The sequence below is a fragment of the Onychomys torridus genome, chromosome 3 (assembly GCF_903995425.1).
Source record: "Onychomys torridus chromosome 3, mOncTor1.1, whole genome shotgun sequence".
NCBI classification, from domain to species: Eukaryota; Metazoa; Chordata; class Mammalia; order Rodentia; family Cricetidae; genus Onychomys; species Onychomys torridus.
In genome coordinates, this window is record NC_050445.1 from 34,919,083 (window position 1) to 35,417,149 (window position 498,067).

General features: G+C 42.4%; 9 protein-coding genes and 1 non-coding gene across 35 annotated transcripts; 5 read left to right on the forward strand and 5 right to left on the reverse strand.

Moving 5' to 3' along the window:
• Positions 1–2,243: 2,243 nt before the first annotated feature.
• Positions 2,244–2,519, forward strand: LOC118580827 (60S ribosomal protein L37a-like). Its single transcript, XM_036182808.1, has one exon. It carries the CDS (start codon positions 2,244–2,246, stop codon positions 2,517–2,519), a length of 276 nt encoding a protein of 91 aa, XP_036038701.1.
• Positions 2,520–27,257: 24,738 nt separating this feature from the next.
• On the reverse strand, positions 27,258–27,328 carry Trnan-guu. Its single transcript has one exon. It is a non-coding gene; the product is annotated as a tRNA-Asn (tRNA).
• A 6,228-nt stretch (positions 27,329–33,556) lies between these two features.
• Cnot4 (CCR4-NOT transcription complex subunit 4) lies at positions 33,557–140,783 on the forward strand. 7 transcript variants are annotated; one of them, XM_036180296.1, is made up of 12 exons: positions 33,557–33,787; positions 75,782–76,047; positions 79,736–79,933; positions 87,505–87,591; positions 88,346–88,447; positions 89,130–89,255; positions 92,796–92,929; positions 100,849–100,906; positions 107,796–108,045; positions 109,291–109,788; positions 137,922–138,134; positions 138,810–140,782. In XM_036180296.1, exons 2-12 carry the CDS (start codon positions 75,874–75,876, stop codon positions 139,109–139,111), a joined length of 2,142 nt encoding a protein of 713 aa, XP_036036189.1. In that variant the 5' UTR covers positions 33,557–33,787; positions 75,782–75,873; the 3' UTR covers positions 139,112–140,782. The 7 variants fall into 7 exon arrangements, with proteins under 7 accessions (XP_036036189.1, XP_036036190.1, XP_036036192.1 ...); XM_036180297.1 differs by having other exon boundaries at positions 92,796–92,920; XM_036180299.1 differs by lacking the exon at positions 87,505–87,591 and having other exon boundaries at positions 138,810–140,783.
• A 42,683-nt stretch (positions 140,784–183,466) lies between these two features.
• Positions 183,467–216,692, forward strand: LOC118579179 (solute carrier family 23 member 1-like). Its single transcript, XM_036180304.1, has 11 exons — positions 183,467–183,604; positions 185,354–185,511; positions 201,089–201,248; positions 203,506–203,687; positions 204,783–204,903; positions 205,523–205,679; positions 206,659–206,912; positions 212,312–212,476; positions 212,738–212,846; positions 212,938–213,033; positions 214,678–216,692. The coding sequence occupies exons 3-11, from the start codon at positions 201,141–201,143 to the stop codon at positions 214,932–214,934; spliced, it is 1,449 nt and encodes a 482-aa protein (XP_036036197.1). The 5' UTR covers positions 183,467–183,604; positions 185,354–185,511; positions 201,089–201,140; the 3' UTR covers positions 214,935–216,692.
• A 10,273-nt stretch (positions 216,693–226,965) lies between these two features.
• Positions 226,966–242,811, reverse strand: Stra8 (stimulated by retinoic acid 8). Its single transcript, XM_036181849.1, has 8 exons — positions 242,620–242,811; positions 237,749–237,824; positions 237,220–237,304; positions 234,910–235,116; positions 233,867–234,152; positions 231,847–231,920; positions 229,794–229,905; positions 226,966–227,040 (listed from the first exon to the last, which is right to left on the reverse strand). The coding sequence occupies exons 1-8, from the start codon at positions 242,809–242,811 to the stop codon at positions 226,966–226,968; spliced, it is 1,107 nt and encodes a 368-aa protein (XP_036037742.1).
• Positions 242,812–261,822: 19,011 nt separating this feature from the next.
• Positions 261,823–288,651, forward strand: Wdr91 (WD repeat domain 91). The gene is made up of 15 exons (XM_036181575.1): positions 261,823–262,000; positions 263,218–263,397; positions 264,167–264,374; positions 265,858–265,940; positions 267,035–267,165; positions 268,101–268,266; positions 271,992–272,150; positions 275,439–275,626; positions 276,422–276,572; positions 278,511–278,605; positions 278,740–278,908; positions 282,148–282,256; positions 282,889–283,001; positions 284,457–284,654; positions 288,267–288,651. Exons 1-15 carry the CDS (start codon positions 261,878–261,880, stop codon positions 288,429–288,431), a joined length of 2,238 nt encoding a protein of 745 aa, XP_036037468.1. The 5' UTR covers positions 261,823–261,877; the 3' UTR covers positions 288,432–288,651.
• Positions 288,652–291,076: 2,425 nt separating this feature from the next.
• On the forward strand, positions 291,077–294,942 carry Cyren (cell cycle regulator of NHEJ; the record flags this gene model as incomplete). Its single annotated transcript, XM_036181850.1, has 5 exons — positions 291,077–291,193; positions 292,682–292,931; positions 293,817–293,892; positions 294,213–294,422; positions 294,727–294,942. Coding segments are annotated over exons 2-5 (642 nt in total), but the record flags the coding sequence as incomplete, so codon positions are not given.
• Positions 294,943–295,610: 668 nt separating this feature from the next.
• On the reverse strand, positions 295,611–331,814 carry Tmem140 (transmembrane protein 140). 2 transcript variants are annotated; one of them, XM_036181445.1, is made up of 2 exons: positions 331,764–331,814; positions 295,611–297,110 (listed from the first exon to the last, which is right to left on the reverse strand). In XM_036181445.1, the coding sequence occupies exon 2, from the start codon at positions 297,085–297,087 to the stop codon at positions 296,530–296,532; it is 558 nt and encodes a 185-aa protein (XP_036037338.1). In that variant the 5' UTR covers positions 297,088–297,110; positions 331,764–331,814; the 3' UTR covers positions 295,611–296,529. The 2 variants fall into 2 exon arrangements, with proteins under 2 accessions (XP_036037338.1, XP_036037337.1); XM_036181444.1 differs by lacking the exon at positions 331,764–331,814 and adding an exon at positions 308,187–308,391.
• On the reverse strand, positions 313,803–398,756 carry Agbl3 (ATP/GTP binding protein like 3). Of its 19 annotated transcripts, none has more exons than XM_036181423.1 (18): positions 398,395–398,756; positions 397,131–397,191; positions 393,799–393,984; positions 382,307–382,414; positions 377,375–377,513; positions 375,785–376,564; positions 372,408–372,576; positions 368,040–368,166; positions 366,255–366,355; positions 365,923–366,035; positions 356,149–356,215; positions 354,500–354,580; positions 352,250–352,307; positions 349,897–349,968; positions 346,932–346,977; positions 344,866–345,059; positions 331,764–331,992; positions 313,803–314,731 (listed from the first exon to the last, which is right to left on the reverse strand). In XM_036181423.1, exons 1-18 carry the CDS (start codon positions 398,455–398,457, stop codon positions 314,332–314,334), a joined length of 2,994 nt encoding a protein of 997 aa, XP_036037316.1. In that variant the 5' UTR covers positions 398,458–398,756; the 3' UTR covers positions 313,803–314,331. The 19 variants fall into 19 exon arrangements, with proteins under 19 accessions (XP_036037316.1, XP_036037317.1, XP_036037318.1 ...); XM_036181425.1 differs by lacking the exon at positions 313,803–314,731 and adding an exon at positions 325,549–325,969; XM_036181427.1 differs by lacking the exons at positions 313,803–314,731; positions 331,764–331,992 and adding an exon at positions 351,872–351,903 and having other exon boundaries at positions 345,043–345,059.
• A 6,041-nt stretch (positions 398,757–404,797) lies between these two features.
• Cald1 (caldesmon 1) lies at positions 404,798–476,420 on the reverse strand. The gene is made up of 13 exons (XM_036181446.1): positions 476,179–476,420; positions 440,395–440,541; positions 435,811–436,753; positions 434,448–434,525; positions 429,144–429,289; positions 425,051–425,315; positions 422,693–422,833; positions 417,021–417,064; positions 416,844–416,922; positions 415,679–415,816; positions 414,537–414,632; positions 409,657–409,737; positions 404,798–407,033 (listed from the first exon to the last, which is right to left on the reverse strand). The coding sequence occupies exons 1-13, from the start codon at positions 476,229–476,231 to the stop codon at positions 407,025–407,027; spliced, it is 2,220 nt and encodes a 739-aa protein (XP_036037339.1). The 5' UTR covers positions 476,232–476,420; the 3' UTR covers positions 404,798–407,024.
• Positions 476,421–498,067: the final 21,647 nt, after the last annotated feature.

Sequence of the window (498,067 nt, forward strand, 5' to 3'; positions counted from 1 at the left end):
AGTATTGCTTACAAGCCGTGGTCCAGGGAGTCTAACAATGGCTCTCTCCAGACAAAAAGTCCAAGAATCCAATAGTGGTTCAGTCCATGAGACTGGATGCCTCTACAGTCCCAATCCTCGGCAGTCCCAATCTGGTGCTGGAGTCCTGGGGAATTCCAAGAGAGCTGTTGGTCTTCAGTCCATGTTGGACTCCTAAGAAAAATCAATCTCAAAGGAACGCCTCAGCAACAGGATAGATGCACTTGCCGGTGAGAATAAGGACAAGTAGGCAAAATACGGAAGATTTTTTCTTCCATGTCCTTTTATGTGGGCTGATACCAGAAGGTGTGGTCAAGATTTAAGGTCTCAAATGATCTGGTCAAGAAAATACTGCACAGGCATATCCAGATGCTTGAGTTTTAGTTGATTCCAGATGTAATCAACTTGGCAACCAAGATCAGCCATTACATGAGCCTTGGAAGGTAGACACTGGATCCCTCAGCAAGCTGGCTAGGGAGATTAGCCATAGCATTGAACTCTGAGTTTGATTAAGAGACCTTGCCCCCATGAATAAGGTGGAAGAGAAATACAGAATTATTCCCAACATCAGTCTTGGGCCTTTATATGCACATTCTTTCTCTCTCTCTCTCTCTCTCTCTCTCTCTCTCTCTCTCTCTCACACACTCTCACACACACACACACACACACACACACACACACACCCATATACATATAAACATGTATACATACACCACATAAAGAGGGAAGAAATGGAAAGGGAAAAAATGTGGGGTAAAGAGGCTGGGATTGAACTCGGAGCCTTGCAAATGATGAGCATGCACTTGTAATTAGAATGAACTAGAAATGGGATGCTCCTGGGGACAGTTACCACTGCCACCTTCTCATCCTGTTACCCCCTCAGCCTGCTCTCCTTGTGAATAAGACCACAAATAGACGAGAAAAAAATTAAAGAGAAGATTTTATTTTGAGCCCAATGCTGTGACACTTGAGGTCAGTACATGGAAGAAGACCTGCTTGGCTCTATTGCCAGAAAGAGTGTGGCAAGTATGGGACATGCAGACGTAATCTGCACCAGTCACAACACAGATAACTTCCAACCACAAGCCTTATGTAATGACCAATCACAAATTCTAATTTTCATGAACCACAAGCTTTCTGTGGAGTCGGGAAGGTCAGGAGTGTGTCCCCTCCTCGTGGTATGAGTAAAACTAGTCAGAGTGATCAGGGTCACCTAGAGTTCTAGAATGTTTGGAGAGAAGTCCTGCAGAGCCAGTGTACCTTGTCTGGAATGCTGGTGACTGCGTAAGGCCTTCTGAAACCTAACTCATGGCCAGCAGAGGAGACAGCAGTATTCCTGGCATCCGAAGGGTGGTTTCTTCACAGTGTCTATGAAGTGTTCAAACCAGCTAGGACGCTGTGATGATAGTCAAGCTGGTTGCAAAGACAAGGGCTGGTTTGTTGATAGCTTTCTGCTCACAGTAGCCAGGCACTTCAACGTTCTCTGGGGCAGGAGCTGTGGCTTGGTGGTGGAGTGCTTGATCAGCTTATGCTCTGCCATGGGTTCCATTCCCAGCACCAACAAAGCACGGATCTGTGGACTGTATGGACTGTAACTTGCAAACCTGTACTCTCAGCTCTGAGTTTACAGAGCAGTTCCTGTCTTAGCCTTCATAAGTCAGGTTTTTAGGGCAGGGCCTGGAAAGAGGGTTTAGCAGTCAAGAGCAGTCACTGATCTAGCTTGAGAACCAGAGTTTGGTTCCCAACACTGACATCAAGCCACTCACAACCACTTACAATGACAGCGTTAGGGGATCTGATGTCATCCTCTGGCCTCCACTAGCATTAGCATGCATGTTTGCAGACACTAACATACTCACATATACATAAGGCAAAATTAAATTTTCTTTATAAAGGAACTTCAAAGCTGGGTGGTGGTGACACATGCCTTTAATCGCAGCACTCAGGAGGTAGAGGCAGGTGGATCTCTGTGAGTTCAAGGCCAGCCTAGTCTACGGAGCAAGTTCCAGGACAGCTGAGGGCTACACAAAGAAAATTTGTCTTGAAAAACAAAAATAGGTGGATAGATAGATAGATAGATAGATAGATAGATAGACAAAAAAGGATCTTCAAAAATATAAGCCAAAAATGGGACAAAATTTAATACTGATAAATACTTTAAATCAAAACTGGTTTAAAAAAAAAAAAAAAAAAGCGCTCTCCGGCTTGGGCTTTGGTTCGGCGACATGGCTAAACGCATCAAGAAGGTCAGGATCGTCGGGAAATACGGGACCTGCTGTGGTGCCTCCCTCTGGAAAACGGTGAAGAAAATTGAAATCAGCCAGCACGCCAAGTACACCTGCTCCTTCTGTGGCAAGACCAAGATGAAGAGACGAGCCGTTGGCATCTGGCACTGTGGTTCCTGCGTGAAAACAGTGGCTGGTGAGGCCTGGACCTACATGACTTCTGCCGTCAGAGTGAAGTCTGCCATCAGAAGACTGAAGGAGCTGAAAGACCAATAGAAGTATACCATTTGAGACCTGCCTGTGCTCTAATAAATGGGTTAATTTACGTAAATAAAAATTTTTAAAAAGCCAGGACATGCAATTGCTATTTTTATATGCTACCTTGATTTCTAGGTACAAGAAGGAATTCCCAGGTATTAATTTCAAAGAATCTGGATTAATGAAAGATTTCTGAAACTTTTGCTGCCTTATTATATGCTACTGAGTTAAGCTGTGACTCTGATATCACAGGCAGGAAAGGAAGTGTGTTCTAGACAAACACATCCCTGCCAAAGGTCTGAAAATACTCAGACATTCCCCCGGTAGTGTTTTGCAATTCTTTGTATGTTGCATTTTTTCCCTTGACAAAGACCCTAGTCTGCAACCAGCACCATTTCACCCCCTCAAAAGACTCCGAACAAAACTGTCTGGATTCAGATCTCTATTTTTAACCCCCTTGAAAACTCCCTGGAGTAAATCGCTTGATCTAAGCGTGTGAAATATGCTCTGAGCTTGGGATAGCTTCAATTATATTATAGTCTCTTCAGGTAAATTCAATGCATTTATTTATTAAGACCCCCACTAAGGAAAACAAATGGAGAAAGGAAAGAGGTTTAGTACTGGTCATAGATGCATCCCCACATAACCACACACCCATGACTCTGAAATGCTAGGATAGGAAGCACCACAGGGAGCTGGAGTTAAAAGCATGTGCTGCTCCATCATGAGGCCAGGAGTCTGGGTTCCCACACCCATAAATGTCTGTAACTCCAGTTCCAAGGGATCCGATGTCCTCTTCTGACCTCTGTGGGCACCTGGACACACATATGCACATGCAATCATACACACACACACACACACACACACACACAGAGAGAGAGAGAGAGAGAGAGAGAGAGAGAGAGAGAGAGGGGGGGGGATTAAAGAGTAAATAAATAAAACAAAGCACCATGGAAATTTAGATAGGAAAGTGGGAATAAAACTCCTTTTGCCTTTTTTTTTCCACTGAATGAGTGTATGAAGGTTTTTCAGGAAGAAAAGGACAGAGGGGAGAAAGGGAATGGAGTGAAAAAGAAAACCTCCAGGGTTTTTTCCTCGAGTCCACAAACCTACCCCTCCCAAGAATATAAACTCTAGGTAGACTTCTTGGATTGATGTGGAGTTAAAGTAAGGAGCCAAAGTTTTGGGACAGATAGCTTAGAATGCATGGGGCAATGTGAATAGCTAAAGGAAGTGGCCAGCAACATAGAAAAGTAGATCAGGTAACGTAACAGATAAATGTGTGTGGCTGCATTTCCAAATGGTCTTTACAGGATCCTTCTGCATGTATTGTCTCATTTTTCCTCACAAAGATGAAATAAATGACCATTTTACAGGTGGGTAAACTGCAGGTCAGTTGGCCTATCTAAGATCATCCAGAAAGTAACACAGCTAGTCACAGCCTACGTGATCCAACTGTAAGGTAGGTGTTCCCTCTAGAAGAAGAAGGCTGGAATCCTTTATAAGTGATGCTGATATGATCTGTGCATTTAAGAAGCTCTGGAGTCTAGACTGTGCTTTCACATTTCCACAAAAGTCTCTTAAATCTTCTGCTGAAGGTTAGACTGAAGGAGGAGACAGAGAGTGGTTGTAACACTGGTTTAAGCAAGCCTTGCCATGCTCAAGGTACCACTTGGGATGGGCTCACAGACAGAGGGCACCTAGCATGCGTAAGTCCCTGAATTCACTCTCCAGTAAGCCCCGTCCACAAGGCCCCCAAATGTACACTGTTCTAAAGTGTTTACATTTCTCACAAAAGGCAAAAGAGGAGGTGGCCTTTCTAGTTCAAGAAGAAAGAGACAGACAAAACTGGCGGCATCAACATTATAGTTATTATCCAACTATCACACACACTAGTGCTTATATAGGAAGATCCAATACTCATCACATAGGTAGTGTTTTTCATCTGATACTCTACATATTGTTCTGTCTGAGACGTGCAAGCTCATTTAATTTTCACTCCTTATGAGTTAAGTAAGTGATGCAGCTGGCATTATGAAGTGACACTCCTCAGAAAGCTGGGCTTCCCAGGACCACTTAACTGTAGACTACATCTCCTTCAGGGTGCCTGCTAAATTCCTTCTGAGAACAAGGAGACCTCCATGTGACCTTGGTTAGAAGGATCTCCCGTACTGTGTTCTCATAACACCTTTCTCTCCCTCCATCGAAACACTCCACATTTTATTCAGTCTTGTGGTCGCATCTTAAATGGCCTGTCTCCATAGGCTCAAAGATACAGAAGCAGATTATGTGGCCATCTCATTCACCATCATACTCCAAGCACCTGGCTCAATGCCTGGACCATAACCCTCAATGTGTCATTTGTTAAGCTAATTAACAGACTGATCCAAGAAACACCATTATTACTGTCTACTGTGTGCCTGGTACTATTTCAGAGAACAAATATTAAACAACTCTCGGAGGAATTACAATTCTAGAGTTTAAAAAAAAAGAAAGCAAGAAAGCTGACCACACAGTGGCTGAGTAATTTGATCAAGGTCACAATGGTGATTGGTAGCAAAGTCAGGATTAAAACCCAGGCAGTCTGGCTCCAGAGTCTATGTCCAGAATGACTAAGCTGAATGAATAAATGAATGAGTGAATGAACGAATGGATGAAAAGGAAGGGAGAAAGCAAGCAAGCAAGGAGGAAGACTCTCCAACAGACATGAATTTTCCTGGTGGCTCTTGACGGCTTCCTTTGAGGCTCGGGTTGGTCATTTCTCACCAGCCTGCCCCACTGGAAAGGCGCTGTGCATCAGAATTGTGACTCGGCTGAGGAAGCACCGCATGCCTCTGTCTCACTTGCTTTTTGTTTAGAGAGACAAATGGCTCAAGGTGGAAATGGATGTCTAAATTTTTAGAAAAGAACTGAAGACTAACGCTAGAGAGATGGCTCAGTGGATAAGAGCACTCGATGCTCTTCCAGAGGTCCTGAGTTCAATCCCCAGCAGTCACATGTGGCTCACAACCATCTATCATGGGATCTGACTCATATATATAAGTAAATCTTTTTTTTTTTTCTAAAAAAAGATTGATTCTCAGCCGGGCAGTGGAGGCGCATGCCTGTAATCCCAGCACTCAGGAGGCAGAGGCAGGTGGATCTCTGTGAGTTTGAGGCCAGCCTGGTCTCCAAATCGAGTTCTAGGAAAGGCGCAAAGCTACACAGAGAAACCCTGTCTCGAAAAACCAAAAAATAAAAAATAAAAAATAAAAAAAATTAAAAAACAAAGATTGATTCTCACAGCATTGTTAGATGTCAATAGAGCGCCAAACTGGAGGGCAGGGACTAAACGTATTATTTTGTTTACAAATCTGCAACATCATCTTGCTGAAGTCTCTCATACCCTAAGTAAAGTGGGAACAGTACTCAGACAAAATTGTGCATGTTTAAAGCACACAGAGAGTGCTGTTATGGCATCTCTGTAGTCTGTTGCTTACCTTGTTCTACAAAAGCTCATATGTGAAAATAAGAACGTTGGAGTCTGGGGTACAGCTCAGTGGGAGAACTCTTGCCTCGCAATCACAAATGAGGCTTGGGTTCAATTCCAACTGCAACTGCAAAACAAGCAAATTTGTTATTTAAAACAAAACAAAACAAAACTCTTGCCAATTTCTGCAATACTGAGAGGAAAGAAAGGAAGGCACAGTTTGGAAGTAGGTGGGGCTGTGTGTGGCCCCAGAGGCCATGTTGATGTCCTTGGCCTGGGCAACCACTGAGGTCTATGATGGTGTCTGTGATGCTCCGGCAGAGGGCCTTGTTGATGCTTGTGGTCTGTACTGCCACCGGCATACTGAGGTTTGTGGCATTTGCTGATGCCGGAGACCATGTGGTTGTTCATGATCCATGCTCCAACTGACTGTAATGGGCAAGGAAGCTGCTTTTGCATGGCATTGAGGATGGCAGACTCACGGTTGAGAAAGAGGGATATAGAAAGAAGGCTTCTGTGATAACCCACAGCCCCACCGACAGCCTAGACAGGAAAGCATTGAAGAGAACTCTTAAAAATTGTGATAAGGGCCAGGTAGAGGTGGCAGAGGCAGAGGCAGGCAGATCTCTGAATTTGAGGCCAGCCTGATCTATACAGAGCTAGTTCCAGAACAGCCAAGGCTGTTACACAAAGAAACCCTGTCTTGAAAAAAAATTTTTTGATAAGGATGCTGAGGTGTAGTTCTTCACAAGTGATGGCTTCTGGTGGGGGTGGGTGGGGAAGGACTCAGTTTTAAGGGGCTGGCTACTGAGAGTTTGACCATCCCCAGTGTGTATATGGGCAACACAAATTGGACTTGTGTTTGGTTTTTTTTTCTTTTCTTTTCTTTCCCTGGGGGAGGGAGGGAATGAAGTTTGGGGGTTGTCACAAGGGTGAAAGCAGACCTGGGAGGACTGGGAAGCAAGTGTGATGGGGTGTGTGGTGGTTTGAAAGAAAATGGCCCCCCAAAGGGAGTGTCACTATTAGGAGGTGTGGCCTTGTTGGAGGAAGTGTGTCACTGTGGGGGTGGGCTTTGAGTTCTTTTTCTCGAGCTTCATTCACTGTGACAATCGACTTCCTGTTGCCTGTCTATCAAGATGTAAGGACTCCAAGCTCCAGCACCATGTCTGCCTGCCTGCTGCCACGCTCCCTACCATGATGATAATGGACTGAACCTCTGAAATTGTAAGGGAGGCACTGCAATTAAATGTTTTCTTTATAAGAGTTGCCATGGTTTGGTGTCTCTTCACAGGAATAAAAACCCCAAGACAGGGTGCATGATGGAAAGTTCTTAAATAATCAATAAAAATATTATCTTGAAAAAAAGAAAGTAAATGGGGCTCAACATACCCAATTCTCAAATCTTTTTACTGGTATTTCAAGAATTTGAGGTGGTTTTTGTTTTGTTTTTCTTTCTTTCTTTCTTTTTTTTTTTCTGTTGTTGTTGTGTTGTTTTATTTTGTGACAGAGTGAGCCCAGGCTGGACTCAAACTCACTATGTAGCTGAGAATGCCCTTCTGATTATCCTCCCTCCACCTTCTAAGTGCTAGGATTATGGGCCCACCACTTCCTGCTTATGTGACACTGAAGTTCAAATCCAGAGCTGTACATACTAGCACTCTACCAAGTAAGCATATCCCCAGCCAGAACTGGGGATAAGATCTCACGAAACTATGCTCTCAATAACAGAGCATGAGCTAGCATTATTCATGGGCTGGTGAGATGGTCTAGAGGGCTGCTGTCAAGCCTGACAACCTGAGTTCCATCCCCAGGACCCATATGGTAGAAGAAGAGGACCAACTCCATAAAGAGTTAACTCAGACCTCTACATGTGTGCCTAAGCATGTGGGCCATTCCTAATAGTCATACACAATAATCGTTGTGGAATAATCTTGTTGTACACAGTGAAAATGTGTCTTTGCCAAGACACCTTCTGATTGGCTTAATAAAGAGCTGAATATATATCAACAGCTAGGCAGGAAGAGGTTAGGCAGGGCTTCCAGGCAGAGGAAGAAGAGGAAATGAATCTAGGCCTGGAGGAGATGCCAAAGGACAAGGAGGGGAAACAGGAAGAACACGATGGAAGAGAGGCAAAAAGCCATGAAGCAAAACATAGACTAATACAAATGGGTTAACTTAACTTATAAGAGCTAGTGGGACAAGCCTAAGCTATAGGCCGAGCTTTCATAATTAATAAGTCTCCATGTCATATTTTTGTGAGCTGGCAGCTCCAAAAAATATCCACCTACAAATAAGTGTTATTTTTTACCCAACGTTACCATTATTAATTTTTCCTCTTTATTTTTTTCCTTACTGGAGGCTCTGAAACCTACTTATAGTGTATAAGACACCACAATGAATAGCATTGTGGTCCCATAAATGACCCTGTCCCATAGATGACCAGTATTTGCTGAACAAGTAAATAACATAGAAATAGGGATACAGGTACATATCCAACTTCTCTGCCCTAAAAAACTTTAAAATGCAAATCAGAACTGGGTTATAGCCCAAAGGTACAGCACTCACCTATCATGGTAAAGTGTAGATTTAACTCTTAGCACCAAAGAACAAGAAAAGAAGAACACAGGCCAGCTTTTCCAGAGAGGCCAAACTGAAATTACAAATCTTACTTTCTCCCCAAATTTTATAGTAATCAAACTGAGAAAAAAAATCAGCAACTATTTAACCTATGAACCCAATGATCTTTGAATAGAGTGACTTTTCGAGGTCTTTCACATGAATCATAAATTATTATAATGTTTGTCAATGCCTCTGGATTTCCCCTAGTAGGGAGAAAAACAGTATCCTATTTTGGTACCATATTGAACCTCCAGGGAAAACAATTTCTCCCAACAGATCACCTCTTCAGAGGCAAACACTAGGATGAACTCCCTGTGTAACCTTCTGGAATTAGTGTTTGCATGTATGACTTTTTCACAATGTAAATAGACCATACACTCACTTCTGACCCATTCCTCTTCCTTATGGCTTTAGGCTGGTCTATGTGAATCTGCATCATTCTTTTAAATAGGACTCTATTACGTGAAACCATCATAATTACTTCAGCCATTCTACTATCATTCAACATTTAGATCTTAATTTTGTGATTATAAACAATACTAAAAAAATAAACCTAAGCCAACACACCATAAAAATTAGGGTAGGTGAGGTACAGGCCATGCCTGTCAGAAGAACAAGTGCATGCCATACCAACCAGAAGAATAGATAGGCTGTCTGCCTGCCGCAGAACCCTCCCATACCCCCAATTTAAACCCCGAAAACCCAACCACTGCCAGTCCTTCCCGTGCATCCCCAATGCTCTGCCTCCACCCACACCTTGGGCTGATATCTGCTGTTTAGGTGTAGGCCATGCCAGTCAGAAAAACAGATAGGTGAACTCTGGCGAGACTCCCTGCTGGGCCGGAGATCTCAGCGGCTACCAGAACTCCACCCTCTCAATGACCCTCACACACTACCCCAATCACCACTCCTCTTCTCATCTCTATGTCCCACTCCTGAATTGGAGGAGACCCCCTGCTGGACTAAAGACCATGCTAGCTACCAGAAGTCCATCCCCCAACTCAAAGGAGACTTCCTGCTAGACCAGAGGTCACACCAGCTGCCAGAACTCCAGGTCACAAAAATTAAAAGGCCAAAGAGGAAACAGAAACCAAGGAACAAAACACTCATCCAACAAAGACAAACTCAGAAATCAGCACCTAGAACTATAATTACCCTAAGCCCAGATGCCTAGACACCAGGGTAAGAACACAATCAACAGCCAAGGCAATATGTCACCACCAGAGCCCAGCTATCCTACTACAGCAAGCCCTGACTATTCCAACACAGCTGAAGCACAAGCAAATGATCTTAAAACCAAGTTTATGAAGATGATAGATGTCCTTAAAGAGGAAATGAATAAACCCTTAAAGAAACTGAGGAAAAGACAAACAACAATTGAAGGAAATCAATAAGTCCCTTAAAGAAAGCCAAGAAAAAAAAAATAGTTGAAGGAAGTAAATAAACTGTTCAAGACCTGAAAATGGAAATAGAAGCAATGACAAAAACATAAACTGAGAAAATTGTGAAAATGGAAAATCTAGGTAAATGAACAAGAACTACAGATGTAAGTATAACCAATAGAATACAAGAGATGGAAGATAGAAGCTCAGGCATTGAAGATACAATAGAAAAGAAAAAGATTGAAAAAATAGATACATCAGTCAAAGGAAATGTTAAATCTAAAAAATTCCTGACATAAAACATCCAGGAAATCTGGGACACTATGAAAATACCAAATGTAAGAATAATAGGAATAGATGAAGGTGAAGAGTTTCAGCTCAAAGGCCCAGAAAACATTTTTAACAAAACCGTAGAAGAAAAATTTCCTAACCTAAAAAAGAACTTGCTTATAAAGGTACAAGAAGCTTACAGAACACCAAATAGACTATATCAGAAAATAAAGTCCCCTTGCCACATAATAACCAAAATAGTAAACACACAGAACAAAGAAAGAATACTAACAGCTGCAAGGGGGAAAGACCAAGTAATAAATAAAGGCAGATCTATTGGACTTCTCAACAGAGACTTTAATAGCCTGAGGGCCTGGAAAGATGTTCTACAGACTCAAAGAGGCCACAGAAGCCAGCCCAGACTACTGTACTCAGCAAAACTTTCAATCAGCATAAATGGAGAAAACAAGATACTCCATGACAAAGTCACATATAAACAATTTCTATCCACAAATCCAGTCCTGCAGAAGGAAAACTCCAACTCAAGGAAGTAGATAAAACAGGAGATAAGTAATCTCACATCAGCAAAACCAAAAGAAGGGAAGGGACATCAATGGACATGTCATCCAGAAAAAAACTAAACAGAAATAATGGAGCTAACACACATTATGGACCTAACAGATATCTGCAGAATATTTCATCTAAACACAAAGCAATATACCTTCTTCTCAGCACTTCATGGAACATTTTCCAAATTTGGCCATATACTTGGTCACAAAAGCAGGTTTAAGCAGATACAAGAAAACTGAAATAACCTGTATTCTGTCAGATCACCACAGATTAAAGCTGGCTTTCAACAACAACAGAAACAACAAAAAGCCTACAAAGTCATGGAAACTGAACAACTCTCTACTGAATGACAACTGGGTCAAGGCAGAAATAAAGAAAAATTAAAGACTTCCTATAATTCAATGAAAATAAATGCACAACATACCCAAACTTATGGGATACAATGAAAGCAGTTCTAAGAGGAAAGTTCATAGCACTAAGTGCCTACATAAAGAAAGTGGAGAAATCTCACATGAGCAACTTAACAGCACACCTGAAAGCTCTAGAACAAAAAGAAGCAAACTCACCCAGGAGGAATAGACAGCAGGAAATAATCAAATTGAGGGCTGACATCAATAAAATAGAAACAGAGAGCAATACAAATAATCAATGAAATAAAAAAGAGTTGGTTCTTTGAAAAAATTGATAATATAGATGAATTCTGATTCAAACTAACTAAAAGACAGAGCGAGAATATCCAAATTAACAAAATCAGAAATGAAAAATGGGACATAACAACAGACACTGAGGAAATCCAAGAATCATTAGATCATACTTTAAAAAATCTGTACTTTACAAAATTAGAAAATCTAAAAAACATGTACAATTTTCTCAATAGATACCACTCACCAAAGTTAAATCAAGATCAGATAAACAAATTAAATAGACCTATAACCCCAGCCCCTAAGGAAATAGAAGCACTCATTAAAAGTCTCTCAACCAAAAAAGAAAAGAAAAGCCTAGGGCCAGACAATTTTAGTGCAGAATTCTAACAGATTTTAAAAAGAGAACTAATACCAATGTTCCTCAAATTATTCCATGACAGAAGCAGAAGGAATATTGCCAAATTCATTTTATGAGGCCACAGTGACCCTGATAACCCAAACCACACAAGAATTCAACAAAGAAAGAGAATTACAGACCAATTTCCTTCATTAACATTGACACCAAAATACTCATTAAATACTGGCAAACAGACATCAAGAACACATCAAAAAGATCATGCACCATGATCAAGTGGGCTCCATCCCAGAGATGCAAGGATGGTTCAACATAAGAAAATCTGTCAATGTAATCCACCATAGAAACAAACTAAAAGGAAAAAAAAAAAAAAACACAGATGATCTTCTCATTAGATGCTGAAAAGCCTTTGACAAATTCCAACATGCCGTAATGATAAAAGTTTTAGAGAGGTCAGGGATACAAGAGACAAACCTAAACATAATAAAGGCAATACATAGCAAGCCTACAGCCACCATAAAATTAAATGGAGAGAAACTCAAAGCATTTCCACTAAAATCAGGAACAAAACATGGCTGTCCACTCTCTCCATATCTATTCAATATAGTGGTTGAAGTTCTAGCTAGAGCAATAAGATAATTTAAGGAGATCAAGAAAATATAAATTAGAAAGGGAAGAATTTATTATCATTATTTGCAGATGATATGATAGTATACAGAAGTGACCCCAAAAATTCTTCCAGGGAACTCCTACAGTTGATAAATACCTTTATCGATGTGGCTGGATACAAAATTAACTCCAAAAAAAAAAAATAGCCCTCTTATATACAAACGACAAATGGGCTGAGAAAGAAATCAGGGAAACAACACTCTTCACAATAGCCACAAATAAAATAAAATACTTTGGGGTAACTCTAACCAAGCAAATGAGAGACCTGTATAACAATAACGTCAAATCTTTAAAGAAAGAAATTGAAGAAGCTGTCAGAACATGGAAAGATCTCTCATGCTCATGGATCAGTAGGCTTAACATAGTAAAAATGGCCATCTTACCAAAAGCAATCTATAGATTCACCACAATCTCCATCATAATTCCAACACAATTCTTTACAAACCTTGAAAAACAATATTCAATTCCACATGGAAAAGCAAAAAACCCAGGATAGCTAAAACAATCCTGAACAATAAAAGAACTTCTGGAGGGATCAGCATCCATGAAACCAAGTTGTACTGCAGAGCTATTGTAACAAAAACCACATGATATTGGCATAAAAACAGACAGGCTGATCAATGGGATCTAATCAAAGACCCAGATATAAATCCACACACCAGTGGAACCTGATTTTTGATAAAGAAGCCAGAAATATACAATGGAAAAAGAACGCATGTTCAACAAATGATGTTGGTCTGAACTGGATGTCTGCATGTAAAGGAATGCGAATAGATCCATATCTATCACCCTTCGTGAAACTCAAGTCCAGGTGGATCAAAGACCTCAACATAAAACCAGATGCACTGTACCTGATAGAAGAGAACGTAGGGAATAGCCTTGAATGCATTAGCACAAGAGACAACTTCCTGAACAGAACACCAATAGCACAGGCATTGAGATTGACAATTACTAAATGGGACCTCATGAAACTGAAAAGCTTCTTAGTCTCTAAGGCAAAAGAACACCATCAATAGGACAAAACAGCAGCCTACAGAATGGGACAGGATTTTCACCGACTGCACATCTAACAGAGGGATACTATCCAAAACATAAAAAGAACTCAAGAAACTAGACATAAACAAACCAAATAACTCAATTAAAAATGGGGTACAGGCCAGGCAGTGGTGGCTCATGCCTTTAATCCCAGCACTCAGGAGGCAGAGCCAGGAAGATCTCTGTGAGTTCAAGGCCAGCCTGGTCTAGGACAGCCAAGGCTACACCCAGCCATACCACTCCTGGGCATATACCCAAAGAATGCTCAATTCTACCACAAAGGCACTTGCTCAACTATGTTCATAATAGCCAGAAACTGGAAACAACCTAGATATCCCTCAATCAAAGAATGGATAAAGAAAACATGGTATATTTATACAATGGAGTATTACTCAGCTGTTAAAAAATATGACACCATGAAACTTTCAGACAAATGATGGAACTAGAAAAAAATCATCCTGACTGAGGTAACCCAGACCCAGAAAGACAAACATGGTACGCATTTACTTATAAGTGAGTATAAGCTCTAAGTAAAGGATAATCATGCTACAATCCATAGACTCAGAGAGGCTAAGTAATAAGGGCAGCTCAAGGGAGCTGCATGGGTCTCGCTGGGAAGGGGACATAGAACAGAATCTTTTGGGTGGACTAGAACCAGGTAGAGATGAGAACAGCAGGGATCAGGTGGGTGAGAAAGGAATGGAGGGAGAGAGTACTGAGAGAGATGACTGGAATTGGGGGGCATTTCGGGGACAAAGTAGAAACCTAGTATAACAGAAACTCCCTGGAATCTATGAGGGTGACCCTAGTGAGGACTCCTAGTAATGGGGGACATAGAGCCTGTTCTGCCATATTCTGTTACCAGCAAGGCCTCCAGCAGTGGGACTGGGACACCAACCCAGCCACAAAACGTTCCAACTACAATCTGTCCTGCCTGAAAGATATGCTGGGATAAAGGTGGTGCAGAACTTGTGGGAGTGGCCAACCAATGACTGGTCCAACTTGAGATCCATGCCACAAGAGAGAGCCCACGACTGCCACTGCCTGGATGGCCAGGACCCAGAGTCTGGAGACCCAGAGACCTAGGATAGAACCAAACATGACTGGCCAAAAAAAAAAAAAAAAAATTCAATGAAATTATTCCTAATGATATTCTGCTATACTGGTCAACTGGTGCCTAGCCCAACTATCATCAGAGAGACTTCATCCAGCAACTGATGAGAGCAGATGCAGAGACCCAAAACCAAACATTAGGTGGAGCTCAGGGAATCCCAAGTGATAGGAGAATGTCTTTCTGTATGTTGCCAAAATGTGTTACTCTGATTGGTTGATAAATAAAGCCTTTGGGTCTATGGCAAGGCAGCCTTAGAGGCAGGCAGGAAATTCAAAGGGAGAGACAGGAAGAAGGTGGAGAGAGATGCCAGCGAGCCACCCAAGGAGCAGCATGTAATGGGACGCAGGAAAAGCCATGGAACATGCGGCAATACATAGATTAATAGTTATGGGTTAAGTTAAGATACAAGAGCTAGCTAGTAAAAGGCTTGAGCCATGGCCATGCAGTTATAATTAATATAAGCCTCTGTGTGTTTACTTGGGGGACACAAGTGGGAGAGATTTGTCCTGACCACTGGCAGGCTGGGACACAGGAAATCTTCCAACTACACCCAAGGAACACTGGGGAGGAAGGATTGTAGGAGCCAAAGGGATCATAGATACCACAAGAACAAGGCCCTCAGAATTAACTAACCAGGGCTCATAGGGGCTCACAGAGAGTGAAGAGACAATCAGGGAGCCTGTATGAGTCTAAGCTAGGTTCTCTACATATACGTTATGGTTGTGAGCTTGGTGTTCCTATGGGACTCCTAACAGTGAGAGTGGGGTGTTGTAGAATATTACTTGAAGATGTGTTACACTCTTTTATGCTGTGGAATATTTGTTTAATGATGCAAAGAAATGTTGCATTTGTTTAACTCTGTGAAACTGTGCTACTTTGCCTGTCTAAAACACCTAATTGGTCTAATAAAGAAATGAATAGCCAATAGCTAGGCATAAGAAAGGATAGATGGGGCTTGCATGCAGGGAGAATAAATAGTAGGAGAAATCTGGGAAGAAAGGATCGAGGATCAAGAAAAGGAGGTGAGAAGGACTCCAGCGGCCAGCCACCTAGCTACGCAGCAGGCCGTGGAGTAAGAAATAAAGAAAGGTACATAAAATAGAGAAAGATAAAAGCCTAGAGGCAAAAGGTAGATGGGATCTTTAAGTTAAGAAAAGCTGACTAGAAATAAGCCAAGCTAAGGCCAGGCATTTACAAGTAAGAATAAAACTCCGTGTATTTATTTGGGAGCTGAGTGGTGGGCCCCCAAAGAGTAAGGAGTAAAAAACAACCAACTACAGCAGTGGTTGTGTCTGACTCTTTTGCCTACACTTGGGACCCATTTTCTCCTACTGGGTTTCCTCATGCAGCCTTGATATGAAGTTTGTGTCTAGTCTTATTGTAACTTCCCATTCCATGTTCAGTTGATACCCCTGGGAGGCCTGCTCTTTTTTGGCAGGAAATGGAGGAGGGGTGGATGTGGGAGAGAGAGAAGATGCAAGGAGGGATTGTGGGGAGAGGGGAACTGAAGTCAGGTGGTAATATATGAGAGAAGAATATAAATAAATAAATAAATAAATAAATAAATAAATAAATAAATAAATAATATAGGATTGGTAACATTATGAAAACACTGAAAAAGAAGGCTTTCTGAAACCTTAGCTGGACTTATGTCTAATTTTTTTTTAATGTGGTAATTTAGGGAAACAATAAAATGTAATGGAAATTATTCTTATGCAAAAGAATACCAGATTTGGGTGAATAAACAGATCCACTTACAAGTACAATAGTTAAAGAAGGATGTACAGTGTTTGGAAAGCAGAATGAGATCTCTGAAGACAAGTAACTTTGACTACACGCACAGAGATTTTTTTTTTTTCCAGATTCAAACAGCCCTAAGCCCAGAAAAGGTATAGAATACAAAGATCATCATGAAAACACAGGTTCAAACAGTATCGCAGAGAAAACAGGTGACGTGAAAGGCAAACAATGGCAAGAAAATGATAGAAGAACCAAAGCAACTCAAAATGAAAAAGAAATAAAATGTGTGTGTGTGCACGCGCATGAAAAATTCCAGAGAATTCCCACACTGCAATGGGCCCAAATGGAGGTCAGTATAAATCCATGTGTGACTCCTTTGCAAATATGGTTTTGCACCTTCTGATAGTTAATATAAATTGTCAGCTTGATGAGTTCTAGAGTCACCTGAGAGAAGAAATTTTGAGCATGTCCATGAAGGATTATTGAAGTGGGAAGAGCTATCCTCTGGGGGTGGACCATGGGTAGGCAGGGGTACCAGACTGTTTAAAATAGAAAAAGTCAGCTGAGCTGGAGTACTCACTATTCTGGGCTTCCTGACTCTGGATGTGAGGTGACCATCTGCTTCCTCAAGTTCCTGCCACTGTTGATTTTCCTGCCATGATGGACTATAACCTTGGACTGTGAGCCAACATAACCCTTAATTTGCTTTTGTTGGGGTATTTTCTTTTAAATCACAAAAACTGAAAATTAACTAAGGCACACCTTAGTCCAAAGTCAACCTTGGTCCTTCCAGCTCCTCAAGCAGAAGATTTTGGGGAAGATCAGCCTGGGGAAGCTGGGAGCAAGGAAGTCAAATGTGTTCGGAGGCTCTGCCGGTCAGTTGCAGTCTACCATGGCCTGGCAGCTTTCTCCAAGCCGAGCAACATGAAGGACTCCTTCCCCAGTGAAGCTTTCTGACCTCTACCTGCCCTTATTTGGAGGATGTCTCTAGGCCCAGATGCCTGATTATCTCAAGCATGACCCTTGACATGGTTCCGTGCAAATGCGCTTCCCCTGTGGACCACATGGTTATTAAGTAACATGCTCTAGCTAGTTTCACAGGGCCGTGCTGCCACTAACACAGCTTCACGCCTCAGGAGGCTGAGGCAGAAGGATCAGTTGAGCCTATGGATTCAAGTTCATCCTGAGCTACATAGCAAAACCCTATCTCAAAACAAATCAAAACGGGGTTGGGGATTTAGCTCAGTGGTAGAGAGCTTGCCTAGCAAGCACAAGGCCCTGGGTTCGATCCTCAGCTCTGACAAAAAGTGCACACCTTTAATCCCAGCACTCGGGAGGCAGAGCCAGGTGGATCTCTGTGAGTTTGAGGCCAGCCTGGTCTCCAGAGCGAGTTCCAGGGCAGGCGCAAAGCTACACAGAGAAACCCTGTCTCGAAAAACAAGCATGATCTATACTTTACAGTCATATATTCTTTTTAAACCTTAGAATGAATGATTTAAGGAGGAAGAAATGGTCACATTTTGCTTGTAGCAATATAACAGTTACAATGGTGCCATTGGAGCCACTGAACAATGGTAATGGATGCCATTAATGCCAGGGATATCTGTCGTGCTATGCAGATGTCCTAGCTGATAGCCTTTTGGTTCTTGCGTGTTTTTTGTTTTTTTGTTTTTTGTTTTGTTTTGTTTTGTTTTGTTTTGGTTTTTCCAGACAGGGTTTCTCTGTCTAACATCCCTGGCTGAACTAGAACTTGCTTTGTAGACAGGCTGGCCTCTTATTCACCACCACTCATCATTAGTTATCTTTGTTAATCTTTTTAGGAAAGGCCATCTCAGATCTACTCAGAAGGATGTCTCTTAATTGGTCCTAGATTCAATTTGTTGACAATCAAGACTGACCATCACAATGTCTAAAGTAAAAATAGTAACTGATAGAGAGTGAAGTATAGTTTTGGTCTGATGTTTGAATTACTAAATGGTCTTTTTATAAAAAACCCAGAGCCTGATATTGGGGTGGATGCTGAAAGATCAGAGAGACAAAGCAATAAGCCACCTCTCACCTCTAGGACTCCTCAGAGTAAAGAGAGTGAGTTCCTGTTTCCTCATGCCTCATATACCTTTCTCTGCCCTGCCATGTTACTTTCTGAGATTAAAGGTGTGTGTGCTTTCCAAGCTAAGGCATGAGATCTCAAGTGCTGGCATTAAAGGTGTGTGTCACCACTGCCTGGCTCTGTTTCTCTCCTAGACTGAGTCAATCTCATAAGTGATAGGATTAAGGGTGTGTGCCACCACTGTCTGACCTTTATGTCTAATCTAATCTGTCTTCTGATCCTCAGGCAAGTTTATTAGGGTACATAATATATCACCACATTGGTCTTAGTTTAGTTCATTGGAATACAACTCCTAAAATTTTTGGAATCTTGGCCAGGCTAGCCTCAAACTTATAGAGAGATCTGCCTGTCTCTGTATCCTGAGGGTCGGGATTAAAGGCGTGCATCATCACCGCCCAGTTTCCAACGTCCTTTGTTTACTGGTTGGTTCACTACAGGCTGGCAGTCCCTAGGTAGATTCAGGATGGGACCAAGGTAGGATTAGAGGGTTGGGACTTTCAGTCCTGTCTCTAATCTCTGGAACTGAGGGTGGAGGGTGGAGCTAGAGGTTAAACTGCCCCCTAAAGGCCAGTGATTTAATCAGTCATGCCTATGTAATGAAACCTCCACAAAACCCATAAAGAACAGGGTACAGAGCCCTTCCAGATGGGAAAACGCGCTGATGGTCCTGGAAGGTGGTGTCGTACTAGAAGAGGGCACAGAGGATTTGCAGCATTCCCTGTCTCTCTCATCCCCGTACCTCTCCACATGTAACCATTGTAATAGCCTCTGCACGCTGTTTCTCAGCCTTCCTAGTGTTGTGAACCTTAATACAAATACATGCTGTGCTGACCCACAACCATAAGATTATTTTTGGTGCTACTTCATAACTGTCATTTTGCTACTGTTATAAATCATCATGTAAATATCTGATGTGCAGATGGTCTTAGGTGATCTCTATGAAAAGGCTGTTCGTCTCAAAAGGGGTCGTGGCCCACATGATGAGAACCACTGCTCTACACTGAATGTAAGGGTGGCGTTTTTCTAAGTTCTGTTAGCCACTTGAGTAAATTAAGCAAATCCAAGGTAGCAGTCATGGGAATCTCAGTTTATAGCTGGTATGTAGGGCCTGTGATTCATATCTGGAGTTCAGGGAAGTCTTGTAAGATTGGAAAACTGGAATTTAACACTGCTTTCATGTAGACAGTGTTATATCAGCTAAAAATTGATCAGCCAGCTGGAAGTCTGGATGTTTTATGTGTGTGTGGGGAGGGGCAGGGGGGGGAGCTGCTAGCATTTCGGGTTGCAAAAACAGTGTTGTGAGAGGGTAGAAGAAACAGAGTTTGTTAATTCTAGAACTTCTAAGTAACAATGAATTAAGGACTTATGTAAAATGCACGACAAAACAGCAAGCACAAAGGACACTGGTAAAGAGGTTTTAAAAAGTCATCTCCTATTTTGTTGTTGTAGGGTTAGGTTTTAAACCCAGAGCCTCCTGTAACACAGTGATTGTAGCAGCAACACAATGATTGTAGCAATAACACAATGATTGTAGCAGTGTTTTGGGGGAGCTATCCTCCTTGCAGTTGGAATATCCATTATGCAATGCCTACCATACAAAAGTACCTAGTCCTGGTTAGCAGATGTTTGACTCTGGGCAGGGACTGGAGTTTTCCGGGGCAGGCTCTGCTGTGCCTGATGGAAGCTAAGTTGGATTTGTTGTGCTCAGTCATGTCATTCCAGGCGAGTAACTAGAGCCAATTATTTTAAATGTTTTAATTAGAGATTCTTCTCTGACCTTGCATGGTAGAAATTCTCTGACGATTCTCCCAACAATGGCTTTTCCTCTACATGAAGAATATGCTCTATCTCTGAGCTACAGTTTGAACAAGATTCTTTTTCTTTAGACAAAAAGAGAGTGTGAAGAAGAGGAGGAGTCTCGGGCATTGCAAGGAGATGCACAGGAAGCGGGAGATGAACTTGCCATACTGAGAAAATGCACTGAGCCACATGGCAGAGTGTAGATAAGAAATATGGGTTAATTCAAGTTGTAAGAGCTAGTTAGTGATAAATTGAGCTATCAGACAAGCATTTGCAATTAATAATAAGTCTCTGTATGGTTATTTGGGAACTGGCTGGCAGGACAGAGAAGTCTGCCTACATCCATCTGCTTCTGCCTCCCGAGTGTTGGGATTACAGGTGTGCACCACCACCACCAGGTCAAACCTTTTTTTATTTAATTTTTAAATTATGTGTGTGTGTGTGTGTGTGTGTGTGTGTGTGTGTTTGAGAGTGGATACCCCTGGAGCTGAGGTTTCAGATGGTTGTGAACTTTGCAGCACAAGTGCTGGGAACCAAATTTGGGTCCTCAGGAGGAGCAGCAAGAGCTCTTAAATGCTGAGCCACCTCTCCAGCCCCAAGAAATTCTTATATTATAGTGAAGTAGTACAATATTAAAGGTGGACCATGATACATTAAAGATATAAAGCCTAGGGCACTTACCAAACAAAAAGAGGTTTTTAATCTAATAAGCCAGTTCTGGAGATAAAATGCATAATAAAATATATTCAATACAAAACAAAGCTAGAAAAGAGGATCAAGAGGGAGAAAGATAAAGATCAGAAGGGGAGAGAGAGAAAAGGAGAGGGACAGTAGGAAAAAGGAAGAGAGGGAAATAGATTATTAATATGGTCAATTGAAATTTAATGACAACCATATTAAATGTAAATGGTTTAAACAGTCCAATTTAAAAAGGTAGTGATCATCACATTGGATTAAAAAGATGGACTCAATATATGTTGTCATAACACTCACTGCTGTCTCTTTAGCCAGGGCACTGAATAAATACGTATGGCTTCCTTATTTCTCTTTACCTTTTGGGGTAGCTTATTAGACATCTTCAACCGGTAAAAATCAAGGTCTTTCATTAGTTATATGATGTAATATCCAAATATTGCCCCAATTCCACTTTGTCTCTTCTCCTTTAGTTATACAAATTGTATTAGACCATCACACTGAAAAAAATATATATATCTTATTCTGTTTTATATTTTACTTCATTTTTTATCTATGAGTCTCACTATGGATCATTCTTCTACTATCTAGTTCAATCATTGCTTTTCAGCAATGCCTAATTTGTAAAATCCATATACTGAATTCTTATTTTTGGTGACTAAATCAGCTTTAAAATTTCCAGTCATGATTGGAGAAAGCTAGCTCACTCAAAAGTTAAAAATGCTTATTTCTCTCATAGAGGACCAGGGCTCAGTTCTCAGCACCCACATGGAGGGGCCCCACTATCTGTAACTCCAGGTATAGGTATGCTAATGTCATCCACTGGCCTCGGTGAGCTGCTGCACATATAAGGTGCACATAAACTGATGCAGTTCAGACACATATACATGAATAAAAATAAATAACTAAATCTGAAGAGCATTCTAATTGAATGTTCTTCAACAGTGTGATGCTACTATAAAATGTTTTATTTTTGTTTGTGTATGTCTCTGTGTGTATTTGCACCCATGCATGTGGATACCCATGGAGGCTAGAAGAGGGAGTTGCCTCCTCTAGCACTGTTGTGAGCCACTTGACATAGGTGCTAAGAGTGAAATTACTGTCATCTGCAAAAGCAGCAAGTGCTCTTAAATGCTGAGCTATCTCTCCAGACCTATGTGATGTCACTTGAAATATTATTAATTTTGCTTATTTATTTATTGTGATGTCACTTTTAATAGTTTCTGGCCAGGCAATGCGGGGCATGCCTTTAGACCCAGTACTTGGTACTTGGGAGGCAATGGCTGGTAGATCTCTGTGAGTTCAAGGCCAGCCTAGTCTATGTCATGAGATACTGTCTCAAAAAAAAAAAAAAAAAAAGAAAAGAAAAGAAAAGAAAAACCAAAGTTCTAATTCCTTGAGCAGAAACAGGAAGATCTCCAAGTTCAAGGCCAGCCTGGTCTACAGAGTGAGTTCCAGGACAACCAGGGCTACTCATAAAAACCCTGTCTGGGGTAGGGGAGTCACTAAGACACTTTCTAACCGTTTAAGATGGTTGTGGGATTGCCTAGTTGACCCCCTGGAATTGAACCCCTCCCCCTACTTTCAAAGGCATCGCGTTTCCGTTTCCCAGTGAAAGTGAGGAGCTCTCCAGCTCCAGGCCGTGTGGAGTCAGTGTGTTTCCTTGGGTTTTGGTGCCATTGATGCCACTCCATTTTTCAGCCATTCCCCGTAGGCTAGCAACTGACCCCCCACAGCAAAAGCTGTGATCTTTTAGCACATACAGGGAAGGGCACCCTCTGTCTTTGGTGGTCAGGACTTTACCTTTGGCCTCTGGACAAAGACAGGCTATCTGTCAGATTTTTTTTTTTTTTTTTTTTTTTGAGAGATCAAATGCCCCTTGGAGAGAAATGTATTCAAGTCTCTCTTTAAACTCCAACTCCTTAGCTCAAAGCCTACATTTTTTTTTTTTTGTCTTTTATGGCTTTTTAGTAAATGCTTCTAGTATTCATACAATTTCCTTTTGGATGTTTGTAGTGAAAGGATAAAAGAAAATCTTTATTGAGCCTCCAAGAAAGAGAAAGTGGAGTGGACAGAGACAAATGTATATGGTTCTTGATATTTCCTCTTTTCCCTCATTATCTGATAAGTAATTCTTCAGCAAATAGTCACTCACCCAGCTTCCATGAGAAGACTCTACTTCCCAGAAGTTCTGATGGGTGAACTCGACCATGTGACATGCTTTGATTATTGAATTGTTGCTAAATGTGATACATGGAGAGGCTTGGAAGTGCCCACCCATCTGGGCTTGCCTTCCTGCGTGTCTGCCTCTGCCATCAGAGACATGCACCCTCTTCACACATGCAATGAGATGCCACATGATTAAGCCCAGCTAGCTTGTCAGGACTGTCAGAGGGTGGGCTGGGACAACACTGACAACCTGGGTTTGGACAGCCTTCCTCAACAGGTTAATAAAAACACAGTGAGCCGGGCGGTGGTGGCGCACGCCTGTAATCCCAGCACTCTGGAGGCAGAAACAGGTGAATCTCTGTGAGTTCGAGGCCAGCGTGGTCTAAAATTGAGTTCCAGGACAGGCTCCAAAGCTACAGAGAAACCCTGTCTCAAAACAAAACAAAACAAAACAAAACAAAACAAAACAAAACAAAACCAACCAGCCAACCAACCAACCAGCCAACCAACCAACCAAACAAACAAAAAAACCACAGTGGTGGGCCAGGTGTGGTGGTGGTAAGCAAGGAGAGCTCTGTGTGTTCCAGGCCAGTCTGGTCTACAGAGTGAGTTCCAGGACAACCAGAGCTATGTAATAGAGAGACCATGTCTCAAAATACAAAAAATGACAACAACAACAAAAAAATGAAACCAAACCAAAACAAACCAAAAACTCACAACAATGAAAAGCAGGAAAAAAAAAAAAGAAAAAAAAAAAGACTTCTTCAGTGTTGCCACATTGGCAAGAACAAAGCAGTCCAGTCTATCTTGCAGGTCCTAACATGAGATGCAGGTTTAAATAGAAGACAAATGGATGGGGTTGGGGCTTTAGCTCAGTGGTAGAGCGCTTGCCTAGCAAGTGCAAGGCCCTGGGTTCGATCCTCAGCTCCAGAAAAAATAAATAGTTTTTTTTTAAAAAGAAGACAAATGGTATAAATAACCAAGCAGTCCAAGTCAAGGCGTGGTCCTGCCCGTTATCATTATTCTGGCCCCAGATTCTCTTGTCAATTGGTTTTTACAAGTTGTTGGTATGGTGTGAAATCTCTCCCCAGGAAACCAGCTCCCCTCTGTGGCTGACACCAGGGCTTTTATTTCTCTCAGTATCAGGCTCCTGGGAAAATTCTAATTTCTCAGGGTTCACTATTTCAACAGTCTAGTAATTAAAGGGAAGCACAGGGGTGTCTCTTTGGAATATCTTCATTCCTGGAGTTATAGAGATGGCTCAGTGGTTAAGAACACTGACTGCTCTTCCAGAGGGCCTGTGCACAAGTGGTGCCCAGACACACATGTAGGCATTAAATAAGAGAGAATCCTCATTCCTTCCAAGATGGTTACCGCAGCTTGAAGCACAGGCACCCTGATGCACCCAACTTAGATGCATGCATGGCTTCCTGGCCCTGAAGATCAAAAGCTGCACATCAGAGAATTGACTACTGCTGTAAGCCAATGCACAGGGCTGGACAGTTTGTTACACAGCACTTCTGTAGCTAACCACATACGTAGCCTCCCAAGAAGTTGATGTAATGGAAAAAAATGAAAAAGGCTATGCTCGGCACACGAGTTCCAGAAGCTTCTCTTTTCTAAGAGCCATTTCTTTCACCAGAAGGTTCTAGTTCTTACACAATTCCCTAGGTTACTTTCTGCTTCCCATTCTCTACTTGTAGTTAAAAGAGTTCAGTAAGCGAGAAGGTGTGTGAGGCTCCAGGGTAGGTAGGAGCACCTGCCTAGCAATGTAGAAGGCTGTGTTCAGTCTCTGACACCACCGAAGAAAATTACAGTCCACTTAACAAATATTCAACATTCCTGCAGGGCAATGGAGACTATTACTCTGCTGCAACTGTGCCTGTACTTGTGTGTCTCCACGCTAAATCCTTTGTTTAGAGGAAGGGTCTTACTTTGTAACCCAGGCTGCCTGGAACTCACTATGGAACCAGGCTGATCTCAAACCAGCAGTGATCCTTCTGCTTTGACCTACTGAGTTCTGGAATTCCAGACATGAGCCACCATGCCCTGATCCCCACTAAATCTTATTGTACGTCTATACTATGCAGCACTTGCGGGGTGAGGCTCTACCTCCTGTGCATGGTAAGGGAGAATACTGGTCAGAATCAACTTAGCAGTATTTCTGAAAGCCTAAGATTGCAGTCACTTCATTAAAATCTATTAACAAGCCAAGTTTGGTGGCACAGGACTGTAATCTTCTTCAGGAGGAAGGCAAGTTTAAGGGCAGGCTGGGATACAAAATAAGGATTTACCTGAAAAATCTATTATTAAGATTCAACAAATTATACTATTTTTTCACATGTATCCTTTTTGTGTATGACTCAGGAGACCAAACTCTAGCTTTGTGCATGCCAGGCAAGCACTGAACTACATCCCGATGCACCGTAGGTGAATTGCTAAACGGTCTTATTAATAAAAACCCTGAGCCAGATATTGGGGTAAAAAGCTGAGAGAGCAGAAAAGCAGAAAGAAGCCAGCCATATTCTTATCACTTGGAGATCCTCCGCCGAAGAGACCTACTTCCTGTATACCTACGCTTGCTTATATGCCTTTTTGTTCAGCCATCTCATTTCCTCTGTCTGCCCAGCTATATCACTTCCTCTTCCTGCCCAGCTCTGTCACTTCCCATCTGTCTGCACAGACCTCCAAACCTTTATGGTTAGTGCTGGGATTAAAGGTATGTACCACCTCTCAGAGATACACCTGCTTCTGCTTCCTGAGTGTTGAGATTAATTAATGGCTTGAGCCACCATTACCCAGCTAGGTAGTGCACTCTTAAAACTGATTCTTATCAGGTGTAGTGGTGCATAGAAGCAGAGGCAGGGGGATCTCTATGAGTTCCAGCATAGTTTGGTCTACAGAGTGAGCTCCGAGGCAGCCAGAGCTATATACTGAGACCCTGTCTCAAAACAAACAAAAAACAAACAAACAAACAAACAAAACAACAACAAAAAACACTGCTGAAAAGTTGGTTCTCCTCCATTCAGCCACTATCAATTGCTCATAGCTCCTTGGCCAAGAGTGGGACTTCATGTCCACCTTCCCTTCCCATTCTGGGCTTTGGTCTAGCTTGAGCTTGCACAGGGCTTGTGCATGTTGTCATAACTACTATGAGTTTCTATGTGCAGCTCCCTTATTATGTCAGAAAGATACTGATTCCTTGTAGTCATTCACTGTCTCTAGCTCTTACAGTCTTTCTGTTCCCTTTTCCACAATGATCTCAGAGCCTTGGGGGAAGGGCGTGAAATACAGATGTTTCATTCAGGGCTGATTATTCTGCAATTTCTTATTCTCTGAATTTTGTACAGTTGTGGGCCTCTGCATTAATTACCACCCACTGCAAATAGAAGCTTCATATATTATTTTATGTATGTATAATATTTTCTCCCCTCTCTCTCTTCTTGTTTCTCTCTTTTGAGACAGGGTCTCATATAGCTCAAGCTGGTCTTGAACTTGCTACACACTGATGGATAACCTTGAGTTCCTGATACTCCTCTCAAGTGTTGGGGTTACACACATGCACCACTGTGCCCAACCATATCTCATTTTATAAATGTCTTTTTACTTTGGCTGAGGCCCTCTGCTATGATGCTGAATAGTACCCATAGTAATAATGAGGACTCCTGGCATTAAAAAAAAGATTTATTTATTTATTATGTATACAGTATTCTGCCTGCATGTATGACTGCATGTGAGAAGAGGGCACCAGATCTCATTATGGATGGTTGTGAACCACCATGCGGTTGTTGGGAATTGAACTCAGGTTGTAGTGGGTAGCCATTCCAGCTTTGATCTGGAAGTTCCAACCCCCACTGAGGCTTTGGTAACTGTCACGCTTACAAGGCAGGGCAGAGAGAGGACCCTGAAGACCTGAGATCCAGATGTGCCAGCTCTCTTGGTTCCTGGACCCTGGACGCTGGAGGTAGACAGAGTAGAGTTCTCCAGAGAACACCGCCGGACTGTGCTACACCTTTCCCAGACCTTTTTACCTATCCCTTCACTTTTAAGTTACCCCACAAAATAAACCTCCCTTTTAACTACGTGGAGTGGCCTTAATAATTCCACTAATATCTGGCGCTCAGCGTGGGGCACGAACCCACGACCCTGAGATTAACAGTCTCATGCTCTACTGACTGAGCTAGCAGCCAGTCCTCTTAACCTCTGAGCCATCTCTCCAGCCCCATTGCTGGCATATTTTAGAGAAAATATTTCTAAAAATTCCCCTATTAAGTATATTTGCTATGAGATTTTAGTGGACTGATGAACTCCTTTTATTCCTCCTTTGTAATGAATCATATTTTAAGAATTGACTTGTACTGAAAACTTTTTCTGTATCTATTAGAAGTACATATATTTCTCCCTTCAATCTACTGATGCAGTAAATTAATCTCCATAATGAGAAATTAAGTTGAATAAGAAAAGGATCATGTATTTCTTGAATGACTAGTAAAAAAGTACCTGGCAAGGGTCTGGCAAGGTTGCTGGGTGGTTAACAACACATACTGTTTTTGTAGAGGATGACAGTTCATTTCCCAGCACCCACACAGGCAGCTCACAACTGCCTGTAACTGCGGCTCCAGGGGGATCCCACACCTTTAGCCTCTGGGGACACCTATACTTATGTGCACATACACCCCCTCCCCAAATACACATAATTTAAAAAATCTTGTGTTTTTTTTTTCTTCTTCTGTTTTTCCAGATCAGGTTTCATTATGTAGCCCTAGCTGTCCTGGAACTCACTCTGTAGGCTAGGCTGGGCTCAAACTCACAGAGATCTAACTGCCTTCCTCTGCCTCCTGAGTGCTGGGATTAAAGACATGTGTCACCAACACTGGACTTTGAAATTCATTCTTGACAGTGAAGTTGTAGTTTACTATTTTTCCTGTACAGAATTACACTTTATTAAACTAGTTCAATTTACTCATCCATTATGCTACTGATTAGATTTGGGCCACCCCCACTGGTTTGTTATAACAACTAATGCTGTCATTAAGGTTCCTGGCACACCTGTGTAAGATTCATAGCCACTAGACACATGCACCCATTCATGCACACTTATACATAATGGAACCGTTTAGTTGTATGACATTTATTAATGTGCAATTTGTATTTCCTCTTAAATAAATGACTTGAAAAAACTAAATTAGCAAACTATAGCTTGAATGCAGCTACTTGTTTTGATAAGGTTTTATTGGGAAAGGGTTGAAGTTGGGGGAGAGAAATGAGGCGCATTTTGCAAATTAAAGATTGGAGTGTATGTTATATAGCATTTTGTTTGTTTGTTGCATTTATTTACTTATTTGTTATAGGGTCTCATGTAGCCCAGGTTGGCCTCAAGCTCACTATGTAGATTAGATCAGCCTTAAGCTCCTGATTATCTTGCTTCCATTTCCCAAGTGTTGGGGCCAACTTGGTCCTTTTATAGCATGCCAGGAATTGAACTGAGGGCTTTATGCTCTAGCAGAGGACCAGTGTTCAGTTCTCAGTGCCCAAGTGAAGGGATTCATAACTGCCTATAACTCTAGCTCTAGGGAATCTGAAACTTTCTTTTGACATCCATGAGCACCCTGTCCCCACATACATACAAATAAAATAAAATAAGATTTATTTTGAGACAGGGACTCACTGTGGAGCTCTGGCTGGCCTAGAATGCCCTCTGTGTAGACTAGGTTGGCCTCAAACTCATAGAGATCTGCCACCCTCCACTCTTTCCCACAGCAAACACAACTCTCTCTGTTTCTCTCTCCCCATGTATATACATATGTTGGTTTTATATTGGTTATATTTGTTTGTTTTTGAGACAGGGCTTCACTGTGTAGCCTGTGCTGTCTTGGAACTTGATCTGTAGACCCAGGCTGGCCTCGAACTCCCAGAGATCTGCTTTCCTCTGCCTCCTGAGTGCTGGAATTAAGGGTGTGTGCCACCTTAGCCAGGCCCAGCAATGTTTTGATAAGTAGAGTCAAGTCACTCTTATACATTATTGCTCAATTGTCTCCTATGCCACTGGGAAGAAATCTAAACTTCATCCAAATCAGCGTCTTTCCTGACTTCCTTCCACTGTGCACTGACTTGGTTGGTTAGCTTTCCATTCCTGGAATATTCTAAAGATATCCCTACATCAAGGTCTTGACATGGGTCATATTTAAAAAATAAAATGGCACCAGTGTGTCTAGTCCTTTAAATCTCAGACTGAGTCATCTCTTTAGAAATCTCTCCCTTTTAACGTAAGTCAGCCCGGGAGCTTTTAGCCTTCACTTTATTCTTTCTCCCTCCTAATATTTTGACAATAAGTTAATAATTTTCTAGTTATTTTATTTGTTCTTGCTCTCTCTCTTTGCTTTCAAATCCTAAGGTAACCTTGCATACCAAAACCTATACCCAACATTTAACACTCAAATGCTCACCAAGTGAGACTAAAAATAGCAAATAATAAAACTCACAGTTAGTAGGGTTTGGGGAAAATAAAGATCCACAAACAATGTGACATTGGTATTTATTAATATTGAATCAATCTGATTTTTCTTTCAGTATTAGGGACCAAATCCAGCGTCTCATGAGTGCTAATCGACCAACACCACTGAGCTATCTTCCCAAACCTAGAACAATCATTTCTTTGCATATAGTAAGGTTCAAATCTGAAACTACATCTCAAGAACATGACTTGAAATATTTATTTTAAATATCCTTATATGAGTAATTTACAAAAGTGCACTCCACTACTCACAAATATGCACACACGTGATACAATAAATAAAAATTTAAAAGTAAGCTTAGCAGGTTGAAGTGGGCAATCACTATTCTTCTGAAGTCCTGAAGCTTTCTTTTCACATGAACTTGTCCTTCTACATTCCATACATGCTATTTCAATCATTATCTCCTTCCTTCCTTCTTTCTCCTTTTTTTCTTTTTAACCAAGGAGCCTGCCTCATCAACAAGGCCTAAATAGTCTAGAAAAATATGGCTCATTCATGAGTATTCCTTCATTTCCAGTTATCAGTCCTGTTATTTCAATCTCAAAAATGTATCTTGAATTTATTACCTTTTTCAGTCTTTTTTGCCTCCACAATCAGAGTAGCCATCTGGATGACTGAAATATTCTCTTAATTAGTTGTTCCAATTTCATTCTTGTCTTTCTCTAATCCATTCTCAACAAAGCACAGTGATCTATTTTTGAAAATGTATAAAACTAATTCATATACATAACCATAAATCAATGCAACAATTTCTGCCCAAAGTTATGTTTCTTCTTCCCCTTCCAGTCACAATCCTCTCAAGCAACTAACTACACATTACAGATTTGATGTGTGTGGTTGTTTGAATGTCATTGGCCCCTATAAACTCAGGGAATGGCACCATTAGGAGGCGTGGCTTTGTTGGAGTAGGTGTGGCCTCGTTAGAGGAAGTGTGTTAGTGTGGGGCAGGCTTTGAGGTTTCCTAGGCTCAGGATATCTCCCAGTGTTTCAGTCGACTTCCTATTGCTTTCTTATCAAGATGTAGCCAGCACCATGACTGCCTACATACCACCATGCTGCCCACCATGATGATAATGGACTGAACCTCTAAATAATAAGCTGCCACCTCAATTGTGATGAACTAAACCTTTGAACTGTAAGCCTCCACCTCAATTAAATGTTTTCCTTTATAAGAGTTGCTGTGGCCATGGTGTCTCTTCACAGCAATAGAAACCCTAAGATAATGTGCATGAATCTTGTGATTTTTTTTTTTCTGTGATTTTTATAGAAATGTATTCCTGGGGTTGGAGAATTGGCTCAGTAGTTAAGGGCACATACTAATCTTCTTGCAAAAATGGGGGAGCTGTTCCTCATAATTTTATGTGAATTTTGTCCCTCATGACTTTTAAATGCCCCACCACAGGTGATTATCTGAATACAACTTACATCTAATTATCTAAGGGCTAACTTGTTTTACAAATGAACATAAAGTTGTTTGTGTTTTCAGTTCTAACAAATAAGTGCATTAGGAAACTATGTAATAGTGTAACTAAGGCTAGATCAGGTGCTGTCCACCAGAGAAGAACAAAAACACACCCACACCAGTTAGTTTTTACAATTTTCATATACATGGGGATTTTGTTCTAAGTGCTAGCAAGTGATGAGTTTATTATATTTTTAGAACAATCATGTTTATGGAGATATTGGTAATTTTACTATATACCACTTGTAACTTTTGTAGTTTTAGGACTCAGGGCTTTGTACCAGGCAGGTAGGTATTTCACTACTTAACTATGTCCCCAGGCTTTAACTTTGATTGTCACTTTGAGATAAGGTCTCATATCACTACATACAAAGGTGTGAGTCTTTTTAATTTTTTTATTCTTTTTTTTTGGCAAATTCATATGTGTATAACATAAATTTGGGTCATTTTCATCCCCCCCATTAACCTCTTTCATACTCTCTCTTACACTAACTGAAACCATGTTTGCCCCCCTTTTTTGTTTATTATTATTATTATTATTATTATTATTATTTTTGTTTTTTTGACACAGAGTTTTTCTATATAGTTTTGGAGCCTGTCCTGAATCTTGCTCTGTAGACCAGTCTAGCCTCAAACTCACAGAGATCCGCCTACCCCTGCCTCCTGAGTGCAGAGATTAAAGGTGTAAGCTGAACAACCAACCTTAGATTTCTTCTTTCTCCAAAGATGCTACCCTAGACTTGCACAGGCAGGTGATTCTCAAGAAATGACTTTCCTGTGAACAGTTCTTACTGGGTCTAGCCTCCAGTAATGGAAAAACTTGGCTGGGCATGGCAGCACATGCCTGCAATTCCAGTATTCGGGAGGCTGCTGCAGGAGAATGACAGCTTCAGGGCCAACCTGAGTAACACAAGAAGACACTATCTAAATTAAAAAAACAAACAAACGTATTTGTTCATTACATTATTTTGCTTATCCAGTATAGAATTATAATATATAACACATTATATATATATAAATACATCATATTTTAAAAAATATACGTGCTACCTATATGGGATATTTAGACATTTAAGTAAGTACCTGAAGATGAATGCAAACGATTTTCCAAGCTTCTTTTCAGGTAATCATTTTATATGATTTTGTAACATCAAATTCAGTTAAGTATGAGTTTATTACATACTAATTCTTCACTAAAATTATTGACTCTAGCTTGGGTGAAAATGGAACCATAGAAAAATAATTTAAAAAATAAAATGAGGGCTTCTCACTAAGAGATTCAGATTTTAAAACTTCAATTTCTTTCCCTACTCTTCCCTTTTGTTTTAAATCTTCCCCTTCCACCTTTTGCTTTCAGGCCTCAAGTTTGCCAGACAACGCTCTACCACTGTGCTACATCCACAGTTGCATCCTATGTATTTTTATCTTGGATATGAAAATCTGTTTCCTTTCACTTCTCCTAACGCCGGCACGTACACTCACGCTGGAATGGGGACAGATTTGTGTTTTGCTCACTGGGTACCAAGGAGGAGCTCAATATTTGTACTAATGGGTGAATAATATATACGTAATAAACAGAACAGATCGCCCTGGGAGCACCACCTACAACAAGAGTTCTAGGAGGCAACCAGGTAAGTGCAGTCATTAGACGGATTTTGCTATTTAGGATTTCTTGGTTGCTGGAACCGGCTGCGGTTGCATCACGTTCTTTGGGACGTGTTTATTTCTGCAGTTTGCGAACCTGACATACACAGCAGTGCAGGCTGGACTCGCAGCCAACAAGAGTTTGCAGTGAAGTCCTCATGCTGTTCCGCATCAGCAGCACAGGCTACTCTGACTGCATGAGTTCTCTTGGGAAATGTGCATCTGGCAATTCAGGATATTTCTTCACTGGCGATTTTGCCGTAAGGATGAGATCAACTCTGCTGGTGGCAGGACGCGCAAAGACCGGGAAACGAACAATCACTTTTCAAAAACGGTATCAAATCCTCACTCTAGATCAAATCCCGCGCTCTTGCAAATCCTCAACTTGATTCTACCTCTACACCGCCCCCCCCCGTAGGATACCTATCTGTGGAGGGCGGGCAGATAAGACACGTCTCTACTCCCTCCAAATCAGTTAAGTTTCGTAGAGTTTTGGTTTCCTACATTTCAGCAAACATTAATGAAAACGGCCGACCACATGACACGGTAGCCACACACGCCGGCAGAGGAGGAAGCAAAACAAGAAGAAAGCCGGCGCTCCAGTAGCCACGTGAGGGGCGAGCTCCCGAGCGCCGTCTCCACTGATGACTTCAATTCCCGGCCTGCCCCGGGGCGGCTGCCCTCTGATGACTACAACTCCCAGGGTGCAGCGGATCAGTCCGCCGCAACCTCCCACTCGGCCGCCTGTCGCTAGTCCCGCCCCTCCCCCGCCCCTCCCAGCCGGATCGGCGTGCGCCTGCGCACCGGAGCCCGGAGGAGTCTTACCCTAATGTAAGATGGTGGCCCGTCTAGCTGTGGAACCCACCGAAAGCTGAGAGTCTCTCTCTCAGCCGTAAAGGTCGGACTCGCTGAAGCAGTCAGGCCCGGTTCTGAAGAGTTTTTTCGCCGACTCTCGTTCACTGGTCTCCTGTGAGGACGCAGCAGCGCGTGGAGTCGGCTAAGGGAAAAGCGAGGCAAGGCAGGCGGGTGAGTGTCTGCGGGGCTGGGCTTAGGGGAAACCCGGGGCTGACCGGCTACGAGAGAGCGGAGGCTTCGCTGGGACTGTGCAGGCCGCACCCCCCTTTCTCCCCACCCCCCGCCTCGTCTTCACCCTCCTCCTCCTCCGGCTGCCTCCTTCTCCTCCTCTTCCTCCCTCTCCCCTCTACGCCACAGCAGTTACCACCAGGAAAAGGCAGCCGGGCTGGAGGCAGCGCGGCGGCGAGCGCCGGCTCTCCTTCGAGAATTTCTTCAATTGGGGAGCCGAGAGGGCTTCTCATCGTCAGCTTTTCCCCGCATTTTTCTGGCCACAGTATCCTTAGGTCTCGGTCCTCCTTGTTTCCCCAGCCCCCTTTCCCCTCTGACGTCCTTTACAACTGGCTCTGGTCTCCCAAGCCAGAACCATCACTTCCACTCTGACCGGTGCTGCTCATTGCCCACCGGTCCTGCGTGGTGCTTGGGTTTTTTTTTTTTTTTTCTCCCTCCCCCCTCCACTGATGCCGCTCTGGATCTAGCCTCTGCCCCCCTCTAGTGCTTGCAGTCATGCCGTCTGCCCCCGGTCTGTCTGCCAGACCCGAGCTGATTCCGACGTGCAAGTGTTCTTTAGCCACATCTGTCATCTTAAAGCCACCCCGTGAATGTCTAAATTATGTTGCTGCTCCGTTGCTCTGTGTAACCCACCTGTTTCCCAACCTTCTTGAGAATAGTCGATTCCTTCCCTCTTTCCCATACAAATTCTTTCAACACACACTTCCAGAAAAGGGGAGATGCCCCTGGTTGTTCCTTGAAAAGTAAAGGAAGTTGGGAAGTGAATGAAGGCAGGTAGGATGCTATTAACGCTAAGAGAAAAGATCTTTCTTCAGGCTACTTAGGAGTGTTTTGCATTGTGGGATCTTTTTCTTGCCCATTCCATCTGTTGGACCATGGCTTTTTACAACCCTCTTTTCATTTTCGACCTTCTCCATGCACTCAACGGTCTCCTGAGTTGTCTTTCCTCAGGACACTTGATGTGGACTCTGATTACACCCATAAAGAACAGCTTAGCATTTCAAAACAAGATGAATCTGGCACTCACACATAGAATTCATCCGTGAACACCATATGCAAATACAAATGGTATTTTGATTATATGTAGGTAACGGATTCCTTTTATATTGAGAATAGATTATATTGATGTTTAGGTTAATTAATAACATTTATTTGTGATTTGGGTGGGGATTTCCTGTCTCTCTAGTGTAAAATTGACTCTTTTTTTCCTCTTTTGATTTGGGAAGTTCCCTCTTTTGAAATTTCTGGGATAGGAGATATCTGAATAAGTTTTTGCAAAAAATACATTGGGTATGTATGCAAAAGAGAAGTTGATATTTTGGGGTAGACTTAAATTCCATATATATATATATATATTCTTCATAGAAAAGAAGTGGGCTGAGGAAAGAAGTCACAAAGCTGTGCATATACAGTGGCACTTAGCTGTTATTGCCTATAGTAAAAACCAGAAACCCAAGAGCAGGGGTGGCTTATAGTCTCTACAGTTTAGTGAAAGCAAAATTGAAATGTACTAGTTTATGTAAAGAGAAGTCAGAGCCTTTGCTATAATACAACACGGTGAAATAAAGAATTACCAGAAAAGCAAATAGGATTATGTAGGTCAGATACACACATGTCAAGTTTGAACATAACACGTTGTGTTCTTAATATATAAGTAAGGTAGGGTTGTGGTGGCACACACCTTTAATTCTAGCACCCAGGAGGCAGAGGCTGGAGGATCTCTGAGTTCAAGGCCAGCTTGGTCTACAGAGCAAGTTCCAGGGCAGCCAGGGTTACACAGAGAAACCCTGTCTTGAAAAACAATGTTTTGCAAAATATATATATTTTTTATTTTGTTTTGTATATATACATATATATATATACATATACATATATACGAATATGTAAAAATACTAAAAGTCACAGTAACAATTTCATGATGCAATTTGTCTCCTATTGGGAAAAACAGTAACACTTTACATGTAAATACATAGGCAGTCCCTCTAGATGCTTTTGCACATTACTAAGTTATTGTAAGTTTTATATATTTTACCTATAAAATTTGAGTATTCTTGTATTTGGTGTTACATTCTGTTATTGTGAAAAAGTCTTTAAAAAATGTAAGGTTAGAAAAACTGCTCACAAAACTTTCTTCTTTTTGTTTTTTTCTTTTTTTTAAGACAGGGTCTTTATGTAGTTCTGACTGACCTGGAACAAATGATGTAGATCAGCCTAGCCTTGAACTTGTGGAGCTCTTTCTGCTTCTTCCTCCTAAGTGCTAGGTGTGCCCTGCTATGCTTGGCCAAAGCTCCTTTTTTTCTTTTTAGCCACTTAAGCCCCTATTTGGCAAAACTGAATAAATCCTTATTCTTCTGAGAATTGGAAGCAATTTATATAGCAAAACTTTCCTTGAAGTTTTTTTAAAAATACTTTTCATTTAGTTTATCAATACTTTGTCTTCAACTCCAAGTAAAAAATAGATACTGGTAGAAAGCTTGCCACTTTGAACAATCTTGTCTATAGACTCTTGGCAGTCATACTTGGCTGAATTGTAAGCAGTATGTTCTAAGGAGAGGACTGTTTGTCTGATAGAAGGGGGTGAGTGAGTTTCTAATACATCTTTTCTTTTGTAAAAGTATTGTCTCACTAAATATCTTAAGTCATTTCTTCTCTTGGGTCATCATATTCTTGCTTCTAGCCTTTTGAAATAAAAGTGAATTTACTTGGGATCTTTAGGATGTCTAGAGAAGATGTAAAAGTTGACATTGATAGGAAGTAAGCTGAATATTATAAATATTTTTATGTAGTTTCTATTTATAACATTGCAACATGGCAGCTTCATACTTAATGATTTCCTTTGATAATTGGAATTTTTTCTGCCAAGTTGAATAGTTGAAGTCTTCAAATGAATTGTTTGTATAAGATTTTTTTTTTTTTTTGAGCTGAGAATTGAACCCAGGGCCTTGCGGTTGCTAGGTAAGCGCTCTACCATTGAGCTAAATCCCCAGCCCTGTGTAAGATTTTTAAACATGAGTTTCTTAAAGTTGGCTTATCACAGTTTTTCAGAAAGTTGCATAGACAAACCTTTAATTTGATTAGGATGAGAGACACAAACAGCAAAATACAAAATAAAATTGTTTTGTGACATTTGCCAACTTTATTTAAATGGAAATGCTAGAGATAGCTTGCAACTCATTACTTTGTTTTTGTAGTTCTGAAACAAGGTCTTAATTCTGTGGCTCAGGCTATCCTGAAACTGACTATTTAGCATAAACTTCCTTCAAGCACAGGGCAGTCATCCTGTTTCAGCTTCCTTAGGCTGGAATTACAGGTGTGAGCTACCATGTAACCAATTCTGGATAACTCAGTACTTTATAAAAGACAGAAGGCATTGCCTAAGGAAGAGCTCTTAGCATTAGGGGAGTTTTACTTACTATTTTTGTGGTACAAGGTTAGAACATGGAGCCTCCTGCATGCTAGACAGTAGCTTTCAGGGAGTTTTATTGTAAAATGGATTCTGTGTCTTAAGAGAATGAAAAATTCATTTAAGTAGTTTGATTTTAGAAGCTTTTCTTTTTCTTTCTCTTTACTCCCTCTTTTACAGTGAAGCTGCACTCTTTATTTTTTTGTTTTGTTTGCAACTTTTTTTTTTAATTAAGGAATTTTTTATTCACTTTACATACCAACCACAGATCTCCCTCTTTTCCCTCCTCCCCCACCTGTCCAGCCTTCCGCCCCGCCCCCCCCCAACCCACCCTCCATTCCCTCCTCCCACAAGGTAAGGTCTCCCATGGGGAGTCAGCAGAGCCTGGTACATTGAGTAGAGGTAGGCCCAAGCCCCTCACTCTGCATCCAGGCTGTGCAAGGTCAAGGGCTCCAGAAAGCCAGCTCATGCACCAGGGATGGATCCTGATCCCACTGCCAGGGGGCCCCTACACTCTTCATTTTAATGATTTTTTTTTTTTAATGTGACTGTAAGTAATACCTCATTGAACTGTTATTGCTTTTGTAAAAGGTGTGAGGTAGGTTAAATTTGAGACAGCTTCAATCTCTGCTGAAAATTCACATAGTTCTGTTACCACCTATATATAATATTGCTTTGACTTTTTGGGAAGGAAGTTAGGAGTGAACTAAGTTAGTTTTGAAACAAAAACAGTAGGGAAATAGGTTATAGAGGTTTTTGCTGTTCTAGAAACAGAATAACTAGAATGTACTACATACATTTCCCAAAAGATTTCTTAATCTAAATGGAACTTGTAAATGGTTTTCATCCCACTGGAATAGCATGTATTAGATAAAACTTAGTAAGACATTCTAACATTTTACAAACTTTGTATTTCCTCAGAGTTATTAGGAAAAGTCTACAAATAGCCATTCTTGAAAGTTGTGGTAATCCTGGTAATTTAAAGATTTAATGTATTTTTTGCTCAAAACTTGGGAGTACATAAATTATGATAGCATAATCAAACTTCTTAACCAAGTTGTGGGTACTTAGACATTTTATTTAAAAATTTTAATCTCATTTTTAACTTTGTTTAATTATTTTTAATTTTTGAGACAGGGTTTCCCTCTGGCTGTCCTGGAACTTCCTTTGTAGACCAGTCTCACCTGGAACTTAACAGATATCCACCTGCCTCTGACTCCTGAGTGCTGGAATTAAAGGCTTTTGCCATAATGCTCGGCCCATTTTGTGGGCTTCTGTTTTTTTTTTTTTGAGCTGAGGATCGAACCCAGGGCCTTGCGCTTACTAGGCAAGTGCTCTACCACTGAGCTAAATCCCCAACCTATTTGTGGGCTTCTTTAGTTGAAAGATTGTGTGGTAAAATGGTAGCGTTTCCAAGTGTAGTATTCTAGTGGGTTCTCCCACATTATTCTTCCACAATTAAAAAAAACCAAAAAAACCGAGTGGTAGTGGTGCATGCACGCCTTTAATCCCAGCACTCGGGAGGCAGAGCCAGGCGGATCTCTGAGTTCCAGGCCACCCTGGTCTACAGAGCGAGATCCAGGAAAGGCACAAAGCTACACAGAGAAACCCTGTCTCAAAAACAAAAAAAAAAAAAAGGCTGTCTCTCCATGTGTCCATTTGTGTGTTCATAGAGATTCATGTGTGTGGGTATGCCAGAGAGCAAGAACAACTTCAGGTGTCAACTTTAGGAATGGGGACAGAGTTATTCATTGACTTTAAACTCACCAATTAGGCTAGATTGGCTCTCGGTGAAAGCTCAGGGATCCCCCCTGTCTTTGCCTAGCCAGGGCTGGGATTTCAAGTGTACACCAAATGCCATATAAGCCGTTCTTCCCACCCTGTCCCCACCATGAAAGTTGTTTGTGGAGAATTTCAACATTTTTTGGCTCCTTATATTTTAGTTTTGTTTGGTTTTTCCATGCTAAGGAATATATTTCTGACCTTGTGTATATGAAACAAATATATTACTACTTAGCTACATCCTTATTGTAATTTATTTGCATTTTTTTGGAGTAAGAGAAAAGCCTATAATAAAGATGTATGAGTATAAAGTAATCTGAAATGATTTTCTTTTTTGTCTCAGTATTTTTGTGAGAATGGCTTCTTTATTATTAAGCTGTTTATATAGGAAGGTTGTTCTCTTTCAAGCTTTCCTTGCACTAAGTGATAGGTAGATGATGTATTGTTATTAGGGTTAGCCTTGGTATTTGAATAGCATATGTTAGATATCTCTTCAGAAACTTATTGTTTGGTATGGTCACTAAAAATTTCATCTCTTAAGAAGTTAAACAATTATAGAATAGAAATAGGAATCAAAATGATCTCATTGGCTGTGCAAAACCAGTGTGTAAAAACAAAGGTCAAATATCGGGCGTAGTGGTACATACGTTTTGTCCCAGCATTTGGGAGGCAGAGGCAGGCAAGCCTCTGAGTTTGAGGCCAGCCTGGTCTACATAGTGAGTTCCAGGACAGCCAAGGGTACACAGTGAGACCCTGTCTCAAAACAAAACAACAACAAAAAGGTGGAGGGGGAAATAAAACCCAAAATCAAACTTCAAAAACCCAATGTAATTGGAAAAAAAATAGTATTGCTTAAAAATAGTAGTTGTTGTATTACTGTTTGTAGAAGGGATTAGCAAATGATGTAGAAAAGGCAGTGATTGAATCTGAATGGTAGCTCTCTACTGACACATCCAAGGGGTGCAGTATTCCTTAACAGTAATGTACTTCGTCAGTAAGCCAAATATCTGGAAGTTCTCAAGCATGTTTTCTGTCTCTCAGCAAGATGTAGTTTTCTGATAATTGGAACCTATTTAATTCATTCCCTATTTGGGCATCAGATGTCTTTACATTGTGAACTTATTGAGGTGACATGGCTGACTTAGGTTATTGAACCTTGGTTATAGCAGCTTTTTCTCCATTTTAAAAAATTAAAAAAAACCTTTGCTGCTTTCCATGTTTTACTTGACGTGTGTGTGTGTGTGTGTGTGTGTGTGTGTGTGTGTGTGTGTGTGTGTGTAGCTTTGGAGCCTTTCCTGAAATTCACTCTGTAGGCCAGGCTGGCCTCAAATTCACAGAGATCTGAGTGCTGAGATTAAAGGTGTACACCACCACCACCACCACCACCACCACCACCAGGCTTTACTTAACTTTTTCTGATTTTTTTTTTTAACTTTCAGTAATTGTTTGGACCATTTCTGGATGCCAAAATTGAATAAAAATGTGTAATATAGGCACTATTGCTTTGGTGGTAAGATTAATTTTGCTCTTCATGGAGATTTCTTACATTTTGATGACATATATTCTTCCAATTTACTTTCAGTAACTTGCAGAAAAGAATATAGATGCTGCAAGTTCCCTGTCAGATTGAATCTTTCTAGAAACTTTTCAGTGGAGATGTAGATATTTGTTGGGTAAAGTAGTTAATTACAGTCCAGGCCTAGTGGTACAGGTCTGTAATCCTAGCTACTTTGGAGTGAGGCAGCATGATCATGAATTCAAGGAGCGTATCCCCCTCTACACACACCAGTAATTATAGCTAGGCATGGTAGTGTAGACCTGTAATGTTAGTACTTGGAGGCTGACTTGGGCCTCCATAGAGAGACCTTACTTCAAAAAACCAAACCAAACCTTTTGTTTGCCCCAGACCCATTTTGATGTACCAGTGATCCACAACAGCAGCAGTAACCCCCTGGGAAAAAGGTATTATAATGTGTTTTGTATATATTATTTAGAATGAAGATAAGATGATGATGATGATGATTAATTTTTTAATGGAAGGTGGAGAGCTGTTATTTGAATTTAGAGCTTATATGTGCTATTCTAGAATTAAGCTATAAAAATGAAACTTTGTGAAAAAAATTTTAGCAAATAGGAGTGAACTATGACTGTGGTGTAGCTGTCTCTGAGCCTCAAAGATAATCAGCTCAGTCACTTTAGTTTTATCTCTGCCCCACTTACTTTACCTTTCTTCCTAATACTCTTCATATTGCACCACTTCGAATCAAATCCTAGTCATCACATTATATACTTTTATACTACAACTCTTTTGACATAATAAAACACTTTGAATTTTAATCAGGATCATGCAGTCAGCTTTTCAGGTAGTTGAGTTCATATTACAGACCCACATGCTAGAAAGTGGCGGTTTGCATTTATCTTGACAAGAATATAATAAACAGCACTGTCCAGAGCAGTGTTGAAATAATGTATATAATACATAAAATTGAGTTTATTGTCTTTACATCAGAGTTGTAGGAGAGAGGCTTCATGAAGAAAGTGGGACTTAAATGAAGAATATGCACTCTTTGTATCTTCAGAACATCTCCAGAAGAACATTCCATACATTCCATATGGGGGATGGAAGCATGAGCAAACACTTGGTGATAGGGATCAGCATGATATGAGGGGGATGTAAGAAGTCTGATTTTTCTGGAAGAAAGTGTTAATTTGGACTGTAGCAGATTTTTTTGTATAAGTAGAGTTGATTTATGAAGTATATGTTTAGAATCAGATTGAATTCAATCTGCAAAATAGTTAAGAAGAACCCCCCCCCCCAAAAAAAAGGTTACATGGTATTTTTTTTTTTTAAAGAAAGATTAATTTTTCTTTCAGTACTGTGCAGAATAATTTGGGGTTAATGACTGAAATATTAAAGACCAGTGGGAAGGCTGTTCTGAGAAACACTAAAGCATGAAGGTGGAAATTCCACAGGATTTTTATTTATTCATTCGTTTGTTTGTTTATTCATTCATTCATTTATTTATTTATTTATTTATTTATTTATTGCCCCCCCCCCCCAAGACAGGGTTTCTCTATGTAGCTTTGGAGCCTGTTCTGGATCTCACTTTGTAGACCAGGCTGGCCTCGAACTCACAAAGATTCTCCTGGCTCTGCCTCCCCAGTGCTGGGATTAAAGGTGTGCACTACCGCCCGGCTGTAGTTAGAGTTTTCCTGTCTGGCCCAGTCAGGACAAATCTGTCTTACCCGCCAGTCCCACAGTCGCTCAGACCCAACCAAGAAAGCACACAAAAACTTACATTGTTTGCAAATTGTATAGCCGTGGCAGGCTGCTTGTTATCTACCTTTTTTATCTTAAATTAACCCATTTTTGTTAGTCTATATTTTGCCACATGGCTTGTGGCTTACCAGTGTCTTTACATGTTGCTTTTTATGGCGGCGGTAGGCGGTCTTTCTCCCCAACCTTCTACTTCCCAGAATTCTCTTTTCTCTTGTCCCGCCTATACTTTCTGTCTGGCCACTGGCCAATCAGAACTTTATTTACACAGAGCGATATCCACAGCACTCGGCTCTATAGGATTTTTAAAAGATTTATCTTTATGTGTGTATGTGTGTGTCTGTATGTATATGATAAGTGTGCATGGGTACTCAGAGGAGGGAGTTGGATCTCTTGTAGCTGGAATGACAGGTGGTCATGGCCTCCTGATGTAGGTATTGGGAATTGAGTTCAGGTCCTCTGCAAGGGCAGTATGCCTGCTTAACAGCTAAGCCATCCTGTCCCTGAGTCTCTTTTCTTTAGTCCCTTAAGCCCCAAAGTGACACCATGTTTAGATTAGAACATGAGACTAAGGAAATGTGTTGTACTTGTCTTTTATAGTAAACTGCAATTTTTTAAAACAAGGCCACATTCTTTTACCTGCTCCTAGCAGAGTTTCATGTTATCTAGGCTGGTATGCATCTCAGGCTCAAGTCATCTTTTTGCCTCACCTTTCTGAGTAGCTCAGAACATAATTGTGGCTGATACAGAAGCAGGTTTTCCGGGCAGTGGTGGGGCACGCCTTTAATCCCAGCACTCGGGAGGTAGAGCGAATCTTTGTGAGTTCGAGGCCAGCCTGGTCTACAGAACAAGATCCAGGACAGGTACCAAAACTACGTAGAGAAACCCTGTCTCCAAAAACCAAAAAAAAAAAAAAAAAAAAAAACAAAAAAACCCAAAAACAAAACAACAACAACAAAAAACCTAAAAAGGAAATTTAGTTTTTTAACAGTTTTAGATATTCATTTACTGGGTAATGGTGAGGAAACCATAGAAACATTAAGATAGTAAAAAGTAAAACTTTTAGCCAGGCGGTGGTGGCGCATACCTTTAATCCTAGTATTTGGGAGGCAGAGCCAGGCGGATCTCTGAGTTCGAGGCCAGCCTGGTCTACTAAGTGAGTTCCAGGAAAGGTGCAAAGCTACACAGAGAAACCCTGTCTCGAAAAACCACACACACACACACACACACACACACACACACACACAACCAAAACAACAACAACAACAAAAAAACAGAGTCTTGCTTTGTAGAGCTACAAAGTGTGCTGAATTTAAGAAGATCCTTCTACCTGTGTGTTTATTAGTATAGATAAGATATGAGACTGCTTATATTTGAATAATTATACTCAGGAAATATTATTGGGTATCTTTAAAGTTTAATGATGGCTTGATGAGGCAGAAAGAATGGCAGAACATTCTGATGAATAAGGGCATTAAATATTGAAAACTCCAACTTCTCTTAAGGATGAATAGGATTTTAAGGTCAGCAGGACAGAGTGTAAGGACACTGTGAAATGAAAGTTTATTCTTTGATTTACTTTGATATGCTTGGTTTTACAAAACTACTCTTGGAGGCTGGGGAGATGGCTCAGTTGGTAAAGTACTTGCTGTATAAGCATTAGGGCCTTAGTTTGGCTCTCTAGCACCAATTGAAAAAACAAAACAATAACAGAAGCAACCAACCTGAACAGCTGAGTGTGTTGGGCACCTGTGATCCCAGCTCTGAGTAGGCAGAGAAAGGAGCATCCTTGGAGTTGCTGAGTCCCTGAGTGAGACTTCAGTGAGTCCTTCAGTGAGAAACCTTGTCTCAGGGGGTAAGTTAGGGAGTGACTGAAGCAGATGCCAGCGTCCGTCTATGGCTTCCACATGTACATGCACATATGTGCACATACTCATGAACACAGGCCATTGCATACAGATTTAAAACTATCTGGTTAAACATCAGCCATCTTTGATTTGTTTGTGGTTGTGGTTGTTGTTGGTGGTGTGTGTGTGTGTGTGTGTGTGTGTGTGTGTGTGTGTGTGTATGTGTGTGTGTATTGTTGCTGTTGCTGCTGCTGCTGCTGCTGCTGTTCTGAGACCTTTGAAAGTATTCAGTTTGTTGACCCTCATTAAGCCAACTTCCGTCAAATATATATTTCTAGACAGTATGCTTCATTTTGTGAAGGAAATTTTCACATTTTAAAGTTCTCTCCCTCCCCTCATCTCTGTCCCCCTTGCCTTGTCCATGCTAGCAAGTGCTGTACTATTGAAATACATCCCCATCCTTTGCATTTTACCCCCTTTCTTTCTGGAGACAGTATTTTATGTAGTTTAGGTTAGCCTGAAAGTCATTTTGATTTTTTTTTAAGCTCTTTATTTATTGTGTACTTGTGTGAGTGTGTTCATTCATTCTATTGGTGCATGTGGAGTTTGGAGAATGGCTTTTGGGAGTCCTTTCCTTGTACCATTTGGATTCCAGAGGTCAAACTTAGGCATCTGGTTTGGTAGGTAGCAAGCACCTTTACCTCCTGAACCCTCTTGCCAGCCCCTGAAAAGCTCCTTTGTAGCAGAGGCTAACCCTTGACCTCCTAGTCTTCCTGTCTCCACCTCCCAAGTATTGGGAGTACGTGTGTGCCACAATGCACAGCTCACTTTGTGCTTTTTATTTATTTATTTTTTAAATTTTATATCCTTACTTAACTTTTATTGTATGACTGTTTAACCTTGCATGTATGTCTGCTCGCTGTGGAGATCAGAATCGAGTATCAGATCCCCTGGAACAGCAGTTACAAATGGCTGTAGTCCACTGTGTGGGTGCTAGGAATTGAACAAGAGCAGCCAGTACTCTTAAGTGCTGAGCCATCTCTCTAGCTCCCTTACTTTGTATTTAAAGTGTGTGTATGTGGGGTTCTTTTTTTTTTTTTTTTCCTGGAGCTGAGGATCGAACCAGGGCCTTATGCTTGCTAGGCGAGTGCTCTGCCGCTGAGCTAAATCCCCAACCCTGTATGTGGGGTTCTTTTAGCTTTGTAAATAGTAGATGAATAATAAATATATTTACTTTTACTTCTTGCTTCCTTCAGTATCTAAGGTATTCTTATGCTGCATTTAGCTTGTAAATCTCAAAGATTCTCACAGTCAAGGCTGAAACTATCTGATGCCCAAAGTGCTTAGAATTTTAAATTTACACTTTCACCAGTCATTTTCATTCTTGTATTATAAAAGGATCTACCTAACGCTATGGGTTTTGTAGCATTTGTGTAATATTAGTAATAATAAAAACTAAGGTATAATGTAGTACATTATTGAGAAATGCAAGTTGATTATCCCTAACTTCAAATTTCAAAATGCTGCCAAATCTGAAACTGGAATACTAACATGATAGCCATAGTGGAAAGTTCTATACTGCTCTCACAAGAGAGATTACAGTCAAAAGGCAGATATACTGAAATTAAAAGTTTTTCTTATGATATCAAGTCTGTAAGTTTAAGGTTGTTTTGTTTTTTTGTCTTTTTTTTTTTTTGCTGGAGCTGAGGCCTGAACCCAGGGCCTTGCGCTTGCTAGGCAAGCACTCTACCACTGAGCTAAATCCCCAACCCCAAGTTTAAGGTTTATATGAAATGTAAATGAATTTTATGTTTATAGTTGTACTAATCTCAATTTTGTACTTGTCTCATATACATACACTCTAAAATCTCCCCACAGTCTGAACTCTCAAACACATCTCCAAGCATTTCATGGATATGCAGCCTATAATCTGCTTGACATGACCCCTCTCCTTAGAGCTCTTTCATTTTTGTGAAGTGTTAGACCTAGCTATCTTGTCATTGTTTTCAGTTTTGCTTTTTGCAGCAGGGTCTTGCTGTATAGTTCAGGCTGGCTTCAAACCTGCTGCTTCAGTCTCCATAGTGCTGGGGGTATAGCCATGTGCTACCATGTCTAACTGAGAGAGCTGTTTTGACTCTTTCTTTTTAAATTTATTTTTCTGGTTATGGTTGTTAAACACAAGCATCATTTACCTTCTCTTTGGAGATTTCTTAGTATGGTTTTTTATGTGTTAATTTTGATTTTAAGATTGCATTTGTGCAGAGTAAGCTTTGTGTGTGTGTGTGTGTGTGTGTGTGTGTGTGTATGCCACATATGTGAATATCTGTCCAGGCCAGAGGGGACATTGGATGGATTAGAGCTGGAGTTAGGTGGTGGTGAGATACTTGACGTGAGTGTTGGAAGCTAAACTTGGGTCCTCTGAAAGAATAGGAAGTACTCTTAGCCACTGAGCCATCTCTCCATTCCCATGACTTGTCTATTATTTTCAAGTATATAAGTGCTGGGAGAATTGCTACACCGAGGGATTTTGAAAGATAGGCAGGTTGTTTTAGGGGAAACAGTTGTCTGTTAAAAAATTTGTCTCACATTAGCAATGAGGACTCAGATGTCATTATTTTTCCTCACTAATAATTTTATGGCAGCAAGAGACTCTTGAGGAATATTATTGTTCTTTTCGATACTGGTTATTCCTTACATGCACTAATGTTATGTTTTGCCAGTGAGCTACATCTCCAGCCCTACTCTGTTCTTTTTATTATATATTACTGAGTCTAGAGTTAGGAATGGTAGGCAGGTCATGCTTGTTGTAATCCAGCCATCAGGAGGCAGAGGCAGGAGAATTGTCAGTTTGAGGCTAGCCTGATCTGACTTTCAAGCCTATACAGTGAGACCCTGTTTCAAAAAAAGAAAGAAAAAAAGTAATTTTAAAAACTTGGAATGCAGGCCTGGAGAGATGGCTTAGCAAATTAAAAACATTTCCTGCTCTTTCAGAAGAGCTGTTAGTTTTTCAGTTTTCCACTTTTACAAATGGAGGTGGGCCGTTGATGGGTAAAGGCACTTTCTGCCAAGCTTGATTCTTGGAACCTATGTGGAATCCTTGTGGTGGAAGGAAAGAACCAATCTTTGCAAGTTGAACTCTGGCCTTGACATGTGCACTATGTCACACATCCACCCATCCCACAAATGTAGTTAGAGTTTTCCTGCCTGGCCCAGTCAGGACAAATCTCTCTTACCCGCCAGTCCCACAGTCGCCCAGACCCAACCAAGAAAGCACACAGAAACTTACATTGTTTATAAACTATATGGCTGTGGCAGGCTTCTTGTTATCTACTTTTTCTATCTTAAATTAACCCATTTCTGCTTATCTATACTTTGCCACATGGCTTGTGGCTTACCAGTGTCTTTACATGTTGCTTCTCATGGCGGCGGCGGGCAGTGTCTCCTCCCAGCCTTCTACTTCCCACAATTCTCTTCTCTCTTGTCCCGCCTATACTTCCTGCCTGGCCACTGGCCAATCAGAACTTTATTTACACAGAGCGATATCCACAGCACACAAATAAATTAATACATTTTTAAAGAAGGAGTATGTTTCAGTGGTTAAGAGCACTTGTTGCTCTTACAGAGGACCTGGGTTTGGTTCCCAGCATCCATATGGTAGTTCATAACTGTCTATAACTCCAGTTCCAGGGCATCCAGTCAATACCTTCTTTTGATCCCCTCAGGCACCAGACACACATGTGGTGCACATCCACATGTGCAGGCAAAATATTCATTATAAATGGACACTTACTGTCATGACTGCCTGGTCTCAAATAACTACTAACACAGTGGCTGAGTTTGAGTTATAAATGCTCGGCCGACAGCTCAGGCTTCTTACTAGTCAACTCACATTTAACTCATATTTCTGTTATTGCTTTGCCGCATGGCTCATGGCTTGTTACCTAATTTTTTACACGTCCTGCTTGTTTGGTGGCTGGCTGGCATCTCCTCTGACTCCGCTCTCCTTCCCAGAATCCTCTATGTCTGGCTGTCCTGCCTATACTTCCTGCCCAGCTACCAGCCTGTCAGCTTTTTATTAACCAATGAGAGTAATACATATTCATAGTATAGAAAAGGATTGTTCTACAACATTCAAAGCTGCTTCACAGCATAGAGCCAAGGTGTGCTCATCATATATAGACTGTCTTTGTACATCAGCATAATTGCCTTTTCTAAGAAGTTGGTCTTGGGACATTTCCTTACCTCTAGCCCTTCTTTGTTGCTCAGTGGTCTTAGTCTTATCTTTCCACCAGGTCCTCCACTGTAATTGAGGACCAGGTTCCAATAATGCTGTAACCAAGTCTTTCCAGTCTTGTGGGACAATCTAGTTGACCATGAATTTAACATCTACCTCACAAAAGGTGAATATATACCATATGAGACTATCACTTCCTTAAATCCCCTTAAATCTTAACATTTCCACAGGAATCCAGGCAACTCTTACATAGCCTTGGGGAAAGCTGTCATTTGGCAGTTGTTCCTGTAAGGTGACTGGATAAATTAAGGTTGTTTTTTGGATAACTTTGGGCTGTTCCTTTCTAATTTTATAATGTAATGGTGAGGTTGGTTCTCCTTTAAAATTCCTTTTGTCCTCTTCTGAATAACTCTGTTATCTGTTTTAGTAAGTTCTAAGGCTTGTAACTAGTTAGTCAAAATTGCATTATTTTCTTTAGTAACCTTTTCTAAGGCTTGTATCTTGCCACTCATTAACCAATTTTTAAACAATTACCAAACTAATAATGTTTATAATTGACATTACATAAATCCCAGCTGAGTTAATATCTCCTCATTTAATTTTTCCATTTTTAAATCATTCATTGTAGAATCATGCAGAGACCTAACTCCCTCCATTGTAATAGTGTTTCCCTTTTTTTTTTTTTTTTTTTTTTTTGAGCTGAGGATTGAACCCAGGGCCTTGTGCTTGCTAGGCAAGCGCTCTACCACTGAGCTAAATCCCCAACCCCAACCCCCATTTTTTTAATGTGGGGAAAAAACCTTTTTTTTTTTTTTTTTTTTTTTTTTTACCTAATTCCCTCCTTTAAGAATTTCAAGTTGTCTCACCAAATCTGCTGACGATGACAGTGAAGTATAAGGCTGACTGTTGCTGTGTAGCACATCTGGGTGGAAAACACAGGTGGTGCACTCCCTGGCTGAGGACAGCTGCTGCTGATACAGTGTCAGCAGCTTGAGGAGGTGACCCAGGGAAAGCCCATAACCCACGGGGAAAAGGAGCCAAAGACTCAGCCATCTGAAAGACAGACATGGGGGAACATGTGAAAGCAGCATGTGTGACCAGTGGGAAGTGAAAGCACAGAGCTTCCTGAAGGCAGAGCTGGCCAGTGGTGAGGGACTAACTCCAGTGGCCTTTGGAGCCCAGGTACCTTGGTCTTCAATATTGGTGTAAATGCTGAAAGATCAGTAAAGGAGCCAGCCACTAGAGAGACTTCTTACCTCTGCTGAATCCTCAGCCTGAAAGGGCTGTCTCCTGTCTCCTCCATGGCTTATCACTTTCTCTCTCTGCCAGCCATATCATTTCCTACTTACTCCTGCTAGTTAAGGTATGTCCCACCCCTGCCTGGCTTCTAGTGGCTAGCTCCACACTCTCATCTTCAGGCAAGATTTATTTGTTAAAGCACAAATTATCACCACAGACTTGTGGAAATTGCTATAGAGAGGCTACAACCAGAAAATCCCAGACTGGCTCAAAGGGCTTGGAAAAGGGAAGGAAAAACCAGCCGGCAGTGTGGTGGCTCCAGTGTGTGCCAGTGGCTGCAAAGCCACAGGCAAGTGGCTATCTGGTGAATTCATGCCCCAAAAGTTGGATGCCAGATGAAGTGTTATTCTAATTAATCTTATCAATGAAAAGTCAGGAGTCAGATATGGGGTAAACACCTGAAAGATCAAAGAAGCAGGCTGCAGCCATAGTCGCTTCCTACCTCTTTCGTTCCTCCATATAAAAGGGCTGAGATCCTCTCTCAGCCCCACATTACCACTGTCTGGGCCCTCTCTCTACAGTCTTCCAATCTCTATGGTCAGCTAGTGGCTGACACTCTGCCCTCTGCCCCCAAGAAAGCTTTATTTGTCAAGAACACAATAAAAATATCACATAACAATTCATAGCATCAAATAAAAAAAAAATCTAAAAAAACCATTTTTTTTAAGAAGCACCTATTTCACAGACCTGTTATGAGGTTTAAATTATTTAATTTTTAAAAATGTGTAAAACACTGTGTGGTGTGTGATATATATTTAGTTATTAGTAGCTATTGTTATCATACACTGTTGAGGAAGTTAAGGAAGTGAATAATTAGAGAAAGGCCTAGAGCCTATTCTAGGCTATTGCCTGTGCCTGAAGGACGCCTTCCTTCCTTCCCTCCTTCCTTCCTTCCTTCCTTCCTTCCTTCCTTCCTTCCCTCCCCCCCCCCCCTTTTTTCTTTTTCCCCCTTTTTTTCAAGACAGGGTTTTTCTGTGTAGCCCTGGCTATACTGGAAGTCCCTCTGTTGACCAGGGTGGCCTTGAACTCAGAGATCTGCCTGTCTTTGCCTCCTGAATCCTGAGATTAAAGGCATGTGCCAACTGCTTAGCTTTACTTATTATTATTATTATTTTTAGTGTGTGTGAAGGTATCTATGGAGGCCAGGAGAGGGTGTTGGATCTGCTGGAGCTGGAGTTACACACAGGTGGTCAGGAGCTGCCCAATGTGGGTACTGAGAACTAAACTCTGGTCCTCTGAAAGAGCAGTATGCACTCTTAAGAGCTGAGCTATCTCTCCAGCCCTACCTGGAAGAAATTTGATGAAGACATTTAAAATTAAAAGTTTCAGAGTTCATCCTTTTTCTCCATTGATACTAGAACCAAGGATGCTGCCTTCTGAGCTCAGATATATTTTAGAAAAAAATTACTATTTTTATTGTTCTTAACCACTGAAAAAGACAGCAATACACAAAGGGAAATAATAGGAAAGAGCATCTATATTAATATTCTTTAAATGATTAGAGTTTGAGAAGAAACGGTCTTATAGAATTATTAGGGTAAAAGAAGATACATGCCTAGGCCCAAACCAAAAGAAAATTCCAAACCCCAGTATATATAGCTATTGGAAATTTGGGGAAGGAGGAAGATAGGTGAGATCATACGATTTCATATTCTTAGATGCTCAATGAGAAGATAATTTTGGTAGGTTGAAACAAAGATGTTGCTATTTTTCTAGACTTCAGTACTCTTTATTTGGAAATTCTTAAACTTTGAAGCTTGGCCTGATTTCTGCTGGCTTTGCTTACCTAGATTTTGATTAATCCATAGGAATTATTTCTCAACCCATATATCACATCTATCAGTCTTTGTTCCTTTAATTACTAATTTTATTCTCTGGTAAATGTGAACCACTGTGTAACTGCAACAGTTTACCTGATAAGGGACAGTTGGATTGTTTTCAGTGCTTAGTTTTTACTAGAAAAGCTGTTATGGCCATTCATGTCCAAGTTTTTACATGAACATAAATTTTCATTTTAGGATGTATTCCTCAAAATAAAATTGCTGGGACATCTGGTAATTACATGTCTAGTTGTTTTATTATTACTATTTTTTTTTTATGTGAACATGATCACATGTATCCCAGGCTTGCCTGAACTTGCTATGTAGCTGAAATTGACCTTGAAATTCTGATCATTCTGCTTCCATCTCTTTAGTGGAGAGTGCATGCTGGGCAAGCATTCTACTATATTAGTGATATTGAATATTTTTCCATGTCTCTTGCTGATTTTAATCTTTTTATCTTGAACTCCTTATATAGTCTACATACCTGTTGATTTCTCTATTGTATTTGATGGTTAGTATTAATAGTCAGCTTGACAGACTCTAGAGTCGTCTTTGAGAAGGGGCTTTTGGGCATGCTCACCTTCTTTGTGTGGGTGGTGCCTTTCCCAGGCTAGCTAGGATCCTGGACTGTATAAGTAGAACAGATGAGCTGAGTGAGTAGCTTGTATACATTCCTCTTCTAACCAGGAGCAGACAAAAGTGTGACCTGCTAGTTCAGGCTTTACTGTCTTGACTACCCCACCATAAGAGTCTGTACATTAAACTGTGAGTTTAAACAAACCTTTTCTCCCTTAAATTACTTTTGTCAGGGTATTTTATCACAGTAGTAGGAAAAGACAATAAGAAATTTTACCACTGTTCTTACTATAGTCATTCTGATAGGTATGTAATTCTATTGTACTGTGGTTTGCAATCCCTGAAAGATAAAAATATTGAAATGTTTTGTTTTGTTTGGAAGTCCGGGTTCTTACTCAGGCTAACCTTGAATTAACAATCCTTTTTACCCATGGAGTGGGAGGATTATAGGCATGGACCATAAACTTAGGAGACATTTTCCTGTATACTTATTGGCCTTTTGTGAAATGTCTTTTGCCCATTTTCCAATTGGATTGATTTTTTTCCTGTTGAGTTTGAAGCATTCCTTGTATACTGTAGATACAAAATCTTTTGCTAAAAATTTAGTTTGAAATCTGGGTGTGACTCACACCTGTAATCCTTGTACTCAGGAGACCGAGGCAAAAAACATAGTTGCAAGTTTGAGGCCAGCCTGGGCTATAGTGAGCTCCAGGTCAGCCTAGGCTACAGAGTGAGACACTATCACATACAAAAAAGTAGTTTGCAAATGTTTTACCCCAGTTTCTAATACCTGAATATTCTCTCTAGTGTTATTCACAGAGCAAAAGTTTCTTTTTTGTTTTGTTTTGTTATTTTGAGGCAGGATCTCACCATGTAGCCCTAGATGTCCTGGAATTCACTCTGTAGATGGGGCTGGCCTTGAGCTCCACCTGCCTCTGCCTCCTGAGTGCTGGGATTAAAGTTGTGAGCTACCATACCCAGCAAGTTCCTTTTTTTTTTTTTTTTTTTAAATTGTGTCTTTTTAATGTGGTGGTGGTGGTGGTGATTAAACCCAAGGCCTGGAATATCTTGTCAAATGGGGTATTCCCAGCTCTAGTGTACACTTTAAATCTGAGAACTGGTGGTTTAGTTCTGCTCAGTGGTGGAAAGCTTGTGTACCATGCACAAGACTTTAGCACTACACTGACTTAATTTTTTTTCATGAAAATTTTATGTTTTGATGATGTCCAAGTCTTTCTTTTGTAGATAAGACTTTTGTGTCCTCCAAGCACCCTTTACCTAATGCTGAGTTCTGAAAAATTTCAAATTAAAGGAGGTTAGAAGGGCTAGAGGTGGAGATTTATTTTGTGTGTGGTGGTAGGAAGGGTGATGATGGTGTTTTGAGACAGCATCTTACTGTGTAACACATTCTGGTCTTGAACTTCCAGTCTTTCTGCTTCAGCTTCCTAAGTACTCAGATTATAGGCATGCATGACCACCATACTTTATATTTAAATGTGTGGTCCATTTCAAGTTGGTTTAATTTACTGTTTCCTGAGTAGTAATATTTCATACCCCCAGCATCATTGCTGTAGTATCATTTGTTATAAAGGCTTTCTTTTTTCCTCCATTGAATGCTTGGGTAAAGTTGTGAAAAGTTGGTTGAGCATATTTGAGCAGACTTTTTTTCTGGAGTTTCTACTGTGTTCCATCAGTCTGTGCATTTCTCTCTCCATCAGAACTACATTATGTTTTAAGTCTTAACATTGGGAAGAGTAATTCTTCCCATTGGACTGTTGACAAAAATGCTTTAGGTACCGTAGGATTTTCCCCTGCCCATGTAAATTTTATAAGCCTCATTTGTATCTCTAAAAGCCTTTTTGTTTTTGTTTTATTTTCTTCTAGGAATTGCATTATTTTATTCCTGTAGTGGAGTTTGGGAGTGATTGGTATCTTTACTGTATTAGGTCTTCCAATCAGTAAGCATACCAAGGCTCTTGAGTTATTTAAATCTTTTACTTTTTTGAGACAGGGTTTCTGTGTAGTCCTGGCTGTCCTGGAACTTGCTCTGTAGACCAGGCTGGCCTCGAACTCAGAGATCTGCCTGGCTCTGCCTCCCAAGTGCTGGGATTAAAGGCGTGTGCCACCGCCACCCAGCCAAATATATGTTTTAAATGGTATGTGCCAAAGGACTGAAAGCAGAAGGGTCAGTAATAGAGATTTGTTAAACTCTGTGATCATGTCATAGAGTATGTTATGCTGGCAAGAGAATGAAGTAGGAGTGTCTCTCAAGATAGAGAACTTGCAGTGTATAATAAATGTAGAAGTGCAAGTTGGGAACAGTGCACAAGTACTGAACGTTTTTTTGTTAAAAATTCATTTTGTCCTTTTCTGTCAATTGCCTTATTTGCCTTTTGCTTGTAATTGTTTATATTGTTTGAGACATGCTTTGAATATGTAGCTCTGGCTGACCTTAATTCTCAGACTACAGATGTAGGCCACCACTGCTGGCTGCATTTTTAAAGCATTAGCTTTTTAAAGTTACCATAGCATTGTATTTTCTATTTGTTACGTACTGTATTATATACTTTGTAAAATGGAGGATATAAGATAAATCAACAGCATCATTTTTAGCAGCCACTTAATACCCTTTATAGTTGTGATGGGGAAGCAATATGGTTATGTATATACCATGTTTGTTGTCTGGTCTGATGGCTGATTTGTGGGTTTCCTGGTGATCTCTTCTTCCCTCTGCACAGTTGTTTATCTCTATAGATTTCTATAGCTACAGAGGTTGATGACAGTCTACTGTGTAAGAAAACCTTACTCCACTGAACTTTGTTTTGAGACATATTCCTCATTGAGTTTTTTTCCAAGCACTTTTCTCTCTCCCACCTCCCCTGCCTCCAAATAGACTTTATGAACAGATTATCTTATGTGTAAAGTTACTTTAAGGAATTTATTGGTCAGTATAGCAACATTAAGCTTTCTCCCTATTTTTTATTTTTAGATTTATTTTTATTTTATGTGTATGAGTGTTTTGCCTTGCATGTATTTATGTGTATCATGTGCATGCCTGGTGCCTACAGAGGCCAGAAGAGGACTAGAACTGAGAAACTAGAGTTAGAGATGGTCATGAGACGCCATGTGGGTGCTGGAAATAGAATCTAAGTCCTCAGCAAGAGCAATAAATACCCTCTCTTCTAGCCTCCCTTAATTTCTAAAGACTTGCTTTATGTGTATATATGTGTGGCTCAGTGTATGTATGTGTACTACATTGGTACAATGCCCTCATGTCAGAAAAGGGCATCATCTGGTGGTTGTAGTTGCCCAGTGTTGGTGGGAAAGCCTGGCTTGTGGGCAAGAGCAGCAAATGCTGTTAACTGCTTAGCCATCTCTCTATTTCCTCTTTCTCCCCACTCCCCCCCCCCTTTTTTTTTTGAGACAGGGTTTTGCTATGTAGCTTTGGTTGTCCTAAGACTCATTCTGTAGACTAGGCTGGCTTCAAATTCAGAGATCCTCCTGTCTCTGCTTCCCAAGTGCTGGGATTAAAGGTGTGTGCCACCACTGCCTGGCTTCCCCATCCTTTTTTTTTTGTTTTGTTTTTTGTTTTTTGAGACAGGGTTTCTCTGAGTAGCTTTGCACCTTTCCTGGAACTCATTTGGTAGCCCAGGCTGGCCTTGAACTCACAGAGATCTGCCTGGCTCTGCCTCCCGAGTGCTGGGATTAAAGGAGTGTGCCACCACCGCCCTTGCCCCCATTCTTATTAAACAGTTTTGTTGGGATTATTTTTGTTTTATACTATAAAATGAATGTTTAATTTGTTCATTCAGTTTTTAAACATCTTTTAATTTTTCTCACTTTCCTACACTTGCAATGTATTTTGATTACACCCCACCCCACCCCACCCCATTATCCTTTCATATCCCCCTCCTTCCACAGAACATTTTCTTCCAGGTCTCCTTTATACTTTCATGTGTGCCCCCATGTGTGTATGTGTACCTGTACCCACCCCATGGGATTTAATTAGGGCTGCTTGCATGAGAATGGGTAGGGGATTTAATTAAGAACAGCTTATCAGTTGTCACACTACTAAGGAAAATGACTCCCCTTTCCACAACACAGCCATTAACTAACTTCCTGTTCCTCTTGTGGGAAGAGTGAGCTGGCTCTTTGTGATGGAGTGTTGATGGACTCAGTCTTCTGAACGTCTTGTGCAGGTCTTGTGCACTGTGAGTTCATGGATGCAATAGCTATATTACATCCCGAGAACAGCAGTTCACAACATTCCTTATCATCCTTTGGCTCTGATGTTCTTGTTTCCCATTTCTTCTTCAGCAGTGCTCCTGAGCTTTGGAAGAGGAGGGTAGTGGGTGATACAAATGTTCCATTATGACTGAGCACTCAACAGTCCATTATTTATTTATTCTCAGTGCTTTGACCGGTTATGAGTCTGTAGTAAGGATCCTTCTCTACAAACTGAAGCGTCTCATCTCCCCTCCGGGGACCCTTATTTTACTTATTTTATCTTTTGCAGATAGGCCTTCACTAAGTAGCCTACTTGCTATGAAGACAAGGCTGGTCTCAAACTTTCCTGCCTCTCTCTCCCAAGTTCTGGGATTGTAGGCCTTGTCCACTGTGACTGGCCTGTGTGTTACTTTTATTTATAAAGAGACAGATATATAGCTGGAATTACAGGCATGTGCCATGTGTCTGACATTAGTATGTTAGTTTTGAACTTCTATGGAATTCTTTTTCCTACCTCAAATATTATACACCAAAATTTTATTAAGAGTTTGATTCTTTCATTTTAGACAGCCATTTTTTTTTTTTTTGCCCTGTACAATTTTTGTCAAAGTTTGCTTAATTTTCTTTTATTTCCCACTTGTCATCTTTGTGAATCATGAAATACTGAAGCTTTATTGTTTGGGGATTTTATAAGCAAATTGCAAGGCATTTATTTCTCTTTGCTATTGTGGCACTGCTAACTCTGAACGCCAGAATTCTTTCCATCCATTTACATTTTGGTGTTTCTTTCTCTGAAAGTTGATGTCTTTGTTTTGAAACTTTTCAGTGAAGATATATATATATATATATATATATATATATATATATAGTATTTGTATTTTTGAGACAGGGTCTTTCCATTATCCAAGGATGAGATTTTATAACATGAAACTGTTTGCTTTTGACTTTTCCTTAATTTTGATAAAGCTAACTTTATATAGTCCATTGATTTTTCTTTTTAAATCACCCAGAACACATCTGGGGAAATATAGCAAGTCAGTTTGGATGTTCTAAATTCAAGTCTTTGTACTGTCTTTTTTTTCTTTCTTTCTTTTCTTTTCTTTTTCTTTTTCTTTTTCTTTTTTTTTTGTTTTTTTTGAGACAGGGTTTCACTGTGTAGCTTTGTAGCCTGTCCTGGAACTCACTCTATAGCCCAGGCTGGCCTCAAACTCACAGAGACCTACCTGCCTCTGCCTCCCAAATGCTGGGATTAAAGGCATGTGCCACCACTGCCCGGCCTTTGTACTGTCTTAACCCAGATTTTAACTCCTTTAAATTGACTATAGGAATGTAATAACTGCACTCTAAACTGGTAGGCAAAATTGAAACAACCAACATTTCTTTTAATTAAACTATTAATTAACTTAGGCTAAATATCCAGATGTAAATCTATTTTTTAAATTATTTACTATTTTTATTTTATGTATGTTGGTATTTTGACTTCATGTATGTCTGTGTGAGGATGTTGGATCCCCTGAAACAGGAGTTACAGACAGTTGTGAGCACCATGTGGGTGCTGGGAGTGGAACCTGGGTCCTTTGCAAGAGCAGCCAGTGTTCTTAACCACTGAGCCATCTTTCCAGCCTGTAAAGTTATTTGATTGGAGGATATTATTACTGTTGTAGATTTTTGCATTGTGTTGATTTTCAGATACTTACAATGCCATTGACGATGTGTAGCCACTTCAATTTTAGTACTTTCTTTAGAATTATATATCACTTTAAAAATGTTTTACTTAGAGTAGTAGTTTCTTAGAAATTTTGAAATGAAAGTTGCTTATATTTATGTTTTATTATATTTTAGGAATTTAATAGGAGTAAGACTTCAGAACTAAGTTACATACATGTTGGCTTTTTCCCCTGGTGGTTCTAGGGATGGAACCAGGTTCTTGGGCGTATTAAGCAGGTGCTAACACGGAGCTCTAGCTCCTGGGTTGAGACAAGTTTACTCTTAACCAGAAGAACATTTATTAATAATGCAGCCTTCTGTGCTATGCATTAATGTGTTGAGTCAGAACCAGTTTAAAAAAATTATGATTGGTTATGAGCATAACGAAATAGAGTGTTCTTGGAAGGAAAGCCTTGAAAAGATTACTATCCTACTCTTAGAACCGAAGACATTGTTCTTTTGTCTTATGCCCTTCTAGAATCTGAATAGAATGATAGGCTATTTTTATCTACAGTCTCATACATTGCTTAAATCTATCTTTGATTGAGACAGTTTAAAAAATTGCTTTTTAATTCTTTGCCAAATTAGTAATATATTTTTTTGCTGGGAAGTAAATAGAAAAAAGGTATTTATTTAGCTAAGAACATTAGTAGAGCTTTACTACCTAATTGTTATCTTAAACTTTTATTCTTGTTTTTAGTTATTTCTATATGTGTGTCTATATGTGGGCATATGCTCATGAATGCAGGTACCTATGGAGTTCAAAAGTGAGTGTCAGGTCTCCTGGAGCTGGATTTATAGGTGGTTCTGAGCTGCCCAGTGTGGGTGCTGGGAACTGAACTCAGGTCCTCTGCAAGAGCAGTATGTATGTCCTTAAACCATTGAGCATCTTTGTAGTCCTCCTTGTTGTTGTTGTTGTTGTTGTTGTTGTGTGTGTGTGTGTGTGTGTGTGTGTGTGTGTGTGTGATATGTGTGTAGCTGCATATGTTATGGCTGTCATGTGGAGGTCAAAGAACTATGTGGAGTTGGTCTTCTTTTTCAGTCTTCATGTAGATTCTGAGGATTGGACTCAGACTGCCAGGCTTGCAAGACAAGCCATCCCTCTGACCCCTCCTTATTGTTTTTTAATATGGCTTTTGACTGTGAGAGTTTAAAAATATCCCTTTATTTATTTATTATTAGGGGAAGCATATCACCAGCTCATTTATCAGAAGAAACCCCTAAATAAGAGACTAATTTATTTTTATTTTCCTATTTATGACACCTTTAGGCTTGTATTCAAACTTTCAAGCCAATCACTTTATTAAAACTTGATTCTATAGAAGGCTAATTATCTTTTATTTTTTCATGTCTAAAAGAAAATAAACTGTGCCACGTGTGATGTTGTCTGTCTGTCTAATCCAGGCACTGAGGCAGCCAGTCTGGTCTATCTAGTGAGTTCCAGGCCAATGAAAGCTACATAATGAGATCCTATCTAGAAAAAAGTTGGGTTCGGTGGTGGCGGCACATGCCTTTAATCCCAGAGGCCGGCAGATCTCTATGAGTTTGAAAGCCAGCCTGGTCTACAGAACAAGTTCTAGGACAGTCAGGGCTACACAGAGAAACCGTGTCTCAAAAACAAAAACAAGAAAAATTGCATTCATGTTTTTCAGTTGTTTTTCATAATGCACCAATTGTGTATTGAAGCCTCTTTTTAGTTTCTTGTAGAACCAACTATAAATTAATAGGGTTAGTTTTAAAAGGTTCAGTGCTTTGGGATGCTTTCTGCCATGACCTGCTTGTACCAAGGGTCACTGGAGAAGTTTTACATGGTCTCCTTTGGCTCGGTGTAGGGACACTGTCTGCAAGGCACTAATGTGTAGGTTAGTGACTTTAGACAGTTTTGAAGAAATGAAGCAGTTAATTGTGTATTCAGGGCAGTATAGAGTTCAGAGAAGTGAAAGAAAAATTGATTAGCAATTTGAAGGCTACTTGTTACTGTACTTTTATCTCTTGGTAGTTTTGCTTCTTAAACATCATTTCATCTGGGCTGGTCGTGTAGAGGAGTGGTAGAGCTTGTACTTAGCATGCACAAGGGTCTGGGTTCAGCCACCAGCATTAACACCCACCCCTCCCCCCTCAACACACACAGCACATCCATTTTTATGCCCTACGACTACTTTTTTACATGATTTTACCATCATGATTTCTTTTCTGGTACTTATTTCCAATTTTTAGTTCTACTTGTGAAAATGCTGCTTTTAGACATGTCACAATTTTCATGAAAATAAATAATTTGCCAAATGGTTCTGTTTAGCAATATTTGCAGACTTTCAGATTTGACAAAAAGTCTTAAAAGATTAATTTATTCCAGTAGTTTGAGGAGTGGGGGGGGGCTCAGAATTTTTTGGCCAAGTATACTGACTTAAAGCATTTTTTATTACATTTATTTATATGTATGTAAGTGCATGTGTGCCACGGTGTGCGTGGGGAGGCCAAAAGACAGTTTGTGGGAGTTGGTTTTCCTGCCATGTGGGGCCTCGGGGATGAAACTTCCATCATTAGGCTTGGCAGGAAGTGCCTCGTCTTGTAACCCTGCTGACTTTTTTAGTCAACCAGAATCCCTTTTGTGTTTCTACATCTTTCCTACTTTTACTGAAGAATAGCTGTGTGGGAGACTGACGTAAATGTTTGGGCTTGTAGCTGTAGGGTGTTCCCCAGAAGACTGTCCTCCCTTCTCAGTGTTTAGTTTCATTCAAATCTTTATGGCTGAATAGAGATTTCTGTTCTAATTGATCCAGATTCTAACGGAGTAGGCTTAAGCCTATACAGATTTTGTAGCTTAATTTTATTTAAATTTGAGATCTTACAAAATACAGTGAAACAAGTTTGTGTTAAATATGTTGTGATGGATATGTACAACTGTATAACCTGCACCTCTGTCAAGATTGAGAGCATTTCCATCATCTAGGACATTCCTCATAATGCTTCCTACTTGATACTTATCACCCAGACTATTGGTTTCTGTCATCAGAGCTTAGTTTGGCCTGTTTATGTAATAGGGTTAATTTTGTGAATTTGTACATTTCACATTTGTTAATACTGTGTTTATTATGTTTTGTTTTGTTTTTCTCTGAGCAGTTTTTTTGTATTCCATTGAAAAATTTGTTTATTCAGTTATCTGATGAATATTTTATTTTCTCCATTTTGTCTACTATGAAAAAGATGTCTATGGACATTGGTATATAAGCCCTTTGTGAATCATGTTTTCATTTTTCTTAGGCTAATATCTAGAATTTATTGTGGGATGTGTGTTGAAAGTATGTTTAGAAACTTTTTACAAAGCTAGGATGTGAAGAATAGTAATAGAGATGTATGGAAATGAGATAGGAATCAAAAGGCTGTGATGGGCTCAGGAGATGTATTATGTGGTAAGAATGCTTGCTGTACAAGCATGTGGACCTCAGTTCAAATCCTCAGCACCTACATAAAAAGCTGAGCATGACCATGTGTGCACCTATAATCTTAGCCAATATACAGTGCAGAGACAGGAGGATCACTGGGGTGTGGGTTCCAGGTTCTGTAGGAGACCCTGTCTTAAGTGAATAAGGCAGAGTCATAGAACTAGGTGAGTCATAGAACCAGGACACTTAACTTTCTCCTCTGGTCTCTCTCTGTATGTGCATGGGCCACATACCTACACATACACATGTACACACACACATACACACACACCCTCATTTTAAACAAGGCTATTATTTTCATAAGTACCACATAAATAATTTTATCCTAAGTACAAATTAAAATAATCAGAATCACATTTTTACTCTCATTACTTCATTTTGGGTTTTCGAGACAGGGTATCCCTGTGTAGCTTTGCGTCATTTTCCTGGAACTCACTTGATAGCCCAGGCTTGCCTCGAACTCACAGAGATCTGCCTGCCTCTGCTGGGATTAAAGGAGTGCGTCACCACCACCTGGCTTTTCTCATTACTTCTTAAAGAATATATTAAAGATCCAGTGAAGGGTTGTGTCACTTAGGACTCTATAAGTGACAGAAGACATGGTCTGAACTGGTTTAGATAGAATTTTCAGGGACTTCCATAGATCAGAAAGTCTGGGCAGTGTCATTCATTCTCAAAGCTTTGAACTGCTGTGTGTGTCTGACTCATTAATGCTTTATCAGCTCTTACTTCTCTTCTGAACTCTGTACTCTGTTTGTTTAGTTGAGTTGAAGGTATCCTTGAATAAGTGAAAATCCAGACTACAGATGGATTTTTTTGTTGTTTATCTTCTTCCCTTCTTCATTATGTGGTCCTTCTCTTACTGGAGTAGGTTTTTTGTTGTTGTTGTTGTTGTTTTAGTTTTTGGTTTTTTGAGACAGGGTTTCTCTGTGTAGCTTTGCGCCCTTCCCTGGAGCTCACTTGGTAGCCCAGGCTGGCCTCAAAGTCACAGAGATCTGCCTGGCTCTGCCTCCCGAGTGCTGGGATTAAAGGCGTGTGCCACCACCGCCTGGCAAGAGATGAAATTTTTAGTGACCATACCAAACAATAAGTTTCTGAAGAGATATCTAACACATATGCTATTCAAATACCAAGGCTTACCCTAATAACAATACATCATCTACCTATCATTTAGTGCAGGGAAAGCTTGAAAGAGGACAACCTTTCTATATAAACTGTAGTTAGAGTTTTCCTGCCTGGCCCAGTCAGGACAAATCTCTCTTACCCGCCAGTCCCACAATCGCTCAGACCCAACCAAGAAAGCACACAAAAACTTACATTGTTTACAAACTGTATGGCTGTGGCAGGCTTCTTGTTATCTACTTCTTCTATCTTAAATTACCCCATTTCTGTTAGTCTATACTTTGCCACATGGCTTGTAGCTTACCAGTGTCTTTACATGTTGCTTTTCATGGCAGCAGCTGGCGCTGTCTCCTCCAGCCTTCCTGTTCCCAGCCTCTTCCTCTTCCTTGTCCCGCCTACCCTATCCTTCCTGCCTGGCTACTGGACAGTCAGCACTTTATTTACACAGAGTGATATCCACAGCAATAAACAGCTTAATAATATAGAAGCCATCCTCATAAATATACTGAGACAAAAAAGAAAATCATTTCAAACTACCTTATACTCATACATCTTTATTTTAGGCTTTTCTCTTACAACAAAAAAATGCAAATAAATTACAGTAAGGATGTAGCTAAATAGTAGTATATTTGCTTCATATACATAAGGTCAGAAATATATTCCTGTTATAAATGTCTGGCACTATATTTGATATGGTGGATATCTATAGGATTGGCTATTTTATTTATTTTTATTTTTACTTTAAGATGTTTTGAGATAAAGTCTCTTTTATCCCAGTCTGACTTTGAACAAATTGTGTAGCCAAGGTTAGCCTTAAATTCTTTATCTTCTGCTTTAGCTTTCCAAGTACAGGAGTTATAGACGTATGTCTCCATACTTAGCTTGCTTTTAACTACTTTAAAAATGATGAACTAGAAAATTTACAGGTGAAGAAAAGTACAAGTAGATGCTTAGGTGATGGCTCAATTTGTAAATTGCCTGTTGGAACCAGAGTTTGAGTCCCAGCATCATGTGAAAAAAACAAGCATAGTGTTGCACACTTGTAATTCCAGCACTGGGGAGGTGAAGAAGCTTGATCCCTGGATTCACTGGTCAGCCAACCTAGCCTGGTTTTGAGTACTAGACCAGTGAGAAATCTTGCCTGAAAAAAGGGTGAATGGCTGTTGAGGAACAACACCTGGGGAAAATACACCTTCTGAAACATTGCAGCTCTTAATATTTAAAGCATAGTAACAAACTCATTCATATTATGGAGTAGCATGTAAATTACATAGATTTTTTTTTTTTTTTTTTACAGTAGATCTTAAATCTCCATACCTCTTCCTTCTGTCATTGGATAGAAATTATAGGGAAGGCTGAAAATGTTTATACATTTTATAAACTCCTTATCTTTCTTTAGCATAACTGAATGATAAATGCTTGTAAAATTTAGTGTTTTTCATTTCACTTTATTTTAAAATAAGCATGATATACTGACACTTTAAGCAATTTAATGAGACTGTATATATTTAGAGACACTGCTCTTTTCCAAGAATCTTGTATGCTCTCTTCATTTGTTTTTGATGTAAAATATGTGTATATGTATACTGCTGACATAGATGGCATGTATTTTCATTATAAGAAGCTGTGTGATATAATTTCATTTTAATAAAATAATGGTGATGATTTGATGATAGAGTGGGAGTAGGTAAATCCCCCTGTTCTATTTTTTTTTAAGTCCATAGTTTGTTTTTATATAATTATATAAGGGTTCAGGAGTATTAGTTTAGTGGTAGAGCACCTGCCCAGCATATGAGAGACTCTGGGTTTGATGCCTAGCACTGAAAAAAAAAAAAAAATAAACAATTTAGAAAGGGTATACATTAGGTCAAGTTGCTGTTATAAGGAGACTCCAAAATACAGTAGCTTAAAGAAGTTAGTTTATTTTTCTATCAGTTAAAAGGAGAGGATAGACAAGGTTGGTTTGTTCTCTAGGGATCCCTAGGTTATTGAGTCAGCTCTGCCATTCTCTGGAATTTTACTTTGTTTGGCCCTTTACACTCAATAGGCAAGAAGCTATGCACTTAAGAGGATCTGGATGTTGTACATATCATTTTCAGTCACATCCTTTTGCTTAAACTTAATCACTCAATGTCTTTGCCTATATAGGATCTTGAGATACATAGTTTGTAGGCTGACCAAGTGTGCTTAGCTAAAACTATAGAGATTCTACCAAGGGAAGGGAGAAGGAGAATGAACATTGACTAATAATATTGATTCACTGTGAATTACGAGTCTCTTTTCATAAGTGGGGCTTGTGATGTGAGAGTGGCAGTTGGGGTATTTACATGTGAGTGCAAGTTGCCTGAAGAGCCCGAAGAGGGTGATGGGTCCCCTGGAACTGGAGTTCTGGAGGTTGTGAGCCACCTTGTTGTGGATGCTGGGAACTAAACCTGGGTTTTCTGCGATAACAGTACCTGCTCTTAACTAGTGAGCCATCTCTCTAGACCCAGAAAACATCTTGTTAAGAAAATACTAATACTGAAAGTTAATTTTTAATGCTTTTATTGTACTTCCTTTATTAGACATAATTCTGGAGTATGTCTTCATAGGTATTTTATTGTATTTCCTTTGGTAAGGAAATACAGTCTATAGTGTAAAATAAATTTTACTTTATTTTCAAATGATGTCTTAACTCCCACATGACTACATAATTAAAATTATTTTAAATCAGAATTTAAAATCATGAAGGCTGGTATAACTTATGAGCTGGCATAGAACTCACAGAGATCTCTGCCTGCCTTTGCCTCCCTGACTGCTGGGATCAAAGACATGTACCATCACTGCCCAGCCTGATTTTTAAAAAAATTGAATTCTTAAATTGTTTGTTAAATAGCCTATGGCTTATTTCTCACACCTTCAAGTCTAATTTATTAATTGCTATAGTATTTACAGCCCTACTGACAAACCTTTTAGTCTGAAATCCTACACTTGAAAGAATTAAGAATAGTATTGCAAGGCTGGGCGGTGGTGGCACATGCCTTTAATTCTGGCACTCAGAAGGCAGAGCCAGGTGGATCTCTGTGAGTTAGAGACCAGCCTGGTCTACAGAGTGAGTTCCAGGACAGGCACCAAAACTACACAGAGAAACTCTGTCAACAAAACAAAACAAACAAATAAAAAAAAAAAAAAAAGGAAAATAAAGAATAGTAAGTACTAGGGACTTGAAAGATGGCTCAGTGCTTAAGAGTACTTGCTGCTTTTGCAGAGGACCTATGTTCAGTTCCCAGCACCAATGTGGAGGCAAAAAATCATCTGTAATTCCAGTTCCAGGGTAACTGCAGTAAGTTTATAAATTGAGAATAAGACACATAATTAGGGCGTGTGTGTGTGTGTGTGTGTGTGTGTGTGTGTGTGTGTGTGTGTGTGTAAATTTATATGTGCGTATGTATTTATATAATAAATATGTATTTGAAAATATATATATATTACAATCTTATGGCAGGGTAAAACAAGTTTCAACTGTATTATGTTTTATGAATTAAGATTTCAAAATATCTGTTAAAGTTCTCTAACATTTTGGAATGGCTACAGAATTAACCTAATGTTTTTCAAGTAGACACTCTTGACTTTAATGTTTGGTACATAGACCTGTGGTTATTATTTTTATCAGTCTGAGGAAATATCCTTTTTATTTATTATTATTTAGGTTTTTCAAGACAGGGTTTCTCTGTGTATCCCTGGCTGTCCTGGAACTCCACAAGAGATCCACCTGCCTCTGCCTCCTGAGTGCTGGGATTAAAGACATGGGACACCACCACCTTAAGTGCTGGATCACCCATCATGTGTCACCCATCATGCTCATTTGTGAAGGTTCTTACTGAGTAGTTTCCTCTTCTGTTGTTTGGAAGAGCTTTCTAAGTTGGATATGTTTTTCTTTGTGTTTATTTATTTTTGTTTATGAGTATGTATGCATGCATGTATGTACATATGCCATGCAAATGTCCTAGAGGCTAGAAAAGAGTGTTGAAGACTTCGGTATCTGTGATATGGAGTGCTGGGAACTAAACTCCAGTCCTCTGCAAGAACTCAAAGTTCTCTTAAATTGTCTCTCCAGCCCTTAAAGTTGAGACTTTAAAACAAGTTAAATTACATTAACATATAGAGAATAACTGTATTTTTGACCTTTTTTTCCTTGTCTTTTTTTTTTTTTTCCCCTATTTGGTGTTTTGAGACATGGTTTCTCTGTGTAGCCCTGGCTGTCCTGAAACTCACTCTGTAGACCAGGCTGTCCTCTAACTGCCTGCCTCTGCCTCCTGAGTGCTGGGATTAAAGACATGTATCACCACCGCCTGATTTCCCTTGTCCATTTTAGAACATTATTTTCATGGTGTAGATGAATTTCTAAATGGTATTATTAAATAAAAAACATAGAGCCAAATATAGGGGTGAAAGCCTTAGAAATCAGGGAAATAGGGAAAGCCACCAGCCAGCCTTACCTCACAAACTCTGCAGCTTCCAAATGCGAGTTACTTTCTGTCTACCCACGCATATATGCCTTGCTGTTCTGCCATCTGATTTGCTCTCTGTCCAGCTACATCACTTCCTCTTCCTGCCCAACTCTGTCACTTTCTGTCAGTTTGTACAGACCCCCAGACCTCCATGGTTAACTAGTGTTAGAATTAAAGCTTTGTTTCCAGTGTGGCCTTGAACTGAACACACAGAGATCCCGCCTGCTAAGTGATTGGATTAAGGGCATGTGCTAGCATTTGCCTGACTTGTTTACTCATAATGGCTGGCCTTTTCCTTTGATCTCCAGGCAAACTTTATTTATTAAAGCACAAATAAAATACCACCACATCATGATATTTAGGCATTTCCTTTTGTATGTTAAATTTACTAACATATAGTTTCTTTAGTATTTATTGATGCTATTTAATATTTGTTATATCTGGAATAATGTCTCTGTTTCCTCCATTAGTCACAGTTTCCAAAATAATGTTAATGATAGAATTTGTCCTTATTTTAGATTGTGTTAGAGTACATATCAGTTACCATGTGAAAGGCTTATCTTTTAATCCCTAATATATGAAGGGCTTTACAATTTTTTGTGTTTGTGTGTGAGTGAGTGCTTGTACCCATTTATGGCATGTGGAGGCCAGGGGAGGATATTAGGTGTATTTCTTTATTTTTCTCCATCTTATTCCCTTGAGACAGGTATTCTGAACTGAATCTCAACCTCTCTATTTTCACTACACTAGCTAAGGAACTCCTATAACCTGGCTGTCTGTGTTTATCAATGATGAAGTTACAGATTGAGAGCCATGGTTTCTCTGTGTAGCCCTGGCTGTCCTGAAGCTTTAGTATTAAGAGATTTTATAAAGACCAAATTATAAACAGACATTTCCATGCCTTGACCACCTGGTCCCAAATAACTGACTCAGAGACTGAATATGAATTATAAATGCTTGGCCAATAGCTCAGGCTTTTTTACTAACTAGCTCTTATATTTTATGTTAACCTGTATTTCTATTTATGCTTTGCCATGTGGTGGAATATAGTTTTTTTTAGCATTACATGTTCATCTCCTGCTCCCTCTGCCTCTGGCTGGCTACTCCTTATCCCTCCCTTCTCTTTTCCATCATCCTTAGTTTGGTTGCCCCCCACCCCATACTTCCCACTACTGGCCAACCACTCTGTTTTATTAAACCAGTTCAAGGGACAAATCTTTATAGTGTACAAGAGGATTATTCCACAGCCCCAAATAGTCTTGCTTTTCAAGTTACTTAGAGTTTCTTGAGATGGATAGTATCTTGTTCTGATTTATTGAGGTCATGCATAATTTTGACTTAACAGAATTCTTGAACTTCTGGGAATTGTATAATATGATTAGACTTGGATTTTCTAGTATTGTGTTTAGAATAGTTTAAATCTGTTAAATTTCTTTATTAGGATTTTAGTATTAGATTTATTGCCTAGTTTCCTCTAGCTTTATTTTCCTCTTCTGTCATTTTAACTACAAGTACAAAGAACTGTGTGCTTATGATTATTCAATACAATAACATTTTAGCCCTTTTAAGGCAACATAATCTTACAAATCTGATTTTGTAACTAAAGCAAATTTTCTTGACTTAATAGGATTGTCATTTGAGTTATTAGAAACATCATGTAAATTCTATGGTTCTCTTATGGATATGGATCTCTGCTTAGTTAATATATTTTTATATATTTCTGTTTTGTTGAAATGGGATCTCCCCCCCCCCCCCCAAGGTTTCTCTGTGTAACCCTGGCTGTTCTAGAACTCACTTTATAGACCAGGCTGGGAAACAGAATTTTTTTTAAAAAAGAATATTTATTTATTTGTTTATTTTGTTTTTTGAGACAGGGTTTCTCTGTGTAACAGTCCTGGCTGTCCTGGAATGAGCTCTGTAGACCAGGCTGGCCTCAAACTCAGAGATCCACCTGCCTCTGCTTCCCGAGTGCTAGGATTAAACTTGTTTCCAGACCTTTATTTTCCTGATCTTTTATTTCTCACTGTTTATATTTCCTTCTCAATTTTACTCTTCTTTGTACCACCAGATTTCTTTAAGTGTTGTTGTGTTTGAGTCAGGGTCTCCCAGGCTGTCCCTGAAATCCCTGTGTAGATGAGGATGACAGACTTGTGAGAACTTCTGATCTTCCTGTCCACATTTCCTGAATGCTGGATTACAGACAGGGTGCCCACTAGGCCTAGTCAATGTAGTGCTGGAAATTGGACCCACGGCCTTGTATGTGATTTATAAGCACTCTTATCAACTAACCCAAACCCTAGCCCTTAGTTTTTATATTTTTTTAATAGCTTATATTATTTCTACAAAATACTGGGTTTCATTTTCACAAAATTTCCTTCTTCCATGAAATATGAAACTTTACCCAATTCTAAATTTCTCTCATTTGTAGTTTTATATGAGTAGTAGTATTTAGATATTTACTGAGATTTCAACATTAACATTTTGAAAATATTTAACTAGCACTTAGGAATATTTTAGGATATAACAGTATGTGATACTTGGACTATGTAGCATTCAGAAAGGTATTGTTTTTTATTGTGTTTGTCAGGTAGTTATTTCATTGTGTAGTTATCTAGTACTGTATTATTTTTAGATGTTTGTCTAACTGGACAATAAACCTGAATGGTCAAATTTCTTCAAGTTGGTGGAATTTTTTTGTTATTTGGTACAGGATCTTGCAACCTAGGTTGGCCTTGAAATCCCTGCAGTCCTACCTCACTGTTCTGAATGCTAGGAATACAAGTGTGTGCTACCACACTGAGCTGTAGTCTTCTAAAGCTGTACGTTTAAATTCCTCTAAGCTGCTTACAATGTATATTTTTATGCAGATTGCATTTTGGCTATAAAATGAGTGACTTTATTTATAATTTGTACATAGTTGATAATAGTCTTTTATTTTGAAAGTATTTCAATGTGGGTAGTTTAAAGAGTAATAAAACCCATATATTGACTATTACTTTGTGGACTTGAAGCATAACCTTTGAGTTGGTTGAATAACATTGCCATGGATTTAAAGGCTACCCCCCTTTTATTTTTGAGATGGATGATGATGGACAAATTGTTCACAATTAGAATCTATCTAATTTCTTACATAAGTAGCTCTTTAGTTTATATTTTATTATATATGATGAAAATCCCAGAGCATTGGGTATGCTAGGCAAATTTTGAACTACTGTGCAGTAGCCTTAGTGTTTTGTTGTCGAGACTGCCTTGCTGTGGGTAGCCCTGTCTGGCCTCTGCCTCTCAGGTGCTGGCATTACAGGGTATACACAGCTCCCGGCTATTGTTTTTAGGGAAATTTTCTCTGGTGGTGTTTTGAGACTTTATTTATTTATTTTGGTTTTTTGAGACAGGGTTTCCCTGTGTAGCTTTGTGCCTTTCCTGGAACTCACTTGGTAGCCCAGGCTGGCCTCGAATTCACAGAGATCTGCCTGGCTCTACCTCCCGAGTGCTGGGATTAAAGGTGTGCGCCACCACCGCCGCCGGGCCTGTTTTGAGACTTTATTACACTGTAGCCCAGACAGGCCTTAATCTTTCAACAATTCTTCTGCCTTCACCTCTGGAGTACTTCAAACAAATATGTGCTTCTTTACCTAAACACTCATGAGACATTCTGACTTTTGTATGTGGATATTAGTTCGGTGGACATCTCTCTTTTTTTCCCCCTTTTGGTTTTTCAAGACAGGATTTCTTTGTGTAGCCTTGACTGTCCCAGAACTTGCTCTGTAGACCAGGCTGGCCTCAAACTCACAAAGATCTGCCTCCTGAGTGCTGAGATTAAAGGTGTGCACCACTACCACCTGGCATGATGAACATCTTTTATGGCAATATACTGAATTAGTTGTTCATTGAACAGAAGATTTTGGGTAGTACTGTTTTAGTTTAATGCTGTTAAACTATTAACATTCTAGAATTTACTGAGTCACAATAGAAAGATTAGGAAACTAAAAAGCAGCATTTTCCTTATTTGTAAAGGATTAGTAGCTTTTCTGTGTTTTAGGTCCCTTAAATATCTTATTATTTAATTTTATCCCGAAAGGCTCAATACAACACCATACCCAGAAAATCTAATAAAATTGAACATTCCATCAAATTTGTATATGTAAACTTGATTCTGTATGTTTGTTTAACAAATCTTAAAGCTCATTTTCAGATCCCTGTTAAAAATCTCAAGTAGATAATCTCATTTTTGCTATTTTATAATTTCTGTTCAAGGTTACATTTCTTCATTCCCCCTTCCTGTGCTCCACTCAGCCAAAACAGTTGAAAAGGTAGACTTCCCTGTGTAACAGTGTTCACTTTTAAGTCACTTAAATGTGGGCAGGATGTTGATTATAATAAGAGACGGAAGAATCAACAGTGACTGCTTAGTAAAAAGGAGAATTCTTGATTGGCAGCATACCCTCTGTGATCAGAATTTAAGAGATGATAGAGTGACTGGTGAGAGATTTGGGTGAAGAAAGGTACTGAATTTGTGTGCTGAGCATGATTTAAAGACAAACCTTGAAGGTTCAGGCAAGAGTTATCTTTCTTACCCTAATCTGGGATACATTGATCCAGTACATAGCCTTGTCTGGCCTGGAGCTCACACTAGTCCTTCTGCTTTAGCCTATGGAAGGCTTATAGGTCTAGGTTCTCCCCTTCTTCCTAACAACCCCCACCCTCCACATGTCTTACTAGTTGCCTGGCTCCTCTTGAGCCGTTGGTCTCAAAAAAATCTTCTGGGCTTCAGTTTCCCAAGTATTTGTGACTATAGGCATGTTTCCATATTTAGTATTTCTTCTTGAATTGATATTTTTTATTGTGTCCATCACTACTGATACATTGTAAATTGATTTAAGAAATTAAGGACAAATTTTTAAGTCCAGACTAACTAAGGTAAAAATTTCTGATACTTGGATAAATTTGTTTGAAGTACAGGGTTGGGTTCATCATCCATAGACTTTTGAACAGCTATGCCCTTTTGTCAGGTTGCTCCCCTGGAATCCACCTGTTATTATTATTATTTTTTTTTCAGAAAATAACTGATACAAGCAGCTCTTTCTTAATTTTCACAATTGTGGTAGAGAATAGTAAGTACCACCACACTTTATTAGTGTTGCTTTGATTCTATGCAGATTTGATTTTACCTTATTAATTAATGATACTTTGAGCCTTCAGTTTTTTAAACTCCTAGCAGCTTTCTGAAAAAACATTAATAGGGAACATGTTGATGCTGGTTGTCAATTATAAGTTAGGGTTGACTTTTGCCTCATCAATCATTTTATTCTTGTTTGTTAGTTGTTCTTAAGTTGTAGTTTAATATTTTTTTTCCTATTATAGCATTTCTAAAAGTTCAAAAATAGAGGAACATTTAAAAAGGAAGCAAACTATCTCAGACCCTATGATTAAATGACAAATGCTATTTGTATGCATTTCCCCTGAGTCACTCCTTTAGGATTCTCATTCCTTCATACATAGTTCTAGGAAGCTGTAATTTGCAGTATGTGTCTGGTACATTGTAGAACAAAATAGACACATTCTTTAGATTCAAAAGGTTGAAAGTTTAATGTCCTTAAAAAGTTATCTTTAAAAAATAATTTGCTGGAATACTGAATCAGGAGATGTTGTGGCTGTCTACATAGAGAAACCTATCCCTGCCCCCTGCATGTTGTGCCCCCTCCTCCAACAAAAAGGAGAGAAAAGAAGATAGAAACCATCTTAAAGGCATATATACTAAAGAATAGATAGCAGTCCTTAATTTCAGTGTATTTTCCTGTTGATAGAAGTGGTGGAGCCTGTTTTCTACAGTTTTAGATTTTGCATCCCTGGTTTTAATATGGAAAAAATGCCTAATCCAGATTTACAAACTAGGAATGTTGGAATCTTTATAAATACACATGCATTTCTTTCTTTTTTTAAACTTCAAAATTGAAATAAAATTACAGACTCATAGGAAGACATTGTAGAAACATCACATCACAGGTATGTGGTGGTGTTGTGTTCCCTAAAATATTGTGCACCCTAATAAACTTATTTGGGATCAGAGACAGAACAGCCACAATATTAAACATAGAGGTTAGGCAGTGGTAGCACATGCCTTTAAAATTCAGTTCCTCTGAATTTTCCAGACACTTATGTAAAACTAGGAGTGTACAGCCGATTCCAGCTTGGCTTCCCCGTACTGTATGGTAGAAAACATAAAACAAACACTTTCATCATCCTCATCTAATCATCAAAGTCAGGTATTTTTCTCAAAAAAATGAAAACACCCACCCGGTGGTTTTGGCCACTTGAGTTTAAAAAAGTATCAATTCAGATAGTAACAAATTTTTCTAACAAAGGATGTCTACTTCTATTTTTTTGCTATGTCAGCATCCTGGTCTTTTTTCTTAGTGAAATTAAGTTTATATATACAGGGCTTGTTATGTAGAGAAAGAGTTAGATAGTAATTCTCCAGCTTGTTCTTGTTTTTAAAGTCTAAATAAAGAATAAATCTCTTTCTCAGTCAACTTACACATATTTACTAAATTGCTATATCTATTTTCCTTTTTAAGCAAGGATTTCACACTGTAGCCCTAGATGGCCTATAGCTGACTATATAGCATAGACTCACTGCATTCTTGTATCTCTTTTATCTTCCTGTCTCCACTTGCAGGTTGGGATGATGAGCATTCTTAGCTTTATTGCTGTATCTTAACTGTTAATGGTTTCCCTGTTTGTGGATGCTTTCTTGGCAGTATTTTGCTCTTTGATATAATGGTTACTGAGCATAACATTATGCTTGTTATATGAGTGTATTTATGTAGAAGAGCTTCTTATTTAGGCAGTATATTGAATAAAAAACAAAGGCTTTTATTTATTTCTTTATCCATTATCTGTGTCTGTCTGTCTGTCTTTGTCTGGCTGTCTTATTTATTTTTAAAGATTTCATATGTGCCCCTAAATGCCAAAAGAGGGTGTTGGATCTTCTAGAACTGGAGTCAGGGATGTTTAAGAGCCATCATGTGGGTACTGTGAACTGAACCCAGGTTACTTGCTTTTAATTTTGTTTTTGCTTTTCATGTTAATAAACTATATCTTTTTATGGCTTCTCATTTTGGGTGAACAGGGCTTAAGTGGGGGAAGAAAAACCCACCTATTTATTTTTCTAACACTTACCAAATAAGTCTCCAGTCACCTTTTAGTGTTATTTTGGTTTTGGAGACCCAAGTGCTGGGATTTAAAGGCCTCTGTACCACCACACCACAGGGTGTTATTTTATTATAGTATAAGTTAGATATGTACCAGTGTTTCTTATTATTTATAAAATGGTCCTTCTCTGCCATGGATACCATCTGTACCAGTGTTTCTTAATATTTATAAGATGGTGGTACCTGCCTTTAATCCCAGCACTTAGGAGGCAGAGGGCAGGCATATCCCTAAGTTCAAGGCCAGCTGTTCTACGAAGTGATTTCCAGGACAGCCAGCTAGGGCTGTTACAGAGAGACCCTGTCTCAAAAAACCAAAAATAAGTGGGGGTTGGGTCCATCATCCATATTGATTTGTAGTGTGATTTCTGTTAAAAATTAAAATTTGGTTATTTTTTTTCTATTTCTTTGTATTTAGTTTCTTTGCTATTTTCTCTATTTTTCTGAAATAAGTTGCAGCTTCATAGAAGACAGTTGAGGATCTGCTTGGGCTAACCATCACATTTAGCCCTCAGAAATGTCAATATTCAGTGTAACCTTTAAAATTGCTTTGTTCAGTTGTGTGTTGTTTCTAAACCATTGTGCTGTGGGGTTGCATCAAGATGTAGATTAGTTTACAGCTTTTCCATTTCAACTGCAAATAGTGATTTCAACTTACCCTACAGCATGAAATTGTTAACTGGTTTTCAACTCTCCATAACTTAAAAAGAATTCACATTTCACAAGGCATGATTGGGTCAGAAAGGTCTGTTTGTTCTCTGATTTCTTACAGACTTTTTGTAGCACTTACTATATAGGAATATTTTATAAATACATCTATTTGCTCAGCAGTTTTCACTTGCATAGTATTACATACTTGTAAACAGTTATGGCATACTTGTTTAGTTTTAAGCTATATTTTCTCTGGCAAGAATTTGATATTAATATGTAACTATAGGTGATTAAATCTCATTTTTATCAATCCCTTTCGTAAATTGTGATACATTTTGGCATAACATAATTATTATGTTTCTTATTAGCTTTTAAGTGAAAGATACATAATTAAATGTGCATAGTTTTGAACTTACTATTATTATTATTATTATTAAAGAGAATGAATATGTTGGCATGCACATGTCATGGTGTGTGCTTAGAAATCCAAGGAGAACTCTATGGAGTTGATTCTCTCCGTGTGAACTCTGGTGATTGAGCTCAGTTCAGTAGGCTTGGGCAGCCGTTGCTTTCACCCACTGAACTATTTTATTGGCCTCAGAGTTATTTTAAAGTTGAAGGTCTTCTTCATTTTATATTTCCCTAAAATGTGTTATAAACCGTGTTTAGATCAGTATTAAATGTCTTTACTGGAAGAAATGGCAATTCTTTTACATCTCTATTGCTTCTGAAACCTAATAATGCCAGTTCTTTTTTCTTCATATGCAAAAAAATTCTGAAATCCTATGATTATAGCAAAAGTATTTTTCCTATAGTAAATGGTATGTTTTAAATTTTTTCTCATGCAGGTCTAAAGAGTTCTACATTTTAGCTCTCAGTGCTGAATTTCCTTCTCCCTTAAATTATTATAAACTTTTGCTGCTGTCTAAGAAGCGTGAAGATGTCTCGCAGTCCTGATGCAAAGGAAGACCCTGTGGAATGCCCTCTTTGCATGGAGCCCCTGGAGATAGACGATATTAACTTTTTCCCTTGCACCTGTGGCTACCAGATATGCCGATTTTGTTGGCATCGAATTCGCACTGATGAGAATGGACTTTGTCCTGCGTGTAGAAAGGTAAGTGCTTCCAAACAACTTTATTTTGCTGTATGGGTTTTTACTGTCCAGTATTAACTCTGTAGTTCTTTTCCCATGAGTGTGAGTGATTGGTTGAAAACAAGCATTGTGTGATCTTGAAGGCCTAATGAAGTAGTAAGAGCACTGGCCTAAGAGTCAGGGTCAGGTGTTGCCTTTGTTATGTTAAAGCTGTATTACATCTGTAAAGTCATACAATCTCTGAAGGAAATAATAGATACAGTCTTGGTGCTTTCTTATAAGAAGATTTGTAAAGAACTATTAAGATTAGATATGATGATGTGGAACTAGAACATGTTCTGTATTAATGTGTGGGGTGATTCACTTTAGTTTTCTAGTAGTACTAAATAGGAAAGGCATTCACCAGAATTAGGAAGCAGAGAAGGGCATTCTGACACTCAGTTGACCTTTGACCTTTGCATTCAGTTGTGCACTCCAGTCTATGGGATGATGCTAGCCATATTAGGGTGGGTCTTCTCTCCTTGGTTGGTCTTCTCTGTAAACGCCCTTAAGGGGTGTGTGTGCGTGTGTGTGTGTGTGTCTCCAGATGATTTTAAATCCAGTCAGATTGACAGTGAATATTAATCATCACATCTTCCCTGGGATCTTTATACTCAGTTTTAAGTAACTGCCATCCATTGATTATGTTATTAGCAGTACTGATAACCGAATCTTTAGTACATATTTGTACAGGACATATTTTCATCACTTTTAATCCTCTTCTACTGAACTTCTGGTTAAATGTGATTCCCATTTTACACATGAGAAGGCTGGGGCAGAAGGGTCATATGGTTTTGGAGCAGGTTGCTGGAATTCAAAGCCTGGCCTTCTGATTCCACATTCTTGGTCCATTAGTAGCCCTGATGTTAGCTGTAGGAATGAAAATACTGTAATCCTGAGAAGGAAAACACAAAGACACACAACAGAGAGATTGCTAGTATTTTTGGAGGGCACAATGATAATTGTTTTACGAGTATTACTTAATCTCTACATCAGATTTTAGGATTGTTTGTACTTTATACATGAGGATACTGAGGCTTAGAGACTGGGTTGTTTAAGGGCACATGACCAGATAATGTTAGAACTGAATTTGAACTCTTGAGCCAGAGTCTGAATATTTATGCTCATCTTTCTTCCTATTAGATAGACTAGAAATGTACTTAAACAATCAAAAAGGATATAGGCTAAGGATGTGGCTCAATAGGTCAGGTACTTACTGTGCACTCCTGAGAACTTGAGTTGGATCCTGAGCATCCAGGTAAAAGCCAGGCTTGTTTTTATGACCCCAGCGCCTGAAGGATAGGGAAGGATCCCGAGAGCTTGCTGGCCTGCTAGCTTAGCCATCAGTGAGCTCCAGATTCAGTAAGAAAGTCTGTCTCAAATAAATGAGGTAGAGGCCTCCACATGTACATACATACCTGCACATACACACTAACAAGCATATAACCTAATTAATATTTTAGTACATAGTAGGATTTCCTTAAATATTTGTTGATTATAACATAAAATCCATATTTTGTTAATAGAACTGTCTTCTTTGCTTTTTTATATTTAACATAATTTCTTTATTGATTCTTTGGGAATTTCACATCATGCATCCCCATTCTGTCCACCCCCAAGTCCCTTCATATCCTCCTCTTCCCACTGCAGCATCCCCAAAACAAATTAAAAAATAAATCAAACAGAAACAAAGTAAGCAATAAACAAACAAAAAGAAAAATAAGAGCAACAACAAAAACCTTCTTTGTTCCTCCTCTTTTGCCGTCTCTCTCTCCAACACCTCTTTATTTGTCCTGGGGACATTGGGGGCCTCAATGTCTCACATAATATACCCCTTTGTCCTATCAGGTTTACTTGCAGATGTTCATAGCAATGAGTCACTGGTCTGTTTCAAAGCCATATATATATATATATTGTTGGTTTTTTAAGACAGGGTTTCTCTGTGTAGTTTTGGTGCCTTTCCTGGAACTCACTCTGTAGCCCAAGCTGGCCTGGAACTCACAGAGATCTGCCTGTCTCTGCCTCCTGTGTGCTGGGATTAAAGCATGCACCACCACCGCCTGGCTCAAAGCCTCATTTCTGGTACGCTATCATCACCAGGTCCTCACCGAAACTCCTCTGGGATATCCCACAGCCACCCTGTTTTAGAGATCCTGTGGTTATCATTCCACAGGACAGTTCCTTCATGAGCTCCAGCAGGTCCTAGATGGAGTAGATGCTAGGGTGGGCCAACCCTAGGCCCAGCTGTAGGCCTGGGTGGTAGTTGAGCTGGTTAGTCCAGGTCACCAGGGCCTGAGGGGCAGAGCCAGCTCCCCAATGCCTATGCAGTCAGGGTTAGCTCTTCCCCACTGTGGTGAAGTGGGGTGGGGGGGACAGGGTAGCTTTCTTGTTACAGTGTCCAGTGAGGGGCAGAGCCAGCTATCCCAGGCCCGGCTCAGCATGGCCCTCTAATTCTATCAGGAATGGTTCTCACTGCCCCCTGAGGCGACACGGGCCACAGATATCAACACAGACTCCAGCTGCAGCAGGACCACAGGCCCAGACATGGTCCTTGGCAGCATGCTTAGGCCTGGACAATATCTTGTTCTGGATAGGTGCATAGGCCACTTAGATCAGAATGGCTCTCGTGGTGGCATGGCTCAGGAACAAGGCAATAGGTTAGGACCCCAACCTCTGGCTTCCATGTAACCTTTGGTGGCAACACAGACCTGTGGGACCACAGAACCAGACATGGTCCTCGGCAGCAGTGGGTCTAGATTTCACCATTGCCCCAGGTGGGAGTGTGCAAGCTATTCAGATCAGCACAGCCTCAGTTACAGCGTGGCCCTTGGACACTAAGGTGGCCTTAGTTCTTGGGCATCCATGTGGTCTTCGATGGTAACGGGAACTTTGAACATCAACACAGACCTTGACTGCAATAGGACCAAACCCAGACATGGCCCTTAGCTATAGTTTTGACCCTATGTCAACATGGTATAGGGTAGCAGTGCAAGCCACTCAGATCTGCATGGCATGTCTCTCGGCCACCATCGTGGACTCAGCTGGCTGACCTTACCCTGGGATCCACATGGCCTTTGGTGGCAATATGGGCCATGGACTTCAACACAGACCCTGGGTGCAGTAGGACCATGGACTCAGACATGGTGCTTGGTAGCAGTCTAGGTCCGAAAGTCACCATGGCCCCAGTTGGCTGCACAGGCCACCTAGAGTGGCATGGCCCTCATGACAGCGTGGCCCTTACACACTTATGTGACCCCAGGTGGTGGCCCAGACTCCAGGCCATGTACAGCAACACAAACCCTGGCTGTTATAGCACCACGGACCCAGACATGGCCCTTGGCAGTAGTCTGGGCTCACTCGGGTCTTCATTGCCTTTTACACAGCATCTTAGGAGCATAATCTCTCTCAGAACTGTGTGCAACATGTAATGGGAATACCAAGATTGAGTGATTGATTTTGTTGTTTTGACATTTGTATTAAAAGTGATCTCTGCTAAGCTTTAAAAAATAATTTTTAGAAATTTTAACTTTTATTAAATACAAATATTTTAAAGCAGTTGAAACAGAAGAGGGGAAACTATTAGTTTTACCTGCTGCTCAGAATTTGATATTTATTATTTATGCAGTTTTTCTATTTAATGCTAACTTCATCTTGTTTATTATGCTTATAGCCATATCCAGAAGACCCAGCAGTTTATAAACCACTTTCCCAGGAAGAATTGCAAAGGATAAAGAATGAGAAAAAGCAGAAACAAAATGAAAGAAAACAGAAAATTTCAGAAAACCGAAAACATTTGGCTAGTGTACGTGTGGTACAAAAAAACCTCGTCTTTGTTGTAGGTCTGTCACAGCGCCTAGCAGACCCAGAAGTAAGTCCTCTTCTGATTTCACTGTCAGGATGATAGTCTTCTCTGTCTGCCTGTCTTGCTTGAAAATAATAATTGATCCTGAGTAACTGGAAGATTCCTCAGAGAATAATAAGTCTTGGGAGAAAATATGAGTAATGATAATTTTTAGCAATGGTTAAGAACCAGTGGCCAATTGTGATCTTAGGCGTGCCTTAATCTTTCTGGGCTTCATTTTCTGTTGTAAAACTGAGGGCTTGAACTGAAAGTCCCTTTAGAGTTAATAGCTTGTGAAAATAATGACTGTCAATCTTCAAGGCTAATATGAGTTGTGAGTACTGTTTTTTTTTTTTTTTTCTCCTTTCCCTTCTCTGTAGCTGTGTGAACCAAGTACTTGGAGAGTTAGTTGAATCTACTAAGTAATCTTAATGAGCTGCCTAGGTAGCACTGTGTGCCGCACTGTGTGTAGAGGTCAGAGGAGTTTGTAGAACTCAGTTCTCTCCTTTCACTGTGTGGGTTCTGGCCTCTAACTCAGGTCATCAGTCCCAACAGTGAGTGTCATTACCAGCTGAACCATTCTGAGCCAACTTGATGCTCCCCAAGTAGTAACTCTTGTTCATTCAGAACTCTTGTAGTGTGTCATCATTCTTTTACTTTGTAGATCTAAGCCAGTTTTAGAGAAAGAAGGAAAATTTGACTAGGTGAAATAAAAGACCAAATTCTTTGTAGTTCAATTTTCTAGTTGATGACTCTTAACCTTTCTCTTTTCTCCTCCATTTAGTCTTATCGAAGTTTCTTTGAGCTCTTACTTTCTTGCGGGCTTTGGCTATGCATCTGCTAATTTTTGATTTCCAGTATATCATGAAATGCTGACAAGATTGTTGGGAAGGAAAACTGAAGCTGAGTATCAGCTAGAATGTTTGCTTCAGTAGGAAAGTGCTGACTTTAGGTAGTCTTCCAAAAGTTCTTGAAAACATAAGGGGATGTTCCTCATGGTGCTGGAGATTAGTTAGCTCTGCAGTAAAACACTCACTTGTCTGTTTCCAGCATCTTTTTCCTACCTGGAGCAAATACCTGCCGGGTGGGGGAACAAACTTAAAACAAGATTGGTTTTGGTTCATAGTTTCTGTCTGAGGCTTCAGTTAGCTGGCTTCATTGCTGTGGGAGATCATCCTGTTGGTAACTGAATGTGAGAGAGGACGCTGACCAGCACAGACAAAATAAGAGTCTGAGAACAAGATGCCTTTCAAAGGCACACCTCATTGACCCACTTCATCTGCATGGGCCCCACTTTCTATACTTTCTACCACCTCCCAGTATTCTAGTCAAATATGAATCCATTAGCAAACTGATCATTGTTAAAGCCAAAGCTTTTATATCTACCAGCTACAAGACTGAGCCTTCAGTAAGTATATGATCCTTTTTAGGGGGATAACTTCATATCTAACTATAACTGAACCTGCTGGCTCTTTTTATAAAGACTAGAAAAATAAATATTCACCAATTGAGTTTATATTAAGGCCTTAAAATCCCCCAGATCAATAGAGGAGAATCTCAGGGGAGCTATTACCTGGAAGAACCTATCATGAGCATTAAAAATTCAAGATCAAAAATTACTAGGATCTGGGCCAGTAATATGGCTCAATGATCTGAATTCAGTCTCTGGATCTCATTTAATGGTAGAAGGAGAGCATCAACTCTGCAAAGCTATCCCCTAACCTCCACATGTACCATGGTACATGTCCACTACCTTGTGCTGCCCTCTACAGGCACCACACACAAAGAATTACTAGGAATATAGGTCCAAGGACCTTGGCATTAGTGCTTCTATCTTATCAGGAGACCTGCTTCTTTGCAAAGGGGTTGGCCAAGAATTCATACCTGTGATCTGAACATTGAGGGTGGTAAAGCAAGAGGACCATGAGTTTGTGACCATCTTGTCTACTTAATGAGTGTGGGGCCGCCCTGAGCAGTGAGGCCCGTCACAAGAAACAAAGAAAACACTCAAACAAAAAAGGACTTAAATAAGAAATACTAAGGAAAGAATTCATTTTAGACCCACAACTTGAACAGTCATTCCATCTTGTTTGTAAGCTTCCTTTTTTTTTCTTTTCTCAGGCAGACACAATCCTACCTCTTCTGTGACCATGTCTCTTGAACATGACTAAAACTTTGCCCTAATCTGTCTTTGCCCCTTTCAACTTTGCCTTTAAAACAATGTCTCTCTCTCTCTTCTCCCTCCCCCCCCCCATGCTTGTGCTATAGAGTATGTACATACTCATAATGGGTGGCCTGCCTAGTTGGTTCTCTTCTTTGACCTTTATGTGGGTTCCAGGGACAGAGTTCAGGTTGTCAGATAAGCACAGCAAGAATTTTGACCCGCTGAGCCACTGCTCGGGCTCACTTGTGTGTTTTTGTTACTTTTCCCTAATCATGCTGATGACTTTTGCCTTTCTGAAATTGCCACTTCAGTAACTTGCTGGGACTTTTATCTTGATTGGAGAGCTTTTATATATCTTTAGTTTAGCCATTTCTAGTATTAGTAGCAATGTGAAGTAACATCTAGAAGTGGATTGGTTATCAAGTGTATTCTTTTATTAGTCAGTAGAAAAAAATCTCAGAAGCTGTGGTAATTTGATGATGCTTAAAAGGTAATTGTATATATTTGTGTATCTTAAAGTCCTAAAAATGTAGTTTTAAAATAGCTTTTGTATGTCAGAAAATTTTATGTCATGATCAGTTATCAAGTGTATTCTTTTATTAGTCAATAGAAAAAAATTTCAGAAGCTGTGGTAATTTGATGATTAAGAAATAATTATATCTTAAAAGTCCTAAGATTTCAAGTTTGTGGAGATAATCATTTTTATTAAAATTTGAATTTTGTAAATACTGTGTTTGATACTGAACATAAGTTAGGTAGCAAGCCAGACATAAGACTGTACTCTTAGCAAGTTTATAGGTCAGAGAAGACAGAATTCAAGTGCTCACAACATTCCTGAGAAGTAGGGGGCTGGAGAGATAGTTCAACATTAAGAGCACTTACTGCTCTTGCAGAGGCCCGAAGTTTGGTTCCGAGCACCTACAGGTTGCTCACAATCATCTTTAATTCCAGTTCCGGGGAATCTGACATCCTCTTCTGGCCTCTGAGGACACTGCATGCACATAGGCAAAACACACATACAAGAAAAGGATGATTAAGTTCCACTTTGAGAATTAATAATATTAGCTAGGCAGCAAATAAGATCAGGTAGTGTCCCAGGTATGTGGTAGCTCCAGAGAACATTTCATTTGAGGAGCTAAGTAGCTGTTAAAGCACAAACATTTCATTTTATAAATGAGAAACTGAGGCAAAACAAAGTTGAGTGACTTGTTTAGTATGATAGAGCTTCTCATATTCTGGTGTGTTTTGTGCTGATGATTGCCTTGGTAATCCATTCATTATCCACTAACCAGCCTCTGATTGCCACATTTTTGTTTTTCTTAGTAGTGTCCATGAATGCTTGACCATGTTCCAAAAAGAATACCTCTGCCTCTGTTTTATCAGTTGTTTAGGCAAAATCTAGAGTGTTCCGATTAATATGGAATGTTTAAATTCTTTGAATTCCTTCTGCCGTAACAGCCTTTTCATATCAACCATTGGTTATTTGCTAATTTGCTAATGTATTGATGTATACATTTAAGTTTTAGTTTTCCTTTTCTGACAGTCTGTTGCTCACACTGGCCTTGAACTCCTGAAAACCCCTCTGCCTCAGGCTTCTGTGTTGTGAGCTACCACACTTAGATTTCTATGTAATTCTTCTTACTTAATGTTAATATAATTCATTTTTTAAAATTTAAAACCTATTGAGTACCTACACCATGCCAGGCACTATGTAAGACACTGAGCATACACAATATACAAAACAACACCTGCTTATTTGCAGAAGTAACAGTCCTCTGTGATGAGGAGCACTGTGTTGCTTTAGTGGCACATGGGAATTGCAGGGAAGGTATACCCATCTTTGTTATCTTTGAGCTAAAGTGTTTCCTGCACAGGGAATGTCTAAGAGTTTCTGAATAAGAAAGACCTTTTTCTGCACTCTGATTTCTTTGTCTGGAAGGTTAGAGTTCAGTGGTGAGATGTGGTTGGGGCAGGTTGAGTGGCACTTAATCATGAAAGTTTTGCCAACAATGTTGAGGAGCTGCATTTGATCCTAAAGGCAATGAAAAGCTGTTGAATGTTCTCACTAGAATGACATGCTAGATCTGTGCTCTGGAAATACCATTCTGGCTATCATATGGGCATGTCAATGTAATTTTATACCTATCTTGTTTTGTCATGAAGGTGTCATGCCCAGATATTTACCAGAAACTATTTCCACAGATCAGTGGTCTTCAACTCTTCAACTCTAAAAGTGGTTCATTGCCCACTTTTAAAAAACTAACATTGTATAAAATGCCTTCTTTTTGTTGTTGTTTGTTATTTGCACTTTACTATTCATTCTTGTGTGTTATAGAGAACTTGAATCAGAATATTTTGGGGAAAGACCTGTATTGATAACTTGCCAAAGCTCCCATATTACTTCCAGTGTAGTAATTCCAGCCAGAACCACTGCTGCTCTTGGTTGAAATATTATTACCTGTCTTTCTTCCTTTCCTTTTCTTTCTTTACTTTTTTTTTTTTTTTTTAGTTTTTAGAGACAGGGTTTCTCCTGTAGTCCTGGCTGTGTTGTATCTTGCTTTGTAGACCAGGCTGGCCTCAAACTCACCGAGATCTGCCTGTCTCTGCTTCCTAAGTGCTGGGATTAAAGGCGTGTGCCACCACTGCCTGTCTACCTATCTTTTTCTTAATGACTTAATTTCATTGGACCAGTCAACAGCATTTGACACAGGCACTGCTGCTTCCCAAATAATGGTCCCCTGAGTTTTTACTCCTATAAGCCTGTACTCTACCCCATATCCATACAGATTGTATCCTTCATTTTCTTACAGTAGTCTTCTGCTTTTCTTAATCAGAGTAAAACTCAAATTCCTCATAAGGGCCTGCCTACTACATGACCGTATAGCAAACTACCTGTCTGGCCACATATGCTACTGTTTTTCTGTTGTAATGAACATGACACAGGCTTCCTTGGGCTAGTCTAAGCTCTTGTTCTCCCCAGTGCCCTAAATGCTCTTGTGTCAGGTGGGATTGTTGCACGAATCCTAAATGGTCTTATAATAAAAACCCAGAGTCAGATATCAGAGTGAAAGCTGAAAGATCAGAGATATAGAACAAGCCATAGCCACCACCTCTTACCTCATCAACTTCTCAGCCTGACAGATCCTCTGCAAGAGCGCCAATTCCTGTCTCCTCCCACCTTATATTCCTTTCTCTGCCCAGCCATATCACTTCCTATCTCAACCTTCCTAGTGCTGGAATTAAAGGTGTGTGCCCCCACTGCCTGAGCTCGTTGGCTAATTCTGTGACAAGCTCTGTCCTCTGATCTTCAGGCAAGCTTTATTTCTTAGATTACAAATGTATCACCACATGGGATGCCTGTATTCCAGTTTCCAGGAGACAGCATATGTTTCCCGGAAAAGAAAAATGAAACACCTATAGCATATAATTTTTTTGTTTGTTTGTTTTTCGAGACAGTGTTTTTCTGTGTAGCCCTGTCTGTCCTGGAACTCTCTCTGTAGACCAGCCTAGCCTTGAACTCAGAGATCTACCTCCCTCTGCCTCCCCAAGTGCTGCCACCACCACACCTGGCATGTACAACACCTTCAAAAGACAAGGATGAAGAAATCCTTGAGACAAGTCAAGAAGTACACATATAAACAGGACACTTACATTAAAAAATTAAAAGTATGAACAAAATCCCCAAAAGACATTTCCTTGAAAAGACTTAACAAACAGGAATAATTTAATCACTGTGATGGTATCTCCCCCTGTATATTTCTGTGTGTGTGTGTGTGTGTGTGTGTGTGTGTGTGTGTGTGTGTGTGTAAGTGCTTGGTCACAGCTACTATAGAACCTTTCTACTTGTGTGACATTATTACTTTGGAGTTTACTTTGTCAAGTCTTAGGTCTGTCTTAGACCTATTGGATGATATGAATTTCTTTTTTAACTTATCTCTCAAATGATTTGCATTACTATTTAATTTCTTGGAGTAGTGTTTTTACACTACAAAATGTAGCAGTTAGAGATGTAGTTTGTTACAGGTATATGTATTGTCAGCTTAAGTTTCCATGAAATGATATGAATGATTTCTGCAAAACATATCAAAACATAAAGTCCCCTCCCTCCCCAATTGAAACTTCCCCTAGTCTCTATAGTGGTCCCTTCAATGCTTCCTTCATTGAGAACTGCTGCTATAAACTCACTTGGGAGAAGAGCTGCTGCTGAAGAACAGCCATGTGCTGCCAGCCTTGGGAAACAGGCATTTTAGCTATGAGACTGATAGCTGAATCAGTATTCTTCTAGCTGCAATATTGAATGCAGTTTCAAATTTTACTGGCCAGAAAATCCCTTTTCAAACTATTTCTTCTCCATCCTTAACCCCTGAAACAATCTGGAGACGAGGTTTCATTTCATTAGCTACCATTATTGTTCTGTAAATCAAGGGGTCTGGGTAGGTAAAAAAGTGGAAAACCACTGTAGTCACCTTTTAGTCAATTAAAACTGCCTGTATGTAATCTTAAAAACACCCCAAAATAGTACGGTAGTGTGTATTATGTTGAAAACTGTTAAGAATTAATGGCATAACATAGACTGTTCATTTGAGAAAAGAGTCGCTGTCTGTAAAGTTCTAGGAAAAGACCAAAATTTAATGTTGAGGTAGTTCCAAGTCATGGAGAGGTTTTGTATCCTATAATATTCTGATCACATTAGTCAAGGTTATGGAAGTTTGTAAGAAAATCTAAAAGAGCACTGTAGGTGAGAGAGAGGCGAGGCCAGGAAAACCCCCAAGAAGTGACTAAGGCGCTAAGAGGAAGAATGTAAATTGGTTTCCCAGATAGAACTTAGCACTAACTGAGCAGCAGCAAAGATTGTGAGGAGGGAGTGAGCCATGAGATACTTGCAACATAATGAATTTACTGACATAGGAAATTATACACATAGTGATAAGTCATAAAGCATAGAAGATTGAGGGGATGCTATTAGCATATTTGGAATTTATAAGCAGGGCTTTAGTGTAATATACAATAGATTTATGAGACATAGATGTCATTGCTTATGTCTGTTCTGTGCCTCTCTGTTCTTGTATATAATTTTGATCATTGTTTTGATCACTACTGCCTCATAAAAATCATTTATTGGTGACAGTACAGTTTCTGTGAAGGTAAGACCCCATAGGTTATTGATGCAGACATTAGAACATAGTAATGCCAGACTTAAGTCTCAGTTCCTATTTAGTGTTTTATATATATAAAAGAATAGCTCTTAGTTAGGCTCCTAAAATATCCTGTGAGTTAGCTACATAAATGCATTTAGGAGGTAGTCACATTAATTAGAAACTTAAAAAATTACCAGTGTGCTTTTCACTTACAAGGGATGGTAAATGTCCCCATTATAAGGATAAAGATGATTAAAGCGGGGACAGTTTATGCCTTATTTCTTCTTCTTTTATAGGTTTTAAAACGACCAGAGTATTTTGGGAAGTTTGGTAAAATACATAAAGTTGTCATCAATAATAGCACATCATATGCAGGCTCACAGGTAACTCATTATAGGGATTTTTGCGTTTCCTCCCTATGGTCTGGGCTTGACCTGGGCTGTCAGAAGGAAAATTTGCTTTCTGCAATCAGAAAGTTTGAGGGTCAAAGGAGTTATACAGTGTAGTGACCTCTGTTGGTGGGCTGGGGGAGTTTGTATGTTCATTGGATCCCTCAGGACTTAGAGCGAAAGGCTTGATGGAATTAGAGGGAAATAGAAAACAAAAGTTTATTGAATGGGCTAAGGGGTGGGGGTGGTTACCATGCAACCTGATAACTAGATAATTATTTATAGTCAGTATTAATTTTAGATATTGAAAACTTAATACAGCAGCTTTGTTAAACTGGCATTAGTTAACAACTTGTACAGATCATGTTTATTTTTGAGAGTATTTACTTTGATACAATGTCTTTAAATCTGACCTTTTAAAATTTCACTTCTAAACTTTTTTGTAACTTTGATGAGCCTGTCCAGTTACTTTTGAAAAACAGAGGTGGGGGGGAGGAAAGATACTATTTTATTTATCTATGTTATAATCCACTTTAGCTAGATAAAGTTCAAGTATGATTACTTTTAAATGAGCTAATAGAAGGAACAACATTATATCAAAGACTATTCTAATTATTACCATTGTTATTAACAATGTCAGTAGTAAAATAAAAACTTTTAGAAAATCTTAGGCAGGTTGCAAAAGAATTTTATTTTTCATCACTAATTTGAAACTAACAACAGTGGAATGGGATGTGTTTTGCTTTAGGGTCCAAGTGCCAGTGCTTATGTAACCTATATCCGGTCAGAAGATGCTCTCAGAGCAATACAGTGCGTCAACAATGTGGTGGTAGATGGCAGGACACTAAAGGTAATATGTTTCTCATGATTATTTTCAGTCTTTTAAGAGGAAATGTTAAGATTAAAATGTATACGAGTACCTGGCATTTAAAAGGTAACAAATTTGAGGGCATTTAATTTAAAGGTTGTCTTTTTGGTTTCCATACCAACCTGTTAATACACAAATTTTTTTAGTACTAAGTAGGGCTCTGTTTTATTCATTAAGTGGTAATGCACATTATCTAGAGGATAATACTTTAACATTTTAACTCATGTTTTTCTTATTTTATGAAAATAGAACTGTTCTCATCAGAAATGGGTAGTAGTTATGAATTGTTTGTTTGGGCAAATAATCCCAACCAATGTAAATGGAAGAAGGATGCCATCATTAGAAAAAGGAATTTCCTTTCTTTACTGAACTACTTATAAACATGGAACAGGCTTTTTCTCTGCCCCTAATGCCTAAATAAGAAGATTTGAATTTGCAAACTCTGGAAACCATTCACTTGGATGTTTTCTCTAGATTTTTTAAGTAATCACAATAAGTCCACCAGTAATAGTTCAGCTCCCTAGTGTTCTCAGTCATGCATTGTTCTGTCTGTGTTTCATTTAAGTAAAGTAATAAATAAAGTAAATTAATCATGGAAATTGACATCGTGATATCAATTCATGTTTTGAGTCTTCTTTTTCCTGTTCCACTCTTTTTTCTACAGGCGTCTTTAGGTACAACAAAATACTGCAGTTACTTCTTAAAGAATATGCAGTGCCCAAAGCCTGACTGCATGTATCTGCATGAATTGGGAGATGAGGCAGCCAGCTTCACAAAAGAGGAAATGCAGGTAGTAAACTCATGTGAATTACTAGTTTAGTACAAAAGGAATTACTTTTAAAGTTAAAATTATAAAGGCAAAAATGAAGATTTGAGTTTATAAAACCGATATTACTTTAAAGTAGCACTTCCAAAGTGTCTCTTAAAATGTCTCTTCTGTGGACATGGTTCTAATAAGAACGAGTCTGTGGTCAGCTAAGTCAGAAGACGACATTAGTAAATCAGCAGATTGATTTGTGGCAAAATGCTCCAGAGGTTTAATGTGCCAGCATGTATTCAAATGGGAATCCGACTGAGCACAGGAGACACTCGGGAGTCCACTTAAAGGAGAGTGTCAGCAATAAGAAAGCCAAGGGGTACAGTAATTATTAGTTGGGGTTTTTGTTGTTGCTTTTGTCTGTTTTGGTTCAACATCTACTCTTTATAGAATATTCTAGAAAATAATAATCTGTCCAATGATGGTGATACCATTTTTAAGCTTTGATTCTCCTTTGAAAGTGTCCACAGAGTAGTCAGTGTCCTATAAAAGGTGACTTGAAGGCTTAATATCCTGTCTTCTTTTTTTACGTTTCCTTTTCTCCTGTCTTTTTTCAATTTGTAGTATAAACATGCTTTTACAAGTAAAAATGTTGACCATACGGCATATTAAAATGAGGATTATACCAAAGCATAATGCTGCAGTTCCCTTTTGTAGATGAGGACTTCAGATTGTTGCTGTGGACTTTTGCAGGAATACTTCTCATTTAGAAGGTGGGGGGCATTCATTGCTACTTTTTATTCCAGGTCAAACTAGAAACTATATGAGCTTCTTTAAAGGCAGGTTGTAAACAGCATGAAGCTTTGTCTCTTTTGACTTGGAGTTAATGCAGATTAAGTCCCATTCATTATAATAACCATGTTGGTGATTTTTGACAACATTGTCTTTGAAATAAAAAAAAGTGTTTAAAATAATGATATTCAACAGGGCAGACAAAATACATCTTTGTTAGTTAATAACTTTAAAAAGTTTTATTCATGAATGATTTTTTTTCTTTAAATGAAACTTTGTTTTTTGAGTTGTGTGTGCATGTGTAGGGCATATATAGGTGTGTGCAGGTGCCCTCCCCTGTGCATGCACCTATGGAAACCAGAGGTACACATAGAACATGGAAAGTCTTTCTAGATGGCTTTCCACCTTAATTTTTGAGACAGGGTCTATTTGGTTGATCTGAGACTGGCTGACCAAAGAGTACCTAGTATCCTAATGTCTTCTCCATACTTATTCTGTTTTGTTTATAGACACACACGCACACGCACACACACACACACACACACACACACACACACACACACATCCCTGAACTCAGCTCCTCGTGTTTTTACAACAGTACTCTGCCCACTGAGTCATCTCCCCAGCTCCTGGGTTAGCCTTCTTGGATGAAATCTAGATAGAAACATTTCAATCTGCATTTTAAGTAGTGTCTATATATTTAACACTCACCTGCTATTATAGTGAAAGTTTGTCTAAGGATTTCCAGGTCCAAGTTGATCTCATGTAAAGCTGTTGTTCAATAATAGAAGAAAAATGCATGTGGTGAGATTTTTTTTTTTTAACTGCCTGAATGAACTGCTCCATAATCACTTATGTATCAGGCTGAGCCATGATAGCTCCTGAAGTGTCGATTACAGAAAGAATTTTCTAGGTGGTTTATGTTTTAAAGATACAAAATCCACATCAAAATATATTTTTCTTATCTTAAAACTCATTCATAGTATGGTCTTTTTACCTGAGTTTTAAGATTATTCTGATAGTTTCTTTGCTGAAATATTTCCAAGTATGGAAAGAACATTTGAGTAAGTTGTATCATGGCAAAATTAAAAACCATCTTTCTTTGTTACTGTATAACTCAAAATTGAGTAACCACTTGTAAGTCATGGTAGGGAGCAGTGCTATATGTGCTGTACATGATGCAATTTGTGCTAAGTTAGATGATAACCACCCTCACTTCATATTTTGATTTTATTTTATTCTGTTGTATTTTCATTTTGCCACAGCATATACTTAAATCACAGTTTTAACGTAGTTGATATTTCCATCGTTAAGTGAAAAGTTTTTTAGTCAAGACACATATAGGGATAGTAAAAAGTGCTGAGAAGTTTTTTCATTCCATTTATTTTTGTTTATGGTTTGCTTCTACAGTGATCTTTGTCTGATTTCTTCTGTACCATTGTGATTGCCCTCTGATAGAAAGCTATACCAACCAAATAGAGTAAAGCAGTGTTTCTGGGATAGGTAGTGGGTGCCAACCTAGTGAAGTATTTTGGGATTTCTAGGCTATGCAACATCTGTCACTGTGTTCCACTATCTCACTGTAAGACTTCACTCCAGTTTTGTAGCAAGGAAGTAGACAGTGTATAAATGAGTAGCCAGACTGTGTCCCAGTGAGGCATTGGGACACAAAGAGAGACTGTCTGTAAACTGCTTCTTCTGGCTTAAAGTTGAAGACATTCATTTTTATTTTGTTCTAGGTAGGGAGAAAGTAGAGAATAAAAACAAAATTAATGGCATTTTTACCTGGTGTCAAGATAAAGAAAAAAATTAAGAAAACTGGATTCATTGTGTTGTTGATTTCTAAATAAAAGCAGACATCTATTGATAAATTTTGTTTAATCATCAGATGTTTTGATTTCCTTCCAATTGCTGTGACAAGCAGCATGACCAAAAGCAATTTATGGGAAGAAAGGGGTTATTTTAGCTCACAGGTTGTAGGTGATCTGTGAGGGAAGTCTGGGCAAGAACTCATGCAGGAATGCTGCTTGCTTTCCTGCTGGCCTGCTTGTCTATAGCTAGTTTTCTTTTATTGCCTAGGAATGGTACTGTCCACAGTGTGCTGGACCAGGTTCTCCTACATCAGCTAACCCTCAAGATAATTCTCCACAGACAGGCCACTGATCTTGGCAGTCCCTCCATTGGCATTCCTTTCTTAGGTGATTTTAAGTTGTGCCAAGTTGACAATTAAAGCTAACTCGGGCATCAGAAAACTCAGTAGTGACTACTGACTTAGTTGTGTGAAAGAAACTGCAAAGACTTCCAATTTTTTATTGTATTTATTTAGTCATTTATATGTGTGTGTTCACTTGTGCATAAATGTGTGCACATGCACACATGCCACAGCACATATGTGGAGGTCAGAGGATAGCTTTTGGGGTTGGTTCTCTCCTACCATATGTGTTTTTCAGGGATCAAACTCCAGGTTGTCAGGCTTGCCAACAAGTGTTTTTAGCCACTGAGCTATCTCAGTGGCCTCTTTCTGATGCACTGATGTGGTGACATTGCTCTCTACATATGGTTCTGAGGGAATGCTTTGGTCTGTGGAGTATCTATAGTGCACTTGGCTGGAATAATTTTTTGGTCTAAAAGTTTTGTAGCATCATCCCGAGGTTTCTTTGGCTCTGTGAGAAAACTCTAATGTTCTCTTTATGGTACCTTTAATAATTAAAAAGTAGCCAAGCATTTCATACCAGATTGTTTTTTGAATCCCACTGCAGTTTTAATTTCTTCTTTCATTAGGCGGGTAAACACCAAGAGTATGAACAGAAGCTACTTCAAGAATTATATAAATTAAATCCCAATTTTCTTCAGCTATCTACTGGTTCAGTTGATAAGAATAAGAACAAAGTGACACCTTTGCAGAGGTATGATACGTAAGTACTGATTAAGTACTGATACTACTCCTAGTGAGATGTCTTTCCCTCCTGTTTGCCATTCTTCTCATTGTGTATGTATTTTTTAGACAAAATTCATAAAAAGATCTATCATTTATGCACCATTTTCAGCTATATAGAAATGTCAGGTTATAATTTCTGAACATGATTTTTATTTTATTTTATTTTAAAATAGGGTCTTAGAAAGTAGCCTTCACTGGCCTGGAACTCACTGTGTAGATCAGGCTGGCATTGAACTTAGAGATCCTTCTGCCTCTGCCTTCTGAGTCGTGGGATTAAAGGTGTGTGCCAACAGGCATAGCTAAATTTGAATTTCTGTTGCTCACTGCTCCTTAGTAACACTTAGCTTCTTAATGCCTTCACTCTGAGCTTTTATTTACAGATGGGGACAGCCTTTCATGTTGAAAAGAAGGTCACAAGTTTGAGATCACAGTCTAGGCTAAAGAGCAAGTTCTTGGCTTTCACAAAATAACCCTGTGTTAGTAGAGAAAAAGGAAATCAAGGAGGGTTAGATATTGAAAAGCTCTTACCACCTACTTTCAGCTTTTTCCCTAACATAAAGGAGAAAGCATATTATAAAGAAAAAAGGTAGTCATCTGAAGGGTTGTGTGTTCAGGTTATAAGTGTGCATGGCTGTTTAGTCTAGGGATCACTGATGTTACATCCTGTGAGGAGAGAGTGTCTTGGTGGTATATATTAAATGAGTGTTTAAACAGATTATAAAGTATAGTACAAAGTCTCATGATATGGTGATCTTCATGCCTTAAACTGTAGGTTTAAGTTCTGCTGTAAGTTGTCAAACATTATCCAGTTAAATAATAGCTATGATTTTACTGTGTCCTATCTAGATGTTCTTTAAGTGATATTTTAAAGTCTAGCTTTAGATAGTAGAGCCCTGTGTCTAGTAAAATAACCAGCTTTCAGATGTATCAATAAAAATTACACAGATTATTGTCAGAGTCTTTATTCAAACAAATTCTTGTGTTTAAAATTTTAAAGCAGCTGTCTATTCCCTTTAATACTGAAGATTATTTAAATATTAAAGACTAGTTAAATGTATTTCTTACACATTTATACATAATGGGTATGTATATGTATATACATATATAAATAGATACCAGCGTAAAACATAAAGTCACTGTGTATTAACTAATGGGAGGTTTCTTTATGTCGAAATTAGGAATAAAAGCTAAATCTAGCCATCTTTTGAGTTGAACAAACTGACCCCCTACTCTTTCGAGATGATGAACCATGTGCTATTGCTCATTACTTGCCACCTGTGTGGTACTTGATAAAAGAATGAGATTATTGTAGTAAACATTTCTGATATACTCAGCATTTTATACACCATTGGTCTTATTAAAAACAGTTTTTCTGCATGATTAAGTTGCTTTGAAATGATGGAATACAAGTGCTGAGAGCAGGAAACAAAGCCGTCAGTTGTAATGCATAAGGTTGGGTATTTTATAGCTTGGGTCTGTAAAATGTAGATTGAGACCTTTTTTTGTGTGCAACAGCTGAAGGAATAGTACCTGGTTGGGCTACTATGCTGTGGACACTGAATAGGCCTAGTGGTAAGAATCACAGAGTATACATCACACAGTATAGGTGGTCCTGGCTTGATGTGGCTTATATAGTCCATGTAGTAAAATGAAGATGTTAAGTTCAGATTGAAGTGAAAGGAAGATGTGAATACAAATTTGATATGCTTATTTAATCTTAATAGTACTGTGTGGAAAATAGTGTCATTATTACTTCGGTTAAGAAAACTAAACAGAGCTAAGTGTTAACGTATTCCACACAAATGCGCTATAGAGACAAGATTCTGACCAAAATCCCTGTTACTTTAAAGACTAGACTCATCACACTTTGCCATCATTTAAAAGGTTTAAACTATGTCAAAAATTTAAAGGAGGAATTGCTAGAAAAGAAGTTAATGTCAGTCACATAATTTGTATTAAGTAAAATCATTTGACTGAAAATCTCTTGTACTTCATTCAGAGTTGTCACTTTCAAATAATTAATAGTGTCTAAGCTTCCTTCAACTGCAGATAGAGGGCACTAGTATAGTATAGTAATGGTATTGAAAGGAAAGCTTCTATAGGAATTTATCAGTTTTATTCCATGGAGAGGAAGTGTACATTGTTGTCGTCACCGCCGCCGCCATTGTTGTTACTGTCATCTTTTTGTGGTATTGTAGATCAAATCCAGGGTCTTGTGTGGGTGCTAGGCAAACAGTTTAACACTGACCACCATTTCTAACTCAGTTCTGAAAGAGCATGGCCATATTCTTGCTGAAAATTACATGTGCTCTGAAGACAGGTGCCATCTGAATGCCTTAGTAATTGAATAGATTGGGAGGAATTGTTGCATTAATCCTCTTTGGATTCCTTGGCATTACTTGGTACCTCTAAGTATCAAAAGAGGCACCAGGCGATGGTGGTGGATGCCCTTAATCCTAACACCTGAGAGGCAGAGGCAGGTGGATCTCTATGAGTTTAAGACCAGCATGGTCTTTAGAGCAAGTTTCAGGACAGCCAGGACTACACAGAGAAACCGTGTCTCAAAAAGCTATTAAAAAAAAAAAAGTGTAGTGTAGTTTGTCAAAAACGTACAAGATACTCTCAAGCAGAACTTACTAAATCATTAATAGGTATTAATATACTTTATGAATTCTGAAATTTTATGTAAAATTTTACATGTCCATTGTTTTTGTGTGGAGGCCTTGCTGTGTTGCTAGCTAGAGGACAAGTGAACTTATGAGCAGTAGAAAACAGTAATTCCTAGAGTATGGACAGGAGCCACAAAGTGGCCTTCATTTTATGGATCTCCAGAAAGACTTTCTTCTCTTTATTGTAGACAAATGATTTACAATCTCCATTTTTTATTTTTTGCATAAAACCCAGAGCTTTTTATTAGTAATTGAATGGATAAAAGTCTGCTAAACTAGGATGTTTAAATTAAAATTGGTTAATTGCTAGGGGTTTGGTTTCCTGTTTTGAATTCTGCCTTTATTTCAGTTCCTGTCCCGTTCTGATTTATATGTAGTTAATGCACATGTGCATACATAGTGGGGAGCTGTTAAGTCATATGGAGATTCTTGCCCCACTTAAGTTGACTGCAGTTAAAAAAAAGTTACTAGAGCCACTGATCTAAATGATTTGTTCAGAAAGTTAGATGGGGATAATGGGACCCCCACTTCAAAGTAACTAGTACCAGCGACTCAGTGGCAAAAGTGAGGCAGTTTATGACCTTGCTAGATAGAGCACCAGCTCAGACAAAGTGACAGGTAGGCTGATTAACTGACTAATGGGATTTACTCCCATTAGGTGCAAAGCAGTCATTCTTATGTTCCCAATGAGGTTCCTGTTGCCCTCTTCACCATTTGCTGAGTACTCAGGGAGGCACAATCTTCATGTTGCCTAAGTTTTGTTACCCACTCCCTTCAATACATACACTTAATCATGTAGCATACTATGGCCGGTGTTTTTCCATTCCAAGATTAAACTTTAGAGTGGTCTTGGAGCAATCAACACATACAGATCTCTCCCAACAAAATGTTAGGTTTAAGTGAAAGGTAGCTAAAAGGCATTAGCTGTTTGGACAGGGAACCCAGTATCCCCTGCTTATCTAAACCCTAAGCATTGTTAAGGCACTCTTCTATTAAAAATGGACCATTGTATTTTGTTTCTCATTGAATAAGTCAAGAGAGGGATGGTTGAAGATAGGATGTAAGGGCCTTGGAAAATAGCTCAGCGGGTAAGATACTTGCCACAAAAGCATGATGACTAGAGTTGAAATCTCTGCACACCTGTAACCTTAGTGCTGGCAGTTAGGGGGGGGACAATTGATTTCTAGTAAACATCTTTGAGTTTAATGCAAAAATAAAAATGCAGATTATAAATCTTTTGTCCACAATAGAAGAGGAATGTTTGTCTGAAGATAGATAAAATGATTTCTCAACATCAGCCTAGCTTCAGATTCATTAAGACAGGCTCTGTCTCAAGGGGATATGGTGGGGAGTGAGAAAGTAAGTCTTCCAGGTTCCTCCTTTGGCCTCCATGTACGCACATGGGAGCACACAAAAACGTGCATACACCACTCATAAAGAAATGCATGAATAACATGTTTTTAAATAAAAAGATTCTTGGGGTCCTTATTTCCTAGATGAGAAGGCACATCAAAAAAGCAATTGTGTGTTTAAGTCAACTTTAATATATAATATCTTTTTGAAAGTTAAACTTCATTACAGAGACAGAATGAATAAATGGAGGCTTTACCCATTGTGTAGGGAGGCTCACCACATCTTTAGATGTCTTTCAACTTCATTATAAGAATAATTCTTAGCTAGGTGTGGTGATACACGCCTGTAACCCAGCACTTGGAAGGCAGAAACAGGTGGATCTTTGTGAGTTCAAGACCACTGTGGTCTACATAGTGAGTTACAGGACACCAAGACTATGTAGAGAGACCTTGTCTCAAAGAACAAAGAACAATAACAAAAAAAATATTTTTGAGCATACCAATGGAAATCAAAGCATTTATTTTCATTTTATGTTACGTAATTCTAGGGTTGTGAGAAAACCAATTAAAGCATTTGCCAGCTACAAACACTTCACCTTTGCTGAGGCATTTGTTTTCTTGCCTGTAAAAAGCTAATTGTGTTACTTACAAGTTGGCCATATTTAATAGCATAGTAGTTGTAGTTAGAGTTTTCCTGTCAGGCCCAGTCAGGACAAATCTCTCTTACCCGCCAGTCCCACAGTCGCTCAGACCCAACCAAGAAAACACACAGAAACTTAGTTTAAATATTGATGTGTATTTGAAGCTTATACAAATAAAATTTATTCTGTGAAGACAAGTTTTGTATATCAGTAATTTAAATATATCTTTTGTGGTAGCAAACATTAAGTATCTCCCAAGGTTTTTAAGAGTTTGGTAAACACGAAAAATTAAAGAGAATTCATCTAAATAAACTTATCCAAATATAAGGGAATATATTCATTTAGAAGCAGAGTACATAAGCTTTTATGTATATAGCAACATGCCATTGAAATTTGGAATTGTCCATTATTATATTGGCATCTTTATATATATTTACCTTATGTTTAAAATGTAACTAAAATATACTATGTTTTGAATTTAATAAACTAGGGAACTGGACCGTCATTTTTTTCTATCTGATTTTTCAGCACCTCCAAATAAATTTTCCTTCGGTCCTTCCATTGTATAATAGTCTTATGTTCAAAAGATTTTTTAAAACCTCCATCCAACTATTTTTTGGTTGGTTAACATTGTCACTAAGGAACATTGACTTGACAAGTTAGAAGAGGGCAAAATTTGTCTCAATATGTAAAGATCACAGCAGAGGCCCAGTTATATGACTTACACTGCTTGTTTACAGATAGTTTTGAATTTTGGTTTCTATATATTTATAATAAAATATTAAATTTACTCTTTTTTTGACTTTTCTTTCTAAAATTGAATGTTTATTAAGGAGGTACGATTGGATTACTTCACAAGACTGAAATGAGTTTAGGAGAGTTTTAAACTGACATGTAGAAGGAATGTGTCCTTTTTTTATTTTTAATTTTTTTCTTTATTATTATGTGTTTTAAATTTTATACATCAGCCATGGGTTCCCCTGTCCTCCCCCCTCCCGCCCCCACCTCCACCTTCCCCCCAGCCCCTCCCCTCCATTCCCATCTCTTCCAGGGCCAAGACTCCCCTGGGGATTCATTTAAACCTGGTGGATTCAGTACAGGCAGGTCCTGTCCCCTCCTTCCCCACTGAGCAAAGTGTCCCTGTGTAAGCCCAAGGTTTCAAACAGCCAGCTCATGCACTAAGGACAGGTCCTAGTCCCACAGACTGGGTGCCTCCCAAACAGAACAAGCTATTCAACTGTCTCACTTACCCAGAGGGCCTGATCCAGCTGGGGGCTCCACAGCCTTTGTTCATAATTCATGTGCTTCCATTCATTTGGCTATTTGTCAAATCTAATAACTTGAGAGACTTAGGAGAATTGATCCCTTTTCACTGTGTCCCCTCTCTTTAGCCCCTCCGTTGTTAGATCACCAGTCACCAGGTGTCCCAGTTTGCTTTCTGCTACTGATGTAAACACCATCAGCAGAATTTTGTAACTTGAGGAAAAGCTTATGGCTTACAGTTCATCATGAAAGGACTTCAGGACAGGAGCTGAGGCAAGAACTGAAGTAGAGCTCATGGAGGAGTGCTACTTATTGGCTTGCTCTTTATGGCTCACTTAGCTTGCAATACAACCCAAGGCCATCTGTCCAGGAGTGGTACCACCTACAGTGGTCTGGGCCCTCTCGCATCAATCGTTAATCAAGGAAATGCTCCATAGACTTTCCTATAGGCCAATCTGATGGAGGCCTTTTCTCGGTTGAGGTTCACTTCTCCCAGCACACCCTCCCTTGTGGTCAAATTGACTAGCACACCAGGTGTTAGAACTTGGACTGAGCCAGTCTCTTTAGAGATAATAACGTTATGATTTATGTTGTCTATTTTATTTATTTATGTAAATAAAATGGATGTGCTTATATATTTAGCTTTTGAGGAGTTCCCCTGCTCGTGACTTCAACTGTTCAGGTTAATTTAAAGTTATTTACTCTTGGAATAGGACTTAAAAACTGTTAACAAAACCTTTTTTATGAAAATGTGTTTATAAATTTCATCTATAGGGTTTATACATTTTTTGGAGTTACTTATTTATTTGTGTGTATGTGTTTGTATATGTGAATACATGTGGTAGAAAGAGAACTGACTTCAGCAAGTTGTCCTTTGTCCTTCATGGGCTGTACATGCACATGTGTGTGCACACAAACAAATAAATGTTTAAAAAGTTGTGAAATATTGCTTATTTCCATTGGTCTCTTTCTTCTGGCCTCTGTCATTTTCTGTCATTATTTTATTGATTACTTCAGACCATTTTTTTGTTTGAACTGCTGAGTTTGGTGTTATATGAAGTCATTTGGCATATGCCATTCCCACCTTTGATGCGTTCTCTTCCATTTCTCCTCCTAGAGCATAGGTCTTTTCAGCATGTTCTGTTTAAACAGTCTGACAGCTGTCTGCAGTGTACAGCTGTATCTAGCAGCGTCTCTGTAGAGCATATGCTTAGGACTCAGGTTGGGTAACAGCCCTTAAATTTGTTTAGAGCAATTAATTTGTTTGTGTGTTTCTGTGTACATATTTGGATAGTAATACTTTTGTTCATGTTTTGAACTAAGTGGAATTAGTTTTAGAAATTATGTAATTAGGTTAGTGTTAGGGCTTTTTATTTGTCTTTTGAATGAGGCACATTAAAACAGACTAAAATTTATAATTTCTCTTAACCATTGTACTATGTTTTCTCTATGTGAAGATACATGTTAATATTTTTATTAGAAAAATTATTTTTATTAAAGTATGTGTCATTTATCTTGCTTTTATGTGTAATATACACGTTTGCCTTCTCTTCCTAGAGATAGGATTATTATTCATTGAAGTATTAAAAAAATGTATGGATCCTAATTGCCTGTAGTGAGCATTTCTCTCCTTTTGTCCTCTGTCAAACATGTAGGAAAATAAGTTAATCACTGTTTCTTTTTGTCATTCTCCTCTCCATTAGCCACTTATTTCAGCCTTAAGTTTTGGGGACTAATTAGAATGTGAGTTTCATAGGGGGAAGAGAAGATTGAGACCTTCCCTTAGATGTTTTGAATCCTTAATATCTTACATATGGTCTTACATCATAGTACCTCATAAATATTGTTAAGATGACAAAATGGTTATTCTTTTTATTCTGGGGAGGTGTGTGTGTGTGTGTGTGTGTGTGTGTGTGTGTGTGTGTTAGAATAATTTACTCTTCCTTTTACTCAGTTTGTTTTCTTTTACAGCCCCATTGACAAACCTTCAGATTCTCTCAGTATAGGGAATGGTGATAATTCCCAACAGGTAAGATTTAGATAAAATATTTCATTTATCTGCTGTAGCCTGAAAGCAAAGCATTTTTAAAAACATTTTTTTTATAAAAAAAAAAAAAATTGAAGCTGCAAGGTGGTGACACACACTTTTAATCCCAGAACTCAGGAGGCAGAGCCAGGTGGATCTCTGAGTTCAAGGCCAGCTTGGTCTACAAAGTGAGTTCCAGGATAGGCTCCAAAAGCTACACAGAGAAACCCTGTCTTGAAAAACCAAAAAAAGTAAACAAAATGAAAAAAAGAAAAAATTTTTAAAAATACTTTAAGTACTGACATAATTTAAAAGTGCCTTAATGGACTGCTTTGTTAAATGTATAATAGCTAGCTTCTTTCCTGCATAGAATGTATAGGGCATAAGTTAGTCCCCTCCTTTTTCCCCCCTGTTTTTGTTCCACATCCTCTTCAGCATGAGTGTTGCTTATATCATTGATCTTAGCCACTCTGACAGGTAGGTGTAAGAAGGAATCTCAGAATTGTTTTGGAATGCATTTCCGTTATGGCTAATGACAATGAGTATTTCTTTTAAGTGTTTCTTTTTCTTTCTTTTTTTTTTTTAATTTAATTTATTTTATTTTACATCCCCACCACAGTTTCCCCTCCCTCTCTCTTCCCATTACATCACTGCACCACCCCCAAATCCATTCCTCTGTTTCTGTTCAGAAAGGGTCAGGCCTCCCATGGGTATCAACAAAGCATGGCATATTAAGTTGTGGTAAGATTAAGCACCTACCCTTGTATTTAGGCTGGGAAAGACAACCCAGCATAAGGAATAGGTTCCTAAGAGGCAGCCAAAGCATTAGTGGCAGGTCTTGGTCTACAAATAGACCAAGCTACACAACTGTCACATGTCTATGCAGAGGGCTTAGGTCAGTCTATGCAGACTCCCTGATTGTTGCTTCAGACTCTGTGAGTTCCTATGAGCCAGGTTAGTTGTGTCTGTGGGTTTTCATATAATGTCCTTGACCCCTCTGGCTCCTACAATCCTTCCTTCCTCTCTTTAACAGGTTTCGCTAGAAGCTTGGCTTAATATTTGGCTGTGGGTCTCTGCATCTGTTTCCATCAGTTATTAGATGAAGGCTCTCTGATGGCAATTGGGGTGGTCACCAATCTGTTCATGGGAGATGGCCAGTTCAGGATACATACCCACTATTGCTAGGAGTCTTAGCTAGGGTCATCCTTATAGATTCGTAGGGGTTTCCCTTGCATGAGGTTTCTACTTGACCCTGAGAAGCTAGCCATCTCTTTCAGTACTTTCTCCCTCCACCCACCTCCTCAACCTGACCCCTCAAGTTCACATCCCCCACTGGTCTCCAGTCCACTCAGGAAATCTCTTCTACTTCCCTTTCCCAGGGAGATCCATGTAATCCCCCCTTGGGCCCTCCTTGTTACCTAGTCTCTCTGGGTCTGTGAATTGCAGCATGATTATTCTTTACAGTAAATATCCACTTATGAGTGAGTACATACCATGTTTGTCTTTCTGGGTCTGGGTTACCTCACTCAGGATGATTTTTTTTTCCCCTAGTTCCATCCATTTACCTTCAAATTTCTTGATGTCATGGTTTTTAACAGCTGAGTAAATACTCCATTGTGTAAATATACCACGTTTTCTTTATCCATTCTTTGGTTGAGGGGTATTTAGGTTGTTTCTAGGTTCTGGCTATTACAAATAAAGCTGCTATGAGTTGAACAAGTATCATTATAGTATGATTGAGCATCCTTTGGGTAGTATCACTGGGTCTTGAGGTAGATTGATTCCCAATTTTCTGAGAAGTTGCCACATTGACTTCCAAAGTGGCTGTACAAGTTTGCGCTTTCACCAGCAGTGAAGGGGTGTTCCTGTTATTCCACGTCTTCTCCAGCCTAAGCTGTCATTGTGTTTTTGATCTTAACCATTTTGACAGGTATAAAGTGGAATATCAGAGTCGTTTTGATTTACATTTCCCTCATGGCTAAGGATGTTGAACATCTCCTTAAGTGTTTCTTGGCCAGTTGAGATTCTTTTGTTGAGAATTCTGTTTAGGTCTGTACCCAATTTTTAAATTGTTTTATTTGGTATATTGATGATTTGGTATCTTGGTTTCTTGGGTTCTTTATATATTTTAGATGTCAGCCCTCTGTCAGATGTAGAATTGGTGAAGACCTTTTCCCATTCTGTAGGCTGTCATTTTGTCTTGTTGACGGTGTCCTTTGCCTTACAGAAGCTTCTCAGTTTCAGGAGGTCCTGTTGTCAGTCGTGGAGTCTGTGCTTCTGGTGCTCTATTCAGGAAGTGGTCTCCTGGTTCAGGGCTCTTCCTGCTTTCTCTTCTATCAGGTTCACTGTAGCTGGTTTTATGTTGAGGTCTTTGATCCACTTGGAATTGAGTTTTGTGCAGGGCAATAGACACAGATCTATTAGTATTCTTCTACATGCCAACATGGAGTTACGCCAGCACCATTTATTAAAGATACTTTCTTTTTCCCATTGTATAATTTTGGCTTCTTTGTTAAGTTAGTCTCTTCTTAATAACAAGAGTTACCTTGATAAACACATACTATTGTACAGTATCATAATGTACCAGTATCTTTCAAGTCAGTTACAGCTTTTTTCCCCATTTTTATTTATTTATTTTCTATTATCAGCCTGATACAGTACAAATTCTTATTCTAATAGTGAAATGTTTCACTGAGGCTTGCCCAGTGATGGAGTAAAACCAAAACTTATTATAAGCCACAGTCATCCTAGGGTCCCCCATGCTATGTAGTCTCCCTGGTTCTGTGGGTTGCAGTCTGATTGTTCTTTGCTTTATATCTAGAATCCACTTATGAGTGAGTACATACCATGTTTGTTCTTCTGGGTTTGGGTTACCTCACTCAGGATGATATTTTCTAGTTCCATCCATTTGCCTGTAAATTTCATGCTGTCATTGTTTTTCTCTGCTGAGTAGTACTCCATTGTGTATATGTACCACATTTTCTTATATTTTTGGTTGTGAGCCTAGCACTTAATGGCTGAGCCATTTCTCCAGCCCATACCACATTTTCTTAATCCATTCTTCAGTTGATGGGCTGTTTCCAGGTCCTGGCTATTATGAATAGTGCTGCTATGAACATAGTTGAGCATGTATCTTTGTGGTATGATTGAGCATTCCTTGGTATATGCCCAAGAGTGGTATGGCTGGGCCTTGAGGTAGATTGATTCCCAATTTTCTGAGAAACCGCCATATTGATTTCCACAGCGGTTGTACAAGTTTTCACTCCCACCAACAGTGGAGGAGTGTTCCCTTTGCTCCACATCCTCTCCAACATTGACTGTCATTAGTGTTTTTGATCATAGCCATTCTGACAGGTGTAAGGTGGTATCTCAGAGTTGTTTTGATTTGCATTTCTCTGATGACTAAGGATATTGAGCATTTCTTTAAATGTCTTTCAGCCATTTGAGCTTCTTCTGTCGAGAATTCTCTGTTCAGTTCTTTAGCCCATTTTTTAATTGGATTGTTCAGTATTTTGATGTCTAGTTTCTTGAGTTCTTTATATACTTTGGAGATCAGTGCTCTGTCAGATGTGGGGTTGGTAAAGGTCTTTTCCCATTCTGTAGGCTGTCTTTTTGTCTTATTGACCGTGTCTTTTGCCCTACAAAAGCTTCTCAGTTTCAAGAGGTCCCACTTATTAATTGTTCTCAGTATCTGTGCTACTGGTGTTATATTTAGGAAGTGATCTCCTGTGCCAATGCATTCAAGAGTACTTCCTGCGTTCTCTTCTATCAAGTTTAGTGTAACTGGATTTATGTTGAGGTCTTTGATCGACTTGGACTTGAGTTTTGTGCATGGTGACAGATATGGGTCTATTTGTAATCTTTTACATATTGACACCCAGTTATGCCAGCACCATTTGTTGAAGATACTTTCTTTTTTCCATTGTATAGTTTTGGCTTCTTTGTCAAAAATCAGGTGTTCATATGTGCATGGATAAATGTCAGGGTCTTCAATTCGATTCCATTGGTCTGTATGTCGGTTTTTATACCGGTACCAAGCTATTTTTATTACTATAGCTCTATAGTAGAGGTTGAGGTCAGGAATGGTGTTTCCTCCAGAGGTTGCTTTATTATACAGGATTCTTTTAGTTATCTTAGGTCTTTTGTTTTTCCATATGACGTTGAATATTGTTCTTTCCAAGTCTGTGAAGAATTGTGTTGAGATTTTGATGGGGATTGCATTGAATCTGTAGATTGCTTTTGGTAAGATTGCCATTTTTACTATGGTAATCCTACCTATCCATGAGCATGGGAGATCCTTCCATTTTCTGATATCTTCTTCAATTTCTTTCTTTAGAGATTTAAAGTTCTTATCAAACAGGTCCTTCACTTGTTTAGTTAGTGTTATCCCAAGATATTTTTTATGTATTTGTGGCTATTGTAAAGGGTGATGTTTCTCTGACTGCTTTCTCAGCCCTTTTATCATTTGTGTATAGGAGGCTACTGATTTTTTTTTTTTTTTTTTTTTTTGAGTTGATCTTGTTCCTGCCACTTTACTGAAGGAGTTTATCAGCTGTAGGAGTTCCCTGGTAGAATTTTTGGATCACTTTTGTATACTATCATATCATCTGCAAATAGTGAAAGTTTGACTTTTTCCTTTCCAATTTGTATCCCCTTGATCTCCTTTTGTTGTCTTATTGCTCTAGCTAGAACTTCAAGTACTATATTGAATAAATATGGAGGGAGTGGACAGCCTTATCTTGTTTCTGATTTTAGTGGAATTACTTTGAGTTTCTCTCTGTTTAATTTGATGGTGGCTATTGCCTTGCTGTAAATTGCCTTGATAACCACAAACAGTACAGTATCATATTGTACCAGTATCTTTCAAGTCAGCTACATGTTTTTTAGTCACAAATTCTATAAAATAGCTTGAAAATCTGTTTATGCCTTGTATATTTTGAGTTGACTTTTTTTTTTTTAAGCTGAGGATTGGACCTAGGGCCTTGCGCTTGCTAGGCAAGCGCTCTACCACTGAGCTAAATCCCCAACCCTAATTTTTTTTTAATGAGCTAAAAGTCATTGGGGCTGGATGTTCTTGCAGAGAACCTAGGTTTGAGTCCTAGTATCTATATGGTGGCTCACAGTCATCCTGCCCCTAGTTCCACAGGATCCAGTAACCTCTTTTGACCTCTGTGGATACCATGCACACATGTGGTGCATGTACATACACACAGGCAAAACATTCACGGACATAAGATAAAATAAACCTTAACTTTTTTTTTTTTTTTTTTTTTTTTTTTTTGGTTAAAAAACAAAAGTAGTTACAAGATGTAATCTTTAGCATATAATCAGTATTGATATTTTTCTTTCTCTTTTTTATTTTGAGAAAGGGTCTTATTTATAAGCTGATTTTGTGTTTGCTCTGTAGCTGAAGCTGGTCTTGAGTTCCTGAGTTTCTTGCCTAAACTTTCCAAGGGCTGGGTTTACATACATATATAACATGTTAAAAATCAGATATAGCTAAGAATCATAATATTTTGTATCCATCATCATATTTTGTTCACATCATGGTTTGATACTAGATTTAGAAATTTCTATTTTAGAAAATACTTAGGCTTTTCAACAGTTAAAATTTTTTACATCATTTTCTTTCTTCTTGGAATATAATATACCTATTCTACTGTCATCACAAAGTTGTAGTTTAATGCATTATACTTCTCATAGACAAATGTAAGTCTCATACGGCCTGAATCTGTACCCAGGTACCCACATAAAAGCTGAGTGCAGTGGTAGCACACGCCTTTAATCCCAGCACTTGGGAGGCAGTGGCAGGCAGATCTCTGTGAGTTCAAGGCCAGCCTGGGTGACAGAGTGAGTTCTGGAAAAGGTGCAAAGCTACACGGAGAAACTGTCTTGGGGGGGGTAACCCTAAACAAAACAAACAAACAAACAAACAAATTAAAAAAAAAAGGCTGAGTGCGGTAGTATAATCTGTAACGCAGCATTGGTAGAACAGGTACAGGAGAATTTGGCACAAATGCCTAGATGATCTCCAAGTTCAGTAAGAGACCTTGTCTTACAAACTAAAGTGGAGCATGTGTAGAAGATACCTAGTGAGATTTCTGGCTTTTGTATGAACTTACACACATGTACACATACTCATATGAATACACACAAACACACCCAAAATAAACAAACAAACAAAAACCATCAACACCCCCCTACTCCCATACACACACAGAAACACCACAAATAAGCTTATACATTTGAACTGAAATATTTTTCTATGGCAAGAGTTGTTTGTTTGTTTGTTTGTTTGTTTTGGTGTGGTGCTGGCCATTGAACATAAGGCCTTACTTGTACTAGGCAAGTCTGTAATTGTATTCCCAACCCTATGAAGATTTAAATACCCTTTTTCCCCTGTTGACTTTCTATTAGTAGTGTTGAGTTGATCAGATAGCACATATCAGAGTCATCTCAGAATAATTTTTCATGTATGAACATTGGTAATATTAAATCAACTTGCAATAATCTTAGTCATCCTTTTCATTTTCCCAAGACATTTTGTATAAATAGTGCACAGATAGAGGAGGAGAGGTTTATTACTGTCCCTCAAACCATGGAATTAAATACTGCAGAATCATATAAAGATTGAGCTTTGTAATAAGCGTGAGGTTTTCTTTTTTCCTTTTTATTTGTTTGATTAGTTGTTTGTTGCTTTTTGCTTTTGATGCTGGGGATTGAACACAGGGTCTTATTCATGGTTATAGTCCCAGCCTCCAGAATTATTTTTTAATGATTGTTTGAGAAAACTTGGTTAGATCTTCTTTATTTTGGTTAATTTATTGCAGATGTTTTCAATTGTGGTTTATTACAATACACACTTAGCTTGACTTCTTCCTCTTTCTTTTAGATATCTAACAGTGATACGCCTTCACCACCACCTGGTTTATCAAAATCCAATCCCGTCATCCCCATCAGCTCATCCAATCACAGTGCAAGGTCTCCTTTTGAAGGGGCAGGAACAGAGTCACAGTCATTATTTTCAGACAATTTTCGCCATCCCAACCCTATACCAAGTGGGCTTCCTCCTTTTCCCAGCTCTCCACAGACACCCAGTGATTGGCCTACAGCTCCAGAACCACAGAGCCTCTTCACATCAGGTATGTAATTATCTAGTATTAGTAATCAGACTCATAGAAATTTATAGACTCATGGGATATATTTTGGTTCATATACGTCTATCTTGTTTTTTTTTCAACTCCCTTTTTTAAAAAAATGTAAATTATTTAAACTACATTGTATTAGTTGTGTTGCCTCGCAATTACAGTGTTGGAGAACAGATTTTTTTAGAAATTATTTGTAGTATTTTCTCAAATAAAAACTCACTGCTCTGGCTGGGCATAGTGGTACATGCCTTTGATCCCAGCAGAATTAGGCCAGATCTATTGAGTTCCAGGACAGCCAGGCTATACAGAGAAACCCTGTCTCAAAACTCAAAGGGAAAAACAAAATACAAAAAACGTTACTGCTCTAGGAGTAACTTAGGAATTAACATTTTAAGTCAGATTTGTGTTTATATAATCAAATTTAAATCTTCCCCTAATTGTCTGATTGACAAATAAGTAATTTATTTAGTGGTAAAAGCTAAACTTTGCCCCTTTTCTGCTATTCTATTTTTAAAATTTTTGACATGTTTATATTTGTATGAGGTTTATACTTTTACTCTTTTGGAAATTATGTTTTAACTAATATCCAAAGCACAGTGCCAGCCACCTGCAGGAATTTGGTGTCCTTTACTACATAACACTCAGGTGAAACTAGAGAATGGATTACATTCTCTTCCTTGAAGAGGCATGACTTTGTTTTGCTGGTTTCATAGGTGACCACCAATCTTGGTGGCCGTGAGTGGCCAAGCAGAGCATTGGGATTAGAAAGCGGAGAGCACACCATTTCCCTCTTGACTCATTTCAATTTTATATCAGTCTGAAAGACGGCATAAATTAATAGACACAATAGCACCTGTGATGTAGACAATTCAAAGCATATAATTAGATGTTTAATTTATCTTAGTATACAATATAAGAATTAGCCTTACTAGATAAAATTTTTATACTATCGTACTTTTAATGACATGCTGGTTTTGATTTATGAATGGTTGGATGTAATCTGGGTAGCAGAGAAGTTTTTCCTTATCAGTACAACCAGTCTGTATCATTCAGTTTTTGAACTTAATAATTTAACAGTGAAATCACTGCTAGAAATTTAATTAATGATCTTGCAAATGTTTGTTTGTTATGGTAATGTAGCATGCTTAATTACACTGGTTTAGACTAATGCAGGATGTTTAATATATACTGTGAAGATAGACTCTTTATTTATGTTCATCACTCTTTTTCTTCTGACAGAAACAATCCCAGTATCATCATCTACAGACTGGCAAGCAGCGTTTGGCTTTGGTTCTTCTAAACAGCCAGAGGATGACTTGGGTTTTGATCCCTTTGATGTCACTCGAAAAGCCTTAGCAGACCTGATTGAGAAGGAACTGTCCGTCCAAGATCAACCTTCCCTGTCTCCCACATCTCTTCAGAACTCCTCCTCACACACTACAACCGCCAAAGGTCCAGGCTCTGGATTTCTGCATTCTGCTGCACCTACAAATGCCAACTCTCTTAATAGTACCTTTTCAGTCTTGCCACAGAGGTTCCCTCAATTTCAGCAGCACCGAGCAGTTTATAATTCATTCGGTTTTCCAGGCCAGGCAGCCCGCTATCCTTGGATGGCCTTTCCACGCAATAGCATCATGCACTTGAACCACACAGCAAACCCCACCTCAAATAGTAATTTCTTGGACTTGAATCTCCCGCCACAGCACAACACAGGTCTGGGAGGGATCCCCATAGCAGGTAGGTTCATTTGAAGCTTCTGAGAATATATGTATCATTCATGTCTTCAGATTGCTGGGTGGTTAGGGAAGAGCTACTGGGTAACAAGAGTACACAATAGTCTTAGAAATTTCTATGAAAAACCTTACATCTTTAACCTTTTTTTTTTTTTTTTTTTTTTGATTGAGTGAATGCCTTGTAATATGGAGCTTTATAAGGATGGTGGAGTATTATACCTACTTATTGTTTGGAAGCATTGTGTTGAATAGGATAGTTAGTTACCAGACCTTCAGATGATATGTAAACACAAAAAAGAAAAAGAAAAATTGGGCTCTGAAATTATGGTGTTATAAAGGCCAACACCATAGTAAAAATATCTTGTGTTATATTCTAAAAGTAAAGTGGTTAAAATTTTTTTTAAATCAAAAATAATGAGAGCATGAGGGATAAAGCCACTCTTAACTGCTATAGCATTTACATGTTTTGACTGATACATACATGCACACATCAAAACTGTGCCATATGCGTATATAGCAATATTTGAGAACTTCAGTTATCAATGTTTTATAAGCATATTAAATGTCACAGACATACTTTCTGTGGAAAATTGTTTAGGAGAGATTTTATCTATTAGTTGGCTATGTTTTTATTTCTGGGAAAAATAAATTAGGATGAGTAAGGTAATACAAGTTTGATGCCAGAGGACCTCTGGTTTTGTACTACTACCCTTGAAGGTTTCAGAATTTTGGGGTTTTAAGATCCTATATAACAGTTTTAAAGGAAGTGTCTTGGAAAGAAGTCATTCTGGTTAACTGTTTTCATTTATTTGGGCTTTAGAGATGATGTGATAAAGCTTATGCCCCTCCAATTCTCTTCAAGTAGAACAGAATAGTTTTCACCTTGTTGTGTACTCATACAATTGTTTTCGTCCCTTCCATGACCTTTAAGATATGTCATTAAGGCATAGTGTCACTTTAAGGCACTCATGCTCTTGTTTTTTAGCAAGTTGACAGGGAGAACCATCAATAGTCATTGGTTATGTTCCCTTTGGTCCAGCAGCACCTCATGTTCTAGACAACTAGCTAGGTCTTAGTTTGTTGTTATGGATATAGTGAAGTTTAACAGTTGAACAGTGAACTTCATTTACAAATGTTGGAGAACACCTGCTGTAGTGATTTGTATAGTTGATGGGGTTTATGATACCTTGCTCGTTGAATTACACTAGGTTGTAGAGAATCCAGAGTAGCATTTTTCAGTCCTTTCCTTGTGATATCCACTGTCTTAATTTCTACATGTCTTTTCCCTTTCTTCCATTCAGCATAGCATACCAGAATGTACTTTTGAGTTTGCTTTGTCTTTATAATTTAGAAAGAAGACATTTTAATTTCTAGTAGTGTTCCTTTTAGCTGGTCTTGAACGTTAAAAGTTAAGGTCCCCTTAAGTATGCCAAACATTTAAAAATAAAGTAATGAGCCAGTTACAGTTAAGATTTCAGTTCCCTTTTGCTTAACAGTGAACTAGGTCATGTGGGAAATATAAAAGTAGGAAATACAGATGGCATTTCAGGTAGTTGATAATATACTTCAAGAGTTAAAGTGAAACTCTATGGGAAATTGGCTAACTCTGGAAATTGGCTAACTGTATGTGTGGTCCTGAAATCTGAGAAACAGTGTAGGTAATCATTGTTGGAGAATTTTTTGAAGTAGAAATTGATTTATAATGTGGTGTCTTGAATTTGGGTTAGCAGCCAAAGAGAAAGGTCGTTTATGTTGATGGAAACCTCTAGAATAAAGACATAGAGACAGATACTGTGTGCTATTACAGTAAGCAGAACTGTCTTTTATAACAAGAGGTGTTTTTTAAATTGTAGGGATGAGATAAACAAGAAGATGAGGAGCTCTGGTAGAGAAACAGAGAGCACATGATATTGGACTTCTGTTTTTAGCTGTACACACTTGGTACCCTTGATTGACTTGCCACATATCTATCTGTTATTACAACTGCTGAGTTGTTATTGTTCATTAGTACCAAGCAACATTTCCAAATGTTTCAAACAAGTAAATATTTTGGAATATCATCAATGAGATATCTCTTATTTGTTAAGTACAGACCTTTTTGTGTTAGTTTTTTGTTTTTGTTTTTTTTTTAATCTTCACCTAAAATAGATAACTTTATTTTTAAATGTAGCATTAAATTATAATTCTATCCTTTGTTTTTTTCCCCTCCCTTTGCTTATACTCACAGAACATTGAAAACTTTTTTTAGAGATGCTAAAAATGAAGTCACCAACTTAATTCTGAGTCATTATTGTATTCACTGTGGGGTGGAGAGAGAGAGTTATTTCAGAGTTTCAGTATTTGGCAATGCATTCTTGTTTGATACCTAAATGGTGACTTATAACTAAGCTTACTATTAGATTATTTCTAAAGTACTGAAGACTAGAGAAACTTAGTTTTAATTTACAAAAAAAATTATTAAAATTGTTAAGAGTCACACTAGAATCCTGTTAGAGCTAGTCAATATTTGACAGATGCCTCAGAATGTGCTAATAAGCCTTAGAATAGTTACAGAATTGTAACTAGGTGATTTAGGATTTTCAGTAACTATCATAATGACAAAAGAGAACATCTGAAATGCATCTAATTTGAAACAGTTTACCTAGGAATTATCTGTCTCCTTCAACCCAGATGTATTTGGTTTGGATGACTGCCGGGAACTAAACTTTGCATCCTCTAGTCTTTATCATGGTGCCCTATTCAGCAGATCTGTTTGTTAATGCTTCACTAGTGGAGACTACACACTGTTTATGAGGCCTCCTAAAATATACTTCGAACTGAGTTTGTGTAGGAAGGAAAGGTACACATACTTACTCTTCAGATTTATAGAGCAAATCAGAGGTGGTAGCCATCATGTCGTGCAGATGCCTTGTCTGTCTACTATATATTTGTATTTAAATTTTTATTTTTGTTTGTTTCAGTTAATTATAAAAACATTGATATATCTGAAACCTATCATGGGCAGAACAGTTGCCAGAGGTGTGACAGAAATTCAGTTTTCATTCCTTTGTCTTACTGAAAATATTTTTTTGTGTTTTCAATTGGTTATTTCCTTTAGTACTTAAGTATTTTTAGCAGTGTTTTCTGGGCTTGTTAAATATCTGGTTTGCTAAGTCCGGAAGATAATTGAAATATTTCTGTTGAATAATTTTAATTTGTAAGTAGGTAGAAGGGATTCATTTAGATATTTTTTATTATTGGGACCCATGCACATTTGTTCTAAAAAGTGACTCACTTTGTCAGTTCTTTCATTTTAGGATTGTCAGAACTGTATTCCAGCAAACTTAAATAATTTAAGGTTACATGTTCAGTTAGTGCTAAGCTAGGGTCACAGCCCAGATCTCAAAGTCAGTAATGGAAGTGGTTTTGCGATGCAACACTGATGCTCTCCTTTACAATTGAAGACCACTGTCATGTGCTTCAACTTGGCTTTTCCCCTATTGACTTTTGCTCTCACATATTCGCAAATCCTTTTTTTTTAAAGTCAGCAGTATTTCTTCATGAGACAAATTGGCCAGGCTTAAGAGTATGATCCATAAAAAAAAATACAAAGAAAGTAGAATGACGCTTATTAACTTTAGAATCAGTCTCTTGCTTAGGTCCTTATTAGTATTGATGTTCTCACCAAGCAATGGAGTTTAAATTTGCTTTGGCACAGCCTCCTGCTATGTACTTGAGGATGTAAGAGAGTTTGCTAATTGAAATAACCTGTTCTATGGATTGAATATTCTTTCTGCAGTTTGTCAGTTAAGCTAACATCCAAATGTAGTTTTGCAGATTTATTTTTCAAAGAATTCTTTGCTAAAATGTTTTTATTACATAATGCTGAACCTTATTTGGAAAATAACCATTAGTAAGTGTAAGTCTCTAAGCAGTATTGTTTCAAGGTATTACTCAAAAATAATTTGAAATTGTTTAGGCTTCGGATTTTTCATGTTTTTTGTTAATTCAAATTTTATTTACCAGAAGATATTTTTCTTTAAATTTTGTTTTTATAGTAACTATTTTCACAGTCATGCGTAAAGTAAGTTACTTGGAGTGAAATGGTTATCAGTTATAATTAGGAGAACTGGTCTCATTCATGTGCAGTTTTCTGACTAGAAGTAGTCATCTTACTTTTCAGTCAATTGGATCATTGTACTGTTAATATTTTACTATTTTCTAATTACCTCAAAAGTACATAGTAAATTTCAGATGCTATATGTTAATTTAATCAATTAATATTTGTATCTAGTATTTCTTTTTTCCCTAATATATGAGGCTATGCCTTTGAAACATGAGTTTACAATTTTCTTCTTTTAAAATCTGTTTTCTCTCCTGTAAGTCAAATCTTAATTTTTTTAAAACAGACTAGTACTTACTGCTAAGGAATATCTATGTAAGGTCCAATTGGCTTGGAAAAGAATGGCTTTCCTGGTCTTCAGTCTTTTCTTTCTTTTTATTTATTTATTTTTGGTGGTGCATTTGTAATCTAAATCTATTATATTTGATTTTACCTTAAAATAAGGGTGTGTTTAGTTTATTTTTTAGGTACTTAAGTTAATATTTTAAAATTCATGTCTTGTTTCACACCCAGATCCCAACCATTAAGCATGTATTTTATATATGTATCAATATTCCAAATATTGAAATCATTTTTAAAGGGACTGTTAACAAATCTAGTCACCCGTAACTAGACCATGACTGACTTTTCCACAGGGGAAGAAGAGGTGAAGGTTTCGACCATGCCACTGTCAGCCTCTTCCCATTCATTACAACAAGGACAGCAGCCTACAAGTCTCCACACTACTGTGGCCTGACACCAGAACTGAGAGGAGAGGATTAGACTCTGGGGTGCTTGCATGGGCAACTGGATTTTTGCATGATTCCTTTCTGATTTTGCATTTAATGTATACACCCAAAAGAGCCGATATAAACGTTCCTCATGCCTACAACTAGTGTGTACCTCATAGTTGCTAAAGGATTTCTTCATTAGGCCTTTAACATAATTGATTAGCATAATGATTTTGGCATTGTTTCTCATGAGTGATACTATTTTTAACTCATACAAATAAACGTATAGTACTAATTAAGATCCCAGAGGAGATTAGCTAGACCTGTTCTTGCTCTATTATTGGAAATATACAAAAGTAATGGTAGTTCTTTGTTTTTTGGTTTGTGAAAAAAAAAATGGTAATATTCTAATCTACTCCTGAAATTTTTGAAACATTAAGATAATGTCTATTGCATTCTTTGAATCCTTGAAAAGAAAGATACATATAAAACAAAACTGGTGGTGTCATTTAATGCTCAGAAAGATGTTGTCAGCCATTGTTTTTAGTTGCCTAGATTTATATCATATATTATGCATTACATGTATACAAACTGTTTTGTTCTTATTCATTTGCACATTTGCACTTTTCTTTTTGAATGGTTGTTAATTATACATAGATGGTTAAAAGGTAATTATTATGGCCTAAATGCAATATAATCTCTTTTCTAATGCACTGCCTAGTATACCAGGAAATGCCTCAAAAACAGAATTTCAACTTGTAGTTGACTTTTAGAAACTTGAACATGGGGTAAACATTGTATGTAAGTAGTAGCCATAGTAGTGTAACATTTATATTGGGCAAACAGTAGTTCAGTGAGATGTGTTTGGAAATTTCATTGTTAAATAATTGACATGTGATGAAAGTACCTGGCCAGAATAAAACTTATAGTAGAAGAAAGAAGCTGGATGTCCTATAAAATGAGACCATATAAGTTGTAATAGATAATCTTAGATAATCAGAGAACAATGGAGTACTTTATAAAGGCATAATGTAAAGTGATGCTTTTGATAATACAGAACTTCTTGAAATAGCCACAAAAATCATAATAAAAAATAAACTGAACTTAGTTCTGAGCAGTGGACAAAAGCTGATTTAAAAACTATCATCATAAAAGCATCTGGGGAGAAAAAGAAAGCCAGACCTCTTGAGATTAAAAAAAAAAAAAGTTTAAAAAGTATGCCTTAATTTGTGAAAAACAATATGAAAGGGATATTACAAATACCAAAAGGAAATCTAAATATTATGTTAAATCTAAAAATTTAGCATAATACTAATAATAAAGCATCTTATTTGAAGATGTTGCTAATGTTTTATACATATATATATGTATAAAACATTGGCACTTTCTGGGTTACTTTTCAACATAAAATATGGTGACTTCCTGTTACATATAACAAAATAAATGGCTCCATCTTGAGGTATAGTGGAGTAAAGTGAAAATTTATTCTTAGTTTTGTTTTTTTGTGTTTTTATTTTTAATTTTGTTGAGGTCATAGAATTGACCAGTTCTCTACCTATCTAGTTTGTGTTTTTAGAGTTCAGCATAAATATTAATCTTTAGCTTGCATTTAAAAGTAAATTTATAGCACTGTTATAAGAAAGCTACTGTCTTAGGAAATACCAGAAGAATACTGTATACATATTAAATATCAGCCTTTAATCATATCTTAATTCAGTTTTGGTTTTCATTTGACTATAAAACATCCTGATTTTGCTATGTATTCTGTTGGGTTAAGGCTTCTGATTTTAGCTTTCTCCAACTTTCAAGTGAGCCTTTCATTGCCTGGCTGTATTTTCTTAGAAGGCCATGGAGGGTGACGAGCTCTGTTTCCTGACTTCTTTGTGTTGTGAGGGGTGCTGCTGAACAAAGCTGCTTTCCTTATCTTTCTGTTCTTTTTCATAATTTGTACAGAATATTTGTCCAGAGTTTTCCCAGACTTGCCCATAGTCCCCCTGCCTACTCTCTTCCTCTTCCCCCTTTACTTCAGACATAGCTATGAATTCAGGAAATGCTTTTTTTTTTTTGAGCTGAGGACCGAACCCAAGGCCTTGTGCTTGCTAGGCAAGCGCTCTACCACTGAGCTAAATCCCCAACCCAGGAAATGCTTTTTGAGCCGTTAGAATTCAGCATTACAGCTATATAGAATGGTTAAAATCTTACTTTTAAGTAGTTTTTTGGTTTTTTGTTTTGTTTTATAAAGAACAAGGTTTAAACAAGGTTCTAGACCTTGTAAAGCCTCACATTTTTGCTTACTACATTTTTGTTTTGTTTTTTAGAAGTCCTTAAAGTCATAATTTACACTAAAGCACGGAAGAAATTATGTGGTACATAAAAGTACCATTTTATATGGTGGGCAAATTTAACCAAAATGGTGGGAAGAATGAGAAATTCTAAGAGGCTTTGGGTTTGTCAGTGCATTCTTGTTTGATGGGTTTTATACTGGGATACTATTAATTTACTCCTTTGACCATTATAAAGTAATTAGTCTTTTCTTTAACACGGGTTTTTAACCTGGAGTCCCAGACTCTTAAAAGGTATATGTGAAATAATGGGTTTGTGTATATGAACATATGTTTGTTGTATTTTTAAGGAAGATTCATAGTTACTAGATTGATAAAGAGTATGCTGATTTTCTCCCTCTCCAGTCGGTTTCAAATGACTAATGAATGACTGCCTTCAAATGCCTTTAGCCCAGAAGGAAATAGAGTCCCACCCCAGTTGACTTTTAGCTCTGGAATGAGAAGATTCCAGTAGAAAATATTTTAATTAATAATGATTACTTTTTCATTCCACATTTTGTATTTTTCAGATGGTACTTTGGTACATTCTCCCTCTTATTTAAGCAAAGTATTAATTAAATATTTTTATTCTGTAAAGTGACCTGAGTTAGATCTTGAGGGATACAAGATTGAATAAAACATATAGACACCAGTCTAGTGACAGATTTATTTCACATTATTTTCATCAGATCAACCTTTGATACTCTTACTACAACAGCCACAGCAGTCCAGACTCATTCCATTAGTCTTATTAAGTCTTAGTAGACTCATTCCGTTAACTATTCGGACAATGGCAAGGTGTTAAATACTGATACTTCAGTTCTAAATTGTGTTCTGATTTTGAGGGAGGTTAAAAAAACAAACAATAGAAAAGACATGTTCTTCATTCTATTTTATACATGTATATGCTCATTTCTTAGCATTCTGCAAATTGAATCATATAATTGTGTTTCTTTGAAGTAAGCAACTTTAATGCATTTTGTGTGTATATACTTGTACTGACATAGTTTATTTGTATGGTATTCCAAGTACCTTCAAAACTGCCAAAACTTTCTTCTGTTCTGACACAGCTTTATAGGGAGGTACACCCAGAGATGCATTGCTGAAAAAAGCCCAGAGAAAGGAAAGAATAGTAGGAGCATTTGAAATCTAACAAAATTGAGCACTACTATGTTGTTTGTGGCATGGGGTGGGGAGGAGGGGGGGCTTTACTTGTAAGATTTTAGATTTTCTCTTTTTTTGATCATGAAGGTTTCTCAAATCTGTTTAATTGACTTAAAAGGTGAAAACATAGTAGCCTTTTCTTTTATTGAAAGAAATAATCTATATTCCATGAAATAGGCAAAGTCAGACATCTGCTGGTAAGTCAGTATACCTGCTCTTAGTAATGTCTCTCTCCCTTGCTGAATGAACACTCACTGTATGCCTCCTCAGGTTGGGTAAGTGGCTGTAGTGTGCGCAGATATTCACACGAACATGTTTAGGGAGTAAATCGGACATTGTGCCAATTTCAAATCAAAACAACAGGAGCTTGAAAATGAGCTTGTTTTTGAGCTGATAAGGGGAACAGTTTTTATAAAAGGTGGAATGTTGCTACTTTTGAAGAGGACTTACCATTTAAATTAAAAGGAGGGGAAAGTTGGTACAGTAAAGAAGGACTGAGCCACCAACCAGAAGGACCAGGAATTAGACATGACTGAGGTATATGGGTTCAAGTAAGCTGAAGCCTGGAAAATGAGGAAGAGAAGCTTAGTTAACTCAGTATGGTGTGGCGGATGCTATAGAGTTTGGGCATGGTGTAACACTGTCTTAGCATTTTAAGAGGATTAATTTGCAATTAGACAAATGAGAATCTAGTTTCAGAATGCCATTGTTGGCCAGTGCAAATAGATGGCTTGGACAAGGCTAGGTTTGGCTAGGTCTCTAGCGACCTTTTAAAACCAAAATTGCATAAAATGGTTCAAAATGGGAGGTAGATTTTTTTTTTTAATTTTTATTTGTTCTTCTCTAATGTAATACAGCCCAACCACAGCCTCCACACCCTCCAGTCCTCCAACCTCACCCCCTCCCCAGATCCACTGATCTTCCATTTCCCTTTAGAAAAGAGCAGACCTCCCAGTGTTATCATCTGAACATGGCATAACAAGATGCAGTAAGACTAGGCACAAGCCCCTCATGTCAAGGCTGGACAAGGAACTCAGTAAGAGGAAAAGGGTCCCAAGAGCAGGCAAAAGAGGCATCAGAGACACCCCACTCCTACTGTTAGAAGTTCCCCCCAAACCCAAAGCTAAACTACCATAGCATGTATCCAGAGGACCTAGCTCAGACCCACATGTTCTCCTGGTGAGCTTGACCCCTCTGACACCTACAATCCTTCCTCTTCTGCAGGATTTCATGAGCTCCACCTAATGCTTAGGTGTGGGTCTCTGCATATCAGGAGATAGATTTAAAACAAACCCCCCAAAAACCCCACAGGATCTCATTCATTGTTACTCATTTCAGTACTACTACCCTATTCTTTTGTGTGAAATCTAAAAATCCATGAATCACCTTCTACATCGCTCATAATATTGGTTAACAGAAAATGCAATACCAGCCGCTTCTTGACTATAAGATGATAATGATGATGATGATGATGATGATGATGATGATGATAATTATAATAGCTGGCCTCAAAGTCACTATATTGCTGAGGATGACCTGGTACTTACTTCTGATCCTTCTACCTCCATCTCCTGAGTTCTGAGTTTCTGAGTGATGAGATTATAGGCATGTGTCACCAAACCTAGTTTTATGTAGTGCTAAACATTGAACCCGGGGTTTCATGCTTCACCAACTGAGAGCTACACCTTCAACCCCTCTCCCCATCTCCATTTTTTAAAAGGTAGGATCATATGATGTACCCCAGGCTGGTCTCAAATTCACCTTTCTCTACCTATCTTGGCCTTTGCAGTGCTGGATTTTCAGGTCTGTCCCATGATACTCAGCTGAGGAAAAAGTTCGTGAGATGAGGTTTCCTTTAGAGATTTGGGGTTTACACATCCCATATTTATTAAAGAATTGTTGTGTAAAGATAGGATTGTGCTTAGAAATTTTACATAGTTTTCAGTATATGAACTTTTAAATAACCCTTGGTTCAACATAAAGTTCAGGAGTGGAAAAAGCAAACAATTGGGAGATTGATTAGTAGGTGAAGAGGAAGAAGACATAAATAAATTCAAAATGATAACATTAAAATATCCAATATTTCTTGATGTGGTACCACATACCTTTAATCCCAGCACAGAGGCAGGTGGATCCATGTGAATTCAAGGCCAGTTTGATATATATAATAAGTTCCCAGACAGTCAGGATCACATAATCTTATAGTCCAGAAGAGGCCAGTAAGGCATTTCCTATAACCTATGGTGTTAGTGATGTGGAAGGGGATTCAATTCCTTTAGATTTCACGACAAAGGTAGTGTTCAATGGATGACAAATAACAGGGTTTTGGTCAGTGTGATGGCCTCAGTGCTAAGTGATGGATGAGAAGCAGAGAAAGAATGGTGGATTCTATGATTGGAAGGAGAGCTGGCTTTTAACCCCTGTATGGTCTCCACCCTATCTTCTTTTAGCCTTTTTGGAGAGTATGAAGTTGATCTGAATTGTAGAGAACATGATGTTGCCTGTAGAATCCCAAGTCCAGTTTCCTATAAGTTGAAATGATCCAAAGGCAAACTTCCTGAAAGAATGATAGGAGCACATGAAAGGAGAGTTACTGGGGAGGGCTTAGAAAAAGCCAAGGGTGAGAGGAGTCAGGGTTTGAAGAAGCTCTATAAGTGCAAAGGAGTGGTTGTAATGTTGGGATCAGAAAGAATTAGGATGGGGTAGATAGATGTGCGACATGGTGAATTTGTTAAAGAGCCCACTGTTAAACCAGAGGCACCCAATTTCAGAAGCAAACTAGAAAGTCCCAGCATAGGCTTTCCATTTATGAAGGCAAAATATTTCACACAATTGGATTAGGTTATTCTGCTTAATTGTAAGTTAAGAGCACATTTGTGGAGCAGAGAAACTTAACAACCTCACCATAAAAGACAAAAATATTTTGGTAATTTTCTCCAATGAGATTATATTGTATGAACAACTAAAATAGACAAATTTGGGGGCTAATGTAGTTTTGGTCCTTATATTTTGTATACTTAGGTTGGTAATCTTTACAAACGTTACTGAAGTCTAGTAGAACAGAAAGGAAGGCATGCATGTGTGTGTGTTTCTTCATCTAATTAGTAGCAATACCTAGTTTGGAAGCAGCCTTAATTTTCTGGCACATGAGTATTTTTTAAGGTAATTAAATTTGTTTCTACATATGTAGAATGAGATGTCAGCTGTAACACATGGCTCGACAATACTTTGTGAAACCATGCTGATTGAGAAAGCCACTGTTGGACCTCTTTACTAGACTGTGGTTTGCTTCTAGGAGAATTAATGTTATTACCACAGAGTTTCATTTCTGTCACTGTAATAAAATACCTTGACAAAAGCAACTTAGGAACAAAGGCTTATTTTTGCTCACAGTTCTAAGGGTAAAGCCCATCATTTGCTCACAGTTCTAAGGGTAAAGCCCATCATTTGGAGGAGTTACAGTGCAGGAGCTTGTGACAGCTGTCAATATTTCATCATAGTCAAGAAACAGAGGGGAAGGAATTGGTGTGGCCAGCTAGCTTTCTCTGGTTTTACACACCGCAAGACACAAACTCAGGGAATAGTCCACCCACTTTTAGGCTGGGTCTAACCACATCAGTTACTGTAACTTTTAGGCTGGGTCTAACCACATCAGTTAGAAAGTAACCATCACACCATTTTACTTTGCTAGCCATGAGGGGGAAATCTATTTTCTTCCTTTTAGGTACCTAGAACTGTGGTAAGCCGAAGTAATTGAAGCTACTTGAAGAATTGTCTGAAGGGCCTTGAGTGTGAAATAGCCTAAAATGTTTACATTGACAAGCCACCCCGTTCTTCTCAGCCACACTGTTCAGAGTATTCTATAGATTCCAGGAAACTCCAAACTGACTTTAAAACAGTGTTGACACCCCTACTTCTTAGTCCCCAGACCCACCATTGTGTGGTTAATCCAAAAGCATTAACCTAGAAACTCCCTCCCATCATATACCCATGCCTTCCTTTTTCATAGATGTGAAATTCATGTAAAGTAGGATTAACTATTTAAATATGTGGGAGCACTGGCCTAGTACTTTCTTTAATTACTTCATCGTTAGTGAGAATTTTGGCCCTTAATTGTTGGGACAGTGTGATAAGAGCTATAACCATATTCAGGTTTTGTTGTTGTTTTGTTTAGAGACGGGTTTTTCTGTGTAGAACAGGCTGGCCTCGAACTCACAGAAATCCAGCTGCCTCTGCCTCTGCCTCCTGAGTGCTGGGATTAAAGGTGTGCGCCACCACTACCTGCCACATTCAGTATTTTACCCAGTAAGCTAAAAGGTACTTAAATATCATACTTTAAAATCTCTTCACTTCAACTTAAGCTTTGTTTGACAGTTTTCATCCCCACCCCCCCCCCCTTCCGTAGCAAAACAAACTCCAGAAGAACAGGAGAAGAAGCCTAGATCCTTGGTTTTGTTTTTCTAGGAACACCTGCCCACATAGTTTTTAAATGGTGACAGCAGCCTCCCTGTCTTCAGGATGCTTAATTAAGTGCCATGCAGGAAAGGCTTTACATAGTCTAGGTGTAAATGACCTTTGTTCTCTGAGTGTGCATGAGGCTTTGAGTGTTGTGCCTGTCTGCATGTGTAGGTTGTAGATAATATAATTGTCAGGTAAATCCTGCACCTGATGACTATAGTAGAGAAATAGGCTTGTGCTGTTTTTCTTTGACTTCTCAGGTCCTGATGTGTTTCATTCCATTCATATATTTGGGATTAATGCTGTCTTTTAAAAATATTTTCTGTCTTTCCATTTTTGTTTTTTTCCAATACAATCTTTTTTAGTACAAAGTTTTACTACTAAATAAGACCATCCCATGTCACTCTTTAGAAAAATCTATGAAAAAATAAGTTTTGAAGACTTATATTACAAATGAGTTCTGATAGATACCACAACCATTGAAGATACCATAGTCTTAGGCAATTCTCCTTGTAAGGATCAAATAATAATCCAGTCTTAGGATTGTGATTTTTTTTTTTTTTTTTTTTTGTGGTCACATTTAAACAACCATTTAGATCTCTTTAGTCTTGTCTGTATTTTCTTTCATACACACAACTCACTTGAGAAAACAACATTAAGATTCTGAATTTTCCTTCATTCATACAACTCACTGGAAAAAAGAACATAAAGGTTCTGGATGTGTTTCCTCACTAAATGTTGTGTCTTACAGTTTAACTATTCTAGAGGTTTTCTCAAGTCAAGGGCTTTCAGCTGAGAGAGTCAGTGAAAAGAAAGATGGCTTTCAAAATGTTGGTGGACCAACAGTTACCATGTGGTCTGTAAGCTGTCAAGTCAAATGTGGCCCAGGAACCTTGGAGGAACTTTAAGAAGGGGGGGAAAGTTGTGGCCTTTCAAGTATTCTTCATGTAGATTCCATTACATAATTGCAAATGTTAGAACTAAAAGATTAAATGTGGTGAGATTTAATGTACGCAGGACTTTCCTTCAGTACCAAGAACACTTAGGACCAACATTACCACTACACTGCTGATATCTTTAATACTGTGAAACAAGCAACCCAACAACTGTGCAGTAATGGCTCTAAGGTGCATTACAGTAACACTAAAGGTGTGCTTTCAAGCTCAAGTTTGAAGAGGAGCTACACTTTGTAGACTCTTTCAATCCAGGACATTGTTGCTTTTAGTGTTACTGAAACAGGAAAAACTGTACAAGGACTTAAAGACGATAATACCATCAACATCTCCAAGAAAAAGAAGGTCAAGAAAGCTGTCTCCAGTCAACTGTTACAGCCTGCTGCTATTTCCTGATATGGCAAAATTGAATTCCAAAGACTTGACTCCATATTTACACTGCTATTGTTCTTAGAACAGAACAAAATGGTCTGGAACTTCACCGGGATTCTTTGAAACCTCGGCATATTACATGTAGTCTTTTGCCAGAAGTTTGACTCCCTGAAGCTATGTGGTGGCTCTTGTTTTTGCTTTTTGCTTTTTTTTGGGGGGGGGGGGTTACATCTATAAGTTGACTACCCAGCTAAATGAAGGTAAACCAGGTCCTGTGTTATGAAGTCATCAGCCAAGTAGGCACATTTTGCATTCACCTAAAACTGAGTGTGGGGTTGCATGCTATTGTTCCATTTATTTATGTTTTTGCTGTTAAAATAATACTTTTTATTAAAATCCATAATTGTGGCACTTGTGCAAGGCCCTGTGTTTGATCTCTAGCCCCTCTTCCCACCCTCCAAAAAGAAAAAATGCCCACCATGATTCTGGATTACTGCTATGTCTACCTTACTGCTTAATGCCCTGTAAGGAAAGATTGTCTATCGGGTTCATTTCCTTACCCCTTCTAGATTTGTTCACTAATAACCCCAACTGTGATCTTCACATGGTCCCAGTCAGTCCTGCTAGATAGACACTCTTGAAGCCTGGCATGTTGGGCTTTGTTCTGTTAGTGTTTTGAGACAGGTTCATGCTGTGTAACCCTGGCTGCCCTGGAACTTGCTCTGTAGACAAGGCTGGCCCTGAAATCACAGAGATCTGCCTGCCTATCCCTCCTAAGTGCTAAGACTAAAGGCATGAGCCACCACATCCAGCTTCCCAGTATATTTTTACATTTATTTATATGTAGTTACTAAAATACACATGGGTTTAAATAATCCCCAATTATGTAATTTAGATTACAACAATTTCAGATTTTAATTTTTGAACTTCTTACATGCCATTCTGACAGTTTATGCTCACATCTTTATCTTTTTCTTTCTTTGGACAAAGAGTCATTTCTTGCTCCATGTAATTTACCACAATTAGTAGGGAAGTTGCAACTAGATCTTCTAAATTTATTTATATTTTATTTTGAAACAGGGTCTCATGTAGTCCAGGCTTGCTTTAAATTAACCATGTAGCCGGGCGGTGGTGGCACATGCCTTTAATTCCAGCACTCAGGAGGCAGAGCCAGGCAGATCTCTGTGAGTTCGAGGCCAGCCTGGTCTATAAAGCAAGATCCAGGACAGGCACCAAAACTACACAGAGAAACCCTGTCTTGAAAACAACAACAACAACAATAATAATAAGTTCATCATGTAACAAGATAACCTTGGATTTCACCATCTTCTGAGTGTTGCTTTACAGACATGTACTAACATGTCTGCTTTTATGTAGTGCTGAGAATCAAACCCAGGGCCTTATATATGTTAGACAAGCACTCGTCAACTGAGCTACATCCCCAGTCCCATAACTAGACCCTAGTGTTTGTTATTTGTATCCTTTTCCTAGTGGATCCAATAGTTCTGGATCCTTTTCTATTAGAAGAGAAAATGGTGTCTATCAGAAGTGCTAGTTGTCACTCAGTATGTACTGTTAGCTGGAATCATTCTACTTCCCTGTCCATTTATTTCCAGAGTGGATTTGGATCTTTTAAATGATCGTGTTCTTTTCTTCCTTTCCCCTTTGAATGAAACAACACATTGAACAGGAGGCACAGTCTGGGTTGGGAATGGCTGAAGAGCAGCCACTGCGCTGTTCAGTGTTGAACCAGCAGTTTTTTGACATTGGAAAGTTTTGATACTCAGTTCAGGCAAGTGTTTAAGATATTCTTTAAAAATCATGTAATACTTCTAATTATTTTCTTTCACTAAAACATTAGTTCTAATTCAGTGTGAAGCTCCAGAATATCTGAAGTAAGAATTACAGTTTCTGACTTATATTTAAAATGTATTCATCTAATCTTCCTTCCCTCTTCCCTTCCTGCCTTCTTTTGCAGTGAGCTTGAATATTGACTGAGAATTGGTTCTGTCAAGACCATCTCTGGCAATCTGTTCCAAATTCAACTATAATAAATCATAACTAAGGATGAACACTTACATAAATATATATTCTTAAGTGATTTTAAAATAAAGTCTTTTTAGTGGACTGGTGGTAAGCATATAAGTCTTTGAATTCATCAGAGTTTTTAAAAATGCTGTCCTGCAAAGAGGACTGGCTTTTGTGGACTGGAGAAGGATGTGTTCTTATTAGGACAGACTGACTGACGTGTGTGTGTGTGTGTGTGTGTGTGTGTGTGTGTGTGTGTGTGATAAAAATGAACCAGTTTAATAATTACAAGTATATGGCATAAATATACATCACAGTTGTCAACACCAGGTGATTGTGTTGTTGAAGAATTTCCTTGTTCTTTAAATTGAAGCATCACTTGAAAATTGGAAGCAGAAAGGGTTTCATTTTACCCTAGTGATTAAATAAGAAGGAAAGGGGTTGGGGATTTAGCTCAGTGGTAGAGCACTTGCCTAGCAAGCACAGGGCTCTGGGTTCGATCCTCAGCTCTGGCAAAAAAAAAAAAAAAAAAGGAAAAGCAAAATAACCTTTACAAAACAACAAAATGTATGTGCTTAGAGCTGCTTGGGTTCACTGCTAAATTGGAAGTTGAATTTCCCCTGTACTCCTTGCCCCCATGCATGCACAGCTTCTTCCATTTTCGGCATCTCCCAGTTGATGAGCCTACATTGACACAGCACTATCGTGCAGATTCCACAGTTTATAAGAGGGCTGCTGATCCATGCTGTTGTACAGTGTACAGAACTAGACAACCATTAATGGCATAGATCCATTATTGTTGCACTGTTCCGATAGTCCTCTATGTTCTGGCTGTCCGTGCATCCCTCCCCCTATGCCACTGGTCTGTTTGCTTTCCATGCAGTTTTACCTGTTCTACTTTTCTCTTTTTGGAATAACATTACCCTTTTCAGCTTGTCTCTTTTCACTTAATAATATATATTTCTGGTCTTTTTCTTCTTACAGCACACATTGCACATAATTAGTGAAATTTCAAAATGTACATTTTTTTTCAGAAAATGAGCATTTGTATCTCAGCCAATCTCAGGCCTTAACAGATGCTTCTAGGTTAGCAAAACTTTCACATCGAGAGACTCCTGGGAGTGTATGAGTGGTCTGTTAAACTGTATCTGAAAGTGTATGAGTCATCTGTTATTCCGTAACCATTACATTCTGTTTTAATACAAAGAATGATCATGCTCTGAAATTTTTAATGAAATTACAGCAAAGTAAACCATTCTAATGCCTAGAAATACTTAGGCATGCAGCTCATAACCAAGTTATGAATTTGCCAGTTAAAATAATGTTTTGGAAAAGGAATAATTTTAGTTTTATTTGAGATTTTTTGAATTCTTAAGCCCTTAAGATAATTCTGTGCTTGTAAGAGGTGTCTTTTAGAATTGGATGAGGCTGACTAATCTCACTGTTGTAATAAAAGTGAACTGTATAATCAAAATGGAATAAACATAGCTTTAGCTTCTAGATCATTGGAAAATCTAATTATAAAAATTATGAACATCAGAAAACTTAGAAATTTCAGTAGACATAAAACTATTGGGAATTGCTACAGAGTCAGCAAAGTATCTAATCTGAATGCAAAGCTGAAGAGAAACTTGTACTCCAATAAAAACCTTTATCAACACTGAACAATCAAAAGCTGTTGCTGACTTTATTGGGAATAGCCACTCTCCAGTTATTCAGCAGGGACATAAGAAGCAGAACAGTGTGGCTATTACCAGAGTGCAGGAACAGGGTAGATGGGGGTTAACAGTCACTGCATGTTTGGAGTGATGTTGCTTCTAGAGCCTGCAAAGCTTGGACCTACTTTGTGTATGAGTTTGGCTGTGAAATTATCTAGTCAGCATGAACTTGAATTGTAACCTACCTCTTCTTACACTGTTAAGATCTCCCCCTATAACTCCAACTGCATGTTGTCCCTTTATTCCTTTCCCAATACTCTACCGCCACCACCACACATCTTTTTTTATGATGGTGCTACTTTCTTTCTTACTGCTTATTTGATGTGCACAGAAAAAAAGGTGTGTGTGTGTGTGTGTAGATACAGGTAGGTAGTGTTGGTCTTTGCTGACTTAGACACAATTCCACAAGCTTCTATAAAATTCTGGAATGTTTAGAATTCTTTATTCTGGTGAGCTGTTAAAGAAGTTTGTTTTAATAATTAAAGGAGTTCGTTATGCCTTCATGTAATTGCTAAATTTTTTTCTTATAGTTAAACCAAAATCTTTTCATCTTTTCCCATTTGTACCTTTTACTGCTCTTTATAAATCCACAAAGGCAGTTGCTGCTTTTCCTATCTTTTGGATGTAGATCAGATTCTCAGTCCAGCCTTTCACACATAACTTGATGCCAGTTCTCTCTGTAGCTCTCTGTGATATATGTTACTTGACAATGCCTTTCTAATTGTGAGCTTGCATCAGATGATAGTCATTACAGATGGTCAGATAATAGATCTGCTTTTTCGTGAAAGCCATTCTTATTGAACAGTACTTGTCTTTACATTTGTGGTTTGACCAGGGTTGTACTATGTCTGATTTAGACATGCACATCTATTTACAAGACATTATTAGACACTCTATATCAGTTTGGTTTGTTGTTTTTTGTTTTTCAGGACAAGGTTTCTCTGTGTAGCCCTGGCTGTCCTGGAACTCACTCTGTAGACCAGGCTGGCCTCAAACTCACAGAGATCCGCCTACCTCTACCTCCTGAATCCTGAGATTAAAGGCATGTGCCACCATGCCCGGCTGTACAAGTTTTTTTATTTTTTAATCAGATACCAGGAGTCTGATAAGTGAAGTCATTATGCCTTTTCCTGTGCACATTACTGGATACTTAGGTTTCTTTTTTTCCTCCTGTACTCTTTTGATAGATTAAAAAGATAGGAATGTATAGGAATGTGTACATGATAAATTTTGTGTGATTGGATTTGTTCTAATTAGAGTGTGTTCTGTTTATATGACCTCATCTTAAGAGTTTGCTTTATGAAATGACTACATAATTATAAAGTGACAGCTATATGTTATTAGTGATTTTAATTTGTGTAAAGAATGTAATAATTTTAAGAAGAGATATGGTTTTCATCTTGATTCTGTCATCAGTACAGTTGCCTTTTTGTTTCCATGTTTTGAACTTCTGTACATTTGTTAAGTATACAGAAAAGTGGCAGAAACTGACACAGTGTCTAAGGGAATCATTAAAACAGCATGGGCTGTTGAATTCAAGATACATCATACTCTGGCAACCTAAGGAACCTGTACCAAACGAATGATTTTGATTGGATTGATTCATTATGGAAAGTCTTTGTCTCTCCTTGGTCACTGTATCCTACTCTGTTTGGGGGTTAATGTGTTAGTGGATGAAAGAAGAGCTAACTGCAAAGCCTGTGATTCGAGCAGGCAATGTAAGAGGAAATAAGTCACGGGATATAGGAAGAAGACATTTCCGTTTGAAAAGTAGTTGTCTGTAGAAGATAGCTTCATGACTACCTGTTCAATTTCAAGTTTAGCTTCTTGAATACTTCAGTTGGAAGGGAACTACAGTTCTTGATAAAATGTTGTTTGTTTCCCCGATAAATGTGTTAAACAGAAGTGGAATGGGCAGGTGTTGGCATCAGTCGATGAAGAATGCAAGTGTGTCGTTTCTGCAGTCTGCCTCTTGCTCCTTTGTGGCTTGTCTCTGTAGTGGCCCTGCAGTCTCATCTCTGAGGACTGATGCCCTAGGATGCACTGGTGCCTAGAGAGCTGAAGTGGCCTCACTGTAGCAGACCCTTTAACTGCCTCTGCATCTCCCCTCTTCATGTTACTTAATCTGTCCTTTTGGCTAGGAAAGCCTATTCTTTCCAAAGAGGATGGACAGGAGTGAAATGGCCACTGAAAAGTGATCTCTGCCTTTTCCTGTGGCTCAGTGTTAGTGACCTAAGACTCAGCAGAGGCTTTTCCTATTTTGTCATAATTCTACACATAGTTTTTTCTTGCTATTAGCATGCATTAGATTAGTATGGATTCTAATTTTATTCCACAAGATTTATAATACTCTCACATTACAGATACATCATATTTGTCTGTTCTATCTTTGTTAATCTTTTCAAATATAATCTCATCAGATCCTCTTCACACAACTGACTTCTTTATATGCCATCTCATTTCCATTCTTTATTAGTATTATTAATATTTAAGAACATAGCTAAAATGACATGTTTTAGCAACTTTTGTGGCCTGTGAATCATTGCTTCCACATGGGAACCACCTTTTTCCCAACCTTTTTCTGACCTGTTTTGGAAAAGGTATTTACCACCCTGGAAGTACATTGTCAGTGTCCTTCATTCCATTGCTCAATGAAGGTCGATACTGGTTACCAAACCGAAGAGGAACTCAGAGTCCAGTAGGAAAGAACAGATGGAAGTGGATGGTTGCATTAAACTGTGGCAGTGGTACAAATAGCCAGGATGTTTGCCATCTAAGAATGGAGTCTCGTTATTCTTTACTAATCCCGAAGAATCTGAATTTTTATAATAGGTAACTAGTTCTCTTGTTGAGCAGAATGAGGTTCCCTTCCTCCTTACAGCAAGTCTTGGAAAGGACATGTAGGAGGACATTTTATCAGGTTCCTTCCTTCCTTCCTTCCTTCCTTCCTTCCTTCCTTCCTTCCTTCCTTCCTTCCTTCCTCTCTCACTCTTTCTTTTTGTTTGTTTTTCAAGACAAGGTTACTACTCTGTGTAGCCATGGCTATACTGGAACTCACTGTGTAGACCAGGCTGGCCCCGGATTCATAGAGAACTGCCTGCCTTTGCCTTCCCAGTACTGGGATTAAAGGTGTGCACCATAACCCGGTCTCAGCTTTATTTTTTTAGAGCAGATTTAGACCTTGAGAGATGTTAAGAGTAGTTGACACCCTGCATGTCTACAATTTTGTAATCTGTTTTGGGGAAACCATATTCTGGCAAGTACTCTGGTGGTCTCCATGTCTTCTTGGGTATGTGTCCTGTGGTCTGTGTGTTTCCCCACAGGGCTTTCCCTAACTCAGCCTAACTCTAACCTTCTCAAGAGTCAGTGCTCAGTTGGTGTAGAAGCACTTATCTGTGGGCTTCCTGTTTCATCAGCCTTTGCAGATTTCCTAGACAGATCTGTCTGTCTGTCTGTCTGTGTTCCTCTCCCTCTCCTCCCTTTCCCTCCCTCCTTCATTGAGCTATATATTTATATCCTCTGGTTCAGTTTCCTTCTGATCCTTTCTGTTAGTGTGTGTGTGTGTGTGTGTGTGTGTGTGTGTGTGTGTGTGTGTGTATGTACAAAATCTTTTGTATTAAATTTATAGTTTGCTTTTTTTTCTTTTCCAGATGGCTACTTCTAGCTGGCCTGAAACTCACTTTGTAGACCATGCCGGCCTCAAATTTGTAGTGACCCTTTTGCTTCTGAGATAATAGGTGTGCACCATGATCACCATTGGTGTTTTCCTTGTTTATAAAGCAGGTTTATACATGGACATTCTTGATATATCAGTCATCTGGACACCTTGTTCTCAAGATGATCTTAGTCTCCTGTGAAATAGGCTTATAGATCATGACAGGCAACTCTAGAACAGAAAAATGCACATTTTGGTAAAGCACACCTGCTTATATCTTTTAAAATGTGCCTTTGTGGTCACTTGCCTGCCTCTGTTCTGCCCAGAGTCTCTTTCTGTCTTCCTCTGATGCTTGCCTGGGCACCAATGATTCCATCTGCAGAGTGACAGGGTTACTCACTTCCTTCTTTTGCCTCATAGAACTATTTGTTTCTACCACAGTATTTATGTCACATGCTAGTTAGGTACCTTGCCTGTCTTCTTGTACTGTATATATTTCATGAGTCCTGCCAGAACCAACACTGATTGGTAGTAAATTTCACAGAAACAAATACTTCAAAATTATACTGATTTTTGGTTACTGTTGACATTTTTAAGTTATATAACTTTGAGTGAATTCTTTAAAGGATTAGAGGCTACTTAGCGTCTCATTTGTAAAATGATGCTGCTACTTAATTTCACTGGGCTCTTAGCCTTGAAGTAGTGACTTAGAACAGCATGAGGAGAGGTGTCTGGAGTATAAAATGGATCAAATAGATCTGTGGGTCCTTTATACATAGTGCCCGAATACTTGCTTTTTAAGAAGCATTTCTGGCTGTGCGTTGTTGGCATAGACTTTTAGTCCTAGCACTTGGGAGTCAGAAGTGGACATCTTTCTATGAGGCTAGCTTGATCTACATAATGAATTCCAGGCCAGCCAGGGGTACATAATGATATCCTGTCTCAAAAAAAAAAAAAAAAATTAGCATTCCCTATTTAAACAGTATGGATGCACTGTGCACTGGATTTTTTTTTTTTTTTTTTTTTTTTTTTTGTGGTTTTTCAAGACAGGGTTTCTCTGTGTAGCTTTGTGCCTTTCCTGGAACTCACTTGGTAGCCCAGGCTGGCCTCGAACTCACAGAGATCCGCCTGGCTCTGCTTCCTGAGTGCTGGGATTGAAGGTGTGCGCCACCACTGCCCGACACTGGATTTTCAAATGTATATATATTAAAGTGTATGTATTTTGGCATCTGAACAGTACTAAATATATCTTAGTGACTCATTTCTTTCTTGTTTACATTGAGGGAAGCTTTTTGGGTCCTGAAACCTCCACTTGGCTTCAGAGAGATTGGCTTGTTTTTGGAAAGAACCATTTGTTCATTGCATAATGCACATTAAAATTGAACTTTGTATAGGGTCTTCAAGTCTGAGTTGTCTTGAAATAAGGAGGAAAAGTGTATGATACCAAGCTCCATGATATAAGTATTGCTCATCCGGGGTGTGTGTGTGTGTGTGTGTGTGTGTGTGTGTGTGTGTGCGCGCGCGTGTGCGTGTGTGTGTCATCTAGAAGGGTCTTGAGTGAAAGAAAGATTTTTGGGAGACTGAGTAAGAATGAACTGAAGAGACTCAGGAAGCATTTCAGTGAAGTAGAATGACAGGTACAGTTTAAAAACACAGCACATGTCTAACTGGGCCACAATTTCCAATGATGTCATTCCAACTTCCTTACACTGCTGGAAACAAACTTTAACTTTCAAACATTTTGTTAAGGTTCCTGGCATTTCCCCCTCGAGCTCTTATTACTTGTGTTCTTAGAGTTTTTTTTTTTTTGGGGGGGGGGTCTAAAATCTACTTTCAGGACTGGGGTGAAACTCTTAGAGTTTTGTCTGTGCCCAGGCAACTCAGCTGTGCCATTCAGTGTGTCTTGCTGTATAATAAACATAGTCCTAGAAATCTGAGTATAAACTCAATCATTTAAGTGGAATATTTTTCATAAGCTGAATGTATTTATGTCTGAAAGGCTTTTTGACAGTCATAGTCCCATATTAATAAGTTGCAGTGATTTTTGCAGTTGTCCTAAAGGATATCTTTATATAAAACCTCTAGTATGAAAATTTTTTTATATTCCCTAAAGTTTGGTTAGGCATAGTTCATTTATATTTGAGTCACGTGAAGGTAGGCTACTGAGGTTTGAGGGAGTTAGGTTTTCACGCAGTAAGTGCTGATGAGGGTGGGCTTCAAACGCTCTTGAAATAGACTGATGGGGAGTAGCAGTGTGGAGATGGATGAAGGCCATTCCTGTGCCCTGCTGGAGATGCAAGATGTGGGGGCTTTGATTTTGAATGATGAGAGCAGAGAAGAGCAAAAGGAAAAGTTTTTGGAGTAACCATGAGAAAGCTTGAAGACTGCCTGCCGTATAGGATGAATTTCATGGCTGCTTTCCAACTAGGACTCCCAGTGATGACTTCTCACAGAGGAATTTAACTTGAAATATGAGATCTCTGGTCCCAGTACTGCAGTCTATAATTGAAAACTAAGAATTAGGAGCAAATTTGTGAACCAGCTCTTCCCACCCAAGCGTAAGAGTGGGAGGACTTGGCATGTCTGTAAATTTAGTTGTTTCAAACTTACTTAGTTGATGAGTTCTACATGTTTACAGTCCTTCCAGTGCTAATTACATACTTAAAAAATAAAGTTAGTATGGTTTTTACCTAAGATACATTTAGTGACTTGATCTTCTTTGTACCTTGCTTGGCCCTTTCCAAGTTCTGCTTGTGGAGCGAGTCCTTTCCATTTTTTCTCCTCTTTGCAATGTTGTGGCCATGGGCAGATATGCTAAGCAGATTGGCCACACAGCACCTCTGTGAGGACAGTGGCCGCCAAGGCTAGGTTCCTGAGAGACCTGTATACTTGGCCAGTTCGCAGCAAGTAAGAAATCTGCTGGCTCATTGGGAGTTACAGGTGACCAATAGAGAAACACTTGTAGTCGGTCATTTATCAGAAAATGAATATGCTTGTGATGACTTCTCTATTTTATTCACATAGGGGTAAGGCAGTAGAGTTTGGCTAAGAGACTAAGTGTGCTACATGTTCAAGGTTATGTTGACAGGCAGCCCTGTAGCTGCCTTTTGCAGCCCAGTGTTTTCTTCAGTAGACCCTGATGACTTGCTTGAAGTGAATTCCTAGTATGAATCCTTAAAAGAAAATTAAGATAGATCAGACTAAGTCAGTGTGGCCCTAGTGCTGATGCTGTTTGGAGAGGGAAAGTATAGAGCCTCAAAAGCAAAGGAATCACCTTCCTTTGTCAGTGTCCTAATGGGTGGTTTTGCCCCCACCTTCCTCCCAGGACACCTAGAATATCTGCAGATACATTGTATTGTCACAGCTGGCATCTGGAGGGTATGGTGCTTGTAAGCATCCCACAGTGTGTAGGACAGCTGTCACTCAAGGATTGTAGTAGTGTCCAAATGCAGGACAGTGGCTGCCAAACCAGGGTGTGGCTCAGTGACAGAGCACTTGCCTAACGCCACTGCCCTCGCTCCAAAAACAAACTTTGCTGTGTCCAGGAATGGACTTGCTAGAGGTCTGCCATCAAAACAAATCCAGGTCAAGCTATGAGGGTAGGGAAGATGGAGCTGTGTTGATGAGGTTGGTGTCCTTCCTCTGCACTGACACTCAGCAGTAAAGAAGGGGGGTGAAGTAAACTGTTCTCCTGAGCTCCTTAGAGTATGTTCCCATTCCAAGAGCTTTGTGAGTCTAGCCTTGTGTGCTGCCCCCCCCCCATCTCCACTGTAAGCCACACATTATCTATGCTCTTAGGCTCCCAGAATGTTTAGGCACCTGCTTTATTTTGAGTGTGCGTATGGGAGAATAGCTGTTTGTTGTTTTTCAGTACAGATTATTAAAAATGATAACTAGGTAATATTTCCCAAGCTCCCTTACATTCAAACTGTGCTGGGAAGATCATGGTTCCCCCTTGTTTGTGTGTTGTGTACCACAGATGACGGTCTTTGGCAAACACTATAGCTGAATTGTATTATTTTGCAATCAGGGGAACAAATAGCCTTTGATTAAGAAGAAAGAAAAAGTGGGCTTTATTTTAATACTTTATTGGTAGGCAGCAAAGCGTAGATGTAAGGCACAGAGCTCTTGGAGAGCCCTGCTTTGCTGCCTCTTGAGTGTACTGTGTTACCAGCTTCCTAGTAAACTCTCCTGAATATGTTACTCTTTAAGTGGAGGTAAACCTTCTTTCCTTTCACTTTTGGAAACGTGAAGTAACAGTTAAGAACGCATTGTGAGTGAGGTAGGGAGGAGAGAAGCCAGTTGTTGGCTTGGGCATCTCAGTGACCTGGACCATCCAGAGCAGCCAGGAGCATTTGCCACCCTTTAGGCCTTCTCATGTAGTTAGTTACACAGCATCATTTCTTGCCAAGGGAGTTTGCATCCCTTCTAGGAAGGTTTCTTTTCTCAGGGCTCAGCTTTGCTCCATAGAACAGGATTCCAAGTTCATCCTCCTGCCGGTTTCATTGCTTTAGAAACTAGACTGTGTCTTACCCACCAAAACTCTTGTAACTGAACACATCCTATGATTTCAGTTTTTACCTGGGGGATTTTGTTTATATGCCTAGTGCTAGTTATGGACCTAGCAGGAGACACTGACAATTATATTTTCAATTAGAATGTTTTACCCCAGGATTGGTAGATCCTGGGGGTAGAGTATAGTTGGTAGAATGTTTGCCTAGTTTGCAGCCCTAGGTTTGAGTTCCAGCATCATGTAACCCTGGAATGCACCTGTATTTTCAGTACTCCAGAGGCAAAGGCAAGAGGATCAGTCATCCTTACCGATACAGAGTTCAAAGCCAGCCTAATACACATGAGACCTTGTCTCAAGGGGGGGGGGGTTTGGGGGGTGTAGTGTAGCTCAGTGATAGAGTACTTAACCTAGCTCATCAGAGGTCCTGAATTTGACCTCCAGTAACACAAGGAGGGCTGGGTATCCTGGCTACAAAGTCCAGCCTGTTCTTAAGGTGTGTTATTTCTCTGTCCTGATAGATAGGCTGGCTACCTTAGGTGTTCCCTTAGATATTTGACTCTTTAAAAAAAAAAAAAAAAATCAATTGTCTACACAAAGTAGACCAAGAGAGAGCTTGATAATAATTTTTTTTTTCAAATATCCCTCAGTGTCTGTTTTCAAGTTGCCAAAACAAGTTCTGTAAATGAGGGAAACTTTTTTTTCTTTTGAGGCAGTCTTGCTGTATTGCCCTGGTTCTCCTGCCCTGTTCACCTGTGGGTTACTAGCTAGAAATCAGGCATGCACTAGTTGAAAGACATGTCCCTGACACTTCTGCCTCGCACGGTTGTTGTGAGGGTCAAGCGAAATCATTAACTGTGCACTGTGCCTTGTAAGTTGCAGGGCACAATTCAAATGAAAATAGTTGGCAGGTGTGAGAAGGGTAAGGTTAGTAAGAATACCAGCTGTGAAGTAAGAGTGAGTTTGAGGACACCCCCACGTTGTTTTGTTTACCCAGTGTAGTGCTCACCCTTCATTTCAGTCAAGTTCAGAGATGAGCTTCCTTGCCTTTAGTTGTATTTGTCTTTCATAAATAAGGATAGTACTATAAAATGCTGTATTTGCTGAAACCAAGTAGAATCTGACTAGGTCAATGATGGGGCGAAGCAAAATTGGAAAATTCTCAGTTTATCAGAGAGCACAGACTTGCCTGATCAATCATTGTCACTGTTGATATTAGCCTCCATGTTGATTGGTGATCAGTTCTGTAGAAAGAGATATTTTTGCTTTTTAAAAACTGTAGTTGGTTATTTGTTTCATTCTTAGTTTCAATAATTGTTCTAAGGAGTTGTTAGACTTGGTCTTCCCCAGCCCCAAATATCATGTATGGATTCTGAACAGTAGTAAATCCGTGTAAGCCACAGTTGATACAAACCCGATTTTACATGGTAGTGGCTTCTATTTGACACTATCCATAACTATCTGGAACCAGTAGGACTCCACGGCTCAAACTCTGTGACTAGTGGAGCTGAAGAGGAATGCGGAGCAGAGTGGGCAGAAGCCAGCATCAGCTCTACCAAGAGGTGCCTAGCCCCTGCTTGCTGCTCTTCAGGGAAAATGTCCTTCCCAGATTCAGAAGTCTGTTCATTATCTGATTCTACCCCTGAAATGCATTCCCAGTTTTATAATTAGGAGAACTCCACTTTCTTTTATAATTACTGGCTTACGTTTATTCTTCATAAAATGATTTTCTTCTGTTTAATGGACTCAGAAATGAGCTCCTATAGAGAACTTCACAAATTTTTTTTTTCAAATGGTGTACATCAGCTGAGCTGGCTAAATTTTGCCTCACTGACTGAAACTTGTAGCTGGTGCTGGCTTGTCTCTAGAACATCGAATCCTGCAGCTGGATTATTGATTTGCACACATGTAGTAGTCAGGAGGCCCCTCCCCATCAGCCTGAGAAAACTTCCTCTCCTTCCCTTGAAGTCCCTGAGCTCACAAGCAAAGTCCTAACCCAGTTTGTCTTGCTAGGACGACCCATAAACGCTCAGTAAAGAAAGAATAATTCCTCTCCCGCTTAACCACTAAAGAACAGCATATGTTTCTAACGTCAGCTTTTTATTTTTTTTTTTATCTTTCATTTTTTTGTTGGTAAACCTCCCAGACAACAACAGTTCTGTAGAGAGTTTAAATATGAAGGAATGGCAGGACGGGCTAAGGGCACTTCTACCCAACATTAACATCAACTTTGGTGGACTGCCCAATTCTTCTTCCCCCTCCAACGCCAACCACAGTGCACCACCGTCCAACACTGCCACCACCGACAGCGTGAGTTGGGACAGCCCTGGCAGCTGGACAGACCCAGCCATCATCACAGGTAACTTCCCCGCTCCCTTCAGCTCCACCCGCAGCCATCAGTGTGGTTTTAGCACCGATTCAATCAGAACAGGGTCTTTCCGACATGAGTTCTTTTCACAAAGCCTGATTCATTCTTAGGGTCATGGTGAACCTGTCAGCCTAGTTGCGTGCCTCGGTTGCTCCTTTTGGTATAAGTAGGTGTTACCGTCTGGCAGCATGCGTGTAGTTTGTAGGCCTCAGAGTATAAAAGGGTCTAACTGAGCCATCTTAAAAGAAACATACTCCACTCTTTATAAAGCTCTCTATATAAGGCTGTCCGTGTATGTATCCCTGCTGGAGAAGGGCAGGCGCGCAGCGGGGATCCTGGGGTTCTCTGGGGGAGGCTGTTTGTTTGGGGCGATTCAGGGACTTGTTTTTCACTGTTCGCCTCTGAAAGTGAGGGAGTAAGTTTGTAGTTGAAGAGGAACATAGCGGAACAGGAAATCTTGGTCACTGCTGGAGAAGAAGGAGGATGGCTAAAGAACATTTTTAAAAGGTTTCATTTGGAAATTTAAAATTGTAATATATTTATTTCTTGGGTAAACAAATCACTCTTTAAAGTTTATCTGAGTAACTTGGTGCTCTTTCCTTACAAACTCACCTTTTTTTTTTTTTGTTTTTGTTTTTGTTTTTTTGTCTCCTGTTTCCTCTGTAGGTATTCCAGCATCTTCAGGAAACAGTTTAGACTCTATTCAAGATGACAATCCTCCACACTGGCTAAAATCCCTTCAGGCCCTCACAGAGATGGACGGCCCCAGCGCTGCCCCGTCACAGACCCACCACAGCGCCCCCTTCAGCACACAGATCCCTCTGCACAGAGCCAGTTGGAACCCCTACCCACCTTCTTCAAACCCTTCCAGCTTCCACTCCCCACCCCCAGGCTTTCAGACAGCCTTCAGACCCCCCAGCAAAACCCCCACAGATCTGCTACAGAGTTCAACACTGGACCGCCACTAAGAAAGAGGAGTTCAGAAGGGCAGGATCTGTCCCACCCTGTGTTCTCCCTCTCAGCCCACTCACAGTTCCCTTCTCATCTCTTACGTTCTGAAGAATCCAGTTCCTGGTCATTTTTTTTTCTCCATACCCCCAGATGCAATGTGGTCACAGCGTCTCTACCATCTTTTCTTTAATAAGTTTCGGTTGATCCAGCATTTGAGTGAGTGACACTATTGAATGTTCCTTGGGGGAAAATGCCTTTTTAAGCAGAGAAAAAAGAAAATCAAAAGGCAGTCTCAATACTTAGAAAATTACTGTTTGTCTGTCGCTCATAATAATGACATAGTCTGCTTAGCAGAAAATGACGATTAATCTTTCGGAAAGGTCAAGGAAACACATTATCAACTGCAGACGAAGACCAGGCTGATTTGAAGGAGATTGCTAAGTGCATGGGGGAAAGCAGTGGGCCTGGCATCCATCTTGTATTCAGCTTTTCACTATTGCAGGAAAAATGCTTTTCATTTTAAATTCTTTATTGAATTGACAGGGAGGACTCAATTGTGTTGTTAAGCAAAGGGATTTATTGGAAGTTGATGGCAAGATAAATTGTCTGTAGGGAGGGAGAAGTAATTTTTCAAGGAGAAAAAAATTTTGGCTTTAGATTTAAATTCAGATGTTTTAAAGGAAAAAAGTATTCACAGAGTTAATACCTATCCATAATATAAGAGCTGAATTCTAAGTGATTTCCTCAGTCTTTCTCCTCTGTCGGGATCTTTTTGTCTTTGACCTAAGTCCACCTGGCAGGGCACTCTGAGCCAGCACTGCTCTGGGGCCATCTGATCACCAACAGGAGCAAATCTCTGACCTCCTTGCCTGCAGCTTTTACTTAACCCTGTAGTTTCTGGACTTTTGTGCAGTATTGAAAAGACAGGAGAAAAGAAAACAAACCTGGTTATAACCTGATGCTAAAACTAAAAACAAGGAAATGTACCTCTTTCTTCAGAATTAAAACTAAAATCTTAAATAAAACAGAAAACTTGATGGTGACCATTGGGTGATTGTTGGTTTTGTTTTTCCAGTTTGTTACATGTGAACTTGAAATATTATGTGATACAATGCCATTTGAGTTTCCACTAGATTTGTACATCTTCAGCTATAGAGGATGGTTTTGAAGGACGTAGAAAACAAAGTCAAAGTTGTTTTTGTCAGTCACCACTAGTTTTAAAGATCAGCCTTATTGCTCACAACAGTTCCTTTCCAGTGGCTTTCAGTAGCTGAGACCTCTACTGGGCTGTTAGAGATGCAGAGCAGACCTTCCCAGCTGAGAAGCCACTTGCCAGGAGTGGATGGGATCCTGACCCGCTGAGATGGTTCTCCAGGAAGACCTAGCAGGAGCGCAGCACCCTAAGAGCATCCCCTTACCAGTTAGAGGAAGGATGCAGAAGCCCCAGGGTGGGCAGTCAGACATACCTGTTATGGCCATGGTAGGGGAGTGCTTGGCAATGGAGAGGGGAAGGTGGGAGGAGTGCTTCCTCCCAGAACCCTAGGAATCTATATAGTTTGTATGTCTTGTCTTATTTAGACTGCACCCAGTTGGCAATCTTGTATGCGATGTTCAAAGGGAATCTTCTAGAGGACAGAGTAGATTTAAGTTGTATATGAGGTGCTTTGGAGTTGATTTTTTTTTCCTCTTAATCTACTTATTTTCACTTTTACTTCATTTAAAGAAAACAGTTTTGGGCTTTTTTATGCAAGCACACCTAAATCTCAGCACTCAGGAAGCTGAGACAGGAGGATTGCCATGAGTTCCTGGTCAGCCTGGGATATGAAATGAGACCCTGTCAAAAGAAATAACAAAGTAAAAATAAAACAGTATTGTAGATAATAAACAGTGTATTCTCAAATATCACAAGTACAGGCTGAACAAGAGGATAGGAAAAACAAGTCTTACAAAATAACCGAAATGTTACAATGATGTGAAAGAACTGGGAACCATGGCTTTGCCCTGTGACCTTTGCTTTCCTCCCCTGAACCTTGACGGTGTACTGCTACAACACTGAGGAAGCACAGGCCTTTTCAGGAAGCAAACAGGGAATCCTGCAATCGGTGTAGCAGTAGAAATGCTACTTTTTCTGTGAAACGACAGTGTGTTTAATGGATCATACCTACTCTATAAAGGTGTAGCCACTGTTTAAGAAATAACAATGACCTATGTGCCTAGCACAAGCTAAAAATGGCCTACAAGATTGTAGCATTTTGGGCACCTCTCTGTCCCACTGCTGGGCCTTTGCTTACAACCCACAAACATTACCAGCCATTACCTTCACTTCTTGTCAGTTTCCCCTCTGCCAGCTGTTCTATCCTGTTTTTAAAAGCTGAGTGATAGAGCAGGCCAGCAGTGGCAGGAGAGCAGTGCCATCTCCGGGGGCTTTTTGAAGATCAACTAGAGTCTCTGGTCACAGTTTGGTGTTAGCTTCTCTAGTAAGTTTTAAAAGCCGGCTTCGGGAAGACAGTGGGGCAGGTCACAGTGAGTCCTAGGGAATCAAGACTCACCAGTAGTAGTACCTGATAGGTCTGCTGTGTGAGGCCAGTACCAGATGCTTGGGGCTCACTGTTTTCTGTACCTAAGCTTGCTTCCCTGCCGTCTCCTCGGGTAAATTAAAAAAAGCACAATGCTTGGGGTGGGATGTGTGGGACTGGTCAAGGCATGGATGGCTTGGACAAAGTGAGGAATATAGAAAGGACCTGGACCAAAGTGGCAGGCGGCCTGTGCTTGCAGCACATGGGAACTTTGGTATGAGCAACTTTACTGTGAGTATCTCAGTCATGTGGATCTGATGTGTCTTGGGTATTCCTAAGGCCTTTCTCTTCCTGGGTCCTCTTTTTCTTGCATTCTGAGTATTATTCCCTAGCCTTTTCTCCTCCAGTTTTATACTTTGCTGGAAAGACACATTCCAGTAATTTCTTGAGAAAAGATTGGGGGGACAAATGTTTTCACAATGTATATGTCTGAAATTAATATTGTACAGTTTAGCCCGGTGAGTACAGTGTTCTAAGTAACATATTTTTCTCTTAAGAAGTTTGAAGGTGTTGTTCTATCATCTTGCTTTCAGCATTACTGTTGAAAAGCCAGGAGTTGGGGATTTAGCTCAGTGGTAGAGCGCTTGCCTAGCAAGCACAAGGCCCTGGGTTCGATCCTCAGCTCCACATACCCAAAAAAAAAAAAAAAAAGCCAGCTTATTTGCAGTTTGGTTTTCTCCCTCTTGTCTGCTGTGTTCTGAAACTTGAGTGTTGTCTTCAGTGTGGCTCTTGGTTCTAGACACAGCGGCCATACAGTGGGACATTTCTTGTGCTTGTCTTTTGCTGGTTTTCCATCACTGCCTTGTGCTCAACTTTCTAGGAAGTCTGACTCTATTGCTTTCTTGTGCCTATCTTTCTTCAAGATGATTTCATCTGCTTTGATCTTTTCTTCCAAATTAGTAGCTTCCCAGACATTTTCAATACTCGGTTGTCTGCTTAAGAACAAGACCAAAAGTTGTGACTGAAGTATTTGAAAGAGTAGGGTGCTAGCATTGAACTTTACTGTTGGGAGGCCTGATGTCTTCTATCCCTGTTGTCAGAGTCTGTAGACCTTCTTTGTTCTTGCTGCTTAGATTCTGGAGAGAAGAGTCTTACAGGATGGTAAGGGTCTGACTGTTAGCATTTCAGAGCTATTTGGTTGGTTGTGGTGGTGGTGGGGATGTCCCTCTGTTCTCACTGGACGTATGTTATTTCCCTTCTGATGTGGAGTTGAGTGAGGGATGAATAGGGATGTCTGCATAGCTGCTCCCTCAACAGCCTCTGTGGTAATCCTTACCACAGCCTCACCCCACCACGCTGTCCCTGGTTCTGTGCTTTTGAGGATTTTGTGATGTACGTGGGATTGAATCTCAGCTCTGCCTGCTGTTAAAGGCTGGGCTTTCTCCAATCATCTTTGAGGCTTCACTGATCTCTCCAGTCCCCAACGCCCCATTGGTAGACTTTGGAGCAGAAATGCGGTCAGATCTGTAGGTTTGATCTGCCATCTCAGCATTTGTAGTCTGGTTTTACAAACCAGTGAGCATACTTTATCTCATAGAACTAAGAGGGAGCTCTGTCTTCTGTTAGTGGTCATGGAGCAGTTGCCATATCTTGGTGTGCCTTTGTTTGAATAGCACCTACCTTCTTTGCCCCTTTTTTTTCAACCTTGAAATTATTTCCTTTTTTAAAACATCTTTTCCAGTGAAGTGCTTTTGATGTACAATCAATAGTTTATGAAAGGTAACCATACAGAGGATTATTAAATTTTAAGTTGGATGTTAAAGTCACATTTTATGTGGTTTTAGGATGGATGTGGGTCATTTTCTAGACCTAACTAAATTAGAGCAATTCTAGAAGTTGTGGCAGAGGGGAAAAGAGCCTGCTCTTGTCTGTATGGGAATTGTATCTTCAGAACAGATAATACTGCAGATTGTGTATTCCCACAGGGATTCTGCTAGAATATCCATCTAAATTCAGTGAGTGCTCTACAGTAGTTTGCCTACACTCAAAGAGTATAGGTACACTGTGCATGAGCTTCTTAGATCATTTGATTGAAGACCTGAATTATGCAAACCTTTAAATGAAAGCACAGGGAACTTTAAGCATTTTGAGATGGTTCACACCTGCCTAAGTCAGGGAGCTAGTCAAATGAAAGGCAAGTCATTTTAGCATGAACTACTTGGAAAATAGAATTAATTTTGTCACAGAAATTGTAACTCTGCTAAGGACCAATCAGCAGTTTACTAAAAGGAAGAACTCCCTTTCAAACTATTTATAAGAAATTGATCTGAGGAAACAAATAATGTGGTTTTTAGGAATCGGCACAAGGGTGCACACTTTGTGTTAGGAGATAGATAATTGTGTCTCTTAAGCTTCCTCACGGAGGAAGCAGGTGAGCATAATAGAAATTAATAGTGCAAACAGGTCTTTTGGTATGTGGTCTGGATAACTTGAACATTCTAAAAGTAAAACACTGCTAATTTATTGCAGTTCAGAAGTACATTTTATACTAGTTTAGTAGCGGGAATTTCATTGTGTAAAATGCAGACCAATAGGCTAAGCATTTCTGGGGGTTCACAGATGTGTAGCAGTGCTAGAACTAATTGTTACACACCTGCTTCATTTGTGGCTTCATGGCCAAGCCCTTGGCCAGTTTGTTACTTGTGTTTAAAAATGACTAAGAGACCAGAGGTGGTGGTGCACGCCTTTAATCCCAGCATTGGGAGGCAGAAGCAGAGGGAAATCTCTGAGTTCAAGGCCAGTCTGGTCTACAAAGCGAGTTCCAGGACAGCCAGGGCTACACAGAGAAACCCTGTCTAGAAAAATCAAACAGACAGAAGTCTTCCAAGGGCGGCAGTAGGGCAGCTGTTTTCCTCTAGTCTGAACTCAGTGGCCATTAGGGAAAAGGTGACCATTGTTTTTATTAGGAATTAGAATGAAGGACTCCACTGTGACCAGTGTAAGAGGTTTGGGTTTAATCTAGTCTAAAGTTTAATTCTTATGAAGTGTCAATACTTTGGGCTGGGCATTGTGCTGGGGGATTAGGAAGTACAAACACAAGATGATCTCTTCTCTTGAACTGGAAAGTTTTGCATAGTCAGCTCTAAAAAGTCAGAAGTTTCAGAAGGGCAAAAGGTCAAGATATTTGAAGGAATAGAGCTTTGGATAAACAGAGACTTGGCTGGTGAGGAGCTAGCGAGGACCCTGAACAATGGCAGACAGGAAGAAGGGATGCTTAAAGTATGCTTAGGCTTTGCGTGGAATGCGCTTGGGGTTTGTGAGGGTATTGTGAGAAAATGGACAGAAAGAGGAGGCAGGTGCTGCATTTATGGATGAGGTGCCAGGTGTTTCTAAGCAGGAGGAAGATACACAGCCCTCAGTGATAGGATTGTGCTTTGTGAATGAATACACAGCCCTCTGTGGGAATGGCAAATAAGGACGAGAGTTTCTTTAATCCAATTAAAGAACTCCAGGGGATCTGGGTTTGGCTACAATGAACTGTACCCATAGGAACTGAAACTGTGCATCTGTATGTGTGTTGCATCAAAATATAAAACTGTCCTTGCTGTGGTAAGTTAAAAAGGCCCAGGTGAAGAAGATTTTGACAAGGAGGCGAGAAAGGAGAGAAGGGCAAAGAATTTGAGGCATTTGAAAGTATAAAAACTTCTTTTGCAAGTTACAAAGTTACAAAGGATGGAGGACAAACTATTTTACAGCCCTCTTGGGTTTCTCCCAGGTCCTGCTGGCTTCCTGAGAGCCGAGAACACATCTAGCCCATTACACATTATAGTCCCGGTAATGTTACATTTTATTGGCACACAGAGACTTCCAAAATGTTTGCCCTGATTTGGAAATGAAATACACAATAGCTGGGCTCTCAAGCCAGGCTGTTGGAATACTTTCTATATAGTCGTTAAAAGAAATGATGTCTTGTGAAAAAGAATTACTCTGGTTCCAAAAGAACATAGTTCTTACTTGGGGAATTGTTGGTTTGAGGTTCCAACGTGCCTGATATAGATTAAGGTTTTGGAGTTCACTGTGTATGGGCAGGGGTGAGGCAGGAGCTTGGTGGGAAGTAGAATGTCGGTCCAAAGTGAAGATCTGACCACCAAGCCGAAGGAGGACTGTTTCAGGGCACAAGTTACTGAAAATGACAGTGGTGTCGGATTTCATCAGGAACCCAGGGAAGGAACACGTGGGAAAGGCTTTCAGCTTTGGAAATGCAAGGGATATAGAAAAGCGCCAGCAAAGTGCCCTCAGCTCCCCGCAGCATGGGTTGAGGATGCCCAGGAGGACTCTGGGAGAAGCTACCAAGACACCGCCTTTGCCAGCAGCCACCTAACTGACCACAGCCACCTGGAGAACAATGACATCTTCTGACTCACCTAGGTTTCCCTGGGTGCTATCCCTGGGATGCTGTGGACGACAATCTAAAGACTGATGCAGACGATTGACTGAGACAGACAAGCTGATGCCTGTGCTTTAGAGTGCCTGCAGTGTGCCATCATTCTTGTCAAAACTCCCCATGGACTTTCTCATCCCCAATACCTTCACAGTGCAGATCCACCGACCCAGAGCCTGGGACTATGCAGGACCCTGGTCCTCCTCCCCAAGAGAGTATTGTCTGTTTCATGTTGTCTGTGCCTGTGTTCCTAGTAGATCTGTTCTCTCAGCCCATCATGTATACACCCTCCCAGCCATCTGCTTAAGAACTGTCCTTACAATCCACTGATTTAGTGATCCTATTTCCATTTATATTTTACATGTGCCTTTCTTACACTGTAACTTGGTTCTCCATGTCTGCACTTTGGTCCACTGTATCAGTGGGTTCTACATCAGGAGATGCAACTGCAGAAATGCTAAGAAAAACAATTTCTCTAACTGAATGTGTAGATTTTTGTGTCATTCCCTAAACAATACAATGCAACTATACAGCATTTATATCACACTAGATATTTGTTGTAAGTAAACAGAGATGACTAACTTTAGGTATCGGGGAAGATGTGCATAAGTGATAGGCAAACACTAAGCCATTTTTATGTAAAGGACATGGTGAGCCTCCATAGACCTTGTTATTCCCAGGAGATGCCCATATCAGTCACCTCCACACTCAGCACATAAACACCAGTATTAGCTTGGCACACACAGCTCCTAATATTCTTTTGAGTGACTGTATGAAGGAAGGAAACATTGAGTGATGAGGCGACATGACAGTTTATTGGCAAGAGGTGTGGGATGATCTCTGAAGGATTGCTTTTGGGTGGTGGTGGGGCCAGAAGCTAATTGCAGTAGACAGGAGAGAGAAGAGCAGAGGGGTTCGAGGATTTCGAACGGGAACCACTTGACAAGTAGCAACAGCACAAGTCAGGTCAAGGACTTAGTAAGCCAACTACAAGTCAGAGGAGACGAAGTTATGTGGGAAGAATTTGAACAGGAAAGCTGAACTGGAGTCAAGCACAGTCTTAGGAAGAGAGACGCTTTTCCCTCCAGGAGAGAAGCAAGAGAAATATGCAGTTCTGAGGTAAAGGCAGGAAACATTAAGGTCCTATCAACTCAGTATAATGAGGAGGCAGAAAATGGGGTCAGAAGTTTGAGAGGATAAAGATGTGCAATACTACAGAGAGAGGGTAAGAGGGCTGGTAAGAAGTAGGCAGATAGCAAAAGGTACCCAGGTTCAAGTAGATCTGAAGTAAGCCTGGTTATAAGAAACAAGACATTGTCCAGAAACTGTGAGTCTTAGAGAAAAGGAAGGCAAGGGGTGGTGGAGCGTCCGGCAAAGACAAATGCTGGAAAGCTGGGTTTGGGCTGTTGGGAGTGTCCCAGTGTGTGCCATGCCTAGATCATAAAAGTGCTCTTATATTTTGGGTTGTGAGCCTAGCCTTTAATAGCTGAGCCATCTCATCAGCCTAGCAGGTTGCTCTTAATGCTACTGTCTGGATGGGGACTGATGCCCACAGTCTGGGCACACAGAGGTTATATAACCTACTATTCACAGAAGACCACACTAGGCAAGTTCACCCTGTGTTTAGGCTTTAAAAAAAATAGATGCAGGATTTAACAATGTATGCAGTGCATTCTTTTATTAAGAAATCACCACAAATTTGGTATATTGATTTTCTTCCAAAGATGCCTGTATTTTCTTCATAATATTCCCATCAACCTCTTCTCCTTAGTCAATAAGTATTTATTGAGCAAGGAGGAGCAAGCAAGGAGGTGGTATGCTGCAGGAAATCTTGGCAAGAAAACAGATGTCTCTCCTCGGGAGCATATGCAGGTGATGGATATAATGTCATATGAAAGATGCCCATCACCAAAAAGAAAAAGATACTGGCCAGCACAACACACACTTAAGACCATTCTTAAACAAAACACCTTAAAATGAGATCACAGCTTGCAGAAAAGTATCTGCAGACTGCCAGAGGTAGATAGAATCCAAATGTATATACAATGCCTATAAACGATCTTTTTTATAAGCAATAAAGACTGGCTAAGACAACATATGGATTGGGATCACTGAACTTGTCTGGCTCTTGCACTTAAGAACGTGAAACACTGGTAAGGTTGTAGTTTGTGAGTTGAAGTTTGTAAGCTGAGCATATGCCCAGTGGCTCACGGCTTTAACAGCCACAAGCAATTCTGTTTAGTCCCGAATCTGATGGGTTTGTGGGACAATCATTGTGGTTCTCCGAGGGCTGAGTATACACCACAGTGACAGTAATACAAAACAGCACCAGATGATTTGATTGCCATGAAAGAGTGGTGAGGATTAAGACTCGGTTCTCAGAGTTACCAACCCTCATGCTGTCCACCTTCAGTATGTGAAGGTTGTGGTGGTTGAACTGGAGGCAGGAGGAAGGGTGGAGAGGGAACAGATAGAGTACGTGGATGCTTTAGATAATCACAGATTCAAGCTGCCTGGATGTGCTTGCCAGTGTGGTGATACTGGGCAAGGTAAGATGAGCAAACGCAGGCTAAGAGGGGGCACAGAATCTGTTATGTGGGGAGGATACGTACAAGAATCTGTATCAAGTACTTAGCATTTTACGTGCTCAATGAATTTTAGAAACAAACACCCATTACTGCTGGTACAGGAAGGGTAACAGTGGACTGAGGGAATTGAGCTATTGGAAGAAGAGGAATTGGGCGATTTTTGCAGGCCCCAGAGACTTAGGAAGAAATTCAAGAGAAGTCCAGTTAAGGAAGGGAGCAAGGCCAAGGGTTAGTGTATAAGTCGGTTTTGTGTTGTGCTTGCAAAATACTTGAGATAATTAACTTAGAAAAAGTTTCTTTTGGCCTTGGATGGAGTTCCATTTGCTAAGTCTCTGGGGCAGACCACACATCATAGCAGGAGTATGCAGTGAGCAAGCAGCCTGTGTCAGGAGCCAAGAATCAAAATAGAGAAAAGGAATGATTTGAGGCTCCCAAACACACACTTAGTGGTGCGCCTCCAATGGCCTAGGACTTCCCACAAAGGTCTACCTCCCGAAGGTTCTTCTGTCTCGTGTTGTACCACTGTGGGGACCAAGGGTGACTAAGGGACATTCAGCCAAATGAGAACAGAAAGGAAAGGCAATTCTTGTTTTTATTCAAAAGCAAGATTGAACTAAATGACCTGCAAAGTCCATCCTAATCTAGAATTCACTTCTAAGTAGTGACACCATGTTATCCGTCAAGTCCTGCCACAGGAACCTTACTATGACACTAAACAAGCTCCTGGTTCACAGCCTTTAGCTGAGACCCCGTTATATGAAATGGCAGAAAGTTTCACCGCTTACCCACTGGCCTCAGAAGGACCCAGCCCTATTTTTGGCCTCTGTTTCTTCATCTGTGGACTATATCACTCTGCTCCTGAAGCAGCAAGACATAAATGAAGTACTGCAAATGAATGTACCCCGAGAACCAACCGAAATGCCACCCAGACGCAGTAACTGCCTGCGGAATGTGTTTGTGGGTTTTCCCTCTGAAATACTGCTACTGTGTTTTATGTTGGTGTTTGGAGATCTGAGCGGAACAGATTTCTCTAGTGTTAATGGATTAGCATCTGGGCAGCCGTTACAAGCCACACTGTTCTCTGAACCTCAGTCCTGGGAGAGGGACCCACAAGCTCCCTAAAAGATCTTCTCTTTCACTGGCTCCCAGGTTTGAACTTTTCTAAAAACGCCCTCCTGGGGGATGCTGATGGCTGGGATTTGATTGCCTCAGACAATCAAGTTGACAGCTTGAGTAATTACCTTGATTATATTTGACATTGAAGAGTTACTAATCTTAACCACTTGTGATAATAGCTGCCGTGCGCGCGCGCGCGCGCGCGCGCGCGCGCGCACACACACACACACACACACACATACACGAAGGAAGGAAAGCTTTCATTTTGGTAGATGATGCCTCTTCTGAGTGTGTGGCAGGAGAGTCAAATTGATTTATGGAATTCAAGGCTTGAGAAGCCTTTTAGGGACCTTCCAGTGCATCCTTGTGTATCTGGAGAAGGCTAGCTTTGAATCTAGCACCATTTTTGTGCGTTTATCTACTGAACACACATTGTTGAGTGCTCAGTATCTAAAAGGTGCTAAATGGAAAACCGAGTTTCTCGTAACTAAGAAAAGTGATAGGCACAAATAGGACAAATATTTCTCCAGTCTTTTAAAAAATATTTTTTACTTTGACAATTTATACACACACACACACACACACACACACACACACACACACACACACACACACAGTGTATCTTGATCATATCTACCCTTGACTCTCCCCTGTGCTCCCCGGACCACCCACCCTCCTCCAACTTCATGTCCTTTTTCTTTTCTTTCTTTCTTTCTTTCTTTTTTTTTTTTTATAACCCATTGAGTCTAAATAGTGTTACCCACTTGAGCATGGACAGCCTACCAGTGGCCATACCCGTGAAGACAAAAACTAATACCAAAGATGAGTATTAGACCATCGTCTTGTTGACTTTGTAGTGTTTCTTTTTCATATCCCTCTCTCCCTAACTATCATTCTACTGTGGTTTGTTCTTCCCTGTGACGACCGAGGTGACTTTGATTTTCTCTTTAGGCCATTAAGCATCTTCTTCAGAGCGAGCTAGTGGTCATAAATTCCTTTAATATATATTTTGTTGCAGAAGGTTTTTTATTTTTCCTTTAATTATGGTAGGTAGCTTTCTGAGTATAGAGTTGACTTTCAGAACTGAAAATACATCATTTCAAGCCTTTCTGGCTTTTAAATTTTCAGTTGAATTATCTGCTGTTATTCTGTATATGTTTCTTGGTGTTCTCTCTTGCTGCTTTCAATATACTTTCTCTGTTGTATCTATATGGTTAGTATTTTAATTATAATATGACAGGGAGAGTTCTTTTCTGGTCTTGTCTGTTTGGTGTCTCAAACATCTCAGATATCTGGAATGGTATCTCTTTTCCTAACTTTGGGAAATTTTGTTATGAATTTTTTAATTTAAAGATTTACTTATTTATTAAGATTTATTTATTTATTTTGTATGCAATGTTCTGCCAGCATATATGCCTGCACACCAGAAGAGGGCACCAGATCTCATTACAGATGTTTGTGAGCCACCATGTGGTGCTGGGAATTGAACTCAGGACCTCTGGAAGAGCAGCCAGTGCTCTTAAACTCTGAGCCATCTCTCCAGCCTAGATTTATTTATTTTTATTTTATTCATTTGAGAATTTTGTCTCTATATCTGTGCACCACATGCATTTAACACCAGAAGTGGCAGAAGGGTGCATGGATCCCTGGAACTGGAGTTACAGATGGTTGTGAGCCACCATGTGGGTGCTGGGAACTGAACCCCACCCAATCTTCGGCAAGAGCAGCCAGTGCTCTTAACCACTGAGTCGTCTCTTCAGCTCCACGATTCTTCTTTCTTTAAGATTTATTTATTTATTTATTTGTCTGTCTATCTATTTATTTATTTGTGTGTGTGTGTGTGTACACTGACCTGCCTATGGATGTCCACAGAGGTCAGAAGGGTCAGATCCCCTGAAGGAGGATTACAGCTGGTTGTGAGTCTCCCGACATGAGCTTTGGGAACTGAACTTAGATGCTCTGTAACAGTGGTCATTGTTCTTACTCCCCACCCCCACCCCTACCCGGGCCAACTCTTTAACCCTGATGATTCTTTTAAAAATGTTTGTCTGGCGGGGGCAGTGGCGCACGCCTTTAATCCCAGCACTTGGGAGACAGAGCCAGGTGGATCTCTGTGAATTCAAGGCCAGCCTGGGCTACCAAGTGAGCTCCAGAAAAAGGCGCAAAGCTACACAGAGAAACCCTGTCTCAGAAAAACAAAACAAAATGTCTTCTGTGCTGTGAGAGAGAAGACTTCTCTTTCTGTGCCTCTTACCGTAGGTTTGGCTTTTGTGTGCCATAGTGTGTATCTCGATTCTGCTGGCCTTTACTGTCCTTGACACTGTTTGATTGCCACACCTTGTCCTCCAGCCAAGACCTCTGTCCTCTCCTTGCTGCTGGTGAGACTTTACAGAGGTTTGCTGTTCCTTAGTCCCGGCATTGGAGACCGGTTTTCCTCCAGTATTTCCGTCTCTGTTGAATTCCTCTTTAGTATCTTGCATCATTTTTGTTAATTCAGTCAGCTGTCTGTGTTCTCAATTAAGAGTTCATTCTCCTCTAGTTTCTTTGAACATACTTCTTATTTTGAGTTTGCTGTCTGGATTCTATCTACCCACTCTCACTAGTGCCATTACTACAGGATTAATAGTTTTTGAAGATGTTATGTTGTGTGTGTGTGTGTATGTTTTATGTTGCTATGCTGGGATTTGCTTTACACATCTATATGGTAGTATTGTGTTCCCCAAAATATTGTGCACCCTAATATACTTATCTGGGGTCAGAGAACAGACAGCCACTAGAACAGAGGTTAGTAGATGGTGGTACTCACGCCTTTAATCCTAGCGTTCCAGAGGCAGAAATCCCTCTGGATCTCTGTGAGTTCAAGACCACATTGGAAACAGCCAGGCTAGGTGACACATGCCTTTAATCCCAGGAAGTGATGGCAGGAGGCAGAAAGGTATATAAGGCGTGAAAACCAGGAACTAGAGCTGGTTAAGCTTTTAGGCTTTTGAGTAGCAGTTCAGCTGAGATCCATTCGGATGAGGACACAGAAGCTTCCAGGCTGAGGGAACTGGTGAGGTGAGGTGACTGTGGCTTGTTCTGCTTCTCTGATTTTCCAGAATTCACCTTAATACCTGGCTTGGGTTTATTCTTATTAATAAGACCCTTTAAGTGTGGTGGCATTGTGTTCCCCAAAATATTGTGCATGCTAATAAACTTATCTGTGGTCAGAGACAGAACAGCCACAATATTAAACATAGAGGATAGGCAGTGGTAACACACGCCTTTAATCCTAGCATTCAAGAGGCAGAAATCCCTCTAGTAGAAGATTCTCTCCAGGTCCTTTAACTTAGCCAATCTCTAGTCTCTATACCCAATGCACAAGAGTGTTCACGTTCACATATATATTACACACATGCACATTCACACAAAAGAAACAATAAATATCTAAATTGTGGATATATTGCTTATATTGGTGTGTACATATGCCATAAATGTTACACTAACCCCATAGATAGATACAATTATCATTTGTTGACTAAAAAGGAAATAACATTTCATTTTAAAAGTGAATGTGACCAGGTGCAGTAGCACATGCCTTTAATTCCAGCATTCATGAGGCAGAGGCAGGTGGATCTCTGAGTTCAAGGCCAGCCTGGTCTATAGGTAAGGTTACAGGACAGCCTGAGTTACATGGAGAAACCCTGTCTCCAACAACAACAACAACAACAACAACAACAGCAACAACAGCAGCAGCAGCAGCAAAAAAGTGAATGTGATGTAGCAATAAAAATAAATGAGCTATAGCTACATATTAGATTAGTTTCTTAACAGCAGTGTTGTGGCTGAAAAAAGCAAGGTACAAAGGAATACATAGAGTCTTGTTTCATACATAGAAACATTTAACCTTAAAAAACAGGTTTAAAGAAAATGAGAGTGATGGTGAAGCGGTGGGAATATTACTTCTAGAAGAAGGTAGAGGGTATCGTTGGGGAGCCCTGTGGTAGGGTTTTTGAACTGTCTTACACATTTCATTGCTTGACTTAGAGACTACAATAGTGGGAGTTTTATACATATATAAACTTCACTCACTCCCACTATTATATATATCATTCTGTGTGTAAGTTGGGCTCCATAAAAATATCACCAAGGCAACAGTCTTATATCTCCTTCTGAAAATATTCAAATAGTAGCTTTTCAGTCATCCAAGAATGGTCATGGTCCTGCCATAATGACATAATCTTATTTCCCTTGACCAAATCTCTCTGAAGAGGAAGTAATTCGTTCCTTGAGTCCATTTCTGAGTGAAAACTGAAGCAAGATAACTGGGTGGCAATATGGTTAGGGTTAGGACACTTCCTGGGCAAGGCAAATGTTCATTTCAGGTCAGAACTGTGCAGTACGGAAAACAAAACAAAACAAAAAAGCCTTTAAAAATGCTAAGAAGCCAGTACTTCCACATGCTAATGTTAAAAATGTAACTAATATTTGGTTTTGGTTACTTATCTTTTACTATACAGTTTTATGGTTAGTGCTGATTATAGCAAAACTTCTAATAAAATCCAGAATCCTCTGGGGGAGTCCCCATGCCTGTGGGGAGTTATCTTATTTTAATTGAGGTAGCATCTTAGATGCTTCTCTATTGCTGTGACAAGATAGCATGACTGAGGCAGCTTCCAGAAGAAAGAGTTTATTTGGGGCTTACAGTTTCAGAGCACAGCTGCAGCAGGCAGGCTGAGAGCTCACATCCTGATCCACAAACAGAAAGGGGTGGGGGGGAGAGAGAGGGAGGGAGAGAGAGAGAGAGAGAGAGAGAGAGAGAGAGAGAGACAGAGAGACAGAGACAGAGAGATTTGGGAATGGCCTGTGCTTTTAAAATCTTAAAGCCCACTTACAGTTACACACCTCCTCTCTCAAGACCAAACCTCCAATCCTTCCCAAAGAGTTCCACTAAGTGGGGAGCAAGTGTTCAGTCATCTGAACCTGTGGAGGCCACTCTCATCTAGACCACCATGGTGGGAAACTCCTCACTGTGGGAAACTCCTAGCTGTGGTTGGCACCACTTTCTCCCTGACTGGGATCCTGGACTGTAAGAAAAGGAGCTGAGCAGCAAAATGCATTCCTTCTCTCTGTTCCTGATCTTGGATGTGATATGACTGTCTGACCAGGCTCTCCTGCCTTGACCTCTCTACCATGATGGACTTCACCTTGACCTATTGGCCAAAGAACCCTTTCTCCCTTGAGTTGCTTTGTGAGTAATCTATCACAGTGACAGGATGAGAAACTGAGGCAGTATGTGTGGTGATACTTTATTTGTAAAATGTGATTTTTATTTGTATATTAATAAAGTTGTCTTGGGGTCAGAGCAAGCCATAGCAGAAGCTGGGCAGTGGTGGTGCACGCCTTTAATACCAGCACTTGGGAGGCAGAGCTAGGCAGGATCTCTGTGTGTTCAAAGATACAGCCAGCATGGCGACACACACTTTTAATATCAATACCAACCATAGAAGACCTGGAGGTCTGTACAGACAGGCAGTGCCGAGGAGGTCATGTGGCTGGGTTTACAACCACTGAGAAGGCAGAACAGAAAGTCTATATAAAAGACAGGACACAGAGCAGCAGTGAAGGGTAAGGTTTTCAGCTCTCAGCTATTGCTCTGACCTCTTGGCTTTTAACTCTGCAATTGGCTCTGTGTTTCTTATTTAACAAGATGGTTACATCTACAAGTATGAAACTAGCACCTTTTTCTGTTTTTTGTTTTTGTTTTTGTTTTTGTTTTTGTTTTCCCAAGGCAGGATTTCTCTGTGTAACAGCTCTGGCTGTACAGGAATTCATTCTGTAGACCAGACAGACTGGCCTCAAACTCACAGAGATCCGCCTGCCTCTGTCTCCTGCCTCTGCCTCCTGGGTGCTGGGATTAAAGGTGTGTGCCACTACTGCCTGGCTGAAACTAATAAATTTTGTGTTCTAGAAACTTCCAAAAACAGTACAGAGAATTCCCATCCACCTTTCCCTAAGCATTAAAAACTTATGTAATCACATTGTTTAGATTATTGGCCAATTTTTCTCTTGGGTTGCCTAAATTTTTTTTTCCTAATTCAGTGTATGATTTTCTGTGACTATCATTCAGTGAAATTATTATTGGGATATTCAGGCATTAATTCATTTAGGCTAACAATCATAAGCCTATGTGTGCTAAAGCATGTTAGTACAGTTTGCCTATTTACTGGGAAATAAATTAGAGTTAGGATCAAGAACCAATGGAGAGAGTGGCATTTTCCTCTTCTGGGAATTGCAGCAGGGCCTCGGTATGTAGGACATATACACTACAAAGACAGCACCATTCTATCCAGTGCTCTTTGCATTCTTGCTACTTTGTTTATAATTAAAAAAAAAATCTGCCTTCTATTGCAGCAGTGTTTGCATACCTTAGTTACTCAGCCACTTTCTGGTTAATACGTTAATAGTTTCCTTCTGCTGCTGGGATAAAACACTCTAAGAAAAAGCAATTTAGGAGGAAAAAAGGGGTTATTGCCTCTTATGCTTCCAAGTCACAGTCCACCACTGAAAGCAGGTAGGGCAGGAACTCAAGGCAGGAACCTGGAGTGGAAACTATGGAGGACGCTGCTACTGGTTCACTCCTTGGCTGGCTCCCTGAACAGGTCCACTACCTTTCTTACACCTACCTAGGGGTAGTACTGCCCACAGTGGGCTGAACCTTCCTACATTAATTAGCAATTGAAAAAGTGTCCCACAGCCACCCCACAGTTCAGTCTGATTAAGGCAGCTCTTTCCAGGTGACTCTAGGTTGTGTCAAGGTGATATCTATCCAGGGCAATAAGCATTCTCTTTGTTTCGTATAGCTTTGCCATCATGAATAATACACTAACCAAATTCCCTGGAGAGTTAGAAAGGACTGGATGGCCACTGGATGTAGCAGGAATCTTAAAGGTACTTATTAATAAAATCAAACCCGAGGCCAGTTATTGGGGTGAATGCTGGAAGATCAGAGAAGCAGAACAAGCCACAGCTATCTCCCCTTGCTAGTTCCTCGGGTGATCCTGTTTCCTCAGGCTGGAAGCTTCTGAGTCCTCCTCCACATGAATCTCAGCTGAACTGTGTTGCTCCAAAGCCTGAACGCTTAACTAACTACATGCTTTACTCCTTCCTTAGTTCCTGGTCCTCACGCCTTATATACCTTTCTCTTTCTGCCCCCACTCCCTGGGATTAAAGGTTGGGTTTCTGGGATTAAAGGTGTGGGTCACCAAGTTTAGCTGTTTCTAAAGTGGCCTTGAACTCAGAGATCCGATAGCTCTGCCTCCCAAGTGCTGGGATTAAAGGCGTGTACCACCACCGCCCAACTTCTGCTATAGTTTACTCTTCCCATTTTCTAGCCACCATTTTTGGCTTTGTTCTAGTGGCTGGCTGTTCTCTGATCCCAGATTTGTTTATTTCGGGGAACACACAATATTTCAGGGAACACAATACCCACCACAACTGGAATTGTCAGTGGAGACTAATTTCCCAAATATATGAGATTTCCCATCTCCCCATCTTCTTTGCTGACATGATCTTTGACATGTTGACATGTGATCCAATGGGTGTTGGTAAACCTGGGTCCTGCTCTGTTGGGCTTCTGGCCTCTCACCACCCACATGACTACACCATAAGTTAGAATTCACCATGCTCTCTGGGCTGGTATTTCTGTGCCCATAACATGAGGTGTTGGAGTATGTGACTTCGGAATAAGTGTTTTTTGGAAATTCTTCCCTGTTCTCATTTGCTCCCATTCTGATATCTTGTGACAATGTTATCCATTGACCAGACAACCTTCCAGAGACATAGATGCTATGTAGGACCTGGGGATAGAGCAAAACTAGCCAGTCCACACTGGGACTTTGTCCCCTTTGGCACGGAAGGTTGGTTTGTCCTCTTTCCTGAGGTACTCTTTAAGAATAGGAGCTGTTCTGAAAACCCTGGAGGTGGGAAGAGAACATGGGGCCAGAGCCCTGAAGCTGTGAGGAGAGGCCCTTCTGGATGCCTCTCCAGTGCGCCTTTCCTATTCGATCCGTAGTGCCCATATGCATGTCACTCATGAAGACAGGTTAGCTAAATGACAGGTGGCTTCCTAGTACAAGCCCCTAAAAATAGCAAAGGAAGGGCTGCATTCCAAAACATCGACAGTGTCAGCAGGCTAATTAAGAAATCTGCTGGGAATGCCGAGAAGCTGGCGCCTTTCCCGTTCCCATCAACACTGTCAGGGTGAGCGGAGCCCGCTGAACGAAGAAGCCACAGACTGAGGGAACAACTCCCCGGAGCAGGCTCCTTCATGTCAGAGAGCCGGAAAAACCCACGTCTCTGGTGCATATGTTCTGAGATCAGTGACATTTCGATGGAAAGCTGTGCAGGGTTCCCGTTTAAGTTCCCAGTTCCGGGGCCAGTTCCTACAGTTCCCTTTAGTTCTTCCCCAAATGGTCCATTTAGGTGTCATGATGCTTACTTTTGAGTCTGTCCCTCACGAAACGGACTCTGCCCAGCTTTAGATGAACTGAAGAAAGTTCAGTGGCTTTGGGAGAGGCAGAGCTTGCTCCCTGGCTGGTTCCCCAGCCTATGCTCCACTAACCTTTTAAATTTCAATTATGTGCGTGCATGTGTAGGTGCGTGCGTGCGTGCGTGCGTGCGTGCGTGTGTGTGTGTGTGTGTGTGTGTGTGTGTGTGTGTGTGTAGGTGTAGGTGCCAAAGGAGGCCAGGGGCGACCTGGAGCTGGAGTTACAGGTATTCATGAACTGATTCATATGGGTCCTGGGAACCAAACTCAGGTCCTCTGGATGAGCAGTATGTGCTCTTAACCACTGAGCCATCTCTCCAGCCATAGCTACTAACCTTCTTATCTACCCAGCCCATCTGCCTAGGGATAGTACCACCTTCAGTGAGCTGGGTCCTCTTACACTCATTAGCAATCAAGAAAATGCCCCACAGACATTTCTGCAGGCAAGTAAGTGGCATTCTTCCAGGGTTTATGCCCCAAGCTCCTGCTTTCAGGTTCGTATCTTGAGTTCCTGCCCAAGGGATAAAATGTCCTCCGTGATTCCTGGGTTATGACATATTGTTGCTGCTCCCCCATATTGAATGAGCAATAGTTAGGTGATTGAGCAAGTGGGTTGGAAAAGGGAACGAAATAGGAAAAAACAACAAAAACTGCGAAGAGCTAGCTGTCTGTGATGCTGCTTGTCTGTAATCCTAACACTCGAAGGTTCAGAAGGCTCAAGAGTTCAAGACCAACCTGGGCTATACAGGAGGACCTTGTATCAAAAAGGAAGAGGGAGGGAAGGAGGGAGGGAGGGAGGGAGGGAGGAAGGAGGATGGAAGGAAGGAAGGAAGGAGGGAAGGAAGGAGGGAGCGAGGGAGGGAGGGAGGGAGGGAGGGAGGAGAAGGGAAGGAAGGAAGGAAGGAAGGAGGGAGGGAAGGAAGGAGGGAAGGAAGGAAGGAGGGAGGGAGGAAGGAGAATGGAAGGAAGGAAAGAAGGAGGGAAGGAAGGAGGGAGCGAGGGAGGGAGGGAGGAGAATGGAAGGAAGGAAGGAGGGAGGGAAGGAAGGAGGGAAGGAAGGAGGGAAGGAAGGAAGGAGGGAGGGAGGAAGGAGAATGGAAGGAAGGAAGGAAGGAGGGAAGGAAGGAGGGAAGGAAGGAAGGAAGGAGGGAGGGAGGGAGGAAGGAGAATGGAAGGAAGGAAGGAGGGAGGGAGGAAGGAGAATGGAAGGAAGGAAGGAAGGAAGGAGGGAAGGAAAGAGGAAAGAGTGACAAGGACCTTACTGGGGTGTGGCTCTCTGGTCTCCATGTGAGTAGCTGCTTCCTAAGCTGGCTTCTGTTGAGAGGGGATGTAAGCCTTTCTCGTATCTGATGTTGGGAGGTGAGGATCGTGGGGTATGTTTTCTTTTTCCATTTGCTAGTCTTGTCTGTCCAGCAGCTTCCATAGTCCCTTCCCACACAAAATGCGGGAAACTGTCTTCTATTTTGCTCATTGGTTTCATCAGTTTAAATAAAGGAAAAGGATTAGATATGAGGAAAGCCATGGGCTAGGGGTGGGCCTGGGTTCTGGTCTTAGCTTAGTGTCACTGGGGAGATTCTGGCCCCTTTGGGAGCTGCTTTCCAGTTATTCCTGGCCACCATGTGGTACAGTATTGAACAGACTTCATAGCAGTCTATGAAGACTTGAGTTTTGTTGATCATGGCATCAAGCTCTGTTACAACTGCCAGTCTTTCATCAATTGCCATGAACCATTTTATATGGATCATTATTTAGAGGCTGTGCTGGATGTGTTCTCATTGTTCTTCCATCTTCCACATCCACCTTCATCTTCCCGCCGGGGAGGTAGAGAGAGGGCCGCTCTTAGCTGTTTGGGCTGGACGTCTGCTTGCATGCAGCCCAGGCTTCTGGGGCAGGCGATGACGAGGAGGAAATCAGTGGTGGGAGCCGAGGTCTGGCCTCCCTGTGCTACCCCATTTGAACACAGAATGAATTCAGATTCCAAGGGCAAAGTGGAAATTGGCTGTCAGGTTGTCATCCCGAACCCGCATTAATGTTCTTCTTGAGATCCCCCTATCCAGTTCAGCTTCCTCAAGACACCATATGGCAGCTGAGAGGAATCTTCCTGATGCCAGAATGAAGGCTGTTTGCAGAGGCTGAGCCTGTAGTCAGGCCTCTGTTGGAAAGCCTGCATTTTTTAGCTCAAACTAGAAAAGACTCATTCTGGGCCCTGTGGAGGATGGAGAACAGGGTGGGTGGGAGACAGCTCCCCTCCTGCCATACCACACTCATTGCAGAACCCAGAGAGGACGGCCCAGGCCTCCTTGGCTGTACTCACAGGACCATGGCAGGAGCCATGGAGAAACAAGAATGGTGTCCCAAGAAGAAGGTCACCTTTGTGGGGCTGTGCAGGGAGGCCTCTCAAAGGAGATCTCCATGCAGGGCTGGAGGACACCAACAAAAATGGGTATAAAAAACTGTCCCAAATCTAGCATCCTCATCTTGCTGCTGTGCAGGCCTGAGGCCACCATTCAGCCATTCAGTCATGAGAGCATGTCTGTCTTTATGGCCCAGGCTGTCCTTGAACTTGCAATCCTCTTGTCTCTGCCTTACAAGTGTTGGGGTGGCAGGCATGTACCACCGCACTCAGCAATTAATGATCTGGAGGGTGTTACATGGAGAGCCCTCGCTGCCACTCAGGGTGATGGGTCCAGGGCTCAGTAGGGTGGAAAGAGGTTCCATGTCCCCTGTGCATCCTCATGCATAAGTCCCCAGTTGAGTCCACTTCAGAGACTCATGTGTGGTGCTGCATCCTGGGTGGTTGCTAGTGGGCAACAGAGCAGGTCCTAGGGGAGGTGCACTGAGAGCCAGGCATGCCAGCACAGAGGGTACCTCAGGGCCCCCCATGAGTCTCTGCTGCCAGGCTGCCTCCCCATGCTGAATTTCAGACCATGAGTAGGGGTTCGGGTTCTCCAGGCTGGCCTGAAATTCACTATGTTGCTGAGGAACGGCCTTGGACTTCTGAACCTCCTGCTTCTATACCCCAAATACATCCCAAATGCTACAATTATATCACATGGTGGCTCCAGTTGTCATTTATACCAAGTTGAGTCTCAAGACTGACATGTACAGCTGTCTAATAGGAAGACTTCTGGAGGTGTATACACCTTGATATCCAGTTGAATATTTCAAAGCTGTCTTGAACCCAATGGATGCATTCATGATCCCCCCACACAATACTATTTTGCTCTAACTCCATAAAAATTTGCATCTTGCACCTTATCAAACATCCCAGAAGCCCCACATAAGCTCTCACACTCTCCACCCTCATGCCCAACCAACATAAACGTATCACAACCTTCCCTTGCTCCTCAGATGAAACGCCAGGTTCTTCACATGGTCAGCCCCTCCCCTGCCTCTCCCTCCTCTCCTCTCCCTCGGCTTCAGCGTTGTTTTAGGTCCTCAGTCCCTCTCCCCCTGCCCCAGAGCCCTAGCTGCCTCCTCCAAACACTCGTTTCCCCAGCACATGTCAATTCAACTTTTCCTGAACTCCCATGACAGAGTCCGATGGCACCACCCACCGCTCCTCTGCAGCCGTTTCTTGGGCCATTTCCACTCCCAGCCCCTGTTTTCATGTAACCCTGGGGATATAAGTATGTGAAATAAGTATCTGAACCAAATGTCTACTGATAACAAATTACACATTTATTTTAAAACAATTCATATGTATTTACACACACATACACACACTTATATATAAAATCACTATTTATATTAATAACAAAACCACTATTTATATCAATAACAAAACCAAATTTGGATACTGGTGAGATGGGTGCCTGTTCATTTTTTACATAAAGAATCAAATCTTGGCTGAGTCTCTGGTCCTGCAGAATACAGCATCTGCAGCACTTTTCAGAACTGGCTGATACTTTGGTCCCATGACTGTCGTTGATGAGGACACCTCCTTGTACTAATATATAGTACAAAGTGGCAGAAGTATGTTTTAGTGCATTTCAGAAAATTTTGGGAATTCTGTCTTAATCCTAAGCCAAATTTCAGTTAACGATTTTTTTAAAATGAAACTCAGCTCAGCAACTCAAGTAAGCAGCAAAATTAAATTATATTTTAATTAATTTACTTATGTGGGTATACATGTGTGTGTGTGCCCATGTGGAGGTCAGGACAACTTGCAAAAGCCAGTTCTCACTTTCCATTATATGGGGCCTGGGTATTGAACTCAGGTTGCCAAGCTTGGGGGCAGGTGCCTTTATGCACTGAGCCATCTTGCCAGCCCTATCAAATAGCAATTTTTAAAAATCAAACATTTTAACACAGTACAATCCAAAAATATATAAATCTGATACTTGTATCCTGAGGGATAATGGTAGGAAAATGCTACATTACTTTTCATAATTAAGCTATTATGTTTCTGTCAGAGCAGAGAACTCGGTGTGAGCAGTAAAACACTCCACTTGTGAAGTGCAGTAGTCTCAAGTCTCAGGCAGGCATTTCGCTGGCACTTTGTGGTGTGACGCAGTGCAGAGTGACCTGCTGTGTGCTCAGAACCAAGACGGCAGTGAAGCTGTGCACTGTAGCCAGTGAACGCTGACAGAAACACCTCTGATTCATTACAGTTTCACCGTGACTCAGTTTTTGGTCACTGAGTGTCTAGAAACCTTGTACCGTTGCCAAATCTATCATCATCCCCACACTCGGGTGGATGACTTGAGGTCGCGACCCAGTTCAAGAAGGTGAACTTTACACTCGTCTCAGTGGAAGTTATACATTGATCCCCATGCTTACTTCATCAATGTCTTCCTCTTCCACCAGGTGATAGCTTCCATGAGGGCAGGGATGTGTGTGTCTGATTCTGCTGAGTCTGGTCATTACCTTGCACGATGCTCAAAACACAGCACACAAAGATAGAGAGTTGGAGAATATATTGTATGGTTGACGGCTGGATGGCTGGAAGGAGGAGAGAGAGGAAGGAATAATCATGAAGGTATTTTTCCTGTGTGTGATGTATGTTCACATGCGTGTGCACATGTGCGTGTGCGTGTGCGTGTGCGTGTGCATGTGCGTGTGTGTGTGTGTGTGTGTGTGTGTGTATGTATACGTGTGCATGCATGCAGAGGCCAGAGGTTTGTGTCTGCTTTCTTTAGCTACTCTCCACTTGAATCTCTGACTTGCTGATCTGTCTAGTATAGCTAACCAACTTGCTCTGGGGGATTCCCTCTCCCCTTCCCAAGTGCTGGGATGACAGGTGGGCTTCCAAGTTCACCCAGAATTTTCACAGCTGCTGGGGATCCAGATCCAGATTATGACCTCTTCACACCTGCATGGCAATGCCTTACTCCCTGAGCCATTTCCTCAGCCCGGGAGACTCATTTTAAACCAGTGGATATGGCAATGTAGATTGAGGACAGTGCTGTTTCTCTCCTGTTCTCTCCTAAGTAGATTGATTGACGAGGAGAGCCTTTAACAAAGGCCAGGACAGAGGCCTTGGCTCAGGAACACAGTACGGAGACAGAGATGTCCCATGCCAGCTCCCTCCCTCCCTCCCTCCCTCCCTCCCTCCCTCCTTCTTTCCTTCCCTCCCTCCCTCCCTCCTTCTTTCCATCCCTCTCTCCCTCTTATTCAGTCCAGAGAGCATCCTAGAATGTCAGCACCACAGACAGGGCCCAAACTCGGTTCTGAATGTAAGGTGTGTTCAGGATTCTGCCTCTAGGTGGAAGGACACTGGCTTTTGTTTTTCCACTGGGTGGCACTGTGGTCCTGTCGTCTATTCCAAGGCTCTGACAGGTGATAGGTCAAAAGTTGTGTTTCCATGCTCTGCGCCCCCCCCCCCCCCCCCCCCCACCCCCACCCCTCAAACTTGAGAACAGGGAAAGAATTACCTGGGTCAGTCTAGAGAATGCACGTGTAGGTTAGTGTCTCTATGCCCCAGGACAGGAAGTAAGCCGCTGGACTTGAGTGGTAAGGCACAAGTGGAGGGAACCTTGCTGGGAGAGTGCCCTGCCTGCAGCTATGTCCTACAAGCCAGACACCTCAGCTTTCACACTGTTTCTGCAGATGCCCAAGCTGAGAGATGGTTCTGAGCAGACAAGTGTGAGAATCATGGGTGGAGCTCAGTCCCCCTGACTTCTCCTGGGTCCCTTCACCCAGAGGCTCGGCACTGACTGTAGGAGCTCACTGTGCCCAGAACAAGCAGCCTCAGAGCCACCCCATGGCATCTTCTGATGTGAGCACGTGGTGCTTGCAGAAGACAGAGACCAGACTGCCAGGATAGTGGCTGGAAGCTCTTGGTGCTCTGCAGGAGCCGTCCATGGAGGGTTCGGGAGTTACTGAGACAGACAGACAGACTTTGTGGATAAGTTGAGAGGCAGTGGCTCTTCTGGGAGTCATGTCTTCCCAGTATGTTGGTGTGAGTGTGCTCACCACTGAGGACTCCATGTATCAGCACTGTCTTCCTGGGAACAAGCAAGTACTGAGCTGCCTGTGAGCTGGCACCCCATTCAGCCCCCAAAAGGAAGTCATGAAGCCCTGACAGCAGTCTGGTACTTGAGGAGCTGAAAGGAGGTGGACCTAGCCCCGGGTTCTTCAGCTCAGGGCCACTGTCAGAATGAGAAGCAGTGTCACAGAAAGAGAATCACCCTCCGGTGCTGCAGGACTGTCTCTGAGCAGGACACACAGAGGGTGTTACTGTGCAACACCTGGGCAGGCTCACTGATGCTAAACATGAGAGAAAGACAGGGAGTCTTATGGAGACGTGGGAAGAAAAGGGAGCCCCACATTCCAAAGTCTGGTTGAAGCCTCTGGACCACTGAGCTGCAAGAATTCCAGCACAGTTAATATCTGCTGTAATGATTGCTGATATGGGGACAACATTACTTTTACATAGAAATGCTTTCAAATAAGAAGGTTAAAATAGCAATACATCAGGGCTAAGGTCTGAGTGGATATATTCAAGTATAGTATATACATGACCTCAGTCCTCCTAGGCATATACCTCACAAACAGGACCATAGCTTTTGCTGGCAGTGAAGATAACCAAGCTTGCTGTGACCTAGACATTTGCTTCATTGATGGTAATTCTGTCAGGTACACCCAAGAACCATCTTGTGGTCCTCTAGGAAAAAAGGTAGAGACTCCCACTTACAATTTATGCCCATTCACAACTGGGCATGCATATATTAAAATCAGATGCATTTGGGAAGGGGTACAGGCAGTGGGAAAAGTAAATGTATTATCAATCTACCAATCAAATAGAGAACCGTCTGTGACAGTTACAACCCTTAGCAACCAAGCTTCTCCCCTTAAACCCCGTAGAAGGACACCTGAACAATCAGGGCCCTTGAGTGTGCTCTCTCCTGAAGCTGGCTGTCAATCTTGATGGTCTAGATCCCTCTGTGATCTGTGCTATCGATTTGCTCTGAATAAAGTTCTTTTGCAAATCTGTGTGGCTCTTATTTTCAGTTCTTTGGATTAGGAGGCTCAAACCCTGCAAACACCTGACCACCAGCAACAGAACCTGCTTTTGAGTTGTGATATGAGCCACTTCCACGGGGACGTGGGGCACAGCCTCTCTGGGGGCCTCCAGCCCCAGGCTGCCCTCCACACTTCATTTCCATCCTTCCTTCTATTGTATTTACAACCATCTCCTTCATAAAGCACCTCCCAAATAAGAACCAAGCAGAAACACACACCATTTTTTTTTGGGGGGGGGGGGAGTCCAAAACCTTTAAAAAATGATTTAGTTTTATTTATGTGTACCTGTCTGTGTGAGTATCATATCTGCTGGTGCTCACAGAAGGCATCAGAACCCCTGGAGCTGGAGTCCCAGGTGGTTGTGAGCTGCCTGACATGGATGCTGAGAACTGAGTTCAGCTCTGCATGTCCTCTAAAAGAGCAGCACCCACCCTTACCTGCTAAGCCAGATGTCCCCAGCACCTGGAAACATTTTTTAAGTTTTTTGTTTTGTTTTGTTTTTCTTAAAGATTTATTTTATTTATGTATACACTGTTATGCCTACATCCATGCCTGCATGCCAGAAGAGGGCACCAGATCTCATTACAGATGGTTGTGAGCCACCATGTGGTTACTGGGAATTGAACTCATGACCTCTGGAAGAGCAGTTGATGCTCTTAACCTCTGAACCATCTCTTCAGCCCCTGAAAACATTTTTTAAAACTTCTGCTTGTCTGATTTATGTTGTTATGGGCACAGCTGGCTTTCTTTCTCAAGGCTGCTTTCTGGACAGAAGGGTTAAGCTAATTACTGGTTTTGCGTGACAGTGTTGAATACCAGGCTGTTTATTTTTAGTGTCTAGAGCAAGATGCTCTGATACGTTCAAACTGACTTAGCAGGCTGGGGATGTAGCTAAGTTGAAAGAGTGCTTTCCTAACATGCATGAAGCCCTGGGTTCAATCCCCACTACTACATAAATGGAGTGTGGTGGTACACACTTGTAATACCAGCACTTGGAGTGTAGAGGCAAGAGGATCATGGTTCAGGGTCAGTCTTGGCTACTGAGTGAGTTAGACTATCCTGGGCCATACAATTTCAGCCTCAAAATATAAATAAAAGACAAATTAAAAAAATATAAATGGACTGCCAGGAGGTGGTGTTCCACGCCTTTAATCCCAGCACTCAGGAGGCAGAGGCTGGTAGATCTCTGTGAGTTTGGAGCCAGCCTGGTCTACAAAGTTAGTTCTAGGACAGTCAGGGCAACAAAAGGAACCCTGTCTCAGAAAACCAAAACCAAACAAACAAATAAATAATAAAATATAAATGGATTTTTCATCCAAGAGACAAAGTGTCCGGGGCTCTCTCTGTGTTGGGATGCCCGTGGAAAGGCACATCGAAGACACAAGGAGTGTGAGTACACTGTAGCCAATGCAAAAATAACTCTCACCTCAAAGGTGAGAAGAAATGGTTCATTCTGGAGCCAAATACGAGTGACCGCAGCCTAGGAACACATTCCAATGTGGTACCACTTTGATGAGGTTTTTATAGCAATGGAGCAAAGAAAGTCATAAATCAAGACACTTTTCAAATGCACTTATGGAGACAGCAGAGAGGTGTGTCACTGAGAACCAGGGAAACCTCCGTTTTAGGTCTCAGATGTTCTTTGATGACACTCTTGGCCTTTGAGTTGGTGGAAACTCATGGTCTGCTAAGTTACTATGTCCCAGCAGAATGAACAGCAGTGTTCTGTTTGTACATCCCAAATGATCTCATGGCCACAAAGCTGTCAGGCCACGTACAGAGGAGAGCTACAGATAGCTTCCAAGAGGACAAAAGATAACTCAAGATAACTTGGCTCTGGGCTTGCAACGCTGCTAACTGTTCACAGCCATTGGTGTCCTAATCAGTTAACCAGCTCTGTAGAAGGTTCAGCTGGAAGGGGTAACTTCTGTTTGGGAACCTTTGTTCACATCAGTCAGGAAGCCATGACTCCCAAGGGTTGTCACAGCCTGCCTCCTGCCTTATTCACATGTTTCTGCCCTTGACCCCAATGCCAAGACCATCACTTCATTCCCAAGGCCTCTCCAACTGTACCTCCACTGGTCATCTGTGTGGTTTGAGGTCTTTGTGGCCTCCAAATGCTTGCAGCTGAATCTAGTATAAGGTACACTTTGATTCTGGAGGCTAAGGTCATCGTTCCTCCCCCACCACTATCCCCCAAATATATGCACTCCCGTGAACCCCACCAGCTGCTCTGTAGCTCTGTAGCCAGTGAATGTGACTTAGCCATGAAGCCAAGTCTTATGAAACTGCTGGTGTCTCGACTTGGTGGCTCAAGACTCTCAGGCTGCGCCCGAGGAGTTGGGGTGTGCCCAGAACACTGCTCGGGGCTTGGTTGGATGAGTAGGGCCACCACGGGGGTTCTCCATCAACCACGTTCCCAAAGCTCCAGAACAGAAGCCAAGATTTTCCCAGACAGGTGGTTGAGGGCAGACAAAGGTCCAGCACATCACTCTTCCATGATCTGGAATGCCCATTTTCTCCTTCAGTGCCCAGCACCTTCTGTCCATGCTGTCTCAACTCCAAGGCCTGTTTTTCTCTCCTACCACACTACCAAAAAAGAAGGACATGGGAACATTTGGTTTATTGAGATTTTTCTCTAATCAATATTCTTTGCTCTTTTTCAAAGATACTCCTTTTTTAAAATTGCCTGTTTCTCTTTCTCTCTCTCCCCCTCCCCCCTCCCTCCCTCTCCTTCCTTCCTTCCTTCCTTCCTTCCTTCCTTCCTTCCTTCCTTCCTTCCTTCCTTTCTTCCTTTCTTTCTGATTTATTTATTTGTTATGTATACAAGTGTTCTGCCTGCACACCAGAAAAGGGCACCAGATTTCATTACAGATGGTTGTGAGCCACCATGTGGTTGCTGGGAATTGAACTCAAGACTTCTGGAAGAACAGCCAGTGCTCTTAACCTCTTAGCCATCTTATCAGCCCGATATTCCTTTTTTTTTTTTTTTTTAAAGGGATGTTTGGAGCCATTATTGAAGGAGAAGTGGACAAAGGCAAGGTCAGCAATAGTTTCTCAAGGAGAAACTCCATCCAGCATCGCACTATCTCAATTTTTTGCCTTTTGTATATGCTGGCACCCAGGTTCCCTGACCAGCAAAGTCTATATTCCCTGACTGGCCGGTGAGCCCTAGAGGAATCCTCAGGATTACAAGTGCATAATACCACTCCTGGGTTTATTTATTTATTCATTATTTCCTGAGACAGGCTCTCACAATATATATAGCCCTGGCTGGCCTGGAACTCACCAGATTGACCTCAGACTCACAGAGATCTGCTTGCCCCTGTCTTCCCAGTATAATCCCAGATGGGAGTAAAGGTGTGCACCACTGTGGCCAGCTCACGCCCTGTTTTTTACATCAGTGCTCAGACAGAACTCCAGTCCTCACACTTCCATGGCAAACACTATACTGAGCTAACGCCCACCCCCATCCCTACGATTTTACAGCTGAAGCCCTGGAAGGAAGAAGAGGGTGTGTAGACCCACCTCTTTCTTGACAAAGATCTGACTTAAGAGATCCAAGAGACAGCTGAATGACTAAGTAGGGCTAAGTGACCCTGGGTAATTTGACTGCATCCATTTGGCTGAGTGTGTGTGTGTGTGTGTATGTGTGTGTGTGTGCGTGTGTGTGTGTGTGTGTTTGTCAGACCCAGCTGCAATTACAGGAAGTGGTGAGCAACAGATGTAGAAGAGAGAAATCGTGGAACAGTCATAGACTGTGTGATGAGTAGTTTCATTTCACCCTTGTGGTTCAGGGGGGTGTGGAAGGGTTTTGTTGTTTGTTTAAGGGAAAGCATGAATAACTTTTGTTTTCAGACTGCCTCAGACCATGGATAAGAAGGAGAGAAGGCTATGCTGTGACGTGTCAGGACACTGATGCAGAGTAGGAGGAGGGGCCGAAAAGGAGGCTTGGATGAGGCTAGTTTAGTTCCTATTGTTGGCGAGTGTTACACACACATTTAGGAGGTGAATTGGCCAAGATTTGGGAGACCAGGGATGCTGGCCTGGATGGACTTGGGATGAGGACTGGGGTCACTGGGTAGATGCTGGTGTTACTCACCAAGAGGGTGAGAAGGGAGGAGGCAGGTGTCTTTCTTTTCCGGGGCTCACTTCCTTTGTAGCCCTTTCGTGTTTTGCTTTGTTTTGTTTTGTTTTGGTTTGTTTTTTGGTTTTTAGAGACAGGGTTTCTCTGTGTAGCTTTTGGAGCCTGACCCGGAACTCACTTTGTAGACCAGGCTGGCCTCGAACTCACAGAGATCCACTTGCCTCTGCCTCCCAAGTGCTGGGATTAAAGGCGAGCACCATCACTGCCCGGCCACCCTTTTGGTTTTCATAGTTGGATTTTTACCTTCCAGGACTGTGGACCTGGAGATGAACTGAAGGGTTGGCAGAGTTAGTTAGTCACCCAAGATGAATGGCAAATGGCCTACTGTGACCATCCCTGTTAAGCAGCTCTGGGTAATGTCAGTGTTCTGCAAGAATGAAGTTAAAGAATAGCGTATCTCTGTCTGTCTGTCTGTCTGTCTCCCCCCTCTCACTGTGTGTGTGTGTGTGTGTGTGTGTGTGTGTGTGTGTGTGTGTGGTCCCAAAAGAGGGAAAACAAGGCTGACATCTGCAGAAACAGTTTAAGTTCTTAGCTCTGCCAGTTGTTTCTATTTACTATTATTAGGGTCCGAGAGAAGTCCAAGACCACCAGTCATGTATGCAGTCAGCAAGAGTGTTTATTAATATCCAGCATGTTGGGGTCTAACCATCTGACCAAGTGGCAAATGTGACCCTGGGAGAAGCTCGAAGTCTCCTTTTAAGCAAGGTTGGGGGAATTCCAGGGAGAAGAGATTGGTGGGTTTAAACAAAAGGTTTATAGGATTGGTAGTTGGCTCTAGTGGTTAGGGACTTTCTGGCAGCAGGGCAGGGAAAGCTATCTTTAGCTAGCAGAAGGATGAGGGCACCTGCTGAGCCAGCAGAAGGGTGTGAGGTGCCTGCTGATTGGTTGCCCCTGAGTTGTGGTTTTCCTCTAGAGCTGCTTGCTCAGCACTAGTCAGCTCCAGTTTCCGTTTAAGGAAACAGGCCTGGTCTCTGGCAGGGCTGCTAGGAGCCTGTCATGGCCCTGGTCTGGCTCTCCACCCTCCCACTCTAATAGTTATACCTAAGAGGGATAGGAGGGGCCTCAGTGGGAAAGCACTTGACATGCAAATATGAGAACTGGAGTTCAGATCCCCAGCTGGCTGTGTGCAGTGGCTCATCTGTAAGCTCAGTGCTGGGGAGTGGTAGACAAGGCATTCCCCAGAGCAATCTGGCTAGCTAGACTAACAAAATAGGCTACCTCTGGGCTCAAGTGAGAAACCCTGCCACAAAAAATAAGGTGGAGGGGGCTGGAGAGATGGCTCAGTGGTTAAGAGCACTTGACTGATCATCCAGAGGTCCTGAGTTCAATTCCCAGCCCCATGGTGGCTCAAAACCATCTGTAATGGGATCAGATTCCTTCTTCTGGTGTATACATAAGAATACATGAATAAATAAATCTTAAAAAGAAAAGTAAGGTGGAGCACAATGGAGGACAGTACCTGATGTCCATCTCTGGCCTTCACACACACACATGTGCACCTCACACATGCAAACACACACACACATATGCACACACATACAAGCCGAAGGAAGGAAGGAAGGAAGGAAGGAAGGAAGGAAGGAAGGAAGGAATAAAAAGGATGGTGCTTAAGGGTCAGGAGTGTATCCAGGCAGAGTGCTTCCCTGGTCCACATCATTCTCAGGGGCCCTGTGGTGTAACTTGTTACATGAGCATGCACACGCTCAGTTTGTCATCCAATTAAATGAGACAACCATAGACCAGCACATATAAAGTTGTAGCTGGTGTGGTGGTAAGTCCTCGGCAGACAGCTACTTAGTGTTAACCATTTTTTTGATCTTGGTTTTCTGTCATCGCCCAAGCCAGACTGGTCCTCTCCTCTTCCACATCTTATCATCATGCTTTCCCGGGGCTTGCTCTGGGACCAACTCCCACAGAGTTTTCTGTGGCTCCTGCCATGTGTTCTGAATAGTGGAAGTAAATGCCACTTACCTCAGAACATTCTACCTCCACCAGTAGCTTGCTAGACTTGGCTTTCATGGGGGTGTGAGTGATCGAGTTTTGGGAGAGGTCCTCCCGAGTCCCCTGTGTAGGACGAGAGCAGCTCTGCCATTCTAGCTCCCTCTGAAAACTGTCCAGCGCTAAGCTAAGGGCTGAAGTGCTGCTTCTCACTGAGCCTCTAGATCAGCGGTTCTCAACCTTCCTAACGCCACGACCCTTTAATGCAGTTCCTCCCAGTGTGGTGACCCCAACCAGAACATTGTTTTCGTTGCTACTTCATAACTGTAATTTTGCTACTGTTATGAATCGTAATGTAAACATCTTTGTTTTCAGATGGTCTTAAGCAACCCTGTGGAAGAGACATTTGACGATCAGGAGGGATCATGACCTACGTCTCCAAAGGATGTGCCCAGAACAAGTCATGTCCCTGTCTCATTGACTGTTTCATTCTCACACTCGGCTGGGTGTGCTGTCTTTTCAGGGAGTCCTGTCCCACCTCAATCGGTTTTCAGGTTGGAACACCAAAAGCTTACCTGTAAGCCCGCTCACCTCCCTCCACCTGCCCGGGAACCCAGCCTTCTGAAAGAGTTCTCAAGTCACACCCTGTCTCTTAGGTGCTCTGGCATTCTTATTCTTGAGTCCACAAAACTTATCAAGGCCCAAAGCATTTTCCACAGCTCGATGCACCTTGGTCTCCACAGCAGGAGGCTGGAGGGGCATCAGCCACACACAGGTCAGACTGAGGGTAGATTTGCAGGTACCGCCCTCTGAGTCAGGCACTACATTAACCCTCCTCTCTTGGAGCCCTGTCTCCCTTCCTGGTATTCTCTGCCTTGGCTCTTGAGGGGAAGACGGAAGGAGAACTTACTCTGGTTGCCATGAATTCTACCACGGTCAGCTGCGAGTTGCCCAACTCCCTGGTGAGTGCTGGTCGGGTGGTGGAGGGGAGCAGGCTAGAGGCCTCAGGATGAGGCTCTACCTCCTGACCCCTTTCCTTCAGGTTTCTATCATCAGACAGGAGTGGTTTCTCCCTCCTTGGTCCCCCCAGGGCCTGTTACCTCCAGCCACCCTCACAGCAGACACAGGACTTTCTCTGAGCCTTGAGTTGTAAATAAAATGAAGGAACAGGGAGGAGGCAAAGGTGGGGCCAGGGTCCCTAACAATGTTCGCACCCTTCTGTTTGCTCCGGCTCTGTTTACCAAGTGGTCTCTGGATGGGAGCCCCTCTGTGTTTTCCCCGCCTCTCAGCATTAGGCTAGGCTTTCTTTCCAAAGCTCCTTCTGAACAGAAGACAGCTTACCACCAGGCTTAACAGGTGTTCCTCTTTCTTTTTACACAAGAGAAACCTGAGATCTGGATAAGTCTGCTCACAGTAACCCACAGAGGCCTCTCTAGCTAGTCCCAGAACCCTGGCCCCACCACCCTCTCCAACCTGTTTTGGTCACCTAAACATAACATAACAGGGCAGGCTGCGTGGAGACCCTCTTTGCCATTGCCCACTGCAGGGACAAAGTCTCTCTCTTCAGACTCAGCCAAACGGTCAGCGATAGCGACCACCCGTGAACCTGAGTTAGGTTCTTTTGTTGTTGTTTTTCAATACAGGGTTTCTCTGTGTAGTTTTGGTGCCTGTCCTGGATCTCACCCTGTAGACCAGGCTGGCCTCGAACTCACAGAGATCCTCCTGACTGCTGGGATTAAAGGCGTGCACCACCACCGCCTGGCTGAGTTAGGTTCTTGTCTGCTGTCTGGATCCAAACACAGGCTCGGTCCTCTCTGTCATATTTCTGGCAAGGGTCCCCAGTGTTCTTCTCTGACAAAATAATAGCAGTATAGAGAAAAAGACTTGGTCTCATCACGCAATTATTTTTGTTATGCTTTTTGGAAATTAAAAAAAATAATAATGAAATATGCTGAGGATTGCATTTCTTCCTCCAGAATGTTGAGTTTCCTAAATTTGAACTTCTGTGAGACAAATCTTTCATGGAGAATGGAGGGTTTGCATGAACTTTTTCTGGGGTGGTATAAACAAATGTCTACTCACCCCAGATAGGGTACCAACAACAGACCAGTCCCATCCAAGTCTAGCATGGTGAACGAGAGTCTGTTTGGCTTACTTACAGGAACATGGGTGACCCAAAAGCAGCTTTGGGTCATTATTGAAAATTCTCATCCTGTCATGGATGCTGACTTCTCTAGAGCTGTGAAGATGGAGTTCCCCTAAAATTAACTTCCCGTACACTGTATCCTCTAGCCCATGTGAAGCTGGGAAGGATCTCTTTCAGGTAGCAGGGAGGTGGAAAAGAGAGTGGCTGAAATCTCAGAGGAGGGTCTAATGACCTTCTCCACTCATCCCTCCGTGAAGGACATCAACAGGCCCACTCTCGTGGATCTGTTTGAGTAGTCGAAAGTGCCCTGATGCAGATGGTAATGGTGGTTGTGTCCAGAGGAAGGTCTTTAAAACATTCCACCTCTTCCTTCAGCCTTTACATTCTCCTCACCACCCCCGCTTCAGCAATGTTCTCCAAGCTTTATAGGGGATGACACGATACATGATTATTTTCTTCCATTTCTGGCTGAATATCAGGCTTTTATATAGCCAGGGTCACTTAGCCCCAGGGACTTGACTGGTTATGAATCTCTACAGTACACTTCTGGTTGTAAAAGGGTGTCCTTCCATGGCAACTGAGGCTCACAGTGGCAGAAATGGCATGGGCATACACACAAATGTGTAGAAACCAATTTGGCAGGCATATCACATCGAGTCAGTAAAATGATAGCATTTGCTGCTGCCCCATTGGGGTCCATGGTTTTCCTAGCTCCAGGATTCTGCCCTGGACGACAACATCACATGTGAGTTTGGGACAGGTTGTTTGTTGTTGTTGTTGTAGTTGTTGTATTCACAACGATTGTGCCACTCTTACATCGGTGAGTTCATCTTGTCTGTCACTTTGATACCACAGTGTACAGTGTCTAAAAGCTCAGCAGACTGTTGGTGATTATCTCCTTCCTCTAGTAGCCTGCATAGTGCCTTCTGCATTATGAAGGCTGATCAGTAGGGAAGGGGTTGTCCAGTGGCATCCCGTTTGGATTTCTCCATGTCCTGAAGCTAAAACACACAGGTGTCTTCAGCAGTAGGAATTTACCATTTGGTTCTGCATGCAACCAACAGCCGGTGGTTTTCCTGGTCAACAGCTCATGGTGGGGGTAGGAGGGGTACCCTGGCACCAGGACTTTATGGCTTTAGGGAACATCTCCCCCCCCCCCCCCCCCCCCCGACAGGGTACCTTCATTTGAACTCTTCCAGCATTATTTTGACATATTATTGGCATAGCTGCTGTAGGGTTTTCTCACTCACCTCGTTGGGTATCATCTCCATCTCACTAAACCATAATGCTCCTAAGAATTCCACAGTGCCTGACCTATGACCCTGTGTGAACCAGGTTCCCACTCCTTCTCTTGGGTGTGTTTGCACATTGTTCAGATGCTTTTCTAAGTCTGTGAAAGACTCGGAGGTCAGCACCATGCCATCTACAGAGAGGGTGAGAGGGCCTCCGATCTACCTCCGTCTGTTCCAAGCGAGTGCTGGTGGGTCTCAGGAGTCGGTAACTAAGAGGATACTCAAGAAAACTGCTAGCTAGGCCCAGCACAGGACACAAAACAACACACCACTATGTCAGCTGTTTCCACAAAAAATGTTGGCTGCAGTGGTGTTTTTGGGAAGCACTGCTTCAGTCAGCCCCCACAATCTCCAAGAGATGCTTGGCTCTCTCATTCCAGGGTGGTGCCAAGTGCCTTCCCAGATCCCTCCACCCACAAGAGGCTAGGCAAGGTCAAGAGGAAGCAAGGCCCTGTGTCAAGCTGCGGTGGCCCTCACAGGCTCCCAGCTGCTGTCTCTTAATTGATCCTATCTGGCTCCTGAAAGGGCCCAGAGCTGAGCACACAATCTCCACTCCCGGGGGAGAAATGTGAACAGAATACTCTGGGCAAAAACTTGCCTACTTCTAGGTGAAGTTCAGTCTTTAAAAAATGAATCAATCTATCTATCTATCTATCTATCTATCTATCTATCTATCTATCTATCTATCTACCTACCTACCTACCTACCTATCTATCTATCTATCTATCTATCTATCTATCTATCTACACACACTATTCTTCTTCTCCTTCTCCTCCTCCTTCTCCTCCTCCTCCTCCTCCTCCTCCTCCTCCTCCTCCTTCTTCTTCCGAGACAGGGTTTCTCTTTGTAGCTTTGAGCCTTTCCTGGAACTCGCTTTGGAGATCAGGCTGGCCTCAAACTCACAGAGATCTGCCTGCCTCTGCCTCCCGAGTGCTGGGCAACACACCATTCTACTTCTGTGTCCACTAACTTGTGCCCATCACCCTCCATGTTCCTGGTGGTCACAAGGTTCTAGCATCTACCTAAAGCCTTAATATCTAGCACATTAGTAAGAGACCAATAAATCTGCAATTCTGAGGGGGACCTCCTGTCACTCGGCCTGATCCTCCCCTCAGGCTGCACCGGCTACTCCTTTTGGAGGGGGCTTGTTGTGGTTTCCACCCCACAGAGCTCCTTCTCCATGATAGGACACACTAGGGATCACCAGTGTGGCCCATCTGCCCCTTTGGTGATCTGCATTGAGCCTTGGGGCTTTCTAAAGGCCGGCAACCACAGCATTTGAGTATCTGGCAGTTTTCTCCCTAGAAAACCCAGCTCCGTGCAGATGCTGCTCCATATGCTTCCTGACCCAGACAGTCCCTTTTTCTTGTCTTTCTTTTTCTCATTCCTTATTGATTGCTTTAGTACTTCACAAGCCCAGTTTGTATCCTAGCCTATGTCACCTAGTCCCCAGATCCCCCTACCTGTGAAGCTCAGTGAATGCACAAAAGCCTGGGGCCAGCCCGAGGTCCTGTGGGAATTCTCTTCCTTCTTAATTCTCTAGCCAACAAACACTGTCTTGTGCGCCCTGGTAAACTGGGCACCATTCACCACCTCTCTCCTGCTCAGTCCTTGCTACCATTTCTTCCTTGATCTCTTCTTCCTCACTGCTAGATTTGTCCCACAGGCTCCAAGTTTCTGGATTCCAGGAAGGGCTGTTCAACACCAATCTATTTGTATTCTGCTTCCTTGTGGCTGGCCAGCCAGCCAATATCATCATCTGACCCTTCATTTTCAACTTTCCCCACCAATTTAGAGGTTAGTGAGAGCAATACTGTGCGCGTGGTTTGTTGACTTTTTTTTTCTGTTATAATTCTTCCTTACGTGTTTGCTTGTTGTTGTTTTCCGGGCCGATGGCACGGCCTCAGTTGCATGGCTTATCACCCGCAGCAGGTGCAGTAAAACTGTAGCTCCCTTATGTACTTAGTCATAGTCCATATGTACTGCTTCAGAAACTGCAGCGTACTCTCGGGTTGGTCAGCCATCCTTGGGATGTCCTTGTGCTTTTGTGGTGGGCCACACTTGTCAGGGAGACATGGAATAGAGAGGAAGACAGCCCCACTGGGATTTCTCCCCCAGACTGTCTACCCCGACGGCTCTCTGTGCAGACAACTCAGCCCTGGTGCATATCTTAAGAGCTATAGCAAGGACAGTGTTACTACAACTGTTACCTCAGCTAAGAGGCACCGGGTATGGCAGGGCACTAAGACAGGGTCACTGGGGCCACTATGACGATCTTGACAATCCCGAGAACCAGCTCCAGGGAACTGGGAAGGACAGAATCATCTAGGTGAGGTGGGACCTGAAGAGCGGAAGGAAGGACAGTGTGATACAGATGATGTCAGGGGAGCCACAGGACCAATGCACCAGGCCCTCCCCTCCCGCTCTGCTCACGTGCTCCTGAGAGCTAGAGGCCTATCCCTGCCCACAGGACCACAGTTGCAGATAGCTTCCCTGAACCACAGAAGAGGAGGTTGCTTACTGTGGACAAACTCCAGGGCCTCACTGATTCTCTGTCTCCTCATCTGTCAATGGGATGGGGATGGGAAGTAGGGGGACAGGATGGAGGTGAGACCCAAATGATCCATTGGAATCCCTTTGTAACCTGTAAAGGGCCAGGCAATGACAAGCTCATCAGAATGCCTCTTCGATGAAGTCACCCCATGAGATTAAAGTCTAGACACTGAGTTGAGAGAAGAACCTCCAGCTGGAAGAGGTGATCTGTCTTCTTACACCATTGCTTGATGTCAGGGAAGGCTTCATGGAGAATCCATCCTTTCTCCATTAGGGCTCACAGGCCACTCTGTAGCTCACATGTACAGCTCCTAGCAAGGGGTCTCCTCTGATTTTCTCAATATTCTGCCAGGTCTTGAGCTGGGATACCTGCCACACTCATTTGAGACCATCTCTCCAGTATCTCTGGTGTGTCACATGGGTCTATCAATATCTTTAGTGCGCTAGCAATTCATGGCCAATATACAGACAGGACTGTGGCATACTGTATCCCCTGATGCTTCCATTTCTAAGCCCCACCTCTTTGCATAGATGGCTTGGGGTAGTTCACAGCCAAAGGCACATGTATGAGCAATTGGGTGAGCACGATAGGAAAAGCCAAGCAAACACAGGAGGAAGAAAACAAATGTATTTGGAGAAAGGCTATTCCTGAGGTCAAAGTATTGTCTTAGGCTCCTCTTTGTACCAACCTTGCAAGTCTCAGGGCTCTATGCAAGTCCCAGACTCTATCACAAGGAACTAAGAAGCTGTCCTCAGGGAGGGCATTTTCCTAGACTCTAAGCTCTTCTTTTTAAGTAATAAAAAAAACGTGCATTGATGTTTGACCTGCATGCATGTCTTTGTGAGGGAGTCATATTCTCTAGAACTGGAGTTACAGATAGTTGTGAACTGCCCTGTGGGTGCTGGGAATTGAACCTGGGTCCTATAGAAGAGCAGCCAGTGCTCTTAACCGCTGAGCCATCTTTCTAGCCCGTAAGTTCTTATTTTTAAAAATGTGGTTTCTCATGAAGGATCACCTTCTCACATGACTATTTTGAAGCAAGTACAGAAGTGGTTTCTGTAACTGCAAGGTGATCCGTGTGGACATAAAGAATTCAGACAATTCCAAGGACCACAGACTGGTAGAAGTCTTTGACATTGACTCCCAGCCTGTCACAGTGTCTGCCATCCCTTCACCTTCCAGGGAGTCCCGGAGGTCCTGAAAAGGCTGTGTGGTGAATTTGCTGGCTGAGCCACAGAACTGAAGCATCACGGACCGAGAGCTCATTTCCTCATAGGCCATGCAACCCCCCCCCCCCCCGCCATGCACCCCAGGAGTGTCCTAGATGCTAGCTGGGAAAATGGAGCCTGGGGTGGTCAGTCATGCTGGGAGTAACAGGCTGCATGTGTCCAGCACTTCTCTGTTCGTGTTTCTTTCTCTGAGTTTCCCACCCAGAATCAGCCAGCCAGTCTCTCACAGGCTCTCTCCTTCTGCCTCCTCTTTCCTGTGGTTCCTGTTTTAGTGGCATGCCCTCACAGGTTCTTTCATAACTTCACTAAATCCTCACCAGATGTGCCCAGAGGCCAGCACTTCCTCCAGCAGCTTCTCTGTCTTTCTTCCAGCTTTGACCCTTGGATTTCTTCCGTGTACAACCCAAGGACCAACCAGTATCAATACATTTGGACAGATATGAGATTTCAAAAGTTCTCTAAATATGTAAGGGCAGAGATTTAACACACACACACAGACACATACACAGACACACACACAGACACACATACACACACAGACACACAGACACACACACAGACACACACACACAGACACACAGACACACACACAGACACACAGAGACACACACACAGACACACACACACACACACACACACAGACACACACACAACCCACCCTATGACTATGACTGTCAAAGTCATTCCTTGATATATTTGTCCACCTGCTTTATCAACTCAATAAACACCAACAATGTTCTAGAATGAAGCAAGGCTCTCAGGTTTTTGTTTTAGAATCTAGTGGTAGAAGATTTATGAACAAATGTTTTACATGGAAACAAAATAGTCCCACAGAGCTGAGCTGAGGCTAGCTCAGTAGACCCCATATCAGGAAGTATGGAGCTGGTTCATGGCTCCCTCCCACAATGTGCCGCACTGGGCCTTCTTCATTAGCACTGGTGTACATGGGTACACACCAGGAAGGAATTAGGTTGAGTATTTGCATTCTACCCCTGTGGAGGGACTGACTTCCTGCACCTCCAGTGATACAGTGTGGCTTCTTTCTCCACATCCCCATCCTCTCCAGCTAGCACTTCTCCCAAGTTAGAGCTAGGGGAATGTGGTCACTGTTCTTACAGTAATGGCAAGCGGGTGAGTTGGCCCCTGTGAGTCATTGGCAACATCCAGAGATATGTTGGGTCATCATGGCTAGGAGAGAGGAGGGGCCAGGAATGGTGCTGAACGTAATACAGTGCATAGGTCAGCCACCTCGAGCCCCCACCCCACAGGGCTCACAAAGAATTCTCCAGTCCAAAGTGCCAGTTGTGCAGAGATTACAAGACCTCACTGAGAAAACAAGAGTCCCCGTTATTGGTGGAGGTGCTTTTTAAGACCCCCATAGAGTCCTTCCTGACACTTCAGGTAGTGCTGAACTGTATTGTTTTTCTCTATAAACACACATCTAAACATATATTTGTGGTGTGTGTGTGTGTGTGTGTGTGTGTGTGTGTGTGTGTGTGTACACTTTCTCCTGTCCACTGTACAATGACACTGAATGGTATTAATATGTCCTTCTGTGCTCCTTCACATACTACTCTTGCATGTTGGGGTCCTAGCTGAGTAAAATAAGCACTGCTTGACTACAAGTCCTGTGATTCTAAGGCAGTTGGTCTGATATCTGGGACAGCTACTCAGAGAGTAACCAGAAGGTAGCACATATAGCATGGGTATGCTAGACTAAAGGATAATTCCCTTCCCAGGCAGGGTGAGTAGGTCTGTGTAGTATCCCATCTCACTGCTCAAAATAGCACAGTTTAAAATACAAAGCTTAGGACTGGAGAGGAAGCTCCAGGGCTAAGAGTGAACTGTTCTTGCAGAGGGACCCAAGTTCAGTTCTTGGTACCTCTGTTGGGTAGCTTACAATCCCATGTATCTCCAGTTCCAGGCAGTCTGACACTTTTATCTGGCCTCCATGGGCACTTATATTCATGTATATGCATGTGTGTGTGTGCACAAGCACATGCGCTCACGCATATACACATACACTTCAAAAATGTTAAAATAAAAATTTAAAATATAGGCCGGGCGGTGGTGGCACATGCCTTTAATTCCAGCACTCAGGAGGCAGAGGCAGGTGGATCTCTGTGAGTTCGAGGCCAGCCTGGGCTACCAATTGAGTTCCAGGAAAGGTGCAAAACTACATAGAGAAACCCTATCTCGAAAAACAAAACAAAAAAAAAATTAAAAATATAAAGCTTATGAACATGTTTCTTTCTGGGATTTTTCATTTAATATTTTCAAGCTATGCCTGGCCTTGGATAACTGAAACCTTGAGAAGAAAGACTTCCAGACACACGGGAGCAGGGCATACTGGACACTGGTCCATAGGGATGGCACTTTCAGAAGGTTTAAGACCAGCTATACAGTTCTTGATCTGATGTTCTCACCCTCCACATCTAATCAAGCTGCCACCCATCATCTCACACTTCTCGGGTGGAGCCACTGATCCGTCAGGTAGAGGACACACAGTGCTCCAGTCCTTGGTATTCTAGAAGCTCATGAAGATGTTTTCATTTGTTTTAAAAGGCTAGGGGTATAGTTCAGAGTGTACCTAGCACGGAGGAGGCTCTAGGTTTGACCCATAGGCTCTGGGTCTGATCTCTGGTGTTGCTAAATAAAGACTCAGATGGAAAATGCACTTTGAGGGAATTTAACACATAGCTCACTTTCCTACTAAGCTAATCCACAAATATTTTAAATATTTTCCCGGTGAAGGAAGGAACATACAGGGTCAATGTGATTAATGCCGCCACTGCTCCAGGGATGTTCCCTGAGGTGGGGCTGCAGTGTAAGATGCTCAGGTGTGAAGGTGGATTTGGAGGACATGACTCCAATAACCTTTGCAGGACTGTCTCCGGCTGCCCACACTACTCTTAGGGCGGCCCTGGCTGTGCCATTGCACAGGCCCTGCACCCCCTGGTCTGACCAGGGCCCAGGGACATATCAGCTAGAATGACTTGATCCCCATGCTAACAGCTTTGCTACCTCTGGCCACACCAGAGACGATGTTTCCAGGTTCCTCTGCCTCCAACCAGATGTCTCAGTGTCAGCCGTACGCATGTGTACGCATGTGTCAGCCCTGCCTTTTACGGATGGCCGTGGTGAACGCAACAGTTAATAGTTATTCGACGGTTGGGCTGTGTCAAGCCCGGGGTTGTGTGTTTTGTGCTGTTTTCTCTACCACCTAGATTTATTTATACCGATAAGAACATGGAGACAGAAATACTATTCATTTGCCCATGGTGAATAAGCAATACAGTCAGTAATTCCAAGCTAATTGTTGGTTAAACTGTAGGAATGCAAATTGGCTATTGACTCTGGGTTATTCTGTTAATAACCCTTTGCATTAATCTGTTATTTTCATTCAATTCACACTGATGGCAGGGACTGCAGAACAAGCTGGAGTGACAAAGAAAAGCAAGGCTATTATAGTTTTTCTGCCCCTTCTTCCCTGATGTTCCCTGAGCCATGAATGAGGAGCTGTGGTACGATGTATCCCTGGGCTCTGGGCTCTGCATAGTTTGTTGATCTCTGCATTGTATCCAGTTATGACTGTCTGGGATGGCCTCCATTTGCTGTAAAAAGAGGCTTCTTTGATGAGGGGTGGTAGCAACACCTACCTGTGGTATAAGGATAAGATTTAGAATAAGGAGATATGCTGGTATCATGAAATGATGGTACAGTAGTAGGTTTGGGTATTTTTCTAATGTCTGTGGTCTCACTAGCCCTAGCTAGGCTTCTGGTAGCAGGCATGATTCCCCTCCTGTTGTGAGAGCCTTAAGTCCAGTTAAACAGTTGCTGGTTGCCACTGGCACGTGGATGCCACCTTTATGGGTATCTTGCCACACTGGTCATTGTATGGATCATAGATGGTGCAGCCGGGTACTGTGTAATCACTTTCCTCCCTTCTAAGCTTGCATAGTATTGTCTGGAAGCATGAAGGCCAGATCATTGGAAAGAGGCTTTCAGGTGAGATCCAGCTGTGGTGTCCTAAGTGTGTGATGTCTTCAGACATAGGGGTTGGGGCTACCCTCAATGCCTGAAAGGAAGTCTACCTATTTTTTTTACTTTAGGGCATATTCCCATCTACTCCCTGGCAAAGCTGTCTCTCTGCCAAGGCTTTGGGTCAACTCCCTCCCCTTCCACAGTCCAAGACTTAAGAGTCTTTAACACAGATGCCTGATGTAGGGGACAAGGTGACACTGTTCTTTTTTCTCTGTCTCTGTGTTGCTCAGCTGACTAGCTCCGCTGATGTCTGTCTTAGGCCTCTTCTGTCTAGAATGGTGTCCCACCGTGCAGCTGAAGTCAGGAAGTCTAGTTATTTTCTCCTGGAGTGCTCACACATGCTCTTTTCTTATATCTGCAGAGGGGTGATGATGTGCTCAGCCCCCACACTCAAGGCCAAGGCAAGAAGCAGGGTGGGCAGCAGAAGGTCCCTAGCAGCAGTCACCTGGCCTACGGCATCCTGGACAGACCACCATGGTATCTCTGCATCTTCTTGGGGATCCAGGTAAGACTACCCAGCCAGCCCTGGGTCCAAGGAAGTTCTGTGTCAATCAACTACCGATCTAATTAGTCAGGATCAGCCTCAGCTGCTGCCATAGCTCCCTCATAGACCCCACATCTCTCCCTCAGCATGTGAGGATGGGTGTTGGCTTTTAGAAAGAGATGCTGAACCCTTCTGAAGTGACTCACCAGTGTGGGGGCAACTGGCTTGGTTAAAGGTCCACTTCACTTAAGTGAGGCCCCTGAGAAGGCAGAGCAGCACCAGCTAAGCACCTTCCTCAGCTCGCTCTCTCTCTCTCTCTCTCTCTCTCTCTCTCTCTCTCTCTCTCTCTCTCTCTCAGTTTCCATGAACTGCTACTCCAGGATCAAGAGGATTATTGGATAACAGGAAGGAGTTAGCCCTGATAAGTGGTGTTCACCACTGTTACTAGACAGTCAGTGAGAAAGGAAACACGGGTGAATTCTAGGCCTGGAGAATGCTGTGGCTTCTGTAAGCCTAGCTGGTGAAAGGCCAAAGAAACATGTATAAGATGCTATGGAGGAGGTGTCAGGGGTGTAGCTTAGACGGTCTATGTTTGCCTAATATGTGAGGCCCTGTGTTCAGTATATTCTCAGCAAAAAAGGGTTTTAAAGGATTAAACTTGTGCTATTTTCCAAGGGATCATGGGAGAAATGGGAGATCATAAGAATGTGCCTTGAAATACTCATGCTTTCTTTTCTGAAAACTCTGTCGCCTTCCTTTGGAGCAGCCAAGCCACCTTTGGTCATCATTGGTTCGTGCAAGCTGTCGGGGAGTTTAAAGTCTTCCCTGCTTCCCTACACCCCCACCCCATCTGTCCAGGAGCAGTGCTGGTCATACTGTTTGGATTATTCCAGAACATTCATTGAGGGGATTAATCTGTGTCTAATCCATTGGTTGACGGGTCCCTTTTAGACATCGCTCAACATAGTGACAAGAGCTGGGGCTGCCCAGTAAAGAAGCCCTGGCAGTTGATTTCCTGCTACCCTCTTGTTACCCACCTATATGACTAGAAGATGTGGAGTCCTCGATCCCTTGGAGGAGGAGAAGGAGGAGGAGGGGGAGGAGACATAGATACATACACAGGGTCTAATTTGTGTGGGATCGGACCAACACACTTGGTATGACTCCAGACTGAACTAGCTGCAGCCCATGAGTGAGCAGTTCCCTAGACCCCACCAGACTGACTGTTCTGAGACCAGAGTGTGTGAAATAGTGGCTAATTCCTGTACCATATTAATTGCTATCTGTCTCCTGTTTGCCCCTCTACAACCTACCTCTATCCAGTTCATCCCCTTGGTAGCTGGGGCTGCATGCTATGACTTCTAACCTGTTGTGAACTCTGGGTCTGTTCTGTCCTGACAGGTGGATTTCAATGGGCTTTTGGCCAGTGTCTCCAAGCTCACACTGGCGTCTTCCTTGCTCATACCTACCCTTGCTGTGACCTTAGTCGTAAGACCCATCCTGGTCCTGTTTTAGCCGCCTGAGCCCATGTCTCTATCTTGGTTTCTTTCTCAGGGCATCAGTCCCAGTGCAATGGTCTTGTGCTGGGTCTCAGTTCCTTAGGATAGAATTTCCCAGTACGCATTGCTCACTGTCAGTCTCTCGGGGACCAGTGACAGAGTTTCACTCCTGGCCATGGGAGAGCATCCCTGGGGAGGATGCCCTTCTGCCTTGGAGGATGAAGATGCAGATGACAGTGTCCCTTCCCACCTCCTTCTGCTCTGTCCACAGCACTTCCTCACAGCCCTGGGGGGCCTTGTAGCTGTGCCGCTCATTCTGGCCAAGGACCTTTGCCTGCAGCATGACCCCCTGACCCAAAGCTACCTCATCAGCACCATTTTCTTCGTCTCTGGCATCTGCACCCTCTTGCAAGTGTTTCTAGGGGTCAGGTAGGTGAAATTGTTCTTCATGGATTTTGAGTTCTATTCGCCATGGTATCAGTGGGGTCTGCTTGGATGCTGCTGGGATGAACAGGAAGCTGGTTGGAGGGAGGAGTAAGTGATGAACCAGGATGCTTGGTTGAAGGTAACAAAATTCCATATTAGCTTAGGGGGAAAATGTGTTCTTTCCTAGCTTATAAAATTAAGCTAAGAGAAATGCAGGGGACATGATGAACCACAGACTCAAATGCTACAAGGCTCCTCTCTCTGTCTCTCTCTCTCTCTGTCTTTCTGTCTCTCTCTCTGTCTCTCTCATGTGGGTTTATGTGCATGTTCATTTGAGTCTACATGTATGTCCTGATGCACATGCATGTGTGGTGGAGCGGGGAGGTCTAAGAACAACTTCAGATGTTGTTTCTTGGTAGCTATTTATTATATGTTTTGAGACAGGGTCTCTCAGTGGCCTGGATCCCTCTAAGCAGGCTAGCCTGGCTGGCCATTAAGCCCCATGGATCCACTTGTCTTTGCCTATCAGCACTGGGGTTACAAGTGTGCCTCACTGCACTCAGACTTTTTTTTTTTTTTTATGGGAGAGGCTGAATTCAGGTCTTTATGCTTATGTAAGAAACATACTTTGGACTGAGCTGTCTCCTCAGCCCTTGCAGCTCTCTCTCAAGGGTGCCCCATAGAATCCCTTAATAAGAATAAGGGTCTGAAGACTCAGACACTCCACAAGTAGATATTAGAAAACTTTAAATCAAGCGGACAAACTGAGCTGAACCATGAACCCATCACCCTATTTGGAAGGCCCGAGTTGACCTTAGATTTCTTTGACTCTGCAGCTCAGCATGGAACCTGGAAGTGCAGAGGCCAGCCTCTAGTCCATGGCCTTCCTCCTTCTCTTTGTACCTCAACCTTTGGTCCAGATCACAAGTGGTCTCCCATGAGTGAATGTGGACACTCTGGCCTGGACATCCAGGTTCCACCTGGCAAGAACAGAGTCCCCCAGTGGCTACCCCTGGACATCTTAGGCCTAGGGCTCACATTTCTCACTTAGCTGTCAGCAGGCAGGCCTGGGAAAGTGAGGCAAACCAAGGAAGAGGTATAGGACCCTTTGAGCAGAGGATCAGGGAGACCTGGGGAGACCTGGGGAGATGTGATGTAACGGAACTGAGTCTAAACGTGATATTTTGGGCTATGAGTAGAGGCTGGGAGCTGTGACGTAAGTACCACGATGAGTCTGAAACCTGGAGAACCAGGGACACGGAGATGTTGATGGACCTCCCAGCCTAAGGGGAGAAAAAGAGCGAATTCACCCTCCCATTGTCTTTTGTGCTATGTAGATTTTCCATGGATGGGTTGACACAGTCCTGGTGAGGGGCAGTGTCTTTGCTCTGTCTGCTGATCTATTACCAAGCTTTTCCAGAAACACCCTCTGGCTGGCTACCTGGGCATCCCTAACCCAGTTAAATTGACACATTAAATTAATTAATAGAAATCCCTAAGGCTCAGGAGACTTTATAAAAGAGGGGCCTGAAAGTCTGTGTGATCTGGAAGATATAAAGGGCTGTGAGATCACAGTCTCTAGATTCAACACAACCATTACAATCTTGAACTTACACTAACTGTTGTTTCCTGAACCATTCACACAAGACCGGCCCTATCAACACAAGGTCATGGATGGCAGGATAGCTTACAGGGCTTTGCCTTTTCCTGCTGAACTACTGATGATTGACAGCTTCTGGAAGAGAGTATTCATTGATTTCAGTTGTCTATCCACTGCAGAGTCCGCTGGGTTCCAACGGACAGTTCTAAACAATAGACAGCCCTCGTTAAACTCAAAATGAATTGAAGTGACTGTTCATAGGAAAGTGCGGGGGTGGGGGGGTCCTCGACTCTCACAATGTAGAGGGCAGAGGCTGCAAATCACTGTCTGGGAATTCCTCTTTGACGAACCTCTTGGCCTTTCTGTACACCTCCTTCCTGCCTTTGACATTTTCTTAGCACCTGGTCCTGAGAACAGATAGCCAGTTCTGAACAGCCTGGTGCTGCTATAGTTTTTGGTGTCATCTTTAGGAAAAAGCACAGGAAATTATGAATGTAAAATTATGCAGACATGAGAATATTTATAGAGAAAAAAGTAATCAGTAACAGCAAATCACAAATTTTATGTTATTTTATATATTTATTCATTATTATTTTGTGTGTGTACATGCAGGTGTACGTGTGTCCATGAGCACACATGTACAAGTTAGAAGAGGATGCTGGTGTCTTTTGTCCGCCTGAGTTTTTGAGACAGGGTCTCTTTCTGAACACAAAGCTCACCATATTTGACTGGCATTCCCAGGATCTGTCTATTTCTGTTCCTTCATCGTTGGGTCACTACAGAGGGTGGTGGGATTGCTGCCCACATCTTGACAATGCAGTGAAGGTGGGTGACTTCCCAGTCCCCCAACACAAGCTAGGACAAGAATAGCCACAAGTGTCCATGCTCGGGGTTCTTCCACAATACAATAAAATGAATGATGTTTCAGGCTGGGGATGAGTTTCCATTTTCTCTCCTTCCTCTTCATGAGTTGGCATTTCCCTCAAAAGTACAATGAATAAGCAAAAATGTACCAAGTTGATTGTAGTCTACATTTCAGGCCCCAGGATCTGGACTCCTGCCCTTTTCAGGGTTGGCCCTGGGTCTAAGAAGCTGCAGCAGCCACATGCCAGAGACCTGATGTCCCCTGGCTGGATAGGAGGCCCCACCCCCACCCCACCCCCGCAACTGCCTCATGGAGAGTTACAAACACAAGGCCCTTGTGACTGGGCAGCCCACTTCCCGAACATCCAATGCTGTTCATTTTTTTAAAGCATACTTTGTAACTGTGCCTCCTTTTAAACTGTATTTTTGGTCAGTTTCATAAGGCATATATTGTATTTTGATAATTTTCACCCCTACACCCTCTCTTACCCTCCTACCAGTCTTCCTGATACATTCACTACCCCTAACAAGTCTCCCCTTATATTTTCATGTCCCCCCCCCCTTTTTTTTTCTTTTTTTTGTTTTGTTTATTTATTTATTTTTGTTTTTACATCCCAACCAAAGTTTCTTCTCCCAGTTCTGTAGTTGGAGTTTTCCTGCCTGGCCCACAGTCTCTCAGACCCAACCAAGTAAACACACAGAAACTTACATTGTTTACAAACTGTATGGCCGTGGCAGGCTTCTTGTTATCTACTTCTTCTATCTTAAGTTAACCCATTTCTGTTAATCTATACTTCGCCACATGGCTTGTGGCTTACCAGTGTCTTTACATGTTGCTTCTCATGGCGGCGGCTGGCGGTGTCTGTCCTCCCCAGCCTTCCACCTCCCAGCATTCTCTTCTCTGCTTGTCCCGCCTATACTTCCTGCCTGGCTACTGACCAATCAGCACTTTATTTATACAGAGCGACATCCACAGCACAGTTCCTCCCCCCCCCCCCCTCCCACCTTTTTCTTCTTTCTTTTCTTGTGACCCAATGAGTCTCATCAGGGCTGCTTACAGAAGCACATGTGAGGTTGTTTACAGCAAGGCAGACACCTTGTCAGTGGCTCCATTACTGAAGAAAACATGCCCCTCTCCCCCAGCAACCATCAGTTACCAACAGCTCCTCCAGGAGAGGCTGGGGCCTGGGGAGTCCCTGCCCCATCCGTAGCAGAATGTGGACAGGACCAGCTTCGTGCAGGTAACCCTTGCTGCTGTGAGTTCATGGGTGCCATGGCTAGAAGACCACATGCACCAAAGGTCCCCTCTAGTCTGACAGCTCTGCCTCTCTTCCTCCACGATGTTCCCTGGTCCCTGAAGTGAGTGGTGTAGATTTAGGGCTGAGTACTCTAAGAGTTCCTTTAGTCTCAGCACTGTGACCAGTTGCGAGTCTTGGCAGTTGCCCCTCACCCACCATGAAAAGAAGCTTCTCTGACAAAAGCTGAGGGCATCCCTAATCTATGAGCATAAATATAAATATTTGGAAGGCAGTTTGATGGGTGTATCACATCCCTTTGATGCCATGAATTATAATCATGGAAAAGCGTAAGGTTATAATTCTAGTCCTGACTTTGAGCTGTGGGAACGTGAAAAGTCACTTACCTTCACTAACTCTGGAATGTTCTTCTCTGTACAATGAAATAATTGATTTGACAATATCCCAAACTCTCTTTCATTTCTAATAGTATGGTAACGAAGTGAGTGTATTTCAGCTAGTTATAGGAGTGAGTGAACCTGCCCCATCTAGGTGTTCTTTAAGCCCCACAAGCTAATCAGGAGTCAGGGGTCAAGGAATTCAAGGAATTCACACCCCAGGGAAATAAAATGAAAAAGTAGAACATGCTGGCATCATTAAACTATGTGGGAGTAGACAAGCTGAGCTTGGTCCCACCCATGGAAACAGTCTTCCAGCTCAGGTCCTAATGAGTAACTGCTTGGGAATCAATGGCTGTGATAATGAGTTTAGGAATGAGTCAAAGGCCAGGTAGATTCGGTTAGTCCGCTGGTCAGTGATAACACAGTGCTTTTCTACATGACGCAAATGCTGGTGATGCAGTAAGAGTTCAGAAGAACAAGTCAAACCTAGTTACAAAACAGCAAAAGAATTCCAAGAGTCCATCCCCACTGCACCTGACCTGAGAGCTGTGAAGAACCTTCCCAGTGTGGGGCTGGTGGCTGTAACCGTTGACAACCCTTGCAGCATCTGTGGCATGACTCTGGGGCTCTGTGTACCACTTGACTATCTGGTCTCTTTGGAAACTCACTGAGGTTAGAAAATGAGACAAAACTATTCATTTCAAAACAAGACATTGCATTTACAGGGTAATCTCTGGAGAAAGTAAAAGGTTATCTGTGTGTAGTTTCAGATTTGACCCTGTCTCTGGCACTAGCTATAATTTTAACTGGGGGATTTCTTCTGAAGGGGTTTCAGGCTCTCTCTCTCTCTCTCTCTCTCTCTCTCTCTCACACACACACACACACACACACACACACATATCTTGGAACACCACAAATGGAATACATGTTCCTGTGTCTGAGTGCTTTAGACGCCTCATGCCTTCATGCTCCAGCAGAGCTCCATCTTCCCTGCCTTGACTCAGCTCTGCCCCTGTCCTTGTTACCCAGTTGTTAGGATCAGACCCTGGCAGCCCTGGCAGCCCTGGCAGCCCTGGCAGCCCTGGCAACCGAGGCTCAGCCACCCATCCTCAGTAGGTCAGTTAAACAGACATAAAACTGAAAACAGATAAAGGGCATTTACTCAATGTGACCACATAGGGAGAAGGAAGAGCCCCAGGGGCCCGACATCAGGTTTAAGTTAAAACAGAGGCAAGAGGTACGAATAACAAAGCATGCCTGGATGAGGCGTGGTTCTGCCCATCACTGACCCATCTTCGGCTCAGCTCCAATCTCTCCTGCAAGGTGGTCTAGCAAATTGTCAGAGCTATGTGAACTCTCTTCCTAGAAGATGAGTTCTTCCCCTGGCTGGTACCAAGGCGTCAATCAGCCCTTTCCTTCTCCCAGCATGAGACTCCGGGGCAAATTCCAACTTCTTGGGGTCCGCTGATTCAATAGTTTGATTTCCCAGGGGAGGGGTATAAGCATCTCTAGAATATCTTCATTCTTGCTATCACCAGATCTTTGGCTGGAGCAGGGGCAGTGCTAACCATAGAGGGTAGAAGGGCAAGCTTGGGATTGGTCAGATGTGGAGGAGGCAGCAGGGACTGGTGTACACCAGGAGGACAGCTGAGTCTGAGCTGGTTAGCATTTGTCTGTTGGTGTGTGGGTGGGGGATACAGGGTTGCAGTTAGCCCAGGATGACCTCAAATTTATTATACTGTCATGACTGGCTTTGGACTCAATGGAAGTGGAGACAAGGAGAATCAGGAGTTCAGAGCCAGCAGTGACGGTTTAACAAATTCGAGGTCAGCAGAAGGGACAGGGGGTGGGACATCAGAACAAAGCCCCCAACCCATTGCCAACATGGAGTGCTGGGGATACATTTAGGATAGTGGCTAGTGATGGTTTATGTTGTTTGTTTTTTAAAAGAAGCTTTGATACTTTGCCCAGGCTGGCCTGGAGCCACAGTCCTCCTGCCTTGGACTCCTGGTTTGTACCACCATGGCTGACTACATCTGTTTTAAAGAAGACAAATAGGCTTCCCCTTCCATATGGGAGGTTTTCCTCCTCTATTCTTCTAGGCACAGGAAGATACTCTCACACTTCTTAGCTGGTTGTTTAGGTATTTGCATCATGTCTCTAAATGATTCCGCTTCAGGAATTGCTGATTGATGTGCCAATATGACTACGATTTGATTTTCTTTCCCCTTGCCCTACCATACACAAGCATACTTTCCACGCTCCTACCTTCCCATCTGGTCATCAGAGATCAATAATGATATTTGGAGCTGGCTCACATAGTGAGTTTCCTACCCAGACTTTGGTTTTAATATACTTAACTTACTGTGTACTTGTTTCTAGTGAAATTTTAAACACTTGGCTGGTTGTCTACACCTCTTCTTAAAAATCCCACTCACATTACATAGTCTATTAGCTTCATCTCTTCAGTATTCTGGAACTCTCTGGCATGCTCTGGGATTGTTTCCGTCAGTTCCTTGTGCATTCACCTGAGATGCCCCCTCGTCCTCCCCAGGAAATTCACTTTATGTCAGTTTTCTGGGAGATCCTGTTTCCACACTTACTTCTCCTCCTTCTGATACATAATCCTGTAAGCATCTTGGGAGCTAATGTGTGGGAAGTAAACTTTACAAAAATATTGTGATTCTGTTCTCACCCTCAATCAATATTTTGCCTGGGTATAGAAATTTTGGTGAGAAATAATTTTCTTTTAAACTTTTGAAAACAGTACATTATCTTCTAGCATGCCACATGATTTTAAGAATCCCAAAGTGTTGGCTAGCATCCCTCCACTCCCACCCTTGGAACCTGGAAGGATCCAGCTCTAGGTTATGTAGCCTTTGGCACTTTGTTTTATACCTTTAGTCCTGTTCATTTCTATTTCTATTTCATGGCTCAAGTTTATTTTCATCCATTGTAATTTATATTAAATAGTATGTTTCTACATGTAAATACTGACCTATTAATTGCTCTGAATTTCTTTCTGAACTTATATTATTCAAGTATTGGATTTCCATGGACTAAGCCTCTATTTTTTTTTTTTTTAGTCTTTTAGTTCTTGTTTATATGCCTATGTAGTTTTGTTGTTCGGAGGGAAGAAGTTGCAACTTTCTTTTATTTTATTTTGGCTTTTCAAGACAAGGTTTTTCTGTGTATCCCTTGCTGTCTTGGCTTTCACTCTGTAGACCAGGCTGGACTCAAACTTACAGAGATCTGCCTGCCTTTGCCTCCTGAGTGCTGGGATCAAAAGTATGCATCACCACCGCCTGACACAGCTTTATCTTTAAAGCTTCTATTAAGTTCATTTTTGCAATATTGTTTCAAGAATTATTTTTGTTCTGAGTACAATATTTCTTTTTTATTCATACTCTTTTTCATTTATGATTGCAAAGTCTTTTAGGTATAAGTGGGAATGCTTTCTTTCCTTTTAAGAAAGGGAACTTGTTAAGAAGCCAGGGATGACCTTGAACTTCTGAAGAGTAATATTTCAAAGTTTTTAAAAGTTACTTTTATTTGCCTTTTTCCTTTGTATTTGCTTGGTCACTGATGATCCTTGTTCATCTGCTCATGTTTAGAACTACTGTTCTAAGAGGTAGACCAGATGTTCTGAAGCTGAAGTGGGTCCTTGGCTTTCACTATAGCCCAACATGCATGCATTAAACATCACCTAACTGCAAGGACCACAATTCAAGTTGTTCTTTTTTTTAATTAAAGATTTATTTATTTATTATGTATACAGTGTTCTGTCTACATGCATGCTTGCAGGCCAAAAGAGGGCACCAGATCTCATTACGGATGGTTGTGAGCCACCATGTGGTTGCTGGGAATTGAACTCAGGACTTCTGGAAGAACAGCCAGTGCTCTTAACCACTGAGCCATCTCTCCAGCCCTCAAGTTGTTCTTAATTGTAGGTGGCACAGTGGGGCTGGGGAGTCTCATTCTCAGCAGCTCTGTACTTTTCATCCCATGCTGCTCTAATATTCAGAAAAAGATTGCATAGTCTCTTACCTGGAGGGCCACTGTTTATTTTTATTTGTGTGCATGTGCTTGTGCATGCACGTGTGTGTGTGTGTGTGTGTGTGTGTGTGTGTGTGCATGCCGTGGTCGTGTGTGTGTGTGTGTGTGTGTGTGTGTGTGTGTGTGTGATGTGACAGACTTTTCCCGGGGAGACGTGAACAGAGGTCTACTCCTTCCCCATAGGGAACTGACAACAGACCAAAGTATGGACACACAAAGTCCAGCTTGGTGGGCCGGTGAGTTTTCTAGAGGTGACTTACAGGAGAATGGGTGAGGAGTTACAGGGGCAGAAAAGACTCAAAGACATTTGTCTGCCTGTCTGCCTGTCTATCTGTCTAGCATATGTGCATGTGTTTCCTTAACCATACATAACTCAAACAGAAATCGGAGGGAGGTGCCAGGTGCCAGGTGTCCTCCTCTATCACTCTGCTTTGTCCCTTTGAGGCAGAGTCTCTTACTGAACATGGAGGTCATGTTATTTCACCTAGGGTGGCAGCCAGCAAGTCTTTGTAGTCTCCCTGTCTCTGCTCCCCTCACTGAAGGAGCTGCAGGTGGGTGTGGGACAGTCCAGCTTTTTACACGTCTGCTGGAACCCAGACTCCTGTCCTCATGTGCATGCAGCAAACACTCTTAAAGCCCCGAGTCATCTCTCCATCCTGTCCCTCGCTGTTTTAAAATTAGTAACTTGGTGGCATACTTTTATTTGGTTGGGTGTGTTTTTCTTCATCAGGCTTTCCTTTAAAATTATTTCTAAAGTATTCTAGCTATTTTTCATTATTCCAGGATTAGTTTTCAAAGCATTTTACTGAATAAAACAACACTCATCTTGGAATTTTGGTAGCATTTGCATTCCATTAATAGATTAACTGGAGATATCTGGCACCTTTGTAATGTTGAATTTTTCTTTTAAGGAACATGTTGTCTATATATCTCATCCATGCAAATTATCATTTGTTCTCTACTAGAGTTTTATTTTTAAAAATTATTCCAAACTCATTTAGGAGTGTGTCTTCTTCTGTATTTTATGAGCACCCACACTGTTGCACTTGCTTCCTACAGAAAATTCTTCTCTAAGTCTTCAGGAAACTTCCTTGCTGTAGGATTCTGCACAGGCCAAAGTCAGGCTAGCTTTTCTGTCTGCTCGTCCCTGACTGGGTGAGACTGAGTCACAGTGAGCGTGTGACAGGGTGCCCTTTGCTCCTCCCGTCTGGAACACTTGGGAACAGACACTTTTCTTTCCACCTAAACTTTCGGTTTCGGTTTTGGAAACAGCCCCCGAGCCCTGTGTGGGATGCTTAGCTTGTGTTCTGCCAGCTTCCTGGCCTGAAGCTGCCAGTCTCCTGTTCCAACTATTTATTTCTCCCTCTCCTGTGAAGTCACTGAGTTTATAGTTCCTTGGACAGTGTGATGGGACCAAAGACCCCCTTTATTTTTTATATTTAAAAAATTACATGTACTCCCTGGGGGAGGTGCCGTACACATCATGGTTCTGAGGACAACTGACAGGGGTCAGCTGTTTCTTCCCACCATGTGGGTCCCAGGTGTTCGCCTCAGGACACCAGGCTTGACAACAGGGGCCTCACTTGCCTCACCAGCTTGCTGGCTCCAGCTCTCCCTTTCTTCACCACAGCAGCTTCCAGGACTCTCATCTTCTTTTATTAAGTGACTGAGTGGCTCAGAATTCCAAAAGTCTCAGTGGGACCTCTTCCTTTCTTGTCTCATGAGTCTCTCAACCCTGAAGAACACAGACTGGGATGCTTCATCAGCATCATCTGGAGTCTTATCATGACTTCTTGGATCCTCCCACAGATGTGCTGGCAGGTCGGGACCTCTTAGGGTTCTGGGGGCTTTAATAGAATTGTATGTGATAGGCATATTGGTGATAGGGAATCAAAGAGGCTGGCAGAGGGGGCAGGGAAGGAGGGAGGGAGGAAAAGAGGGAGGGAAGATGGTGGCCTCTTGACTTATTTCTCAAGGAAGTGTGTCATCTTGGACTTGGGATATGGATCATAATGAGGTCACCTGTGACGTTCTAGTTTGGAGGATAAAGCACGTGTCAGATGACCAGGGACCATCTTTATCAATGATGTAGTCACACTTGAACTTTCGTTTCTGTCTTAGGGTGCTGCCCAAAGTGTTTGAATTTTTCTGCATTCCTTGGGTGCACCGACAATGTGGAAGAGACGTATCTGGAGTGTTTATTCCCGCTTCAGGTTACCTCACGAGCAGCCCAGCTCTCTCCTGTCTTTCCCCAGGCTTTGTCACCTTCTTTGAGATGGGCAGAGCCTGCCCTTCCTGTCATCACAAACACTTCCTTGTATTTCATTTCCTCATACCTCCTCTCTCTGGATGGGAACAAGGAGAAACCACTGGGAACAATGTGAAGAAGAAAACCCTAGGTCTACACAAGTCACTGCAGATGAGGTACAGATGCAGCCCGAACACTAGGGGCAGGCCCTGGGCCCACCCAAGACCTGACTTGTTCCTCTCCCGTGTGAAAATAACAGTCATGATGGTGCATGTGCAATATGGTCTACAAACACATTATTTCCCCTGCACCACTTGAAGCAAGTATAAGTGTTAGTCCTATTGTATAGAAAGGCAAACTTAAGTACAAAGAGACGAGTTGACTCAGTTGTTTTCCATTGAATCTTGTTCCTAAGTGTCCCAGTCTGCTCTGGCTGCCATAGCAAAATACCACAGACCAAGCAATTCAACACTTGTCAGCACAGAACTCAAAGGGAAGAAGAGAATTTATTCTTGACCGAAACGGTCAATGATCCGTTGCCCAGGAATGAGGATTTCGGTTGCTCAGAATAACACTCTAAAGTGGAAACGGCTTCATGAAGTTTTTATAGTTACACAACAAAAGGAAGTTGTTAGCCAAGGTGTTTTCAAACACACTGCTGGAAACGTCAGGTAGGCAGGATGCAGAGAGGCCAGGAAGTCTCTGCTGTGGCTTCAGAGCCTTTCTGATGGCCTTCTTGGCATTTGGATGGTGACAGCTGGTGCTCTGATAAGTTGATACAGTCCCTAAAGTTTTAGCTGACAGTCACAAGGATGCTGAGTGAGACACAGGGTGAGCAATGGGTGACTACTACGTAATCTAAAGATAGCCCAAGATAATTTTTATCGGAATGTAGTACTGCATGTACTCACTCTCCACTATCAGGAAGGTTTAAATTTTATGAATGTTATTGATTAGGGAATATGTGTGGAGGTCAGAGGACAACTTGGTGGAGTTATATCATCTGTCCTTACACTTTCTGTGAGTTCTTGGGATCAAACTCAGATTGTCAGGCTTCCAAGATTGGGTAGCAAGTGCCTTTTCCTAATGAGCCATCTCCCCAGCCCTGACAACCAGGAAGTTTGAACCAGTTAATCTGTCTTAGAACATCTTTACATGTATGACTTTCCCATCCCCTGGACACTTCAGTCCCAACAGAACTGGCTTTCTCATGGTTCTGGGCTGGACATTTAAGAACTGTGTGCACGCATTCTTTAGCTCTTCTGAGACCCCTCTTCTGGCTTCCAGGTGGCATTTTTCCTGCTGGATTCTTGTGTAGTGGAAAAGTGCTCATCTTGTCTCTTCTCATAAAGGTACTAATCCTCTCTTGGGGGACCTCATTTGCATGACTTCATTTAAACCCCATCCCTTTCCTGAAGCCTCATTTCTTGATACCATCAGATTGAGGCTAAGGATGGAACACATTTAAATTAGGGGGAGTCCCAATGTTTGGTCTATGCACTGGGTCATGTTAGCGACCACAGAAGTAAGTAGTTGGGAAATTCGGACAACACTGACAGACCTTCCTTCCATCCTGGGAGCATCCTAAGTGAGGGGAGGTCCTATCTTCTAAGAGGAAGAGTTGTTGGTCAAGGAAGCCCTGGATCTTCAATGACTGGAAGGTCTCCGCTGGATCAGTCTCCTGTAGGCACGACTTTCAATCTTGCTGCTGTGGCTCCCTTGGATGAATCCTGAAGCCAACGCCACTGGTTGTCTTTAGTCCTTTGCCTCATGGCTGTCTGTCATCAGTAGGTGCCGGGACTTATTCATGATTCTTCCTCTCAAGGAGATGAGGATCTCAAAAGAGGGATTGGGAGTTGGAGAGACGACTCAGTGGTTAAGAATGAAGACTGTTCTTGCAGAGGTTCTGAGTTCAGTTCCCAACATATCAGTCAAGTCACAGTTGCCTGTAACTCCGGTTCTAGGACACCTGACACCATTTTCTGGCCTCCATGGGCACTGCACTTGTGGATATATAATATACCCTCACATAGGCACACATATATACAGATATTTTCTAAAAAGAGAATCAAATATATGAATAAACAATTGCAGGCTGTGTAGTAAGCATAACACTGTGATATTTTAAGGGATGCTGTAGCAAGAGAAGAACATAGTTGACTTTGCTTGGGAACACAGAGGATATGGCACTTGAGCACTTGAGAAATGGTAGGGGGCTGGGAATGTTGCTTAACTGGTAAAGTGCCTGTATAGCATTCCGGGAGCCCTAGGTTCGGTCCCTAGGTGCATACCTGTAACTCTAACACTGAGAGCAGAAGCATACTTGTATTCTACCATAGTAGATGCCATGGTGAGTATGGCAGGATACTCACAAACCTGCCCCCTCAGCATCCTGTATTCCAAAGGCACTAGGGAACAGAAGCTGATAGAAGAAATTTTATTTATTTACACTTTGGCCAACCCAGGGAGAGGGTTTTCTTCCTGCCATGCAAAGATTAGAACATATGTTGATTTAGCTATAAGACAGGTTAACTAGCCCTTTGAGGGATGGAGGCTAAACCCTTGATTGTCTCCATTATCTCTTCTAGAGACAAGTTTTTATTCAAATTCAGGTAAGGAAATAAATGGGATCTTAAATATCCTCCATCCTTTAGAATGTTTATTTGGGGGCTGGAGAGATGGCTCACTGGTTAAGGGCACTGGCTGCTCTTCCAGAGGACCTGGGTTCAATGCTCAGCACCCACATGGCAGTTCGCAACTGTCTGTAACTCCAGTTCCAGAGGATCCAACACCCTCACACAGAGAGAAGCATGTCAGAAATTAGCCTGCAAACACCAGAGTAGGGGGATACTACAGGCAGCGTGAGCCGTCCTACATGGGTGTGGGAACTAAATTTGGGTCCTCTGGAAAAGTAGCAGGTGCCCATAACCACCGAGCTATCTTTCTAGCCCAGAAAAGACTTTTTAAAAATGAAAATGAGGACCAGCAAAATGGCTCAGTGGCTAAAGGCACTTGCCCACCAAGCCTGATGACCGAGTTTGGTCCCCAGGACCCACAGGGTAGAAGGAGAGAGTTGACTTCTGCTGCTGTTAACTGGCCACCACACACATGGGTGCACACACACACACACACACACACACACACACACAAATAAAATGTGAAAAAGTAAGTTCACCATCCTTCGGCAAGAATTGTTAGAATTGGATTTTGACAATATCAGAATTCCGCAATGAGTTTATAGATAGTAAAAACAGCCATAACATTACACGAACAAGGCACATCTTCGAAGGCCTAATGAAATACCCAGTGGATATTTGTGAAAGCTTTATGACATATCTACAAAATGAGAAGAAACCAAAATGGTTTTCTGAAGTGTCTGCAGGTTTTGGATGGCGGTTTCATCATTGGAAGGATTCCTGCCCTCCTGGGTCCTGGTGATAACAAAATGGCCGGGACCCAGGGCCCCACTCCCATGGTGGGTTGTTTGTAAGCGTAATTAGAGTGTTTCTGAGGACCAGAGAGGGCAAGTTCTTAGGAATCATCAGTCTGTGGGATCAGGGCTATATACACTCAGATAATGGAAGCAAGAGAAGTGTGGGCTTCTCTTGGTCTGAAGGGATGAGTTACAAAACCCCAGTGGATACTTGGAACTGCACTTCATACTGAACTCTGAAACGACATGTTCTTTCCTATACGTGTGTACCCGTGATGGAACTTGATTTATGACTAGGCACAGTAGGTGATTAGTATGCTATCCAGTGATAAAATAGAATTATGATAATAATTATGATACCTTATCATTATAATGGTCTCTTTTGAAAGGCTTGAGACAAATATTACTGTTTTCAGAGTACATTTGACTACATGTAACTGAAACCATTGTAAACAAAACCATGGATAAGGATGGATGACTGTCCAAATGGGCATTGCCTCTCCATCATGGCTCTGATCCTATGCCTGCCACTCAGTGAACATTTGATGAATGAATCAGATGTGCAAGATTGTGACTAATAATGAACTATGAGTTCTGTATCTTGTGCCATGTACACTATGATTACCCTCCACACATGGGCACCAATGCACACCATGCTGTCCACTTCCCGTCCTGATGCTTAGCTTTAGCTTTCGAAAATGAAGGCAGTTACACACCTGCATTCACACACATACATTTACACACCATCCATGCGTTTCAACCCTCTCTGTACCATTCCATCTATTTTACTTTGGAACTTCATGGCTAGATTTTTGAGTCTAAACTTCAGCTGCATGTTGGCCCTGCCCAAAGGCAAAGAGCCATAGTGGGTCTGTTTGCTTTGCAAAAATGCAGCAACTGAGTTTGATTTCCAGAACCCACATAAACAAACAAAAAACCAGCTGTTGTGATGGGCACCTGTAATTCTAGGGTCAAGGAGACAGAGACAGGTAGATAGTGCCTAAAGAACCACACTCAGGATGGTCCTCTGGCTTTCGCATACACAGACATGTACCTGTGCCCCCCCCCCCCACATCTGTGCCCAGATTCAGTAGGTCACAGTGACAGCTGCATCCAAGTTGGGGGAGCCCTCTGTGCTTCCCAGATTCCAATGTTCAGAGATGATGAAGAGGTGGGTAAACCTGGCCTGCTAGTGAACAAATTGTGGGGGCTGCTTACTGCATGGGCTCCTCTGCAGACTGACTAAGCCAAGCTAGTTGTCACAGACATCCAAGGGAGAAGCTTCCCGGGAGTCAGACGGGTCTGGAGGGCAGAGGCCTGAGGTTGCCCTTGGCTCATGGCAGCACGAAGGAATCCAGCAACCTAGTTTTGAGGCTGCACAAGTCCCACCAGTGTGGGAATAACTTGTTGGGGGCCTGAGATGGAGAACTTCATAGTGTGACCTGTGCTGGGGTCAGCAGAGAATGCTCTGGGCCCAGGGTGGAGAGATACTGTGTTCTGTAAGTCCCCTGCTGGCTTCACACGGTGCTTCAGAGCCTGAGCCCCTCTTCCTGGTGTTACATCTTGTCCAAAGTCACACAGGCTTCATGGCTTCTTCTCAGAACTCAGCAGAGTTCCCTGCAACTGAAGGAGCAGGGGCCATGTGTTGCCACTGAGCTAGGAACTGGGCTCAGAAGGCCCTTTGGGGCTTGCAACAGGGCAGTGCGTGAGGGTCCTGGTGGTGACATCCTTCCTCTCCTTCAGGCTGCCCATTCTCCAAGGAGGGACCTTCGCTTTTGTGGCCCCCTCTCTGGCCATGCTCTCTCTTCCTGCCTGGAAATGCCCGGAGTGGACTCTCAATGCCAGCCAGGTCAACACCAGCTCTCCTGAATTCATTGAAGAGTGGCAGAAGAGGATCCGAGAGGTAACGGGAGACGGGGCTGCTGGGTGATGCCCTTGCTCATCACTATCCAACTCCCTGGAAGAAAGATGTTTTACTTAAACCACTGACCCCGACAAAACAGACAAGGAGCCTGTCCTCAGGAGGCTGGCAGTCCAGTGATTGTGTGTGTATGTGTGTGTGTGTGTGTGTGTGTGTGAACATGATGGGAGGGAGGGAGAGAAACACTCCAATAAGAAAATGAAAACAGAACAGGGGGATGGGCGGGAGAGGATTTGGAGTTGCCTGGACGGAGACAGAACATAGGTCTTCTTGAGAACACTCTTACATGCTCCCAGGAGGCAGCATTCAAGAGACATTCATATTTTCTTTAATGCGTCAACTATTTATTTTAGTGTTTGTGACATGCAGGGAGCCCTAAACCAGGAGTCAGCAAACTGTGAGTCTTGGACCAAAGCCCATCTATGGCCTGGTTGGTATATATATTGCCTGCCATGCATGTATGCATATCACATGCATGCAGTGACCTTATAGGCCAGAAGAGGGCCTCGGGTCCCCTGGAACTGGAGTTAAAGGTGGTTATGAGCCACCAGGTAGGTGTTAGGAACCAAATCTGGGTCTTCTACAAGAGCGGCAAGTAGTCCCTAACCACTGAGCTGTCTTTCCATCCTCTGTGGCCCATTCTTCTATTGCCATGGACTAAGAATGACTTTTCTATTTCAAAAAGGTTGTTTGAAAAAAATAATAATAATATGAGGCAGAAATCACACATGGCACTCACAATCTAAACATTTTCCTTCCTGGCCATTCACAGATAGTCTACAGACTCCTACTGTACAACACAGCCTAGGGCCAGGTTCTGGTGGCCCAGGACCAAGGTGGCCCATCACTTTCCATTTCTCTAACATTGTTCTGAGGAATCTCAGCACAGTGAGCCCCAAAGCCAGATCTGCCACACTATTAGCTCCTTCTTTTGGCCAAGGTTTTCCAGAGTGTTGACTAGCAGGGAAAGCTCTTTCATGCCAACCTCTTCACTTGATGAGTGCCTGGTTGTCTTATTCACTCTTGAGATGGAGTGGATCCCTGTGTCTACTGAACATCTGTCTCTGTTGTGGAAGCCAAAGATGGTCAGTGGGCTGACTGGACAACATAGGTCCAGCCACAGATGGGAGCAGCCGCAAGAAAGCCGACACACTAAGATTGAAGGAACTGTCAAATAAAAGCGAACAGATTCTGTTTCTAAAGAAATGGGTGCAGAAAAAGAGAGAGAGAGAGAGCCGTGGGATCAGGTGTTCAAACATATGAGCCTGTAAGGTATTTTCACATGTGAAACACAACATCCATGTATTCATTCACATTGAAAAAGTTAACAGTAACTCTGTAAGAATAAATTTAGGGGACTGAGAAGCATCTCAGTTGGTAGAGTGTTCACTTTAGCATGCACGAAACCCTGGGTGTGATCCTCCACAGCCTGTAAACCAGAGGTAATGCCAACACCCTGGAGGTCCGGGTAGAGAATCAGAAATTCAAAGTCATCTTTAGCTGCATAGTGAGTTCAAGGCTAGCCTGGACCCCACATGAGATCCTGTCTCAAAATAAAATACAATATTTTTAAAGAGAAAAGATACCATCATCATGTTGAAGCAAAAAAAGGAGAGACAGACTCATGCAATCCACTAGATCAGGCGGCACAGAGCCAAATCTGACCTGTTAATGAATTGCTCAACAGCCCACAAGCTAAGAATGGTTTTTTACGTTTTAAGTGCTAATTTTTAGAAACATAGAAAGAAGGATAAAATACCCTGGCACCTCGAAATTATACGAAAGTCCATTGTCACTGCCTGGAAATGAGGTTCTGATGGAACACGGCTTGCTTATGTGTTCTCAACTTGCCTGGAAACACTGCCACACTGCCTGTAGGGCCACAGAGCCTAAAATATTCTAACTGGCCGTTCGTGGGGAAAAGGTGCCGAGCGCTTGCCGCTTGCCGCAGAGAGAGAAAGACAGAAAGAGAAGCAGGATGCTGAGTGCCCTGCTGTTCTTGTGCGGAGTCTTCCTCACCACTGCGACTCCAGTCCACAAGTAATCGCAAAGCTGTGTCCCAAAAGCAGCGGTTATGTGAAAATGTGAGCTCCCGTCCCTCACATTCCTTTGGGTTCCCATTTGGCCTCTACATTGCCTGAGAAAGTACTGCCGAGGTGTAATTGGGTCCGCCCATGGGCTGCTGCAGCCAGCCCTGTGGGGTAGCCTGGTCTCCACTGAGGCCCACACTTTCCCTCAGTTGCAGGGCGCTATCATGGTGGCTTCCTGTGTCCAGATGCTGGTGGGTTTCTCCGGTCTCATTGGCTTTCTCATGCGCTACATCGGTCCCTTGACCATCGCCCCAACCATCTCTCTGGTGGCCCTGCCTCTCTTTGAATCTGCCGGCAATGACGCTGGGATCCACTGGGGGGTTTCTGCCCTGTAAGTATTCTCTGAGAAAGGTAGGCCATCTCTGTCCTGTTCCGTAGAAGGTTACCCACGAAACACTTTTGGAATCCAGGATATTGGCTTATAAATACTTCCATGGGCACTGTCATATCTTAAAAAAAATTATTTATTTATCTATTTCATGTACAATGGTGTTTTGCCTACATATATGTCTGTGTGAAGGTGCCCGGTCCCTTGGAACAGGAGTTACAGACAGTTGTGAGCTGCCATGTGGGTACTGGGAATTGAACTCAGGACCTCTGGAAGATCAGCCAGTACTCTTAACCTCTGAACCATCTCTCCAGCCCCACATTTTCATATCTTAAAAAGCATAACAGTTGATCCTTAGAATCTATTATGACTGTTAGATATTTTAATCTTATTGATTCTCAGAGAAACCAGTTTATCACAGCAGTGTATAAGAACATGTAGTGTTTATGAAAACTTGACTCTACCGGTCCCTTGCCAGCTAGGGTTTCTTTGAGCTGAGACGGGTACAAAGAATGGCCCCATCTCGAAAGGGTGTTTATAGTCTGTGAGAGAAGACAGAGCCAATCACCTGCAATACTGGGAGACAGCCGTGAGGCAGAGGGTGCTGTGTGTGTGTGTGTGTGCAGGGCTGGGGTGTTTAGGGGGCGCTGATGACAGTCAAGAAGGCTTAAGGAGCCTCCAGCGTTTACACTGGCGCTTAGGGGTGGCGTTCTCATTCACTGTGCCCCCTTGTGCTCTGAGAGATGACATGTGAGTGGCATCAGATGTGCAGAACTGCCTGGGAGCTAGCACAGTCTCCAGCCTCAGTGGCTCCCATGGCTGGCTTGATCCTGCTACCAGCTGATCATTTCTCTCCGACTCCGAGAAGTGACAGTCTCCCCCTCCGCTGTTTCCCCTCAGCCAGCAGCATCTGTCTCCCAATGGGGCTTGACCCCTCTCGAGGGATGGCAGGATGTGCTTCCTACAGGGACCAGCGAAGCCACTGGGACATGATGGCTCAGCTTCCTGGCCCATTCCCAGAGCCTGGAATGGGCACCCCGCCCCCACCAGGAAGAAGTCAGCCCACCAAGGAGGCGTGGTCATTTGTCTCTGTTTCAGGACCATCTTCCTCATCGTACTGTTTTCTCAGTACCTCAAAAACGTCGCGGTGCCCGTGCCCGTGTACGGAAGACAGAAGAAGTGTCACATCTCCAAATTCAACCTGTTTCAGGTCTTCCCTGTAAGAACCACCCCTCACCATCGCTTCCCTCTCGGTTGGCTGGGTGGCGCCCCCCAGTGGTTGGTTGCGTACAGTCTCCGGTTCCTACTCAGCACCAGTATGGAACAGACAGTCTCAGCTCCTGGCTGCCTGCATAGCCAACTACGGGAATGACAGGCGCACCTCTAATGATTCACGGGTACCTCCTTCTCCAGAGCTTTCTGGAAAGGCACTTCCCCACAAGTTTCTCTCTGACTCCCAGAAGCAACAGTCTCCCCACGGGAGCGTCCACTAAGTGTTCTGGGATCCCAGCTCGTTGCAGGCTCTGATAGAGGAGTGGGTCTAAGCCCATGACGCAGATGAAGATAAGCACATGGTGTGAGAGCCAGATTTTTGCCACAGGCTCTGCCCAGTATGGATATTTCTGTCCCACTTTGCCCAAGGTCTCTTTCCATCGTGAGTTTTCTGCCTCTCTTGCTAATTTATCCACGGACACAGCAGATTCCTGTTGTCAGCAGCGGGGTCCGTAACCTGGCACACCCCTGTCTCAGAGCATCCTGCACCCCCCCCCCCCCCACACACACACAGAGTGGGTTGGGGCAGGCAGAGTGTGAGGGCCGCTCTGCTCTCTCTCCGGCAGGTACTGCTGGCCCTCTGCATCTCCTGGCTCTTCTGCTTCGTGCTCACTGTCACCAACACTCTCCCCAAGTCCCCCCTGGCATATGGCTACCTGGCCCGTACGGACACCAAAGGCAGCGTGCTGAGCCAGGCCCCTTGGTTTCGCTTCCCTTATCCAGGTGAGGAGAAATGGGCGTCCTTATTGTTTGGGACACGTGCTTCCTGGGACTGTCTGTGGGATTCAGGACGCTGGATGGAGGGTTGAAAAAGGTTGGGGAGGGATTGCAAGGGGAGATGGGCTCCAGGGACACTCCTACGAGAAGAGGATGAGGAGGGAGTTTCCAGGTTGTTGTAAGGTGTGCACGTGTGTTAGTGGGGACTGAGGCCAGGCGTCATGCTTGCTCCGAAACTGCTGTATGGCTGACATAGAGCCTCAGCCTTCTTATGTTTTCTTTTGAAACAGAATTCTGCTAAGTTGCTTAGGCTGACTTTGAACTCACTCAGAAGGGCAGGCAAGCCTTAAACTTGTGATCCCCCTGCCTCAACTACCTGAGAAGCTGGGGATTCAGACACTAAGCCCAGGTTGTTCTGAAAAGCCCTTGGGAACAGCAGGCCAGATGCTCTTATTCCAGGAGCTTCCTCACAGACAGCCAAAGCCCCTCACCCCACTCCATGTTACCCAGAAGCCCTGGCCTTGGGGTATGTGTGGGCAGATGAGAGAGAGCCCCGACTTTCAGGCAGATCTTTGGATCTCCTGATAGGTTCAGTGGACCCCAAATGAAGGAGGCTTAAGGCTGAGTTAGACTATTTTGGGGGAGATCAGAGCTTCCTTTAGACCACTTCTGGTCTCCCCTTACAGTATATAAAAGTAGCCAGGGCTGAAGGGTGGCCTGTCTAGATCATGGATTGTGCATATAATAATGTCTCTCTAGTGGAGAGTTTCAGCTCCCAACAGCCCCAAGGCTTTCTTTGAAGGAAGCACCATTTCTACCTTTCTGTGCGTTATGATCTCCAAGTCTGGACATCTGCTCCACCTCAGAGTGGAAGGGAGGGCAGGAGCTGCTGAGGTTCTGGCAATTGAGAGCATCCCAGGCTTGAAATGACTTGGGGTCTAGCAGCTTCCTCTGCCCAGACATTCCCCTTGGGTTACCTCTGCAGGACAGTGGGGCCTCCCCACCATCAGCCTGGCTGGAGTCTTTGGGATCATTGCTGGAGTGATCTCCTCCATGGTGGAGTCGGTGGGCGATTATCATGCCTGTGCTCGGCTGGTCGGGGTCCCACCCCCTCCGAAGCATGCCATCAACCGTGGCATTGGCATCGAGGGCCTTGGCTGCCTGCTGGCCGGGGCCTGGGGGACCGGGAATGGTACCACCTCCTACAGCGAGAACGTTGGGGCACTGGGCATCACTAGGGTAAGGCTGCTCTTGGGGTGGGGCTGGGTCGCTGCAAATTAGCTCCCTGTTGTGGCTGTGACAACTCACGGAGACTGGTTTTAGACAAGTGTCACCCTGCGGATCTGGCAGTCAGAAATGAGATGGGGACTGCATGATGCTAAAGCCGAGGTGTGGACAGGGAAATACTCCTCTTGGGAGGTCTTTTCTATGGGCTGCCCTGTCTGTAGTCTGTGGCTCTTTCTCCCGTCTTCCCCTGTTGCAGATGTGAAAAGTTGTCTGCTGACAAAGACTCATGAAGTTATGCTGCACCCCCAGTGTGATCCAGGAGACCCTTCCTAGCTCCCCACCCCCAACTCAGGCACCTCTGCAAAGTACCTTTGCCAAGCATGGCAAGGCTACATACTCACGGCCTAGGGGCCCAGGATGTGGCTGTCTCTGTGGGGGTCATGATATCAATGTCAACACTTGGCCTTCTTTGGTTGTGGTGGACACTCATTGCCTTTAGCCCAGCCCTGAACATTCAGCTGCCCCTAGCCAGACCCAGCTCAGGTCCCCAGGGCCCCTGACACCCAGAAACCTCTGAAACACACACACATGCTCCGTTTTTCTGCAGTCCCTGTCTTAGGGAACCCACTCGGCCACTCATGTCTTCCCTAACTACTCGCTGTCCTTAAACTTACTGCTGGGTTCTCCACAGGCTCCGCACGCACATCCCCTTTGCTCCCTTCCCAGTGCCGCAGACTGTCCCCTGCACAGCAGGACCTCAGCATTCTCTCTTCCTAGATCATGCTCATCTCTAGTCTATCCATGACTTGTCTGGTTTCTAGAACCCAATTCTGAGTAGTCTTTGCCTAATGTCTCTTCAAGCCACACCCCCCTTCCTGCTAGGGAGCCCAGGAAGGAATCCTCAGGATGGTGTTTCTAAATGATGTTGAAACAATAGCATCCTGCTGCCCGCCACATTTCAATGTATCTTTGTGGGGGTTTTGTGAGCTCGGGAAAATTATATGGCCCTCTCCCTGCAGTGTCCTAACTTGCATTATCTATGGCTCCCTCAATGGCTCCAGGGTGCAGCCTAGAGGCACTGTACCTTCTATCTGCCACCCTCTGCCACCATGGGAGCTGAAATCACAACCAAATCCCTGCCAGAGTCACCTCCACAGCAGCGCCTGGCTCTTGGGACACTCTGGAGCCTTTGATACTTTCCCAAGGCTTTCAAGGCCCTTGTTCAAGGCTGTGAGTGCACTAGAATTGTAGCAGAGGGATGTCTAAGTTCAGCAAACCGTTTCCTTCCCATTAAAAGAAACAAGTCTCCTGAAGAACAGAAAATTACGTTCCATACACAAAACAAATTTCTGTGGACATAGTCTCTAAGCTGAGGGCTTTTAGGGGAGATGAAAAAGCAGGAAGTAAAGACCCACAGGTACAGGGCAAGCTATGACTCAAGGGGGAAGTTAGATTAACCCTGAGAGATAGGTGCAAAGGCCACTTGATTTTTAATGGGCTCACACTCCCCCCTGTGGCCTTTTCAGGTATTGCAACAATTGGTTCTTTCCCATGTGTGTGCGTGCATGTGTGTGTGTGCGCGTGTGCGTGTGTGTGTGTGTGTGTGAGAGAGAGAGAGAGAGAGAGAGAGAGAGAGAGAGAGAGAGAGAGAGAGAGAGAGAGAGAGAGAGGCTGAAGGCCACAGAACTCTTTCACTTCTCTTGGATGCCACAGCTACCTGCTTACATGTCAGTTCTGAGGCCAAAGGAGGAGACCCGGGTTTCCATGATAGGCTCCCGTGGTGATGGGCTTGCGGATGACAACCCCCGCCCCCATGCCATGAGACCTTTGTCACCACAGGCTGGACCTGAAGACCCATCTGTTGTACCTTCAGTCCAACTGCTTAGCTGGTAACGGAACAAAGCATTTCTGAGGACTCAGTCTAGAAAGCAAAGAATAAGCAAGTTTGTAATCTGTCCATTGGTTGCTGTATTAGTGGACTTTAGTTGTTGCTAAAATATTTTTTAAAAATAGTTTCTGACTGTGGGAAAAGCACAAAACAGAAACTCACCCAGCCTAACTACTTTGTAGCTTAGTTTAGTATATTCACACGGTTACACACCAGAACTAAAGCCTCTTCCATCTTACACAAATGGGACTGCATGGTGGTCCCCTTTAAAAAATTAGACTAGGGAGAGGGAGGGAGAGAGAAGGAGGGAGAGGAAGAGAGAGAGAGAGAGAGAGAGAGAGAGAGAGAGAGACTGTGTATATGTGTGTGTCTATGTGCCTGTGTGTGTATTCTGAAGCAGGTTCCATTGCAATAAACAGCCCTCTATTGAAATGAACTAGGGCAGTGGTTCTCAACCTGTGGGTCGCAACCCCTCTAGGAGATTGAATGACCCTTTCACAGGGGTCACCTAAAAGCATCAGAACACACAGATATTTACATTATGATTCATAACAGTAGCAAAATGACAGGTATGAAGTAGCAACAAAAATAATTTTATGGTTGGGGGGTCACCACAGCATGAAGATCTGTATTAAAGGGCCTCAGCATTAGGAAGGCTGAGAACCACTGGTCTAGGGGAGTCTCTTTTTTTAAGATTCTGGATCGAAACAGCCAATGATGTGTGAGACAAGTTTTGGATGTTAAGTGAGCCTCCATACAGGCAAAGGAGAAGTCAAAGTTCATCATGTTCTGTAGCAATAGCTTACTGAGTAATTATAATGCCATGCCTCTCCTGGAGGAAGCTGTTAGGATGTGAATCACATCACATCACCACTTTGCTTTAAAACCCTCTAGTGAAGGGAATGAAGCTTTCTCTTGCTTTTATTTTTACTGCAATCAAAGACGTATAACATGTGACTTACCATTATAACCGTTTCTAAATGGTTAGTGTGGTAGCTTTTTAATCATTTATATTTTAATTAGTTTATTATACACAATTCCATGCACATATAGTATGCTTCAACATTATTCCCCTCCATTGCTTTGATAACGGACTTCCTTATGTAGCTGTAGTCAGAAGTTTCTCCGGCCCCACCTGGCCCCGCGGTCCCACAGCCACTTATAAAATAATCACTCAGAGGCTTAGTATTATTTACAAACTTTATGGTCTATGACAGGCCTCTTGCTAGCTAGCTCTTATATCTTAAATTAACCCATTTCTATTAATCTATGTTTTGTAATGTGTTCCATGGCTTACCAGTCTGCTGGCATCTTGCTCCTTGGGCAACAGGCTGGTGCCTCCTCAGACTCCGCCTTTGTCTTTCTTGTCTCTCTCCTTGGATTTCCCACCTGCCTCTAAGCTGCCTTACCATAGGCCAAAGCAGCTTACTTATTAACCAATGGGGACAACATACATTCACAGCGTACAGAAAGACATCCCATCGCATGTAGCCTCAAGTGTCTACACCTCCTGCCTCAGTCTCACGAATGCTGGGATCAGTGTGGCTGCAGTGCTGGGCATAAGCACACTGGCACTGTTGTGCCACACTTGGCACTGTCCATCCTTCTCCCCCCTGAAGGACCCCCAACTCCTCATCCAACCCTTTTCTCATCCTCTCTACTCCTTGTTTCTCTTCCCCTCTTTCCTGCCCCCCCAATCCTCTTCTCTGCCTCGCCCACCCCACTCCACCAGTCCCTGGCAACCTTTCCTGCTTCCCATCTCCATGTCTTTGAGGCCCCTGGAGACCTCGTGTGAATGGAGACCTCGTGTGAATGGAGACCTCTTGTCTGACTTTTTGTGACTGGCTTGTGTCTCAATAAAATGCTACGACCAAAAGCAAGTTCAGGAAGAAGGGGTTTGTTTTAACCTCTGGTCCCAGCACAGATAGAGCCCTCGTGACCAGGCAGGCATGGCATGGAGGCCGGGGGCAAGGAACTGGCCAATCACATTTTAACCACTCACAGGAGAGAGGAAGAGAGGGAGGGAGAGGAGGGGAGGAAAAGAGAGAGCAAACAAGCTCATCAAGGACACCAAGGCTATAAATCCGCAAAGCCCACCCTGTATGCGGCGATCCTCCAGCTCCTAAGTGGCCCATAACCTCTCCAGACGGCACTACCAACAGGGAAGCAAGGGGTTAATGTGAGAACCTCTGGAACCAGTTTTCATTTAAAGCGCCCCAAGGCTCACCCCCACACTGCAGCAGGTGTCAGAAGTACTTCCTTTGGGGACCGAATGACACCTCACTGCATGGCTGTGCCACATTTTGTTTCTGCCCCTCCCCCCCCCCAGGGCCCTGAAGGATGGAGCCCGTCCCTTGCTCTGGGTTCCCACCACTGTCCCGGGCTCTGCAGCCTAGGCACACGGGTTTTCCTTGTGCTTCCAAACAACCCAGGCTCTTACAGAGTTCACATATGCCACCTTCTCTCTAGAATATTCTTCCACCAAACCTTTGTGTTTGTGGCGCTATCTCTTCCCTTCTTTTCTTGTCTATTGGTTGACTTGTCCCCGCTGGCCAGACCTGCCAGCCCCCAGAGAGCCTCCCTCAGTGCCCACTGTCCTGGGACTCTTCAGAACACACCGTGGGCTGCTGTTGGATGTTTCCCGGTCCCTTCATGAGATTTCCTGTTTGTCACGTGTCTCTCCTGCCGGGAGCATAGATGTCCCACTTACGATGCACCAGATGACATGGGAATGGAGGTGGACACTGTGTAAACCAAACACCTGGACAGCTGTGAATGCGCAGTGCTGTGGATAAAACCCGTTGGTTGGCTCTCCTGGGCACTGGAGACCCTGGCGTGGCACGGGGCTCCCATATGGCCTTGGGCGCCTCTCTTTAGTGTCTCTTCTGTAGAATGAGAGGTGTGTCCAGGCAGCCTCTTTCTTTCCTTCCTGCCCTGGCCTTATGTGACCAGTGTCCCTGGTACCGGGTGTCCACATGGTGCTGTGGACAAGGAGTAGGTGTGGATGTTGTAACGAGGGTCACGTCTTTGGAGGAGCAGGTGATGTGGTAGGGAGATAGAAACCTTCCTTCCCAGGGTACCAAGCATAAGCAACATGCAGAGGGGAGCTATGCTGTAGAAGAGCCTGTGCCTCTGTCCCCACAGTTTCCCCTTATTGAGCAGTCCACGTGCCCAGCACGTATTACTCCAAACACTCACAGCCTTATCCTATTGAATTGCGTGATATCTCTAATCGCTTGTGGTGGCTGTGGAAGCTGACTGACTTTCAGAGAGGTTAGTAATGTACCCAACATGTGTGAGAGAGGCAGGCCAGAGAGATGAGGGCTGAAGCCAGGACCCGAGTTCCTCCTTCCTCTCTCCCTAGCCCAGGGTGGGAGCATGGTGTGTGTGTGGGGGGGCGCGTTTTAGCATACATGGTGCTGCTTCTGCAGGCTCTCACGCCAGCAGTATGAAGGGTGAAGGAACAGGTTTTCAGGGCGTCTGTCTGGCCTGGTGCTCTTACCCCTTCTCTCTGGGTGTGCAGGTCGGGAGCAGGCTGGTGATTGTCACTGCAGGCTGCGTGCTGCTCCTGATGGGCATGTTTGGGAAGATCGGGGCAGCGTTCGCTACCATCCCTACCCCGGTGATCGGAGGCATGTTCCTTGTCATGTTCGGGGTCATCAGCGCTGTGGGGATCTCCAACCTGCAGGTGAGGTACCTCGGTGAGCAACGGTGCCACCCACCTTGAGAGGAGCCCAAGGGATGGGCTGCATGGGAGAGGGAGAAGGGAGGGGGAGGAGAGGGCGAGTGGGAGAAGAGGCAGGAGGGTGCCTGGGGTGCTAGGAGACACACTGAACCCCCAATACAAGAAAGGAACAGCCAGCCGCATCCCGACCTCCCAAACCAGCCACAGTGCGCATGTGTAAAGGCATCTGTGGCCCTGCTGAACTCAGGAACCCTTCTCCCACAGTACGTGGACATGAATTCATCCAGGAACCTCTTTGTGTTTGGCTTCTCCATCTACTGTGGGCTCGCCATCCCCAACTGGGTGAACGAGAACCCTGAGAAGTTGCAGACAGGTGAGTCCTGTCTCCCCTGGACTGTCACTGCTAGGGGTGTGAAGCAGGGCGGCCCTTGGTCCCCGTGAACCGTCACTTTTGATCATTCCAGGCATTCTCCAGCTGGACCAGGTCATCCAGGTGCTCCTGACCACAGGCATGTTTGTTGGTGGATTTCTGGGCTTTGTCTTGGACAACACCATCCCTGGTAAGGCTGCAGCCACCTGAAGCTGGGTTCATGGGCATCTGGGCAGCAGTGGGGCCATTGGGAGAGCTCCTGTCCCGCTGCTCACAGCACACCCTAAATGGGCCCTGGGGCTGGAGTCCAGATAAGACATGGTCTACATTAGTCCGCTTGAGCTGCTGCAGGAAAACATCACAGAATAGGGTGAGCAAAACGACACATTCTTCTCCCAGTCCCCCAAGCTGGAACAGTGAAGCAGGTTGGTTCCTCATAGGACCTTTCTCCTTGGCTTGCAGAGGGTGTCCTCACATTGCCTTTGCTCTGTGCTGGCATATTCCTGCACTCTATCTGCGTGTCACAATCTCCTTTTGTGTGGAAAAAGACAGGGCCAGGTGGGATGCGGTTCAGTTGTAGATACTTGTCTAGATGCAGAGCCTTAGCTCCATCTACACCAGTGTGTAAGTTGTGATGCACACCTGTAGTCCCAGTGCTGGGGAGGTGGAGGCTGGAAAATCGAGTTCCAGGTCATCCTCAGCTATACTGTGAGCTCCGTGCCAGCCAGGCAGACTGGAGCCTCTAACAACAGACTCCTTTTAATTTCTTGCTGTGGGACAAACCTTCTGTATGCTGTGAATATGTATTAGTCTCATTGGGTAATAAAAAAGCTGATTGGCCTACAGCAAGGCAGAATAAGGTTAATGGGAAAGCCAAACTGAAGATGCTGGGGGTGGGGGGGGGGGGGGGGGGGGGGGGGGGGGGGGTGGGGGGGAGAAGGGCAGAGTTGAAGAGATGCAAGCCAGCCACCAGGGAAGCAGGATGCTAGAGGACAGGTAAAGCCATGAGCCACATGGCAATGCATAGGTTAATAGAAATGGGTTAATTTAAATGTAAGAGCTAGCTAGTAATAAGCCTGGGCAGTTATATTCATATTCCCCAAGATTAGGCTATTCATATATGACTTTTCAAGGGATACAGGTCAGCCATAGCAGGGCCCTAAAATGAATGATACACCAGACACGATTGGAAAAAGAGATAGCCTTGGCTCTCTTGAACCTATAATATAATTACTTGGTGGGGGAACCACACACTTACAATTAATTGGTGGGGGAAACCACATACATATTCACTCATTCATCCATTCATATTTCTACCTATCCACTAAGTACGTAGCAAGTGCTACTCACTGAAAATACAGAGACGTGAGATACGCCTCTGCCTTCCACAAATGCACAGGCTAATAGAGGAGATAGGAAGGAAAATAGATAAGTGAGGGGGTGATAGTGAGGCCTGGGATGAGCTGACCCGGGGTGCAGGCATATTCTGGGGAGACATCCACACTCACTCTTCTGTGCCCTCCCCCAGCCTCTCCTAAGGAGTTCTGTGACTGCACCTGCTTCATGCATTCTGTTTTCCACATTGTACTCCCCACCAAACATAAAGTGTGCCTGTGGGCCACAAACACACATGGACAGGTCTGCTCTTGTGTGCCGAGGGGAGCCCTGAGGTTCCATGGTTGAGCCCGAGGCTGAGGACCACATGCCACATGAGTAGGGGCTCTGAGATTGTCTAACAAGCGGAGGGGATCCATGGTTCCTGCCAACGCTTGTAAGGGGCGGATGTGGAAGGAAAAGCAGGGAGTGCCTTGACTTCTTACTGTCTGCTTCTCAGGCACCCTGGAAGAGAGAGGCCTCTTGGCATGGAATCAAATCCAGGAGGATTCTGAGGAAACGCCGAAGGCCTCGAAGATCTATGGTCTTCCTTGGGGCATTGGCACCAAGTTCTGCACATCTTCTTGTGCCCGGGCCCTCCCCTTCTGGCCCAGGCTAGACCACCATGGGGATGAGGTGGGAGTGAGCCAGCTCACTCTGTATCCCCAGACTTCCTCTGGAAAGCACCTGCGGAGTGTAGCAGAAACCAGGATGTGAAGAGAACTGCCTGACCCCATCTCTTCACTTCCAAACTCTGGCCACCCACCTGCTTGCAGAAGATAAGGATCCCTGCTCACAAATGGATGCACAAGGGTCCTTCCCAGCACCGCCCACACCTGCGCACTGTGGTGGCCAAGCAGTGCTGATGAAGAGCATGATACGCGTGAGGCTGGCCCCAGGCCATCCTTCTGCTGTCCCTTAGCTCCAGTGTGAGTCTGGGATTGACACAGAAGCCTGCTAGTCCACTATGCTGGGCAGTATTCTGTCAGATCAGGAGCAAGAGCATGGGGTCGAACAGGGGCAGGCTATTTGCTAAAAGGCAATGGGGCCAGGCAGCCTGTGATCCTTGCCACTCAGAAGGCCGCACAAGAGGATCAGAAGCTCAAAGCTTGTCTGGGCTACAGTGACTTTAAGGCTGGCTGGACCAACTCAGCATGATCCTGTCTCAAAATAAAAAGTGAAAAGCAAGCTAGAGACGTAGCTTTGTGATGGAGTACTTCTGTAGCATGTGCACAGACCCAGGTTCAAACCTCAGCACTGGGGGAAAAAGCCTGACATGATGGTTTGGCCCCCTCTCCCCAGAGGAAGGGAACTTGTAGTTTCCCAGCTCTCTCTGTGGCTGATTCCTCACTTGGAAAAGTAATAACAAACATCCCCTTACCCCTAGATCCCTTCCAGCTCCTGCCCAGCTTCAGGACTTGGGGCCTGGCCTCAGACATCTAGGTAGAGGTAAGCCTGGACCCATGGCTACATTACACTGTTGCACCCCATTTTCCCACAAGCCTGCCAGTCTCCCGATCTCTGCTCCTCAGTCTCCGCTCCAGAAGTGAATAGGGCCTGGACCTCATGGTTGTGGAGTAGTGGACACCAGACTCCTTTCAAGGAGACACAGCCCTGGAGTGGAGGAGAGGAATCAGGCTCCGCTGAGCCCACAGGCTGTCTCTGCCAGAGCAAGGCTTCAGGCTCCTGGGCAGCTGCGTTTAATCGGGGGGTGCCTTCAGAACCTTCCACTGTTTCCCAAGGGGAATCAGGCTCAGGGCTTCACATTTTGATAGGCACCGAGTCATATGAGCCAGAGAAAGGATCCATGGGCTCTCCTAACCCACCTTCCCCACCAGAAACTCTGTTTGACCAAACCTACTTTCAAGAGGAAGAAGGGCAGGGGTCCACTGTGGGGGTGGGGAACATCTGGCTCCAGAGGCCACTTTTTTCTTCTCCGCTCTCCACCCCACCGTTCATCTATCTCTGCTTGGCAGTGGGTGGGAGGAACTGACTCCCGTCAGCATCAGAGCTTGGTGATGCCCAGTCTGTGATCAGAATGAGCAGGAAGAGGGTGTGCTGGGAGGGGGGGGGCAGATGTGTGCACCCTTGTGAGTTAGCCTAGGAGCTGGAGAGGGCACCGAGGGATTCAAACACTACATCTGCTATAAGGGAGGGGAGAGCGAGCGTGCCTGTGAAAGGTGCTGTGGAGAGAGCCCGATGATCTCCCTTCTCGCTCCGGCTTTCTTCTCTCCCAGAGTCCTCCATTAAATTTCCAAGAGCCCCACTCTGAGTGACCCTGGGATGGGGACTGATATGGGGACACAGGAGTTCTACAGAGGAAAGGCAGTCTGTGGGATTCTCAAGGGCAGGGTCCTGCGCTGCAGCTGATGGAGAAGAGGCCGTCGGTGTGTGTGCATTTACCAACGAGCTAAAAACCACGGGCATCTGTAGTGGACAGCCATCCCAGCATTGGCCTGGAAGTTCCAACCTCCATTGAGGCTTCAGTAATGATCACGCCCACAAGGCGGGGCAGAGGAGGGAGCGGAAGACCGAGGAGCAGGAGGAGGTGGCTCTCTTGGTTCCGGGACGCGGGACGCAGGAAGAGACTGAGCAGAGTTCTCCAGAGAACAACACCGGACTGCCCTATACCTTTGCCAGACCCTGCAACCTACCCCTTCATTTGTAAGTTACCCCACAAAATAAACCTCCCTTTTAACTACGTGGAGTGGCCTTAATAATTTCACCAATAGGCATCTTTACCAGGCGGTGGGTTTGGAAAGGCCGTTCTTGAGGACTCTTCTTGGGGTACATGGAGCCCATAGCCTGTAGCTTCTAGAACTGCCAGTGAGACCCCTTCAGAGGGAAGAGCAGACTCCCTCTGCTGAAAAAACTGAGTACTTTGACCTCACAGTAACAGTGGCTGGGGCAGGGGAGGGGAGAGGAGGGGGAGGAAGGAGCACCACCACTAAAAATGGGAATTTCCAGACTAGGTTTAGTGGTGCACACCTGTAACCTCAGCACTCGGGAGGCAGAGGCAGGAGGATCTCGGTGAGTTTGAGGCCAGCCTGGGCTACATGGCAAGTTCCAGGCAGCCAGGGCTACACAGTGAGACCCTGCCTCAACAGCAGCAACAACATGAATTTTCCAGCTTCAAAGTGATTGAAATGAGGGACGGAGTCAGATGCAACTGAACAGGCTTTAAACAGATGGGCCAGAACCCTTTGACCACAATGAGACAAGCTCAGCTCAGAACATGGAGGGCAAGGGCCAGCCAGATGGCGGCAAGCAAAGGCGCGTGCTGAGCGGGTGACCGGACTCCATCATGGCCTCACATGGTGCAAGGAGAGAGCTGACTTCCCCAAGTTGTTCTCTGAGCACCACCAGGTACATACACCACCACCACACGACCATGCACATGCACATGCGCGCGCGTGCGCGTGCACACACACACACACACAAATACATAAAGTGAAAAATAATAAGTTTTTAAAAGAAAGAAAATGGAAGATGAGATTTCTTTATTGATTCTCAATGGAGAGAAGGAAATGGGGGAAGGCCCCAGAACATAGGAGGGTCCTAAGCAGGACTAGAGGCAGAGGGGCCCAGCCCTCACGCACAGGCCACATGTGGCCTGGGACAGCTCTGTGTGGGACCCAATGCGAAATTGTAAACTTACTTAAAACATTTTTGTTTGTTTGTTTGTGATTAAAAACAACAACAACAAAGCCCCCCAAAACTTGGTTTTACCTTTCTCCACCAAACTCTGTAGATAACAATATCAAGAGGTTGGGGTGCCTCCCACAACCCCCACACTTCTCCCTCCCTCCCATCTCTGCCCATTGCTTGTTGCCCTCTTCTCTCAGGACAGCTGCAGCCGTAGGCCGCGCAGGTGGGCAGGTTCAACCATGACGGCTGTGGAAGCCGGGTTCTGCACTACTTTGAGCACATCTGGCGGGGCCTATGCACTGGCTTTTGTTGAGTGCTGAGCGTAAACACTTGGTCTTTTTTGTTCCTGCGCTGATTTCTGCCCTGACAAAGCTCTACACCACAGAGCTGCTTCTCCAGTTCTGGAAGGCAGGTGACTGGACTGGGTCTGACCAGGCCAGGCTCAAGGTGTGGGCAGTGCCGCTCTCAGGCAATTGCAGGGGGGACGCTTCCTGCCTCACCGTTTCCAGCTTCTGGAGGGGCCTGTGTTCTCGGCTCCAGACCCCTTTCCTGATCTCCACAGGTTAGAGTTCCTGTGTTGGGTGGCATTGCTGTTCCAATTCTTGTCTCCCTTGATAAGTTTATCCCCTTTTCTTTACAAAAGTCTGACAAATATTTTTATGGAACTGGTGATATTTCTCTTTTTGCCATGGTGTTAGATAATGCATTTGCCAGACTGTGCTGGAGGCTGATGAATGGACAGAAATGAAACATGGGCTAGTGAGGGAGGGTGTCTGAGGGTCGCTGTTGCTGTGATGAGACACCATGACCAAAGCAACTGGGGAGGAAAGGGTTTTATTTGGCTTACACTTCCTCAGCACAGTTCACCACTGAAGGAAGTCAGGACAGGAACTGAAGCAGGGCAGGAACCCAGAGGCAGGAGTTGACACAGAGGCCATGGAGGAGTGCTGCTTACTGGCTTGCTCTCCATGTCTTGCTCAGCCTGCTTCCTTATAGAACCCAGGACCACCTGCCCAGGGATGGTACCACCCACAATGGGCTGGGCCCTCCCCCATGGACTCCTAATTAAGAAAACGCTCTGCAGGCTTGTCTACAGCCCTATCTTCTGGAGGGATTTTCTCAGTTGGAATTCCCTTCTCTCAGATGACCAGCTGGTGTCAAGTTGACATAAAATTAGCCAAGACAGGTGGGGAAGAGCGTTCGCTCCCGGTTGCACCTGAGACCCCCACTCCTTTGCTCTGGCTGACATGTTTTCAGATTTTCCACTCACACCCCTTTCCACTGACAGCCCCATGCCAGCCTTCTTCCCCAAGGACATTAACGGACAAGTCGCTGTCCCCGCTTCCAGAGATTCTTGGTGACATTTTGTCTACACTGTCCACCCTTCTTGCTCATGGCCTCTATGTGTCCGGGCGTCACAGTAACCTGGTCCTTCCCAGTACATCAGGCTGGATTTTGGATTGCCCTCATCCATGCCTCCTATGGCCATCAATTTCAAGCATTTTTAAAATGAAGATTTTTTAAAACTTTTTGTGTGTGCTTGTGTGTGTGTGTGTGTGTCTATGTACCTGTGTGTGTGCATGTGCACACATGTGTAGGAGTACCCAAGGCTGGAAGAGGGTGTCAAATCCCCTGGGGCTGTAGTTGCAGGTGGTTGTGAGCTGACAGATGTGGGTGCTGGAAACCAGTCTTCTGCAAGAGTAGTTATTGCTCCTAACCACTGAACCGTCTCTCCAGCTCCTCAAGCAATTCTTCCACCTCCTGTTTCTCCAGATTGCTACTTCTAGGCCCTCCCCCAAGTCCAAAATCCCTTCCATCTGCAAGCTCTGTATCTCCAGCTTCCCCCTCCTTATGGTCCCTTCCTGCTTCAGTATCCAACCAGAATTCCAGGGCCAGGCCAGTCACCTTCTTGTACTTCTAGAAAACATTTTCCTTGCGTAAATTTATTGAACACGGTATTATGATACAGAAGGATGTTTTCATGGAAGTGAGAGACCCAGGCCGAAGCAGAATTGCAGTCACAGCAAAAAGGCCCAAGAAGGATGCACCTCGCCCCCAACTCCAGACTGCCCCTGACCTTTTGCCCTAGCTACAGGGAGAGCCAGGAACCCCTGCACCTCACAGGGAGGGCCAATCAGAAGTCGTGAACACCTCACCACAGGGGAGGGCCAATCAGAAGCCATGCCCCTGATCTTTTGCCCTAGCTGCAGAGAGAACCATTAACTCTGCACCTCACAGGGAGGGCCAATCAGAAGTCGTGAACACTTCACCCCACAGGGGAGGGCCAATCAAAAGTCGTGAACACTTCACCCCACAGGGGAGGGCCAATCAGAAGTCGTGAACACCTCACCCCACAGGGAAGGGCCAATCAGAAGTCATGAACACCTCACCACAGGGAAGGGCCAATCAGAAGCAGACAAACAACTTCAGGTGTCTCTCTGATGAAACTAAAATGTTGCAATTCCCTAGACCCGAGAGAGCCAATCAACTCAGTCCAGGTACTCCTAGCCAGCTAGGTCTGCAGCTAGGCCCCACCCCTACCTTTTTCTAGCTCTATACAAGCCTTCACCCATGATGCTTAGGTCTCTGTCCTGTTCTGCTGTGTCAGTCAGACAGAAAGGCCCGAGATAACTCCTATTAAAGACTTGTTTTTGCATTGCATTCTGTCTCTTGGTGATGTTTTGGGGATCCAGACTTTGGGGACATCACAAGTTTATAGTGGATGCTGAGTACATTCTTCCTCATAGCTTCTCTCACCCCCTCCTCTCCTATTAGTTGCCTTTGTTCTTCAGATTTCATGCTGGTGTGTGTGTGTGTGTGTGTGTGTGTGTGTGTGTGTAAGTAATGTTATGTAGCTACATAAAATCTAAGAGCAATGTATGAAAGAAAACATCTTTCTGAGACTACCTTAATTCACTTAATCATCTCCATCTTGCATTTTAAAAAAAGATTTGGGTTGGGGATTTAGCTCAGTGGTAGAGGCCCAGGGTTCGGTTCTCAGCTACACACACACACACACACACACACACACACACACACACACAAAGATGTATTTATTATGTATATGTATTATTATGTATATAGTGTTCTGCCTGCATGTTTGCCCACAGGCCAGAAGAGGGCACCAGATCTCATTCCAGATGGTTGTGAGCCACCATGTGGGTGCTGGGAATTGAACTCAGGCCCTCTGGAAGAGCAGCCAGTGCTTTTAGCCTCTGAGCCTGCCATCTTGCATTCCTAAAGTTCTTGGTCTGCTCCCTGTTCATCAGAGGCTCTTGGCCAAACTTCCTTATTGACCAGAACCAGTCTTCACAGGCTCTTTGTGGCTCACATTGTTACTGGGGAGAATATATACCTGAGCGTCCTTGGTCTTGGGCTGTGGTCTTAGGTTCATGACCCTGAACTTCACATGTGGGCCCTAAATTGCTTCCCAAGTCAATTCAAGTCTCCCTTCCCCCTTCTGTCCCCTGCAACACCCAAATTCTTCCCCTTCTGTTTCACCGAGCAACCTGCAAGGGACCCAGCACAAGAGGGCCTGTGCAAATGGCATCTCTTCACCTCCTAGATTCTGATCCTGCATCCTCAGATGTCCCCCAGAAAGAACCCTGGGCTCTCCCAAGCTGGGTCCCTCCTCTGAGCTACAGAGCCCATTCCCTTGTTCCCACTCAAAGGTTCTCCTGCACAAGACTCCCTCTTGTATCACTAAATTTTCTATTATCTATATGCCAGCATCTCTCTCTCTCTCTCTCTCTCTCTCTCTCTCTCTCTCTATATATATATATATATATATATATATATATATATATATATACATACATACTCATATTCCTCTTCTATTGAGTAGTGTCACAAGGCAGGCTTGAAGTAATAGGATCTGCGCCCTGTATCACGCTTTAATAAAAACGCTGCAAACCTAGGGGCCAGGCTTAGCTGCTTGGAGGGAGTCCAGGATGCTTCTCAATCCAGTGAAGAGCAGATACATCCTCCCGCCCTCCTCTTTCTGTCTCTGTAGCCATCCAAGGCCTGTCCAATCATACCATCCATTTCTTCCTAAAACTTCCATGTGTTTTCACCAAATAGCCAGCCAGCCTTGGTTTTCCAAGTGTGTCTTCAAAACACAGTCATCAGGAAGTCAGTGCCAGAAAAAGTGGGAATGGACTGTTGAGTTCCTCTATTGGAAAACACCCTGGCCCTCCCTCAGCTGCTTGGATTCGGGCCTCCAGGGACAAGGAAATGTGGTAAGAAGCATATACAGGAGGGACATTTCATCAAGGCATTTTTCTGTAAAGACTTGGTCAGAGTCAAGATTGGAGTGTTTCTCCCTTGACTGCTGGTAGGTGAGAGCTAGCAGGTGGTTGAGGTATGGGGTAATGATCTTGGTGAAACCTGCACCAGAAGCGCAGTTAGTCCAACTAGAGGTGGCTTCGGATCTTGGTGCCATCACCAGCCCAGTCACCTCCTGTCACACACCCATCTGTGCTTTGAAACTACTGATCTGTGGTGTTGATGGTTGTTGTGACCAAGGTCACTGTCGAAATCTGCAGACCATCTTCAGGTCCCGTGGTGCTTACAGCCTCCAGCCTCCCTGGTCCATCACCTTCTCTCTTGTGCCTTCAACATTACCAATCTAGGGTAAGATCTAGAGCAAGACTTCTTGAACCTTCTATCTATCTATCTATCTATCTATCTATCTATCTATCTATCTATCTATCTATCTATCTATCTATCTACCTACCTCTCTACATCTATCTATCTTTCTATCTATCTATCTATCTATCTATCTATCTGTTTGCTTTTGCCTAGGATATTTTCAGAGATAATGATGCACAAATCAAACATTTACTTTTAATAAACCACTGAAAATTTTATTTCAAAACAATTATTTGCCAGGCGGTGGTGGCAGAAACCTTTAATCCCAGCACTTGGGAGGCAGAGCCAGGTGGATCTCTGTGAGTTTGAGTCCAGACAGGTCTACAGAGTGAGATCCAGGCAGACACCAAAACTACACAGAGAAACCCTGTCTCGAAAAAACAAAAAACAAACAAACAAACAAAAAACAAAAACAAAAAGCAATTCTTTGCTATACATATAACTTTACTATTATTAAAGATGAAAGGTAATTTGCATACTAATGAGATGGGTGTGCTTGTTTTCCATAAAGAATTTAATTCTGCATGAATAGGCAAAACTGTAGAATGTAGTGTCTTCAGCATTTTTTAGAGTTGAATGATATTTTGATTTTATAATCTCAGTGTTGAGAATGTCACTCTGTATAAGTACAGTAAGAATGGCAGAAGGGTATTCAAGGCCATTTCTGAAATTGTTGAAAATTCTGTTCTAGTCCTAAGCCAAAATCTATGTAACTGTTTTTGTTTGTTTGTTTTTATAGAACTCAAAGTCAGCAACTCATGTAGCAATTCTACATTTATTTGAGACAGGATTTCAATTATGTAGCTTTGGCTGTCCTGCAACTCTCTATGTAGATCAGGTTGGTCTGGAATTCCCAGAAGTCTTCCTGCCTCTGCCTCCCAAGTGCTGGGATAAAAGGTGTGTGCCACCATACCTGGCAAGTACCAATTTTTAAATTCAAATATTATAATGCAACACAATCCAAAGGCATACTAACTTGATGCTCAGGTTGATGAATGACAACAGAAAGATATTAGAAGTACTTATTTTCCATAATTAAATACTATATTTCTATAAGAGCAGAAAATGTATACAGGTGCGAATGACGCAATTTATAACATTACTGTCTCAAGTTTGAACAGAAGTGGTTTTGGCAGTGTTTGTTGGTGTTGCTTGACTTGATGGCATGTGCAGGGCAAAGTGTACACTTAGTGTGTTCAGAAGCAAAACCACAGTGAAGTCACATGGTGCAATGTGGTCAGACTGCCAGAAGCACTCAGCTTCCTTATGCATGGACTGTAAATTAACTTTTGATCATTGCCTGTGCAGAGACCTTTTGCTGTTTCCAAATTTTGTATGGATTTATTTATTTTATGTGTGTATGAGTGTTCTGCCAGCATGCCTATGCATGTACCACATGTGTGCCTGGTGCCCTTGGAGTTCAGAAGAGGGCATTGGACCCCCTGGAACTGGAGTTAGGACGGTTGTGAGCCACCATGTAGGTGCTGAGAACCAAACCTGGGTCCTCTGTAAGAGCAACAAATGCTCCCAATTGCTGGGCCATGCCCCTGTTGCTGTGTGTGTGTGTGTGTGTGTGTGTGTGTGTGTGTGTGTGTGAGAGAGAGAGAGAGAGAGAGAGAGAGCGAGAGAGCGAGAGCTCTCCCACATTCAAGTTATGTGATTCCCCAATGACTCTATATAAAAGTTGCAACCTATAGCATAAGAATCTGGGGCCCAGAGTGATATGTGTGGCCCGTGTTGTGGGCTCATTGCTATTAATAATAAAGATGAAATTGAACAGATTTCATGCTCCTACAATATCCTAATTCTTTAGTAGAAGACTTAAGTTTTTTTTTTTTTTTTACAGTTTTTCTTCAATCAAAAACATACTTGGTGGTAAGTCAATATGATATTCTCTTCTTAATTAGTTTTGTAGGTTCAGCCAAATCCACTGCTGATGTTCCTACCAAACAGAGGTAGGAACAGATGTCCCATCTCCTGTGAGAACCATTGTAACAACAAAAATAGCAGAAATCCCCTAGGATACCCCTGACTGTTGGCTTTATCCATCAACTTGGCCTGTCTACAGAACACAGCCATCCAACCAAACACTTAGAGGAATCCCATGAAGGTACATAACAGACGTGGCTGACATCTACAACCAGTCTACCTTAAGAGACTGCCCTTGAAAATGTGGGTGGGGCACACAGTTGAAAGCTGTAGCAAGACAGGCCCATAGGGTTGATGAAATTGGCTCAAACCAGTTGCTAAGGCATGCACAGAATGTACTTCCTTATGAGCCAATCTGGAGTCTGCCCGAGAGCCTGACAATGCACAGTTAGAGTTCCTGGTCACTATCAGAGGTCCTGATCATGCCCAGCCGGTGAGGGATGACCATGCAATGCCACCAGATTGGGACACAGCTTGGGTGCTGGGAGGAGAGTATGTAAGACCTTCCACTTATTAAATAAACAAGTATGTTTTTTGCTTCCAACTGACTCTGTGCCGTCTCACCCCCTCCCCTGAGGGGGCCATCAGGATCCAGAACAGAAAGCCATAGTGTAGAAGGGAGTTGGAGAAGAGGAAATTTTGCCTGGAGAGAGTTCAGTATGAACTCTGGCCTGATGGCTAAGACTTCCAGACCATCAGATCCCACAGCCCGCAGCCACATGACCAATCCTTAGATTAACCTCTCTCCCCTCATGCCATTCCTCCCCACCCCACAATGACCCTACTGGAAGGTCACCATCAGAAGACTCCTGATTGATGTGAGAAGGGTCTGCTGCAGGGAAGAAGCATCACAAGACAGTGGATGGCCCTAGTTATGAAACATCCAACAGGGCCCCTGAGAGAGGGCAGGGTACAGAAGGATGCTGGGGTTGATGACAGTGGGGACGATATTCTAGCACATGACTCTGAAGATGAGGTATAACCCAACATTCTATTAAGTTTTACTGTGCTTCTGGCACATTCTGTTCCAGGAAGTCACAGCTTTGGATGAAAGGGGACGAAGGCACGGCCTAGTACAGTGAGGGAGGGGCTGGCCAGACTGGTGCATGTTGCTTAGGGCCACAGGAGGCTGGTTCCCCTGGGGAGATTCATATCTTCTTTTCTACATGTTGGCCTATTCTGGACTTGCTGAGTGACTGGAGGTAGCTAAGGGCCTCCCCTTTCATTTCCAACATGATTCAGACCACCAATGAGTGCAAAGCTCCTGGCTGCCTAGCTGTCTGGACAGCGGCCTCTTTAGTTTGATCATTTGGAAGCTGTGAAGTATCAGGTAAAGCTCTAATCCTTGTACACCCCTAGTGAAGCTCTTCAAAGGCTCTATTGAAATCCAGAAATCTGGAGGCATCCTAGGATCTCCTTGTGTCCAGATCTTAGGAGACTGAGGAGATGGACTGTAAAATGTGCTTGGGAGGCCCTCAGTGGAGGGAGCTACGGTCATTGGAACTTACAAACTGTAAAGATCCAGGCAAGTCTTTTCTCTCTGCATACCAAGTCTGTTAGTCAAGCATGCCAAAGAGATAGAACCTACTGGACATGCATGTTTTTACACATACAGGGGAGAGAGATTCACTTTCACCAGTGGGTTCATGCAATCACGGAGGCACAAATCCAACATTCATTGTCAGGGCTGCTAGTGAGGAAGAGCTGCCATGGAGGACCTCCTTCCTTTCAAGAGGCCAGCCCTTGGTTATTAAGGCCTTTAACTGAATGCACTATAGAGCATGATTGACCATCCTCAAAGTCTACCGATTTAAACGGCAGTCTCATACAAAAATAAATTCATAGAAACATCTAGAATGATATACAACCAAATATAGACCATAGCCTGGTCAGGCTGACACAAACTTCCCTCTCACTTCCAGTGTGGAAGCCTAGGGATACCCACACTGTGTCCAGGAACCTCACCCCAAAGTGCTTATAACTCTGGCTGTCTTTGCAGCAACCAGCCCGTGGGCTGAAGCAGGAGCAGCAGATGTACCAGCTACGCTCTGTGGCCCTGAAATATAGGGCTGAGCTGGACACTGTCCCCTAGGTTTCTAGAGCATATAAGATGAGCACCTGGGCTTCAGAACTCTGGAAAACCCACCACAGCAATGTCCTGAGCCTCAAACATGCTGAGAGGTATTGCATCACCCACGGGGACAGATCTCGCTTATAGCCTTCTTGAAAAGCTCATGGCCTGGGCCTTGGCTACACATGACAACTCCCCCTCCACCCCTGAGCAGGGGCACAGTGGGTGTGTGTCCTGCAACAGACTAGCCCCTTACATTCAATAAGCCCAGAAGACCAACTTTTGTTATGCTTCTCTTAACATTTTATAATAACCAGAAATGAAGAACATCAAAAAGGCTTCTGGAAACAGCCTTTCTCAAAGAGGCTTGGAAGGCAAGGTGGTGTAACCTAGCAATCCAACTTGAAACCCACCCCCTCCTTCAGCCCTCTCCTTCCCAGCCCTTCCGCATTACAGGTCATCGTCATCAAAGGTCTCCAGGCACTTGAGCAACATCATTTCATCATCGACTGCAGGATCTGGTTCCTGTGAACGAGAGGCTGAAAATTAGGATCAACCCATATCCAGGTAGATAAGAAGGTCCCAGCATCCCGGGTGGGCTCAGCTCTCCAGTCTACCACTTTCCACCTGCAGCTTCAGGCCAGGTAGGGGGCGTGGTCAGTTCCATTTTAGTTCATCACAGCATCCTCTGACTTCCAGGAAGGACAGAGAAGAATGGGCTTTTGCCCCATGCATGGAATTTCCAGGCACCCATAAGAGGGGGAAAACCTTAAAGCTTTATAAATACCCATCTACAGAGTCTGGTGACCTACACTGTGATGCAACCACCAATGGACCATGCGGCTGGCTTTAAAGAAAGGAATGCGATGGGCTTTATCTGTGGTACAGACTGTTAGGAAAAGAGCCAAGGGCAAGGCCCTGTGCATAGTAGGCAGCCATTGTGTTTGGAAGAACACATAAATATCCGTAGACAGCCTTGGAATGGGTGTGCAAGAAACTGGTTGTGGCAATTGCCTCTGGGGAAAAGCTCAGGATAGTGAGCAAGGACAAGGGCAGGAGAGAGACCAAGATTTAATTGAGTATCTTTTGATACGTTTTGAATTTCATACTACGTAGATATGGCGCCTATTATGAAAAAACACTTAAGAACAAAAGGGAAGACTGCTAAGTGTTTAGTATTTGGTTTAGAATATAGTGTTTAGCAAAGGCTTCTCATTCTTTTCAAAGATGCCAGGTACCCTCTCAGGACTTTCGATTGTTTCTTCCCTTAAAATTAATTCCAGGTTTTGTTTTTTTTTTAATTTCCTTTTCTCTGTCAAGCAGAAAGCAACCCCTTCTATTTGGTAGCCCTGCAGATCAGGGTTAATCCTTAGGGATCCTAATACCAGCCAACCATCTAACAAGAGCAGGCCCTGTTCCTAAGGGTGATGCCTAGATGTGGGATTCCAGCTCTGCACACCCCCACCTCTACCCCTCCTCCGGAGGAGCCGAGTACTGTCAGAACCATCACAAGTTGAAGCAAGGCACAAGAGGATTCTTCACCAGAGCTTCCAGAAGCAGCCTAGTCCTGCTAAACGCTTCAGTTCAGACTTCTGGCCACCAGAACTATGGCGTGAATCTGATTGTTTCAAGTCACTATTTAGAGACTGCAGTGGGATGCCCACAGAGTTTCATTTTTGTACCCTCCCATGAAGGTGACAGGGCCAGCAGAGAGTTGGAGGTGCAACTTGGAAGAGAGTGAAATTTCCCTTTACACACTGGTCTACCCACAAGTCTGTCTGCACTACCACTTCCAAAACACAACTTCTAAGGTCCCATCCTCATTACGCTGAACAAGGACCCTGCAGTTACCAGGAATCTGAATGGCTAATGGAACCTCAAGGTGGGAGGGGTAACGTTCAAGCACTCTGCCTAGTGTGGACTCCTAATTTCTGTTCTTTATTTCTGCCATGGAGGTTGAATCTGTATTTAAAGTCTTGGCAAAATACACTAACTACATCCAACAGAGTGGGGCAGCTGCTATGGGATGGGCGTGCAAGGATTGGTGGGAAACAGAGAGTGGACTTCAGGGACAGCTACTGACCCTGTGGGGCTGAAAGTGGTGTGAGCAGGGGAAAGTGTGGAACCGGTGAGACTCAGGCCAGAGTACACACACCTCTGTGTACGGGAACCGTGCCCTCGTCACAAATGTTTGCCAGTGCTATATTACTGTTTTAAACAGACAGCTCTATCTTGTTTGTTTAGCCAAGAAAAATCATGGCTGTGCATCTGGAAGGACCTGTCCTCTGGTGGTGTAGACACAATCTTCCTCCTCCACGAGAGTTTCAAATGGCCTCCTAACCAAGGCTCCCATGACTTATGTCACCATCAGCTCTAGTGTCAGCTTTCAGGAGAGAATTTAGCCTTCAAAAGATCCAAAATACTACCACAGTCACAGAAGACTGCAATAGCTTAGACAGTACTCATGGGCGACTGCTAGGAGCCAGCCCCTGAAAGCTGGCCCTGCTTCAAAGGACTCCTGTGCAGATCTGTGTTGTGGAATATTAGTGGAAGATGTGTGTTACATTGATTTCTGTGGCAGAACATTTGATGATGCAAAGATGTATTGCATTCTTTTATGTTACATTTGTTCGACTCTATGAAACTGTGTTGTTTTGCCTGTCTAATACACCTGATTGGTCTAATAAAGAGCTGAATGGCCAATAGTGAGGTAGGAGGAAGCATAGGCGAGGCTGGCAGGTGAAGAGAATAAATAGGAGGAGAAATCTGGGAAGAGAAGATCAAGGAGTCTGAGAAGGAGAAGGACACCAGGGGCCAATCACCCAGCCACACAGCCAGCCACAGGGTAAGAAGTAAAGAAAGGTATATAAAATAAAGAAAGGTAAAAGCCAAGAAGCACAAGATAGATGGGATAATTTAAGAAAAACTGGCTAGAAACAAGCCAAGCTAAGGCCAGGAATTCATAAGTAAGAATAAGCCTCCGTGTGATTATTTGGGAGCTGGGTGGTGGGCCCCTAAAGAGTAAAATAAAAAACCAATGACAGATCTGTCCTGGAGGGCACCCCTCTGCCTCTTCCTTCAGTTCCCTGGTGTCTTCCATGTACAGGAGACACTGGACTGAAATTGAACAACCTTGGAGCAAAATAGCGAGCCTGAAAGCCCCCTGAGGTGGTTGGAGTCATGGTGGGCTAGAGTGCCTTCCCTGCTAAAGGACCTCTTTTTTTTTTTCTGTCTTAAGGGCGTTGTGCAGAGGTCCTGCTGTCCCCACTCTATCTTACCTGGTTCAGTGGAGTGTTAACGCAGCAGAGGCCTTTAAAAAACTCGATGATCTGGATGTAGAGCTGAAATTTCTCCTCTGGATTTTCTGGGTTGCAGTTGGCAAACACAGAGCTGACAGCAGAAGAAATAGAAACCATGTAGAATCCTAACCTTTCATCCATGCCCTGAAAACTGGCTCACTGTGCAAACTTTAAGCACCCTGCTGAATTCTTGAGTAGCCCAGGGCTGTTCCTGGAAAGTGTGTATGTACCACCTCACTGAAATGCCATGTCTGGCAGGCCTGGAGAGTGTGTATGTACCGCCTCACTGAAATGCCATGTCTGGCAGGCCTGGAAAGTGTGTATGTACCGCCTCACTGAAATGCCATGTCTGGCAGGCTGGAAAGTGACTGTGGCAAGCCTGCTGCATGGGTCTTAACACAGTGTTCTAAGCTGTGACCTATTGAGTGAAGGGCTGAGAGTCCTTCTTGCTCTCAGTCAGTCCCCTGCAGCAGAGCTCATGGTTCTGGGTCCTGAGGCAGCTCAGGGTGTTCACAGTGTGAGTTCAGCCAGGTAGCGGTCCCCACTCAGTACTTTTCCCATGGTTCTCAGCTTTGAGCAAATAGCAGTTCTATTTAGTGGGCTCCTTCCTCTCTATCTTTAGGGGCAGCCCTGTGTAACTGGTGCCTTGTAGTACAGAGGCTGTGAGTATCGTAGGACAGGCCTGCCTCGCTTCTTCCTGGAAGGGTGTTCCAGTTAGCCTGGGAATCCTTTTCTATGGAAGGCAGGAAAAGACATCTTAATAGGTATGTTTTTGTTTGGTTGGTTTGTTTGTTTTGTCTTTTCAGTGGAATAAGGACTTGACAAGTATATGCTGGCAACTTTGTGACAAAGTTGTTTTTTCAACCTAAACCCAGCGCAGAAGAAGGAATGTCAGGTTCTAGCCATTTGCTACAAAATTTTCCTCCACACATAGGTGGTTTGGAAAAGCTCACATTTCATAGCTTCCTCACAATCCCCAAGCTTGGTGAGAACTGGGTGAGAGAGGCGGAACAGAGGAACTAAGGTGGGTGTCCAGGCAGTCTAAAGCTCTGCTTGAAGCCACCCAGGCCATGGCTTCCAGTACTTCTCAAAGCCCAGGCTGCCACTGGGAAGACTGTTCACTCTGATCATAGGGATGTGGCTGACCCCCAGTCCCATGTCAAAAATCTTACATGCCAGGCATATTTTTAGCCACAACACCAGTCAAGACCACAGCTTCTCAAACAGCAGCTGCAGAGCTTCCATTCTGGACTGTGTCACACTGGGAAAAAAAGTCCCCCAAGATGCCTCTTGCTTTAAATCTTTCCAGATCCCATTTCACATCTTCCCACCGTGGTGCAGACACCCTTTCCTCTGCTCCTCCTTCCTCTGTTTCCGCCGGCCTCCCTCTTTGTACAACTTAGAGATCCCTTCAAAAGTTTATTCCTAAGTTGTCCCAGGTTCTCTGTGCCACTGCCTGCCTCATAGGCCAAAGGGCAGCATTTCCCTCAGACTTATATTCTGATACCTAACCTTAGGAATGATGGGAGGAATGATCAGGACTCTTAGAAAGAGGACCTACAGAGATCGGTTTACACAGAGAAGGTGGTCTCTACAGGGAACTGGCCTCCTCCAGACTTCATCTCTGCCCTGACCAAGAAGTCCAGCCTCCAGAACCTTGAGCAGTAAGTGTCAGTTGTTTCTAAGGTATGTTGTGCAAGGATGGACCAGTCGTAGGGCTGTGACTGCCCAGAGCAGGCACAAGCTGGACCAAGACACATGGGGGAAGCAGGCAAGCTGATAACTGGGTGTGTGTCAGCCTCGGGCCAGGGAGAATGAGTTTTCTCCTCTGGAGGGTATGGTATGTGTTTGTCTGTGGGATGCAAAAGAGTAGCTGCAAACATCTTATACACACACACACACACACACACACACACACAATACAGTCTCACACCTATATGCATACTCACACAACTTCATATATGTACACCACACACTCATCCAGATGTACTCTCATACCCACATACACACCTTCTTAGATCACCTTCCTCACCTGATGTTAGACATATGCTGAGCCTCATTCTTGTCCAGGAAACTGGCCACGTCGAAAGCATCTTCAAAAAGGACCTGAAAGAAAGCATAGCATCGCCTGTGTCAGAACTGTCGCTGCTGTCTGCTGCATGCCTGGGGCTGCCGGGCCAAGAGCAGCACACAGGCTCTTTCTTAGCGACCTGTACATCCGAAGCACACACGTGTCACACCTAGCCCCAAACTCAGAGTTTCTGCTCAGTGGTCTTCTCAGGGAGGGACTGAGGGAGGAGAAAGAGCTGCAGGCCGTTACCCTCTCCCTTCTAAAAATGGCAGCAACTCAGACATGAGAGGCAATGGCCAAAACCAAGCCTCAGTTTACAGCCAGGAAAGGCCCAAACCATCCAAACCTCCCCAGGTGGAGATCTATTCAAGTCTACAGCACACACCCTGATCCCATCCAGGGCAGCTGAGTACAAGGGAAGCCTGCGGCGTGACTGGCTTCTAAGGCCGGTCATTCACTGGCAAAATCAGCAGGTACTTCTCTCAAACTCTCTCTTACAAAACAAGTCACAACTGCTACAGTCCAACATCTGTCCATTCCAAAACTCTTTAATATCTTTAGTTTGGGCTTTAAGGGCTGGAGAGATGGCTCAGCGGCTAAGAGCACACAGGGCTCTTGCCAAGGGCCCAAGTTCAGTTCCTAGTACCTACCCTAGACAGTTCACAACAGCCTCTAAGTCCAGCTCCAGGGGATCTGACATCTTTTCAACTCTGTAGACACCTGTACTCTCGTGTACACACACACACACTTTCATAATTAAGAATAAAATAGTAAAATTCTCCCTCCTTCCTCCTCCCCTCCCCTCTAATGTGAAGACATAGCAAGAAGAACCTAGCCAGATGTCAGCATAGGAAGTGTGGCTTTCTCAGCCCCCAGAACCATAAGCCAACAAATTTGTTTGTTGCTAATTTCCCAATGCAACAGTGCGGCTGTAGAGCTGCTGCAAGAATTACATATGCATGTATGTATGTATGTGTGCATTATGTATGTATATGTGTATATATATATATGTGAGACTCAAATACTTTGACAGTATTAAAGGTTGTCTGCTTCATAAAAGAACTTCATGAACATTGTGGGAGTTCTGAACCAGGAAGAGGTGAATTAAGAATCACTGAGTAACTATCCCGCCAGAGATACTCGCTGCTGGCACACTGACCTATTTCTCTGCTGGCATTCCTTCACTGTGCGATAAGACAAAATCTACAATGATTAATGATATGGGACTGCACTTCCAATGTAGAATCTTGTTGTTTACAAGTTTTTGATCCTGCTTTTTCTGAATTTAGATTCAAACAGAGTGTTAAGTGTTCAAACAAATGTGATTTAGACTTCTGATTGGGAGACTTAGCAAAATAAAAATACAGGGAGCCGAGGTAAATTTGAATCACAGATTAGAAGACTTAATACTTTTTTGGCATAAGAAGGCTCCAGACAGTGCAGGGGAAAGGCTTGAACTAAGGGTGTGACTGGACCTGCTTCCTTTTCATTGGCACCCACTTACACTGGCAGCCACCCTGAGGGGACCAGAGGGGTTCGCTGGCCCTGATTGGGTGGGTGCTGGCGGGTGTGGCAGGGGCTCTCACTCCTACCCAGCATATGGCATTCTTTCCCAGAGGGCGAGCATCTGCTCGACAGTCTCCCTCAATTTGCCCCCGGAACACAAGCCTTTGAGACTTTGGCCATCCAGCTAGTTTTCTGGACACTTTTGGTGTCTTCCCTGACATCCTGACATCCCTGTTGTCACTTCAGAGACAATCTGGAAAGGGGCCATAGAAGGGCCTGTGCTCCCGTCTCTATCAGCTTTATGTTCCTTCCCACAGATAGAGAGCCCCCAGCTAACTGCATGTAATGAGTCCACACATGGCAGGCCGCTCACTGTCCTCACACACACAAAGCCCTCCCATGAGTCCCCCACTGAGGGGCGTTAAGAAAGTCGAGGCAAAGGACCGCCCCCCCCCCCCTGCCCCGGTCTAATCACCTCTTCTGGGGTGGATTCCAGTGAGCAGCTGGCCCCTTGGCTGTCCACCCCGCTGTCCTTCACACTGCTTTCCACGCAGGCCAGTTCTAGACAGGCCTCTGTGAGGTCCGAGAGGCTGCTGCTCTGCTGCTCCCACACCTGCAGGAGACAGGCCTTCTTCTCCTCAGAGAGGGTCTGCCACAGGTGGGAGATGGCCGCAGAAACGATAGGGAGTGTCGCTTCCTGGGGGGAGATGATGCTGTTCATGGTCAGGAGATCCATCGTCTGCTTGTAAAAGTTGAGGTACCTGGAACAGAAGAGGTGTGTCCCTCAGACCTGTAGCTGGCTCCTTATGATCAGGCCCTTGGTTTACCGACAGCATAGTTTTGTCTCTGCCTTCCCCTGGCCCCAGGAATGCAGAAGTCATCTTGAGGGCCACAGGGGACACAGATTTGCCTTTCCCATTTCTTCTGTTCCTAAAGCTCTCTGCCTGTGGAAGACATGGCTGAGTTAACTCCCCTCACTATGGAACATTCTGAGACTATGAAGTAGCTGGTCTGCTACACTCCTTCAATTTTGGGCTTGAAAGACTCAGCTATGGAGTGAACCTCCCTGTCTCCAGTTCACGCCTTGGGAAGCCAACCTTGCTGCTGGAGGGACTTCAGTCTGTGGAGGAGGTATCTGAGTAAGCCAGATACTATCTTTCTATGAGTGCAGATGTGGACGGGTTCTCTACCTCCAGAGGTAGACTTCAGAGGTATGTATGTGGTAGAAGGAGGGTGAACACTAGGAATTAATATCAGCCACCCTCTTTCCCCAGGGACCTCAGATAAATGCCAATTCTCAATAAGAACAGTGGATCTGCTACAGACATGTGACTTTAACAGTGTTTGCAAAGCTCCTCAGCTAGTCTCCATCAGGGTGCTCCCCACATGGAGATCCTGTAGTCTGGTGACTTGGGACTTGGTCTGAACCACGCATGCTTGGAGGCCACCACATTGTCTGTCCCCTTCCCCACAGAATCTCCCCGCGTGAGTAAACCATCCCACCTCCATTGTGCACACCGTTCAAATTCCAGGAGATCTGGCAACAGACTGTCAGAGGACTGTGAGAGATCCACTTTTTTCTCCTCTTCCTCTTCTTCCTCCTCTTCCTGTTTCTCCTCCTCCTCTATCTCTTCATCATATCCTCCTTCCTCATCATCCTTCCCAGCAGCCCCAGTGAGGCACCATGGGGGGGAAATGTTCTGAGGAAAACCGTTGACGAGTATGCTGGGAGAGAGTACAGAATGGAGAGTGCTAAGCAAACACTCTCAGTGAGCACAGCCACAGAAATTCGTGACACAGTTTTACTGACTGTAGAGGTAACAGTCAAGTAGCCCTTATGAATACAAGATGGGCGTGCACCATTTGAAATTCAGTCAATTTACCACATCCACAGGCTACAGAGGAAATCTCATAAGCTTATCTCATTTCTCTGTGAACAAGAACGTGACAAAGCCTGTGTGGAGGGAGGCTGGAGGGGATTTCTTTCTTCCCGACATGCTTTTTAAGGTCTTCACAAGGTATAACTTGATTTTTAATAAACTTTCCCACTAGGCTATAATATAGCTAATATTTAACATTATATTGATAATTTAATTAATATTAAATACTAATTTAGCCAATAATATATATTTAATAATTATTTCCCATAGGGTATAATATACATTCATTGTTTAAGAATTTGGAAAACAGGACTGGACCGATGGACCAAAGGACCCGGGTTCCATTCCCAGCACCCACATGGCTGCTCATGACCATCTGTAACTCCAGTCCTGGGAATCCAGTCTCCAGGTACACTGCAGGTGCATGGCACACAGACAGACATACAGGCAACATACCCATACACATAAAATAAAAACAAAACAAAAAATTCAGGTATTTGACTTAAAAATATAAAACAAAATTTTGGAAACCAGAGAAAGAAGTATAGAGAAGAAAAATAAAGTTCTAAGTGTCCACACCGAAAAACAAACAAACAAAAACCGTGAGCAACAATGTCACTTCAAGTAGCAGATTTTGGTAGGCTGTAGCAGCACATAGTTTGTAGCCCTCTTTGGGATGCGTAAACATGGCTTGCACTCTGGGTCTCCTCAGAGGCCAACCTGGACATCCATCATGCCATTGGAGCCATCTCCAATGGGATGCCATAGGGCCCCTGGAGAAAACAGGGGCCTGATGGTTGCCCCTCAAGTCGAAGATGTAGTCAGAGCCACTCTGGAGCCTGTGGGTTCCGTGCGTGGGGAAGGAAATCACGTCATATTTTGACAGCAATGCAGAGTGGAGACGATTCCTACCCAGCACTCATGAAAGGCACAGGCAATTAGCGTCTTCAATGTAAAACTCAACTTCTGTTAGAGTTTGGATATGAAGTCCCCTCCCACTGCTCCCCAAAAGTCTCATGTCTCTGTGGGTGACACTATTTTGGGAGTCCTGGAAACATAAGATTGTAGGGGCTAGCTAGAGGAAGTAGGCCACTGTGGCGGGGCTATGGGGGTGTCTCGTCCCCGGGCCCTTCTTAGCCCTCTCTTTGCTCCCTGTCTTCTGCGGGGAAGTAGCTTTCCCCTTCCACACACTCCTGCTGCTGTATCCTGTTCAAGCTCACGAGGCCAAGCAACTGTGGCTGAACTCGGCAAGTGAGCAAAAGAAACGCTTCCTCCTTGGAGTTGTCATCTCTGGTATCCGAGTCCCATGACAGAAAAATAACCACCAATGGAACAAGGAGAAAGACAGTCCTCAAGCCAGCCTCTGCTCGAGTCTGACCAGGACACCAGTGGCGATTCTCCCACACCTGTAACACCTCTTTCGCTAAGACACCATGGCTGCTCTGGCTAGGAGAAGTCTATTGGCTTGTTCCATGAGATTTGAAAAGGCCAGGATTGATTGGTGTTTTCCTATAAACAAAGCTATTAGTTGATATATATCAACTAATATATATCATATCACACACACACACACACACACACACACACACACACACACACACACATACACCAAGGTACATGGGTAAACTCCACAATCTCATTTCTCTAAGGCAGTGTGGACAACTAAAAACACCAGATGGGTGGATAGCCCTTAGAGTTAACATGACCTTTCTTTGAGAGGGGAGATGATAGAGTTTCATGCTTTTCTGTAATTTTCTGATTTCTGTCATAAGTGTGGATCATTTAGGAAGAATAGCCAAGCCATGTTATTAATATAAAGGAGAACAGAGATCCCCCCAGAAGGAGCAGCCCTGATAGCCTTGCTTACTGTAGGCTGCTGTACCTCTGCATTGAAGGCTTCCAGAGAAAGACAACAGGCTCCCTCCTCCTGGTGCCTGCCAGGCCTTACCTGTCATCCTCAGAGTACATTCTGGCATATTCTTCCTTAACCTCCTCTAAGCTGCTGGCATTCCCATCCTCCAAGTTGAAGGACCCTATCAGGGAGGAGAGGGAAAGAGTCATAAAGAGAAAAACGGACCCTCTGGGTCTCTCCTGCCTGTCTGGTTCAGGGAGCCTATGGAGGGGGCACAGAAAACCTTGACCCTCCCTGGGGTAGAGAGTGCAGAGTCCATTTCCCACTTCTCCTCCAAGACATGAGGGGAGATCTCTGGTCAAGTACTGGTTTACTTCCTCTCTGGTCTCTAAGGCTGAGGTCAGATGCCTTCAGCAGTGTCCCGTGAGGGAACTCATCAAACCCACACAGCCTGGGGACCCTTGCCTGAGCTGTCAGGCTGTAAGTTCCCAGGGATGGGGCAAGTTAGGACCCAAGCACAGTGCCTGTTGCTCCTAACATGAATCTGCCGGTGTTACACATGTAACCCAATCTCTGCCTCCAGTGGAAAACCTGAGCCTGCCTTCTCTGGGGAGGGGTCTCTTGCCTTTGAGCCTCAGCAGATTATCCAGGGTTTGTTCCAGTTCCTGAATGTGGGTCTTCGTCTTATTCAGTACCTGCCACTGGGGACACAGACGTTGTTGAAAAGACAGCCTTTCCCTGCACACACTATTTTCTTTTATGGACCCAGGAAACCTCTTCTCAGTCTGAGGCCACACTCCCTCAATGCAAAGTCCCATCCTGGGCCTCGTCCGTGGTGGGCATAGGAGGTCTGTCCCAATGCACAGAAGGCATTGAGATGCGTTTGCATTCTAGAAATGGATGCTTGTTGAAATACCAATGTATTTGGAAACAAGTTGTGTTTAGAAAACCACTGCTGTGGTTTGGATGTCTGTCTGGGCTGCTAGCGGGTGGGATGCTGTGATAAGGAGGCCCAGCTGGCTGAATGTCAACTACAGGCGTGCACAAAGGCCCACTAGACTTACGCTCGAGCTGTGGCCATATGTAACTCAATATCCTTTCCTCAAAATGTTTATTTGCTAAATTCATATTCTTCACATAGCTAGGCATGGTGGCATATGCCTATAATCCCAGAACTCAGAAAGTAGTCAGGAGGATATCAGGAATTCAAGGTGAGTCTCATAGTGAGTTCCTGGCCAGCTTAGGATACATGAGACCCTGTTTATCAAAAATAGAAATGAATAAAATAAAATAATTAAACACTTTTTATGTGATCCAAGCATATTTCATGTGATCTAAAAATAGTAAATTTTCTGTGAATTTGAATTCAGAAAATTTCCCTTCCTCCCCTCCCTTTGTGCTACACACCCCACCGTCCTTGTCCTGGGACTCACGGCTATACTATCTGTCAGAGGACCAGGGATGCAAGGCCACTCTGTGGTCAGAATCTTGGCTGGATCTTAGGACAAGATGATGCTCCAGCTACTCTGGTCTAAATGTTTGTGTCTTCCTGATACAAATGTCGAACCTAGGTTGGGGATTTAGCTCAGTGGTAGAGTGCTTGCCTAGCAAGTGCAAGGCCCTGGGTTTGATCCTCAGTTCCACAAAAAACAAACAAACAAACAAAACCAAAAAACAAATGCTGAACCTAACCCTCATTTGGAGGTACCCCAAGGTGGTGTTTTTGAGGTCATTGTCATGAGATCAGACCCTGCATGTATGAGACTAATACCCTGAGAAAAGAGGCCCAAGGGAGAGTGTTCACCTCTCCCACATGAGGACACGGCTAGATTGCTCTTTATGTGACACAAGCATGCAAGACACTAAGTCTGCTGGCACCCTGAAGTTAGTTCAGCCTGCAGGGCTGTGAGCAATGCATTTCTGTGGTTTAGACATTTCCAGGATACAGTGTTTTGCTCTAGTGGCTACAACAGTCTGTGCTAGTGATCCTGGCATTCTGGTCCAGAGCCAGTGGCCTGTCCTGGCTCCGTTGTCCCTCAGCCCTTCCCTGCATTCTTTTTCTCTTTGTTGGAGGCCGGGTCTCATGAAGCCCAGTATAAACTCAAACGATTGTGTATCCAAGGATGACCTAAACCTTGTGATTCTTCCAGAATGCTGAATTTACAAGTGTGCACCACCATGCCTGGTTTATAGTGCTGGGGATGGTACATGCTAGGTAGACTCTCCACCACCTGAGATACACGTCTCCTTGTATCCCTGCTGCATCGGGGAAGCCAGACACATTGGTCTTTTTTTTTTTCTAGAGTATTTTTTTCATTTCTATTTTTTAATATATAATTTAATTTTGTTTTATGTTCATTGGTGTTTTGTCTGCATGGAGGTCTGTGTGAGGGTGTCAGAAGCCCTGGAATTGGAGTTACAGACAGTTGTGAGCTGCTGTGTGGGTGCTGGGACTTGAACCCGGGTCCTCTAGAAGAGCAGCTAGTGCTCTTAACTGCTGAGGCATCTCTCCAGCTCCTCATTTCCACTTTTTAAACATTTATTTTTATGATGGGGGTGTCCCACGGTGCCCATGTAGAAGCAACAGGACAATTTTCAGGGGTCCTTCCCTCAGTCTACCATGTGGATTCTGGGAATCGAACTCAGGTCTGTAGGCTTGATGGCAAGCACCTTTACCTGCTGGGCCATCTCTCCTGCCCTTTAAATTGCTTTCAGTAGACCCACTTTCTTAGGACTGAACTGTCTCCCACCCAAACCCCACCACCACAAAGAAAAGATACGCTGAGGTCCCTACCTCTGGCAACTGTGACAGTGACTGCATGTATGTATGTGTGTATGTGTGTATGTGTGTATGTGTGTATGTATGTATGTATGTATGTATGTATGTGTATGTATGTATGTGTGTATGTGTATGTATGTATGTGTGTATGTATGTATGTGAATGTATGTATGTGTGTATGTGTGTGTATGTGTGTATGTGTGTGTATGTATATGTATGTATGTGTGTATGTCTGTCTGTTATGTCTGTCTGTCTGTATGTATGTATGTATATGTGTATGTATATGTATGTATGTATGTGTATGTATATGTATGTATGTATGTGTGTATGTGTGTATGTATGTATGTGTGTATGTATGTATGTGTGTATGTGTATGTATGTGTGTATGTGTGTATGTATGTGTGTGTGTATGTATGTGTGTATGTGTATGTATGTATGTGTGTATGTATGTGTGTATGTATGTATGTGTGTGTATGTATGTGTGTATGTATGTATGTATGTGTGTGTATGTATGTATGTGTGTATGTATGTATGTGTGTGTGTGTATGTATGTATTTATGGGGGGAAGGGTAACTGTTAAAGTGGAGCCCTTTGGGCTGGTCCTGATGTCCCATGGAAAGGAGAAGTGTGTACAGAGACAGAACAGCGAGACAGAGAGAGAAGATGACAGGAAGGCGGGGTGACGTGGACGTGTGGCTGGAGTGGCGCCACTACAAGTCAAGGAACGGCAGGAACTGTTGGAACGAAGATGCCAGAACCTCGAGGAGGCATAAAGGATTCCCCTGAGGCTGTCAGAGGGAGGGGCAGCCTGGCCTTGGATTCCCAGCCTCCAGAAGCACCCCACCCGTGTATGCTGTCTCGCTGTGGCAGCCTTGGGGAACTATGAGGACCTCGTCACGCATCACTCCCACAGAGCGACTGTCTTCATGCAGAAGCCCACATCATCCCTCAAGTACCCAAGAAAGAAATACAGCTGGGTCCCCAAGCACTGTGGCCATGCCATTCAATGCAGACAGTTAAACTTTTCAGAGTCTCAGTCTCCTGGTCTGTAAAATGGGAATGATGTGAGCAGTGATGGGGGAATAAATAACTCAGTTTGCTGGGAAACAATGGTATGAATGTCTGATGGCACTGCTCATCGAGACCTGTGAGGAAGCCATTAGTCTCCCCTTGTTTAACGGGTGTGGTACCTGAAGGCCAGCAGTGACTGGCCTCCCGTTCACTGAGACTGGTCAAGAACCATGCTCTTACATGCTAAAGCAGGAAGTCCAAATTTTGGGGGTGCATATGGTTTGTCTCTAAATTTAGCTGCACTCCTTACACTGTAAGCTTACAGCAAGGCCCGGATGCCCGTTTCTGTCTGTCTGTCCTGCTAGTCTGTGAACACTTCTGCACTAGTCACTGAAGGGACGCTAGGTTTCCACGCCCTTCAGAAGCACAAGCTCATCTTTATTCAGTGGATGACAACAGAGCCCTGGCCTGGGGAAAGCTCTGTCTCCCGCACCTGCATCCTGAGTTGCTGAACTTGGCTTTCCTCCACAACTCACCAGTACCCTTCTCCAAGGATAGGTGGGGGTCTCTGTGGGATTCCTGAAGCTGAAGACTGTACAGGTGCCAGTCAGGGCTTTATACAAAATGGTCAGGTGCCACCTTTTAAAAATTTCCACAGCAGCCTGGACCTACTCAGGAGCTTGTCTGTGTCGTCCTACCCTGACCCCAAATGAGAATCCTCTGGGAAGTCTATGAACAGGAAACCTTAAAAGTTCATGGCTGCTGCTCTGCTGAAGGTACCATCCCTGGAAGGAAGCCCACCAGCTGGGAATAGAGACCAGATTACAGAGAGTTCAGAGGGAGGCGTGGAAAGAGCACCAGGCTTGGGGTGGGCACACAGCTTCTTTTTGGCCTTGTCTTCTACTCCGGGAGGTCAAGTGTCTTCTCCCTCCCCCTTCTGTTAAGAGGGCGAGGAAATACAGGTCTCTCCGCTGTGACCTCCTGGAATGTTCCTACCGTTATGAACTTGATTTCTTCTAACCCCATCTACCGGACCTTTCTTCAGTTTCTGCCGGCTAATTAACTAGTGCATTGTTAAACAGCAGTTAAAAGGAGAGCTGAGAGAAAAAGAGCTGGGTGGTGCATGCCTGTCACCCTAGCTAGCACTGGGGAGGCAAAGGCACGCGGGTATGACTTCAAGGCTGGCCTGTTCTCTTTCCAGGCCAGCCTGAGCTCCACGGAGATGGCTTCAAACATCAGCATCAGTTAAAAAAAAAAAAAAGAATAGGGAAAGATCCATGTGTACCTGGAGAGCCCTAAGGCCTGGGGGAACAAACTGATTAATGCATACAACCCACAATGTGTGCAGATACACTGAGCTTGCACACGATTGCCAGCGTGTGGTGTTGTCCATGTACATGCATGTATGCGCGTGTTCTGGCGTGTGTGTGTGTGTGTGTGTGTGTGTGTGTGTGTGTGTGTGTGTGTGTGTGTAGATAGATGCACAGGGTCCTGGAGCATCTCGTGCATACAAACAGGACACACAAAGTCACCAAGTAACCACATATCTTCCTCAGACCCATAGTTTCCCCTCTTACGTCAGGCTAGAGAAGCATGGCTTTGACAGTTTGCCTATGGGCAGCAGGGCTGGCAATTCCAGGCCAGCTCTTTCCTCACTCTGCAGCCCCTCATGGAGAAGTGCTTCCCGCATCCCTAGGTCCCTGTACCTTTGAAGCTGTGAGATCAGATTGGGAGTAGACGGTCCTCCTCAGGTTGTTGAAGAGGCCTGCCAGGGTGGCTCTGTGGCGGGCCTGGGACAGGCGTCTGCGGGCCACTCGAGGCTCAAGTTGCTGCAGCTGTACCTCTGGCTGGGGCGCCCCTTCATCGCTGGATTGGTTGCCTTCTCCAGGGGTGGCCATTATAATCTACAACACAACATACCCCTTGTATCACAACACTGAGGAAGACAGACAGACAGAATGAAGGAGGCTCTTGAGGCAATGAATATAGCCAACAAGACACACAGCAAACCCCCGGTGAACCCCAGATCTCCTATCTGGGGTTTAGGCTTGACTCCTAAGATCACAAACCACTTATGGTGGACTTTCAGTTGAGGGGCGCTGGGACTCACCCCTGCAAGATGCCAGCACATTACAGGGACTCAGAGACATGCATTTCTGCAGCCAAGATCACACCTGAACCTTGACAGCTTGACCCTCACACCTGTTCCAAGACTTGGGTTCCACACTGTATGATCTTTCTAACCTTGAGAACTCCCTTTCTTTGGTAGAGGGAGTGGTTACAAATGGAAATAAAAACCAGAGAAACTCCGTCAAAATGTCCACTGTGGACCTGAGGATTTTCCCCTGCATATATTATTATTCCTCAGGAAGAAAGAAGAGCCATGGATATGCTACTGCCTAAGAAAGCAAGCCCTTGCATGACACTTCCCCGGGGAGCAGGCAGGGCTTTGCCGTGGCTTGTCTCTGCTACTTTGTAAAGATGACTGATGTGTCGACATTGTCACAGATGAGTTTACAAGGCAAGAGTCTTTCCTTTGGAGAGAAGATTCTGAGGCTGATATGTTAAGGGTTTTGTTCTTTTTCTTCTTTTCTCGAGAGGGTTTCACATAGTCCAGAGTGGTCTGCAACTTACGATGTAGCTGAAGATCACCTTGAACCCTGATCCTCCACCTCTACCTCCCAGGTGCTAAGATTATAGGTGTGCACTGTAACTGGTGCTATGCAGCGCTGAGGACAGAAAGAACCCAGGGCTTCGTGAATCTAGACAAGCACCCTACCAACTGAGCCACGCCCCCAACCCCTGGAATAGAAGTTTGAATGAGAGGTGAGGTCAAAGGCCTCTCACTCAGGCACTACCCATTTTACCAGCGGAGGCTCACCCCTGACACAGAGAGAGCCTCCCAGAGCTCTCTGAGCAGAGGGGCTGCATCTTCTTTCCCTCTGCACATCCGTGCTCAGTGCTGGATGCTCTGGCTTTCTGCTGGGTCCACTCTCCCCTGAGCTTAGTACAGGCAATTCGCGACATTGGCAAGAGACTGACCAACGTTAGCGTATGACAATCACTTGGAGATTCGGATCGATAAACTCAGGCTGAAATTCAGCTGCGATTGTAACCAGAGGTATGGCTTTAAAGAGGTGACTGGTTACCCAGTCTGTGACATTCCCTGTAGTGTCAGCCTTCACCGCCCAGCTTTAGGAGTGGGAAGAACACCAGAGCATCCAGACCAGCTACCTGGCATTGCGGCCTTCACCTCCTTCTGTTACTTAAGTTCTCCCGGGTCATGATCTGGGCAGGAAGCGGGAAGAGGGAATTCTCACTCCACTGAGGAGTGTCCAGCCTGGTAGACGCCCAAGGACAGTTGAGTGATCTTCAGTGTCCTCTTTGCTGGTCTCTAGTTACCCCCCCGCAATGACTTCCTGTGACATCCCAAAGATTGCCTCTCCTTATTTTTGCTATTGACCTGGAATTTTGTTTTCTGTGGCCCCTGATAGGGGCCTAGATCTCTATCTTCCTGACCAAACTTTTAGGGGGATGGTTGGGAACTTGCTATGTAGACCAAGCTGGTCTTGAACTTGCAAAGATCCACCTGTCTCTGCTACCGGAGTGCTGCAACTAAAGGCATACACCATCGTGCCAGGCTAGGCTGACTGTTTTTAAATTTTATTTTTACTTAGTACTGTTAATGTGTGAGGGGGCACACATGTGTGAAGGTCCGAGGACAACCCTATGGAGTGAGTTCTCCCCTTTCACCTTTACATGACCCCAGGGCAGAGTTTAGGTTGTAAAGCTTGCAAGGTGAGCACATTTTGCCCTCTGAGCCTGCAGATAGAACAATCATGTACCCGGATCCATGTCACTGTGATTTGTGTGGCGAGGCCTCACCCAGGAAAAACACCACAGAAATCTCCCTGGGACAGGGAAAGAGAAGGCAGGACCCAAAATGAGCTTTGGGGGACCCAGTGTAGAGTAAAATTAAGATCAGTAAGTGACTGTGTACCGGTATGAAAGGTGCTTTCTTTATAACCTAAGATAGCTTTGAACTCAAGTTATTACGGCCACAGCCTCCTGAATGCTGGTATTACAAGAGTGTGTCTGTGTCCACCTGACTAAGAAGTGAACTTTAAAAAATAAACTGTTTTAGGAGCTAGAGAGATGGCTCAGTGGTTAAGAGTGCTTGCTGCTCTTGCAGAGCACCTACGTTCAGTTCCCAGCATTCTCATAAGGCAGCTTACAACCTCCTCTAACTCCAGCTCCAGGAGCATCTTGTGCTTCTGGGGCACTGGCACACACTTGCACACACCCCCAACACCCCACCTCCACAAACACATGTACACATAACTAAAAAGAAAATAAACCTCTAAAATATTGTAGCTGGTGGCATAGCTTAATGGTAGAACACTTGGCTGCTGTGCCCAAGTGCTGCAACAAAATGAAACATAAAACCTCTTCTAAAGGTCCTTTCAGATTAAGGGTGTGTTAAGAAATCTGCTCTCAGCACTCGGGAGGCAGAGGCAGGCAGATCTCTGTGAGTTTGAGGCCAGCCTAGGCTACAGAGTGAGTTCCAGGAAAGGCTCAAAGCTACACAGAGAAACCCTGTCTCGAAAAACCAAAATAAATAAATAAATAAATAAATAAATAAATAAATAAAAAGAAAAGAAAAGAAAAGGAATCTGCTCTCAGTAGTGTATGGAGTTAGACCAGTAGAGAGTGTACAGCCTGGAACTCCAACACCAGGAATAGCAAATCATCTTGTAATACTCTTAAAAAGAAATCCAGCATTTACCAAAGATCGCTTCTTCTCACTACCCTACCCAACCCCTGCAGATGAGATTCTGCTAAGTAGCCCAGGCTGAGCCAGAACTCTCTTCCTGTCTCAGCTCCAGAGTTCTGGCATTGCAGGCGTGCACCACCACCCCTGGCTACTCTGGTTCTTTTTTTTTTTTTTTTTTTTAAAGATTTATTTATTTATTATGTACACAGTGTTCTGTCTGCATGTGTCCCTACAGGCCAGAAGAGGGCACCAGATCTCATTACAAGTGGTTGTGAGCCACCATGTGGTTGCTGGGAATTGCACTCAGGACCTCTGGGAGAGCAGCTGGTGCTCTTAACCACTGAGCCATCTCTCCAGCCTGCTACTCTGGTTCTTTAAGAGAGGAAATTGTCCCTCTTCTGCCCACTGGCCTCCGTCTTGCAGGCCACTGTCATGTCTATCACCTCCATCCCCAGCCCTGGTTTCTGCCCATCCAGAGCTGGCTTGTTCTTCAAGGCCTACTTTAAGCCTCAGCTCATCTGAGGAGCTTGCTGGTCAGACACACTGACTTCCAACTTAATCCTGTTTTCCCAACATGTAGATGAGGCCCTCGGTGAGGCCCCATCTCTCGAGTGTTGGCAGAGTCCTCCCGATGGTATAGCAAAACATGGCACCATGCAGGCAGATGTGGTCCGATCCATCACCCTTTATGCATTGCCTCTTCCAGACGGGAGCAAAGAACCCTGCTGACTTGTCCACCATGACAGAAATCTCCCAGGCATGGGGAGGAACAGAAGCAAAGATTGAATAAGGCAAGGGAAAAGAAGGTTAAGAGGAAAACACGGGAAGAGGGGAAGAAATAGCATTTTAGTTTTCTCTAACTATAAAGACTTGTTTGCATTTTAAGTGTCCAACCTGTCATGAATTCGGTTCTTATTGGGATTCACAGTGAAAGGCCATCAATTAGAGATGTGTTAAAGAGCCCATCAGAGCCAATACTGGACATTTGCTGCCCAAGAAAAGTAGTGGGAGATTAAACATGGAGCAGGAAAACCCCACTCTCGCTCAGGAAACTGGGCATGACCAGGGAAGTGAAGGCATATGCATCTAAGATGCTCCAGGATGCAGGGATGCGCTATGGAGAGAACAGTTTGAAGGACAACATTGGTTTGGTTGCTGTAGTATCGATGGCAGTGGTGGTTAGGTATTTGAGGGAGAGTCTCAAGATTATAGCTAGTCTCAGCCTCCTAAGTAGTAGGATTAAGAAGCACAGGTCAGGCAGTGGTGGTGCGCACCTTTAATCCCAGTACTTGGGAGGCAGAGGCAGATGATCTCTATGAGTGTGAGGCCATCCTGGTCTACAGAATGAGATCCAGTATAGGCACCAAAACTACACAGAGAAACCCTGTCTTGAAAAACAAAACAAAACAAAAAGTATGTGTTACTATGCCTAATGAAAATACTTATACTAATCCCAGGCAGACAGAGTAGTGGCTCACAGCTGCAATCCCAGTACTTGGTAGATGGAGGCAGAGAGACAGCCAAGAATTCCAGGGCTGTCTGGACTGCAAAGTGAGACTCTGTCTCAAAAACTCCCCAACTCAGATTGGCCACATAGATAGAGTGGTAGACTGCTAGGCTACATAGACTGACTGGGAGACTGCTTGGCTACATAGACTGATTAGGAGACTGCTTGGCTACCTATGTAGATCGATTCGGAGCCTGCACAAAACATTGGCTTTGATCTCAAACACCACAGAAACATAAAACTAGGTGGATGACACTTGAGAGACAGAGGCGAGGGCATAGACATTCAAGATCCCCTTTACCCATTCAGTAAACTCAAGGCTACCTTTGGTGATACAAGACCATTTCAAACAAGCAAATGAACAGTCTCTCTCCCCAAACCAAACCAAACCAAACCAAACCCAACAAACAAAAAACAACCAAACCAAAACAATGTAAAGGTGCCATGGAACTCATTATTTTGTATGATAACCTTAAAAAAAAATCAATTAAAAAATGAATGCCAGGCAAGACTTTGCCCAAAATAAGAGATAGGGAAAAAAGAGAAAAATCCAGGTGTGGATGACGTGGAGATGTACTCACAGACAACACAGAACCAATGTGTGTGCTATATAGGGAAAGGCAGTCCAGCTTATGGACAAGTTGAAGGCCTGAGTTATAATGCTGGCTCTCTGTTAGCCAGCCATGTGACCAGAATGGGCCGAGAAACTCCCCTGATCTTAATTTCTCGACCCGTAACAGGAGGTGAAAATTCCCTAACTAGACTGAAGTCTAAACTTTCTCTCTTCACTCGGTCACCATCAGGAATCTATCTGGAGCAAGAGCGAGCTACACGGGCCATTCACGTTCCAGCACGGAAGACGGATATGAGCACCACATCTTAAAGAATTCTGGGCCTGAAGTTCAGTGACAAAAAATGGTCACTGAGCACCTTCTGTGTTCAAAGCCCATTCATTCCGGCACCAAAGAGTAGACAAGGCATTTCAAAAGGGCCTGAGTGTTAACAGTTTCCCCCTCAAAAACTTACTGTTGAGTTACACCATAGTGGGATCAACTTGCCAGGCAGTTTTCCAGGAGAACAAAGCAAAATGGCTGCTTCATTGGTATGTTCTTCTAAAGGGCATTTTGTGACAACTCAAACCGCCATGGCCATATTTTTTATAGTATCTCACCTATAAATCAAAGCCCACTTTTTCTTTCTTTTCTTTTCTCCCCCCACCCCTTCTTTCTGACAGACTTTCAAGATGTGGCCCCATGTGGCCTTGAACACAGGCTCCTCCTCAGCCTCCTGAATGCTGCGATTAGTGATGTTCACCACCATGCCAAGGTCCAAAACACACTTTTCATAGCCAAATACTTTCCTATACAAACTCCACTTAATACTAACTAAGAACTAATATTTTACAAAGTTTCCAAAAGCCAAATGTGGTGATACATGCCTGTCTCAATCAAACAAACAAATAGGCAAGCCAACTAAACTAAGTTAAACTAACTAAATGAATTAGGTTTTTAAAAATTCCCTGGATTAAATAAAAATAAGTGGTCTCATTTTTTTCCAGGTTTCCGAAAAACTCTCAATTCTTTTAAGTTTAAAATATCTCTAGGAAACACTTGAGTGTGAGCCTTTCTTACTAGCAAACTGAAGGCAGAATGACGACATACGCTGATAATGTATTGAGGTTTCCTTGATTCCCTATGCCCATTTGATTGTGTAAAAGAAAAAAACTAATATCACCATCAAATAGGAAGGAGTTTCGGTGATACACAATCCATCCATAGGAGTCTCGGGTGACCCACACACTCATCCTCTAGGAGTCGCGGGTGACCCACACACTCGTCCTCTAGGAGTCGCGGGTGACCCACACACTCATCCTCTAGAAGTCTCGGGTGACCCACACACTCATCCTCTAGAAGTCTCGGGTGACCCACACACTCATCCTCTAGCAGTCTTGGGTGACCCACACATACATCTTCTAGGAGTCTCAGGTTGCAAACACATATGCTCTAGGAGTCGAAGATGACACACACATGCTCTAAGAGCCGTGGGTAACACACACAGACATGCTCTAGGAATCACAGGTGACACATATACATGCTCTAGGACACACACACACACACACACACACACACACGCTCCAGGAGTTGCGGGTGACACACACACACACACGTGCTCCTACGAACACAGATTAAACATTCACCGGTACGGCTACTCATCTTTATATCAGTTCATGCGTTCACGAGCACCCACTGCCACGCTCACGACACGAGAGGTTGGAGGGGACTCACCCTTAGGAAGGCCGGCCACTAAGGTTGCACCGCTGCACCCCCGCCGCTTGCTGCACCGCTGCACCCCAGCCGCTTGCTGCACCGCTGCACCCCCGCCGCTTGCGGAACACGGGAGAAGTCTCTCGAAGCCCTGACAGGTCAGTCACTCCCGACTGCCCCGTCAGGGAGTGTAAAGAGAGGCTCTTGCCTCAGGCAGAAAACTGACCTGGTACCCCAGGCTGGGGACCAATCACAGCCCTGTCACGACCCCCACAACCAATGGGGATGTGGGGTGGAGGGCCAATGGGAGCGTGGGCACTCGTGGAGACACTGTAACAAGTTGCCAGAGGATGCGCAAGGGGCGAGCTGACCTTCTCACCTCATCGAGGCGGCAAACGCCAGTCCTCACTCACATCCCTCCACTCGGGCAATGCCACCTCTATCATTTTCTGGAGGGATAGAGAAGCCACCTTCAAGGTCCCAGGAGCAGCCTCCCCATCTCAAGGAAAAGGAAGAAAAAGAAAATGAAGACGTGAGAGGGAATAGGCACAGAATAGGAGCGGGGAATGGAGGGAGGGGACTAAGTTTGCAGAGAAGAGAACCTTAGAGGTCAGATTTAAATGCAGAGAAAAAAAGGAGAGAGAATGTGTTCAGTTGTCTGTGGAGCAAGCAATAGGTTTTCTCCCGCTTGGGAGCGCGGGCGTGGGGATGGGGGTCGGACTATTCACTTTCCACCTCAAATACAGATGTACTGTTATCCCCAAGCCTCTTTCCCCCTCCTATCTGAGATATCTGTAATGGTCCCTATGCCACCACATCAGGTGGACATATTAGGAGAGCCACCGCACACTTGTGGAGCAAAAAATAAATAAATAAAAAAGCAAGCCGAATCCCCTGGAAGGAGAAGCTCAGCCTCTGAGGAGGAGGAGGAGAAGGAGGAGGAGGGAGGGCGCCTCCTGCAGTCTGACCTGAGGTGAGCTGCTGCACCACCGCCCTCCCTCCGCGGGGGGTTAGACAGAGGTCACTCACTCGAAGTAGCAGAAGCAGCTGGAGCTTTGGTAGCACCAGAAGAAGCTGGATTCCAGTCCAGGACCTAGTTCACAGTGACTGTGATGGCTATCAAGGAGCCCTCTCTGTAAAATATGCAACAGGGTGCCTTAAATTTGACCCTGGCGAGCCACAGTGTCATCTTTCAAAGGGTTTTGGTGGATGTATGTTTTCGACAACAAAACGAAAACTGCACAGTGGGCATGGTGGGGCACAGCTGTCATCATCCAGGCAACGGAGGCAGGAAAATCTCCTGAAGTTGGCAGCTAACCTGAGCTTGGAAGTGAAGCTCTTTCTTGTTCCTGGCAGAAAACAGCTGGTACATAAGGTACAGGAGTAGGACCATCGGAGACCCTGTTACCAGCCCCCTCCCCAACTAGTAGGAATCTGGTGGGTCAGTAGAGCTTGCACACTGGAAGACACTGCAGCAAATTGCCAGGATGATATGGAAAAAGGTGGTGTAGATAAGTATAGCAGCAGGTCCCTCTCTCAAAAGGTTGTTACATAAACCACAACCAAATGGCTGCTGCTTCTTACCCCCTTGGAGGCAAATTTAAAATGTATCATTTTCTTCAGGTTCTGCTTGGGTCATGACTCTCAGGTAGCCTTTGGTGCGGGTTGCCGAGAGCCCGAGGGATGTCTCTGAGGTGGTCTCCACGCCTGCATCTATGATCTTTCTCCTGGCTTTGCTCAAACCTCCCTAAGTGTTGCGGGGGCTGCTGAGAGCAGAGTGGGTACTGAGTTTGTGAACCTGTGCCTTCTAGAGCCTTGTCCTTGCTCTGGGAGGTACGAGGAGGCTTGCAAACTTTGACATCTGACCGGCCTGGGCAGGGACTTCCAGAGCCCACGCAACATCTGTCCTACTGCGGTCCTCTGAACCTGACCCCTCCTTCCGCGTGTAACATAGCTCCCCTCCTGCCCTCAAGTCCTAACAGAAAGTTTTCAAGATCCCGTGTTAGACTAACTCAGATGGCTGCTTTGGTTCCGTGCCTTTTGGCCCTGGCTTTTAAAAACAATGAACATTTTTTTTTTAAAATATGTTTTTTGTGTGTGTGTGTATGAGGGTTTTGCCTGCATGTATGTCTGGCAGATGCCAGGAGAGGGTGTCAGATTCTCTGGAGTTAGACATTTGTGAGCAGACACGTGGGCACTAATGATTGAACCCAGGGCCTCTGCAAGAGCAGCAAGTGCTCTTTTCTTTTCTTTCTTTCTTCCTTTCTTTCTCTTAAGATTTATTTTATGTATCTGAGTGTACACCTGCATGCCAGAAGAGGATATCAGACCCCATTACAGATGGTTGTGAGCCACCATGTGGTTGCTGGGAATTGAACTCACGAACTCTGAAAGAGCAGCCAGTGCTCTTAACCATTGAACCATCTCTCCAACCCCCCCTAGCAGCAAGTGCTCTTTCTAACAGCCAAGCCATCTTTCTCTAATTGGTTTCTAGCCATTTACAGTGTGGAGGCCTAAGACTCTCCATATATATATTTTTTTTATCCTGCAAACCAAATTAGAGTGACGGCTTGTGAGTGGATGGATGGACAGACAGACACACAGATGATTTAGTAGGGGACTTGGCTCACATGGTTAGGAAGGCTGAGAAACCCCAGGGCAGGGTGTTTCCAGGTTCAAGACCCTGGGATGCCAGTAGCTCGTGGTTCACTTTGTGTCTGAAGGCCTCAGAGCCAAGGATCTGTTGAAGTAAATGTCAGTTCAAGGCTGGAGTCTGAGTGCGGAGGGAGTCACTGGTGTAAGCCCTGGGGTCCAAAGGCTGGAGAGCCTGGGACTCTGATGGCCAGGAGTGGGAGGGAGGAAGAGAGGGAAGAGAGAAGAGAGAGAGAGAGAGAGAGAGAGAGAGAGAGAGAGAGAGAGAGAGAGAAAAAGAGAGAGAGAGAGAGAGAGAGAGAGAGAGAGAGAGAGAGAGAGAGAGCAAGAGATTTCTCTTATTTTGTTTACTCTGGCTCTCAGAGAGCTGGTGAACTTGACTTGGGTTAGGAAGGTATTTCTGCATATACTAGGAAAGCTGGTATGAAGGGGGAACCCACAGGTGAGGCTTACAAATAAGGTCCCCCCTTCCTCTTCCTCTCCTCCTTCTCCTCTTCTCCCCTGCTCTTTTTCGTTCTTTGACCTGTTTTTACTGTGTAGCCCAGGCTAACCTCAAACTGTAGACCCACCTTCCTTAGTCTCCTGACGGCTGGGGATATACCTTAAAACAAAACAAAACAAAACAAAAAAACAAAAACTGGCAACAAGAAAACTGCAGAGGAAGCCTTGAAGGCATAGGGCAAGCTGGGCTGATGACGTTGGGAATTTGGAGGATGGGTGACTAGTTCACATGACATCTTCACAGAACAGTGGAGTCCAGTAGCTAGGGGCCACGGTCCCAGATCCTGATCCAAGGAGACAGAAAACAGTGGGATGAAGTGGGAAGAGCAGAAGGGTAACAGTGAAGGGGGGATTCCTGGAAAAGGACTGGGAAGGGAGGAACGGAGGACTCTGCCCAGGCTACTGCAGAGGGTAGCAGCTGGATTGCAGAGGCTGGGAGATAGGGTAGATTCCCCCATGCTGTCTCACGGTTGACTTTGGCAAAGGTCTTACTACTTATTAACTTAGAAGACTCACATTGTTTCTGTAGTGAAAGTAATGCATTTTACAACCTCATAAACTCACAGGTTCAGTTAGGCTAGCCTAACAGCTTTATTGGTGGCTTGCTGCCCTGTGCAAATGGTGATTCCCTGCCTTTGGGGTGGAAGACGGGGCAATTAAGAGGGTAGCGGATTCCAACTCTGATCCCAGCCACTCCTCAGAAGTTGTGATCAGAGAGAAAGTGGTTTCTTTTCTGTATTAGTAGTAGCCAGACTGAGGCTGCCAGCAGGTTCCAGCATGAGGCTTGGAGACTGTAGTTCAGCAGTAGAGCGTTTGCCTGGCATGCATGAAGCCTCCGGCTCAGTTCCCCCACACCACTGTAAACCAATAGACAAACACAGAAATGAAAAGGAAAGTTTTAGTCCAACAGCTATTTATGTGCAAAAATTTGGGGGGTTAGTTAAGAGCCTTGCATGACTTAGTACTAAGAAATGGCTGTTATAGTCGGGCATGGCGGTTTACACCCATAATCCCAGCACTCAGGAGACAGAGGCAGGTGCATCACTGCAAGTTCAAGAACAGCCTGTTTTGTGTATGAAGTTCTGGGCCAGCCTGGACGACACACTGAGACCCGTCTCAAGAATGAAAAAAGATACAGCTCTCATGGGAAATGAAGATGCTACTATGAAATATTTTATCCACTATATTGGTAAATGATGCTGAATATATATTTGTAGTAAGGAATTTGAACAATATTAGAAAATATAAAAATTCAGGCAACACCTATAAATCTAATACCTCTATTACAGTACAGCTAATAATTGCTAATTTTTTGTGTTCATATAGAGAGCATAAGAGTATGACCCAAAGTAATGATATTGCTCCTAGGATCCGTGTCATACTTTTAATGGTGATGGGGAGGTGGCTAGTAAAATGTTTGCTGTACAGACGTGAAGACCTCAGTTTGGATCCTTGGCATCCACATGAAAAGCCAGGTGTGATGTTGCATGTCTGTAATCCCAGCACTGAGGAGGGAGAGACAGGAGGACCCATGGGGTTTGTTGGCTAAACAGTCTAGCCCATTGATGAGCTCCAGGTTCAGTGAGAGACTCCATCTCAAAAAAAAAAAAAAAAAAAAAAAAAAGAGGTGAAAAGCAACATGTGTACTTGCGAATGCTTGAATGCATGTACACACAAACATGTGCATACATAACATTAAACTTATTATTTTAAAATAACTTAATATTCAACCCTGAGGAATAATACAGAGAGACCTATGTATTCTTTATTTGGTTTTCCTCACTGATAACATCTTACAAAAATTGAGCACAGTAGCACACAATCATGATATTGGTATTTTTATTTTATTTTTCTTAACTTTGGCTCTTTGTGGATTTCACATCATGCATTCCAGTCCCACTTATCTCCCTGCCCCCTCGAATCTGCCCTCTGCCCTTGCAACCGCCCCCGGAAAACAAAACCAAATTTAAAAGAAAAACCAAAACCAAAACAACAACAACAACAACAAAACAAAACCAAACAAACAAACAAACAAACAAAAACCCCCACAGCGTGTGTAGGCTGTAGTGTGGTCTCTTGAGTCACACAGTTAACTCTTTAGTCCATTCACCTTGACTTGAAAGTTTTCAGTGCCTCAAGCCATTGGTCTGTCTGGAGGCCTCTGGTTTCTGCTACAGCACTGATAACATGCTCTCACTGGGGCTCCTCCTGTTGTTCTGTGTCATGGAGATCCTGCTGTGTATGGCTCTGTAGGTTCATCCCTTTCACATGCTCCAACAGTTCATAGATTTGGTGGATGTTGGGGTGGGCCGACTCATAGCCTGGTTCTGGGCCTGGGTCCCCAGTTAGTCACCCGCCAGCTTTCCCTCATTGTTACTACCCAGGGGAGCTCTCCAGCACTGCCTCAGCTAGCTCACCCAATGCAGCCTGCAGCAAGGAACTGGCCAGTGTTCGTTCCTCCTCTCAGGTCCTCAGATCCTTGTCACCCACACTCACATCACCAGGGCCAGCTCTACTGTCTTGCCCAGGTAAGGTGCAGGGTCCTCTCTCCCAATTGCTGGAGGGGGCATACAGGGCACTGGGTGGGTGGAGAGAGACAGGGTCAGCTGTCCTGCTCTCATCCCTTCAGAACTGCACCCCGGTGTAGTGTGGTCCAGGGTGCAGGGCCCACTCTCCTGTATGCTGTAGCTGGTGTAGGATAGGGCTAGTTCTCTCACTCTCGTGACCCAGTGGTCAGCTCTCTCACCTGCTGCAGGAGATAATGGGTGAGGGGGGCATCTCTCTCTCACTTATGCTGCCACATAGCAGAGTGGCGGGGTGGCGGGTGGGGGAGAGCAGGATCAGCTCTATTGCTCTCATGCCCTCAGGGCTAGCTTATCCTGGCCTGTATCCTGGACAGCAGGGTCAGCTCTAGTGTGTTGCCCACATGGAGCACAGAGCCCGCTCTCTCATGTGCAGCAGCTGGTGAGGGTCAGGGCTAGCACTTCTTGTGATCCTGGGCCAGCTCTCTCACATGCCACAGGAGGTAATGGGTGAGGGGGGAGGGCATCTCTCTCTCACTCATGCTACCACATGGGGTGGAGGGCAGGGGACAAGGGGGGAAAGCCAGGATCAGCTCCCTTGCTCTCAGTCCCTCAGGGTCAGCTCACCTGAGTCTCTGACCACAAGGTCAGCTCTAGCGTGCCGCTCAGGTGAGGTGCATGCCTGTAGTGAGAGGTGGGGCCATCTTTCCCGAGTACAGGGGTGAGCTCTCCCCTGAGGATCAGGACCAGCTCTTCTACTGCAGTATCCAGAGAAGGGCAGGATCAGCCATCCCAAGGCCAGTGAATGGTGGGGCCAGCTTAGCACAGCATGGTTCCTATGACCCCTTGTGCTAACACAGACACCAACTGTAGCAGGTCCACAAACCCAGACATGGCCCTTGGCAGTAGCTTGGGCCCAGATGTCACCACAGCCCTAGGTGGCAACATAGGCCACCCAGATCAGTATGGCCCCGGTGACATGTGATGGTCTCCTGTTAGCACTGACGGCCATATGGATGATCAGGGTTTTGTCAACCATCTGAAACCATATCTGTGTCAGAGGACCATGCTGCTTCAGGGGCCATGCTTATCTGGGTGGCCTGCTCTGCCACCTAGGGCTATGGTGACATTTGGGCACAGCTGTTGCCACTGAAAGGGCCATGTCTGGGTCTGTGATCCTGCAGTGACTGGGGTCTGGGGTGCTGTCCACTGAGGGCTCTGCAGATGCCCAGGATCTGGTCTGCCACCAGAGACCATGCTGATACATTTTTAAAATTTTTATTTATTTATGTATATTTTTTGGTTTTAGATATGAGTGCTCTGTCTGCATGTATACCTGCATGCCAGAAGAGAACATCAAATCCCACTATAGACTGTTGGGAGCCACCATGTGGTTGTTGGGGATTGAACTCAGGACCCCTGGAAGAGCAGCCAGGGCTCTTAACTGCTGAGCCATCTCTCCAGCCCCGATATTGATGTTTTTAAGTTAATGATTTTAGTGAGATCTCTTTGTGTCTGTATGTGTGTGGGTTTCATCACACACAGGTGCATCCACAACCAGTCAAGATGCAGACCAGTTCCACCACATGAATCCCTTGCATTGCTTCTTTAATGATGACACTCCCTTATCTCCTCATTTTCCTTAACCATTAACTAGTGGTACAGTTTCTTTATGTCACATCTCACTTTTTCAAAGATATCCTATAAATAAAACCATGTTGTCAAAGGACATCTGGATTATTCATTTTTGGTTACTATGAATAAACATTTGTATACCATTTAAAAAAAGATTCCTTTATGTGGTTTTAATGAAAACAGCCCCATAGGTTCATAGGGCATGGCACTATTAGGAGGTGTGGCTTTGCTGGAGTAGGTGTGGCCTTGTTGGAGGGAATGTGTCATTGGGGGTGGGCTTTGAGGTCTCCTATGCTCAAGCCAGGCCCAGTGTCACTCTCTCTCCCTGCTGCCTGCACATCTGGACGTAAATCTCTCTGCTTCCCCTTCAGCACCATGTCTGCCTGCATGCCACCATGCTTCCTGCCAGTATGATAATGGACTACACCTCTGGACTATAAGCCAGCTCCAATTAAATGTTTCCTTATAAGAGTTGCCATAGCTATGGAGTCTATTCACAGCAATAAAAACCCTAACTAAAACAATTTATTTTTATTTCATGTACATGAATGTTTGCCTGCATATATGTATGTGCACCATGTGTGTGCCTGATGCCCATTGAGGCCAGAAGGGGTCATCAGATACTCCTGAACCAAAATTACAGCTGGCTGTATATCTCTATGTGGATGTTAGAAGCTACAAAAGCAGACAGTACTCTTAACTGCTAAGTCATCTTTCTAGCCCATGTGTACTGGTTTTTAATGTTAAAGATATATGTCTTCTTTCTCTGGGAAAACCCCTCAGAGTGTTATTATTAGGCCATGTTATTACTGGTTTTTTTCATCTGTAGTTTTTAAGAAACAGCCTGACTAGTTTGGGAGAGTGGACCATACATTTAGACACATAGTGGAAATATCATGGCTGGTGCCGCAGGCTACCTAGCCCAGCACCGTCTGCAGAAGCCCGAGGACTTCCCCTGTCAGCCCCCCACCCAGGTAAGGCTGGTGTTCTGACATCACTGCAGAAAAGAATTTCAGAAACATCCAGTTTGAAGCAGAGCTAGTTTATCATAAAATATTTTTTAACATGTTTAAATGTTCAGGGGAGAAAAAAATAAGGCATACTCAAGAGAGAAGGTGTGGGTTTTTCAAAGGAGAGTCATGCTTAAGTAGCAGTATATGCCATTTTGGCTGCTCTGAAGTTACATCACAAAGGGTTGATAGGAAACTTTCTCTACTTCCTTTTTAATACATGAGATTATAGGTTGGTTCTAGAGGTGCCTTAGATGGAATTATAATCTGGTAAAAATGAAACCAGGAGCCAAAGTGGTTACATGAGGCGGTTAAGACATACCTTTTTATGAAAAGTAGTTTCTTGTAAGATTCTTGGAAAATGGCAGGCTTACAGCTGGGAAAGGAGAAATGCCATATATCTTTAGGCACTAGGCATGGTTTATTGTTATCTTAAAATGTTAATTTTGTTGCAATTCTTGATTCTCAGCTTGCAAGAGGCTTCAACCAGACTCCAGAGCAAGGGTCTTCTCTCCCATCCCAAGTTCCATAATTTCCCCTAGCTTTCTATCTTGTCTCACAATATTTTTTTATCTTCTATGTATTTCTATCTTCCTCAAATGACTGTTACTAAAAAATAATAAATTGAATGACTTCATAATATTGTAAAGGATAGGACCTAGATTATAGTGATTTCTCCTAGTGGTGAACATAAACAACCAAAAAACCCAGACCACAAAAACAACAGCAGACCAGGGCCTGAGGACCCAGCTGGCTTTAATTTTGTAAGATCTTTGAATGACCCAATTAAACTTTGGAGGAGGAGGAGTTGAATTCTGCAGTCCAACTTCTACAGCCAGACTAAAGTCTCACTCACAGGTTTGAACAATTTTGATCTGAGATAGTGATGTTCAGTTTCAGACAATTATGGGATAGGCATGTGGAAAGGTCCTGGGGATATCTGGTAGGAGCTCAGGAGAGAGGCCTGGGCTGGAGGCCAGATTTGGTAGACATCATATAAAAGTGCTATCAGATGCTTCTGGTGGGGTGAGGTAGTGGGGGCATGTTCTGGGTCCCCATGTTGCTTGAACCTCTGTGGTTTAGTTTCCACCTAAGACCATATCTACTTCCTCGGATTTTTCTGCCAAGAATGCTGTTGCCTGAAGGTGGCTGGGCCCTAACCGACACTGCCTTCAATACCTATTTATTGTGCATCTGCTATGAGCCAAATGCTATTTAATGCTCTGAGCATACAGCAGTAAACAAGACAGATGTTCTCTCCTTTCATCTATCCAGTTTATGTTTTATTTGAGGGAGACACAGAGAACTCATTCAATGAGGAAAAAACTGATTGTGTAAGATGGTCATAAGTACTGGGTAGAAACATCCAAGTAGGCAAGGCATGAGAACACTAGAGGTAGGGTTAATACTACGTTGCACAGGGCAGCCAGAGAAGGCCTAAGATGTCAACCATTATAGTCTGCACGTGATATGTTAGAACTCAGGCCCCAGTGGGCTGCTGTTCGGAGGTGGGGCTTTAAGGATCTGCTGGTGTGATAGCCCTGTGACAGGAAGGCGTATACACTCTAAAGAGTGACACTCCCGTGCTCTGTCATCTGCTATCAGACCACTGAAACAATGGTTCCCAAAGAAGGAGGGGAAGTGCCCTGGGATCTGGTGATGGGGGAAGGGAAAGGCTGAAACCTGGTGCTGGCCAAAACAGGAGTCAATCTCTCAGGAAGAGATGTCCCTCATTTCTGACAACAGACATGACTGCCTTGCAGGAAAGGCTGGAGTTGAGACAGTGATGGCCAGTGATGGCAGAACCACACCTTGACCAGGACTGGTTACTTATGCATACCTATTGCCCTCTGCACAAACCTAAACCCCATGTTAAGACAACAAAAACTTGTGGGTCACTGGATTAAACAAAATTATTCCTCTTTCCAAGATGATCACACTGAATAAACCTCCTCTCTGCCTTTTTTCTTTTTCTTTTTCTTTTTCTTTTCTTTCTTTCTTTCTTTCTTTTTTTTTTTTTAAATTAGACCACAGAAGATTGGTGGTTGAACTTAGCTTGACAGAGCTGCAAGGACCTGCCTTGGATACTAACAACTCTGGTAACACTGGAGCCTTGATTTTCAACTTTCTGGGCACCAGAACCATGAGAACTAAGTTTCTGTTGCTTCAGAGCTGCCCACCTCATGACATTTTGTCAGGAAAACAGATGGAAACCTAAAACATGACATTTGAACAAAGCCTGGAAGGAGGGAAGACAGCTGGCTATCCCTGTGAGTGCCTGAAGGCATTCCAGATTGATCAAGGACACTACCAGAGGGCACAGAGAAACTGATTTTCATCATTATAAAACTAATCTTGAGGCCAGAGAGAAGGCACAACAGTTGAGAGCACTTCCTCCGCAATCATGAAGACCAGAGTCTGGGGCCTGGCACCCATGCAACAAGCTGGATGTCCCTATAAATAACTGTAACCTCAGCTCTGAGGTGGGCAGAGCCAGCAGGATTGCCGAGGTCTGCTGGCTTCCAGCCTAGCCAGCAAGATGAGAGCCCCAGTTCCAGGGAGAAACCTTGTTTCAAAAGGAATAGGTGGAGAACACAGAAGACACCCAGTGCTCTCTTTGGGCCCCCACACCTGCATAGACACCCACACTCATGTGCACAATCAATCTTTTTTGTTACCTTTTTTTTTAAGGGTCTTTACTATGTAGCTCTGGTTGGTCTCAAACTCAGAGATCTTCCTGGCTTTGCCTCCAGAGTACATGCCACCAGGCCTTCATGTACTATCTTTTTAAAAAAAAAGTTATTTATTTTTTTACTTAGAGACAGGGTTTCTCTGTATTGCAGCTCTGGCTACCCTGGAACTTGCTTTGTAGACCAGGCTGGCCTCGAACTCACAAAGATCCGTCTGTCTCTACCTCCCAAGTGCTGAGATTAAAGGCATGCACCACCACCACTTGGCCCTTCAGGCACTATCTTATCAAAGCTTCATTATGACTCTGCAACGTGGGCCTTATCATTGTCATTTTGAAGATGAAGAAATAAGGCAAAATATGTAGGCCTTGTAAAAACTTCAAATAATTAAAAAAGAAAAGAAAAGAAAAAACTGAAAGTCCTTCAGAGAAAACAAACGTAAGTTGTTTTACAATTTTCCCGAGTTCAAAAAATGTTCACAAAAAATATAATTAAAAAAGCAAACGGGGTTGGGGATTTAGCTCAGTGGTAGAGCACTTGCCTAGCAAGCACAAGGCCTTGGGTTCCGTCCTCAGCTCCAAAAAAAGAAAAAAAAAAGCAAACAAATGAGAAACTGGGACCATAGGCCACACACTTCTGAAACTTGCCCTTTTTTCCTCTAAGGGGTGCATCTTGGTTGGTATAGTTAACTCTTCCTACTCAGGAACTCAGGGCCAGACAGGCAGGCCCGGTAGTGAGGGGGTTTGTCACTGCCAAGTTCAAGACCCGTGTGGACAATTTAGTGAGGCTGAGAAAACCAAGACCACCCCTAAACCAAACCAAACAACAAAAGGCTGGGGCCGCAGCTCAGCTGTAGGATGCTTGCCTAGCATGTGATGGAGGTCCTGGGTTCGGTCCCCAGCACAGGAAAGAATAAAAGAGAAGCAAGCTGGGCTTCTGGGAGTTGACTTCACACTGGTCACTTTACCTTTTGGGGCTCGGGTTTTCTCCATTTGTAAGGGGAGGGCAGAGGACAAAAGATTCTGCAGTGTCATGCCAGTGAGCTTGGAACATCAGTCCCTTCCCGCCCCGTGATTATCTGGAACGTTCGCAAGGTCCAGTCCTATTCCCTTGGACCGAGGCGGCGATGTCAGCGACTCAGCTGCCTCTCCGGGGCTACTAGAAAACCCGGCTGGCCGAGCAGGACTCATCCGGAACCCGGCAGAGAGGGACAGCCGTGGGAGGGCGGAGCGCCGGCGGGGGGCGGAGCGCCGGCGGGGGCGGAGCGCCGGCGGGGGCGGGGCGCGCGATGGGTAGGCTGGCCGTGGCGTGACGTACGAGGCGCCCGAGCTCGGCCCCGCCCCGTCCCCCAGGCCCCGCCCCTCCGCCCTTAGCCGCTGGGGTCCCTAGCGGCTCGCGCGCGCGCAGCGATGGCGGAGGCGGTGGAGCGCACCGACGAGCTGGTCCGGGAGTACTTGCTCTTCCGTGGGTTCACGCATACACTGCGGCAGCTGGATGCGGAGATCAAGGCGGACAAAGAGAAGGGCTTCAGGGTGAGGGGCCCGAGGGGCGGCCGAGGCGGATAGATAGGGGAGCGGGCCTCCTGCTCCGGCACTGCCCTCCGGGGCGAGGGCGGCGCTGTCACTGCACGGTGGGAGACTGCAGACATCTCTGGCCCTGGCTTGGCTTAGGAGGAACTGAGGACGGGAGATGGTTGTGACTTGCCTGAAGTTGCTCAGTGAGTCAGGAGCATCGGGGCTCAGGTCCCTGATTCCTGGTCCAGGGCTCCACTCCATTCCAGCCTCTCTGCAGGTGCTGGCCAATGGTTGGCCGGCGTGGCTACGACGCTTTAAGAGCCAAGGTTGAGTTCTGGCAGAAGAAACATTCAAATATTGTCTCTCTGTAGTAGCGGGAGCAAAGGGGGCTGCAGCCCAGAACACTGTCTGGGTTCAGATCTCTAGGGGATTATCAGAGGATCATTGGCAGTTTTTATCCTGCGGTTCGGGAAGACCTACCTCCCTGCACGTTTTAAAACACAAACTTCTGTGATACTATTTTCCATTGAGAGGGCTTGGAACTTCTATGATTTGTATGTTTGCATGTCCTGGGCAGCTGGATCGAGGGAGGAGTGAGCTCATAGCTGAAGCAACGGAAGGAAGTTAGGGTATTGGTTCCTCCAGTGCGAGGTTAGTGGTTACTTGGTGGCAAAGCAAAGCATCTCCCTACTCCAGACAGCAGGGTCCTGATCTACTTCTAAAACAAAAGTGTTGAATGGACAGTGGTATCCAAAACAGTTTTCGGATTGTCTACTCTGGTGTGACTGTCTTCTGCTGAAGGGAGCATCCACGGAGGCTTGGGTGGGACTGGTGACCTTCAGGATGGTGGAATCCTGAAGTTGTGGAGCTGGGAGGAGGACCCTGGAGACTGTCTAATGCGTTTTCACTCTTACTTATTTTTATAATGTGAGGCAATCAAGACCAAAGTTGAAGGGACATTACCAAGTTGGTCAAGGAGACCCAACACCTAAAGCCAAAGCTCTTGCTTACCAGAATTTCTGAGCTTGCTGGAGGGTCAAGCCATATATCTAGCTTCAGAAAATAATCAGGAAAGCTGTTACGTTAACACATCTTGGAAATTTTATAGGTTGCCAACTGAGGTATATGTTTTTATGTCTGGGAGCTACAGGAGGAATACGAAATTTGTATTATGTGTAGTGAGGTGGGCATTTCCTCTGTCTTTGGCCACCTCCAATGACACTGTCTCTCACCAGGTGGACAAGATTGTGGACCAGTTGCAGCAGCTGATGCAGGTGTATGACTTGGCTGCCCTTCGGGATTATTGGAGCTACCTGGAGCGCAGGCTCTTCAGCCGTTTGGAGGACATATATCGACCCACCATCAACAAACTGAAAACCAGCCTGTTCCGCTTTTATCTTGTCTACACGATCCAGGTTCTTGTTTTGACTGCTTCCCTGTCTCCCACGTCTCATTATCTGTCGATCATCTGATTTGGTTTCCCCAGTTCTATGTCCTATTGGTTTTAAGCATGTAAATTTGTGTAGCATTTTAAAGAATATAAACTTTGAGAAATAAAAAATGCAGCTGTCGCCAGATAGTGGTGGCACAAGCATTTAGTCCCGGCACTCAAGTCTCAGAGTTCGAGGCCAGCCTGGTCTATAGCGTGAATTCCCGGACAACCAGGGCTGCAGAGAGAAACCCTATCTCAACAAAACAAAACAAAATGTAGCTGATTTGGGGGACTACTTTAGATTACTTGAACTTCAGCCTGGGATTAGTTTTCAGGGTGGCCTTTGTCATTAGAATTTCAGTTTATTTTTGTTTTTAAAACTGGGTCTCAGGGATTCCAGGGTGGCCTCAAATTTGATATGTAATTGAGGATGGCCTTGAACTTCTGATCTTTCTACCTCTGTATACAAGTGCTAGGTGTACAGGTGTGCCCCCATGCCTGGTTTTATTCAGTGCTAGGAATTGAACCCAGAGCTCTGTGCATTTGAGACAGATGCTCTACCAACCCAGTGAGCTATATCCCTAGCCCCAGAACTGCAGAATGAACCAGCTTTGGAATGAGAAATGAGGGTAATGGTTTCCTTCTTATTGTGGAGTTTGTAGATACAGTTTTGACAGGAGCTCTTCCTGTCGGCACTGACCTGTGGACTTGTCTTGTTCCCCTCCCTTGCAACCTTCTTTGTATCTTGGCAGACAAACAGAAATGACAAGGCACAGGAATTCTTTGCCAAGCAGGCCGCGGAACTCCAGAACCAGGCTGAATGGAAGGATTGGTTTCTTCTGCCCTTCTTGCCGTCTCCGGACACCAACCCTACCTTTGCTACCTACTTTTCTCGACAGTGGGCTGACACTTTCATTGTCTCTCTGCACAACTTCCTGAGCGTCCTCTTCCAGTGTATGCATATCCTTCCTGCTGTCTGGGGCTGTGTCCACAGTCTGAGGTTCCCGGACACTCTGAGGAGTGGCCACTACTCACGCTGCAGCCGTTTCTTCCACAAGACACCCGAAGATCACTGACGTGTGTCATATGAGGGACTGGACAAATTCTTAGCTATGCATCTGTGCTGTCAGGAACAGCTGATATGCATGGGCAGGCAAGTTAGCAGCTTCTGGGTACTGGTACCTGACTTGGTCAGTCAGCTCAAAGGTTAGGAGCAGCCAGCCTTGCACATGTTTCTGGGGCGTGTGTGTGTGTGTGTGTGTGTGTGTGTGTGTGTGTGTGTGTGTGTGTGACTTACCTTTGCTGGGGTTTGGTGGCAAATGAAAACGCTTCTTGGACTGGAGCTTTCTACCTGACTTTGTGTTTGGTTTACTTTCGGGGACAGTGACCTCAGTGTGCCTCAGCTTGCCCGAGTATGGAGTAGTTTTAAGAATATGTATTCGGGTGCTTTAGAGAGAGTGGGAGGGAGAGAAAACGTCGCTATGACTCACTGCCTATAACTGTTTGTTGAAGGCCCAAGATCTGATGTGAGAGCAAGTCTCATTGTTCATGTTTTCTAGGCTGAAAATCTATGAGAGAAGGGAGTTACATTCAAATGGGACTGCCTGTTGAGGTACTGATAAATTTGGGTGTGATAGAAGTCCACCCACTGCAGCTGTGTTGACCTCTGGGAAGGACATTTTCTGATGGAGGTTCCTGCCTTTGCTTTCTCTCCCCCTTCCTGATGTGGATAAGTGTGAACCAGTCTTTACCAGATCTGCCTTTCTCTTCTTCCTGCTTCTCCTGAGGACTTCCCAAAGAACTCAGCATGGCCACGTGGGCTCTCTAGGGCAGCTGGAACCTGTTGCTCATTATCTTTTCAGTGCAAAACAAGGCCATGACCCTGCAAAGTAGGTCATGCACATTGGAACTACAGTTTGCTTTCCTAAGACAGGCTCTACCTGCTCCGTGATTCCTGAAGAACTCTGGGCAGCAGCTGGGAAGAACCAGTACACTAAGCTGGAGTGTGGATGTTCTTGGGCCGTGTGTGGCTATGCAGTCTACAGAATGGTTTATCCATCTAAACTTTTGCCAGGGAGAGATACAGCCTGGAGAAGTGGCTGATCCTGCTTCCAGTGTTGCATTTAGCTGGGTTTCTGGCATTGACCTTGCTAAAGCATAGCCTGTGAAGTCTACTGATTACTAGCTCTTTACTGCTGGTGCTGGGGGAAATGCCTGAGTTTGGATTTCTGTATTATGCAAGGGATGGCTAGGCAGTTTGTCATGTGTCTCTGAGTCCAAAGGAGTCAGGTGGTCTGGAGTAGCAGGCCCAGGGACTGGAAGAGACTCTTGCCTTCCCACAATGCCTGTTATGTTCTCTGTTCCCTGTGTCTCATAGTCTACTGTTTCACTGAGAAGGATTTGGAAATCTTTCTGGGCAGACTTATTCTTTAACCTTATGCACCTGTCCCTGTGATCCTAAACTTCGATGCTGAGTGCCAGAGGACCAACCAGGTTCAAGAAGAAAATGAAGTTCTGCGTCAGAAGGTTTGTTCTGAGCCGGGTTGGAAGCTGGGAAACACTTCTGCTTCTGGGTAGCAGCAGAGAGCTGGTTAAATATAGAAAAGGTGAACTGTTCTCAGATGAAAAGTGAGTCACCAAGCTTGGGGATCTGGGGCTATGCCAGCCCTGATAACCAGAGGTGAGATTCACGCTTGAAATCAGGTGTGTGTGCTGCATGAGCAATATGGCAACAAGAACAAACTTGTGAAAAGAAAAGGTCGGTGTGCGTTTTGCAACACCGCACACCTTGGCTCTTTTCATCTCTTTTTCCTTTAAATTATGTGTGTGGTGTGTGGATGTGGGTGTAGGTGCTCGTGCAGGCCAGAGAGGGTGTCAGATCCCTTGGAGTGGGAGTTCTATGGTCCACCAGATGTGGGTACTAGGGTCCTCTGCAAGGTCAACACTCACTCTGAACTGCTGAGCCATCTCTCCAGCCCCCATCTGTCAATTATCCTCCCAGTCTTTTTCCTTATAGCCCCACATATACTGTTCATAACCCAGATACAATTGTCCTCATTCAGTGACATATTTGATGAAAGACTAGCTCCAAGATGCCGGGGCTTGCCTTTACATTTTGCCTGGAGTCTCCCTATCTTGAAATGAAGATCCAAGTCAGTGATATTTTTGGGAAAAGGAAGCTTTTAAGATCTTTGGGGGTTTGAGATTCTTGGATGCTGCCTCGTAGTCTCCAGGCAAGGGCTAAAGATGCTGTAATACCATAATGTATTAAAAATATTTTTCTCTGCAAGTTTCAAAGGCCCATTTTGCAGATTCCAAACATCAAAGCAAGATCCCTGCCCCCCCCCCCCCAGTTTCAGGAAGAAACAAGTCAAGTGATTAGAGGAAGTAAATCAAATGATAAAAAGGAAACAACACAGTGGTTTGGGATGTCTAAGGGTGACTGGCTTTCTCAGCGCCCCCCCCCCCAAGTCCATTTCCTGCTGTGACTCATTTTCCCACTGTTGGTGATTGGAAGTGTTCCTTACAGCTGGATCTGGATGCGGCGTGTCAGGGAAGCTCCCTGAGTAGAGGGAAGGTCACGTGAGGTCACTGGCTAACTGAGCTTCGCCCCTCCATAGCTTTTTGCATTGCAAGCTGAAATCCATCGGCTCAAGAAGGAAGAGCAGCAGCAGGAAGAGGAAGAGGCCTTGGTCCAACACAAACTCCCACCTTATGTCTCCAGTATGGACCGCCTTGGGGACTCGGAGCTGTGAGTGTGCTTCAGGGTTTAAGGGTCAGTGCGGGGCGGGGCGGGGCGCTGCTGTCTCTGCTTTTCCGAACATGACACTGACTTCCTCCCTGGTGGGCCCTGGTGTCTGCTGAGGGAGAATTGCCCGAGGGGGCTTTGGCACACCTGGTTCCGAGTTGGTAAGATTCTCCCAGGACGGAGACTGTACAGCTGTGTCAGGGTCCGTGGTGGTGGAGTCCAGGGAAGCTGTTTCATAGGATGGAAGGACTGGCCACCACAGGTGGGGATGTTCCTCAGGAGAAGCTGTTGAGGGTGTGAAGAGGTAGGCAGTGTGTGTGTGTGTTGGGGGGGGGCGTTTGAGTGACCTTTAAAAAACAGCTGGTTGAAGCAGAAGTCTGAGGTGATACAAGAGAGGCAGTGGTTCTGTAGCTGGAGGTCAAGTGCCCATCGGAGATGTAATGGAAGGTTTTTAGTAGATGTGTAGAAAAAGTAGGAGGCAGAGTTCATTTTAGTGGCATATTTTATGTAACCTCATATTCTCAAACTATTCCAGTGCAGAGTAAATGACAATCATGCATAATGAGCTCCCCTACCTTTTTTTTTGTTTTTTTTTCCATGCTCAGTCTTTGCATCCCATCCTGTGTCACCCCAGCTCATCCCCATTTGGATTAATACAGTCAGGTGTAGAAATGTGTGGCTGTGTGGCCAGCAGCCATGGAACAAGGCATTCTGAGCTTTCCTGGGTCTCTCTCTAAGAGCCACAGACTTCACTTTTGGACCAGATGAACTTCGGGTTCTTTGTTCAGGAAATGGTCCAAAAGATCATGCCACCTTCAAGCCCCAGCTTCAGAACCTAGCCAAGGCCCCAGTCACTGACCCAGGCCCCGAGTTCTGTGTTCTTGGATCCTCCTCAGCCCCCTCAAGGCCCTAACACTGTGGTGTGTTTACTTGGCCAGAGCCATGGTGTGCAGCCAGAGGACTGCCTCCCTCTCCCAGTCACCTCGAGTGGGCTTCCTGTCCTCACTGCTGCCTCAGAGTAAGAAGAGCCCTTCAAGGCTGTCACCTGCCCAAGGCCCCCCTCAGACTCAGAGCTCAGCCAAGAAAGACTCCCTCAGCAGTCAGGTGAGTGTGGGCCCTGCCTTTGTGTGCTTGTCAAGGTATTTCCGGCTGTCTCACTTAGGACTCCTCGTCACACATGGACACGTGGGTCCTTTTTTCAGGGCCAAAGTTTTGGATGTGCTATGAGATCCCAAATTCATTTCTCCTTTTCTCTCTTCTCCCTTCCAACCTCCCGCCCAGCCGTGTAGACCCGTGCATTCTTTGCCGGATGAGAACAGAGATAAAACTGTAGAGGAGGAATTGAGGGGAAAAACCAGAAAATATGCCTCATGAACCCCTTTCCCATCTCACCCCTGGCTGGCAGTGAATGCTGAGATGGAGGGCAGCGTGTGCATGGTCATGCCGACAGTGGATCTCATTGAACCTCAGGCCTTCGCTCTCGGCCTTCCAGCCCCAAGTAGCTGTGCCCTCTGCACCTCTGTGACAACCCTCAGTCTGCCATGCTCCATTGCAAAGTGACAGATGGTGGCAGAAAGGAGGTTTGGAAGGGCCCCTTCCCTCTGCTCAGGCTTCCTGTGAACTCAGAAGGGGTTTTGAGTGTTTAGGGGTAGCTCACGTGTGAATTCTGGCGGTTATGGAATTTTGAGTGATACAGGTGTCTGGCCAACAGTAAATTAAAGAGCTGTCCTTAAGTCCATGTCTTCATTTAAACGTGGTGTTTGCTGGTTCTGCAAAGGACTTCTACCATCCTTCAATTTAATGGTATATGGTTAGAGGCCTTTCATGCCAGCTTATGTCCAGAGCAGCCAAGAGTCCCACTGAGTGGTTTTCCTGGTGGTCAGAGTCCAGAGTTCACTGCCTTTGGAAATGCTCGGTGGGGATGTGGCTCAGTAGAACGCCTGTGTAGCATACTCAAGAAATGTCTGCAAGTTTATTTGAGACCTCGATTTCTCTTTTTATGTGTTTTTACTAGTTACTGAAAGGGCAGATTGTCAGTCTATACCTTCCTCCTCCACCTCCCTTGGAGCGGTTTAGGAGTCAGCTTGTGCCCAGCATGCTGGGAGTCTGCACCAGATGGCCACAGGACTGTGTATGAGTTAATATTGTTGAGTGGGAGACACTGAGCGGGACCCTGGGAAGACGGCATGGGCTCTGGACTCAGGCCACTTTCTTTTTACTTCTGGCTCATTGTTTAAACCCTCTGCAGTTTGCTTGGGATAATTAGTAGTGTTGACTCTTAGGGAAGGAATAGAGCCGACAGAAGTGCCTTTGGTATCGGCAGTGCCCAGCGGAGGCAGCAGTGCCCAGCGGAGGCAGTAGTGCCCAGCGGAGGCAGTGCCCAGCAGAGGCAGTGCCCAGCGGAGGCAGCAGTGCCCAGCGGAGGCAGTGCCCAGCAGAGGTAGTGCCCAGCGGAGGCAGTGCCCAGCGGAGGCAGCAGTGCTCAGCAGGGGCAGTGTCCAGTGGAGACAGTGTCCAGCAGGGGCAGTGCCCAGCGGAGGCTAAGGTAGGAGCTGGGCTCCTGAAGGTCCTAGGAATCAGCTCTGAGATCTCAAGGACTGTCAAAGCGGTGTGACTGCGGCCTCGGCATCGCTGAGGGCCGAGACAGTCATAAATCAGTCAGCTACCTCTGCAGTTGCTTTTCCGCAAGTTCAAATCTTAGGAGGAGAACTTCGGGTCTTTCGGAATGCGGCTAGGCATGCTCTGCCGTTTGCTTTCTGGCTCTCTCTCAGCGGGCAGCATTTTAGAAGCTTGATAGATGGTGGGTGGAGCGCTGAGTCTCTTGAAATCCAGCCTCATGCAGGTTGAAAGCAAACACAAAGACTGTTTTGGGCAAGCCTGTGGCCATGGTTTAGATAAGTTCAGGAACTATGAGTTGCATAGTTAAGTTGAATGGCATGGTGTATTTTTTGTGTGCAGTTTACAGCTAAAGGTAAAACCGTGCAGTTTTCAGGGAAGCATCTGTTAGCTTGCCTTTAAAATACAAGCTCACCAAAGCTCGGTCCCTGGGCTGTATATTCAGTGTGCTTTCCAGATCCTTAATGGAGACCACAGCTGTCTACAGTCTGAAAAAAAAAAACTGACTAAGTCATTTTCTATTATCATTTTTAATTTTTTGTATGTATGTGTCTCTTTGCAGTATGTGTGTACATGAGTGTATGGGTGTATGGGTGTGTATATCGAGGACAGAGATTAACATCAAGTGTCTTATGTTTTGAGCAGTGTCTCTTACTGAGCCTGGAGTTCACCGTGGTTGTTAGGGAACCAACCTCAGGTCCTCATGCACTTTACCCTTTGAGCTGTACCCCATTATCCTCATTTGCTGTTTGCAGTTGATGGTAGGTTATTTGGGCTCAGCATTTGTTTCAATTCTAAAAATAACTTGTAGATCTGAGGTTCCAGGGAATGACAGGGTTTTAGAGCTGGAAGTAGATTTCAGGGTTACCCTCTCTCCTGTCCTGCTGCATGTCAGAAGAGTCTCTCGCGCTGCGGCTCTCTGCTCTCTAAGCTGGGCATTTGCTTGCCTGTAGCTCTTAGTACAAGCCCTTCAACTCCCCTTGGTGGCCTTAGCTTGTCCCCCTGGGCCACCCAGAAGGGGCTTCTTGTTTAGAGCCACCCTCCTCTTTCCCAGTGTCCTGAGCTTCTCTGTCCACCCCACTGTCTGTTTACTCCGGTTGCCATGACGATATCCCTCGCCTCTGGGGCTCTTCCCTGGGGAAGGGGGAGGCGGGACGATGACATTCTGATGTCTCTGTCCTTTTGTCCTAAGTGATGGGTAGACGTTTAGATAGTGTTGCAGATGTGTCTCACCGCTGTCAAATGCAGTACGTGGTGGGGGCACTTCCTGTGATGTGACAGACAGTATGTCCCTGTGGACTGCGTAGGTACTGACACAGAGCTCTGCACTAGCTTGCTGGCCAGTGCATGCTGGGCTCCATCTTTTCTCACCATGGCCATCCCAGAATTCTTTTTCCTTCTTTGTTGTTAAAGGATGAGCACACAGAAAACATAAATGGTATTTTATTGTTAAGTGAGCGACATATAGAGTTATTAGACTTTCCTGCTTTAAGTATTATTTACAGATAGTGTTAAAAATTTTACTCACAGCATTTTGCCTGCTCCTGATAGGTCATGGAAATCATGATCACTCTTACTGAAATGGTCGTAGGATTATTGTTATTGTTGCCATTGTTATTATTAGTGAGATGGAGTCCCACATTGTAGCTTAGGCTGGCGCCAAACTCTGGCCATCCTCCTGCCTCAGCCTTCTGAGTGCTGCGATTACAGGGCAGAGCCGTTACATCTGGCTTCATACCACTGTGGACACACACTCTGCAGGGTTTCAGTAGAAATCTGGGGGCAGAATTGGGAGTGTGTTGGGGGTACTTATAAACCACAGTTCCCAAAATCTTTTGGGCTCTGTAACCGCAAGAGCCAACAATTGTCAACAACAGCAGGTAGGCTGGGGCTTCTGCTTTGCTGTATGCTTCCCATGAGCAGTAATTCGGGCCTTTCACGCCCACTCAGTGTGTGGGGCCAGTAAGTACTGGGTTCCTTCATTGTAACAAACGTTGATAATTCCTGTTGGATCGAAAGGATTCTCTCTGCTTCTGTCCGGGGGAGGGTGCAGGCTGAGGCCAGCAGGTGACCTGGGCAGGAGGAGCTCAGTCTGGTCCCTGAGAGCTGGTGGAGAGAGAAGTTGCTCCCTGGCATTTGTATCCTTCCTGGTCCAGAGTCACTGCCTGGACAACCTGGAAGAGACTTTTCACACCCTGCTTCTCGTTCTGTAGGCTTCCAAGGGCAAGGACCCAGTGCCCGGGGCCAAGGATGGGAAGAGCCTTCTGAGCGGGCCAGCACCTGGGGAGGCCAGCTGGACACATCAGCGCCAACGGCGTCTGCAGGACCATGGCAAGGAGAGGAGGGAGCTGCTCTCCACCTCCTCCTCCCAGGTATAGGGTGCCCAGGCTGCTGAGGGACCCCTCGGGGTTCCTCTGAGTTCTGCTGGCAGGCAGAGCCTGCTCTGGCCTGGTTGGTGATCATCACACTGGTGTTTGGGTTCTGTTTTGCCTGCTTTTCTCCTGGTAGGATCTCCTCAAGAGGGGCCAGAAAGGTCTGTCCGAGTTCTGAGGACCCCACTATACCAGTCCTTCCCATGGAGGACCTGTGTGTGGTAGCATGGCATGGGGCCTGGGACTTGGATCTCCTCAGAGTCTGCCACAGTGGCTCACAGCATCTTTCTTCTGCTACCCCCCCGGAGTCCCTGCTGAGTGGTTGTTGTGCTGACAGCCGTGTACTTGCTCTGTTAGCGGCTGTGGCCTTATCGTCCCTGTGGGGAGCACTGGAGACAGGGGTCTCTTGCTCTGAGAATGTGAGACAGCATCTGCTCTTGCTGATAGTGTAAGCTGTCTCTGCCAAAAGCCCAAGTGACTTATACCCGCTCGCCCTTTTGGATGCTTCCTCCCGGTTGGTCCCTCCTGCCCATTTAAAGGATTGTGGTGAAGGACTCTTGCTGCCACAGGGAGGTAGATGCTGGACTCTCTCTTCATGCCTGGCCGTTGCCTCCGTTTCCTTGGTCCCCTCATCAGGAGGAGATGCTGGCTGGCATAGATGCACTGCCAAGGCCCGCCAACAGACCTAGCTTCACATCCCGGTTCTCCCCTCTGCCAGCCAGTGCCCTAAGGTGCCTAGCTTCTGCCGCAGTCCAGTGTCTGCAGCTGTAGGTGGGGTGGTAACATCATCATCTGGACGTAAGTCAGGGATAAACTGAGTCACTCAGCACAGGGGCTTACCCACAGTCAACTCTGTTAAACTGTTCCCTACCTGTGCTGGCTAGTTTTATGTCAACTTGACACAAGCTAGAGTCATCTGAGAGGAGGAAGTCTTGATTGAGAAAATGCCTCCATAATACCGGGCGGTAGGCAAACCTGCAAGGCATTTTCTTAATTAGTGATTGATGTGGGAGGGGCCAGCCCATTATGGATGGGGCTGTCTCTGGGCTGGTGGTCTTCTGTCCTATAAGAAAACAGGCTGAGCAAGCCATGGGGAACAAGCCAGTAAGCAGTACCTCCCCATGGCCTCTGCATCAGCTCCTGCCTCTAGGTTCCTGCCCTGTCTGAGTTGTCCTAACTTCCTTCGATGATGAACAGTGAGGTGTGGAAGCCAAATAAACCCTTTCTTCCTCAACTTGCTCTGGTCATGGTGTTTCATCACAGCAACAGTAAACTTAAGACAGGAACTTCCACCAGGACAATGGGGTATTGCTATGACAGACCAGGCCATGTTATTTTGGGGAGGATTATGAAAGAACTTTGGAACTTTGGGTGAGAAGATCCATCAAGTGTTCAAAGCTTGGTGAGCTGTTCTGTGGGAGCTTGGAAGAAATGAATGTTGAGGCCTAGCTTGTGACGTTTTAGGAGGAAATTTGACAGTTACTTAAAGACTATCAGGGCCATTGAATATTTGCTATTTTGAATTATGATTCTGTGGTTCTGCTCAGTTGGGGCTAAAGAGTCAGCTGGGATTTACAAGAGACTGACACCATTGAACAGACAGACACCTTTGCTCTACTGGGACAATGGATGCTGGTCAGCTCGAGCTGAGAAATTAGCAGTGATTAAGAAGAGACCAGCATCACTAAGGTGAAATCTTCTGGGAAGTGTTTCCTGAGAATCACCACCAGAAGCTGTTGGTCCAGAGGTGGCCATGGTTGGTAGCCAAACTTGGTAGCTAAGAGTCACCCAGGTGGTACTTGTTTGAAGACATGAAGGGGATCGTGGAGAGCTGCTGAGGCTTGGCACTGTGAGAGACCAGGAGAGGCCAGTGGTGAAGATGTAGCCTCAGTGGCAGCTGAAGCCCTGTGATTGAAGGGGACACACAGAGAAGTTGAGGCTTGGCACCACGAAGAGAGCCCAGGAGAGGCTATTTGTAGCAGGAGACTCCAACAGTTTGGAGATGCCAGTACCATGGGACAACCACTAAGAAGGGCAGCAGTGGAGTGGAGCCTGCCTGGCTTAGAAGACCAGCTGTGTGTGCTGCAGAGGGTGGAGCCAGAGAAGCCCCTTGGAGGAGTCCAGAAGATCATGAGTGGATCCCAGATGTTGGACATTGAGTTATTTATACCGTTGGAGTTAGGTTTTGCTTTGTTCAGATTGTGACTGTGCCCTGGTTCTTTCTTCTTGAAGGAAGAAAGTATTCAATTTGTTTTTGATTTTACAGGAGCTCACAGCTATGAGACTTTCAAGTTTTAAAAAAGAGATTTTGGAGTTTTATAGGACTTTGGATTTTAGAAGAGACTACGTATTTTTAAAGAGACAACTTCTAAAGTGTTTCAATTTGTAAGGCTGGGGGACTTTTTAAGTCTATGAAATGTTTTTATTAATGTGTGATCATGGGGATGACCAAGAAAGGAAAGGTTGTAGCTTAACAGTGACGTGTTTGTGTGTCAAGTTGTCAAGGGGTCAGGTGTGCTGGTTAGTTTTGTGTGAACTTGACACAGCTGGAGTCATCTGAGAGGAGGGAGCCTTGGTTGAGAAAATGCTTCCATAATATTGGGCTGTTGGCAAGCCTATAGGGCAGTGGTTCTGAACCTTCCTAATGCTGCGACCCTTGAATACAGTTCCTCATGTTGTGGTGACTCCCACCCAGAAAAGTATTTCATTGCTACTTTGCTTTTTTTTTTTTTTTTTTTTCTTAATTAGTGATTGATGTGAGAGGGCCCAGCTCATTGTGGGTGGTGCCATCCTGGGTTCTGTAAGAAAGCAGGGTGAGCAAGCCATGAGGAGCAAGCCAGTAAGCAGCACCCCTCTATGACATGGCCATCAGCTCCTGCCTCCAGATCCCTGCCCTGTTTGAGTTCTTGTCCTGACTTGTATTGATTTTCAAAAGTGATGTGGAAGCGTAAGCCAAATAAACCCTTTGCTCCTCAACTTGCTTTGGTCATGGTGTTCCATCTCAGTGATAGTAACCCTGACCGAGACACTACCCTCTGGACTACACCAAGACACAGTCTTGCTGAGTCCCATTAGAGAGGGCCAGACCAGCCCTCTCCCCAACCAGGGCCTACGAGGAGACTGCAGTTTCCAGGAAGCAGGCACCCTACTCTCCCAGGGGAGCTGTGCATAGCTCTCGAAGCTCAGAGCTGACCTCAAGTGGCAGTGACCAGCTCTAGTCACCTGGTGTGTTCTTGCGGTGAAGGAGACCCTTTCTAAGCTGACATGTCCCTGCTTTGCTGGTCACAGTGCACAGAGAAGAAGCCGGAAGGCAGTGGCCCAGAAGCTGAGCCCTGCCTGGAACTCCACACAGGGCCAGTAGAGCCGCTGGCCCGGGTGTCCACAGCAGGCTCTGAGGGAGGCCGCCCCGAGCAGCCCTTCATAGTGCTGAGCCAGGAGGAGTATGGGGAGCACCATTCATCCATCATGCACTGCAGGTGGGCCCAGGGGTGGGGGGCTGGGATTTTAGGCAGCGTGTGAGAACGTTGGTGGCAGGAAGTGTCCTTGAGAGGGTTAGTGGGGTCCTGGCGGACACTTCTGTTGTAGTGGTCTCCCTCAGACCATTCGGTTTTATTTGCTTTATGTTAGTGTTTGTGTGGAAATTTTTAACACGTGTAGGTGTGCATTTAGGTAGGCATAGTGAAAGCGCAGCCTTGAACAACAGCCACTAAAGGCATGTGCCCTTAAGACATAGACAGCTCATGTTTGGACAGCCCTGATCTGTGCTTGGCCCTTGGGTTGATTTGGAGCCTAATGGGGGATACCTCAAATCTCAGATGGCAGGTGCCCCCAGGGCACACTCTGCTGCTGTTCATCTCACATGTTCCTGGCACAGCCTTGCATGACACAGTGTGTATTGGTATTCCATTTGTGTATTTATGTATTTCTTATTGTGCATATGCATGCTTGGTGTGTGTGTAAATGTATGCATGCACATAGAGGTCAAAGACAGCTCTTGGGAACTGGTTCTTCCACACTTATATGGGCTCCAGGGATCTGAGTCAGTTCAGCAGGCTAATGCAGTATCTTTACTTACTTTTATCAGAAAGATGAGCCGTGTTTCTGGTGTCCTATAGTATTTCTTGGATGAATGAATGTTTCTAGAGTGGTTTACATGTATCCTTTGAGTGAAGGTGTTTTTAATGCAGTTGGAAAGTTGGGAGAGTGATGGTATCATTGTTGGCCTCAGAGGATGCGGCCAGGACACTAACCCAGCCCTTTGTCTGTCACAGAGTGGACTGCTCTGGTAGGAGAGTCGCCAGCTTAGATGTAGATGGGGTCATCAAAGTGTGGTCCTTCAACCCCATCATGCAGACCAAAGCATCCTCCATTTCTAAGTCACCGCTGCTCTCTCTGGAGTGGGCCACCAAGCGAGACAGGCTGGTAAGTGACACTTTGCATGCAGAGCTTGCTCTGTGTTCTGAGTTCAGAAGTTCTCTCTCAGAGGCTCTTGACAAGTCAAGATTGAGGTAAGCTGAATGTCCTCTCTGGTGGCCACCAGTTGGGGCTCCAGGACCACACATCTAGGAATGCCTCAGCAGGCTCCTATTTGGAGGGACCGTGAAGTTATTCCTCGAGACTGTGGAAGACAGTCTGCTGGTCTGTGTCAAGAGACCCCTGGACCTCCCCCACTCCCAACACCCGTGTTTCTGATAAAGTATGCCCTCTTCTCTTGCTGAGACCTGCCTGTCCCAGCACAAAGAGCTGCAGCTTAGGTTGCTGAGAGGACTGTGAGAGGTTCCCACAGGCCCAGTCGCTCAGGGAGTGGCCCAGGGCTCATTTTCCCAGTGGACTTTCTATTTGAGAGAGGGCTTGCAGTTAAGGAGTTAAAATTGATTGCTTGCAGCCCAAGAGACAGACACTTATTTTTCCAGCTGTCTGGGAAACACAGGAAGGAATTGTCCTCATAGGACGTTCATCTCAGTCCCTGAACTGGTGTCCACTTGCCAAGTGGGTTCAGAGGCCATTGCCTAGCTAATGTACCCCAGACCTGGCCTGCCCTGGCATTAATCTCTGTTATTCTCTTCTTTACTTTTCCTCAAATGAGTCCTAAGGTCCCAGAGGCAGGGAGCGTATATGATTATGATTATGATTGTGATTATGATTATTATTGTTATTATTATTATTAATATATTATTCTGGAGACCTTGATGGAGCCAGAGCTGTAAGGCAAATGGAGCAGTTACCACAGCCCAAGACTGGCCAGGGCCAGGCCCGCGGAAAGGGAGAGAACATAGGAGCGAGAAGGAAGGGTTGGGAGAGCTGGGATTTAAAGCTGAAAGAAGGGAGGAAAGATTCTCCTCTCCCACAGACACCAGAGAAATCTGCTTTCTGTTGCCATCACAACATACTTGAGGCTGGATCTTTTATGAAGAAAAGAAGTCTATCTAGCCCACAGTTCTGTAGGTTCAAGAACATGGTTCCAGCATCCCTTCGATCCTGGTGAAGGCCCCCTTCATCATGATGGGGGCTTGTCCCAAAGGGAAAGGTGCCGTGGTGAGACAGGAAGCCAGGAAGGGAGCCAGGGGCAAAGCTTGCTTTTCAACAACCCTCAAGAGAGAGAACATACTCACTTGGAGCCCATCATTAATCTCACCTGAGAGTGATGCCCCCCGTGGTCTAATCACCTTTCAGCTTAGCCCCAACTCTTCCGTGCCCTGCCCCTTTCTCATCAAAATACTGGGGACCAGGCTGCCCGGACACTCAGACCGGAGTCAGATCAAAGCTGGGGACCTGCGGTTGTGTGTCTATTCAACGTTGACTTTGATGTCTTCATGACATTCTTTAAAAAAAAATTTAACCAGGTGGACGGTGGTGGCGCACACCTTTAATCCTAGCACTCAGCAGGCAGAGGCAGGTGGATCTTTGAGTCTGAGACCAGCCTGGTCTATAGAGCAAGTTCTAGGACAGCCAGGACTACACAGAAAAACCCTATCTAAAAAAACAAAACAAGATCTTTTTTATATTTTGTCTGCATGTATGTCTGTGCACCGCATATGTGTTTGGTGCCTGAGTCTGCAGCAGAGGGCATCAGAGCCTGGGACTGCAGTTTAGATGGTGGTAAAAAGCTATCTAGGTGCCGGCAATAGACCCGGCTCCTCTGGAAGAGCCATCTCCCCAGCCCCTCCCTCTTCACGGCATTTTGAGTGAGGCCCAGTGTAGCCAGAGTTTCCTGGCTGCCTGGATAAGTGGGTAAGGAGCTCGCCCATGCAGCCTGTCCAGCGCCACACCATCCAGGAACAGCCCTGGCCTCTCTCACCATGGTGGTCCTCCCTGACCCCTGTGCTGTCCTCCTCAGTCTCCTGCCTCTTCTCCTTCCAGCTCCTGCTGGGCAGTGGTGTGGGGACGGTGCGTCTTTATGATACAGAAGCCAAGAAGAACCTCTGTGAAATCAACATCAATGACGACATGCCCAGGTGAGCAGGAGCCGCCCCGTGTACTATACGGCCTCGGGTTGCTGCAGTTGCTGTGTGAGCCCCACCTCCTGGAGTGGGATTCACCTCTGGGCCTGTGGTAGTGACTGTCTGACCCTGGCCTGTGTGTGTTGCAGAATCCTGTCTCTTGCCTGCAGCCCCAATGGGGCTTCTTTCGTCTGTTCAGCTGCAGCTCCAAGCCTCACCTCCCAGGCAGACTCCTCGGCCCTGGATATTGGCAGCAAAGGCATGAACCAGGTTCCTGGCAAGCTGCTGCTGTGGGACACAAAAACCATGAAGCAGCAGGTACAGGACCGCCTGCAGGTCTCCTGGGGCTGGGCATGTTGCCCAGAGGGCACCCTGTGTGGAGGGCGTGCTGCCCCCACTCCCTGTGTTTCTGAGGACTATTGTCTCCCTTTAATGCTTTCACCTGAGGATTTTGATTTGCGAGAACTTTCCCAGGTTTTAAGTGCTGAGAAGTATCATGCCTGAGTTGGGCAGATTATGAGCCATAGTGTTGTGCCGTAGACTTAGGTTACCCAGAACCCACCAGCAGGCTCAATAGCCGACGTTTTAGCAGACAGCTCCAGTCTTTCTCCCACCCACTAAAGACCTAAAGCTGCATGGGGATCATGGGAGCAGCCTGAAGTACCAAGGACAGAGGTGGCAGCTGGCGGGGAGACTAGCCATGGCCCACCTCCCTGGAGCTGAGGACCTGTTCCCTCCAGAATAGTAGTGCTGGCAGTTGTCACTATAGCCCTGGAGAGAAGTGATGTTACTTCACCTGCTTGGGGGGGTGGTGCTCCTGGACGTGACTCTTTTCAATGCTTAGAAGAAGTCTTGAGTGCCTACAATGCCCACCTTGCCCTGGTGTCCCCAGCACTCGAGGGTCCCTGTCTAAGAGGGACCAATTTCCAGAGGCCTAGGCTGCACCTTTGTGCTTCTGCTTGTGGAAACAGGCCGTGGGCCCACTGGGGACATCTCACAGGCCGCTCAGCCTATAGACCACCCTGGATTCTTGACTTCCACTCCCTGGCAAATATACCCAACTTAGATGTTGGATGTTTCCCCCCAGAGCCTCCCTCCCTCTCCGCTCACACAGTATCACCTTACTTCCCTGCTGACCATTTTCCCGTGTCTCTAGGGACATATTCTAAACCTGTCCACAGCACCCCCTGGTGGGAGAGCTGCAGGGCCCCTCTGGGGACTCCGCAGCTGTCCTCCATACCAGTTTAGTCCTGAGCATTCTGTGGTGCTCCTCCAAAGTTCTTAGTAGGATTCATAAACCTTAAGTTTACTTAGAAAAGAATGTAGGAAAATGAGAAGGCAGCAGGGTGGGTTCCCCACTTAGAGGTCGCATGTCACCAGTACTTCCTTTAGCTAAAGAACATTTCAAGTGTGTATGTGCGTGCGTGTGCGTGTGTGTGTGTGTGTGTGTGTGTGTGTGTGTGTGTGTGTGTGTGCGCGCGTGTGACCAAAAAGCAACCCATGGGAGTCAGTTCTCTTCCACCTTGTGGGTCACAGTGATTGAACTCAGGTCCTCAGGCTTGGTGGCAAGCACCTTTACCCACTGAGCCATCTTGTTGGCCCCAACAATCTTTATACTCACAGGCCCTTCCGGTCTCTGTTGCCTTCCCTTTCACAGATATCCTGTCTTGAGTTTTGAGTTGCTGTTTCCTAGGAGTTTGACAGGTGCCTTGGCACATGGGTAGATGCCCACACACACCATAGTTTCTGCTCCACAGGCCTTCAAGCTTTATGTGTGTGGAATCGCAGGGTACATATTTTTCTAGAATTCTGTATTCAGGTTGGAAGTGGGGCCCGCCCCCTAACCCTCTGGCTCTGTCTTCTCTTCTGGCAGTCTGTGCTGAAACAAAGAGGCTGACTCTCGGTGCGGCTCACCCTCCTCTATGGCTATTTTGAGATCTGATCTGGGTATCTCAGTGTGGATTTTCTAAACTGAAAATGCTTTTGTTTAAAAAAAGCTCTAACTGGGTGTGGTGGTGCATGTCTGTCTGTGCACTTAGCACTTAGGTGATGGAGACGGAAGGATCAGGAGTTCTAGGTTAGTCTCCAATATTCTAGACCCTGCCTCAAAAACTGTTAACCATCATAAAATAAAATTTCCAACCTCAATAAATAAATAAAATTAAAATTGCAGCTTTGGATGTGTTCCGTTTCCTGCATGAGAGGATTTGTGTCTTTGACCAGTTCTGGAAAATTCTTAGTCACGTTCTTTCCAGTGTTAACATTTCTCTGGTTCTCTCTTGTCTTCTCCTTGTCTTCACTTTGCTGTCTTCATGACATCACTTCCTCAGCTTTAACAGAGCAGGTTCTCCCCACTGTCTCTGATCTTCAAATCAGCCTGTGGGGACATTCAGGTCCTGCTTCTCATTTCCAAGAATGCAGTGCCATCCTTGCACACTGGCTTGGTCATGCTACCGTCTCCTCTTCCCGCACTCTGGCATTCTACTAAACATATTGTCAGTTCTGCAGTTCCGGTGATCCCACCCAGTTGCGCCTCCCTGGACACCTGCTTCTCCACGTTATCTTCCCATGTCCTGTGAATTCCACTTCAGGTTCCCATCTCTGGCCCTTTCTCCTTGTGGATGCTCTGAGGCTTATTGGGGGAGACATAATTCCCTGAAAAAGATTTGCCTTCACTTCTGCCAGGTGGCCAGGGGCTCCACCAACAACTGAAAACTTTGAAACCCATCCTCAGACTACATAGAGTTTGGTTGGAAACCCACACCAGCCTGTGGCTTGTACTTGGCAGAGAGGTGCGTTTTCTTAGCACTTTCTGTGAGATGCACAGAGGATGTTCCTCTTTGGAGTCTTAGCAGCGTGTGGGAATTTTTTAACACTGGACTTGGTCAGACCATTCACTTTGGGCTCCAGGCTTCTGAGTGTTCCTTGCCTGTTGGATTCACTAGTCCCCAGAGCTCTTGTGCTCCCCTTGTCTTTGGTGTTGGAGTACCCCCTTGTTTACAGCTCAACACTTGTCCATGTGGATGACGTCATCTAACATCGGTCTTGCAGTTTCAGGCCTAGGAGGGTTCTGTATGTTTGGAAATGGTACTCCTCATTATTATCAGTCTAGTAGACCTTATTTACTTCTTCTGAGGTGACTTTGTTAGGTCCTGTGGAGATGCTGGGCTCCGTAGGAAGGGACTGGAGCAGCTTCGGGATGTGTGTGTCCTGTCACTCAGGACTGCCTGTAGAGAAAGGCAGTTGATATACTGTTAGTTCCTTTCTGCACCAGGAGTATTCAGTAAGACTTAGCTTGGAGTCCACTTGAGGAAGGGAAGCATGGGCAGCTGAGATATGGGTCACTCGTAACTGCCCTGGCCTGGACTATTGCCTCAGCACAGAAACTAGAGTGTCTATAGGCCCAATGACGTTACCTCTCAAAAGAGCACATCAGACAGTCAGTGTGCTTTCACAGAGGCACAGATCACTTTCTTCAGAAACAGGCCTTGGCAGGGGCATCCAGCACGGTCTGCGTTGGACTAGTCTGCTAATGGTGGTCTTGCTTGTATCCATAGCTTCAGTTCTCACTGGACCCAGAGCCCATCGCCATCAACTGCACAGCTTTCAACCACAATGGGAACCTGCTGGTCACAGGGGCAGCCGATGGTGTCATCCGGCTCTTTGGTATGTAAGCTGTGCTGGGGCAACCCTGGTCCCCTCCTTAAATGGCCCAGCTGGAGCCGAGGCCATTTTAGAAGCCCAGTTTCAAATGCATCGTATTGCTTGGCTTTGCTTAGTGCTTTCAAAACGTGCACCACACGCCGTCAACTTGCATGTGCTTCCTGTCTGTGGACATGGGAGGGGACAGAGCTCAGTAGTCCTTTGGCATCGAGCTGACTGGCCCGAGTCTTGTCACCTGTGTGGAATGTAAGAGGTCGCAGGAGAAGAGTGCCATCCTATTCACTTGCTTGTCCTCTGTCCCCAGGGAGACGGGCCTAGGTTCTAAAATGGGATAAGGTGACTCCTATGTAACAGATCCCCAAGGTGTCTTGGGGGCAGTTGTGGAGGTCTGGGAGGAAAGATCCCAATGTCTTACAGGACATGTTCCCCCCAGTAAGCACTAGCTGTCCCCAAGGACCCCCAGTCCTCCCTTTGGCCCAGTCAAGTGGCTGCTCGGAGGCAGGTGGCCTTGGCAGGGTCAGCACTTTCTGGTCCGGGAGGCCTCTAGAGTGGCTGTCCTGGAGGGTGAGGGGCCTGCTGTGCACACCCTTCCCAGCTGTGGTCGGCGGCGGCTAAGGAGTGCCTTGCTCTCTCAGACATGCAGCAGAACGAGTGTGCCATGAGCTGGAAGGCCCACTCCGGGGAGGTCTACTCTGTGGAATTCAGCTGTGACGAGAATGCCGTGTACAGCATCGGTGAGGACGGCAAGGTAGGCAGCAGCAGCACTCAGCGGTGGCCGGACCATCCATGAGCTCTGTCGTCTGGGGCTTCTTTCTGCCTCCATTGCATCTTCTGCAAAATAGGGATAGACAGAAGTCTAGCTCTGAGCGTCTCTGTGGGGCTCAGTGAGTTCAGTGGGACTCGGCTGTTCTTGTAGACTGTTTTCCCAGTTGTGGTAAAACTGATTCATCCCACCATAGATGGAACCACATTTAGGGGAAGATGCTCTTTGGTGAGTTGTGGTCATGGTCACAAGACAATGCTCGGAGTTTGCTGGGGGCGGGGATGGAGTCAGCATACTGGTGGGAAACAGGTCTGAGCAAAGCCCGAAGAAGGAAAAAGGAAACCGTGTCTCCTAAGACAGCATGAGACAGTGCCCTTTGTAGACTGCCTCTGCAGAAAGGATGCTGTGAAGTGGGAACGACAGTGGCCGTGGACAGAAGGGGAGGGTAGGCAGAGGTGGAAGAAGACTTCTCCTGGACCCCGTGGGATTTTATACAGTTCGTGTCCCCCACGGAAAACCAAGACTACAAAACAAATACGTATTGGTCAGATCATATCTTCCTCTACAGCCCAGGGCTGGCCTCAGCCTCCGAAGTGCTGGTATAACAGAAGTGACCCACTACACCTGACCGTATTGATACATATTTGTTTAAGTTATTCTGAGACCACATCTTAGTGTGCTGTCCAGCTTGGCTTCAACTTCCTGGGCTCCAAGATGCTCCTGCCTCAGTCTCCCATAGGGACAGGATTACAGATGTGTCCCACAGTGTCGTGTTTCGATTCTTCCTTTGAAAACTCTGTAGGGCTTTTAAGTTAAAGCTGGACATCCTGTTGTGTGGGTCAGACTCCCAGGGAAGCCAAGTAGCCGGTCCACAGTGTAGACTGTTAATTATCCACATCACAAGGGAAACGGAGAACACACACTCAGCATGTGATTGTACTGCTGAGAAACTGAAAATGGGTTTGGAATCTGTCCATCTGTCCTCTATACTTGGTTCCAAGGTCCGGAGAATCTAGGCATCCCCACCCCCGCCCCACCCAAGAGACCAGGAGGCCCTGCAAAGCTGCTGACTGCCCCTTGTCCTCTCTTGAACTCAGACCAGAGGAAAGAGGAGGGTTGAGCTTTGATGTGAGGTTGTTCATTGTTTTCTAGAATCGCCCTCCCATCCCCCACCCCCCACAAAAACTTGTATGGTGAGAGATGGGACTGAGGGGTGGACTGTGGTCCCCACAGCCTTGTGTTGCTTCCTGCCATGAAAGGCTTTTTCCGGGCTCTGGGACTAGCAAGGGAGGCAGCTGCTGCAGCCACTCACTGCCTGTGGTCAGCCCTGGCTCTGCCTCCCAGGACCAGGTGGTGGCCACTGTAGGGGACTTTGAGGGAGCCTGGGTAGTGGCCTCTGTGTGAATGTCTGAGGGACACTGTGGTGCCTTGTGTCTGCAGTTCATCCAGTGGAACATCCACAAGAGTGGCCTCAAGGTGTCCGAGTACAACCTCCCTTCAGATGCCACTGGCCCCTTTGTCCTGTCTGGCTACAGTGGCTACAAGCAGGTTCAAGTTCCCAGGGGCCGACTCTTCGCTTTCGACTCAGAGGGCAATTACATGCTGACATGCTCTGCCACGGGAGGCACCATCTACAAGGTGACTGGGGAGCAGAGTCCTGCTGGGCAGGGGTTTCTCCTTGGGGGTCAGCTTGGCTGAGCTGAGCTGTGTGTGGCCCTGTGTCCCGAGTCCTGCATAGCTGAATGTGGCCTCATGTCCTGTGTCCTGCATAGCTGAGTGTGAACCCATGTCCTGTGTTCTTTATAGCTGAGTGTGAACCCATGTCCTGTGTCCTGCATGGCTGAGTGTGAACCCATGTCCTGTGTCCTGCAGAACTGAGTGTGAACCCATGTCCCGTGTTCTGTATAGCTGAGTGTGAACCCATGTCCTGTGTCCTGCATAGATGAGTGTGAACCCATGTCCTGTGTTCTGTATAGTTGAGTGTGAATCCATGTCCCGTGTCCTGGATAGCTGAGTATGAACCCATGTCCTGTGTTCTGTATAGCTGAGTGTGAACCCATGTCCTGTGTCCTGCATGGCTGAGTGTGGTCCTGTGTCCTGCATACCTGAGTGTGTCCTGTGTCCTGCATGGCTGAGTGTGGTCCTGTGTCCTGTATAACTGAGTGTGGCCTGTGTCCTGAATGGCTGAGTGTGGCCTGTGCCCTGCATGGCTGAGTGTGGCCTGTGTCCTGTATAACTGAGTGTGTCCTGTGTCCTGCATGGCTGAGTGTGGCCCTGTGCCCTGTGTCTGATAAGATTCTGCCCTTTTCTTGTCTTACTCCTTGGAAATAATACATACTAATGAAGACATTAAACAGGGCAGAGAGCTTGGGAGTGTGGGCAGGGAAATGCACCTCGTGGGGCTGTGCTAGGTGGAGTACTTCCAGAACCGATCTAGAACAGGTTATTTTATGGGAAGCCTGTGGGTCGGTACACCAAAGTCCACATGTGAGACAGAAATTGGAGGGTGTGCTCTGTGAAACTAGGATGCAAGTTGTCTACATGGTTTTTATTTTATTTTATTATTTTATTATTTATTTATTTATTTATTTATTTATTCATTCATTCATTCATTCATTCATTCATTCATTCATTTATTTATTTATTTATTTATTTATTTATTTATTTATTTATTTATTTATTTTGTGGAGCTGAGGATCGAACCCAGGGCCTTGCGCTTGCTAGGCAAGTGCTCTACCACTGAGCTAAATCCCCAACCCCTTGATTTTATTTTTAAAGATGCATTTTATCTTTGTGTGTTTGTGTGCTGAATGTATTTATGCACAAGTGTGTGGCACCAAGAAGAAAGTGTCAGATCCTGTGGAGTTAGAGTTACAGGTGGTTGTGAACGACCCTACACAGTTCTAGGAGTTGGACTCAGCAAGAGCAGCAGTGAGTGCTCTTAACCACTGAGCCATCGGCCCGTTTTGTTGTCGTCTTTCGGTGGTTTGTTTTCTTGTCTTTTTAAAAACATGATTGCATTTCTCTATTATTTATTTTTGTATGGAGGTCCATGTGTGTATGACACTGTGTGTGTGTGTGTGTGTGTGTGTGTGTGTGTGTGTGTGTGTGTGTGTGAGTCAGAGGACAGCCTGTCGGAGTCAGTTCTTGCTTTCCACCATATGTTCCTGGGGATCAAACTCAGGTCCCCAGTCTTGGCAGAAAGTGTCTTTACCCACTGCGCCTTCTTGCCGGCTTGTCCTCATTGTTTTGTTGTTGTTTTTCAAGACAGGGTTTCTCTGTGCAGCCCTGGCTGTCCTGGAACTCACTCTTTAGACCAGGCTGGCCTCAAACTCAGGCCTGCCTCTGCCTCCCAAGTGCTGGGATTAAAGGTGTCACCACAGCCTGTGGAATCCTCACTGATTTTGTACCTGTTTACACATAAAAAAACCCCCTAACCTCTCAGGGCAGAGCTGCTCAGTTTGATGTGGGGTTTTGTGCACGATGAAATGCTGTAAGCGCCGTCCTTTTCACTGGTATCATCCAGTGGATGGGTGGTGAGGACTGAGCCCCGGAGCATGTTTTTGGTGCCGTGAGTTCATCGCCCACCTCTAGTCTCACTTGTGAGCGCTTCTCTGCCCATGGTGTTTAGTCGGTGAGACTTAGGGGTCCTCTAAGGTATCCTCTCAGTGTCTCTCGATGCCTGTGTTCATCAGTTAACAGGTTGGGTTCTGAGCAGCAGTTGTGTGCTAGGCCTGGCACCTCTGCACTGTGGAGTGGACCAAGGAAAATGTGATCTGTGCTCTCCTGGGGCCCATACACAAGTTAGAAAGCATTGAAAGTAGGTGACAGCCAGCTAAGTCCTGAGCAGTTCCCAGGGGAGGCCCTGGGTGGGGATCAAGTCTCAGGAAGACCTAGAGGAAGGCTTCAGTCTGTGGTCTGGAAAGAGAAGGAAGGGGTTGGAGACCAGGAAGAGGGCAGGCCGTGGGCCCCAGAATGGGCAGACTCTGCATGTGGGTCGAGCGGGAGGAGCTTGACTTGATGCATGCCCAGTGACACCTGGGTTTGCCGTCAGCAAGGCTCCTCTTTCTGCTGAGGGCGGTACTGTGCTCTCGCCCTCCCTCAGCAGTTAGCTACATGATCTCTCCTGTGGGTCTCCTTCGAGACGCTCTAAACCACTGCAGGTGACAAGCCTGGTTTTTCCCCTGTAAGGATTGATTTCAGCTGACTTCGGGTGAGTTGTTCTTTACTGTCAATGTGGAGGAATGGTTGTGTATGCATTTTGTTGTAAACTGTGCAGCCTTTTGCCCCTTCACTTTATGTGATGGGATGATAGGCTTTGCTGTGTAATTTTTAAGCCGTCGTGAATGGTTCCAGTTACTTAGGGAGTCTACTAAACTTTAGATTCTATTTTTCCGATCCATAAATAAATTGATGGCTTTTATAGTGATCTCTTCACGATGGCCGGACTTTTCTGCCACCTGCTCACAACTGTCATATAGAGTGGTGCTGCTAGCAGCCATCTTGTTTCCATTTCCCAGAGCTCTTAGCATCTGGCCCTCCACACATGTGTGCATTCTTAGATGAGGGTATGATGCTGGAGGGCTGCCTCGTTCACACATTAATCAAGGCCTTACTGTGCCAGGCCCCCATTCGGGGTGTTGCAGCTGATCATGGAGGCCCTGCCCTCCCAAAGTTTGCATGCCCACGGTGAGAAGGGTGTCTCGAATGAATAAACAGGTGCACAATGCAGACTCAGCCAGTGACTCACAGGTGATGCTGTAACAGGTGGCTGCTGTGGGAACAATCAGGAGAGGTGCAGGAGCACTTGCCCCTAGCTAGGTCAAGGCAGCAGAGGAAATACCATCTTTCAAAGAGCATCTCAGGGACTTGATGTTCACATGAGGTGGGCTGACCACAGCCAGGAAAGTGCAAATATAAATAGGCTATCCAGAAAGGTGGGGATGTGGGCCAGGCCACATTCTCAGAATGGGGTGGCCACTCCAGGTTCAAGGTAGTTTTTGGACACTAAAAGTGAATGGATGTGGGGCTGGTTGGTGGTGGCGCATGCCTTTAATCCCAGCACTTGGGAGGCAGAGACAGGTGGATCTCTTGTGAGTTCGAGGCCAACCTGGTCTACTAAGTTAGTTCCAGTACAGGCTCCAAAGCGACAGAGAAACGCTGTCTCGAAAAACCAGAAAAAAAAAAAAAAGTGAGTGGAAGTGTGTATTCTTCTGCTAATGTTTCCCCTTCACTCCTGTCCTTTTGCAGCTGGGCAGTGATGAGAAAGTTCTCGAGAGCTGCTTGAGTCTGGGTGGCCACCGGGCCCCTGTGGTCACAGTGGACTGGAGTACGGCCATGGACTGTGGGACGTGCCTCACAGCCTCCATGGATGGCAAGATCAAGCTGACTACCCTCCTAGCCCACAAGCTCTGACGTCCTTCCTGGAGCGACACACTGGAAACAGGATTGTCCCCGGTGGAGGAGAGAGGAGACAGAATGGGACACTGCTTCTGGCTCCACGCTGCCAGGGCTGTGGATCTTCGGGGAAAGACTGCAGAGGGGGCCCAGCCATCCAGCTGCCGCTGCTGTGGAGTAGGAGTCTGGAGCAGGCTGCGTGTGCTTCCTAGAGACTTGAATGGTGGCTGGAGCAGGGTATGCTCCAGAGCACAGGATGCAAGATGGGGGAGGAGCCATAGTGGTCCACGCCGTGTTCATGGTCCAAGAGGAACCGACAGTATTTTGTACATAATTGCTGCTTTTCTTTTCTTTTTTTTTTTTAAGGAAAAAAAAAAAATGAGAGAGAGAGAGAATGTTCCTGCAGTCACTTGGTGTCTCTTTCTAGAATGTCGGAGTCACCTGGGCCTAGATAGCCATGGCTTCCTGCCTTGAAGGTCCTGTACCTCAGCTCTCACTCGCCTCTACATTAGCCTCCTATGACTTTGTCAGAGTTGAGATGTGGACTACAGTACCATCTTCTGGGTTCAAGCCGGGATCGGTGTGTCCTCTGCCGTACTGGAAAGCTGTTGCCTTTGGTTAAGAGGGTTCTTTAGACAAGAACGGGGCCTGAGGTCTGGGCCTCCAGCTCCCTCTCCCTCAGGGGCTTCTGGTCCCACGCTCTCATGTGGTGGCCTTCTCATTCCTCCAGCTTGAGGTCTCTGAGCTTGAATAATACCAGCTGCCTGCACCCTCTGCCTGACTTCGCTGAGCCTGGACCAGCTCTGTCTGTACACCTGCACTCTGTTCCCTCATTTGGGAGGACCATGAAGAGGCAGGTTCTTGCACAGTGGGGAGGAACAGAAGTCCCCCCTGTAGTCAGTCCTACATCCTACCGCTGAGGCCAGCCTTGTGAAGGAGCCACTGGAGGGTCAGTGAGCCCGGGCCTGGGCCTCCTACACATGGCAGGGGTGACCTTGTTACCTACCTAGGGAATGCCAATCCATGAACAGCGACTGTTTGGAACAGTCATGTGATAGCTTTTTTGGGCTCCAGGCTTAGTTGTGGGCTGTGAGGTAGAGTGGGGTAACTCCCAGGTGCCTGCATTGGGAAAAGCAGCAGTGCACTGTGGCCTTGGCTCCCTTCTGGGGTTGAAGGAGGAGCAGAAAGCGATATATAGAAAGAGCAGAGTAGTGGTCATCTATTTATTATTGGTGTGTGTGGGGGCTGGGGGGACATATGCCACAGCAGAGGTCAGAAGACGACTTGGTAGACTCGATTCTCCATCCACCTTTATGTGGGTTTGCAGGGATCAAACTCAGGTGGCCAGGCTGCATGGCCAGGGGCTTTACCTGCTGAGCTAGCTCACGGTTATCTCTTCTTACCCATTTTTACACTGTCATGAATCGATTATTTCCTTCTCTGCGATTTCTCCGTCTGGGCTTGGACACAGCCTCATCTATTTGACCTAGATTCGTGCTCCTGGCTTTCATTTGAGTCAAGGGCCCATGTCTAACTTTTCCCCCCAAAGTTCTCCTGTCTTAGGATATGTCCTTTCCTCTCGGCATCCCCCACAGCTTGCTGAAGCGATTTTAAGGCTCAGAGACAGAGAAACACCCCCAAATCTGTGCCTCCCTGCCTTGCCCCTCCCAGGAAGAGCACTCATTCTCAAAGCTTCTGGAATGTACCTTTTCCTTCACAGCACCTCTTTTGGAATCCTTAGGAGCCTTAGTAAGTGAGGCTCCCTCCTCCGCTGTCCTGGCTGAAGGTGGCGGGAAGCAACAACCACTGAGGCAGGCTACACCACAGACTCTGAACCACTCTTCCAGGGCTGGAGAACCTGGCCCGGCAGGTGCAAATCCATATTTCCCATCCATGTGCTCAGGGACCTATCTCTGCTCAGCCCCGAGCCCAGTCCCCTTGGTGTTCAAATGCTCAGGAGCTCGGCGTGAGGTCTGGAAGTACATCAATAAATACATTGCAGGCTGACTAAATGAAGCTAACTGACATTTGTTACTATATCCAATAACCACATACAGTTTTATCTTTCATTTAAAAAAAAAAACAATAAAAACCCACGTTGACTCCAGCACAAGCAAATCTAGCTTGGTTCTTTGCTCTTCCCTGCAGCAGGCTCTGTGTGCAAACACACAGGTTCCTGGTCTTAAGCCTTGTTTGCTAGGTGGCTATGGAGAAGCTTTAAGAAATGTGCAGGCTTGGGAGTTATGCTAAGGATCAAAGGAAACATGCCCTTCCACCCAACCCGTTAGACCGTGAGGTTGAGGACTCTACAGTCAATGAATGATACTTTCATGACAGCTAGGTGCTGCCCTCCCAGAAAGGCTGGCGACAAGCAGCTAAGCCGACCTTAGGAGCACTCTGGGAGACCGGAAGCCATTGGTTTATGTCGCTAAGAGTTGGGACTTTATATTTCTTCACCCGGGCTGTTGGTTTAGCATTGAAGATTAGCATTCTAGAAGACCCTGGAGAAAACAAAGGCTTCACAGGGGAGCCGTGGGTGCCCCAATCCAGAAATTGTAGTTCTAGCACCGGACAGAAACTGCTGTGTGATTAGCCAATCTACTGTAAATCCAATATAGTTAGTCTTGGTTTCTCCGTTTGGGGGCGACAATCAGATCTGAGCTTCCGTTTGCTTGAGAGTGCCAGGGAAGGCCCTCCCCTGTGACGGCCTGCTCTGGTCTTCTCAGTCGTCGTCTCCCGGGGCTCCTCTCCTGGTCACCTCAGGCTGCCCTAAATCATGAGTGAGTTCACCTGAAAATCCCCGGGGAAACCTAGCTTGGTGGCGCCTCCCGCCCTTCTGCAGAGGGCACCCTGGACCGCCAACCTGAATGTTAAAACATTAGTAAACGGGAGTTTGATCTCTCGAAACTGTCAGGCACCTCGTCTCCTGACTCCTGGGACGTGTTGAACTTGGTTTCCTCTTGGGGATCCTGGGGCAGGACTGTCAAAAACAGAAGCCCTTTCCTTCCCCTAGTCCCCAGCTCTGGGCACTTTGACTTGCTAACAGCCAGCAGCGGCTCCTCAGCCACAGCAGCCGACAGACCCGGGGCCTGTGCACTTGGCTTGCGGTCTGCAGGGGGCACCCGGGGACCTCCGCGCCAGCCAGCAGCCGGGTCGGGAGCGCGCAGGGGCCGGAAGGGGCGGGCGGTGGGATGCGTGGTGAGGGCTTCTAGTTCTGAATCCCTTCCCGGAACCGGCCGAGAGGACTGCTGTGCCGCCCTGCCCTGTTAGTCGCCTGTCCGGTCCTGTCCCCGGGTCCCCGCTCTGCGCCCTCTGCCGGTGGGAGGGAGCGGCGTGGCCAGCTCCCGGCTAGTGCACCAGGCCCCGCGTGTGTTTTCCGGGTGAGATTTTCCAGGGACCCCCGGGCCCGACCCCAACAGCACTGAGCTCCAGAAACCTTGCGGTCTGTGGGAGCTGGCTGCCGGCTCGGTGGTTGATGTCAGGCTTTCTGCGACTTTAGGCACGTTAACTGTCAATTGCGTCTGTTTCTCGTCTGTAAAATGGACATAAAGATACATGTACTGCCACGTGTGATACATTTCTGTATATTGTCACCGGCTAGTGACAACTCCTGTGACCGGACAAGTTAGGATGATGCCTGCTAGTTCTGTTCTGTTCTGTTCTTTTCTTTTCTTTTCTTTTCTTTTCTTTTCTCTTCTCTTCTCTTCTCTTCTCTTCTCTTCTCCCCTCCCCTCTTCTCTCTCTCCTTCCTTCCTTCCTTCCTCCCTCCCACACTCCCTCCCTCCCTTCCTTCTTTAAATGGAGTTGTAAACAGTTATTCTGGATGAACCAAAATTATCAAATGGTATATGTTGGCTGAGGGGAGGGGGCACTGGCTAATGAAATCTGTGAATCAGAAGGCCTCTGGGTTCTAGTAACCAAATCACTGCAGAAGTGAGAAGTCTGTCGTCCCCCATGATTGTTTGGGGTGCAAAAGGAAAGGGAGACCTGAGTTTCCTTCCTTCCTCCCTCCTAGGGTGCAGAGGTGACAGGACAGCATTTCTTCTTGCACCCTCTACCTGTGTGGGCCACAGAGCAATGGAGGGGTCACAGAACTTTGCAGGCCCATAGCCCTACCTGCTGCTGTCCCTCCATTTGACACAATACAGATGACTTGGCCTTCTGGGCTCTGCTCACCTCCAGCATGCCCTACGCTGACCAGTAATTGTTGCTGGTAACTGAAAGAGCTTTAACTTAGGAGAATATACTGACTTGGCTCCCCCTTGTAGGCATCAAAGATCGGCGACCACTGGGGACAGATAAGCCGGGTGTGGCAAGAGAATGTGACTTTTGGTGCTGTGCCAGAGAAGCAAGCCACTGAGTGTGGGAAACTACAGCCATGGAAACCCTAAAATCTGAGAACAAAAAAAGGGTCCTTCCCTCATGGATGACAGCCCCTGTGGAAGAGAGGAGGGCGCTGTCAGCGACGAGACCCAAACGGAAGAGGATGGCGGCTGTGCAACTTGGGGCGGCGACAAGGTGGGGAAACCTGTGGTCAGGGTGCTTCTCGGTAGGTGTCCTGGCCTGTCAGAGTGGGCAGGCCAGTGAGGTGGGTGGCGTCCTTGCAGCAGCGTCTGAGGTCTCAGCTCACAAAGGAGCCCCCCCCCCCCCCCCCCCAGTCTCTGGGCTGGTGCGTCCTGCCATCTGTACAAGCCCTGCCCCGGGAGCCGGTTGTCCCAAGTGCTAGTCTAGTCTCTTCATTTGTGACAAAACGTCTAAGAAGGCGAGATGGGTGGATCTGAACTCTGGTCGCCTGAGTGGTAGCTGCATTTCCTGTGGACCGTCAAGGAGTCAGAAGTTGTGGGTGTGAGTTAGGTGAATGTTGGTGGGCAGGGGAGAGCCACTCTCTCAGAGAGGGCGCTAGCCTTCCAGCTGCCTCTTCCCTGGCCCCCTGCACCCTTTGTAGTATCCACAGCCTTTGTCTGAATGCATTCTCACCTTCAGGTACAGACTGGGCCCTGGCCTGGTGGCTACATTTGCTGGGTCCATTGTTTGTTTGATTTTGAGACAGGGTCTATGTAGCCTTGGCTAGCCTGGAACTCACTCTGTAGCCCAGGCTGGCCTTGAAGTCACAGAGCTCCACCTGCCTCTGCCTCCCGAGTGCTGGGATTAGTGTGTGCCACAAGTTGTGGCTGTCCACTGCGTGTTTCAAGGAGTGACCATCATCCCGCTCCCAGGTGTTGTGAGGGAGACCATGGAGGGTGGGTAGCCCTGTGCTCTGTCCCTGGGCCACCAGGATGAGGAAATTTTTCAGGGAAAGCATTATCTCCCCCTGCCCCCCCCCCCCCCCATGGAGGATGCTTCTGTTTCCTTCCTCCTGTGAGTCCCTCTGTCCTCAGCTGTGGCTTTGTGACTTTATTTCAGGGCCCCGGCCACCAAGACTGTGTACTGCATGGATGAAGCCGAAATGGTAGATATGGCTCTGGAGATCCTGATCGAGGTAACATCAACCCTGTGTCTTCTGTGACTGCAGACTATTCATGGCTTGAAACTAGCCTAGGTCCTGGTAACAGAGGTGCTCTTAGGCTGCCTCAGGATCCCCCCTCTTCCTCTTGCTGGCTCTTCTCAGGGGTGATCCCCGCAGCTACTTCCTGTGTGTGGTGTGTATCATGTGGGGTGAGCCTTCGGGACTAGCTGTGCTGGCAGCGTGTGGGTAACTCCCGGCACACAGGTGAGGGGCACACAGTGTTCACTTGTGTTCTTGGGGAGGGAGGGTACCAGTTAAGTAAGACGGCTCCTTACCAGCTCTCCTCTCAGCAGAAGGCTGTGGAAGTTTCCTCCTGGCTTCCCGAAGGCGCGAGAGCGGCCCTGTGTGAAGTTGCTGAGTTCTTGTTTTCCACATGCTTTAAAGCAGTGGTGCATCGTCTCTGCGGGGCTCATGGCAACCCAGGGCTGCAGGGATCTGGGATACTGCTGTCCCCAAGAAACTCAAGCTGTGCTGCCAGCTGGCGTAGTTCGGCCCACAGCAGGGTTTGTGGCCTGGGCTCCTGGTGTTCTCTTGCCTCTCCAGACATGTTTTTCAGTTGGGTTCCTTCTCCTCAGCTCTTCCTCATACCTAGGCCTGCATCTTTCCCTAGTGGGCCCTGAGCGTGAGGTGTGGGGAGCAGTGGGGTGAAGGAAGGGTGGGTGCCCGTGAGGCGGGAGCGCGGCCTGGCCTGGTCCTGTGCCGTCTCTACAGTTAGTTGACTCAGAGTATGTCCGCATCACTGTCAGACAAACGGGTGGGTCAGGGAAACAAGCAGCTGTGTTGAGACTGTCGTTTCTTACTCTGCAGGGCCGCAAACAGGAAAAGCCGTCTCTGGTGGCCACTGATAAGCTGCAGCTCTCCCCTCCCTGCTCGGCGTCTCCCCACACCAGTTCCCCTGGGAGCAGCAGTGAGGAAGAGGGCAGTGGGAACAGCTCGCCTGCTCTAGGCCCCAGCCCTGCCCAGGAGCCAGATGCCACAGACTCTCCCTGTAGCAGAAGCCCCGAGGAGGAGGAGGAGGAGGAGGAGGAGGAGGAGGAGGAGGAGGAGGAGAAGAAGGAGGAGGAAGATGTGTTAAAGTATGTCAGGGAGATATTTTTCAGTTGACATGAACTGTTCATTGGACTTTATGCTGAGAGCAATGGGGTCTGCTGAGAACACTACCCAACCCTGGCACCCTCGAAAATCAGGCTTTGCTCCCAACTTCCAGTCCCAGGGGGCTTCATTCGGGAGGGGGCATTCTAGATGCGGGGAGGTATTGCAGGATGCAGACCTGTACCCCATTAGTCTCGTCCTGCGCGCACTGCCTTCTGGCTCAGAGGGTCTGGCCTCCCAGCCCTGTGTTCTATTCAAGTACCAGCAAAAATGAGGTCATGGGCCTCATGGAAGCAAAGGAAAACATAGCTGCTGAGAATACTGGGATTCCAGATAGGCAGCCAGATCTCGCCCTGAGGAGGGGACCTATGAACAGTCTGTGTCATGACACAGTCCAGCAGTCGGCTTCCACCCCTCTAATGGAAAAGGCTCCTTCCTCCTGTGGGTCCCTGCCCACAGTTCCCTGCCAGGCTAGCATCAGGGGCCTCTCTCAGACTGGTGAGCCGCAGGCCCTCTCCATCCCTGTTGCCTCTTCCACCTGGGGCCGCCACCTTGGTCCTTGTGCAGCTCTAAGGGACAGAAAACACTGAGGACAGAGATCACGCCAGAGTCCGTGTGTCTTTGTATTCACTGTGGCTTTTCAAGAGCACAGAATGAAGAACTCGTAGCCAAGTAGGTTTTGTGCTATACAGACATTGAGAAATATATAATGATGCCCCAATGCATAATATAGTGATGCCCCAATGCATAATAAGGACCGTGTTTCTGCCTTTTCTAGTTCTGGGCAAGGTGAGGGGATGCAGTACGTGTTTGTGTGTGACTATGAAGTCCTGTTCACCTTCAAGGCTTTGGCACATCTTGATCTGCATTCCTGGGTCACAAGAATGGTTTGTCAGTCTGGCGTCAGGTCCAAGGGCCCATTCAGGGGACCCCACAAAGCCAGCAAGGCTTCTCTTTGTGCCCTGTGATTCTTAGCTGAGTCCTTGTGAGGTTATTCCTGGACCCCCAGGGCTGGAGTTCTGGTGTGGGGCTCATCACGCTGGAGGCACAGAAGCTTGCTAACAGGACTTGATGGTAAAGCATTTTCTTCTAACCATCCCGTTTGTTGCCATACACTTTCACAGAGTTCTTGTTTGACACTTTGGCAAATCAGCCTGGATGTCTGGCCTCTGACAGTCAGGCTCTCACCTGCCTGAAGCTAGCGTGAGAATTGCTCAAAGTGGTTGATTAAAGCAAGGGTCCATGTGCTAATGAGCTACATGGTTTAGAGTCCTCCAGAGTAAGGAAGGACACTACAAAGCTGCAGGTTCCCCAGCCATCCATGATGCCTCTGGGCTCCCTGACACTGCAGCCCTACCACGCCAAGGGTGTGGGTCCCCCTGCTCAGGCTTGGGCTCAACATTAGCTGTGAAACAAGGTGTTTGAGAGGACCCACCTGCCCAGCCACAGGTTCTCTGGCACCTTTTTGGAGCGCAGCTGGAACTGAACCCTTGTCATCCCGTAAGCCTGTAGACTGGGCTAACAGTTCTCCCATTTGCCCTTGTCCTTCTTTTCCCTTGGAGGGAACATAACTGTGGCTATAAGCAAGAAGATGAGCAAGGTCTGGGCTAGGCACAGAGCTAGAAAGCCAGGCCCCAGGAAGGTGAGCCTGACCCACTTCCACACGTAGGAGAGGAAGAGGCTTAGTCCACTGGCCAGCAGAACGGAGGATACCATCAGGAAGCCCACTGCCAGCTGCCACTCTCCTTCATCACTGTTGCACTGGGCAAGGAGGAGAGGCAGAGGGACAAACATTGTGAGGACCAGGGCCCCATACACACCAAGCCTGGCCAGGGCTAGGCCAACCTGAGGAACCCCCAGTGCCTCCAGCTCAGGGAAGTTGTAACACTGTAGGGAGCCAGTGTCCTCCTTCCACAGACAGAAGTTGTAGAAGCCGACTCTCAGGTTAGGCAGGTCAGCGAGGTTGCCAGCCTTCCAGAGGAGAGCGTAGACCATCAGGGAGAGGACCACAGCCACAAGGATCATGATGCCCACAAAGGGCAAGCAGTTGCTCCGCCGTGGCCTGGGGATAGCCATTTCTTCTGCGGTTGCTGGGGGACCTGGAAAAGGTCACACCGTGAGTATCTAGCCCTTCCCTCAGGCCTAGCAGCTCCAGTTCTTCCTGCCCTCCCCAGACAGGGGAGTCCCACTCACAGATCCTCAGTGGACCTCTGGTTTGAGGTCTTTCCCAGGCAGCTGTGGAAGCCTGAAGCCCCCATGCCAAAGGCTTTCCAGGAGCACCGAGAGAAGCCATCAGAAACTCTGTGTGTGGGGGGGTGTCTCATCCTCATGGAGGTGTGTGGGGGGAAGGGCAAGCCTCTCTGTTAGGTGGCAGAGATCCATCTGGATCTCTGTGAGTTCAAGGCCACACTGGAAACAGAGCCAGGCAGTAGTGGCACACACCATTAATCCCAGGACTGGAGATCTCATGCCTTTGCTTGGGAAGGGCACACGCCTTTAATCCCAGGAAGTGATGGCAGGAAGCAGAAAGGTATATATGGTGTGAGGACCAGGAACTAGAGGCTTCTAAGCAGTTCAGCTGAGACCCTCAGGGGTGAGGACTCAGGCTTTCAGTCTGAGGATTCGTGGAAACAGGAACTCACTCTCTTTGTAAGAATGTGGCTGGCTTCCTTCTGCTTCTCTGATCTCTCAGTTTTTACCCCAATATCTGGCTCTGGGTTTTTTATTAATAAAACCATTTAGTAATTCCTGTTACATGTCTGTCCACCCTCTCCCCATAACAACAGTAACCCATTAATTCTAGAAAATTCTGGAAATACGTTTTAAAGAAAAAATTAAAACAATCCTTTATCCTACCACCCTAGTAAAACCACTGTTCATTGTTCATATTCCACAAATATTTTCCCTATTGTGATTGTACTTTTTTTTTTTTTTTTTTTGTTTTTTTGAGACTGTTTCTCTGTGTGGTTTTAGTGCCTGTCCTGGAAATCGCTCTGTAGACCAGGCTGGCCTTGAACTCACAGAGATCTGCCTGGCTCTGTGTTGGGATTAAAGGCATGCACCACCACTGCCTGGCGTGATTGTACTTTTAAAAAGCATCCTGACTGCTAAACACAATGGATGTTCATTGACTATTGTGACCATTTTTCATAGCTGTTGAAATAGTCTTAAAATGTGATGAATGGTTACATAATTTCGATTCATAGTCTGGGTGTGGTGGTGCACGCCTTTAATCCCAGCACTTGGATGCAGAGGCAGGTGGATCTCTGAGCTTGAGGGCAGCCTGGTCTACAGAGTGAGTTCCAGGACAGCCAGAGTCACACAGAGAAACCCTGTCTCAAAAAAGAAAAAGCAAGCAAGCAACCAACCAACCAACCAACACCCTAAAACAGACAAATACCCCCCACTAAAAAACCAAACATATTCAATCCATAGAGCTGTTTGTTTCACTGTCTTGGTGGTCTTAATACATATTGCTAGACAGACCTACAGAAGACTTGCTAATGCCATTTAGGTGTATATAAAAGTGTCTATTTTGCCAGGTGGTGGTGGTGGTGGTGGTGGTGGTGGTGGTGGTGATGATGGTGGTGCATGCCTTTAATCCCAGCACTCAGAAAGCAGAGGCAGAGGCAGGCTGATCTCTGGGAGTTCCAGGCCAGCCTGGTCAGAGTGAGTTCTAGGACCAACCAAGTCTACATAGAGAAACCCTGTCTTTAAAAACTAAAAACTTTAAAAAAAAAAAGTGCCTATTTTATATTCTCATTACTTAGAAAAGTATTTTCATTATTCTTTTATTCAGAAGGGACTTTCAAATTGCTTCTAAAATAGTAGTCTGCACACTGTGCCTTTCTCTATGTACAATTTCCACTCAGGAATAAAACAAATATTAACACCAGGAATGACTAGGAATGCAGAGCTGGGAACCTTGTGAGACACAAACACAAGGCCCAGACACCAAGTCCTGTGGGCCTAATCCAGGGAGCTAGGTGCAGCCTAGCTTTGGTGGCTCTGGGGAAGGCCCCAGAGACCCTGTGACTCACCTTCCTAGGGGACTCCTTTGCGGAGCAGCCCCTCTCACACAGTGTAGTGCAGTCTCTGTGTGCCACGTTTGTTTTACAAGAACAGGAAGGAGTGAAAAGAGGAAGAATACTTTCCAGCCTTAAAAGTGTGGGGGTGGGGGGTGGGGGGATGGGAAGGTGGAGGGGCTTCCAAAGGCTTCAAATATATGATGCCATAGGGATTCATTGGTGGGTTTTAGCAGCTCCCGGGCAGTCAACATGTGCCTGTTAGAACATTGACGTCGCAATCTACACTGCCTTTCCCCAGCATCTGGCTGGCTGAGAAGCCTGTCCAGTTCCTGGCTCTCATGTGGCCTCCCCTCCAGAGGAGCCCAGCAGTGACCATCTCAGAAGCAGCCTTGGCCGCTGTTCCTTGGGCTTTTGTCAGAGGCCCTGCAGGCTGTGGCCAAGGATGCCCTGTTTGAATGTACTAGAAATTCTTGAAGCAGCGATGCTTGCTTTAGAAAGATCTGTCAAGACTGTAAAAGGCAGCTTTAGTCCATATGTCACTGGGTTGGAAGGATGAAATACTTACTCCATGTAGCCATGGTATGAGGAAATTCCCAACATATTTTAAATGTTTTTACCCATTTAGCAAATTTTTGCAAGGTCTATTCGTGTGCTTTTTGAGGGGTGTTTCAGGATGTGGGGTGGATTTCTGGGGGTGGGACCCGTTTATCCAGTGATGCCGTAGGAAATACGGCTTGCCCAGCCTGCAGTATCCAGAAACCACCAGGATGGGAACTGGGAGGCTCCTGTGTGAATTGTGCATACTTAGGTTCAAACACTGCCCTTGAAGCTCTGACAGACCTCAAACTTGGCTTCTCAGAGGAGGCTATGGCTACCTCAGCACAGCGCCTGCCAGGTACCAGGAGCCTTGGTTTGTGGCTTTGTCTTCTCTCAACTGACCTTTTGGAAGCTTTGGTAGGTGACTGTTTTGTTTTGCCTTGTTCTGAAATGAGTCTCTCTATGTAGCCCAAGTTGGCCTCAAACCCTATGGTCCGCCTGCCCCAGCTTCTGAAATGCTGTGATTATGGGAATGTACCACCACACCCGACATTCCAAAGGCCTGTAAAGGAGAGCAGAGCAAGAGAAAACTGGAGCACAGGCCAGGCATGTGGAGAAGGCCTGTCCTGACTTTCCTCTGCTATGCCCTCACAGGCAGAGGTCAGTCCTGGCTCCTGTGCCTGCATTTGAAGCACTATCCGGTATGTCTTAGAACGTGCATTTTACTGGGGCTCAGGTCCCTTTGCCCTCCGCACTTGCTTTTTTGTGGTCAAGCTTCTCTGCTTAGGCTGGGCCTATTTCCTCCAGCCCACACTCAGCCAGTCTCCAACCTCTTTGGACGGGCCAGAAGTTGGGATGTATACTAGAAGCGGTGTTCCTAAGGAAAAGTCATCATCTCTTTTATCTTGCTAGGCTGGAAGGAATGTTTTTTGAATGAATGAATGAATGAAAATGTCCTCTGGTATCCTTAGGTGTATTGTCATGTGTTATGGCCACACCTCAGCAAGATGGCAGAGCATCCTCAGGGGCCCTGTGTATGGCTTTTTTTTTTTACCAGCAGTGTTGGGGTGTCCATTCGGCTTCCTCCTGGAAATACAGACTCCAGAGGCTGGTAACCAGCCTCTACTCTTCGACTCCCTTGCTGAGTACCTGTGTATTTGGTTGCAAACCCGATGGCACTCTTCCAGCTGCCCCACCTGCCTGCCCCGTGTTGTTTCTCTACCAGCCATGGCGATCACATTCTCACCCAAGAGGACCCTAAGGCCCTGTAGTAAGCCAGTGCGTCCTTCAACGGGCAAGAGGCTCTAGAGCCGTGGTCCTCAGCCTTCCCAACGCTGTGACCCTTTAATACAGTTCCTTGTGTTGTGGTGCCCCCAACCATACAATTATCTCATTGCTACTTCATAACTGCGATTTTACTACTGTTATGAATCATAATGGAAATATCTGTTTTTTGATGGTCCTAGGTGACTTCTGTGAAAAGGTCATTTGCCCCCCAAAGGGCCGTGACCCACAGGTTGTGAACCGCTCCTCTAGAGACTGCTGAGTCATGGTGGCTTTAGTTTTAGATAAACTTCTTCCTGTTTAGAATAAAGTAATGCATGTTGGTTGCAGAAAACTATCAAAACATGCCAAAGTGTGGAGAAAGATTAAAAATCATCTACAACTTCTGGTAAAGTGACCAGCGAGCACGTCTCCACTCACGCTCTACTGTGGGGATCACAGGGATCTGCGTGTGCATTTCACGTGTCATTATAACATACATGTTTCTTTATGTCCTACCATTGTTTCCTGTTTAAGGGCTTCCTGGAGCTCTTATAGCTTATAGTCTTTATAAATTATTTTTATAATTTAGCTCATAACCATATGAATAATGCTATGTGATGTGTTTGTCAATAAATTTATCCTTCTAGCAGCTTAACTTAAAAATTTACACTTTATATTCGTGTGTGTGTGTGTGTGTGTGTGTGTGTGTGTGTGTGTGTGTGTGTATGCATGCATGCATGCGTGCGTGTGTCATAGCACATGCAGGGAGGTTAGAGGACAGCTTGCAGGACTCAGCTCTCTCCCTCTGCGATGTGGGTTTGGAGACTGGAACTCGGGTTGCCAGCCTTGGCAATTATCTCTTTACTCACTGAGCCATCTCCAGGCTCCAGCTTGACTTTTGAACTCCACTGTATTTTAGAAATGAGGTCACTCCACTGCCCAGGCTAGTCTTGGGCTCCTGGGCAACAGTAAGCCTCCTGAGTAACCGGGGCTATAGGCATGAGCTGCTTGCTGGCGAGTGCTGATCTTACCCCATCCTCTCAAATGTTGCATTTTCTTGAACCATCTAATCTTAGACATTGATGAGTCACTGTTGCTCAATGCTTCCTTCCTTCAGAGACAGGAAAGTTCAGCATTTTCAAGTGTTTACTGACCATCTATATCTCTTCTGTGGCTTTCTTTGGCTTTTTAAAAACAACTTTTGAACATGTGCAAGGCCTTAGGTTTGATCCCTGCACTGCCCCAAAGAAACTATTCTGAGTTTTAGTTTCCCATGCAGACAAAGGCTGCCAGACTGTTTGTTGCTGGGTCACAGTAAAGCAAATCTTCCTGCTGCCCCAGGCCCCCAGCACTAAGCCCAGAGCTGAGGTTCCAGTTCGTGTGGATTTGAGGGCCGCAGCATGAGAATGACCTTAGAGGGTGGTGATTTCTGCGTGAAGGGGAGAGAATTCCCAGTTCTGGAAATAGGAAGATTAATCTGAGGTTGAGGTTGGTTGGTTGGTTGGTTGGTTTAAGCATCTTTACAATTATCCTAGTGGAGAATAGGCTAGTGACTGAAGGGGCATGACCATTAAATCATTTTACCCTGAATGACGTTCTTGTCAGGATTATTTTTAAAGATCTCAGATGTCTGAAGACCATTTTAACAACCCTCTGGAGGCCTGAGGGTTGATAACAGGGTCTCTCCAGCCCTGGGAACCTGCACACCAGGTAACGATGAGAAATGAATGAAGCAGAGAGCTTCTCCACAGCATAGCTTTGGGTGTGTGGCCCTGGCTCTAAGATGAGCCACCTTCTGCCTATGAGGAACACTGGAGAAGGGCTGAATAAATGTTGCTTTTGATACTTGCTTCCTACTTGAGATGGCTGTTGTTTTAACCCTGGCACAGTGGCTGCACTGAAATCTGCTATTTCAGCCAGCAATTGCAACTCCACAGTTACCAGCCTGCTTCTCTAGCAGCTGCCTGGCCGCTCAGGCCACAGCCTGATGGGAATTCTATTCCCACAGGCACCGGCTCTGACGCTGCCACTAAAGGTGCTTCAGCATTCTATTTATAAATAAGACTAGAGATTCAAAGGCTGGGGTAAAAAACCGTGAGCTCAGAGAGACTGAGTAGCAACCAGCTAACTCTCTCTCTCCTTGCTGGCGTCTCCAAAAGACCCGGGTTTCTGCTTTGCCAAACCAGAAAAGGCTGTACCACTCCAGGTCCTTCCTTGCGACTTCCTGTGTCTCTCTACCTCTCCTGGACGCCCTGTGATGCTCTGTGATTACTTTCTGTCAACTAGTTGCTATCTAGTTGATAGATGCAAGGTTAACTTTATTTAATTAATGCAAATGCAAACTCAGGGGTTCACAGTGATCGGATGTCCCCCAACAGATGGCTGAGGCACCACTGTGTCTGTTGCTCCCTGCCCCAGGGAAGGTTCGTAGCACCAACCTCCATTCCTAGCTATTTCCGGTACTTGTTTCCTTCCATGCAAAACTGTCTGTAGCTGGGCGGTGGTGGCACACGCCTATAATCCCAGCACTTGGGAGGCAGAGGCAGGTGGATCTCTGTGAGTTTGAGGCCAGCCTGGTCTACAGAGCTAGTCCAGGACAGGCTCCAAAGCTACAGAGAAACCCTGTTTCGAAAAACAAAACAAAACAAAACAAAACAAAAAACCTGTCTGTTATCTTAAACACCATGGGACTTTCCTGATCATTTGTAATTTCAAGTCTGTCACTGCTCCTCATCACTCTTAAGCTAGCATGTTCTCATCCCGATAGTCAAGAGCCTCTTAACCCCCCTTTCTCTATGTTGTCTTACGCAGAAACAAACACCCTTCACTCACAGCCTCTTCCTCCGTGTCTCAGGTCTACACTTCGGAAAACAGAGCTTCCTAGCTTCCCCGCTTACCAGCCCACCACCTGAATTCCCATGTCCCTAACACTGTTCGCATGAACTTTGCCTACTCTTACAGAAAAACCGTCTGCTGCTCTTTTTTAAAAAACATCAGATCACCCACTACCAGTGAAAATTCACTCCTTTCATTTCATAAATCTTTACAGAGTGCCAAGAGGAACGAAGTTTGCACAGACAGCCCCACAGTCAGTGTTCCCTCTCCAGGAATGTGCCACCTAGACGGCTAACACTTGGTTTCTTCCTCTGTGAACAGGATCATAATCATCTTCCTGGCAGGTGTTCACATGCCCTGAGCAAGCTCCCAAGTAGGGTGAAGGACTGCTGCTACCCAGGAGCTCTCTTCTCTTGGGTGACATTAGAAATGCTTTGACCCTCTTTCTGCTTCTTTAGCAGTAAGACCCTCCATATGTCGCTCCACACCCTCCCTCCCAGACTTGGAGTATGCTTGCTCTCTCCTCCCTCCCTCACCACACTGGCTTCTCTGGAAATCTCAGACAAGCTCGGGACTTTTGTCATTGTCACCCCCTCCCCTTCAGGGCTTCGCTTAAATGCCTGCCTGTATGTAGGGGCATCTTCCTTGGTTAGCACTGTGGAAACCACAACATCCCCTTCTTCCAGGAGGCCAGCCTGGTGCTCTCATCCTTCCTCATCAGCATACGTCACTATTGATGTAAAACACTTCGCTCACCCCATCATCCAGCGCAATGGAACTCCAGGGGAACAAATACTTGTCTTTCAGTTTGTTTGTTCTGTTCTGGTGTGTGTGTGTGTGTGTGTGTGTGTGTGTGTGTAGCTGTATCTTCATGTGTGGAGGTCTGAGAACAACCTTGGGTGTGCCATTCATTCTTCCCTCAGGAGTGCCATCTACCTTATTTTTTGAGACAAAGTCTTTGATTGGCCCAGAGATCACCCATTAGGCTCGGTTGGCTGGCTGAGCCCCAGGGATCTATCTACCCATCTCTGCCAAGTGCTGGGATTACAAGCACAGGCCACCATTCTCACCTTTTTATGTGGATGCTGAGGACCCAACTCAGGTCGTGATGCCTGCATGACAAACACTTTACCAGCTCAGCCATCTCCTTACTATGTTCAGTTGTCCATCCATCCATCCATCCGTCCGTCCATCCGTCCATCCATCTGTCCATCCATCCCACCTACCTATCACATCTATTTGTCCTATCTATCTGTTTATCTATCATCTATCTGAATTTTTTTTCTGTTCTGTCTTCACACCCAAGGCTGCTTCTGGCATCTAGAACACACTCCACAAACATCCCTTAGATGACAGGAGTGGTTGACTGGATGTCAGCAGTGGCACACGTGACTTCTCGTAAGCTTCTTCCTCTTTCATTTTCTTGACTCTCTCCATTGTCCTCTGGTTCAGTTAAAAAATTTTTCCCAGGGTTGGGGATTTAGCTCAGTAGTAGAGTGCTTGCCTAGCAAGCACAAGGCCCTGGGTTCAATCCTCAGCTCAAAAAAAAATAAATAAATTCCCACAACCACATGGGTTCAAGTTTCTCTCTGTCACTACCTTCTGGTTCTGCATGGGGCTTTGGGAGGTTGAAATGAGTTGTTCTCATGAATGGACCAGTCCCTGGCACATGCTAAAGTGCATATGAGTGTGTGTGTGTGCTCTGATCCTGAGGCTAAGGCAGTGATTTGAGGGGAGAAAAGGAAGCTGAGGTAGAGGCAGAGGGTAGGGTATGCAGTGAGTGAAGTCAGAACAATAGACTGACAAGCTATTGGTATATGAGAGCAAGGCTGCCCATTTCCTTGTCAGAGGAGGCCACTGGCCCTGGCCAGACATGTTTAGTGTTTGTGGCTTAGGTGTGGTCCTCACAGGAGTAGAAAGGAAGGAGAATGGGAAATGGGTCGTGTTTCCTTTGCCAGAAATATGAACCCATGTCCCAGTTTTTCAAAAATGGGCTAGGGCATTGTTATTGCTCGAGTGTGTTTAGTGGTGTAGGTGGCCTGCTCTGCCCTATAAATAAAAATAGCTTGACCAGCAGAAATATGATTATACCAGGAGACTGTGACAAAAAGCCAGATGCATGGTTTAGGCTAAGACATGGACAGCAAGCCATTGAAGTAGCTGGCTAAATGGTTCCTTTAATATTACTTGTTATTTGTTCCACTGTTTTGTTGCTCACTAACATAGGATATAACCCAGTAGGGAACAAAGTTTACAAAGACCTGGGAGATAGAAAGCCATCCTTGCCGTGAGCACGCACCTCCATCACTTTGTACTGGCAGGTCTCTCGGCAGGTTTAGGACTGCTGATTCGTGGGCTGAGGACCAGGCTTCCCAGGACCTGGTTCTCATTACTGAGACCCGCCACTCTTCCCTGCAATTCTGAGATGTGCCACTCCCTTTCCCAGGCTAGGATTTCATCTTTTGACCCCACTAATGATGCCTTTGGGAGGTCCTTGAGCCAGGGGTCCTGAAGAATTAAAGACACACTGGCCAAGCAAAATGTCCCCTCCCACCTCAACTGAGCCTGTGCTCTGCTTGTAAGACATATACCACATGGATTTTTAAGGAGATCATTTTGAAAAGCTTTGGGAAGGAAATGAACAGGGCGAAGTGAGGAAGAGAAACCAGCAGGAACATATAATGTAATGGTTCCATCTTAGAGTCTTGGGAAGAGCTGTATACACTAGAGACATCAGGTTTGGGGCATGAAAGAACCTTCCATTAACTAGCTGATGCTAAAGTGACTGATTATTAACAAGCACCCCCCCAATGAAAAACCCCAAATTATTTTAGGACATCACCTCATACCATATACCAAAATAAATTTCACATAGATTCAAGAATGAACCAATGTAAAATGAAATCTAGAAAAAATAAATTTTATGAGTGAGGAAGCACATTCTGAACTTAAAATCAAATCAAAACTACAAGGAAATGATAGATTTAGCTATTTTAAAATGGAGATTTCTGTGCGTCTGTAATAAAAGCAATACAAAACTAAAAGACAATGAGCATGGAAAGTATCTACAAAAATATGAGGTGATTAATATACCTAATTTATGGAAATGTTCATGCAAACATCAAAAACACTGCATGGCATAAAAATAAATGAGGGAATACAAATAATTCACAATAGAATGTAGTTAACATGAAAAAAATCTATCTTTCCTAATGCTTCCAAAGTATGCTAAGTAACAACTTCCGTGCTTCTCTCTAAAACTACAGATAACCCTCTTGGTGACATTCCAACTGGCAAGACTGACTTTCTAACACAGGGACTCTGAAATTAAAGTTTGTGTGTATTTTGGCCTAATAACCCACTTTTTATAACCTTATCCCAAGACAGTATCAGGAATGTAACTCCTGATTTATACACAGGAGGGGTTATCACAATATTGGGCATAAAGCAGGTGGCAGCTTGAATCCCCAACATTAGAAGTTCATTATGGCACATCAAGGTGATGAAACAGCATGCAGCTTTTAGAAAGGCCACAAAAGCACATGTGGTGATAAGTCATCTATAGAAAGATGCATAGGAGAGAGGGACTAAGGAATTAAGTCCCAGTGCTGGCTAGCTATGTTATTTCTGGGTGAAAGCTACATTAAAATATTCCTGAAATTATGTGCTGTTTGTGAAAAAGTGAAATTTATAAAACAAGTCATCATAGCCTTAGTCATTTGATAATGTGGGAACCAAAGTAAGAAGTGCAGAAAAGAGTGTGTGTAAAATACAGACCTGAGACCTGAGATTAGGAAGACCGGGTAGGGGAAGAAAATACTGAAAATGTGCTCAGTTGTCTTGAAGAAAAGAAAAATTGTCCCCATTTTCTCTCTCTCCTTACTGAACAACTCCTTTGATTTTACAGACTAAAGAAGTGTAGTGGAAGGTAGTAATCAGCCCAGATTAGAAAAAACAAAACCAAACCCCAAACTCTCAAGATCTGTTCCAAGGGACACCCCCTACCCCTTCAACCCCACTCCGAGAGTTTGCTTTGCAGGGCTGAAATGCAGTCTATAATGACATAAGGTCTTAAAGTCTCTTAGATCCTATACTTCTCTTTTAGCCAAGAACACAGACTTTTCCTTGGTGTTTTCTGAAGTCTGGGTAAAAGTTTAGCTGCTGCTGTAGTGACCTGGTTTTGTTTGTCTGCCTATTTCTGGAGAACAGTGTGTCCTGAAGCCACAGATATTTACTGGTACAGGCTGTGCAGAGACCCGGCTGCATGTAGTCAGCTTGTGTATTTCTAACCATTTCCCAGAGTTACCTTCATTGTCTTTGAGGCAGAGGTACACAGAGGGATGCTTAAGAGCTTGCGGGTAGGACAGAGGTAAAAGGGTGAGCACACCCCGGGGAGAGAGGAGGCCACAAACACTGAGCAAGCCTTTCCCCTTTGCTTGTTGTTAGAATGTGAAGTAGGGAGCCCCAAACACCTCTGTCTCTGCTGTGGAGCTGTGGGGAGGTACTTACGAAAACCAAGGCTAGAGCCCACGAACACTCATCAAAAGGTGACACAGGAAATCGACTCCGGGGAATGGATTCTCTCCTGGGCTGCTTTCTGATGTCAGGCTCCAGGAACTAGGGCAGAGGAGAGCAGCTCGGAGCTAGAGTCCTGACTGCATTCACAGCAGTGTCCAAGTAAACAACTCTGAACTTTGGTACATTTGTGCTGACTGATGTCACTATCAGCTGATTTCACTTTCGGTTTTTAACTTGCCTGTGTCTTATGACTTTTCAGAAATGAAGAGCATAAACAACTTCTTGTTGCTCACCAGAGCACATGACCCACACCTGAGCACACAAACCACCTGATCAGTGAGCCAGGTGAGGGTGCTGGCTGTACCACACTAACTTCCGAAAGGAAAGTAGATGCCAGCTTCCAGAGCTCCAGGGGGTGTAACTCAGATAAACACAACCTAGAATCTTTCTAGGGAGGGGCCTTAGATCATGTGGCCAACCTCCCAGCCAGCACACAGGTGGAACCTGGGCCTCCTCTACTCATTCATTCAGAAGGCAGCTATACCATGGACCCCTTTTTTTTGGGGGGGGGGCAGGGGAGGGGGACTTTTTCTATATTGGAAACTTTGCCATTAGCAAAGTAATGCTCACCAGTTATGGAGCATCAGGAGCAGTGTGATCCCATTTGAAACTAAAAGAGAAAGAAAGCGCTGAGTTTCGAAGTCACAGGGAGAGGACTCGTGGCCCAAGTTTACAACTTGCCTTCTCTGCTCACATGATCACTGGAACTTTGGAATTGGGTAAGCTTGGGAAAGACAGTAGACAGCTCCCCAATAATGCCAAATTCTTGGGTTTCTCTTCCTTTCTCTATGACACCCTGTACCCAACTGAGGTCTTACTTCTTCCTAGGGATTCTCTTTGCCTCTATGCTAGGTTCGAGATCTTATTTTTCTGGGTCAGAAACTTTTCTCTTTCTTGGTTTATTCACTCGTTAGAATTAATCTCCGGTGATTTCTTGAGAAAGGAGGGACAACAAAGGTTTTCTTTTTTTGTTGTTGTTGTTTGTTTTAAGTTTGTAAAACTGATAAGATCTTTATTTTATTCTTAAGCTTGTTCAAAGTTGGACAGAACTTTTGGTTAAGCTCATTTTCCTATTCAGTGTTGAGACTATTCCGCACTGTCCATATTTGCTGTTATTGTTGGAAAGTTCAAAGCTTTTTGCCCTCTCAGATTTTTGCTTTTAAAAGAAAGTGCTTTTTTAGTGAGGTCTTGGGAAGAAAAGATTAAATGTGCAACCACTGTGCCGTTTTCAACTGGAGTCTAAATCAGCCCCGGCCCTGCTATGTTTCTGTCTTTCCCTCTTTTGTTATTGTGAGGCACAGTCTGTCTCACCTTATAGCTCAGACTGGCTTCCAGCTCTCAGAAATCCTCCTGCCTTTGCTTCCCAAGAGCTGGGATTACAGACCATGTCTGGCTTCTCCTCTTTTTCCCTTTGTTTTCATTCCAACAGGGCTAGCTTGCTCGGTTGTTCACTGGTTCTGATGATCTACCTGGTCCATGGTCAAGCTTCAGTTTTTAACAAGCAACTAACCTCTGGCTGCCAAAGCCTTTGCTGTTTAGGCATCACTTTGCCCTCGAACTTCCTCATACTCTGCTAAATAAGTTTTCCTGGGGAGAGTTTCAGAACTCTTTGCTCTTAAGTATGCTTTTCCCGAGACCTGATATCTGAGCTATTTCTGTGGAGCTGCTGTTGGTGACAGTGTTGCTTGTCTTGAATAACATGGCTGTTCTTAGTGTAGGTGCTGGAGAGGCAGCAGTCTGGTCTGTTCAACTTGACAGTTCCCATATGGAACTTCTACCTTAAGAAGAAGCTGGGCAGAGGTGACTAGCTCCAGTACAAAAGGGAAGAGCCTTTGTACTATGGTTGGGTGGCAAAGGGATGTCTCTAACCTTCTTGCCCCTTCTTGGAGCAACTTGCCTCTGCAACTTGGAGAGGGACTGGAGAAGGAAGTCTGTAGGGAGGAAGTGCATACAGCCTTGCAATTATTATGAGGACACTAACTTTTCTGGAATGCACATCTTTTCATTTATTGTGTTTATTTATTGTGAGTGTGGGCACATGGGCCACACACAGCAAGACTGTGGAAGTCAGAGGACAACTTTCAGGAACTGTTTCTCTCCTTCCATGTGGGTTCCAGGGATTCACTTGAGGTAGTGTGGCCTGGAGGGGAGCTCCTTTACTTGCTGAGCCATCTCACTGGCCCTGAAATACATTTTGGAGACAACTTCTGGAGACTTTAGTTTTTCTAAAAATCATGTTACCAGTTTTTATTTTTTTATTGGGGAACAGGTAAGGGAATTATCCATTCTAGGAATGGATCTCTGCCTACTTTTTTATATTTCTGAAAAGAACACCAAAATTTTAGGTTCACTGCAAAGCCGAGAGAAAAGTACATATAATCCTGACTCACTCAGTGTCATCTCAGCTTTCTTCTATACTGTCTGCTAGTGTTTCACAGCTTTGATTTGATGATCCACTCGAGCTAACTTGTGCTGTGAGGTGTGTCTGGATTCCGCTTCGTTTGTTGTTTGAGTGTTCAGGTGTTCTAGCACTGCTCCATCACACTGCTTTGCTTCTTTCTCCAGAGCTTTCCTGGGCTATTTTGTCTCACTAGCCTGCTGATTCTTTTGCCAGCACTGATCACTGTAGCTTTAGAGAAAGTCTTGAAGTCAATTAATGTCAGTCCCCTGACTTGGATCTCTTGCAATGTTGTCTGTTTTATATAAACTCCAGACCCAGCTTGTTGAGATCCACAAAATAACGTGCAATAATGTCAGTTTTGAGACTGACCCACGGATCAAGGTGTGAAGAGCTAACATCTTGACACCATTGAACATAAAATAGAACTCCATTTATTGAATTCTCTGATCTCTCCAAGTTTTTAAAATGTTTCTTCATATATTTTGATGTTTTGTTCGATTTGCACCTAAGAATTTTATTGTTTGGTGTTAATGGCCTTGTGATTTTTACCTTCAAATTCTAAATGTTCATTACTGGGGTGTTTACGGGGTGGAAATTTACTTTTGTATATTAGGTGTGTTAATTAGTTTTCTAATGCTTTGACAAACTACCTTTGAAAATAAACTTACAAGAAGGAAAATATAATTTTCATTCTTGGTTTTGGAGGCTTTTTCCACATCAAGACACACACACAAATCTTACAAAAATTAGAGAACCTGAAATAACTGAGTATTATATCTGACCACAATGCATCAATAACAAGTGAATCGCTAGTAATTACGCAAATTCACAGCAATTAAAACAACATATTGCTGAGTGATGAATGGATAAAGAAGAAATCCAGAAAGAAAAATTTTAAATTCCCAGAATTAAATGAAAATACAATATGCAGAACCTCTGGGACACCTTACAAGCAGTCCTAAGAGGGAAAAATTATAGCTCTAAGAACCTACACTAAAAAATCAGAAAGGACTCAAAGAAATGACTTGATGCATCTCAAGAATTTGGAAAAACAAGAACAAATCCAATAGAAGGAAAAAATAATAAAAATCTGAGTAGGAATTAAGGAAAATAATTTGTAAATAAATAAATATAGTAAGTCATATAACTGGACTTAAAGACAAAAATCATATGATCATCTCAATAGGTGCAGAAAAGGTATTTGACTAACTCCAACATGCGTTCATGATAAAAGTCCTAGAGAGAGTGGGACTGGAGGGAACATAGCTCAGCATGATAGGTCTGTATACAACAACCCACAGCCAACATCATCCTTTTAAATGGAGAAAAGCTCACTTGTAACTAACTGATGGACAAGCTCAGCATTCATGAGTGTCTTTAATTCCAAGCCATTGCTTTTGTTTCTTAGAGTTTACAGCTTTCTGTATTACTCATCCTTTCTCACAGTGCCTACTTATTCCTCTCGAAGTCTTGGCATATTAATCTAATTACTATCAATTCCTGGGAGATTGAGTGGAGGTTTTCCAGAGAAGGGAACTTTTGAGTTCAATCTCCAAGGACAAGTAGAGGCTTTCCAGTTGTACTGCGAGGTTTACATAATAATCAGATGGAATTAATGGTCTTATGGAAAAGTGGCATACTTAGGAAATTTAAATCTTATAACATGAAAGACAAAGTGAAAATGGTCTACATGTCAGGTATTTATAGCAAATAAGAGGCAAGGGGAAGGATTGTTAGATGGCTTAGTGGGTATAGGCACTTGGTGCCAAGCCTGACCACCTGAGTACCATCCCTATACCCATGTGGTAGGAAAATGGACTCCAGCAAATTGTCTTCTGACCTCCATGTGTACCATGGCATACATGACCCAATGGTGCATGAACATTCACACATCCCCCCTCCCCACAAAAAAGTAAATAATGTAATAAGACATTTAAAAATATGGTACAAGGCAGGGGATTATAAGGGAAAGGATAAAGGCAAAATAATTAAGGAAATACCTCTGTACACCCCAGTCTTCCAAGAAACCAATTATACTTTGGTTATACTCACAAAAATATTCAACTCTAGAGTTTGTAGTCTCAAACTTTCATATAACTGAAGTTTCAAAGAACAAATGTCAGTTTAAAAAATGAAATTTCCATGAAGTTTAGCTTTCCCTGATTTATGAGAACAGGGGCAGGTTGACTTTTGAGAGCTCATACTCTACCATAGTGTCAGTTACCAAGGTAAGAATTCCTAGCAAAGAAATTAGGGACCTGAGAACACCAACCCCCACAACACAGTCCTTACTGAGAAAAACAGTTCTTTCTTATCATGTGTAAGGATTCTTGAGGAAATTCATGCTCAGAATTCCCTACAAATAATGTTTATTCTCTTAACACTGCAGTGAGCTCTCAAGTCCTTTTCAGCTACTAGGAACACTGAAGAACCCCTCGTAGACCTGTGACCTGTATCTACTGTGTCTCCTGCTTCCTCGCTCACTCACCTTCATCTTGACTGACACGCTTGCTACATTTACTCATTTGCACATGCTGCAGGAATCTCTCCTTGTACCCACTGCATTTTATTTTTGTGTGATACTGGGGTGTGAACTAGGGCCTCCCCACACTAGGCATGTAGTTCTCTCACCAAGCTACACCCCCAGTTTCCCTCGTTGTTTTAGTCTTTTGGTTGGATACAGGATTTTATTAGGTTGCGGAGACTGCTCTTGAACTCATGTCATAGCTCAGGCAAGTCTTGAACTTGTGATCTGAGTCAGGTTCCTAAGCAGATGGGATTATAGCTTGTACCCCATAGCCTGACTGCTTATGACAAATGTGACGTGTAGGACTTGCTTCTGAAGTATCCACTTGAATAAAAGGCTGGAGGCATGCACTCACTGACTCTAGGAGAAATGGGACTTCTAATCTTTCACAACCTTGCTTAATTATGAGATGTAAGATGACTTTGAAACCATAATATATTTCCATGTCATTTGGTTCCCTTCAGTCTGTGCAATTAGCATCTTTTAATATGTGCTATTTCATCAATTGAAAGTATACAAATTAGTGCTTTACTATGTAGTTTTATTCTGTTATTATTAGTATTTATTATCTTGCTTTTTAAATGTTGCCCAGGCTAGCCTTGAATCCCTGATCCTTCTGCCTCTACATCCCAAGTGCTGGGATTACTAGTGTATGCCACTATGCCCAGCTATCATGTGTGTTCACTGGAACAATTACATGATGTTCTTCTAGAAGGGAGAGATATTGTTTATTTCTCCTGTGCTTTCTCTATCATACCAACTATCTAAAAGAAATGCAGGAATGATGCTGGCTGCTGATTCAATAAAGTGACTAAAATCTTTGATAGCACGTCTTTCCTTTCTCAAAGTCTTAGTTTTTTGTTGTTATATACACACATAATTTTGGAAGAAATCAACAGTTTCAAGCTCTTTCCCATGTTGATACAAATTAAATATATGTGTTTTTAACGTTTCTATATTTCCTCTGGATTTTTAAAACCTCTGAAAGATGTTTCCTTTAAGGAAGATGGGATATGTAAAATCTGTAGTTCAGTATCCACATATGCATGTGAAGGGGGAGGGGGCTGCTGACTTTTTCTGTCAGCACATCTGGATCAGCCACAGTTCTCAGAGTAACTGTCAGCTTGATGACCTGTTGCCGGGGAGCTTCAGATGGAAGGTGAGCGGCCATCACTCTCATTTGGTTTCTTGTTGCTTTTAGCTGGATGAGGAACTGTCTGCTTAGAGCTCTTCAGGATAGACTCTTGAGGCTGAAGACTGTTGCCATGGACAATACCTGCATCCATTTTAGAACGTGGGGGGACAGTCTCCTGTTTGCTGCTGGGAAGGGTCATAGCTTCAGTGTCTCTGGCACAGAGTTCAGAATGCTTTTTCCTCTTCTGAAGATTGCAGAGGGGTGATAAACTTTCAAATGAGCCCTGGGGCACAGACCGGAGCCATTCTGAGGCATTTGTCATAAGATTCCTTTGGGTTTTAAAAGGGAGATTTCTGGTTGGTGTCCAAGGTGTGCTGTATCTTCTTATATTTATGCAAGCAGTTGGAATAAGTCTAGAAAAGAAATGAAATGTATGAGTTTTTGCCTAGTGTGTACCTACTTTGTGGTCTTAGGTATATTGCCATAATGCATATTGTATATTTTCCCTTGGGTGAGCTCACTTCCCCTTAAGACCTTAATCTTCATCTTTATGAAGATGAGCTAAATCTTCATCTCTGGTTCTAAGTGTTTGGTTCTACTCCAATCCTGTTCTAGATATCTAGGGGATATGGTTATACTTTGCTATTAAAATGTAGTTTATTCCAGCTAGGCGGTGGCGCACGCCTTTAATCCCAGCACTCAGGAGGCAGAGCCAGGTGGATCTCTGTGAGTTCGAGGCCAGCCTGGTCTACAGAGCGAGATCTAGGGCAGGCACCAAAACTACAAGGAAAAACTCTGTCTTGAAAAACCAAAAAAAAAAAAAAAAAAAAAAAGGAAAAGAAAAAAATGTAGTTTACTCCATTAGACTAGATGGATTATACATGGTACAGGACATTTTCAGATAACTAGTAAGAGTCAATGAGTTTAAGAGAGAGACGTCTCCCTCTTGAGGGAGATTTTTTTTAAATAAATAATTTTTTCTTTATTATTATGTGTTTTAAATTTTATACATCAGCCATGGGTTCCCCTGTCCTCCCCACTCCCGCCCCCCTCCCGCCCCCACCCCCACCTTCCCCCAGCCCCTCCCCTCCATTCCCATGTCCTCCAGGACCAAGACTCCCCTGGGGATTCATTTAAAACTGGTGGATTCAGTACAGGTGGGTCCATTCCCCTCCTTCCAGGCAAAGTGTCCCTGTGTAAGCCCAAGGTTCCAAACAGCCAGCTCATGCACTAAGGACGGGTCCAGGTCCCACAGCCTGGGTGCCTCCCAAACAGATCAAGCTATTCAACTGTCTCACTTATCCAGAGGGCCTGATCTAGCTGGGGGCTCCACAGCCTTTGTTCATAATTCATGTGCTTCCAAGGGAGATTTTTAAATCATTACTTGTAGCTACTTACAGTCTAGTTTTCGTTAGAATTCTATTTAACTATGAATTTTAGCTATATTTTCATTAAACTTTTAAGTTATGAAGTAATTGTAGCATCATGTGCACTTGGAAGAAATAATAGGGACAGATTGCATATATCCTTCACCTGATCCCTCTAGATGTGACATTTTGTAAAGTCTCAGGGAAACAGCACAGTGAACATACTGGTGTGGAAAAGATACAGAGCCATGCCCTCATGTTGTTCTTATGGCGCCCACTTCTCTCCTGTCTTGACTTCTCTTTAACTCCTGGAAAACATTAACTTACCTTCAAAATAATATCATTTTGTTGTTTCAAGAATTTTATGTAAATGTAACCACACAGTGTGCAGCCTTCTGGAATTAATTTTTCTACCACCCCAGTAGAATCTTTGGGGATTCATTGTTGTTCTGTTTCTCCTCTGTTAATTTTTTTTTTAAATCAACTTTCTTGAGTAGTAGTCAGTGGCATGGATATATACTACAATTTAATGATTTATCCACTGAAGGACCTGTGGATCATTTCCAGTTTCTGAGCATTGCAAATAAAGCTGAATAAACATTTGTGTGCAGGTTTTTGTGTGAACTTGTTCTCTACTCACTGGGATTAAATTCCAGGAAAGCAGTTGCTAGTTATATGGTAGTTATATATTTATTTTTGTTTTATTTTTGAAAGAGACTCTTGCTATGTTGTTTGGGATGGTCTTGAACTTACAGTCCTCCTAACTCTTTCCTTTCCAAGTGCTAGGATTACAGGTATGTACTATCACACTAGCCATAAGATACTTACTTAAGAGACTATCAATTATTTTTAGAGTTGTCATTCCATTTTATGTTCCCAGCAGCGATATATAAATGACCCAGGGTCTGCATCCTCACTGGGAACAAACAGGTCCTTTGCAAGAGCAATTCTTGCTGTTAACCACTGAGCCATCCCTTTAGCCCTGAAATGTTTTTCTAACTGTTGAATTGGAACATTCTCTCTGTGTCTATGTATGCATATATGTGTATATACATGTTTATGAGTGTGCATGGTTTTGGAATGTACATATACATCTGGGGGCTAGAGGTTGACATTAGGTGCTTTCCACCTTTTTTTTTTGTTCTCAAGACAGAAGCTCTGAAGTTGGAATCACTCTAGAACTTACCTTCTTCTAGACTTAGAGAGTTTCTAGGATTTCACTTCGCTATAAAAATGTACTATATTATTTATTTTATTAGAGTAGTTTAACTGAACAGCAAGCCCCAGACATTCCTCTGTCTTTGTCTCTCCAACACTAATTAGTATTATAGGCATGCATCAACCACTTAACTTTTTACTTGGGTGCTGGGAACTGTACTTGTGTCTTTGTTTGCCCACAAGCACTTTACTGATGAACCACCTCTCTAGCCATGGAGGGTTCTTTAATTAAGACAATAATATTTTGTTTATATGGTTTCTAAGTAATTTTTCCTATCTCATAGTACTTAGTAAAATCTTCTTTTTAAAATTTTATGTGTATGGGTGTTTTGCCTGCACATATTTGTGTACACTTAATGTCTGGTGCTAGAAGCTTCAGAAGGTAGAATAGAGCATACAATCCCTTGGAACTTTAATTACAGACAGCTGTGAGCTGCCATGTAGCTGCTGGGAATTGAACCTGGTCCTCTGGAAGAACAGGCAGTGCTCTTAACCACCAAGTCATCTCTTTAGCTCCTTTTGTAGAATTTTAAATATGCTTTTGTGTTGTTTTGTGTTTTGGAGACAGAATTATCCAGCCCTAGCTGCACTGGTATTCAGTTGGTAGCCCAGGTTGAACTTTTACTCGCAACAATCCTCCTGCCTTACTCTTCCAAGTGTTGGGATTACAGGCACAGGCATGCATTACCGTGCTTTGCTTTTTTTTTTTTTTTTTTTTTGAGCTGAGGACCGAACCCAGGGCCTTGCACTTGCTAGGCAAGTGCTCTACCACTGAGCTAAATCCCTAACCCCCGGTGCTTGGCTTTTTATAGGGGTCTTTTTCAAAGTAAACATTTTAAGTGCAACTTATTTTTTTTTCTCTTTTATGAACCATATTTTTGGCACTAGGCCTTAGAAATTTTAGCTTAGTCTTAGATCTGGGGATTTTCTATGTTTTTCTAAAAGTTTTGTAGTTTGATATTGTGTATTGGACTCCATGCTCCATTTTGAATTAACCTATGTATGAATGATGGACTTAAGCATTTTTGGTTTGTTGTTTAAAGGCAGTTCAGTCGATTTGTGTAATCTGCTCCATTCCACAGCTGTGTCTCCTCCTCCAATACTCCATGGGACTGCTGTCACTCTATGAAAGTTCTGGAAATCCACAGGCCAGTTTCTTTTGCCAAATTGTTTTTGATGTTTAGTGTTTTTGTTAAATTAGCCTTAATTATGTCTATAACAAGTCTATTGAGACTTTGATGGGAATTGTGTTGAATCCACAGGAAGAGCTGACATCTTGAGTTTTCCAATCCACAAACATGTTTACCTTTTCCATTCATTTACATTTGGTTTTCAACATTCTTGTTATTTTCAGCTGTAAGATCTGTACATATTTTGTTTTACATATGTACTTCATTTATTGAGAAGTTGACAATGGTTTTATATATATCAGTTTAGATGTCACATGTCTATTTCTTATAGATAGAAGTATAATTATGTTTATATGATTGTCTTATATTCTGAGACCTGGAAGGACTTGTTTTTCAAGAAGTTTAAAAACAAGTTCCTTGAGATATTTATTCTACATAGAGAATACAATTTCACAAACAACAGGTTCTGTGCTTTTCCTTTCTTCCTGTGAATATGCTTTTCCTTTCTTCTTGCTCAGCTGTTTGGCAAGAACCCCTGCAGAGGTGAGTAACGTGTAAGAGAAGTAAAAGTAGACTCCATAAAGTGGCATGAGACCTTCCAGTCCTTCTCTTCTGACAGCTGGGTTTTTAAATCACAAATATTGACATGTGTCTGTGACAGTTCATAGTGTAATGTGGGTTTTCTCCTTTATCTTGCACATATAGAGGGTTACATTGCTTATTTAAGAACATTGAGCCATTCTTGAATTTCTAAAATAAGACCTACTGCCAAGAGGTAAATCATAATTCTTTTTAAATTTAGCACTGAATTCTATTTGCTAATAGAATGAATAGGACAGAATTTCTTGATTTTCCATTTTTGTTTTCTCCTTGGCTGATTTTGGTATCATGCCAATAGTAACTTCATAAAATGAACTGCAGACTGTTTTCTCATTTTCTGGAAGACACTGTAGTGTTAATTATTCTTTAAATGTTTTATGAAATTGTGCTGTGAAACCATATAGTCCATGAGATTCCTTTGGGGGTGGTTAAAATTATGAGTTCAGTTTCCTTACACATATACACACAAACATGTGACAATGACTGAAGGAGGTCATGAATTTAAGAGGGAGTGTGTGGAACACGGGAGGATTTGGACAGGGGAGGGGTGGGAATGATGTAAATGCATGAAAAAAAAAACCCTTCAAAATAAAAACTGAGCTATAGAGGCATGAAGGCATTCTATTCCACAGAGTATAGTTCTGTGTGTGCTGTGGGATGTCATTCTGTATGCTGTGAATATGTGTTGCTCTGATTGGTTGATAAATAAAATGCTGATTGGACAGTAGTCAGGCAGGAAGCATAGGTGGGGCAAACAGATGAGGAGAATTCTGGGAAGAGGAAGGACTGAGTCAGGATTCACCAGCCAGACACAGAGTAAGCAAGATGACATGGTAGAAATGAGAAAAGGTACCAAGCCACATAGCTAAACATAGATAAGAATTATAGGTTAATTTAAGTAAAGCTAGTCAGTAATAAGCCTGAGCTAAGGGCCAAGCAGTTATTATTAATATAAGTTTCTGAGTGATTATTTCATAAGCGGGCCAAAGGACTGTGGGGGCATGGTGGGAATGGAGAAACTTCAGACTATATTTAGTACCCAACATGGAGCATTGATCCACACAGACCTACGAAAGCTTAGAGGTTCTGAATGCAGCTGGGCGGTGGTGGCGCACGCCTTTAATCCCAGCACTCAGGAGGCAGAGGCAGGCAGATCTTTGTGAGTTTGAGGCCAGCCTGGGCTACCAAGTGAGTTCCAGGAAAGGCGCAAAGCTACACAGAGAAACCTTGTCTTGCAAAAACCAAAACCAAAAAAAAAAAAAAAAAAAAAAAAAGCAGAGAAACGAAGCCACACTAGGCGTCCTAGTCTCACAGTCTCATGCCAGCAGCAGCAAAGAGACTGTCTCCCAACATCTGCCTGTGAGGTGGAGCTGGCCAACATCTGCCTGTGAGGTGGAGCTGGCCAACAGCTGCCTGTGAGGTGGAGCTGGCCAACAGCTGCCTGTGAGGTGGAGCTGGCCAACATCTGCCTGTGAGGTGGAGCTGGCCAACATCTGCCTGTGAGGTGGAGCTGGCCAACAGCTGCCTGTGAGGTGGAGCTGGCCAACATCTGCCTGTGAGGTGGAGCTGGCCAACAGCTGCCATAGGCTAAGCAGCATGGTAGATATAGCTTTTGCTAGTACAGTCAAAAAGAAAAAGAAAAAAAAGGAAAAGAAGAGAAAAGAAAAGAAAATGTTTCTGGGCTACAGGCTGCTGGATGGAGGCATGGACCCACTGCCTCCCAGAATCAGTGGAGAGCATGGCTCCCAGAGCTGGCAGTGAATTATCTATCTCCACCATGTTGAAAAGCTGAGATGGGTGGAGTAAGCAGCCAGTTGGCTGCTGCTTCAGTACTAGTCACTGCCGTTTAAAGCAATAGATTCACAATAAGGCAGATTCAGATGGAATAAGACTGTAAATGGTTTACAGTGTGTGTAAAAATGTATGTAGGTTTGGAAGAGAGAGGACAATGAATATAGATAGTTATATAAAGAAATAGATAGTTTCAAAGAATAAAGTCTTTAAAGAGACAATAAAAGTAATATAAAAAATAAGCCACATAAAGTTGAAAATCACACACAGAATCTGGATTATATTGTCTTTGGGATTTTTAACTGCAGAGAGACATTTGATTGTAAAGGCTACTAAGTTAAACCAATATGTACATGTTAAACATATCTTGACTTCAAAATTTGTGTCTATATGTTGCTTTGGAAAAGAGGTTCTGCTTTTATTTCCACAGAGAACCTATGGATTGCTCCTAGACTTATATGGCTTGATCAAGAAAGACCACCTGAAAGGTCTCCAGATGTTCCAACATCCAGATCAGCTTCAAGGCAACTGGCTCAGACAGACTCACAGCCTACTCCAGTTAGGACTTGACCATAATTCTTAATTTTCTCAGGATCCTCATAAGATTGCCAGCAACCCCATCCAGCAGGAAGTAGTATGAGAAGCTATGCCCCAAATCCCAAAATATTGTTTATAAATGTTTATTTTTATTTAAAGGGGGTTGATTATAAATGCAATCTCTTTCTAAAGGAGAAAAGGGGATAGTAGAGATATGATAGGATGAAAGGGTAGATTATTGAACCTACTTTTAAAGAGCAACGTGTTTAAAAATGTTTTATATTGCTATGGATTTTAGTTTATGGATACAAATTTGAAGTTAATTTTGTTATACTGTATTTCTACTTTTGTTTATTTTGTTTGTGCAACTCATTTGAAATTATAGTGTATAGCTGAGAAATACAGATTAATAATTAGTCATCTATGATAATTAAACTTATAGTAATGTTAGTTAAGTTTTCTAGGTATACACAGATATATTTCAATTATGTAGGTAATTTTCAAACTCTTCAAAGACCTACAGAATATGACATTTAAAATGTTTTGAAAACTTAAGACTTTCTGGACAGTGAGACATGTCTGCTTCTGGCAGCACTGATTTACTTCAAAGGGGAAGATGGGCATTTAAGACACTCCACATAAAGTTTATCTTCTTCTTGGCAAAAATAGCCATTTGGGCAAGAAACTGTTCTTGCCTGGACTGCTTGACAAAATGTTGTTATTGACTGGACATGCAGGACCCATGGAAAAATGACCACTGAATTTGCCAAAATTAGGTGAAATGGTCCTTCAGTTTCCTGCTTCACAGAGGAGACTTCCAGATATTCTATAGGACACAGAGAGAAGTGACTGAGAGACTCTAGACCTATAGGCTGAAGATAGATGCTTCAACATTGCAGCAGAACTTTGGGTGACTGTCCAGGTAACCAGCTGTCTGTCATTTCCAGAACTTTGGAAGTTGCTTACAATACATTTCCTGTTTACTTGGGTAATATCCTTTTGGGGTCTTTGATGTACTTGAAGACTAGATAGTTATAATTTTCCTTGGTTATGATAAAAGATAAATTAGATATGAAAGTTTAGACTCACAAATATAATATAGATAGAGTATTTTCTTTAATTTTGCCAAATACAAATAGACTAGATATTGTAACTGTAATCCTTGCTTGATAACTGGTCTATTATATGTAATTTTACTATATTATAATTAAAACCTTTCTTTTTGATTAGACAGAAAAGGGGAAGTGCTGTGGGATGTCATTCTGTATGCTGTGAATATGTGTTGCTCTGATTGGTTGATAAATAAAATAAAATGCTGATTGGACAGTAGCCAGATAGGAAGTATAGGCAGGATTGCCTGATGAGGAGAATTCTGGGAAGAAGGACTGAGTCAGGAGTCACCAGCCAGACACAAAGGAAGCAAGATGTCAAGGCAGAACAGAGAAAAGGTACCAAGCCACGTGGCTAAATATAGATAAGAATTATGGGTTAATTTAAGTGTAAAAGCTAGTCAGTAATAAGCCTGAGCTAAGGGCCAAGCAGTTACAATTAATATAAGCTTCTGAGTGATTATTTTATAAGTGGACCATGGGATTGTGGGGGCCTGGCAGGACTTGAGAAACTTCCATGTGTATATGCACACTCTGAGAAAATGATTTTCTGTAACTTATCAAATTTGCATTTTATGTGGCTTTCTTTGTGTGTGTTTATGTTCTTTCGCATTTGTGTATATGTTAGTGTATGCTTGGAGACTCAGAACTCATCAGTTACTCTCTAATTGCAGGGAGTTAGCGCAAAATGTTTACAAGTCATAGTTTCTAAAACATTCACTTAATTATGGAATGTGGCCTTTGTGTGACTCTGAAATTGCCTGATGAAGTTTTTGTTGGGATATATAAGCTGGAAAAAGATTTGAGAGGACGGAGCAATGAGAGAGAACAACACGAGAGAATAGCACGATGAGAACAAGATGAGAGAATGAAGAAATGAAACCACCAAGAGAATATGTGTGAGTGTTTATCTTCTCTAAAATCCCTCAAACAGAAAAAGTCTAAGCTTCACCAGTGCTGTGACTTCCTGATAGCCCTGTCTGCAGCCTTGGGGCTAGTTCCCCATGGCTTCAATAAGTGCATATGCATGTAGACACCATAGGACAACTTCAAGTGTCATCCCTCACACACTATACACCCCATCCCCACTTTCAACAGGCTGTCTGACGGGTCTGGAACTTGCCATGGATGGAGACTGGCTGGTCAGTGAGCCCAAAGGTCCACCTGTCTCTGCTTCCTGGGTGCTGGGATTACATGTACCACCTATCCCAGATTTTTAAAAAACATGGGTGAGGAAATAAAACACAGGTCCTTGTGCTTGCAAGGAAAGGTCTTTACCAGCTGAGCTACCTCCCTAGCCTAGTTTGTAGTGTTTCTTACTGTTTTCCTCCCCTTTTGTGGGATCTTTAGCGACATCCAATTTCCTTCCTCATATTCATAATTTGTTATTTGTTAGTCTTGTTAGGGATTTGTCAGTTGCTCTTTTCTAAATACCAGTTATTTCACTGATTTTTCTCCTGTCAATTTGCTGCTTAAATTTTATTAGTTTCTATTATCTTTATTGTTACTTCTCTTCTTGTTTGGGGGCTTGCTCCCTCTTCCTTTATAGGTTATTTTCTAAGATCTTAAATTACCTTTATTACTGGTGTGTGTGTGTGTGTGTGTGTGTGTGTGTGTGTGTGTGTGTGTGTAGGCTAGAGGACAACTTGTAGGAGTCAGTTCTCACCATCTATCATGTGGGCTTCAGGAATGGAACCTAGGTCATTAGGCTTGGTTGCAAGTACCCTTACACATTGGGCCATTTCACTGGGACTTCTCTTCTGTTCACAGGTATTTAACTATAAATTTCTATTTAGCACTTCTTTAGCTGCACCTCATAGATAGATATATTGCAGTTTTATTTTCACAAATTTAAATATAATAGCTTCATTCCCTTTGAGACTACCTTTAACTCATAAATTATTCAGAGGTGTGTTGTTTAGTGTTTTTCAAGTATTTGGTTTTATCTTTTATTGTTTTGTTATTACTTCTAGTTTAATTCTACTGTGACCAGAGAATTGCACTTTGTATTGTCTATATTGCTTAAATATATTGAGTTTTGTCTTAAGATCTATGTGTGTTCTACCTTTGAAAAGCGAATACGTTGGGTTACTGTTGGATAGAGTGCTCTATAGTTACAAGTTATTTTTATTCGGAGCTCTTTGATATCTTTACATATTCTGCGTCAGCTACTATATCAACTGTGTGTATGTCTGGTTCTCCCTTCCAATGTTGCTTCATATATTTTATAGTCAGTTCTGTAGCACTGTGCATATACTTAAGGTTGCTATGTACTCTTAGTAAACAGGGTTTTTAATCATTATACAGATTTCTTCTCTGTCTCTGAAACTCTTGTCTGAAATCTGCTTTATCTGAAATTAACTTATCTACTCTTCTCATTTTTGTCAGTGTTTGAATAATATGTTATCTTTCATCATTTTATTTTTAGCCTGCCTACACTGTCATATTTGAAAGCATTTCATGTGAACTGGATGCCATTGAACAATGCCTTAAAATCTATTTTGTCAATTTTTTCTTAGTTTTAAACATCTGGGTGTGATGACGTACACCTAATTTCAAAACTTGGGTGGCTAAGGCAGAAATGCTTGAACCCACAAGTTCAGACTGATCAAAGAAATATACATAGCAAGACCGAATCTCAAAACCATTTTTAAACTTAAGCTGTTTACATTGAAATACTACTGATGTTAGACTCAAGCCTGCTTATTTTTCTTCCAATTTCAATGCCTTGAGTCTTGTCTGTAAACTTATATGTCTTTTTCCCTCCTGTGTGAGTAACATCAACTTAAAAAAAAATAGTTCTTTACTTTCTTCTCCCTCTCTCCCTCCCTTTCTCTTTCTTTCTTTCTTTGGCAATGTCTTCTCTCTATCTCAGGCTAATCTCAAAAACACAATCTTCCTGCCCCACCCCCTTGTATTTGAGGATTACAGGCATGACCCCCCAAACTCAACTATCTGCAGTGGTTTTTATTTTTCTTCAAGACAGAGTTTCTCTGTGTAGCTTTGGTGCCTGACCTGGAACTCGCTCTACAGACCAAGCTGGCCTCCAACTCACAGAGATCTGCCTGTCTCTGCCTCCTAAGTGCTGGGATTAAATGCATTCGCCACCACTGCAAGGTTCTGCAGTGTTTTTTAATGTATCTTTTTGAATAGCTTTTTGAAAGGTTTGTATGTACTATGTATGAAGGATATAATTATGTAGTTCTGGTCCTGTGTTTCTTGTGAGCTTGAGGGAAACTCAGAAACCTTCCTCTTTCCTTTGTTATGGAATGTGGCCTTTGTGTGACTCTGAAATTGCCTGATGAAGTTTTTGTTGGGATATATAAGCTGTAAAACACTTACTGTCTTACATTTATAATTGCCTTAAAAGTTTCCTTTACAAACATCAGTGTTACACAATCTTTGCCTTAAGAATCAAGTATAATTTAGAAAAACAATATTTACCTGTATTTCTGCTTATCATTTCTTTTTTCCTGATATTCCTTTTGCAATCTATTTGTTAATGGAGAAATTCTTTTGAAGTAGTCTTGCAGTCAAGAGTCTCTGAGATTTCTTCATCCAATTGTTTACTGATTTCTGTCTTTCACAGGACACAGCCTTTAGTCTGACAGTCCTTTTCTGCAGCTGACAGAGGGAGCCGCTTCTCCCCGTTCACATGGTTCAGACTGCTCTTCTACAGGAAATAGGTGAATTTCCTTTGGCTGATTTCAATATTGTTTTCTGTAGCCAAAATCTGGTATATCACTAATATCTTCTTAGTGATTTGCTGAGGTTTCTGATTGTGGCTTTAAGAGTTTTTTTTTTGTTTTTGTTTTGTTTTTGCCAAATTTCAAGCTTTTCAGCAATTATTTCTTTGAATTCCTTCAGCTCTGTCTTATTTCACCTCTGTTTCTGAAATTCTGATAACATGGACAATAGAACCTATTTTAATCATCCCACAAGTTCCTCTATTTAGTCTCTTTCCTCTGTGCTGTTCAGGTTGAATAATTTCTATCTCCCTCTTTCAATCTTTGGATTCTTTTTTGTCATGCTGCTGTGTCTGTAACTGAACTCTTTTTTTCTAGTATTGTATTTTTCAGTTTAAAAAGTGTCATTTGGATATTTTAAAAATATCTTCACTTCTCCCCCTCTCCCTTTTCATTCCCTTCTCCTCTCTCTTTTGTTGGTTCCATCCCCCTTCTCCTCCCTTATCCCTTCTTGTTTTCCTGTGCTTTCTCATAGTCCTCTCTTCTTTCTTCCCTTCCTTCTTTTGTCGTCTCTCACTCTTTTTTCTCCCTCTCCTCTCTGCTCTCTCTTTGGACCCTCTCTCTTCCCCACTAAAGCTTTCTGTTTTCTTTCTTTGTTCCAGGTGTGTTTGCTGAAGCATTTTCAACATGACTTTAAGACCGAGCCAGAAAATTCTAATTTCATAGACAGCTTTATATTTTGAAACTATCTTTTAAAAATTATTAGATCTTCGTTTTTTTTTCTTGAAAATAATTTATAAAGTACATTCTGATCGGTTTCCCCTCCCTAATCTTGTCCCCGATGCTCCCCACCTCCCTACCCATCCAACTCTTTAGAAAACAAACATGCCAATAAAAAGGCAAACAAACCAGAATAGAACAAAGCAAAAACAAAATTCCTAGTTCTTAATATGACAATTTATTATTGTTACTGACTAAAACACGCATCTTTTCATATTAAAAGGCTCTAGATCTTATTTAAATCTTCTGTTTTTAGTTAGCATTTTGTAACTGTACCAGAAGGAGAAGTGGGAGATAAGATTCCATTATTGAGGATGATAGTGCACTCCTATAAGCCTAGCACCTAGGAGACTGAGGTAGAAGGATTGAAAGTTCAAGGCTAGCCTATGATATACAGGTCCTTTGTCTCACAACAAACAAACAAAACAAAATAACAAAAATCATCCCACTGTTGCCAGATGAATTAGAAGTCCATGTTCCCCACATGGAGTCTGTTGACATCAGAGGTTTCTAATTGCTGTTGGACAAGTATTCTATCTCTTTAATTAGCCTCTGCTGACACTGTGAGGTGGCTTTATTGATGCTGGGCCTTGGAGAAAGTTCTTAATTCTCTAGTAGGCTCCCACTGACACTAGCCCAAGGAGGAGGGAAAGAGGAACCTCTTTTCTGTCTAGTAGGTATGGAAGTGTAGAGTCCCTATGTGGTTTCCAGTGTCTTTTGGGGAAAGGTGACCTTTATAGACCAGTTTTAAAATTTCTGATTTCCACATGTTCTTCCTTGATACTATTAGAACACAAATGTCTCACTATGCTTCACATGAGTGTAGTCTACACTTGTCACATGGTATCTGCTTATATAGGCTGGCATGGGGCCATTGTTATCTGTGATATTTAGATTGCCTAATGATTTTCTGTCCTGGTAGGCTGTAATTTTTCTGATCCTTTGGGTATATAGCCTTTTATTGGCATTTTTATTCACTTGTTTATATCCATGGCTATTTCCAGACTGCTGTCTTCATCAGCTCCAAGTCTTAGATATATGAGCTAAAAAGTAAAACCAGAGATTTGCCACTGTGCCATTATCTGACTCTTCAAATTCCCAGCTACTCACCATCTTTTGGAGTAGTCTTATTTTTGCTTTATCTGTAACATCCCAGGGTTTTGATAGGAGGATTAGAGAAAACAGATCAGGGCCATCAATATGTGAAAAGTCTAGTTACACTCTGATTTACAAAATCCTTCTCAGGAATCTTTACTGCTACATTAAATGGAATGTCAAACATGGATTTATTCTTCAGTATCTGTACTCTGATGAGTGTTTGACCAGATATAAATGTAAGGCCTTATAAACCATCTCAGTATGTTATCAACAGTAATCCACCCAGGCCCTATTCATTTTGGATTAAGAGTGAACAGACAACCACAATGCTGATAGTATAATTATGTGCAGAGTGCCAGAGCTTCCACCTGACCCTTGTGCAAGCTGTTGTAAGCATTTCAGTCTCTCTGTGCTCAAATGTACATATTCATTTCCAACACAGCTTAGCAAAGTGAGCTCTTGTTTCTTGCTTACCCCTTATTCTCACTTTACCGTGGATTAGGACCTATAGGTAACAGTGTGGAATATTGCTGTGCCACTCAAACCAATAATATATAGAACAGAGAACAGACATCCTGAAAGACAGCTCTAAAACAAACAAACAAAGGAAAACAAAACTAAACATACACAAACCCCACAACCAACAAAAAACCAAACCAATGTACCTGATAATGTTTAAATATGCTAAGAACGGTCTTGTTGCTACTGTCCTATTGTTACTGCTCCTTGTACACCCACAGAAGATACTCCTAGGGGGTTTTGCTGTAGGCACAATTTGATTGTACCCTAAGGATAGGGCTTCCAAAAGTCTAAGTAACTATGTGACCTCCACCCATTAGCACAGTTGCCAATCATCTTTCTCTAGAATCGGAACTGGGAATCAGAGATAGTGAGTCACACTTATAAACAAACAATTTACATCTTGTAAGATGCAAATCTGCAATGAGGTGTGGCCACCTACTACAGAGAGGTATAAATAGAACCTAAAGTGTAAAAGTCCTGGAGGATTTTTCCTCCCCAGTTCCAGTCCTAGATAATTGCTTTTCTTTTTTGTTTCCACAAATCACCTTGAATTCTCTTATAATTCTTCCCTCTTATTATTATTATAACTGTGTGCTTTTTAATTAATCTATTTTAGATTGGTTTTGTTATTTGTAAACAAAGAGGTCTAGTTGCTATAGTATTTGTCAACACCTTCAACCTCAGGTCTGTCCTCACTGAGGGCATTTCTAGATTTGAAGTATGTAAGGACTCTTTCATTACAACAACTAGAAAATAGTTACCTAGGCCTTTTGCTAACTCTAGAGTCTCAATTTCTCAGGCTCTTTGCCAATATCTATTGCATTTTGTAATTAGTTTTCCTGATTTGTAATTTCAAAAAACGTTTTGTATGTGTTTATGTTTGCTGCCATATGTTTGCCCACCATGTGTGTGTAGGTGCTCACAGAGGCCTGAGAGGGTGTTAGATTTCTGGAATTGGAGTTATAGGTAGTTGTGAGCTACCATGTAGGTGCCAGAAGTGTATGTGGCTCCTCTGCAAGACCAGCAAGCACTCTAAACTGGTGAGTAATCTCTCCAGCCTTCATTTATAATCTTTAAAAAGGATTTTATTTTTTATTGTATGTGTATGTCTGTGTGGAAATGTGCCTGTGGAGACCAGAAGAAAGTGTTCAATCCTCTGGAGCTGGATTATGGGCAACTGGGAGCCACTCTGTGGGTGCTGAGAACTAAACTTCAAACCTCTGCATGAGCAGCATGCCCTCTTGGTCACTTAGCCATTTCTTTAGCTCCCTGATACATACTTTTGCTGATATTATACTCTATACTTTGTTTGCCTGTATAGATTCACTTTACTTTTTCATAATTTAGCTGTCTAATTGTACTCAATTCCTGTCAAGTAGGGCCTTTCCCATCATGACTGCTACAGCATTCTACTAGAAATCACCACCAACTGCCCGTTTTTATATCCTATTGATTTTGATGATTATACAGTAAAGGAATTAACATCACCAAGAGGAACATTATTCTTCACTAATGCCCATTCAGAAATAGTCATTCTTGAGGATATGTGCTTCTAGAGTTTTTCTTCTAAATTGTATTTGAATGTGTATAATACATACATACATGTAAACATAATCATACCAAATAAAATGGGTATATAACCCATGTTACCAACATATATCGTGAACATCATTTCCTATTAATATTCACTTGCAATATTGAAGTACTAAATAATATTTCATAATTAATTTAAAAAATTTAAGCAATTTTTTTATTCTTGAACATTTACATTCTTTAATTTTTAACTCCTATAAACAATACTGAAATGAACATTACATATGTCTTATAATTCTTATTTACTTTTGTCCTTAAAATCAACTTCCCAAAGTGGAATTTGCTTTGTCAAGATGGGTGGTGAGATGGTGTTCAGGGGCATGTGTGAGGCCCTGGGCACAGCCCCAAGCCCCACAAAGAGTAAGGATGAGGGAGAACAACGTCAAGTCAGGAGCTCTCAGTTATACTGTTGAAGTGCCTTTCGGAAACTCCCACCTGTGTCCCACAGTCAGGGAACAGACTCTTCCACTGAACAGCAAGAAATTAAAGGGAGTTTCATCACTGCTTTAATATGTAGTTTTTTAAAAAAAGATTTATTTATTTATTTATTTATTTATTTATTATGTATACAGAAGAGGATACCAGAGCTCATTACAGATGGTTGTGAGCCACCATGTGGGTGCTAAGAATTGGACTTAGGACCTCTGGAAGAGCAGTCAGTGCTCTTAACCTCTGAGCCATCTCTCCAGCCCTAATATGTAGTTTTTAAATTAGCAAAACTGAATATTTCTAAATGTTTGTTGGCCATGGTATTTCTTTTGTGAACTGCTTAGTTATAATCTTTGCCTATCTTCCCATTTTTAAAATCTCTACAATTTTCCAGTTAATTTGTAGGCATGTACTTAGGACTTTGGAATCAAAGTTTTTTCTAGGTTGGGTTTTTTTGTTTTGTTTTGTTTTTTGTTTTTTGTTTTTGTTTTTGTTTTCCTGGAGCTGAGGACTGAATCCAGGGCCTTGCCTAGGCAAGTGCTCTACCACTGAGCTAAATCCCCAACCCCTGGAATCAAAGCTTTTAAGTGTTTGAATCCAAATTCTTCTACCTATTGTGTGGCTTTGAAAAAGTTGTTTAATGTCTTTGTATCTTAATTTTGTTATATGTAAAATGTAAGGAGCTCGGTTTGTCCTTTGTACTGGGGGGTTTTGTATCTGCAGACTCAACCAAGTACAGGCTAGAAATATAGTTAGAGCTGAGATTAATTATATCCAGGGGTGGGGAAACTGTAAATATGGGGTCCTGCTGGTCGTAAGTATATAACTTATCTAGCACATGGGAAGTATTTTATAAAATGTTGTCAATAATACTATTATATTTGTTATTTTCAGATTGTATTATCTTTACTTTTATTTATGTAGTTTTCCTTTGTGCTTTGGAGATAGTTCTGTTTTTCATCTTTAAAAGAAATAGTCACTGGGCGGTGGTGGCACATACCTGTAATCCCAACACTCGGGAGGCAGAGGCAGAGGCAGAGGCAGGTGGATCTTTTTGAGTTCGAGTCCAGCCTTGTCTACAGAGATAGTCCAGGACAGACTCCAAAGCTACAGAGAAACCCTGTCTCGAAAAACCAAAAAGAAAAAAAAAGTCTTATTATTGCTTTCTGCTGAGTATCAAATAGTTGAAGTAGCCAAGACTTATTATTTAATCCTCCTCCCCTCCCTTAGGAGTATAAAGTTTTAAAATATCAGAAAATTGTCAGTTACATCTTATTTATGCACACTTACTTTATAGATACAAACTAAAGTATTTTAAACAAGTAATATGTCAAATAATGCCTGATAAATTAATTCTTTACATACCTGGTATGTAATTATGACCTTGGGTTTTGTGATGTAGTGGATGCTGTTTTTAAAAGCCAATGTTTGTTTCTAAAGATAATGAACTAACAAGCTGTATAAAACCATAATAAGGAATGGGCTTGAGGGTGAGTTGGAGGTAGAACACTTGCATAGCAAATATAAGGTCCTGAGTTTGCTCCCCAACAATACATAGCTAACAGGATAAACACCACTGACTTACTGATGTTGTTGGAAGTCGGCTCCTGGGTTGAACAGGTCTTTGATTTGAGTCGATTTTATGTTTTTAGAGGATTCCACAATAGGGAGTAAATATTGTAATATTTCCTGAGTTTGAGCTATTCTTTTATCCCTGTAGATTCTTTTTTGATCATCTGTCCAGTTTGTGCCAGTCCTCTTGCTCTGAAAAGATGTGCGTCTTTTTGCTTTCCTTTTCAATTCATGTTGTGACTCTAGGGAGCAACCACAAATATAAACATATATATATATATATGGACATATGAATATATTCATTCAGCAATTTTGTCTTAATCCAAATGCCACACCAGGAGTTTTATCTGTAAGTCTTTGCTATCTAAAATTTATGGTTTAATGACAATTGGTAAAAAATAACTAAAATACATAGTCTGTTAGGTAATAAAGTTTACAATGTAAAATAAGGCTAGGGAGGGAAATGGAGAATTCTGGGGGGAAGATGGTGGACCTACATACTCAAAAAGTATTAAGAGAAGGCCTATCTATGATTCTGACATATTATAGAAGTCATGGATTAAGCCAAATTGAGATAATGGGAAAGAACATTTTAGACAAAAGAACAGTTAAGTCCAAAGGCTCTTACTAAGACAGGAATATATATGGCAGTATGTGAGGACCCCAATATGGCATCAGTGGCTGAAGCAAGTGAATGAAAGGGAAGCTATAAATTCAGGTAGCAGCTTGAATTTAGTCAATATAGGACCTCACAGGTCAGTGGTTCTCAACCTTTCTAATGCTGTGACCCTTTTTAATACAGTTCCTCACATTGTGGTGACCCCCAACCAAAAATTATTTCATTGCTACTTCATAACTGTAATTTTGTTACTGTTATAAGTCATAATGTGAATATCTGATATGCACCTGTGAAAGGGTCATTTGACCACCCTCAAAAGTGTTGTAACCATGAGTGTTAATGGGAGGGCTTTGAACAGAGATGTGCCAGTCTGAGATTTGTTTTAATAAGATATGCTGGTTGTTGAGTTGAGAATGGCATAAACTGGGCAAAGGTAGACAAGCAAGGTGATCACTTGTAAGACTCGTGAAGCAATTCAGGTAGTGGAGGTGGTTAAAAGGGTGATAAGTGGGATGGAGGTCCTGGGTATGTCTGGGACTCTCTAAAGAACTGGACTGGGGTAATAGAATAAGACAAGAATAGTGTTTGCAAAGCTTCTGATCTGAGGAAAGGGAAGGATTTAGGGGACACTGTAGAAAGAACATGTTAGAAATCCTTTCCTTAACATTAGATATGGAAGAAGTGTTCATTGTGATGTTAGAGTATAATAACTTATCTATTTACCTATTTATTAATTTACTTATTTATTTGAGACAGGGTTTCTCTATGTAGCCCTGGCTGCCCTGGAACTCGCTCTATAGACCAGGCTGGCCTCAAACTCACAGAGATCCACCTGCCTCTGCCTCTGAAGTGCTGGGATTAAAGGTGTGCCCCACCATTGCCCAGTGTAGTAACATTAAAAAAATGTTTATCATACCCTATAGCTTTTAGCCTGTTATTAAGAAATAAATCTCTCCCAAATCAGAGGAAGTAACAAGTGTTGTTAAGTATCTAGAGAATTTGGAATCCCTGTGCACTGTTGATGAGGATGTAAAATGGTGCAGCTAATGTGGAGAACAGTATAGTGTTTACTCAAAAAGCTGAAAACAGATATATTATGTTTACAAGTGGATTCTACCAATCCCAAAAGAACTGAAAGCATAGCATAAAAGACACATTTGTCCCCCCTTATGTTCATAGCAGCATTATTCACAAGTGGGAGCAATCTAAGAGCCCATGAATAGATAATAAAAATATCATTTGTCAATATGATAAAATATTGACTTAAATCTTGAAGTCATGGTGCTAAGTAAAATAAATAGTCACAAAAAATACTATATCTGTTTTCTAAATATTTAACTTCACCTATATGGAATGTCTAGGTACAATAAGCAGAATAATTTCCAGGGACTGAGAGAAGAAAAAACAAAGAGTTGTTTAGTGTGCATAGTTCAGTTTTTTAAGATAAAAAGAGTTTTGAAGATTGTTTGCAGAATAATGCCAAAGAACTTAACACTAATAACCTGTACCCTTAAAAGTAGTTGAGAGTAAATTTTAAATTACATACAATTTATCACGATTAAAATAAAGTTATCATACTTAGGAAGAGAGTGGATAAGACCCAGAAGGAAGGCTGCCTATTAGTCTTGCATCTTAAAGAAAGTGGCAATATCATTTATATTATAATATGTAAATTGTTATTCAACAGCATAAGGAAAAGTAAACCACATTTAAAATTAAGTCAAGAAAACACACTGTGCTTCTTTGTTTCTTAAAGTGATTATCCAGTTAGAGATATATACTAGGTTATTTGCAGGCAAAATTATAATTTGTAGAATCTGCTTTAAAATCCTCCAGGAAATCCATGGTGGGAATACAGGTAAAACAAAAAAGCAGGAAGCTAATAAAGGAGGGTGGTGGGCCCAATGAGTTCACTATTCTGTACTTTACTTTTATGTTTGAACAGTTCTCCAATGAAGTGTTTGCTGTGGGAGGTTCTGTATGCCAAATGCATTCCTCTGATTGGTTAGTAAATAAAACACTGATTGGCCAGTAGCCAGGCAGGAAGTATAGGTGGGACAAGAAGAGAATAGAATTCTGGGAAGTGAAGGCTGGGGAAGAGAGACCTGCCAAAGGCTGTAGTGGGTAGCCATCCCAGCATTGGCCTGGAAGTTCCAACCCCCTTTGAGGCTTCGGTAATGGTCATGCCCACAAGGCGGGGCTGAGGGAGGAAGCTGAAGACCCAGGATCAAGAGGTCTCTTTGTTCTGGGAGGCTGGACGCAGGAGGTAGACCGAGCAGAGTTCTCCAGAGAACACCGCTGGACTGCGCCATACCTTTGCCAGACCCTACCACCTATCCCTTCATTTGTAAGTTACCCCACAAAATAAACCTCCCTTTTAACTATGTGGAGTGGCCTTAATAATTTCACCAATAAATGGACGCCAGGACAAGGAAGATGTAAGGTACCAGTAAACCACAAGTCATGTGGCAAAGTATAGATTAATAGAAATGGGCTAAATATAAGAGTAAGAGCTAGTCAGTGGTAGGCCTGAGCTAATGGCCAAGCAGTTTAAATAATTTAAGCGTCTGTGTGTTTATCTTATAAGTGGGTTGTCGGACTAACAGGGCTTGGCAGGGGCTGGAGAGGAGGTCTCCAGCAACAAGTGTTTTTAAAATAGAACTGTTTATTACCAAAAGGAAAGTAAACAGAATACTAAAGCACTCATGAAATTCAGTTGGATCTGAAAGTTAATAACTATAATATCTGTCAATGCTGACAAATAAACTTGTATATAGTATCTCTCGAAGCCACTATTAGGCGGCTGAACAGTCACTGGACACCTACTGTGTATCTAGAACTTTGGTGAGTTGGTAATTAAATATGGAAAACATAATATTTAATTTCATTATGTTGGGTCAAGACTAGAGAGAAACTAAAACATCAATGAAATTCTATTTTTGATTTGTGTATATATATGCGTGCACATGTATATGAATGTGTGTGTGTGGTGCACTCACACATGTATGCATGTGTGGAGGCCAGATGTAGATTTCTGGTATCTTCTACTGCTCTCCATCTTATTTTGGGACAAGGTTTTTCACTGAACCTGAGGCTCACTGATTCAGGCAGACTTGCGAACCAGAGAGCTCCAGGGATTGGATTGTCTCTGTCATCCTCAAATAATCCCCACTAAACCATGTGCCAACTTACTGGTGCTGCCACACTTGGCTTTTTACATGGGTATTGGAGATCTGAACTCAACTCTTCAAGCTTACCAAGTGCTTTACCTACTGAGCCATTTCTCCAGCCCCAAGAATGTGTTCTTATAGGAAAAGTTAGGACACTCACTCAGGTTACAGATAGGTACTTCTAGGGAACTTATGGATGGGAACAAAGGATAATGGATGAGGAAAGCTTCCTAATGCACGTATAATCCATCAGGGTCTTGACAGAAGAGAACAATCTGACTAAGTATAGTAGTGATCTAGATTAAAATATTTCAAACTGTGAATTATATGTAATATGGGGTCATGAAAAGTTTGGCAACAGTGTAAGATTTCTGAACACGCAATGACCAAAAATGCATTAAAAAGCAGATGCAAAATGAATTTGAGGTGCTTCTGGCACCACTCACCAGTGTTACATTGTGTGACTTCACTGAACTTTTGGTTCTGAACACTGAACATGTGCACTTTGCACTATGCATGCCAGTATGCCATGTAACACCAACAAACTCTGCCTGAATCACTTTAGCTCAGATTCAAAACTGTTGTATGTTACAAATTAGTGTACACACGAAGTTTTCTGTTCTTACAGAAATAGAATAGTTTAATTATAAAAAATAAAGACTTAATATTTTCCTATCTTCATTCCTTAGCATATAAGTATATAATATATTTTTGGGTTATATTATGTCAGGTAAACAAACACATTCATATTATTATGCAAATCTGTTTGATTGCTATTATGTGTCAGATATACACAAGTATGTACAGGTACATGTGTACATGTGTGTATGAATGTGCAGATAAGAGAACAACTTTGCATGTCATTCCTCAGGCTCCAACTTTTCTTCTTCTTCCTTCCTTTCTTCTTCTTCTTCTTCCCCCTTTTTCTCCTTCTTCTTCCTCCTCCTCCATCTTTACCTTCTGCTCACTCTTTCTCCTCCTCTTCTTCCTTTTCTTCCTCTTCATTTTTGAGACAAGAGTCTTTCGATGGCTTGGAATTCAACAGGCAGCTAGGCTAGCTGGCTAGTCAGCCCCAGGAATTTGTCTCCTCTACTGGCATTACAAATGTGTACTACCATGCCTGGCTTCTGGATACCAGGGTTCAAATTAGGGTCCTTTTCCTTGCAAAGCAAGGAAATGTTTTCTATGGTGATATTTTATTTGTGCTGAAATGTGGTGGTATTTTATTTGTATGTTAATAAATAAAGTTTGCCTGGAGATCAGAGGAAATAGCAAGCTGTTTTAAGTAAACACAAAAGTCAGGCAGTGGTAGCACATGCCCTTAATCAGATCACTTGGCAGGCAGGGTCTCTATGTGTTCAAGGCCCTACTAGGAAACAGAGCCAAGTATGGTGACATACGCCTTTAATCCCAGTACCAACCATAAAGACCTGGAGGTCTGTACAGATAGGCAATGACAAGGAAGTGAGGTAGCTGGGCTAAGAGCCAATGAGAGGGCAGAACAACAAGGCAATAAAAGCCTGGGTAGACAGGAAGTTGTGGCATTTTGAAAGTTGCAGAGCTGGTGAGGTAAGGTTGGTTGGTGGTTCTCACTATTTCCCTGATCTCTAAAGCTTTCACCCCCTATAATTGGCTCCATGTTTTTTATTCAATAAGACTGCTTAGAAATTCAGCTACAGTTTTCATCTTTAATAAATGGTAAAATCATATATATATGGAGCAACTGTTTTGAAATAAATTTCATTATAATTTATTATCCATAACTTTTTGAGTTGTATATCTATTTTATAAACCTTGAATCATGCAAAAGTTTCTCAGGTGAAAGGGGCCATGAATGGAAAGTTTAAGAAGACCTGACTATATAGTAGACTAACATGGCACATTGAGAAAACCACACATTTGTTTTAGAATGAATGGCTCATATGTCAGGTAAGTGTGATAAAGTTGCTCAAAATTAGAAGCCTTGTTTGCAACAATAATATTTTCAGCAGCTTCTCTGAAACAGGAATGCTTTGTGATTAGAAAATGATTAATGCATATGTTTGGAATTGAATAACTCAGAACACTGAAAGTTCTGTTCAAGGAAGTTATATAATCAGTTTACATTTTTTAAATTAAGCTGACAGCTGAAGAATGATAGGATAAAAAAGTTGTGGGGACAAGTTAGGAAGTAAATTGCTGTGGAATATTCCTTTACACTGTGTGAAGTATGTTACTGTGACTGGTTTAATAAAAAGATAAACTGTCAACAGCTAGGCAGGATTTTTCAGGACAGAGAAAATGCTGGGAAGAAGAGGGTGGAGATGCTGAGATATGGAGAACAAGCAAGACATGCAGGAGGAGAGCTAACAGCCATGAGACATGTGGCAGCACATAGATGAATAGAAATAGGTTAAGGTATAAGAGCTAATTAGAAACAAGCCTAAGCTTTCATAATTAATAAGAAGTCTCCATGTGGTTATTTGGGAGCTGGCAGGTGGGACAGAGAAAGACTCACTACAAACAGTGTCCAATGTGGGGGCACATATTTCCACATAAGACCTGAAAAAGCTTAACAAAAAAAGGTTCCAAACTCACAAAAATGAAGCCAAACATGGCTTCCTAGTCCTGCAGTCTCTCATGTAGGCCAGGGTACTCAGACACATCTCCTAGCCACTGCCTGAGGGCTTGAGCAGCCAGCACGCCATGAGCTAAGCTGCATGGAGGTTTATATTTTGCTCATGCAGACAGAAAAGGTTACAGACATGCAGTAAAGCAGATCCAGACAGGAAAAAAACCCTCTGAACAGGTTACAGTGTGTTTAAAAAAATGTGAATAGGCTTAAAAAACAAAAGAAAGGGGGTATAGACAGTCATATAGAAAATAGTTTACAAATAATAAGATAAAGTCTTTAAAAAAGAAAAATAAAATAATATAAAAAGGACAAGTAAAGATAGAAAATACACAAAGAGTCTGGATCCTGTATGGAATTGTATTGACTTTAAATTTTTTTTTTTTGAGCTGAGGATCGAACCCAGGGCCTTGCACTTGCTAAGCAAGTGCTCTACCACTGAGCTAAATCCCCAACCTGACTTTAACTTTTTTTTTTGAGACAGGGTTTCTCTGAGTAGTTTTGGTGCCTGTCCTGGATCTTGCTCTGTAGACCAGGCTGGCCTCAAACTCACAGAGATCCACTTGGCTCTGCCTCCCGAGTGCTGGGATTAAAGGCATGCGCCACCTGACTTTAAATTTTTTGATTGCTGATAAACAATAGCTGCTGAGAGACACTGGATTAAACAACCTACTAAAATAAATCAACCTATATATTTTAAAAATGTCTTAACTTCAAAATGGAATAAATAAATGTTATGTTGGGGAAGAGGATATGCTTTTGTTTCCACAGAAAATGAAAGGCTGTGGATTCATTTAAGGCTGATAGAGATCAGACTTGACTGGGGGAGACCTCCCTGAAAATTCTGGCTACAGACACAAAGAAATAGAAAAACTATAAGACAGGTGATGTATATTTTACCTACTCAAACATAAAACAAAAAAATCATCTTTGGCTGACTTGTGTACAATGCACAGTCTATACCTGTGTTAATGCAGAAATGTATATTACCTTTGAAAGTTTATGTGCTTTCAGAGCAAGGAGACCAGACACTAATGAAAATGGGTGGCCAAGGTGATCCAGCTTCTCAGAGTGCCTCTGATGCAGTTTCCTCAGAGTTCTACATCCAGAACAACTTCAAGGCTGCTGGCTCAAATAGTCCACCCTCACAGATTACTTCAGCCAGACTTCAAATAAGCCCTACATTTTGCCATCACACCAAGCCTATACAGTTAGTTCTCCCAGGACTTGAACATTATCCCAATTTTCTCAGGGTCCCCCAAAGATGCCAACGTCCCCAGATTACCTGGTGGCAGTCTAGAGAACACAATGACCACATTCCCAAGAGGTGGAATTGGTAATTTTGGCTTATTCAGTGTGTTATGGATGTTTGTCATCTTTTTAGTGAGTTGGTTACAAATTGTTATTGGTCATGGCCAGAAAAAAAAATGAACAAAAGAGATTAGATTCAGGAGTCTCTTTCTGAAGAGAAAAAGGGGGGATATAATATAGAAATAATAGGATAATAGGGTGGATTGCTGAGTCTACTTTTGAACAACTATTAACCTCAAATATTTTACTTTGCTATGGATTTTGATATATTGATACAAATTTAAAGTTATTTTTGTTATACTGACTGTAGTTTCTATTCTTGTTTTGGGTATTGTATTTATGCAACTCATTTAAAAATGTAATGTATAATTTAATGTATAATTAAGAAATGTAGGCTAGTAGTTAGCCATCTATAATAATCAAACTTGCAGTCACATTAGGTATGTTTTCAAGGTTAAACAGATATATTTCGATAGATAGTCTTCAAACACTTCAAAGACCTACAGAATATGACATTCAAGATGTTTAATAACCTGAGGCTTTTCATGATAATGAGACATATCAGCTCCTGGCAGCACCAAATTACTTCAGAGAAGATGATAGCCATTGAAGAAACTCCATATGGGGTTTGCTTTCACTATAGCAAAGGTAGCCATTTGAGCAAGAAACTACCCTTACCTTGATTGCTGGTAGTATGCTGTACAAACTGGACAAGCAGGACACAGACAGACAGACAGACAGACAGACACACACACACACACACACACACACACACACGACTGCTGAACTTTGCCGAAATAAAGTAGGACAGTCCTTCAAAATTCCTGCTTCACAGAAAAGTCTGTGAGATATTCTAGGCCTGTAGGCTGAAGATGGGTGCCCCAATGTTGCAGAGGAACTTGGATAACTGTCTAAGCAGCAAGATGTCTCTGTTGTTTTTGGAAGTGGCTTGCATTGTACTTCCTATTTACTCAGGTAATATTATATCCTTCTGGGGTCTTTGATGAAGTTGAAGACTAGGTAGTTATAGTTGCAGCTTTCCTTAGTTATGATAAAAAGTAAAAAAAAAAAAAAAAAAAAAAAGCTTAAAAAACTTTGGACTCATCAAGAGAAGATAGATAATAGAATATTTTATATAAATTTGCCAAATACTAAGCAACTGGACATTATAAATGTAATTCTTATCTGATAATTGTTCTTATTGTTTATAGTTTTATTCTGTTAGAGTTAAAACACTTTCTTTTTATTTAAACAAAAGGGGGAAATGTTGTGGAATATTCTTTTACACTATGTAAAAACATGTCACAGTAACTGGTTTAATAAAAAGTTAAATAGCTAATAGCTAGGCAGTTTTTTTTTTTTGGACACTGGGAAGAAGAGTGCAGAGATGCTGAGAGATGGAGAGCAAGCAAAACACGCAGGAGGAGAGCTAACAGCCATGATCCATGAGTTAACACGTAAATTAATAGATATGGGTTAATTTAAGTTGTAAGTTAAATTAATGTAATGGATAGTTCTCTCCTACTCTCCAATTCCCAAATAACGACTCAGAGGCTTAATATTACTTATAAATGCTCAGCTCATAGCTCAGGTTTGTTACTAGCTAACTCTTACATTTTAAGTTAACCCATATTCCTTATTTACACTCTGCCACATGGTGGTACCTTTATTAGCACGCACATTAATCTCCTGCTCCCTCTGTGTCAGGCTGGTGACTCCTGACTCCACCCTTCTGCTTCCCATCATCCTTAGTTTGGTCACCCCGCCTATACTTCCTGCCTGGCTACTGGCTAGTGTTTTATTAAACCAATTTGAGTGACAAATCTTTACAGTGTACAAGAGAATTATTCCACAGCATATAAGAGCTGGTTAGAAACAAGCCTAAGCTATCAGCCAAGCTTTAATAATTCATAAGATATCTTTATGTGGTTATTTGGGAGCTGGCAGGTGGGACAGAGAAAGTAAGTGAAGGAATTCAAGGGACAGGGACAAAGAGGATCTGAATTAAAGCAATAGTATGAGGATAGAGTGAATAAACCTGGGAGAATCCTTAGGCATAGGATGAATAAATGTTCATATGTTGATACATAACCAGGGATTCAGAAGATTAGGGTATTACTGAGATAAATGGATGATGGGAATATACTGACTGAGATGTAGAATGCAGGAGGAGAGAGAAATTATCAGTATGGTAAGGTGAATAGAAATACTCAGAGACCAGGTTAACAAAATGGAGATGCTCAGTAGACAGTTAAGTAGAGAACTGGGGAATGATTGAGATTGGATATATATAATTATAATGGTTGGTTTTTGACTGAGGACATGTATAGAGGACAGTGCTGAGAAGGAAAGTATGAGGGGAGAAGAGAGATAAAGAATAGAAGACTTAATGTTTAGATAGACATAGCATCCTCTATGGGCTCTCTTTCACATATTTCATCAGGTTTAATGAGCAGTCAGAGGAACTGAAGTAAAACAGAGTAATGACACAGAAAATTTAAAGAGCTCAATAAATCAAGAGGGAGGTAGAGGGTTGGGGATTTAGCTCAGTGGTAGAGCGCTTGCCTAGCAAGCACAAGGCCCTGGGTTTGGTCCTTAGCTCCAGAAAAAGAAAAAAAAAAAAAAGAGGGAGGTAGAGAGAGTTTACAATATGCTAGGAAGAATTAGGAGTAAGAAAACTAGTGTAGTAAGGACTGATGGCTGTGGATATAATCATTTCATTGATATTGTGACACTGGAAACCAGACTATAGTATGTTGAGATGTACACACAAGATGATATGAGGATGGGGCTTATTGTTTACTGATCATAAGGAAGGTAAGAATTAGTTATTAAAACTATACCACTAAGGAAATTTCTGGGCATAGTATCAGAGCATTCCTGGAAAATTAATCTTAAAAAAGGATATTCATTGATTGATATGAAGTTAATTTTTTTTTTTAATTGTAGGAGTTGTAGAAGTTGAGTACATTTTGCGAGATCAGCTCCTGGGTGTGTGTTTGCATGTGTGTGTACATGCACGTGTGTGTGAAATGTAAATTAAAGTTATCTATTAAGAATTGAGAACTCTTTAATCTAGTACGTGGACAGGGAAAGCCAGCTAGATTCATCTAGAATTAGAGTTGCTAACCTAAACTGAGTTAGAGAAACAGTTCTAAAGATCTTGATTGCTAAGTTCATTCCAGATATAGTCAAGTTGACAACCAAGAATATCTATCATAGTTGGTGTGCAGGCAATTAAACAATAAAGAATGAATGGAATGTGTTAAGAGATTTACATATGATTACAAGAGCTGGAATATAAATGATACTCCTTAAATTTGGAATTGGGTCAGCATAGGTCCCCTATCTGCCCAGCTCTGCTTATGTTTACATGCCTAGATTCTGACTTCCAGGCCATCTAATATGACTACAAGCACTGAATAGCCTCCCACCGAGAAAGAAACTGTCTACCAAAAGAAAACAGTAGGGATTATGGATTTCCAATGAGTTACAAACTTGATGACATTTCTGTTACATATAGTGCAGATGAATCAGATGTAACTCCCATTGGATGATTTTAAAAATCTTGAAGAAAAAGCAACATGACTATTAGTAGAAAATAAAAGAACCCCAGAAACAGTCTACAAATAAACTTTAACTCATAGGTGTGAGGGCTTAAGGCAAGGATAAGTTACTGGCATTTGTGGGCATATTCTTGTGGACTTCCTTTTTAAAAACTTAAGTATTCCCCAATGGAGAGAGAAAAAAAATGAGAAATCTTTTCTTTAACCTATTGTTCAGCTGCAAACATTTGTTTTCTTTTTGCTGCTTAGGTTAGGCCTCACCAATATTTAAGACATCATCAATGATATTAGAAAAAGTAGTTATAGAGTATAAGCAGAAAATATGTGGAAGCAAAACATTCCTAAAAGGAAATGACTTCTGGGTGCCATGACTTATTTCCAGAGCTGGATAAGTAGAAGAGAGAGTAATGCTGGAGTACAGTATTGTGTTGGTCAAGTCTAAAGAAAAGATGACTTAAGACATAAAACTGTTTGCCAGCTTTTGTTATCAATTTACTTCTCCACTCTGCTTTAGTGTGGGAGCCCACAGAGGTTTCCTAGTGAGATCTGAGTTTGCTTTACCCAGCAGGGCTGCATAAGGGGATGGATTAACCATGTGCGTGTTTACCAGGTGTTTGGAAGGGTCTGCACTTGGCTGTACTAGGGAAGTTTTTTTTTTTTTTTTTTTTTTTTTTTTTTTTTTGCTCCACCCCTTGGCATTCCTTTAAAAAGCCCTTTAGAAGAGACAGAAGGTACTGGTGGATTAGGATCCAGGCCCTCCTGGAGCTATCCTGTGTTTGTATTTGTCTCTCTCCCCTCTATATTTCTATCTAAATCTCTTATCCCTCACTCCACAAGAGTACCCTGGGGGAAAAAGTGGGAGCGGGTCTCCCACACTTTGGCAAGCAGAACTCATTTTTGTATTGCTTCTCATCAGTAAATATAAACACTTCCAGAACTAAAGTCTGACTGGACCTTCTAGTAATTTCTGAAATAATCCACATGTAGCTGAAGTTTTCCTGGTCCTGCCTGGCCCACAGTCAGGACAAATCTCTCTCACCCGCCAGTCCCACAGCTGCTCAGACCCAATCAAACACACAGAGACTTATATTATATTACTTATAAACTGAATGGCCATGGCAGGCTTCTTGTTATCTAGTTCTTATATCTTAAATTAACTCTTTTTTATAAATCTATACCTTGCCACATGGCTTGTGGCTTACCAGTATCTCTTACATCATGTTTCTCATGGCGGTGGCTGGCAGCTTCTCCCTCTGCCTCAGCCTTTCACTTCCCATAATTCTCTTCTCTCCTTGTCCCACCTATACTCCCTGCCTGGATACTGGCCAATCAGCACTTCATTTATCAATCAATCATCCACAGCACTAGATTATCATCTTAAATTTTGCCAAATACAAATGACTAGATATTATAACTGTAATTCTTGCTTGATAATTGTTTTGTTTTATGTAATTTTACTGTTAAAGTTAAAACCTTCCTTTTTTAAAAAAAGAAAAAGGGGAGGGCCACTTTAAGAGACACAAAGTTAAAGAATGTTCATTATCAGAATATGGTCATAGCATTAAGATAAAGTTCTTTGGTTGTAGGGTAGTGGTAATTGAGCTATCTTAATGAATGCAATTAAATTTTTCAAGACTATATTAAACCAAGGAATTTTTAAGTGTGCTCATTCAGAGATGAAAAAAGCTAAGTACTTTTCAGAGACATGAGGGCAATGGTTATTAATTCCCTGTTTACTAATGTAGTTTCTATAATCCTGATTGGATGAGATTTATTATGATGACATAATATACAGAATCTTTGTATTTATTAAAATATTAAACAATAATAAAAAAAACCTGTTGGTATCCTTGTCTTCTCAATCCAATTTGAAGTTTGTTTGTTCATAGGACACTTCAAGGATGCCACTTTGAAACAACTTTCATACATGTCAATTTCTTTGGACTGAACTGCTTCTTGGATTGGACTCTTAGAAGTTTCTAAAGTATATGTCCGTCGGTGTTTGTTAAGACTCTGATTCATACATCTGGAGCTGAAAGAAATTGAGTATTGTAATCTCAATGTCAGCTACTTCTACAAGAGTAATGCAGTTTCTCTACTTGCCTTTTATACCTTAGTATGTAATCTTTGAGCTCTCACCAGCCTGTGATACAGGCAGAAGAGCTACTAATAGTCCCATTTTAAAGAGGATTTTTTAATGAAGATTAAGCAATTTTCTTATAATCATACAGGTAATAAGAGGCAGTATCAAATCTAACAATCCTATTTTCTAATTCCAGTACTTTTTTCCTATTATCTTTTTTTTTTTTTTTTTTTTGGTTATGCTCTTTTTTAATTTTTTCTCCTTTTTATTTATTATATTTGTGTTTTAATTTTACACATCAGCCATGGGTTCCCCTGTCCTCCCCCTCCCACTCCTACCCCCACCTTCCCCTTAGCCCCTCCCCTCCATTCCCATCTCCTCCAGGGCCAAGACTCCCCTGGGGATTCAATTCAACCTGGTGGATTCAGTACAGGCAGGTCCAGTCCCCTCCTTCCAGGCTGAGCAAAGTGTCCCTGTGTAAGCCCAAGGTTCCAAACAGCCAGTTCATGCACTAAAGACAGGTCTGGGTCCCACTGCCTGGGTGCCTACCAAACAGTTCAAGCTATTCAGTTGTCTCACTTATCCAGAGGGCCTGATCCAGTTGGGGGCTCCACAGCTTTTGGTTCATAATTTTTGTGTTTCCATTAGTTTGGCTATTTGTCCCTGTGCTTTTCCAATCTTGGTCTCAATAATTCACACTCTTACAGTCCCTCCTCTTTCTTGACAATTGGACTCCTGGAGCTCCACCTGGGGCCTGACAGAGGATCTCTGCATCCACTTCCATCAGTTATTGGATGAGAGTTCCAGCCCAACCATTAGGGTGTTTGGCCATCTGATCACCAGACTAGGTCAGATCAGGCTTCCTGTCAACCATTATCTTTTAAAGATTTATCTTTATTTATGTGTATGTGTTTGTGTCTGCATGAATTTATATATACCACATGTCAGCTGCACAGGTCCTCTGGCCGAACAGTAAGTGCTTTTAACTACTGATATCTGTCTTCAGCCCTGTCTTTTCTTATCTTGGTACTTATCATTTCATTTCTTTCCATAGGATATCTTATCTTAAAATGCTTAATTCTATGTCCAGGTACAGTTATGTCCAAAGATGCCTGTCATATTATCATTTATGTAACCAATTCTCTAGGCTTTTGAAGTGAGAATATTACATTCAAACAGAACCATTTTCATTGTCATTAAACAGAAATCAGGTCCTTGAGAAAAAAGCCATGGAAGGAAGAAAAGTTACACCATCACCTTTTGCAGTGAAATTACATAGTTGTGTGAATTCAGTGAATTCTCAGATGCTTATCTGTGATTTAACTAAGTCACTGTCCAGACAGTGGTTGATATTATTCCTACAGACAGGAAAATTGGCCAAACATAATTAGAGATACAGTAGTTAACAGTTCAGACAAAGATTCAAAGCTGGGCAATGTAATCTTTGACTTTCCTTTCTGTGCCTTTTCCAGGCTTTAGATGCTAGTTTTACCTCTGTGTGACCAATGGTCCATAAACTATTTTTAAAATGAAAAATCAGATAATTCAATGATAAATACATAGAAATAAATATTTAGCTAAGACTTTATCCATTAAGGACAATCTGGGGATATTGAAATTGTCTCAGAACCCTTCAAAACAGTATCTGTGGGTGCTCTTACATCTTAGAGTGATTTAGACAGCTAGGATCTAAAGATAAACTTGATCAACAACTTTTTTCAAAGAGTAATCTTATCTGTTGCTTTAATTCAAAGTCAAAACATTCTAAGACAGAAGAAAAAGAGTAATATGGTTAGGAGAAATCAAGAGTAGTTCACCTACCTTGAATGCGTTTTTCGGGGATAAAAGATATGTTCAGGAATTTTCACTAAAAAGGAGAATATACCATAAAATAACTGGTTACATTTTTTGCTTTTTTTTTTTTTTTTTGGTTTTTCGAGGACAGGGTTTCTCCGTGTAGTTTTGGTGCCTGTCCTAGATCTCTCTCTGTAGACCAGGCTGGCCTTGAACTCACAGAGATCCGCCTGGCTCTGCTTCCTAAGTGCTGGGATTAAAGGCGTGCGCCACCGCCGCCCAGCTAGTTACATTTTAAGATCAACAAGTTAATTTTTTTATTTTCTTGGCAATTATTTTATGTATACTTAATGGCTAGATAATTTAGTTAATTTTTAGTTAAATGATGTTTTGCTCATACACATGAAATATATGAATACACATTCCTCTTGTGAGCCTTTTAATAAAACTGTTCCAAGAGAATAATAAACAGGAAAAATATCTATATATTAACTACCAATTGGAAAGTAATCTATGGGCTGGGAATTCAACTCAGTGGCAGAGGACTTGCCTAGCATGTGAGAGGCTCTGAGTACTCTTGAAGAAAAAGAAAGTAAAAAATGAAGAAGAAGAAGAAGAAGAAGAAGAAGAAGAAGAAGAAGAAGAAGAAGAAGAAGAGGAAGAAGAAGAAGAAAGAAGGAGAAAGAGGAGGAAGAGCAGGAGGAACAGGAAGAAGGAACAACCACCATCACCAAAAATCAAAACAAAACACTCCCTGCAAACCTGTGAAGGACATTTACATATACACTAATATGCTCAGCATTTTAGAGAGTTGATCTAGGATGCAGATGTATTAGACCAAAGTAAAGTATAATGTATAATAACCATTATGCACATATTTTAATATAAAAATTGGGGCCTAAATTATATATTATTATATATTATTTTTGACATTATTTACATCTTACTATTTAAGCAAAACAATAATAGAACTAGTTAACAGTGGCAATCATAATTAATAGCTGAAAAAGTTAACTAGTAGATAGTGATAAAATGTACTTTTATAATATTTCTTCCCTCTGATATAGACTTTAACTCTTTTTAAAGGTATGGTCTTATGTAGTTCAGGCTAGCCTCAATTCTCCATATAAGAGACCAGCATACCTCTCATGTAATAAGCAAGTGAGTTCACTACCTACTATTTTGACTGAACATTGTTGTTTTGGAGGAAGGTGAAAATATTTTCAGTTGATTCAGCTCTTGTTTGTCCAATCCCAGATTCATAAGACTTAAGTCTACTTTACCTCTTTTCCTTTAGGATGACTCTGTCAACTTAACAGGCAAATGAAGGCACACCAAATGTAAGAACGAAGAATTTATTCAATTCAATGTGAGGATGGCCACCTGGGACATAGTCTAGCAGCCTAGTAAGTGCTCTGAGGTTTACACATTTTTAGTTTTAAGCTGCATGAAGAGTTTGAAATAATTTGTCCTGGCTAAGTTAAACTGTCTCATAAAAAGTATATTGGGTATGTATTACTCTCTGGGTAGTTTGGGGGTGGGGGGAGTCTATTGTGCAAACTTAGTAGAACTTAATAAACAATGTTTTAGGAATCTGAAGTATGCCAGGTCCTAAGATCAACTTCATCTAAGGGGTACTTGTGTTGGAACAGAGTTCAAAGATTTAACTGTGGATATATATGAGAATAGATTTCTCTCCCTAGTCCATTTTAAGTCTCCAAACCAATTCTACTCTAGTTTATCTTTCTTGACACTTAACCTCAAAACAGTTCCTACATGTTGTACCTCTATTGTTTGTGTGTGTATGTGTGTGTGCCTCTGTAAGTCAGAGGTTGACATCCTGTGTCTTCCTTGATTATTCTATTTTTGCATATGGAGACAAGGCCTCTCACCTGAACCCAGACCTTCATGATCATCTACTCAAGCCAGCCAGCTTACTCTGGGGATCCTACTTCTGCCTTCAGAGCACTGGGATTACAGTGGCTCACCATGTCCACCTGGCTCTACTTTTAGATATCTGTCTTCCTAACTAGTTAGGGATGCCCTTTAATTGTCAGTAAAACAACCCAGTCATCTAGCCGTCTTTCTTAAGGGATGCACAGGGCAACTGGCCTTGGGATGGTACTCATTATCTTTCCAATATCCTTGACTGAAAACTGCTCCACAACAGTTGCTTCAGTGCTGAAGCTCTTTAGCAACAGAATTAACTGCATTGCAATTTAATAAACTACTTGGATCAAGTGTAATCAAAAGTTGTATGAGCCTGATGAACTAGGTCTAATAAATTAGGGCTAAGACTAGAGTACTCTCAAAATTTTCCTATGACTTAGGATTTGATGAGATGCAAATGCAAATAATATTCTGTTCTCTTTTTGGTAGTATAAAACTATAAGAAACAGATCTATGTCCATAATCAGTCATGCATAGGGAGGGGCTCATTGAGCCCTACCCCTCTCTGTTCAACTATTGCTTACTGATAGCTTCTGGGAGAAGGGGAGTCATTGTCTTCAGTTGTGTACCCACTGTCAATCCAAACAAGCTCCAATAGATAGCTGTAAATCTAAGGCCACAAAGTCAGTTCCAGTTAAACTTAGTGAGTCACAAAACAACAAAAGACATGAATGTAGGATTGGGATTTGTAGAGAGGAGGGAGAACTAGTGGGGCTGGAAGGAAGAGGGTAGGTGCTAAGGATAACTGTATTTATATGTATGCAAATAGATTTAATTGTCAAATGAAAGTTAATACAAAATTAAAAACAAATTCATGTATAACCAATCTCTGTTGGCTTTTTCTATGCATTTCTAGAGCCAGAAAGAAGCAAAAAATTAAGCTCCTAAATTTCTAGTAAGGTGAACTTCTGGTTGGCAATCTGATTTTAAGATAATATCTTATTCTTTAAAGTATGTAGACCTTGATCAGTAAAATGTATTATTATTATTGCACATGTTCAGATTGTAGGTGATCACACATTTCTGAGCCCTCTCTACTCACCCAAGCCTTGATTAGGCAATGGTCTTCTGAAACAGTGAGCCACATAAACATCTGGTACAGTTGGCTTTGGATCTAGAAAAGATGGTAAAGGATCATAGCAAATGGAAATGAATGACTGATTATAGCTCCTTCATATTTTATATCTCTTTTCAAAATGAAAAGTTCACATAATGTGTGAACAGTAGGGTTTTTTTGTTTGTTTCTTCTTTTTCTTTTCTTTCTTTCTTTTTCTTTTCTTTTCTTTTTTTTTTTGAGACAGGATTTCTCTGTGTAACAGCCCTGGCTGTCCTGAACTCACTTTGTAGACCAGACTGGCTTTGAACTCACAGAGATCTGCCTGCCTCTGCCTCCTAAGTGCACTATCATACCCAGTGTGTGAATAGTAGTTTAATTCAATGAAATTAACATATGACATCTTCAAATATATATATATATTTTTGCTGTATTTCAAGTATTTATACCTCTAGGGACAACAATTTCTTCTCTAGGAATTTATTAGAAAGAAATAATTGTACACACAAATGGATAGATTTCCATGCTGTTTACAATAGAGGAAATTTAGAAACAAAATAAAAGTTAAACAATGGGCCTAGTTATACAAATTAAGATTTACAGAATAAAATATTTTATTGTCATTTTTCCACATGCAAAAGTGCTTATAAAATGCTCTAATTCTGCCAGACAATGGTGGCGCATGCCTTTAATCCCAGCACTTGGGAGGTAGAGGTAGGCAGATCTCTGTGAGTTTGAGGTCAGCCTGGTCTACTGAGAGAGTTCCAGGACAGCCAGAGTTACACAGAGAAACCCTGTCTCAAAAAAGTATTAAAAAACCCCAAAATAATAAAAACAAGAAACTTTAATTTTAAAATGAAAAAGGAACATGGAAAATAACAAGATTATGCCATTTATTAAGATGTGGCATCTTAGAAAAAGGAAAAATTATTCTAAAATATTATTTTTACTTTCTTTTATCTTTAAAAAATCTGTGTGTGTGTGTGTGTGTGTGTGTGTGTGTGTGTGTGTGTGTGTGTGTTTTCAGGGTCTCTTGTTTGATTTTGCCTGTACCTGTGTCAAGATAGCTGGCATCCAAGCTTACAGAAGATTCTCCTGTATACTTCTATCTCACCCTCAGTATATTGTGATTACAGATGCTTGTCTTGTGTCTGAGGATCCAAACTCATGAATTCATGCTTGTGCAGCCACCATGTTACTCAATGGAGCTGTCTTCCTAGCCCCTTTGTGTTTATCTTTATTTCTGATTTCTGACATTTTAAACAAAAGTTATGTATAAAGAATTATTGAATTCCTTGGTGATCACTATCAGAAAGAATGGGTAGTTTGAAGTTGTAGTGAAATGTGTCTTATCTAACCTCTCCTGTTCTTGGTATTGGTTTTTATCTTTTATTGTTTAGTTTCCTACTTCACAGACTGAATTTATGCACACATGTACATACACATTTTAATTAGGTTATTTCAACTCCTTTTGGGGGGGGATAATGGTGGTATAAATGTCTAATAAATTAGCACACATATATATAAAATTAAATTATTACCTTTGGTAAATTATCACAATGGACATATATTACATAAAGTACACATCTATATACTTATATATTTATTATCCACCTTCTGACTTTTCTTCAAGGGGCTTTAAAGATAAGGTGACAGAATATCAGCAATGCTAGATCAATGAAAGACATAATCAGACAGCACTTTGCAGCAGAAACAAATGGAGGTTGCAGATTTAATTTCTTTCCCGAGGTCATACTTCTATTAAGTTATGAGATGACAGGAGCAGACAGTTTAGAAACATTCCATCCCTATATTCCCTTTGAGGACAACCTTCCATAACCTTAAGTGTGGGCCTCACACATGTGGGCTCTCTGCTGTTCCGGTCACTACTGCTCCTGTTCTTGCTGCCTGGACATGTGGCTCACACTATGGACACTGTACATGCAACACAGTGCTTGCTTACCTGCTTTTCTTCCCTGGTTAAAAGAGAAGCTCCTGAAAGGAAGAACTAGTATCATATATTTCTTTTTAAAAAAACACATTTATTTATTATTATTGTGTCATCTGTGCATATATGAAGTGAGTGTATGGGGGGAGTATATGCCATTGAGAGTGTGTGGAGTTCAGAGAACAACTTTGTGGATTTAGTTTTCACCTTCCATTTTTATGTGGGTCTTAGGGATCAAACTCAGGTTGCCAGGCATGTGTGGCAAGCACCTGTCCCAGCTGAGCCATCTTAGACTCTCTGGCACCAAGCACAGTGGTGACCTCAAAGTTACGGCATAAACTGGGTGTTGTTGAATAAATGAACTGCTTGTAAGAAGGTAAGACAGAAGTTTACCTTTGACATCAGAATTTGACTCTTCTTGTCTTTGGAGTAAACGTTCTTTACCATAAGCCTAATGGAACAGAGAGTTGGAAAGAAAAGATGATATAGTACAAACATGAAACTGTAGTATGCTTCTTATATGATTATGATCTGATATGTTTTCAACAAATATTTCTTATTTATTTTTATTTTATTTCTCTCTTGCATTAATAAAGAGCAGGAAAAATCCGTATTTTTGTTCATTACTGAAAAGAGGATTTTTTTTCTCATACAGAACTCATGTATCTTGACAGAGACAAAAATGTTAAAATTAGAATTATTTAAATTAGAAGCTGAAAGTATGAAATAGATGAAAATATAAACAGTTATGTGAAAAATCTACCAACAAATTTCAGAACTATGCCTGTATACAAAAGGTAAAGAATATTTTCTTGAGCTTTGTAAAGAACTCCAAAACAAAGAAAACTTCAAGTATATTGCTTTTTTTTTTTTTGAGGGGAAATACAAATATGACTTACTGGACTAAAAGATACATACTGACTGTGAACCTAGAATAATCTACAAATCACTGTGACTGAAAACATTTTTAAGATTTTGTTTCTTTGCCTAACATTATAAAGAATTTTCTAAAAGGGCCTGAGGAAGGAAAGATAAATGAAAAGCATTTTTGCCAGCATATAGCATACATAATTCAGTAACACTAGACTATGAAATAGAGTTAATGCTAGCTAGCATCTATGACTCTAGAACTCTGAATCCAGCCTGGGCAACAAAGTGAAACCTTTCAATAAAACAAATCAAATCATATAAAACAACACACAATAGGACACAAACACAAAACTTGACATAGTTAAAACACAAAATGCATTTCTTTGTATATATAATTGACAACAGATATTGACATATCTATGGAAATGAGGAAAAAGATAAAAATCAAAATTGATTATGGGGTTGAAGAAATTGCTCAGTGCTTAGGAGTACTTGCTGGAATGTTAAGGGTTTTGTCTAACTATATGCAGTTGTTCAACTTTTGGCTGATTGCTCTAATGTCTTCAACCCTACCCACAGTCATAATTTGATGTTCAGGTTAATTTTTTAAAGTCTCCTTTGAATAGGCAGGTCTAGAAGTTGTGTATGAGGTATGTTCTGAGTTTTGAAGGGCTCCTCCCAGCTGTCTCCCCAGTTTTCTCCTGCGAAGTAGCCAGGATACAGTTTAGCATGTGTTTCTAATCAACCTACCAATCTCTGCCCAATTTCTTTATACCATATTTGCACAGGTTTTAAGAATTTCCCAAGCTTTAGCTTTCTCCATCTGTTGCAAATGAAATCGATTCTTTGGGAAAAGACTAGGATATCTTCTCTTGTACAGCCTGGCTCTCCCTCAAGGCAAACATCCGAAGCCTTAGTTCTGGATCTGGGGCGGGAGACAGTGACATTCTTCTGACTGGAACCCGGCTATAGTAGCCTTAGGTCTCCACTATTGCCTCTCCAGGACCTGAACCCATACTTTACAAGCCAAGGCAAGAATGACCAGGGGCCAGTTATCCAGTGGTGCAGCACCCAAGATGAAACCTCTAGCCCCAAACTGAGGTTGGAGTAGGCTTCTTTGTCCTTTTCTCTGCACTCCCCTCGATTACCATGCCTTGTTCCTCCTGGGAAGAGATCTCTGGTAGCTGTGGGGAAAGGTGCCACCTACTTTCTTGGCTGCACTACTCTGTAGCAGCTGTCTTAGTGAGCTAGGGTGGAACAAGGACAGTTGGGATTCTCAGATTGCTATTTTCAATGAGTGTGAGGACTTTGAGTAGATTATCTTTTCATTTTGACCTTATTTTTCACATCTAACCTTAGCCTTTGAATGGCTGTTCTTCTTTCTTTGTTAAGCAGTGTTTGCCATTTGCTAGTGAAGGGGTTTGCTGAAGTCTTGTCTGTCATTTGTCCATCTCTCAGCACCATTTATTTTCATTCCTTTGTGTTCTTTTAGGTTTCCTTGTTTTTACATTTCTTTTTAAATATCATGGATTCATTCTGCAAGCTTTCTCAAATAATTTTAAAATAAAATAAATACAAATGAAATTCAAACATGGCATCTTAGTAAGACCTGTCTCTCACCTGTCAAGGATCTTTTGGATTTTTGTAAACAGCAAATAATATGACCAAAGTCCTATTCACTTTTTTCTGAAGAAAAATGAGAACACATGACTTGCTTATTCTCTTGCATTCATACTTAAAACATTTTAAATCATTACAGTAATCAAGATTTACCTCTCTTGTGTTATTCTGGCGCTTTGCTAGGGTGGCATTTCTTTCCCTCTTTGTTTTCAGATACTTTTTCTTGTTTTTTACCTAGGTAAAATAATATTTTAAAACAGTATTTAATGAATGTATCAAAGACAGTCACTTTGAGTGTCTAAATACAGGCATTTTGCGACTCATTTCATCTTCAAGTAATGACCCCTTTCCTCCCACTGTAACTGTGCACCCTAGATGCATGCAAAGCAAACACAAGAATCTATGAAAAAAGTAATGGGGCTTTAGAAATAATTCCTAATCCCCAAGAGAGAAGACAATTCCATATCTGCAAGTAAAAATTTGTGGTTCTTGCCTAGCATGCCCAAAGCCTTGGCCTTGGTCCCCAGCACACAGCACACATACATGCAAACTCAGGATTGTTTTGGTTCTATGACTGTTATATACTACTCATTCATCAATTTTAATGGGATGTTTATTTTATTTTATTTTATTTTTTGGTTTTTTGAGACAGGGTTTCTCTGTGTAGCTTTGTGCCTTTCCTGGAACTCACTTTGTAGACCAGGCTGGCCTCGAACTCACAGAGATCTGCCTGCCTCTGTCTCCCGAGTGCTGGGATCAAAGGCGTGTGCCACCACGGCCTGGCCGGGATGTCTATTATAATTTCCCAACTACTGTTCCATTATTAAAGATGTACATAAGAGGGGCAGATAACTTGCCTTATTTTATAGGTTTTGGTCCAGTCTTGGTGTAGGTTATGATGGAGGACTGATAACCATGCCTGGATGAGATGCTGGGTGTTTTGGAAAGGGAACAAATACTAGTAAATGTAGCATATGGGCAGGAAATTACTAACTGTGACCTAGATGTGAACTGTGTAATGCTAAACCACTGCTTCCACATGTTTTGCCCTCTAAAATAGGATTATGCATGCCTAGTCTTCACTGTGGAGCTCTGTAGAGCCTCTCATGATAAGTGGACTATACCTCTCCATTCTGTTGACTGTTGAGCCTGGCTGGCTATATTACTTACTATGGCTAGTGGATTGTTAGTGAATATGGTATATGAAAATAAAAGGCTTACTGTAAATCTCTAAGGTTTTGAAATTGTTTGTCACACAGTGGAAAGGAGCTTATTCCCTCACTTAAGTATATCTTTCTTTAGTAAGCCCATGCAAACTGTGATCTCCATATAAACTCTTTAATTGTTCCTTTAGGCATCTATCCTCATCTGTTAAGTCATGTTTCACTTATTTTGTTATGTTACTCTCCCAGCTAGAACATAAGAAAACAAAGGGAAAGATTCTTTTTGACTCACTGTTTTCACTGTTCTGTTTCCGGCACTTAGGCAGTGCCTGGTACATTGTTTGAGCACAGTATTATCAATAATAACCAGTGATTTATGTCAGAGTAGCACATGTAACATTAACAAGTGGTGTGGAATTTGAGAATTAATTTCACTTCCTGGATCTTAATACTCTCATAGAAGAAGTAAGGGGGTTGGAATAAAAATTCTATGAATTAAAATATGCACACAATCAGAAAAACAATTATTACTACACAATAATGATAGATGCACAAACCTTTTTCCTGGCTTTTAGTAACAACAATAATCAGTGTACCTGCTTAACATATCCACACTGAAGCAAAACTTGTTAATCATACCTGAGAGGTCAACTTGAGAAGGTAAGTCTGAGTGTCATTGGACTCTGAACTTTCAGAGCCTCGACTACTAAAAAAGGAAAGTAATAATAATTACAGTTTTCAGAATTTAAAATTTCAACATTGCTTTCACTTTATCATCTTATTTGAAAGGATAATTATAATTAGAAAGAGAATGATATTTACAAAAGTTATTTATCATTTGGTGGTCCCATATAACTCAGAAATGGTATTTTTATTTTCTGAATGATAGAAACTATAAATGTTTGGGAATATGTTACTGGGATGTAAGCCCTGTGAAAGTACCATTTTTTTTTTTCTGTCTGGTTCATTGCTATGCAATTAGGGTGGGAATAACACCTGGTACACAGTCAGGCTCAATATTCTTTGTTAAATAAGTAAACAAATAAGCGATATATCTGTGAAGTTCCTTAACTCTTATGGGTATCATTAACTCTTAAAATTAGTTTTTATGTCACTATATTTCTATATTGTTTAAAGACAATTAAGGGCCACCCAAAGCATAGTACCTTAAGAAACAATAGGTCAAACACAAATCTATTTCTAATTATAATCACTTAATACAATGGTAGGCAAAATTTATTTGCCTGATTGCCTGAGCAACAACTCATGAAAGGAAATATTTCTGGGTTGAATTTCTTTTCTTTTCTTTTCTTTCTTTTTTTTTTTTAAGCTGAGGACCAAACCCAGGGCCTTGTGCTTGCTAGGCAAGCACTCTATCACTGAGCTAAATCCCCAACCCTGTATTTCTTATATATATTTTGTTAATTAATAGATTTTTACTTTTTAAGAGCAGTTTTAGGTTTACAGAAATGCACCATAGATATTTCACACTTCTCTTCTGCAGTTTCCCCTGCTATTAGCTTGTTAAGCTACATGGTAATTTGTTAACAACTGAGAGCAAATTTATTGTTTACTAGCTGACTCAACATATATTCTGTAAGATTTGACAAATTTGTTTGTTTTGTTGTTGTTGTTTTGTTTTGTTGAGACAGGGTTTTTCTGTGTAACTCTGGCACCTGTCCTGAAACTCACTCTGTAGCCCAGGCTGGCCTCGAACTCACAGAGATCCGCCTGCCTCTGCCTCCCGAGTGCTGGGATTAAAGGGGTGTGCCACCACCGCCTGGCTTCTTTTACAAATTTATAAAGACAGGTATCTTTCACCACTACAGCATCAAACATTGTCTCAAACATTCTGTTTGACTGTCCATGATTCTGTTTCCAGGAAATTCTTGGCAACCACTGACCCTTTCCCCTTCTAGTTTCGTCTTGCCCATTGCGTCTCATAGCCTTTTCAGACTTCTTTCATTTACCAATACTGTTACCAACACTGAAGCAGGCATGTAGGGACACATTCCTATACTGATTTACCACTCAAGTGTCTTTTCCTTTATTTCAACTAAAGCTTATGAACCAAGTTAGAGACATGTAGAGGCATTTCTGTGGACCATCTGCGATGAAAGTAAGCATGTGTGCCTCCTTTAGTATGCAAACTGAGCAGTCTCAAAGTGTTCCTGTCTGCAATTTTTACCTTTAAATCTGCTATATAACCCTGGGCCATGAATGTATCAATGTGTTTGTCATATTTCTTTTGTAAAGCATGACTTAAAACTGAGCATGTTCAAGAATCTACTACTTTACTGAGCATGCTCAGGAAAGTGTCCACCCCTCTAATGCTTTCTTATATTAATATTTACAGGCTTTCTAAGTAAAATTCCCACACTGTCTTTGAGGAAGTCATTTGCTTTTTGCTCTCCTTACCTGCTACAGGTAACAAATCTTTCTCGGTTACTATTTCTAGGCCATGTTTGTTTTGGTTTTGTACTCATCAAGATGAAATCCACTGTATATGGTTGCAATATAATATGGACTTAGGTTTCTGTTCTGTCATATTGTTTCATGGTTTGGCAACTCACTTATTTTTATCATTGAATAACAATCCATTATATGGACATACTTTAAAAAAAATCATTCATCTGTTGGAGGACATCTGGTTGCTTCCAGTTTGGGCAATTATAAATAAAGCTGTTTAAATACTATGTGGACTTGTTTTCAATTTATTTGGTTTAAACCTAAGAAACAACGATGAGCTGGGGTGTAGTAGTTTCATGACCTCCCATGATGGGTCATACAACTGTGGCTGATCTGCCTAAGGGCTAAGAATCTGAGGGGCAATTCTAATGTGGCTACATTTTCTACATGGTTAAGATGGTATACTGCCCACCCTGTTGGAGTGGAAGTTACATGACTGATAAGATATGCGACCAAGGCTGAGACATCCTGAGAGTGGAACAATCCTAATGCCCATTTTCTTCTAAATGGTATGGAGTGACCATGTCTCCTTGATTAATGGGGTCTATCACACAAGTATCAGGATACCCCCAAATAGATGATGGACTAGAGGTTATAACTGCAGCCTTTGAAAGTAGCATGTGGTAGAGAGTAGGTGGTGGTAATTGGGGGTGGTGGGAGAAGGTACCCAGGCAGACCCAAAGTCTAAATTCCAGGAGAGTGAGCGAGTGCTGTGCTTTCCTGGACCACTTTCTATGAAGCAAAGTGTGTAAAGGGCCAAAAGAACAAACAGGGAAATATTTCACACATCACAGTGGTTGGAACAGAAATTGGAATGAATGGGTTCCAGAAAGCAGAGCACTTAAATACATGAACACCAATTTGCAGAAACAGTGAGAACTTTAAGGGCCAATCAATCAGGAGCAAGGCAATCAGAGGGCAAGAGGAGAGGGGCTGCTCCCAGTAAGAAGACATCAGGCCTGCAACAGCAAACTGTGGAAGTGACAACCAAAAAGAGCAGACAGAAAGGAAGAGGGCCTGAGTGGATCCTACTGTTGAAAATGAAGAAACATTTGTGAGCAGGGTTGAAGTTAAAGAGTCCTGAAAGCTGCCACCATGGCTCATGGATGCCTGGGACTTGATCCCCAGGCAAAGGATTTCAGTAAATGTGGCGCTCCATGCACCTGAGACATGGGTGCATCAGGGTGCTCTGTGAGAATTTCAGCATACTGCAGTCTCTCAGATTTTCATGATTTCCTCAAGTACCTGGCGAAGAACTCTGCAACTGTGCTCAGTGCCAGTGATTACGAAGTGGTTCCTCCTGAGTACCATCGGAAAGCCGTGTGAGGGGCGTGCTCTCACTCGTGTTTGGGTCTCTGTAAACAGAGTTTGGTTCTTAGTCCTTCTGTACAAATGATGTACTTTGAAGACGTTAGTGTATATTACAGAACTGATGTTTGTTTTCTGCTGGATTTTAAAGAGAGAAAATAAAGGGAGCTCTTTTTTTCTTTTCTTTTTTCTTTTAAAGTTTCTACCAGTGTATTCAATGATGGACAATAAAGACATGCTATAGAGCAGTGGTTCTCAACCTTCCTAATGCTGTGACCCTTTAATACAGTTCCTCATGTTGTGGTGACCCCTCAACCTTAAAATTATTTCGTTGCTACTTCATAACTGTAATTTTGCTACTATTATGAATCATAATGTAAATATCTGACGTGCAGGATAGTGGATATGTGACCTCCAAAGGGGTTGTGACACACAGTTTGAGAACCACTGCTTTAGAGTATTATTATTATTGCCTAGCTGACACAGCTGCTTTTGAATGCTGGTAGTGTTCCTTTGACACTATGCACTTTTATAGTATGTGTTTCTGCTCTATGACAAAATGCTGATTCCTAGTGCCTAAGGTTCGCTTCAGTGCATGTAATTGAACACTCATCCATTTGTGCTTCTTTTTGTTAAATGTGCTTAAAAAGCCCATCCTTTGCAACTCATCCTTGTTGTTCCTTACACATTTTATCTTTGTTCAATTGTTAAAGAATGGTGGGTTCCAATGACAGAGAAATGGATGAGATCTACATGAACAACCTGGACGAGAGTGGGAGAAATGAAAGGCAAGGTTTGAGGGAAGGGAGGCTTGGGGGAGCAGGAGATCCCAGCTGGATCAGGAACAGAAAGGGAGAACAAGGAATAGTAGACCATGATGGATGAGGACCACATGAGAACAGGAGTGGGCAGAGTGCTGGAGAGGTCACCTGAGGTCCACAGTGATGCATCCTCTGTAGACTGCTGGCAATGGTCGAGAGAAAGCCTGATCTGACCTAGTCTGGTGATCAGATGGCCAAACACCCTGACGGTCAGGCTGGAACTCTCATCCAGTGACTGATGGAAGTGGATGCAGAGATCCTCAGCCAGGCCCCAGGTGGACCTCCGTGTGTCCAGTTGTCGAGAAGGAGGAGGGACTGTGGGAGCGTGAATTGTTGAGCCCAGGATTGGAAAAAGCATGGGGACAAAAGGCCAGACGAACGGAAGCATATGAATTGTGAAACAAAGGCTGTGGAGCCCCCAGCTGGATCAGGCCCTCTGGATAAGTGAGACAATTGAGTGGCTTGGACTGTTTGGGAGGCATCCAGGCTGTGGGACCCGGACCTGTCCTTAGTGCATGAGCTGGCTGTTTGAAACCTTGGGCTTACACAGGGACACTTTGCTCAGCCTGAAAGGAGGGAACTGGACCTGCCTGTACTGAATCCACCAGGTTTAAATGAATCCCCAGGGGTGCCTTGATCCTGGAAGGGATGGAAATAGAGGGGAGGGGCTGGGGGGAAGGTGGGGGTGGGGTTGGGAGGGGGGAGGACAGGGGAACCCATGGCTGATATGTAAAATTAAAACACAAATATAATTTAAAAAAAAAGGGAAAAAAATGATGGGTTCATGGTTTTCATATTTCTGTCTAATACATGTTTTAATATGGTAGATGCAATGCATTGTGTAGGTACAATTTTATAGAAAAGTCACTACTATAGTAGTTGTTTTCAGATCTGCAATAAATTTTCCTTTAAATTTTAAAAAATAAAGAAAGTAGCATGTATGGTATAGGATTGTAAGGAGGCTGTGGCATCAGTGTTTTAGCCTTTGCTGTGGATGATAAGACATGCAATTAAGACTGATTTGTCTGCCCATAAAGAACTTGTCCAACTAAAGGAAGGATTATAAGGAAAAGACACATGGGTGCTATTTTTCATGTCAGTCTATGATTTTGCAGGAAAAATGGAAAATAGGAGAGAATAAAGTGACATGATAGAAGATACTTCTCAATCTACCTTTAATAGAGAAGGAGGAAAATCCATTATTCAGCATGAAAATAAAGGTCTTAATAATAGCCTGTATAGGAAACATGACAATTGGGGAATATTCTGCATCTGAACTGCAATCGTCTGCCAATCAAGTATGATGTGCCTGTTCATCTGCCTTCTCTTTGTAGACAGCCTACTGATATAGAGAGATACTTCATTATTTTGCTGTGCAATAGTTACAGTGGAGACTCAAATGGTTAGGTTGCTGAGAAGCAGTGACGACTGCTGTGGAGTAATGACTTTGTATCACTCCCTTCAAGGCTCAGGGAACAACACAGAAGAGAGGATAGAAAGAATGGAAGAGCCCAAGGACAAGGTGGAGTGCTGGACAGCTATTTCCTCTGAATGAAAACATTTCTCCTGGAAAGAGCTTCATCAGACTCAGGAAGCTAAGAAATCTATCAAGGCCCATAAAATTTATAAGGCTCAGGAAACTCAGAAAGTTACAAGATTCACAAAACCCCTACTTCAGGTTACATAAGAAGTCCACCTCTGGGAAGGAGGAGACTTTCTTTGGGAGATAGCAACAATCTGGTCAGGGGTCACTATAGATGCAACTTTTGTGAGCTGTCACACATGCTGTGAAGGGCTTTTTGGTACTGCAACAGCCTTTGAGTAACTAATACTTCTGTTACTAATTCCAATATCACAGGCTAACCAAGCTAAATTTAAGTGGAATTATTCCTTTAGTCTGTTATTGGTACCCTATCTGGGATGAACAGAATTTTACTCACATCTCCTCAGGAAGAGTCACAACATAATCCCATCAAAAGAGAGATCCTATTTTTTTCACATTTTTACTAGCATTTGGTTTTGTCAGTGCTTTAAATTTTAAGAAATCCTAAAATGTTTGTCATGGTGTTTCACTGTTTTAATTTGCAATTTCCTAATGACAAATGTTAAATTTTCATTAGGTTTTCCCCCTTTTATTAGTTTTAAGACGTATCCTCCTATTGTTTTATTTATAAAATATGAATGAATAAGTGCATTTTATATTCTTATTCCTTATAAAAGATATTATTCTACCTATATAAAACTTTTCTGTACTTAAAACAGACTATCAGCACATACAGACTTTCCTTATTTCTGCATAATATTCCACAGTCTCAATGTCTGTCATTGTTGATAGGACACTGGAAAACTACTTATCTTTAATAGCAATTCTAAACCAGGGTAAGAGAAGTAAGATTGAGCATTTTAATGTACAAAGAAATATTTTATTATCTAGCACCATAAAACACTGTACAAATAAAGAGTCATCATGTGTTGTCTAGAATGGCCCTTGGTTTTTGAGACAGGTTATCAGGATGTTGTCCAGTCTGGTCTGAAATTCATAATCCTCCTGCTTTGGCTGCCAAGTCCTGAAATTATTGTTGTATACTATCATGCCTAACTAAAACTGCTTTTTAAACAGCTTGGCTTTGTTTGAAAAATTGAGACATTACTTTGCGTTCTTAGCACCAATATGCTTATGTAGTGGGTAGCCATCCCAGCCTTGGCCTGAAAGTTCCAACCCCCATTGAGGCTTCGGTAGTGGTCGTGCCCACAAGGCGGGGCTGAGGGAGGAAGCTGAAGACCCAGGTCTCTCTTGGTTCCGGGACCCTGGACGCTGGAGGTAGGCTGAGCAGAGTTCTCCAGAGAACACCGCCGGACTGCGCCATACCTTTGCCAGACCCTACCACCTATCCCTTCATTTGTAAGTTAGCCCACAAAATAAACCTCCCTTTTAACTACGTGGAGTGGCCTTAATAATTTCACCAATATGCTTATCAATAAGAATCTATAGAATGGAGAATTATCTGGTTGGTATATTTCCTTTTGGAAACTGTATACTATGTAATACACAATGAAGAAACTTCACTTGTGAAATGCAGTAATATTCTATTTAGTAATATGCACATTTGTCTTTTTTAAAAAGGAACATGAAAACTACCACATGCTTTGAATAGAGAATTGCAAAGAGTTCAGAATAAAACTTCCAGATATTTGAGGAACTTAGTATATAAAAGGCATAGCTGTAGTTTGTGATTAAGAAAGCAAGACCATACTAGTAGTAATAGGTGAAACTATATGAAGAAAAAGAACTCTAACAATAAGAACTAACAGTGAGAAAAGTCAACAAAAGAGTATGTAGCACTTGTGATTTACGGAATTTGACAAAAATTGCATAACCCTTAACACATGGTTCTTAAACCATGAAAAAGACTCCATTAGATTATCCAAAACCTGTGTAATTTAATAAAAGATCTTAAGAAGATAAAAGATTTACATTAGGAGACAGACATAAAATATGTACTATTATTCATTGACTAACTTTTAGAAGAATCCTTTAGACAGAAAATAGTATTCTCATAAAGCAATTATAATTCTTATCATAGACTTCCCTCCTGTCTATGTCATAAAATTAAAATTGGATTATCAAGACAAGGCTGTATTAATAATTATTAAATTAATTTTTGATATTTTTATTTGACACATCAAGTCAGTATTGGGAGTATTTAACGTTCTGACTATATGTGGCATTCTTCTATATAATTCTATAAACAAATGAGGCATTCAAGGTCTACAATGAGTCACCCTCAGCCTACTTAATTATATTATGTTTTAATATCTCTGTCCTAACACAAGTAAACATCCTCTTGTCCTTCTCTCTTGAGAAGAGAATGAGCAATGGCCAAGGCCAAGACAAACACAAATTATTCAAAGTCGTGGTCCCCAAAGTCTACTTAGGCTCTCTATAGTTCTACCATCTCCCAACAGTTCCAAACTGAATCCATTTTTAGATTGAACTGGTGTTATAGCCTTTATGACCTAATCCTCTTTGGAAATGTCCTCTCAATTGCACCAAGGGCTGTGCTTTACTAATCTTTTAGATGTCTCTAAAGCCAATCAATTTAACAATCAGCATTAATCTCACAATAGTCAACAATATTCAACCCAGGGTACACAACAGGGAAAGGATAGACTTTTCAACAGATGATTCTAGGAAACTGTATATCTACATTTAAAAGAATGAAACTGGACTTTTATAGTGCAAACACAAAGTTCAAAGTGATATGGCTACTATTAAAAAAGAGTACGGAGGTTTCTTAGAAAACTAAAATATATAACTACTAGGTAATCTGAGAGTAACTCTGACTAATACTAATGATACACATGACTGGGCACCAATCCAAGAACCCAAATCTAGAGCTGACATGATAATAACACTAAAATGTTTTATGAAACATTTTCAAAAGCAGTTCACAATTCTACTATATTAAGTATCTAAAACAGTCTAATCCAGAGCATCAGAGAATGGTGGTTGTTAGGAGCTGAAGCAAAAGGAATGGAAGTTACCAGTTATTAGACATGAAGGTCAGTTAAGGAAGAAGAGTAAATTCTAGAGTTCTATAGTACAATATTGTACCAATTATCAACAATGATACACTGTCAACTTAAAATTTCATTGAAGGGAGGTCTCTTTTAAGAGTTCTTAACACTTGAAATTTAATTGTAAAAAGAAAATATCTGACCCAATGCTAAAAGGAACAAATAAACCCAAGCCAAAACAAACCCTAAACATTTCTGAGTAAAGAAGCCCTTTCTGCAAGACCTGAGTGCTTCACCATATGGCCTGAGACAATGAGCCTCTTGGAATTTTATATGTGAAACCTATAATACTACACTAGTATTGCTATAAAGGGCAAAAATAGTAAGCCAATACTATAAATTGTACATTTACACTGGCAATCACATTGCTTGATTTCTAATAAAAAGAGATGAAAATAGATCACAGAAGAACCTGCACATGGATGCTTACAGAAGTTTTATTTATAATGCTGACACTTGGCAGCAACTAAGATGTTCTTCAGTTGAGTGGATAATTGTGGTATATTTAGGCAATGCTTACTATTCAGAGCTAAAAATAAATGTGCCATCATACCATGAAAAGACAGAGGGATTTTATAAGCAAGTTACTAAATTTCAAAAGGCAATTTGAAAAGCTAACACAATACAAATCAAATGACATTCTGAAAAAGGTAAAACTACGTAGACAATGATAGAAATCTGTGGTTGCCAGTTGTTAAGGAAGAGGAGTGAATGGAGGTATGAGCCCATGCATTGAAGATACTCTGTCTTATACTTTGATGGTAGGACACGTGTCATTATAAATTTGTCCAGACTGGAGTATCTGTTAATGTGAACTGGACACTGGGTGACAACTGTCTGTTAATGAAATTCACTCACTGAAACCTATATATCATTCTGGAATGTTGATAACAGGAGGAGGAGAAGGCTCTGGACATATAGAAATGGGGGACATATGGGAAATCTTTCTCATGTTTACTTAGTTTTGCTATAGATATAAAATATTCTAAATGAGAAAGAGAGAGAATGCAAAAACAATTTGGTGTGTCTTTCACATATAGTAAACACATGGCATACAGCAGTGCTCACGTTGAATAAATCAAATGAGCCTTGATATATTTGACCAAAATAATGTACTTGTGAAAACTTTCACTAATATTAGCCAGAATTTTCTGTGTGGGACTGACAGTAACATCTGAATATTATGATAAAAGTTCAGTAAAACAATATAACAATTACTCCAATGAACCTGACTTACCTAGACTCTACATCCAATGAAATTTCTACTAGAGAATTATCTGAATCATCAAAGACTCTTTCCAAGTTTATATGTTTTTCCATTTCTTCTAATTCTTTCAGACACTGAAAATACTAAGGAAAAATTATAAATGAGTTCATTATAAGAATAATATTACTTTTTAATTAAGCTATTTTAATGATTATATATATCCATAATAACAGTTATTGGGTGACTACATACAGCAAAAGCCAGAAAGCCATTAGAATATTAAAAGAGAAAACCTGCCAGAGGATAGCAGACAGGTTATTCATGTACAGCTTGAAGCTGATACCCAAACTGATCTGACTTACCTTGCTCCGGTCAGGATCACAGTAGTCCAATAGAGAATCACAAAAATGATATCCCATTGACTCTAAGTCTTTTGTGCTGAAATGAGTGCCTCGTTTATTGCCTAAAAGATCAAAAAAGTTATTCACCCTGGAGGATGAGTTACTCATTTTTTCTTCTCAGATAAATCTAAACTGTGAGATACTACAAATAAAACATGGGTATAATTCCACATTCTGTCCTTTGAATTTTCTTCTCTGGAGCAGGTCATTTAACAGCTTCATGCTTGTCCTCATTCCTTTCCCACAACCTGGAGCAGAGCTTATTGAACATACATTAATGTGTATTGCATGGCAGAAGAAAAGTCAGTAAGACAGTTACAGTATGGTCAGAGAGTTACTAGCAATAATGGTAACTACTCAGAAAAATTCCACAAGAAAATGTCTTTTGTCATCATGAATGATGTTACCTCAGTTTCAGGTTACATAAAAAAAATTAGGGGATCTCCAGACATAGTGGCATATACCTTTAGTCCCAGTGACTCAGAAACAGAGATAGGCAGATCTTTGTAAGTTTGAGGCCAGACTAGTCTACATAGTGAGTTCCAGGACAGCCAGGGCTATGTAGAGAGACTCTGTCTCAAACAAAAGCAAAAACAACAACTAGGTAGAAATTACATGTATGGATTTCCAGCATTTTCCTTTTTCAAAATGGGAAAAGTTCTTTTAGGTAGCCCATGCTGGCCTCAAACTCAAGATCTATCTGCTTTTGTCTCTTGAGTGCTGAGATTACAGGCAGGTACCACCATACAACCTAGATTTTATTTCCTAAGAGTGTTGAAATCACTGTAACACAGCATATTCTAACTCCACTAATACATGCTAAGTATGACAAAGATATTTCTTATGTGAGACTAAAAAGTATAGCTTCATTTTTAGTTGCAGGAACCAAGGACTTCCCTTCAAATATAAACTGACAACAAAAATGAGTGAATGAACCAACCAACCAAAGAAGTAAATGATGCAAACAGCCAGTTTGCTTGGCAAACAACAAATCAAACAAAAACATTTTAAGTAAGTGCATTGTTTTTTCTTGACAACATTAGGAATTCCCTTAACAGCAACAACTGTGGTATTGTGTTCTCCCAAAATACTATGCACCCTAATAAATTTATCTGGGGTCAGAGAACAGACAGCCACTAGATACAGAGGCTAGAAAATGGTGGCACTCATGCCTTTAATCCTAGCATTTCAGAGACAGAAATCCCTCTGAATCTCTGTGAGTTCAAGGCCACATTGGAAACAGCCAGGCAGGTAGTGATGGTAGAAAACAGAAAGGTGTATATAAGGCGTGAGGACTAGAAACTACAAGCATTTGGCTGAGATTCATTTGGATGAGGACTCAGAAGCTTCCAGTCTGAGGAAACAGGATCAGATCAACTGGGGAACTGGCGAGGTGAGGTGGCTGTGGCTTGTTCTGCTTCTCTCATCTTCCAGCAATCACCCCAATGCCTGGCTCAGGCTTGTTTTTATTATTAAGATCTTTTAAGATTCATGCTACAAACAACAAATACTTGAATATTACTAATGAAAGAGTGCACCCCAGAACATTCTCTTATAAACAAAAGTAAATGATGACATAGAGATATCGCACAGTAGAAATTTATTCATCCTGCTTATAGGACTGATCAAACTAGGTGTACCTTTAAGTGGGAAGACATGTTCATTACTAAACTGTCCATATCATTAATCTCACAGCAAAGCCTGGACTGATTTACTGTTCAGGAAGCGGTCATCAAGGACAATTACCAAGAGTAGATCCGCAGAAGGTGGCCTCCAGTGTGAAGCTGTTCCTGATGCCCATCTTCCACATCACAACCCTTCCTGTGCCCTCTTTGCTCTTCTGAACATTAAACTTGCAAGCTGAGAAGGAAAACTGAGAAGCAGTGATTAAAAATGGCACATATACTTTTGGGGAAGAGGGTAAGGAACAAGCAGGCAGCCACTTTTCCTTTATTATTATTTCACACAGATACAAGCACCCTTTTGTTTAATTTTGTTACATACAGATACATATGCACAAATATAGAGGGAAATTAAAAAAGCCCAAGGGAGAGTAGCAGAGAGTGAGTGGCTAGAGGGAAAAAAGAGGGGAGAAAGTGATGTAATTCTTTAAATTAAAATTAAGTGGACAAAACAAAAACAAAAACCCAGAACAAAAAATAAAATAGTATCTCAGCAAAAACTGTAATTCTCTAAGCTGAAGATGTTACCTTCTATTTCCTGGTCATTAAATATACCTATTTTTATTTTATCGTTGGAGACAGGATCTCCTGTAACCTAGGGTGGCCTCTAATTCACTCTGTTGTTCAGACTCAACTTATGCCACCACCGTCCAAGCTTGGAAATAATTCATTTTAAGGATGATGTATTATATTTTGAGAAATAGAAATTATAACCCCAACAATAAACATACTTTAATCATCATATAACTTGTCCAAAATAAGCTTATTAATCTTTGCTACTATTAGTACAGGATCTTATACTTTTAGAAACACTTCTTGTTTTGTTGCTCACTTGCTTTTTTGCTTTTTTGCGACAGTATCTTGTTATATAACCCATGCTAGCCTCATACTCATAGCAATCATCCCTGCTGAGATTACAGATGCGTGCCACCACACCCAGAATCCTGTATTTTTAGTAAGTTCTAGAAGGTCTGCACATTTCAGAATGAAGATTCATCCTGTAGATTTCCAGAAACAGAATGAGAAGTTTTTGCTTTCATATAAAAGACCTTGTGAAGATGTACTGAAATACTGTTTATAAAGAGATCAATACTGTTTTTTGTTCTTTTAGACAAGTGTCCACCAAGAGATTGGAGGGGAGTTATTTTTAAAATAAAGTTTACTTGTGTCCATTCTGTGATTTCTAGTGAGTGTAGAGATTAATTACCACCATCACCATCATAATCAAATACAGTTCTCTCCCTGCTTCCATGTCCTGTCTTTAACTCCCCTCATGCTGTCCCCTTGCTGTCCCACTCTTCTGCCACCTCACAAACACTATGTTTGTGTTTTCATGACTGCTGTCTAAATGGAATAGAGTTTGCAACCTTTGGAGACTGGCTTCTTTAGTATAATTCCTTTGAGATTTATCTAAGTTGTTGCACATAGAAATATTTATTCTCTTTTATTACTGAGGGGGAATTCCATTGTGTGCCTGTACTACACAAAGTCTAGTTTGGATTGTTTAATTTTTAGAAATTAAAAGAGCTTCTAAAATATTTGTATGCACAGGTTTACATATGAATATATTTTTTCCTTTTATTCCCTATGATTCATCCCTGGGCATGGGATTGCTTGATCACATGATAACTGTACATTTATGTCTGTAGGCAAACTATTCTCTAAAATGTTGTATTATTAAGCATGTCTATGAACAATGTATATGTGAATTCCTGCTGCTCCAAATTCTTCTTAGCACTGGATATAGGCAACATTTTAGTCATTCAATTAGGCATGTAATTGTATCTCCTCTTCATAATTTTCACTTGTAGCTCCTTGAGGGCTAATGAAGTCAAATACCTTTTTCATATGCCTATTTAACATTATATATTATCTTGATGAAGTATGGTGGTGGTTTGAATGAAAATGGCCATCACAGACTCATAGGAAGTGGTGTTATTGGGGATGTGGCCTTGCTGGAGTAGGTGTGCTCTTGTTGGAGGAAGTGTGTCACAGCGGGTGGATTTTGAGATTTCAGAAGGCCAAGCCAGGTTCAGTGTCACTCTATCTTCCTGATGCCTGCTGATCCAGATGTAGAACTCTCATCAACTTCTCCAGCATGATGTCTGCCTGAATGCTGCCATGTTTCCTGCCATGACAATAATGGACTAAACCTCTGAACCTGTAAGCCAACCCAAATTAAATGTTCTCCTTTATAGATGCCATGGTTTGGCATCTATCCACAGCAATAAAACCCTAAGACAACATCACCAATATCACTCCTATTTTTATGTAAAGTTGTTTTATCACTGAGTTATTCTAAATATAAGTTCCATCTCATATATGAGATGCAGATATTCTCTATCTATAGCATCTTTGCATCCTCTTTCCAAGACCTTTCATAGAAGAAAAGAATCCATTTGGAGGAAATCCAATTTATTTATTATGACCCAATGGGTCATGAGTTTGGTATATGTCTGTATCACTTAGTTTCCTACTTGCTATAACAAAATACCTGACAGAAGCATCTTAAAAAAGGAAGGGTTTATTCTGGTTATGTCTGTATCACTTAGTTTCCTACTTGCTATAACAAAATACCTGACAGAAGCATCTTAAAAAAGGAAGGGTTTATTCTGGCTCACAGCTGAGTGTACAGTCTACCATGGTGGAAAGACACGGCAGCAGGAGTTTGAGGCACCTCATTACATTGCCTCCAGTCAGGAAGCAGAAAAAATGAATGCCCGTGCTCAGCTCACTTTCTTATTTAGCATAGGACCTCAGCTCATGGAATAGTTATGCCCATATTTAGGTTGCAATGGTCCTCTCACTCTAATTAAACTAATCTAGTTAAACTTTCACAGACACACCTAGAGGCTTGTCTCTTCAGTGATTTTAGATCCTGTCAAGTTGGCATAGTAGTAACAATCACAATGTTCAAGAAACTTTTGCCTATCTTCATGTGACAAAAGGTTTATGTATAATATTTAAAATGTAAGGTTTATGTGGAAGATATTTTAAATGTGACTGTCCAGTTGTTCCAATACCATTTACTGAAAGGTCTTGCATCAGATTTCCCATGTACCTTGACAGCGGACATACAGGCAGACAGAAACACACACACACACACACACACACACACACACACACACACACACACACACACACAACTGTACCAGACTTGCTCTCAGTATCTATGCCCCTCTCTATACTAAATCATCTCAATCACGACTGTTTTATGCTATCTGAAAATTTGATAATGAGATTCCTTTAACTTTTTTCCAAAATTGATTTGCTAGGCCCAATTTCTTTGCATTACTTACAACAATTATGTTTTGAGTTTTCTTGGAATTCTGCTAATTTTACCCATCATTTAGGAGAGAGTGAATACCTGTGTTTATTGTCTTAATCCACAAACATAGTATATATCTCATTCATATGGATCTTTGTTAGTGTTTTAAGGTTTTAGCATATAGATTTACACATTTTGTTAGACTTATACTCATTACTATGGAATTATGACAAAATAGTATTGTCTTAAATTTTGGCTTACAGCTATTTATTTTGACTAGAAATTGTGGACCGACCTCTTACCCTACAATGTGCTCAAATCACTAATTCTAATTTTTTTTGTAGATACTTGAATTTCATGTGTGGGCAAACAGGTCCTCTTTGCAGTGTGTCTGCCTTCTTACTGTCACTTTAAAATGTTCAGAAGGGTGCATAGAAAGAGAAGTGTAGGGCTGAGACTGTAGCTCAGTAGAGGAGCACTCACCACACATCTATGAGTCTGTGAGATAAGTCCCTAGTCCTGCCTTAATAAAGGAAGGAGTAAGAAGTATCCTTTTATATGATTTGATGAGAAAAATATCTTAAAAAGTCTCTAAAAGTCCAGTATGGTGGTAAGTATAGAATTTTTAGATGTCTCTTATTAGATTGGAAAAAACTTTAATCTTTATTTAATAAAAGTCATTTTAAATTTTAATTCTTTAAAATTTTCATACATGTATACAATGTATCTTGACTATGTCCACTCTTCACTCTTCCCTTCCAATTCTTCCAAGACCCTTCACATCTTCTCTCCCTCTTTGGAAAGTTCTAATAGTTTATTGTACATTTCTTAAGATCACAATCTTTGTCTGTATAACTTAGACACTAAAACAAATCTTTAAAAAACGTTAGGTCTTGAAACTGATTACACAAATGACAAATGGAGGAACCTTCAGGAGGTAAAATAGTGCTGGTCTCAGAGGAGAAGAACAGGGAAGCTGGGGGGAGGTTGAAAATATTTCCAAATTATTGGGCATTAAACAGACTCCAATAGTTGTTTTTCATGGTTTTGTAAAAATCAATGAAAAAATAAATAAAAAAAGTAGGTGAGCAAGTAGGATGGCCCACTTCACTTTCACACATGGGGCATTTACTAAAGGAAAGTTAAACTCTTAAAAGTACTTACTTGATTTGGGCAATTTTTGCTCAGCATGAGTGGAAAGATTCGTTGCTGTAAGTATAATCCTTTTGTTTTAGATCTGTGGCTACCATCACAGCCATACATGAAAATGTTCTGTTTCCTACTATGGCCATGAAGATCACAATATAAAATAACCTCTCGTTTCTCCATTAACCTATCAAAAATGAAAGGACTAAGTCACTAAATTTTAACCTCTGAATCTTCCTCTATAGGTACTATAGATTTACAAATTAATAAATACAATTTTATATCCTTTTTGACATTTTATGCTCTAGTTTTCCATGAACACAGCAAATTTCTTCCACTCCCAAGACTTGTAGCAGCTCTCTGCTTTGTACTTTGGTTTTCTGTTGTCCACATAAGACAGATCACCCCTTCCTTTGCCCATGACCTTAACCAATGTTCTACTTGACTGGAGAGTCAGTCTTCCTCCTTCATCTTTTGGGTTCTCAGCTTTCAGACCAAGCTTTGGGTCTTACCCTTGCCTACCCAGCCAGTTTGTGCAGAACTGATCTGGTTCTGGCAACACCTTCATCATACTATTCCCTTGTCTATGAAATTTTCATGTTTGATACTGAAGCTTTTTAAAGACGGGGAATAATTAAAAATCACCTAGAACAGTGCTATGTACACAAGCACCCAAATACTTGTTAAAAACTGAGTGCCTCAGAACTTGGTCCTGGAAACAATAAATGGTTAACCTCTGAGAATACCATTCTGAGAAAAAAGACACTAAAAATTAAACTGAATTTTTCTAATAAAATTCTAATAAATACTTAAAAGAGGACAATCCATCACCTGTACAATTTAGCACTCAGTTATTTTAAATTAAAAAGCAAGCTTCTCAAACTGATGATGAGGTATATTGGCAGAAGAGGCTTTAAACATGGCACTATGAAGGTACTATTAGCATTTTTGTCTCTTTCATCCTATTTTCAGGCCTTATATGGCATTTCTATATCACCTAATCAAAATTACAACATGTGTTATTTGTTATAGCTAGAAGGGTAAATACTAAAATGTTAACAATGGTATTATACATATATATTTATAAAAAATCAAACATCACTTTTATTATAAACAATGGTTATGAAATTTAAAAATGAAATTTGATGTGCATTAATTTACTACGTTATTTGATAAAAATCAATTTAACACAAAGGAATCAACACATCATTACAAGTTCTTAGAAAAGTAGATTTTTAAAGCATGACCATTAAATATGAAACATGCCATATATTTTTAAATCTAATATTCAGAGGTTTGGTAATATTTCAGCTTCCTACAAGAGCATCATTAGAAAGCTGTACATCTATGCAATTAATTCCTAAAGAAATATTACCTCTGAAGTAAAGTGAGATAATAGTATTTCTTCCCTTGCATTAATTAAAATAAGCTTGGATTTTCTTTTTGTCCACTGGTAATTAAGTATTATAAATGTTTTGAATTAAATATCCTAATAGCCACTCCTATGTGAACATGCTTTTAGTACACTTAATATTGTGTAGACTTACAACCTGTCACTTTCCTACACATAAGTGCTTGCCTTCTTGTTTTTCTTGCCTGCTCTTGATTAACTGCATTAAAGGTATTTCTCTTTCTTGAAATTCTTTCAGAATTATTGAATTGACCCCTGCCTTAACTTCTCTCAGGCACCTGATAAGTGAGACATTTAAATTAGCTTCCGTAAAGACAAGCCAAGTTATATTGGCTTGTAATCCATCATGTGTCAGACCAGGAATTCTTAATGTCAAAGATCATTAAATAGACATCATAGATAATGTAATAGGCATTCCGTCAGCTGCCTTTATATATATGTTTCATTTAAAAATAACAAGATTGACACAAAAGCTATAAAAGTAGTGCTCTAGTCTACTTTTGTAGTTTCCCTTTTGCTTAGCATATTGCATAACTGCTATGCTCTCAAAAACAAAGAAGCCAATCTTGGCACTTTACTGTTATGAACTAACCTCCCAACTTTTTAGATTTCATTAGTTTTCCCACTAATGTCCTTAATTCTATGTCAGAATGCTGGACATATTACAAGTAGTCAGCTCTTTTTACTGTTCACATCCCAAGAATAAAAGAAATTACAGGTTACTCTTTTGTTACTTAAACATTTCCCAAACAGCTACAAGGAGGCCTGGAATCCACATTTGCAAAGGCTATATAAAAACCAGGATTTCAGGTTTTTAATGGGGTTTTGCACTTATTACTTTCCAAAGCAGATAAAAGGATTTATCTGAAAGGGAAAGTTGAGGCTAGACTGTCTGAGACAATCATAGTCACACCAGAAGCTTCTACCTTCTGTCTGTTTCTCTGAGAAGCTGGTAGTGACCTTTGGTTCCTCAATTCTGTAACAAGTACCTTGTGTCTGTAGCTGTGAGAAGTCCTGGTATGAAAGCTGGATAAGAAGACAGTAATTTCTATAATGGGAGTTGTTATTATACAAACCGAGTAACTCTAAATACTTACAATGAGTTTTCATATCTATATAATTTTATTAATACATGTAAGAAATCATAATCATATGAATACATTTAGAGCTTTCAATGTTCTGTTCCTTATTTGGGCATATTTATAATACTTTTCTCATTTAATCCTCTCAACTTTGTGATATTAGTCCCACTCTAGAGACAATAAAACTGAGCCTTGCGTTGGTTTTTAAATTGCACAAGGGTGTACAGGTAGCAAATGATGTAACATCAACTCCAATATAGTATGTTTAAGCCCCAAGCCTATAGAATGGATGTTATGTTTCCAACAGACTTTTTATTCCTGATTAGAATAGAATAGAATAGAATAGAATAGAATAGAATGGAATGGAATGGAATGGAATAGAATGGTTCTATATAATAATTCACCCTTCAAAAAACATTAAAGTAATAAGTTGATTTTACTGTCCTAGATTTAGAAATTTTAAAGGTGTTCAAATTTTCCTGGGGGCAAATGAGACTATTATTCATGAAAATTTAAATAACTACACCAACTAATAGTCTAAGGACTCATTCAGCATTGTAAGATCGGCAAAATGCCAAAAGGCTTTGGTCTGTAGTTAATTTTCATATATAAGTGTAACCATCAAGGCTACTATAAACTTTAGCAAGAAATCAAGTTTGTGATATACAAACTTCACAGTTTCACAAAGCCATTGAAATGTTCTGAGTCTGTTTCATCTTTACAGGGAATGAGTTTGTTTACAGTACCAGAAAGGTGTATGATCAGAATTAGAAAGACAGGAAAATTGCTTATGAACTATCTTAAGAAAAGTTAGTGTAAAAAAATGAATGGGACTGTATGAGCAAAGTTCTTATTACCAAATTTACTAACTAAGCAGAGATGCAATTTGAAGAATATTTTACCTATGGATCATGTTCCTTGTATACCAAACAGAAGGGAAAGATTCCTTCAGGAGAGATGTATAATTACGGTTTAAATCCCGTCCAGCTAAGGAACATCGGTAATTTCCCACAATCACACCATCTGGATTCAGCATGGGTACCACCTTGAAGATGAAAGTGTCCCGAAGCAACCGTGCATCACTTGAGTCTCCTAAAATATAATCTAGGAAGCCTTTCATGATCCAAGAGCTGTTGGTCTCTCCTGGATGGACCCTTGCAGTCAAAATCACAGCCTTGCGCTTTCTTGAGTCACTGTTCTTCAAGGGAGTAGTGATTGTCAAGACATACACCATATTCCTAGCAAGTGTGTGGCACAAGACACGTATTTTACAAAACTTTGATCTTACTGGGTCACTGTTGATGCCAGAAAGGTATTCTTGAAGGTTGGTGTAAGTGTATGGATAGCAGTGAGCAAAGTAGCAAGTATCCTTGCTGTGTGGAAACTGAAATGTCCATGTAAGAGAAAAAAAATGGCGCCCATCTTGCCCAAGGTTGTTTTTATAATATTTGATTTGGTCTCCTCTTCTCTGCCAGCCAATGTTATGGATCTTGGCCTCTTTTTCAGAATAGAACAGTGGCCTCATACCCCGATTGTAAAGACTAGCAGGCTTGGTGAAGTTGACAATAGTGAATCTGTAGACTATTTCTGCTTGGGTATTAGTGACCTGGAAATAGTACCACTGAGTATGCTTATTTGTGAAGAGGTCTGGGCGCACAGTCAACTGGTATTCATAATCTGCCCTAATACACAAAAAGGAAGGAAAAAGCACATAAGAATGGCATATCAGTTTAAGTTATATTAGAAAAATAATCTTATTTTTATCTATTTTATATTGTTATAGATAGTCTTTTTGGGAAGAAACAATGTATACTTAGAATTTGATAGCAAACAACCACAAAAAGAAAGTTTTGAAAGTTTTATTTCATGAGAAGCTGATCATATTTAAATATGTAGCCTTTGTTTCCTCTGTAAATGTAGAAATTCAGTAAAATCTTGTATGTTCCAATACAACTATTTCCTATAAATTAAACAGGTAAGGAGTTATTGAAACCAAGTAAAAAAAAAAAATCAGTGTTTGATTTTTTTCCCCTTCAAGCACATACTTCATTTTCTAATAATTCCAGTTCTAGGAATATAAAATAACTATCACTAAGAAAGGTCTGAAAGACATGTAAAGTAACACAATTACATAGGTTTCAAAATTTGAACTCACAGCAAAACAATCTGATTATCTGTACCCATACTTAGTCAATGAAGATACTTAATGAAGGTAAAACATTTTTCCCTGTAAGATTTATTTACATGCTAATCTTTTCTGATTGTGACTTTTCCTTACCAAATAGCTTTTTCTAAATGTTCATATATAGAGAGTTATGAATACTGACCTAGGAATGGGTTAAATAAAAATAAACCCTTAAAACCCCTAATTAGCATTTATACTTCAAGAATTATAGTTAAGTACTGGAGACTAAGAACTTTAATATACCTAATCCAAAAAACAGTAAGTAGCTAATGGCCTACTTCCTCTAATAAAAATAATTAAAACCTACACTTTGACTACCTTCTGTAGATTACCACTCTCAAACCTTGCTTCAAACACCAAAGTGTTGTCACAGTTATCCACAGGTTGTTTCAAGGGTGTTCGATTACCCCCAACTCGGGAATACACAAAACAGGGCTCTTTGTAAGCTGATGAGAGAAGACCAAATCAGTGACAGGAAGATATCCAGATGATCTCATCTACAACATGGCTCTAAAGAAAAGCATCACAGGCATAGGAAACGATATTTTAAGCAGAATGACAAATCAGACACCTGTGGGCTGGAGTAAAAGCTGTAACTTAGGGATAAGCTTACAGCTTTAAATGCTCCTAAGTTTTAAACACTACAACGACTTAAATTGAAGGACAAATTCTGGATTCTGCTTAGGACACAGAACACTGGAAAGCACATTGTTTTAGTCTTGTAACAGAAAAAAATGCTGTGAGTAAATTTACAACTATTTTTTGAATTACTGAAAATTCTATTATCTATGGTTGCAGGACAAATGCCCAATTCAAAATCTAATGCCCTCCTATAGGAGAGATGGGTCATGAGTACTGGCTTACTTAGTGCAGACCACAGCAAGGAACATTTATTTTAAAACATAACCAGTTAGGGCTGGCCAGATGGTTCAGTGGTTAAGGGGCATATGGCTCTTTAAAGAACCTGAGTTTGGTTATGAGCACTTAGACACATTAGGTGGTTCACAACTGCCTGTAACTCCAGCTTCAGGGGATCTAAATGCTTGTGGCCTCCACTAGAACCTGCTTTTGTGTGTTCATACTCACACAAGAGATACATAATTTAAAAATAAGTCTTTTTAAAAATTATAACTAGTCATCAAAAGGTTGAGTGTGGGCTAGACAGAGAAAGAAGATTCTCTGAGAGAATATGAGAGATATTAGGTATAAGGAAATTTTGTCCCTACAATAGTTCTTCTCATAGACATAACCTGATATTCACAAAAACATTTCTGAGAAAGCATTATTTACAATGCATAAAACCCTACCTAGATCATTTCTCCCTCCTTATGTAACAAAATCTTAAAACCTTGTGAAGTAAGGACAACAAACACTGTCATCTTTAGGGCTCTAGTGTTCATTTACATTATCTGGGAAAAGAAAACTGTTTTCAAAAATCCCAAATCCTTTACTACTTGAGGAAAGGCAGGAATTACAGGATGGAACCAGATGTTTTATTGCTGACACTGGCGCACTGCAAATGCCTCATGTGTGAGAGAGACCTAGGGACAAGGTGTGTGACTAAGGTTTAATCAGAACTCTGTGGTCTCCACAAACAGTGTAAGAGGACATGAGTAAAAAATAACAAAGATTTATGAATTGGAGAATGTAGAGTTCAGAAGGATTTCAGTGTAGTGTAGTATAAAGGAAATATATAAATCTAAGGATGGTCCAGAACTGAGATGATCCTTCTACATCATCCTAAATGGTGATGTAGAGGAAATCTGAATCCCGTGGTGCTGTAAAGGTATAAAAAGACCAAGAATAAATCTAATACTAACTTAATCCCCAAACTGACTGAATCAATAACCCCACCCCAATCTCATAATATATACTTAAATAGTTAGGCCCTGGAGTTTTTTTTCAGTTTTCATGCATAAAAATTATTTGCTTTTCTTTACCACCTAGTAAGCTCCTCAGCTACCAAACAGGCTTTCAACACATATGCTCATGCATGCACATACACAGAGACAATTCCACAGACATGGGTCAAAAGGGAAAACAATATAACCAGTTTAATATAACGAAGATGCTGGGTCTATCAGGTAAAAAATTCAGAAGGAGTAAGATAAGTTAAAGAACCAAGTGTAAAAGAATATGTGCTTATCAGTTGGAAATGTAAGAAAGCATCCGCTAGAATATGACAAGTGAAAAGCAGTTACAAAAATTGAAACTGCCTCTGAAGAGTCATCAGGAGACTTTACAGCACAAAGGAAATACTCCACAAACATGAGGATGGTGAACAGAAACAGCCCAAACTCAAGCAGGAGCTTCTAAAAACAAAAGTAACATAAAACAAACAAAACAAGAATGTCAGGTCCAAGACTTGTTAGACAGTATCAAATAACCTAACATATTCACTTTGAAATCCTAGGAGAAGAAAAGTATGAAGAAACAATATTTGAGATAATGACATTAGTCACTGGCACCAAACCAAGTTTTAAAAAGTTCAAAGCACAACAAACATATCTATGTAGGAATAAGGATTAAGGGTCTCAGAGGCTACAAGTGTGGGACATTTTTCAAGTGCTGTAAGATAAAATTTGTCAAGTAGACTTTTTTATTCTGAGTCAAAGAATAAATTTACATTACAAGAAATAGTAAAATTTTCTAGGCAGAAGTGTTATTAGATAGAAATTTGGATCTGCACAATAGATAGATGGATAGATGGATAGACGGATAGACGGATAGATGGATAGATGGATAGACGGATAGATGGATAGATGGATAGAAAAAGTGCTTGAAGGCCAGAGAGCTAGATAGCTCAGTCAGTACAGTGTCTGCTGAGCAAGCAGGAGGACCTGAGTTCCATCTCCAGGACCCACATTTTTAAAAGTCAGGTGCAGTGGCAGAGCCTCTAATCCAAGCAATGGGGAGGCAGAGACAGACAGATTCCTGGGGCTTGCTGGGCCAGCCAATCTAGCCTATTCAGTGAGTTCTGGGTTAATGAGACACCCTGCTGTAAGACTCAAGGTGGACAGCATCTGAGAAATGATGCACAGGTTTATTTCTATGTTCCACACACATGCATAGGCTCACATATATGTGCGTGTATGCACACACAAACACACAAAAGAAGTTAGTACTAGAAATTAAAATTAAAATAGTCATTTTATTTTTTTAAATGATGTAAATAGTAACTTTTCTAGCATATGAAAAAGTAAAAAAATAATTGAAACTAAGACAAAAAGAAAATTGGGAATGCATTTTATAAGATTTCTGTATTATATATTAAAGACAATATTTGAAAGTAATTTTTATATTTATTTTAAAATTATTAGTTTTTAAGAATTTATTTTTATATGTGTATTTGAGTGCCTGTACGTATGTATGTGCATGTCTAGTGCCCATGGAGGCCAGAAGAGGGTGCTGCATCTCTTGGAATTGGAGTTACAGGTGGTTGTTAGCTACCCAGTGTAGGTGCTACAAACTTAACTGGGATCCTCTACAAGAGCAGAAAGTGCTCTTAACTATTGAGTCATCTTTCCATCTCCAGTTAATTTACTTTTGAGACATGTTTTCTCTGTGTAGCTCAGGCTGGCCTTGAACTTGTGATCCTCTCACTCAGCCTCCTGAGTGCTAAGATACAGGCATGTGCCACCAACACTAAGCTGCAATGAGAATCTTTTACAAAGACATATACTGAAAAACCTAAGGTCACACAAAAACCCAAACAGGTATACATATACCAATAGTTGGGATAAATAGGACTAATATATGCAAATTAATTGCAAAAGATGAAATGTAATAATAAAAAAGACAGGAAAAATACAACACAGCAAGATGGTAGGTATTGAATCTAATTGCATCAAAACTTATATTTACTATAGTAATTTAAAACATATCTTCAAACTATATAAAAAGCAAAGCACAGATATATGTTGCATGGACCTAAATTTTAAAAAATGAAGAAAATATATTAAAATAAAATGATGGAGCCAGGCATGATGGCCCATGCCTTTAATCCCAGCACTTGGGAAGCAGATGCAGATAAATCTGTGAGTTTGAGGCCAGCCTGTTCTACATAGTAAGTATAAGGCTAGCCAATATTACACAGTGAGACCCTGCCTCACATACACAACAACAACATCAAAAAGAAAAACAAAACAAAAAATTTAAATGATGGAAAAAGATATAGTATATAAATACTAATCAAAAGAAAGTTCAAATGGCTATTTTTGTATCAAAGTATTCTGCTATAGATAAAGCTACATCATCAGTGTGTGATGTTAGCACAAGCATCAATACATCAGCACAGAACAAACTGTCTAGAAATAGATTCACATGTGACATGTATACTGTGAGCAGACATTTCATAAAGGTAGCTAGACATTTCCGTGGAGGAAGGGATAGTCTTTTCAACGTGAAATATTTTCAGAAACAGATATGTGGGAAAATAAACCTTAACTTTTATATTCCAAGTCATGCATCAAAAAATTATTCAAGCCGGGTGGTAGTCGTGCATGCCTTCAATCCCAGCATTTGGGAGGTAGAGCCAGGTGGATCTGTTTGCGTTCAAGCCCAGCCTGGTCTACAGAGTGAGATCCAGAACAGGCACCAAAACTACACAGAGAAACCCTGTCTCAAAAAAAACCAAACAAACAAACAAACAAAAAACCCCAAAAAACCCAACAACAACAACAAAAAACAATAGATCATGACCATAGAAAAGGAGCAAGTTGTTACATAGACAAGGATAAATTACTTGGTATATAAGAGCATCAAGTACCATGATGAATTTGAAGAACACAATTCTGAGCCAGAGAAATAATCTTGGATCTTATTTGCAATGTGGACTATTTTCTTTTCTTTCAAAGATAGTTTCAAAGATAGTGACATAAAAACAATTCACAAAACAGGGATGAAATTAGCAGCAAATCATTTGAATGATTCTACAAAGGTAAACTGCACATAGAGAGGGAATAATGATTTTGCAGATACCATCACTAGATTTATACTTAAAAACAAACAAAACATAATTCATTCTATATGGAACTCTCCATTTAATGGACAGCACATTTTAAATGTGTCTTGAAAAACATAATCAGCACTAAACATTTGCATTAATATGTACCCATACATTTTTAAGACAACAGGGACTTCCTAGTGCTTTGAAGTTCCCTCTACAGATAACAAGTCTAAGATATCAAACGAGGTACCAAATTGTATTTTATAGCAAAGTGTTAGAGTGTATGCTCACCATCTTCAGCTAGATAAACCACAGTATCTTCCTTGGAGTTTGGGTAAACAGGTTCTACTTCCAGGCCTGTTGGGACATATACCGGCTCAGGAAAAAAAGGAGTCCACTCTAGAAAAAAGAAGGGGGCATTATTTGAATATGACTTCAAAATAAATTTTAATATATGCTTTCAAATTACTAATTGATATATACCTCGCTTAAAATGCAATGTTTCATGTAGGGCTAGAGTTTTACAAAGGATTCATCACCAAGAAATAACATTGTCACACTGTAACAAAACTCATGGTCGGATGTGCACCTTCTTCTAAATTACTGTCCAGTTCAGCAGCAGTTATTTTATGCTCATAAACTCTACAGTATAGTTTCTACTTCTCTTGAGTCCTCTACGCCATTTTACCCCACCTCTAAGTGTCTTGCTCATTCTTTATATTTTCTGCTTCCTTTGTCTTCAGCTGTCTGCTTGGTCATCCCTTAAACTTGTAAACAGATTTGTTTCTTCTCTCTCTGGAAAGGGTGAATATTCTTAGACTTCCACAAAAATTCCAATTACAACTTTTTTGGGGGATTACACCAAATCTATGGGTTAGTTTGGGGATAACTGATGTCTTTAAAAGAATGAGATTTCAAAACAGTACTAAATCCTTTCCAAATACTTGTGTATTCTAACAAAGAAGAAATCCTCCTATACAACCATTAATACACCCATCAAGACCATAATTCTGGTTTGATTCTACTGTCTAACCCTAAGATCCCAATAAAGACTTTACCAGTTGTACCAGTAGTAAAAGGATCCACTTTAAAATTGCACATTATACTTAGGTTATGACATTTCTGAAAAGTACAGTCATACTTCCAATTTCAGCTAAGAGACATATAGAAGAAAAACAGGACATTGTCCTCACAATAAAAAAAAATCAAACTGGATGAATCCAAATTATTTTTATTGAATCTACTTAAGTTGCAGGCTACCTAGGTACTTCAAAATCTGGGGACAGATGGGCATCTAAAAGACAAAAGTAGATAGACCCTGAGCACCTGAGCACCTGTCCGTCTAAGATGTTGTCAACTCCACTGACTGTTAAAAGGGCACAGCCACAGACTAACATAAATCCTGAGTGTGTAAAGTCCCTTCTTGGAGAGGCAGGGATATAGGACACAGAGGGTTAGCAACTGCTTCTGGACTTCGCCTCCACTAACTTCTAACAAAACTCCATTAAGAGCTATCTACTTTTTCCCTTTAGAACAAGATACATAATCTAGAACACCCAGTACATCTGGAGAAAGGGAACAGAATGCACAACTTTTGAGTAGAAGGCAACCGTGTAAGCCATTTATTATTTTTGTTACACTGTTTACTTATTTTGTGTGTATGTGGGCACACACATCCCACAGGGTACATGAAATCAGAAGACAGTTTGTGGGAGTCAGTTCTCATCTTCCACAACATGGGTTCTGGAGATTGAATTCATGTTATTGGCTATGGCAGCAAGTGCCTTTATACAGAGCCATCGTGACTGCCCTATCCATTTATTTTGTCTTTATGTATCTTCAAATTTTCATTTCACATAAATGCAATCACACATATTTATCCTCTTTCTGACTTCTCAGAAACGTTTGTAAGGTTCATCCATCTTGTTGCATGTTTTTAATACTTCATTCCTTTTTTATGGTTAGTTGATATTTCATTATATAGCTACACCACATTTATCCATTTATCTCTTGATACATACGTGGATTGTGTTCATATTTTGGCTGTTATGAATAACATTTGTGAGTTTTTGTTTGCACACATTTTCTTTTCTTCTGGGTGTACCTAGGAGTGAAAACGCAGAGTCAAGTGCTCTTTGACTTTCATGCCAAAATGTTTCCAAAGTGAATGCACAGCTTTACATTCTCTCCAGTGTATAAGGCTTCTAGTTTCTCTACATCCTCATCAACACTTACTGTGATCTTTTTGTTCTTAGCCATCCCAGTTCCTGTAAAGTGGTATCCCAGTGTAACATCAATTTGCTTGATAGCTAAGATGTCAAACATCCTTTCAAGTGTTTATTGGCAGTCTGTTTAACTTCTATGAAGAAATGTCTTACTGGATTCTCTGTATGGATTTTTAAAGAGAGGCATTGATGACAGCAGTATGTCTTTAGGAGTCATTTATTATAGGAACATTTATATGTTTCAATAGCAGGACTATAATATATTAGGTTTTCCTCTAGGACCATGACCTATCTAGTATCAGGTTCTTGGCCACTTTAGCAGTTTCAGCAGTTCCATTTCATGGAGTGGTCCTTAAATCCAATAGTGGTTGGTCGTTCCCACAAACATTTGTGTCATGATTGCACCAGTATTGTTGCTACATGACTGTACATGTGCTGTTCAGTAGCCAAGCAAGGGGCTTTACATCCTACATAATCCATGCGCTGCGTGATCATGTAATTTGTGCACAGCATTATCATGCAGTCTATGTGCATGTATGGTGTAGCTCCGTAAGCCCAAATGCACATGTGTAGGGGAATCCATAAAAAATGGGTCATAGACTCCTCCCTTCTTCTTCTCCTTCTTCCTCTTTCTCCATGCACAACCTTTCATAGGCCTAAAGCACATTCCCCTCTGTTCCTTCGAATAAACTCTTATAGTGAGTTTTGCCATAGTTTATGGCTTTCCTCACACAGTAAACAGCACCACTTAATGAATAACATAGTACCCCATAAAACTAACAAGTATAGCTTGTAGGCAGGTTTCTGTTGTAGGTTGCAGGGTTTGTAGCTGGGTGATATTGATAATAATTACATTCCTCCTCTAGTAGCATGAAGAATACCTTCTAGTACTAGGAATTCTAGGGATAAAACTTCCAGTTAGGGACCAACTCAACTTCTTCATGTTCAATGACATAAGTATTTTGTCTCAGCAATAGGGCCTTACCATCAGGTTATGGGGAGCAACCAATAGCCTTGGCCGTAGCCTGTGATGTCTGGGGAGTGCCATGGGACCCCTGTGGTCAACATCTCAACAGGATGTAACCCATTTCTGGAAGTTTTACTTGGTGGCTTAAGTATCTAGTTGGGATATTGCCTCAACTCAATTCATATTCCTTTCATATATGTATATTTAAAAAATCATCCTGAAGGTAGCCCAGGCCTAAAAAGACAATTATTATATATTTCCTCTTATATGTGGATGTTAACTTTTAAGCATTTGGTATGTGTGTCACAATCTAAATAACCACAGAGTTTAGGTAGCTAGTAAGGGACTGAGGGGAGAAGAGGATTTCCCAAGGTAAGGAAATAGAATATAATGTTTGGAGGAATAAAGGGGAAATCATTTAGAAAGTATTTTTACTACCTTAATAGTTTCCTTGAAAGTATAATGCTGTCAACTTGAATGAAATGTAATTTGTTTTTTGTCCTATTTTTATTTTGGAGTCATATCTAGAATCCATTTCAAACCCAAACTTCTGGAGTTTTTCCTTTATGTTTCCTTAGACAGCTTTATAATGTTGGCTTTTATAGTATATTTAGATTTTGATACATTTTTATTTTTGGTATTAGGTGGTAAGGAACAAATTTTATTCTTCCGCATGCAGTTGTTTTTCCAGCTGTCTCAGTACCATTGTTGAAAAGATTAATCTTTTACTGAATAGTTTTGTGACCACCAACATGTGGGTTTATTCTGCACTTTTTTTTTCTTTTTTGAGGACAAGGTTTCTCTGTGTAGCTCTGGCTGCCCTAGAACTAGCTCTGTAGACAAGGCTGGCCTTGAACTCAGGGATCCGTCTGTCTCTGCCTCCTGAGTGCTGGGATTGAAGGCATGTGCCACCACACATGTTCAGCAATTCTGTACTTTTAATTTTATCCACTTGTCTGTTATATATTCCCAAGGCAAAACAGTTCCAAACTGTCTAAAGAACTATTAGTTTACAGTAAAATTTGAAAGGAGATATGAGTCCTTAAACTGATTTTTCAAGTTTTTGTTTGTTTGTTTTTAAACTTTTTGCTACTCAGTGTTTCTTGAGTTTCCATATAAATCTTAGGGTTGATATGTTAAGTTTTACAAAGCAATTAGTTGGTATTCTAATGAGAACTGAGTTTTGTTCCAGTGTACTTTTTTCTGCTGTATATATATATTTCAAAGCTGCAGTTGCCGCCATAGTCTAAACCCTTGAGACACGTCCAAATCCTGCTGGCAGTGACAGCAGCTAGAGAATTAACGAGGAGATTGTACTTCTGTGCCCACTTAAAACAAGAACCAATGCACCAAATTAAACCAACATCTTGACTCACCACAGGAAGAAGCCTTTCACTGTGAAAGCTTATTTGTAAAATTAGAACAGGCCATGGATTCACAGGTATGTAAACATCAACACAGAAAAGCAGCAGCAAGAAATACAAAAATTGCCTGGAAACAAACTATAGTAAAGGATATCTAAGAATGCCTTAAAGCAGTGGTTCTCAACTTTCCTAATGCTATGACCCTTTCATACAGTTCCTCATGTTGTGGTGACCCCCAATAAAAATTATTGTATTGCAGCCTGGAGGTGGTGGCAGATGCCTTTAATCCTAGCACTCGGGAGGCAGAGCCAGATGGATCTCTGAGTTCGAGGCCAGCCTGGTCTACAGAACAAGATCCAGGACAGGCACCAAAACTACACAGAGAAACCCTGTCTCAAAAACAAAAAACAAAAAAAACCTAAAAAAGAAAGAAAAATTTATTTTATTGCTACTTCATAACAGTAATTTTGCTACTGTTATGAGTTGTAATTTAAATATCTGATATGCAGGATATCTGATATGTGACCTCTGTGAAAGGGTCATTTTACCCCAAAGGGGTCAGGACCCATATGTTGAGAACCACTGCCTTAAAAGAATTAAAATAATGTTCCTCAGGAAATTTAATAAGATGTAAGAAAACAGACGATTCAGGAAAATGAAGAAAACAATTCATGATCTCACCAAAAACTCAACACAATTAAGATATTAAAAAGAACCAAACAAATCTTGAAATAGTAAAAGGTAGAGATTTCGTTTTATCATTCCCCATGCCTGTATCTATCTACAGCTGTACCTGACCTTTATCTCTTTCTATACCTCCATCATCTCTATAGCTCTATCCGTATTTCCAGTTATCCAAGCACCTGTTATTTTGTTTTGTTTTGTTTTAATGAAGATCATTTTTTCTTCGGTGTGTTCTTGGTACCTTGTAAAAAACCTCAGTTAGCTGTAAGTAGATGGGTTTCTGGACCACCTCTGACTGACAGTGGCACCAGTTTGTTTTGTAGTGCTCAACTCAGGTTCTTGCACAGGCAGCAGCTACTTCCCCAGCTCTATCATGCTGCTTTACTTACTGCAACTTTATAGTTTACTTTGAAATCAAGTTTTGTGATCTTTTAAGCTCTATTCTAAACTCATTAATAAACCAATTAAATTATGGTTCATTTATTTAATGAAATCTAACATAATAATCATAAAATATTGGTCTATATGAGCTAATATGGAAAGACTTTCACAACAGACAATTGTGTATACAGCCAGGCTGAAGAAAAGCCCTCCTTTTTTTGTTCTGTTTATTTACATGGCACACTGGATGTCTAGCTTAGACTCTTGGCTAAGAAAAGGACAGTAACATTAGTAGATGAACTGTTTAAGGTTTTAGGCTGCTCTGGTAACCCAAAAAAGTTTATAAACTGATGACTTTCATTTGGCAGTACATTTAAACACGCGGTTTTAACCACATGATAGGAGAGGCACAAAACTTAGTTTTGATTTGCCTTAGTTTCTGAGGCAGAGTGATTCACTGCATACATGTTGTTTAATCAGAAGTCTCTCTCTCTCTCTCTCTCTCTCTCTCTCTCTCTCTCTCTCTCTCTCTCTCGTGTGTGTGTGTGTGTGTGTGTGTGTGTGTGTGTGTGAGTGTGAATAAAGACTCTGGGAAGCTTGTACCAGGATGTCTTCTGGGCTCCAGCATTTGCCAGAAGACTCTTTGTTTTGCTACACCATTCTTCTAACTTTAAATAAAAGCAATCTACAAGTGGAACTCTGTTTAGTCTTGTATGTCCTGTCAAATATTTAAACTTGTTTAAAAAAGCAATCTCAAAAAAATGTGTAAGACCATGGAAAAGACTTTCTGAAATGACAGCATGTAGCAAAAGCTGTTAAAGACACCTGGGAGCTAATTTATAATTCTTCCTACATAAAGAATGTAGTAGATGTTGCAGTTTGATAACCTGCACAACCTGCAAATATAGGACACAGACTGAACAAAACAACATGGCACAGCCCTTACCAAAGCTCTCATCCTGCATGATTCTACTATTCACAGAGTGCATCACTAGTAATTGTGAAACTTCCATCATGACTCCAGGGATCTTGGGAAACCAATGCTGAGAAAGGCTGCATTTTCACCTGCATCGTGGAGTGTTTGTACCTTCATTCATAGGGGAAGCTGGGCTCATAAAGCTCAAAGTCTTTAACATGCAAGACACTTGAAACATGGCACCAGAGAATCTAACTATTTTTGAAAACAGGAGTTTGGTCATACACACACACACACACACACACACACAATTTGGAATGGGTAGAAGGCAGAAATATAACTGCTCTAACCTGAAAGCATAAAACTGGGTGTGTATCAAATAATCAAGTAATCAGGGTGTAGAGACATTCTCTATCCTGAGGCACTGATGTCAATCACTAAGAGCTAAATGAAGGTTGAAAATTAAGTGCTATAAATATAAGAACAAAATGCACCAAAGATGTGAAAGTGGGCTGTCCAGTCAGGGGGAGAGAAAGCAGCTAAATGGAGCCAGCATGGGGTAGGGGCATGCTGGGAAGCAGTGATGTGCTGGGCTTTACTTTCTTCTCTCTTTGGTCTCCTCTACTCTCATTCTCTTCTCACTCTCACAGAAGAGAACAAAGACAGAGGCCACAGGAGAAGCAGGAAGGGTGTTCCTTCTCAACTCCAATCCCTTCTCACTGACAAAGCAACAAACAGAGATCAGGAAAACAGAAGCAAGACATAAAAAGGACTCGAGGAAGAGTTAAGATTTAGTGTGTGGGTGGTTTTTTTTCCTGTTCGATTTCTGTATTTCTTTCCCTGGTAAATGAACAAAAAGAAGATAGCTTTTAGAGGAGCGGTAGGATAATAGAGCTGAAAGGACAAACAGGAGATATCCTAAACTATGGAAAATACACACTGAAGTCATCTCTGTAAATAAATGGTGCTTTTTCTTTTCTTTCTCTCTCTTCCTCTTTCTTTCTTTCTTTCTTTCTTTCTTTCTTTCTTTCTTCCTTCCTTCCTTCCTTCCTTTTTTTTTTTTTTTGGTGGGGGGAGGGACGGGCAGGGTTTCTCTATGTAACTTTTGGAGCCTGTCCTGGAACTCACTTTGTAGATCAGGCTGGCCTCGAACTCACAGAGACCCACCTGTTTCTGCTTCCCAAGTGCTGGGATTAAAGGCGTACACCCCCCTCCCAGCAGTGGTGCTTATTCTTAATGAATTTCTAGACCTATAATTTGGAAGTTGGGGGAAATTTTGGCTTTCTTCTCTATAAGCAAAACCACTATTCTTTTCGCTTCTCTATGCCCCTATCTGTTGAGTGCCTGTCTTGCCATGATACCTATATCTCTAAAACCAGATAATGTAAGAAGAAAATTTAGTTTTCAAGAGCTCTTTGCTGGATGGTGGTGGTGCATACCTTTATTTCCAGGACTTGGGAGGCAGAAGCAAGCAGATCTCTGTAAGTTCAAGGCCAGCCTGGTCTACAAAGTGAGTTCCAGGACAGGCTCCAAAAGCTATACAGAGAAAACCCTATCTCCCCCCAAAAATCATTCATATACTGTGAAAATGTGTTGCTCTTACTGTTAATAAAAAACTGATTGGCCAATAGCTAGGCAGGATTTTTGGGCAGAGAGAACACTGGGAAGAATTTGGGTGGAGTCTGAGGAGTCTCAAGCCAAATGAAGAACCAACATGGGAATTTCATAGATGAGGTAAATGAGACCTGGGGTAGCACACAGATGAACAGAAGTGGGTTAATTTAAGTTGTAAGGCTGGGGACAAGCCTAAGCTATTGGCTGAGCATTTATAATTAATAATCAGTATCTGAGTGGTTATTTGGGAGCAGCTGCCTACACATGCCTACAAAAAACTCCACCTACAAATGGCACCCACCATTGGGCAATGTAGATTCACATAAAACCCGAGAAAGCTTAAAAAAGGTTCTAAACACACAAAAGCAGAGCCAAACGTGGCTTCCTAGTCTCATGTCTCTCATGCCAGCCACAGTACAGAGATGTATCTCCTGGCAGCTGCCTCTGGGAGGAGTCAGCTGCCAGCTGCCTTGTACTAAGCTAAGCTGCACTAATGGCCACTAACATAGCAGTTTAGGATTCACCTTAGGCAATCAAAGAACAATTCAGATGCTCAAAAAGACAGATCAAGATGGGAAAAAAATCTCTAAATGGGTTACAATGTATTTAAAATATAGATAAGCCTGGGAGAGAGAAGAGAAAAAGTATATACAGTCACAGATTAAAAAATAGTTTAGCCAGGCGGTGGTGGCACACACCTTTAATCCTAGCACTTGGGAGGCAGAGTCAGGCGGATCTCTGTGAGTTGGAGGCCAGCGTGGGCTACCAAGTGAGTACCAGGAAAAAGGCGCAAAGCTACACAGAGAAACCTTGTCTTGAAAAACAAAACAAAACAAAAATAGTTTAAAAATAATAAAGTCCTTAAAAAGGAGTGAAGTAAAAAAAATAAAAATATATAATAAGCCACATAAAGATGGGAAATAAACAGAGAATCTGGATTCTATATATTACTGTGTTGTCTTTAGATTTTCTGATTGCTAATAAGGACACAACACATTGGACTATGAAAACTGGTAGATTAAACAACCATATTTTAAAATGTCTTGACTTCAAAATGGAAGTCAGAAGATATACTACTTTGGGGAAGAGGTTATGTGTTTATTTCCACAAGAAATGATAAGCTGTGGATTCATTCTAGGTTGATATGGATCAGGTTTGGTCAAGGAAGACCCCCTGAAAATCCTGGCTACATAAAGAAATAAACCTAAAAGAACCACAGAACACTTAACACATATTTTACCTACTCAAACATGAAACAAAAAATCTTTGACTAACTTGTGTATAATGCACATTCTATACTTGTATTAATATAGATACATATGTTACTTTTAAAAGTTTATGTATTTTCAGAATAAGGGGACCAGACTCCAATGAAAACAAATGGCCCAGGTGATCCAGCACCTCAAAATGCCTCTGTTGCAGACTCCTCAGACTTATGCATCAAGAACAGCTTGAAGGCTGCAGGCTGGATGGTCCAGCCTCACAGACTACTGTAGCTCAGACTTAACCATTATCCTGAATTTTCTCAGGATCCTCCAAGGATTCTAGTACCCCCAGAAAACAGGAAGTAGTTTAGAGAAAACAACACCTACATTCCCAAAAGATGGGTTTATGAATATTGTTATCATTAAAGAGGGTTGTTACAAGTTGTTAATTTGTCATAGTCAGGAAAAAAAGCTAAACAAAAGAGTTAAATTCAAAGATTCCTTTCTAAAGGAAAAAAGGGGGATATGATACAGGAATGACAGGAGAAAAGGGTAGATTATTGAATCTCCTTTAATCCAAAAACAACTATTAATCTCAAAATATTTTACAGCCAGATGTCCATGTCATTAGGTCTCATTACACCCTTCTGGGTCTCTGATGTAATTAAAGACTAAATAGTTAAACTTATAGTTTTCCTTAGTTTTGTTAAAAGCTAAATTAAGCATAAAACCTTAAACTTACAAAGATTAGATACAGTATTTTCTCCAATTTTGCCAAATACAAATGGAATACATATTGTAACTATGATTCTTACCTGATAACTGTCTTTGTTTTAGTTTTACTATATTAAAGTTAAAACCTTCCTTTTTAACTAGACAAAAAGAGGGAAATGTTGTGGAATAATCATTCTGTACACTGTGAAAATGTGTTGTTCTCATTGTTAGTAAAAAGTTGATTGGCTGATAGCTAGGCAGGATTTTTCGGGCAGAGAGAACACGGGGAAGAAGGGCAGAGTCTGGAGTTGCAAACCAGACGCAAAAGAAGCAACACTGAATTTCATAGATGAGGTAAATGAGCCTTGGGGCAGTGCACAGGTTGACAGAAATGGGTCAATTTAAGTTGAAAGAGCTAGCTGGAGACAAGCCTAAGCAATTGGCTGATCATTTATAACTCATAAATTTTTGTGTGGTTATTTGAGGAGTGGCTGCTGGGACGCAGAAAAACACTACCTACAGGCAGATCTTTGAGTTCTTAATTTGAGGCCAACCTGATCTACTGAGTGAGTTCCAGGATGGCCAGGGCTATGCAGAGAACCCTGTCTTAAAAAACCAACACAAATAAAAACAACAACAAAAAATCAACAAAAAATTTCCTGAGTGGCATTTAACTTCAGTAGGCACTGTAATAATTACGGAATTTTTAATTTTATCTATCCACAAATATTTAGAGTTCTACATGGTAATAGCATATGTGGACTCTACAATCAACAAGAGAAAAATAGCAGTGATAAGGTGCAGAGCAATGAGGAATTTTTGACTGTCTTTATTCCACTGTCTTTGACTATGGACATTAAGTCTATGAGCTCTCTCTAGGATAGTAGAAAATGAATTTGGGAATGCACACATAAAGAAAGAAACAAACAAAAAATACACTTTAAATAAGCTTACAGCTCATCCATGTCTATTGAAGAAAAGAAACAAGAAGTGGGAAAAAAGGCGAAGACAAAGGGGTTTAAGGAGTTAGATAATCAAAGAGGAATAGAAATGGCAACAAGAGAAAGACAAGCATCAGCAAAGATACACTGAGAAGAAAAGAGACTGAGGGCCAGGATGGAAGAACAAAAATGAGTGAGACTGCAGTTCACAAGTACTGACACTGGCATAGGCCCAGTATGTCTGACTAGGACAGTCATACCTTTTGGAATTGTTCAGAGCTAATATAGATCTGAGACTTTTGTTTATTTGAAATAGGAACCAGTGATTTCAACTTAGGGTGGCCTTGAACTTGCAATCCTCTGCCTGAGCCTCCTGTGTGCTAGAATGACAGGTATGTACCACTATGCCCAGTTCTGGCATACATTTTAAATCCTCCTATATAAGCACAGTGAAATGTAAAGAATCTGAATTCTGTTTGTTATTGTGTTGTCTGAATTGCAATGTCCATAAGTATAAAATGCATACCAGATTTGGATGACTCTGAGCAAAAAGATAGTGAAATACTTTTATATACTTTAATTAAATGTACTATTATTTTAAAATTAATTCCACTTTTAAAGCTGTATAGCTAGTAGGAAATTTTTATTTATACATATGGCTTATGTTATACTTCTGGAATGCAGTTGTTAGATCATTAGTCTCCTCATTAACATCAAGATTGATAAAATAAATTTGCTAATGTCTGAATTCCCCAAACTTCTAAAAACATACCAATATGCTGGACTTTTTCATCAATAACCTCACAGTGGTATGGCCACCGTGTTGGGCTCAATGGACCAGAAGAGGAGACACCATATAAATCCCTTGGTTCACGAAGGCGTGGTACCCATCTTCCTAGCCGATACTCCAATAAAATCTGTGTAGTTCGAGGGAAGAATGGGTCACCAATAGCATCAGCTGAAAAAAGATTGAAACACAATCATGAGTGACCACAAGGAAATCCTTAATTCCTACATGTTTCACATAGTTCTTCTTTTCCTTTTAATCTACTGAATTTATATCATTTTAACTATTTAATAATTCATAGCATTCTAAATATCTAAATGAAATTTTGTGACAACTGCTCTTCATAATAGCTAAAAATGTTTGTTAACGTATATAGTATCATTTTATAATGATTTCTTACCAATACTTTAAAAATGTCTGTTTCTTTCAGCTTCCCTAGCAGATCATCTAAATCTGACTTTTAAATGTGTGTGTGTAAGACCCTATGGAGTCCAGAGGACCTTTGTTTTGGTTTCATCATCAAGAACACTGTCCACCTACACTGAGACAGGGTCTCTCACTGGCCCAGAACTTGCCAATTAGGCTGGACTGGCTTTCCAGTGAGCCTACAGATCTTTCTGTCTCATAAACCTCTCCTTTGCTGGGATTACAAGAGCAAACCACTATGCCAGACATCATTATGGTTTGAACTCAGGTCCTCATATTTGTGAGGCAAGTACTTTACCAAATGATCTATTTCTCCAAGCCCTATATTTCACTTCTTAACCATACTAATTGTCCAGTGCATTAAATATAGTCATTGACTATAACTTCATCACTTATTGGAACTGTATTCCTAAAGGTTGCTAGTGTTCTCTTAGTCATAAGCTTTTCACTGTGTGACCCAACCTTAGGAGTGTGGTTCATACAGTTATCATGGGGCTACCCTCAGCAGCCAGTGCAGTGGTCCTTTCTCTGTCAGTGTGTAATTGTATGGCATCAGCTTGATGTGAAATTCTAAGTTTATTTTCCTTCTTTTATATAACTACCAAACCTGTGAACTAAGCTGGACATTCCACTAGGATCCACGTAAGTTCTCTGCTCCACATTTGATTAAACAATCAAATCTTTGCTTTGCTTATGAAGTCACTCTTTAAGTCTTTCCCTTATGTGTAGCTTAAGCTTAGATAGTGTTTCCAAACCCTTTCTTATTTTAAGCACTCAATTTGTGGACTATTGTTGCTCAAATCATCTCTTAAATGTGTCAAAATTACATTTTAATAGGCTTTATCCAAATTGGACCACCTTAAACATATGACTGTGACTTTATTTAATATATATCATAGATAAATATCTACATTGGTCCTTTAGAATTATTTTGATATGGCTATAAGAATTCATCTGTGGCTCTTTACAAATTATATCCTCACTTGTAGAAGCCTTCCTTGTAGTACATAGTACAATATATACTTTGCACACAATGTGATGTGATTTAATTAATAATTTTCCTATTGTTGGATATTCAGATTGTTTCTAACTTTTGACTCAATTACAATGAGTCATAAGAAATACTTATCCTAATATATACCAAAATATCACATTTAAAGCTATAATTTACAACATTAACAGTGACTCATGAGTCCAGGGATGGAAAGATGGGATTTAGTACATGATAAAGTTAACATGTCTAACCTATGGTAAAGGTGACATTTCAAATCAATGATAAAAATTGACAAATTTTAATAAAAATTACCACAGAATACAAAATGACACTCTAGCTATTTATATATTAGAAAATAAAGCCTACTCATGTGAGAAACTAAATATCAAAATTCAGATTAACATAGACAAATACTTAAGATTTTTTTGATGAGTATACTCATTTCCTTGGAGTAGAGTATTTTATAATTTGAATAAGATAAAAATAAAGAGCCATACATGAATACTGATAAACACAACCAAGCACACCAATATAATTATAAATGATAGAAGCAACATAAGCAAAAATCAAAGAATTACCATGAATGGGCAATTCATAAAAAGGAATATAAATAGACAATTCTCAATTTCTCTGACAATATACCAGTTAAAACAAGGAGTTACATCCTGTTTTCCACTAGATGGCAAAGCTAAAAAATAAAAAAATAAACAAAAAACCCAGTGGGTAGCAGGGAAGCATCCACAGAACAGTGCTATACAATTTCTACTACTATAGTATATGTATCTATACCTATACACACACACACTTTATATATGCACATATAATACACATGTATGTATATACACATATATACACATGTAAAGAGGAAAATCTAGAAAAATACATGCTATGCTGGTTAGTGTTTGTCAACTCAACACAAACCTAGACATATTTGGGAAGATGGAATCCTGAGAAAATGCCTCCACGACACTGGTAAGTAGGCAAGTCTGTGGAGTATTTTCTTAATGATTGATGGAAGAGGGCCCAGCTCACTGGTGGAGTTGCCATCCCTGGGCAAGTGGTCCTGGCTGGTATGAGAAAGCCAGCTCAGCAAGGCAGGAAGCAGCATTCCTCCATGGCTTCTGCTTTGGTAACTGCTTCCAGCTCAGTTCCTCCAGTTCCTCCCTGACTTCCCTTAGTAATGGAGTGTGACCTGAGAGTAACAGATGAAACAAATCCTTTCCTTCCCAAGCTGCTGTTGGTCATGGTATTGTCACAGCAACAGAAACCCTGGCAGTGACACATACCAACTTAAGGAGAGTGTCTTAAAAGTGAAGTTTTGCTCTAGAATGGTGGAAGTAAAAGTCAAGTGGTGAAAGGCTTTAACATCAGCATTGGACTGTTAGATGTGTAAATATTTACTGGGAATTTCTACAATTTGTCAGTACAACCATAAATGTTTACAATGTAAAAAATTCAGAATACATCAAGATGTCCACACACACATATATAAATACTTGAAAATTAATAATCTTATTTTTAAAACTACTTATGCAACTATATATTACTGAAATAAATATGTGTTTCTAATACTTTGTGTTTGTTATAGCCTATGCCTTTAAAAAACAGTCCTATTTTTTGAAAAAAATGAGAAGGTAACATTAATGTTGAACAGTCCTTCACAAATAATCACTGCTTTCATTTAACTTCATTTATTACCTTCTAATATTAACCAGGGTTACTTAAAACCATCCTGAAAAGTTTAAACTCCAAAGTGGACATATTTCTTCCTCCCTACCCACTAAAATAAGCACTGTTTTACTAAATCTGGATTTTTTCAGTCTCCTTTGACTACCTTTTATCCACTCAAGTTTCATGATAAAGGGAGTCTGAAAAGACAAATAAGATGAGCTCAAACCTGCTAGTATTGTACACTGATGAATATCATCGCTTACAAACTTCATGAATGTATCCACATCCTGAAACGAAAGAAGTTTAAAATGAAGAACCAGTAAGATCAAAATCCAGAGTTTTGTTTAACATCTACTTGAGTACTTGGGATTGTCTTTAATAAATAGAAGACTCCAACAATTATTTGGGTGACTGGCCCCAAGGCAACAGTTCCAATCCACTGGAACCTTACAATCTGCACCTCTATTTCTTCTCTTCTTCCACAGGGACTGGCCATGACAATGACTGCGGAGAAGTTTAAAGGTCTGGGAAAAACAACTGGAGAATGAGAACACAAGAGCACAGAAAGTCATGGACTTTGAGAACTCTACATAATTGAATGATTCTGGGACTTTAAATATATTATAATTTATTCTTTTAAAAGGAACTCTCATAGAACAGGTTGTAGGACCAGACCCAGGTTTTCAAACACTACACCCATTCTCTTCCTTTCTCTACTCTCCACATCCTTTCCTTCTGTTATTAGAGAGGCACATTCACACACTGTGGTGAAACACAAGAACACTGGCAGGAACACCAGTGCTTCTAGGATGGTGCATCTTATGCTGTAACATGATTAGCACATGAGGGAGTTAAGTAGATATGGATTGTAAAAATAAAATCCCTAATGATTACATACATAAATTTAATAAAATCCAGAATAATCTTACCCAAGTATTTTCTCAAGAAAAATCCTTTTTTTTTTTTTTTTTTCCTATTTTAAAAAATGTTTTTACTGGACCTACCTCGACTGAATCTACCAGTCTGAGCTGAATCCCTAGCAGAGTCCTTGCCCTGGAGGAGGTGGGAAGGGAGGGTGGATTTGGGTGTGTGTGTGTGGGGAGGCAGGAGGAGGGAGGACAGGGAATCCATGGTTGATATGTACAATTAAATTAAATTATAAAATTAAAAAATAATAAAATGTTTTTAATTGAAACAGAATTAAATCTAAAATTTTACCCCTCTTCGTCCCTCCCAACCCTTCCTGTTCCCCCGCCACACTTTCAAGTTGACAGCCTCTTCAAGAAAAAACAATTTTTTTTATTTCTTTCTAGCTAGGGTATATTACAAAAATAAGTTTTTCAGTCAAGTTATTTTCTAACTTCCATGATAATAATTTCATCCTCCATTTTATTTTTACATCACATTAATTCTACAATGTTTTAATTAGTAATATATGATTTACAACACACTTTATCTCAAATTATGGAGAGTAAAAGAGAAAGACATACCGACTCGTCGTCATCACTGACACTTCTGTCTGAAAAGTCTTCCTCCTCTGAATCTTCTGACATGTCTTCCAATGTCTGCCTTGAACTTTCCTACGTGGGGAGGCTGACAAAGTCCTAAGGAAATGATTTGACAGCTTTTCGTTTAAGCTAAGGTGTGTATGTCCTACATTAAACAAATACTCCAAAACACATATAATTGTATTTAATTAACAGTGACAGATCTCTAAAAACTAAACTAATGATGATACAGGAAATTAATTTCAATTTCAAAGGTTTTAGGAAACTGTCCACTACGACAGTAAGGACAAGCCCCCTAAATGGTTATTCAATACCAAATGGTCAGGACTATAAATATATACATACAAGCAACATTCAATAGACTTCTACAGGTTGCATTTATATATTTATTTGCACACACGTAATGATAATAATGAAAAAGGCTATGAATCGGAGAGTGTTGGAAGAGGGTAAATGATGTAATTATATTTTAATTAAATAAAAAATTAAAATGAAGTCACAAAGATGAGTGCACAGGGAATGGGGAGGCGAATCTGGGAGGAGATTGAGGGGACAACTACATTTATAACCTGTTAATGTTTTATGAACAAAAATAAAACTGAAAAAGTCTGTTGAAAAAAAAAGATAAATCATATAAACAATTTAGTTGAAAAACTTTCACGGTGCATAGCCAAACCATTTACATTTTATATCTGTAATGAAAACACTACACAGCAATAGAAAATTCAGGATTATCCCCGGGCATTAAAAATTAGGCAAGAAAAAGTATAATTATTCAGGCAATAAAGTGTTGCAATACTTTAAAAACTTTTCTCTTCCTCCTTAACTTTCAATTGACCCGAAAGTTTCAGTGTCTACAACCTGTGTTTCTCTTTAATTTTGATCATTACTGTATAGTTAATCACATCATTAGCATTGATGTACCAGAAGGTTCTGCTGGAGATGACCAAGGCTGCTTTCTCGGCAAGCCTGCTACCAAGCAACAAAATGATCAAAAATCCTTGCCAAGATTTTACGCTTTGGAGGATACCAAAGGAATTTACCAATTTAACAACTACTGGTTTATGTTACCTATAAGAACAAGAGCTTAGGAGCGTGGGCTGCACGCAACTGACAAAACTTCACAGCCCCTGGTTTACAGAAGAGCGTGTTTGGGGGGCGCTGACCACACAGAAGGCCTGGCAAGCTTCATCACAAACAACATCTGCAACCGAGACAGCTGTTCCTAGACGACATCTCAGAGTGGACGCTGACGCCCCGGATGACAGCTCGAAATAGGGACAAGCGGCCAGGCCCCCGGCCGCCGTCTCCTTACGTGCACGGATGAGGCGGGCTAGAGCTGGGGGCTGGAAGCTCGCGGCCGCCGGGCCACGCCTGAAGAGGACGCGGACCAGGAGCTGCGGGCCCGCGCCCAGCCTCCTCCACGCTTACTTGGGCCCCGCGCCGCCCCGCGCTGAGGGCCGCATTTCCCGCGCTCCCCTGCCGCCCGCCTCGCCCCCTCGGCCTCCTCAAGCCAGCCAGGTCGTTCCACCCTTGCCGGGAGAGTACTTCAGGACGTCCCCCAGACTCCGGGAGAGGAGAGGGCCAGAGGCGCCACCATCGCAATTCAGCGGCCGCAGCCACGCCCTCCATGGAGAGCGGGCCGCTAGTTGCCGGGGCGACGGCTGTACTCTCGCGAGACTTCGGGCAGCTCCAGGGATTCACCTAGCGACCGCAACGAAGGGAGTGAGGTTTTTGGCGGGAGAGGGACGCAGGTGGGATGATGGGAACTCTGGAGGTTTGGAGTGTTGCAGGCTGGAGAGAGGATGTAGCGTCGGGGAAGGCAGGACAGCAGTTTGTTCTGAGTGGCAGCAGATTTGTTTGCTAGGTCCCTGCGCAGCGAAGGCAGTAGTAGAGCATACTCTTTAAGACTTGTGTCTTGAGGCTCACTTGACTTCTAACAGCCTGACCACGGGCAAGTTAATTTTCTGGACTAAACTTTCTTCATCCAGAAAAAGAATGCAATAATTGTACTTGGAGTTAAAACGTTGACTTCCATTCTGCATAATTGTAATCCGTCCTTAGCCTGGAAATAAGACTTAAATGCTTGATTTGGAGGCGTCATGGTTATATGAGGGCAGACTCTCAGGAAGTCTCAATTAGAAATTCTTTGCTAACCAACATTTTACACGCAAAAAATTTTTTTAAACTTTATTTAAGTCAATGAGCTACCCTATAATAGACTTAAGAGGGTTTTGTTTGTTTGTTTGTTTTTGGTTTTGTTTTGTTTTTTCCAAACATCTCATCCTGATTTATTAGTCATCTTTAACTTTGGTGGATAATAGAGTTGGGTCAACTTTCCAAGTGAAGTTAAAAACCCATAAAGACAAAGAACGAATAGGGGTTTGGTGCCCTCATGGGCCACATTATATGCTCTCAGACTTGGGATATTGTAGAAACAGGGGCAATAGGTTTGAAAAGTGAAATAAAGATGAAGCACCTTTATGTAAGCATGGAAAATGGGCTAGCATCTCGAGATTTGGTAAGTTTCTGAAAATGTGTTTGGGTCAGCAACCCAAAAGCTTGGGACTTGGTGTGTTTTTTGGACATTAGTCTGAGGAAATAAAGAGTACCTTAGATCATGATTATTTGAAAATTAGTCTTCGTAGTTAGGTGAGCTCGGTTTTATGCCATATGTACATCACTAAAAGTGACCTGCCCAGAAAATTTTTGCTGTGGTTTGAGGGTGTCCTCCAAGGTCCAGGTGCTGAAATTTACTTGCCACTGTGAAATTGTAAGGACAGAACTTAACCCTACTTGTGTTTATATGTGGGGCCATCCAAAGGTAAGTAAGATGAAATGAGACCATCAAGGTGGGCTCCTCATAGTTAATCCTTAGGGCTTTATCAGAGAGACCAGAGGAGACATGCCCCCTGTTTCTGAACTCTGCCAGCAAGACCATCACCAAATGTGTTCCCTTGACTTGCATCTCTAGAACCATAGCCAAACTAGACGTTTTTTCTGTAAACTTACACAGCCAGTGGTATTGTGCTATTAGAAACAGTAAATGGGCTAAGACAGTCTTTATATATGGAATCTATTTTCTGTTGGACTTTAGTCATGGGTAAAGGCCATAGACTGTCAGGTTCACAAGATGAAGCTCTGAGAAATGACCCAGCCAGGTATGGAAGAGGCAAAGATAGGAGTTAAATTATATCTATATCTACATATATATGCCCATATATGCCCATTAGCCTATGTCAACGAATCTTTATAGAGAAGAATGATGTTAGTGCATAAGAGAATTACTTAGAAATTCAGCCAGACTTTGAAAATCACATTCATTCACTGTGCATCTGACCTTTACTGGTCAGTTCACATCACAAGTCTATTGGCAGTTCAAGGCTATTGCAAGGAGCAGGACAGTTTTTCACGGAATTATATTCTAATGGGAAGAAAGCAGAGAAAACAATTAACCACGCAGATGAAAATTTCTATGGAGAAGTAAAGAGCATAGCAAGTGCTCGAGGTGAGTGGCAGGGCAGTGTAGTCCTTTCAGATGAGGTGGCTAGGGAAGTCCTCTGCCCAGGCGGTGTTTGAACGGGAGAGTAAGCCATAGGGATGACTAGAGAAGACCTTGCTGAGGAGACAAAGGCAGCAAGTGCAGAGGCGATGGAAGAAGTGCTGGCTGGGGCTAGTGTCATTTGAAAGATAAGTCATACGGGTTTTCCTCTCTCCCAGCTAAATTTAAAATAGCCTTTGAAGCATCTGCTTTAAAGGTTTAAAAAATGAGTTTTAAAAATGATTTGTATTGCATTTGGGGGGGGGCATGCGTGGTACAATGCACGTGTAGAGGTCAGAGGACAACTGGAAGAAGTCTGTTCTCTCCTCCTTCGATGTGGGCCCTGGATCGAACTCAGGTTGTCTGGCTTGGTGGTAAGTGTCTTTTCCCACTGAACCATCTGCTAGTTTTACATTTTTAGTTTAACAGTTTTTTTATAAAAAATTGATTTCAGACGGTAGCACATACTAGAAATTAAATTTTTTGCTCTTAAGTTAAAATGAAAATGAGGTCTGGAATAATCTCATACTTACTGAGTTTTGTTCCCTTCTCTGTGTGTGATCTCACCACCGAAAGCTACTGGACAGACTCATACAGCCAGTGTGTACCTTTTCCGGAGGCACATGCAGCCTGAAGTGACTTTCCCTATTCTGCTTCCCTACAGCGGTAGGACTCACAATATCCAAAACAAAAAACAAAGAATAAGAAAAAAGGAAAAGAAAACTAAAGCTGTGTTACTGCAAAGGCATAATCTCCAGCATGGGCATCAGGAGGAAAATTCATTTTGGTAAAATGGCAAAAAATGTAAGTTATGTTAGGATATAACTTATTTTGAACAATTTATCATTTAGAATTTACTAAACACTCATCTAGATAAGAAAACAAACTGACCAGAACAGTCATTCTTTGTGACATCATAGAAGTTAGGTATCATGGGGACTTAGAGGTGTTTTCACACAGTTTAGTTGATGAAGCCATTCTGGGAATGGGGAGCCTGAGGCTGGTCAGAATGCAGCCAGAGGTGCCGAGGCTACCCCTTCCTTGCACTGTCTGGCTTTAGGATGACCCACTCAATGGCCAAACCTCTCAAAGTGTTCCCAAACCCAGATCTTGAGATCTGTCCCACTCAGCAGCTAACCAAGACTCAACTCAAGGGTCATTCCATAAACTTGCCTTCATTATGTTCTTCTCTTTTCCTTTCAAGAGTCTTGCCTCTTGTTGGTGTGGGATTAAGACATCCCGGGGCCAAAAGGACAAAGGTCTCTTTACCTGGTCAAGTTACTGCATCCATGATTGGTCTCACATGCTTGTCTGTGGCCTTCCTGAGGAGAGCAACTTCATCAGGCCTCCTCTCCCCGTCTGCACACACAATAAACTCTCAAGGCACAGTTATTATCTGGCAGTAATCTCATGTGCCAGAGTGGGGAGTGTAATAATTAAGTGTGGGTTTAGGAATCTATTACTAGTGATCAAGTATTTTGTGGCTTAACAGCTCACTGACAGTTGGCAAGTTTTAAAAGTTCTTTATGTTTCAATTAATTTACTTGCAAAATGGAGATAATAGACTAGCACCTCTCATAGGATTACTGAGAGGCTTAAAAGGGTGATGTGCATGTCAAGTTCTAAGCAATTACTTCTATTTCACTCACAACATGAGGGACAAGTTCCAGCTGCTTCTCTCTTCTGGCATGACACAGTGGTTTTCAAGGTATTCCAACATGGAACCAGTAGCATTGATGTTATTTGCTATTATTTTTTAAGAAGTAAATTCTCAGGCTCCACCCCAGACCTCTAGAATCAGAAACTGGAGTGGAATAGTCTGCTTCCACAAGTCTAGCAGGTGACCTGGTTGTGCCCTCCATTATGAGAACCATTGGCACAGCAGGATAGGTGTCGACTCTGAAACTATGGTACCTAGTTGGATGGCCTGAAATAAATTCTTTAACCTTTCTGTGCCACAGTTTCCTTGTAAACAGGAATATAATATCACCTGCCTTATAGTGTTATGAGCATTAAGTGTTGGTCCTAGTCAGTGCTCTCATTTGTTGTCACTGACAATGTTTGAAGCACATTCTCACACAGACCTAAGTGGGTGGGGAAAAGAGGAGGAGGGGAGAAAGGTAAAGTGGAGGAGGAGGGGAGGAAGAACTGGCTTCTCAAAGCAACATCGGCAAAACAGCAGAGCCACCCTAGCATCAGAATCGTTGGAAATGCACTCTCAGGGACCTGTCCAGACCTATTAAATGACGTGCATACCTTATAAAATATATTGAGTGTTCCTTAAAACAACATGCTGCAGCAAAAATTCTATGAAATCTGAAGTGGAGTGAAGTAAGTGGTCAGTATTATCTGTGGAGCTGAGATTAAATGGACTGACACACAAACTATAAAGCTGGGAACAAGACGATGAACAAAATCCATGCCTCTTCCTGCCTCCAGCCTCCTGAGTACCCCAGATCACAAGCATGTGCTGTGCATCTAGACTTTACTTTTATTTAGAAGGAGAATTTTTTAAATGTTCTGTCAGTTGTCCACCTCAGGGCACTTATGAGCATTTGGTTAGAAAATTCCCTGTAGTCTGATCTGTGCCAAGCATGCTAACAATTACTTGTAACCTCAGCACTTGAGAGATGGAGGCAGGAAGATCAGGAGTTTAGGGTCATTCTTGGCTTCATAATTTGTTCCAGGATAGCCTGGGCTACATGAAATCCTTTCTCAAAATGCTTTTTTCTTTTATAGAATGAAACCAACACTCAATGTGAAGTGCAAGCACCTTGCCATCCTCTTTATTACAGACACATTTCTCACAATCAATAGAGCAAAGAAAAATGCATGAGGCAGAGATATTTGGAAGAATTCCATTTATTGTGGATGCATTTTCACAATACATTTTTATTGCAGCGATCAGTCATCAGTGAAAAATACCAAGGGTTTATAATGTTTTTAACAATGGCAGATTCCTCTCTTAAAGATAACAGAGAGCTGTAATTGAATAAGTAAATGAGGAATTTGCTTTCCCAAAGATGAAATCCAAACAGAACAAAATTCTACCCTAAAACTCATGTCATCCAAATATTGGAATAAAATTTAGGATCAAGATATTATTTTACAACTTTGAACTTGCTTAAAAGCAACAAAAACTCAATAAAATCTAGATAATAGCTGTCAGAAGACCTTTGTTCAAAGCTTTAACACATGTTCCCTCACCATCAGCCTTAAATTGAACTTTGATCCATTTTACTCCAATGATGGAAGTCATTTCCATGGTGCACCATGTGCATTCTAGTTTATCTTATCATAGACTTATGTCTACTCTGTCATGGGTAGATGATTTGTGTAGTCTTAGTGGCTTTCCTTCCTTTGGCCCAAGTTTGCTAAAAGCTAAGGAATCCAACTAACTCTTACTAATTCATGAGAAAAATACACTTTTCAAGGCAGCAGTTACCCCTCAAGCCAGCCCTTCCCTCTTGAAGGGAAATGTGTGGATTAGAAATGGTTATTTTGGAGGCTCTCCCAATGCAGAAGGAATGGCGACTAAGATAATTTGGGTTAAGTCAGCTGAGGTATGAGTTTGTACAATGACACTGTATGCAGAGAATGGCCTATATAAGAACATTTTGTAAGATGCTGGAGTACTTTTCATTATCTACTAGGAAGAATGAAGACGTGTTGTAATGGTAGAGTTCCTAAAGACCCCTGAGGGGGAGAGTAACACTATTAAAATTTACATATAGTTTTGAAATTGAAAGCTATTATCAACTTAGGACAGTACCAACTGACTAATAAAGACAGAAAATTTTAATTTAAAAAGTCTGAGTACATAAAGATAGAAGTCCTGCCTTTGCTCACTTTACCTGTCTGCTTCTACACAAGGTAAAGTTGGTCTTTGTTTAGGCATTTACACGAATTCTAATTTGTGCAATACTGTCACCAGAATGCCTGGCTTTAAGGAGAGAAAGAAGAAACCTTAGATATCATATAGGTCATTTTTGGGGGAACTTCACTGTTACAAATAAGTAGGCTTTGAGCGTGGTCCAGATGGTAGACTTAATAAAATTCACACTGGACTTCAAGACTGCCCTCAATTATAAACTAAATACTATGTCTTATAAGAAATTTCAACTGATTTTGACACTTCTAATCTCTTTTTTCAAATACTTTTTTCTTAGACGTCATTGGGCATTGAAAACATAGCTATACTTAACTTCCATGTTTCTACTGGCAGATATTAATATAATATTGTGATTTTTAACCTCCAAAAGCTGTGATATTGGTTACTTACAAGGACATACTACTAAATATAATAGACAAGCACATTTAAGAGCAGTCTACCATTAGTGTGTCTGTATACATGTATGCACATACATTACATAGTTGTGTTATCTAAATGTGGTTCAGGCTACTATCACTACCAAAAAAATCCACAAAGCAATCAACCTGAAAAAAAAATCAGTACCACTGTCAGCTAAAATAACCATCCAATTAAGTCTATGAATCAGCACATAAAAAAAGCAATATCTCAACAGTCCATCTTCGTTTTTTAAAAAGATAATCATTATTGCCCCATATCAGATCTGAAATGGGTTACTTTCAGATATTCTCGATTGCCTTCTTCGATAATTTCTTCCATGCTTTAGTCTAAAGTGCAGAAACATGATGTCTTTATTGAAACAAAACCAAACCTACGGTTCATTCCCCGCCCCCCTCCCCCCAGATCCTGCATACATTCCTCAGATAATCTTAACCTCGAATTCCTTTTGTTGACTTCCAATGTGGTTGGTGTCACTGTACAGATGACAGTAGACAGTAGTGAGTCTATTTCACAGCATGAGTTTCTTTAGAAACAGGCTCCTCTGCAAAAGCAGTACTTTGACCATGAACATCTCTAGTTGTGATTATTAAATATAGTGAGCATATACATGGGTTTACTGGGATATTGGAAAAATTAAAAAAGAAAAGGAAAATGAACCCAATTTAGTAAATCAACATAAATATAAACAGAGCAATTAGCCCCCTACAACTGAGCTGGCCCAGCAAGACGTCTTGCAGTTGGGTTCTTTCTCCGATGGCTTCAAACCTGCTGAGAGAAGAGAACTTTAAATCAGCAGCCCGCAGTGTTTCAGTAGGACAGATTTTGCCAGAAAAATAAACTGAAAAGACTCACGGTATGACAGGAGTAACTATAAACAACATGAAAGGGAAGGGTACTACTGGCATTCTGTTCCAATGGGACCTTTCACTCCGCCTTTCTACTGATTTTTTTTTTTTTTCACTTTTTCTTTCTCCTGGATGTTCCTCTCCTACATTGACCTTCATCTTTTCTCAGGACACTCAAAGTCAAGATGGCTTTTAAGCTATACAGTTCGGACTGGGAATTTCCAGTGTTTTACATGACTGATTAGCTCAGTCAAGGCCACATCAACATGTAATATCAACATGTAATTATGACAGAGGATATGCTTACCCCTGCTTTTCTCCCATATACCCCTAGCCATCTTGAACTGTACCCCTCCACTTTGGACCACCATGCTGCACAGTCCCTGGTGCACCCTCCATGCTGTCCTGTATGAGAGGTGTCCTTTTAGTCCCACCATTCCAGAGTGGTTTTGCTCTACTTTCCATAGCTCCAGTGTGAACACAGGGCCTCTGATACCTGTGACAGTAGATAGTCAGCATCCCCTACTCAGAAAGGAAGCTGTCATAATACTTGGACCACTACTTTGGAAGATATATCTATGCTACCAGGATTTGAGTCTTAGGCCCACAAGTTCATTCTTTGTGTTTAAAAAGAAACAATCATCCTTACCCTGCCACCAATAGAAAATTATGAAGGGAATTTATGAACATTACATTTTCTGCTGAATGTACATTCTAAAAAAATATTATGGGTAGTGGTTAAGACTGTAGGCTCAGAAGCCAGGCATTGTGGCAAATGCCTTTAATCCCAGCACTTGGGAGGCAGAGGCAGGTTGATCTCTGTGAGTTTGAGGCCAACCTGGTCTACAAAATGAGTTCCAGGACAGCCAGGGCTGTTACACAGAGAAACCCTGTCTCAAATAAATAAATAAATAAATAAATAAATAAAGAAAGAAAGAAAGAAAGAAAGAAAGAAAGAAAGAAAGAAAGAAAAAAGAATAAATAAATAATAAATAAATAAAAAGAATGTAGGCTCAGAGCAGACAGAGTGCTTGAGTATCAGTGTAGGTATTTTTTGAACATAAAAATTTTTATTTTTGTTTTATGTTTGTGTTTTGACTGCATGCCTAGTGCCCTTGGAGGCTAGGAGAGGGTGCCGATCCCCTGGTACTGTAGTTACAGAGGGTTGTGAGCTGCTATGTGGGTGCTGGGAATCAAACCTGGGACATCTGCAGGAGCAGCAAATGCTCTTAACAACTGAGCCTACTTTCTTACCCCTCAGTGCACATTTGGCTACTTGTTAGACAAGTTCTTTTACAAAAGTTATTTAATTTCTCAGTGCCTCATTTTCTTCAGCTATAAAATGGGAATAGTCCTACCACTTGCCTTTCCCAGTAGCTGGAGGATCACATGAGCTGGTAATGGTGCCTACCAAACAGTAACTGTTCCCTCAGTCTTAGTGGTGGGCAGTGGTGATCATCACTGGGTCCTTCTTAGCATACTTAGCAATCATTTGGATAATGGGAGTATTTAGAAGTCACTTTAAGTAGAGAGGCTGGGCTGGTGGCTTTCACTGGATTGAAAGAGCAATCTATAACTGACGGAGAAGGTGGAGTGGCATGCTTGGGCAGCTGCACCAGGTTGAAGAGTGCAGAATGCAGAAAAGGGGGACCTCACTCCCCACTGCAGTGGATCTCAGTGACCCTCTAGCTGCCGTCAGAAAGCTCGTTAGCCTGGAGTTTGCTGAAGAAGTCTCTATCCTAGGGTTCTGCAGTACTTGGAAGCAGACTATTCTCACCTTACTACTGAGCTGAGTTCTCTTTCTAAATTTTCTCTTACTGGGGGACAGGCTGGATCTGTTTCTTGAAAGGGGGAAAGGCCACAATTAGGAATGCACTGCCTCCTTATACAACCAGCAGTACTGGTTATTCTCTGAGTGTATTCTTAACACCACCCAGAGTGTGTTTCTGAAAAATATGCAAACCCCTTTCCTAGAGGACCAAGCATTCTTAGCCATTACTCTTCACTGGATGGCTTATTTTGTCTATTAACATTTTTTTCCCCATAGCCACCTGAAGTCTGAGGCTGTGGGCAGTGTCTCCTGGGAGAGTCCTAGAAATGGAGACAATGAAGGAGACACACAGTTTCTCCCAAGAGATTTCTTTTACCCCAAATAACTGTGTAGCCAATCAGGGACCCAGCCAAGAAAGATAGCTCATGCTTATCCCATATGGCCCTCTTGGCGAGCTTTTCCACAACTACAACTCTTCAGAAACTGTCTTATTGGAAACCATTCCGTGACTGAGCCATTGATGCTGTAAGCCTGACAAACAGGCAGTGCTAATGACTTTGTAAATTGGCCTTTCTCTGAGCTACACACAAGACTTTTAGAAACTGATGGTCATCCAAGCACAGATTTGTGAGTCAGCAATATTTCTCATTTGACCTCAGGATATCTTATTCCACAATTCATCAGGAAAAACAAAACAAAACAAAACAAAACAACAACAACAACAAAAAAAACCAATTGCTGACACAGGACCTCCCCGCCCCCCCCAGGATATTACCTTAGTGGGGGAAGTGACCTTGTCCACAGATTGCTTTTCCCAGAGGTTTCGCTTGCCAGATACGTCCCCTGGCCTTAAGTCCTAATGAAAGAAAACAAGAAAAAAAATGATAGGTAACCATTCATGATTTCTGGCTAGGCCTACATAAGCTAGCTAGTACATCCACTATCCAAAATGGAAGAACCGCTAGCTGTTACCTGACTTGTGAACAGACCTTGGCCTGTTTCATGAGAATGGGCTGGAAATGCATATAGCATCTGGGTCCTTCACTAACAACTCTCTGGCTACAGATGTCCATGTTGCCTACCCAAGAGGCAGGCTGGAAGGTTAGAGTGCTTCTCAAGCCCACTGTGGCTTAGGGAGCACACTTGGAAGCACCTGACCTCTGTAGTGTCTGCATGGAACTAAAATTCTGCTAGCCCCCATGGTTCTGTGCTCTCTAACACATTCTTTGCTGGCTCCCATCTCCCCAGGTCATTCCCTGTAGTGTTTTATTCATGTCCTAACAACTCCCTTATATAGGACCACTGTCTTAGGGTCTGGCAACCTGAAGGAAGACACTAAAATCATTCTGTTTCTTGATGACCAAACATATAGTTCAGAAGTGGATTAGTAGAACCTAGTCCCATAAAAATAATCATGTGTCACAAATGGTAACCCTAAGAGATGTGGGCAACTAATGATGTATGTATGTTAAGAATATGTGTGAATTCTGGGAAGGAAACAGTAAAATATGACCCATAATAGTTATACAGCTATGGGTTCCTGTTTACTGCCTCATAATTAATTTCATTTGGATAGGGAATCCAAATTTCTGTTTCCACTTACTTTTCTTCCAGGCTTTGCTTATATTAGTGTTTGGCATGGGTAGTTTGGAGAAAATGAATGTGTTGTACTGAAATAGGACTGCTTACTTTGGCAATGCCTTTTCTCATTAGGAAGGCAAAGCTAGCAGCTGTAGTTTTCCATAGATACCAGTTTTGATGAACATACTCAGTTTCGATGAACATATTTTGACACAGAGCACTGGCCTCTCAATACTGAACATGCACTGTTAAATAATGCCATATGAAGATTTGTCATACTCTTATTGAGTTTATGGGCCTGTGGCATGAATTCCTGATCTTCTATTAGAAAGTAATACCTATTTAACTTGGAAACATTAGGCAACAAATCATATTTAAAAAGAAAAAAAAAGAATTCCACTACATTTGCCAATGTGGGTAAAAGTTGCCAAATTGTCTGGAAGACCTAAAAACATTGGCAACTGTAGTAAGGAACACACTGGCAGAAGCTCTGAAAAGCGGGGTATAATCGCTTATTTATTTGACTCATAGATGACAAATATTTTTCTTTCACATGAGTGTTCCTACCTAAGAAAATAGATTGCATTTCCCTGAAGTAGTGTTGATGAATCTTTCGAGATCACTTACAGAGTTTAAATAAGGTGTTTTAAGAAAATATCAACATCCACATTGTAAGCCAGTATTTTCAAATCAAAGAGGAAATATAAATGGAATTACCTGATAAGACTATATGTTAGAGAAAGACCCACTCTGGGAGAAAAGGGAGAAATGAAGGCAGGAAAGGCAGGTTTCCAGTCAACCAGAGACGAAAGAGTGAAGAAGAGAAGCCAGCTGAGAAAGACATCATTCTTTTTAAACAAAAAGAAAGACAAGTTAGCACTTCAATTGCTCCATAACACGCAGTTTAGACACAAAGAATAGACAAACCAGCTAAAACATTCAGAAGTGAATTCCAGTTAAGAAGTTATACTGGAAGTCTATAAATTTTACTCATAAGTAGCTTGAATGTCCCAGAAAAATACACAAGGCAAGATGGTGTTTAATTTTAAATATGCTCATTTTCTGGGGGATAGTGATGAGAATTTTGAGCACCTGTAATTCTTGGCATCGCTGAGAATGAGGCCATAACTATTATGTCCTGTGTGGCTTTTTTTCTGGAGTTGTAGAACTCAACACACTAGCGATAGTCCTGTGGATTACTTTTCTACTTGTGGGAGTTTCACTATGGATAAAGACTGTTTTGTTGAAGAAACTCTGACTTTGTTCTCATGGCTACACGAGAAATACTAGCAAACAACAAACCTAAGGTTTCTCCTCTATCTACCCATGGTGAGAATTAAAAATTGGTTGAGAATTGTATCTCATCCAGAATCAGAAGTTACTATAAGAGTTCTCCTATTGGATGGATGCTGCTTGCAGATAATGCTCTGACATCCTGGACTCAGGATCAGTCTAACCAGAGTACCAAAGGTCAAACTTGGATGTGCAAAGCTTAAAAAGGCTTAATGAGTATAACCAAACTAGTATTTTATTTATGGCATAAAATATGTAAGTCTTATTTCTAATCTGGTTCTTACTTGAGGCCACAGAAATCCACCAAACCCAATGGGAAGAAGGTGATCACTAAAATCTATACTAACTGTCATATTCTTTCCTTCTCTGCTTTCTTAGGTAAGTCTACAAGTCACTAAATAGGAGGTGAAGTAGCCATTGATTTTATAAGTCCCCTGTATTACTTTTCTGTCCTGTCACTTTTTAGAAGGGCCATCAATAACCCCAGGAACTGTTATTGCTAATCTTTGGTGTGGGATCCTTAATACAGTTACATCTATGATAATAACTCCACTTATATTTAACTTTTTCAACCCTTACACTAGGATGGCAATGTATCAGGTGGGAAGCTGGTCATGTCAGGTGTTGATAACAGACTAGAGAGAAAGCACTGGACCAAACACAAAAGGACAACTTGGTACAGGAAGGAACTAGACCACACATGCTATAAACATGGGAGGAAAGGAATGATCATCTCCTCTGTAGAGGTAGGATGCCATACTCAAAGCATTTATCTTTGTGTCCTTCCTTTTTCTCTCATGAGAGTATCTCAAGGTGGGCGGGTGTCTATGGACGTCCCAAATTTACAAGTTATAGAAGGGTCTTTAGTTTCATTTGACTATCAAAGGGATCCATAATTCAAAAATTAAAAAAAAATTAGTAATCATGGGTATAGAACCATAACACTGACAGAAATGACCATAATTCATTTCTATTTAAAACTCATTTATACTTTCATGTCGAGATGGCTGGTGGTGAAACTTGAGGCCCCAAAGACACATCTGGGTGTGGTGTCTTGCCTCTCCTTTCTTCTTTTATTGACTCCCTCGCCTTTACCTACTTGGGGACAGAGGGATAGTTTTTCAATGTATAATGTTTTCACAACTGTAAATTGAGTTCACTGTGGCATATACCTCCTGTGAAGCATTATGAAAAGATTCTTGGGTAGAATATTAACTAAAAAGCTCAAGGTGTTGCACCCAAGAAGGGAATGTAAACACTTCCGTCTCTCCTTTATAATTTGGGAAGTGCTAGGATTTAGTGACGTTGGAGATTATATGTAGAGTCAACAGATGAACTGAAATGCTACAAGGGCTTAACTCTTTAAAGGCTTGGGATCTGGGATGCTTTCTTCTTAAAGAGGGAAGGCTATGTTCAAGGCCAGCCTGGTCTATATAGTGAGTTCCAGGACAGCCAGGGCTATGTAGAGAGACCCCGACTCAAACACACACACACACACACACACACACACACACTAAATCACTTAAAAACAATGAATGTGGCTTATGGCAATTCACTTTTGCTCCCTTGATACCAATAAAACTACAGAGCCAGCTTAGCAGAGAAGGCTGAATGGGGAAACACGAATAATTTATTTATTCTAGTAACAATGTAAGGCAATTACATATATTCAATGAAAGAGTTAAAGGAATATTTGTATAACTAGCTTATACTTAGTAAATAAGAAAGTTTTAGTGCTCTAAAATAATATGAAGCCAGTTTTTGTAGTTTTCATTTTTATTGGTTATGGTGTATGGTGGCGGGGATTATTCCAATTTTCTAGTTTCAATTTTTTATGGTTTTCCTTTGCAGGTGTTGATAACAAATGATTCAATTTATATTATATATATTAGCAATTATTTCAAAAGCTACTAAATAACTATTTTGTGTTAAGTTTTAGAAATTAAGTAAAATTAGAAAACATGGCCTCAAAACACACAATCTTTTCTTTGCTTTTTTCTTGGTTTTGGTTTTTTGAGACAGAAGATTTCTCTGTGTAGTTTTGGTGCCTGTCCTGGATCTTGCTCTGTAAACCAGGCTGGCCTCAAACTCACAAAGATCCGACTGCCTCTGCCTCCTGAGTGCTGGGATTAAAGGTGTGCACCACCCCCGCCTAGCTTAAAATATGCAATCTTTTGGGAATAAGTCTTGAAACTTGTAATAGAGAAGTAACCAGACTAACATGGCATTTTGATTTCACATTCCTGTGTGTGATTTATAGACTAGAAGCCAAATAAACAGGTAAGTAAATAAACAAATAAAGGAAAAGAGAAAGAAATGCAGAGGGTCTTGATTGAACTGCCCCAGCATCGTGTGTGATGGCCAAGTTTCCCTCTCACTCAGGCAGAGGCCAGGCTCTGTGTTATCTCGACTCATGGTGCAGCTGCTCAGGCTGCTCTAAGTCTGCACACCCACCAGTGTGCTGCTCAGCAGCGGCGGCAGGGGTTAAGAAAGCCATTCTTAGGCTGGGCGGTGGTAGCGCATGCCTGTAATCCCAGCACTCGGGAGGCAGAGGCAGGCGGATCTCTTTGAGTTTGAGGCCAGCCTGGGCTACCAAGTGAGTTCCAGGAAAGGCGCAAAACTACACAGAGAAACCCTGTCTCAAAAAACCAAAACAACAACAACAACAACAACAAAACAAAAAACAAATCAGTCTTCCCAGGCAGGTGAGCCAACTGCTCTTTTATTCTGCTGTATAGGTTGTGAGATCCTAGAAACTCAGAAATCCCCCAAGCTACTTACAGAAGGCTTTGGAGCAGGGGACTTGTTGCCATCTGGTGATTTAGTTAGCCATTCATTGATCCGGCTGGAAACTCCCACCTTCAGGCCAGCGGTTTCCTGCAAAAAAGCCAGTCATTGCAAATACTAAAGAAAAAAGTACATTTACCTAGGAAATCTTCCGAGCGACTTCAAGTATCCTTAAATCTGAGTGGTAGATCTTGATTAGCATCCTGACTGAAGGAGTAACTAGAGAAGAGGAGGAGGACACTTGATGCCCCACCCCCAGATGTGAAGAAGCACTGCTTTGCTCATGTGCTTCACGGCTTGCTGGGGAGTGCATCTGTCTGGTGGTTTAGGTAGCCAGCCTTCCTTTGCTGACATAAGAACCCTGTTTTTCATCCTTCCAGTGTGGACTAAAGCCCAGTAGCTCTCCAGGTATCCCCAGGTCTTCATTACCAGATTGGGACTGCTGAAGCATCTAGTACAGTGGGCTAAATAGCCACCTTCAGTGGGTTCTCAGCCTCTCCAGTGAGTACCCAGTCGTTGTTGACTCAGCCTCTACCACATAAGCCAATTTAATATGTTCTCCTTTATAATAATGTATATTTATTGTATTGATTCTGTCCCTTTAGAAAGAATATTAGGGGGCTGGAAAGGTGACTCAGTGGTTAAGAGCACTGGCTGCTTTTCCAGAGGACCTAGGTTCAATTCCCAACACCCACATAGTGGCTCCCAACCATTTGTAACTCCAGTTCCAGAGCATCCTATGCTCTCTTCTGACCTCTGCAGGTACCTGGCTTGCACATAGTGCACAGATATACATACAGGCAAAACACCCATACACATAAAAGAAAAATAAATCTTTAAAAAAAGAGGAGTATCAGTTTTTCTTCCATGTCCCCTCATCCCATCCCAAACCTAATGGCTGATAATTAAAGGCAAGCACTTCATTTAGTGGTCCATGGCCATAACTGAGTACACAGGCCAGCCCCTTGCATACATTCTCTATGAGTTTGCTTTCTTTTGCCTTTTTTTTATTCCCGTAAATCAAAGTGCAGATCATACATTCTTTATTGCATTTGTTGTGAATTAAGGCTATTCCTAATACAAATGGGGAAAAATCCACTCTTCAAAACTGAAGATGACAAGAGCCACACTCATACCTTATTTGGTGTTCCCGAGGCTGAGGGAGAGGAAAACACGTTCCCTCTCTCCCACATGCTCTTGATATTGCGGACACCTTCAGCAGGAACAGGAAGATCCGATGCTGCAGGCTTAGTAGGTTTTGAAGCTTTTGTTCCCTGAAATGTGGAAATAAGTTTTAAGACAGCATTGAGAAGCTTGTCCTCATAAAATCACAGCGAGCTGGTCTCACTCAACACAATCAACTAAAAATGCCCTGGTGTAAACGTCCTTCGAAAGGGATTTGCAGTGTCTGTTGTACAATTCCATTCTGACGATGTGATTCTCCACACTTACATCAGAGCTGCAGAAGATGATCTTTCAGAAAAGAAATACACTTTTCAGGGCTCTAGTTGTCACTAAGGTGACAGAGAACTCCATTTCTTCAGCAGATTTTTTTTTAATGTGCATGCATGTTTGCATGTTTTATGTGTATGTGTGCATGCATGTAGAGGCCAGAGGGGTGTGTGTGTGTGTGTGTGTGTGTGTGTGTGTGTGTGTGTGTGTGCAGGAGACCCAAGTGCTGTTCCTGAGGAGCAGTCTGCCTGGCCAGTGACACCCAAGAATCCACTTGTATCTGCCCCCTTAGCACTGGATTACATGTGTGCAGCCATGCCTGGCTTTTTATGTGGCTCCTAGGGCTCAAACTTAGGCTTTTTTTGCTTGTGCAGGTGCTGCCTAAGGTAGTCCCTGCGCCTCTCCAGTAGATAGGCATTTGCTCTGTTTTATTTTTAAATGTGTGCGTGTGTGTGTGCATGCGCATGTGTGTGTGTGTGTGTGTGTGTGTGTGTGTGTGTGTGCGCGCGTGTGCACTATGATTCTAGTTCCAGGCATGCACAGACAGACATGCAGGCAAAGCATTAATATACATAAAATTTAAAAATCTAAAAGAAAACCTATTCATTCAATCTATTCACTTCAAAGAAAATTCAGACTATAAGTGTTAAAAACAATCTACTCAAGAGTCCCTAATGCATCTTTCTTATGTGTTTCTCCACAGCTAGTTCATAGTTGTGGAGATCATTATTAATATTGTAATATGATCAGGGTGTCAGACTCATTCATCACCCTAAGTGTTTCTGTGACCACATATGTGATCACAGCCTGTTTCATTTTACAGGACTGTGACCGGGGAACAGCGCTCACCTCAATTGCATTGGTGTACTGCTCCAGCCTGCTGTCAATCTTGGAGACTACTGCTGCTTGGTGAGTAGATTTGACACCACTGCCAAGTAAACACAGACAAGAAAATATGAGACAGAAGACATCGCTCCATGTGCTTGACAGCTGACGAGCCTCAACTGGACAGCCAATTATATTTACCTTTTCTGCACAGACTTATTCAAAAATTCTGCTCGTTCCTCTATCTAGAAATAGAAAAGAAGAAGCTGTGTGAATACGCAGAGGGAACAGTATGTGCAAAAGTCCTAACAGTGGGAAGCTCGGAAGCCTGCCAGAATGAGGCATGGCTAAATGGAGACTACACCGATGTGCCTTTGAAATACCTTCTGAACACTCCTGGAAGGCAAGGCACACCCAGATTGGCCCAAGTTTCTCCTTTGGTCCTGCTGTGTGGCCTGGAACTTATTCACAGTGCCCTTCAACTACACCACGATCATTCCTGAACCCAGGAAATAAAAACACCACAGAGCACATGAACCCAGGAAATAAAAACACCACAGAGCACGTGAGGGCACCACCATGATGAGCACAGCACCCAGATGGGGAGGAAACTAGGAATAATGTATTTGACAATGGGGAAGTAAGAGTAGGATTGGAAGAGGATAAAGAATGCAGAGAGGGGGAGAAGAGTTTGGAAGCAAGAAACAGTAAGATGGTCTTACACAATATAGACCAATGACAAACTATTCATATACGTAAATCCATATCTCCTGTGACGGCATTTGGAATGAGTCCTTTGGAAGGTAATTGTGTCCTCATGAATGGCATTAGAGCACGGATGAAAAAGACAAGAGAGCTTGCCTATTGTCTGGTCTCTGTCACCTGAGGAGACAGCAAGAATGTGCCCATTTGTGGAGGAGAAGGAGAACCCTTTCTGGAATCAGCAGGGCTGGCATACTGATGACCTTGCACTTCCCAGTCTCCAAAATTGTAGAAGACAAATGTTTAGCTGCTTGGTTTTTTGTTGTTGTTTGTTTTTTGAGACAAGGTCTTACTATGTAGTATAGGCTGCCCTTGAATTCCTGATCCTCCTGCCTCAGTGTCCTAAGTGCTGGATTGATGGGCATGTGCCATCACACCTGGCAATGATAACTGCTCAGTCTGTAGTTATACAGATTGATTTGAGAGAAGTGGGCATTGAAGTCCATCGACTTAGGGCAGTTTACTATAGTAGATTTCTGGACAGGGTAGGATCTGGAGCCTTTCAGCATGTGTGTTCCTTGGCAGACTAAGAGAACAAAAGGTCCTTTAAGGAGAATGCACATTTAGTAGATTAGGAGAACATATAAACAAAACATTTAAATGTCAGTGGTAGGTACCATATTAAAGATGGGAACATGATGCTACATCCATAAGATAAACTGGGGTGGGGTGGGGGCGAAGGCTTTTCAGAAATTTTGATATTTGAACTGAGTTCTGTAGTTACAATTTCTCAAGTGGACTTATGAAAGGGAGGGGAGGCATGCCTGAGTTAGAGGGGATTTTTTTTAAAGCAACTCAAATACTTTACAGAGACTAAGGGTATGGAGGATGGCAGGAAGTACAGTGTAGTCAGTACAGAGCAGAGCTGAGACTTGTGTTTTGTGTGTGGCTCTGCCAGCATCTTAGGGACTCGGGTTGTCCTGCTATAACACCATCTCAAGCCACAGGCCCTGTCACACTCCCTTCCTCCTGAATAGTTAATCCAGCTTGACTTCATTTTCTAATCTTGTGAGGATTCACCCTCCATTTACTGACTCTTGCTGGGAAATGCCTTAACTGTCTGCTCCAAATAATCAGTTTGTGTGGAGTTTATGAATTAAACACTCTGCACAATACTTAAGGAATTTCAGGAGGAATGTTGGCCTCTGATGACCAGGAGCTAGCAGTACTGTCTCAACAGACTTACGGAAGAGATAATACTGCTAGTTTTAGATATTAGTTTGTGTATTTTCTTTACTCCACTTCTCCATCAATAAACTCAAACACAACATCAAAGACTTTTAGATTTAGTCTACTTAAAATGTATTCTTTTGTGTATGTTATCATTCATTGCTACCATAATCAAGCAATGAGAACTCATGTTTAGAGTTTCCCGAGACAGTGGAAATCATAAGTAATACAAAAATACACCATTCAGTACTATTTTGAGGTCAAAATTCAAACGTCCCCCTCCCATTGGCATGAATACAGTACCACCTGTGCGCTAGAACGGTTATAACCAAAGCTGTGGTCTGGAGAGCATCGTTAGCTATTGGGTTCCATTATAGGACAGGCTACATTTAGGAAAATGCCAGGAAGTTCTTTAAGAAACATGCCATCAAGACAAGTGGCACATGCTCATCTCTATTATGTAGAAATTAAAAACGCTCTGGTCCTTTCTATGCATTGACTTTAAATGGCTGTTGACATGTGCAGTTCCGTGAGAGAGAAAACAGAAAGGGGCTTCCTAGGAAGTTCAGAGGAAAAGAATGTAGCTGAAGGATAGACATGAGAAATGAGGACACCGAGGAGCGCTTGGTGGAAAGGAGACGCTTAAAGAGCGAAAAGGGGAAGAAGCCCAGTCTCTCCAGAAATCAGTAGACAGGACCTAGCAGTCTCAGTGACTGCTCTTGTGTTATCAGGACTGTTCAAGGAAGAGAGAACATTGTTTTCTTTATTTGTTGATCCAGGAACAGGAGAGCAGACCTGGGGACAGGCTGCACCCTGTGACTGCTCAGAGATAACCAGAGTGGAGGGAGGGTTCTTCTGGTTGGTTGATCAGTGATTTCAAGCCACAGTTGAGACTGGGTTTGCCATGAACCTCCCAAACAATCAAAGGAAAATATTTTTTTTATTGTTTTGCGTTTATTTGTTGAGACAGGGTTTTGCTCTGTACCTCAGATTGGCTTGGAACTCACTAGGCAGGTAGTTCAGGCTGGCCATGAACTGATGATCCCCTTGTGTTAACCTCCCAGTGCCTGGATCATAGGAGTGTGTTCCCATGTCTAGCTTTAAGCACTCTTTTTGAGGTTTATTTTGTTTTAATTTTATATGTATGGGTGTTTTGCATGCATCTATATATGTCTGCATGCATTGCCCATGGAGGCCAGGAGAGGTGTTAGGTTCTCCGGAACTGGAGTTACTGAGTGGGTGCTGGGACCTGAACCCAGGTCCTCTGCAAGAGCAACAAGTGTTCTTAACTCCTGGCCATCTCTCCAGCCCCCACTTTTAACAATAATTTACATTATTAAGAGGTTGAAAAACTATTTCATGACATAAAACAATTACGTGAAATTCAAATTTCTGTGTTCAGAGATGGCGCTGGCTTACGGGAGGCCTTGTGCTGTGCTCTGAGGGCTCACTGGCTTGGATGTTGTTCCCTTTGTGAGTCCTGAATCATTTCCGTGAGGCAGTCAACTATATTCCAATCAAGGGGCAGCAACCTCACTTTGCACTTTTCTTTTTCACAGTATGCAGCACAGATTAGTTATGTTATAAATATCAGATATTAAAAAATAAATTCCTACTCTGGCTTAGATTGGTGTGCTGGCTAGTTGTTGGTGAACTTGACACAAGCTCGAGTCATCTGGGAGGATAATGCCTCCACACAGGATCAGGGTATACACAAGCCTGTAGGACCTTTTCCTAACTAGTGACTGATGGGGGAGGGCCCCGCACATGGTGGGTGCGCCATCCCTGGGCTGGTGATCCTGGGTTCTATAAGAAAGCAAGCTGAGCGAACCATAAGGAGCAAGCTGGTAAGCAGCATCCCTTCATGTCCTCTGCATCAGCTCCTGCCTCCAGGTTCCTGCCCTGTTTGAGCTCCTGTCCTGGCTTTCTGCAATGAAGAACAATGGTGTAGAAGTATAAGCCAAATGGATTTTTGTTAAGTGTAGGTCTTGGTTTTTCCCACAGCAGACCCTGAGATGAGTGTCCAAGTCCAAAAGTCATAGATTTCCTTGCAACAAGGATACATTCTGAGAAACACATTGTTCATTGGGTGATTTCATTGTGTCAGCATCATACTTTGTTCCTACTTATAGAAACTAAGACACCTACAATGTTATTATGTACCAGTATTGTGCATGTGGTCTGTGCTTAACCATATATTACCCAGTTCACAATGGTACTTTGGGAAGTATCAGAATTGTAACCAAGCTGAGCATGGTGGAACACGCCTTTAATTCCAGCAACTTAGGAGGCAGAGGCAGGTGGATTTCTGTGAATTTGAGACCAGCCTGCTCTACATAAGTTCTAGGACAGCCAGGACTACATAGTGAGGCACTGTCTCCAAACCAACCAACCAACCTGTGACTAGCATCCACACCACCATAAAAACTAAATGAAATTATTTGAATTCTGAGGGCTGCTGAAATAGCTCATTTGGTAAAGTATGTGTCCCAGAAGCTTGAGGATCTCAGTTGAAACCCCAGGTCCCAATGTAAAAAGCCAACTGAGGTTACATTTGTTTATAATTATAGCTCTGGGGACCTGGAGACATGCAATTCTAGGCTAAGGAGAGAACCTGACTCAAAAAAATAAAGATGGATGGCTTCTGAAGAACAACACTTGAGGGTTACCTCTGGCCTTTACATGCATGTACATTCATGCATACAATGTCCCCTCATCACACATGTGTACCCCCACATACACATAAAAAGCATTCTGACAAAGAGGCTATAACTGTAAAGTGGAGGTGACTGGCTTTTGTCCACTTGCATACACCCATGTACATGTCGCCATGGGAGCCTAGTTGAGACTCAACACTGGCTGTGCCCATTACTGACAGTTGCAGTCTAGTTAGGCTAATGGTAGATGAAGACAGGATATGAATGTTAAAGTTTCGCTGAGGCTTCACTCATTCATTTACTCAGTATTCATCTGCAAATATTTCTCAAATACCTTCAATACATAAGGTACTGAGTGTACTGAGTGTTCAAAACCAAAGAGAGACTTGGTAATAAATGACCAATGGAGTCTGTTGCCTTTTCCCCCACATCTCAACCACTCCACAGTCTCCCTGGCTTCAGCTCCTTTTGTTCCTTCTCTCTTCTCTGGGCAAGAACTTCTGTCCTAAGAGTTAGAGGCTGTTCCATGAAGACAGTAGTAAGACCTACCTTTCCTGGAAAAAGGACACTATCCACATTGCAGCTCATTTCCTACAGTAATAGCCTTGCAGTTTGCATTGGACTAATTCCAGTTGTGCTTTTAGTAATTACAAAATTAACATGAAAAGCATCTGAAAGAGTCGGTGGTCAAATGCTTGTAGCCCTCTAAAATTCATATGGTGCTATCCAGTTCCCAATGTGCTATATAAAAGTGTAGAGTCCTCATGAATGGGATTAGTACACTTCTTAAAGAGGCCAGAGGGAGCTTGCTGGCCCCTTCTTTTCCTTTCCACTATATGAGAATAGCAAGAAAGTGGTGTCATCTACGAAGAACCAATACTGAATTTTTTTTTTGTTTTTTGGTTTTTTTGAGACAGGGTTTCTCTGTGTAGCTTTGCGCCTTTCCTGGAGCTCACTTGGTAGCCCAGGCTGGCCTTGAACTCACAAGAGATCTGCCTGGCTCTGCCTCCCAGGTGCTGGGATTAAAGGTGTGTGCCACCACCGCCCAGCCCAGATACTGAATTTGCTAGTGCCTTGATCTTGGAGCTTTCAGCCTTTAGAACTGTGGGCAATAAATGTCTGTTACCAAGTGAAAAAGATGTTTTGATATAGTAGCCTGAACAGATTAACATAGGACAGCAAAGAGTTAAATGAAGCAAAGGAAGTCTTGGATGATCAAAAAACAAATCACATTACTATGATACTGGGAGAGAAGTTTAATAAGAATTTCTGGGACAAAAATACCTTGAGAGATGAGCCTTTAGGAGTGAAACACTTGAATGGCTTCTTGTCCTCGGACAAGCCATCTTCCGGCATCTTCTGGCGTTTCTCAGCAGCTTCTGCCCTTCTCTTTTCAATCTCTTCCTTTAGCCTTCTCTTCTCTTCCTGAGACAGACAGAGCAAATAACAATACATCACAATCTGCTTCAAGTGCTGTGGGCGGCAAGAGCAGCAGTCAGAGGCGGCTTGACTCTACGATGTATGTTGACCCATCTTCTAGGGTGCTCAGAAGAGAGTACCCCTGAACACTGGAGTCCACTGCCTGGGTTTGCATTCTGGAGGGGTACTTTCCATCAGTGTGACCATAATCCTACCTACTAGCTGCCTCCATTTCCTCATTTATAAAACAGAACCACAGCAATAACCCAAGTTCATGACACCTAATTTAGAAAAATTGTGTGAAATGTTTAGACTGCCATTCTGCTGGACAAGTCTCCTTTAAAGGTGATATGTTACCATTTTGTAAGTCACTTAACAAAACCTTCCACTTTTGAATATGTAAATGAATATGAAGGCTCCCCCTGCATGCTTCCAGGAAGGGTGGTCAAGATGGAATCCCCTTGTAAGCAGTCAATGTAGCATGACAGTTCCTGCTTTTTGAGTGCCTGTGATGTGTCAGCCACTGTGAATACCGCCATCTACTTAGTCATAAAAAAAAAAAAAAAAATCCTGCAAAATAGATGCTATCTCACAGACAAGGAAAATAAGACAGGGTAGCTCAGGGTGTCCCAAGGTTCCAGTTTGTAAGTGGCAGAGTTGGGACACAATTCCAGGTCTGTCAGCTCAGACTTCTACCATCACGGTCACTTTTCAGTTAGAGGTCATGGCCTCATTGGAAGCGGGAGTTGGAACAGACATTGGAATAATTCATCCAAACTTTCCATACAACTTAGGGAAACTATAACACCCATTTCAGGAAAAATAAAAGAGTGAAAATCTTGTCACATATTTGGAGGGAATAGGAGCTTGAGGCCTGGAAAGTTCTAGGCTCAGGAGTTAGAAAAGCAGGGTCATCATGCTTATCCCATCACTTATCCGTCAAACATCTTCAACCAAGTCACTCTAACTATTTGATCCCTGGTTTCTTTCCCCGTATAATGAGAATGTACCCTAGGATGAAAGGAAAGGATGCCCTTTGTAAACAGTAGTGATCTAAGTTGTAGCTGACCTAGCTGGGTTTTCATGTGCTGAGGTCAAGTTTCCCCCCTTGTAACCCGATCTGTCCTGTGTTAAGAAGGAGACAAATGCCTTGGCCAACAGTGGCAGGGCTCTGGTGGCGCACATAGTTGGCAAGCCACTGTTGGTCCTGGGATACCGTAGCGAACAAAGCAGATACCGTTCTAGCCTCTGTACATTTTAGTGTGCTTGGAGAAACATGAGGGCCAGGGAGATGGCTCAGCAGATAAAGGTTCTTATGGTAGAAGCCTGGAGACCTGAGGCCGATCCTTGGAACCCATGTAAAATGTGCAAGGAGAGACTCAACTCCACAAAGTTGTGCTCTGACCACCACACACAGATACACACACACACACACACACACACACACACACACACACACACACCAGCAGACTCAAAATATTAGATATCATGCAACAGCTATGTTTTTCTTTCCTTTCTCTTTTTGTTTTGTTTTGTTTGCAGGCAGAATTTCTCTGTGTAACCAGGGCTGTATTGGGAACTTACTATTGACCCCAGACTGGCCTTGAACTCAACATTCTACTATCTCAGCCTTCCAGTGCTAGGATTCCAGGCACGAAGCCACCACACCCACTCTGCTTCCTAGCTTGGCTCTGTGATAGGTGGCAGACCTTTCATCTCTCTCAGATTCCCCACTGTTCCTTATTGAGAGGCTCTATAGGACAATAGGCTCAGTGGGACAACTATACAAACTCCTCTGCGATTCAGTTTCTTCATACTTGTGGAGACACAAGTATTCTGGGTTCAGACACATGCCAGTGTACCATAATAATAAATGACTGTTATTATTACTGTGAGACAGGGTCTCCTATAACCTAGGCTAGCCTTGATCTTGATAGGTAGTGAAGGAGGATGACCTGGAACTTCTGATTCTCCTCCACCTCCTGAGCACTGGGATTATAGGGGTGCTCCACCACTTGGGTATATGTACTGCTGTGGATTGAATCTAGGCCTTGTGCTTGCTGAGCAAGCACTCTACTGACTGAGCTACCAGGTTTGTTAATGATGCACTATATGTTCAAGAGTGCACACTCAGAAGAGCAGCAGGGGACTTCAAAGGGACTGTTCCTCTCTGGGGACTTGGGGACATCCAGGTTTCCCCTGGCTGGGCCAGGCAGCCCTCACCTCCTCTCTAGCTTTGCGATCAGCTTCCTCTTGCTTCCTTTTCTGCTCCTCTTCCTCCAGGACCTTCCTTCTCTCTTCCCTCTTTTTCTTCAGCTCTTCCAGCTCCAAGGCTGCCTCCTGTTGCTTTTGTTTGAGTTTTTCAAACTCTTCACTCTCAGTCTCCCCACGGCGCCTGCGCAGCTCCTCCAGCCTCTTGCCAGCTTCCACTTGTGGGGCACCTTCAGCTTCCTTGTCCCCACTGGCCCGGCCTCCTGGGCGGCTGGGGCTGAGGAAGGAGAAAAGGCAAGGTAGTTAGTTACCTGGTTCTGTCTTGGGGGGAGGAGAATGTCTGTCTGCAGGCACTATAACCAGGCACCTGATCCTCACACCAGCCCTGGGGTTGGTTGGGGATCTACATGGAATATAAGGACTTCATGAGAGCCTCTACTAGGGCAAGGAAAAAATGGTGCACCTAGTGTGAAGAAAACATCACAGTCCTGTGCAATCCTGAAAATAATAATATTGTGTATATGATCTGGACAGACCACTTGGCACATAGTCAAAAGAATTGAAAGCAAGGTCTTGAGATTGTGGAACACCTACATTCATAACATTATCCACAAGAGACAGGAGGTGAGAGCAATCTGAGTCCATTGTAGGATGAATGAATTAACATAATGTGGTATATCCACACCATGGAATACTATTCAGCCTTCAAAAGAAATACCAACACATGCTACAATGTGGATAAACTTGAAGCTATTACGTTAAATGAGACAAGCCAGTTATAAAAGGACAAATATCTCAAAATTCTACTTGTATGAGGAATCTATGGTAATATGAAATTCATAGAAACAGAAAAGGAACGGTGGTCCTCTGGGGCATAGCAGGTGGCCAAGGAGGAGCTGTGTGTGATTGTGGAATCCCAGTTCTGCAGGATGAAATGATTGTGGAGCTCTGTTGCAGGATGTTGAGAATACAGTCAGCACTACCAAACTGTAGGGCTTTTGTTGTTGTTGTTGTTGTTGTTTGTTTTTTGAGACAGGATCTCTCTACAGCTGGCCTCTAGCTCAAGCTCATAATCCCTCTACCTCAGCCTCCTAATTGCCGGGATTACAGCTGTTTACCACTATTTGGGCCCTATTGTTTCTTGGTTGAGTTAAGCCCAGAAAGGTATGTCTGTTTTGATAGAGCCTGTGGGAAATTTTTCTTATCCAAAATGTGTATTTCTACCCTCTCTGATCCCCACACAACTGGAGTATCCTTTGTCAGGATTTAAAACTCTAAAATATTACAGATGTGGTGTGATTAGGGTGGTTACTGAAGATCAAAGGGGTCATTCATTATATCTTATAAATGTTTTCAAATGTATTATCTCATTAAATAGTCATACTAACTGGGGAGATGGTGGTATTCATAAAATTCTTATCTTATGAATAAAGTGAGAGAGAATAAACAATTTTTCTAAACTGTAGAAGATGGTTGAGGGTTGGGGAGACGGCTCACTCAGTAAAGTGTTTGCCATGCAAACATGAGGACCTGAGTTCAATCCCCAGAACCCATCTGCAGAAAAAAAAAAAAAAAAAAAAAAAGCTGGGTATGATGAGAAGCATTGATAGGCAGCCAGCTTGGAAAGCCAGCCCCGCCTACTCCAGATCAGTGAGAGACCCTGTGTCAAAACCAAGATGGATGGCCAATGAGGAACAACAGAATATACTCGCTAGTGACATTAGTGACATCACACAAGCTGGATCCTCCCAGAACTGGACTGGGGGAGAATTTAGTGGTGTTCTTCTTGAAGGTCTTAATGCAGGGAGTCTTTAGCTTAGAGACAGAGATGTAGAATGGCTTCTACTTAAATACTTATTAACACACAGTGAGGTCATTACTACCTAGATCCAAGCCCAGGAATTCCACGCCTGACACCTTTGTCTCAGGAATAATGAATCACACAGTTTAATATTTATTCTGTGTAATGGATGGCATAATGCTTTCAGCTATGGAGTAAGAGAATGAAGGAAGCGAGGAGTGATTGAGGATATGCAGTGCACAATACTGATCTTCTTTTTTCTTTTTCTTTCTTTCTTTTTTTTTTTTTTTTCCGGAGACAGGGTTTCTCTCTGTAGCTTTGTGCCTGTCCTGGATCTTGCTCTGTAGTCCAGGCTGGCCTCGAACTCACAGAGATCCACCTGGCTCTGCCTCTCCAGTGCTGGGATTAAAGGTGTGCGCCACCACCACCTGGCTTACTGATCTTATTTTATATACCTTATGCTTTTGAACACAGAGGTAGTTCAGAACATACTGTTTCCTCTGGGACAACGTTTTCAGGCTTCAGGTTAAAAATAAAGTCAATTTAGTAAATCGGTCTCAACGTTTTAAAAAGTGAAAGAGAAAATATTGAAGTGCATTGTGTAGAGGTAAAGACAGTGCCATGTTTTGAAACACCTTGTTTTAGCTGTAAACATGTATGTTTGGGGGCGGGTCATGATATTAAATTTGCTAAGGGCTGAGATTATAAAGTATAGCAGCAGGTTCTTGATGGTTAAAGATTAACTCTAATTTTGAACTCAAAGTTAAAGGGTTTCTTACAACCTTACACATTGCTCTTTCAGTGTTACAGGGTCACAAGCATGTGACTCCTCTCTCAGTGAAGGTCTTTGCATTTTTGGAAACTCGTTTGTTTATTCTTTCAGATCTTGTAGTGTGGATAAGACTGGACCGTGGAATCTTCTCTGGGAACCACTAGGTGTCGCTCAGTCTTTATTTTGTGTAATCAAAGTGCCAGTCGGTCATGAGGCTCTGGTTCAACATCATGCAGAGCATGCGCTCACATCACTAAGTGCAAACTTAGATTTACTGGCACAGAAAGCTGGTTCTGCAGCACTGTCATTTATGGTACCAGACCCATTTAAAATACACCTTTCTGATTGTATTCACTCATATGCCTATTGTATGATCCTCTGTGTGTGTGTGAGTGTGTGTGTGTGTGTGTGTGTGTGTGTGTGTGTGTGTGTGTGTGTGTGTGTGTGTATCTTAACTATTGTAAACATAGAAAAATGTCTGGAATAAATGTTACTAACGGCTGAATTAAAAAAAAAAAAATTCTAACCTTAAAAATGAAGAATCAAGTCAACTTTCACCAAAACGGGAGTAAAATCTTGACTATACTGCCTCTGCCTAACCATGCTGGTAGGCTTGTAGCATCAGGGTGGTATATGGAAATACCTTCCAGAAAGTTCTGTCCTGTCTTTGGCTTTTTCAGGTTTAAGGCAAATAAGATACCATGCTTTTGCCCATGAAGAACACAGCTTGCTTTTAGCTCAGCTGGTAAATAAGCATCTAGCTAGAGACTCTTACTGTATTCCTCACTGTGTAAGTATATGGAGTGTATCATTCTCTGCTTATATGGGTATCAACTCCTAGCAGACACTGACAAAAACAAATTACATTGTAGTAACCTATTTCTCTCTCTCTCTCCTCTCTCATGTGTGTGTGTGTGTGTGTGTGTGTGTGTGTGTGTGTATCACATACATAGATTCCTCTCATACATCATATCTATATCTATATCTATATATGTTTCTAAAATGGGAAAATGAAGGCAAATTTATATAGAGGACTCTTAAAGTCTTATGGTAAAGGGCGGTGATTTGGTTTAACCTGATGTGCCCCAAGTTTTTGGACCACAGAATAATCTGAGCTTCACAAAACACTTATTTACAACCTTTACAAAAATGAACTCTTAAAATGGTACCGACAAAGATTTGTAGAAAGTTGTCTGGACCACCTAAAGCATGAACCAATGATATTAATCCCAGTCATAATATTTCTTAATACACTGATACCATATGAGCATATTGTCAAAACATGGAGACTAAGCTTTATATGCCTTGCTATTGAAAGAAGAAGAAGTAGAAGAGGATTAGGCTGTGGTTGAGCAATGACTGCTGGTCTCCTGTTAGTGACAGGGAGACAGGATCTGCTGACTATGTATCTTTAAGACAATGGGAAGAATGCTGCCTGGTCAGATCCTTTCTGTCTGGAGGCACAGGACAAAGATTCCCAGTCTCCCTCCCACATATGGGAAGACATCGACTGTTAAATAGTCACAACTTACCTGAAAGCATTCTCGGTTTGTTTAAGTTTGTGAGTCATGAATTCTCCATTCTGCGCCTTCACTTCTGTAAATCCTTTCTTTCGGTCCAAGAAGCTCTTGACTTCTTCTTTGGGCTCTTGGTCCTTTTTAATCTTCTCATCTTTGATCTAACCAAGGACACATATCAGGAAGATAAATAACTATAAACATCTTACTAGCTTTGGGCAGGTGATTACCAAGACCCCAACTTTTAAAGAAGTCCTTGGACTTGATGCAGAGCAACCATCCAGAACATGATGGAGAAAGGACATCAAGAACATTGTTAGAGAGTAAACCATGCTTCTTTGGCCTGTGAGCCAAAACCTGAACCTTAACCTTAGGAAGTCAAGCGCTATTGCTGATCTCACCGGGGTTTTTATTTGGTGGAGCAGTATTGTTGTTAGTTTTGGAAACTATCAAGTTCTAGGAATTCCACCTAAGAGTAGTTGCTTGCAGTTCCCACCAAGAAAAGTCATTTCAGGTGTCGTTTGGATGGAAGAGTGGCCATGTAGCTTGGCCAAGTTTCTTCTTGGCTAAAGGGAGTATCTTTGATAAGGGCTCAATAAGGAGGAAATAAGGGAAAAGCCAGCAGGTGACACAGATCTGCCTATTCTGGGGGCTATGATCCAGGCATTTCAGTCAAATGAGTGAGGGGTCCCAAGGAGGGAACACATAACCTACTTTTAGGGGAAGGACTTAGAACCACGTATGACTGAAGCCACGTAAACAGTTCCAGGGTGCATGTTGATTTCCACTGGAAAGATTTAGACCTCCAGACATGGGTTTGTGATTGTTGGGTAACACAGAGGGGAAGGGTATGTGGAGCAATTGGGAGCTTTGGTATTTTTGTGGGGGTTGTGTTGTGAAGTCCTCATGGTAGATGGAACAGATTATTTCAAAGTGGTTTCTGAAGTGGGCAAAGAGTTCGCATCACTATCTTATCCATTCTTAAAATGTGAACAGGAGAGAGTGACGTCCATTGTTCTTTCGAGACAGTTGCAAGAACTAGTGCTCTGTAGAAACACTTGGCAGAGGAAAGGTAGACCATAAGAATGTAGGGCTTCCTGACTGCTGAGAACTCTCTCCCTTTACCTGACCACTAACTGCTTTCCAGTGATTTTTGACACTCTCTGAAACTTTACCCCTAAAAGGCATGTTTTACAAGGTAGAATGTGGTGTTAGGGTTATCTTTATAGTCTTTTGCCTGATAACCTTCCTTAAACGGTACTAAATCACCCTGGATGGACTATTATTCATTGACTTTGCTCTAGTTAAGACTTTGATTTTCCTCCAAGGTGGGGTATATCTGGGTGTCCCTTAGTAATGCTAAAGAGGGAACCTGTAACGTGGCTGCTATGTCCTCTCTGGGAGATTTGTCTTCAGCTAAGGAGAGTGTTTGAGTCTAGAGCTGTTTGCCATCCAGCTTCTCTGGAGAGCTCATCAAGACATAGCTGGATGAAATGATCCTTTTCCAAATCCCACCCTGTCATTGCCCTCTTGGCCCCTGATTGGAGTATGAGCTAAGAGCAGGAAGCTCAGGGCCTGTATACCAGTGTGATCATGGCTGCTTGGCGGCTGTCCCTGCCCCCTAGAACACATCAGTATTCATTGAATAGGTAGGAAGAGACAGTATAGTTTCATTTTGGCCTGTCACTGTTGAATAGAGCCCCAGAAACCATGGGCTAGAGTTCATACCCTGGTTAATATGTATCTGGGAATATACTCACAGAGGTGAAGGGTGCTATTTCTGGGGTACCCATGAGATAAATTCTGAGTCAAATCTCATGGCTTATGGGGGCAACAACATAGGTAAATTTCTTTTAATTCATTTCTTCTATTTTGCAGTCCAAAATACTTTAAAGTATTACCGGATTTCCTGGCCCCCCCAAAAAATTGACTTCAAATAGATTTGTAAAAGAATGGATGTCTATCAGAAGAACAGCCTCCTGCCCCTATTTCTCCAAGCTATGCCTCTGTTGGGAAGGGTTATGGTGGGTGGCCTACTCATGTTCTCAGTGGGAAACTTTCTTAGAAACATTCTTAATCTAATAATGATGGCTTGAGTTTGACTGAGAATTATTTTCTCCTGAGAAATGAATAAAACAACTCTACAGGATCTTCAATTTTTAGTTTAAAAAATACAATGGATTAGATTCTTTGGCAAGGTCATGGCAAGCCCACAGCCTTGTGAACCCCTGGGAAAAGAACTAAATTTTTTAAGTTGCAGTGTTATCACAGAAAAAGATCTCTGCTAAAGGGTTACTGGGTGGTCACAAATGCTGAAAGAGTAAACCTGCTTCATTCACAGGTAACATGGGTGTGCGTCTAAGACCGCCTCCACACATTTTTTGGATGAGACTCCATATAGCTGCGCTACTTAGTGGGAGAAAACATGAGCATGTAGGGGGTAGGTATTTACAAGGCATGGCCTCAAGCTAGACACAACCCCAAAGCCCAAGGGAACAGGTGGACCTTTCAGAGCTAGGCGTCTCTGTCATGCTCCTCTGCATGATAAAGTTCCAGAAGAGCAAGAATTGGGCACAGTTACAGGCTTTCCGACCACATTTAACACATTTTTGTTAGCTTCAGACCCTAAATCCTCATCCAGCTCCCTGTTCCACGCTATGGATGTTCTCCTGACTCTGCTCCTGAAGTCTGGTTCCCAGACAACTCAAACGTTCAGCAGAGAGCTTAGACCCTGACTTGGAGTAGTTGAATCATCTCTAGCCAAATTGCAGGGTGCATGTGCGCACTAAGGTTCAGGACGCATGGGCCTGGGTGTCAGGAATATCAGGTTCAACAAAAAACTCTCCGCTAGAAACGGTTTTTCTCTTAAAGGCCAAGGGAAAAACCCAATAGATGCTGAGTAAAGAGCTAAAGAGAGACAGCTTCTAATTGAAGAGGAGAGACAGAAAAGTTAATGTTCAAGGCTGGAGAGCATCTGCACTCCATGGCTGCCACAGAGTTCAACTGCAGTGGAGGAAGACAGGGGGTTGGTTTGTTTGTGTTTTAAAGCACTGGAGAGACTTTGGGAAATGTTTCCCCTGGAAGGTCAGTGGAATGTTTGTGTTTACTTGTGGTTAAACTATCCTGCTTATGCTGCGTGGATTCCTGCCAGGGAAGGTTTCTGTTTGCTTTTATGTGACCAAAAAAAAAAAAAAAGAGGTTATTTAAAATGACTGAAGCTTGCAAAAAATGATTTAAAGTTGCCTATATAACACACCAGTCCAGCTAGTTGGGAAGGGGAAGCTCTATCCATTCAGCCAGCCAGCAGTTTATCCATACAATATTAAAACTGGTCTTCTGAAAAGCCTGGTAGAGGAGATTATCTTGATGGTATATAAAATGAAGTCAGAAGTTCTGAGAGCTGGAATGTGCTGTGGGGCAAACCAGGAAAGGGATAATGGCAGGTCTGAAGCCAGCCATTCCCTGGAGTGTTTAACTGATGGACTCTGCCTTATCTGGAGAGGCAGATGGATGACCGAGGATGAGCCTCTTCTGACTCAGACACCATACATAGGCATGGGATGCTTTGGCCATTAAAAGTAAAATCATTATCTTGGCGAAGTGAATTAACTTTCACAGCACCAGAGGGTGTTTACTACAGCCTGCCTTTCCCTCACTGAGTTGCAAATTTCACACCCTCTTCCCCTGTAGAGAAATGCTGCAGTGTGTTCAGCTGGCTCCTTAGCTGCCTGGTAGAGCTAAAGTCAGCTTCTGGGTCATCAGCATTTGTGCTCTCTCCCTCCTTTAGCTAGCCAGAGCTCATGTTCCAACCACAAGCTCTAATAGAAGCAGAGAGGACCAGAAGTCTTGAAGCATAGCATTCTATATGAATGATAGGGTCGTTCTTCCTATGTGAATTTTACAAAGCCACTGAAGAAAACCACCCTCCTGCTACTAGTACGGCCATCTATTTTCTACACATGGAATTTTCTTTATAGTTCTGGATTTTCTTAATGGAAGCTCTAACAGAGGAATGTAGCGAGAATCCATTTGGGCCAGTATCCAATGGCTACAGGTCACTTCATCAGTCTCTTGGGCGACATGACTCAGGCACTTCTACCTCTGGTGGTTCTGTTTTCCATATCCAAACTCCTTGAACTTACTGGATAGCATGGCGATTTGTAGTGTCATTTGAGGCCAGTATGGTCAGGAAGGATAGCACAAGACAGGCTTTCTGCGTGGCACTCTATGCTGGAGTGCTATGACACTCAGTGTGCAGAAGCCTCATTTACTTACCTACAAACACCCCGGCATCTGCTCCCCTGAGTGTGTGCCTCATAAATGCAAGGCAGGGTATTTGGCCAAACTTTTCTTTTGAAAATCGTTTATCATCTTCAGCTTGTCAATTGTCTACTGCGATTTAGGTTGGGGGAGGGTACATTTTCTTGAAAAAGTTAAAGCATTCATCAAAGCCAGCTGGAAATATTTCATGATTGAAATGCAAGCAGAGAGGGGCTCATGGAACCCAAAGTCGTACTGCAGAGGCCAGAAGCTGGAAAGACTGAGGAGCAAGGCTGCCTGCGTGCTTGACTATGACACACACACCAAGAAAGACAGTTTGTATGAGAATGCTGTACTACTGTCTGCATGCCCGCAGATGCTTTCAATTCCATGTCTTTTTGTTTCTTCTTTCTTTTTTTTTTAAACTACTGTTTATCAAGTATACACATGTGTGTGGTGTTTGAGTGTGTAGGAATGTGTGTGCATGTATGTGGAGTATGAGTGTGTCTGAATGTGTGTGTTCAAGTGTGTGTGTACGTGTTTGTGTGTGTGCAAGACACAGGTTGATTTGGGGTTGGGTGCAAGGCACAGGTTGATTTTGGGGGTGTGCATGGCACAGGTTGATTCTGGGTGTTGTCTATGGCTCTCTACCTTAATTTTTGTGACAAAGTCCCTTGCTGAAGCTAGAGTTCACTGGTTGGCTAGCATGGCTGCCAGTGAGTCCTTGGGGTCCCCTAGTGATCCTTCTGTCTTTGCTACCCAAAACTGGAATTATAGACCTCCCCCCCCTACACCATGCCCAGTTTTTTGTTTTGTTTTGTTTTGTTTTTTTTTATGTGCATGCTGGGATCCAAACTCAAGTACTCTTGCTTGAATGACCAGCACTTTACTCACTGGGCCATGTCTCCAGCCAGATTAACTGGTTATGAGACACTGTACACTATCGCATCATTCCATGACCCATGAGCCATTGACTGAAAACCACGGGAGAGGAGTTACAATTAGCCCTGGGATGCTGCTCTGGGTGTGGCTTTAGGTCGGATTACTGACAGCATTTACCTCTTCCTTTTTGAAGGCAGGCTTGTCGTCTTGGGACTTTTGTCTTTGAGCTTGTCCTTTAGCTCCCCTTTCTTCCTCCTTTTCCTTGTCAAGAATGGTGAAGGTCACTCAGGTGAATAGAAGCCCTTGCTAGCTTGCAAGAGTGAGAGGGTGCTCGGCTCACTCCGCGTGGGCTGTGATGTCTCTGTGGCCATCTTAAGGCCATACTTGGACCCCTTGGTGCCAGCGGTACCTGGTGCTAGTGGTCCCATCAGCATGTGTGGCATGTCCCACCCCACCCTGTTTTTTTTTCTCCTGTGCCTCCAATTGTGCTCACTAAAATCTGACATGGCATTGTGTTCCAGGTGTGTGTACAGCCTGCCCGTGATCTTCTCAATTACAACCATGTGCATGAGCCCTTGATAGAGAAGCAGGGGTGAAAAACAACATCAGCACAGTGCAGTGACGAAGGGTTCACTCTGGAAAAGTGAACGTGCAAGCATTTCCGTTTCCTTTCATAGCTCTTAGGAGGGGTTTAACGCAGCCTTGCAGGTAGAGAAGGTAAAAGATTCCCAAAACGTTTGTATTTTACATTTCCTGACCCAACTACTATTCCTATCCTGCCTAGAGCCGCATGGACTTTTGCTACCCTCACGGCAAACAGGAGCAAACTGCATGTTCCTAACTGTCCATCAACTGTTAACTAGTGCTGCCCCCACTGAATGACTTCCTGCAAGTCTACATCAAACCTGGGTCAACATGATGGCAAGTCAGGCTTTTGAAGGTATTTTTTGGTTTTTTCTTTGGGGGCGGGGGGAAGAGGTTCCAACAGTCTCCTTTCCCTCCTTTATTCCAGCTGACTTCAAAGGATATTTTTGTCTTGCTAATATTAAATGTCTGAACTTAATTCTTTATTAACTCCCACGCCTAATTTTATAATTAAAAAATTAACTATCAAAAGCCAGAGTGAGGTGAGAAGTATAGGCCTCTTGCCTCATGTACACCCAGGAAAGATGTCAGAAAGAGGAGGTTCAGATGCAGACACAGAGACAAGCCAACACAGCCTTACCACATTCATCATCTTTGGGTTAATTCATTTTTTTTTTTTATAGCCATAACACCCAAGCACAGAGCAATTGATTTCTCTCTGGTTGTCCCATGAATTTGGCTGATTGCATACTTAGCCATAGTTGGGTTGCTTCAGGCTTGGGTATTGCTATGGCCTGAAAAAAAAAATGAACAGCTTGCCAAATGATCAAGCACGTGAGGTGATGTGCACGAGGCCTCAGCCCCCAGTTTGGTGTGCATTGCATGTCTCCTGAGTCCCAGGCATCACACAGTAGGTGCCCAGGCATCACACAGTAGGTGTGCATGCTTACTGTACCTGCTTCTTTTGGACAGCTGGCTGGAGTCTGTCTTCTTGGGCTTTCCTCTCGTTCTCTCCTTTCCTTTCTGTTTTCTCCACTCCCTTCCCCGCCTTGTCCTTGGTTTCTTGCTCCTCTAGCTGCTTTTTTCGCCTTTGCTCCTCTACCCTAGCCTTCTCCTCCGCCGCTGCCCGGGCCCTCTGCTGCTCCTCCGCCGCTCTTCTCTGCTCCTCCTCAGCCCTCGCCCGCTCCTCTGCCTCCCTCCTCTCCCTCTCTTCCGCAGCTGCCTTTTGCTCAGCTTCAACTCTTGCCCTCTCCTCTGCTAGCTTCCTGTCGTGCTCAGCCTGGACTCTTTCTCTTTCTTCTGCTTCCAACCTCAGCCTCTCTGCCTCGGCTCTCTCTCTTTCTTCCTCCTCCATCCTCTGCCGACGGGCTATCTCCTCTGCGTCTTGTTCCCCCTCCCCCTCTACTTTGGCCTCTTCTGCACCGACTTGCCCATTTTCCAATACCATTACCACGGCTTCCTCTTGGGGTTCTGGTGTTTTCTCTTCTACCGTCTCCTCTACCTGATTTTCGCCAAGGCTCCCTCCCTTCAGCTGCTCTTCCTCCTCCTCCTCCTGTTCTTCTTTCTTTTTGTCTTCAGCATCCTGAAAGCTGTTCTTCCGGTAGGACTTGGTGACTATTTCTGTTTCCTCCACCTCATATCGTCCTGGGCGACTCTCTCTTTTTTCTTCCTTCTCTGCTGTTTCATTTTGTGCCGTGTCATTTTGCATTCTTCTGCTTGGGATGGACAGACTGGCATCTGTGATAGTTGGATCAAACTCCTTCTGACGCTCGAGGGCTTCTTGGAGGCGTTTTTGACGTCTCTCTTCTCGCCTAGCCAGGCGCTCCAGTAAGGCAGCTTCCTCATCACCTTCTACCTGAGTGTTCGTGGTGGTGGGCTTAGACTCTTCATCAGGGACACTGGATGACAGAAGGAACAACACCAGAGACAGCTTGTTGGTTAGCCAGTCATCTAGAGTCACCCATAACCAGGGCAGATGCCAGCAGTATCCCGCTCACATGTCCCTAGATGTTACCGCTCTATGCCTGCTTGTATGGCTTCCAACTGCACCTAACCAAGTCTTTCTCAGGTCACTGTGTCTCCTCAACCTGCTGTAGGAGCTTTGAGTATTAATGTCACCCAACAAAAGCTGAGGAGCGTCATGATATAAACACTTTGGTCCTTCTCTGTTTTGAAGGATAATTCTACAGTCATGGCTCTTACCAGAGTTATGTTCCAGATAACCACAGTGGCCACTTACGCCAAAAAGCCACCTTCACCTAGTTGCCTTGTCCACCTGTCTCATTTCCCTACAGTCCCACCATTTTCCCTGGGATTACCTTACAAACTACTTGTGCTTAAACCGTGATTTCAGAATCTGGGTCACTGTGGATCCCAAGTATGACAAGGCTCAAATCAGAATGAGTGAATTCTGTGAGCATAAGTTTCATATTCACACCACCTAGGCATTCCTGATCTGGATTGGTGGGACCTGAGGTATTTGGAGGGGGAAGAGTATGTATAGTGTGGAGATTCGACATTTATGCCTGCAATCTTCACTTTGGAGACATCTAAGTGTCCTCCACAATTCATAGGGTAATGATTGCCAGTCAAGGATGGCATTTCCTACCCTCTGCCCTTCTTTATACTTAGACAGGACCAGGTGACCAATGAAATGTGAACATAAATGATGTGTCCAGACCAAAGCAATTGAACAAGTGTATATTCTCTATGCTTGCCAGCTCTGTTGGTGTTCAGCAGGCTCTGGATGCTTAGGGGGTGACAGAGTCATGGGGGAAAGAAAGACACATGGATCCCTCGGACTCACTGACCAGCCAGTCTAACTGAATCAATGAACTCCAGGTTGGGTGAAAGACCCTGTCTTCGAAAAAAGGTGAACATCCAGGTGTGATGGTGCACACCTTTAACCCCAGCATTTGGAAGAAAGAGGCAGATGTATCTCTGTGAGTTTGAGGCCTACCTGGTTTACATAGTAAGTTCCAGGACAGCCAAGGATACACAGTGAGACTCTGTTGTTGTTTGTTTTTGCTGTTTTGAGTGGCCTACCATCTAGCTCCCAAATAAATCACACACAGAGTCTTACTCTTACTTGTAAATACCTGACCTTAGCTTGGCTTGTTGCTTGCCAGCTTTCCTTAACTTAAATTATCCCATCTACCTTTTGCCTCTGGACTTTTCCTGTTCTCTTACTTCTGTAAATCTTACTCTTACTCAATGGCTTGCTGTGTAGCTGGGTGGCTGGCCCCTGGAGTCCTCCTCCTTCTCTGGCTACTTCCTCTTTTCCTCCCAGATTTCTCCTTCTATTTTTTCTCTCTGTCTACCAGTCCCACCTATTTCTCTCTCCTGCCTCACTATTGGCCATTCAGCTCTTTATTAGATCATCAGGTGTTTTAGACAGGCACAGTAACACAGCTTCACAGAGTTAAACAAATGCAACATAAACAAAAGTAACACACCTTAAAATAATATTCTACAACACCCAGTCTCAAACAAATAATAATAAAAAATGAAAGTAATAAAATAAAAACAAGGTGGACAGCACCTGATCTAGTACACAAGAATTTACACAATGCATTAGTACACTGTGTTAAAATACTGAAATTGCCATAGCAACATTTCCATAACTAATCGAGCTGATCTAACTTCTTTGTCTAGGTTTCCAAGAATAAAGAACTTTTCTCCTTCTTTCCAATTGGTAAAGACTAGCTAAATCCAATGTTTACTTTAAAAAAAAAAAGAAATGTAAAATCCAAACTGTAGCATGTCTATCATCTCCTCACTCTTCCAGTACTGGACACTGCCCAGACCAAGGGCGTTGGCTACTCCTGGCTGGAATTACCAGTCATGTGATACCAGAACTGTGACCAGAGCTGGAAGCGTATATCTTGCAATGTTTAGAAACTCCATCAAATTTCATGGTTCATACCAAACTTGGCTCTTCTGATGTTCAAGTTCACTTGGTTTTGGAAAAATACATTTCATATTTAACAACAAAATATGGCCAAGGAAATCTTAGATTTTAAGCTTTTTGGCCTCTGCTGTTGCTGCGGGACACTGTCTCTGTGAATTAGTCACATACAGATGACATGTCCACAGGTCTATGTACAGGATGCTTGGATCAACTGAGTTCTGATGTTTTAAAAAGGTACCACAAATTCCAAAGTGCTAGCCTGATAAAAACACTGTTAAGAAATCAACAGACTATACTGAGCCTTTCTTTGCTTTTTTTAAAAAATAGATCATGGTAACAATCATCAGTAGATGGTTAAGTGCCTAGCTGTTTAGCCCCAAGAAGGAACTTTATACTTGTAGATAATTAATAGGTCTGCAAGAAATCACATGTTCAGACCTCAATACATTTCATTAAAAACAACAACAACTTTGTTTTAGTTCTTTTGATACAGGGTCTCATGTAGCTCAGGCTAGCCTTGCACTCACTAAAAAGTCAAGTTGACCATGAATTCCTTCCTGCTTCTCCTGCTTTGACCTTTTGAATGATAGGATGATAACCATGCACCATCATGCTTGGCAAAAGAATCTGCAAATTTAGGTAGTCTCATAAAATAGCTAATATTAAAATTAAAGCAGAAATGAAATGTAAGTAGAAACAAGACCTATGTATGGGCTGTTGATTTTTTTATTGGGCTGAAGCTCAAACCCAGGGCCTGACATGCTAGACCTGCACAGCACTGTTATCTTGGTCCAGAAGCAAGGTTTTCAGAAGCAAGCAGAACAAAACAATCAGTTGTAACTTTTAAAACAATTGCTGAACACTCACTGATAACCAGATTCAGGAAAGGCCTCAAAATGTCATGTTGAAAACTATTTTTGCCCCCTCTCTTCAGCTTGGAAACAAAAAAGGCAGCGAATGGCCCTTCTGTCCTCTTTCTGTGAGACTCTGCCAAGAGCACACTGTATCATGTACTTATGTGCAGGGCATTGGGTGTTTTACATATGCTCTCATCTTTCTGCAGCTGAGCAGTCCTCTTCAAAGGGAGCTATGGTTGTACTTAGTACAGTGAAGGAACACACTTTGTTAAGTTGGGATTCAAAGAAAGGGAGTGAAACCCAGTGATCATACCTGCCCCTTCATCTCTTGATAACACTTCCTCCCCAATTAGGAACTAATTACCAAAGACCAAGGTTGCTATCTTCTACCTAAACATTAAATTTCTTATTAAACTTGTCTTGTGCTTCAGTATTTGCAAGACCACTCTGGGAAATGAGCCGAAGAGGCCATCCATGACGCTTCCCTTTAAGATTTTTTTTTTAACTTCCCTTGAAGTTAATGGAGCTATTAGCAACCTCCTCTGAACATACACTAAATGAAAGAAACAAAGCAAAACCACCTATATCCTGGGCTACACAGTGAGTTTCAGCTTGGGATACCTAATCAGACCCATCTCAACACAACCAAAACCAACCAACCAAACAATCATGGCTGAGTTGGTCTGAGAAGGCAATGATTTGCTAGCAAATTCCATTCAACAGGGCAGGCTAAGACCCACGCGGAGATGCCCCACTGAGAAGAGGACAGTACCTGTTCTGGGCATGGGCATCCACCTGGTCTGTCACCTGTCCCAAGGACTCTTCCTCCTGCTTCTGACGCAGCCTTTCCTGCCGGGCTCGGCGGCGCCGTTCCCTGGCGGCCTCTTCCTCGTCATCATCATTCCTCTGGTAGGCGATTCTGCAACATCATAAAGACAGGCTCCTGAGCACGCCAGCTGACAAATGTTGTCATTAATGTCCTGGCCCAACAGCCTTGAATGGCTACTAATGAGCCAGGTTCTAAAAGTATGGTCTACATTCTCAAGTTTGGAAACCTAACCCATTTGTTTTCAAACTTTTTAGTATTTGAAAAGCACTAAGCCAATGACTCAGGGAATGATTTACACTGATCAAACAAACCAGAACATCTACACCAAAGCAGGCTGCCTGGAGGCTGTCGGTTAGCATATTTGGACTTCTATGCTGAGCTGATTATCACATGCAAGATTTAGAAGTGGAAAGAGCAAATATTGAACCCAAATAATCAACACACATATTAAAAAGGACTCAGTACATTGTGTGAACTAGAGCCAGGGCTGTCACAAAGACTGGAATCCAGTTCCATTACTATCAAACCAAGACTCTGCTGTTAATAAGCCAAAGTTGTTCACTAAAACTGAGGACACTGAACATCTTCTTTGGTCAGATTTTGTTATTCCAGGATGTGTGTATCATTGACCATTGGTAGGTGGCTTCACAGTATGTGCATTGTGAGAGCATGTCAACCACCTTTCGTTCACTAAAACATGTATTAGTTCTTGTTTCCTGAAAACGTCTTGTTCACTAAACCATGTATTATATCCCACCACCTGCATGCTGTGCTGTGTGTGCACATGTGTGCATGTGTGTTTGCATGTGTGCACATGTCTGTGGAGGCCTGAGGCTAATATTAGGAGTCTTTCTTGATTGCTTTCCACCTATTCTTTGAAGCAGGGCCTCTTGGTTGAACCGGAGTCTGCTGATGGCCAGCTAGCTAACTTGCTCCAGGTTGGAATTACAGGTGGGCCACCGTGTCCACCTGTACTTATGTAGGATCTGAACCTCAGTCCTCCTTATTTGGTGGGAACTTTAACCCCTGAGCAATCTCCTTAACCCCAAAGCAAGAGATGTCCCTAAGTGGTACATCTTATGTACATAATTACAAAGATAAATTCATTTTCAAATTAAAGAAAACCAAACATCAGAACTATATGTAAACAGTCCATCACATGTGACTGGTGGTAGATTGTTCATTTTAGACCTACAAATCAGGCATGTTTGGGCTTAGATCCAGTACTTCTATCTGTGTCCTCTTTTTACTTCAATAATACTATGAACGTTAAAACTTCTGAAGGCTTGTTTATTTGCTTTTTGTTACTTCAGAAAAATCTGACTTTATGCTCACTAAAATCTGCCAGTGTGCCAAATGTCAATATAAATAAAGTATGTATATTCTATCTATATATCTATTATATATTTTATTAAACTGCCTGGCAATTTTCCACAAATATGGAGGGAAGGGTAGCATGGTAGAATTAACGTATGACTAAATTAATGGTCAGAAGACTTGGTTTTCAGGACTGATCTCTTAGGAATATGAGGCCCTTTTTATCAACCTGTCCTAAGTTCCCTTGTCCCTAAGAGTGGTAATGAAGTAGAAATAATGGCTCTTATGACAGAGCGTGGTAAAGTGTGGCATCTTCTTGTTTGTCGTTAGGAGAGTTCAGCTAAGGAGTGGCCTTGTGAGCAAAGACAAGCTCAGTTTTAGATATGTTGAGTGTGAGGGGGAACAACATGACCTGATACAAATGTTCCCTTCTAGTCCGTTAGGATGCAGGAGAGAGCCCTTCCTGGTGGCTTGGCTTTAACCTTCTGATTCTTGGCCTAATATTTCCTTGGCTTATTTCTTAGTAGACAGCTCCAACCACAGCAGAGAGAAGAGTACTTAACAACTGCTTCTCAATCTAATCAAAGAGGAATTTTTTACTTGGTCTCTCCATCTTGGGATCAGCTATGAAAGCACCATCTGTTTTGGAGCCTTCTTCGGAGACAAGCAGGAGACGGGAAAGATACATACAGGGCATTCATCTCCATGCTAAAAGCAAAACTCTCCCTCTTGCAAAGCCATCAGATTCAAGCCAGAGTTTTCCAGGATATTTAAGATGTCACTATCTTTCTCCTACAGACTCTACAAGCTTCATGGGAGCTGACAGCATTTAGCTGGAGATAAACTGGTTTTGTTTCCATGGCTGGGTCATGGCCAACCTTCCATCCTCTTGTATTTCTCATTGGAGGAGTGACCTGAGCAAATGTGCCATCTCCACTGTCTGATCTAAGTCTTCCTGCTTATTGTAACTGAAGATCTGTGGAGAACCACTCACTGCTTAAAGCCCTTCTTCTGGGACACAGTTACCAGAGATTACTTGGGAATAATCTTTTACTGTTGCTAATAAAATGAGGAATTAAAGTTGTTTACCAGGTTAAAACAACAACAAAAGCACCATCATGGTTTCATGCTATTTTCAATCCTAACGGGCCCAGTCTCTGGATGAAGGACATATCAGGTAGGACAAGGCCAGTGGTACACTCGGTAAAGCATCTGCCACACAACTGTGAGCACTGGTGTTACAGTCCTCAGCAACACGTAAATACCGAGACAGGACAATGCCCAGAGCAAGCTAACTAGAACAGCTGGATCAGTGAGCTCTAAGTTCAACGGAGAGACCCTGTCTCAGTTTACAAGGTGGAGAGTGACTGAAGAAAACACTTGACATCAATCTGGTCTCCTTGTACACACAAATCTGTGTACACACACACACACACACACACACACACACACACACACACACACACACACACCGCATACACATGAAGCCAAAAAAGAATGTACCAGTTGACTTTATGAGTAAAACTGTGTGGATGACAAACTCCTCAACTGTGAGATTCCTACACTGGCCCTCAGAGAGTCAAGTAATTTATGGCTTCTAAAATCAGTCTGTCTTTTATACTTCCACCACTGACTGATTTCTTCTTTTCTTTCTTTCTTTCTTTCTTTCTTTCTTTCTTTCTTTCTTTCTTTCTTTCTTTCTTTCTTTTTTTCTTTTTTTTTTGAGCTGGGGATCGGACCCAGGGCCTTGAGCTTGCTAGGCAAGCGCTCTACCACTGAGCTAAATCCCTAACTTCGATTTCTTCTTTTCTTTTTTTTCGGGGGGGGGGGGCAGCTTGGGGGTTCAGAGGCAGTGTCTCTGACTGACCTGGAACTCACTCTGTAGACCACACTGGCCTCAAACTCAACAGAGATCCAACTGCTTTTGATTTCCAAGTGCTGGGATTAAAAGGTATGTGCATAAGACCCAGCTAGGATATTTTTTTTATGGAAAAAACAAAACAAAACAAAACACCTTAGTGGTTTGCTCTTCTAGTTCTGAAAGAAATGGACTCTTGTGTTTTAAAACTAGGCTGTTACCTAATGTATAAAGACAAAAGTGAAAATCAGCTGCTTAGAATCATGTCAACCAAGCTCTGACATAATGCAAATTTGATGTATTCTATACATATGTTCTTGAGTATGGAAATATATACATTTTAAATAAAGTGGAGTCATGTTATATGTATTATTTCACAAACAGTTTCTTTAATTAAACTTAGTCATGGCTACATTTTAACACGTCAACAAACTACGTCAATGAAAACAGTATTTGATATCCACGTATACAAGATGGTAATTATACAGATATACTATACCCTAATATTTTTCCTGCTAGTTATTAAATATGTTTCTCTAACTTTATGCCCCTATAAGCAGTGCTACAAGGACTTCAAAACCTCTCAGAAGTTAGAAGTTCTGTGTTTATGAAGTTGAAGACACTTTCTTTGGAGGCTTTTGAAGCACCGATAAACTGGCCTCCAGAAAGTTAACATAATTCCAGTGATATGTGGGTATGCCCACTTCACCATCACACAGAATTTGTCCAAAAAGACAGACAAGGATGAAGGAGCCTTGCTCCATCTGCAATAGCAGTAGCTCTGTTCTACATTAAAGACAGAGTGTTAGCAGCTCTGATTTTCCACACATCAGCCTTAACCTTGTTTGAAATGCTGCTGACTGAGAAAATTCCTATCTAACCAGATGGTCAAAGAGGCATACCAACCCATTTTTACTTCCATGAAATTTCAGCAGATTCCAGTATTAACTAATCCACTGTGTCCACGGCACACAAGCAACCACCTTTCCCAGATGATTTGGGAGCCTTGTGGGATCCTGAGGTCCTCTGAACCAACTTAGAAGGACTCAACTACATTTTATACAGTTTTAATCAAATGCATTTCAATGTGACTTTTAAAAATCTGGCAATCCCCAAGTCCACCAAGCAACACTCTATTAAATAAAACATCTGGGGTCCATGAGCTCCTGAGCCATGCTGGCTGTGAGAGGGTTTACAGTGGAGTGCTGTGCTTTGTTTCTTGGCAACTGCCTCTGCTCATCTCTCGTCACAAACACCTGGAGATTTGATGAACCTTTCCAGTGGAAGGTCAGTGTTGCTAAGAGCAAAATGACTCAGCAGATATTTGGGACAAAGGGAGGGAATCTATCACGTACTCGAATGTACAAACTAGTGCAAACAATCCCCAAAGCTCACAATAATTACATGCTACTTGACATATGTGTCCATAGCATGAAAAAGTAAAGGGCTGGTGTTTCTTCCATTCTCAGAACCATTGCTTAAAGGCCCTGCTGTCAGGGCCTTGATAAGAAAACTAAGGTCTCCATGCCAGGAAAACTCTTTCATAACGCCTGGCTGTTCCAAGAGTCTCTAACACCAGAACTCTGATACCTCCGTATATGACCTGGTTAAATTCCAGGCTTTTCAGATGGAAAGGTTCAAACAAATAAAATCTTTGCCATCACAATGAGCAGGGAAACCATTGAGGATTCAGCTTCTTCGTGTCGGTCCGTCAAGAACTAAATCTACACCAGAAGAGAGAAAGGGACCGTAGATAGAGCTGGCTTCAGCAACATACTCTCTGTCTTCTTGCTCCTGTTTCCTCCTTCTATAGTCATCATTGACTTTTGCTCATGACTTACACAACACGGAGGAAATTCTTATCATAGTATCTACAGGATAGTCTGGGAATAGTGCTACACATTGTACTCCCAGGCACTGGGGAGGCTGAGGTGGTATTATACAATCATGGCCAGTCCAGGCAACCAATTCAGAAGTGGTCTCGAAATAAAAATTGAAGAAAAATGGCTAGGGATATAGCTCAGTGATAGATGCTTAACCTCGCATATATAAGGCTGTATAGGTTTAACTCCCAGTACCACCACCACCAGTAGCAGCCCCACCAGCACTAACCCCACCACCATACTACCACCACCACCACCCCACCACCACCACCACCACCCTATACCACCATCACCACCACCACACTACACCACCATCACCACCACCACCACCACCCTACACCACCATCACCACCACCACCACCCTACACCACCATCACCACCACACTACACCATCACCACCACACTACATCACCATCACCACCACACTACACCACCATCACCACCACCACCACCACACCACCACCACTACCACCACCACCACCACCACACCACCACCACCACACTACACCACCATCACCACCACCACCACCACCACCACCACCACCACCACCACCACCACCACCACCTCCACCACCACCACCACCAATACCACCACCACCACCACCACCACCACCACCACCACCACCACACCAACACCACCACCACCACCACCACCACCATCACCACCACACTACACCACCATCACCACCACACTACACCACCATCACCACCACCACCACCACCACCACCACCACCACCACCACCACCACCACCCTATACCACTACCACCAAGGAAACAAAGAAAGGGAGGGAGGAAGGAAAGAGCAGAAGGAGAAAATATATCTAGAGTATGTTTTTTAAATGCCCCTCTTTCCTTTGTTATTTTTAGACTTTAACTCTTGCTTCCCTTTGTTTTTCCAGTTTGCTGATTTCCTGATTTGAGACCACAGGATGGTATCATTAATGTTCCAATGAAATGTTGTCAGTAGCATTTTATCAACCACAACAATAATAAAACAAACCCTGATCTCTTAGCAGGAAAATATACCTACAATTTCTCCTCGAGCCTGACAGCATGCACAAGACCTGCACAGGTTCAAACCAGACAAAATCCCAGCACTGGGAAGGGAAGGGGACACCACACCTCACCCCTACCCAAGAAGCTGTTTGCAACTGATACCTGCTGAGAAAGGGAAAATCCTTCTTCTCCAATGGAGTGTCACTGGGGACATATACCACACTCCAGGACAGGCCCCTTGCCCAGGAGGAGTTGGCCTATACAAAAAGGACTCCATATTTTTTGTGCATTTTTGTTTTGGTTTCTCTATTTTTTTGTCTTATTGATTTTCTTATTATTAATTTGTCTGTTTTATTTTTCCTTTCGTTCTCTCTCTCTCTCTCTCTCTCTCTCTCTCTCTCTCTCTCTCTCAGAGAAAGAACATAAAGTTAGATGGGTAGGGAAGTGGGGAAGAACTGGGAGGAGAGGAGGGTAGGAAAAGAATATGATCAAAATATATTTATTAACTTAAAAAAAAGAAAAATTAGTAACCACTTTTGTTGGAGGCAGGGAGCCAATTTCCTTACATGTTTAAGAGCTTTAAAATCCACAGTTTCAATGAGAAAAGCCTCAGAAAATAAGAGGCTCAAGGTATTATAATGAGATCAGTTATAAATACTTTACTCAGATCAAAATTTGTAATCTGTTTTTCTTAATCGTTCCTGCCATGTTCCCATATCTTAAAAACAATGCAACTAAAATTCCAACAGACTGAATAATTTCCTCACCCATAACAATAAATCTTATGGAAATCCATCATTTGTGAATTCACAGTGATTTGAAAGGCCGGTAGAGTGTTGATGGACCCCAAGATCAGCTCTGATATTTCTGCATCTCACTGAACCTCCACTTTCGTGTGAGTCATCTCAGAGAAAGTGATACTGCTTAAAAGGGATTTCAGGTTTGTCACTGAGATGCCACTGCCCTGTTCCCAGCTTCCTACAGCTGTAGACTTCCTATGCAGGCTACATCTAGTAGAAGGAGACCTGGGCCTCACAATCTCCAAGGGCATCCTTAGGCAACTATTATTATTATTAATTTCTGCTTCTGCCAATGTCCTTGTCTTAATGAGGTTCTTATGACAGGATCTGATTTAAAGAGTTAAAAAATTTCTGTGGGTTGAAAATATGCTCATCAACTATTTGAAGGCAACGTGACTCACATACATCCGTTATTGGTTTTTTGTACCAAACCCCAGGGATTTTCTTTCATAATATCAAATGCAAGCAGATTCTCCATGCACATTTCACCAGCACTGTAAATGGCTTATTTGCTCTCAGAGAGTCTGAGGTCAAGCTGTGATCAAGAGGGGAAATCCTGAGCCATTGAAAAGAGTCCTATGTGTTTAACCTTTGGAAGTTAAAAGAAGTTTATTGAAACATTCCAGGATCTTAAATATATTTTTGTTTATATGTGGTGCTGGCAAAATATTGTTGGTTGAATGCATATAAAGTCAAATTCTGAAGTTTTTCTTAGCATCCTTAAGAGGAAAGAAATTAAGTTATAATGGGGGAAATAAAACCCAAGAAAAGAAAAATATTTTCAGTTAGAATATGGGAAAGAACATAGGTTTGTGTGTAATAATAAAGGAGAGAGTGGGGGGGGAGCCTCTTTGAATGAAATGAATATTTTGGTGGGGTTAGAAAAGTAACATGTGCTATATATATATAGAGAGAGAGTTTATTGACCTATCATATCACTGTTGAGCCATATTTACACAAGGAGATAGGTTACTTTGAAGACAATTAATTATCCAGGAAGAGAAGTACATAGCAGTTCATCTCTTCCTTTCATCCCATGTCCCTTGAATATATTTGAGTCACTACAGTTTGCATATCAACCATATTTACTTGGGTTTCCATAACATTTGCAAACTTTCACGTTCACATGTATGCCCTCATCAGTTGTCAATCACCAGCCCATCATTTACTTTATACAAAGATGGTATCCCATAGTTACACAAATTTCTCTAACCATGGACCATGATGAGGCTATGTGCTACAGAGCAACAGACAGTGGGAAGAAAAAGAAGATCTTCTTCTTGCCTTTATATACACCTATATACCTCTATATACAACCAGAAGGCTGGTTCTTAGCACCATTACATCAGCATTCTGGGTAAACTGACCAACAGATTGGCTTTGGTTAGAACAAATCAAGGGCACCAGATTTGAGAACATTCTAAAATGGCCCTATCCTAGGACAAACAGATTCTCAAAGTATTTATGAATCAATGCATATAGTCACTAGAAACTTTAAAATAAAATATTCTAATAGATTGAAATTAGTTTTTAGATTAAAAATTTTTATCATAAATTGTGCTGTGCCTGCAAATGAATATAGTATAACTGCACTTTAAAGAGTAATAATAGAACTGACAAACTGACATGTACATGCCTATCAACTCAGATATGGCCAGAGGCTAATTAGAGGCTTATGCACGTCTCTTAAATACCATTCCTCTCTTTTGTCTCCCAATCACCCCTGCCTGAATTTTCCAGTGTTTGTATTGACCTCTTGCTTTTGTTTTGTAGTTTTAGCACCATGGTGTGCCTTCCCAAATAATGCTTTTTAAAAGTACTGTCCATTAAAAACCTCATATAATAATAATATATGCAATCCATGATTGATGACTTTCACACAGCATCATGCCTTGGCGTTTATAGGAATCCATGTAGTTTATAAAGATAGATGGGACCCGAGCATGCTTTCCAAAAAAAAGTAAATGGCTTATGATATTCAGTAGAAAATAAAATGGATAAAACCTGGATTTATATTATCATGGAGTTGTTACTTTTCCCATGTTCCTTTTGAAAAGAAAGAATGTGTATCATTGAATTCAGATTTGGGAGGGTCATTCCATAACAGTTTCCTGAAATAAACTGAAATCTATTCATGTTCTCATGGTGAGGAATGACTTTGTTCCACCCCACCTAACCTACCATATCCAAACAATAAGTTTGTTCAGGCACAAAAATTCACTTTTTAATTTGTAAAGTTTACAAAGGGTTAGTATGAGGACTGGAGAGACGGCTCCATTGTTAAGAGCATGTGCTGCTCTTGTAGAAGACCCAAGTTCAATTCCTAGCACCCATTTCTGGTAGCTTGCAATACCCTGCAATACCAGAAGTATCCATCACCTCTGGCCTCTGCAGGTATTGCACAAATGTACACACACACACACAATTAAAGTCTTTAAAAAACAAAATGTAAAAAGGTAGGTGTGGTAGTTTGAATGTAATTGATACCCATAAGTTCATATGGAGTGGTACTCTAAGGAGGTGTGGCCTTGTTGGAGGAAGTGTGTCACTGTAGGGCTGGGCTTGGAGGTCTCCTATGCTCAAGCTACAATTAGTTCCGACCACTTCCTGTTAACTGTATGTCAAGATGTAGGACTCACGGCTCTTTCTCCAGCACCATGTCTACCTGCATGTCACCATGTCACACCATGATGATAATGGACTAAACCTCTGGAAATGTAAGCTACCCCAATTAAAAGTGCTGCCATGGTCATGGTGTCTCTTCACAGCAATAAAGCCCTAACTGAGACAGTAGGTATAGGAAGAGAGGATTGATGATGGAAAAGACCAACAAGACTGTTTAGTTGGTGCCTGAGCTAAACTTTGGTCAAAATGAATTACAAGGAGAGGGGGAAATGATTAAGTGGATGAGAAGCTAACTAAAAGGAAATTAGCTACACTCACTTTCCACTTTAATATTCAACCAAAATAAACATAGCTAATACAAACTACTACCTATGTTTTCATAAGCATTAGCTTTTCTTACATCCCAACCTAGGATTTTCTATTAAGTATCATGAATAATAAACACAAAGATCATAAATATGAACATGGGAATTATGAAAACATGGCTCTAAATGCTCTTTGACTTTTAAAAAATGTGCAATCAAAACAAAACTAGGAGAGGGGGAGAATCAGATTGGGAATGCTCTCTGGCTGTCATACCTATCAAAGGATCTTGCTTTAATGTATATAGTGTGTGGACAATAAGGCTAAGTATAGACAATTTTTAAAGTCAAACATGAGAAAATAACTAAAACCCAGGTGCCTATGACTAGCAATAGCATATTTATCATCTCTCTCTTTCTTGCAGAAAAGGCTAGATATGCTATACAGCTGACTAACACCTGTTAAATGAAGGCTGTAGGGAGCTTCCCACAGTTCTATGAGCCCATGTGGCTGCAGCCACAACTGACCACTGGTGTATCAATAAGTAAATTCTTGTCAAACATGCATTTCCATCTTCCCGTGGAAAAGACATGAAGTCATCATACATGAGTCTCAGAGTGATCTAAAAACTTCAGTCATTCTCCCAGACTTGAAGAATTCATGTGATGCAATACATAGGTCCATAATTGCATATGGTTTTGCTTCCAATTATGGTACCATTATCATGTGGGTAAACATTTGACAAAAGAAACAAAGGGACTGGAAAAAACTCAGACAAGATATCCTTAAATGGAGATTCTAAGGCTGTGAGTAATTAAAGGGAATCCCTGCAAAGGCAAATGGTACAGCAGACACGGAGGAAATGGGTCACAGCAGGCGGAGGCCGCCCTGTCCTTACAGAGCCTGTCAGCATCCTCGCCAGACAGACAGGCGGTGCTTAACGTGGGGGAATTTATGGATAATGGATTTTCATAACAGACCTTTTATGATCTTTCCCTCCCTGAAAAGTGCCCTCCAGAGCTTTTCTGCTTCCACTCTTGGTTTTAATTGGAAAAAGATTTACTATTCATTTCCTCCTTCTCAAGTTGTCCTTTCCACTCGGGTGGCACAGCCTCCCTTCTTGATTTCCTGTGTGTCCCTCAGCTCCTCTCAGGAACCAGACAGTTCTGATACACTGGTACATGAGACCAGGGCCCCTGTTCCCAGCGTCACCAGTGAAAGGCGTGATTGTCATTCTAACAAGAAGGCATATTGGGGTGGTTCCTACTCCCTGATTCCAGAGCTCCCACACCAAGTCATCTAGAATCCACTGGCTTGCATCTACCCTCCACAGGCTAGCATTTCAAAGGTTTGTTTACAAGTGAAGGTAAACCTTGAGGGGAGACAGGAAATGGAAAATGAAGGACCACATCCTGGACACTTGGCCCAAAGGAAAAGACATGTATCTTTGCAGGGGACTTGGCAGCCAGCTCCGAGTCTAGCCTCCCTGCTGTTGGGAAAGGAAGTCAACGATTCTTCTCTGCTCTTGGTGGGTTATGGTCCTGTCAGGGGAAACTTTACTTAAGGCAGGGCCGGCACAAGGTAGAGATGAGTTGACCCTCATTTATACTTGGTAAAAGCCAAACCAAAGACAGCCTGTTTCCATGTTTGCAGATGCCCTCCCTTCAAGGTGAAAATGTCCTCATTTTAACAGACAAGGTATCATTAAAAACCAAGCACCATGTTTGTGGATATGATTAAATTAGCAGCACTGACAGCTGAAGGGCCAGAGATCTACTAAGCTTCTGAGAGGGCGATATGGGCCTTATAGATATTCTTGTATGGTACTTAAAGTATCTTGAAGAGTCCTCATCTGGACTTGTAGATCTATATTCCAAAAGATGACTAGCCCGGAAGGCTTATGCTGGTTTGTGAATAGACACGAAAGCAACCGCTGCTGTAGCAATGGAGACAACAGACTATTAAACTGTCACATAGTTTAATTACAAATGACCATTTACAACAGCAGCATCAGCATATGGGTTTCTAATCTTGTGTACATTCCTCTCTCTAGCCAAACCACTGGCCATCTGGATCCTGACTCTGAAGGAAGGCAGTTTGGTTCAGTTGAGTGAGCAGAGCAATGAACCGTGGGCAGGATGGGGTAGATAGACACCTAGAATGTGAGGCGGAGGCAGGGGATATGGCAGATACCAAGGTGGAGTTTTGGCTTGTGGCATGGGATGCTGGCTGGGACTGCCTTTGCACTATACCAGGAGGCTAGAATAAACCTAACCTTAAGAAGATGCTGACGGAACAGTTGTTCTGTTCAAGCCATGGAGGAAGGAAGCCAAGAGGAACAAATGCCTTAAAATGGAATTATAATTTGGTAGGTGAGCCAAGAAATGTGCAAAGATGTAATGGAAGTTCAAATGTGGTAAATATTAAAGGGGACAGATATAGAGATGGAAATGGATGGATAATACAGTTTTAACTATGGGGTCAGAGAAGGCTTCATGGAGAAAGTGGTACTTGAGCCAGATCTAGGGCTGGGTGTCTTCAAGGGGGAAGAGGCCTTTTCTTCATTCAGAGAGCGCAAATGCAAGTATTGTACAGTCAGGAAATGTGGACGTGGAAAAGCAAACAACTCAGTCTGGCCAGGGTTCACAGGGCATGAAGGGCATTAGTGAAGCTCTGGTGTGTATGCGACAAACCCAAGCATGGCTTCTAGTAAGAGAAAGAGCAGACCAGACATTCTGCGGATCTCGAGAAAGGATCCCTCTAAAGGGTCCAGCCCCGTGGAAACGTGGCCTAAATGGATGGCAGTGTATATGGAGGAGAATTTTCTAGTTCTGTCTCCACTCCAGGTGTTTCAACTCATTCTGCAGCTTTCTTGAGGAAATAAAAGAAGTTGGGCCAGCTACGCAATATTAAGAGCTCCATAAATCTCAGTGGCAAGAGGAGCCTTCAGCTCAACAAATCCTTGGGTCATTCAGAACAGTAGTTTGTGGCAGACTTCTCAAGAGCAATAAGCTAGGCCTTCAATTCTTTGTGAATGGAATTGCTGTTCTCTTTCTTGTGGATGTGTACTCCACTGCCTTACTCCCACCCTGCCTACCTACAGAACAGGCTTTCATTTCACTCCTTCCCTAGCGGACTCCCGACTGAACCTCCACTTCTGTGTTAAGGTGTTAAAAGCTTAGAGGCCCAGATGTATACAATTGGATGGAATTGAGGAGGTTATTTTAATTTAAGCACCGCTTTGTGCATAGTAGCCTGGGATCTGGGTGGGGCAGTGTCTCACAGCGGTCATTACAGCACCAGCACTGGCCCAGGTCTTCGGTTCCCATCCCCGGTGTCTTCCCAGCCTAGGGATTTCCTCAAGGTGTTCTGCCAGTTAGCAAAGGCCTTCCATCATGGAAGCCAGAGACTGATAAACAATGGCCTGCAGGTCAAATCCCAGTCCATGCATCTTTTCTGTAAGTTATTTTTTGGGGGAACTAACAATTATCATCTTGTCTATGGTCCATCTGGGGCTTCAATTTCAGAGCTAAGTTTAAGGGCAGAAGTTGCATAGCACCCAAATTTGAAAGAAAACACTATTTTAAAAAAATGTTAATCAGACATGGTTATTTGCTGGTCATTGATCTATATCAATGGTTTTAAAACAAATTTTTGTAGTATATTCCTATCGAAAATTAAACAAAGTTAGGTTTGGTGGCATACATCTTTATTCCCAGTATTCAGGAGTCAGAGGCAGGTGGACCTCCATGAGCCTGGTCTACATAGCAAATTCTAGGCCAGCCAGAGCTACATAGTGAGACTTTGTCTCAAAAACAAACAAACACACAGACACAATAACTACAAAAAAAAAAAAAAAAAAAAAAAAACCCAGGTGCCACTAATTATCTCTCTTGATTTGTATATACTCAGTTACTTACAAACTAAGCACCTACAGTATTATTAGAATAGTATTTATTGTTGTATAACATTGTTATAATATAAAACACAAAAAGAGCCAAGTGGTGGTGGCACACACCTATAATCCCAGCACTTGGGAGGCAGAGACAAGTGGATCTCTGTGAGTTCGAGGCTAGCCTGGTCTACAAAGCAAGTTCCAGGACAGCCTCCAAAGCTATAGAGAAACCCTGTCTTGAAAAACCACACACACACACACACACACACACACACACACACACACACACACACAAAAGGATTGGTCAATGTTCATAAAGCTTCTATTAGTTCTTTAATCTTGGTTTTAACACACTATGGCCAGTTATTTGAAGGTCCAGCTAACACAAGGTTCAATTTACTCTTGCATTCAACTTTCAAGGACAGTTGCAGACTAGTTTATTTATATGATTATTATTTCTTTTAGATTTTTTAAATGTTATGTATGAGTGTTTGGTTGAATTTATATTTGAACACCATTGTACATGCCTGGTGCCAGAGGAAGTCAGAACAGGGTGTTAGATCCTCTGGAACTTCAGTCATGGATGGTTGTGAGCCATAGTGTGGGTGCTGGGAATTGAAGCAAGGTCCTCTGAAAGAGCAACTGCTCTAAAGGCTAAGCTGTCTCTCCAGCCCCATAGTTTTACTTTTCAGCCTATGAAAACTCTATGTGTACAACTGGAAGAAATAAACACTTGGTATGTTGAAGCATGCCACTAACACACTAAATCTCCCCAATACCTGTGTGTATCTGTACTAATGTCCAGCATTTCTCCTTTCAAAGCCATGCATAAGTGTTTACTATTTTAAATAATTTGCTTCAACATCTACTGAATGATTTCCTTGAGAAATTTGAAATAGTTAAAATTTTTTTTCAAGGCTAAGAATGAAAACATGATTGTCTAGGTAGATCACATTTACATATTTTTCAATAACAAAATCAGAAGTGAAAGGGCTATTTTCAACATAATTTTCCACCATGCGAGTTTCTTCTGATGATGAATACGGTCTGATGTGACTATGGTGATGGCCGTGCAATGGGACTACAAACCATGGGCTTGTACATCTGAAGTGTGTGAACTGTGTTCTGTAGCAATTGGGTTTCAGTAAAGCTTATGGACTTCAGGAAAAAGCTGTTAGACCCTCACATGGCCTGCTGACAGGAGTGGGTGAGGGGCTGGGGAAGTACTCTTCCAAGCTTACTCCACAGGGTGGGCATTCTCTCCCTGTGTGTATCCTTTCTTGTATTTCGAGCAAATTCCCTTCTGCCTATAGCCTCCGCACAAACATTTGTAAGTACAATTTATAAGCCTCTTTCACAAATGTAGTTTAAACTAGAAAGCCCTACTGCATGTAGACCCTCTGACCCAGCTGAGAATAAAGGGCCATGAGTCACTATGTGCTGCTGCACATCCTAACCCCTGATCTTCCCTCTGGGGATGGAGCACATGCTCCTCCCTGAGGACGACATATGGCTAGGAAAAGAACTGAGGCAAGATATCAGGGCCAGAAAGTATGACAACACCAGAAAAGCTTCAATTCTTTGCCCTTTAACTCCATTTTCTGTTCCTTGTATTACTGCTCCTACTCCAATGCATCCCTTAATATAAATTTGGTGGGTTATGGATGTTTGTTGTCATTTAGGGGAATTGGTTACAAGTTGTTATTGTTCATGGTCAGGAAGAAAGCTTAGCAAAGGAGATTAGGTTCAAGGATCTCTTTCTGAAAAAAAAAGGGGGGGGGAATATGAGAATAAAAGCATAAAAGAGCATATTATTGATTCTACTTTAAAATGAAAAGCAACTATTAATCTCAAATATTTTACATTGGTATTGATTTTTATACATTGATTGAGGTTATTTTTGTTAGAACGTATTCTGTATATGTTTCTACTCTTGTTTAAGATATTTTTCTATATTGGTACAAATTTAAAGTTATTTTTGTTATACTGTATATGTGTTTCTACTTTTGTTTAAGGTATTGCACCTATGCAGCTCATTTTAAAAATGTAATGTATAATTAAGAAATACAGGTTAGTAGTTAGTCATCTACAATAATCAAACTTGTAGTCATGTTAGGTATGTTTTCAAGGTTAAACAGAGATATGTTTTAGATAGATAGGTGGTCTTCCAACACTTCAGAGACCTACAGAATATGAAATTTAAGATGTTTTAATAACCTAAGACTTTCCATGACAGTGAGACATGTCTGCTCCTGGCAGCACCAATCTACTTCAAAAAAGGATGATGGACATCAAAAAACTTCCATATGGAGTTTGCTTTCATTTGTGACAAATTTAGCCATTGGACAAGAAACTGCTCTTGCCTCAACTGCTGACAATATGCTATCCAAATTGGACAAACAGGACACAAAAGAAGGTGACTGATGAACTTTATCAAGACAAGGTAGTACAGTCCTTCAAAAATTCCCGCTTCACAGAAAAGTCTGTCAGATATAATAGGCCTGTGGGCTGAAGATGAATGCCCAACATTGCAAAGGAAACTTGGGTGACTGTTTCTGTCATTTTTACAGTTCTGGAAGTTGTTTGCTCTGCATTTCCTGCTTATTCAGATAGTATTATATCCTTCTCAAGTTTTTTATGGGGTTAAAGACTAGCTAGTTATAGTTACAGTATTCCTTGTTACTAAATTTTAAAAAAACTTACAAATGAAGTGTAAAATATATAAGGTTGAATGACATAAAAGCTTAAGTTGTTTAACCTAAGAAAATGTATTAAGGTCTAAAAAGATATTTTTAGGTTGATAATGAAAGTTATGATAGAAAATGGTTTAGGAATAAAACTTTGGACTTATCAAGATAAGACAGATAATAGAGTCTCTAAGTTTGTCAAATACAAATGCACTGGACATTGTAAATATAATTCTTAGTTGACAATTCTTACTTGATTGTTCTTATTGTATATAACTTTTATTTAGACAAAAAGGGGAAATGCTGTGGGATATTTGTACACTGTGTGAAGATGTATTGCTGTGATTGGTGGAATAAAAAGCTGAACAGCCAATAGCTAGACTAGTGTGAAAGAAATGTGACATGGTTGGGGAGGTATAGGTGGGATTTCTGGGCATAGAGAGGACTCTGGGAAGAAGAGAGGTGGAGATTTGCCAGCCAGACACAGAGAAAGCAGGATTGGCAGTACAGAGAAAGGTCATATGGCAGAACATAGATTAAATGGGTTAATTAAGATTATAAGAGCTAGTGGGACAAACTTAAGCTAAGGTTGAGCTTTTATAATTAATAAGTCTTTGTGTCATTATTTGGGGTTGGTGGTGGAAAAGAAAGTCCAACTACAGTTGTCACACGTTTTTTTAAATCTAGAGTGAAGTTCTATGTTAGCTCCCCACCATGCACTTTTGCATACTACATTCATTCATTTAGAATGCCTAAGTGCATTAAAGAAAAGCATAGGGCATTTAAACAATGATTGATGGCTCCTAGCGAGGCAACTAAAGAGTCCTGGAATGTAAGAAATTTCACTGAGGGGAGAAATATCTTTCAAGTTTCAATGTCATGACTCTGAGGTGACACAGTAGAATTATATTAAACCAAAACAGAGTGACAGCAGCAACTTCAAAGCCAGGCTTGATGGCCAGGAGACATCAACAGCAAATACAAGAGCTTCCCCAACCATGTCACATTTCTTTCACACTCTCTTCTCTAAATGTTGAAAGCGAGAACCGCAACACATCAAACTTCCTTCGTATCCTTCCCTCTAAATGATGACAGCATTATGGCCACAAACTTTCTTTCCAGTGTTTGCTTGGATAAGTGGCTGCTACATTTTGCAGGCTGGTCTAGAATGAAAATGTTTTAATAGATTTATCATAAATATGTTTGCCATTTTTATGCTTCTTTCTCTGCAGAGGTCGTTATTCAAATGCCCTTGGAGCTCAGACCTGGAAAAGGTCTAAAACGCCCCTACCAAGCCAAACCAAGCCAAACCAAACCAAACCAAACCAAACCAAACCAAACCACCACAACAACAAAAGAACAAATGGTGGTAGACAGAAAAGGTATCAGATTTGACTCTAGTCAATAATTAGAAGCTAAGGCAAACTGGGTCAACTGGTGTTTTCCAACGGTGGACTCTGGTCCACTTCAAGGGCTTATCTTCCTGTGTGTTTGTATATGAATGTGTACAAGCCACCCACCTGTCTCTCTGTCATGTGATGGGTCATGACTTGGCTCATGAATACTGAGCAGTACTTTACTTTCTTGATGCTTTGGGCCATGCCATTCCTCCATGGAAGAGGAAGACTCCACACCATCATCCTCCTTTTCCAAATTGTTATATGTTCTCTTTCTCTTCTCATTAGCAAGCCTGGCATTGGTTTGGCTTTTTGTGATGTCTTAGAAGGCAAAAAATATTTCAGAGTGAGCAGAGTATTTGACTTAGCCAATCCTTTAGAAATATTTAATGGGCCCTAGCCAAAACTGGATCTGTAATGCAATGGAAGTTGTAAGAACACAAAGATGGCTAGTTCCATCGTATCATGGGTTATCTTATAATTTTTACATTTTATTTCAGGGTTATGGTTTTTTGTTTGTTTGTTTGCTTTTATTTTTTAGTTTTTTGAGACAAGGTTTCTCTGTGTAGTTTTGATGTCTGTCCTGAATCTTACTCTGTAGACCAGGCTGGTCTCAAACCCACAGAGATCCGCCAGGGCTGTTTTTAACTTAGTATAATCTACTTTGCAGGTTTACTTTAGGATGCATCAATGTAAGGCCAGGGATTTTGTTCAGTTTCATTCATTTTAACTACTTGTCTGGCCAATCTAAATATTAAAAGAACAGTTCAGACTGGCTATTAAGTATCTTAGGACACTACATTGACTATATGTGGTATCCTCAACCCAGGTGTTAGTAGTCATAACTCTAAAGTAAGACTGTACATTGGCTTATACTCTTTACAGCTATACTTTGGAGCAAAGTATGTAAAGTTGTGCTTTATATAGTTATTCCCTCTCATCTGTGGGGATGGGGTCTAAGGCCTCCCACTGATGGTTGATACTACATATAGCATGAGACCCTCTATGTATTTACTTATGTTGAAATTTAATTTAAATTAGGCACAAGTAAGAGATAAAGCACCATAGTCAATAACAAAATACAACTAGAATGATATACTATAATAAATGTCATATAAAATGTATAAACTATGTCTAGAATTTTCAATTTGATACTTTTGAAGCAAAGGTGATCAGGGGTAATTAAAAATCAGTGTAGTGAAGCCCTAAGTCAGGGATACCTCCTGAAAACCTCTTTTTAGTGGACTTTACATAGAACCTTTCATTTGATGAGATCTTCTGTATTATTTGTTTTCCTAGCTCATGTGACAACATACCCTCGAAGAAGCCCCTTTTGGGAAGAAAGATTTACTTTGGCTCTCAGTTTGAAAAGTTACAGTGAGGGCTGGAGAGACGGCTCTCGGCTTTTGCAGAGAACCTGGGTTCAGTTCCCAGCACCCACACTGGGCGACACACAACAGACTGTAACTTCAGTTTCAGGATATCTGATGCCCTCAGCTGGCCTTCATAGACACTGCACACATGTCATACACATACAGACAAACAGACATATGCATACATGTAAATTTAAAAAAATAATAAGTTATTTTTAAAAAATAATTATTTGTTTAAAAAGAAAGAAAGAAAAGGTCCAGCTCATTATGGTGGGAAGGTCATGGCAGAGCTAATGGCAAGGGGAGAGCAGCTGGGTCTTGTCACAAGTCACCAACTAAGCAGACAGAGAACTCAGGAAGGAGGTAGGACCAGGCATTAACTCTCAAGTCTTCCTCACCAGCAGCCTACTTCCTCCAGCTTGCCCCACCTCCCATGACATGACCGTTAGCTGGAGAAGTGTTCAAAATGTGAAGCTGTAAGGTGGACTTCACATTTAAAGAATCACACATTCCTTTATGGCATTCTCTGCCAACCATTTGCTTTATCATTCCCTTTGTATCCTGTAACGGGTTTCTTTCTTTATGCTCTTCTAGCTCAACACACTTTCCTTGGGTAATGTCACTGCACCTTTAACCTGCTTGTCTACTTTTGCTGATAATTGTCCAATCTATATTCCTAGCTTAGTGTGCTGTGCCAAGTTTCCAAATATCCTGTCTTCCTTGAGAATGGGCAGTGGAGAGTAAAGCGTTACTTGAGACACCTGACTTATCCATGAGTTTACAAAGTTTTAACTCTTCTCAAGGCCATATTGTATTCTCATAACCTATTAGTTTTGAAGGATAAGTGGCCTTTATTAAAAAAAAAAAAATCCCTTGGCTGCATCGTTTCATCTTTGCTAGATACAGCAATTTTACAATTTCACAACGAGAAGTTGGCTTACGATTAGAGGAAAATCAAAGAGGTGTGTATTAATTAAATTGGATCTCAAGAGATCTATAACTTACGGGACAACAGAGAAAACTTGAAAAATCTAACTACATTACTTACGGCTTTGAGATGAATACACTGTTTTCAACTGTTTGGCAGAAAGTTTTACTCCTTCTGGGTGTGGAAAGCAGTGTTTAAACAATACCCATGTGTCTGGGAGCTGATTTTGGTTTCAACTACAAGTCTCTATTGTTGAGTTTAAAACAACTGGACTTGAACCTGCTGGCCCAAGAAGAAACCTGTCTAACTCGTTCCCTGTGCATACTGTATTTTCTTTAAAGGTTTCAAAATGTCAGAAAGAGTCTGGCCCTTGAGGGAAGCAGATAGCACAATGCATGGTGCATTTGGGGCCTTGGTTCTCAAGGCCACCAGCCTTAGCTAGACAATAGAATCACCTGAGGCAGCTCTTAAAAGTCCGATACCGGTTGTGCCCCGGCCCAGTGCTAGCAGAGCTGCTGCCCGGGCGTGAGAATGTTTCAAAGCTGCTTTACCCATACTAGTCTGCTGGCAGGTTGAGAAGCCCCGATTCTTGCGGAGTGAGCGAGCAAGTGAGCACCACAGGAAGAGTTGGGAGCAGATGCAGCTCTGATGGAAGGCGGCACAGAGTCATTCAGAGAAGAGAACGGAGAAGGGTACAGGCAGCCACTCATCAGAGGGCACAGATGATCCATAACACGCCTAATGCCAGGCTTCTGTTTCCTCCATTCCATTTTAAATTGAGTTATGTCAATATTTAAAAGCAATTGTAGGTCTTAACACCATTGCATGGATAGATTCTTAAAACCTACCAACGCTGGTTGAACAAACCAGCTAGCGGGTCTCTTGTTCTTTCCATAACCGAATTTGACATTATCATCTATTCTGATGACCCCGGGGATTTAACCTATAACCGCAAATATTTTTTTTCTAATCACAGATAAACTGTATCAGGATGGTATTCCCCAAGCTCAGCTGAAGAGCTGTGGAAGGACAAGTCTTAAAGTTTGTTTTATGGCATTTGAACTGTCAAAAGAAGAAACCAAATCAGGAGCCAGCCAAACCAACAGAGATACCTGCCAAACCACACCTTATCCTCCTTGATCAGCAAAAATACCATCCACCGCCTGATTCCCCTTACCTCAGCCACAGGAGCTCGTACATTGCCTTATTAGGACACGGGCAGGGCAGAGACTGCTCCTGTCTGAGAGCCCAGGAGTGGCTTCAACAACATGTGTAGCTCATAAGAATGAAGCCAGAGGAACAGGCACAGAGAAGGGAGAGGGCGGCTGGAATCATTAAATCCTCACTCTATGGAGGACAATCCATTTCGAGAAGGCCACAATTATGGCTTTGGAAAACAAAACTTTCTTTAAAGGCCAAACCAAAATTAAAACACAATCCTGATTTTTTTTTTTTTAAATAAAAAAATTGCATTCTTAGGAAGGGTGTTTTTGAGACTTAGAAATGCAATTAAGAGAACTGTAATCTAAAGGATTCTAGGGAGCTGAGCATACATTTGTGAGCACCCTGTCTTTGCTCTCAGTAAGGGGTGGGCTTGGGAGGTCCGCACACACTGGTCTGTCTTAATTCAAAGCCAGAGAATATTATCTAGAGATGTTATTCTCATTCTCTTTCTCTCTCTCCCTCCCTCCCTCCCTGACACACACACACACACACACACACACACACACACACACACACACACACACACCTGAAGTAGGACACAGGCCCTGTCTCTTCTGTCTTTCAGCTTGTCACTTGCTTACACCATGACCTTCTCTTGGCCCTGACCCTAGCCTTGGCTTACATCCTCTTCCTCATCTCACAGTGAACCACTATTCATTCATGCCAGACTTTTCTCCTACACAGTATTAACACAACTGAGAGTTGCTTCCAAGTCAGAATGAGACATCTCCTTGTTAAGATCTATGTTAGCAGGGCTGCCTGTTTAATCCCATCCTGTTTGGTGGCTAAACTGTGTCTGGGGCCAATTCTTGAATGCAGGGCCATCCAAGCTGTCACAGAGCACAACTGTTTTACCAAGCACTTTCATCCCATACAGGGTGGAATCCTATCTTCATAATGCCAAGAGATGGATGCTCTAATCATGTCTACTTCATAACTGAGTAGACAGGCTCTGAAGGGCCAAGGGACTGAGACTAAGCTAGGCTTCATCACCATTCTGAGCGTTGCTCATCAGCACTCTCTTTTATACTCAAGATCTCAAATCCCAGGTTCTGTTCAACTAAGGAGTCTGGAAGCTGGCCTCTAGCTGACCTCAATGTACTTGATGGTACTCATTTCTTTCTAGGTGTCCCTTCTCTATCAATGACAGCACAAGATTTAGAAGTTAAGATCTAGGCAAATTCAAAGATAAGAGAAGAATTCATTTTAATTGGCACAACCAAAGTTTTGTGGTGTGGCTAACAGATAAACTAAAGGAGCTACTGATACAGTGGGGGGTCTAGGTCTCCCACTTGGGGAAAGGGGTATCCTTATGATCACTTTTTAGGCCCCTCGGGGCAGTGTATTGTCCCCTGGGTTGGTAATTTCAGATTGAATCCAGGAAGATCAAAGGTCCTGGATCCATTTTCTTTCATCTGCTTCAGCCTTGCCCCTCCTGGAGAAGACGCTTGCTCATCGAGTCAGGAAGTGATGTAATGACACAATTACTGCCAGAGTTACCACACAAAGGCCAGAGGCCAGAGCTGTGGAAACACACAGGGAACAGCATTCATTCAGCACAAAGCTCTAATGCACAGGGTAGTCACCAGCAGCCATACTTTACCCACTCCCAGGCTGGGGAGAGGTGGGCAAAAGAAGTAATCTCTCTGTCCTTATTGTCCTCTTCTGTAAAATGAAGATAATCCTACTCACTATGCAGTGGTGTTGATAATCAAATGAACTAGTATTTTCTAAGTCCTCGAACAATGCTCGGCATACAGAGATACTATATGAGTGTTAGCTGTTTTTATCATCATCATCATCATCATCATCATCATCATCATCATCAAATAGGCTCTGTGCCTACAGGGAGGGTTTCCATGCTGTTGCTTCCCAATGAGAAGGGAAGGGTTGTCCAGGAAGGATTTTTAAAAATTGATTCTTATTTTATTTACTTGTGTGTGTGGTATGTGTGTGTGGATAATGTATTGGTACATACACCCCTGTGTATGTGTGTACAAAGAGCAGAGGAGGACACGGTGTCTTCTTATCTCTCGCTCTCTCCCTCTCCATCTTTATCCCTTCAGTGCTGGGGTTATAGGCACAAGCAGACATGCCTGGATTTTCATCTGGGGGTTGGAAGTTTGAACTCAGGTACTCCCGTTTGCACAGCAAACTCTTATCTCCTGAGCCATCTCATCAGAGCCCCAAGAAGGATTTTTCCAACTCAGGGACCTCAAACTCCTTTTCAATGATAGCATATGATAGCATTAATATCAGAGAAATTGGAAAACTACAGTTTTAACATAGAATAAATGTAAGGTGGTGGGTCTTATCTCCTGTGTGTATGCTCAAGTTTCCCATCACGGTTTCCTGTTTTGTTTTTTGGAGGGTGGAAAGGAGACAGGGGAAACTGTGCTTTTTTCCCTTGTTTGTTTGTTTTTGTTTTTGCTTTTTAAAAAAAATCTATTAATTGGAATGTTTTTTCATCTCTTCTTTTCTCTGTCTCTACCTTAACCCATGCCACTTCTCATTAACATGTTCACAGGAATTTAACAACAGAGAGCTTTGCCTTCCCAAAAAAGGGGAGAGGCTAATCCCTTCCTCTGAGCCTCTTTGCAGCTGGCACAGAACCAGGCCTCATGGAGGGGCATAGATCAGAGCTCCAGGGTGCCTGGTCCTAACTCTCCCTGGAATGATTTTACACAGGGGCTGCCAGGGAAAGCTGCAGCTATCACTACTGCCTCAACATCCTCCAGCTAGCTGACATTTTAAATAGACTCAGTAATTACCCCGCTTATAGCTGAAGAATTAAGCTATGAAATGTCATGTTAAAATTTTACAATCTTCCAGTATTTGTCATGCATTGTGACCTCCAAAAAACCTGATGTTGACAACCTAACTACCAGTACCTTGGAATGTGACCTTATTTGGAAATTAGGCCTTAGGAAGAAGTCATTAGGGTGGGTTCTAATCCAGCACAAAATCTGGACAGAGAGTAAACTGTGGAAAGAGATGGGACAGGAAGGCCACCGAAGGCAGAGGGTCGGAGTGAGGCTTTTGCAAGCTGAGGAAAGTAGGAGACTGCTAGCAGAATGGTAGATGCTGGGAGGCAGCCCTCCGTAGGAGCCAACTGTGCTTGGAACTTGCTGATTTTAAACACTGAACTTTTGAAAGCAGTTTTAGGTTTTAAGAAAAACGCAGAAGAAGGTAGAGCTTTCCCAGACACCCCTGTTCCCCCACACTCATAGCCTACCCCACCAGAGACAGTCCCCACTAGAAGAGCATTTATTATAACGATGGACCCAGGTGGGACTCACTCTTGTCATCAACCCGAAACTAGGTCTTGAGTGCATACAATTGTGGTGGTGTTGTGTTCCCCAAAATATTGTGCACCCTAATAGCCTTATCTGTGGTCAGAGAACAGAACAGCCACTAGATACAGAGGCCAGAAAATGGTGGCCCACACACCTTTAATCCTAGCATTCCAGAGGCAGAGATCCGTCTGGATCTCTGTGAGTTCAAAGCCACACTGGAAACAACCAGGCATAATGACACACGCCTTTTTAATCTCAGGGAGTGATGACAGGAAACAGAAAGGTATTTAAGGTGTGAAGATGAGGAACTAGGGCCTGGTTAAGCTTTTAGGCTTTGAGCAGCAGTTCAGCTGAGATCCATTAGGATGAGGACTCAGAGGCTTCCAGTCTGAGGAAACAGGATCAGCTGAGGAACTGGTGAGGTGAGGAAGCTGTGGTTTGTTCTGCTTCTCTGATCTTCCAGTGTTCACCCCAATACTTGGCTCCAGGTGTTTTTTTTTTTTTTTTTTTTTAATTGATAAGACCTTCTAACCACTCGTGCTACATATGATCTTTTCCTGAGCACCGCTCTGCCCTGTAATGCTTGGGTTTAAATATGTGTGGAAACAGTTTCTTAATAAATTCCAACTTGGTTTCAAAACCCAAAACAAGTGGTGAGCCTGACTGGACAGACGCAGCAGGACTGTCCAGTCCTTAGTTCATGTCAGGCTTCAGCCTTGGAGCTGTATGTTCTGTGAATCGGGGCAAGGCTCCAATGACATGCTGACACTACAGTGACAGTATGCGCCCTTGCTAGAATCCTCCTGTGCTTTGCTTACTCACCCCTCCTAAATCTCTTGTTCTTCCTCTCTCCCCCCAATCTCTGGCAATCACTGCTCTCTCTGCTGTCTTCATTCGTCCTGACTTTTGCAGAGTGAAGTATGGTGGAAATCCTGTGTTGCTTTTTCAAACCAGTTTCTTTCACTTCCTAGTAATGCTTCCAAGTTTCTGACACGTTTTCTTCATGACTTAGCCCGTTTTTTTGTTTTTGTTTTTCCAGTAGTGAATAATATTTCACTGTCTAGCTGTATCCTCTGCTCACCCACTGAAGGGCACTTACCCACCCACTCACCCGGGGAAGGACCGCTTGCCTATCATTTGAAGCCGTTCAGTGGGTGGTGCTTTGTTAGGTCCCCAGGAAGCCAATGCAGAACCCAGTTTAAGGACTGAGAACCTCTGCTTTGTTAATAAACATTCATAGCATGTTTAGGACAAAGATTAGTAACATTGTAGTGTTACTCAGTCTAGCTGGTTCTTAAAATGCCGCCTCTCCTCACTTCTACTGTATCTTTTCATATGCTCACTTTCCAATTCTGCTGTGTTCCTGTAGTCTCCACAAACCTGAGGGTGTTGGGGGTTTAACCTGAAGTTCTGAGCATAGCTCACAATCCTTAGCCTTCCAGGCCTCCCGGGAAGAGTCGGGTAACAGGGATACTCTACTCTCTGGGGAAGCGGTTTCTCCGTGGTCTCCTCCTAACTCACCAATCCTGAGACCCAGGCTCCTCATAGTTTATGGAACAAAGTGCATAGTTCAGTGAGGTCAGACATTTAAAATATATGCAGGGAAAGCCAAGAGAGTGTGAGCACACACAGACCTAAGCTTTATCTATGTCTGCTCTGCTTTTGCCTTGAAGTTAACAGAGGTGACAAATACTTCCTGGGTGTCCTTCTTTCTAAGACAAAAGTCCCTTCCTGTGTTTAGGTCAGGGAACTTTTGTGGTTAGAAAACACTCATTTTTCAAAAGGTTGTCGAAAGGCCCCTTCCAGGATGCAAACTTTAATGTCTCCACAGTATGGCTGGGCCTGTTGAGTGTCATGTAATTCTAGGAGGTCGACACACTCTCTGATGAGCTGAATTGCATTCCCCACAGAGGTATGTTGATATCCTAAACCTACAGTGTCTCACATGACTTAGATGGAAGGTCTTTGCAGATGTAATGAGGTGGTGATGAGGTCATCTGAGTGGCATGCAATCCAGTACAACTGGTATCCTTTGGACACAAACACAGACATGCACAGAGGGAGGACTATGTGAAGAGATATCAAGAATGGCATGTGAAACTCTCTGAGCCATGAAGCCATGAGCCAAGGAATATCTGTATCCATAGGAAGCTGGGAGAGGCCAGGACAGACCCTTCCCTAAAGGTCTCCAGAGAGAGTCCTCATTGAGACGTTGATTTCAGACTTCCAACCTCCAGAACGATATGTTTCTGTTGTTGGAAGTCACCCACTGGCCTCTGTACTTTGCTCCAATAGTCCCAGGAAACTAACTCACCTCATCAGAGTTGGCCCTGCTTTGGGGATCACCTAGCAGTCCAGTTCTTCCATTCATCCCCTGTGCACAGACTCCTGCAAATGGTTCTCATTGTAAGCCACCAACCCTCCCTCAAGCCCTCTCCGGGCTTTTTGATCTCTTACTGAACACCAGGAGCTGTGTTAACTACAGTCATTTTCCTTTTTCTGCAGATGTATGTAGTAAGAAATTCACAGACAGTAAGTGAATTTCTGGGGCATACTGCTAATAAACAGATGGGACTGAGCCCCAAGAGTGCCAGGATGTTGAAGTCAGGATTTTTAACTTATACTCTCCTCACATGTCAAGAATACTTGAGAACTGGTGGCATTTGACAAGCCAACAAATCTTACCATATTCTCCTTCCCAGAGTATTCCATCGAGGACAAGAAAAATAGAAACTCTATGGGTTTTTGTTGTTGTTGTTTGTTTTACCTACAAAGTCAGTTTTTAACAAATGTACTTGAGACTAGACTTGCTCTGAGGATGGCTATAAGGAATCGCCTTTCCAATAGTGAGTAAACAACGCAAGTAAAATCAGAGACAAAGAACCCTGAGTTTCCAGACAGTAGAATATTACAGTGAGCACAGGTCAACCATAAACTGAATTGTGGGGCACTTGCCCCAACCTCAGTGACTCTGGGGTCTCCGAGGAGTGGAATGCTCAGGGAGAAAAGCAGTGGTGTGGTGTAACGCCAGGCCAATGTAAGCTTCCATTGGGGCTCATGTGCTCTGGGGGCTGATCCCTCTAACTTTTGCTAGCCTGTAAGGCAGGAAATGCATGTTCTTTCCCACAGGCGGAGAAGTCAGGGCACAGTGAAATTAACACCTTATTTGCTGTTGTTAATTTTCGTGTGGCTGTGACCAAAACTCCTGAGAGCATGCCTTCAGGGAAGAATTGCGACTTATGATTCACATAGGATTCTGCGCATGGTTGCTTGGCTCTGTAAGCTCAAGCGAAACATCATGGCAGTGAAAGCGTGTAGTGGAGGATGTTCTTCACCTTGCCTCATGGCGGACCGGAAGCAGAGAGCAACAGGAAACCACCAGGACAAGATACCCATCCCCCAAACCTCCCCTTATCCCCACCCTCTGCTCACTGACCTTCTTCCATTTAGGCTCCACATCGACAACCCATCAAAACAGCCATCACCAGCTGGGACTAAGTGTATACAACACAACCAGTGTGTGTGGAGACACATCACAACCATCATAGACTCACTGCTTAACAGTGTTCATTTTATTCTCTTCCCTTGGAAACTCCACGGGGTGTTGTGGAATATGTCTTTAACCGTGTACATGTGTTTATGCTGCATTTATTTAATTATGTAAAGATGTGTTGCTGTTCTATCTTGCCTGGCTAAGGTATCTGATTGGGCTAATAAAAAGCTGAATGGCCAATAGCTAGGCAGTAGAAGCATAGGTGAGGCTGGTAGGCAGAGAGAATAACTAAGAGGAGGCATCTAGGCTAGAGAGGAAGAGAGTGAGGGAGAAAGAGAGGGAGACCCCTGGGGCCAGCCACCCAGGCAGCTACCAGACAGCCAGACAGGGAGGAAGCAGGAAAGTGGGACAATCAGGATAAAAGAAAGGTAAAAAGCCCCAAGGCGAAGCATAGATGAAGAGAAACAGGTTAAAATAAGTTTTAAGAGCTAGTGGGACAAGCATAAGCTAAGGCCCAGCATTTATAATTAATAAGTCACCATGTCATGATATGGGAACTGGTTGGTAGCCCAAAAGATAGCATTCTACAACAGGGTTGTCATCACAACCTGCCTTTGGTAGAGTTCATTGCTCTATGTGAACAGTGTTCCACTTCCTAAAGTGCAAAAGGGGTCATTGCTTGTTTTTCTCCTAGGGATGGGAAGAATGTGTCTCTCCACATAGAACAGTTCTTACTTGGTTGTTATCTTCTGTCTCCAACTCCCAAAGTGAAAGACAGAGCAATGTGTAGGATGAAATTCTAGAAAAGATGACTGAAGGCATTCCACTCAACAGCTGTGGGTTACAGGCTTGGTTCCAGTCTGTAGTACTCGGTGGGAGGTGGTGGTACTACTGTTAGTGGGTGGGACCTACTTGGAGGAAGTTAGCAGGGAATGTCTATGTCCTAGTCCTTTCATGTCTTCCTGCTTCCCAGCAGCTAAGTTTGCAGACTGTCTCTCCCACCATGCACTTGTGCAGTGATGCACCACACCACCAACAGGCCCAAAGTCCCAAGGCCAAAAGACCATGGACTAACACCTCTGAATTCATGTACCAACACAAACCTTTGTATACTTAAAGTTCACTAGCTCAGGGGTTTTTGTCACAGCACATGAAAAATGGAGGAACACAATCAGCAAGCAGCCATGGGAAGGGAAAACAGAGACAGAGAATGAAATGGAGCTGGCAGAGGTAGCTTGTGACAGTGAAATGTCCAGAATGATTCCAACTCTAAGGAGAGACTGAGCACAAGTTGAGAGACACATTCATCCTCTCAGCATCTGCATGAGATGAGGTTTAGAATAAATTAGAAAGGAAATGTGAAAGACCAATGAGAAGAAAATTGCCATATTTTATCTACAGGTTTATTGTTTTAAACTTTCCCTACCAGACAGTTTTGTTTATCATTAGTTGCCTTTAATAAAAAGTGGCCTTAAACACAGTGAAAACTAATGTTGATCTACCTTGTGAGGTGAAACATAACATCAGGCAGAGTGTGCCTTACACAAATTGGCTCAGAACTTACAACCCACTGGCCACCTAGTTACTTCTTTGATTTTATAACCAGCAGAAGTATTGAAAGGCAGAGGGGTGAGGTGACCTAGCCATGAAGCTGGTTACAACATCACAGGCAAATGCCACTCTGAGATTTTCACTTACGAAGTTGCGTCACGGTGCAACCAGTTTCAGAAATCTTGCTGTGCTCTATTGAGAACACATGCTCTCCCTGAGTGTTCCTCTGATATTAAATTTTCATTGGGAAAGCAAGGTTATTGAACAACAACTTTGCTACTTTTGCACTTAGTGCTTTTCTGTATACTTCAATGGATACCTTGATGTTGGATGTCCCTGTTCACCCTTGAGTTGGGCACAGCCGGTGAGAGCATTTCCTTTATAGTAGCCTAGCCATGTCACAGCAAGGTGAAGTGACTTTTTTGGAGATTATGGTACCAATTACAGAAGTTACTCCAGAATTGAGGCTCTTTGGCTCCCATCCCAAATCCCTTTTCTTCTGTCTTTAGGCTGATCCCTGGGTCCCACAGCCTGAGTGGACAGAGGTTCACAAGCTGCTATGCAATGTAGGGATCAGAGCAAAGATGTTCATTCAGCATGCTCCATGTTTCACCCTTCAGTATGTGACCTGTTTGCAGCTTATGAAAGCTCTCTAGTGGGTCAGGACCAACATTTTAATGGGAAATAGAGTGGTACAGAACATATCAAAGGCAAAAGTTAACACTGCTGATATATTTATATTATGCACAGAGATAATATGATTTATATATATGGCTATAAAGAAAAGCGAGTTTCTTTCTGGAGGTCATGAGAAAAGAAAGCTGAGAACCCTGGTGTAGATAATGCTGACTATGGACCTGTGCTACTCTGACTGAAGCCACAGCCTTAAATGGATGTGTCTGTGTGTGTGTGTGTGTGTGTGTGTGTGTGTGTGTGTGTGTGTGTGTGTATTATGTGTGTGTGTCTGTGTGTGTGTCTGTGTGTGTGTGTCTGTGTGTGTGTGTGTGTGTGTCTGTGTGTGTGTGTGTGTGTGTGTGTGTGTGTGTGTGTGTGTTGGATGGTAGATGTAGGAGGATGGTTAAACAAACACTTATGAAGGTTTTGGGAGGTTACAAAATGACATCAGCTTGGGGACACAGCCTGCGCTTTGTTCTTTTTAATGTTCTTGGTGCCCAATACAACAAGACTAACTAGTACAGGAAATTCTCAGTGAATATTTGTTGAATGAATAGATGGAATTGAGGGAGGTTTACAGATTTTATAAGACTCCTCTTAAAAATTCAATTAGGGTTGGAAATAAATCCAGCCAGTACTACATTTATAGGAAGGCCTTTCCAAAACTTTCATTTGTAAATTGTGCTCTGGAGCTTCAAACACCATTCCACATGGTAGCTGGGATCCCAGGCCAGAGAGTCCAGAGCCACCTTTTCAGCCCAAGACACGTGGGCAGATACTAGGGCAGGGCAGTGTATCTGTGTCCTGTGGGAAACGCAACCTCACTACCCTGTGAGGAAGTTAGCATCCCCAGGGGAGCTGAGCTCTGCGCCTGTACCCTCCCTGCCTTGCTGCACCAGCCTCTGTGGAGCCACTACTGATGGGTGAGGAGGGATGTGATAAGCAGCATAAAGTGAGGGCTTATTCCCCCAACCAAGGGAGGGAAAAGAAAAGACCTATACAAACAGCGTCCACTGTGGCGACCAGGCACCTAGATGGTGAACTGGCCATTCCCAAGGGAGACACATGCAGAGAATCAAGAGTGTCTCCATGGTGGCTTACAGGAACCCACAACCACATTTCAGCAACAGTCTTGACTGAGGGATCAAAGCAAGATCATCCATTTTATGCCCTTCTTTCCTATGCTTCATAAATAGTGTCATTTTACTCTGCACCAAAGAAGAGGCCCAGAAAACTCAACCACTTAAAACCTATCTTTGGGGCTGGAGAGATGGCTCAGCTGGCAAAAGTGCCTGTCATACAAGCCAGAGGACCGGAGTTTGGTCCCTGGAGCCCACAGAAGGCTAGATGCAGTGACTCACATCTGTAATCCTGGCACTCTATGGCAAGATGAGACTTAGAGACAGAACAGGGTGGAAGTTCACAGGCCAGCTAGCCTGGAGTGCACAGGGCAGTGGAAACAAGAGAGAGGCCTCAGCGAGGTCGAAGGAGAGAACTGACTCTCGAAGGTTCTTTGACCTCCATGTATACACCTGGACTGACACACATCACATCTCTCTCTCCCCCCACACCTTTGTCACCAAATAAAAGGTTTTTAAAGATAAGATATATATCATATGATGTATTATATATATATGATATATGTGATATGATACACACATACATATATGTATTAAAATCCGGTTTGTAATACAAAGCAACCGTCACAAATTGTACATGCCCTTTCTCTGTAACAGAACAGGCCACTGCTATTGGACTGTCAACTTTCACTCTGGGCTCTCTAACCTATGGTTTCCCTGATACCCCGGGCTACTGCAGAGCAGACTGGGACATGAGAAGCAAGTGGACTGCCAGCTACCAGAAAAGGCAACACTAATAATTCAGAGTGGTGGAGGGCACATCTGGGGATGGGCATCACTGTTCCACAGCATGTCTCAGAATAACGCTGATGATGCCCAGAAATTGGAAACCATTTTCAATGTACTGTAAAACTGTTTATAAGAGAGGAAAGAAATCGTTTCTGTTATTATTAGGAAAGCCATACATTGGGAAATCAAAATGTGATATTCCCAGGACACAGTGATTAAAGAGGTGTTCCAATCCTTTTTTGTTAAATTTCCTTATTTAATTTTTTAATGTATATAGGTGTTTTGCCTGCAAGCAGGTCTGTGCACCATGTGCGTCCTGGTGCCCAGGAGAGCAGAGGACTTCGAATCCTGTGGAACTGGAGCTATGGACGGCTGGGAGCTAGCATCTGGGTGCTGGGAATCAAACCTGGGTCCTCTGAAAGAGTGAGTAGCCAGTGCTTTTAACCATGGAGCCATCTCCCCAGCCCTGCAGTACTATTGACAATGACATGTCTGGGTACAATTTGTTCTGTCATTTCTAAAAAGTCTTATAAAATGATGCCGGTCATTTACTAATTCACTGCAATGTTTCCAGATTATTTCCCTCAGACAGCAGGAGGATGGACTACACCATTTCCCCGTGCTCCTGGTTCTGTGGCTTTAAGTCCGTCTGTCCACATTCGTCACACAGAAACCAAACTTTGGTCTTTCATCCTGAAAGTCAATACAAAATACAACTCTAATTAAACTAAAATAAATACTTCTGGGAAACCCCAACTCTTGACTGAAGTAAATTTCGTGAACTTTGGGAACATGATCAGAAGCAGCCGGGGAGAGATGGAGCTGAAAGGGAGAGAATGTGTCACTAAGCTCACGGGGACAAGTTCAACACAGCACAGAATCTGAAGAACTGGATAACCATTCACACTGCTCCAGAAAATACCACGGCCCTTGCGTAGTTCTTGGTGTTCAGGAATTTTAATGCACCTCTTAAAAAAAAGATCAGTGCTAATCTTGCACCGTAGGTGATGAAACTGAGATAAATGACCTGATAGAAATGGACAGGAATTTCTAGTTCATTGGGTTGAGCACCTGCTTTAGCAGTTAGTCTAATAATTCTTACAAAGCAAAATGTCCTGAGGCCTTATACACATTTAAATGGAAACAAAAAGTAGAGTAGTTGGAGTTTTTCAATAATGGAAAACTTAAAGGATATGTTTATCTATGAATCCATATCCGTGTGTGTGTGTGTGTGTGTGTGTGTGTGTGTGTGTGTGTGTGTGTGTATGTACATGTGTGTGTGTATGTATGTGGTGTGTATGTGTGTGATGTGTGGTGAGTGTGTATGTGTATGTGTGTGTGGTGTGTGTGTGGTGTGTGTGTATGTGTGTATGTATATGTGTGTGGTATGTGTGTGTATATGTGTGTGTGTGTGTGTATGTGTGTGTGGTGTGTGTGTATGTGTGTATGTATATGTGTGTGGTATGTGTGTATGTATATGTGTGTGGTATGTGTGTGTGTGTGTGTGTATGTGTGTATGTATGTGTGTATGTGTGTATGTATATGTGTGTGGTATGTGTGTGTATGTGTGTGTGTGTGTGTGTGTGTGTGTGTGTGTGGTGTGTGGTGTGTGTGTGTGTAAACCAGTATCAGCACCATCCTGAATGCTGAAGATTCAAAATAGTTCCTACCATCAAATGAATTACTATCAGGAGACAGACATGCTGTCTACTACCTTGGGTGCCTGGCTGGCAATAGAAGGATGCACATGGGTCGGTCGTTAGAGTGGAGAGAACACAGGAATCAGGTATGCTTAAGGGGGAAGGCAGCAAATGTGTGGCGAGATGGGGGCAGCAGGTAAGCGCTGGTTTGGGAGACAATCTAATTTGGCTGGAGCAGGAGCAGGAGCACTCCCAATGAGAAGGAAAACTTCACTGTGTTAAGGAAAGTAGACTCCAGCAGCCTCACCAATAAAGATAGGATGGGGCCTGGATGGACAGAGGAGAGCGAGGCCACAGACCAGATGGACGGAAATCTCTATCATCTGGTGCCAGACCAGGAAGTAGGAAGTGACAGAGTAGAAGAGAGGGAAGCATGGAGAAAGTAAATTGCTAGAACCACAGGCATGCTGGAGGGGTGGGGGGCAGACCAGGTGTGAAAGCTGGGGCAGGGGAAGGAGGGAGGAAGCCTTCCCATAGCATCCCAGACTCTGCTGCCTGCCGACCACCAGCTGTGGGGGCTGGGGGAGGCCTCCACCTCCATGTGCCTTAGGTTTGTCATCTGAAATTGAGGCATCGGGAAGGATTGGTGCTTCCTGAGCCTTTCTAGGGACTCCTAGGATACCAAGGAAACTTTAGGAGAGATACTTGGACCTGGGCTGGAGGCAGGAAGGAGAGTGGTGTAGAGATGCCCAATGGAATCCCCAGTGTAATGGGGATTCAGGACTTTAGATCACACCCACTTTGCCAGAACACCATTGTTACATAATAGGACTCCTTAAAGGATTTTTTTTTTTTTTTTTTAAGTTTAACAAGCACTGAACTGTAGAGACAACCTTCCAGGTCCCTCTGAACTCTTCCATTCCAGTGACCAACTTACAAAAACTGGTTAACCAAGAAACCTGCAGATACTGTGTGTGTGTGTCGGGGGGGGGGGGGGGGTGTCTCATTTTTTAGGACCACACCGAGCTCTGACTAACTGTTGCAAACTCTGGGACAACTGGAACAGTGACTGTGACCCTGAATGGGGCTCAAACTCTCAGAAATCAGGAAACCTCATCGCAAGGCCATTGGGTGCCCTTACTTTTTCTTCCACGCTCCCTCTTCCCAAGACCCAGTAGGGTTTTCAAACCTCACAGAAGGCAGTGTGAAAAGGGCCTTAGCTCAGGGAATGGAGGAGCTGCTGCTCTGTGGACAGCTGCCTGGCTTTGGTAAGCTGAGTTATCTCTCTGGGCTCCTTGTCTGTAGAAAGGCAGCATCACCCCGAAGGATCCCAGAGGCCCCTTCTCGCTTTCACATTCCAGGATTTCATAATCCTAAGGCCTCAGAGCCCCCTGTTATCTGAACAGTCCCCTGATCAATAGCATATGCTCTGGGGCTTGTTCTGGCCCAGTCAGATGGTCAGTGGGCTGAGGGCTCTGGGCTGTTTACTTTAGGGATTGGGCAGCCATGGCTTAGGGAAATCTCTGAGTTCTGCAAATGAGGACTCTGAGGTGGAGGGCTCAGGTCTAAATTAACAGCAGATCTTTAGCAGCACAATGCCCTGTGGTCTGGATTTGGAAGAGAGAAACCCATGTCCTAGGTAAAACCCCTGCTAAGGCACCATGAACATGGAGATGAAGAAAACCAGAAAACCAGTGACTCCAAACCACTCCCGCAGCAGTTGAAATTACAAAGTTTTTACACACTCCCCGCCTTTCCCCCTCTCTCTCTCTCTCTCTCTCTCTCTCTCTCTCTCTCTCTCTCTCCTCGGTCTCTCTGTTCCCCACTCCCACAATTTAAAAAAAATTCTTTTGTTGGAGGAAAAAAATAAAAGAAAGAAAGAAAAGAGAAACCGAAGAAACAAAGTTCAGAACTCACTGGGAGAGTGTGGCCAGGCAGCGCCTTCCCTGGGACCCGGATCCGCTAAGCATGTCTGCAGCTGGTCAGGGCAGAGTGGCTGAGGTAGAGGACCTGGCCTGGAGGTCAGAGCATGGGCTGGGCCAGAGCACAGGCCATATTATCTGTGGCCGAAATGCGCTGGGCAGGATGCTCCTGTCTTCCCTTTGTGTTAACACTTGGGTCTGTCCCTGTGACGAAAGTCTGGGCTTGTCCTCAGCCAAATCTACTCCTCCCCACCCTTCCCCTCCACACAGGATCATCTGAGAGCTGATTGTTATTTTTTACTGTAATCTCTCTAATAGAAGCCCATCAAATTTAGACCCGGAGGATACAGAGTGCTTGGAGAGTTGCGGATTCTAAATTGCTGGCCCCTAGGGGCCAGGTTTGACTTGGAGCTTTCTTAATGAAGAGTTTATATGCTTAGCTCTTAGAAGTAAATAACTAATTTGTGCTAGGTAGCAAGTCAAAGAGAAAACCTGCTGCTGTGCATAGCCTTTGGGAAACAGTGGATCCTGCTATTATGGCATGTACTCACAGCCCAGTTCTGACAAGATGAACAGAAAATCAGCGCACCAAAAAGTTCATCCAGTGCCGTTCTCAGGCCCTCATTCTGAGCTCTGTTCTCAATTAGCATTGGCGTAGGTGGCTTCCAAAGCAAACAGTTCCCACTGAGAAATCAAATCTGAGGACCCCCCCCCATCTCTTTTATCCAGGCAAAGATGCATGACAGAAAAATGAAGCCACACACAAAGGAGGAAGAGTCAGGGTCTCACTCAGCGATGGGCCGGACCTTGCAGGGTGTCCCATGTTTGCACTCTCCTGTGAGAGGAGGGCAGTAGTCTGCCTGGGAGCATGCCAGAACAGCAGGCCCTTCTGCATCGGTGGCACTCTGATGGTGAGCTCATCACCAAGTCTGGCAGAGGAGGCTGGTCACTGACAGCTTGGAAAGCTGCCCAACTCCAGCTCCTGAGGAGAGGGTGGTGTTGACTGTATCTGGAGATGACACCCCATCTTGGCTTGCAGTGTGCATACATTTCCTCATCTCTGAGAGCAGCAAAGGTACTGACTGGGGTTGGAGGGCCTGGCTTTCTGTCAAATGAGCACAACTGTCTTAAAGGGCTCCCTTACTCTTTGGGCAAATAGCAGAAGCAATTGTCCTTGAGGGGCTTTGCAGAGACCTCTGATGGACAGTTTCACGTCCCACACAGACAAGAACACTGGCAAACGGAGCTTTTGAAAACCCACTTGGTGTCAGGAAGCGGAGCTACCTAACTTCTTTCACGTGCATCTCAACACAGTTTTAATTCAATTAAGCTAAATCTCCTCCTCATTCCAACTAGCTAGACTACTACGCTTTCCTGCTTAATCCCTCCGCTGTCATCAGTGCCACAGTTGGAAGTGTAATTCAGTAAACTTCAAAGTTAATTACTCCTATACATGTATTTTGCCAACTATATGTTTTATCACTCAACATATTTAACTAAAGGACAGACGCTCGTACAAACCTTTGCATGAGATGGTTGGCACTACATCTCCAGAGCTGGCATGTAAATGTGTGTTGAGGCATTCTGCTGCTCTTCTTCCTACCTAATTTTGTTCATTTATTCTCTTTTACTGCTTATAAAATTCAGGGACTTGCTGGCACAGGCAGAAGAGTTCCCTCCCCCACCCCCACCCCTCACAGATGTCCACACCTCACTCTCTAATGTCCAGAACCTGACAATAGGTTATCTTTCATATTTGCATCTTACAAAGCTAGTTTACAGATGTGATTCAAGGGTGGGTGAGGAAAAGGGAGGGTTACTCTGGTATATCAGGATGTGCTCAATTTCATCACATGGGGCTTAAAAACAGAGAAGGCCTTCTGCCTGAGCTCCCAGGGATCTAGACCATAGGAGAAAGAGGATGAGGAGCCCGAATGCTGGCTTTGGAGGAAGGAGGGCAAAAACCTAGGAATGTGATAGCCTCTGGGCATGTGCAAAGACCGGAAATGGATTCTCCCTGCAGCCTCCAGAAAGAATGCTGTGAGCCAACACCTAGATTTAGCTTACTGGGATCTGTGTCAAATGTCCATAGGCCTGAGGATGGTGAGTCCTAGATGCTTAAAGCCAGCACACCTGGAGCTATGTGTCACAGCAGTAATACAGAGAACTAGTCTATTTGCATATAAGACACATTTAATCATGAAAGTCAATTTTAGCTCTTGATTCCTCCCATCCCTACACATTCCAGTTCTATGAAGTGGCCAAGTATAGTTTCGACACATCCACAATAGGCTTAAAAATGCAGTGGCCTAGAGAATTTTTTTTTTTTAAAAAAAAAATTGTGATTTTTTTATAGGACAGTAATTTCAGTCTCTGTCTGTCTCTCTCTCCTTACCATTACTGGGGGGGTTGGGAAGCTAAAATGTAGTCATTTTTTGTTCATGCACCAACATTTATGTACTGAAGGTCTGCTAATGAACAATTGTAGAAAGAATATCCACCCAATTATTTCTGCAGTTGTAGAGACAGGGAAAGGAAAACCATGTGAATAGTCTCAAGCTGGCTTCCTGCTTTTAACATGGAGGGAATGTCTGTCGTCTGTCTTAAGTACCCAATGGTGAAACTCACTGGTGTCATATTGTGCTACCCCATGAGGCATAGAAATGGGAATAGTGAAGAGAAAAGAGAGTCTGGAACCTGGATGAGACACCGGCAGGGACCAAAAAGAGCACAGAGGTCAATGATGGGCAGACAAAAGGCAGAGTGAGGGAGAAAGATAAGACAGCAGGAAAGTCAAAGGAGGGTTGGGGTGGGCATTAGTCTCCGGTGGTCATCAGAGAGCCAGTGGCTGGGGTGGAGGGGGCAAAGTTGCAGAATCAGCTGGGAGGGTGAGCACATGTTCTGTGTAGGCATGTGTTCTTTGGTAGTTGGCAGAGAGGGCTCAGCCTGCGGAAATGGTATGGCTGAGAGCTGACCTAATGACCATCCACCTCCACCATTAACTCCACTAGTCATCATTCAACAGGACAGTAGGCATCACACATAAGATGATATGTCAGGACTCCAAATGGAGGAAACTAATCTTCAGATTGCTCATAGCTGCTTTCATGTCTGCACATTCTATTGTTTAATGTTTCATCAAAGAGAAACATTTGGGCTGGGAAGGTCAGCATGGTCAAAAGGAACAGCTCCCACCACAGGGTGGTCCTTTATTAATAAAATATGATTTAAAAAATAACTTTACTTCATGGAGGTAGGAGCCTGGGCCATATGATCTGTTCCAGACGTCCTAGTCTGCAATGGTTGTTTAGGAACAGCTTCTATGTTGAAACAAATCCCCAGGGAAAAGAGGTATGTGGGAGTGTTGTGTCCATTGCTTTAATGCACGGAACACACACACATACTTGTGCATGTGCATGCCTTCTCATGAACACAGTTGCATGCCCCCCACATATTCATACGTATACATACACATGCATACACACGTATGCACATGGATCTGCTCATTTTATACAAAAATCTACCCACTTGAGAGGCAATAAGAACAATTTAAGAAACTCAGTTTTGTGATAGTCCTGGGGATTGAACCCAGGGCCTTGCAAAGCATTCTATCACTGAGCTACATCCCCAGTTTTCTTTTCACTCTCTTTGGACTTATCACAGCCCCAATGCAGAATGTCTGTGCCCAAAGAATGGTGACTGCAGACTTGTTTGCACAACGTATGTCTGAGTGTAGGCCAGGCTTGGATGCCTAGGTGATGCCAAGCTGCTGTCCCTACTTCTGTTTCCACTTGGATGGTTTTAGAATTCAGGAGGACCAAGAAGAACTCAGGACCTCTTTGGTGCTTCCAAAGGTTGTATATAGCACAGGGCATTAGATCTAGCTTTTGGTCTAGAGGCTCTGGGTGGGCTCTGTGATCATGGAGAATCCTCTCCAAGTGACTTTGTGGAAGAGGGAGGCAAGGACCATCAACAGGATCCATAGTGATGATTCACAGTAGTCCAGCATGGCATTCATGAGCTTGTGTGAACCAGTCCACCACAGACTCCCGAGAACAGAGAGACATTTTTTTTTTTAATTGTAGGTAAGACAGATGTCCTGCATCAGCCAGAGATACTAAGCATCATATTATTTTAAAATGACTCTATTCCTCTAGGAGCAGACTCTCTAGAGGAGATGAGAATAGCAACTCTAAGAACTCTTTACCTTGTTAAAAAATTATTTATTCTTATTTTATGTACATTGGTGTTTAGTCTACATGTAGGTCTGTGTGAGGCGATCAGATCTTGGAGTTACAGACAGTTCTCAGCTGCCATGTGGATGGGGAAAAACTGAATCTGGACGTTCTGGAAGAGTAGTCAGGGCTCTTAACCACTGAGTCATCTCTCCAGGCCCCCTTTACCTTCTAATTCACATCTTGTTCTGAGGTTAGACAAGCTAACATGAATTAAAAACACTGTAACAAGCATGCACAGTGTGGGTGATGTAACTTCAGAGACTTGTTTCCAAAACTTAGTACCCTTGTGAGTCCCTCAGACAAGGCTTCATCCTTCCCACCCAGCGCCAACTCTTCTCCCGGATCTGGTGGCTTCCGGTGACTCTTGCCAGAGCGAATCTCTTTCTCTTCTTGGGTACCTATCCCTTGCCCCACCTCATAGGGTCACCATGAGAACCCCCAGAGGGTATAGATAGAGGTTGAAATGGGGTAATTTCCTGACCACACCCCCATGATCACAGAGGCATCCCTTCTAGAACAGCACGTTCCTCAGCCACCATTTCTCTGTGTTCTAGCAATGGTCGAAGAAGCAGTGTCTGGCTCTCTGCTCCATGAAGTCTTCCTGGGTTGGACATTATTTCTTTGTCACTGCTCACCCTAGTAGGAGAGAGCTTGAAGCTTGGGACCACTCCTGTTTCTATGTACTTGAGAAATACTTATGTGGCAATGTATGAATCAGCCTTTCATGTTAACTTGCTTCAAGGCTCCGATTTTCCATTTAAACTCTTTTGCACCAATTAAGTTTCCTCACTAAGGCTGGTTTGTTGTTGTTTTAAATCTGAGGTTTTAAACAGCTACATTATTTTCTTTTTTAACTGAAATTTTATTTATTTTCACTTAAATTTTCCTTACAGGTATATATTGCATGTTAGGCATAATTTCCTTTGACTCTCCCTTCCCCTTTCTCACTCTTTCCCACTTTGGAGAGAAAAGTTTCTATCTTAAAAGGACCACTGGTCTGGACAGATGGCTCAGTGGATAAACATGCCTGTCACCTGACAACCTGAGTTCTATTCCTGGAATCCATGGAATGGAAAGAGAGAACCAACTCTCACAAGCTGTTCTCTGACCTCAACACACATGCAACACTAAATAAAAAAGGAACGTGCCTCTGGCACACCCCCTCCCCAGTTTGAAACAAATCTTTTAAAACAGTGGGAATGGTAGGGCCCAAACTAGCTTCTTGAATGAATGGTTATTACAAAGCCCTGGTTCTGATCCCAGTGAAAATCATCATCATCACCATCACCATCATCATCATCATCATCATCATCACATCATAGTAATCTACTTTGTATGATTCTAGGAAAGGAGAGTTTATAGGACTTTCATACACAGGAAACTGATTCCAAGTCATAGTGATGTATAGTAGATTATTGCACATTGTAGATTTATTGTACATAGCTGCAACTAAATGGTGAAAGAAATCATGAGCTAATCACAGAGATGCTAAGGATATATTACAATGCAGGAGAAAGGGCCATATCTTCGAAGAAGTCACAGCATTATTGGTGAGGACTACTTTTATTCAAAGTATATAGATATTCCCATAAACACAAGTGCTTTTTCTGGTGACCAGTTTATACATCTGGATATTAAATTTACACATGATTTTTATAGCTCTAATCAAATCCAGATATTTTTTCCACTGACACTATATAAGGTCTTGAAAAGCATTGATTTCTTTTTATGGAAATCAGACCTGGATTAAAGCATATTTGTTTCTAGAGAAATAGTCTACTGTGTGTTTTGAATACTACAGTTGCTGTGGTCATTATTCACCAACCATGAATGATGTTTCATTTAATTGCATGCGTTGTTGTATGTGTTAGGTGCTGTCCTATTTCTCAATACCATATCATATGGCCAATATATGATTATGGCACCTTTAGAAATAAATGTGTACCTATGTGCAACCTTGCTTATTTATTCACCTTCTCTACATACTTTTTCTTACCAAATAACTCCTTTGCTTTCAGAGATACAGCCTAAGAGTTTTCGGCACCCGATACAGGTTAGAACGGTATCAAGTATACAGCAGATAGGCGATAAGTATTTGACACTTGCTCCCTGGGTTGAAGAGGGGCAAAAATATAGTCACTGCATCAAGAAGGCCAGTTGACCACAAGCTTTAGCATTTTATGGTAACTAGAAACTCTGCTGCTTCAGGAACTGAATCTTAGAAGTTCCAGAGTGTACAGTCTCAGGGAGGATGCTGATGGCATATAAGGGAGATGGCCGTGTGTATCATCATGTGAGGGAGATGGCTGTGTGTATCATGTGAGGGAGGTGGCCGTGGGTATCATGTGAGGAGATGGCCGTGGGTATCATGATGTCAATAATGAAGGCAGAAGAAAAGCTCTGGCTTTTCAGTACCTGCAGAGCTCATTCACTGGCCACATCATCTCTTGTTTCCCAACCCATAATGCCAGGAAGCTGCAGAAAGACTTCATCCTCAATATGGAATCAGAACAGGGACAAAAGTGAGCCCAAAGGATACTTCACCCCATGCAAAGAGAGACACAAGCCAACTCCTCTCACAGGGAGGGATGGCTTCTGATGTTACCAGAATGAGAAAATCCTGGGATTCAGTCTGTCATCTGGGTATCCTGACATGTCCAGTGCCAACCCTAGCTTTGAGCTTGGTAGCTCCTTCCCACCCCCTCTTTCTTTAGATTTGCTAAATTATAATGGATTCTACTCGCTTCAGGCTGGGCTGTCAGTATTGTTGGAACGTCACATGTTAGATCCATCAAAAACTCTCCTTTGCAGAATTTCTAGGAGCCTTTTTTGCTCCCCTCCCCCCCCCCCCCCCCCCCCCCGCCACAGCAGGAAATTAGAAATAGACTAGGGGAAGAAAGATTTTCAATACTAGGATGCAATTTTTCTTGGAATTACTCAGCAATAAAATCAAACTCTTACTAAAGAAGGAACAGCAAATGAAAACTTTCTTTGTTCATTTATTTGTTTTTACTTTGACAGACTGCATTTTTACTTTTAAGTGTGTGTGTGTGTGTGTGTGTGTGTGTGTGTGTGTGTGTGTGTACAGGAGTGTACTGAACCTGTTCTTAAAGGCAGTTATCAGCGGCTGGTGTGGGTGCTGGGAACTCAACTAGGGTCCTATGTAAGAACAATACGCACTCTTAACTGCTGAGCATCTGTCCGGAGCCTATGCTTTCATTTATAGACTAGGACCAGGAAGGTGCTTTTGTCTTGTTTTGTTTTGCTGGACCCAGGTAGGGGTAGGGTGGGGTGGGGTGGGAGTGGACCATTGGATACAAAGTCATATACATTATTTTTTTCTCATTTGTAAGCCAGAACTCACATGAAAAGCTTTTCAATTTAAAGAAAATAAAATGGAGATACTTTTTAAAAGCATGCACTAACTTGAAATTTGAGAGCCAATGACATGGAATCCAAACACAGCGTTTTAAAATATGGTTCAAAGAGGAGAGAACTAGAGTAATCTGAGATTCTCCTGGGCATTACAGACTCCTGAACCTCTCTAGGACACCTCCAAATTATCTTTCCTTCTGACTCTTTCCCAGCAGATCCAAGAATCAAAAATGAAATTAAAAATTAACAGACACAATTCTGAGGCTCTTCAAATTGTGCTCCAGGGCCCACAATGCTTAGTGTTCTAGCTCATTAACTTTAATTGCAGATTTTGTGTTAAAGAATTTAACAAGGTATACTTTTGTAATGAAGAAACTCAATTTAGACACACCCTCCTCTTTAGTACAAGCAGAACTATTTGTGAAAAGAGGCAAAAAACCTGATCCTTACTAAGAAGAAAGTCTGCACAATTTTTTTTTTTAAGTTTTAGTTCTAGTGTATTGCTTTTCCGTTGGTTCGTTTCTTCCTCGGTCCACCCTGATTTCCCAACACTAGAAAACAGTGCACCAGTTAGCGTCTAAACTGTAGACCTGACACTAGCGTGAGGTCAGCATCTGCTGCTTCCCATCCTCCTGGGATCAGTTGAAGCACTTTGCTGCTCCCAGCAGCACGCTTGGTCTTTCATTAGAGAAAGCTTTGATTACACAGTTTGCTCACTGTTGGACTCCTGAGGCTTGGGTCTGAACCCTGCAATTTGATGATTATCTGATTTTACAATGCATATACCAATTGCAAACAGTACTCAGGACTTAAGTACGACAGGCAAACAAGGAAATAGACTCTTCCTTTATTCTCATCATTGTGCTCCCACAATGCAACTAACTGAGTGCAAATGCTCAAAATTATAAGATATAGAAGTCCAGCAATAATTTGAGGAATGAATGCTGCCCATCTCCTCATATGTCCAGAGAAAAAGGTAGGGAATTCAAATCTGGTGGTTCCTGATGGAACTTCAGGAAAGACCCTGTTGGTTACTCCTCTGAGGAAACTGTAAAGGTTGGTAACATTTCTGCCTCTTCTTAAGTAATTTAGCAAATCTAATTAAGTTCTGCCTGAACACAGACACAAATACAGAAATATTTGTATTCATTCAGTGTCCTGTGCTAGGCTTGGGGGAGTTGTAGTTTGTGATCTAGGGTCTATTTCCTATTTGGTCTGTGGATAAACATGAATATTGAATGAAAAAATGAGGACATGACTGTTCTCAGATATGGTGGAGGAGAAGGCTTATTGTAGATATGAGGGAGAGCGTTAGCCAGGGGCATATGGAAAGGTCCAGATTAAACCTGGCCAAGGGGGGGGGGGGGGGGGGGGGGGAGAGTGAGTTAGGAAGAGAAGAGACCAAGAGACCAAAAGGACCAACATGGCTGAGTTATAGAGGGAAGATGGGGGAAGGGAAGGGAAGCTCAGTAGGGACTGAGGGAAACTGGCAGCCAGAGTCTGTTGTGATATGTTAAATAGACACCTCAGTTAACCATTGGTCCTCGGTTTCTTTCTTTCTTTCTTTCTTTCTTTCTTTCTTTCTTTCTTTCTTTCTTTCTTTCTTTCTTTCTTTCTATTTTTTGTTTTGTTTTGTTTTTTTGTTTTGTTTTTTTAGACAGGGTTTCTCTGTGTAATAGCCTGGGCTGTCTTGGAACTCACTTTGCAGACCAGGCTAGCCTCGAACTCACAGAGCTCCTCCTGCCTCTGCTCCACCACAGCATGCTTGTTCTGGGTTTCTTTGAGACCTAACAAATGCAAAATTGTCAGTAATAATTTGCATGAGTTAAAAGTGTTATGTGAGGCCCATGGAGAGAAATCAGTCCCTCTGTGTCTGTCTGAACCAACAAGGAGACTGAGAATTTGCAGTTAAAGAGGCTGGGGCGGTTCAGACAAGCATGAAGCCCTCTTCACTGCTGCTGCCCGCTCAGACGCCAAGCTAGACAAATAACTGCGAAGAGCACTATGTCCCTCTCGGTTTCAAGGCTCTCTAATTTGCTCCTCCATTCCAAATTTCAGGAAGGGAAGAAAAACTGGTTTTTGGGTCCTAAGCTCTTTGGAGAAGTAAGGAGCTCCAAGGGCAGTGACATTTGATAGCATTTTCTCTGCTCCCACCCTGGCATGACTGAGGGCCGGTGAGATGGATGAAGAAAACAGGCTGAGAAGTACTAATTTCCCTTAATTAAACACAGTATATGACCAGAACACAATCTGCAGCTCTCCACACAGTTAAACAGAAAGGAATCTGATAGAAATGAATCACCAGAGCCTCTTGGGCACAATGCAGGTCTGCTTGTATCACCCTTTACACTTAAAACAAAACAAAACACCAAAACAACTAAAAAGCCTCTTATTAAAAAATTTCAAAAAACAAGCAAACAAACAAAAAAAAAAAGCCACCACCTGTTGCAATTAACTAGACTCCAAAATAACATAATTCAGTGAATTTATATATGGTTATAATAGCCATTCAGAATGGAAGTTGAGAAGTTTTATATTGGATTTCACACTTTCTTTATCAAATATATTTTTATAGACTTACTCACCACTGAAAATGAAAAATCTATGACAGTTAGAACTAAAAAAAAAAGAGAGAGAGAGAGAGAGAAAATTAGCTTCATATCATCTTTCATAACTACCTGTATTCAGTCCTTCCTCATCTCCAATATTTAGCCTTTCTTGTTATCTTTTTTTCATCTTATTCTACACTCATGTGTGATTTGTTTACATATGAACAGATATTGACTAGATTCCACACATGAGGGGGAACTTGTATTTTTTCCCCCTGAGATTGTGTGACCTCTATAAGATTCTAATTCAATCCATTTCCTGTAAGTTTTGTGATTTCATTTTTCTTTAGAGCTGGATAGTATTCAATTGTATATATAATTTTTATTATCCATTCTTCTTTTGATGGACAATTAGGTTTATTCTAATTCTTTGCTGTAGGAAATAAAGTAGCAATAAACACGGGTTTGTAAATATGTCTATGGGAGGGTATGAAGTTCTCTGGGTATAAGCTTTGAGGAGAAACAGCTGGGTCATATGGTACCATTTACACTTTAGGTGGTATTTTTTCACATAATCAGCAACCCAAAAGATGTTAATTGTGCAAATGAGAAAGCTTAATTCTTCTAAAGCTATATCCACTCTCTTTTGTGTTATCCTTGACCTAAAGGTTATTTTCATATACTTCATATACATAAAACAACACATTTTAGTTATGTGTATGCATGTATGTCTGTGTGTGGGTATGTGCATACATGTGGGTGCAGCTACTTACAGAAGCCAGAAGAGGGTGTCAGATCCTTTGGAGCTGGAGTTATGCATGGTAACTAAAAGTTACTTTCTTTAGTAAGAATTGGAGAACATGAGTTCTGTGCTTAAGGCTAAGAGCTATGCACAGCTCCTGGCTGCTCTTTGGTTTATTGCTTCCTAAGTCTGTGCCCAATGTTTTGGACCTTCAGCCCCTTCTCAGAGATTGTTAGCTAGAGTATATTCATTTCTGACCCGATAACCAGTAGAACACCAGAATCAGTCCTTATCAGTAATCCTGAGACAGTTCTCATGGGAAACTGGCTCCTTACACCCCCCTTAGTTCAGCTCTGCCATAGTGTTGTAATGATGCCATTGTTATCTAGGTGCCCATGATGTGAGGAGCTTAAGATTTGGGAATTTCCACTGTGCTGCAGTCTTTAATTTTACAGAATCTCCATTTTGTTCAGTTCAGGAGCCACCAAGCAGCTGTAGTGATGACAGTCCCTGAGTAGCCAGGGTATACCATGTAGATACTGGCTCAGAGAAAATACATTTAATTGGTACTGATAACTTTCATGGTAAGACAGGAGGGTTGAAGGCTATTAAAAGCTTATGTCAACTCTGTCTATATCATCATTAAAAAAACAAACAAACAAAGCTGAGTCCCCTCAACAGTAGCCCTTTTCTTATTCATCAAGGAAAGAGAAATAAAGAGGAAACATTACATCTCCCCAAGTGAGGCATCCCCTGAAAAAAATAAAGGTTTACACAATAGCTTTGATTACAGAAACAGAGGAACCGTTCAAGGAAGGGAGTGGGCAGAGGTTTACATCTACTGGAGTTGCCAATAGTGCCTTGGGAAAGGTGCTGTGTAATTAGACCTGATGATGCCCCTGGTCTTGGAACCGGCTTGATAACCTCTCATCCCATCCCGCCTATGTGCTCACTCATTTCCTGCTCAGTTATTTCCCATATTAGTCTCTTGAGTTCCCCAGAAAGACCTGCCAACGGCACAAGGTTTGCTGTGGGAGTCTAAGATGGAGTTGACTATGGGTATTCTAAGCAGGCACACCAGTGAGCTTCCCTCTCTAGAAAGAAAGGCCTCCTTTGTTACCAGTTGCAGATTCAGTTCTGTGAGTTCTCAGAGATATCATTTGTAGAGCCCCAAGATGTATGTGAAATTCCCAAGGCACCCACAGAAAAATCTGAAATACATATTGAGTGATCTTTTAGAATCTACTAATTGGATTCCTTAGTGGCACAGGAAGATGGGAGCCAGGGAAGATGTGTGACATGGGACAATCCATGTCACCCACAATGGAAAATATGAACAACAGAAAAATTTCCTATTCTAAACAATGTGGGTTTAAAATATACTCTCTGGAGACTCTCCTGAATGCACAGGCTTACGGTGCTATTTATAGTGGCTGGTGTGTACTTTACCAAGATTTTTATTCCAACAAAGGAACTGTATATAAGGTAAGGACGTACTGAGATGGAAATTAGACCCCTGTATTTTAACTAGTTATTCAGTGCTAACCTTCCATGTAATATCAGAGACCTCACTAATCTAGGCTATCTGGAGGAAGAGGCCAGAATAAATGATGAGACATGTTAATGGAAATACTGCCTTGAAAAATATGCAAGCATATCTGGTAACTTTCACCAGACTAACGTAGAAACAGTTGTATGTTGAAAGAAATGAACAAAGGAAAAATTGAATTCTGATCAGGATGACAGCTTTTCAATAAAAGTGAATGTTTCCAGAGGTATTTTAAAACGTTTACAAGGCTGTGCTCTCAGACGTTTAAAAATAAAGCCTTAGAATGTAGCTTATATATTTCACATGTTAATCAAATCCTTTATTTACATATAGTTCCAAGTTACACTTTCCTACTGTCCTGCTATAAATAATTAAGAACTCAAAACCAGAGGTGTTGGAATTAATGCAGAGTTATGACAAGCTAAAGCACATCTCTAAGACTGCCAAAGAACACTGTTCATGGCACAGGCAGCCAGAGCCGGGCTCTGATGTTACTCACAAAGCACGCTTACGGCTCTTTCACCTTCTTCCCAGATGAATGGGAACCCACTTCTACAGCTGCTTCCTTCCTGCTCACCAGGGTTTCAAGCCCCAGGGTATTGTCTTGCAGCACTGTTCTGGACCTCGGAGATGATAAGGCCAAGAACCTCCTAGAACACTCCCAAGCAAATGAGTGAGAGTTCCCCTAATGAACATTCTAGAATATTCTACAATCTTTCCTGCCTGCTGCGTCCACCCGGCCAAATGACAGTCACCAATGTAGATCTTTCAGATGTACCGGTCAGTGAGGAAATTCAAAGTGATAGACTTGATAAAAGAATTTGATAGTCAAAACAAAAAGCAACAACAAAACAACAAATCCCACAAGAGAAAAAGAACTTGATAGTCTTTGTTACATTTTTTTTTTTTCTGCCTTTGGATGAGAGTGTTTTGTTCATAGGACTGCTTGCTTACGTTATGTTCCTAGCTGGAGATAACACGTGAATCCCTGCTTCTGTGCATTTAGAAAGGCAAATCTCCAAGCCCTCTCAAGTAAGTGGACAGTCATTAACATCTTCACCCAGGAGTCTCCAGGCAATCTTTTTGAATGCCTCACAACAAGGCTCTCAAAGCCATCACTTAAGTCAAGTGACCTCATTCAGGACTCTGGGGAGAGCAGTCAAAAGAAGGCATTGGAGGGGGTTCAGTGGCATCGCAAGTGTTCTGACTCTAAAGTGAAGTTATGAGTTCCCAGGGGTTTGCATTACAATGAGTTAGAACCCCTCCATCTCTATCATTTTATATTATTTTGGGTATGTTAACTTTTTCATGGTTAAAATAGATAAAAAGAGTTATTTGGGATAAAATGATTCAAAATTATTTTGTAAAAATCAGACACATAACTTTATTAGTATAGTATATATACACATACACATATGTAGATATATATATAATATATATAGTTGCTGCTGAGAAATTTCTAATTGTTGCTTTGATAATGTTGAAGCCACAAATTATATAATGTGAAAAAGCAAATTATGATTTTGTAAGGCAAAATTTATTTGAAACATATAAAGAAAATACATGAAAATAAACATAAAGATTCATTTACTGAAGATAAAGCCTAATGTGTTAAGGACTACACTATTTATTTATTTATTTTTTTTGCTATTGCTTTAACTTAAAACCACTGAATAATGTAAAGACTCTTAACAAAAAGGTACATTTTCTTTCACATATGTGGTTCTCTAGCTACTTTCAAGCAGACTAAAACAGACTTGAACCAAGTAGCAATTAGATACTAGGTTAACAACACAGGGACAATGCCTGGTTCAGGGATACCCTAGAGGGCAACTGTCAATTGGCCGAGTTTCCTGGAAGATATTAATTTAGTCTATGGAGAAAACAGTTAAGTGCTGACTGTGTACTCTACCTCAGGGGCATTGTTACCTCCATGACACTATGGGAAGACTATTAGGAAGCTGTTTTCCAGGTAATAACATGGGGTTATGGAGGATGAGTAGACTTCAACTTGGTAACCTTGCCAGGATCTGAACCTGAGTCCATGTAATTATATTCCTACTCTCTGGGTGGCATCTGTTTAGGCCCCACATTAACTCTGTCCTCCTCCAAAGACAGTAACAACAGAGGTGAAAGATACATTTACTGGTGAGGAATCCAATTAGCTCTTCCTGTTTACATGTTTAGAGAAACAAGCCCCTTGGAGGGTTTGACTTGTTGCTGGGACACGGGTCAGGACAGAGCACTCTGGCAACTTAGTTCTGTAATGGAGGACTGTTTAAAGAAATCATGCCAAGTAACAGACTTGAAAATTGGTGAAAAGAGAGTTCCAACTGCAAACTCTGTTTCTTTTCCCCCTTCTTCACTCAAGCTTGATTCTCAGTTTCTAGCAGCTGGCTACTCCCATTTGGCCTATCCTCTTATCTTAACAGAATTATGCATTTATGTGTGTGTGTGTGTGTGTGTGTGTGTGTGTGTGTGTGTGTTGTCTTGTCTATATGAACACCATATGTATGCAATGCCTGTGGTGGCCAGAAGAGGGTGTCAGAGCCCCTGGAACTGGAGCTTTGGGTGGCTGAGGGCCACCTGATGTACATGCTGGGAACTGGATCAAGCGCTCTTAACTATTGAGCCATTGATCCAGCACCCATTTTACCTTAATTTTTTTTTTTTGCTCATTATAATATGACCTAATATAATTTTATTTAGAAATATTATCTATAAGTTGTTTTTAAATGTAAAAAGACTATATGAAATAAATTAGTGTAAATTCTTCCCCAAAGTATGCCCCATTTTCCTGAGCAAAGCCTCTTACAGACAGAAAAATCAAGGTGCCGTCAGCCATCCATACTGTGTAATCAGGCTCTGCTACAGCTTGGACAGGTGAGATCTTGAGGGGCCCAGTCTCCTTAAACTCAAGTTTTTTTTCACCTGTAAATTATGTTTTGCCCAAAGATCATAGATTCTTGGTCTTGAGTTGATAGAGCCAGGAGGTCTGAGGACAGAGCTCCACAGTACCATGAAAAGTAGGCCGCAATGATTTGTGGGTACAGATAGGCATTTCTCTTGGAGCAGGGTTCATAGTATTTGTCAGAATCTCCAAGTAATCTGTAGCTCCCTAATGAAATTGTAACATTCCACTGTAGTAGATGGTCCACAAGGCCAAAGATCACCCGATGCTTTTGTGAATGACATGACAGAATCTCTGTTCTGAACACAGTCTAATCGAAAAAAGTCAGCGGCGCTCTAAGACAGCCAACAGCCTTGGTTAGCTGGGGGAAGAAAACTCCTCTGTCTCCATTTCTGTGACATGGTAATCACATAGGAGGTTTTTGTTTTTGTTCTTGTTCTTGTTCTTGTTTTTGCTTTTTAGGGCAAGGAGGACAATGACTGAGTCTACACAGTTTATCCAAGGGACCACGAAGAGCAATTTGTTCAGCCTGTCAACACACAAGAGTCTTGAATGATTTCTCCATTGTGTGAAGTTATTTGGCAATGACAGAGCGGTGATGGACCTTTAGCTACGATAACCTTTCAAAATATGAAAATATCCACTGCCACACTTGTTGTAGAGGAAGGTTGTAAACTTTGGGGTGGGCAGGCAGAACTGCATCCCCTGATGAATGGAGTGGAAATGCTATTTGAACTTTTAGACCCAGAGAACACTGCCTGGATTCTCTGGTTGCTTGACAATTATTGAAGACAATGCAGCTGAGGTCTGTGATTCAGACCCCTGGCACATGATTGACTGTAAACAAATGACAGTTTCCTTTTTCCAAAAATTAAATGAAAATTTTGGCTGGTGCTTATTTCCGCTTAAGAACAATTTTTTTGCTGAACTGAGTTTTTAAAATGACTTTCTGAACGTGATGGGTATAATACTGAAAATAAAGCATGTATCATGAAAGCATTTGAAAATTAACCACAACTACAACACATGATTTTGAAATTCTCATATAGCAAGCTTAGTCATGGACAGCCAAAAGGCTTAGCTCTTCCCACCCCCCCAGACACATCTCAATGGACACCAAGCTCACTGAAGGGAGGAAGTTTTGCTGGGAGGATGCTGTGTGCAAAGCCACAACATTCAAATTCCAAAATACTTTACTTTGTTATCAAAGCATCAATGTAATGTTAGTAACGCTGGACATCTATGTCTGTCATTGCGTTGATCTCTCTACCTGGATAAATAAACTTGTCATGACTGAGAGAGATTTTATTATTCTTACTTATTAAAGTTAAAGAGAGAAGAGCAAGAGACATTGTCCTAGGTTTTTAGTAGGAGCTACCAGGCCTGTTGGAATTTAGTGTCTGAACACCCAAACATCCCACCATTCTGTCTTTCCCCAGATGAGCCAGGCTAGGTTCATACAAGCATCATATATAGAAACCGTAGAGAAAAATTCACTAGTGTTTTAAGGCTTTTTGACTAGTTGATATGCCAGATTTTTTTTTTTTTTTCAAATGAGAATGAAGTTATGGACCAGCATGTCAGGCTTTTAAGAATTTCAGTTCCTTTATACCAAGAGTTCTGGTGTTAGGGCTTAACATGGGCTGCTTAGGTAAAGCTTCACTTTCTGACGCTTCACTGAGCTACAGTGCAGAGTACTCTCGGGACCAGAGGAATTACTAGGTTAGTACCGATTAGTTTAGACAGGTCACATGACTTAGGAAATGACAGGAGTGAAGGTAGTGTCAATCTATAAGAAGGGGAAGGGAATGAAAGACAGGAATTCGGCATGAGCATGTGAATTTGTTTGTGGCTAGATACAAATAGAGCGCCCGGCCAAAGTAACATAAGAGAAGAGGGTTTATTTTGGCTCACGGTTTAGGGAATTGGAGCCATCATGGCGGAAAAGGGGAGACAGTGGAACCAGATCTTATCTGTGGTAGTAGGAGTGGGAGTGAGCCTGCCTGCTCATCTCACGGGGTCAGAAAGCAGAGAGACGTGGGGCTGGTCTGTAATTCTCAAGCCCTGCTCTGTCTCTGCTTCCGCCAGCTAGGCGCCATGTCCAAAACGGTTCTACAACCTCTCCGAACAGCTCCGCCAGCCAGAGACCAAGTGTTCAAATGCACAAGCCTGAAGGAGAGAGTTTGCACTCAAACCACAACTTGAAATTACCCTTTTTGCCCATTTCCCTACACTCAGGTTGGACTGAAACTAAACAATATGCATAAAAGGAGACTGGAGAAATGGCTCCCTGGTTAAGATGGCTCAACTTCCTGTCTTTCAAGAGTACCTCTGTTTTCTTTCCAGGCGCGAGATTCTCCCAGGGGAATTAGGGTTCACTTCCTCTGGCTTTTGGTACTATCTACTGTTTGCAATAGGTAGTATATTGCTTGATTTGAAATCAAACAAATAATATGGAATTATATATTTTGAAAGTAATTCTAAGGCCCTGCAAGATTCACCTAGGGCCAGGCTGGGGAAAACTTAACTTTCCATTGGATATGGGGAACAAAAGGAATTCATCCCAGATTGAATGGCAATAGAGTGACTTAGCCTAAAACAGAGTGGTTCCAAGGGTCAGAGCTACAGATGCATTCATCTGTCCCCATCACATTTTTATCAGGCATCTCTTCTGTTTCAGGCTCTGCTTGGGGTACTTAAGGGGAGGATGGAACAGAAGAGTGCAGAATTAGGAAGAGCATGGCACATGCTTTTCAACCTATGTAACACTAAGCAATGACCAGAAAACTGTGTTTTCGTTACCCCAAACAGAATATGTACCCTCATATTGGTTTGTTCACTAAAAATAGTATATGACCTTTGTATACCTCACCCCTGAACCCCCATAGAGAAAGTAACATTGCCGAACAAAAAAGGAATCTATTGGTTTTCCTTACTAAGACTTGACAAATAAAATATCTTGTTTTAGTTTGGTCTTACTGACTTTGGTTAGAAGATATAATTCTGATTTCCTGTGATAAATAATTAAAAACTTGTATTCTCATTGAGTGTCACAACCACAAATTGAACTGGGCCAGATTCCTAAACATTTCATTCCTCAGGAAGAGTTTTTAAATGATCATTTTACAAGCCAGCAGCAAGGCTAGAGTGACAGCTAAGAACTTGCTGATTGATTGTAAAGACCAGAGCTTCCAGCATCCATGTCAAGCAGGTTACCAAAGCCTGCCCAAGGGATCTGACACCATCTTCTGGCCTCTGTGGTACCCATACATATTCGTGGACAAAGCCTCACACAGACATATGCACACATAAATAAAATAAAATTTAAATAAATTTAAAGCTAACTGCACATTTTGTACCATATTATCCTTCCTGCTCCTGAACTGGAATGCTCTCCCTGTGTCCTGGCTGCCCAGAAACTCAGCCATACACACACTTTTGATCTAATCTGGCTTTCCCTAACATAGACTCTAAACTGAGTTTACCCAAAGCTCTCTTCTAGGAAGCTTCCCCCCACCCTTTTTTCTGGTGATCCTTGGCTTTCGCTTGGCTTTCTCACTCTAACTTTTTGTGACAATGCCTTTAGATTTGCTAAAAGGAGACACTGCATTCAATATATAGGCCTGTAATCTGAGCTAGCTGGGATGCTGAAGCAAGAACATTGTGAGTTCAAGGCCAGTGTGGGCAACTTAGTAAGATCCTGTTTCAAAATAAAAGTAAAGAGAGGACTGGGTTTGTTCCTCACAGTAGAGTACTTGACAAGCATACTCTAGGCTCTAGGTTCAAGACCCAGTACCACAAAAATAGGTAGACGGATGGATGGATGGATGGATGGATGGATGGACGGACGGATGGATGGATAGATAAATGAAATGTTATAATAAATACACATATACATATACATATACATAGAGTATCTATAAAGTGCAAAAATTTGGAATTGTAGAGACCAACAGTCACCTGTAGGGGTAGTGTGCCAGGGGTCATGAAGCTCATATCTGAGGTGGAGTAGAGAACTCGTCACCAAAACTGAAGAAAGACATTTCAGTTGACAGAAGGGAATCTGTGTATCATCAGAAGAAAATTCTTAATGTCTTGTTTCTTAGCAAAAGACATTATTTGTACACATTTCACATTCAATTACTTTTTATTATTAATTACCTATTTGAACAAATGAATGAGTAAATCAATAAGAATTCACTTTTGCTGTTTTTACTCTCCATGAGCCTCACGGGAATAAAGCTACCCAGCTCTGTTCTGCTCTTTCTCTCTTTCTGGGTTTTACTTCACACACCCCAGTTCTGCCGGCGACTCGGGCTCTCTCGGGGCACCCCCTTGTGTCTTCTTCAGGCCGGTCTTGTCATCACACAGCTGGAGCCACCTGCTTCTGTGTCATTTCCTCCTCCTCTCCCTGGATTCTCTGTGCTGATTGTGGGTGTACAGACATTTACGTCCTGGAGGAATGCGTACACCAGGGAAGGAGCTATACATTTTCAGAGCCAACTCTTTCTTACTCACGTACAGAGAAGCTCTGGGCCTTTAAAATGTAGCCTGTAAATATGGACCAATGATAACACATGAGCAGACATAGCTGAAAGGCATAGGTAGATATAAATACAGACAGATGTTGCACGAATCCTAAATGGTCTTATAATAAAAACCCAGAGCTATATATTGGGATAAATGCTGAAAGACCAGAGGAACAAGCCACAGCCACCTCTCACCTAACCAACTCCTCAGCTGAAAGGAGACTGAGCTCCTGTCTCCTCCTGCCTTATATTCCTTTTCTCCGCCCAGCCATATCACTTCCTGTCTCCCCTTCCCTAGTGCTGGGATGAGAGGTGTGTGTGCCTCCCAAATACTGGGAGCAAAGGCATGAGATCCTAAGTGTTGGAACTAAAGGTGTGGGCCACCACTGCCTGACCTCTATGGCTAACTAGGGGCTGGCTTTGCCCTCTGACTTTCAGGCAAGCTTTATTGTTAGTGCATACCCACAATATCATCACAGATATATAGATAAATATGTATGCTCTGTATAAATGAAAGAACCCTGAGAGGAGTCGTGATTGAAGATGGCAAGCTTAGGCAGTTATAGTCATGGGCTTTTGCATTAGGACCTGTGGTGCCAACCCCGGGCCTGTCCCTTATTGGCTGCCCACTATTAAGATGAACAGTCTTTCAAATTTTTCTGCTTGCCCCATATAAAATGAGGACATTGCAAGTATCCACTTCATAGATTTTTATATTATGAGAAGAGATAATATATGAAAGCATTCACACAATGCTTACTATTTTGCATCCATAGACATCACTGTTAATCATTAGTTAATTTGATTCTCTGAAACACACACACACATAAAAAAATAAAACTGTAATTGTTTTTTAATTGTTATTATTTTTTTTTTACATCTCAGAGAATGCAAGCACTCTACTAGAAAGCTAGAATTTGCTCTTTTGTGGTAACTGTGAGTGGTTGTGATGGGTGACAGGGTTTTATCAGACAGAAGAGTTAATGAGTTCAAACTGAGCTGTTCTTCCACATACAGAGGACAGGATTTGGGGCTTTGATGTATCCCGAGAAACAACCTGCCGTGATACTTTAATCTGTGCGGAGATCTTTGGGGGCCTCACTCTGTCTGTGTCTGGCCTCCTTCCCTCCAAGCAGAGGGCAACGCTCTCACTTTTCAAGTCATGAACTCACTCCATTCCCGGCATACGCTTTCCACACCCAGGGCCAGCTCCTCTCTCCATCAGAAGAAAGGCCTTTATTGTAGAATTGTTATCAGATTCCAAGGCTCAGAGACATAAATAAAGAGAAGGAAAACACGCTAGCTGTTTTCATCATTCATACATTTTTATGGGCTTCTGAAATATCCCGATGATTAGACATTTGAAAGTAAATATTTTTACTGCTCTAGAAAAACAAGCAATTTTCAAAAATCCATTTGATCCACAAAAATCCCCTTCTAGAACGGATCATTGACATTTTTTTCCCATGATTTAATACCAAGGCCAATCGACAATTAAACTACAGACAAGTACACATAAAAACACTTATTCAGAATGTTTAGATCATGACCTTGAGTCTCAAGTACAAGTCTTTTAAAATACATTTTAAAATGTCTGAACAGAACATTATTTTCCATTAGGAAGTTAAACGAAACATTCTTTTGAAACTGTATAAATCATTAACATAGTTACATTTGCCCAAAAATGTTCTCTTAGAAGACTGATTACTCCAGAAAGAAGCAGGTGAGGGGAGGCTAGCCTTTGGTATCAAATTTTGTTTCTGTATTTTAAATCAAAGTTCTTTTAGTAATTAGATTGAAAGCAATTTTTAAAAGATTTCTGTAGAGTTTTATGCATATGTTTTATAATTTATTTTTATTTATGTGGTGTGTCCGTGTATGTATGACACACACATGTGTGTTGTGGGAGAAGAGTGCCCTCGAGGCCAGAAGAGGGTGTTGGATCCCCCAGAGCTGGAGTTATAAGAGCTTGTGAGCCCCCAGCTAGGTTC

Excerpts from the sequence above, each read along its gene's own strand:
- Cnot4 (XM_036180296.1), top strand. The coding sequence starts at position 75,874 with ATGTCTCGCAGTCCTGATGCAAAGGAAGACCCTGTGGAATGCCCTCTT. Across the intron at positions 87,592-88,345 it reads CATCATATGCAGGCTCACAG|GGTCCAAGTGCCAGTGCTTA; the intron begins GTAACTCATTAT and ends GTTTTGCTTTAG. Across the intron at positions 92,930-100,848 it reads CCTTTGCAGAGGTATGATAC|CCCCATTGACAAACCTTCAG; the intron begins GTAAGTACTGAT and ends TTTCTTTTACAG.
- Stra8 (XM_036181849.1), bottom strand. The coding sequence starts at position 242,811 with ATGGCCACCCCTGGAGAAGGCAACCAATCCAGCGATGAAGGGGCGCCC. Across the intron at positions 231,921-233,866 it reads TGGAATCCACCCCAGAAGAG|GTCCTTTTTGAAGATGCTTT; the intron begins GTGATTAGACCG and ends GCTTTCTTTCAG. Across the intron at positions 229,906-231,846 it reads CAGCATATGTCTAACATCAG|CTCTGTGTTTGCCAACTGCA; the intron begins GTGAGGAAGGTG and ends TTCTGCTGTCAG.
- LOC118579179 (XM_036180304.1), top strand. The coding sequence starts at position 201,141 with ATGCTCTCTCTTCCTGCCTGGAAATGCCCGGAGTGGACTCTCAATGCC. Across the intron at positions 203,688-204,782 it reads CACTGGGGGGTTTCTGCCCT|GACCATCTTCCTCATCGTAC; the intron begins GTAAGTATTCTC and ends TCTCTGTTTCAG. Across the intron at positions 213,034-214,677 it reads CTTGGACAACACCATCCCTG|GCACCCTGGAAGAGAGAGGC; the intron begins GTAAGGCTGCAG and ends TCTGCTTCTCAG.
- Tmem140 (XM_036181445.1), bottom strand. The coding sequence starts at position 297,087 with ATGGCTATCCCCAGGCCACGGCGGAGCAACTGCTTGCCCTTTGTGGGC.
- Wdr91 (XM_036181575.1), top strand. The coding sequence starts at position 261,878 with ATGGCGGAGGCGGTGGAGCGCACCGACGAGCTGGTCCGGGAGTACTTG. Across the intron at positions 262,001-263,217 it reads ACAAAGAGAAGGGCTTCAGG|GTGGACAAGATTGTGGACCA; the intron begins GTGAGGGGCCCG and ends GTCTCTCACCAG. Across the intron at positions 267,166-268,100 it reads CGCCTTGGGGACTCGGAGCT|AGCCATGGTGTGCAGCCAGA; the intron begins GTGAGTGTGCTT and ends TTACTTGGCCAG.
- LOC118580827 (XM_036182808.1), top strand. The coding sequence starts at position 2,244 with ATGGCTAAACGCATCAAGAAGGTCAGGATCGTCGGGAAATACGGGACC.
- Agbl3 (XM_036181423.1), bottom strand. The coding sequence starts at position 398,457 with ATGTCAGAAGATTCAGAGGAGGAAGACTTTTCAGACAGAAGTGTCAGT. Across the intron at positions 352,308-354,499 it reads GCCAGAATAACACAAGAGAG|GCTTATGGTAAAGAACGTTT; the intron begins GTAAATCTTGAT and ends CTGTTCCATTAG. Across the intron at positions 345,060-346,931 it reads CCCCGAAAAACGCATTCAAG|CTCCAGATGTATGAATCAGA; the intron begins GTAGGTGAACTA and ends AATTTCTTTCAG.
- Cald1 (XM_036181446.1), bottom strand. The coding sequence starts at position 476,231 with ATGCTTAGCGGATCCGGGTCCCAGGGAAGGCGCTGCCTGGCCACACTC. Across the intron at positions 440,542-476,178 it reads TGCCTGGCCACACTCTCCCA|AATCGCCTACCAGAGGAATG; the intron begins GTGAGTTCTGAA and ends ATGATGTTGCAG. Across the intron at positions 414,633-415,678 it reads CCTCGGGAACACCAAATAAG|GAAACCGCTGGCCTGAAGGT; the intron begins GTATGAGTGTGG and ends GCTTTTTTGCAG.